The sequence below is a fragment of the Saimiri boliviensis genome, chromosome 2 (assembly GCF_048565385.1).
Source record: "Saimiri boliviensis isolate mSaiBol1 chromosome 2, mSaiBol1.pri, whole genome shotgun sequence".
Classification (NCBI taxonomy): Eukaryota; Metazoa; Chordata; class Mammalia; order Primates; family Cebidae; genus Saimiri; species Saimiri boliviensis.
Window position 1 is genome coordinate 47866946 of NC_133450.1, and position 576716 is coordinate 48443661.

General features: G+C 39.6%; 5 protein-coding genes and 4 long non-coding RNA genes across 17 annotated transcripts; 2 read left to right on the forward strand and 7 right to left on the reverse strand.

Annotated features, from left to right (window-relative positions):
* Positions 1–19659: 19659 nt before the first annotated feature.
* On the reverse strand, positions 19660–22366 carry CTSG (cathepsin G). The gene is made up of 5 exons (XM_003924635.3): positions 22258–22366; positions 21352–21499; positions 20783–20918; positions 20383–20640; positions 19660–19946 (listed from the first exon to the last, which is right to left on the reverse strand). The coding sequence occupies exons 1-5, from the start codon at positions 22310–22312 to the stop codon at positions 19743–19745; spliced, it is 801 nt and encodes a 266-aa protein (XP_003924684.1). The 5' UTR covers positions 22313–22366; the 3' UTR covers positions 19660–19742.
* Positions 22367–26159: 3793 nt separating this feature from the next.
* On the reverse strand, positions 26160–26960 carry LOC101039767 (small ubiquitin like modifier 2). The gene has a single exon (XM_003924246.4). The coding sequence runs from the start codon at positions 26866–26868 to the stop codon at positions 26581–26583; it is 288 nt and encodes a 95-aa protein (XP_003924295.1). The 5' UTR covers positions 26869–26960; the 3' UTR covers positions 26160–26580.
* A 13544-nt stretch (positions 26961–40504) lies between these two features.
* LOC141583558 (uncharacterized) lies at positions 40505–113222 on the forward strand. Its single transcript, XR_012516213.1, has 4 exons — positions 40505–40584; positions 99051–99339; positions 101725–102306; positions 109945–113222. It is a non-coding gene; the product is annotated as an uncharacterized LOC141583558 (long non-coding RNA).
* On the reverse strand, positions 41327–44661 carry LOC101038921 (granzyme H). 4 transcript variants are annotated; one of them, XM_074393272.1, is made up of 5 exons: positions 44388–44661; positions 43095–43254; positions 42454–42589; positions 41995–42363; positions 41327–41607 (listed from the first exon to the last, which is right to left on the reverse strand). In XM_074393272.1, exons 1-5 carry the CDS (start codon positions 44440–44442, stop codon positions 41464–41466), a joined length of 864 nt encoding a protein of 287 aa, XP_074249373.1. In that variant the 5' UTR covers positions 44443–44661; the 3' UTR covers positions 41327–41463. The 4 variants fall into 4 exon arrangements, with proteins under 4 accessions (XP_074249373.1, XP_074249374.1, XP_010333283.1 ...); XM_074393273.1 differs by having other exon boundaries at positions 43095–43242; positions 44388–44660; XM_010334981.2 differs by having other exon boundaries at positions 41995–42252; positions 44388–44658.
* LOC101039443 (granzyme B) lies at positions 48936–52453 on the reverse strand. Of its 2 annotated transcripts, XM_003924245.4 has the most exons (5): positions 52220–52453; positions 51062–51209; positions 50465–50600; positions 49999–50259; positions 48936–49377 (listed from the first exon to the last, which is right to left on the reverse strand). In XM_003924245.4, the coding sequence occupies exons 1-5, from the start codon at positions 52374–52376 to the stop codon at positions 49165–49167; spliced, it is 915 nt and encodes a 304-aa protein (XP_003924294.3). In that variant the 5' UTR covers positions 52377–52453; the 3' UTR covers positions 48936–49164. The 2 variants fall into 2 exon arrangements, with proteins under 2 accessions (XP_003924294.3, XP_074249372.1); XM_074393271.1 differs by lacking the exon at positions 52220–52453 and having other exon boundaries at positions 51062–51431.
* A 75152-nt stretch (positions 113223–188374) lies between the features above and the next one.
* On the reverse strand, positions 188375–437271 carry STXBP6 (syntaxin binding protein 6). 5 transcript variants are annotated; one of them, XM_074393274.1, is made up of 8 exons: positions 437093–437152; positions 432982–433119; positions 432119–432193; positions 360831–361019; positions 244756–244886; positions 243680–243845; positions 196657–196814; positions 188375–189446 (listed from the first exon to the last, which is right to left on the reverse strand). In XM_074393274.1, the coding sequence occupies exons 3-8, from the start codon at positions 432147–432149 to the stop codon at positions 189423–189425; spliced, it is 699 nt and encodes a 232-aa protein (XP_074249375.1). In that variant the 5' UTR covers positions 432150–432193; positions 432982–433119; positions 437093–437152; the 3' UTR covers positions 188375–189422. The 5 variants fall into 5 exon arrangements, with proteins under 5 accessions (XP_074249375.1, XP_010333282.1, XP_074249376.1 ...); XM_010334980.3 differs by lacking the exons at positions 432119–432193; positions 432982–433119 and having other exon boundaries at positions 437093–437271; XM_074393275.1 differs by lacking the exons at positions 432982–433119; positions 437093–437152 and having other exon boundaries at positions 432119–432968.
* Positions 323953–360821, reverse strand: LOC141583560 (uncharacterized). Its single transcript, XR_012516215.1, has 2 exons — positions 334705–360821; positions 323953–334357 (listed from the first exon to the last, which is right to left on the reverse strand). It is a non-coding gene; the product is annotated as an uncharacterized LOC141583560 (long non-coding RNA).
* Positions 437272–465103: 27832 nt separating the features above from the next.
* On the forward strand, positions 465104–499890 carry LOC141583559 (uncharacterized). The gene is made up of 3 exons (XR_012516214.1): positions 465104–465416; positions 466850–466977; positions 497904–499890. It is a non-coding gene; the product is annotated as an uncharacterized LOC141583559 (long non-coding RNA).
* Positions 499891–521024: 21134 nt separating this feature from the next.
* On the reverse strand, positions 521025–553571 carry LOC141582625 (uncharacterized). Its single transcript, XR_012515510.1, has 5 exons — positions 553497–553571; positions 552823–552883; positions 535727–535867; positions 523117–523477; positions 521025–521230 (listed from the first exon to the last, which is right to left on the reverse strand). It is a non-coding gene; the product is annotated as an uncharacterized LOC141582625 (long non-coding RNA).
* Between the last annotated feature and the right edge of the window lie 23145 nt (positions 553572–576716).

The window sequence follows — 576716 nt, forward strand, 5'->3', positions numbered from 1 at the left end:
ACAACTGTCATTAAGCATTATACAGACCATTAGGTGGCAGATGTGTTCTTTGCACACATGGTGTTATGTAGGTGTAAAAGGAAAGTGGTTGAATTCTGTGTATTATCTGTCCAGGTTTGCATGAGTAGCCAGATGTTTGCTTAGCTAGGGTGGTTGGGATGAAAGCTATTGGGGAAGGAGGTGGCTAAATGAGTTTGAAGGCCTTTTGCTCCTCTGAAAGGTCACATCTCTGGGCTGGAAGAGCACTGGCCTTGCTGTTGGGAGACCAAGGTTTCAAACCTGGCTTTGGAGGATAACTCAGTAAATGGCTGTCTGGGGTCACTTTCCTTTCTGTGCCTTGGCTTCTTCATATTCCAGAGAGGAAGTTGTTCTCCATCAGTGGGTTTCAATTTTACTTTTAAGACCAGAAACCTCCTTTTCAAAGGAAATTTCATACTATGCCTATACCTAAAAGAGATAGAGACATGCTCTTCTGATTGATGTGAAGGACTGTGGGGCTGGGAATAGCTAACGTACTGCGTTTCTCTTTTTTCCCACTTCCCAAAGCTCCACAGAGGACAGCTTTGGGACAAGATGATAACTAAGCAAACAATCTTTCATTCTAGCGCCAGTGTATTTCTAAGATCAGTGAGGTAATTTAAGTATGGTGTGCTTTATAAATGAGAGGTGTGATTATTGTTCTGTAATTAGAAGGTTTTAAATTCTGGTAGACACCTAACCACTTCTAGACCATATAGGATTTAGAAGATGGGGCACTGACCTGTGGCTCCCAGATTTAGGACACCCTAAATGTTAACTGTTAGTGAGAACAGGGCATGTTTACTCTGTGTACCACTGGATTTCCAGTGTCTAGCACAGTGCCCAGTATATGCTAGGTGCTCAACATTTATTTAATAACCAAATGGTAGGAGCATAGCCTTCCTGTTATTCCACAGAAAGAATCTCCTTTAACTCAAGAGGGGGCTGGCAAGAGAGTCTTACATTGGGATCCAGGCTGGGGGCTAAGGCTAAGGAAGGATAGGCTGAAAGGGGCTGACGCCACTGAGTGGCCAGGAAGCCAGTAGTCCCTGATCCCATGGGGGATGCTGGGCTGAACATGAGAACTGAGCTGACTGTGCTTCGATGAGCAGTGTGTCTAGGACTCTAGGGCTATTTCTCTTCTTCAGTTGTCCAGGGACTTCTTGGTACAGGCAGCAGCTTGGCCTTTGGACTCCTTTAGGGTAGCCCTGGTCTAAGGGAAGTAAGGAAAGGGCCTGGAGGATTTTCTGATAGAGACAAGGCCCTGAGGGTGCTATATCTTGGCCTTCATTCTCCAGGGTACCTCAGGTCCTTCTCTCATCCAAGTTATGACCCTCTGGTTGGGGGTGATGATGGTGGAGAGAAGATAATTCTGGATTGACCTAATGTAGAAGGCACGGACTTTTTGACAGGTACATCTAATGGTTTCAGCTTCCTCTGGAAAGAATGATAAATACATACCTGTATCTTTAAAAATTGTTAATAGCTATAGAGTAAGATTTGATTTGTGTAGGTTTGTTTTATCAATTCAACTATTTCTCTTACCACACTGATGTCATTATATCACCATAAACTAACAGAATTTGACAGTAAAAAAGTTAGGTACATTCTACCCCTCCCACATCATACATTCATAAACTTTCTTACTCTTATTATGTATCCATTGCTCTTTTGTTGCTACTGATTCAGTTCATAGGATGAACTGAATGATAGAGAAGCTTCTGTATGAAATATTTCGGTCTTGTGGCAGAGTGAAGAATGAACAGGCAAGTCATGTGGTGGCTGACAGAGCTTCTTTGCAGAAGTGGAATAAGTCGCTATGCTCACATGGCAATGGTCAAAATGAGTCACATACCCTAGCTTGGCATCACAGGGGTGGGGACATACAATCTTCTCCTAAGGAGGTATACTGTGGAGTAGAGCAGCACGTATTTTGAAAGATAATGTAATCTACTAAAATAATTTGATTGTTTTCATGGGCTTATAAGACATGTATTGATTTTTATGTTTTGACCTTTTATCCATCAGTTTTGCTGATCTCCCTTATACATGAATTGCTATCTAAAGACAGCAGTTGTCTCTACTTGAAACACCAACTTGTGTCTTCCTTTTCAATTTCCAAATCCTTATTTTTATTGTTGCATCAATTAGGACGTCAATGCAATATCAAATAGTAGAAATAGTAATAAACATTTTAAAATGTTTCTTAATGAACGTAAATGCTTAAAATGTCACCCTTGTGTAAGATACAATTGATATGATTTAGATAGTTTCCTTTTATTTTTGTATTCCAAAAGACTTAAAAAATTAATCATTGAGTGTTAAATATATAGAAGTCACCATGCTGTAATGGGGTTGTCCCTACGTTATGCTGTGGGGAAGAAACAACCCCCAAATTACAGTGCTTTTAATAACAAAAAAAAGATTTATTTCTTGCTTCTATTCCTTGTTGGCTGCAGATCTGCTGAGGCTACATTCTAGCTGGGTTTCTACTCCATGACTTCATAATTTTGGGATTTAGGGAATTGTCTTATTTATAAAGTAAAGTCTTTTTCTTCCAGTGTGACAATCATAGCCTTTTTATTGGAGTATTTAGACTATTTATTTGTAACATAATTATTAATATCATTGTGTTTAAATCTACCATCTTATTATTTTTTATTCTATTGTTTCATATGCTCTTTGGTCCTCCCCACCACCATTTTCTTGGCTTTTTGGGATTTAGTTTTTTTTTTTTTTTTTGAGACAGTGAAAGCTTGGTCATATTGGGGTCACCACCTGAGATGTTGATCACCCTCTGCAGAGGTTTGTCCTGCAGACCCTGACTCAACGATGGATGAATGAATATACTTTCACACACAGTACAGTTATTTCAGGTGGGCTAGGGCTGGTTGTCAACTGCTTTGAGAGGGCGATTGCAGCTAACCAACCCTAACTTCCTGTATCTCTTCACATTCATTCAGTATAGATTAATAACAGAGGTTCTAAATGAACACGCTTGTGGATAATTAACATGGTTAAAAGTGATTTTACGAATGATAAAAGCTTTTGGTTCTGGGGCCCAGAGTAAACACTATTAGCAGGTAATTCCCCTTTGATCTCCCCCTGAGAGGACCATCCAGCACAAAGTTTACATGAGCAAACAAATTAAAATAGAGACAAAGGGATGTGGGGTAAACAGACCTAACTGGGGAAGATTTATTGTCCCTGTCTTTTACCCTATGACTTAAAATTCTAATGTAATGAACTGGCTCCCTTCAGCCCATTCCATTAAAAGCTTTTGGCCTTCCAAAAGGTTTGAGACTATAATCTTTTAACTTTCCCTAATATTTCCCCAATATTTTGCCAGCCACCCTTAGTGAATCTCAACAAGATTTGAGGGTCTTGCTTTATTACTCAGGCTGGAATTCAGTGCCACAAACATGGCTCACTGCAGCTTCAACCTTCCAGGCTCAAGTGATTCTCCTGTTTCAGCCCCCAAAGTAGCTGAAACTCCAGGCACCTGCCACCTAATTTTTTTGTAGAGATGAGTTATCACCTTGTTTCGCAGGATTGTCTTGAACTTTTCAGCTCAAGCAATCCACCCATGTCAGCCTCCCAAAATGCTAGGATTACAGACATAAGCCATGGTGCCTGGTATAATTTAGTGTTGTTATGATCCTATGTAATCATCACAAGTGGCTTGCAAAATATTCCTCTTAATTTTATTCTTGTAACATTCTAATCATTTTTTTTTTTTAAAGAGATGAAGTCTTACTGAGTTGCCAAGGCTGGACTCAAACTTTTGAGTTCAAACAATCCCCTAGCCTCAGCCTCTCATGTATCTGGGACTAGAGGCATGTGCCACTGAGTCCTGCTGTTTTATTCTTTTAAGATGGTTGTTCTAGGCACTACCCTTGCTGCCAGTGTGAATGTGCCTGTGGAGGCCACCAGCACTGTACCTGCCAGTGTTCTACCCAGCTGATGAGCATGCATTCTACTGCATTACCACTGATGCTGGCATATGCCGACAAGCATGGATCCCACTGCCACTGCCCAAACAAGTGCTTTGGCTGGCACCACCTATTGGGGTATTGGGGCCAGAGGTATAGGAACACCTTGGTCTCTCCAGTGTAGCAGGTTCCTAACCTCAAGGGGCCAGAAAACAAAGCCAGGAGCTGAATACCACCCCTCTAGGGTTAGAACATGCAGCCCAGGAGTGCTGATATGAGCCTTGGTCTCCTAAAATCTTCCAGAAATAAAGCCAGTTGACTGAACCCACCATCAAATCCCCAAGGACATCGAGGAAGATAAAAGCAAAGTTAAAAAAAAAATATCCAACGGACAGCAATTTCAAAGATTGAAGGAACATTAGCCCACACAGCTGAAAAAAGCCAGTCTCTGTATCTCCAGATGACTGCACTAGTTCCCTGGCAGTAGTTTTTAACCAGGCTGAAATGACAGTAATAGAATTCAGAAAATATGTATAGGAATGAAGATCACTGAGATTCAGGAAATTCGACTCTCAATCCAAGGATTCTAAGAAATACAATAAAATGATACTGGAGATTAAGGTGAAATGGCCATTTTAAGAAAGAACCAAAATGATTTGATAGAGCTGAAAAACTCACTTCAAGAATTTCAGAATATAAGTGTAGGTGTTAACAGTGGAATTGAACAAACTGAACAAAGAATCTTAGAGCTTGAAGACCTGTTCTCCAAAATAACTCAGTCAGACAAAAATAAAGAAAAACACTCTGAAGGGAGTGCTAACTATGGAAAGGAAAGACCATTATCAGCCCCTACAAAACACATTTAAGTACATAGACTGGCAATACTATAATGCAGTCACATCAATAAGCCTGCATAATAACCAGCTAACAGCATGATGACACGATCAAATCTGCACATATCAATACTAACTTTGAATATAAATGGGCTAAGTGTCCCAATTAAGAGGCACAGAGTGGCAAATTGGATAAAGAAGCAAAACCTAATGTTATGCTGTCTTCAAGAGACCCATATGGCATGCAACAACAGCCATAGGCTCAAAGTAAAGGAATGGAGAAAAATTTACCAAGTAAATTGAAAACATAAAAAGGCAAGGATTGCTACTCTAATTTCAGTCAACACAGAGTTTAAGCCAACAAAGATAAAAAAAAGACAAAGAAGGACATTATATAATGGTAAAAGGCTCAATTCAACAAAAAGATCTAACTATCTTAAATATATATGCACCCAACACAGGAGCACCCAGATTCATAAAGCAAGTTCTTAGAAACCTATGAAGAGATTCAGGTAACCACACAATAATAGTGGAAGTCCTCAACACCCCACTGATAGTATTAGACAGATCTTTGAGGCAGAAAACTAACAAAGATATTCGGGACCTGAATTCAACACTTGATAAAATGAACTTAGTAGACAGCTCTAGAACTCTCCGCCCTCAAACAGCAGAATATACATTCTTCTTACCTACATATGGCACATACTCTGAAATCAACCACACAATCAGGCATAAAAGGATTCTTAGCAAATTAAAGCCCTAAATCATACCAACCACCTTCTTGGACTACAGTGCAATAGAAATAGAAATTAATACTAAGAATGTTGCTCAAAACTATATAATTACATGAAAATTAAACAACATGGTCCTGAATGACTTTTGGGTAAATAACAAAATTCAGGTTTAAATCAAGAATTCTTTGAAACTAGTGAGAACAAAAATACAACATATCAGAATCTCTGCAATACAGCTAAAGTACTGTTAAGAGGGAAGTTTATAGCACTAAACATTCACATCAAAAAGTTAGAAAGATATCACAGGAACAATTTATCATCACAACCAGAAGAACTAGAGAACCAAAGGCAAACCAACCCCAAACCTAGCAGAAGACAATAAATAACCACAATTCTAGCTGAATGGAAGGAAATTGACACAAAAAACATACAAAAGATGAATGAACATAAGAGTTTGTTTTTTGAAAGAATTAATAAGACAGACTACTAGTGAGACTAATGAAGAAAAAGAAGATCCAAATAAACACAGTAAGAAGTGACAAAGAGGATGTTACTTTTTTATTTCTTTAAAACACCAACAGTGTACAAGAATTCCTTTTTCTCCACATCCTCACCAGCATTTGTTATTGCCTGTCTTTTGGTTATAAGCCATTTTAATTGGAGTAAGATGCTATCTCATTGTAGTTTTCATTTGCATTTCAAGATTTTGCATTCAAGATTTTAAACTTGATGTGATCCAATTTGTCCATTTTTGCCTGGGTTGCCTGTGCTCGTGGGATATTGCTCAAGGAATTTTTGCCCAGACCAATGTCCTGGCCACTTTCCCCAATGTTTTCTTGTAGTAGTTTCATAATCTAAGGTCTTAGATTTAAGTCTTTAATCCATTTTGATTTTATCTTTGTATATGGTGAGAAATAGGGGTCTAATTTTATTCTTTTGCATATGGATATCCAATTTTCCCACCACCATTTATTGAAGAGACTGTCTATTCCCTAGTGTGTGTTCTTGGTACCTTTGTTGAAAATAAGTTCACTGTAGGTGTGTGGATTTGTTTCTGAGTTCTCTAGTCTCATCCATTGGTCTATGTGCATATCTTAATGCCAGCATCATGCTGTTTGGTTACTATAGCACTGTAATATAATTTGAAGTCAGGTAATGTGATTCCTCCAGTTTTGCTCTTTTGGCTTAGGATAGCTTTGGCTCTTCTGGGTCTTTTTTGGTTCTACATAAATTTTAGGATTGATTTTTCTATTTCTGTGATGAATGTCATTGGTATTTTGACAGGGATTACATTGAATCTGTATAATGCTTTAGGTAGTATGGACATTTTAACAATTGATTCTTCTAATCCTTAAATGTGGGGTATTCCATTTTTTGTGACCTTTTCAATTTCCTTCATCAATGTTTTATAATTTCTATTATAGAGATACAACACTTCTTTGGTTAAGTTAATTCCTAGGTATTTAATTTTATATGTGGCTATTGTAAATGGGATTACTTTTAATTTCTTTTTCAGATTGTTCACTGTTCTATAAAGAAATACTACTGATTTTTATAGGTTGATTTTGCATCCTGCAACTTTACTGAATTTATCAGCTGTAATAGTTTATTGGTGGATTCTTTAGGTTTTTCCAAATATAAGATGATATCATCTGCAAGCAAGGATAATTTGACATTTTCATTTCTGATTTGTCTTGTCTAATTGCTCTTGCTAGGACTTCCAGTACTATGTTGAATAACAATGGTGAAAATAAGCATCCTTGTTGTGTTCCAGATTTAGAAGAAAGGCTTTTAGTTTTTCCTGATTCAGTATGATACTAGCTGTGGGTTTGTCACATATGGCTTTTATTGGTGAGGTATGCTCCTTCTATCCCAGTTTCTTGGGTATTTTAATCATGAAGAGATGTTAGATTTTATCAAATGCTTTTTTAAAGCATTAATTGAAAAGATCATATGGCTTTTATCCTTCATTCTGTTGATATGATGTCATATTGATTGTTTATGTTAACCATCCTTGCATCCCAGGGATAAATCTCACTTAGTCATGATGAATGATCTTTCTAATATATTTTTAAATTTGGTTTACTGAGGATTTTGCTGAGGATTTTCACATCAATGTTTGTATTAGTTTATCTTCACACTGCTGGTAAAGACATACCCAAGATTGGGCAATTTAAAAAAGAGAGAGGTTTAATGGACTTAGAGTTCCACATGGCTGGGGAGGCCTCACAGTCATGGTGGAAGGCAAGGGAGAGCACATCACATCTTATGTGAATGGCAGCAGGCAAAGAGAGCTTGTGCAGGAAAACTCCCCTTTATATAATCATCAGATCTCATGAGACTTATTCAGAAGACAGCACAGGAAAGTCATGCCTCCATTATTCAGTTACCTCCCACTGGGTCCCTCCCACAACACATGGAAATTCAAGGTGAGATTTGGGTGGGGACACAGCCAAGACCTCCTAAATCACATGTTCTCACATTTCAAAACCAATCATACCTTCCCAGCAGTTCCCCAAAGTCTTAACTCATTTCCATATTAACTCAGAAGTCCACAGTCCAAAGTCTCATCTGAGACAAGGCAAGTCTCTTCTGCCTATGAGCCTGTAAAATCAAAAGCAAGTCAGTTACTTCCTATATACAATGGGGTACAGGTACAGCCATTTCAAATGGGAGAAATTTGCAAAAACAAAGTGGCTGTAGGCCCCATGCAAGTCTGAAATCCAGCTGGGCAGTCAAATCTTAAAACTCCAAAATGACCTCCTTTGAATTTCTGTCTCTCATCCTGGTCATGCTGTTGCAAGAGACAGGCTCCCATGGCCTTGGGCAGCTCTTCCTCTGTGACTTTTCAGGGTATAGCCTTGCTTCTGGCTGCTTTCATGTGCTGGCATTGATTGTCTGCAGCTTTTCTAGGCACACAGTGCAAGTTGTCAGTGGATCTACCATCCTGGGGTCTGGAGGACAGTGGCCCTCTTCTCACAGCTTCACTAGATGATGCTCAAGTAGGGACTCTGTGTAGGGGCCTCAACCCCACATTTCTGTTCTGCAGTGCCCTAGCAGAGGTTATCCATGGGTGCCCTGCCCTGCAACAAATGTCTGCCTGGACATCCAGGTGTTTCCCAAACCTCAATTCTTGACTTCTGTGCACTTGCAGGCCTAACACCACATGGAAGCTGCCAAGGCTTGAGTCTTGCACCCTCTGAAGTCACAGTCCAAGCTCTGCATTGGCCTCTTTCAGCCATGGCTGGAGCAGCTGGGATGCAGGGCACCAAGTCCCTAGGCTGCACACAGCACAGGGACCCTGGTCTCGATCACAAAACCACTTTTTCCTCCTAGGTCTCTGGGCCTGTGATTAGAGGGGCTCCTGTGAGGATCTTTGATATGACCTGTATACATTTTCCTCAGCTGTGATTTTCCTACTAGAGCTTGCCAGCTTCTCTGTAAAAACAACTCTGCCTGTCTCAGGTACTTCTAATGCTATTGTATGTTCTGATCATAAGGCTGTGGTAGGAGGACAGTTTCCCTACAGCCTGGATTGTTGTAGAGCTGTTTTTACTCTGGACCCCACTCAAAACTGGCAGCCTTGCAGATTACTCAGTAAATGGGTAAGAGCAACATGCTCAAATATGGTATACATTATTTCAGAACCCCAAGAAGTTCACTGTGTCCTTTTCTGTGGTGGATGTTGTAAGGTGTAGCAACTTGTCTGCAATTTTAGAGGAGATACTTTACATACTCCACATTACTGGGATATTAGAAACTTAACTAATGTTGTGCATCTCAGAAGGTTTACAGGGCTGTTCTCTATCCCCTGATATGCTTGAGTCTTAACTAATACATCTAGCATTTCCCTATTTAACAATGAATTTTCTTATTTACTATTTTCGTGTAGAATAATGCCATCCATATAATGGACCAGAGGTGTGTTCTGTGGAATATCAGGATAATCAAGATTTCTCAATGATATTGTGACAACGTGTTGGTGACTTGACATAGCATTAACATAAGACAAGTTTTATTTTTGTCCCTACCAATGGAAGGCATACCACTTTTGGTGATCCTTGCTGATAATTTAAAAAAATGATGGTTCTGGATCAATATATTCGTATTAGACACCAACGGTCGGGTTGATTTGTCTCAGTAACAATACAGCACCTGGGACCAGAGTTGTGATTTGCACTGTCATCTGATTAAGAAGAGAGAATCCATAGTCATTTTCTAAGATACTTGTCGCTTTTCTAAAGCTGTATACATGATATAAATGGGGATGTGGTAGAAATCACCAACCTTGTATCTTCTAGGTCTTCAGTGTCCTGAATACATTTTCCTCAGCTGTGATTTTCTAGAGCTTGCCAGCTCCTCTATGACGACATTTTTCTTTGGGATTCCCCAGAGATGCAGTTTGCTTTCAGTTTAATATCTTGTGGGGTAGGGATTGTTCTGGGTGCTTCTTATCATAATAATCCTCATTCTACAATTTGACAAAGCAAAGTGGGAAATTTGTCATTGCTGTACTTATTTATTCATACCAGACACTCTGGGTAGATTGCCTGATAAAAATAGAATGCCCAATTAAAATTGAAGTTCAGTTAAACAATAAAATTTTTGAAAATAGGTATGGCCCAAGTATGTAAAATATTGCACAAGACACACTTATGCAAAAAATATATTTGTTGTTTTTCTGAACTTTAAGTTTAACTGAATGTCTTGTATTTTTATTTGCTAGATCTGGCAACACTAGACAATAACCACTTGATGACTCAGTAGTCCCAGTAGGTTTACCATGAGATGAACACTTGTGTAAGGTTTAACAAGGGCCCCTCAAAGATGTTCACATTCTAATCCTAAGATCTCATGAATATGTTACCTTATATGGCAAAAGGAACTTTGCAGTTGTGATTAAGTTAAAGATACTGAGATCGGAAGATTATCCTGGATTATCTAGGTGGGCCAAATCAGAAGAATCATTGTAAAAGGGAGGTAGAAGAGTCAGACTCAAAGGAAATATGGAGATGGAAGCAGAGGCCAGAGTGATGTTATTACTGGCTTTGAAGATGGAAGGGGCCATGAGCCAAGAGTGCAGGTGTCCTCTTGAAGCTGGAAAATGTGGGGAAATAGTGTATTTCCTAGAGCTTCCAAAAGGAAGCTGACACCTCGATTTTAGCCTACTGATGCTGATTATGGTCTTCTAAGCTCAGGATTGTAAGGTAATATATTTGTGTTAAGTCATTAAGTCTGTGGTAATTTGTTACAGCAGCAATAGAAAGTAATGCATCTCCTGACCTCCGTTAGTCTCCATTCTGACCAGGTAACTATGGTGGCAATTACGACTAGTTTAAGTTAATAACCCTGGGTTTTCCCTCTTGTCTGTATACATTCACCATGGTAAATAGCCGCAAACTCTTCTGCAGTCAGCTTAAAGAAAATTTACAGGATACACCTGTGCCCATTATGACACCTGCCTGTTCACCTGAGGAGATCTAGGTCTTTTAATGGACTCAGAGGTAAGGACCAGCAATAAAACAGTATCACGATGCCTCAGCTTAGATTTCTGCCTCCAGATCTAGAATTATTTTGTTTGTGTAAGTCAGTAATACTTTAGTGGGTTGCCTGTCTGCTTCATTCCTAGGGACACTGTGCCAAAATGCATGGGATGCATCTCTGGAATGCATCTTTTAGCCAGAATGAAAATGGAAACATTCTTCAAAATGAGAGAATCACTGTTTTCTTTTTGTTAATGAGAAAATGGGTACCGTGGCATGACAGATTTCTACTTTCTTTATTCTATCTTCTACAAAACTGTCAGCAATTCCAACAGTTATAAAACAATGATGTTTATAATTTTTAGGCATACATTTTTATGTGTGGTGTTTTCTTTTGTTTTGCTTTTCTTTATGCCTGATTTTTCTTCTACGAGTCCTCTAACTCACAGCTTCCAATAATCCTTCTCCCAATGCTCTGTTCATTTTGGTTTTATAAGGAAGAATCCAAGATATTAAATGTCTGCTTATCATAACAAAGTGAACCAGGATTTTCTCTTTAATTAATCTTAGATTAGCTTTTCACTTCTTCTTCTACATAAGGGTCATCTTTCACTTCCCCAGTGATGCTGTAAATAGGGCTTTATATAGGGGGGTAGCACACTTGTCAGGTGTTGCATATTACATCTCTACCAGTTAGTTACTCTGTGCATGTGCTTTCTAAGATAAAAATATGAATACATTCCTGCTAGGACAGTAATTCTTAACCTCGGCTACATATTGGAATCATAGGGGGAATTTAAAAAATTTCTGATGGGTAGTTTCCATTTCCAGAAATTCTGATTCAAGTAGTCTGGGTTATTGCCTTGACACTGGGAGTTTTCAAAGCTACGCAGGTGGTTTTAATGTGCAGCCAAGGCAGAGAACCACTCTGCTAAGGTCTTCATAATGACTTTTAACTTTAAGCTCTTGTGTAGTTATGTCAAAGACCAGATGGGGGATGTTATATCTGGATTTTGGTGGCCCTGATATCCAAATGATCCCTCTTGACCACCATCATCCATTTCAGAAGCAATTCTGTATCATCTAAAAACTTATGATGTTTTTCTAGTTATTTCCATTTCAAGGGCTTGTTTGAAAATCTAAAATTTCCTTGTCCTTTTGGGAGAAGGCAGTTTAAGAACTTTTATTCCTTCTTCACACTAGGGACCTGAGTAATGTTTCCTAAACACACTCAGGATAATGTAATATTCTTTCTTATTCAAGCCCGGATGGTAAGTAGCTTGGTGACCCTGGTTGCTTTAGCTACTTTGGAAATAGTGCTCAGATATTCAAGCTGGTGGGTGGGACAGTACACAAACTTCTCTACAAACTCTAAAATTAGTGGCTGTTCAAGAGGCTTATGAAACAATTTAAAGGATAGGAAACATGAATGGTTGAAAGTATATAGATAAAGACACAACAAAAAAAGAAAATTTCAGGCCAATAACTCTGATGAACATTGATGCAAAAATCCTCAGTAAAATACTGAATCCAGCAGCACATTAAAAAGCTTATCCACCATGATCAAGTCAGCTTCATCCCTGGGATGCAAGACTGGTTCAACATATGCAAAACAGTGAACATAATCCATCATGTAAACAGCCCAATAACAAAAACCACATGATTATCTCAATAGATGCAGAAAGAGCCTTCAGTAAAATTCAACACCCCTTCATGCTAAAAACTCTCAATAAACTAGGTATTGATGGAACATATCTCAAAATAAGAGATATTTATGACAAATCCATAGCCAATATCACACTAAATGGGCAAAAGCTGGAAGCATTGATTGATATTGATTTTTCCTATCCACAAGCATGGAATATTTTCCCATTGTTTGTATTTTCATCATGTTTCAGGGAAGTTCACACACAGTTCTACAAGGAGATGTATGTAAATATTCTTATTGTATACATATTTTAGTGTATATTCTGATGCTGGAGGCAAAATAAGTTGTTTATAAATGGGAAGATGAATTAATAAAATGTGGCAATGTAAACTCTAGAATATTAGACAATAGCCAATTTCTGCTATGAGGACTATATAAAATATTATTTATATGAATTAAAAATACATGCACATATAATTCCAAGAATGGTGGTAATATCAAGTGGTTTGGTAAAGATTCCTACAAACAATAATGGTAAAAATGAAAAGAAAGGTTTAACATAAGTATTTGAAGTCACCAGAAAGTAAACAAAGGAGGCAGAAATTTAGGAGAGTCACAGTTGACCATGACAGATAAGAATAGCAACTTTGTGAATTAAAGCAGATCTACAAGAAAAAAACAAACAAGCCTATTCAAAAATGGGCGAAGGATATGAACAGATACTTTACAAAAGAAGACATACAGGAGGCCAACAAACATATGAAAAAATGCTCATCATCACTGGCCATCAGAGAAATGCAAATCAAAACTGCATTGAGATACCATCTCACACCAATTAGAATGGCGATCATTAAAAAATCGGGAAACAACAGATGCTGGAGAGGATGTGGAGAAATAGGAACACTTTTACACTGTTGGTGGGAATGTAAATTAATTCAGCCATTGTGGAAGACAGTGTGGCGATTCCTCAAGGACCTGAAAATAGAAATCCCATTTGACCCAGCAATCCCATTACTGGGTATATATCCAAAGGATTATAAATCATTCTACTACAAGGACACGTGCACACGAATGTTCATTGCAGCACTGTTTACAATAGCAAAGACCTGGAACCAACCCAAATGCCCAACAATGATAGACTGGATAGGGAAAATGTGGTACATAAACACCATGGAATATTACACAGCCATCAAAAACGATGAGTTCATGTCCTTTGTAGGGACATGGATGAACCTGGAAACCATCATTCTCAGCAAACTGACACAAGAGCAGAAAATCAAACACCATATATTCTCACTCATAGGCGGGTGTTGAAAAATGAGAACACATGGACACAGGGAGGGGAGCACTACACACTGGGGTCTGTTGGGGGGAAATGGGGGAGGAGCGGGGGGTTGGGGAGGTGGGAAGAGAGCATGGGGAGAAATGACAGATACAGGTGAGGGGACGGAAGGCAGCAAACCACACTGCCATGTGTGTACCTATGCAACAATCTTGCATGTTCATCACATGTACCCCAAAACCTAAAATGCAATAAAAAAAAATAATAAAAGCCATTTTAACTAAAAAAAAAAAAAAGAATAGCAACTTTGTGCTTTCTGTTTTTACCTAAAAGTACTCCATATCCCTCTACACTATGACAGAAAAAAGTTGTAGCATTACTGCCTTGAGATAGCAAAGAACAGAATTTAGGGCTGGTGGAGCAGTTGGAAATTTAAGGAGAGGGGAATTCTAGAATTCAGGGACCTGTAGAAGGGGTAAGGCCCCCCAATTTGAATGTGAACTATGTCCTTTTCCTAGCTGATCACACAACTGCACATGGCATGGGGAAGATTCTACGGGGTGAGGCTACATAACAGCAGCTAAACAGAAATACCAGCTGCTGCACTTCAGAAGGAAGATACAGTTTATTGTCTTGAGTCCAGACAGCTTAAGTCTTTGATGACATGGTTTGGTTCACCCCCCCACCCCTCAGATCCCATTTTCAGTTGTAATCATCAATTACAATTGAGTTGGGACCTGGTGGGATGTGGATGAAGGAGGGGCCTAACTGAAGGTACTTGGATCATGGCGGTGGATATCTGATGAATGGTTTAGTACCATGCCACTTGGTACTGTCCTCATGGTCATGAGTGAGTATTTGTTTACCACATGGCCAGGCTGCAAATGTTTTAAACTTTTATGCTCTGCTTCACCTTTAATGTAACTTCCAACTTTAAGTCATTTGTTTGCTCATGCATATGAGCACAGGATGTTAGAAGCAGCCACAACACATCTTGAATGCTTTGCTGCTTAGACATTTCTTCCAGCAGATACCCAGAATTATCACTCTTGAGTTCAAAGTTCCACAGATCCCTAGAGCAGAGGCATAATGCAGCCAAGTTCTTTGCTAAGACATAATAGAAGTGACCTTTGCTCCAATTCCCAATAAGTTCCTTATCTCCATCTGAGACTTCATGAGCCTGGCCATCTCTGTCAATATCACTTTCAGCATTTGGATCACAAGCATTCAACAAGTCTATAGGAAGTTTCAAATTTTCCCTTGTCTTCCTGGTCTTCTTCTGAGCCCTCCAAACTCTTCCAATCTCTTCCTGTTGCCCAGTTTCAAAGCTGCTTTCACATTTTCAGATATCTTTATAGCAATACCCTGCACCTGATACCAATTTTCTGTATTAGTTCATTCTTGCATTTCTATAAATAAATACCTGAGACTGGGTAATTTATAAAGGAAAAAGCCCATTTTCAGGGGAGGAATTCAAACAGGCAGCAGAAATTTGCATAAGTAAAAAGGAGCTAAGTGCTAATGGCCAAGACAATGGAGAAAAGGCCTGGAAGGCATTTCAGAAACCTTTGAGGTACTTCTCCCTTCAGCCCCTGGGGAGTCCTCAGGAAACTTATAATCAATGATTTTGGTTTTGTGGGCCAGGCCCATGACTCTGCTACCCTATGCAGCCTCAGGACACTGATCCTTGCAACCAAGCTGCTCTAGCTCTAGCCATGGTTCAAAGGTGCTCTGGTACAGCTTGGGCTGGTGCTTCAGAAGGTGCAAGCTGTAAGCCTTAGCAACTTCCATGTGGTGTTAATCCTGCAAGCGTGCAGGGCACAAGAACTGAGGCTTAGGAGCCTTCACCTAGATTTCAGAGGATGTGTGGAAAAGCCTGGGTGTCCAGGCAGAAGCTTGCTGCAGGGGCAGAGCCCTCATGGAGAACCTATACTAGGGTAATGGGGAGGGGAAATGTGGGGTTGGAGCTCCACACAGAGTCCCCACTGGGGTACTGCCTAGTGGAGCTGTGAGAAGGGAGCCACCATCCTCCAGACCCCAGAATGGTAGATCCACTGACAGCTGGGACCTTGTGCTTGGAAAAGCCACAGGCAATCAATGCCAGCCTGTGAAAGCAGCTCTGAGAACAGCCTCGGAGGCATAACCCTGTAAAGCCACAGTGGGGGAGCTGCCCAAGGCCTTGAGAATACACCTGTCATACCAGTGTGCCCTGGATATAGGACATGGAGTCAAAGGATATTGTTTTGGAGCTTTAAGATTTAATGACTGTCCTCCGGGTTTCAGACTTTGATGAGGTCTGTAGCCCCTTTCTTTTGGCCATTTTCTCCCTTTTAGAATGGGAGTATTAACCCAGTGCCTGTATATTTATTGTATCTTGGAAGTAACTAACTTGTATTTTATTTTACAGGCTCATAGGTGGAAGGGAGTAGCCTTGTCTCAGATGAGACTTTGAACTTCTGAATTAATACTGAAATGAGTTAAGACTTTGGGGTACTGTTGGAAAGGAATAATTATATTTTGAAATGTGAGAAGGACATGAGGTTTGGGAGGGCTCAGGGCTTGAATGACATGGTTTGTATTTGTGTTCTTACCTAAATATCATGCTCAATTATAATCCTCAATGTTGGAGGATACCAATGTTGGGGTCTGATAGGCAGTAGTTTCTTCATGGGGGTGGATTTCTCATGAATGGTTGACCACCATTCCACTTGGTACTGTCCTCATGATTGTGAATGAGTTTCCATGAGATCTGGTCCTTTAAAAGTGTGCGGCACCACCCCCCTTGCCTTGCTTCTGCTCCCACCATGTGAGATGCCTTGCTTTTTCTTCGCCTTCTGCTATGATTGTAAGTTTCCTGAGGGCTGCCAAGGTGCCAGCATCATACTTCCTGTAAAGCCCATGGAACTGTGAGCCAATTAAACCTCTTCTCTTTATAAATTACCCAGTCTTAGGTATTTCTGTATAGCAATGCAATATATGAAATATCACCTGACTCAATCCTTTCTCCTTTCTGCCTTAGCTATTGGTTTGGGAGAGAAGTTCCCACTGAGGTTTCTATGCCTGAGCTTATCATAATTTTATGACTTTCCAGTTAAGTTGGTTAGGCTTCAAATGCACAAAATGTGCATGTGGAAAAAGAATTGTGTTCTTTTGCATTGGTTTTCATTGTGTAAAACACTCTCTTGACAAAGTTCTGCTGTTGAGGTTTACTGAATAGGGAAGAGTACAGATTTGTTAGAAGTGGTGGGTCTGGCTTCTGGGCTGGTCATCTTCTGGAGGTGAGTACCCTGGGGTCTGTAAAGACCTTTTCAACAGGGCAGCAGAGACAAAGAGCTGCATTGGAAGTGCTGACTGGCAGAGAAAGACCTGAGGATGAGATGAATGCCCTTGGAGTTTCCTGGGGACTGAGTTCTGAGACTGGGCAGTGCTCTGAGGCTCTAAGTAAATGTCACAGAGAGAAAAGACTGAATGAGGGACTTTTCTACTACTGCCACCTTCTCCTCTCTCCTTGCCAGCAAGTATTCTTTCTATTTGCCAGTGCAAACATTTAATAATGAGACTGTTATCTCCCAGAGCATGCCAGTAATAGATAATTCCTATGTGTAGGCAGTTAGCAAATACAGAGAGAATAACTGAGGATTGTTAAAGACGTATTATTGATTAACATTTTGTTGATAAATGGCTTACACTGAATATTAGACAAATGACTTTCTGATAAGAGATAGACATAAAATAATGATCAAATTCACCAAATCATTTCTCTGTATAGCCAGTTGGATTTGATAAAATGTCTGTTCAGGGATTATTTCATTTAAGATTATGAAAACTGCAAAAGTTGAGATGGTAAATGTCACCCCAAAAGGAGTAATTAACATTTCTGCTTACCTAGGAAAACCTCCCAGCTGATTCTCTGAAGTTACTTTCAGAAGGTGTTTAAAGCGTAATTTAAAATTATGTGATTTCAGTAATCTTTTGTTTGAATATAATATTGATGTAGACAGTCATGGGCTCATCTGCAGGGCAAATGTATTGTTATTTTAGTCAACATTTTGTGAGGTGTTTTATATACCTTCAGAGTATCAAAAGTTGTGAGGCAGATCTTCATCACATTGGTGATGTCAATGCTGGCATTTAAGTACAGTGGGGTTGGTATAGTGTAAGGAAGGGTTATAAACCAAAAGGTGACTGAGGGACGTTTCAATCTAACTGCTTTATTCAGCCAAGATTGAAGATGGACCAAGAGAAAAATATAAGCCACTGTGACCAGTGCTTTTTTCTAAGGAGGTTTCAGGAACTTCAGTATTTAAAGGGGAAAGTGCAAGTGGGAAGGTAAAAATGGGAGAGAGAGTAGGACATGAGACAGATGGTTATGTTCTTGTGAGGTTAGCCTCAGTGAATCTACATTTTACACAATAAAGTAAGCATGTGGAAAAGTGAGCAGAGGAAATGAGGTGATGCCACAGGATTGTGAATTATAGCTGTTTGGAAATAAATAAAAAGCATTTTTTTTCATGACTCAGTTCCCAAGCTTAACTTTTCCTTTAGAATAGTGAGGCTTGGGTCCCGAGAGTCTATTTTCTTTCACAAGGTTTAGGACAAGGATGCTGGCTGGTGATGGATGCCAGGGTTCTTCCATCCTCAGCTATTGTGAATAGTGCTGTTATGAACACGAGTGTTCATTAGCTATTTTTAAAAAAGCAAATCTTATAACTTTTTTTATTCTAGTACTTGTATGGTTTAATGTTTCTGCATGTAGATCTCTGATCCATTTGAGGTTTATTTTGAAGTATGGTGTGAGGAAAGGATCCAATTATATCTTCCCTTCTCTAAATATCTATCTAGTTGTTCTAATACTATTTATTAAAAATTGTTTCCCAGTGATTTAGGATGCCCTTTTTTCCTACACTAAACTAGGTCTTTTAGGAATTTTCAGTTCTATCTTTTGGGCTGCAAGTCGTTTTTTTTTTTTTTTTTTTTTTTTTTTTGGCGGGCAGGGGGATGGGGTCTTGCTCCGTCACCCAAGCTGGAGTGCATGGTTCACTGCAGCCTCAACCTCCTGGGTTCAAGCAATCCTTCCACTTTAGCCTCCCAAGTAGCTGGGACTGCAGGCACAAATTCTTCTGGGGCAGAGAGCCTTGCCCTGGGGAGAGACGTGTCCTTCCACCACTCCCCAAGATGAAGGAGAAAGTGAAAAGGCGGGAGGCAGGGGAATGAGTGGCTTAAAGGAGCAAAGAAGCTTGTCTAGATCTCTAGCATCTGGGGGTTTCATTTTTTCTGGGAAAGGCACCCAATTTTTTGGGAGGAAGTCAACTCGGCCCTGGCACACATTTGTTGCATGCTCACTATGGAACTGAATGTTTGTGTCCCTCAAAAATTCCTATGTTGAAACCTAATCCCCAATGTGATGGTATTAGGTCAGGCCTTTGGATGTGATTAGGTCATAAGAGCAGAGCTCTTTGAATGGGATTAGGGCCCTTGTAAAAGAGACCTCAGAGAACTCCCTTGCCCCTTTTACCATATGAGGATACAGGGAGAGGATGTCTGTGAACCAGAAAGCGGGCCCTTATTAGACACTGAATTTGCTGGTGACTTAATCTTAGCCTTCTTAGTCTCTAGACCTGTGAGAAATAAATTTGTTATTTATAAGCCACCCAATTTCTGCTATTTTTTTTTTTTGTAGAGTGCAAATAAACTAAGTACTGAATGACATTTAATGAGCAAATGAGAAATTGGTTTTTTACACTTCGTGGACATTTATTAAGGCTCTGGCAACCCCATGGAGCTGGCCTGTGTCCCCTAGAAGAAGAGTCAGTCACAGGGCGGTCTCTATCTGATCCAGCTGTTCCAGGGCGGTCTCTATCTGATCCAGCTGTTCCAAGCGTCTCATTGTTCTCCTTATCCAGGACAGGAAGCTTGCGACCTTGGTGTAGACTGCTGGAGGAGTCGCTGTCTGTTTTCCGTAGGAGACGATGCCATGGGCGGCATTGTTACACACCAGGGGGCCTCCGGAGTCCCCCTGTAGGTAGAAAAGGGAAGGGACACTGAGACAGGCCTCCCTGCTCCTGCTGCCCTGAGCCCCGGGCTCACAGAGAAGGCAGGGATGGGTGGGCCTCTTCAATTACGGGGTGTGTGTAAGTTGGAAGATCGCTGGGATGCGGGAATCAAACCTCTGGGTTTTTTCGGTCGCTGGTCTCCAGCTCTGCCAGGGTTACTGCCTGTAGCCCAATCCGAGTCAAGGTCCCTCCCCAGTCTCCAGGGGGATGTTGCCTACGTATGTGTTGTGGGTCTACCTCCTATTCCCCTAGAGACCAAGTTGTTGCGGAAAACAATAACCAGGCCACCCTGGTCTGGCCCCCAGGCTGAGGCTGTGGGGATGGAGCCTGTTCCCACTGCCCTGGCTTTGCACGGACCCCTCTGTCCCAGGCTGTGTTGGCCAGCGCCCACTGCCTTACCCTGAAGGCTGTCTTCCTTTCCCGCGGGTCCCCCACACAAAGCTGCGTTCGGCGGTCGTAGGCCCCCCCGTAGGCGCGGAGGCACTGCTCATCCCTCTGCACTCTCAGCTGCACCTCTCGGAGTCTGTCTGTTCTCCTCGTCAGGCTGACCAGGCCCCAGCCGGCCACAGTGCACAGCGTCCCTGGACGCAGACTCCCCGGGGTTCTAGGCAGAGCCACTGGGCTCACGTTTCTATTCCGTCTGATTCTTTGGCTTAGCTGGAGGAAGAATGTAGGCATTCCCGCTCAGCTGGGGCCCCCAGCCCTTGCCCTCACCGTCACCCTGGAGCCCTGCCCTCACTTCCTCTTCCATGATCCCTGGACACACTAGGAAGTTGCCAGAGGGCCAGGTAGGTGGTACCTGCAATAACATGATGTCATTCCGGATGTTCTGTGGATCATATTGAGGGTGGCGGATGGCTCTGCGCACAGGGACATGTTGCTGGGTCGTTTCCCGTCTCTGCACATTGTGTGCCCCCAGGATGACATTTATAGAGCTGCAAAGGCAAGAAGTAGGTCTGGGATGCAGGAGCTGGGGTTCATCAGCTCTGCAGGGCAGGGGGACAGCCTAGGGCAAGGCTGAAGCTGACCAGAATCGAGGGGATGGGAGGTCCCTGGGTCAGCTGTATGATCTTTCTCAGCTAGAGATGGCAGGGGGTTAGTGACAGTCAGGTTTGTTCCCCCAGATTAAATTGTTAAATAGCTCGGGTTTATATTTTGAGCCCCACTATGTGTCTTCCGTCTCTTCCTCTTGCTCTTTTTGATCATGTCCTCCTTTCCTCCTCATTTACACTGGCCTGTTCTCGCCCGCAAAAACTCACTTGCTCTCTTTCACCCTTTCATTGCTACAACCCTTCTTTCAGATGGCTCCTCTGATGAGCTCCTCAGGGCTATGTTCCTGGCTGATCAGGAAGCTCCTTAGCTCTGTACCTTCCCCAGCAGTGAGCTGCTGTTAGCACAAAGTCTTCTCGCACCAGGAAGCCCCCGCAATTACTCCGACCTCCTGGAGACTGGATCTGAAGAAACGCCATGTAGGGGCGGGAGTGGGGCCTGGTTTCCCGGCCTCCGATGATCTCCCCTGGAAGGAAGCATTTGGCACTTACGTCTATGCTTACTGAATCTGCTGTGTGGCTACCAGATGAGTGGTTCCAGAAAGGCAGGAGAGAGGGTGAAGGTGAGGGAGGAGTTGGTGCTGAGGGTTGGAGTCTACAGGACACCAGATCGGGAGGGGACTCCAGGGTTCTACAGGAAACACTGCTGGCTTGAAAGGATCCCCTTTCCCCATCCTAGGCCTCAGCTCCCTCCTCCCCTCCAAAAGAGGGAGAACAACAATTGTTCCAGGCAAGGCCAGCTTCAGCCTCAGGTATTGAAGAGATGCTTTGCTGTAAGTACAGGGTTGTCCCTGAAGTTCCCTTATACTTTTATCCTCATGGAGCTTCCCAGAGCTCTCTGAGTCCAATTCAAGACCACCTGGGACTGGTGTTTAAAAATCTAGGTGTGAGCTGATGGTACTGTTATTGCTGTATCCTTACCTCCTAGGTAGGCTCTGACACATGCTGCCAAATTATTTATATAAAGCACCCTATATAAAGTGTTTTTGTAGCACTTACAGTGTGAGGGAAATTCCAAGACATTTAAGTACTCTAACTTACTTAACTCTCATGGCAACTCTGCAAGGCTTGTATTAATATTATTCTCATTTATAGATGAGAAACCTGAGGAAATATGAATTCAAATAAGTTGCTCAACAGTACAGAATTAGGATATACCAAGGCAATCTGGCTCAAGAAGCTATGGGATGGGGTCAGGCCCCTGAGGGTGGGAATGGTCACTCACCTGCCTCAGCTCCTGGAGGTAGGAGAAAGGCCAGCAGAAGAAAAAGTAGCTGCATCTTTCTTGAAAGGCTACCCAGTCAGCTGCTGCTGTGCTTCCTCCGCTAGACTTTAAGGCCTTGAGAGAGGAAGTAAGGGGTGGGGACAGGGGATTGAGAATTCACAGTCCCATTCCCCTGCTACCATGATAGGTTTCATCACCCAAGGCTGCTCAGGAGGTTTGCCCACAAACTGCCAGAGATCTGGTTGAGAGGGAATAATCCAAGCCAACGTGGCGCGCTTCTGTGCCGCTGCTGAGTCAGTGCCAAGAGCAGCAGTAGGAACCCAGCACAACAGGGAGGGGGCTTTGGGCAATGTGTCCAGAGCCCCCAATCCATTAAATTCCAGAATGCTCTAGCAAAGCAAGAAAGCTGGCAGCTTCCCACTTCCTGTTTTCCATTCCTCTGGGATTAGAGCATCAGTCCTTTTTAATTTCTGGGTTTCTCCAAATGAATGCAAGTTTCCTGGATTGCTTATCAGTATGTGCTTAATAAGTCTGGGACAAGGATGAATAAAAGGGTGTGGTGTGGTGAGGGATGTGGGTAAGAACATCAGGAATAAGTTGAAGGGGGCAGAAAAGAAAAGGGTAAGCCTGCCTGCTTTTACTTTTTGGCCCAAGACCACCCTCTGAGACCCCTGTTGCTCCCATTCCTTTCTAGAAGTTGTCAAGTCAGATTGTGTAGGCACTCTCATGAGTGGGTGAAGGCTGCTGCTGGAGAAAGAAAAGGAAGAATAAGGCTCTAACACTCACAATTACTTTCTCGGGTCACTTGATCCCTCAGTGAAAATTATGACACGCTGAAGACTTCTACTGGCCTGCTTCCTACCAAGGTTAAGGTCTTTGTGTTCCAGATGGTTCCTTGGTTGCAGAAAAGCCTTAGTGACTTGGTTTTATTGGGAGCTGTCATGTCCTAGCTGGAAAATATCTAAGATCCCATTTCATTAATGACATTAGAGGCCCATCAACCTAATCCCAGGGGCCATAGTTTCTGAGAAGGAGGTACATCATTGCTGTGCTACCTATAAGATAACAAGAGCCACAAACTCAAAAGTGGGAGAAAAGAACAGCAAATTACTGCATAGTAACACAGTGGATCATCAAAAACACTTAAAAATATTTAGAAGATTCCGTGTATGCACAGAAAACTCTGGTAGTCCAGTATAATTTTTGCAGAAATAGCAAAACTGAAGATTAATACAATTCCCAATCCCTTTTTTCTGTCTTTTATTTTTTAAATATTTTACTTATGTATTTATTTTTAACTTTTATTTTAGGTTTTGGGGTACATGTGAATGTTTGTTACATAGGTAAACACATGTTATAGGTATTTGTTGTACATATTAGTCTCCCACATATTAAGCTCAGCACCCAATAGTTATCTTTCTGCTTCTCTCCCTCCTCCTACAGCACTGTCTGTTGTTTTCTTCTTTGTGTTCATAAGTTCTTATCATTTAGCTCTCACTTATAAGTGAGAACGTGTATTATTTGGTTTCCTGTGTTAGTTTGCAAAGGATAATAGCTTCCAGCTCCATCCATGTCCCTGCAAAGGACATGATCCATTCTTTTTTATGGCTGCATATGTATATGTACCACATTTTCTTTATCCAGTTCATTGAAGAACAGTTAGACTGATTCTGTGTCTTTGCTATTGTGAATAGTGCTGCAGTGAACATTTGTGTGCCTGTGTCTTTATAGTAGAATGATTTATATTCCTCTTGGTATATATCCAGTTACGAAGTTGCTGGATTGATTGGTAGTTCTGCTTTTAGCTCTTTGAGGAGTCATCATACTGCTTTCCACAATTTTGTAGAACTAATTTACACTCCCACTAACAGTGTATATGTGTTCTCTTTTCTCTGCAACTTTGCCAGCATGAGGAATTTTTTGACTTTTTAGTAATAGCCATTCTCACTGGTGTGAGATACAATTCCCAGTCTTTATGGAGTATAATAGGCCCTCGTGAAAATCTTATGAAAGTTAAGAATCCTTTCCTTGCACATAAATATACAATTATTTCACTTATTTTTTTTAGAGCTGCACAGAGTTTATCCTCTTCTCTGTACAGGTTCTTTACAATTTCTTTAAGCATCTGAAAAGTCACATGATGAAGACAAACAGAGAGAGACTAGTATAGCACCTTTATTAGTGCCTTAGCATTAGGCATAATTTTAATTTATTTAAGATTTACAACATTTTATTTTATTTAAAAAATATTAGATTAACAAAAATAAAAGGGATAAAGTAAAACCTGCATATATGAATAAAGACGAATAAAAGATATTCATTCAGTCATGTAATAAAGATTAATTAGGAAATTTTATTAATAGTGACCTAGGATTTCATGCAGTCTTCTCACTAAAAGGAATCAAAGCTGTTTAAGATATCTAAAAACCTTAAAAGCCTTGAAGAACTACCAGCATTGAAGTGACTATCAGATCAAGTTGAAGGAATAATCAGAGTCTAGTTAGGAAGCTACTTTCATTCCAAGGGAATGTGCTGAATTCACAAAATTTCAACTTTTTTTTTTTTTTTTTTTGATAACCACACTAAGGAGAAATCTGTAGAAAATATTTAAAGAGTGCTATATGGTTCCCTCTGAAGAATGGCTGTTACCCTTCCCTTTATGGGACTAGCATAACCTCTATGTCAAACCCAATAAAGACTATATAGAAATGAAACATTACAGGTTAATATAACTTTTGAATATTGATACAAATCAAATCAATCAATAAGCAAGTATATATTAATATATCATAAGTAATTTGGGTTTATCCTAGGAAAACATAGTTGACTTTTCATTTGAAAAGCAATATCGCGGTAACACATCATATGAACTGATTAAATAATCACATGATGTTTCTTCTTTTGACTTTTCATTTGAAAAGCAATATCGCTGTAACACATCATATGAACTGATTAAATAATCACATGATGTTTCTTCTTTAATTGAAACAAGTCTTCAAGCATTTACTAAAATTTACCCTTATTTACTTAAAATATTCTTAGAAGACTAGGAATAAAAAGAAATGTCTTTAATCTGATAAAAGTTATCCACAAAATTCCCACAGCAATCATTATGCTTAATGGAAAAGATTTGTTGAGAGCAAAACATTACAAGAATGCCTGAATACAGATTATTATCAGTTCTGCTCAACAGTACATTAGAGGTTTTAATCAGTGTAGTTAGGCAGGAAATGGAAATGAAAGGTATAAAGACAGGAAAAGAGGAAACAACATTGTAGTGATTTGAAGAAATGATAGTATATGTAGACTATCCAGAAGCATCTACAGGTAAATTGCCATAATTAATAAAAGTTTTACAGATTTGCTAGAAAAAAATCAATTTTGAAAATTAATCATATTTCTACATGTACTGCAACACTGTTAGAAATTTTTAGAAAGTAATACTTGAATGGCATGGAAATGATCAAATAACTAAATATAAATCTAAAAGAAGATGTGAAACACCTCTTTGGTGAAAATTATATAACTGAATGAAGAGACGTTCAAGAAGACCTAAACACAGAGATTCCATGTTCATAGATTAGAAGAAGACTAAATATTGTAAAAATGTCAGTTCTCCCCAGATTGATCTATAGAGTCATTTCACCAAGAGGTATTTTATAGAACTTAAGTGATAGTAAGTATATTTGGAAAACAAATGGCCAATGGTAGCTAGGACACTTTTAAAGAATGAGAATAAGGTGGAAGACTTGTTTTAGGAAACAAAGCCATAGGAATGAATGTAGTGTGGTATTGATGAGGCATAGAAACATAGACTAATGAACCAGAAATAAGAATGCCACACACATGTGGACATTGACGTAGACATAGATGGATACTTGATTTATGGTGGATGTTGCATCTTTCTTTCTTTTTTTTTTTTTTCAAGGTATGCAAGGATTTTTGTGTTGTTTTCTTTTTTGTTAAAACAGTGAGAGCAAAATAACTTACTGGAATATAAAGAGAAGAGCTGAATGAGCATGCCACTAATGGAGAAAGGGGGTATTTTCACAGAATCAGTATTTTTCCCCATCCCGTCTCCACTTGATGTCAATCAAAACATATCATTGGCTGTTAAAAAAAAAAAAAAAAGCAATATGCTTGTGCACATATACCAGTAACTTTATGTACAATAAAGGAATGGGGAAGGGGAAATGAAAGAATAGAGAAAACTATACTGTAGTAGTCAGGATGTGGTGGAACCAAATTGCAGTTTTCTAATTGAGAATGTAATCTTGGTCTTTAAAGAACAGAGTTCTGAAGTAAAGAAGCCGGGTTCCCTTTTCAGTAGACACCTCCCGTCTGCTGTTGGAACACATCAATTGTATCTTCATCCTCCATTTCCAGCTGTGCAGGTGTGTCTGTTTCATTGATTGGTTGCCCGTCAAATCGGAATCTGATCTGCCTCATTGACAATCCCTGTCGTTCACAATAGGCTTTCATTAGTTTACTAAGTGGTGTATCCCTCTTAATCTTAAACTGCACCACAGAACCATCCTGCCCCGCCACTTTCAAATTAATATGATCGTTGTTCTCAGTCTTGACTCCTTCTTTGGGCTTTTCGTCGGCCATGGCGAGTGCCGGAGTCTCCTCAGCTGCCGCTTCACAAAAGAGGTACCAGGTCCGCACCGAAGGAGCGCAGAAGCAGCACCAGGAGCGGCAGAAGAAGGAGACGGCAGCGGTGGACGAGGGAGAGAGTGCGCGCCGCATCTTTCATTATAGTAGAGAAAAGGCTATTTTCTTTTTTCTCTCCAATAAATGGTACTTGGATAATAAAGTACCTTTGTGGTATCCTATAGAGACATATATTTTCTATGTGGAAAAATTAAACTTGATCTTATTCTCTCAAAATATCAAAAAACCTAATCCAGGTGGATTATGGATCCAAGTGGGAATAATGATTTAAAAATATAATGGAAGAATATCTTCATGATAGGTAAAGATTTAGATACTGTATATAAGTACTAATAATGAAGAAAAGGACTGATTAATTTGACACTCAAAATTGAGAGAAACAAAAGACAATTCATAGAACGGGCAAAGATGCTTGAAATACACATAACCAACAAAAATATATTCAAATTATATAAAGAGCTTATACAAATCTGGCCAGGTGTGGTGGCTCATCCATGCCCAGCACTTTGGGAAGCCAAGGCAGGCAGATCACTTAAGGTCAGGAGTTGGGGGACCAGCCTGACCCAACACGGTGAAAACCTTTCTCCACTAGGAATGCACACAAAAAAGTTAGCTGGGGATGGTGGTGCATACCTGTAACCTCGGCTAACTTGGCAGGCTGAGGCAGGAGAATTGCTTGGGGAACTGGGGAGTCTGAGGTTGCTTACTGGGCAACAAAGCAAGATTCTATCTCAAAAACAAATAAACAAAAACTTGTGATGAAGAAGATAATTAACTTAATAAAACAGTAGTCAAAAGACTTGAACAGTTTTATCTCAAAACAGGAAATCAAAGAGGTCAATAAACATGAAAAGGTGTTATTCTCACTAGATATTAGAGAAGCACCCATTTGAAGCACACTGAAGGCCAGGTATGGTGGCTCATGCCTGCAATCCCAACACTTTGGGAGGCCAAGGTGAGGGGATCACTTGAGCCCAGGAATTTGAGACAGGGTGTGATGGCATGTGCCTGTAGTCCCAGCTACTTGGGAGGCTGAGGTGGGAGTTGAGGCTGCAGTGAGCTGTAATTGAGCTACTGCACTCCACCTCCAGTGAGGAGGTAAGACACTGTCTCAGGGAAAAAAAAGAAAAAAGAAAAAAAGTGATATCAGTTACAGTTACCCTGTTACCTCTTTTCCCACTCCTAGGTATAAATTCTAGAGAAACATCTGGTGTAAATTTTTACCAGATACATGCCCATGAAGGTCATAGCAGCATTGTTTATGATAGTCTCAAACTGAAAACACTTGGAAGGTCCACCAACAGCAGCACGAATAATCAAACTGTAATATATTCCTATTATGGAATATTGCATAGCCATAAAAATGAAACTCTTCCTTCATGCAGCTATGCAAATGGATCTTACAAGCATAAGTGTTAAAATGACCCAAGAAGGCAACTTTAACTTTATTTATATAAAGTTCAAAACTAGGCAAAATGAAACTATATTGGATAGAAATACATATATATATATGGGGTAAATGCATAATGAAAAGCAAGGAAGTAGTTATCACCAAAGTTGGAATAGTAGTAACTCTGGAATTAGAGGGCAGAGAGGGCATTTTGAGTGGAAGGAGACATATGGAAGATTTCAATAGTGTTGACCATATTCAGTTTCCTGACATAAAATGTAGTGTTTGCCTTATAATTATTCTTTAAGCTCTCCATTTATGTTTTGTGAACTTCTCTTGTGTGTGTGTTTTGTAATACTTTTTAAAAAGTCTCATTGCCAGAGGTTGGGGATTAGAGAGAACATTTGGATGGAGAGGGGAATACATAAGAATACAGTGGGGCACATGCTTTTTATTTTAATAAAAATTGTAATATTTGAACAAAAAGACCAATATATTTCACAATATCCATAGCTGGTTACATCTGCTTTTGACTGTTTTATTACATTTCCGTCAGTTATGATTTTTTCTTCTCTGGGATGTTGGGACATTAAGGAAAGGCGTTTTCCACCTCCTCCCTGGGCCCCATAAGCCACCAACAATGCAAATCCTCTGTGAAGGCAGTTGCCAGCTGTTGCTGGGTCAAATCCCCCTCCCTTCCTCTGATGCTACTCTAGTCAGTAACCAATCTAGTTTCTCTTGGCTTTGTAGGGGACCAGCATAGTACTGAGGCTCTCCAGACCCTCAGGGCTACTTTAAAATCACTCTTAAAAGAACATTTTGGAAGCTCCTTGGGAAGTTCCTACTGATGAGCTTGTGATTGCTTTATTAAGTGTTAGTGCTGAGAGAAGGCTGTGCCAGAGCCATTGTCTTCCAATCACAGTTGTCTTCAGGGAGCCAGATGCTTTCTTGCCAAGAATTGGCATGTGTTGTCATTCTTGTAGGGAAAAAAAGGTGACAGGAAAGAGTGAATCCCTTAGAGGGTCCTAAAATACATAATTTGTTGTAGCAAATTCACTGGGAGCTGCTTAAAATCTTCAACTCAGAGTAGTTAATGGGAAACAGGCGATGCAGAAGCCCTGGATGTGGCAGAGAAAGGTTTGAAAAAAGATCCCAGTTTCTTCATATTTCCTGGCAAAAAGCTTATGTCTAAGATTGAGCAATGCTGCTGAGAGCCTGGGTAAATGTGAGAAAGAGGTGAAAGTGATTGTGTGTGTATACACACACACACATACACATATATACACACATATTACATATATATGTAATAGTGTATATATGTGTATGTGTGTGTGTAAAATTTTCCATATCAGTTCCTCCATTGGTGAACATTTAGGTTGATTACATATCTTTGTTATTGTGGGCAGTGCTGCATAAACATGGAAGTGCAGGTATTCCTTTGAAATACTGATTTCCTTTCCTTTGGATAAATACCCAGTAGTGGATCCTGTAGTAGCTCTATTTTTTTTTTTTGCGACACCTCCATACTGTTTTCCATAATTGCTGTACTAATTTATATTCCCACCAACAGTGAATAAGTTTCCTTTCCTCTGCATCTTTGCCAGCATTCCTTATATTTTGTCTTTTTGACAATAGCATTATAACTGAAGTCAGATATCTCGTTGTGGTTTTGATTTGCATTTCCTTGATAATTAGTGATGTTGAACATTTTTTTCATATCTCTGTTGGCCAATTCTGTGTCTTCTTTTGAGAAATGTTTATTCAGATCTTTTGCCCTTTTTCCATGGGATTATTATTATTATTATTTTGCTGTTGAGTTGAGTTCCTTTTATATTCTGGATGTTAGTCCCTTGTTGGATGAATAGTTTGAAAATATTTTCTCCCATTTTACAGGTTTCCTCTTTATTCTGTTGTTTCCTTTGCTGTGCAGAGCTTTTCTTTCAATATAGTCTATTTTGTCTATATTTGTTTTTGTTGCCTGTGCTTTTCAGGTTTTTTTTTTTTCTTTTTTGGAGACAGAATCTCACTCTGTCACCAGGCACCAGGCTGGAGTGCAGTGGCATGACCTCGGCTCACTGCAACCTCCGCCTCTCGCTTTTGAGGTCTTAACCATAAAATCTTTGCCTAGATTGAAGTCCCGAGGCATTACTCCTATTTTTTTTTCTAGTAGTTTTATAGTTTTGGGTCTTAAATTTAAGGCTTTATTCCATTTCAAGTTAGTTTTTGTATATGGAAAGAGATAGGAATCTAGTTTCATTTTTCTGCATATGGATGGCCAGTTTTGCCAGAATCATTTACTGAAGAGGGTATTGTTTTCCCAATATATGCTCTTGGCAACTCTGTCAAAAATCAGTTGGCTGTAAATACATGAATTTGTTTCTGGGTTCTCTGTTATGTTCTATTAGTTTAAATGTCTGTTTTAATGCCAGTGGCATGCTGATTTGGTTGCTATAGCTTTGTAGTATATTTTAAAGTTAAGTAGTGTGATGCCTCCAGCTTTATTCTTTTTGCTGAGGATTACTTTAACTATTCAGGATCTTTTTTGGTTCCATATACATTTTAGGACATTTTTCTATGTCTGTGAACAATGTCATTGGTATTTTGATAGAATTTGCACTGAATCCATACATAGGGATTGCTTTGTGTAGTATGGTCATTTTAAAAAATATTAATTCTTCTTATTCCTGAGCATGACATGTCTTCTCATTTCTTTTCTTTTTTATTTTTCCATAAGTTATTGGGGTACTGGTGGTATTTTGGTTACATGAGTAAGTTTTTTAGTGGTGATTTGTGAGATTTTGGTGCACTCATCATCCGAGCAGCATACACTACACCATACTTGTAGTGTTTTATCCCTCTTTCCCCTTCCTACTTTTCCTCCCAAGTCCCCAAAATCCATTGTATTATTCTTATATCTTTGCATCCTCATAGCTTAGCTCCCACAGTGAGAACATACAATATTTGGTTTTCCATTCCTGAGTTATTTCATTTAGAATAATAGTCTCCAATCTCATCCAGGTCACTGTGAATGCCGTTAATTCATTCCTGTTTATGGCTGAGTAGTATTCCATTGCATAAATATACCAACTTCTTTATCCACTTGTTGAATGATGGGCATTTGGGTTGGTTCCACGATTTTGCGGTTGAGTTGTGCTGCTATGAACATGCATGTACAAGAATGTTTCTTGTATGATGACTCTTTTCTTCTGGGTAGATACCCAGTAGTGGTATTGCAGGATCAAATGATAGTTCTGCTTTTAGTTCTTTAAGGAATCTCCACACTGTTTTCCATAGTGGTTGCACAAGTTTACATTCCTACCAGCTGTGTAGAAGTGTTGCCTGTTCACTGCATCCACACCAACATCTACTTTTTTTGATTTTTTGATTATGGTAATTTTTTGCAGGAGTGATATTGCATTGTTGTTTTGATTTGCATTTCCCTGATCATTAGTGATGTTGAGCATTTTTCATATGTTTGTTGGCCATTTGTAAATTTTCTTTTGAGAATTGTCTATTCATGTGCTTAGTCCACTTTTTGATGGGATTATTTTTTTCTTATTTGAGTTCGTTGTAGATTTTAGATATTAGTCGTTTGTCAGATATATAGATTTTGAAGATATTCTCTGATTCTGTGGGTTGTCTGTTTACTATGCTGACTGTTCCTTTTGCCATGCAGAAGCTCTTTAGTTTAATTAGGCCCCAACTATTTATCTTTGTTTTTATTGCATTTGCTTTTGGGTTCTTGGTCATGAAATCTTTGCTTTGGCCAATGCCTAGAAGGGTTTTTCCAATGTTATCTTCTAGAATTTTTATAGTTTCAGGTCATAGGTTTAAGTCTTAATTCCATCTTGAGTTGATATTTGTGTAAGACGAGAGATGAGAATCCAGTTTCATTCTCCTACATGAGGTTAGCCAATTATCCCAGCACTATTTGTTGAAAAGGTGTCCTTTCCCCACTTTATGTTTTTGTTAACTTTGTCAAAGATCAGTTGGCTGTAAATATTTGGGTTTATTTCTGGGTTCCCTATTTTGTTCCATTGGTCTATGTGTCTATTTTTATACCAGTACCATGCTGTTTTGGTGACTATTGCCCCATAGTATAGTTGGAAATCAGGTAGTGTGATGCCTCCAGGTTTGTTCTTTCTGTTTAGTCATGCTTTGGGTATGTGGGCTCTTTTTTGGTTCCAGATGAATTTTAGAATTGTTTTTTTCTAATTCTGTAAAGAATAATGGTGATATTTTGATGGGGATTGCATTGAATTTGTAGATTGCTTTTGGTAGTATGGTCATTTTCATAACATTGACTCTAGCCATCCGTGAGCATGGGTTGTGTTTGCATTTGTTTGTTTCATCTATGATTTCTTTCAGTAGTGTTTTGAAGTTTTCCTTGTAAAGGTCTTTTGACTCCTTGGTTAGGTATATTTCTAAGTATTTATTTATTTATTTAGCAGCTGGTGTAACAGGGGTTGAGTTCTTGATTTGATTATTCACTTGGTTGCTGTTAGTGTATCAAAGAGCTACTGATTTGTGTACATTAATCTTCTATCTGGAAACTTTGCTGAATTTTTTTTTTATTAGTTCCAGGAGCTTTCTGGAGGAGTCCTTAGGGTTTTCAAGGCAAACAATTATATTGTCCACAAACAGTGACTGTTTGATTTCCTCTTCACCAATTTGAATGCCCTTTATTTCTTTCTCTCATCTGATTTCTCTGGCTAGGACTTCCAATACTAGGTTGAAGAGAAGTGGTGAGAGTGGGCATCCTTGTCTTGTTCCAGTTCTCAGAGGGACTGCTTTCAGCTTTATTCAGTATCATGTTGGGTGTGGGTTTGTCATAGGTAGCTTTTATTACATTGAAGTATGTTCCTTGTATGACAATTTTGCTGAGAGTTTTAATCATAAAGTGGTGGTGTATGTTGTTGAACACTTTTTCTGCATCAATTGAGATGATCACGTGATTTTTGTTTTTAATTCTGTTTATATGATGTATCACATTTATTGACTTGCATATGTTAATCATCCCTGCATCCCTGGTATGTAATCCACTGGTCATGGTGGATTATCTTTTTTATATGTTGTTGGATTTGGTGAGCTGGTATTTTGTTAAGGATTTTAGCATCTGTGTTCATCGAGGATAATAGTCTGTAGTTTTCTTTTTGGGTTATGTCCTTTCCTGGTTTTGGTGTTAGGGTGATGCTGGCTTCATAGAATGAATTAAGGAGGGTTCCTTCTTTCTGTATCTTGTGGAAGAGTATCAAAAGGATTGGTACCAATTCTTCATTAAATGTCTGGTAGAATTCTGTTGTGAATCCATCTGGTCCTAAACTTTGAATGATCTCTTGTATTTCAGTGGCGTCAATTGTAATATCTCCTGTTTCATTTCTTAGTGAGGTTGTTTGGATTTTCTCTCTTCTTTTCTTGGTTTATGTTGCTAATGGTCTATCAATTTTATTTATTTTTTCAAAGAACCAGCATTTGTTTCATTTATCTTTTATATTTTTTTGTTTCAATTGGGTTTGGGTTTAATTTGTTCTTGTTTCTCTAATTCCTTGCGTTGTGACCTTAGAATGTCAGTTTGCATTCTTTCAGTTTTTTTTTTTTTTTTTAATGCAGGTGTTTAGGGCGATGAACCTTCCTCTTAGCACCACCTTTGCTGTATCCTAGAGGTTTTACTAGGATATGTCATTATTGTCATTTAGCTCAAAGAATTTTTAATTTCCATCTTGATTTTGTTTTTGATCCAATGGTTAGTCAGGATCAGGTTATTTAATTTTCATGTATTTGCATGATTTTTAAGGTTCTTTTGGGTTTGATTTCCTGTTTTATTCCACTGTGCTCTGAGAGAGTGCTTGATATAATTTGAGTTTTCTTAAATTTATTGAAGCTCATTTTATGGTCTATCTTGGAGAAAATTCCATGCACTGTTGAATAGAATGTGTATTCTGCAGTTGTTGGATGAAATGCTCTGTATACATCTGTTAAATCCATTTGTTTCAATGTATAGTTTAAATCCATTGTTTTTTTTGTTGGCTTTCTGTTTTGGTGACCTGCCTGGTGCTGTTAGTGGAGTATTGAAGTCCCCCACTGTTATTGAGTTGCTGTCTATCTCATTTCTTAGGTCTATTAGTAATTGTTTTATAAATTTGGGAGCTCCAGTGTTAGGTACATATATTTTAGAATTGTGATATTTCACATTGGACAAAGTCTTTTACCATTATATGTCCTTCTTTGTCTTTTTAACCATGGTTGCTTTAAAGTTTGTTTTGTCTGATATAAGAATAGCTACCCCTGCTTGCTTTTGGTGCTCATTTTCATGAAATGCCTTTTTCCACCCCTTTAAGTTTATGTGAGTCCTTATGTGTTAGGTGTGTCTCTTGAAGGCAGCAGATTGTTGGTTGTGAGATTTTTATCCATTTTGCATTCTGTATCTTTTATTTTTAATACTTTATATTCTGGAATACATATGCAAAATGTGCAGATTTGTTACATAGGTAGACATGTGCCATGGTGGTTTGCTGCACCCATCAACCCATCATATACATTAGGTATTTCTCCTAATGCTTTCCCTTCCCTAGCCACCCATTATCTGACAAGTCCCAGTGTGTGATGTTCCTCTCTCTGTGTCCATGTGTTCTCATCAACTCCCACTTATGAGTGAGAACATGCGGTGTCTGGTTTTCTGTTCCCGTGTTAGTTTGCTAGGAATGGTGGTTTCCAGCTTCATCCATGTCCCTGCAAAGGACATGAACTCATCCTTTTTTATGTCTGCATAGTATTCCATGGTATATATGTGCCACATTTTCTTTATCCAGTCTATCATTGATGGGCATTTGGGTTGGTTCCAAGTCGTTGCTATTGTGAACAGTGCTGCAATAAACATATGTTTGCAGGTGTCTTTATAGTAGAATGATTTATAATCCTTTGGGTGTATATTCAGTAATGGGATTGCTAGGTCAAGTGGTATTTCTGGTTCTAGATCCTTGAGGAATGGCCACACTTTCTTTCACAATGGTTGAACTAATTTACACTCCCACCAACAGTGTACAAGCGTTCCTGTTTCTCCACATCCTCCCAGCATCTGTTGTTTCCTGACTTTTTAATGATCGCTATTCTAACTGGTGTGAGATGGTATCTCATTGTGGTTTTATTTGCATTTTTCTAATGACCAGTGATGATGAGCTTTTTTTCATTTGTTTGTTGGTAGCATAAATATCTTCTTTTGAGAAGTGTCTATTCATACCTTTTACCCACTTTTTGATAGAGTTGTTGGTTTTTTCCTTGTAAATTTGTTTAAGTTCCTCTGTCAGATGGATAGATATCAAAAATTTTCTCCCGTCCTGTAGGTTGTCTGTTCACTCTGATGATGGTTTCTTTTGCTGTGCAGGAGCTTTTTAGCTTAATTAGATTCCATTTGTCAATTTTTGGGTTTTGTCCCATTGCTTTTGGTGTTTTAGTCATGAAGTCTTTGCCCATGCCTATGTCCTGAATGGTATTGCTTAGGTTTCTTTTCTAGCCTTTTTACGGTTTTAGGTTTTATATTTAAGTCTTTAATCCATCTTTAGTTAAATTTTGTATAAGGTATAAATAAGGCTTCCAGTTTCAGTTTTCTGCATATGGCTAGCCAGTTTCCCAAACACCCTTTATTAAATAGGGAGTCCTTTTCCCATTGCTTGTTTTTTGTCAGGTTTGTCAAGGATCAGATGGTTGTAGATGTGTGGCATTATTCCTGAGGCCTCTGTTCTGTTCCATGGGTCTATATCTCTGTTTTGTTACCAGTACCATGCTGTTTTGGTTACTGAAGACTTGTAGTATAGTTTGAAGTCAGGTAGCGTGATGCCTCCAGCTTTGTTTTTTGTTTTGTTTTGTTTTGTTTAGGATTGTCTTCGCTAAATGGGATCTTTTCTGGTTCCACATTAAATTTAAAGTAGTTTAATTGGAGGATTTATGCCATTTTCATGTTAGTATTGAGATGTGAGATACTGTTGCATTCATCGTGTTGTTTGTTGCCTATGTACTTTTTTTTTCTTTTTGCTTTTGAACTTGTATTTTTGTTTCATAGGTCCTGTGTGATTTACGCTTTAAAGAATTTCTGTTGTGATCTGTTTCCAGGATTTGTTTTAAGATTTAGAGCTCCTTTTAGCAGTTCTTTTTGTGGAGGCTTGGTAGTGGCAAATTCTCACAGCATTTGTTTGTCTGAAAAAGAATGTATCTTTCCTTTATATATGATGCCCACTTTTGCTGTATACAAAAATCTTGGCTGGTAATTGTTTTGTTTGAGGAGGCTGAAGACAAGGCCCCAAAACCTTCTAGCTTGTAGGGTTTCTGATGAGAAATTTGCTGTTAACTGGGTAGGTTTTCCTTTATAGGTTACCTGGTGCTTCTGTCTCACAGCTCTTATGATTCTCTCTTTCTTCTTAATTTTAGATAACCTGATGACAATGTGCCTAGGCAATGATCTTTTTTGTGATGAATTTCCCAGGTGTTCTTTGTGCTTCTTGTACTTGGATGTCTAGGTCTCTAGCAAGATTGGGGAGGTTTTTTTCAATTATCCCCCAAATATGTTTTCCAAATTTTTAGATTTCTCTTTTTCCTCAGAAACACAGATTATTCTTAGGTTTGTTTGTTTAACATAATCCCAGACTTCTTGGAGGCTTTGTTCATATTTTCTTATTCTTTTTCCTTTGTCTTTGTTGGATTGGGTTAATTCAAAGGCCTCATCTTTGAGCTCTGAATTTCTTCCTTCTACTTGTTCAATTCTGAGACTTTGTAGAGCATTTTGCATTTCTATAAATGTGTCAAATATTTCCTTAATTTTTGATTTTTTTTTTTTGCTTTTTCTGTTTCCTTAAATATTTCTCCCTTCACTTCTTGTATTTTTTTTTTTTTTTTTTTTTTTAAATTTCCTTGCATTGGGCTTCACCTTTCTCTGGCTTCTTTCCGATTAGCTTAATAACTAACCTCCTGAATTCTTTTTCAGGTAAATCAGGGATTTCTTCTTGATCCATTGCTGGTAAACTAACGTGATTTTTTTTTTTGGGTTGTTAAAGAGCCTTGTTTTGTCATATTACCAGAGTTGGTTTTCTGGTTCCTTCTCATTTGGGTGGGCTCTGTCAGAGGGAAGGTCTAGGGTTGAAGGTTGTTGTTCAGATTCTTTTGTCCCATGGGGTGTTCTCTTGATGTAGTACTCTCTTCCTTTTCCTATAAATGTGGCTTCCTATGAGCAAAACTGCAGCAATTGCTGTCTGTCTTCTGGATCTATCCATCCAGCAAGTCTACGCAGCTCTGGGCTGTGTCTGGGGGCTGTCTGCACAGAGTCCTGTGATACGAACCATCTATTGGCCTCTCAGCCAAGGATACTGTAAGGCTGGTTGCCTCGCTGGGAGTTCGAACACACCCATCTCCCTCCCTGCTTGAAAATTAGGTTATCAGAGTATGCCCATCTTCTAGCTCTGCCTTGGAAATCCCCTCTGCACTTGGCACCTAGCCCGCCTTGGAAATCCCCTCTGCACTTGGCACCTAACCCCACCCTTGGAAATCCCCTCTGCACTCAGCACTTAGCCCGCTCACTGGAAATCCCACCTACCTACCAATAGCAGCTCACCCCATCCACATCCTGTTTCTCCAAATCCAATCAAACGCCTTCACTCCCTGTAAAACCCCACTCCTGGGAGGAATCAGGTGCGATTTCCCTGGCCCCTCTCCCTGGGACCACAGAACCTCCCCTGGGAACTGAATAAATTGGCATCTAATGTTCTTGTGCTGGCCTCAGTTTCCTTGTTTTTAACTCGCAATAAACCTACAGAGAATAAACTTTACAGATACCAGCACCTGGTCCAGTGAAGGTGGCAGAGGGGCGAAGTAGACTCTATGAAAGTTCTTTGCTTTGGTGGTTTAATGCTCTATTTTTGTGCTGGTTTGGCCTCCTACCAGGAGGTGGTGCTTTCCAGACAGCATCAGCTGTGGTAGTATGGAAGAAACCAGTGATAGACAGTGCCCTAGAACTCTGAAGATTATATGCCCTTTGTCTTTGGCTACCAGAGTGGGTAGGAAAGAACTATCAGATGGTGGCACGGCTAGGCATCAGAGCTCAAATTCTCCTTGGGTGGGTTTTGCTGTGGCTGTCGCGGAGAATGGGGGTGAGGTTCCCAGGTCAATGGCGTTGTGTACCTAGGAGGATTATGGCTGTCTCTGCTGAGTCATGCAGGTGGTCAAGGAAGTGGGGGAAAGTTGGCAGTCACAGGCCTCACCCAGCTCTCATGCAAACCAAAGGGCCAATCTCACTCCCATTGTGCCCCCCTAACAACCCTGAGTCTGTTTCCAGGCAGTGGGTGAGATGGGCATGAGAACTTGCCTCAGGCTACCCACTTCCCTGCTGTGAAAGAAAAGGGCTTCAGTTCTTCCCTTGACTGTGGAGTCTGCACACTGGATTCATGCCCTTCCCTGATTTCTGGCCAGGAGGCTTCTTGCCCCATTCAAATTGTTACGAAGCTCATCTGGAGCTTTCCTTCTCCTTGTGGTGTTTTCCCCTTGCTCCTCTGGCCACCCTCCCAATGGATCCCTGTGGTACCTGGCAGGAATGGCTTGCCTGGAGACCCAGTGAGCTCTCAGAGCCTTTCTGCTGCTTCCTCTACCCCTGTATTTCTCTTAACTCTCTAAATTGACTCAGTGCCAGGTAAGGTTGAACACTTCTCCCATAAACAGAGTTTCAGTTTCTCCAGTGTGAATTTTTGGAGGATCTCCCTTTTCAACTTCCACAGTTGGAGCACTCACAGTATTTAGGCTGTCTCCCAGGTCATGCAGGAGCAGTTTGCTCTTTCAGAGGTCTGTGGGTCCTTTCGAGGTTGCTGGTTTGTTTTTGTAGTTGATATGGAGAAAAAATTCACAATGTGAACCTCCACAGGCTGCCCTGTCTGTGTGAGTTGGAGCTGCAATCTAGTCCTGCCTTCCTTCTGCCATGATGATTTTTAACGTCTTTTTATTTCTTTGTGTCATTTTCATTTTATTTTTCAATGTGCTGGATTTTTTCCCCCATGTGTGGGATTTATTTGTTACTCTTTTCAGTGAAGTTTCTACTTTTTTCAGTGTTAGTCCCATTTGATTCAGTGTTTTCAGCTATTGTGAGTTTATAGGGTTCTGTCACATTTAACTCACTAGTGGTACTATTTGAGAGATAAGAATCCTAAACAAAGTTAACAGGGTCACTATTATATTAACTGTCTCACACTTGAACTGTAGGATTTCTTAGGTTTGTGGACTGAGGTTCATGTCTTCTATATGAAGAATAAACAAAACTAAGGCTGCTGATTGTCTTCTTCCTTCCTTCCTGATATGGTTTGGCTCTGTGTCCACACCCAAATTTTATCTTAAATTGTACTAATCCCCACGTGTAGTGGGAGGGACCCGGTGGGTGGTAATTGAATCATGGGGGCCAGTTTTTCCTGTGCTGTTCTTATGATAGTGAATAAGTCTCATGAGATCTGATAGTTTTATAAAGGGGAGTTTCCCTGCATAAGTTCTCTTGCCTGCCACCATGTAAGATGTGGCTTTGCTCCTAATTTGCCTTCCACCATGATTGTGAGGTCTCTCCAGCCATGTGGAATTGTGAGTCAATTAAACCTTTTGCCTTTATAAATTACCCAATCTCAGGTATGTCCTTATTAGCAATGTGAGAACAGACTAATACACTTCCACTCCTCTGGACACAGACTCCACTGAGCATAGATTAAAAACCTCAGGACCTGAGAATCTCCAAGTCTCTTCTAATATCACACACTATCCTGGAATCAAACCAGGTCATGCATGTGAGGCTACAGGTAGAATATAGAGAATTTAATTATTTTTAAAACAAGACTTGTGGATTACAAATACAGATCCATTTGTGCAAACTGACCTGCCTGGTGGAAGGAAAAGAACCAGGAGAATTGAGATGAAATTTTTTTATCATTGTAAATTTTCCAAAAGCATAGACAGAGACTATTATATGCTTGGCATAAAGAGAGAGATCAGAAGGATTTGTCTATTGATAAATGGCATAGTGGTACTTCCAGCCTAGTAGCCCTGGAGCCCTCTGGTACACAGCTGCCATAACTCCAGATTGCCAACAGGGGGTGTCTGAGTGTGAGGCCAGGCCAGGCTGAAAGAGGTTGAGGCTGCTGAGTGGTGACGCTGAGGCTGCTGAGGCCGTGACTGGCTCCACAGAAGGTGATGCCTGAGCCCCTGGGAAACGCTTCCACGGAGGGACTCAGCCAGCCCTGCCCAGGTGGAAGGTGAGAGCTGGTTCCTCTGATCAGCATCAGGTGGGATCGCAGCCCAGGTCAGGCTGGGACAAGCAGTAGGGGTGAATATACACAGAGCTTGGAACTCTGTTAGGGAGATGAGAGAGAGGCTGGCTTCATAGCAGGGTGAGCTAGAACGGAAAGAAACTGGTGGTGAGGGCACTTGAGTGAAAAACACTAGGGAGCTGGGAAGGCCAGCCAGGAAGGAAGGAGGTTGACTGAGCTCAGTGCTGGGCTTAGGGCAGGGAAACGAGACCTAGGGACAGAGGTGCATTTCGACCTTCTAAGCTGCAGGCAGGCCTGGCTTGGGAGGAGGCCTGGAGGGACAAGCCCTGGAAATAGGAAACTTAGGTGCTCATGGCATGGACCCTGGCCTCCTGGGTCCCTGGAGTCATTTCCTTTTCACTTCCCTGCTCCATTCTCTGCCACATTGTTAGGGGAGCAGGTGGCTGGTTTCGAGATGATAAGAAATTCCTAAGGTCCAGAGAGGTCTATTATTTTTTTTGTGTGTGGTGAGGTGGTGAAGATTGTTTGTAATGGAGTTCAAACTAGCTCTGACAGAAGGTTCAGTATCAAAGACACATGATTGAAAAATTGGTGAAAAAACTGTACAGCATGGGGTTTAGGGAAGAGAGAAAGCTGGGGGAGAAAGGAGGAAGCAAAAGCCAGAACTAACAGCAGACAGCTGCCTGGAACAGTATTGTTACATTTTGAAGACGGTTCAATGAATAAATAAGACTTCAGTCATATTTACGCTAGAGATCCATTTATTACAGCCCTGCAACCCAGAATGCCCACCCCCATGGGATTCTTGCCTCAGTACCAGAGAAGATGGTTAGGCCCAGAGGAAGGTTAGTCTCATGCCTGCTGTTAGAGGCACTTCATTGTTCTCTTTATCCAGGGCAGGAAGTGTGAGACCTTGATGTAGACTCCTGGAGGTGTCCCATTGTTTTTCCCATAAGAGAAAATGCCTTGGACCACGTTCTTACATACGAGGGGCCCCCCGGAGTCCCCCTGCGAATAGAGAAAAGACTGAGCTGGCCTTTCCTGGGATGGGTGGTCTCTATCAGCGGCTGTGTGTGATATCACTGCCAGGCTCCCTCAGTCCTGGGTCTCCAGCATGGCCCTGGCTGTGCTTTCTGGCTCTCCCCAGACCAAGCCTTTCTCTTCTATTCTCACAGTCACTCTGGTGATAAGTGACTGTGGGATGACAGATCCTTCTCCTCCAACCACCCTAATCCACCTAGTCTTTAGGAGTGGACTAAAGACTGGATTCCTGGGGAAAACAGGCTACCCAAGCATTGGGCTGAGAGCATGAGGATCTGGCCACTGCCATCCCCCAGAACTCCCTCAAATTCCTCTCTCCCTGTGGTCCTTCTGGGTAGAGGCTGAAAACCCGACCTTGAAACCTGTCTTTGTCTTCTCCGGATCCCCCACACAAATCTCGGTGGCTCTGCTGTAATAGGCGTGGAAGACATATTCACATTCCTGGTCCTTCTGCACTGTCAGCAACACTTCCTGCAGTGTGGTTGCTAAAGTGTCCATTGAGACACGGCCCCAGCCAGCCACACTGCACACCTGCCCTGGTTTCACCTGGGCCTTGCTGCTGGGTAGCCTGAGGGGCTGCACAGCATAGGTCTGCTTGGCTTTTCTCTCCAGCTGGTGGGAAACAAGAAAGTCCAGGTCAGGCAATGGCCTTCGGGACCCCAACACAGTGATGGGGCTGCACCACCTTCCGTCTCCTCTGAGGCACAGGAACAGGTCAAGAGTCTAGGATGGAAATGAGGGAAGGGCTGGGATCATAGTGAGAGTGGAACCGACTGGACCAAGAAAAGCAAGAGTGACAGGAGTATGCCTCACCTTCAGTAGCATGATGTCGCTGGAGAAGTTCTCAGGATTATAGGCCGGGTGGGGGATGGCTCTTTTCACAGGGATGAACTGCTGGGTCCTCTCCTGTTCCTTGATATTATGGGCCCCCAAGGTGACATTTATGGAGCTGCACAGAGAGCAGAGTGAGAATGGGGGTAGAGTCATAGGGGATACAGCCTAGGAGCAGTAAGATCAGGTGACAGCTGTGGGCAGGGCAGGGCTGCTGCTGAGGGGGAAGTTGAGGGGACAAAAGGGCTCCAGGGTGGAGTGACTGTGCCCTGTGCTTCACAAAGACATGAAGAGTAGGGCTTCTGGGGGCTCTCTCTTGCCTTCAGGAACTATGAAATTGCTCAAGTTTGCATTTTGACCCTTAATGCATGCATTCAACCTTCATCACTGCTTTATTTGACCAGAGTGTGAAACCATGCCGCTTGCTTTGACCTCTGACCCTCTGAGCCTGTCCTATTTCTCAGCCTTTCGTCATCCTAGTCCTATTTCCAGGTGGCTGCTCCGATGAGCTTTCATGGGCTTGTGTTACCAGGAACTCTGGAAGCTCTCCTGGGCCGCAGTTGCCGGGAGAGAGCGAGGATCCTTATAGGGGGCTCAGGAGGTGAGCTGGTGCTGCTCCTCACCTTCCCCAGCAGTGAGCAGCTGTCATCACAAAGTCCTTCCTCACTAGGATGCCACCACATCTCTTCTTACTCTTCTTATCCAGAAACTGAACAAAGGCCATGTAGGGGCGGGAGTGGGGCTTGGCCTCGTGGCCCCCGATGATCTCCTCTGAAAGAAAGGCTGGAAGATAAAGTAGCTGGGGATGGCTGTGGTCAGGGGAGAACGCTTAGAAAGACAGTGATTGAGGGTAAAGTCTTTTGTGTGCTGTGGACAGTGAGGGAGGGTCCTCCTGAGCTCCGCAGGCAGCACTCCTTGCAGGCAGAGTAAGCTTTTCTGAACTTCAAGTCTCACAACCTCCTCTGAGAAAGAAGGGACAGTGCTTGACTTCTGCATCCTACTTCAGAAACATATATGGAGGAAGAAAGATCTATTTTCACAATGGGAGATTCCCAGAGTATCCTGGACAGGACTTCCCTGGTTCCTCTTTCTGAGTGAGTCTTTCTGATCCCTCTGAGCCTTTCCCATCCTCTTGATTGGTGCCATTTTCTAATGATCTACCCACGAGCTTCTGGAGTTGGATTTTCTAAAATTCTCATGTCCAAGGGTCTAACACATTCTAGGTTCTCAGTGTTTTTTGGCTGCATAAGTGAATAGCCTCCAATTAGCCTTTGGTTGAGGTTTGGTGGGGGTAATGCTGGTGGAATTCAGGACATCAGGGATGTTAGAAGCAGTTACCACCAGGTCAGTGGAGTGGCCAAGGGTCTGGAAAGGCAGAGGGAAGTGGAGAAACCAACTAAAAATGGATTGCAAAGCCTGTGTGGAGCCGAGGTAATGGGAGAGCTATGGACACGGTTGTCTTGCCACCTCTGAGATCAGTTTCACCACGGCCTTCTCTCTTGGGCAAGGGTGATTGGGTGGTGGCACTGAATAATTTAAATGGTTCTTAAGCTGGGTCCAGTGACAACTACCATGATTGCAACTTGGTGTCTGAGATTCCCTTTCCTGGGTTGGAGTATAGGATAATAATTACTTATCTTTTTTAGCTTCACGTTCCCCATCAAATGCCTTTCTAAGAACAACCCATACCCCAGTTTATAAAGAAGAGATCTATGGAGAGGGTAACACCTACTAAACCTTTTAGGGAACACCTTCATTTTTTGATCTTTGCTGAGTCTCTATCTAGCCTCGTATTTATAAGTCTGGGTGTGGAATGGGAGCTGGGTTCAGATTGATGAAAATGCCTGACCAGTGCTCATGGGTGCAGGGTGTCTTATAGATGGGTTCAGGCCTCTGGAATAGGGATAGTCACTTACCTGTCCCAGTCCCAGGGGGCAGAAGAAAGGCCAACAGGAGCAGGAATGGCTGCATTTTCTCAGGAAGGCTGCGTAGGTCAGAGCTGTTGGTGTTGACTCCTTCCAGAAGCAAATGCTGGAGGAGGATGAAGGAGGGGTGGGTACAGTAACCTCAGAGACCTCCTAGACTTGTCCCCTTCTGGTTTCTACGGGTGTCATTATAGAATGTGGTTTATTAAAATTCTCTGGCTTGGTTTAGGTGGACATGGCACTGTCACCACATTTACACCCCTGCTGCTGAGTAACAATGTGAAAGCAAGAATAAAGAACAAGGAGGTGGAGCTGTTGAAGCTGTGGCTGCAGCTAGCAGGAAGGCTGGAACCCCAGAAGCTCCTCAGGGACGGGAGAACCGAGAATGTCTCTTTTTCTCAGGTGTTGGCTCTGTTTCTACTCAGATAAACTCATGAGTAATTATTTAGCAAACCAGATCCCGGGATATGAGAGACATGGCTCTTGCCCTTGAAGAGTTGGTGGTTAGCAAGAGTAGACTGAAAATCTGTGGTTAGAGCACAAGACAGTATGGGTCATGGTGGGGAAATCTGCTTATTGGTGTGATATGGAGGCTAGACTTGCCTTAGCAGTATGCAGAGTTGCACATACCCAGCAAATACTCTAAATGGCAACCCATTTCTATCTTACCACTATCTCATATTCATATTTTTAGAATATTTAGAATGCCTTCTTTAAATGTAAATATTCCGTGACAAAGAGAACTTATTCCACAGTTCTGCACAAAAGTTCTGGACTTGATATTTATTGGACCAAAATGAGTCATCATTGAGTCGATTGAAATGTAGTGGCCTGATTGCTTTATGCTTTGGTTATTTAGCCCTTCTTAAGCTGAGGTGGGGACTGTCCTACCCCATCCATGGTGCCTATGAATGAGGAGGGGATTTCCCTTGAGAAACACTAGTCATTGTTGCCAGATGGTGGGAAAAGGGATGCTGATCATCCTGATAATGACTGTCCACTAAGTGTTCTCTCAGTGTTCAGAGAGCCATGTCTCTGATGCCCATTGGCTCACAGCCATAGGCTGTCCATAAACAAAAATGTATATATAAATATATATATATATATAGTTAAATAGAGAACATGTAAATGATAAAATTAAATTTACCAAGAATTCTACCACAAGAGATCATCATTAATGTTTAAGCTTGTTTCTTTCTACCTTTGTTCTAGATATTAATAAAGTACTAATCCTGCTGTTACTTTAACAGAATTGAGATAGAACTTTAGGTAATAATCTTTTTGTGATGGATTTCCCAGGTGTTCTTTGAGCTTCTTGTGTTTGGATGTCTAGTCCAGCAAGGCCAGGGGAATTTTTCTCAATTATTTCCTCAAATAAGTTTTTCGAGCTTTTAGATTTCTCTTCTTCCTCAGGAACATCAATTATCCTTAGGTTTGGCTGTTTAACATAATCTCAAATTTCTTCGAGCCTTTGTTCATTTTTTAAAAATTATTTTTTCTTTGTCTTTTTCTCATTGGGTTAATTTGAAAGCATTGTCTTTGAGCTCTGAAGTTTTTCTTCTGTTTGTTCTAGTCTATTGTTGAAACTTTCCAGTGCCTTTTGTATTTCTCTAAGCATGTCATTCATTTCCAGAAGTTGTGATTATTTTTTCTTTATGATATCTATTTTTCTGGAGAATTTTTTTCATTCATATCATTTATATATACATATATAAATTTCTTTAAGTTGTTTTTCACCTTTCTCTGTTATCTCCTTGAGTAGATAATCCTCTGAATTCTTTATCTGGCAATTCAGAGATTTCTTCTTGGTTTGGATCCATTTCTGCGGAGCTAGTGTGATCTTTTGGGGATGATATAGAACTCTGTTTTGTCATATTACCAGAATTACCTTTCTAATTTCTTATCATTTGGGTAGATTATTTCAGTGGAAAGGTCTGGAACTCAAGGCCTGCCATTCAGGTTCTGTTATCCCATGGGGTGATCCCTTGATGTGGTACTCTCCACCTTCCCCTAGGGGTGGGGCTTTCTGACAGCTGAACTGCACTGACTGTTATTGCTCTTCTGGGTCTATCCTCCCAGTGGGGTTACCAGGTTCCAGCTGGTGCTGGGGAATGTCTGCAGAGTCCTGTGATGTGATCTGTCTTCAGATCTCCCAGCCATGGATACCAGCACCTGCTCTGCTGGAGGTGGCAGGGGAGTGAAGTAGACTCTGTGGGAGTCCTTGGTTGTAGATATGTTTAGTGTGTTGGGCGCGACTTTGAGGATTACATGATCCTAGAGAAAAATTTTACTCCATGCCACAAGAGTGTAGTACTGTGTATATTTGAGACAGGGAGGCATTAACCTCGAGCTAGTGTTTATGTTCAACTCCTAGGCAGTACCCTGTATTAACAGCAAGACTTTGAAGGGGTGGCTGCTGGGAGTGTTTGGCAGGGTGAGCTTAACACAGGGCAACCCTCATTCAACAAAATATACTCTATTGGTGGCCTCCAAGCCCAGAACTTCCTAACACCAGGTAGTTTCGGATATGGTTGTAGCAGTAACCGAGTGGCCTAAATATTAGAGGCATTTATCGATTTTTCCAGCCCGTGTGAGCCTTCCTGATTCTAGTTTCATTCTGTACAGGAAGAATCAGATACTTTAAAAAAAATACACATGCTTTTTTATTAGTATAGATACCTTCACAGACAATACTGTAATTTTTAGAGGAATTCCACATTGTTACATCAACTGTGAATTTCTAACAGAGGCGAAACTGAGCACCATAGTTTACAAGTAGAAAGACCATGCTTGAGGACAACAGATGTTCACTAAGGATGCAAGATTGATTTGAGAAGTTTTTAAGCCTAGTCCTCACCCTCCTCCTCCTCAAACTCCCCTTGTTAATCGGCCATGGCATCCTGGTACTGCTGGTACTCAGGCACCAGGTCGTTCATGTTGCTGTCAGCAGATACTTTTTAAACAAATGAAAAGAAGCCTGCACTAGTTGTTTTCTTCCTGTTCTACTGCTCTTCCCCTAGGTGAAGAGGATGCTCCATTGAACAGTTTGACAACTTCATGTCTAGCAACTAAATGATTAAAGTCATTTTCAAATCCCATACACTGCTGTTCTGGAGTCACACATGACAATATTCATACAAACTGTATGAATATCTAGCCCCTTCCTCATATCTTCCTACCTAGGATATCCAGAGACCCATGTGCTTCCATAAGGGCCTTGCCACTAAGATGCCAGTCCACCTCATGCCTTGGCAGAGAGGGGCCTCAGAAAATCCAGAAATAAAAGTAAGATACAAATACTTTATTCCCATAAATTTCTATATACAGCTGGATCTTGTGAACTAATCTGAAAGATGGAAAGGGAGTGAAACAATTTATGTGAAAATTCTCAACACTGTTAGTTTCACTTGGGTTCAGATGATAGTCTGCTATTGTGTTCACTTACTATCCTCTATGCTTGGTATGTAGTAAGTGCTTAATGAGTATTTGCCGATTGACAGAAAAGATTGTACTTTCCAATCCTGCTGCAGGAAGGAGCCCTTTTGAACTCAAAGGGCTGATGTAGCCCAGGTGGCCAGCAGGGAATCTTAGCCTAGAGGCCAGCAGTGACCAAGAGGAACAGGTTTAAAGGGGCTCAGGCTGCTGACTGACTAGGTGGGCAGTGAACCTTGAGTGTATGGAAGGACACTGGGCTGGATGGGAGAGGTTGAGCTGGCTCTACCTAGGGAAGAGATGGAGCCAAGTGTTGCCAGCCTTGTCCTCCATGGGTCCTACCTGGTGCCAATGTAGGCCTGGTTTTTTTTGAGGTTCCTCTCTGCCAGGACATGAGGTGGGCTGGCATTTCAGTGGCAAGGCCCTATGGAACCACATAGGTCTCTGGGTATCTTAGGTGGGGAGATATGAAGAAGGGCCAGATCAGATCAGCGTGGTCTGGAGAGGACAAGAGTTGGTAGATTCTGAGAATGTTCAGTAGGGATGAAGAGAAGGGCAGCCAAGAGGCTGGAGGATGAGCTGAGCCCTGAGCTCAGAGAAAGGAACTAAGCCCAGGGGAGAATGAGGAGCCCCAGTGGGATGTGAGGAGCTGGGTCCCATGGTATATTATGCCTTTTTTCCCTGTCATGTAACACTGGAGAAGTAGATAAGAAGTTTACTCTGAGGCCCACAACCAAAGTGGTCCATGTTGTCTCCTGATGGTGATCAGCTTTAGCCCTGGCAGAAGGGCAGGCCCTGGCGAAACTGGTGTGGGTAAGAAAGAGCTGGGCATCAGCTTTGCATGGGTGTTTGGGGAGGTGGCAAGGGGTGAGGGGAGAGGAGAAAGCAGAAAGCAGCAAAATTATGTCATTGGCCTGCATAACACAGACCTGGTGCTTGTGAATGTGGGTCAATGAATAAACAAGAAACCAGCCTTTCCACTCAGCTTAGAGGTATTTATTCAGTTGCTGGCACCTCTCCCAGTGTAAATCTGGACTCGACTCCAGAGAAGGTGGTTCATCACGAAGGGGGCTTAGTTTGTGTCCTGTAGTTAGTGGCGTTTCATGGTTTTCTTTTCTTTTCTTTTTTTTTTTTTTGAGACGGAGTCTTGCTCTGTCACCCAGGCTGAAGTACAGTGGCACGATCTTGGCTCATTGCAACCTCTGCCTCCTGGGTTCAAGTGGTTCTTCTGCCTCAGCCTCCTGAATAGCTGAGATTACAGGCATACGCCACCGTGCCTGGCAAATTTTTATATTTTTAACTGAGGCGGGGTTTTACCATCTTAGCCAGGCTGGTCTCAAACTCTTGACCTTGTGATCCACCCGCCTCGGCCTCCCAAAGTGCTGGGATTACATGTGTAAGCCATCGTGCCTGGCCTCATGGTTTTCTTTATCCAGCGTACAAAGCTTGAGACTTTGGTGAAGGCTCGTGGAGACATGCCATTGCCTTTTCCATAAGAGACAATGCCCTGGGCCACCTTGTTACACACAAGGGGGCCTCCGGAGTCCCCCTGTGAATAGAGAGTGGAAGGATTGAGCTGATGCTTCTCTTGGTGCTGCCCTCTCTGCCATCTCAAGCCCCCTCTTAGTGAAGGCCAACTTGCATAGTTGTACATGGGAGACCAGAGGGCACGGCAGGCCCCTGGTGGTCTCCAGGTGCCAAATTCTGGCCTTGGACATTGTTATTGCTTCACCTCACCCCAGGTGCCAGCCTCTGTTGTCTCCCCTAGATCCCAGGTATGTGGGACCATTGGCTGAAGCAGGCAAGGAGGGCTGATACCCAGCATGGAGTACCAGCCCATTAACCACATTGGGTACCAGCCTCTGAAGACACACCTGGTTGTAATTACTGCATCTCCTGTGGGTACAGTTTCCTAATATCTGTGACCTGGGGTGGGTGAGGTGTTGCAAATTCATCCTTCCAAAGGAGCACCAACCACCATAAGCCTCCTGGTAAGTTTGTGGAGGCCCTAATTTCTCCCCAGCTCTGTCTGTTCCCCTTTTCTTTTTCCAGAGAGAAAGATCACTGTCTAGTGGGTGAAGGAGTCCCCCACTGCTTGGGTCTCCAGGTCTCAGATCTTTCCCAAACATCTTTCTCCCCAGAGCCAATCCAGGCAGATGTATAGTCTTACCTTAAAGGAAGCTTTTTTAATCTCTGGGTCCCCCACGCACAACTCAACTGTACTGTCGTAGTAATTGCGTAAGTGGGATTCGCACTTTTGATCTTCCTGCACTGTCAGATTTACCTCCCGTAGTGTGTGTGAGTATGTTCCCGTGGGGGTTGTCCATCCCCAGCCGGCCACACTGCACACCTGCCCTGGCTTCACCTGGGCTTTGCTGCGGGGTAGCCTGAGGGGCTGTACAGCTGTGGTCCGCTTGGCCTTTCTTTCCAGCTGTTGGGGAAGAGGCAAGAAAGTCCAGGTCAGCCAGTGAACCTCTGGGCTCCGACACAGTGATGGGACTGTGCCGTCTTCCCTCTCCTCTGAGGCACCAGAATTGACCAAGAGGCCAGGATGGAAAGGAGGGGAAGGCTGGCATCACAGTGGGAGTGGAACCAACTGTACCAAGAAGAGCAAGAGTGACAGGAGTGTGCCTCACCTGCAGTAGCATAATGTCACTGGAGAAGTTCTCAGGATTATAGTCTGGGTGGCAGAAGGTTCTTCTCACAGGGATGCTCTGCTGGGTCGTCTCCTGTTTCTTGATATTGTGGGCCCCCAAGGTGACATTTATGGAGCTGCACAGAGAGGAGAGTGAGGATGGGGGTGGAGTCATAGGGGATACAGCCCAGGAGCAGTAAGAGCAGGTGACAGCTGGGGCAGGGCAGGGCTGCAGCTGAGGGGAAATTGAGGGGACAGTCAGTCTCCAGGAATTGGAATTCTGGTAATTGCACCAGGTTTCTCAGGGGTTGGTTCCCCCTCGAAACACAGGTGAAATTACTTCAGATTGCATTCTTATGCCAAAGTATGCCCCTAGTTCTAAATACGGCAGGCTTGGTCACTCTGCTCTTTCTTACTTCAGCAGTGCCTCTGGAACTGGCCTTCTCCTCTCCTCACAAGCTTACCTGCCCTTTTCTCGTCCTCTAAGGAGTCCTCCTGGGACATGTGCTTCCAGGAGCTCAGGAAGCTCCTTGGGAGGAAGGCAGGGGTCTCTGTGGAGTGTTTCCCGGAGGGCATGGGGCTATTTTCTGCTCCTCACCTTCCCCAACAGTGAGCAGCTGTCAGCACGAAGTCCTCTCGTACCAGGAAGCCACCGCACCTCTTCAGAGACTTCTGATCCCAGATCACAAGATAGGCCATGTAGGGGTGGGAGTGGGGCTTGGCCTCCTGTCCCCCGATGATCTCCCCTGAAGGAAAAGTCTGTCTGCTTGTGTGCACCCATGGTACCTGCTTGATGGTTCCAGAACTCCTGGGCAGTTGGGAACCTGGGATAGCCTGGAGTTGGGAGGGACTTGGAGGAAGGGGCTTTAATTTCCTGCTCTGAAAAAGGGAAGAATAGCAGGCTTTGGTCTGAAATCTTTCTTCCATATGTAGTTGAATGTGAGCATATCTGTCTTAGGGACAGTGAAATCCCAGAGGCTCCTGATCATTCCTCTCCTGACTTTGCTTTGTTTCAAGTGAGTTTTCAAGACCCTTATGAGTCTTGTGGTATCTAGGATAGTGCTGCTTTCTAACGGCCAGGGTGTAAGTGGAGGGATCTAGATACTGTCACATCCTGTTTCCTAGAGCCTGACATGTTCTGGGCACCCAATAAATGTTCCTGGCTGCATGATGGACTGGCTCAAGTTAGCCTCGGGATGAGGGCTGGTAGAGCAGTGCTGGTAGAATTCTAGAAAGCAGGGAAGTTGGGGCCTGCCACAGTGCCTCATCTTCAGAAAGAGGGGAGCCACTAAAGACCAGGGAAGAAAAGCAGAGTTGGAGAATGGGACTGAGCAAACGCATTACAATGCTCTGAGGACAGTGACTGCACCAATTCTGTGGGCAGCTGAGCTCTGGGTTTCTCTCCTAAGTAGACAGTGAGAGAAGCACCTGTCTTATCTCAGAAACAGAAGCCAGGCCCACTCTAGAATAATTTAATATTTCATCCTCTGCCATTTACTTCTAGGAAAGTACCACTCTTCAGGTGACAAAGGTGGGCTCTGGGGAGGGGATAGCACCCACTGTTTCTTCTTGAGAACAGCCTTTTGCTCTGCCATTCCTGCTGATAGTTTATCCAGCATTATGCTTGGGGGGTCTTGGTAGGATGAGAGCTGGAGTTCAGAATATTCCTGGTAGATAGATGGATCAGGAATGTGAAGAAAGGGCAGGGGACCTGTGGGATGGGGTTGGGCCCCTGAGGGTGGAGACGGTCACTCACCTGTATCTGCCCTGGGCAGCAGGAGGAAGGCCAGCAGGATCAGGACTGGTTGCATCTTCTCAGGAAGTCTGCCCTGGTTGGAGCTGCTGTTGTTTCCTTCTTGCTCTCTTTTAGCTCTTGGGAGAGGAAGGAGGTGGAGTGGGCTCAGTGACTTCATATTCCCCTTTGGTTTTGTGGTGCGTGATCACAGAAGGTTTTCTATGAATGCTGCCCACCCCCACTACCTATGCCTGATGACATCCTCTGGGTGCTTGTGTGAGAATCGTGCAGTGACCACATCAGCACCCACAGCTGATGACTCAGAGTGGACCACCCATTCAGCCCAGAGCAGGAACCCAAGCATATGAGGTGGACTGTAGGATGTGGCATCAGCCAGTAGAGATACTAGAGCACCAGAAACCTGAGTTTCCAGTAACAGAACCACCAATGCTTTCATGGCCAATCCATCAGGATAGTTTCTTTAGCAAGTGTGTGTGTGAGCCCTTCTCTTGTGCTAGAACCAAGCATGTTGGAGATGTGTCTCTTTCCCTTAGAAAGTGGAGATAGAAATGCAGGAGCCAGAGTATAGTTTGGGGAGGGCTATAGTAGAGCAATACGCAAGGCAGTAACAAAGCATGGCCACCATCTACTAGACCCATTTATTGTTGCACCTTCTTTTATAGGGAATTTCTAACATCACTTATTTAGTTACAAATGTTTAGTGTGAGAGTCCACCTCTTTTCTGAATGCTTTCAACAGGACTCCTGTACTTGACATTTTTTGGGCCTAAATTAACAAATTGCTATGGTCCTAGGAGTTGAATCCACTTTGGGTAGGCTGGGGTCAGTCCACTCAAACCACTCAAACCAAGAATGAGAAAGGGCTGCTTCTCTGAAGGATGTTTGGGTTGCTGAGCTGCTGATACCATGTGAAATGAGGAAGCATTCCAGGCAGCCAAAGATTAGTAGTTATTTTTAGTGTTCTATCTCCTGTCCAGAGAGCCACACTTCTTACATATCAGGCTCAGCACATAATAGGATTACAGTAAACATTTGCTAAACAAACTACTCTAATGCTTTCCCTCCCCTAGCCCCACACCCCTGACAGGCCCCAGTCTGTGATGCTCCCCTCCCTGTGTCAATGTGTTCTCATTGTTCAACTCCTACTTGTGAATGAGAACATGCAGTGTTCTGTTTTCTGTTCCTGTGTTAGTTTGCTGCTGATCATTCTTCTCCTGACTTGCTTTGTTTCAAGTGAGTTTCTAAAACCCTTATAAGTCCTGTAGTGTCTATGATAGTGCTGCTTTCTAACAGCCAGGGTGTAAATGGAGGGCTCTAGATACTGTCATATCCTGTTTCCTAGAGCCTGACATGTAGTGGCTGCCCAGTAAATATTCATGGCTGCATGATAGACTGGCGCCAGTCAGCCTCTGGACAAGGGCTGTTAGAGCAGTGTTGGTGGAATTCTAGAAAGGTGGAAACAAATCACATGAATCAAACCACATAGAGAGACTTAGTTGCTCTTTTTTTTTTTTTATTGTACCTTAGGTTCTGGGGTACATGTGCAGATCATGCAGGATTGTTGCATAGGTACATACATGGCAAGGTGGTTTGCTGCCTCCATACCCCTCTCACCTATATCTGGCATTTCTACCTATGTTATTCCTTCCCAACCTCCCTACCCACCACTGCCCCTCTCCCAGTCCTCCCCAACAGACCCCAGTGTGTGATGCTCCCCTCCCTGTGTCCATGTGTTCTCATTGTTCAACACCCACCTATGAGTGAGAACATGCGGTGTTTGATTTTCTGTTCTTGTGTCAGTTTGCTGAGAATGATGTTTTCCATATTCATCCATGTCCCTACAAAGGATACAAACTAATCGTTGTTTATGGCTGCATAGTATTCCATGGTGTGTATGTGCCACATTTTCCTTGTCCAGTCTATCATCGATGGGCATTTGGGTTGGTTCCAGGTCTTTACTATTGTAAACAGTGCCGCAATTCAAGGAATGGTGCTGGGAAAACTGGCTAATCACATGTAGAAAAATGAAACTGTATCTCTATCTCTATTTACACAAATCAACTCAAGGTGGATTACAGACTTAAGATAAAATTGATAGTTCATTAGCCAGACTAACCAAGAAAAGAAACACTCTCCCTCATCCCCAATAGAATAGTTGAGGCAAATATCAAGCATAAAGTAAGTGTGGATTTAAAAGCAAATATACCAGGCTTGGTGGTGGCTTACAGATGTAATCCTAGCACTTCAGGACGCTGAGGTGGGAGGATCACTTGTGACCAGGAGTTTTAGAGCAGCTTGGCAACGTAGCAAGACTCTGTTTCTACAACAAACAACAATAACAACAAAACACTATCTGGGAATGGTGGCACATGCCAGTAGTCCTAGCTACCAGGGAGACTGAGATGGGAGGATCACTTAAGCCCAGGAGTTCAAAGTCACAGTGAGCTATGATCATGCTATTGCTCCCTACCTGGGTGACAGAGCAAGACTCTTTCTCAAAACAAATGAACAAACAAACAAAAACCAAATATATTTATAGCCATATTAAATGTAAACATTCTAAATATTCCAGCTAAAAGTCAAATAATATCAGATAAGTTATAAAAACAAAACATAAATATGTGTGCAGTGCAGCAGATTTTGAAAAGTTGAAAGTAAAAGGAAACATATTTGCTATATATATAGTAACCAAAATAAAACAATTATAGGTCCATTAATACCAGATAAAATTGACCAACAAAAATTGAAAGTACTTGAAGAATAAATAAATCCATCAGTGTCTCAGAAATTGGCACAATAAAGATGATTTAAACAGGTCATTTAATAAACTAGACCTAACAGTTCTAGAACACCATACCCACCCTCTGCAGAATATATATTTTTGTAAGTTCACTCAAAAACTTTGCCAAAATCAATCACTTACTGGGCTGCAAAGCAACTCTTGAGAAATTTCAAAGATGTATTTTTTTCAAATGTTGTCTAGTCACAATATAATTAAGCTAGAAATCAATGAAATAACTATAAAAAACCCCATAATATTAGAAAAAGAGAAATAAACTTTTAATTAATATATAAGTCAAAACAAAATTTATTAAAAATGAAAAGTTTTGAACTGAATAATAATAGCATTTATTAAAATTGTAGAACTCAGCAATAGCAGGTAGAGGATATTTTATAGTTTTAAAACTCATAAATCACAACAAACTGAAATTATTGAACTGATCACGTATCTCAGGAACTTTAGAGATTAATCAGTGAGATAAACTCAATAAAGTAGGAGGAAGAAATAATAAGAGACAGCAGAAGTTAATGAAATAACATGCAAACATACAACAGAGAGGTTTAATACAGCAGAGATTAACCATTTGAAAGGGCTAATAAAATTAACAAACCTCTGGAGAAGTTAATTAGGAAAAAAGAGAGAAGGCACAAATGTTTAATATCAGGAACTCAAAATAGAATACTTTTACAAATGCTTGGACCTTGAAAAGATAAGCCAAGAATATTATAAAAACATTTATGCTAATAAATTTGAAATTTTAGACAAAATAGACCTAACAACATGGACTTAAAAAGAAATTGCAAAGTTGAGTAATACTAGAACAATCAAAGACATTGTGCCAGTAGTCAAAAACTTTTCTACATAGAGAACTGACCTAGATGAATTTACTGTTAATTTCTACTGAAACCGAAGAAAGGAAGACTTTTATTATTCTACAAACAGAGAAGAGAAAAAGGAACACTACCCATCTCAATTTATAAGATTGGCATCACCTTGATTCAAAGAACAGAATAAGGAAGGAAATTTATAAGTCAATCTCATGTATGATTCACTGAATCAAAGCCTTATATAAAGTATTAACTCTCAAAATTAGCCCAACAATATATAGAAAAATGTTGATACATCATGAGCAAGTTGGGTTTGCAGATATAAGAGCGCAGACCTTATTTAACCTTAGACAGATCAACTAACATAATTTGCTACACATATTTAAGAGAACAATAATAAAGTCATCCCAATAAACATAAGAGATTTTGATAAAATTTAACATCTCCTCATAACAAAAATACCCTTTTAGTAAACAAAAATGGAAATACATTTCCTTACCCTAATAAACAATATTTGTAAAAGGTACCTAAACCACTTAATCCATCTCTTTTTAGTAAGGAGACGAAGGTTTCCATCTTTCCCACAAGAACAAGAAAGTCTTTCTCTCCAGGCTAATTTTCACACAAACCTGTGATTCTGGTATTCTCCTGCTAGCTCTCTTCCTTGAGCAGGCTTGAATTTGGAAGTGCTCCCCAGTGGGATGCTGTTAGGGAAATCTCTCGAGATTAAAGAGAAAGGATGTGAATAGACTAAAGAGAGAAGCAGAGCTAGATCAGAGATGGGGAGAGTTACCGGCGCTAGAAGGTCCTTTTCTACCTTTAATCACAGCTCACCGGACCAGATGCTCTGCTCTGACATGTGTTCCAGTGTTTGGAGACCTGGAGCTTTCTTGTTCAGGAGAGATCACCAGGGCACGGAGACCAAGCTCTACTCCTTCTCTGATAGGGCATACCTGCAAATTACTGTTACGTAGTGGGTCCAGGAGTGATAAATCCCTGACAAGAAGGATCATTATAATGGTGTCTTGTGAGTTGCACAGTGAAAAGGTTTTGTCTTCTTCATGTTTTAGGCAAACCCAGGATCAGACGTTTATAGAGGGCAGTGTGGGGGTAGTAGTTTGGGTTCAAAAGTTCCATTCATTTTTGAAGGAAAAGCGAGAAAGAAGAGGAACTGAGATTTCTAGTAATCCTGGGATATTATTCCCTATAGATAACCCCCACCTAGGCCCCTTCATCAAGAAAGGTTTGTGCCTGAGTCTTCCCGGTCTAGGGCCAGGCCCTCTAAGTCATCTGCTAACTTAATGTTCCATGACTAAACGGGCAGTATGATTTCTTTTTCTCTCTCTTTCTCTTTTCTTCCTTTCAGTTGATGCTCCATCTATACCAGGTTGCTGGTCCATGTTTGGTCTTGGATGAAATAGCATACTATGAGGCATAAAACCTGGCTTCCTGTGTGGCAGCTGAGGGGAGAGATGTAGCTGAACCAGTCAGCTACAACCTCCTTCCAGTGCCCATACTTACACCGTGGAAACCCCTCCAAACTCCACTTCTGAGAGCCCACTAATTCTAGATTTCACAGTTTCCAAATCCTGTGTAAGATTAGTTCTTGCTTGGTTCAGAGACACTGTTTTACAAGTAATATTCTCCCTTGCCTAGCAAGCAGTAAATTTAGCTTTTTTGTTTCAGACACTGAATGCTATTCTTTCCTGTGACAGTCGTTGGAATTGTTCTAGAGAAGTAAGTCCTACATGCTGAATGTCCAAGCTTGCTAAGCAACTTGCCTTGTCTCTTAGCAACTTGCTGTGAAGTAGTGGGCAGCTGTGGTACTATAATACATCAAATTGCATTGCGTCTTTACTTGACTCATTCTTTTTCCTCCCTGTCATTGCCCTGGGTTTGTACCTCCCAAACGAATTGTTATCATTTTTATTCTTGCTTCAGGCTCTGCTTTTATAGGAGTCTGGATAGGACAAACTGGGCAAGTACAATTTTTGATACTTCTTCCTTCATCTCAGTTTGGAAGTTAAAGGTAAAAGGGAGTCTTTTCATAAATTAAAACAAGAGTTTTTTTTGGACATTATGTCGTTAAAACTTTTTGTCAGCTGAGCGAGGTGGTGTGTCCTACAGTACCAGCTATTCAAGAAGCTGAGACAGGAGGATTGCTTGAGCCTGGGTATATGAGGCTGTAGTGTACTGTGATCATGCCTGTGAATAGCCACTGCACAACATAGCAAGACCCTATCTCTAAGAGAAAAAGAAAAAGTCTTTTATCTCCTGGCACTCTTTAATTATTTCTCTGCTCTGTTTAACCAAGGTTTGTGAGGGTCTTTTCTCTTTCCCTTTTACAATACTTTTCTGTGAGACTGACCAGGAATTTCACCTAAATACTTCCCATTGGTAGAGTAAAGCCAGCACTGCAGCCTTATAAAGAACATTCTGAGATTCTCAGCCCAAGTGTTGGAAGGAAGAATATCTTGGACTTTGATATGGTTTGGCTCTATGTCCCTTGTAAGTTTCCTGAGGCCTCCCAGCCATGTGGAACTCTGAGTTGATTAAACTTCTTTTCTTTATAAATTACTCAGTCTCAGGTATTTCTTCATAGCAGTGTGAAAACAAACTCATACATGTCTTCTACAGGCAAAGCATCTCATTGGGAAAATGAGATGTCTATATTGGCAAATAATTTAGTGACAAAGGAAGAGCTGTGGCTCAGTCCTTCAGAAGAAACTGCAGGCCTCAAAGAAGATTGTCTTTTGTTTCATGCTTCCATATGCTTCATTATTCTTGTATTGCAGTTATGTGATTATTCAGTCACACAGTGATGGCCACAACAGCCAAAGAATAATTGAATGTGGACTGTGGTGTGCTCAGTGACAGCCTTGAGGACAATGGAGTGCTTTTATGTTGTTAGGAAATGATGTGGATGATAGGAAATGCTGCAAAATACCCAAGATGTGGACTTTAAGACATGGGATGAGTATGGAGTTATAAGGACAGTGGTAGTGAGAAATAAACCGATAGTAAGTTACCTAGTAGATACTCAGAAGACTGTTGAAGGATGAGTGATAGAATAAAATAGTGACTTTCCAGTAGCTTCTTGTAATCTCCAGAGAATCACCTTGGAGAAAACATAGAATGAATTATCTGCAAGTGAATTTTTGCGTTTTTCTAAGTTCATGCAACAAATCTATGCAACTTTTTATGTCTCTCTATAGATTATTTGATTTCTGACATTTGGTCTCATCCTCTTTGTCTTCTGTTTTAATGATTACTTTAAACTGAGTGATGTTCAGGCCGCTTTCTGCATGTCTACCTTCCACCACTAAGGTTCCTTTCTAGGAACGTGACATTCTAAAAGTGAAGACTAATTGTGTATCCTCAGTGTTGCTTTTTCTATAAAGAATAGATTTTCATCTTTAGGAGTTCCACTAACTCTCTCTATTTAATGTAATTTCCATCCCAGTTTTTTCTTTATCATAAAGATTTCTTTATTAAAAAATGATTGCACGCTACATGCCTGATGCTCCACCTCAATGTTTGCCTCTGGCATCTTGCTTCCAACCTAAACTCTGGCCAGATGGAAGGGAGGAGGGCACAAATGACACACTTGGGGAAACCTGCAACAGGCAGACACCAGGAGCGTGGTGGGTGGAATCCATGTGTGAAAACCCTCTGTGCTATGGCTTTCAGATGGATGGTAGACATCCCAACATGGCCTGAATCACTCATGAAAACAAACCCTGACAAGACTTTCAGTGCTCTGAATTTGATAAAAACAAGATAATACTTTGAAGACATGTCATAGAAAAGTGCAAAATATTGAGGGGATGAGTTAGGGCTGAGAACTTATTGTGATTACTCAATAACCACAAACTTGCAATTAACTGCTGCAACCACAGATCATCCTTCTAGGGTTCACTTTGTAGAAAGAGCCGTTGATTTTTTTATAGTCATTGCAGCCACAGCTGGAACCTCATAAAGAGTTCATGGTGGGCCTTCGATCAAAGCAGAAGATGCTATTTCTTGCGAATTATGAATATTTTTGTTGCTGTGAGATGATATATGGGATAGCCAAATTATAGCAACGTTGGAGAATCAGTCCCTTGAAAAGGGTTTTCACATAATACAGATGAAGATGGAAATGTCTCAAGTCTGGGAAATTCTTTCATTTAAAAAAGATGTATTAAGTACTTGTCCTGTTAGTGTTACTGTCAAAGCACTGGGAATGAAATGGTGAACACTAACAGATTTATCTTCTAACCTTGAGGAGTGAGACATACATTAACCAAAGAGAATATACTTATATGATTATAAATGGTGGCAAGAAATCTGAAGAAAAAAAATCATGAGAGAGTATGATAGGCAAATTTGACCTTATATAGGGGCCAGGAAAGACTTTGCCAGTAATGCAAACATAACAGTTGAAGATGTAAAGTGTTCTCTTGTCTGTTAAACAAATCATCTTGAGGCTTCACATATGTAGAGTTTCTGGAGTGTTCTGAGAAATAATGAGAAATTATGCTCAAAAATAATTTCTTCTATTTTCCATCAATATGTGGAATTCAAAGGCAATTGGCAGAAATTGATAAAGTCTTTGAAAATGTAAATCTTCTGTTCAACCAAAGGTATCACCAAGTGCAAAAACAAGTTTGGATTGGGAAACAATATTTATAATGATTTACCTGATGAGAACTGGTATCATAGAGTTGCTTCACAGAGTTGCCAGAATGAGATTTTCATTTTAAAATCAGATTAATGCAACTTACCTTCTAAAAGCTGTCTAATATTTTCAAATTTCATAACAGATAAAACCTAAGTTTCTTAAAGTGCCAAATGTGGAGTGCAAGTGAGGTTTGGGGAGGCCTCAACCAGTTCAGTCTTGTCCGAATTACTAACTCTTCCATTTGGTAACAGAATAATACAGAATTACTTGAGGTTATCAGGAAATGCCCAGTTTTGATTCTCCAAGCCACATTTACATGGGCTGTTTGGCACACTCAGAGTACCTTGAGTGTGTCTCCCTTTGGTCGGGTCTCTGTTTGAATGCTACCACTTCTAGGAGCCTTCCTTCACTCCCATGATGTTTAGGAGGGGTTTCCACCATAATTCCATGTCTTTCTAACTTCGTAATACAACTTACGATGACTTAGGACTGCATTGTCATAACTTACTGGCAGATGGCACATCTCCTTTAAACTATGAACGTTTTAAGGGCAGGAGGTATGCCATTTAACCTTCGGATTCTGAGCCCATAAATGTTCCAGATGGTATAAGCTATTTGTTTCTGGGTCTATGCCTGCAAGGCCGAGGTGTTATGGGGCCTCCAGGAAAGAGAAGGGCTTAGGACCATTTCACTACAAATCCCACACGAAGGGGACAGGACTCTTGGATGCAGCACTAAAGAGCATGCTCTAATCCTGCAAAGAGGACAGGAAGACATTTCTGCAGCTAGGTCAGCCAGTGGACAGACAGTGGGCAGAATCTAGAGTGGGGAAACCCAAGCAACTTAACCTCCAGACTGAGGGATGGACATCCTGTCTGTGGTAAGATCAGCAACACAGGGCGGGGTACTAACTAATGAAGAAAAAAAAGAGTTAATTTTTTTTTATCAGTTCCCCAAATGAGTAAAAGTCCAGAAAAGTCTCTGTATTTATAAGAATAATAGGTAAAATAGTAAATGATAACATAGCTAATATTTATCAGATGTTACTAGGGGCATGGCTTTTTTCAAAGTGCTTTATGTGTATTACCCTATTTAATTCTTAAAACAAGCTCTTGAGTGGGTACCATTATGAGGAAACCAGAGCAGGGGTGTGTAAATATCTGGCACAGTACCTCAGAGCTAGAGGTAGAGCTGGGTTTCAAACCCAGAGGTGTGGCTTGTAACTGCCATGCTCAAATGCCACTTATAAGTGAATCCTTAATCTTGTAAGTGTTGTTTTGATCTGAGGTCTTTTTGATCTGCACTTGAACCATTGTTACCAGAGATTGTGATTGAAGAGGAAAGCATCTCTCCATATTGTTAAAAGTTGGTATATTGGTGTGCGGGTATGGTGGCTCACGCCTGTAATCCCAGCACTCTGGGAGGCAGAGGCAGGCAGATTACCTGAGGTCAGGAGATTGAGATCAGTCTGCCCAACATGGTGGAATCCTGCCTCTACTAAAAATACAAAAATTAGCCAGGTATGGTGGTGGACACCTGTAATCTCAACTACTCAGGAGGCTGAGGCAGGAGAATCGCTTGAACCTGGGAGGCGGAGGTTGCAGTGATCTGAGGTTGTATGCGCCATGCACAGGTTGCAGAATGAGACTCCATCTCAAAAAAAAAAAAAAAAAAAAAAAAGGTGGTATACTGGGTACTTGGGACTTGGGGCACACCTGTACTTTCATGTAAGAGACAGTTATTGATGACCCAGGCTGAGAGCTTTAAAAAGAAGTCTAGAGGCTATTTTCCACCAACTTCAAGCCTGCAGAGGATGACAGCTGAATAGAGGAATGCCAGCATCACTGTGTTTATATAAGGGGCATATTACATAGAATGTTTTTCTACAAGAAAAGAGAAAGGGTGGCAGCAAATGTAGCACAAAATAGTCATGCTGAAGAGCAAAAGGGAATGCAGTAAAGAGACTGTTGTGGGAAGTTAGCCTCACTTCCTTACCACCCCCTTCTCTAGTTTCCTGACATTCTATCAGTTGAAATCACCCACGGGGCGCTGACCTCGCTTTGGCAGCTTCTGTGGACAGGAAGTTGACAGGGAACCCAGGTCATCTTCATTAAGAATTGGGAGAGGTCTTCTCTGAGGTGGCTCTGACTGGGTCCAGTCACATCTGTGGTGGCTGCTAGGGTGCAATAGGCCTTCTATTACTTTGTGGTCTCCTGCTGCAGACTGGTGATCCTCATTTTGATTTTATGCTTTCTGCAGAGGACACAGTTTATGAAAGGTGGTCACTACCGACGGAATGTTGAGGTGGGTTGGGGCAGATGGTAGCCATATACAAGTGGAGCTCCTGTCCAAGAGGCTTCCATGGGCAAGAGGGCCACGAGGCCTCTGCTGGCCCATATGGTGCCATTATACAAATTAGAAAAAGGCACCCCCTTTCCGAGATCGCTTACTTCCATCTGTCAGAAAATTATCACAGTATACTGGCTGAGTTAGAACAGGGTACTTTGTTAAAATGTGTTGTTGAATTTGTCATAATAAGTATACAAATCGGTCGATGTCTTCAGTGTGAACAATCACCCTCTCAGGTGTCTGAGGCCTGTTGTCCTTTAGTTCCTCTCTAAAGGAAGAGAGAACCGGTCCTTCCCTTGGGTCCCTCCAACTGGAGGATGAGACCTAAGCTTTGACTCACTTGACAGTTTCTCAGACTACTAGCCTAATCTTCCTCCTCATTATTACTAAGTACCCCCTTTTTTTGCCTCCTACTAGTAGCCTAGACTTTTTCTTATCACTGGAAGCTGAACCAGTCTTCATATTTCTTGGAGGAACTTATGAGAAGAAAATACTCCTTTTTACAGGGTCCATTGAATTTCCTGACCTTCCACTGATGTCTTGTGATCCTTAAGGCCTGGTCTACCCTGATATCCCAGGTCAAATCCAGGTGAACATTGTCTTAAGCCCCTTGGCCCGCCCACAGGTCCACCTGGTCTTATTTCCACCCAGTCCCCTCTGCCTTCTGATTGGATTGGTGTTCACTCCCTGAGTGTCAGAGCCCTTGAGATAATCTTGAACCTGATCCGGAAAAGGTCTAATGTCCTAGGAGGGAGATATCTCAAACTCAGCTCTTCAAGTGACCCTGAACTGCCTCCTGCTCCTTTCTCTCAATTATTACCCTTGAACTTCATGGCATTTGTGGCAGGCAGAATCCTAAAATGACCCCCAGTGATCCTCACCCTTGTATAATCCCCCCACTGTGAGTGTGGTTGGAACCTGTGAGCAGGCTGGAATCTGTGGCTAGGATGATTATGTTACATTGTACAGCAAAATGGGGGCTGTCTGAGTAATCTAATCATATGAGCCCTTCAAAAGCATAGAGTGTTCACAGTTGATTGCAGCAGAGAAAGTCATATGTAGAGGTTCCAAGTTTGAGAAGGATTTGAGGTACTCCTGCTGGCTTGAAGATCCCGGGGGTCCTGTGCTGAGGACTGAGAGGAGCCTCTAGGAGCTGAGAGCTGCTGTCTACTGAAGGCAGCAAGAAAATGGACCTGCAGTTCTGCAACAGCAAGGGATGGAATCCTGTCCACAACCCTCATGATTTTGGAAGCTCGTTCTTCCCCAGAGCCTTCAGTTGCGAGCTCAGCCTGGCTGACACCTTGATTTTGTCTCTCTGGGATCTGGGCAGAGAGCTGAGTTGAGCCTGCCCAGAGTTTTGGCCTACAAAACTATGAGATACTAGGTGTTTTATTACGGTGTTGAATTTGTGGTAGTTTGTCACAACAATAGAAAATGAATAAGCCTTAATCAGAGATAGTCTACCTAACAGAATCTTGATATGTTCTCAGGATAAAGCAAGATAAAGAAAAGATGAGGAGAAAGAAAGGAAGATAACAACAATCCCACCTGGAATGTGGTCTAAAGAAATAAAAAATGACCTTTCTTTTCTTTTTTTCCCTAAGTTAATTTACGCTGCCTCATCTGAATCTTTCATTTCCCCCCTTTTCCATTTCCTCTAACTTTTGTCTCACACCTAAATTGAGACTGTGTGTGTGTGTGACTGTGTGCGGAGTAAGTAGGAGTGCATGAATAAGAGGCATGGGATAATACCAGCAGATACTTATTGAGCATCTATTCTGTACTTAGTAATATTTTAAGCGATTTATAGAAATTCACTTAACCTATGAGAGTCCTGGGAGGCTATGTTATTATTATGATTGATTGTTTTATAGTTGAAACCAAGGCACAGCCAGGTTAAGCCAAGTTTGTGTATTTAGGTAATGGTAGAACCAGGCTTCAGATCTAGGCAGTCTGGCTGTAAAGTGTGCAGACTTAACTACTACACAGAAAATCCTTATCCAAGTTAAACTTCCTTTTGGTATTACAATATATCCTGTGTGTGCTGTTGGATTCCAAGCCCTCTTTAAACCTCCCTGCACCATCTGCATAGCGGCCGTTTCCTGGTCCCCTTAGAGATCTCCTAATACACAGGATAAGGTCAGATCTCCTGCATCTCTTAGCAGTGGTGATGGTGGGGTGTGGTCTTGTGATTTTCTTGTATCAGGAGTAGCCTTGAGCAGATTTCTGAGTTAAATTGAGAGGGAAAAGTCTGAGAGAGAAGGTTTTATAGCTCATCGGGGCCCCAGCAATAGCCAGACTAGGTCAGGAAGGGAAAACATCAGATCAAGGACTAAAAGAGAAAGTGCTAAGGTGGTAGAGTCTGAGGGTCATGGAGACTCGCCCCTGCACAGCCCTGCTTACTGAGATTCCAGGGGAGAGCGCTCCTGCCACAGTCGACAAGCACACAGTTATTAACTCTGTCCAGGCAGGGAGCCCAAAGAGACCTCTGCCCCACCCCAGTCTGATTAAAAAAAAAATCTGGTGGTTTCAGAATTAGTTTCCTGTCACTGGCTGGGGGAGATTTCATAAGACCACAGGTGTTTCAGACACTACAAGGAACAAGAAACATGATAAGCTTATGGCTTTTCCCGCTAACTTTTCAGCTGCCCCCACACGAGGACATGGTGAGATAGGGTGGGTCAGTTTTTTTTCCTGTGTACTATCACAGGTCTGGTTGCATGAGTCCCCTCCCTGGTGACTAAACAACCATATCCAAATATCTCTTACAGGTCCAAGCTGTATCTGGGGACCCCTATATCTGGGCTGCCAATCTGAGGTACATAGTTTCATTACAGAGTCCGAACCTGTCTTCCCTGGGAGATGAGTTTTATTAAGATCCCTCCAAAGCATCCTTAAGATTTTCATGGTTCATGCTTGTGGAGAAGGCTGTAAGATTCAGTGCTTTGGGGATATTATTTGTGGCTGACATTGATGGTTGCTGCCCAATACCCATCTCTTCTTCTTCCTTACTAAAGAACTCAAATTTTTCTTGAGTGGTAAAGTACCCAGCTAAAAATATTCTAGTTTCCCAGACTCCTTTGCATGTAAGAATTTACAAGTGATACAATTCTAGCTAGTGAAAGTCAACAGGCAAGTTTTCCAGGAGAGATGTTTTTAAAGTGTGTCTTCTCTTTAGTCTTTTGTCCCTTTCTCATCCTGCTGGGAACTTGAACATTCTGCCTAGAGAAGGAAGAGTCATCTTATGACTTTGAGATGATAAGATTGAAGGCTTCTCTCTCCCTCTTTCTCTCCCTTTTACTAGTTGGCTTTCTTCTTTTATCTCCATCACAATGTCTCGTTTCCAATCTAAATTTTCTGCTCATGGAATAGCTCATAATGCTCTGGTGAAGCACTCTATTGGATTCACTACCTTGTTACGGTTTCTAGAGGATGTCGTCTTCTCTGTGGAATGTTCAGTGGTATCTTGTTCATGTGGAGATCTGGGTCTGGAAACATGCATCTGGAAGTGAGAGGGATAAGCTCATTACAAAGACCATAGGGTCCATATATTGTCCTAATAAAATTCTCTGATCTCATGGAAAGGAATCTTCTTACTAAGGGAAATAACAATAAATGCCCAATGCTCTTAGCTTAAATTAAAAAAAAAAAATCAAAAAAGTAAGAAGAGAGAAAAAGTAGAAAGAAGAATAAGGAAAGAAAGAAAACAGAGGGAAAGGAATCAAGATGAAAAACAGTCAGAAGCATTAGAAAGTAGCAGTGGAGGTGGAAACTTGTGAAGGGCTGCCAGGGGCCAACCCTGAAATGCAAAAAAGAGAAGCCCTCGGCAGAAGAAAGCTGAATCATCTCTGAAAGCTTAGGGGCAGAACACATCTGACTTTAAGAACCCTCCAAAAGTATTACTGTGCCACAGTAATTAATGATCCTTAAACTATTGGCAGTTTTCAGGGACATTTAGATACAAGGCAAGCTAATGAAAGTCTTTTTAAAAGTTTCTGAAGCTTGCCCATTGCTCAGCAAGTAGACTGTGGAAGGTTCTCTGCAGTACAGCAGAAGCCAATTCACATCACAGTAGAGTTTTTACTCCCAGAAAGTAGTGTGAATACAAGCAGGACTACAGAAATGGGCATATTGACAAAGTTATTCTGTTATGAATATCAACATTTTAAAATTAAAGGTAAAAATTAAAATAATAGTAAAGGCAAAAAAAAACTTGGTAGAGGTAATCATACAGAAGTGTTGTCACATCAACTCAAATTTTTTTCATGGAGGTTATGTGATGGCAATTCTCAGAAATGGTGGATGATTGAGTTCCTTGTAGAGTACGAGTATCTTCAAGATTTGAGCACCATTTTATGTAGCCAGCAGGATATAAATGTTGATGATTAAGACATGTTAAATTTGGAAATGTAAATGTTTAATGTATCTGCACACTAAAATAAACCATAAACAAAGTTAAAAGACACAAATTCCAGAGCAGTCTATCCCCATGAAGCATGTTCTTTTGGCAAGAGATAGATTTGGCAACAGATTGACCCAAGTTTGACTATCAGCTTGACCATTTACTAACTTTGTGACTTAAGACCAAGTTATTTGAACTCCTTGACTGTTTCCATATACGTTAAAAAATGTCAGCACACAGGACTGCTAAAATGATTAAATGACATAAGGTATGTGAAATATTATGCCCAGAACTTGGCATAAACCAATTTAATGATGTAGTTTTACCCACGTAAATGCTGGTGAACTATACATCTTCATTTTGAGCCAAATATATAAAGCTGACCTAGTGTGCAGATTTTAACCCTGCAATTTCCCCTGCATATGCCAGCCATTCAGAAATTTGAAAAAATTCCCCTTAATTTTTTTTAAAAGAGGTGGTCTGTCTTTAATTTTCTATTTCTCTTCTGAGATTATTTCAAATCTTCTTATCTATGTCATATTTTATCTTCACTTCTTATTGACCCAATAGATGTTAACCATCTTCATACTCCACAACATTCTTCATGGTAACCTAGACATAGGCTGTTATTTGGAATAGGAAATCATCATCAAACTGGTTTATTCTGCAGATACTGGTCATGTATGAAACTTCCTAACTTAGTACCTGGAACAAAATTGATGTTTAATAAACCTGTGTGGAATATAAGTCATCATAATGTTAAATATTCTGTTAAAAATTATAAATATTTTGACATATAAAACACAGAGAAAATAGTACAGTAATACCCATGCACTCATCATTTAGATTAAACAATTATCAAGGTTTACCATATTTTAAAAAAAGGTACTTTAAGTATTGTGCACTGAAACCTGTTCTGAGTGAAACATTAGAAAAGATTTGGAAAAAACTATGACCTAGCTTTACCTCAGCCATGGCATCACATCCCTTCTTGTGACACATCAATCATGGGTGGGCTCTCCAATAAGCTCACCACAAACACCTGGGATTGAATGCCGGGAAAGGTGAGGAGGACACGCCTTCACACTTCAGGCACAAAGAGATGAAAGTTGATGAAGAGGTGACTGTGGCTGATTGTTCCAGTAATGTGCAAATCATAGGTCACGTCTTTTAAATACTATTCTGTCATGTCAAATGAATCCAACCATATTATAGCAAAGGCTTTTCTGGAAGGTGAAAAATTTACATGCCATACTCCACTTTAACTAAAAACAATGAATGAATGTAAAGTCCACACAGATGAAATTTTTTCAGGAAAAATGACAGGGTTTCACCACTAGGGCCCATATTTCACTTCATTTGTGTTAGGAACCTCTAGGACAACCCACACCCACATGTGAGGATATGCAGGTTGAATTTCCATCATCCACCTGATCATTCTCAAATATAGAGGTCTAGTTCAGAGTTCTCTCCCTAGCTCCAGAATGATAATCCTAACTGACTTCTGGCACCTTCAGTTGGATGCTCTATGAACAAAGACCATCCAACTGAAGGTCAAAGTCAAAGGTACAAAACTGGGCTAATTACTTCCTCTCTCTTTCCAAATGGAATCTTCTGGAATGCCTCAGTATTCTTGAGTTTAACTTTCACAAAGTAGTCCTACTTTTAGAAAATTAAAGTAAAATCCACATAACATAAAATTAGCCATCTTAAAGTGCACAGCCCAGTAGCATTTAGAAACCATTATCTCTATCTAGTTCCAAGACATTTTCATTACCTCAAAAGGTAACTTAACGTACCCATGAAGCAATCACACTTCATTCCTCCATTTCCCTCAGCCCCTGAAAAACACAGTCTATATCTATGGATGTATCTATTCTAGATGTTTAATGTAAATATAATATGCAACCCTTTGTGTTTGGCTTCTTTAACTCAGTGTAATGTTTTCAAGGTTCACCCATGTTGTAGCATGAATCAGTACTTCATTCTTTTTTTAAGGCTGAATAATATTCCACTGTATAGATATATCACATTTTGTTATCCATTCTTCAGTTGATAGACATTACCCACTCTTAGCTATTGTGTGTAGTGCTGCTATGTTGAGCAACTGTCAAACTGTTTATCATTTTACATTTACATTCTACATTTTACATTCCTGCAGCAATGTACAAGGGTTCTAATTTCTCCACATTCTTGCCAACACTTGTTTTCCTTTTAAACATTATCTTTTATTTTTTTTTTTAGCTATCCTAGCAGGCATGAAATGGTATCTAATTGTGGTTCTGATTCGTGTTTCCCTAATGTCTCGTGATGTTGAACCTCCCTCTCCCTATCTGCTCATGTCTAGTCACGTGACATTAGGAAGAGGCAAATTTATAGGTCATTTTAGAAACATAACTGAAGTTTAGGATAATGCATTCTTGGACACTAACCTTAATCCTGGCTTCATTTATATTAGCACCCCTGTTTCCCCTTTATTTCTAATTCTTCATTTAAAATTGTTATTTATTATGTGGTACACAATTTTTGTAGGCTACCTCTTTTGTTTTTTTAAAATCCAGAGCATAAGTAAATTTAAAAGTCCTATGTCGTTTACCTCTTATCCTTTTTTTTTAAAAAACAAAACAAAACAACTTTTATTGTTTTCTTTAAACACATAAACTATGCTTATTTTGGAAATTTAGAAATTAGACTCAACAAGTCAAAAAGGAAAAAGAGTAAAATAAAAATCTTCTATAAACCCACCACCAGCCATGATTAGTATTTTGGCATAATTCTTTCAGCCTTTACCTACCTACCTTTATATATCATCTATCTAGCCACACTATTTTTTAAATGGAATTATATTATAAATTCTTTTTTATAACATACTATTTTCATCTAACAATATATTATGATCATTTTACTTCATAATTAACTATACTGCCATGGTTGTAAATTTTTAAACTTTGATTTGCATTATCACTGGAGTTACCTATGAAAGTAATAATCACTGTAACATACCACACAGTTTGGGTATAAGCAGTAAATGCTCAGTCATGGATGATGGCATGCTGATTACAGAAGCTCCCAGAGCTTCTGATTTCGTTATTGGGATCCACACTGAGAAGTCTGTTTTTTTTTTTTTTTTGAGTCAGAGTTTCACTCTTGTTACCCTCCCGTGTAGCTGGGATTACAGGCACACGCCAACATGCCCAGCTAATTTTTTTTTTTGTGTATATATATATATATATATATATATATATTTTTTTTTTTTTTTTTTTTTTTTTTTGAGACGGAGTTTCGATCTTGTTACCCAGGCTGGAGTGCAATGGCGCGATCTCGGCTCACCGCAACCTCCGCCTCCTGGGTTCAGGCAATTCTCCTGCCTCAGCCTCCTGAGTAGCTGGGATTACAGGCACAAGCCACCATGCCCAACTAATTTTTTGGATTTTTAGTAGAGACGGGGTTTCACCATGTTGACCAGGATGGTCTCGAACTCTCGACCTCGTGATCCACCCGCCTCGGCCTTCCAAAGTGCTGGGATTACAGGCTTGAGTCACCGCGCCCGGCCAATTTTTTGTATTTTTAGTAGAGACGGGGTTTCACCAGTTGAGCAGGATGGTCTCGATCTCTTGACCTCATGATCCACGTGATTCCGATGTGGGCCATCCTTGGGCTCTTCAAGATTACTTCCACACCACTAATTTTAACTATTGCTGAATTCTTCATTGTGTGGATATAGCACTGTTTATTCAACCAATTACTTAGTTGGGGTCATTTAGATTATTTGTATTTTTCATTATTAACACAACTGGTGTAAACATCCTTATGCCTACAACTTTGCCATCATCCATGACTGAGCATTTGCTGCTTATACCCAAACTGTGCGGTATGTTACAGTGATGGGGCTCGGTGAGCACTCCTCCCATCATTGAATGGAAATTGAGATGCAGATGCTAGAGAAAGCCTCTCAAAAAGCCACAGCAGGCCCTGAAAGGTGATTGAGAAGATTTATGGTTTCATAGGAGAAGTGGAAAGGGAAAGCAGCTCAGTGTGTGAGGAAGTGAGATTCGAATTCCATATGCTTAAGCCTGGAAGCCAAAAGAGTTTATACACCTGGGGCCCAGCTAGCAAAGCCTCTTATTTCTCTAAAAACTAGGAGAGGGACTAAGAGAATCCCCTTTGTTGAAAATTTCAAAGTAGGGCATCAGCCTTGGGTCAAAAAGAAGGAATAATGGGAGGAGAGAGAGCAGAATGAGACAGCACAACTTTCTTTCCCAACACAGCTCATGGAAGAGAGGCCATGCAAAATGAAAGCATTCTTTGCACTAAAAATTTATGAGAGACACCAAGATACAAATAGAGTTTCTTTGGTGTTGAAATGTCAAAGAGGTGGAGCTACCATTTAGAGATGTGACACATTGAGGTTTGGGTGCTTTAAAGAACTTCAAACAAAACACAGCATCTTTTTGGCTTTTGATGGCCAGTGTCCATTTAAGAGACATTAGAGGAGATGGTGGCTTAATGGTGTCAACACAGATAGTGCTGAGGTGCTTTGATGTAGCTTTGCAGACAGTGTCAACCTCAGCAAGAAGGAGGGTGAGCCAATGTCGAAGAAGGGAAAACCTAGAGCTCCGGGCACTGGCCAAGGACTTGCGTGTGAGAACTTGCGATGCACTCCTTTGAGGGACTTTCAAGAATTATGTGGAAGGAGGGAAAAGGTGAGGATGTGAGTAATGTACCTGGAACCCCAAAATTCTACATTAGGAATGGAGACAAAAGCCAGAAAAATTCAGGTCACTCATGGACCAGTGCTACAAGGGCAGTGCCCACCTGAGAAGTAGTGGAGGGCAGTGCAGGCCTGGAAAAGATTACTCATGTCCATGTGTTGTGTGTGATCACAGGAGTGGGTGAGGGAAAAGGTATCTGCTGAATCATTTATCAGAAGCCCCTCAAGAGTGACCAGAACCCCCAGGTTATTTCTTGGCAAACTCAGCCTCTTTTCTCATTTTGAGGTAGGTGAGGAAAACCAATTTTCCCCTCCACCCCCATTTCCCCTGCTCCCCACCCTAAGAACACTGAGAGTGAGTCTTTGCCTCTGAAATGGAATCAGCTCTACGAAAACTCCCTCGGCATCCAGCTCCATGTCAAAACAGAACATGATTATGGGCAAGGGAATGGAAAGAGGGGTGATCTGGTACTGAGGTCACTGCTGAGGATGGGTTGTCCCTGTGCAGAAAGAGCTTACGGAATGGCCTTGTGGAGAAACAGGTACATGCAGTAAGTAAAGCACACAACCTCTAGGCGTCTGGGTTGGTCCCAGCAAAAGCCTGAGTGACCAGAACCGGATGTAGCAGCTTCCTGTTTGCGATTTCACAAAACTCTGCAAAAAGCAGCAACGTTTTCCAACCAGATCAAGATTACACTTGTCTACTTAAATTTATTCATTAGTCTGGGGAGAATTGCCATTTTTAAAACTTCGTGTGTTCCCATCTATAACATTCAGCAACATTTTGGATTCAAGTAAGAGAAACCTGACATAGTAGTGCAAACAATAAAGGTTTCTATTTCTCATATGACAAGCAGTCTGGAGGTGAGCAGTCCAGGGCTGCCGAAGTGACTGTGCAATGTTTCACACAGTGCATCTCATCAGTGTCTTGGGCATCTGTTCGTATATGTTGATTTTCCTCCTTTTGCTTAATTGCTTCCTTGTCTCAAGATGGTCGCAGCTACTCCAGGGATCATGTCTCAATTTCTATCAGGAAAAATGAAGAAGAACGAGGGTTGATGCTGCACCCAAAAAGCAAAACAAAGAAATAAAAAGACAGTAAAATAGAAATGACCTCAGACTTCTGTTTACCTTCTGTTGGTCAGAACTTTGTAAAGAATTATGCCTATCTGAAAGAACATTGAGCAAAAACACATTTTGTACTCCTCTCTCCCTAAATTGTGGATTTTGTTAGCAAAAAAGTTGATGACAGGATTTCATATAGATACCTTGTAGCTCTGCTGCACCATCAATATTGTCTATCTTTTCAATTAAGTCTTCTTTTATGTTCTTTATATGCTTTTATTATTTTAATCTGTACATGTCTTAAATACCTATTGGATTTTTTTCTAGACATCCTGTACTTTTATTACTGTTACCTTTAAAACATACACATTTTCATTGGTTGTTGCAGAGGAATTGGTTTTTGCATATTGATCTCATTAAGTATAATTAGTCGTACTAGTTTGTAGATTCTCTTGGGTCTTCTATGCAGAGGAAGACAGGCATATCATCTGTGAAAATTACTACTTTATTTTATTTTCCAAGCTTTACATTTACTCCCTTTTCTTGTCTAATTGATAGGTTGGGACCTCAAATACAAGCCCAATTAAAAGGAGTTCATGCAAAAGGGGTGATTTGTATTAGGATAGTGGCACTGGAGAAAAATAGAAGTGACTGTTGCTGAGGCACTTAGGAAATGGAATCATAGGGACTTGGTGATTGATACGTCTGTGGAGTAAGAAAAAGGAAGAATCCAGTTAAAAAAAAAATTGTATTTTGATGTAATTTCAGGATTACAGAAAAGTTGCAAGAATAAGACAAAGAATTTCTGGGTACCCTTCACCAAGATTCCAAATGTCAACATTTTCTACATTTCTCACTCTTTCTCTCTTTTTATTTATTGTTATTATTAAGTTCTGGGATACATGTGCAGAACATGCAGGTTTGTTACATAGGTATATACATGCCATGGTGGTTTGCTGCACCCATCAACTCATCATCTACATTAGGTATTTCTCCTAATGCTATCCCTCCCCTAGCCCCCAAGCCCCAGACAGACCCTGATGCGTGATGTTCCCCTCCCTGTGTCCATGTGTTCTCATTGTTCAACACCCACTTATGAGTGAGAACGTGTGGTGTTTAGTTTTCTGTTCCTGTGTTAGTTTGCTAGGAATGATGGTTTCCAGCTGCATCCATGTCCCTGCAAAGGACATGACCTCATCCATTTTTATGGTTGCATAGCATTCCATGGTGTATGTGTGCCACATTTTCTTTATTCAGCATTTATGTGGCCAAAAAACATATGAAAAAAAGCTCATTATCACTGGTCAGTAGAGAAATGCAAATCAAAACCCCGATGAGATACCATCTCATGCCAGTTAGAATGGCAAGCATTAAAAAGACAGGAAACAACATGCTGGAGAGGATGTGGAGAAAGAGGAACGCTTTTACACTGTTGGTGGGAGTGTAAATTAGTTCAACCATCGTGGAAGACAGTGTGGTGATTCCTTAAGGACCTAGAAATAGAAATTCCATTTGACCCAGCAATCCCACTACTGGGTATATACCTAAAGGCTTATAAATTATTCTCAGTTCTCTTTTTCTTTCTTTTCTCTTTCTCTTCCATTTAAAAGTAATTTGCAGGTATATTGCCTTTCTAAACCTAAATTTTTCATTGTGTTTTTCCAAAAGCAAAAAATTCTGTCTTAAACCTTGACCGTTATTAAAATCCAAGTTACTACTGCTATATGCTATTATTTAATCTACAGAAATTTTTCATATTTTTCCAATTGTTCAACTAATGTCCCTTATAGGAAAAGAAAATTCAAGATCATGCATAGCATTTTGTTGTCTTTCTCTCTTTAGTTTCCTTTAATCTGGAGCAGTTTCTGGGTCTTTCTTTGTATTTCATGGCTTTGATAGTTTTTAAGAGGACAGGCTGTTGTTTTATAGAAGGGCCCTCTGTTTAGGTTTGTCTGATGGTCCCTATGATCACATCCAGATCATCCAGATTGTGGACTTTTGGCAGGGATCTCAGGAGTGATGCTGAGTTTTTGCATCACATCAGGAGGCTCTGCTGTCAGTGACTTCCATTTTTGGCAATGTCACATTCCATCAACTGGTTAAAGTTAAACCTGCTTGGTTTCTCCAGTAAAATAGTAAATTTACTAACTTACCTTCTGTAATCAGTTAAGTATCTTGTGGGGAGATACTCCTTAAATATCCTCCCACTAGCTGCAATGATTCTTGCCTAATAGAATTATTAATAAGATGACTGACAAATGATTTTCTGATGTTGTCATTCCTTCTACATTTATTATTGGCTGACTTCTGTAAAGAAAACTCTTCCCTTCTCTCCTACTTATTTGTTTATACTTTCATTTATTTATATCAGTGTGGACCTTGGAATCCTTACTTTATTTAATAGGTTATAATCCTATTATTTATTTTGATGCTCAAATTGTCCCATATTTGAGGAAGTAGTCGATTTTAGTTTTCAGGTGTTTGGCTTCAACAACTGACTGAGCCTGCTTTTACTGAAATAAGAAACCAAAGAGGAGGAGAAAAATGTTACCCATTGTTGCTTTACTTCGCATCCTTTTATTGCTTGTGAACTTTAAGTCACATGTATTTCTCTCCTTTTGTGAATCATTTATTCATATCCTGTGTCCATTTCTCTCTTTGTTGTCAGAATCTTTTATTGTTTAAGGATACCAGTTTTTCCTTGACATAAATATTACAAATTGCTTATTGAGAGGATACAATGAATTAGAAGCTTTGCCAACAATCTTATTTAATGCTCACGACCATCCTCTGACACAGTACTATTATTATTTTCATTTTAGAGATGAGAAGGCAAGAAGGCTTAGAAATATTGCCCCAGATCATGGGCTAGCAACCACCAAAAGCCAGGATTTAAGCCCATATCTGTGATACCAAAACTTTGATTCTTCATCTATAATTTTGCATGCTGCATGCATGGAAAGCTTTTTTAATTTTTTAAGAATTCTGAGAAATCGAATGTCATCCCCAGAGCCCTTTTAAAGTTGCAGCCAGAAGACCAATTATTGTAATTACAGCTTAAACTCAGATTTATTGTATCTAGCATGTCAGTGTGAGTTGTATCATCATATTTATGCCATAGCAGCATTCTACATTTATACTTGACAGACAGTTCATTTAGGACTCAGGAAAATAAATATGTGAAGTAAGTGGGTGCTCACATTAGGGCTTGTTGAGGTTGAAGTGACATCTAGTGGACACCTGATAAGGTTCACACACTTTGCATAGATGACATGGTAGGAAAATTAAGACCACTGGCTGAGAGCACAGCAACCCGGGAGGCCTCCAACCCAAACCCCAGGAAGCACCTCAGCCTTTTATCTGGGAAACAGAAGGTTCAATAAAAACGGTCTCTTGGCAGGATGTTGTGGCTCACACCTGTAATCCCAGCACTTTGGGAGGCCAAGACAGGTTTATTGCTTGAGCCCAGGAGCTCCAGACCAGCCTGGGAAATATGGTGAAACCCCCTCTCTACAAAAAATGCAAAAATTCGCCAGGCATGGTGGTGCTCGCCTGTAATCCCAGCTACTGGGGAGGCTGAGGCTGGAGGATGGCTTGAGCCCCCCCAAGTGGTCAGGGTGAGCTTTGATCACACCACTGCACTCCAGCCTGGGTGACACAGCGAGACCCCAGCTAAAGAAAAAAAAGTGTCCGAGACCCCTTCTGGCCCTGACTTTCTGGAATTCTCCCATTCTTCTATAGTAGGCACTTGTTGGTTTCGCTCATTTTTGCTTACTTTTCTTTCTCTTCCTCTTTCACGTGTCCTCTCTCCTTAGCTTCATTTTTCTCCTCTAATGTGCCTTAAATCTGCCAGGAGCTCCCTTTGGAAAAACCCTGCCTGGCCCTATTAGCCACCTGATCAAAATGGTCACACGTTGGTGGCCTGGGGGCCACCCTCCTTGATTTATAGTCCCAGAACCCCTGATTTACACAGCACGGGAGGGAGGGGATCTGCTAACTCCTAAATTGCCGCCTTCCGGTTCCCGCGGCTGCTCTGACTGCATGGTGCCCTCTAGTGTCCAGACTGAGCTCTTTTACTGTCTAGACCAAGGAGTCCAGAGATTATTTTATCCCCCACATGAGGGAGCAATCCAGGGAAAGTAAAACTTAGTAAAAGACATTATTTTACCTTCAAATAATAGTAATTTCACCGAGTTCCAAGAAAAATGTACATTCTTAAAATTTATGTGGTACAACTTATTGAATAGATGATCAATTAGAATATGGGAAGAAAGGTTTGATTTCTAAAATATTAATGAGCATATTTGACATAGTAACACAGGGGAAGCAACTAGTCTGTTACTTCTTATGTTCATACAGTCCTGTCCTTTAGACATCCCTAAAAGTATGCATGTGTTTGATCTAAGTTCAGCCGTAAAACAGCTGGAGGGAGCTATCTCTAGCCCTGACCTTCCAATGAAGCTCCACATGGCCCACTTAACTCTCCACGTGCACCTGATAGACAAAACAAATGCAATTGTGTGCAAAGCAGAACTCACGTTTCCTCCCCTCCTGACCCTGCTCCACCCCATTCCCCCTTGGCACTGCCATCCACTTAGTCCCATAGGCCCAAAGCCTAGGAGTCATTCTTGACCTCTCTCTTTCCTGAAGCTTGCATCCAGTTCACTGGTCATTCCTGTTAGCTCCACCTTCAAAATATATTCCAAATATAGCCACTTCTTACTATGGACTCCACTACCACCTTATTCCAAGTCCCCATTATCTTTTTTCTGATAACAGCAGGAACATTCTAAGTGGTCTACCTCATTCTCCCCATCCCCCTACCCCCACTTGCTTCATTTACCAAGTAGAGCAATCTTAGAAAAACCTATCACATCTGTGTTCAGAACCCTCCAATGACTTCCTGTCTCATTTAGAAGTAAACTGCAGAATCCTCCCCATGGCTGCCCTCTGACCTGGCCTCCTCCACTCTTCCCACCCCTCATTCCTTTCCAGCGGCAGGAATGTCTTTTCTGAAATGCTCTATCTCCAGATCTTGATTTTCTCCTGTGCTTCCTTCAGGTCTCTACTCGAATGCCATCCCCTCAAAAAACAAACAAACAAAAAAACAACCCCCCCCCAAAAAAAACACCAAAAAAAAAAAACTCTCTTAGCCATCCTGTCACAGGGAGCCACCTCCATACTCTCTAGTCTCATATCCTGATTGATTTTTCTTTCAACATTTACCCCTAAGAGCAGGTTCCCTGTCTCTGTGTGTTCATACTCTGCCCTCCCTGACTAAGATGTCACTAAGATGTCAGATTCGAGGCCAGAGCATTTGTTTTGTTTCTTGCTGAATCCTCATATTTAAGCACATAGTGGCCACTCATTGACGGATGAGGGAATAAATAAATTATTAGTGTGAACTATGTGAAATTGTTGACATTCCAAAAATTCTGGCCCACAAAAATAGCCATTCAAATAGTTCATCTTCATAATATAATATTGGTAGCATTTTATACCTAGGGAAACTGAAACTCAGTGAAGTCAAGTGACTTCCCCAAGTGAAATGAAGAATGAATGAGAGGCAGACTGGGAGCATTTCATTTCTTTCATGCAACACAGAATTGTGTTCTGGACACTGCCAGGTTTGGGAGCCATTGAGGAGAAGGGCTTGCCCCATCTCCTAACTCAGCCACTCTGCCTTTGTGGCTAAAGGATCTCTTGTCAGCCCTGGCTGGCAGGAATGGGCAGGGCTACGTGTGAACCCAGCACATCTACCACCTCTCTGCAGAAGGGCCATTGCCAGGGCAGTGTGGACTGTTCCCCATGCTTCTGTGACCTCTGGCACCCAGGGTCCCTGCCTGGTAGGCCTTGACCCTATTCCTTCTGTCCCAGAGGAAATGTAACACTGCTTCTGTATAGTGCCACCCCTCAGTCTATCCCCAGTCTCCTCTTCAATGTTGTGAAGCTGGAAAGGACACACACAGGCCACTCTCTGGACTGCTGAGCCCCATGCATAGCTGACCCTCATAAGAGGGTCTGGATGGGAAACTGCACTGATCCTCTAGTACTTCCATGCTCAATAAACCCTCTATGAGTTGGAAAGAAATTCAGAAATGGGGAAGTGGGCAGGTTGACCTATTTTGCTTTCACAGCAAGGGATGTATAGCGTCAGGGTCATGGTCAGGGTTGATTATTAGATTGGTGAAAAGGTTATTGCTGTTTTTGCCATTACTTTTGCACCAATCTAAAAACTGTGACAAACTTTTCTCCCCCAGACGGCTGGCCCTCCGAGTCACAGTGGGAGCAGTATGCCATAGGAAGGGGGAGGAAAATGAAAAAGCCACACAATTGCGCCTTTCTTTTAGCCCTTTTCCAAGCTCTCCTTAAATTTTCAGCTTTTCCCCTTGGTCATTTTCCTCAACCAGAGCTTTGTTTCAGAATTATTAATAACTAGAAAAGTTTTCCTTGTCTCTTTAACTGGCATTTTGCTTATCCTGTGGCTTATTGAGCCCTAGGGGATTTATGCCCTATAAATAAATAAGACTATTATTATTATGTAGCTCTATTCAGAGCATTAGTTGAAGGAGAGATGTGACATTTTTCTTTATTTGCTTTAGATATGTGTTGCAGTCACAATAGCTCTCCTCCTGCCTGGGATTAATGGCATAATTATTCACACCAGGCAACAGAGATGGAATGAGTTTGAACTTGGCATGAATTAATACACCAAAATATGCCTCTTGTTCTCACTCACTGCCTAATTAATTCTGAATTATGAAATTCTCTGTGAGCAACCCAAAAACATGGTCACTGGATTCCGGTGCAATTATTCTTTCTTTGCAATAAAAATCAAGTGATTTGATAGTTAGGGGCTGTTTGAAAAGAGAATGTCTATTTGAATATCCTGGGAAGGAGAGAGCAGACCTCATAGGGGATTTTTCTAGGGGTTTTATAGTAAATAACCTGTACATGATAGACGTGCAAGGGTTCCCAGAGGAGACTGAACTTTGTATGAACCAGCTTTATTGCTAGAGAAATAGAGGGCTTAGGAGTACTGTGCCTTGATGTCTAAAATTTACACTATAGAAGGCCATGCCTTTGGATTAGGATATTTTGTTCAGAGGTTCCCAGTTAAATATGAATGAGTTGTCCATGGAGAGTAGCACAATCATCTACCAACCCCCAATATAGGGTAAGGAGAACTTGCCACTGCATGGCCAACTTTACTCACACTTTTGCTGACATCTTATGGGGATAAAGAATCATATGAATTATTGGAACTCAGTATCATGCTCAATATGGCTCTAGTCCTCTCCTGCAATTCCCCAGCATACTTCCAATAAAATTCAAAGTCCTGAAAATGTTTTTAAAACCCAAGATAATTTGGTTATTGCTTAACTTATTTCTTCTGCTGTGGCTACATCCAGGGGAAGGTGAGATGAAACTTGGGTGTGGCAGGAAAATGAAAATGTCTATTTCTATTCTTTTATAAATGTGATTTTCATTTCTATTTTAATAATGTATGCAATCATGTAGTATACCACTATTGCATGTGTATTTTATTACTAAATATTTACAGATAGGGAATATGTGCTCTAAAAATATTTGGAGGCCACTTATCTGGGTTGCTGTCTGTTTCCAGGAGGTTCTGAGCAGGGCGGGAGTAGTGGGTATCCATGGTGGTGAGGAACACTGAGGGAGTGGAAATGGAAGGGAATAAAATGTTGACACCTTCAGTCTGTCTGGGTCTGTGGGTGAGGCAAATATGTAAGTGTGACTGTGAGGGTCAATTTTCTGAGATGTGTGCCTGGTGAGAATTCTCAACTTGCCACTACCATGGCAAATAGTGGCCTGAATTAGTTTCAGGACAGCACTGGGCACATAACAGCTCCTGCCTGACAACAGCCTCTTCAGGCCCAGGTCTTGCCCTCGACATTGGCCTCCTCAGGCCATCTCTGCCTGCCTGCCTGCCTGCCATGGAGGCTGAGGTCTCTAAAGACATACTTATCCATCCAAATTCAGGAGAGGGCCAGGTTGGGAGTTGCTTCCTCATTCCTTTTCTTCCTCCTATCCCCAGTCTCCTCAGTCTCCTCACATGCATTTGCAACTGTGTGCTCCTGCTTGCACACCCAGCACAGTTACACACTTCTGCACGTAGAACTTCCCATCTGCTCAGAGGAAGACCTGGCTTGAAACTAAAGAGACAGAAGGAATAATGATCCATTCTAGATCTTTCATTCTGTGGATTAGGAAGCAAAGACTGAGAGAGATAAAACACAGTAGTTCCTGGCAGAACTAGGATTAGGTTCTCCTCGTCTCTTGACTTCCAGCCTCTGGAATCCCCACCCCTCCATGGAAGCCATTTTACCTCATTTATGCCCATTTTCTTACAGGGTAGCTTTTACTCAGAAGGCTGGCTGCATTCTCACAATACTAGGTCTTTAGAGCACTGCAACCCAGGAGGCCCTCAATAAGGAGGGTGCACGTAGATGTGCCCTCCACATGCAGCATCCGCTTTTCCTTCAGTTTTGTACGATGTGATCCTCATTCAGTAAAGCCTGTGAAGTGCATTCCAGGAAGCACTGAATACTTCTTTTGTCTTTATTTACAAACCTCTGTGAGTCCTCCCAAGCCCTGTCCTCCTAGCAGGTACCCACTGCCTTACAGAGCAGGAACCTAAGCAAGTACTTGAAGCCTAATTGATCTGGATGTTTAGAATCAAACTTCATTAGCTGAAATTACTGCAGTTTGCCTAATTTGTTTCTCTATGTGAGCTCTGATAAGGTTGGTTTAACATCTTCTAAACTGTGGTGTTTATCATCATCAATGCCTACTCAAATTACCCCTGCAGAGTAATGGGCCAGGAGGAAAATGGTTTAAAAGGTATAGCTATTTTGTGTGGATATTTCTATACACACCATACACAGTATGGGGTGTCCAAGTCACTACAAAAAAGCACTTATTTCCACAGGGCAACTCCACTTTTTAAAAATAAAACACTGCCAGAAAAATCCTGTCAATCATCAATATTCAAACATTTTTAGGTGTTAGAAGCTCTATACATTTTGAGAATTTTTTTTTTCTGTGCACAGACAGGAATAAACCCATTGTTTAGTTATTTTTCCAGTCTGCTAGAGACTTTTGCCTAACCTGTGCATGTGTATGTGTTTGCATATACACATATTTCTGTTTGTGAACAAACCATTAATCTAAAAGAGGTTTGTCTCTAAGAATGGTTCTATTGATCTATCCCAAATACAGATAAAATTTTAGCAAGATTGAAAGTCATATTGAGTCTCTGGAAGGAACAATGGTTGCTTTTATAAGGAGAGGCGCTGAGAGGGAAACTTGCTCCTATGAACACATTTATCTATGTATAATTGCACATATTATTTTCTCCAAAAATTAAAAATAAAATATGCACTGTCAGTAACAATAATCCCAAATAATGATTTTTCCATAATAACCTGTTAGTTGTGATATATATATATAGCTTATATTTTTATATACACACAAATATGTCATTTCAGTGTGTTTTGGCAGTAGCCAGGTAGGTGTTTGAGAGTTGTGTTGACAGTCTGTCCATTGGTCATTGCTTTAACATGGAAATTTAATGCGAGAAAGCATGGCCAACACTGAGAATATGGAGATTTATTTTAACATCATCACACCTACTTCAGTATTTTGTGTCCTTCTCCTAGGATGAATGAACATTTCATTCATTCATGTTGACAGGAGCTCTGGTTTCAAAAGAGACCAGTCAACATCAGATTTGTAAGTCTGTCTTTTAGACGGTATAGATAACCTTTTTATATTGATAAGAATCAGCATATTTCCCACATTTCCTTGTACTTCCTTTTTTTAAAATTGGAGATGGAGTCTCTCACTGTCTCCCAGACTGGAGTGCAATGGTGTGATCTTGGCTCACTGTGACTTCCGCTTCCCAGGTTCAAGTGATTCTCTGGCCTCAGCCTCCTGAGTAGCTGGGATTACAGGTGCCCACCATACTTGGCTAATTTTTTCTATTTTTAGTAGAGACGGGGTTTCACTATGTTGGCCAGGCTGGTCTTATACTCTTGACCTCCTGACCCGCCTGCCTTGGCCTTCCTAAGTATACCCACTTGTGCTAGAAATGGAAAATTCAGAAAATGAAACATATCCGGAGCTCAAACACCATGCGTACACAAATAGGGAACTCAGATAATAAAACAAAATCTGTCTGTCTTATTTGTTATCCACACGATTGTATTGATTCTTGACTTAAATACCATGCATCCCTGGACTGACTGCATGGGAGTGCAAATGATGTAGGGAGTAACTGTGATTACACTGACGTGTGTATTTAGGTTTTGCTTGACAGTTCTCACCAGGGGAAACGTGAAACACGTGGGCCCTTGTCCCTTTTCAAGGTCTCCCCCACATCTGATATTTTAAGGAGCCTTCCAGGGGTCACTCTTCACTTAAGGGTCCCTCTAGAATACCTCCAAAGTGCTTCTCACTCCTCTGGCAGCTTGTGCTTTGCTATCGTTCACTTGCAAGCCTTTCTCCAGGTACGGCCCTAGGTTAGCATGACAACACTGGGGCTGCCCACCTGGCTTGGGAAACGCCACCCGCCCTGTGCGTGGGCCCTTGCTGCTGCCATGCATTTGCCAATGGAGAGGGAAATGGCCACCGTCTTCATTGGGTCTGACTCTCTTACTGGGATCCTGCAGCCAGGTTTCATGACCCAGAGCTGCTCCAGTGCTTCTGCTTTTTCAGAAAACAGCTGTATTCAGATAATTCACATACTACACGAATCGTCCATTTAAACACTGACTTAATCAGTGTTTTTTCAGTGTGTTCTGGCAGTAGCCAGGTATTGTGTTAACAGAATTGTTATAATTGTTATAATTATTAATACAAATTAATAACAGAATTGTTATAATTATTAATACAAATTAATAACAGACTTGTTATAATTAACACAAATGAATAACAGAATTGTTATAATTGTTATAATTATTAATACAAATTAATAACAATACCTGGTTACTGCCAGAACACACTGAAAAAACACTGATTAAATCAGTGTTTAAATGGACGATTCGTGTAGTATGTGAATTATCTGAATATAGCTTTTTTTGAAAAAAAATATTGTGTTATTAATTTTTTAATATTGTAAAATGTATACAATGGAAAATTTGCCATTTTAACCACTTCTAAGTTTACAATTCAATGGCATTAATTACATTCATGCTGTTGTGCAAACATCACTATTTCCAAAACTTTTTCATCAACCCAAACAGAAATTCCTAACCATTAACAAATAACTCCTTATTTCTCCCTCCCCCAACCCTTGGCAACCTCTAATCGATTTTTTGCCTATGAATTTGCCACATTCTAAGTCCCTTTTATATGTAGAATCATACGATTCTTATCCTTTTATTTTGGCACCTTCCGTTTAGCATAATGTCTTCAGATTCATTCATGTTGTAGCACGCATCAGAACTTTATGAATTTTAATGGCTGAATAATACCTTGTATGGCTATATTACATTTTGTTTTTACGGATTCATCTTTTGATGAATATTTGGGTGGTTTCCACCTTTTGGCTATTGTGAATAATGCTGCTATGGAAATTGGCTCACAAGTATGTATTTGAGTCTCTGCTTTAAATTTTTTTTGAGTATATACCTACGAGTGCAACTGTTGGATCATATGGCAATTTTATGTTTAACTTTTTGAGGAACCACCAAACTATTTTCCACAACAGCTGTACCATTGTACATTCCCACCAGCAATGTGTGAAGGTCAGTGCTTTTACTTCTACACAAATACCGTGTTTCCCTCCAAGGCAGCTAAACACAGATAGGGCTGCTTTGAAGGGGCAGCTTCAGTTCATGGGTGGATGCTCAGAGGTACCTAGTGCCTCATTCTAATCTGGCTTCTCTTTGCTCCTTCAGTTGTCTGCTAGTCATACTTGTTCATGCCTGACCCCCAGTTATTGATATGGCTTGAGTTCTAGTCTCCGAAACTTTTAAAGCCTTAATGCAAATTAGACAAAAAACATGGATACAAGAAAGGGGACCTACTGCTAGTTTCAGATCCAAATCTCTATTTTGGTTTAGCTGCGTGAAACTTTTAATACTGTTTTCTCATAGAGATTGACCTGATGGCTCTGTCTGAAAAGGCGAAACAATTTAGTGAAAAATGTCAGTCATTCATTCGATGAGTTTTGAAGTGGTTAATAAGCTGTGTGAGTCCAGGCCCTCTAAGAAGCAGGCACCAAGATGGGATGAAGGCCGGACATGGTAGCTCATGCTATGATCCCAGCACTTGGAAGCTGAGGCAGGAAGATCCTTTGAGCCCAGGAGTTCGAGATCAGCCTGGGCAACAACACAGGTAGACTGTGCTTCTACAAAAAGTTAAAAAAAAAAAAAATTAGCCAGGCACCATGGTGCACACTTGTGGTCCCAGCTACATGGGAAGCTGAGGTGGGAGGATGGCTTGAGCCCAGGAAGTTGAGGTTGCAGTGAGCCATCATCACACCACTGCACTCTAGCCTGGGCAACAGAACAAGACCCTGTCCCCCCCCAAAAAATATCTATCTATCTATCTATCTTTAATAGAAAAAGAAAAGAAAATAGATGGAATGAGACGTGCGAAAGATCTCTTTGGGAAATGCCTGAGGTCGGCAGGGAGTCAAGGAGGCCAATAGAGTCATCAGTTTGAGGCATAGGTCTACTGCCAGTCAAAGTTGGGCGTCAAAGGAGGCCCTTGTCTCCCAGCAATGGGCCTGCCTCAGTGCCTGCCATGCTCAGCCTTGAGCTAGAAGCAGCTCTGGGAAGGTAAGGTCTCAGCACAAACACAGTGATGGGTTTCAGAGCAATAGCTGGGGCCACAACTGAAATTCTGAAAGGTGCAGTTTCATTGAGATGATCAAGCAGGTTTGTGCATAGTGACATTTAGAGTGATTCTTAGGAGATTTGTGAGAAAACAAAATTCTACTGGCAGGATCTTTTGGCATTTCCTGTCAGAGGCTGTCTCTCCTGACAGCCCTCTAGAAATTTCACACTGTACTGTATGTACTTATCACAGCAGCCTGACAATGCCTTGCCTTCCAAAGTGCTTGGGGTCTGCGGTCAGCTATGTGTTAACTTCTTGATCAAAGTGGGGAGTGCTAACTAGAACACTTCTAACAGAAAGACACTTGGCACTGAATCTGCTGAGCACCTATAGCTTTGAGTGCTCTGACAACTATGAAACCATTCTATTTTGATTAAGTCCTTTATCCAAATGGCTCAAGTGGTAGGATCAGAACTGGAAAACAGAGCTCCTGACGCCCAACCCAATGCTTCTCTCAGTATTTTTCAATAGTATTTTGTTTTCCCCTTAAGTTCTCCTTCACCATTAGAGATAGTGTGGAAATCCCCTGGGACTTGTGGGCATCCAAGAGGGATGTTTTGCTCAATGTGACAGGAGGGCTTCATTCTCTGCCATCTCACCTGGCCTCTGATGCCTGCATTTACTATTTCCTCCCCATTGACATTTTCACCCAAGTATCCTTTGTCTCCCAGCATCCTCTCTCAGTTCCAGCCACAACCTTGGCTGTGTCATCCCTGCTGCATCTGGCTCTCCTTGCTTGACCCAGAGTCCCACTGAGTGGATCAACCAGGAGCTGTCTCCACATTGGACATAGCCTGGGGCCTTCCCACCCTTGTGCTAAAGGACCCCATCTAGGAAGGTTGGGACCTGCAGCTTGGCCACACATCAAGGAGAGAATTGCTGATGTCATGGAATAGGCTTTTGAATTCAGCAGACCTAAGATACCGTCCCACCCTCAGAATCCATAAACTTTTAGAACTCTACTCATAGCAAGAATGTGCTCTTCTATATAGCAATGAACTGAATGAGAGAAAATGCATTGACTGCGGACAGGGTAGGGAGTTTGATTAATTAGGGGCCTATCTCAGGCTCAGCAGCAAACTTTCACTGCTGCTCCTGCTGCCGTACATTAGAATTCAGCTGTTGCCGAGTTTTAAATAGTACCTCTCCCCCGAAGGAAAACTTCAAGGTCCATTGTTTACTAAAGCCTACAAATTATCCCAGGGCATCAAATGCTAGACTGTCAGCCCCAGGGTCAGGGAGGCTGTGTTTACACAGCTCAAGGAGAGCCTGGGGAAGATTTCTTTTCCCTGCTTTCTCTGCATGCTCCTGGGAAGGGAGTCTTGTGTTTGCTAAGCTGTCTCTCCTTATTGGGAATGGGGACAATGCAGTTTTTGCTCTCTGGAAAAAACATTTTTACATGTAAGACCATGTGATATATAATTCTGTTTTCATTTCACTCTTACTAAAAACAAAATGGAGGCACTGAGACATTTTGGTCAAGCAAGATACAAGTCAAGGCTGGGAAGTACAAACAGCAACAGCAGGACTCTGTGTTTGTAGAGCCTAACACAAGTTAGAAAGCCTTTCACGCTCAGAAATGGATTCCATCTTACATACATCTTGAAGGGTTGACAGGGCAAATGCAGTCATCTCCACTTTATTGGAAAGCGTTCGTTCTTTTAGCAAACAAGTATTTAGTACTTACTAAGATTTTCTTCCTAATTTTTATTGAGTACCAGGCACAAGCTACTTGCTATCTAATCTAATGCTCAGAGTGACCCTGTGAAATAGCTGCTGTTGTTAACCCCATTGGGCAGATGAGGAAATGAAATCATAGAGGAGTGATATGGGATGGCAGAGCTGGGATCTGAGTTTGTACAGTCTGACTCCAGAACCAGTGCTCTGGACTGTTCTGCGGTACATACAAGCAGTCTATAAACCACATGAAGAAATAATGACTCAGTTAGAGCTGATAAACGCTATGAGGGAAAAGTCCAGTGCCACAAGAAAATAGAGCAAGAGTCCTAACAATTTAGAGATCGAGGAAAGGCTTCTCTAAGAAAATAACAATTAAACTGAGGCCCCAAGAAGAGGTAGGAGTAAGGCAGGGGAGTGGGGGGAGGGTGGGAAGAGTGTGCTAGAGAAAGAAAACAGCACAGGCAAAGTCTGAGGGATGCGAGGAGGCTGCACTGTGAAGGACTTGAAAAAAGCTTGGGTCTTTGCTGTCTAAAGAGCATGGGAGACAGAGAGAAATGAGGTTGAAGAGATAGGCAAGGTAAGGCTTCATGGTTCATATTAGGAATTGACTAAAAGCACTGGGAATTCACTGGACAGAAGATTTCAGCTCATGGAGAGGCATGTGGCAGCTGTGAGGAGAGAGGATTAAAGGAGGCAAAAGCGGAATTGGAGAGAGTGGCCAGGAAACCATTACAGGAAGTGGTTATAAAGAGAAAGGAGCAGGCGCCGAGGAGGTTAAGTTGAAATGACCTGGTGACTGCTGTGAGCTGGGAGGGAGGGAAAGCAGACAACATCCAGATGCATTGCAAAACCCCTCAGTTTATAGTGATGCCATTTCCTCAGAGAAAACACCAGAAAAAAGCCAGGCTGGTGATGTGGGGAATAAATAGAACACAAATGAAATTTTGAACAAGTTGAATTTCAGATGTCAGGGAAATAATGCAGAGAAACACATGAATCTGGAGCTCTCAAGGGAGGTCTGTGCTAAATATACACATCCATGAGTCACTGAGATGAGCCCCAGGGAGGATTAAAGATGAGGCCTGGATTATAACCCAGCACACCACCATCTTTCAAGTTCTGAGGTCCTGTAGAGAAGGGAGACCTACAAAAGGAGAACGAAGGGGACAAATCAGTGAGAAAAAAACAGAACAAAAAAGTTAATGAAAAGGGTAACAAAACCAAAAAGGGAGCATGTAACTAATATGAAGACATCAGGTAAAATGAGGACTGAAAAGTGAACACTGATTTAGGTTCTCAAGAGCATGAGTGGCCTTAGCAGGGGCCACTTTAGTGCAATGGTGGGTAGAGACATTATGTTACAGTGAGTGGAGGAGGGAGGGAGTGTAAGGTAGTGAGTGGCAGAATAAGTGGACAATGAGTGAGTAAAAAAGTGCAAGGAAGAGTGAGTGAGTGGAGGAATAGAGGAGTGAGTGGCGGAGCGAGTGAGTGGAAGAGTGAGTGAGTGGAGGAGTGAGTGGAGGAGTGAGTGGAGGAGTGAGAGAGGGAGGAGTGAGTGGAGGAGTGAGTGAGTGGAGGAGTGAGTGGAGGAGTGAGTGAGTGGAGGAGTGAGTGGAGGAGTGAGTGGAGGAGTGAGTGAGTGGAGGAGTAAGTGGAGTGAGTGGAGGAGTAAGTGGAGGAGTGAGTGAGTGGAGGAGTGAGTGGAGGAGTGAGAGTGGAGGAGTGGAGTGAGTGGAGGAGTGAGTGGAGGAGTGAGTGGAGGAGTGAGTGAGTGGAGGAGTGAGTGGAGGAGTGAGTGGAGGAGTGAGTGAGTGGAGGAGTGAGTGGAGGAGTGAGTGGAGGAGTGAGTGAGTGGAGGAGTAAGTGGAGTGAGTGGAGGAGTAAGTGGAGGAGTGAGTGAGTGGAGGAGTGAGTGGAGGAGTGAGAGTGGAGGAGTGGAGTGAGTGGAGGAGTGAATGAGTGGAGGAGTGAGTGGAGGAGTGAGTGGAGGAGTGAGTGAGTGGAGGAGTGAGTGGAGGAGTGAGTGGAGGAGTGAGTGAGTGGAGGAGTGAGTGGAGGAGTGAGTGAGTGGAGGAGTGAGTGAGTGGAGGAGTGAATGGAGTGAGCGAGTGGAGGAGTGAGCGAGTGGAGGAGTGAGTGAGTGGAGGAGTGAGTGAATGGAGGAGTGAGTGGAGGAGTGAGTGAGTAGAGGAGTGGAGTGAGTGGAGGAGTGAATGAGTGGAGGAGTGAGTGGAGGAGTGAGTGAGTGGAGGAGTGGAGTGAGTGGAGGAGTGAATGAGTGGAGGAGTGAGTGGAGGAGTAGAGGAGTGAGTGGAGGAGTGGAGTGAGTGGAGGAGTGAGTGAATGAGTGGAGGAGTGAGTGGAGTGAGTGGAGGAGTGAGTGGAGGAGTGAGACAGTGGAGGAATGGAGTGAGTGGAGGAGTGAGACAGTGGAGGAATGGAGTGAGTGGAGGAGTGGAGTGAGTGAAGGAGTGAGTGGAGGAGTGAGTGAGTGGAGGAGTGAGTGGAGGAGTGAGTGGAGGAGTGGAGGAGTGAGAGAGTGGAGTGAGTGAGTGAGTGGAGGAGTGAGTGAGTGGAGGAGTGAGTGGAAGAGTGGAGTGAGTGGAGGAGTGAGTGGAGGAGTGAGTGAGTGGAGGAGTGAATGAGTGGAGGAGTGAATGAGTGTAGGAGTGAGTGAGTGGAGGAGTGAGTGGAGGAGTGGAGTGAGTGGAGGAGTGGAGTGAGTGGAGGAGTGAATGAGTGGAGGAGTGAGTGGAGGAGTGAGTGGAGGAGTGAGTAGAGGAGTGAGTGGAGGAGTGGAGTGAGTGGAGGAGTGAATAAAGGAGTGAGTGGAGGAGTGGAGTCAGTGAGTGGAGGAGTGAGTGGAGGAGTGAGTGGAGGAGTGAGTGGAGGAGTGAGTGGAGTGAGTGGAGGAGTGAGTGGAGGAGTGAGTGGAGGAGTGAGAGTGGAGGAGTGAGTGTGTGGAGGAGTGAGTGAGTGGAGGAGTGAGTGGAGGAGTGAGTGAGTGGAGGAATGAGTGGAGGAATTAGTGGAGGAGTGAGTGAGTGAGTGGAGGAGTGGAGTGAGTGGAAGAGTGAGTGGAAGGTGAATGAGTGGAAGAAGTGAGTGAGTGGAGACCAAGATTGCTGACAAGAACTCACAGTATTTCGCTGTTGTGAGGGAGCTCCATGCTGGGAGAGATGTAGTGTCCCTGGAGGCTGTATGGTAAGCCATGGTTTCAGGCAGGTGCACAGGTGTGCCTGGTGGAGGGTAGTAGTTTTTCAGCCACTAGTAGGGACTAATTCTTCGGTAACAAAACTTCCTGCTGCTGACTTCTACCCTGTGTTAGTTTGAAAATGCTTTCCTAAGTGACTCGAGTAAGTAATATTCTGGATCAGATTTTAGAATTTTCCTTCAGGTTGGACGTGTCTGTCTTATACATAACTGGTCCTATAATAATGTAGAATTCATGTCTACATTTCTGTTTCAGGCCTTTTGGTCCATAAGAAAATTTGTTGTCTTAAATAAGAGAAATGAAGACCATTCTCAGGTTATGTGTGTGCATTTAATTAATGTGTAGCATTTAGTTTTGTGGCATTTAGGAAAGAGCTGCATGAAGGGGAGGGTATTTTAGGCAATCTAAGACTGAGCACTGGTTTGTCCATGAACTGTGGCTTTGACAAAGCCCTCTTCCGCATTTGGGGTCAGGTGCAAGTCAAAGTGAGAAGTAGGCAGCATTTTTGTGTGCTCAGCCACAAACCCCAGGAGTCCTGATTGACATTTCATCATGATGCACAATAGAAGAGTCTTGATGAACGTCAGGGAGGACAGATTGTAATGCCACATTCATACAAAGAGCTCACTTGCCAATTATTTCCAAGAAATAATTCATCCATCATTCATTTTTTATTTGAGGACTATATTAAATTATAACAAGAATGAAAGGTGGGCTAAGAAATCTTATTGCCCACATAAATCTTCCCTTCTGCTCCCATCATTCTTCAAAAGGAAGAAGACACATTCTTCCATACTTGTAGAAGCCCTGCTTCTGAGGGACCCAGGGACCCTGTAGATGTTTGGAAGACCCAGCAAAAAAGGAAAGGAGCTTTCTAATGTGTGTGTGTGTGTGTCTGTGTCTGTGTGTATGCGTGTATGCGTTTGGAGCCAGTTTGTAAATTTAGATCACAAAATTCCTGAAGAAGTTCAAGGTAGTGTTTCTAGATGTTGCAACACTCCACAAGAAAGGAAAAAGTCAACTGTTTACCTGGACTTAAAGGTGCTTTAATGTTTAAAAAAACATTACCTGGATTTACTAAATGTTTTGTCATTGAGTAAATGTAACCTGGTCTACTTTCATCCTGACTTGGCACCCATAGATTGCTTTGACCTCCAGCTGTTATTATAACCTGGCTTATGGTAAAGTGGGTCATTATTTAAAACTTTCAGTAGCCTCATGTCTCAGGTTGTATTAAGCACTTCCGTCTATGTGGTAACTCATTCATTGCAGCTCCCAGAACTCTGCTTCCTCTTTTATCTTCTTCATGTGGTAGCAATAACAGTATAGGATAAAGCTAAATAGCACATTCTTCTATGAGATGCCATCACATTCAAATGAAGCTCAACTGTTTGAGGCTTTTGATTCTGCAAAGCAACAACCTATTTGATGAACCAGAAAGGAAGGCAAGCCATTTGACTTAAGAGAAAGGGCCAGTGGGTTTCAGGGTCTTTGTCACAAAGCAATTGCTTCTTGAACAGTATTTTCCCAGGTCTAGAAAGCAACTGACCTCTGAGACAAGTCGAATTTGCCTCAAGCCTCACTGCATTATGCCATTAGAAAGAAGCTGAGTGAAGCCCAAAGATGATCAAACTGTGCAGCCTACCTGACTTCTTGAAGTCCCTTTGTTGAAAGAATCCTTAATTGTGAAATTTCTCCAAGAAATTTAATTTGCTCAATTTCTTAACAAATCTTCCTGTAATTTCTCAGTGGACAATGCAGACAATATTTACTTGATTTGACTAACAATATGGGTAAGGAAACTTCTCTTTAAAGTGTATCACTTGATTAATGACTTGGGCAAGATTCACTTTATGGTTCTTGGCTGCATTATTAGTCATTTTATAATAATGAGTTTTTGTCACTTGAAAATTCAACTTTCTTTGTGGAAACCCAGTTATAGTCACATGTGTTTTTTACTGTTAGCTAGGGAGAATGTGACCATACTCACCCTCTGACAATTCAATGACTTTGCCTTTGCAGGAAAAATTTACTAAGCTTTTTGATAGTGCACCCTTGAAGAACACTGCCCAATAATATGGAGAATCACAAAGCTGGGCAGGCCCTTAGAGCTCTTCCAGCCAAAACCCCTGATTTACAGAAAAGTAAACTGAGGCACAGAGCCAACAACAGGATTACCTGCATTGTTTGTTAGGCTGCCCACCCTAGATCAATACAAGCTTCTTACGTGCTTCTACTATTAGGAAATACATGGGCTTTTGTCCCAAATTTACCTTCTAGTTGCGGAAGTAAAATTGGCACATGTAAACATGTAAAGATAGCACACAGCAAGATATCAAGTATAACCAGATGTAGCCCATACTCAATGTAACACGTTGCATTTTATAGCCATGCTGCATATTCGGACCAGTCCACAGTTCAGGTTGGAAAACAAAGGAAGCTTTGTCAGAGCAGAGCAGCGACAACCGTCATTCTGTGGCACAACATAAACCTAGGCCACTTGCCATTTCAGTCTGGGTTATGTGTGGCAAAACTGTCAAATGGATCAGACAGAGGGGCTCCAGGATGCAGAGAACCCAGCCTAGAACCACTATGACAGGAAGATCAGAAAAGCCCGAAGCTCTTGTCCCACAGGACTTTCTTCCACCTCATTCTGGCAGTGTCTTTCCAAGCAGGAGGTCAGTATGGTACAGGAGCTAGTAGCATAGGTTCTAGAGCCAAGTGGACCTGGATAGGTCCCAGGCCTGCTACTATGTCATTGTGCAGATTTGAGCACTTTATTTTACTCAGGTTTCATTTCCTCATCTGTAAAATGAGGATATAATTAATGCCTGCCTGACAATTCTGTGAAGATCAATTGAGTTAATGAATGGAAGTAAAACATCCAGCAGTTTCTGACAATGCTTACTGCAAAGATCTATTATTAATATACTCAAATCAACTATGCTATTAGCAATGAGAGAGTGTGTGTGTGTGGGGGTGCTCTGTGTGTGTGTGTGTGTGTGTGTGTGCGTGTGTTTCCATATACTGTGTTCTGGCTGTTTTAGCCATCAAGGAGAGATTTGATTTATGGAATCCAATTGGTTGTACAATGAATAGCCATATAATAGCTGGAAACAACAAATGATGTTAAGGTGGAATCATAAGGAACAGCTCATTTGTAAGTGGTCCTGTCGATTGTTAGATGTTTATCAATTGGCTTCTTTTTTATAGACACAAAAAAAGACTACATTTCCCAGGCTGCCTCACAGTCAGGTTCAGGACATTTGACTAAATTATGACCAAAGAAGAATTCATGTGCACCACTTCCATGTTGACATAAACCCACTTGATGATTCCCTACTCTTGCTACTCTTTCTTCTCCTTCCATAGTCACATGTTCCAGATGGAGTAACCACTAAATGGAATGAGCACATATCCTTTAGTTATTGCTTGTAGTAGAGCCAAGGAGCACAGTTGCCTACACTTTATAAAATATTGCATGATCAAGAAAGAAATTTTTATTGTGTTAAGACTCTGATTGGAGATACTATTAGAATAATAATTTAAAGATTATTATGGAAACTAGTGTTAATTATCCTAATGCCTAATTATGCAGACTGGCTGACTAGAACTGTTCAAATGCAAAGAAAATGAAGATAACAAAAATGTCCATATTGAAATAATTCAAAGACCATGGTTAATAATAGTCAATTGTATTAATAAAACATACAAGCTATTTTTAATGTCATCCCCAAAATTACGTTATTGGGTTGAATTTACTTTTGATTTTGCTGTTAACCAAAGTTTTTTGTTTATTTTTAATAATACCCCAAAAGGCAACATTCTGACTCAGGACTGAAAACAGAGTGTATGTTTAGTTGTTGCCAGAAAATGCCCTTCACTATATGCTGCTGAGTGAAAAACAAAAGCATATTTCAAAAAAGTACAGATTGACTTCATTGAAAAAAACTATTACAGTGATGTTTCTCATGGCAGTGGGGTTATAAACAGTCAAGTAATTTTTTCCCGTGTACTTTATTATGTTTTGTAAATCTTCCACAAAAGCACATGACTTGTAAACAAAAAGATACTGAAAAGCCATCTTTATTATTTAAATATTATTTCAAGTCCTTTATTCTTTTGCAGATAAATAATCCCTGAAATTACTAAAGTAGAAAAGCAACATCAAAATAGACTATTCATATAGATTTTGATAGCAAAATCTTGCTATACAAAGATTTGTATCTTTCAGCTTAAGGGCTTGAGCAAGTCAAGTCACATCATTAGTTTCAGGTTGTGGGAGGAAGTGCCACAGCTGAGCTAGCAGTACCGAGGTGATTTTCAAAAGGAGGGATTTTAAGCTGAAATAGCAGAAAGACCAGAACACTGGCCTGAAATACCTATGCTTACTTTGGAAAAATACCAGTAAGAAAAAGTTCACTGTAAGAAAGATATTTCTGGTGCAGTTTCTTTAAGAGTCTTCCAGTGGCTTAAGTCTTCTTCTTCCTTTTTTAAAAAACTGCTTTACTGAAGTATAATTGATATATGAATAACGTCTCCCATATTTAATGTATACAATTTAATGTTAAGCCATAAGCATACACCTGTGAAACCATCACCACAATCAAGGTGGTAGACATATCTATCACCCCCAAAGATTTCCTGGTGCCCGCCTCTTCTTTCTGCAGGTAAGAACACAACATGAGATAGAACCTCTTACATTTTTTAATTGCACAATACAATACAGTATCATTAACTATAGAAACTGTGTTGCACAGCAGATCTCAGGAAGTTATTCATCTTGAACAACTGAAAGTTTTTATCTACCAAGCAACAACTTCCTATCTATCCCTGCCCAGACCTACCCCCAATCACCATTCTCTGCTTCTATGAGTTTGACGATTTTAGATACCTCATGAGTGAAATTAGGCAGTCTTGTCCTCTCTGAGTAACTGATTTCCCTTCACATACTGTCCCCCAGATTCAACTATGTTGTCACATATGGGAGGATTTCTCTTTTTTCAACATGGAATAATATTCCATTTAATATATATACTGCATTTTCTTCAGTTCATTCATCCATCAATACAATTTAGATTATTTCCATATCTAGAATATTGTGAGTAATCCTGCAATGAGCATGGAGTGCAGATATCTCTTTGAGATTCTCATTTAAATTTTTTGGATCTATACCCAAAATGGCAGTTCTATTTTTAATTTTTTGGGGAAGCTCCATACTGTTTTCATGGTGGCTGTACCATTTTACTTTCCCACCAATAGTGTACAAGGGTTTAAATTTCTCCACATATTCACCAATTTATCTTTTGACATTCTGATAACAGCAGCTCTAACAGGTATACAATGTGCGTCATACACCATGACCCAGTGGGATTTATCCCTAGGCTGCAAGGATGGTTCAACATGTGGAATTCAACTAATGTGAATTCTATGTCCCTTCTGTGGCATTGCATCCCCTCCTATGCGACTAGGTCCTGGTGAGAGAACCAAGCTCTCTCTTGCCACACTGCTTTGTCTTAGAGCCTGCAGATATCCACTGTTGCCCAGTCATGCCCATGTCCCAGCATAGCATTCGCCTGCCGTGGGTGCAGATGGCTGGGAACTGGGGTGGTCAGAGACAACTGAGGAGATGGGCTTTTCTCCAGTTGGACGTAATTCTGGACAGTGACAGTAGTTCCTTCTCTGTAATAGCTTGACCCCTTTGTCTTGGCCTAAGTTTGGTTTTCTCTCACCCCACTTATATCCAATCAAAGTTTAGTCTTCACAAAACTTCCTGAGAAAGCATCTGAACTCCAGTGCACAGTTGCAAAACCTTCACTGAGCATTTGCTAAGTGCTAGCCAGGAGTTAGGCCTGGTGACCTACTCACACTTGGTCATGACATCCGTATAGTACCACTAGCGTGTCACTCACATTGGAGAAAACTCAAGCTCAAATGCCTGCCTAGATGTTCTTTCTTAGATTAACTTTAAGGATGGCAAAGTCAGTCAGGCAGATATACTGAAGATGGGCATTGTTTTCCCTCACTGACATGATTTGTTATTTAAATCATTATAGTGGAAGGCATAGAATGAGGTTCTGTTGCAAAAACCTGCAGCTAGCTTGTACACTGCTGTTCTCTCTGTCACAAATACTTGGAGCCAATGCAGGCATAGCAAATGAAGCAGTTCTCTGACATTTTTTCTCACTTCAGGGTGAGTGGAAAGGAAAATAATATTTCTTAAAAGTTTTTTCCTATATGGACTTCTGCACAGAACATGGCTTTCCTGAGGTGCCTGGCTACAGGTGCAGTATGTCGTATTGCTGGACGAGTTTATACTTCCCCCAGCCAGAATGTCATTTGCTGGTCTTGACACTGTAACCCACGTCCTCATACAGTCTCTTCCTTTGGCTTAGATATGTACATAAAAACAAATAAAAAACCTGTTAAAATGTGTCTTACCTCCAAAGCCACCTTACTGTTCAATGGACGATTGCATTACTGAAGGAATCCAGAATACGAACTTCCTCGATTACTTATTTACAATGAATCATGCTCTGTCATCCAGTGGCATTCTTCCTAGCTCTGTTAACTTTTCCTCTATTTGTGTCTGCCAATGAATATTCTGATTCTGCAAGAGTAAGGATTTTATCTTACTTTTTTTCTTATAGTCTGTAGTAACCCAGAATTCTTTAAGGTAGGTGCTGAGTGGATATTTTCAGTGGGGCTAAATAATGATTTTCTGCTGCTATCCATTTATTTCTGGTTTAGATTTAGAAATGATTAGAGTTGATACTAAAGACTGTTTCATCCTATCCCCCAAACTCCAGCATTGTGTAAATAAGAAAACTGCAATAGTTATGAACTACCTAGGATAACACCAATCATTAGTGGAAGCATCAGGACATGGCTTTTCAGTTCAGTGCTCTCTCTATTACAAAGTGCTGTATCCAGGCATGTAATGGGGTCAGGAGGAAATGGGATATAAAATAGGTAAGTTCTGTAAAGGAGGAAGCACCAGGAGAGTGAGGTAGACTCTGAGGCTGGGAAAGGGGAGGGAGGCTACCAGGGATCATGGTGAAATCTAAAGGTAAGAACAACAAAAGAGGGAGAAACATGGGCGAGAGCAGCAGGAATGGAGAGGCAAGCTTCATTTAACTGCCCTTTTGCCAAGGTCTGAGCCAGCTGTGGGAAGTTACCATGTTTCAAAATGGCAGCAACAGTGCCTCAGATCCAATCAGCTCCTCTACAGCAGGACCTTACCACGTCCCCAGCAGGAGATGTGTCTAGTTCTCTTCCTTTGAACCTGGACTGGCCTGTGACTTTCTAGTAACCAGGAGAATGTGGCTAAAGGGGCATATGTGACTTCTAAGTCTAAATGTAAGAAGGCATTCAGCTATTGTCTGGTTCTCTTGGAACATTTGCAGGGGGTAGGGGTGGGGAGCAGTGGGGGCAGCCAGCTGCCATGTAACAAGTCCAACTAGCCTGAGACCATTGTGCTAGAGAGGTTGCAGGTGGGCACTCCAGTAGACAGTCCCAGCTGAGTACAGCTTTCCAGCCATCCCTGCCAAGGTGCCGGACACATGAATAACCCCACCTGCGACTCTCTAGACCAGGGCATCTGCCAGCTGAACACCACAGAGTGACCTCACTGATGCCTTTGGAGTAAGAGGAGGGTAGAAGAATTGCTTGGTCAAGCTTGACTGAATTCTTCATGTATATAACCTGTAAAATATAGTAAAAAAGGTTTTAGAGAATTAAGTACATGCCCACATGTAAACAGGCTTGGGTCCTGGGGACCTGTGGTCGGCAGTCAGCCCCACCTTCTGTTTGCAGGTGTTGTTAAGTCACGGTATATAGCTCAATGGAAAATCCATGTTTAGTTCAGTGTGCAAACAGGAACTGATTCTATTTGAAAAGGGGAATTAAAACACCCCTTTTAAAACACATGGGTACCACAGTGCAAAGGCGAAGGTTAATAGTGGAAAAAGATGATGCCAAAGCACATGGTCCCAGAATGCTCAGCCCAGAGAGACAAAGAGCTGCACTCTTTCACAGCCATTTTCATAGTAAATTAGGTAGCATATTCCCAGTATACTGAAGCAAAGTTTTTCTGTCCAAAATCCCTTCTGGATATAGAAAGGCAGATTAGTCTCATTTTTGTGCTGGAGTTCTGAAAGTTAGAGCTGGGCATGGAGAGGGTATGGGTGTGTCAGTGTGTCTGGAATATTGTATTTCCAAAGATAGCTTCAGTAATAACTCCTCTCTCACTTGCCACTCTTCCATCAAGAGGGGAGCCTGTTCTCTCTCCCTTTGAATCTGTGCCGACCTTGTGATTCTTTTGAGCAATGAAACGTGGTGAAATGGATGTTCTGGGACTTTGAGAAGCCTGGCAGCTTCTGCTACTGCTCTTTGGAGGAAGTCGGCTTCCATGGAAGAAGTCCAACTCTCTTAGAATGGCCATGCCACGAGAAGCCCAACCTTGCCATATGGAGAGGCCTCAGGGAGGGGAACTCAAGCCCTCAGCTGACAGCCCTGGCTGGATCACAGCCGCCAGCCAACACCAACTTGCCAACAACGTGAGTAATGTCAATGTGGTGGTGGGTCCTCCAATTCCAGTCAAGCTGTCCCAGCTGACCATACATGAACAGAGACAGGCTTTGCCTGCTGAGACCTGCTCAAACCACCGAATCATAAATGGTTCTGTTGTCCTGGGCCATGAAGTTTGGAGGTGGTTTGCTATGTAGTCATAGCTAACCAAAATAGGAGGAAAAGACAGAGAGCTGGCCTGTGCGCGTGGACGTACAGCGATGGGGGTGTGAAAATAAGTTCCAGGACAAAGGCCTGGAAATCCAGGGACAGGCCACAGCATTGGATTCAAAAGGGGTGACTGAGAGTCTCCAAACAGATGACAAATGGAGAGTTTGCCTCAGAAATTTGAGAACATAGAATAGGGGACAGATACAAGGAGAGGATACCAAGGCAATGGTTAGTTAAGTTTGTGGGTTTTTTTAAAAGTGTCAGATCAAGAAGGATTTTTGAGGGATTTTTTTTCTGACACCGTTCATATAAATTGCTTAAAGGATACAACTAAAGCAAATATAAACATTTCTGAAATTTGATTTTAATAGGGCTTTGAAGCAAGCTTACATCCCAGTCCTTTGCAGGGGCAAGAACAGTATGAGACACAGCAAAGAAATGTCATCACTCCACCCTTACCTGTGCCAGGTAGCATCCCATGCAGTCCTGGTGGCTGAGGCAGAATGGGGTCTGGACTCACTGCAATGCATTGTTGTTTATATAGTAAATTTTATATGGGTCTGATTTCTTGCAAGGGCCCTAATATCTTCATAAAGGCTTGACTTAAAGAACCCTTCTTTAAGGGTTTGTGTGTATTACATAAATACACATTCAGGAGGGACCTTGTGGATACGAAGATTCTAGTACTGAGAATCTGTAAAAAGCTAGGTAAGTGCCACCATTTCCAGAATTCTATCTTCACTGTGTCTATTTCCAACTGTGTACCCTGTGTGGTATATTAGCATAGATCATAATTGATGCATTATCACCTTAAAGAAATTGGATTTATTAGTCCATCTCTTGCTTCCATCACATTCAGAATGTTCTAAATTTCTAGTGTCTCAGCAAAAGCTATGCTGAGGATAATGTTAGTACCATCCCTTAACAGAGCTTAGCCTAAGCTAAATTATGGAATATTCCAAGGCTGCTTCTTGTTTCCGCAGCCATTTTTTTGTAATATGTTGTTCATTTTTCCAGGGGAGACAGGAACACCATGTCCTGTAATAACTAACCTCGGTCCTAGGGTGCCATGGAAGTCTGCCCCCTCTCATGTCCGTTACGTTCCTCACCTGCCCCCTCCTCCAAGAACACTTACTCATTTTGACGATGTAACATGAGATATTTTTTGAATAATTTTTGACACAGTAACATGTTCATAATGTTGTTTACTTGAAAAGGAACATAACACTATGATAAACACAGCATTAAAAATGTAATAGAATTAGAAATTCCATTATTTTAACTACTAATGGCAACATTTCTTTTAGGGAGAAACTGTTCTGCTTTAGAAAATAACTTGATAGAGGCACTTGACTTAGAAGGAAAGGCCTGAGGGTAAAGAGTTGGTAGGAGTATAAGAAACACCAGGCAGTGGCTAAATTGCTCTGCATGAGCCCAGAAACAGGGAAAGAAAGCCCAGAGGTATTCCCAGGCTGAGGACAGTAGGGCATATTGGCTGGTGGGGATGCTCTGGCAATGGGGATGGCCAAAGGACATTGTAAGGAAGGCCTGGCTGATGTTTTATTTGAAGCTGTATGCTGCAATATACACTTTCACTCTCTGGTCTTCAGTTACCACAGGCACAAATATAACAGTTGTGTGTGTGTGTGTGTGTGTGTGTGTGTGTGTACATGTGTGCTTGTGCTTGCACTCACACATGCACAAATGTGTGTTTTGGGGAAGGAGGAAGATCTGGCAATAAGCAGAGATAACATTTATGGAGGCAGAAGCTGGAACCAAGAACTATGAGAAAATAAACATCAATCTGCAGAAATTTAAGGGAGGGCTTTGGGCTTTTACAAGGAGAGAACTGAGGTTTGCATCATTTTATCCAGACCTCAAAATCCATGCAACTCTAGATGACCTATTGATCATAGATAAGTCTATAATTATGTAGCTGGAAAGAAGAATCAAATGTTAAGGTTAGTTATCTCATGGTGGTGAGGATAATTTTCTTTAGGGTGTTCTCTATTATGTTTTCTACAATGAGCATTTAGTATTTTTAAAATTAGGAAAAGTTTTTAAAGAATGCACTCATTCTGAATGTTCCTGAATTTAGCCATTAAGTTAGAAAGGACTTAACAAATTAATCTCACACCTGGTGTTAATGACTAATAACATATAATGAATGAATAATAATAAATGTGCAAAACATTGTGTTTTAGCAGGGGCCTTCTGGAGACTAATTCTGAAAGGCAAAGGAATATAATTTCAAATAGAGGAAGACAGCATGACTCAAGTAATTCCATATTTGACTTATCTGAAGACTTATATTGCTCTTTAGCTAAAGGTGAGGATAAACTCTGGAAATGGAAGTAGAAATTGTATCTCATGAGTGATGTTTGAGAAAAGCAGTTCTCAAGGCATCCAGAAATGTACCTGTGGAAATTCTACCTCCGTTTGTGAAAATCGGCACCGATGTTTCCTACTGGGCTCTTCAGCTATCATGAATTGTTTTTTCTTGGATTTTAAAAAATATTCATTGGGAGCTTTACTCTTCTTTGCCCTCCAGAGTGGATAAAATCCCAAATAGCTTGAAGCCCAAGATTTGTGGACATATACGTTTTATGAGGGCAGGGGCCATGCCAGTCTTCCCAGCTGACTCCTGAGGACCGAGGACAAAGCCTGAGACAGAGAAGGATACAATAGCAACTGATAACCACTTATTTCACTAAGCGTTTACAGTGTGAAAGGGCTTGTTCAATGTACTCCAAGCATCTCATGCATCCTTACAACATGCTGGTGAGGTAGGTAAATTTTTTATCCCTATTTTATAGATTTAAAAAGCTGGGACACGGCGATTAAGTCACTTACCCAAGTTTGCACAAATGGCAAATTGTGAAGCCAGCCGTGAACTCAGACTGCCTGTGTCCATATTCTGATGCCTTGGTAGCTGCTGTATAAATGGCAGGTAGCTAGAGGAAGGGAGGCAGGGAGGAAAGTGTCAGTCACTTCGAGTATTTTTCTTCCCCCTTGGCAAGAGGATGCCGCAGAGGTCAGTAATTCCCTCTGAATTCAGGTGGGGTCCTTTTGAAAATGAGCGACAGAGAATTTTGTGTTTCTCTATCACGGGAATAGGAATTTGACTCCCGGCACCCCCATCTCAACCCCTTACACTGGATGAGTTATCTGCGGTCAGCCTTGCATTTTTAAATCTTTCCTTCGGAGATGTATCAGGTAACAAGCTGGTCGGTGAAGCAGGTTCCCGAAGAGGCTGCGCCCTTCCCTGAACACTAGAGGGCAGTATTTCAACAGGCCTGAGGATTTTAAACGGATCATAAAGGATGCTTTCATTATTTTCAGAAAAAAGAGAGAGAGAGAGAAAAAAAAAGCCTGTTGGACTGATTATTTCAGCTCAAGAATTTGAGAGTCCAGGGTAGGATGCATTTTAATGACTCCAGGGAACCGATCAAATTAAACACATTATCCAGGATTTTCTTCCCTGGCCTCCTCGCACCCGCCTTCTCAGTGCTTCTGACTGCGCTGCGTGAGTCGCAGCCCTGCACCCCGAATCGTCTCCCTTGCTCAGAAGCAGCCCTTGCCGAAGAACCCAGGGCCAGAAAAGGCCTCAGCAACTTGTCTTGGCGCAGCTCCTCCAAGATCACCTTCCAGCAAGACAAACTTAAGAACCGCTGAAGGTTGTGTGTAGCCAGCATGCCTGCAGCTGGACAGGATGGCCCTTGGCAGGGAAAAACCAACCCAGTCCTGGCGGCTGCCACATCCCCGAAGACCTAGAGCTACACACTCAGCTGGGAGCTTTACCTATGTGATCTCTAATCTTCTCAAAACCTTGCAAGAAAAATAGTTATACGATTTTGCAGACAAAGAAACAAATACAGAGAGGTTAAAAAAATGTGCCCAAGGTCACAAAGCTAGTAAGTACAGAACTGGAACTCACATCAGAATGTCCCGCCCCAGAGCCTGGGATACACATGCCGTCTACCGATAGTCACTGCCTCTCCCTGTCTTATCCCTGAAATTCCCACTATAGTTGGCCAGAACGTTAAGTAGACACACTGCATGATTTCCCTTGAGGGGAGGATGGACAGAGACACAGGCGTCTACTTTGGACCTCGTGAGTGTAACCTTCAAAGTTTTATTCATCCTCCATCCCCTGCAGGTCCTGGAATAAACTGACATTTAATGGTTGCTCAGTGCTATAAAGATGAACTTCATTTAATAATATTCTGTATCTCTTTGGGTTATTTGACAGATTTACTAATCATTGTGAAGAAGTTTGTTTCTGCTTCACTTTTATATAGGAGCTGTTTCTGCTCAGCTTCTTGTTAAAACACCCTTAGAAACCCATAAGTAAATGTTGTAATTGCATTCTTAGCTTTATTCTCACTGATAAGATATATAAGCGATTTTTAAAAGGCAGAACTAACTAATCAATCAAAACAAGCAGCTGTAATCTGATTTTAGAGCAATTTGCATGATAAGAGTTGGCCAAGGAGAAATAATTTCCTATCGCAGTGGGATAATGTGCAAATGCAGTATAAACTCCAGGCTCCCTCACATCACAGAATGTCTGAGAAATGCCAAGCAGAATGTGTTTATGAATGGGAAAGCCAATGGTGTTATATTTTCTCTCAGGTTATTCTCAATCTCATTTTCAGAAGGGACAAAATAGCTCTAAACATTTCTAAATATTTTACTCCATATGGTCCAAATCCCAAGCTTAAAAATATCTACCAACTGTCCATAGAAAAGGTGTTTTAAAGAGAAATAAAGAATCAATTTAATTGGAAAATCTCCTTAGGAAAGTTTTCTCAGTGGTAAAATATTGGCTGCCTGCCCTGTGGTGCAGTTGAATCTATTCTAGCAAAGACCGGACAATTATTCATTAACCATGTCATGAAAAGTGCCACAGCTGGTGGAATGTTGAACAGGATGACCCTGGGGGAGGTGTTTGCCTCACTCTAAAATTCTGGAAAAGGAAGCACATAAATGGTGATTGCCTTCAATCTTAACAAAGTCCACTATATTACCTTGCAAAGAACCAGGACCAGTGATCTCATCCTCTTGCATGGTCAGAAGGCTTGTCAACATTCCCCACACCCATCTTTCAACTCCTGCAAACAGGACAGGCCGCTGGTTTTAATACGCTTCAAAGAAAAGCAAAGAAATCATTATTAAAAATGAGTGAGGAAAGAGTTGCTATACCTAAAATGAGAAAGCTCTGTGGCTGTCCTATCTTGAAAACCATCAGTACATGGCAGATGTGATGATCAGCACAAATCCTAAATTTTTTTCTTTCAACTGTGGACCCAATACGGAAGTCCTGGTGAGAGGACGGCTTTGCTAATGCCCTGGTGCCCTCCCCTGAGGCCTTCAGCACGCCTGTGAGTGTGTGTGCTTACTTATGGACGGGTGAAGCAGCTGGCCTCCCCATCCACTGTCCTTTCCTCAGCTCTCTAACAAACATTTCTTGAGTGTCTACTGTGTGCCACGTGTGGCTGTAGGTGCTGGGAACACAGTAGTGGGCAAGTAAACCAGGGTTCCTGCTCCCAGAGGACTTACATTCTTCTGGGGAGAAAGACAGAAAAGCATGAATACATCAGAAAATAGTAGAAATACTTGCTTGGAAGAAAATAAGACATGGAGAGGAACTCCTTTAGGATGTCTGGTGAGGGAGGCCTCTGAAGATTGGCCTGAATGATGAGAGAAAGCCACGCACGCACAGATCCGGACAAGAGCATTCCAGGTAGGGCAAACAGCAAGTTCAATGCCCATGGCATGCATGAGAAACACCAAGAAGACCAGTGGGGCTGGAGTGTCATCAATGCACAGATTGTGGTATGAGCTGGGATGGAGGAGTAGTGGCCATGCTCTAACTGGAGAGTGACTGAATCCTGACTGCACTTGAACTGTGTAGATCCAGCCTCAGTCACTGGATAAAGGACACTTTAGAACAGCCACAGTTCCGGATCCTTATTCAGGGTACCATTTAGCCTCTAGCCATAAGTACAGTTGGCAGAGATGGCCAAAATTCCCTCGGAATGACTCCCCATGTGAGCCTTGAATCTGAAAAGTCGGCTGGGGGTGGGGGTGGGGGAGGAAACAACCACTCTTGTCCTTCATCAACTTTGAAAAATCCATCAAGCATTCATTTTCTCTGGGATACGTGCAAGGCCAATATTTCAAAATCTCTCAAGCACCAGTAATTTTTCCCATTGTATCTCTGACTCACCCAAGAGTTTACCTCAGAGTCCCATCAAAACAGCACTCTCTCTGCTGAACAATTTTTAAAACATCATTATTATTACAGTCAACTAGAGTCATTGTTCCCCAGGAAGGGAATGCGTTGACAGCTGGGATTTTAGCCTGTGCTGCAGTCTCAAGCTCTGCCACACACCACACACAGTTCCACCCCACCTAGGAGCTGTGTTCTGCTCCCCTAAATTTACTGTTACTTTTATATTCTATTTATAAAGGTAGGTGGAAAATTCTTGATCTTAAAAAATAGCTTTGAATGAGAAACAATTAAAAGGCATCTAAAAAGAGCCCCACTGAGACTTGGTTCTTTTGGAGAAAGGTGTCCAGACCCCAGCTCACCAACATATGAGCAAAATCAGGCCTAGATCCCTCCTGCTCTTCCTCCCGCTCCTTCCCTGTGACAGTTTCATTTCAGAAGCAAGCATCCCACTTTGGCCTCCACTCTGCATCTCAATCTGACATTACATAAGAAGATAAAGTGGTCAATTCACCAAGAGGACGTAACTATTCTAAATGGACATAGTTACTACATCCATTACCTAGTAATAGAGCTTCAAAATCCATGAGGCAAAAACTTACAGAACCAAAAGAATAAAGCAAATTCACAATTATACTTAAAGATTTCAGCACACTTCTCCCAGTAATTGATACAAAAAGTAGACAGAAAATGAGTATGAGTAAAGATGTCTTAAACAGCATTATCAGTCAAATTGGCCTAATAGAATACTTTGCTCTAAAACAACAGAATACTTGCTTTGTGCATGTAAACCTGGAATATTCATCAATATTCTGAGTCATAAAACACATCTCACTCTCAATGAATTTAAAAGGATCAAAACATGCAGGAAAATTAAACTAGCACACAATGGAATTAATTAGAGATTAAGAGAAATGTATCTAGAAAATAATCTAAAAATATTTTTTATATAACGTGTGTCAAAAAATAACTCACAAAAAATATTTTTGGATTGAATGAAATTGAAAACAATACATCAAAATAATTGAGATGTATCAAAAGCTGTATTTAGGGAGAAATTTATAGCATTAAGTGTTTTTATTAAAAAAAAATATTTCAAATCAATGATCCAAACTTCTACCTTAAGAAATTAGAAAAAGAGCAAATTAAATCTAACGCAAAAAAGGAAGGAAATAATACAGACAACATTATTAGTAAAATAGGAAATTAAGCCATCAAAAAAGTGAAACAATAAAATCAAAAGTTAATAGTAATAGGCTAAATAATGGTCTCCCAAAGATGTTCATGTCCTAATCTCTGGGACCTGGGAACATGTTACCTTATATGATTAAAAAGAACTTTGCAGGTGTGATTACTAAAAGAGTTAAGGGTTTTATCCTAGTGGGTCCTCCAGTGTAATCACAAACATGCTTGTAGAGGGAGGTAGGATATCGGAGATTAGCAGGAGGGGTGATGAAAGTTGGAAAATGTGGGGAGGGATCATGGGCCAAGGAATGCCAGTGGCCTCTAGAAACTAAAAAATACATGAAAATGGATGCAGACTTCAGAGTCTCCAGAAGGAATCAGTCCTGCTGACAGCTTAACTTCAACCCAGTGAGACTCATTTTAGACTTCTGACCTTCAGAACTGCAAAATAATAAATTTGTATTCTTTTAAGCCACTAAGTTTGTGGTAATTTACTGAAGTAGCAATAGGAAACTAATTCATTGATCCTTTGAAAAAAATCAATAAAATAAATAAATCTATAGTCTGACTTATAAGGAAAACAAGAAAGAAAAAACAAAAAATGTAGGAATAAAAAAGGGGTATCAGTTCAGATTTTCCAGATGGCAAAGAAAATTATGAACAACATGATGTCAATGAATTCAACTGCTTAAATGAAATAGACAAATTTCTTACAAGACGATAATTACCATAGCTCTGTGAAAATGAAAATAGGAACCCATGAGGTTGATTTGCATCCTTTTGAAAGCATAGAAACCCAAAGAAAGAAAACAGATAAGCTAAAAATTATAGATAAATAACCTATATCTATCAAAAGAATTTAATCCATAATTGAAAGCTTCTGACAAATAAGAAAACTTCAAGCCCAGTTGGCTTTACTGTGAATTAGTCCAAACATTTAAAGAAGAAATAATAATTCTAGTTGTTATTAATAATTCCATAAAATAGAAAAGGAAGCAATATTTTCTAGCTTAGGGGGTCAGCATTACCTGGGTGCCAAAACCAGACAAAAATATTATGAGAAGAAAACTATAGGCCAATATTTCTCATAACTATACATGTAAAATTCTCAAATAAATTTGAGCCAATTAAATCCAAAAAACATATAAAAAGGATAATATATAATGACCAAGAGGGGTTTACTTCGGAAATGCAAAGTTGATTTAATACTAGAAGTCAATTAGTATAACTCATCATATTAACAGATAAATAAAGAAAAATGATAAGACTCATACATGAGGATAAACAATTGGAAACTAAAATTTAAAAATAGGGTAGCATTTGAAAAACATGAAATTCTTAAGTTTAACAAAATATGTGAGAGACTTGTATACTAAATTGTAGAATACTGCTGAGAAAAATATTAAAGACTTAATAGCAAGATATACCATATTCATAGATTAGAAGACTCAATATTGTTTCTTTCCAAATTGATCTATAGGTTCCAAGCAATCCCAACACAAATTCTTGCAAGAATTTTGTAGAAGTTGGCAAGGTGATTCTAAAATTTATATGATGCTGCAAAGGACTAGAATAGACAATCTAATTCTGAAAAAGAACCCTAATTTTAACACTTCCTGTAAAGTTACATGTAATGACAGTGGGTTACAGGCATCAGTGCACACATACTTATTAGTGAATCAGAATATAGACCCACACATAGATGATCAATTGATTTTTGACAAAAGTATCAAGATAATAAAGTAGGGATAGTCTTTAAATGTGGCTACAACAAGCACTATGAAGAAAAAAAAAGGACTTTGACTTTTACCATATACAATATACAAACATTAACTTGAAAGGAACCATTGACCAAAATGTAAGTGCTAAACTACAACATTTCTGGGGGAAAAAAAGGAAAAAAAAATCTGTGACCTTTAGGTAGGTAAACATTTCTTAGGTAGGGTCTTGAACATTAAAATGAAAAACTTCTACTCTTTAAACATCATTGTTTAAATAATGCAAGGGCAAACTATAGCCTTGGGAAAAAACATTTGTAAAACACGTATTCTGCAAAAATATTTGTTTTCAAAGTATATAAATAATTCAATAACAAGAAGAAACTATTTTTTTTAAAAAAACAGGCAAAATGTTTAAACAAGCACTTCACTAAAGAAGATAGAAGCTTGAGCAAAAGCACATGAAAGATGCTCAACACCAGTGGCCATTAGGAAAATGCAAACGAGACAGCACTACACATCCACCAGGGTGGGTAACATTACAAAGACTGTCAAAATATTGAAAGACAAAATATTAAACATTTTTACATCTTAAAATAGGAAAATATCCCCCCAAATCAGTAGATTATGGAGCAGCAACTGGAACCTTATACGTTGCTGATGGGAATGCAAAAGAGGGGATCCAGCCTCTTTGGAAAACAGTTTGGCAGTTTCTTTCAAGTTAAATACATACTTAGAATATGGCCCAGCAAACTCTCTTAAGTATCGAAGAGAATTTTAAAAATGTTTTCATAGAAACACTTGTAAATGTAGGCTCAAAGCAGTGTTACTCATAATTGTCCAAAACTGGAAGCTACCCAAATATTCACTAACTGTTTGGACAAAGAAATTCTGGTATATTCATACAGTGGGATGTTACTCAGGGATAAAAGTGAACTACTCCTGATACATGCAGAAACATGAGTGAATCTCAAACATATGGTAAGCGTGTGAACCCAAACCTTTAAGACTACACACTGCATGATTCGCTTATATAAAATTGTAAAACAGGTGAAATATAGAGACAGCTAATCAGTGAATCCTCTGGGCTGTGGGTGGGGGAGGGTGTTGACTTCAAAGACACAGGAGAATTTTGGGGAGTGATGAAAATGTTCTGTATCTTGATTGTCATGGTTCCATGATGATGTACATTTATTAAAGTTCATCAAACTGTATACTTGAAAATAGTTCTATTGTATGTAAATTATACGTTGATGAAGCTAATTAAAATTTACTGAATTTTTCAGAAAATAGGAGAACGAAGGAAATAGAGCATTAAGGCTGTATTCCACTTCTACAGAATAAGATACAGCTCAAAGGAAGGCTACTCAGAGACAAGACCTTTCAAAGCTGAGGACAGACGATCTTGAGGAACACCTGGCAGAAGCCTTGTTTTTCCCTAGACTCCAGGGCACAGGCTTCAGAACCATCAGCAGCTTCCCTTCAGGAATCTGCTGAGAGTGATATTCCAGCTGAAACTAATGCAAGATGAGAGCGAAATCTTCCTGGAGAGGCAGGCTTCTTGGATCTGAGTGATTTCAGAAAAACAAAAACAAAAAACAAACCAACAAACAAAACAAAAAAAGCAGTGACAAGCACCACTGTGGCATAGGCCTGAGAGTGCCTTTTTGCAAGAGATAGTGGAGACTAAGTCACTAGACAGAATCTCCATTCACTTCAGCAGTGGGATGGCAGAAACACAATTCTCAAAGGCAAATGGAATCACTTTTCAACATGCTGGGTTGGAAATAAACCACAAAATAAAGCCCAATGACTGGAATGATCACCACTGCAAATTTCTAAATTTTGTTAGAAGGTAGCCTTGTCTCAAAGTCCACCCTCTAATTACCAAGACAATATGCACAGGTGGTCTTCTGGTTCCCCTCTCTAATATGGTGCAAATAGTGCATAATTAGCCTCTAGTTGGTAGACATTATTCAAATTTTGGGTTCAAAGTCATGTTCTCCAGAAAAAAACATAGAATGACAATTATCATGGCAAAGTTGAAACTAAGAATTCTGTCTCATTTAGGTTTATCAGTCTCTTTCTCAGATATCACAGGGTCTCCACTATGGTCTTTGGTAATAATAAGGAGAAGGTTTTGGGGATATAATTTTGCCTGGGATATCTGCTAACTGCTAAGGATTAACATGTTTTCTAAAACAAGTGGGCGTGAGACTGGAACTTGAATAATCTTTAGTGTTCTCCTTATCTCCCCCAAAGGGAAGCACATATCAGTAGAGCTGAACTTTTAAGATCCTAGGAGAACTATACCTATCCCAGTGGAAGAGAACTCCATTGCAGCTGCTAAAAGAATGATAATTCTACCTAGGTATAAAAAGTGTCTCTCTGATAGGCTCAGAAAAATAAGAAACTGGGGAGGATGAAATCTGGGTATTTGATTTCTTTTGGCTTTTAACACAAAGGCAAGGTAATTTGATTTTAGACTTTAATATTCAGAGAAATTAATTTTGGAGTTATAATTTCAACCTCAGAAATTCATGGTGGGAGAATGTTTATACTCAAATGGGAACATTTGTCATTGACATTTTATTGGAATATCTTGGTGTCATTAGATTTCACTGCAGAATCTCTAATGAACTATTTTGGATAATGTGGCTGGGTGTTAATTTAGGATAGGAAATAGAACAGGGAGTACTTGAGTCCAGTATGGTCTTTGAGTTAATTTATGCTCTAAACAAATGTATAGCTTTCTGGGGATAAAAATCATCACTGTCCACTAGTAGTCTCATGAAAGACTAATGGTCAGTATTGGAGAAGCATCGTGAAGTGGGAGCTACACAATTCTTATAGACTGCTGATTCTTTTCCCTAAAGGGAGTGCCACACCTCTGCTAAACCACTGGATTAAGGGTTAAGCTTTATGAGTTAAAAGGGAAAAAAATCTGAGGAATGATAGGAGGAGACATTCACTTCTCTCTCATGATTCCAATATTTGTCAAGGTTGAGAACCATTGCATAAGAGCAGTGATTTGGCATCACTTAGGAACATGTTAGAAATGGGCATTCTCAGGTCTCAGACCTGCATCAGAAACTCTTTAGTGGGCCCAGAAATCTGCAGTTATAGCAAGCCTTGCCAGTGATTCTGATACACAAGTTCAAGAGCCACTGCAGTGGAGGACTCTGCTGGCCACCCGTTTCCCCCTTGCTTACCCCTGATCAGTACTCCCACTCATCAGTGGAAAAAGGTGGGAAAAGTGGGAAAAGGTGGGAGTACTGATCAGATTAATGAGTTTCGGAGAAGAAACTGGGCATTCGAGACACACCTGGGACTTCTTCCTTTAGTGGTTTCTCTTTGGGAACTTCCTGCAGATGGATGGAAACTATGCTGTTTTGGGTCTATTATCCCAAATTTGTGGCAAGACTGAGGGCAGGCACTGCCCTTCTCAGAGAGGCTGGAAGTGGGGAAGTTTAATTTAGGCAACAGTAATAAGTCCATTTGCCTCTCATCCAACCCAGTTTCCCAAGAACTGTATCAGCCATAGTTGATTTCCAACTGCCTACTCTGTGACTCAGTTGGTTCTGAACTTGGGCAGGAAAGAGAAGTGCCCTCAACAATGTCATGTGGGAAGCTATGATGCACGTGGATTGGGCCAGTTAGGATGGTCTGATCCCACCAGCACCTGTGGGTCACCTTCACAACTCTGTGAAGGCACTTCAGTGTGCAGTTAAGAAATGGGAAGCAAATAGAAATTATTTACCAGGTTTGCCTGTCAGAAGACCCAGAACATTCCTAAACACATTTATTACCATGAATTTGTTTTTAAGAAACAAAGTCAAGGAGATGACTATTATTTATATTATAGGTTGAGGGCTTTCTGTCAGAAGTTAGTCAAGAACAGGAAGCAATGAAGATTTGAATTAGTTCATTGTGTTGTCTGTTAGACCCAGATTAGTGATCATTCATGTCAACTTTTGGATTCTGCATGGACTATATGTGTTCAACAGCACTGTCCATTCATGATCACAGATAATCAAGAGTTATTCACACTTGAGGGATATCTAAAATGGAAGACACTTTCAGAATTGGATGGAGGCATGGTGCTAGGAAACGTCTTCAACCTGATTTTTAAATTTCATGATTGCAATACTCTTGTGACAATACTTTGTGATTAACTGTGCGTTTTTTTTTTTTTCTTTTTAGTCTCTGGGTCTCTAAGATTAAATTAGCTGTGTGTCAATAAACTCTACATTTTTATCATTTCAAAAAAACTGGGCTTCCTAAGATTAATTATTGAAGTACAGATGAAGACATAGCCACAGGGAGGAAGATATAATAGACTGGTAGTTAAGTGCAGGTTTTTGTGTCTTTTTGAGTATTTTCCCAGTGGATTAGTGTTCTATATTTTTTCCTTAAGTAAGATTTTAATCAGAATCAGATGTTATACAGATGCTTCTCAAAAGAAGATATACAAGCAGCCAACAAACATGAAAAAATGCTCAACATCACTAATCATCAGATAAATACAAATCAAAAAGCAACAAGGAGATAGCATCTCACACCAGTCAGCTATTACTAAAAAGTCAAAAAATAACAGATATAGGCAAGATTTGGGCAAAATGGGAGTGTTATACACTGTTGGTGGAGTTATAAATTAGTTCTCCTATGGAAAGCAGTTTGGAGATTTTCAAAGAGCTAAAAATAGAATTACCATTTGAGTCAGTAATCCCATCATAGGCATATACCCAAAGGAAAATAAATCATTCTATCAAAAAGACACCTGCACTCTCATGTTCACTGCAGCACTGTTCACAATAGCAATGACATGGAATTAACCTAGGTGCTCATCAACAATGGGTTGGATTTTAAAAATGTGGTTACATATACAGCATGGACTACTATGCAGCCATAAAAAACATTAAATCATATACTTTGCAGCAACATGGATGGAGCTGGAGGCCATTATCCCAAGTGAATTAACACAGAAACAACTAAATACTACATATTCTCACTTATAAGTTGGAGCTAACTATCAGGTACACAGGAACATAAAGATGGCAATAATAGACACCGGGGACTCCCAAAGTGGGGAGGGACAGAAAGGGAAAAAGGTTGAAAACGATCTATTGGGTACTATGCTCACTGGTTGTGTGACTGGTTCAGTTAAAGCCCAAACCTCATTATCATGCAATATATCCATGTAACAAACTTGCACATGTATCACCTGAATCTACAGAAAAAAAAGAGAATCAAATGTTATAATTATTAACATGCAGAACATGGAAATACAAACAACCAAGCATGATTTCCCACCAGGATTCTGTGCAACTTGGCTCAGTACTGAGGCCCACCTTCAGGATGGATGAAATTGAGTAAAGGGCTGAGTGATAGCAAGATTCATCAAGGGTTAGCACCCAGAAAGAGAATCAGATCAGAATTATATTACAGCCTATCCTTGGCTTGTAAATAGGTTACACTGATTGTACTCCAAAATTTCATTTACTGTCAATTGTTTAGACCTATAAATGCTTGAATGTCATCTTATTAACAAAGATTAGATCCCTGTCTAATCCACAGGGGCATTTAATCCATAATTTGCTTACACATTTACAATGAAATACTATGTATTTGCAGTAAAAAGGAGTATTATTATGGGTAGCCATAGAGGTTCAGCCAAACAAAAGAAGTAATGAATATTAAATAGCACTTGTTTATTTTGAATGTTTTAGAGGATAAAGGAGAGAAAAATAATTTTTTTAAAACGGGGGTGAAGTTAAAATGTCAGGTTTTTATTAGTGTTCTCTTTGCTCATTTGTTTTTGCAGTTGCGTTGTCATCAGTGGAAAATAACAAGTTGCAAGGCATTATTTGCAAATGTCATGGAAACTCAAAAAACCTACAACAGATACACAAAATATGAAAGAAATTAAAACATACCACCAGAGAAAATCACCTTCACTAAAAGGAATACAGGCAGGGAGGCAGGGAGAGAGGGAGGCAGGCAGGGAGGCGGGCAGGGAGGTGGGGAGGCAGGAAGGCGAGAAGGAAGGAAGGAAGGACTACAAAACAACCAAAAAACAGAAAAATAATTTTGATAAAATTTTAAACAGGCTTTTTATGCACATTCAAGTGTTGTAGAATTTAATGACACTGATACTTTAAGGGTAATTTTCTCTTACCTAAAATTTCTCGGAAATTTTGAGTAATTCCTTCCCTTTCTTCAAGATAAAGCACCTTTTAAGAAGGAAAAATGATTTTCAGAGAGAGCAGAAGGATGGAGTTAAAGTGTGTGTATGTCTTGGTTTGACAAATAGAGTTGCTTAGATAGAATTAACTGAGCTCTGAAAGCTGGCAAGGCTAAGGAATAGCAGGAAGAGTGGCCTGGGAGGTCCCTCGAAGTAACTCACAAGAGAGGGAAAGAAAACGTGTTTAAATGAGATAGGTGCCTTGTTTCTTAGATGGTGTTCACCCAGAACTTTGTTGCTTCTTGACTTGGGGGACAAGTTGAATAGTTTCCAGGAGGCTGGTACATGCTTTACACATGTCTGTTTGTGCATATGGAAGCTCCTAGGGTGAATGCTCATAACTGGGGTCCTGTAGGCAAATTGATTTGCCTAGCAACTAGCGTGATCAAGTTGGCCAGGCCAGTTCCATGTACACTTGGGTATCACTCAGAAGCAAATTAGTGGCTTCTAGATCGTTACAGTGCCTTGGAACCACTGCTGAATTCCTGGCCTGAATTGATATTCCCCTCTTTGTCTGGGCTCAGCCAGCATCTCAGTGGTGGGGCAGTGAAAGCACTGAGGGGAAGAACTCCTGCCCTTTACAAATTGCTCATGAATTTTCAAGTGTGCCTGTTGGCCGCTGATAATGGCAGCTTCCTTACACCTCCTGCTGGATAATGCTTTTGGACACGGTTGCTGGAGAGGCAGCAAATGAACTGAACTCCTTGTCCAGTATGTCACATCAAAAGCAAACAGGCAGGGCTGTGCCCAGTTTAATTCACAAAAATGGCCCCAAGGAAATGAATGCAAGTGTAAGCTGGGCTGTTCTCTGCAAGGATAGGCAGTCCTATCTGTTGTGTGAGGGCATCTCTGCTGCAGAGCAGATTGCCCCAGAGCTGAAAACCAATTTGAAAAAAGGCAGATATGGAGAAGTCAAGTGCTCAGGTAGGAGCCCTCTGCTGTAGCAAAGTGTCAGAGAGGACCTCAGCTGACAAAAGACCCGAACCACCATAGGATTCATTTCTGAATTGCAAAGATATATATATATATATATATATATATATATATATATATATATATATATGGACTTCATAATTAGCAAATTCTGTTTGTAAACAGAATGTTGCATTCCTCTCTGCAATGCTTTAAGTGGGTTTTGATAACCAGTCACACAGAGTGGGTTAATTCTGAGTCACTCTTAGCAAATGAGTTTTCCGAGACATTCAAAGGAAAGCCCTGAATCAAGCCGAAAGGGAGACAAGCGTGTTTAAATGAAAACTCTGTTCCTCCTGTCTGATAGCATCTGGTATTTTTATTCGGGCTTACTTATTTGCAAATTAAACTTCCTATAAAAATTTAATGGGGGCGGGGCCAAAATGGCCAGCCAGAAGCAGCACCATTTGGAGGCTCCCATTGGAAAAAAAAACATAGTAAGCGTGTGAATCCTTCACTGGCAGCCAAGGTATCCAGATTCTCTCATCAAAATTGACTAGAAGGCTGGCCTGACCCACGGAGAGAGGGAAGAGCAGTGCAGTGCGTGTCCACCTGAAGCCACAAGGGGAAGGGAGCCTCCTCCTCCCAGCCAAGGGAGGCAGTGAGTGCGCTGCCCTGCCGGGGAAACAGTGCTTTACCTACGGAACTGTGCAACCCACAGGTTGGAAGATCCCACTTGCGAACCCACGCCAGGGCGTAGCGTCCCAACCCTGGAACGCAAAGATTCTTACAGCCTCTCAGGTGGAATCTGCTTAAGCCTACCAAGCTCCCCTGGGGAGGGACAACCAACACCGGCTGCCACTACCTGCTGCCTAAGCCTTTGAGTTCCTTGGGGGAGAGAGGTAGCAGCCAGCACGGGGACTCGGGGACTCGCAGACTCGCAACTGCCTAACATGCTAAGCTCCCTGGGCAGGGGAAAGGCAGCACGCATTTCTATAGCTCCAGGCTACACTTTTCCCCTGCTGGGGCCAGGGAGGCTGGATGGCTTAGTCTCAAGACTTGTCCCCACAGCCCAACACACTGGCTGTGGCAGTCTGCCGCCAGAGCGCCTCTTTAAGTCTAACCCTGATCCATCCTTATTGGGTGGGGCTTCCCTGCAGGATCTCCAGTAACTCCAGCCAGAGGCTCAGGGACAGAACTGGGGTCTCCCTGGGCCTGAGCCCCTGCCGGGGAGCGGCCGCAGTCTCTGTGGGCCAGCAGACTTAGCCTTTCTTCCTGGTAGTTCTGAGGAATCTGGACAGCCCAGAAGAGTGGATTTCCTCACAGTGAAACACACACTCTCCACTAAGGAACAGAGTGCTTCATTAAACAGGTCCTGATCCCTGTGCCACCCAACTGGGTGAGACCATCCAACAATGGTTGTCAGACACGGTATATAGGAGTGATCCTACTGGCATCACGTTGGTGCCTCTTGAGGTCAGAGGTCCCAGAAGAAGAAACAGGCACTCATCTTTGCTGCTCTCCAGCCTCCTTGAATGACATCTCCAGGCACGCAAGTGAATCAGATGAATAAGGCCTGATGTGAACCCCCAGGAAAGCGCAACAGCCCTACACAAGAGGGAACTGACAATTGAGAGAAAAACAAGCAAGCAGAAAGTGACAACAGCGTCGTCATCAACAACAAAAAGGCCCCCACAAAACCCCCATCCAAGGGTGAGCAGCCTCAAAGACCAAAACTAGTCAAATTCATGAAGATGAGAAAGAAATCAATGAAAAAATGCTGAAAACCCAAAAGGCCAGAGTGTCTTTTCTCCAAGTGATTGCAATGTCTCTCCATCAAGGGCGCAGAACTGGATGAAGGATCAGATGGACAAATTAACAGAAGTAGGCTTCTGAAGATGGGTAATAAAAAACTATCATGAGCAAAGGAGCTAAAGGAGCATGTTCTAATCCAATGCAAAGAAGCTAAGAAACTTGATAAAAGGTTACAGGAATTGCTAACTAAAATAATCAGTTTAGAAAGGAACATGAATGACCTGATAGTGCTGAAATACACAGCACGAGAACTTCGTGAAGCATACATAAGTATCAACAGCTGAATCAACGAAGCAGAAGGAAGGATATCAGAGTTTGAAGTCCACCTGACTGAAATAAGACACACAGACAAGAATAAGGAATGAATGAATGGAAAAACATTTTATCCTCATAGATAGAATGAATATTTTGAAAATGGCCATACTGTCCAAAATAATTTACAGATTCAGTGCTATTTCCATCAAACGGCCATTGACATTCTTCACAGAATCAGAAAAACGATTTTAAATTTCATATAGAATCAAAGAAGACCGCATATAGCCAAGATAATCCTAAGCAAAAAGAACAAAGCAGTAGGCATGATACTATCTGATTGCAAACTATACTCCAAGGCTACAGTAACCAAAATAGCATGGTATCAATACCAAAACAGACATATAGACCAGTAGAGCAGAACAGTGACCTCAGAAATAACACCACACATCTACAACCATCTGATCTTCAGCAAACCTGACAAAAACAAACAATGGGGAAAGGATCTCCTATTCAGTAAATGGTGGTAAAAAAAATTGGCTAGCCATATGCAGAAAACTGAAACTGGACTCCTTTCTTACACCTTATACAAAAATTGGACCCAAGATGGTTTAAAGATTTAAGGTAAAACCCACAACCATAAAAACCCTAGGAGAAAACCTAGGCAATACCATTCAGGACATAGGCATGGGCAAATCCTTCATGACAAAAATGCCAAAAGCAATTGCAATGAAAGCCAAAATTGACAAATGGGATCTAATTAAACTAAAGTGCTTCTGCACAGCAAAAGGAACTATCATCAGAGTGAACAGGTAACCTACAGAATGGCAGAAAAGTTTTGCGATCTACCCATCTAACAAAGGTTTAATATCCAGAATTTACAAATAACTTAAACATATTTACAAGAAAAAACAAGCAACCCATTAAAAAGTGGGCAAAGGATATGAACAGACACTTCTCAAAAGAAGACATTTATGTGGCCAACAAACATATGAAAAAAAGCTCAACATCACTGATCATCAGAGTCAGAATGGTGATTATTAAAAAGTCAGGAAACAATACACGCTGGTGTGACTAAATAGGAATGCTTTTACACTGTTGGTGAAGATGTAAATTAATTCAACCATTGTGGAAGACAGTATGGCGATTCCTCAAGGATCTAGAACCAGAAATACCATCTGACCCAGCAATCCCATTACTGAGTATATGCTCAAAAGAATATAAATCATTCTTCTCTAAAGACACATGCACATATATGTTTATTGCAGCACTGTTTACAATAGCAAAGATGGAACTAGCCCAGAGGCCCATTGATGATAGACTGGATAAAGAAAATGTGGTACATATACACAGTGGAATACTATGTAGCCATAAAAAGAAATGAAATCAGGTCCTTTGCAGAGACATGGATGAAGCTCGAAGCCATCATCCTCGGCAAACTAACACAGGAACAGAAAACTGAACACCACATGTTCTCACTCATAAGTGGGAGTTGAACATTGAGAACGCATGGAAATGGAGAGCAAAATAATACATATCAGGGCCTGTTGGGGGGTGGGGAGTGAGAGGAGCGAAGCTAGAGTATGCGTCAATAGGTGCAGCCAACTATCATGGCACACGTATACCTGTGTAACAAACCTGCACGTTCTGTGCATGTATCCCATTTTTTTTTAGAAGAGATAAAAGATATCTTATGGGGAAGCTCAATCAACAATAAGATTTTATTCTTTTCCTGTGAATACTAGCAATGGTAAAAAAGCATTACTCCAAAATTTATAAAGAGGAACTGTCCTGACTGATAACTTTGAGTACCCACAAAGCCCCAAACAAGTTTATGAAACTTTGAGATCAATACAAATGTGTACTATAGAACTTCTATTTTGCTGCTGTCTGGTTCTGATTTTCCCTGTTGGGGTCAGGGTTTTGGGACACAACAATGCCATTTTTTTATGAAGGTAAATTGTTAGCAGTGCCTTCACTTTTGGGGATAGCATCCATTTTGATCCTGTTTCTTATCTTCTTCTTCCCTTTTGCCTTTTGCATTAAGATTTTTCCTTTCTCAGGAAGGAAGTAGACTTTCAGATCCACTCCAGTGATTAGTTGATGATTGGCAGGGCCTAATCCTTTGAGGATCTGTCTTCCTTTCCATCAAATCCCCTTGGGCTCCATATCATAGGCCTAGGGACAATATCCTCTCTCCTTGTTTTTTCTCCTTTCTAAACATCTCTGGCATCTAGCTTTGCACAAAAACTAACACATGAAATCAGCACAATCACATTGTAAAACCTTTTGGTAGCATCTGCAAAAGCTGATTATATGCATATTCTATGTCCTGTGACCCAGCAATTATACCACTTGTGTATACCTAACAAAAGTGGGTATATATGCATGCAAAAAATATGTATAAAGATGTTCATACCAGCACAATCCAGAACAGTAGCTGGAATAGTAATTGGAATCAACTCATCATAAAAAAAATCAATTAAAAATTGTGGTACATTTATTAATAACATATAGCAATGAGAATAAATTGCAACTAACAACATGAGTTTCCTTTGTAGGGACATGGATGAACCTGGAAGCCATCATTCTCAGCAAACTGACACAGGAGCAGAAAATCAAACACCGCATGTTCTCACTCATAGACGGGTGTTGAACAATGAGAACACATGGACACAGGGAGGGGAGCACTACACATTGGGGTCTGTTGGAGGGAAATAGGGGAGGGACAGTGTGGGGTGGGGAGGTGGTGGGGGATGGCATGGGGAGAAATGCCAGATATAGGTGAGGGGGAGGAAGGCAGCAAATCACACTGCCACATGTGTACCTATGCAACAATCTTGCATGTTCTTCACATGTACCCCAAAACCTAAAATGCAATAAAAAATTGTAGTACATTTATTAATAACATATAACAATGAGAATAAATTGCAACTAACAACATGAGTTTCCCTCACAAAAATAATGTTGAGCAAAAGAAGCTAGACACAGAAGACTATATATTCATGTATGTGTATGAGTATATATTATAAAAATAGGCAAAATTCATCTGTGGTGTTAGAAGTTACGATAGCAGGGATGGGGCTGTGGTGAATGACAGGAAGGAGACACAAAGAGGGCTTCTGGGTGCTGGAATGATCTGTTTACTGATTTGAGTCCTGGTTATATAGTTGTGTTCACTTTGCGTACCTTTCCATTTGTATGTTATATTGCAATGAAATTTTACTTTAAAAGAAAAAAAAATCACACATTGAAAATCATTCTGAGACACATTCCATCTTTTCCCAAAAGATACAACCATTTCTGTACAAAATACAGCCACATAGAAAGCTCAGTTCTACCACTAAACAAGCTACTTTTGATCATCCATCTTAGCAGTCATGATTATTAGTGTCAGTGGTAAAGCTTTGTACCTAGCTAAAAGCTTTTCTAGGAGAGGTAAGCCTGATACCTGCAGAGATTTACCAAATGTTTGAGAGTCTAGTATGTTTCAGGTATTGTGTCAGTTGCTGTGGTGAGAACAATGAGTCCCTGGCCTCTGAGGCCCCTTTGACTATCCCACTCCCCTGCCTTTCTCCCCCGAGGGCCCTACTCTACACACTCTGGCGAGTCTACCATGTTTTGCCATCTCCCTCTCTTTCCTCCTGCGAATACATCAACTTTCTGTTTGTGAAACCATCCTGTAATGCAGTTGGGAGGCACTGGGGCAAGAAGCCAACTGAGAATTGGATTTCAGATAGATATCCTTAGTCATGTACCTATGTATGCCACCTCCCAGATACTATCTCCACCCCCACTCAGCTACTCATTGCTGATAATAACCTATTACCTGAAAACCTAGGCCACAATATGACCAGTGAACACACCAAAGTAATTTGAAGAATTATATCCAAGTGACAGGAAACATTCAGTGATCAACCAGAAGTGGTTGATCCTTACTTTACTAGTGAAGTTTCTTACTAATAAAGTAATAAACATGCCTATTGTTTAGGTACTAAGATAGACATTCTGACTATGGTTCAAAACCTGGGGCCCCTGGATCTCTGTGTAGAAACAAGGTCCTTAAGTTATGTGCAATATGTTAAAAAGTGTTACAGAAATTGAGCACTTACCAACAATATTTTACAGGCTAGGTAAAGGATGACTTAAAAGTTTTTTTTTATTATACTTTAACTTCTGGGGTACGTGTGCAGATTGTGCAGGATTGTTACATAGGTATACACATGCCGTGGTGGTTTGCTGCATCCATTGCCCCGTCATCTACATTAGGCATTTCTCCTAATGTTATCCCTCCCCAATTCTCCCACCCCCTGCAATTTCTCACCTAGCCCCATACCCCCAACAGGTCCCAGTGTGTGATGTTCCCCTCCCTGTGTCCATGTGTTCTCATTGTTCAACACCCACTTATGAGTGAGAACATGTGGTTTTTGGTTTTCCGTTCCTGTGTCAGTTTGCTGAGAATGATGGTTTCCAGCTTCATTCATGTCCCTGCAAATGACATGAACTCAGCTGGTAAAGGATGAGTTTTTGTATTGAACTAGAACTACATAACCGTTATATATTAAGCTTGGTTACTGCATGTTGGTCACAAGTTCTGATTGGCAGTTTTCTATGACTTTAATAAATGCAAACTGGTAGACTAATAAATACATAATAGATCGAGTTATCTGGAAGAAAAATTTCAAAATGTGACATCTCTGGAGTTAATAAAATAATAAAATGACTTTCGGGTAGTGAACAATCTGTCAAGTACTGATGTAGTTTCAGGCATCTTGCCCATCTACAGGACCAGCAGAGGGCGCTGGAATTAAATTATTCCCTTGACTCATTCTTGTTTCAAGGGCACAAGAAAAAAAAGGTGGGAATGATTAGAACTTAGAATGAGGCAGAGTGATTAGAACAAGGCGGGTCCCATGAAGATGCAAGAGTGACAACACACGGGGCTGGCAAGTCCATTTCATGTAAAAGCTTCTAAGGAATAGGAGGGGTAGCATGCAATGAAGAACAGTTTTTTGATGGCAGTTTTGTTTTTATTATGGTCTATAATTGCTCACAATTGTTCAGAACTAGGCCCTCCCTACTGTGTGCTCATTCAGGACATAGCTGAAAGAATAAGCCCACCTCTGACCTCCTAAAGTGTCATTTCTTCAAAAGAGGCAGGTTTAAGTGAGTTAAAACAGTGACACTGTCTTGGCATTGCTGGGCTTGATTCCTCCTCCTCTTTCCACTGTTCCTCCAAGGATGACCCTGGAGGAATTATATCAGGCATTAGTAAGTAGGAAAGTGAGATTCTCTTTGGGGGTTATGAATCTCCCCTTTCTTCCCACCCAGCAGGTATTATGAAGGTGCACCCTGCCCTGCTATCCTGAAGGGAAGCCCTGCCCCAGGGAACAAACACAGTCAGGACAGCCTGGACTCTATCATTTCATTTCTTTCATATGATTGTTTCTTTCTGGAGAAACTGAATATGGGTCATCTTGTCTCACTGCTTTTGGTAACTACACATTCCAGTGATTACTATTCTACAGATTCACACAGTTTCTTTAAGGCATTTAACCCACTTGATTACAAGAATTCTTGTATTCATCATTTCTTCACATCTTAAATGATTCTGTGGTTTTCAACTTGCCTGCTGAAGCTGGATACTAGGCTTCCAAATTAATTGTATTTATGCGAACATGTTTTTCTTTTATTCTTTAACTGACATAATTGTACATATTCATGGGGTATGTAGGGATGTTTTGATACACATAATGTATAGTGATCAGGTCAGGGAAACTAGCATATCTGTTATCTCAAATACTTATTTCTTTGTGTTGGGAACATTGTTCTAGCTATTTAAGACTATATATTATTATTAACTATAGTTACTCTATAGTGGTAGAGAATACTAGAACTTATTCTTCCTATCTAGCTGTAACTTTATATGTAATTTTATATCCTTTAACAAATTTGTCCCTGTCCTTCTCTGACCCCTACCCTTCCCAGGCTTTACTATCCTCTGTTTAACTTTTTATTTCTATAAGATCTACTTTTTTTTAGCTTCCACATAAAAATGAGAACACATAGTGTTCATATTTCTGTTTTTGGCTTATATTACTTAACATAAAGCCCTCCAGTTCCATCCATGTTGCCTCAAATGAAAGGATTTCCTTCTTTTTTATGGCTGAATCATATCCCACTGTGTATATAGAATACATTTAAAAAGCCATTCATCTGTTGTTGGACATCTAGGTTGACTTTATATCTTGGCTATTCTCAATAGAGTTGCAATAAACATGAGGCTACAGACATCTCTTCAATATACGGATTTCCTTTTTCTATTAGTTCATTTTCACGCTGCTGATAAAGACATACCTGAGGCTGGGCAACTTACAAAAGAAAGAAGTTTATTGGACTCGGTTCCCCATGGCTGAGGGGCCTCACAATTATGGCGGAAGATGAAAGGCAATTCTTACATGGTGGCGGCAAGAGAGAAGAGCTTGTGCAGGGAAACTCCCGTTTTTAAAACCATCAGATCTTGTAAGACCCATTCACAAGAATGGAAGCAGCATGGGAAAGACTTGCCACCATGATTCAATTACCTCTCACGAGGTCCCTTCAACAACACATGGGAATTCAAGATGAGATTTGGGTGAGGACACAGCCAAACCATATCATTCCACCTATAGACCCTCCCAAATCTCATGTTCTCACATTTCAAAACCAATTATGCCTTCCCAACAGTCCCCCAAAGTCTCAATTTATTCAGCATTAACTCAAAATCTGCAGTACAAACTATCATCTGAGACAAGGCAAGTCCCTTCTGCCTATGAGCCTTTTTGATCAAAAGCAATTTAGTTACTTCCTAGATACAGTGGAGGTAAAGGCTTTAGGTAAATACAGTCATTTCAAATGGGAGAAATTGGCCAAAACAAAGGTGTTACAGGCCCCATGCAAGTCCAAAATCCAGCTGGGCTGTCAAATCTTAAAGCTTCAAAATGATCTCCTTTAACTCCATGTCTCATATCTAGATCATGCTGATGTAAGAGGAGGGTTCCCCTGGTCTTGGGCAACTCTGCCTCTGTGGCTCTGCAGGGCACAGCCTCCCTCCTGGTTGCTTTCATGGGCTGGTGTTGAGTGTCTGTGGCTTTTCCAGGCACACAGTGCAAGCTGTCAGTGGATCTACCATTTTGGGGCCTGGAGGATGGTCACCCTCTTCTCACAGCTCCACTAGGTGATGCCCCAGTAGGGACTCTATGTGGGGGCTCTGACTCCACATTTCCCTTCTGCACTGCCCTAGCAGAGGTTCTTTATGAGAGCACTGCCTCAGCAGTGATCTGCCCGGACATCCAGGCATTTTCGTACATCTTCTGAAATCTAGGCAGAGATTTCAACCCCCAATTCTTGACTTCTGTGTGCTCACAGGTTCAATACCACCTGGAAGCTGCTAAGGCTTGGGGCTTACATACTCTGAAGCCATGGCTTGAGCTCTACATTGGCCCCTTTCAGCCACAGCTGGAGCAGCTGGGATGCAGGGCACCAAGTCCTTATGCTGCACACAGCATGGGGACCCTGGGCCAGGCCCATGAACACACATTTTTCTCCTAGGCCTCCAGACCTGTGATGGGAGGGGCTTCCATGAAGAACTCTGACATGGCCTGGAGACATTTTCCCCATTGTCTTGGGGATTAACATTCAGCTTCTCATTACTTATACAAATTTCTGCAGCCAGACTGAATTTCTCCACAGAAAATGGGATTTTCTTTTCTATTGCATTGTCAGGCTCTGAATGTTCTGAACTTTTATGCTCTGCTTAAAACTGAGTGCCCTTAACAGCACTTAAGTCACCTCTCAAATGCTTTGCTGCTTAGAAATTTCTTCTGCCAGATACCCTAAATCACCTCTCTCATGTTCAAATTTCCACAAATGTCTAGGGCAGGGGCAAAATGCCACCAGTCTCTTTGCTAAACCTTACAAAAGTCACCTTTGCTCCAGTTCCCAATAAGTTCTTCATCTCTATCTGAGACCACCTCAGCCTGGACCTTATTGTTTATATCACTACCAGCATTTTTGTCAAAGCCACTCAACAAGTCTCTAGGAAGTTCCAAACTTTCCCACATTTTCCTTTCTTCTTCTGAGCCCTCCAAACTGTTCCACTATGCACCTGTTACCAAGTTCCAAAGTCACTTCCACATTTTTGGGTATCTTTTCAGCAATGCCCCATTCTATTGGTATCAATTTACTGTATTAGTCCATTTTCATGCTGCTGATAAAGACATACCTGAGACTGGACAATTTACAAAAGAAAGAAGTTTATTGGACTCACAATGCCACATGGCTGGTGAGGCCTCACAATCATGGCGGAAGGTGAAAGGTGCTTTTTACATGGCGGTGGAAAGAGAGAAGAGCTTGTGCAGGGAAACTCCCATTTTTAAAGCCATCAGATCTCATGATACTTATTTACTATAATGAAAACAACATGGGAAAGACTGGCCCCTGTGATTCAATTACCTCCCACCTGGTCCCTCCCACAACACTGGGAATTCAAGATGAGATTTGGGTGGGAACACAGCCAAACTATATCACTTTCCTTTGAATAAATGACCAATAGTAGGATTGCTGGATCATATTACATTTCTATTTTTAGGACCCTCCATGCTGTACTCTATAATAGCTGTACTAGTTTATATTTCCACCAATAGTACATGAATTCCACTTTATTCACATCCTCACCAGCATTTGTTATTCTTTGTCTTTCTGAAAATAGTCATCCTAACTGAGGTTAGATGAAACCTCACTGGGGCTTTGATTTACATTTCCCTGATGATTAGTAATGCTGAGCAGTTTTTCATATATTTGTTGACCTTTTGTATGTCTTCTTTTGGGAAATGTCTATTCAAATATTTGCTTATTTTTAAATTGGATTGCTTATTTTCTGTTGAGATGTTTGAGTTCCTTGTATATTCTGGATATAGCCAAAGCAAGTCTGAGCAAAAAGAACAAAGCTGGAGGCATCACACTACCAAACTTCAAAATACTACAAAGCTGTAGTCACCAAGACATCATGGTCCTGGCATAAAAAACAGACATATAGATCCATGGAACAGTATAGAAAACTCAGAAATTAATCCACATATCCACAGGCAACTGATTCTTGACAAAGGCACCAGGCACCAAGAATGCTCACTTGTGAAAAGACAACCTCTTCATTAAATGGTGCTGGGAAAACTGGATATCCCTACGCAGGAGAATGAAGCCAGATTTTCCCCACCACCCCCTCCTCTTATCCCATACAAAAATCAACTCAAAATGCATCAAACACCTAAATATAAGACTCAAAACTGTAAAACTACAAGAAGGAACAATAGGGGAAATGCTTATTCAGTACATTGTTCTGGGAAAAATTTGTGTAAGATCTCAAAAGCAGAGGCAACAAAAACAAAAATAAACAAATAGGATTATATCAAACTAAAAAGCTTCTGTACAGCAAGGAAACAATCAACAAAGTGAAAAGGCAACCTACAGAATGGGAGAAAATATTTGCAAACCACTTGAACTTTTAAAGATGTGTTTTTATTCTTTCCTTTTACTTTGAATCAGTGCTTATGTGACTGTAATTATAACTGTCAAGTTGGGAGTTCACATAAGAGAACTCTAGAGTGGCTCAGCAAGGCCTTTGAAAGTAACCCACAACCCCTTCTATGGCAATCCTAACAGCTCATTCATTTTCTTCAACTGGAAATACTTCCAGTGGTAGCAGTAGGATGCTCTAACTCTTGGGGGTAAAATTTTAGAGCAATTCTGATGTTCAATAGAAATCTGCTTCTTTGACTTGTTCAACAATAGATGCAATTTATGATCCTCCTATCAACTGACCTTGGATTTTTGAAAGCCACTATGCAGTTTCCCCTCCATTTTCTCTTTCTCCAAGACTAAACATGTTCGAGATCTTTCCTAATGTCTCATACGGCATAAAATTCTTTTCTCTCCTTTGTCATCATGATCAAAATTTCTCTATTTGTCAGTATCTCTTAAAATAAACTCTGTCAATAATCCTCTCCCAAACAAGCAAGAAGTTTATTGGACCAGATTCTTCAAGAGTCAAGGAGCTTAGTCTGATATGGAGGGGAGTCTGGACTGATCACAGGGCTGCAATGTTTACAGCCAAGAGAAAGTCAAAAGGCAGAGTCTTCAGGTAAATCTGGGACTGAAGGCCAACTGATAATTCAAGCATATCGTTTGAATCTAAAATAACTGCAGCAGGCAGCAGAAATTGGCTAGGATATATGTTAAGAGCAGAGTACAAAGACTTCCTGAGGCTCCAGGACAGCTCCTCCTGCATCTCCCTAAGGTGAGGAAGGGCTTTACGCACTTATTAGTTTCTATCATTGTGTCCACATCAGTTTGACTAGCCTCCCTTAGCTCCAACTAATCACATCTTCTAAAGACATGACTAACAGTTGCTAATGTCCTTAAAAATAGACAGCTGGTGATAAAAGTTTGCTTTTTATGATGAGATATCTGTTGAGCTCAGTAAAGAATTTATGCTTTTTATTAGAGGGGTTTGCATGGTGATTCTTCTGACACCAGTTCGATACCAAATGTGTGGATTTTTTTTTTTAATGCCAATTCTCCAATTCTATGACACCAACTTGGTGTCCAACAATTCAATTCAATTCTGACACTATCAAGAGTCAGTGTGGATCCAACAGATTAAAAGCTCAGTTCCATAAGACTGCTTCACCTCAGATGCTGCAAAGGGGTGCTGGTACTACCCACATTCTGCTCACATGAATTCCCATGACCCCCAGCTTTAGTAACTTGATAGAGTGACTCACAAAGTTCAGGAAAACAATTTATTATAAAGGATAAAACTCAGAACCAGCCATATGGCAAGATATGAGGGTAGGGTTAGTAATGCCCAGTTTCCACACCCACTCTGGATATGCCATCTTCCTGGAACATTGATGTGTTTGCCAGTCTGCAAGCTTTTGAATCTTGTTCATGAATATTGGGGAGAAGAGAGGGGCTAGAGGTTGGGTATGGTGGGGCTCAAAGTTCCCACCCTCTAATCACGTGTTTGATCTTTCTGGTGACCAGTCCCCATCCTAAAACTGTCCAGCCCTCCCACCCCCACTCCCATTCCAAGTTACCTCATTAGCATAAACTCAGATGTGGTCAAAAGGGACTCATTATGAGTAACTAAATATACTCCGATCATTTAGGAAATCCTGTGGGTTTTAGGATCTTTGTGCCAGGAATCAGGGATGAAGACCAAATATATTTTGTATTATGCCACAGAATGACAGTGAAGTAACCTGCAATTCTGAAGTTCAGGTTTCCAATTAAGAATGAGATTAGAAATATCAAACATGTGATTAATAAGATTAGCTCCAATACTTTTAGGGAAAAGTCTGGAAGTATGTGATGGGCAGTTTTCAAGAACACTTGATCTCTAAAAATGCTAACCCATGTTCAGTCCCTGGAATATATGTCAACATTTGCAGGTCTGAATTTGTAACTTCATCTGAATCTGTAACTTCACTGTATTAACCAGATTGGAAAATATAAATGCGATTAAAAAGAAAGATTATAGACATTCTGTGGGATAGAAAAAAGTAAGTGTATGACAGTTTGTTTGGCTCAGGCAGGAGAGAAAAAGAAAACCTGGTTGTAGGAGAAGTAAGCATCTGAACTATTTCAGAGATGTTCTCCATTGTGGAGAAGGGATGACTCATCAGACCTTTGTGCGTTTGGATGAAATATTTCTCATGACTTTCCGTTTTCCTGTGGTTGTATTCCATACTTACCAAGTAAGACACTAATTGTGATTAAGCTTTTCAGGCTCTTTGAGCCTAAGAAGAAGGAACTGTAGACAGTAGATGTGGCTAATCTGGCACTGGCAAGTGTAAACCAAAAATAAAATTCTAAGGCCCTGCAAGCACCCGAATGAACCCATTTTCTCAGCCAACAGCATCCCAAGGTTAACTTAAAAAACTAGTTCAAGCCATGATGGGGAGAGGGAGCCAGACATGCCTCATTATACCTTCCTCCCTTTCGGAATTACTGATAAAAAGAACTTTAAATCTGATAAGAAGCATTTATAATCTATTCTCTCTGAAGCCTACTACCTGGAGGCTTCTTCTGTGTGATAAAACCTTGGTCTCCACATCTCTTATCTTAAAGCAGACACTCCTTTCCACTGATTCTAATTCTTTAGACAGTAACAACTCTTTCAACCAATTTCCAATCAGAATATCTTTGAATCTTCCTCTGACCTGGAAGCTCATGCATCCATTTGTCCTGCCTTTCCAGATTGCACCAATGTACACCTCACATGTGTTTATTGACGTCTTATGTCTTCCTAAAATGTATAAAACCAACTTGTAGTTCAGTTACCTTGGGCACATGTTCTCAAGATCTCTCATGAGCCATTGTCACTCATACTTGGTTCAGAATAAATCTCTTCAAATGTTTTACAGAGTTTGACTCTTTTCATTGATGAAAGGAATATGGCAAATTGGTAAAATAGTGTATTTTTACTCCCATTCATGTGTAGAACAATTATGGTTTGTGTGTCAGCCATCTAAATCACTTCCTTCATTAACCAGCAAAAGACTAATGATTCCCTAACATAGAATCTCTGTCCAGCCCTCTCTTGATAGATACAGCAAACTGCCTAATGCATTGTCACTCGGGCACATCAGCAACTTACACTAATCAGTCCAAAACTGAACTCAACAAACTGAGTTTCTTTCACCAATTTCCTTGAATGTCCCTACCTCAGTGAATGACACCACCTGGCTGCCCATGCCAGAAGGCTGAGAGACAGCCTAGTTCCCCACCACAGGCTGCCTCCCCTTTCGGAATTAATTACCAAGTGCTGTCCAGTCCATCCTCTCATCTCCAATCTGCTCCCTTCTTTGCAAGATCCTTGCCTTCATTCTGGCCTCACTGCCCCAACCACAATCACTGCAGTAGCTCTCTCAGACTCAGGCTGGTCTTCTGTTCTGCATGATGACCCTGCTGCCAGATGGTGGTGCTAAGATGTGAATCAGGTAATGTTAATTTTATGCTTAAAATTCTTATATAGCTTCCATGATTCCAGATCTCTCTCTTAGCCTCAGGGCTCTCCATATTTGATGCTCACCTTGTCTCAAGTTTCTTCCAAGAGACATCCTGCTTTCCAGACTTCCTTATAATTCCATGAATGCATCATGCAGTTTCACACCTAGATTACCTAACACAAATTGTTTCCTCTGTATATTCTCATCTTCTGGGCTGGCCTCTCCCTAATTGTGCTAGCATCAACTGTCTTTCTCCAGAAAGCCTTCTCTATATACTCCCCTGAACTTGTCCTACTCATTGGAAGGCTCTTGATTTTTCCTCAGATGATATTAGGGAATTGTCTATGCCATATCCCACGCCATCATATACTGTACTTTACATTCAAGATCTCTTGGAGGGCAGGGATCTAATGTCATTAAATGAATAAATATATAAGTAGAATAGATCTCATCAAATGTTTGACGATCTTTTATTCATTCAATAAATTAATGATCTATCCTGAGACCCCGAGGAAAGAGTGAATGCTAGATAGCAAAAGTTAGACAGAGGCCAAATTTGATTATTTTTAAGAAGGCACTCCCTTCGAATTAAGTCAGGTGTTTATGAGACAGGGAGCTTCCAGTGACACAAGAAGTTTAGATGAAGGTTGGAGCTCTTTGTCGGACTGTTACTGGGAGACTCAAACATCAAATGGGGCCATTAGTTTGGTTACCAATATTCTGCTTCCCCCAGCGTGCACTCAGTAGGATCATACTTTCCACCTCTTTGAAGTTAAGCACTGGTGTGTGATTGATTTGGAACAAAGGAACATGATTAGAGGTGATGTGTATCACTTCCAAGCAGATTCTATGTTCGTCATCATGGGAGCAATGTCAAGGTGATGTTTCTGTTAGCCTGAGATCCTGAGTGAACCCAGGGAACAGAGCTGACTTGTATCAGACTTGTAGTGTGAGACACGAGTTTTGTTGCGTTAGGCCCCTGAGATTTAGGGCTCATTTGTTTTTGAAGCATACCCTATCTTGACTGGAACTATCACTATGGTCCTATCCAAACCCATCATTCTGTACATCTGTGAGGGGAAATAGAGGGATTGGGAAGACTCATTATCTGGGAAGGTAAAGTGAGTCCTTGCCGTGGGGCTTCTGGGAAGATGATGGCCTGTGAAGATTTTAGGGGACACTGGAGGGGAAGGCCAAGACAGATTGTTGTTTCTTACAGTTTTGTCTTTGATCAGGCCCATGGCCTTATAACTGCCAACTCTTCTCTTTTTTGGAAAGCAAATAGGAAACTTTTCTGTTTCTAGAATGTTATGGTAAAGAGATCTCCTTATGAACTTGAGACTAATAGAATACACTCAGTGGGGCACCATGTGCCAGGCAAAGGCAGTTGATTATAGATTGATGAAGGTGCAGGTTCCTGCCTTTCAAAGTATAAGTTGAGAACTAGTGTAAAGAACCTTGTAGTCATGGGAGGCCAGGTGTGTGACTTTTGACTAGCTCTTAACTTGGCTGAACCTCAGGTTTCTCAGAAACAAAAGAAAAATAAGGAAAACACATTTTCTGCCTTGTATTTTATGGCAATCCAGAGATAATGTGCCTGGAAGCACTTTGTAAATTGAAAGTCACTCATCAGATATCAAAGATTACTGCTCATATTATTCCATCTATATTCTCAGGTTCTGCTTGCTTTGCCTGGTTTTCCTTCTCTTATATGCCTTAGGTGATGTTCCTTAAATACAAGGTCAAAATGGTATTGGCAAGTGTCTTTATTTTATAGTGTTTAAATATGTACAGACCTTCCCTGTATACCCATTACTAATGTCCGGATAGAAATTTTCCTCTTGGATTTAATATCCAAATTTCATAAAACACACATATTCCTCAATTGTTTTTTGTTCGTTTCTTTTCTCTTATTATCGCTCCTTCATTTCTGAGTGACTCAATAGTTTTTTAGCTGATGTTTACATTAAAAAAGATATCCTCCCAAATCAATGAACCATGTTAACAAAACAGAATAAAAGAGAGGTATTGAGTTAACATTTCTAATACTATTGGTGTTGTCTTATCTCATTTTATGTTGTTTTAATATAATGCCACAGACTGGGCAATTTATAATGAAAATAAATTTACTTGGCTCACAGTTCTGGAGGATGGAAAATCCAAGAGCATGGTGCCGACATCTGGTGAAGATCTTCATTCTGCATCATCTTATGACAGAAGGTGGAAGGGCAAGAGGGCATGCACATGAGTGTGCCTGCTTAAGATGCAGCCTGACTTGCTTTTATAACAAAACTGCTCTCTCAATAATGAATCCACTCACAAAGTAGCAATGTTAATTCTTCATGAGGGCAGAGCTCTCATGACCTTATCACCTCTCAAGAGTGCCACCTCTCAACACTGTTGAGCTGGGGATTAAGTTTCCAACACATGAACTTTGGGAGACACATCCAAACCGTAGCATTGGTAGAGCAGCAGAATCCCAAGTGTAGATGTTTTGAAAAACACACCCAGTGTCAACAACAGCCTTGCTGGGAACTGAGGGGCCAAGTCACTAGTTATACAAAGACAACATTTGTTAACCTTATTAATTATTTGGTGATCTGGGAATGATATTTTAAGCATTTCCCATTCCAACACTGTCTTTTGTTGCTTATTATTTATATTGTTATAATATAGGTATTTTAGTTATACTTTAGAAACATCAACAGGTGTAAGTGTACTGTATTATACATTTTCCATTTAAAATAAGAAGGAAGAGGCTCTGCATTAATTGCATTAATGTTTTCTTGAAGAATATGTGATTTTCAGGGATGTATAATATGTGATTTTCAGCATAAGAAATATGCACTGTTATTTAATTTTGACCCTCCCTATTTGTTAAGATAAAAAGTTGAGGCTCAGAGAAGTTTAAATTTTTTGCAGGATCCCACAGCTTCTTGTGGAGAATGAATCTGAGTAGATTGTGGTGTGTCTGTGGCTATAGTTGGATCTGAGGTCCCTCTGGCCTATTCTGGGCTGGGCCTGTATTCTCCTGTGAGCTTTATTGGGAATTATGTCTCTGTGCACATCTCTGCAGAGACTCTCTGACAACTCTGCAGAACCAACCTCCCTGTTCTCCACAATTCAGGGAAAGCTTAGGTGCTTGGGCAGTTACTGCTGAAGGATCATAGACACTATATCCTGTGTATTTGCAAGCTCAGGCTGCTATGAAAAATGACTATTCACTGTGTGGCTAAAACAATAGACATTTATTTCTCACAGTTCTGGATCCTGGGAAGCCTAAGATCAGGGTGCCAGAATGGTCAGGTTATTGGTGAGTGCCTACTTCCTGGTCTGTAGATGGCCAGCTTCCTACTGTGTCCTTACATGGCAGATAGCGTAAACTCCAGTCTCTTTCTCTCCTTATAAGGACACTAATCCCATCATGGGGGTTGTACCCTCATGATGTCATCTAAACCTAATCCCCTCCTAAAGGCCCTGCCTTCAAATATCATCATATTGGAAGTTAGAGCTTCAACATATAAATTTGAGAAGGACACAAACATGCAATCCATAACATCCTGAGACAGGTTTTTATCTCCATGGGTATCAACTGAACTCTCTTTAGTAGCATTTTCTCTGGCCTTTACTGGATGTGTAATCCTGAGTTCTCAAATTAATTAGTCATTGGGAAATAGAAATTACTCAGAAATCACATTTGTCAGAACATTCTGGCTAAATTAAAATAGTAAAATCTATTACAGAGAATGATTGATTTCAGGGAAAAGAAACAAAATCAACCAACTTAAACAACAAAAACCAAAAGATAGAAGATTGTCGGAAAGATAAAATAATAGCCACAGAACTCATGGGCTAGAAGTGTTGCCAGAGCTCTCAAAGGATCCAAAGCAGAACCCACTGGCAAGGTAGCAGCTGCCATCTGTGCTTCTTCGGGCCACATAGCCGCTCACCTCTGCCTGCTTCTGGGTAAAGGCTCCTTTCACTTTTCTCTTTGCTACCACCCTTTTCTGTTCCACTTGAATTCAGGTTAAGTATGGACCCTCTAGCCCTAGCTTTAAAAGTTCCCAGCAGAGTAAAAATGACCCTTGGGTATGAATTCCAAATTCTTGGAAGGCAGAATCTAACTGATGTTACTTGAGTCAGATGGTCACCCTTTATACTAATTTGATCAGTTGTCATTGTATAAGGGGTTATGGATATATAGGTGGGTATTCAGGGGCTCACTGTCAGGAGGTAGGGAGGGACACAGGACTTAGAGAAGGGATACTGGCTGGCAATTTTCAAAGCCAAAAGTCAATTACAGATACATTTCATATTTCCTTCCTGGCTCAAAGGGAAAATTGGAATAGAAAAAAAATTAAACAAAACAAAACAAAACAAAACGCAGGGTATGGTGGTTCGTGCCTCTTGTCTTAGCTATTCAGGAAGCCCAAGCAAGAGGATCATTTGAGCCCAGTAGTTAAAGTCCAACCTGGGCAACATAGTGAGACCTTTTCTCTAAAAATAAAAATAAATGACAAAATAAATAAACAAACAAATATACACATATCTTTTAATCATAATATGTGTGTGTGAATATGTGTGTGTATATGTGAATGTGTGTGTGTGTATTTGTATATGCACACTTGCATTGTAGGGTCCAGCCCTACAGGGTCCTGCGAGCCCCTCTCTTTCAGGTGTGGAGACAAGAAACTGTGGAAATAAGACACAAGACACAGAGAAAGAGAAAACAGAGTTTGGTCCCAGGGGTCCACTGCTAACCAAAGTGTGGAGTCTGGCAGTGGCCCAGAGTGCCTGGACGCTCTGACTTTTACTGAGTACAAAGCAGAGGGGGCAGGGTAGGGAGGGAGAGGCATTGGTGGTCAGTGATAGGGTCAAATAAATCATGTGTCTTGGAGATAGGGGCCCAGGACTTTTCAAGTAGCCAAGGCGAGAAGAAAGCTTAAGGAACTTAAAACTTATGCGTCAGCACTTTCGCATACTTGTCAAAAATATCAAGGACATTAAAATTTATGTTAGTATTGCTAATTTTTATTTTCTAAGAAAAAAAGAAACCAGGTGCAGAAGCGGAACATGAAAGTAGACATGGAACGTGACCACTGAGGCACAGCATCACATGGAGACAGTTAAGCCCCGCATATTTGTGGGCCACCCTGACAGCTGCCAGGCCTACCATAAGAGCTTGGAGGAGCGGAGTTTTCTCCTAATTCCCCCAGGAAGGTGACATCTTGGCCATTTTGGACATCTCCTTCCCTAGCTGGCTAAACAGCGGGTTGTTTCACAGCACTGGCACTGCCACACAGCCGAGGCACCTTCCAGCAGCCCTTATGCGGGCATGACAGAGGGCTTAGAGCATCTTGCCTTAGGATCACTTTGTTCACAATGTCACCTCAGTTCCATGCTTCATAACCCGTTAATCATTAATAAAATTAAAGGTTATATTGAGTATATATATCTTTGTGATTATATGTGAATAACTAAATGATTATATATGATTATATATAGGAATAACTATGTGCTTATATTTCTAATTCTTTTCTAATTCAATATTCATATGAGAACAGGCTGAGGCTTCAGGCCCTGGCCTCGGCACTTGTAGGGTTCCCCACCACATTGCATAAACCTCTCTAGACCATGAGGGATTGTGCTTTTTAATAAAGTAGGTCATTTACCACCCCTCATATTTGTCCTTTGTTTATAACTTTCCTGCCATCTCAGGGAGAAGAGTGCTTCAGGGCTGAGGCCAGCAGGGAATATACCAGTTTCTTGGAATCTAGGTGACCCCAAATGAGGGAAGTACACAATGTTCAAAATCAAGGTAAAATAGGGCGACGGATGAGGTCCAAAAGACAACATCTGCCTTGTTCACTGCACTGTTATCTCTGTCTCCAGCACCAGAATTGGGCCTGGCCCATAGTGGGTACTCAGTAACTGTTAACGAATGAATGGAACTGTTTATGATAGCAAGGGAGGAGTCTAGGAATGTATAGCCAGAGCTAAAATCAGAACACCAGGGCAGAGAGACCAAAGAATGGCAAAAGAAGGTGATCAAGGAAGCAGGCCTAGCTGACACCCTGAGCTGTCTATTTGTTTTCTTTTTGCCATATCTGAGGCTAAATGGAAGGAAGGAGTGAGGAAAGATTGCCTTTACAGAGATAAGAGCAGGGCAGATGTGATAATGACATCTTTAATCTTGTATCAAGGTTACTTTTATATTTCATTTCCTCTTTCATTTGTAAACTTCCTGAGAGCAAGAGCAGTGTCTGATTTATCTATCTATCCTCCCAGCCCCATGTAATAACATTCAGCAAATATTGGTTGAATGAATTAATGAATTGAAATTTTAGAAAACCAAAAAATAGTTCTCAGGTGACTTAGATATATTATTTTCAGGGGAGAAAGTGGAATTTCATAAATTTTTTTCCTCAGGGCAAATGCTTGTCAAAGATGTAAGAATGTTGGGGTTGCTGAGCATGGCCCACACCTGTAATCTCAGCACTTTATGAGGCTGAGGTGGGAGGATTGCTTCAGTCCAGGAGTTTGAGACCAACCTGGGCAACATAGTGAGACCCAGTACAAAAAAAAAAAAAAAAAAAAAATTAGCCAGGCAAGGTGCTGTGCACCTGTTGTCCCAGTTACTCAGGAGACTGAGATGGGAGGCTTGCTTAAACCTGTGAGGTCAAGGCTACCATAATCATGCCACTGAACTCCAGCCTTGGTAACACAGTGAGACCTTGCCTCAAGAAAAAAAAAAAAGAAGAAGAAAAAAGAAAGAAAAAAGGAATGTTGGGTGATAATTGCTTAATTTTTATTCTTTTTGCCTTTTGAAGAAATCATTATTTCTACAAATAACTATGTTTTTTGAAAATTGACTTATAACTGACTTTTAACACCTTATGTTGAATAACAGCATCTTTCAGCTTAATTTTCCTTTGTAATATTTACTGTATATTTTGCATACTGAGCATTTAATCAAACAATGTGAATACCATCTAAATACTATACATGGTTTTTTACTGTAGTCAATACATAAAATAAGCCGGGTCTAATATCTGGAGTGATTGACTGTTTAATATCAACCTTGTGTCCTGTAACTGTGCTAAGTGCATTGGCTTTTATAGTTCCTGAATATTTTATGCATATAATCATGTAATCTGTGAATAAAGGCAAATTAACTGTCTGCCAGAAAAAGACAAACACTCTTTAAACGAACACAGCAAATCCAGCACTCAACAACACAAATTTAATGTTCAGCATCCAATGAAAAGTCATTAGATATTCAAAGAAGCAGGGACATATAACCAGTAGAAAAATCAGTCAATAGAAACAGACCACCCAGAAATAATAGAAAATGATTGAATAAACAGACAAGGACTTTAATAATAGTGATTATACAGCCTCAAGAGTTTTAAGGAAAACCTAAATACAATGAGGAGAAACATGGAAGACATAAAAAGAATTAAATGGAACTTCTAGAGATGAAAAATATAATATCTCAAATTTTAAAAAATCAATGGATAGATTAAAACAGGTATTCTTCTGGCCTATGTCCTCTAGGACCTTAGAAGTCCACTTCCTTTCTTTTGAATTATCTGTATCTTCTCTGAATCAAATAGGCTCAGGCATGACTCTTTCCATCCTAGAATTCAGGAGGCAAAGATAGAGGAAGGTTGGTGGGATTATAAATCCCACCATTTATAAAGTTCTGTGATGATCTCTCATTCTGAAATATTTGGGGCCTCTCTCCCCTCTACATTTGGGAGGGGAGAGGAGATTACTTAGGTGATTCTTTGTATAACTTGCTCTATTTGATCCTTTTTCTTGGTACTATTTATGTATAGCAGTTTCAAAGGTGCTATTTCATAGCCCTCAGTCATTTTTCCTCTAGAATTATATGGTAGATTCAATGACAGGAGCCTTGAGAACTCCTGGTCTCTAGTTGGGGGCTGCTCAAATTCTCTTTCTTCACAGACTTTTATGTAAAATATAACTATTTGTCCTCTGCTCTTAGAACCAGTGCATTCAGGATGTTGATTTCAGAGAAAATTATTGAAAATGATCTTAGAATATCCCACTGTTATAGGCATATACAGAGGGGATGAAAACTAGACCATAAAATCTATTTCCCAATTTTCAAAAAAGTTCTTCCACAAAGAGCTTGTGTGACTAATAGGCTATAAATAAATATAACTTTGATGCATTATGCAGCATGTATTCTGACTGGAACTGAGACAAATGAGGAAAATAGATGCTCTATTCAAAATCATAGGAATATTTAATGTTAAAGTTCAGCTGAAGCATATGTGATTTTTTTCTAAGCCTAACCACATGCAAATGAAATACTTTTAGATGACCCTTAGTGCAGATGTTAAAAAGTTTTTATATGCAGAAATAAAAGTATTTTTAGCTCTCTCTTTCATAAGTTATGTTAAAATTGCAAATTTCTAAGAACACCAAATAAAATTAGGAATCATCTTAAAAACATACTATTGGAGGTGTCCCCTTGAGTTACCTGCATCTGTCCCCTTTTTAAAAAACGATTATTTTAATTTAGTTTTACTAGGTAATTATGATGGTTAATATTATGTGTCAACCTGATTGGGCTAAGAAACACTCAGATAGCTGGTAAAACATTATTTCTGGGTATGTCTGTGAGGGTGTTTCTGGAAGAAATTACCATTTGAATTGGCAAACTGAGTAAATACTGCTCTCATCAATGTGAGTGGGCAGCAGCCAATTTGTTGAAGGCCTGAATAGAATGAAAAGATGGAGAAAGGGTGAATTGGCCCCCTCTGCTCAAGCTAGGACATCCATCTTCTCTTGCCCTTGGACATCAGCGCTCCTGGTTCTTGGACCTCTGGGACTCATACCACAGCTTAGACCAGGCGTCCCCAAACTTTTTACACAGGGGGCCATCACTGTCCCTCAGACCGCTGGGGGGCTGCCACATTCTGTGCTCCTCTCACTGACCACCAATGAAAGAGGTGCCCTTTCCTGAAGTGCGGCGGAGGGGCCAGATAAATGGCCTCAGGGGGCCGCATGCGGCCTGCGGGCCGTAGTTTGGGGATGACTGGCTTAGACCATTAGCTCCCATAGTTCTCAGGTCTTGGGGTTTAGACTAGAACTACACCACTGGCTTTCCTGAGCCTCCAACTGAGACAGCAAGTCTCAGCCTATGTAAGTACATATGAAATTCTTTATAATAAATCTCTATCTATCATCTATATATATCATATTGTTCTGCTTCTCTGGCTAATACTAATACAACAACACATTTGCGTGATTCAAAAAACATATATAGATGTATACATGTGTTTATGTGTATGTGTGCATGCAAACATGTGTATGTATGTGCAGTAAAGTTTCAAACTCTGTTTCCCATCTGCTCATATCCATACCACCACGTGCTCATATCCATAATAGAAACAGACCCAGAAATAATAGAAAATGATTGAAACATGCACCACTATTAATTGCTTGTTTATCATTCAACATATATTTGTTGAGATTCAAGCTGATATCAATATATGTTCTCATTTTCCTACCTTTTTACCCAAATGGTTATGTACTATACAGCTATTGTGTACCAGTGGCATGCTAAGGGTATCCTACTGGTTCTGTTACTCTGAGAAACCTCGACTAGTACAGTATAAAAGAATAGGGCATTATTCTTTTAATTTTGTTCTAGGTCTGTTTGCAAACACAGTTTCTGGCATTTGGGTATTGATATGCATAAGTGAAACTGCCTATACACTTTGTCCCTTTCCTACCATTGTCAAGCTTTGGTTTCAAAATTATACTCAAATCAAGAAAATAATTTGGAAATTTTATGTTTTTCTTATGCTCTGGAATAGTTGCAATACCATTAGGATTATCTATTTTTTTAAGGATGCAGTAGAATTCCCCTGTGAAGCTATTTGGGACTGATATTGTTTGGGAGATGGTTTTTCTGATCTTTCAGGTAAGTTTATTTTCCTAGAGAGTAATCTATCTCATCCGAGTTTTAAAATTTATTTGCACAGAATTTAGCAAAGTAACCCATATGACTCTTATTTTTCTCTGTTTGGGAAGATATATCCATATATTATTTTTGTATTTGCACTTTCTCCATATGGGCTCCGTTATCCTCCTTTACATTTCTTTACTTCTTCCTGAACAGCTTCCTCATTTATTACCTTTGAACAGTGCTAGTAGATTAATTCATTATTATGATAAGTGAAAATAAAGGGAGGAGCTAGGCGTTTATCTTGGCTATTTTCTGCGAACTCAGGGTACCTCAGGGTAACCAAGTTGTTGCCAAGGGAAATTTTTTCTTTATAGAAGTATTCCAGCTAATAAATAGAAAAAAAAATGATAGACTCAGAATAACCCCTTCTTCAAGCCCTAATGGATTAGTGAATCTGGGCACTGATAATCAATGACTGCCAACATTACAAAAGCGGACACAACAAATATTATGTGTCTTCTATAAGATATGCAAAACATGAAGTGGTCTTGGAAAAATGTGAATCTGAATCTGATCAAGCCTGTAGATCTAACTATCAATTTATAGGAAATACAGATGAAAGTAAAGGATAAACAAAAATATTTCTTCTTCCTTGTGAAAAATTGAAACTTGGTTTAGCTTTGTTTCTTTGAAACCTGGACATTGCCTATGGTAAAACTGACTCCTAATTGGTTAAAGTTTGGCTGTACTAGGAAGACTATGAATAAGCTGTAAATACTTGCTGGGAAGCCATAGCCATTGGCTTCCCTGAGTGTGATGACTCATGACTTATTTCTTGCTGAAGCTTGGAAGCTGTGCATATAGAATTGTTGGAGGAGATATTAGTCCTTTTTTGTGGCATGGAGTTTCTAGGGTGTGGGGTCTCTCACACCTATCATGTTATCAAGTACAAGAGGCATTCTCTTGCACTTGAGCTACCTCTTGAGAGGCCAAAAAGACTAGCCATGGACAGCTGAAGGGAAATGCCTTGAGATAGCAGGCTGTAATTCCTGTCCTTGTATCTTTTTAAGTGATTTTCAATGCTAAATGTGGCCTTTTTGTGGTTGATTCAGTCTATTTGTCCAGTTGAGACTGAGAAGAGCCCTGGAATAGGACCTGACAGCAGAAAACAGAGTAACACAGTAAAGAGCACCAGGGGGATGCAACCAGCAAATCAACATTATGAAAACTTCTGTAGGACAAATGACGCAGGTTTCCTCAACAGATAAACTGCAGAGAAAAGAAAGAGAAGATGACCTATGAATTAAAAGAAACTTAAAATAAATAATACCCATTGCAATATATGAGCCTTATTTGGATCGTAAGTAAAATGTACTATAAAAATAATATGAGACAATGAAGAAAATGTGAGCACTGATTGGATATTTCATGATATTCTACAAATATTATCTGAGTTGTAATAATTTTGTTGTGGTTATTTCTTTGCAAATATTTTTTCAGAAAAATATACTAAAATACGGATGAAATGATGATGATGTCTTGGATTTGCATCTAAGTAACTGAGTGGGAGTGAGGGGAATGTAATAATCACTCAGCTTCAACAATTATCAACATGTGATGGTTATGTGGTAGCTCATCAAGCTCTTCCCTCTTCTTTCAGATATGCTTGCAATTGCCCATAATGGAAAGTAAAATATCACTACTACTATTACTAAACATCATGAACAACATTATTCCAACAACATTATTCCAACAATGTGAGAATTGTTCAATTAAAAAAAACAAATTAATATAATTTACATTAATTATTCTAAGATGAAAAACCAGAGTCGCTTTCACAGATGCTGAAAAAGCTTTTCAGAAAATTCAACATTCATTTCTGACAAAACATTCAGCAAAATAGCAATCAAAGAATGCTTACTGAGAGAGATCCAAGATGGCCGTTTAGCAGCATCTCAGGATTGCTGTTCCCAGTGAAGGCGCAGGGAGTGAGTGGATGCCAGACTTTCAGATGAATTTTTGTTGCCCAGGGACCAGGAGATTCCCAGTGGAGGAGACCCACGGGTCACCAGCGCGACTCTTTTGGCCAGCGCGGCTGTTTTGCGCGGCGTCCCGGGGTGGCAGTTCTCAGTGCGGAGTATGCGGGACTGGGTGCCCTTTTAGTTGGCGTTTGGAGCTCTGGGAAGGTGGAGTCGCCCATTCAGCTGATTGAAAGGGGGACTGAAGTGGGGAACCAGACCGGGAGATTCCTGGGCAGAAAAGCCCCATGGCAAATTGCATAGATCCCGGCGCCTTTTCCGCAGGCGACTGGGGCACCTGGGAGAGAATCGACCATTCAAATAGGAAAAGAAAAAAAGGGGGCTCCGAGGCGGGGAGCCAGGTGATCCGCTCGGCTCATCCCACCCCCACAAAAAAACAGCAATTGGAAACGCTGACGGTTGAGTTTCACAGCAAGCACAGCTGAACTCGGGAAGGTCCAACTCTGTAGGGGCAGGGTGTCCGCCAAAGGAAAACAAAGAAACAGAAATAACATCACCACCAAGAAGCTGGACGTACACTCAGAGACCCAATCTTGAAAGTCAGCAATTACAAAGACGACAGGTAGATAAATCCACAAAGATGGGAAGAAACCAGTGCAAAAAGGCTGAAAACATGTGAAATCAGAATGCCTCTCCTTCAGAGGATCACAGCTCCTCATCAGCAAGGGAACAAGGCCTGATGGAGAACAAGTGTGATGAATTGTCAGAATCAGGCTTCAGAAGGTGGATAATAAGAAACTTCTGTGAGCTAAAAGGACATGTTCCAACCCAATGCAAAGAAACTAAGAAACTTGAAAAAAGGTTTGACGAAATGCTAATGAGAATAGACAATTTAGAGAGGAATATAAGTGAATTAATGGAGCTGAAAAACACAATACGAGAACTTCGCCAAGTATTTACAAGTTTTAACAGTCGAATTGACCAAGCAGAAGAAAGGATATCAGAGGTTGAAGACCAACTCAATGAAATAAAACGAGAAGACAAGATTAGAGAAAAAAGGGTAAAAAGGAATGAGCAAAGTCTCCAAGAAATATGGGACTATGTGAAAAGACCTAATCTGTGTTTGATAGGTGTACCTGAATGTGACGAAGAGAATGAATCCAAGCTGGAAAATATTCTTCAGGATATTATTCTGGAAAATATTCTTCAGGATATTATTCGGGAAAACTTTTCCAACCTAGCAAGGCAGGACAATATTTAATTCCAGGTAATACAGAGAACACCACAAAGATATTCCTCAAGAAGAGCAACCTCAAGGCATATAATCATCAGATTCACCAGGGTTGAAATGAAGGAGAAAATGCTAAGGGCAGCTAGAGAGAAAGGTCAGGTTACCCACAAAGGGAAGCCTATCAGACTCACAGAAGATCTCTCAGCAGAAACCCTACAAGCCAGAAGAGAGTGGGGGCCAATATTTAACATCCTTAAAGAAAAGAACTTTCAACCCAGAATTTCACATCCAGCCAAACTAAGCTTCATAAGTGAAGGAAAAATAAAATCTTTTGTGAACAAGCAAGCACTCAGAGATTTCATTACCACCAGGCCTGCTTTACAAGAGCTTCTGAAAGAAGCACTACACAAAGAAAGGAACAACCAGTATCAGCCATTCCAAAAATATACCAAAAGGTAAAGAGCATCAACATAATGAAGAATCTACATCAACTAATGGGCAAAACAGCCAGCTAACATTAAATGGCAGTATTAAACTCACATATATTAATATTAATCCTAAACTTAAATCGACTAAATGCCCCAATAAAAAGACACAGACAGGCAAATTGGATAAAAAGCCAAAACCCGTCAGTATGCTGCATCCAGACCCATCTCACATGCAAGGATACACACAGACTCAAAACAAAGGGATGGAGGAAGATTTACCAACCAAATGGAGAGCAAATAATAATAATAATAATAATAATAATAATAATAAAAGCAGGAGTTGCAATTCTCGCCTCTGATAAAATAGACTTTAAAGCAACGAAGATCAAAAGAGGCAAAGAAGGACATTACATAATGGTAAAAGGATCAATGCAACAAGAAGAGCTAACGATCCTAAATACATACGCACCCAATACAGGAGCACCCAGATACATAAGGCAAGTTCTTAACTACTTATAAAGAGACTTAGACTCCCACACAACAATAGTGGGAGACTTTAACATCACATTGTCAATATTAGACAGATCAACGTGACAGAAAATTAACAAGCATATCCAGGACCTGAACTCAGACCTGGAATAAGTAAACTTAATAAACATTTACAGAATTCTCCACCCCAAATCCACATAACATCCATTCTTCTCAGTACCACATCACACCTAATTTAAAAGTGACTACATAATTGGAAGTAAATCACTCCTCAGTCATTGCATAGCATTTCACAGGTTTTAATGAAATATTGGTTGGCTGCTTGCTTGTTATTTTCTTCCCTTTTCCTTTCTGTCTCCATTGTTAGGCACAATTATTGGCATAAAAGAGGTTTTTAATACCCGTTTTTAGACTGCATTCTAGCCTGGGCAATAAAGCAAGACTCCCATTCTCTCTCCCTCTTTCTCTTCTTCTTTCTTTCTCTCTTTCATTCTTTTTTTTCTTTCTTTTTCTTTCTTTCAAAAAAAAAAAGAAAAAGAAAATAGTAATATCTACCTCTAAGGCCTGTCATGACAATAAATGAAAAAGAAAGAAACAAAGAAACAAAGAAAGAAAGAAAGCTCCTTCTTTTGGAGTTTTGTCCATGTGAGGATGTCCCATCATTTCTTACAGTGACAGAAGAAAAAAAAAAAAAAAAAGAATGCTTACTCCCCCAACACAATTTTTACTTTTATTTTTTTAATGTGACTGCTAGAGAATTTACTATTACACATGGCTCATATCATTATATCTGCTAGATAGTGCTAATTCAGATCTGTTTTATAGGAAAACAGAGGTTTATAGGAAATAAAAAATGGAAAAATAGGTTAAGTAACTACATGAGGAAGCATTAGCCAAATCCAAAAATCAGGATATCAACTGGACTGAAGCTTCAAAAAGTCAGTGTTATTAAAGAAAAGATAAAGTGTGAAAATTACTGTATATTAAAAGAGTCCCCAGAGACATGGAAACCAAATGCAATATGGGAAGCTTACCAGGATGTTGGGTATCAGGAAAAAAAACAGACATTTGGGGACAATTCAGAAATATCAATATAGATTGAATAAGTTTCAGGTGACACTATGAAGTTTTGTCACCTGAAATGTTCTTAGCTACAATAATCATATTGTGGTTTTACAAGATAATGTCCTTATTCTTAGGCTATGCCAGCTGAAATATTTAAAGTTCATGACTGCAACTTATTCTCAAAGAGTTCAGTGCAAAAGTGGCAAAATATTACCAGTTGATGATATTTGGAAATTTGTCATATCATTCTTTAAACTTTTGTGTCCTTGACATGAAGAATAAAAACACATAGAAATCAATTTTGAAGTCCCCAGTAGTTTAAGATAAGATCATTTGAGCATCAAAAATAATGATGAATGCAATTGTTTGGAACACTCTTGAATATATAAAAATTCATGAGTTCATAGAAGCACTCCTATCGAGCTAACAAACCAACATCTCATTGCTCACCATCAGATTTTGCTATTATTCTAACTTGCTATTTTGGAGAATGATAGGTTAAAGAAAAAAGTAGATATTTCTTCCCGTACAAATTGTATTTCCAGGTACCAGATACTGGATGTGGAAAATACTTCCTTTGGAAAAATTATAATAAATGCAGAAGAAATGATAGGATTGAAAAATCACAAATATGCAACCTCTAATGAAGTAAAGGATCTAAGCAGAGGCCCTTATTGCTGCTAAAACCATTATATTAAGGCTTAATGAGGAACTTTATAATGGATATCAAAACCTGATCAATTTTTGTGTCACTTAAAACATGGAGATATAATGCCGCTATGTATTAGCCAGACATAGCACCACTTATGAAATTTTGTCACTAAAAATACTTTACTTGAATCTTATCAAGCTTCCAGATCTAACAGCCAGTATGCAGGACAGACAAGGATAGAAGAACAACTTCAACAATATCAAGAGGAAGCAATCAGTGAAGTCTAGAATGTAGAGTATTCTACAGAAAAGATTACTTGTTTTTTTCAATAAGTGTGTATAGGAAAACAAAAAGAGGGCTAGACTGAAAGAGAATGAAATGATCTAACAAGCAAATGTAATGTGTGACCTCATTTGGATGCTGATTCTAACGAACCTAACACCAACAGATATTTTAAAGACAATCAGAAAAAGTTGTGATGTAGATTCCCAAAATATATAAAATTTCCCCTGAAATCCAATTTCTTATGGAGAGACAAATTTATCCAATATTTGGAGCTTCAAAGAAACTGTTTATTCACCCATTATAAGTTCATTCACCTGTAAGATTTGTTCTGAGTCTATGCTATGTATGCAGCATGATGAAGAAAGAAAAAGTATATGACATGGAACCTGCCCTATAAGAACTTACAGTGCAGTTGGGGAGGTACGATGTGTGTCTGTTATCTCAATGCAAGGCATCCTGTAAGTGCATTGTGTGAGGAATAATGGAATAGAAGCTCAGGGAAGGGGAAATTCTTTTGGTCAGAGGGATCAGGAAGATCTATAACAAAGATAAGTGATGAGCTGAGGCTTAAATTTTGGTAGATTTGTTGGGTAGAGATTGAGGAAGCTGTCTTTATTGTTATCACAAAATACTTCTCTTGTTTTTTTGTGTTGGTCACATGGCAATGAGCTCATAAATTTTGTACCAATTCTCACCTCTTTTCTCCATGCTTTTCTGTTTTTCAGTGGACACAAAGGTTAACACCCTTTCCTCCTCTATTCCCTGTTCTTCCTCAGGGAATTATATTATTTTTTAGAGTGCCTGGAAAAATAAGTTTCTATCTTGACTTATTCTTTCCACAATTATTCACTGAGCATTCACTAAGTCTCACTAAATAAATATACTATGTTCTCTTCCATCACACATCTGAGAGGCCAGGTCTTAAGCTAACTCCATTCTGGAAAGATCAGACTAGTCAATTGGGTTTTCTGAACATTTTCTTTCTGATAAATAACAAGCCCAGGTTCTGTTGCTCCCATAGGGGAGAATGGCATCCATTTCCAGGGACTCCTGGGAAAACATTGCCTAATGGAATTGCATGAGTCTTCTAAGCTCAAGTCTTTTTCTAAAACCCTTTCCCTCTGTGCCCATAAAGTCTGCAGAGTAAATCCTTATTACGCTGATAGCTATTATTCAAAACAGCTTACATTTCAGAGCAATTACTATTCCCCAGCCAACTAAATGCCCAATTAGTCTTTAATAAAAACAGCATCTAGTACAGTGCCCAGTGGAGAAAGGTATTTAACAAATCTTTTATTGCCCAATCTATTCAACTCAGGTGACCTAAATAACATCCATACAATTTTTTCTCTAAAATAAATACTACCCACACGTTGACTATAAAGAAATGATTTTGAATAACTTTCTTGTTCTAAAGAATATTAATCTGCAACAGAAAAAGCTTAAGCATCATTCCTTTTGTCCTTACATTATCCTTGTCAAGAACAGGACAACTGGTCATCATTATTCTTTTAACATAGCCTCAGTCTAGGGCAAAAATCATATGAGTTTCCTTTCTTTCTCCCTAATCATTCTCTTCTCTTTGGGGTGGGTGAGGATGCAGACAGGCAGCGATAATGGTCCTCCCTGAGCATCAGCACAAGGAACCCACAAATGGCAAACTCCACCTGGGACACACATACATGACCCCAACACCATCATAGTCATGGGTTCTTAAAATAAAATTATAACAAAGAGGGTTTTTCTTCAAAGCAAACTGTCAGTATGGATAATCTTAAGTGGATTTACTGGTTCCTCAAATAAACATTTCAACTACTTTGAGCTAAATTTTGACGACCAGCTCCTCCCACCAGAGAGCAGGCAGTAGCTAGTTACCTGGAGCATCCAAAGGCAATGTCCGTGTCCTGACGATCTACCATTATGTGTTGATGTGTTGTGTTCTCTTTATTGAGTTGTAGACTCAGAAGATTAGCTCTTCAAAGTATTGACTGTACCATTCGTACAATGCTTCAGTTAAAAGAGCTCTCAAACCAAAGGAAAAAAAAAAAAAAGAGAGACAGATTTGCTATGCTCACTACAAATTGGTAAGGATGTTTTTTTTTTTTCCCCCTGCACAATCTAAATAACCTGTACCGCTTTTCTCTCACTTTTACTGTTTGCCTTGAGCTTGAACAGTGCTGTCTGTCGGCTGCTCTTGCTCAGGTGCTCCCTGTGTGTGCCTTTGCAGTGGAACAGTCTCTGAAATCTGTTGTTCATTTGCACTATTTCTGTATCTGCGGAAGTTATGGCTATTTGTCTTTAAGAAGCAGTGGTTTTGGCAGGAGCATGACTTCAAGTTCAAATCCTGCATCTGTTGCTTACCAGACAAATGCCTTCGAAAAATTCAATTAATGCCTATGGTCTTCAGTTTTCTAACATATGAAATAGGAATAATAATGACAACTTTGTGGAATTTTGTGATGATTGAGACAATGTGTAATAATCCTAATGTATAGTCTGTGCTTAATGTTGTATTTCATTAACATTGAGATACAATTGATTACAAAACATAGCATTATGAGTTTCTAGTATCTTGTAGGAGCAGGATTTTAACATCAGAAGGATATGTACCAAACGATCCCATGCATGGGAGGAAAGTGATTTGAAGTGGGCAATGACAAACTCAGGGAAATGAAGGGTTCTGAGGGAAAAACCTCACCGGATTTTGTTTGGCCCAGCTATAAACCTTCAAACAGAAAAGGGACAAAAATTTATAATTCTTTCGAATCATATTTTGGCTACTTGTGATTTCTGGCTCTATTTGTTAACACTACTTTGATTGCCAGCGAAAAGAATAAAAGAGCTTTCAAATATTATTCACAAAGTTCAAGGTGAAATCAGACACTCTGGGGCTGCTGCCCTGGCCTGAGATACCTGTGTGGGTGGCTGCTTACCAGCTCCGCTTCAGATGTTGGCCCAAAGCTCTGTGCTCTCTCCACACTCTAAGTACTTCTTGCTTATGAACAGAACTGGGGGTGGGGTGGGCATGTGAAGAGCTGAGACCTGGGGGTGGGCCTAAGGGAAAAGGACTCAGTTCTACTTTGCGTTAGGCCTTAGATCTGTCTCTAATATGGACAGAGAAATTCCCTGTCTCATGAAGAGACAGAATGGGCTTGGAGGCAGATCACTGAGTACAGGATTTAAGCATTCAGGAGCCTACTTCCTGACCTTTTTCAATGCCTTTCCATTTGCAACAACTCGCGTACCTACCTGGTTGGAAAGAAGGGACAGAATGGGAAGAATCAAAAAACAGTGAAATTAGGAACTTCAATAACAAAAAGGGACAGAAACGAAATATTTTACTCCAGAGGCATCTAGAACATGTGAGATAAATATGTTCTGTCCCTTAGTTGAAGACATGTTGACCCTGCTTTCTCCCCCATCCTCTTTTTCCATCCCCCTAGCAATACTTCCCTTTATTCTAATTCCATTAAACATCCAAAGATGTTTCAGATGGCATAGGAGAAATTATAGGCATAACTTCTTTTCCACCCTTGGTAGAACAAATGACCTCAGGAGGCGGCCAAGAGAACCTTTGGGCTGAACATCCATTAAACTATTTATATCTATCAAATAAGCATCAGAATATTTCCACATCCATCAAGCCATTGACTGAAGCAGCCTGTGGCTTCCCTTACCATAGGGACCTGAGTCAAGAAAAGGGGAGAGGGATGGGTATCAAGGCCAGTGGCTGTTCAGTCTTGCCTCAGATGGCAGTTCTTGAAGCAGCATCTTCGTACCTCATGAGGAAAGCCTGATATCCAGTTATTGGGCTGCCTTCAGGAGGGAAGGAAACAGGTAGGCACAGTGAAGGACATCCTGAACGCATGGACTTAGGCCTGGGCACAGGGTTTCAGAATTTAAAGGTCACCATGACACCAGAATAAGGTCCTTCCTTTGTAAGGTCAAGCTCAATAATGTATCCTGAAGCCAAGGGAATCCCAATGGGCATGAGATTCTTTGGGCAGAAATAAAATTATTTCTCTACTTTTTGCTCTAAGCTCTAAACACTTCCAACTTGCACACCAAACTGCTTGCTGCCTTGTGTGTTTGCTGACGCAGAAGAGCAGCACTTCCCTATAGCCTGCCACCAGATGGTAATTGGATTCTAATAATAGAGCAAAATACAGAGAATTCCCACTGCTTGGCTGGGTTTTAACTGATGTGACATCAGAGAGTCAGCCCCTTTGCTGTGTGCCCATGTGGGGAGTGAGTTGTGAAGATTCTGGCCAGTTTGGATTTCTTAGAAACACTGGGTCAGGGGAGGAGTTACACAGTTACTGGCTGGGGTGGCCCAGGGGGCTTCAGCTTTCTCCCTCTGGGTGAAATCTAGAAAATGATCTGCTCCTTGTCACTGCATTTTCAGAAACCCCAAAGGAGTTTGGGCATCTGCATCTGAAGGCAGCTCTACTCCCTTGTCTGCCATCCTCAATGGGAGCTAGCCTTCTGGAACCAGAGCTTCCACCCCAGGGAGGAGCCAATTTCTTTCTTTCCCACCTTCAGACCACATCCAAGTAGTGACTCCCAGGAAGGCATCTGCCATAAAACATGAAATACCTTGGATAAAAGGGATTTTTCCACAGGGTCTTGATTTTACCTTCTAGAAGATGGAAATGATATAATTTAGGTAAGGGAAAAACAACCTGCAGCACATCTCAGTTTATCTATACTTACCTAGAGGTCATTTTCTCAGGGAAGCTACTCATCACAGATGAGTCATCAGAAACTTGGACTCCCCTAAAGAAACAGAGCCAGCTGACTAATATAACATCTGCTTTCAGAGATAATTTCTGAAAATATGCCCATGATCTGGCAATCCACTAGATCAGAGTCCACCTACTCAGGAATCAAGACTACAAAGCACCTAAGATAATCACTGATTCCTTGATTAAGTGAATAATACCAAGCCCCAATATTTGCTCACAGTGCTATAGGAGCCACAGATCAATCCATCAATCAACCAATGAATCAATCAGTAAGGATATGGGAGCCCAGACATAAAGGTATTTACAACATGAATCATAGACTGAGCCTCACAAATCACCTAGCCCCAGCTTTTTTTTTTTTTTTTTTTTTAAGTTGAGGAAGACAGGAATCAGAGAAGCAAAGCAACTGGCTTAAAGTCATGAAACGAAATGATAAAAGAGCCACAATTGGCATGCCACATGCAACGCACATCCGTAATCTCATTCCCAATGCAGAAAAGTTTATTTTTATATCTAAACTATTTTGTATGCTGAAATAAATTGGAAAAGGAAAGGTTGCCTCAGTAAAGTAGGGGGAGGGTCAGAACTTAAATGTCTTAACCTTTGGCTTTGCGGTTAGTCTTGTGAAGTACTATAGATAGCCTAGTAGGTATTTTGGAGAACCTGAATGCAGACACCCACAGAAAGGCAAGCAAATCCTGCACATATGAGGCTATTACAGTCTCTGTGCTATGCAGGTTCAGAGAGGTTGCCTTGGACTGAGAAATAAGGGAAGGGCCTTCTGGATGTAGAGATAGATGAATTAAACTTTGAAGGATGGCTACAATTCAGGCAAGGAGAAAGAATAAGAACCCAGGCTACCCAGGCCCAAAAAGTGCAGTCCTAGACATATGTAGAAGTGCTTTGTGGTAATAATAGCAGGCATAAGATGGCCAAATAGGAACAGCTGTGGTTTGCAGCTCCCAGTGAGATCAATGCAGAAGGCAGGTGATTTCTGCATTTCCAACTGAGGTACCTGGCTCATCTCATTATTCTGGGTAGACAGTGATGCAGCCTACACAGGGGCGTTGCCTCACTTGGGAAGGGAAAGGGGTTGGGGGACTCCCTCCCCTAGCCAAGGGAAGTGGTGAGGGACTGTGCCATGAGGAATGGTACTCTCTGGCCCATATACTATGCTTTTCACATGGTCTTTGCAATTCACAGACCAGGAGATTCCCTCAAGTGCCTATGCCACCAGGGCCCTGGGTTTCAAACACAAAACTTGGCAGCCATTTGGGTAGACATCGAGCTAGCTGTAGGAGGTTTTTTTTATATCCCAGTGGTGCCTGGAACACCAGTGAGACAGAACCACTCACTCCCCTGGAAAGGGGGCTGAAGCTGGGGAACCAAGTGGTCTAGCTCAGTGGATCCCATCCCCATGGTGCCCAGCAAGCTAAGATCCACAGGCTTGAAATTCTCGCTGCCAGCACAGCAGTCTGAAGTCAACCTAGGACACTCGAGCTTGGTGGTGGTGGTGGTGGGGTGGTGTCTGCCATTACTGAGGCTTGAGTAGGCGGTTTTCCCCTCAGAGTGTAAGTTAAGTTGCTATGAAGTTTGACCTGGGCCCACTGCAGCTCAGCAAAGTTACTATAGCCAGATTGCCTCTCTAGATTCTTCCTCTCTGGGAAGAGCATGTCTGAAAGAAAGGCAGCAGCCCCAGTCAGGGGCTTATAGATAAAACTCCCATCTCCCTGGGACAGAGCACCTGGGAGAAGGGGCAGCTGTGGGGGCAGCTTCACCAGACTTAAATGTTCCTGCCTGCTAGCTCTGAAGAGAGCACCAGATCTCCCAGCACAGTGCTTGAGCTCTGCTAAGGGATCGACTGCCTCCTCAAGTGGGTCCCTGACTAGGAGACCTCTCCCAGCAGGGGTTGACAGACACCTCATACAGGAGAGTTCTGGCTGGCATCTGGAAGGTACCCCTCTGGGACGAAGCTTTCAGAGGAAGAAACAGGCATCAATCTTTGCTGTTCTGCAGCCTCTGCTGGTGATACCCAGGCAAACAGGGTCTGGAGTGGACCTCCAGCAAACTCCAGCAGACCTGCAGTAGAGGGGCCTGACTGTTAGAAGGAAAACTAACAAACAGAAAGGAATAGCATCAGCATCAACAAAAAGGATGTCCACATGGGAGCATAAATTAGTTCAACCACTGTGGAAGACAGTGTGGTCATTCCTCAAGGATCTAGAAGTAGAAATACCATTTGACCAAGTGATCCCATTACTGGGCATATACCCAAAGGAATATAAATCATTCTATTATAAAGACACAAACACACATATGTTAATTGTGGCACTGTTTACAATAGCAAAGACGTGGAACCAACCCAATTGCTCCTTGATGATAGACTGGATAAAACAAATGTGGCACATATACACCATGGAATACTACGCAGCCATAAAAAAGGATGAATTCATGTCCTTTGTAGGGACATGGATGAAGCTGCAAACCATCATTCTCAGCAAACTAACAAAGGAACAGAAAACTAAACACCACATGTTCTCACTCATAAGTAGGAGTTAAACAATGGGAACACATGGACACAGGGAGAGGAACATCATACACCAGGGCCTGTCATGGGAGTGGGGAGCAAGGGGAGGGATATCATTAGGAGAAATATTTAATGTAGATGACAAGTTGATGGGTGTAGGAAACCACCATGGCACCTGTATATCTATGTAATAAACCTGCATGTTCTACACATGTATCCCAGAACTTAAAGTATAATAATGATAAAATGAAATAACAGAAGTGCTATGTGGCTAGAGAGAGATCTAGATGCCTGTATGATTTAGAAAAACTGTTAAAAATGCTCAAAGCATCAGGGATTAAATATCGATGTCAAGAAAGAGAAAAGGAAGGATTCAAAAATGTTGTGTGTTCTAAGGTCAGTTTTAGCCCTGAATCTGGGTGTTTGTGTATATGTGAGTTTGTATAGGATCCATTTTTGCAGGAGGCCAATCAACTTTAAAGAGCAATAAGATAACAAAAAATCCTGTGTTGATTTTGGGGATTGAATATGAGCCAGAAGGAAATATCTGGTGAAGAGAAGAGTTCAGCACTCATGGAGCTAGATGTTCTCTGGGGCTAGGATTAGTGAATAATTGACTTCGGAAATTACATACACAGATGTTTCCTGCCTAGATGGTGACCTAATATGAGATGCTGGCTCATTACTCTGAACCAGCCCCAAAGATGTCACATAAACAAGTTGGATACATCTAATAATATGGCATAAAAACCCCACAAAAGGTGAAAAGCTACTGGTGAGGCAGAAGGTGATTGGGTCTCAGGGTATGTAATGATGGGGCAGGGATGGGGGCGGTGAGCGTGGAGAGGGGGTAGAGGATCTGGTGCCAAGATTGGAAACAGACTACAGAAAAGAGTTTTCTAGTTATATCTTGAGCATTCTCCCACATTACTACAAGCAGAAAATTTCTTGCCAGGCAGAAAAACAGCCTTGCTGGCTCAGCAGCAGCTAGAAGCTTCAGGGTAACGTCAGGGCAGTGCTGGAGCCCACCTGGGTGGAGAGCAGATAAAACTGGGGCAGGCAGAAGGCCTGATGCAAGTGAGTAGGCTTAGCAAAGTGACTTGTTTTAGCCAATGAGAAAAGAGTGAAATTGATGCAAGCAGAGATTTGAAGAGTGCGGTGCACTGGGACTTACCATCTTTTGTTGCTTTTGGAAGCTGAGCCGCACTGTGACTGAGCCCAAGCTAGTCAAATGGATGATGAGAAACATATGGCCCAGTAATCCTCATTCTTCTACTATTTGCTGATTGCCAATTGACGCTAGAGGCAGAGCAGTTTAACTGACAAGCAGTTGACTGTGAAGAGCCACCAGCAGAACCCAGCCCAAATTGCTAACCCATAGAATCACAAATTAAGAAGAAGTTGCTTGTTTAAGCCACCAAGTTCTGGCGTGTTTATTATACTGCAACAGAAAGCTTATGTACAATATGTTAATACCACAGGCTGAAAGGGCTTGTAGAGTGCTAAGCAAGATAGATTTTTAAAATGCGCGCACACTTAGAAGAAGAACACAAAAGACAGAAAAAATTCTAAAACCTTTTGGGTAGGAAAATAAAGCAGATCATCTGCAAAGGAAAAATAATCACATTGACATCAGAAGATTCAATAACCCTGAATATAGCACAACTGATGATTTTTCAAGTATTAAAAAGAAAAGGAACTTCAAATCTAGAATTTTTTATTTTTTATTTTTTGGTTAATGGCTGTTGGTTCAAACAAATCAAGATGTTTGGTTAGATATAAAAGTCTGGATTTGTTTGAACCAATCATTTAAATATGATGGTGAAATAAAGATATCCTTAGTTATACCAGGCCCCAGAAGTTTTAATATATAAAACACTGCTTGAAAATTTATTAAAATACTCCAACCAGAAGAAAAATTAAAACCAAGGGCTATAAATGTAGAATGAGAAAATAAGTTAGCAAATTCAAGTTATATCTAAATAAATACTGAAAAAAGGAAGAAAGAGTGTAGGGAAGAAAGGGAATGTTGGGTGTATTCTTACATCCTCTAGGAAGGAATATATATTCATTTGATGAAATTGAGGAAATGGTGTCAATTACTAATTAGTAATTCAGAGCAAAAATCCTGGGTGATAATAACTGGAGAAATGCTGAATGACATGGTAGTTAAGCAGTAGAACGCTAGAGATGAACACTTTGGGTTTAAATCTTGCCTCAGTCATTCTGGCTGGATTGCCTTCAATAACTTATTTAACCTTTCTGAGCCTCCGCATCTCACTTGCTTAAAATGGGCTTGATGAAATGGAACCCATATCACAGGCTTATTTTGAGCATTAAAGGAGTCCAGCTGTAAATCCCTTGGATTCATAACTAGCTTACAGTAAGCTTTCAATAAATGTTTAATGTTATTATTAATATGGGGAGGAGCTAAAAGAAGGTGGGAAATGAATAATTAAAATCAATGAACCACATTCATTTAGATAGAAATAAACACTTTAAAGATAATAATGTATATGCTAGGAATGGGGATAGTGTATTAGGTGGTCAGGAAAGGCCTCCCTGCAGAAGTGACTTCTCAGCTGCAACGGGAATGATAAGAGGCTCATGATGAAAATTACCAAGGACAGTGCCCCACTCCCTTAAACCATTCCAGGAAGAGAGAAGGTCCTCAGTGAGGAATGGCTTGTGTTTTCCAGGAGGCACAGCCCAGATACAGGGCTTGCAGGTGCCAATGTTTCTGAATACATGTATGATGTTGCAGTGAGTCTCCCATTTTCATGGAGCTATGGGAGCTTGAAATATGACCAGGGACCAATTGCTGGAGGCCTTCCGAAATAGCCTGTTCTGCAGAGGAACTTCAGGACATTTGTATATCTTGGGGAGATGATACAGAGGAGAGAAAACTCTAACAATGACTAAAATTGAATTTCCCATCAATTCAGAGGGATGGAGATTTCAAAGTCAGCTTCTTTAAAAAATATGTGACATTTCTTGCAGATTCTAGTTTGTGCAGTAAGATTCACATGTTTACTGTAAAAGTGGTTCTTTGGCTTGTTTCTTCTATATTGCTTCCTCTTCCTTCAAGCCAACCTTGTAATAGTCATATCTGAAGTTCCTGTAGGAAGGAATACATATTCATTTGATGAAATTGATGAAATGGTGTCAATTACTAAAGGTCCTATAACCACAGCTAAGCCTTTTAATCAAAGCAATGTCCACATGGGGCCCTGCTCAGTTAACATCATGAGGCTCAAGTCAGTATCTCTTTGAAGTGAAAAGCTCTTTCTGAAACCTGACTTTGTGGTCAGACAAGAGAATGTTTGTAGGTCTTAGTTCAGTAGGAAAGGTAACTGGTATGAGAGTTTCAGACCTTTTTTCATAGCTTCTTGAAGAGGCGACAATCACTGCCATTACCACCATTGCTCTGCCCTACCTGTGACTCAAAACCAGTTCTGATAGTTTAACAATGCCCATTGGCACTAAACACTTCCCTCCTGTGTTCCTAGTTTTACTAGTGACTTTAGATCTCTGATCACTCTGACTGTCATGGTGGTATTTTGGAGCCTCACTAGGATAGAATGGCCGTGGTTTTGGGGAGATGCTGGTTCACTTTAATTTCCCACTGGGCTCTCAAAATGTATTATCCTGGAAGAACATTATCCTACTGGCTAATTTCATAAAGATATTGTGGTTCTTAAGGTCTGTGACACTACAAATCTTATTGTGTGGCCTTGGGCAAGTTACTTAACCTCTCTGAGACTCAGTCTCTTTATCTGTAAAGTGGAGGAAGTAATGGGATTGATCCTGAAAGTCATATCTGAAGGTTATGATGAGAAGTAAGTGAGATAATACATGTAAAGCACTTAGTAAAGTGACTGGCTCACAATAGCTTATAGTAAGTGCTTAACATATTTTTGCCATACATAGCATTGGTGACAAGAGAGAGGTTTACATCAAATAGGATTCAGTCTGCAAAATAGAAGCCATGATATGCATCCTAGGAATTACAAGTTTTCCTATAGAGAACTAGGGGCTTATGCAACTGCTGGAGGAGCTGTGGAAGCCAAGCATCAGAGAAACCATTCCTCAAATGTCAACCTGTAGCTCTGGACTGGCTGCTCCTCATGAGCTCACCAGAAGTCACCAAAATTTCTAGCAACTTCTGGGGTACCTCCACCAACGATCTCAGTCTGAGTGATGTTGAGAGTGCAACACATCCAAAGTTCGCTGAGAGAGGCTGTAACTGTCAGTCTGTCTGTGTCTGTTTGCCACTGTCATTCCTCACCTCTCCACCCTGAGTGAGGCTTCAACTCTCCTGTCTGCATGTCCCAGGTGGGTGCCCCTCAGTGGTAGACTCCAACCAAGAACGTTACGGTGGTGGGGGGGGGCAGGGGTTTACATCTTTCCCAGCTCCTTGTTTGCATCTTTTTCTCATACCAAAGCATTAACCAGTATTTAAGGAGCAAACTGAAGTGGCTAGATTTCCTCATCTATGTCCACTCTGGGTAGAGATGCTAAAGAGCAGGGCAAGAGGTCAGAGTCAAAAAGCATCCTGAGTAATTGAGTGAGTAATCGATCCTGGAATAACTTGGGTTGTTCTGTAATCTGTATTTTTTTTTTTTCAGAAGGAAGTCTTCATATCACCTGGGGGTATATTTCTTATTAAAATAATGACTACATGAATTTATACAACATCTTTCAGTTTATAAAGAATTTCTGTGATCATTATCTTCATTTATCTACCTAGGAGGTAGCTATTACTCTAGAGCCACAGGTGTAAAAACCAAGGCTCTGAGACACTCCCAGCCTAAATGTAGACCTCCTAAGCCAGCCCTACCATCGTCTTCCTTAGTGTAATAAATACTGACGTAAATAAATCAAAAAGCAAGTATCCGGAGAGCTTATCCATGCCAAAAGTAAAAATAATCCAAACACAATATTTAAAAGCTATATTCTTGATGTTAAAAATGTTTCAACTATATGATACAAATCATAAGGGTCTTTTGACAAGTCATAATTAGACAAACAGAATGTTAAATTCAGACAGGACCTTTACAACCTAACTTCCTTGGTCCAGAAAGCTAAACCACTTACCTGTGACATATGGCTTGATAATAATTGATTTAGAATTGGAGTTTATGTTGCTGAACTCCAAGACCCACTGATGATTATTTGCATGTTGACATGGACTTGGTACATTACAATGTTAGTTTTAGTTTAGAGATTACCTTCAGTTTTTAGGACTGTTCTTTCCCCACTGCCTATAGAAATTATGAACATCAGAAACTTTTATACTAGACAGTAAGTCTTTGATTAAACTTGGGAGGCCCAAGCACAAAGTTTTGACTGACAATAATGTAATCCAGGGCAGGAAGCAAGCCTGAAATGGGTTCTAAGGAAGATAGTTCCGATATGCCTCAAGCATGCTGAAGACAGCTGCACCAATTAAAAGGCAATTAAATGTGTAATAAATGGAAATTCTACAAAATTGTTCCATAAAAAACTCCAAGTGGGAACTGCTGGGGTGTACTTGCTGAGTGAGAAATGTGTGCCAAGATGAAGGTTACCCACTTTTTAGCTGATGTGCTGCTCTGCAGTGCCAGCAAGACATCTTTAAAAGTGACAACTCAGAAATGGTTCTTTTCGGAATTCCACCTCAGCATGTGAGAAGGGTGCTATTTCTGCTTGCTCCATGAATGGGAGAAAAAGGAATGCAAAGCACACAGATGGGGGTGGGCAAAAGATAGAGTGAAACGAGGAGAGTGATACTGCTTGGCAGTCCTGCCATGGCCTGGAGTCTGTGAATCTGAGCATTCTGTGACTTGAGGGGCAGCACAGAAGAGGCCGAATGTGGCAATGATGTTCTGAGCCAGTAAATGAGCCAATGAGCTGTATAAACTGCAGCAGCCAATATGCTTCCTTTAGGATAAGGGTCGCCTCATCTTTTCTGTCTGATTTCATGCCACTCCATGGTCCAAGAAAAAAGTCAACAGGGTTGAATCCTGATATAACAAATATTTATCATCCTGTCCTATATGATAGGTCTCTGGGGAACTATAATAGGGTGAATCACAATCATGGTCAATCAGGGAAATAGAATCACTATTTGTCATGAGATAAGGGGTTTCTTACAGGAATTAGACCTGGCTCAATTATGAGAGGAGCTGTGGAGGTGACAGTGCAGGAAGGAAGTGGGAGGATCAAAGTAGTCAACATCCAGTGTGACTGAGAAGTCAAGCATGTCCAACCTCCAAGATGGGACTTTGCAGACATGAATGTCACAGGAGGCCTCTGTGGGTGGCTGTGCCTCTGCAAGACTGCCGGCAAGCGTCTGAGGTAGGTCCCGGAGCTCTCCTTGGTCAACCGGAGGAACAGTCGGGAAGAAGTATTGGAAGCAGAGAGGAGGAGGGTGAGGACAAGCTGGAGTCCACTGGTACTTCAGCATTTTTTGGATACTGCATCTAACCTTGATGACCTTCAGCCAGGAACCACAGCTGCCTCACTTTTGCCGTCTATATTCCATACGGGTACTCTCTGGGCCAACTCTCAACCAGAAACATACAAGAATGGGCATCTTAGGAGGTGACTTAATGGAGTTGACACAGGACAAAGTACCCCCCAGGGTGAGTAGTGATGACTGGAATGATCTGGGTTAAAGCTGAGATTTCAGGTTAGCATGCAAGGTACAGGAAGAAGAGAGAAGGAGGTGGGGACCTAGAGGCAGCTCAAGAATTGAAGAGGCAGAGTATGGGAAACTTGTGTGGTCTGAACAAAGACATTTCAGGGAAAAGCCATGCTCATTTTAAGCACTCAGTGGACTTGGAGGTGGGTATGAGGCTCCTGAATGTTAAAAGGGCTCTCATTTATTAGAACACTCCTTAACCTGGTCTGCATAATCAAGACTAGTCTTGCTCAAAGCACCAGGCAGGAACCCACATACAGAGTTGGCTGGAGTCACCCAATTTCAAGTATTTCTCCATAACAGAAATGTTATCTATCTCATGTTTTAGGATGATAGTAAAAGGAGCTTCTTGGAAGGACTCAGTTATATTCTAGATGAATTTTGTATAGGCCTCCTGAAGTAGGTAATTATATGTAAAAACAGATAAAATAAGCAGTCTACAAATAAAACTACAGTGTACTCATCAACAATCAATTTTTCCTAAATCAGGTGTTAATTACTAACTCAGGTTACATTCTAGATAAATTTTGTACAGGCCTACTGAGATAGGCAGGTAGATATAAAGACTTACAGATTCATAAAATAAGCACTCTATAAGTAAAACCACAGTGTTTTATCAACAACCACTTTTTTCTAAATAAGGCATTAATTGCTAACTCAGGTTATGATAGTAACTTGAGTGTGGATTATTTACTTGTCCAGGAACGGATAAAGAAAGATTTCTATAGGGTTTTCCTGGATTTTGCAGGTAGTAAATAAGAATGCCAAACTAACATGAAGTTAGGCTTAAAGTTACAGTTTCTTACAGGAAACACTACAAAATTTCCAACCAGAATTCATGTCAAGATAGGCCAGCTTCCTTATTTCCCTTTGCTGGTGAGATGATTTTTTTTTTTTCTATTGTGCCTTTTTCTAGGCATAGGCCTGTGAGGACTTGAATTTCTGTGGGGCCTTTCATTGCTCAATTTTCATGGCTCAAGGCCTTGACTCCTTCCTTCAGCACTGACAGTCATTCACACCCAAACCACTTGGTTCCCAAAATGGGCTCCTGTCTTGGCTTGCAGCTCTACTTGCAGCAGCCTGTTCATCTCCGAATCCTTGAAATTCCCCTGCTTTCTTCTGAATCCAACCATGCATTTAAAACTACTTGTTATATTTCTTGTGTTTTGTATCAGAGTTGTTCAGTGGTTTTAGAATTCCAGGTTTATGAAAACTGGTCATAAATGATCAGTTTTCATTTTGCCAAGATGATCACTAAAATTCCTTTTGGATAACAATGTGCTACACATTGTAGCACTGTCAGACTAGAACTCTAAATACTACCCAGAATCCAAGAAAAACATCCCTGGCCAAGAAAGATTTCCTCATCTTATCTTCTAGGAGTCTGGGGGTGGAAGAGTATGTCCATCCCATTATCCTACTCTCATTATATTGTTAGAGTTCTTTGAAATAGTGAAAGAAGTCTTTTCTTCCCAGACTTTTATATCCTTTATGTTCATGGATGGTGAGAAACCCCAATCATTACCAATTTCTTTAAAGGCAAGGGTGTCTTAGTGCTCAGTTGTGATTTTGAAGCTCCAAATTAATGATCTGTTGAATAATGGAGATAAACTACTGGGAATTCCTAGATCCAGCAAACCATCTGCTCTTTTCTCTAGTGCACTGACGATAACCTGAGCTCACAAGTCAATGTGCCTTTTTAAGATTAAGAACCAGTCAGTAGCTGGAATAAAGGAAGATAAGTGGAAAATAAATGTTTTTTCACTTCTAGTTGGAAACATTGAAAGAACGACTTTGATTTGTTCTTTTTCAATCATTTGGATACTTCTTCAACGAAAGTTATAAGGATTTCCTACCTGAGAGAAAGTATGAGAGTATAGATAAAATTTGTTCATTCAGTATATATTTATTGTGCAGCTTCTATGTTGGTATTAGAAAGGGAAGGCCTTGCAAAGCAGTGAGATCAGGCCCATGATGTGGGCTGCTGAGACCCACAAGTCACCTCAGCAGAAACTAGACAATCAGGCATCTTTTATTAAAGGAAACTAGCAGATAATGGCCTGCTCTGGACCAATATTTGCCAATTGGGTTAAGTGTGGCTCACAGGTAGGACGAGGTGCTCCCAGTGAATGCACTCTTGCATATGTACAGCATCAGAGAGTTGGGACAGCTATGCAGAGGTGGGGAGGCAAGACTGATGGGCTTTCCCAGGACAGTCAAAAGACTGTTCGGCTGGAAACCTCAGGTCACAATCAAAGCACATGCAGTCACATAATGTGTGAAATAAAAGTAATGATTTTATTCATTCTATGACAGCATAAGGAAATCAAGTCTTCATAAGGATAGAAAATGGACAAATGACATAAATACAAAGGGGATAGAAAAGAAATACAAAGAAAGAGGAATCTTGTTCTTTTAAGTTATAGCTCTCATTTTTTCCTTCCATTTTACTTTCCTAGATGTTTGATTGGTGGGTTAGTATAGACTTCTCAGTTCTCCCACGCTCTGACACTAGCTCATGTCTCCCTCTTATCCCAATGCCACCATCCATTCTCCTTTTTAACTCCATCATCTTTGCTTCCATATGTGCTCAAACAATGGTAGGTATTGTCACAAAATTCTTGAGAGTACAGCCCTTTTATGTTGAAGCTTTCCAGAACACTATGTTTTTTCTCCTAAGAAAGGAGTACTTGTGAGGAGAGACAATATCAGATTAAGCAAAGTGGCTAGGGTATGATCTTCATAAGGGCAGAAACATATCATTTTGTTCACTGCTGTATTCCAAGGACTGTATTTTCTAGAGCCTAGAAGTAATAGCTGTTTGATAAATATTTGCTACATAAATAAATGAGTGAACGAGTGAGGAAAGGAGAAGAGCTGAAAAAAATTATTTTGCAGAGAAATCTGTGGGAGTCCCAGCCAGGAGAAATTTCTTCCCCAGCTTGGCCTTTTAGGGGTAGATACCTTTTTAAGGATGTTTGTAAGGGTAGGAATCTGCTGCTTGCTAAAGACCAGTGAAGCTCTTCCAAGTCCCTGACACCTGAGAATAGCTGGACATAATCTCAGGCCCTAAAAACAATGAACATTAAAGAAGAAAAGGAATTAAAGCTGGCAAGAAGTTAAGAACCGTGAATGGCTATCAATGCATCTTCAATCAGCATCATCAGCGGCCTTAGAGGCAGCAGTACCAAAAGGCAAAATGTATGAAAAATTTATATATTGGATTATTGTGCTGAATATTGTAGAAAGGAAAAGTGACTGGCACTACCAGTCTATCCCTTTGGAAGATGGCAGAGTGCGTCTGTCATTCCACCTGACATGGACTACAAACACATCATCAATAGCTGTGTCTGCACTTGCTAACCTCTTTAAGAAATATTGCCAGCCCTCTCCCTTTCCTAGATCTCAACTAAACTGTAAGTTAGATCTGGCTGAAATTAACAACAGGTAAATAAATCTAATTTATGTGTATAAAAACAATATAAATGTACAAAACATAAAAAGACAAACATATATGTCATCTTTCCATATCAAGGGAGATTGGTTCCAGGACCCCTGAGGATATAAAATTCTGCAGATATTCAAGTTCCTGATATAAAATGGCATGATGTTTGCGTATAACCTACACACATCTCCCCTTTATGCTTTGAATTATCTCTAGATTACATATAATACATCATACAATGTAAATGCTGTGTAAATAGTTGTTTCACTATATATTTTTTAAATTTGTATTATTTTTTATTGTTGTAGTGTTACTTTTTTTCCAGAATATTTTTGATCCATATTTGGTTGCATCTGCATTACAGAATGTGGGGATATGGAGGGCCAACTGTATATAGTTTTGTATCAAGACAAACAAATATTTTCCAGCTGCAGAGGTAGGAGGGAAGAGTGGTTTGGGGAAGGAGGGATGGAGAGGAAAAAGGGTCTCTAACAGAGTAGGAGTTAGAAAACCCAAAACTGAATAAAATTTGCCCAGTCATAAAATTCCCTTAAGCTGTGCTCTTTGAAATGTCCCCATTAACAGAGATAAAGAGCCTACAGATGTTCAGCTAGTGTGAACAGTTGACTAGCAGAACATCTAAATGCCTTCATTATGGGAAGTGATACTTTCTCATTCAGAAGCAGTTATGAACTATTTCTCATTGATTCACTGGAAGATAATCTAGAGAACCTCAATATTTTTTCCCTTACAATGTTATTGAATGTTAAACGTTAGCATTTAAACGTTAAAAGTTAAACATTAATGTTAAAAACTAGAGAGAAGCCCATTCACCTTTATCTACCTACCCACTTCATGGCTAAGGTAGTTTTTGTGCTGACCTCCCATAAATTCTTACTTCCATAAATTCCTCACTTTACTACAATCTGACTTGCTTTGCCCAGTTACCTCATGAAACCATTTTGAGATACACTAAATTGTTTTAAAAATTGTTATGCCCCTAATACTTACCAAATACAAAAAAACACATTTTGAACCTCTCTGCAGAATTTGACATTTCTCATTTAAATCCCTCCTCTCTTGGCTGTGCCAAATTGCTTCTTTTGCTACCTCAGATAATTTCATGTGTCTCCTTTCAGAGGGTCTTCTTTTGCTGGCCCTTAAATATTCCTCTTCCCAGGTGCCATACTCGGCCTCTTTTTTCTCATGCTATTCATTGTCTCCAGGTGGTCTCATCCACTTTCATTTTCTCAGTCACCTTCTCCATATTAGGTGCTCACTCAAATTCAACATCATAAACCCAATTGCTATATTAGTATTTTAAGGTCAAACTCAAGATATTTTAAAAAAATGTACCGTCATCTTCTTTCCTAAGCTGTTTCTCCTTTCAGTATTTGCTCTCAATTTTTTTTTGGCCTCCAGCCAGCCAGCCAGCCAAACTAGAATTGTTGTAGGCAACTTTGATACTTCCTTCTCACTGTCCATCTGATGGTCATTTCCCTGCTTTCCAAATATATAATCAGTACATACATGGTACATGGTAGAACCCTAACATTTGTTCCTTGAAACTAACCCTGCTTCAGACAAGATAGAAAATAAAAAATATTCTTTTTCAAGGAAGAGATTAGTACTGCTCTTAAAGGACGGCAGAATGCAGGGTTAATGGACCCCATTTAATTCACCAGTATGGCTCTGACAAAAAAAAAAGACAGTTCTTAGATGCATGAGTACTGCAAATTCAATGAAGTGGTGCCCTATTTCTACTACCATGTTGGATGAGATGTGGTACCTTTCCTATCTAAATAGCATATTAACACAGGTTTTGTGGCCATTGATCTGGCAGTGTGCTCTTTTTCATCTGAGTCAGTAAAGAGAATGAGCAACTTCACATTCACATGGGATGGACAGCAGTATACGTTTATACGGACATATTCATTTCCCCAACTCTCAATAAACCACATATACGCAATCTCTGTCTCTGTCTCAAAATATGTTTCCCATGAAATTCCATCTATGACAAACACTGACCCACTGGTATGACACCCACATGCATCACTGTTTCTTCAGTGCTTTCCTCTGTATAGAAAACAGATAGAGCTACCCCTTTGTGAGAGATGATGTGATCTGTTGTCCGGATTCCCCTCAGGAATGAAGGACTGATTTCTCCAGCACTTGCTGCTGGAAAATAGCTCTTAGCTGTCAGCCTTCTTTTGAAGAAAAAGGCAACCTCTAAGTCACACCTCTTTCCAGGGGCAGCCCTCATTCGGTGACTGATCAACAAGGTGGTATAATGGCCAGGCTTCCTGATTTCTACTTGGAAAAACTCTGAAGGGGACACCTCAGTGCGAAGCTCTCATGGGATAGGTTGAGGCCTTTGGACTGTATTACAGCTCAATTCCTCCTTCACTCCAATTCTGCGTCATTTCCCTCCTAAGAGCATTTGTTAATAAATGTCTATGTGCTAATACCATTTTAAAAATCTGTTGCTTAATGAAACCTACCTGCAATGTCCTTTTCTTCTGAGATCATTCTTACTCATCCTTCAAGAACTCAGCTCAGAGGTCCCCACCTCTGGAACCTCTCCCAGCCACATCTCATACCGAATCTCCTCTTCCAGACTCGGTTAGTTTCCCTTTGATGGTGTTTCCATAAAATGCTGTATATGCTTCCATCACCTCTGTCATAGCAGTTCTCACTCTCTTTTAATATTTATCTACATATGTGCTTTTCTCCTGCACTGCACTGTATGCTTTTTGTGTTGCCCAACTGATCATCCAAGGTACAGAAGAAAGAGCACCAAAGCATGCTTCAGAAATCTGAATTCTAGTCTGAGCTCATCTAATAATTTTTTATATGTCCTTACTTCTTCATGTGTCAATTTGTATAACAGTAAAATGGAAATGGTAATCTCCATCTTTTTTTCTTTACTCAATGAGTTTAAAATCTATCATTATAGCTGTGGTTTGGGAAACCCCAGGCAGTACTCCCTCAAAGATGCTTAAATATACTCTCTACTTACCCACGTCCATCTATTCAGTCTTCCACAGGGTCAATGCAAGAACTAGCTGCCTGCAAGGAGACCAGTGCAGAATAGCAGTCTTGGTTCTCAGGCCAGGAATATAATAATGTGAACATAGCCTCAGGAATTTCTGGGGCAGCCTCAATTTAATTTTTTAATCACGATAATTATTTAACCATATTTAAATATAATTAACATTTATGCATTTATAGCACTTTGCATATGAGCAGATTCCTAAGCCATGAAAAGAAGTCCTTTATTAGAGCATGTGACCCAATTCAGGTTTGGGAAATCATTATTCTATATAAACACTAAATCAAAGTAGTAAATTAGAATTACGATTTATATAAATGCCTTTTATGAGTTTGATTAGCTAAATCAATTCCCCAGATTCTTGACCATACGTATGGAATGAAATTTAGTAGCCAAAATTTCAAAGCTGAGGCTCTGACTTCTTGGAGTGCTCAGCAGTGTAAAGCCACTTCCTAAGGCCCCAGCTTAAAATGGTAATACGTAGGGACCATTTAAGCTCCCAGGGTGAGTAGGCTTTGTTTTGACTACTTTGTAGTTATTGCTGTAATCTTAAAAATGACCCTGCAGGGTACCTTGTCTCTTTTATACAGATGAAGAAGCTGGAGATCACAGCCAGGGGTAAGCTAGAGCTTGATTGTATAGGTTATGAGAGCCAATAGTACCAGTCTCTTCCCAACTTTGCATTCTGTGACATCATGTTGGTAGCTTGAAATCAGCCATGGTAGGAGTATTTGCATCACAGAAATTGGCAAATGATATAAATGAGGGCTTTATTTATATATTTTGAGAGCTTTTTATTTAGCCATTTAACAGAACAACATGGCTTACAGCTAATAACTAGGCCAAGATTCAAACTAAGGTCTGTCAGTCTCCAAATTCTTGCCTGTCCTCCTGTGTTCAAAGAAGCTAGAGGTTGAGTTTCACTTTAGTAAGACTCTGCAGCTCTCTGCCAGAGCCCCCACTCCCTGCCTCACCTTTCCCACTAAATTCTGCTAACTCAAAATAGGAAGCAAAGTTCAGCCAAGGGGCATCCCCTTTATTCAGTTTCAACTCTTGCCAAAAGAAAAGTCAAAAGATGAAGCTGTTAGAGAAAAACCAAAAAAAGACAAAGACAACTTGGCTTCTGTTTGTTCAATACCCGTGAATAAATGCAAAGGAGGAACTGAATAAACCATTAGTTCCCAAATGCTTTGAGGAGCCCCAGTGGAGCGCTCTTTTACTTGGCAGTGAGGAGAAAGAGCCCATGGAAGCCTTAATTGACACCATCTAATTACAGGAGATGGAGTTAATCTCTGGGCCAAGTGTCCATCTGCTTCTCATTTCCAATCAGTTAGCACACATTAAAAGTGAACACAACATAAGCCTCAGTGATGCATTACATTTCCAAGACAGGAGTAAGACGAGAAATGTACTTCAAGGAGAATAACAGCAGAATGGCCCAAATGCCCTACTAAAATGTGGCATGGACTAGAGTTAGATATTGAGAAAATGACCTTTAACTAATAATTTAGTTTTTAATGACCCTGGACTCCCCACTGGCTATGATGACATTATCAATTCTGAGACAATATTTAATAGCCTTGCATATTCATTTTGCACATATTTTACAGTCTTTTTCCTTCTCTATTCATTTCATCTTTGGTTTATAATTGTTAATCCTTTGATGACAGAGATAGTACCTATGAAGACTTTGTAATATGGAATGGCTGTATTTACCCAATGCCTTTACTCTCATTATATCTAGGAAGTAACTAACTTGCTTTTGATTTTACAGGCTCATAGGCAGAAGGTACTTGCCCTGTCTCAGATGATATTTTGGACTTCGGACTTTTGAGTTAATGCTGAAATGAGTTAAGACTTTGGGGGACTGTTGGCAAGGCTTGATTGATTTTGAAGTGTGAGGACATGAGATTTGGGAGGAGTCAGGGGCAGAATAATTTGGTTTGGCTCTGTGTCCCCACCCAAATCTCATCTTGAATTGTACTCCCATAATTCCCACTTGTTGTAGGAGGAACCCAGTGAGAAATAATTGAATCATGGGGGCAGTTTCTCCCATACTATTCTTGTGGCAATGAGTCTCATGAGATCTGATGGTTTGATGAGGGAAAACCTGTTTCCCTTGGTTCTCATTCTGTCTCCTGCCAGCACCATATAAGAAGTGACTTTCATCTTCTGTCATGATTGTGAGGCCTCCCCTAGTGATGTGGAACTGTAAGTCCATTAAGCATTTTTTTCTTCCCCGTCTCAGGTATGTCTTTATCAGTGATGTGAAAATGAACTAATACAACTGCTATCAAAAAATTGAAAGATAGCAAGTGTTGGCAAGAAAGTGGAGAAAAAAGAACATTTATACACTACTGATGGGAATGTATATTAGTGTAGCCATTATGGAAAACAGTAAGGAGGTTCCTTAAAAAATTAAAATTAGAACTACCTCGTGATCCAGCAATCCCACTACTGGGTATATATGCAAAGGGAATTAAATTAGTATGTCAAAGATATAGTTGCACTTTTATGTTTATTCTAGCATTATTCATAATAGCCAAACCTAAATGTCTACCAATAGATGACTGGATAAAGAAAATGTAATATATATACAAAATGAAATATTATTCAGTCATAGAAAGGATAAAATCCTGTTATTTGTGGCAACATGAATAAACCTGGAGGATATTATGTTAAGTGAAATAAGCCCAGCACAGAAAGACAAATCCCATGTGATCTCACTCATATGTGGAGGATAAAAAAATTGTTCTCATAGAAGTAGAGAGCAGAATCATGGTTACCAGAGGATGGGGAGGGCAGGGGGAAATGGGGGGATGTGACAGATTGGTCAATGGGTACAAAGCCACAGTTAGATAGGAGGAATACTAGAATTAATAATAATGCATTGTATATTTCAAAATTGTTAGAAGAGAGGTTTTTGAATGTCCTCATCACAAGGAGGCGGTAAATGTTTAAAGTGGTGGATATGCTCATTACCCTGATTTATAGTTACACTATTTATGCATGTATTGAAACAATATGTTGTATCCCATAATTATATGCAATGATTTTGTATCAATCATAAATTTCTAAACATGAAAAAAAGTGAAGGGATTTGCACTAACGCACCAGAAGCTCTAACCTTCTATGGTTCTAAGGAAAAGTACAGGAGAGAGCCAGGAGGGTGGGAGTGGTCTTTCCCAGTGGGTCTCAGAGACACACTTTTGGTGGTGGTGGTGGGAAACAGAACCACTGCTTCTGTCAAGAGACTTTAAGCCAATTAAAGCCAAGCTCTTTTTAATTTTTTTTGAATACTAAGGAGATTTTTAGGTGCTCTAGCTCTCTTGGAATGCGAACTACAAACTAATTTTCTTGGTTGCCTTTTTACCTCTTGTAAGTCAGTGAGAGGATTAATGGTAAGAGGCTTTCTTTCTGATCTTTGGAGGATAAGGGAAAGGGAAACAGGAGGATTAGATCAATACAGCATCCTTTCTGCTCAAAAGGACTTAGAATTACAGGGCATTAAATATGAGAGTCCTCAGTGTCACATGGGCCAGGTTTCATATTTTGTAGCTAGAAGAACTAAGGGTCACTCACACCACTAGTTAGAGGGAGTGTAGGGATTAGAATCCAGCTGCTTTTTGCAGGATACTAAACTTTTCTGTATAGAAAGAAGAGTACATTCTTGGGTCTGTGAAAACGAAAATTTGAAAAACCACTTTTGTTTTTAGGGTAAACAACTTTGAGAGTATCTGCCTTGCTCAAGAATTAATTCTTCTCCCCCTTTCCCACAGAGCTGTAGTATGGCAGTGTGGTGAGAGGTGGGACAACCATCTTAGCTAACATGATTATCTCCCCTGGGGACTGGGAATCAGGACTAAGTAATTCCAGCTCAGCCTGGGCTTGTCTCTAACCTTAGAGTTATCTAGGGCTATTGTCTATCAGCTATGTGGGCTAACTGACCCAGAAGGATGTCTTCAGGGGAATAAGAGATGGGAGATGGAAAGGGGGCACTCTGTGGCTTCAGGGACTTTCCATAACTTGGGCCAATTTAGCTGTTCTACCCAGTTCTGGGCCTGACCCACTGACCAGGACAGCTCCTCCCATCTTGGGTCTGTCACCTTCCCATCTCTAGAGTCTATGACACAACCGCAGGTTAATATGTAGTACCCTTCTATTCTCCAGCCCCTTAAGCTAGTTTCAATTGAATTGGTGCTGTTAGATGAAACTAACAATTTTAACTAATATGGTTCCTTCTAATCTTAGAAGAGTCATCTTCAGGAGTTTAATACATTTATTTCCGTTTAGTTTAATGGACACTCCATCACATTCTCTTCAACTATTTCAGAAGCCAACACATTAGAGCTGTCCTTCTCTCCCATCCAATCAGTTGCTAAATCAGGACAGTTTTTCTTCCATAGAGACCCTCAAATCTATCATTCTAATCTATATCCAATGCTATTAAATTTAGGACCTGATTTATTCATGTTGGTTATTTGCAATAATCTCCCAATTGGTTGGCTTGACTCTCATCTCTCATTTTTCATTCATTATTCCTTCAAATCTAATCCTGAAGCTTACCTTGGTTATGACCCTGCCCAAGTGCTAAAGTGTCAGACTTTGAACCACAAGACAAGAGAGTGCTAGGAAGGGGCTAAAATACAATACTACTTTTCCATTTCTGCACAACCAATTACCATAAATTTAGCATCTTAAAAAAACACCAGTTTATAGTCTCACAGTCCTGTAGGTCAGAAGTCGAGCAGACTTGGCTGGGTTTTATGCTCAGCGTCTCCAAAGGCCAAAATCAAGGTGTTGGTCAGACTAGACTCTTAATTGGAGGTTTTGGAGAAGAATCTTCTAAGCTATTCAGGTTGTTGGCAGGATTCAGTGCCTTGAAGCTGTAGGACTGACGTCTCTGCTTCCTTGCTGGCCATCAGCTGGGGGTCTCTCTGCTCTATGTCTGCCCACTTTCCTTCCCACCTGATCCTGTTCAACTTCAAAGCAGCATCGGTGCATCAAGTCCTTCTCATGTTGTAATCTCCCTGACTTGCCCTTCTGCCAACAGCTGGAGAAAGCTCTCTGCTTTGAAAGGGCTCCTGTGATCAGAAGAGGCTCACGCTGACTGATTCATAGCCTGACATCATGTGCAGGAACCGTTTTACCATATAATGACATAGCATCATCATGGGAATAGTATCTCATCATATTCACAGGCTCTGCCCACACTCAAGTTGAGGAGATTATATGAGGCTGAGGGTCAGTGGGGTTGTCTTAGAATTCTGCCTGCCATGAGCAGGGCTATGTGTGGGGTTACTCACCTAAGCACCGTGGGAGAAGTCAGAGGTATGAATTCAGGCATCTGTAGTGTGATGGACTGATGCGTGGCCTGTGACTTGAGTTCAAGGCAGCAGCAGGGCCACAGCTGGAGACAACGAGGAGACTTCTGCTGTATGTTCATGGAGTAGGAAAGGCAGTGTGAGAAAGGAGCATAGTGAGCAGGGACCATGCCACAGGGGAAGGTGGTGGTGAGTTGTTTGCTACTGGACCAGCCTTAGGAACAAAGGAACAGATGTGTCTGGAAAGAGTATTTCCTTTCTTGGAGCAGCCATAGCTCCCACTCACTTCCCCACCTCAAATATTCAGGAGCTTCCGCTTTCACTTCACTCTGGCATTTAAAGCCTTTCCTTTACAGGCTCACACTCACATTCCAGCCTTACTATTATTGTTGTTTTACAAATCCTTCTGATGCATCTTCTGCTAAAGCTTCAGTAGAACTGATATTTAGTGAAATTGGTACTACTGGGAAAAGATTGATGCTAGCCAGTTTTCTCCCAACTGGTGTTCGGTGATCTGGGGTCTGTCTGCAGTCTTCTGGCTGGGAAACTTGATTTTTGTCAGCATGTCAAAGGCAGGCCTCTTCCTGGGTTGGTGCTCTAATGGACACTAATAATATTTTCTGACTGCGTTTTCTTTGCTGAATGGTCTGATCTTTGTCTTCTCCACTTGCTGGTCTCTGTGAGCTATGAGTATTCCAGACTCCTAACTTAGGCTCAGAAAGTACTCCTTCCTGGGCCCTCAGCAGTTCTGAACTTTCCAGAAGTTTAAGCAGAACCAGCTATATAGTTTGTGGAATTCAGTGTAAAATGAGGGGCTCTTGTTTAAACACGTTTAATTATTTCAAGATGATGACTGCAGAGTATGAAAGCGAGTATGGGGTCCTGGGTCACTGCACAGGTTACTGCTCATAAAGCCAGCCCTCCTTTGTAAGATCTCATCATTTCTCCCCATTCTCACTCCTTTTCACATCCACATAGTTGAATTCTCAAAAATTGCTTTTGAATGACAACCAAAGGTCTCAGATGTACTGGAATGATACGGAGTTCTTAAAGGCTCTCTAAATCCATACACATTGCATTAAGAGGAAGGCTTTGGATTAATGTATGCTATAAAAATGGTAACGGAAGTGCATGGCACTTTACGTAGAGAACAGCAGTGCAATATTGGAACGGTCATCCAGTCAGTGAAATAAATACAAGTGGGCCAGAATCATGGAAGTGGAGAATAGCAGGGAAGATGAGGGACCCCTTTTTGGATGTGCAAGAAAGAAAGAGGACAGAGTAAATTAAAAAAAAAAAACCCTCCACAAGCAAACATTAAGGCCTTTAGATTTCGGAGACCTGCTTTTTCTAAGGATGCCAAAGGTATTTCTGAAAGTACTTTGCGGGAGGAGGTTGGCACTTCAGGGCTGGGGCAGAAGAGCAGGACGAGGACGGAATAGGGGAATGATCTCTCAAAAAACAACAATCTAATGAGCTTCAACTTCAATAATTATCAAGGCTGCATTCTGCCTTCCCATCCTGGCCTGACAGGACAGTGAGAGTTATGAAATGGCTGCCAGCCGATGAATGGGGTTGGCTCCACCATCTGTCTTCCAAATGATCCTGTAGGTACAGCTATTATTTCAGTCAGACACTGGCAGGCGGGCAATTGTTCACAGGCTTTGTAAAGAATAGCTGCTGTCAAGGGTTTGGTGAGTGTCATGACTTCCCGCAGACCCGTTTTTGGCTTGTCTGAGACATTAAAACATGGAGGGGACACAGGGCCTCTGACTGACCAGGAGTCCTCAGTGGTCTTTTCCCCTCACCTAGGCCCCCCTACACTTCTTCCCACACTTCCCTCCTCACCGTCCCCCTCCCACCCCTCTCCTTCATACCGTACCCCTCCCCACTCCTCCTCCTGCCTCTCACTTCAGGGTTTCGTCCTCACCTGTTCCTCCTTTCTCTCTTTTCTTCTTCCTCTCACAAAACTACACAAATGTCTTAGGAGAAAAGTGAGGAGGAAGGGAAAGGAAAGGGAGTGTTAAGGTAGGGTGTGCAAGGTAAAGAGAAACTAGACTAAAATCACCTGCAGGCTCAACCAGAGGGCGACCCGGCAGTCACCAGTGGTATTATCCCAAGGAAGGAAAGATACAAAGAGGAATTAAAAAAGAGAAAAAGAAGAGATGCCCCCCAAAGACACCCAGCATTAAATGTTGTATTAATATCGGTTAATGCGTTGGTCGGAAGATAAGGAAAAACAGCTGGAAAAGGGAGTCTCGTGTAAATCTCCCAAAGGTAGGTGTGAACTTGAGCATATTAAATAGCTTTCAATAAGTTGATGTGCTCATTTTGTCAGCATTTTAGTTCTCATCCCTTTATGGACCAATTTGAGTGACATAACTCGGCCCACACCTGGTTTGACGTGACAGATTTGAAGCGCCACACATTGTTCTCACCTTTACACTCCTAAGAAACCTACTAGAACAGATTCAGAGTTGAGTGAGTTGCGCTCCACTCTTTAACCCCCCACCCAGGGCATGACATGTCTTTGAAAGGACAGCACTTTGAGAATCAAGTGCAGGGGTAGAATCAATGATCGCTCTTCAAACCTGATGAATGTGATAGGATACCTAGCACTGTGTTTTCTCTTCAACCCTACTTACATTCTTTTTCTTTTCTTTTCTTCTTCTTCTTCTTTTTTTTTGAGACGAAGTTTTCGCTCTTGTTACCCAGGCTGGAGTGCAATGGCGCGATCTCAGCTCACTGCAACCTCTGCCTCCCGGGTTCAGGCAATTCTCCTGCCTCAGCCTCCTGAGTAGCTGGGATTACAGGCACGCACCACCATGCCCAGCTAACGTTTTGTATTTTTAGTAGAGACGGGGTTTCACCGTGTTGACCAGGATGGTCTCCATCTCTTGACCTCGTGATCCACCCGCCTCGGTCTCCCGAAGTGCTGGGATTACAGGCGTGAGTATTCTTATATTCTTTCTCGTCAAGTCTTCCTCTTCTTTTCTTCTCCAACCCTTTACCTACCACCACTATCCTGCTCATAAGCATTGCTTAGAAACCAAACGAAACAAAACCAATCTAAAGCAAACCAAACGCCTTTTCTCCAGCTCCTTCAGTTGTAGGAAGTGTCATGTATTAAAACCACTGTATCTCATCAGATAATGTAATTTAAGTTTCCTCTCGTCAACTTGCCAGTAAGAAAATCTAAGTGCTGTATGCCAATGCTATGGTTTAAATGTATCCCCAATTCCCATTAGGTCATCGAGGCAAGGGCCGTGTACGGTAAAGGGTCCATCCCCATTAGGTCACTGAGGCATGGAGGTGGGCCGTGTGCAGTGAAGAGGGTGCAGTGTGCAATACTTCTATCTATGGGTAAACTACTTCTAAGTCTTACAGGAGGATGCTTTAAGTCACACAGCAGTGACAGAGCTGTCAGGGTTACCGCCACCTGCTGGCAGCTTCCAACGAGTTCTATAGGAAGATGCTTTTGAGCAGCACCGTAACAGCTGATAAAGTTCATAGTCACCAAGGTGCTGTTGCCGGTCTGAGGGCAGCCTTCCACAAGAACTGGAGCAAGGTCCTACAACTCCTTTATCAGGGTATCTTTATGATGCTGAACGCTGCCGCCTGGGCCATGGGTTCTTGTTCTGGTATAACTGTTTTCTCTTCATCATGCTCTGCACTGTGTCTGCTCCAGACATTCCTCCGACTATGAGCTGCTTATTCCTTAGTTCATGCTCTGTGCTGTGTTTACTCTAGGCATTCCTCCGATTATAAACTAAGATATAGTTATATACATGTATATGGAAATAACTGAGTGTTAAGATATTCTTTAGGCACTCATTTTATGAACTAACATGTTTATATATAGAGGATCATATAAAGGGAAATAACTAAGTAGTAACACTATAAACTGAGATATTCTTCAGGCCTTAATTGTGCCAGGATTCTGCTTAGCTCTCCTTCCTTGGTACCTATATGTGGGATTACCCACAGGCTGGGGTTAGATCATGTAGGACTTTGCATGTTAGAATGTGGAATTCACATTTTATTTAGAAGATAATGAGAATGCCTAAGGGTTTTTGAGCAAGAAAATAACATAAACGAGGGTTCCCAAACAGGCAACCAAAGGATCAGATGTTATCTATCAATGTGTTTTGTTTGGTTAAGATGAGATGTTTCACATAAAAAATGTCTATCTTGGCTTCTCTTTTAAAAAGTTGGAGGATTTGGTGGCACTGGCCTGCTTCCCTATTGCCACCCACCGTGTCTGAAACAGAGTAGCAGCATGTCCTTTTAGGACACACACACGCAATTTCAGTTTGCTGCAGTCTACACCATTCCTTATTGCCTCCACAAACCCATTTCATTTCATTTATACCCTGTTTGGACTCTGTTGGCATATAAATTTGTGGGCTCTGACATAAATGATAGTTTTTCTGAAAAAAAAAAAAAAAAAAAAAAAAAAAGATGTTTTTCTGAAGTTGAACCTGATATACTTGGAGGCAGGTTTGCATAGGGGAGGTGGGAGAATGCTATTGAAATCTCTAATCTCTGGTGCAGGCTTCATTTTAGTTACATTTTATTCCTGCCAGAGTAGAAAGTAGGAATATTCAGACTGGCATGAATGACCTTAATATCCCTCTTCCCTGGGAATATTACAACAGTACATGAAAAACACATTGCCTACAATAGACTATTGATAAAAGTTAACCAACTTGAGTAGTTGTGTTAAATACTGGCGATGAATAGTGTTTTATCAGTCACCATGATGAAAAAATACAGGTAGAAAAGGCTATATCTAAGAAATAGAATTGACAGGCTTGCAACTACTTGAATGGTTGATATTGATGAAAAGAATACCTCTCCTAATGGATTTACAATGAAATTATAGCCCTACACAATGTCACGAGATATATACTACCATTCCCACTTTATAGTTGAGGAAAAGGAGACAGCTTAGGTTTAAGCTGATGTAGAATGCTAAGAGAGGGAAAATAGTCCTGTGACAACAGAAAATGGATTCAGATTTGAACATCTTGACCTTTGTGGAAATTTCCAGCAGGAAAGTCAGAAATTCAGTTTTGGAGTTCAGGAGAAAGGTCAAGGCTAGAGCAGTATTGTTGCACAGAAGTTAAAAAAAATCAGGTAGTGGAATAAATTCATTGGCTTGAAAAAAGTGTATAGAAACAGAAGGGGGGCAGGACAGAATGATTGGGAAAATGAGCTCTTAGGGATTGGGAAGAAGTCAAGTCAGAGAGCTGGAGTCTAGAAGCTTCTGGTGGTGCTGCGGAAAACTGGCCACTGGATGTTTGACTGGGATGTCCCGAAAGAGCAGTCACTGCAGTGTGATTGGAAAGGACACCAACTTGTAAGGGATAGGGAGTCAGGACCACTCTCTCATGGTGTTTTTTGTGCAGAGCTGGTGAGAAGATGGTATGTTAAAGATTTCACAATGGAGGAGACAAGCATAGACCAAAGACACAAGGAAGTGGGAGAGGGGGAGCTCTTGTGGATGGAACAAGGTACTGGAAGCAGCAGGAGGAGATGGGGATGAAGGGCTCTAGAAGAAGGTTCCTCCTCACTGTGGACAGCTATTATAGTTGGGCATGTAGAGATGCAAAATAGCTTGGACAAAGGAGGAGGGGAAAGTGAAATTATTTTGAGTGGCATAGTCTTGATCCTAGCAAAATAGAAAACTAGATCATTTGCCAAAAATAAGGGATTTGCCAAAAGATGCTTGGGAGAATGGCAAAGGTCTGGCACAGGGGCTATGCCAAGTTGACTCAGCATCTACTGAGATGATGTATTCAGGCAGGGTCCAGGCAGGACAAGGAAACCATGCCAATTTTGTAAACCGGAAGATTTTAGTATAATGAATTGTTAATTAGTAAAAAGTAGTTAACCTTTATTACTAATTAGCCCAGAAGGAGCAGGTGCAATGTTCAGAGTCCAGCTCCATAATAACACAGCAGGGCAAATAAGGGCAGATGTGGAACTGGGAACAGTGAATTGATAAGTGGCATTAATGAATAAAAAGGTCACCCAATACAGTAAGTAACTTTGCAGCTTAGGAATCCATGATTTCTTCTTTTTTCCCAGATTTAGAATCTTAGAGAAGAGGAAAGTAGTGAAGTCAGGTAAGACGTGTGGCTGCAGAAGTTGAGCAGGAGCAGTTAAAGAACCTGCCAATATCAAATATGAAACAGGACAACAACAACAAGCAGGGTTTGTTTATTTATTCATTCATCTTGGGGAATTAAGAAAGGCTGCTTTCTGCCTTCCAGAGGCTGGAGAAACTTGCTGTCATGGAGCCACCCTAATGAGGGTGAGCTCAGTCAGTAGCAGCATGCTGTGTGGCAGGCAGTGCCCGTTGGTGGGAGAGGCTGGCGGCTGGAGACCTTACCGTAGACCTTGGGGAGGGCTGAGTCAGGAGGGTAGACACAGGCAATCTGAAGCCTGAAAAATGTTGATGGCTTCAAATGTTTTGCCTTCTAAAACGTGGTCTCAATTTATCCTCCCATTCGATAGCATTTGATTGTCAAGTGCAATAAAGCTTTTTAATGCTACCTTTTAAAACTTTGCATTTCTTTATGAGTGAGGCTGAATGTCATTTTATATGTTAATTACTTTTTGTTTGCTTGCTTGTTTTTCTCTGTAACTCCCACTTGTGCCCCTTCTGCATGGGGGCTTTAGCATAGGGCAAGTTTGTTCATTTAAAAATAATCTGTTAAGTGCCTGATAAATCTTAGCAGCCTGGTGAACAAAGTAGACATGGTTCCTGGCCTCTCAGAGCTTAATGTATCATGGGCAAGACAACAAAGAAGTAAACAAATGTACAAACACACATTTCTTTAAGTTCCGTGGAAAGAAAGAGGGTCATGAGAAGGGAAAGCACTAGGTCTATTTTAGATGTGGTGGTCAGGGGAAGTCTTTCTGAGGAGCCATTTAAGTGGAGACTTGGCAGTCCAGAAGTGATCAGCTGTGTGAAGAGTCAGGGAAAGAAGTCTTCCTGGCACAGACACAGCCATGTGAAGGTTCTCAGGTGGGAAAGTCTCGCATGTTTGGAGAACTGAAAGATGGCCAGGCCAGGTAAGGCCTAGTGAGTAAGGGGTGGTGTTTGTTTACATTCCTGATTTAACTCAGGGGCATGGGAGGGGTGTGGGTATGTCTAGGCCTAAGCAAACCTGAGTACTATAATTTAAGACTTTTCTTCTAAGTAAAATCCCTCAATAAAAACTGAGGCCAGCTGGGTGCTGTGGCTCATGCATATAATCCTAGCACTTTGGGAGGCTGAGGCTGGTGGATTACTTGAGGTCAGGAGTTTGAGATCATCCTGGCCATCATGGTGAAACTCCATCTCTACTAAAAATACAAAATGCAGCTGGGTGTGGTGGCAGGCACCTGTAATCCTCACTACTAGGGAGACTGAGGCAGGAGAATCGCTTGAACCCGGAAAGCTGAGGTTGCAGTGAGCTTAGATTGCACCACCGCACTCCAGCCTGGGCAACAGAGTGAGGCTCTGTCTCAAAAATAAATAAATAAATAAAAAATTTAGGCCAAGGTCTCTTGTGGGTTTGCTTCTGGAATTAAGGCCTGTGGGAAGCTCTAGAAGCCGTCATCCATTGACAGGCAGACTACTGTTGAATGGGTTCGAATGGCTTCCGAAGTAGATTCAGCACTTTCCCTGCCTTGCCCCTTCCTGCCAACCATGCTTTGTAAGGATAATAATTCATTAGAGCTCCCCTCTACCCATCACATGGAACCCTCAGCCTCCTTCTGCCTTCCTTCCCCTCATCCAACCTCAGCAGAGAGGAATTGAATAAAGGGAGAAGCAGTACAGGGTCCTGCAGGAAGCCTCGTGGGGGTGGCCTGTGGTTTGCACTCCTTCACCCTGTGGTGTCCACATCCAGCAGAGCGGCTGGGTGGAAGGGGCAAAAGGGTGGCCTTATGTAGGGAGGGTGGCTCAGCCACTGTGGAGGATAATGGGGGAGCCAGAAGAGCAGAAGCATGAAGTCGACAGCTTATACCAGCTCAGCATTAGGCTAAGGGGAGATAGTTATGCCTTCTTCCTGTCCTTCTTCCTGTTGTTTCCACAGGGAAAGTGAGGCCAGGCCGGGTGCCTCCACAAGGCAGCAGAGAGCTGGCTGCTGGGTCTTCCCTAGTCAGGATGACAGTACTGCTCTCAGGGAGTGGCATTGAGGTGAACCAAGTCTCTACCTGAAAGGATGGTCTTGGATCACGCCGTTTCATGTGTATCCTGCTTCCCTGGGATAACTGAGTCACCCTTTCTTCCGCCTTTACCCAGTGTATTCCCAAGACTTTGGCCATTTCTGTGGCCCTCTCTTTGTGATTCTCACGTTAGACGACCAGATGTAAGTAAGGACCTGAGTGTGCCTGGGGCAGTCCCCATGCTGGGGGAGAGGATGGCTGGCTACTCTCCCTGGCTGCCTTCTGAAATTTTATTGTTTGTTTCCAACAAGTCTTCCCAGGTGGGTAGAGATCAGTTTTTCCACAACAGTGTGTCAGACTCTGCAGCGTTGTCTGTGACTCTGGGGAGGACTGCGTACAGGCTGACTGTCCGGCACCACACTCGCCCTCAGCCCCTGGGATGCTCTGAATCGCCCCCTCCCCAGGGTGGTCTCCGGTCCAGCTGTCTCCTTCCCTGAGCAGGTTGGAACTGCCTTCTACTATTGCCTTTGTTCTACTTCCCATGATGGCAAATAGAGTCCAAGTATCAGGAGATTTTCTTCCTTCGAAGGGGAGAGGGAAGTCATGTTACTGTCTAGTACTTCAGGTATGAGCTTGCAGGGGAAGGGGTAGTGGTAGGTAAGGGAATCCCCTAAATGTTGAGTGGGACCAGTGGAAGATTGAGGTTTTAGTGAGTAATGCACACCTCCTCAGCATTTTGGACTTCCCAGAGCTCTTTCACACTCCACAACTCACTTCACTTACCAGGCCTCTGAGGCATGCAGGGTGGGGACGATTTTCTTATGCAACAGAGAGATCCAGATCCAGATAAACGATATCATTTGCTTAAGAACACAAAGCTAGTGACAAAGCCAGGAGGAGCTCTGCTAGAAAGGGTCCTAATTTACTTTTTCAAAAAAAAAATTTGTAGACTGGCCACAATGGCTCATGCCTGTAATCCCAGCGCTTTGGAATGGGAAGCAGGAGGATCACTTGAGGCCAGGAGTGTAATGCCCAGTGCAGTATTTAGAGGAGTGAAGTTTGGATTTGGGTTGAGGCAGGTCTACCATTATAAGTAGCATGATCCCTCTTGCTTGGACTGCCCTTTACAAACGACCTAATAATAATGTTGGTCACTAATAGCACCTTGGCAGCCATGGGGGAACATGGTATGCTGACAACATAGTATTTCTGAGGCCTTCCTTCCTTTTAGCTGAACGCTTCAAGATGCTTCCAGAAAAGGTGTATTACAAATGTTCACATTAGTGAGATATTAGTTCCTTTTTCTCTTAGAGCTATTTTCACTCTAGGCCCAGGTTCAATTTGTGGAGTAAATGGTTTTCTTTAAATTATTCTCAACTTAAGTAATTTGGGAGTGCGTATTTTTGAGAATGGCCTTCCCAGCATCCTTGGAATCACATCAATGTATCTGTAGAACAACCTTGAACATTGTTTTTCCAGAGGAGTATGAATTATTGTCCAAAGGACATGTCAAGTCATCTCTCAGACCATAAAACCATTCATTTCCATCCCCATAGTTGATGACAGATACGGAGGCCAATTTGACTCACTTACCTCTCTTGAGAATTTAGCCTTTTTGGATTTTTTTTCCAGGAAGGGCCCAACACTCGGTGCCAGTAGTCCAGGAGCCTCTCCTTTATCCTGGAGCTGGTGTCTATGGAATGTCAAGGGATCTTCATCTCTGGGCCATAGAAATGAGTGTACCTCAGTACAATAATATCTGCCCTGTGTTGCCTGCGCTAACACAAATTTAAGGAAGGTTTTTCTATTCTACCATCCAGAGGCACAGTGTGGCATCCAGACCTGCAAAGTTTGCTGCTTTGTTCTGAGTCCATTACAGAGAAGTAGCCCACTGCCGAGCTGACATACATGGAGCCCTTATGTGGCAGGCACGGGCTAAAGGTTTTACATTCATTATTTCATCAATCCTTGTAATGATCATCCCCATTTTGAAGTAAACAGGCAAAGACAGAGTCAGTCACTTGCCCAAGGCCTCACATGTGATAAAACTGGAGCTGGATTTCAAAGTGGGGCAGGTGAACCTGGGTCCTCATCTTAACTACGATGCAACGCTGCCTCCAGGAAATCACCGCAAGGGGGCTCCCTGTCCTCGTCCACACCTGTTAAAAGGAGATGTGTTTTGTTTTTCTACCCCAGGAGGTGCCAAGTAGGGCACAATTCATACATTCTTATTTCCCACACTTTCCTTCTGTCTGAATACCAAGGCTCCTTCAGTATTGGAAAGTTTCAGACCAATGTAAATGTGTTTACCAGTATCAGTCACTGTATCTCCAGGTCTAAAACCACAAAACTCCCCCTGAAAAAAGCCACTGTACTATGAATAAAATGACATGTTTGATAGTAGAAACCATATTTTCCTTCCTGGGGCAGTAAAAGAAAGGAATGGTTTTAAGGAAAGCTAACAGAAGGCTTGAGGCTTCGATCACTAAGCATGCAGTGTTGCAATTAAGGGATTTTCTTCAGATACTGTGGATCACCCAACCATGTTTTAAATAGCAGGGTTAAGCTCAGAGAACTCATGGACACATTTTTCTTCTTTCCATGTCATCTGACAAAATGGCAAAGCAATTGTGATACAATGTCACAGGACAAAGGCGCCATATCTAATGTTGACAAGTGACACCTGGGACTTGCAGGACTAGAAATTCCTGTCCAGCTCCTGACACATTTAAGTCTGGATGTGTGATGCAGCCGGGAGCCATAGAAACAGGCATCCTGTACTGGTTGAGTATGCAAAAGACAGGAAAATAATGTACAAAAATATGTTCACTTTATCTGAGAAAATCAGTAGCATTTAAAATGTCTGATTGGCAAAATGTGAGAGCAATAATAATACTCATTGCCAACCAATTCAGCATCACTTAGGTCTGTCCATTAGTCCCTGTGGGCTGAAGGAGGCAAGGCAGCTTTGCCTCATTGAATTATATCTGTCAGTGGCCAGTGAGATGGACCACAGAAGCAGACACTGTTATGCCCCGGATCATGACTTATCAGCAGAAAGAAGAAAATGTGGCAGAAAACTTTAGGGGAGAGATAGAGGTGGGAAGTGAAAATACAGCTCAGGAAATCCTGAGGTTCCAGATGAGGCTAATGGAGAAAATAAAATGGAGGTCAAGGCAGGTTACGCTAAAGTAGAAAGTAGTCATAGAGCTTAAATGCACATTATATTTAATTTTCTCAACTTTTTGTTGTTGTTGTTGTTTTTTTTTTTTTTTTTTTTTTTGAGACAAGGTCTTGCTCTGTCACCAGGCTGGAGTGCAGTGGCACAATCATGGCTCACTGCAGCCTCAACATCCCAGGTTCAAGTGATTCTCCCACCTCAGCCTCCTCAGTAGCTGGGACTACAGGTGTGCACCACCACGCTCAGCTAAATTTTGTATTTTGTGTAGAGATGGGGTTTCACCGTGTTGCCCAGGTTGACCTTGAATTCTGGGGCTCAAGTGGTCTGTTTACCCCAGCCTCTCAAAGTGCTAGGATTACAGGCACGAGCCCGGCCCTCCACAGCTTTACTTTGCTGGTTTAAAATCTAGTAAACATCTGGGGAAGCCAGGTGCCCCATCATCCCAGGCCTGCTGGAGTCCTTTTTTTTTTCTTTTTTTCTTTAGAAAACACACATGATCAAGGACATCAAAATGCAAATTTGGGAGTAAAATGTGTATATTTCTAAAAGCTCCCCATTTGGTTGTGACAGGCAGCCAGGGTAGAGGAACTGCTCTAAGAAGCCACTGCAAACCAACGCTTTATTTATGGGTAATGCCTTAGGGAGCGCTAAAGCAGGATTTAAGAAGGGCCAGGAAACAAGGGGAAGGACATGGGCAGGAGAAAGAAGACTGTTCAAAAAGCTGGGGTGAAGGTACGAATGAAGAAAAATTTAGCATCAGGTTGGCGTGGTTATACAAAATCATTTTAGATGTAAATTCTAGATTTTAAGAAAGCAAACCACAAGAAAATCCATCCTTTGTGCCATCTCATTAAAGAGGACTGTTAGCAGATTCACATTTAGAGAAATAAAGTGAGACTTGCCTTGTGGGTGGGATGTGTCCTTTTTCCATGTCTCTTATATCTTTGCTCATCTTCATGCTCCGATAATGCTCCACCTGTGGCACTGCCACAGTTTCACTGATGCTTGGAAGTACTGTCCCCTGCCTACCTATACCCAGATGGGCAGGAAGGTGGTATGAAATGACTCAGGAGACTATGCAGGGGCAGCGCACAGCTCTCTTCTCGACACCTGCCACAAGTGCTTATGTGAACATGCATATGTACATCCGGCTACCACCCAAGCTAGCCTATGCCAGTGCAAAAGGCACACAGAATGAGTAGCAACAGAAAATAATACTCAGACATTTGCATCTTGAAATTTATTTCTGGAATTTTCCACTGCCCCTCCTCTTCCATTCCCTCACATCTGCCCCTATCTGCTTTCTTAGGCAGATGATGATGATGATAAGTCAATTGTTTTTCCTAAGCATGCTCTCATTGATGCAGGGGAAAGGCACCACTGATTTTTTATATTAATCCTCCCATAAAATTTGAGAGTTGTTTGTGGTATAATCGCTAATACAAATTATATTTAAAAAGGATAATTTTTGCAATGCAACTGGCTTATAATTTAGTTCACAAGAGCAGGTGCCTTTAAATGCATAATTAACTTAAGGCTGGGTCCTCATCTATCTACCCAAACCATATCTTTACTTGTTCTTCTCTGAAAAGTGAAGAGTGCAGGTCTTTCGTTTCCATCTGCACTCCTCCCAGGAAGTATCTCCAATTCCTCTTGCTTTACCGAGCTTCCATGCCAACCCAGAGACAGCTGTTCTGCTGCAGCAGTCACCCAACCCACTTCCCTTGAAAACAAACGGGGCGATGCAATACACTGCATTTGCTTTTCCATAAAAATAAATGGACATGATACAAGCAAACCTTCTTTCCAACTTAACAGGACATGCAACTAGTCTGCTGAATGAGGGCACATGCTATAATATGAACTCGAACGGAGCATATCACTAATATCAGCAGAAAGGTAATTATTAATCAGCTTGATTGCTTCACCTAGGAAAAGGAAAAAAAAAAAAAAAAAGAAACAACTTGCTGTATAGATGCCCATTGTCTAAATTAAGGCTAGCTCTTCAGTCTTTATTACATTCCAAGCTTTTCCATTAGAACATATATAAAGACACTTTATGAGCATGCTAATATTAGTTTTGAGGTTTCCCTTTAGGCACAGAAGATTTTCTCATTAGCATAAAAAAATGTGGTGACATGTAGTTATTTTGTAGTGTTTTATAGATTTCATAAATAACTGCAAGAAACAAACTTTGATCACAGAGTTAAAATATTTAATGACAAAATTAGAGTTTGCTGTAATAGTGAATCAATAGAGCAGGTGTTACTTATCTCTGAATTAAACAAAAATTATATTTGAAATCTTGCAGAACTTCTGAAGAATTAATAACTGTATGACAGACATCAGCAGTGTTACAATTTCTAAAATTAAGAGCGAAACCTATCTTTAATGCCCCTTTATTTAGGGCATCCTGTGAATAATTTTAAATAGATGCACAACCTTTGCTAGCCACAAAAGTAGTATTAAAACAGATGTCACTGTAATTTAAGTCTAACACATAATCTGAACTTCTTCAGAACTGGAAAAAAGGTAACTACTGATTGTGTTACACTTTACAAATACATTCTTTAATATGAAACACTAACCTGAATAACTGCATACTTTCTGTACACAAGTATCTAATAATACTAGTGAGAAATACTACAGCTATATTCCATGAAGAAGTGGTAATACTGGAAAGTTTCTTTCCTTTATGAGTTGTCCATACAATTTGATAAGTCCTTCACAGAAATGCAGTATCCCAAAATTCATAGAGAAGTGCAGAAATGAAACAAATGAAAAGTCTTCAGGCAAGCTCAACCAAACTGGTCCCAGATGATGAGAGTTATTTGAGCAATTGTGTCTAAGTTACACTGTATTAATATTTTATACTGCAGCACCTTCTACAAAAGGATAGCAAAGAACTTCGCATGTGTTATCACTGGGCTCCTCTGCAAGAGGCTGGGAGGTGGAGGAGGGGAAGGGATTGCTGCTACAGCCCTCTCTGCTGTGGGGAGGTCTAGGTAGGACTTTGACACTGAGAGGTCAGAGGTATGAACATAGTCTGGAAACTAATCATTAGAGGAGGCTAATAAAGATTCAGATGGGCCTTCTTCTAATTCAGGCTATTTCCAGTGAGACTTAGGTCTAAAAGGATAAACAGAGAGTGAAGAAAGAGGTTAAGACATGGAATACTCATATTTATCAAGAGTAACTATACATAATTCTACCAGGGAGGAATAATCTTAGGTTTGACAGTATGCTTATGACCTCATCCTCAGCTACTTTAGAAAAAGCTCCCCAAACACTGTTAGAGTTGGCAACCAATTCTGTTCTTGAATTTGGCCGATTGTCAGGGGGTTTTAGATTTATCCTTTCAATTATTTATACCAACTCTCTATCTCTGAAACCAGAATCCAATTTGGAAAGACAAATACATCTCTCTCTCTCTCTCTCTCTCTCTCTGTGTGTGTGTGTGTGTGTGTGTGTGTGTGTATGTGTGTATATTCTGAAGTCTGCAAACAACATCTATTTGGAGTGGTATTTGGAGCTTTTTGTAGAAATTAAAATAGCTTCCAGTGGTACTCACCAAATGTCATGTTCCTCGCTTTTTTAAACTTTTAAGACACAAAAAGAAAGTATAAAATATTATAGTTAATTTATGTAGTTTATTAAATTTTATAGAGAGTTTTCTTGAATTGGATCATCTAAAAGGATTCTGAAATTTGTCTCTGACAAATCTCATCTCCCTTTTAATATGAACTGTCTAATATTTTTTTCCCCTAATAGACACACTTTCTTTCTCCCTGGGAATGCTTTTTTTTTGGTGGGTGGGGGGGACTTAAGCTATTTAAATCAGTATTAACAATCCAAAAGTCACCTTATGCTCCTATGTAAGAGGCTGCAATACACATAGACTCAACTGGCAAAATGAAAAGGATGGAATAGATAGGGGTCCTCAAGATTCAGGCAGCTTAAAAATCAATGTGCTGCAGTGGTAGGCTTACAATGTGTCTGGGATGTGCAGCTTGTCTCCTTGTTTCATAAAAAAAGCACAGCTTTTTTATGTTCAGCATTTTAACCCTTTAGGAAACAAAACTTCTAGACTCTAAGCCCCTTTATCTTGAGTAATAGAAAATCAAGAGGTGTGTGACCAGCTGTATTGAAACTGACTGCAATGTAAAGGCTTTCTGACAGTGGTGTTTTATATCAGACCAGGCAAGGTGCAATTGCCATGAAATGCAATTTGTCAAGAAACTCACATATTAAATTACATTAAATAAATAGCAAAAACAACATCAAAACTTCCAAAATCCAGATACCAAGAAACTAAAGGCCCTTTCCCAAGGACATTATGATGGTGTCTCTAAAAAAGGCATGACTGTAAAAAGACAAGAAAAATATTTTAAATGTAGTATATTTTCACATTATCACTGACACAGACCTTTATCTGGACAAACCAATTTTTGATAAAAATATAAGCACTTTTCCATACCAGTGACCATCACTGTGATAATGACAAGAGAAACATCTGTGAATACACAGGTTTTAGGTAGGTTTTTCTTCAGGCCTTCACTCTCAAATTTTTATCCTTCACATGACAATTCCAAATAAACATCCTGGAAACAAGTAGCAGGAGTATTTAAACTGTAACTCAGGACGGAGATTTCTATCTGTGATTCTGTTTCTTTTTTTTTTTTTTAAATACTGGTGATGGTTCATGCAAAAGATTACTATGCAAGGAGCAAAATCTAAGACTGCTGTTTTCCCCCAATAAATCCAATTGTTTTCCACAATGTAGAATTTTAATCTTCAAATTAAGTGTAGCTAGGACAGTGAGTGAAACTAATCACTGTTTGACTTTTATTTTCGTCCAGGAAAAATAACGTCTGATGTCACCACATTAAAACACCTTCCTGCTTACTTAAAAAAAAACAAAACAAAACATGTTGCCAGTGTAGACCCAGCTCAGTTTATCATTTGGTCCAAATCTCATATTCAAACTACAAAAAGTATTTTTTTAATAAAGAAAACATATTAAAAACATACGCATACATACGTACACACAGTGGGGGGAAGAAAACCCAAAATGAAGCTGATGCTATTGCAGCATTTATTAGCAAGATCATTAGGGAAATGTATAAATGCAACACCCTTTCTTTCACATTAACATCTGAAAAGAAAAAACAAAAACCATTCTAAGTGTCCACATATTGGGAAACAAGAAGCAAGCAGAGGTCTGGAAATCTTGTAAAAACTGCTGAACAAACTCTTCGGTTTCTCTTAAGAAGGGTCACCAGGATAGGCAGTTTCTCAACATTTGTGCTTCATGGCAAGCTAAGGAGAGAGAAGAATGAGAAAAGAAAGACTTTAACAGCAGGTATTAGCAGGGGATTTCACTGTGCTGCACCATCTTCAATGTCCACAATGAGAAGCAGCACCAAGATTCTATACTCTGTGGCAGATCACCATTACTAATTACAGTGGCACTTTTAAATGTGCAACATTTTCTCAAATTGTTCATGGGACATTTCATTTGTTACTCTTCCTTATGAGAGCTTTGCTGGTGTATGCATCCAGGTGGAAGAGCGTGCTGTGTGGTGTTCTTTCATTGCACTGAAGGAACAAATGAAAAAACCAATGGACAGGCAGAGTGAGTGAATTACCCTAGGAACAGCTGGGGTTCCCAGCTGTCCAGGAGAAGCAACACTCTTGAGTTGTAAGTACTCAACTGGCATCTCATGAAGTATCAAAAATCAACAGCCTTTAAAAAGACAATCTACAACCATCTACTTAATATGCAGTCTGGATATTCAAACAAGTTCAGAGCACTTCACAATTTAACTGTTATTGACAAGGGCCGAAACACACCAAATTCCGACTTTGATTTATGCCTTTCCCTTTGGTGTTTGTAAAACATAGTCTATTGAAATGTTAGGTCTTTATAAAGGGGAACATCAAATACCACAGTATCGTTCAATATTTTCCCAAGCTCAGCCAGCCCACCATAGTGTACTGAAGGAAATGATATGCAGGTACAGAACATAAAATTTGTCTTTGCTTTTCTTAGTCAGATCTTTTCCAAGGAGTCCATACAGTGAAGGGAACCAGAAGGCAGAACAGAGGCTGAATTGTACTCTTCATGGCTCCAGAGTCTGATATTAAGGATGTATTCCTGTGGTTAGGGCTGGGAACAACTGGGGTTAGGGTTCCGTGGCTCAGCAATCCTTTGAGCAAAGAACAGGTGATTCTCTGCAGGGAATAACTTTTCAGAAAGCCCTGTCATCTGCATCCTGACCAGGCTCTCTGCTTTTTAAGAATTAGTAAAGCTGATCCCGCTGATTTCACCCAGTGGTGCTCTGCATCATTTTGGAAGGTGTCACGAATCCAATTCTCCAGCAAAACTCAGGGCAACCCAAGTCTTTCCTTCTTGATGTTTTCAGCAAATAAGTTATAACTCTGGGGCTGCCATCCCAGCTCAGCCACCAAGGCAAGGTCAACAATCAGGCAGTGCCCCCAGCCAGGTCTATCACAGGCACTGCCTATGGTTATTGGATCAGTCCTCCTGTTGCTAAGTTAATCTTTGCTTGGGAAACCTCAGCTAAAAGAGCTCCTGGTACCTCTGTCTGGTGATGCCAGTGAAGACCTCCACAGATCTTCTGCAGTTCTGATGCTGATGGTCAGTCAACTGTCAGACACAGGGTTTGGGAAGTTCCAAATGTGCCCAGGATATCATGCTGAGTGATGTGAGTTCTTGCCAAGAAGGGCAGAGGTGGCTAAGGACTCCTGACCTCAAAGAGTTTATAGTCCAGGAAACACGGTTGGTGCAAATGGCAGAGCCAGGGCTCTAGTTCAGATCTGTCCCACTTCCTGGCCACACTCTGAACCTCACCACTGTATGTCCTCTGCTTCTAGTTTTTATACATTATTCAGCAATGTGGATCATCACATCAACACAGAGCGGTTAAGTGTTGTGCATAATAAATACTGACCATAAATATTTGATCAGTGCTGCTGTCCTGGTATTCAATAAGCTGTTAACTTTCAGCTAACGGGCTTGTGCCAATTTACCCACAGCCATTCATCTTCAGCAGTGATTGCGCTGCTGTTCAAACCAGACCCTGGTAACCAGGATAGTGCATCTGGAATGGAGCTAAGGGGAGCCTCTAGGCCCCAATCAGCTAAGATTTGCAAAAATACAGTTAAGACTGGACATTTTGCTATTTGAGGTATTGCCATGATCCAAATGTTTCTGTTCCTCCAAAATTCTTATGTTGAAACCTAACCCCCAAGGTGATGGTATTAGAAGGTAGAACCTTTGAGAAGTAGTTAGGTCATGAGGGCAGAACACTCATGAATGAGATTAATGCTCTTATAAAGTGGCTGAAGCAAGACCCCTCACTGCTTCCACCATGTGAGGACATGATGAGAAGACGCCATCTATGAATCAAACAATGGGCCCTCACCAGACACTGGATTTGCCAGTACCTTGATCTTTGACTTCCAAGCCTCCAGAATTGTAAGAAATAAATTTCTGTTGTGTATAAATCACCCAGTTTATGGTATTTTGCAGGCTGAATGGACTAAGAAAGTAGTATCATTTTAGTTTTTGATTAAAAATTCCCTAGGAATTAGGAGCGCTAGAATATGGAAGGCAGGAAGGTAGAGCAGAAAGAGCACTGCATGAAATGAGGTCAGGATACCTGCTGCTACAAATCTGCTGCATGACCTTCAGCTGTAAAGTCACAGTTGCTCTACACCTCAGCCTCCTCTTATGTCTATAAAAAAGTCTCTGACTCTAAATGCCAATGGGTAAATTTAGGTGTCAGAGTTGTTAAAATTTAAAATTTCCTTTTGATGTATTTTGTGTTCTTAATATCTCATGGAAAGATTTCTCCTTCAATGCTATGCACATAGTCTACTTGTTGGGAACGACTTTCGGTGTCACAAAAAGAGTCAACACAGGGACAAAGGATCCCTCAGCAAGGCTAGTTTTACTTTCTGCAGAAAGGGTGTTGCTCAATGGCAGTCTGACCACAAGAGCACACCAGACAAAGGAAACACAATTATTTTGTCTGCCTGCTGCTGTGTCCAGTTTACATTGGCTGGAACTGGACCTCACATTCTATGCTTTGCCTGATTGACTAACAGCTTAAAACTTTCCTAAATAGGTAAGTAGGAATAGAACAAAGAAAAGAGGAAGTTGCACAGAGATAGCTAAGGAAGCATTTCCAAATAAGGAATGGCATGCATTATGGGCTGCGGCTTGCCCAGGCCTTTCTGGGCATGTCTGGGTAAGTCCAAGCAGCTGGAATAATGGAGAGGGACTTTCGAGTAAGAAGCTGTTATTCTTTAAAGCCTAACATGAAAACTTTGTAGAAGAACTTCTTTATTCCTTACACTATTCAACCTAAATAATGATAATAATAAAATCATGATGGATACCAGGGAGATAGAGACCGATGCTCCTGAGGCCCAGACCTGCGCTCATTAGGTAGCAAGGACAGAGGCAGCCATTGCCTCCTGGTGAGAGAAATGCCACACACCCTTTCTTCCCCCCACCGACACATAGGATAGTGCAAAACAGGGCAGGCCAATATTTTCTTCTGCAGGAAATGTCGTCTGAGGATGTCTGGGTGTGGGTGATACTCTTGCCTACTGACGCACTGCCCACACGGGGCCGTCCAAGCACTGCACATGCTGCCACATGGTGCTTCTTGGGCAAGGGCAAGTGAGGAGACCTGCTTCTGCGGTTGTGGTGCACTTTCCTCAGGTTAACTTTGCACGAAGCTCAGAGCTCAGGAAAGAACCACACTTCCCAAAACCAGGCTCACCAGAGTGGAGGTGGGGGAGTCAGGCTGGGGAGAGTGGGGTAAGGATCATTTTCTATCTGCACTGTAGACGACAAGCACCTGCGTATTTTGAAGTCAGGGTTGTGCAAAAGTGATCCATTTGCTCTTGCACTTGGGTCATTGTAGGAGTCCTGGAACAAGTTAGAAGGCCAAAGACCCTTTTCTACTGGAATCGAGAAAGGTGTACCAAACTCTCCAGCTGGGGTTGGGTGCCCTTATTCAACTGGGAGCTTGAGGAGCTGCCACCTGGCATAGCCGTTCTCTTCTCGGAACTCTGCCATGTGTACTGCCCCCGACTTGTAAGCACAGCTTACTTTTTCTGAGTCAACAGAGCCACGCTTGTCTAGGGGTAGAATACCTGGGTTCTATCTCTGAACTCTCCCCTCACCAGCAGGCCTGGTTGTGGCTTGGCCAGTAAAATGACATTTTCGTCGTCAGCCTATGCTAGTGGGTCCAAATCAAGAGCCCTAGTCCCTGGGAAAACAGCCACACCTTATCTAGAGAGGTCAATCTGCTTGTTAGGAATACTGCCAGTGCCGGTGATTCACAGGCACACATCCTAGTTTCAGACAGCTGCAAGTCTGGCCATGACACTCTCATACTCTCATACACATTAACAGACACTAGTAGCTCCTGCTCCTCCCCTCAGGATTACCTAAGGGAGGAGAAACCAAAATAAACACAAGCACTGCCCATGCTGCCCATGCCTCATCCCTCCTGAGTGAAAGCAGGTACCTACTAAGCATAAATTTTCCTGCTGGTCAAGCCAGAGGCCCTTTTGCCTTTGGTGGCCGCCATTAGTTTCTATCCTGACGGGTCCTGTTTCAAGGCCTGATTTGTGTTTAGATAGCATCAACATTTAGCAGGAGGCCCTCCCATACCCCTTTCCCTTTGGGTGTGGGAGATACAAAATCTTCTCCTCCATTCTTTCCTGTCCCTGTGTTGAGGATCCTCAGTCACCAGTATCAATTAACCAGTCCCTTTACAGTGCTCACCGTTATAACACAGCGAGCATAGAGTATCAACACCAAGACAAAAGTATGCCAAATTGCAGGGTCTTTATTGCTGAAAGCCACAGAGGACTCACATCTCTCCAACCCGTGGCCCCGAAAGGAGGGTGTCAAGACCTTTTATGACTGTAAACCACCTCGGGGGTGAGGGTGAGGGGCGAGGGTCGGGGTGAGGGGCTTTAGACATTCTGAGGGCCAGTGGACTTTGGACATTCTGCAAATCACCTCCTGGGTGGAGATGAGGGTGAGGGGCTCCGGACATTCCAGTGGATTCCTGGGTGGAGATGAGGGTGAGGGGCTTCGGACATTCCGAGGGCCAGGGGACTTTGGACATTCCGATTGTTACTTAAGTGGTTCACAGAAGTCAAAATAAGCATCAGTTTAAACATTGTCTGGGTAGGGTGGAAATTACAGACCTTAGTTACTTATTACAAGTCGCAGGGGCCAAGATGGCATGGGTTTGGACTGCTTGCCTGTCACCTTAGGGTTACAGAGAGCAGTTTCAACAGAAAGCCGAGGTATGGTTGAGGTATGCAGTTCAGAGGGTGATTACCATGTCATACTCATTATGTGACTGAATAGGACAGGGTTAGTAGAAACAATTTTTAATAATTATAAATAATTTGGATTTATATGTGCTACATACTGTACTAATAGCTTTGAACTCATTCAATTCTCTGAAAACTCTAGAAGGTAGATACTATTCTCCTAAAGAATACTACTCTACTTTCCTGATGAGAAAACTGAGTCTTAGAGAAATTAAGCATTTGCCCAAGGTCACCAAGATGGTAAAAGACAGAGCAAGATTCAAACACAAGATGTTAACTACTATTCCATGTTGCTTTCCCAACTACCTAGAAAACTTGGCCACAGTATGAGGGAAACAGGGCCACCAGGGCCAAGAACTCAGGCCATCTGGTTAGGTTATCCAATCCAGTGTTTGTACAGCCCCCTCTGGGAGGCACGCCTCCGTAGATGACATTCCAGCTATTGTCTACGCCACCTTAGGAAGAGCAATTTCACAATCTTCCTTGGTAACCTGGTTCATGGTTTAATCATTAACCTAAACTCTTGTTTTAGCAGAATTTTATCACTGCACAATTGATTGCTCTATTCTGTGTGGGAAGACATGAAAGATATTACCCTTTCCAGAACTGAAGACTGGTATGAAGTTATTCCCCTTAGTCCTCTCTACCCAACTCAACAATTTAAATGTTTCCCCAGATTTCCACTATCCGTCTCCCACTGAAATCACGGAAGCTGATGTTGTTAAAGAAGCTGAGGCTGTAACTAGCATTTCCATGTCATCATTATCTCTGTGTCACAGAGGCTGCAGAAGGGAGGAAGGAACTAGGGAGACCTGAAATCCGGGTTCACTCCCTTTGCGTCTGCAATAACAGCAGCAATCTGAGGCTCTGGCCTCCAGCAGGACTGCCTGCATTTGCAGACAGATCTGGTCAATCTCCTTCAAAGAACTCCAAATGGGCCCACAGGCAACAGTGCAGTAAGACCCTGTTATGACAGAGAATGAATGAGGCCACAAGACAGCTGTGCAAAGGGGATGCAGGAAGAGAAGGCAGGAGTCATTGGCTCAGAGCTGGATCCCCAGCTGGACCTGAGCGTAAGCCTCCAGGAGAAGTCACCGCAGCTCAGCTGGGGATATTTTTCTCATTGCTTTTCTAGGTTGTCCATCCCTGTTTCCTCAGCACAAGTGGGGTTTCTGTTAAAGCCATTTTTTTTTTTCCTAAAGGTCACCTGAAAAGTGTATTGGAAGGGCCAGATCATAAGTCTGACATGCCAACACAAGTCATCAGCAGATGTTGTTTCTGGAAGCCTAAATTCAAACCATTAACCAGAAAAAAAACTGCCCTTTGATCTGAAGCACAAGAACAGTAATAAATCATCTTTATCTCTTGACCAAGAGGGCCTCTCTTTCTTTTGGTTTGTGGCTGCCTTAGATAGCTGGCTGCCAATAAAAACTCCCCCTTTCCCTTCTGAAAGGCGCAGTTCTCAGTGAGTGTGAGAATGTGCAGAGTGCGTGCTCAGTCAAGCAGGAAATGCTGTTCTCTGGATTCAGGGCAGCACGGAGTATGGCAGGCAGCTCAGCTCTGGTCCAGTCAAGTTCAGAGTCCCAGAATCGCGGCCCTGACATAAGAACTGATCCCTCTCAGAGGGAAAACTAGCCTTGAGGTGCGTAGTGCCCTGGGACTAGGGCTTACTTTGTGTCTGATGAAGAGATAAGGACACAGTGCTAGACTCAGGATGAGAAAGGGACAGGCTGGAAAAGTAAGCATGTGCAGCCTCACATCCTCCACGTGTTGGCTAAGTGGGGCGGGGATATTCGAAGACCTGATCTCTTCTCCTCCACTTCCCATCCTGTGCCTTGAAACTTGACCTCTAAACTTCTGGGCAAGAACTAAAGATGGTCCATAGTTCCTAAAGATCCAACGTTAAAAGCTTAGAGAGGGACGAAGACATCAGAAAAGAGCCCAAAGAAACCAGGTACAAGAAGAAATTTTCCATGACTGAGGTGTTTAGTAAGTAGCAGATGGGAATTACATAAAGGGGAAATAAAAAGCTTAATTTTCTCTCTCATCATCACAGGAAAACACTGAAATAAAGTTTCTTGGAACTGTAGCTCTGCAACATCCCAGAGCTGAGAAGCCTGCCCCTCTTTTGGCCCACCTTGTGCGCAGTTTCTGCAAACTGCTGGGCGCTGTTCTTTAGGTCTTCTGTCTTCTCCTCTGCTCGGCCTAATCGTTCTCCACGCTCATTCAAGGCCTGGCTTGCCTTCTGCACTGCGCTGGTAACGCTGTCGGCCGCTGAATGGAGGATGCTGTTTCCTGAAAGAAGGAGAGCAGGAGCATCAGAAGCTGGCTCAGCTGACCCACAGTGACCAGACTCCTGCAGGGTGAGTGCCCTGTAAGAGGAAGGCAGGTCACACTGCAGAAAGGCCGTTCGTCTAGTGTCTAGGAAACAAGCTGACATTTCTTTTGATTGGGTTTGACTGACGTACTTGCACTAAGAACACCCACTGACGGCAGGACCTAGGAAAATCCTAAATGCTTCTTTACAATCCCATCACCGACATGCCAGTCATTTCCATACTGCCAGTATTCTATCTGATGAGGTTCAAAAGGATGGGGCCTATCTGGATTTAGGACTTGTCTTGCAAAGGTAAATGACAATGCTGACAGGTTCACAGAATTAGGCAAGTTCAATGAGACATATCTGGATCTTATGCTATTTCCTTTTGACCTGTGGTTTTGGTGAATCAGCCACAGAACTTTTCCAGATAGACTGTTCTATATTCCTTCCAGCTCTTCCTCTCCATTTTACCCCTTCGTCCAGGAAGTAAAGAGCATCCCCGAATGTACAGCTTCATAAAAGCTATGATCCAGTCTCAAAGCTCAGAGTAGATGTGTCTGCTCCTAACCTTGAACTCTGTACCATGGCTTGGATGGTTGGGCCTCCTTGCTTCTCTCTAGCATGTGAAATACGGAGCCTCGGGACTGTACTTAACCAGCAGGTACAAAACAGTGATAGAAACCAGCCCTAGAAGATGGATGCCTAGAGTGATGATGCCACGAAAGTTGAAAGCCATCACATCTCAAAGGGTCATGACATCCCATTTGCCAGGATTGGGCAGCAAAATTCAATAGTAAAATACTTGCCAGTGCATAAATCACTGAGAAATAGCAACTTGCAAAATGACAACCAAAGGAAATTGATAGCTGTATTTTGTTAACATTGAGTGTAAGATATTTAATGGCATTTTATATAATGGCTTTATGTCTTTGAATAAGTTTATTACATCATTTAACTTTGTACCTGGGATGGATACATTTAGCCACAGACAGCTTTTAATAGAAATGCAAATTCCACTGGTCTCTGCTGCAAAGGCTTCTTAGTTTGTCCTCTGTGGGAATAGTCTGTGGTTTGTGGAAAAGGATCTCAGGCAAAGAAAGTGCCTAGATTGGAGGAAGCACTTAGTAAATGTTTTTTTTTTTTTTTGAGACAGAGTTTCGCTCTTGTTACCCAGGCTGGAGTGCAATGGCGCAATCTTGGCTCACCGCAACCTCCGCCTCCTGGGTTCAGGCAATTCTCCTGCCTCAGCCTCCTGAGTAGCTGGGATTACAGGCACGCGCCACCATGCCCAGCTAATTTTTTGTATTTTTAGTAGAGACGGGGTTTCACCATGTTGACCAGGATGGTCTCAATCTCTTGACCTTGTGATCCACCCGCCTCGGCCTCCAAAGTGCTGGGATTATAGGCATGAGCCACCACGTCCGGCTGTAAATGTTTTTCATTTTTCTTCTTTAGTGGTAGATTTCAAGGGATTCAATTATGCACTAAGGAGAGGAGAATGGGGTTAACTCAGTGTTACTCAGTTAAATCAAGTACTACATGAACCAAGATAAATCAGCACAGATAAAGAGGGAGCAGAGGAAATGCAGTTCTGGGCAAATCTGGTTGAATGCAAGGTTGGAATCAAAGGTCTGAGAACAGATTTAGGAGGAGAAATCTTGGTCTGCCTTTGCTTTCATGTGATACTCATAAGCATGATAATAGCCTATCCATGCTGCTTAACACTTGAGTAGCACTTTGCAATCATAAAGCACCTTCACAAATATCTCATTTGATTGTCACAATTCCACTGATAAGACTGAGACTAGCAGAGGTTAAGTGGCTTGCACAAGACTGTATCACTAGGGAAGTGACGTGGATAGCACTTGAGCCTGGTTTTCCAGTGACTTTTGCTTATTCTTTACCTTGTTCTTTGCAGATATGGTGTTGGTCCAGAGAAGCCATCACTAGGACAGAACTGTGGGCAGACTAGCATACAGATAGGTTTTGACAGGTTATTTCCCAAGGTAACACCTGACTATTTCTGTTCTCAAGGTATTCCCTCTTGGTAAATTAAGAGTTATTACCCATGCCACATAGAAAGTCAAGTGTTCTCAAAAAGGAAGAGGCCAACGAGGTGGAACAGAAGATGGAGAAGGGTACAGAGGAGTAGGGAGAGGGCATAAGAAAATCTCTGTTTTTTTGCCTCCTTCTATATATTTACGGTTTGGCCACCAGAGAACTGGGAAAAGATAGGGCAGGGAATCTGCAACCTCACGGCTAGGAATAGCTGCATCAAACAGAAAGGATTTTAGAATTAACTGCTGTCAAATTAAGAGGGTATATAACCAAGACTTGCCTTTTCCCACTGGAATTGACCTGTATGACCTTCACATCATGTTTCTGGAATGAACCCACTACACATAAGCCATGCTGCTTTGTGGCTTAAAATTAATCTTGCATGTAATGTCAAGTAACATCACACTCAGTTTTTTATGATACTGTTTAGCCAGGAGTCATTGTAACTCATAGAGAACAAGATGCTGTCTTCACTGTTCGCAGATGACACTGCTGACTGCTACCAACAGGGAATCCACCTTCAGTTATTTTCAGGCATGATAATGAATTTGAACAAATTTCATTTCCTCAGTTGAATAACCTCCTGCAGTTTCAATTCTACCCACATTTCAGGTCCCGTGAAGTACCATCACCTTTATTAAGCTTCAGGTCAATTCCAATCTCTCCCTCCCCTCAATTCCCTAAACAATATCTTTATCCTTCTTGGGTACTTAATTAAGTACAATCATGGGCAACTCGTCTCCTGCTTGACTTTTTCACCTGAGGTGCAATGACTTCTCAGCTGGATTACAAATTCTTGAAGTGCATCATTTTGCTCTATTCACCATTTCCTAAATCTTTAATATTTCTTCTCTCGACTTAGATCTGCTGACTTATCTTCTTCTATCTGGGATCAAACTGTAATCCTAGGGTCCTTTCCCTCACTCTCTTCTCTTTTGTATTCTATAAACTCTCTCTGGAACAATCGCACCCAGCTCCTGACTTCTGTGACCAAATCCTTATTTTTCACTAGGTCATGCTGCTGAGCTCCAGATCCATATGTTTTCTTATGGAAAACTCCAGCAGAATGACCCGAAGTCATCTTGAGTTCAGTAAGTAAAAACCTCATCTCATTATCTTTCCCTTCACACCTGCTTTTCCTTTGGGTCCTCAGCTTGGCAAAAAGCCTCAATATCTGCCCAGCTCCTAAATCCAGCCAGAAATCTGGGAGTCTATTCTAGACACCTTCCTGATTTTTATCCCATACAACTAAAGGTCACCTTCTATACAGTCTCTACACTCTGCTTCTTTACTATCCTCTTGCCTCACATATACACATGATCTTTACATCTATGTTAATTATTAGAAATGAAATTGCTCGTTCAAAGGACACAAGCATATTTTAGGCTCTTGGTATATGTTCGAAATTGCTTCCCTGAAAGATGTATTCGACATTCAAAACTATTCATGAAGTTCATACTATGTGCCAGGCACTATTATGTTGACACAATTGGCAGAATGACTCGAAGGGAGTGATTTGTCTGATCTGTAAAATGTGGGTTGTGCCATTTGCTTCACTACTGTGGAGATGAAGATATACACACAGTATATGCAGGTACTCAATGGGAGTTTGTCCCTCCACTCCTCTTAAGATTGTATCTTCTCTGTAGGTAACTTTGAAAAAAATGGCACATCTCACCCAATTCCATTGCATCTTTCTCTCTCTTCTCTCCTATCTTAGGGCTAAGTGTTTTGAAGCTTGCAGAAGATACTCCTTACATATCTTTGCATATCCTGCTATGTGTAGTGTAGCATGTTGCTCAGAGAGGGTGTTGAACACATATTTATTAAATCAAGGCATGTTTTGTAAATAGGATGCCTAACTCAAAAGTTGGGACCCCTCATATTGTGCTGAGTGCAATCTGGAAATAAAGCAGACTCCTGAGGCAGACAGCATAGTAATTCTTTCTAAATAGACAGGAAGCATATTAATACCCAAATTTATTCAAGCAGTCTGAAAAGCTGTTAACCATGGCAAATAAAGTCAACTACTTTTGGAATTAGTCTCTAGAGAGTGGAGCAGAGACCAATCTTGCTTCATTGATCTTGCCTTCATATCAGTTCCACTTAATGTGTGATTTTAAAAATACATATACACTGGCATCTTTTAAGGTAAGTGATTTAGAAGACTTCACTGAGAGAGTAACTGGAGATAAAGCTATTGCATTGTGTTCAATCACTGAGAACACAATGAAAATAAATTTAAATGTATAGAAAAATGAGAGAATAAAATATATTGAGAAGTGACAAAAGAAGAGAAAGGAGGAAACATTTTTAGAAGCACATAAAATACATCAATAGTGCCGGGCGCGGTGGCTCAAGCCTGTAATCCCAGCACTTTGGAAGGCCGAGGCGGGTGGATCATGAGGTCGAGAGATCGAGACCATCCTGGTCAACATGGTGAAACCCCGTCTCTACTAAAAATACAAAAAATTAGCGGGGCATGGTGGCGCGTGCCTGTAATCCCAGCTACTCAGGAGGCTGAGGCAGGAGAATTGCCTGAGCCCAGGAGGCGGAGGTTGCGGTGAGCTGAGATCGCGCCATTGCACTCCAGCCTGGGTAACAAGGGCGAAACTCAGTCTCAAAAAAAAAAAAAAAAAATACATCAATAGTTCAATTATCAACATTATTTCGTATTTCATTTGATCACCCTACACATCAGGGTGCATCTTGGTAATTAAAATCCCGATTCTATTGCTAGTAAAAGGCAATTTCAACAGAATTTTCAGCAGTTACTTCTATAAAACACATATAAAGATATTTGAAATGCAAAATATTCATCCTGTTTGGAAAATAAGGCAGCAGGAAAATAATCTAAAACATAAATAATCAGTAAATATATGCCCATCTATACTCAGTGCTGAGTCAATGGGCTCATCTAAGAACACTCTTAAAGCAGAGACTTCTTAATAGTTTTGCTTGGACTACTTCTGTTCCACAATCCATTTAACCACTTAAGAATTAACTATCCAATAAACCCACACTTATCTAAACTAACTTAGAGGAAAACCAATTTGAATTTTGGGAAAAAATATATGTATTAAACAGATTTGGGTTCCAACAAAATAAACACAAGAATTGGATATCTATGATATTAAATCTGTTCATAGGCTAGGAACATTACTGACTCTCATACAGTATGCCGAAAGTATTCAATAACAATTTATTCTCTGAGTAGATGAAGTAGGCCCTACTCTATTCTCATCTACTGAGTTATTTTTCTTAGCAAAACCATTTTCATGGGGAGTACCTAAGCTACAATTAAGTCTGGTTCAGTATTAAGTGACAAGCAAATTAATTTCACTGGATACAAAAAGGTAGGATTCACCTAAGATGGTGTTTTTCTCTACTTTCAATCTGTGAGAATTTTACTGCTCAGTGGCTCTATCACTAAACACATATGAGCAAAAGAAAAGTTACAGAGAGATCTGGCTCCCTGACTGCCTGGTCTCCTTTAGGTCTGAAAGCCACTCAGTACCACTTAGACACTGTTCTGCTTCCTGTGATGAGTGGCTTTACTTCTGCCCCCATCATTGGTAATTCAGTTGCAAGATAATCATGATGCTTCAAAGAAGGCTCTGCTTAGTACTGTAACTGTCACTAAATATTTTATAGATGAATAATAATTTAAATAATAATGACGATATTAGCTTTTGCTTCAATGAACAGAGTGAGTAAATGCAAAGGCCTGCCAGGTGATAGAAGTTGGTTCTTAATTCACAAAGTCCATTAATCATCTGTGAGCTTAGGCAATGCCAAGCTCTTTCTATATTACACTGACTAATCAATCCTAAATCACATCACTGTATTTAAATGTTGGACAACATTTAATTTCCTCTTCTAAGATGAAGATTCTTCCAAAAAGTTAAATTTCATTCATACTTTTGTGGTAATGACTAACAAGAAAAATTCTTTTAAAATTCTGGTTACACTGAGCCTTTCCGAAAGGAAGAGTTGTTAACCCAAGCTGGGCAGGATACAGTGTGAACATCAGCCAATCACAATCACAGAACAGCTACCATACTAGGTGGCAGGTGCTATGGTAAGATGTTACATTCCTCAAAGGAAGATATTCTTACCCTTATGTTACAGTTAAGGAAACAGATGCCCAGGGAGGTGAAGTAGCTTACCCAAGATTAGCCATGTACTGACTCCAGAGCTCTTACCATCTATGTCAGCATTTGCCAAAGTGGTTCTGTGAGTTACAGTGCTCCAAGGAAAACTCAATTCTATGGCAAAATGACTTTGTGAAATGAGATCTAGCCTTGCTCCTTTATTGCAGAACTTTGGAAAAACTTTAATAAGTTTATGTAAACTGTGCATGAAAAGGAGGTAGGGGTAAGAGCAGGAGAGGTATGGTATGCAGAACAACTTAGTAGGGTAATCAATTCTGCAGAATTTGTTCTCAGAAATGCTACAATAGATGATATTGATCCCTAAGTTAAAGGAGGAAAAACAAATAAATTCAGGCTGTCCTCATCAATTCAGTAATAGACAAGTCATATAATTACATTAAAAAGGCTTGCTTTAAAGAGGCTATGGAACAGCTAGCATGCTCAATGGCAGTTTCAGAATTATCTTTTGTCTCAAGTTGGTGGCTAATTTCAAGGACCAAGAAACTTACTTGTTTCTTGCCTGGAGCTGGCTGACAAAGAAAAATTGACTCAGTGCTCAGGAATACTTTGTAAGACCATAAACGCAAAAGCCTACTTGAAGAACACCTTGGAATTATCGATTTCTGTTGTTACCAAGCGTAGAATGGACCATTCTATTAGGTCTTCTTTCAACGTTATTAAGGTAATGCATGTTCCCAAGCCACAGGCATGTCTGCCCCAGAGGCTATCTAAAGCTTCAGGAAAAAACCAAATGCCCCCTCCCTGTCCTATAGACAACTATGAGTTCATGCTCTCCTCTCAATTCATTGTTTAAATATTCTCACTGACAGGGTTCAAACATTTAGGATTTTATTCATGTCTCTTCAAACACTTAAATTCAGGATATGCAGAAAAACTCATGGGTATCTTTAGTATTAACTTAACCTTCGTTCTTATGAATAGTTATAGGGCATCAGGAAAATGAATTCAATAATACTTCTTTGGGGTCTGTTTTGTTCAGAGATTATCAGGCTCTCAGAAAACAGGGAACATTGTTCTCAGGTTAAAAACCTAACTTAGCTCTAAATTTGGTAAAATGGATTTTGTTCCCTGTCTTGGGTTATGTTTGCTGACAAACCAGCTGTGATCTACAGGTCTCTGCTTTTATTACAGTTGGAAGCTAGGGACTTTTACTCTAAGAACTGTAATTTCAAGTCTTTATATATACAATTTGAAAACTCTCTGTTCAACATATTGGGGCTCACTACTTACTAGCTGTATGACCTTGAACAGCTTACCCTTTTGCGTTTCAGTTTCCTTACATGTTCTAGGGATTGGTCTAGAATTCTCATGAGGTTGCTGTGAGGAATAAATAAGCTGATGTGTGAGTGGGGCGTTTAGAATAGTGTTTGGCCTATAGACACTCAACTTTAGCCATTACTAACGAGATAAACTTGTTATCTGGCACTGGAGAGTCTTTCTGTTAAGCTCTCTACTAAGTTCATCTTTCTTTCCCTATTCTCATCACCATGAACATTCTTGAAGGGGTCTGCTTCTACTGTTACTCTCATACGCCACAATTTTTTGAACTTCCAGTGGGCTATCCATGTTAACAACACTGTTCTTTCAAACTCACCAATGACCTATCAAGTCCACTGCCTATTTTAAGTTTCCTCCACTTGGCCATGGGACCACAAATTGAAGGCCACATAACTACTTCTGAAGGCCGTTCTTTCTCTTTTCTCTTGGCTTTGGCTTCTAAAACACTATTTCTTGATCCACACCACCACCCCCTCTCCGCCCCAATCACTTTGATTCTTCCTTCCTTCCTTTCCTGATTAGAGATACAAGATCAGAAAGGAGGCTTGAGCCTGACTTTGCCAAATACCAACTATGTGGCCTGAGATAAGTTAATTTCTATGAGCCTATGCTTTCCCACTGGTTTAATGTCAATAAAAAACATTACTTATTTTTGGCAGGGCATGGCGGCTCATGCCTGTAATCTCAGCAGTTTGGGAGGCTGAGGCGGGCAGATCACTCCTGGGAGGTGGAGGTTGCTGTGAGCTGAGATGGAGCCACTGCACTCCAGGCTGGACAATAGAGCCAGACCTTGTCACAAACAAATAAACAAATAATCAGTACTTATTTTTCATATGAACTAGTGTGAGAAGTAAATGAAATATATATTTAGCATAGGGCTAGTAGTGCAGTATGCGCTCAATGTACTCTGTATCATTAATAACTGATTCATTCTTGCTCACTTATTGCAGAACAAATGTGTGCCAGACACTGTCTATATCCGTCTGCTTCACAAATTAAAAAAACCTTAATATTAACCCAATCTTTTCCTCCTTGCCCTTCCTCTGACCTGCTCCTCCTAAATTCATTGTGTCATTTAATGGCTCTTCTGTTCACCCAGTCTTCCACTCTCAGCTGACCTGACTCTTAACCTCTCCATCATGTCCCACACCAAAATGCTCACGGAATCCAGGACATTCTCTCTCAGCAAGGGCTCTTTACAGCCCGCCACGTTATTTCTAGCCCCTATGGTACTGTAGGTTTTATTTCAGTCTTACTGGACAAAGACAGCAGACTGAACGGTGTTTTTGCCACCAGTCTCTAAGTCCTGTAGTACCTGATCCTTTTTCTGTACTGCTAACCTGATCACACCACTTTCTCATTTCCAGGCGTTGCTGGCTCATCCACAATACAACATAATCAAGAAGGCCTTTCTTAATCTAGTTCCAGGCTATTCGCTTGCCACCTCTGCAGGATCCTCAACTTTTATCTACTGCCTCACCGTTTATTGACAGATTATAGAAAATCCTTAAAGTTTTTTATTTTTATTTTTTTTTATTTTTTACCAGTTTCTTACTACATAAACCATATAATAAATTTGAAAAAAAAATGTGAATAAAGAGCTTAACAAGGAACATTGCATCCAGTTCTGTTTCTAAGGGTGTTCCGACATTAGCAGTAGCTTTTTCTTTTCTTTTTTTTTTTTCAGCATCATTACTGAAATGCAAACCTCGCACTCAGATTTTGGTGTCTAGCAATGTTTTCTGCTAGAAGAAAGCAAAGTTCTTTGGGAAGTAGCAGATTCCAAGCTTTTGGGCAAGGAAAACTCAAATAGGCCTGAAATACCTTATTATTGCCAGATAGGAAGGATACCTCTAAAGATGATAGGGACAGTGCTAAAATGAAAAAGAAACCAGTTTAAAGGAGATCACTGGGCAAGATCACTGATGTGATATTTAGAACATCAATAGTAATAAAAGTTATCACAATAATTATACATTGTATATGACTTTGTGGAAGCCATAATTTCTTAATGATAAACAAGGCAGTTAATATAAAATGTACAAAAATAAATTGAAACACAAAACAAAATTGATTATAATTCGATATTTGATTTTAATTAGTAAAAAGTATTAAAATATCTGCATATTTTGTTGAAGTATTTATCTACATACAAATATATGTATTTGTCTTTATGTGTTTGAGTAGCAATGGGCAAATATAGAAAACTACAAGTAAGCCAAAGAATTTCAGAAAGAGTAGAAAGTTACAGAAAAGACTGATGAGCATTAATGGTCAAATATATCCACTAGGTAGAAAGAATGACAATGATGCATTCCAAAGTAGTAAATGCATTCTCCTCTTTAGAAATTAAATTAGTTCAACCATTGTAGAAGACAGTATAGTGATTCCTCAAGGATCTAGAAATAGAAATACTATTTCACCCAGCAATCCCATTACTGAGTATATACCCAAAGGATTATAAGTAGTTCTATTATAAAGACACATGCACATGTATGTTTATTGTGACACTGTTTACAATAGCAAAGACCTGGAACCAACCCAAATACCCATCGATGATAGACTGGTTAAAAAAAATGTGGCACATATATGCCATGGAATACTATGCAGCCATAAAAAATGATGAGTTTTATATCCTTTGCTGGGACATGGATGAATCTAGAAACTATCATTCTCAGCAAACTGATCCAAGAACAGAAAATCAAACACTGCATGTTCTCACTTATAGGCGGGTGTTGAACAATGAGAACACATGTGCACAGGGAGGGGAACATCACACACTGGGATCTGTTGGGGGGTAGGGAGGTTGAGGGAGGGATAACATTGGAAGAAATGCCTGATGTAGGTGACGGGGGGATGGAGGAAGCAAACCACCATGGCAAGTGTATACCTATGTAACAATCCTGCAAAATCTGCACATGTACCCCAGAACTTAAAGTACAACTAAAAAAAGAAAAAACGGAAATTTGTATATCTGTTCAGATCAGATTGCACCTCCCAGGGGAAGAAACTTCTAGACAACTTGACAAACTAGAATAAGATATTAACAAGGCATCTGCATGGTCCCAATAATGCTAATATACCAGAGCAATGCACAAGAATGACATGGTAGAGGATTATGTAATGTTGACCAAGCAAAGTAAAGGATGCACCATTTTGGGAAAATCCATCAAGTTGAAATCACTGGGTGTATGTAAAAAATACAGGCTTAAACAGTACTACCGAGATGAAACATGAAGTTCACATGAAGACCCAGTGAGATATTCAGGGACTCAAGTTTGAATCACCTTGGGAGAAGAAACTAGGCTCTGTGCCCCCACTAAAAATCAACTGAATGCCAACTCAATCCTCTAGACTCAGGAAATATGAAAATAAGCACTCTGATTAAATTTGAAAGATCTATGAAGGAAATAATGAAGAGAGAAATTAGCCCTATGGTGTTGCTAGTTCAATACAGGTTTAAATATAATATTCCTTTAAGTATTGCAATTGTTATTTTTACATATGGCTTGTCTGTTTAAAGTATCTAAAGTAGCCAAAATAATCAGTCCTATTAAACTGTGATCGCAGCTTAAATTGTTTAAGGGAACCTTATGAACTAAGTTTCATAAATGATGTTTATAAAAGTTTAAGAAAATTTGACTTTCCAAGTTATGTTTAGTAGAAATATTTAATAAACTGAGCATGAAACAAAGTACAAATAAAAGTGTTTCCTGGCCGGGCTCGGTGGCTCAAGCCTGTAATCCCAGCACTTTGGGAGGCCGAGGCGGGTGGATCACAAGGTCGAGAGATCGAGACCATCCTGGTCAACATGGTGAAACCCCGTCTCTACTAAAAATACAAAAAATTAGCTGGGCATGGTGGTACACGCCTGTAATCCCAGCTACTCAGGAGGCTGGGGCAGGAGAATTGCCTGAACCCAGGAGGCGGAGGTTGCGGTGAGCCGAGATCGCGCCATTGCACTCCAGCCTGGGTAACAAGAGCGAAACTCCATCTCAAAAAAAAAAAAAAAAAAAAAAAAAAAAGTGTTTCCTTTCCATGTATATATCCCATCAGTTTCCAAGGAATATAATCAGTATCTTTATATGTACATCTCTTTTCTTGTCTCTGAGACTTTGTAGACACCTGGTTACTCAACCATTGATGTACTTTCCTTCCATAATCACGTGGTAATTCATACTCATCAGATGTCATTCTACCTTTTACATTTCCCTGCTGGTTTGTTTATTCATTGAACTATTTTTTTTTTTTTTTTGGTCACCTATTACTTGTAACAGGTGCATCAGCAGGCTGCGAACACAGTTGTAGGCAAAATAGACACACTCTCTACACACATTGTCCTCATTCCACGCCTGGCAAGGGCCTTATAGTCTAGAAACAGGAGGCAGGGTGTCTATGGTTAAAAAAAAATATGTGTAGGAGTGTGTATGTGTAAAAATATGTTACAATAAAAAAACTGAATTGCTGAAACACAATAATTTTTCAGGTTGTTAACAAACACTGTGCTGTGATGGTATATTGAAGGGAAGAGGGATTGACTTAGAATCAGTTTGAAAGCTGTGTCTGAAGACGTAAGCTGTGTGTGAGGAGATAAGCTGGGGAAAAGTCCATGTGCAAAGGCCTGAAAGGGGAAAAACCCTTTATGTACTCTAAGAAGTGAAAGACCACTGGTGTGGCCATAGAAGGAGGAAAATGGCTTGAGAAGGGACTAGAGAGCTAAGCAAGAAGCAGATTAGATGGGGGCTTATAGAACATGGTAGTGAGAGATCTTAAGTGCAAGTAGAAGCCATTGCTGTGTTTTAAAATAGGGGTAATCTAGACTGAGATCATTTTTGAAATTATTACTCTGCTGGTAGTTTAGAAAAAAGAAACAGAACAGTTAAGAAGCTATTGCAATAATTCAGGAAGAGATAAAGGTGGCTTATACTAGGATGATGTCAGTGGACATGAGATGCATAGAAAGATTTGAGATATATATTTATGGACGGAATATGAGAGGTGAGGGAAAAGGAAGAATCTCAAGTGAATCTCAGGCTTCTGGTTTGAGCAACTGGTTAGATAATAGTGGTGCAATTTACAGGATAAAAAAAGGCTGTGAGAAAAACAAATTTTCTTAGAGGGTGAAAAGATATGAGAATCAAGTATTTCATTTTGGATAAGGTTATATATGCTTAAGTTGTCTATGAGATATCCAAGTGGAGTCAATAAGGCAAATAGATATTCCTGTAAGAAGCTCTGCAGAGAAGTCTGGGGATGAAGATAAAATTTCTAAGTCATTAGCATAAAGAGATAATGGGAATGGATCATCTGTAGGGAGCAACATGAAAGAGAGAACGGAAGGGGTTTGCAAATCCTATCTTTAAGAATCTTAACATTTAGGGTAAGTTGAAGGTAAAAAGACCTGCTAAGGAAACTGAAAAAGCAAGGTGAATTTGGCACAATGGAAGTTAAGTCAGGACAATATATCAAAGAAGCAGCTATAAGAGTGTTAAGATAATTTAATGGAAAAAAATTGTCGTTTCAGCAATTGGTACTCAGACAACTAACTGCATATCCACATGTGAAAGTTGGAAGTTGGAGCCCTACATTACACCATATACAACTCAAAATAGATCACCGTAACCTCCAAGAAGAAAAGCATAGAGGTAAATCTTTATGACCTTAGTTTCAGCAACAGTTTCATAGATATGACTACTAAAGCAAAGGTAACAAAAGAAAAACAAAGATAAACTTCACCAAAATTTAAAAAGAAGGTTGTGCTTCCTCGTTTCCTTGGCATGTTGTTCATGTTTCTATGACTAATTTTAATATATTATATTGTAGTTATCAATTTAAGTGTGTTTTAGCCAGCTAGACTTTTAATTTTAAAAATTTCCTTGACTGTGTCTCATCCCCATTTGCATACTTGATGCCAAGCAGAGTACAGGACCATATATCACATGCATTATGTGGCTGGTGCATGAAAGTAACAAATTTTTTAAAATAAGAAATAAAAAGAGTGGAAAATATAGAGTGCTTGCCAAGGAGAAATAGATTGCTAAGTCTAATTTATTAACACAGGATGGAAAATTAAATGGTGTTGGATTAAGACAATAATATGTTAAGTTGTTTGAACGTCTAGGAGTAGGGAATGAGGTGTGAGGCTTACTATCCTTTACAGCAAGGAAAAGTGGATTTATTATATTCTTTAAGAAAATATGTATGTAACATTTAGGACGTGTCCAGCCCAAATTGGTTCTTAGAGAAGTTTATCTCAATCAAATTCAAGTTCTATATCAAGCCTATGTCATGAAGTCATGAAGTTCTCTGGGAATGTCGTATGATTTCCTCATGTAAAACAAATACATACCTCCATTGTTTTAGATTGGAAAGCAACTTAGGGGTCATGAAGTTCCTTGACAGAAAACTGTGGTCAGAGGGGCAAATGAAGGATTTGTTCAGGTCACACTCCAGGTAATAGGAGAGTTGGCTAGAAGCCACATTTGCTAAATTAGAGCTTATTGAGGTTTTCAACTTACTCTAGGTCTTCAAGCCTTTTGCTTCAATATTCTCTAAAATTCAGGGGAAAAAAATACATGGAAGCTGATAGTCTGGCAATAGATTTCCTTAAAACAATCTGTGCTCACTTTCCCTTTGAAAGCACTACCCTTATCTTTTGGAGAACTTCACCTCAGTGAGCATGTACACATGTACCAATTTATGATTTCAATATATAATGCGACATAGCTTTGGTTTCATTATCAGGAAATCTATACATTTCAAAGTATGGGTCAATTATTGCTTTAGACATTGTCATCAAGGACAACAGAATTCAGCAGACAGCTGAACTACAGCTTCTCTTTCTGACTGTCTTGTGCTGGCATCTAGATGAGCTTGAGAATCACTTACTTTCTTGTTTTAATTTGTTAAATGTAAAGTTGAGAATCTTCCCTCATAGATTGGGCATCTGGTATGAATGAGCAGCTACGCTAACACAAGTCCAAACAGTCTGCTAACACAGGCTGATAGTTGTAGGGGAATTTTCATCTTGTCTCTGGTATCAATTCTGAAATTGATATAAAATACCAGTGGGTATCATGACTATTCATTAGTCATTCTATGGTCTTAATGTATCTTGTTTGGTTACTAATGAATTCCTGTGACACATTTTACTTCCCAAGAAGAATGCTCTAAAAACTCCTGCCAACCAGTCATTAAAATCCACTACTATTATCATCAATGGAATCAAATTACTATCAATTACATAGAGGAGTTAATCCACAGTGAATAATTTTAAACACAAACATTTTCAATTCATATTAACAAGATACAAACCAAAGGAAAGAATGACCAACTGTAGATCTGGTGTCTATTATCAAGGTTCCAAATGCAACCCATTCCCATTTGTACTATTATTAGAAACTATGATTTGCTACGTGTCTTCCATGTGCCAGAAATGATGCTAAATACTTTACATCCATTATTCCATTACTCCTAATGGCTACTCTTTAAGATAGATACTGTTATTTTTCTCTTAAAATGACGAAACTCAGAAAGTCACTTAAAATTACACTGTCAGTGATAAAAGTCTTGATCTGAATTCCAGTCTGGTTGACACGAAACATCATTCTTTTTTATACCATGAGAGTTTCCATGGTTTCTTAGAGGTTCACCCTGTGAGGTGAAATCTGAAAGCACAGGGAGTGGATTTGCATTCACCCCAGCCTCATGACATTGTGGTTCCACTGAGGATATGAACATGGCACTTGCGCATTCCTTTCCTCTGAGCTACAATTCCTCTTGTAGGAATCTGGTTTTGATTCCCTGGGGTGGAAGAGAGGTATTCTACCTACGTTCCCCTAGCACCCTTTGCATTTCTCTAATGGAGCATTTATTGTAATGCATCAAAATTGTTGGTTGACTTGTTTGTACAGCTCATTAAACTAGAAGCTTCTTGATTGCAGGAGTAACTCCTTTGTTTTTTATCTCCAGGAATAACATCTATAAATTAGTAAGGGTACAACAGTGGTATACTGACTGGATAGTGAATTGATAAAGAATGCAAGATACATTTGGTTTTATAAGAACATGATGAGGTTACTATTTACACCTACATCCTTATTTTCATCGGCATTCATCTTGGATTGTGCTATTGTAATCAGCACACAGAAAGGATCAACTTCTGGACATGGTGAATAAAATTGCAGTTGTGCAGCATTTTTTTTTTTTTTTAAATTTGAGGGATTTAAAACAAATTCTGTCAAAGATGTAATCATGGAAAAATTGTTTTCAATAAAAACACCACTATTTCCAAAATTGTTGTTATGGTCTAGTGTGAAAAAGATGACACACAAATGAGTAAAAAATCAAAACAGATTTTAGTTCTTCCTGTGTTTATTCCATTTAGAACATAAAGGAAGGCACGTTTTTCACACCTCCTCTGTTTAAATACCACTTTGAAAAATGATCCATGATTAAAAACTCATTTTTTTTTTTCTTTTTGAGACAGGATCTTGATCTGTGGCCCAGGCTGGAGTATGGCAGCATGATCATGGCTCACTGCAGGCTTGACCTACTGGGCTCAAAGGATCCTTCTCAGTCTCTTGAGTAGCTGGAACCACAGATGCATACCACCATAACCAGCTAATTTTTAAAATTTTCTGAAGAAAGAGGTCTTGCTATGTTGCCCAGGCTAGTCTCAAACTCCTGGGCTCAAGCAATCCTGCCATCTCAGACTCCCAAAGGACTGGGATTATAGGTGTAAGCCACTGCACCCAGTCTGAAAACTCAATTTGAGAGAATAAAATTTTAGTATATTCTGTCTCTAGTCAACTTACAGGTTCAAATGTTAACAGAGTCACATCTAAAAGATAAATATTTCTTACATCAGAGTCCACATCTGCCAGAAAAAAAAAGATAAATATTTCTGCCAATTTAAAAATATATAGTGTTCCACTCATTGGGTTTTCAATTATAAACGATATTATAAGCCATTTTTAATCCTTGCTATGGGAAAGACCCTTAGCTATTGAGGAACGAATAATCTTCACACTTTTAAGGTATGTGACTCTTAGACACCACACAATTCAGAAGCTAATGTCTCTGGGAACTTACAAAGTGGAAAGACCAGACAGTGCTGAAGAAACGATGATCTGGTTGGGGTGGGAATAATGAGAGGAATTAAGGTACTAGTGGTTCGACTATTGTAAATATTCTATGAAAAGATGAGAATAGCCTGAAATGTAAGAGCCAGGATAGGAATGAGAAATAAGATTTTTTCATTTTATTTTATTTTTTTTGGGGAATGGAGATTTATATATATATATTTTATTATACTTTAGGTTCTGGGGTACATGTGCAGATCATGCAGGATTGTTGCATAGGTTCATACATGGCAATGTGGTTTGCTGCCCCCATCCCACCATCACCTATACCTGGCATTTCTCCCCATGTTGTACCTCCCCAACCTCCCTACCCCCTGATGCCCCTCCCATAGTCCCCTGCAACAGATTCTAGCGTGTAATGCTCCCCTCTCTGTGTTCATGTGTTCTCATTGTTCAACACCCAACTATGAGTGAGAACATGCAGTGTTTGATTTTCTGTTCTTGTGTCAGTTTGCTGAGAATGATGGTTTCCAGGTTCATCTATGTCCCTGCAAAGGACACGAACTCATCGTTTTTATGGCTGCATAGTATTCCATGGTGTATATGTGCCACATTTTCCTCGTCCAGTCTATCATCGATGGGCATTTGGGTTGGTTCCAGGTCTTTGCTATTTAAACAGTGCCGCAATGAACATATGTGTGCATGTGTCTTTATAGTAGAATGATTCATAATCCTTTGGATATATACCCAGTAATGGGATTGCTGGGTCAAATGGAATTTCTATTTCTAGATCCTTGAGGAATTGCCACACTGTCTTCCATAATGGTTGAACTAATTTACACTCCCACCAACAGTATAAAAGTGTTCCTATTTCTACACATCCTCTCCAGCATCTGTTGTCTCCAGATTTTTTAATGATTGCCATTCTAACTGGTGTGAGATGATATCTCAATGTGGTTTTGATTTGCATTTCTCTAATGACCAGTGACAATGAGCATTTTTTCATATGTTTGTTGACCTTATATATGTCTTCTTTTGAAAAGTGTCTGTTCATGTCCTTCACCCACTTTTGAATGGGTTTGTTTTTTTCTTGTAAATCTGTTTCAGTTCTTTGTAGATTTTGGATATTAGCTCTTTGTCAGATGGCTGGATTGCAAAAAATGTTTCCCATTCTGTTGGTTGCTGGTTCACTTTAATTATTGTTTCTTTTGCTGTACAGAAGCTCTGAAGTTTAATTACATTCCATTTGTCTATTTTGGCTTTTGTTGCAAATGATTTTGTTGTTTTAGTCATGAAGTCCTGGCCTATGCCTATGTCGAAAAAGAAGTTTTAAGAGACACTGAGGAAGACTCCTGAGGAGAAGGGCTTGGTAGAGTTGATTTGTTTGCAAATTATGTATTATGGGTTTCTAAAGGGGGAAAAGGCAGAGTCTGATGATAAAATCAGATTCAAGTTATCTGATTTGAGATTGAGAATTTCAAAAAGTGCTTCTCAAGAGTTTTCCTCTATGATACGCATCAAGGGTTTGGTAGAACTAGTGCTAGGTGTTCACAAAATTGTGTCTTATTTGTCCTCCTGAATACACAGAGTGTACATACATTTAAGACCTCCTTGCAGTTAGATTGGTGGGCTCTAAGCAGAGGCAATGAGTGCTACTTCTGGGCTGCAGTAATAGAAGATCCTACGCAGCCCTCCAGCTTTATTCTTCCATTTAATGTGAATCTGGAAGGCATGTGTGAAGATGGTGAAATGACAAAGCAAGCAAGCAAACTGGATCCCTGAATCACCATGTAGAAGTTGCCCTAGAGAGGCACTAAACTCAGAGATCTTGTTGGAGTGAGAAATAACATTTTATTTGTTAAGTCACTGAGACCTGGAGCCATGTTTGTCATTGAAGCATAACTGAGTGTTGTTTTGACTAATAAAAGAGGTGATATTCTTAATTTCAACACAATCTGAGGAGAGTACACTGATTTAGAAAACACTTTTGAAAATATTTTATTTAACTAAAACAAATCAAGTCAATGACATGATTTTTGTATATACAGGTGAGACAGGTGGAATTTCATACATGCATCCTAGAAGTATGTAATGGATAAAATTAGCCACTGAAAGATTTTCAGAATATTGATTTAAAAGAAAAAATAAACACAGATTCTCTAACTTTTAAAAATGAAATGTTATTTTTAAGAAGTTCTTTTCTCCTCACTTCTGTAGGAACAAAAACGTAGGTGCTATTAAAAAATAGGTGCTATCAAATTTAATTTGTGGTTTAAAATTAAAAAAAGTAGACTTTATAGATTAGTATACTAATATAAATATCCAGTTTTCTGTTTTGGACTTGTACCACAGCTACTGTTAATAACCATATCCATAGTGCCATTTTCCCTCTCTCTTGTGCAGTGTGGATGGAGACACCCATTTTTGACTTTTCTTCATATTAAAAATGTATCTATGGTTAAACAAAAAGAACAAGAAGGCAGTAAGGTAAATGTTGCAAATGAGTATGACTGCACCCTGTAGTCACCATGACCATTAGGGGACCAGAAACAGCTGCAGGGAGAAGCAGGGCAGTAGCTTTCACTTTACTCTTTTCACAGCTGCTCAGGATAGCCAGTGGCAACACTAGCTAATGAGCAATAGTCTTCAGGGTGTGTATGAAATCATACTCACACATTGGTACTTTACTGATTTTTTATAAGATGATTGGCAATATGCCTTTAATACTAGTACTACTTTATTCAGTATAGAAAGAGACTTTGTGAGTGTAAAATATTTATTTTGCACTCAAGACCCAGTCAAACTATGAAAGATAAACAGAATTTGAAAACTTAGACGTAAAAATCAGATTGGGCTGATGGCTCACACCTGTAATTCCAACACTTTGGGAGGCCGAGGTGAGAAGACCACCTGAAGTTAGGAGCTCAAGACCAGCCTGGCCAACATGGTGAAACCCTGTCTCTACTAAAAATACAAAAAAATTAGCCAGGCATGATGGTGGGCACCTATAATCCCAGCTACTCGAGATGCTGAGTCAGGGAGAAATGCTTGAACCCAGGAGGTGGAGGTTGCAGTCAGCTGAGATTGTGCCACTATACTTTAGCCTGGGTGATAGAGAAAGATTCCCTCTCAAAAAAAAAAAAAAAAAAAAAAAAAAAGTGAAAACCAATAACCAGTCAAAAGGATAGTTATTGACAGACTAAATTGTCCTTATGTTAGTCCTTGTAATAGGAAGAAAGTAGGATAGCAGGATGGGTAAAAATCAACAAAAGAAAAAGCAAAATGAATGGAAAAAGACATTTTTCTTAATTCTTTAAATCTTCAGAAAAATTCCTGCTTGAAGTAAAATTTTACATGAGTCTAATTAAGCACTTTTACGGCAGGATAGAGCTATAATTAAAGCCTTACCTTATATGGCATACCAACTTGCAGCTGCAAGCTAAATGTTTTAACATATCATCAAATTGGCATTAGTTTGACAAAATGTAGTAATCATTTCCTTTTGTGGACTAAAAGACATCAAGAACATGAATATTTTAATTCATATGTTAGCTGATACAGACATAATTATTAGAGGTTACAGAGTATATATGACATTGCAATTTTTTTCTATTCCTTTTTTAGGTAATTGAATGCTTTGCTTATTCTGAATAAATGTAACTTGACACAAATGATCTAAAACAAGCGGTAGAAACAGCAGGGAGGATGAAAGAAAATAGGACAAATTCCTAAGTTCTGTGGAACATAGGACAATTTGTATTTTTAAAGATGAAACGTGGTCTAAGAACTATGTACTGAAGGTCAATCTTCAGTCAACCGACAGCTATTTTCATCAAAATATTTAAATTCTTACTCTTTTTAAGAAGCTAGTAGTTATCTTTCTCTATTTAAGTTTGGGAGTAGAAGCATATCAATTATTTGAAATCCGAAATTGCTACCTAACTATATTCTCAAGTTGCATAATCACAAGTTAAGTTCTTCCTGTGGACACATTTGTGCATTGTGCTTTAGTTAAAAGCAAGAAAAAAAAAAAAAAGCCAGCAAAATGTTGCCCTGTTGTTTTGGGTGTGGTGGGCAGGAGGAACTGGGTGAGCAGGATGGAACTCTCAGGTCCCAAGACTTTGGGGCTGAGTAGACACAGGACACCTAACACCACAGTCAAGTTAGAGCTCTGCTACAGGAACTTGTGCTCATTTCAGCAAGGGCTAGGACAGAATTAATCTCTTCAAAATGAAAAATTAAGAGTCAATAAATAAATAGGGCATATAATACTACTATTAATTAAAAGGGTCTAAGATACAGATCTATCATGACAAGGTGTATGAACATCTCTTAGACATTCCCATCCTAAGAGATGTCTGCCAGAGCAAGTCCTCTCCAGGGAGGGTAAGTGTCAGACATGCCCTGGTGGGATGTGGATGGCTGCAAATAACAACTGGAAAGGAAGAACAACAACTAACAATCTCCTGGAGTTTGGCCGCCAAAAAGAACGTATTTTTTGTAGAGACAAGGTTTTGCCATGTTGCCCAGGCTAGTTTGGAACTCCTGGGCTCAAGTGATCCACTCAACTCGGCCTCCCAAAGTGCTGGGATTACTGGTGTGTGCCATTATGCCCAGCAAGCTTCACTGGTTTTTAAGAAAGCATCAACATATCTGATGTGGTCTGTAACTGCAGAATTGAAAGAAATGTGGACATTTAAAAAAATGGCCAGTAACTTAAGGGCCCTTTCATGTATTATTAAGCATCTAGAGGCTAATTTCTTTTAGAAATGTTCTGTGGGGAGAGTGAGCCAGATTGAGCATAAACAGTTATATGCATGGACAACTCAACTGCTCTTCCTCATTTAATTCCTTCTACTTATCCATCATTTCTAACATTTAAATTGTGATGCTTTCTGCAGGCTGAGATTAAAAAGTCAACCAGGCTAAAGAAAATGAAACAATAAAAAACCCTAAACCATTAAAGAAGAAAGGTAAAAGAAAGCCCAGATCATGCAAAGTCCAATGGGCCATAAAAATGAAGCCTGGAAACATTACAAAATCTCCCCTTTCAGCTAGCTAGGAGCCTGGCCAAGCAACCGCACGGGAGTTGAGTTCTGTGATTGTCAGTGAAAGTTGCATTGTCTGTCCCCGCCTGCCCTCCTTCTGTTCCGATCTCTAATTTTAGACATATCTGTGTTGACAGCATCCCTTAACAAAAAGATCAGCAGCAAGCTGTTCAAGTCCTAATCCGACATTTCCCATACTAAGTAAGAGAAAGGAATGGAATTCCCTACCATCTTCTTGTAGGTTAATAGCTTTTATATAACTACAAAAAACATCATGGAGACTGGAACCATATCATTACTAATTTCTTTCTATTATTCTTGGTATAAAACTTTACAAAAACAGGCTACATATGGCCCAATGCCTGTAGTTTGTGAATCTTTGCTCTGGGGTCGTAACTAGTAAGTTATCACAACTGGCTGGTACCAGCACATCACCAATTTATACAACACATGCTGTTCATCTACCTTAAAAAAGGATTAGCCAGGAGCAAAAGAGAATTTGGTTCATGATCTATAGGTATACTATCCCATATTCTCCAAATCAAAATTTAGAATATACAACTGAGCAATAGGGTATTATACTCTATATCTCGGAAAAAAATTCAGCCAAATTTTGATTCTATGTTTGAAGAATGACATCTCCTGATGTGTCTGTCCCTAAAAACCCAAGAAGTATGGTAATTTGGTATATTGTGTGACTTGTCATTCTTGAAAAATTAAAGTACTAATAGACAATATGTACTGTATTTACTCAGTGCCAGGCATTGTTCAAAGTGCTCTGTGACAAACTCATTTAATCCTCAAAACAACTTTGTGAGATAGGTACTATTATTATCCCTTCTTTACCAATGAGAAAGCTGAGGGTCAGAAAAATAATTTGGCTGAGATCATAATGGTAGACAATGAAAGAGGTAGGATTGCTACTGAATCTGTGTTCTTAACCACTGCTTTCTAGAGAGGAAGAGGACAAGGAAGGCAAGTCAGTTCTCAACCCTGAGAATTCCACCTGGCTGATCTTTGTTGATCAGTAAATATTTACTGACTCCTTACCGTGTGATATATATTATGCCTAGTGTTTTAGGTCTATTATGTTATTTAATCCTTCCCACAGTTATATGTGGGAGGAACTATTACTCTATTTTACAAAAACAAAAACCATGGCTTAGGAAGTTTATAAATTGCTCAAGGATATATTAGTGGTAAGTGATGGAACCACCTCTGCTGGTTGGGATTATCATTGATTTGAAGATAAGGTTATCACTTTCTGAACAGCTACTGGCAGGAGATTCACGTTACTGAGGAGGGAAGACATTCACTTTCCAGACTAGCGGGCAATCTCCTTATGATGCAGGGCTATGTATGTGACAGAGGCCACTTGAGCCTGTACTTTTCCTAAACAAGATGTGTACCACTACATGTTGCCTGGAATTCAGATTCTTTCCTCCACCTTACTCCATCAACAGACTGATTCCTGACAATATGGCTTTGACTGTGTGATTCTTTGTTTAGCCTTCTTTCCTTGCTTGTCCTAGCATTGTGCCAATTTGGGTCCATTACTCCCAGAGCTTTATTGGCTTCTGCTCCCTTGTTCCAAAGAAGGGATTACTGACACACACTTTGGATCATTTCATTCTGAGGGCTTTAGGCTTTATCTGTGACTACAGGTCTGAGAGTTCTCTCCTGGGAATCTACGTTCACCTTTACTGCGTTTGTCAACCCTTCCCCCCATACAGGAGTGTGTAATTAGAGACAGACACTCATTTCATCAGAGACAGAGTTTGCACTCCTAAATTCTCTGAGCTAACTTTGGATAATTTTCAAGACAAGAGGGGAATATCTTTTTTTTATTCTACCATGTTAAAACTAACAAATGTAACTGCCTTTTTTTTTTTTTTTTTTTTTTTTCCCTGTCAAAGTCAAATTAATTCAGTAGCTATCCTTCTCGGAATGAACTTCAGCATGATTAACTATCCATTGAACATACAGCACATATTCCTTATTTCTTTTGTTTCAAATTTTAGCTCCAGGTATTTTAAGAAAACATTCCAAATAATTTTAAAATAATCATTAGACAATTAAGGGTGGCAATTTATTTTTACCGTATTTGCAATCATTTCTTATACCCCAGCCCTATTATTTGGGTTCACTGTGCTTCATTTTGAAGTACATCACTTAGTATTTCTTTCAGCAAGGATCTGGATTGAAAAATCAATCTTTGCTTTTCTGAATATATTTTTGTATTTCTCTTACATCTATATTACAATCTAGCTGGGTATAGAATTCTAGATTGACAGTTATTTCTGGAATTTTGAAAATATTAACGTATTGACTTTTGGCATCTCTTGTTGCTGGGAACAAGCCATCAGTTTATTCTTCCACAGTAGGAAAACTGTATTTTTAGTAGGTTTTAATATTTTCCCTTTGTCCCAAGTGTTCTATTTCATTACGTTTTTCTCTAGGTAAAGCTTTGTTTTATTTTCAAGTGTGGCATTTGGTGATATTCTTAATCTGAGTCTTCAATTCAGCAAAAGTTTTAGCCATCATATTTTTGAATATTGGTTTTCTACCACTCTTAAACCTTCTTTAGAAATTTCTATGGATGGTAGAGCCTCTTGTTCTATCTTCCATGTACAACTCATCCTTTATATTCTTCATTTTTGTGTACTGTATTATGGATGAATTTCTCATGATTATCTTATAATTCATTAATTCCGTCTTTGACCCTGCCCAGTCTAGAGTTTTTTCTATCAAATGAGTCTATTTCAGAGACTACATTTTTCATTTCCAGAATCCTTTTTTCTATTACTATGTCTTTTCATTTGTTTTAGTTCCTGTGTTATAACATCTTACTGTTTTTTTCTAGTTTCTTCCTTTGTCTCTTGAGTATTATAAATATAGTTAAAGTCATTATCAGATTTCATTGTTACTTTCATTTCATTTGGAGTGAATTCAATTCTCAATTGTTATTTTTGTTGGTTTTCTCATATAGAATTTTGGTATGCACAATATTCTTCAGTGGGAGATTTTAATTTCTTCCTGATTTTCCTCATTGCCTTGACCCTTTCTTCCTGTGTAACAGTTTTATTATTTCCTGTGCTGGCCCCTGATACAACAGGATCATTTAAAGTAATGTTCTGAGGCTCTTGCTCTGGGTGACATGTGGGATATGGCCGAGGCAGTCCCAGGCTAGTGGCCAGTTGGATCCGGGTCTTGGGTGGCAGACTATGCTTGTTTTCTCTTGCCTCTCTGGAACACAGATTCTTATAAGCCACTGCCCTAAGGAGCAGTTGGTCACAGCATCGTAAACTCCTTTCTTAAGCAAAGAAGACTTGGTACCAAGCAGCAAATCTGTCTCTTATATCCAAGCTTTGCATTGGGGCACTTTGAATCCCTATAATAGCATGGAATTCAAACTTCTTCCTTCCAGACCTGGAATCTAGAAGACAACAGCTTTAATCCTACTAACTGCTTTGTAATTCTGTTACAATATACTTTTTTTTTCCCTGAAAGTGGCTATTTCTTTTTAATTTCCTCTATTTTGCATGTGACAGAGCTGAAGGAGCCTCAAAATACAAATTTACAATGCCAAATTGCTCCAATATTCAATTTTCCAAACATTCATTTTTATCAAAAAAACAATCCCAAAATTATACCTTGCTGAGCAAGGGTAATACTTTTCTCTTTGTTTTCCTTTCTTTTTTTTTTTTTTTATCAGCAAACAAAAGGAAAAGATGATTATGTCTTACTGACAGATTTTCTTATTTACTCATTCACCCAAATTAGACAGCCCCAAATGATAAATTTTAATTTACTTTAACAGAAAAAAAAAGGGTTGAGAAGAAGCAGCAATTCAGTGGCCTATTATTATCTGCATTACAGCTTGAAACTCCTGCAGTTTTACCTAATCTTAACCAGAGAAAAATCTAGTTATTTATGCATGCATTTATTCAGCTTTTAATAGATAAAGCTGGGAAGTATAATAGGCCTAAAAGAAGGGAGTCATAATTTTGGAATTACTTGCTTAATGACCACTTTATCACATTTATCGAAAGAAGAAAGCTTTATCACATTTATCGAAATCTTTTAAAGAGGAAATTTATATATATTCTATTTTTGAAGTTTGCCTTACCCAGGACTCCATTTTAAGTACCCAATCATGCTGCTGGCCTGTAAGTGTTAATATGCACAAGAGTTAAAAATAAATGTATCATACTTCATGTAACATGTGTGTTACTAAATGTTTATATGTATACTGAATTTCAACAAATCAAATTGCATTTTACTTTTGAATTGTAATATACTTTTAAATATATTTCTAGAGGAAAAGAAAATAGATGGAAACATCGTAAGAAAGTGCAGAATTAGGAAAGTGAACTTAACGGTCAAGTGTTTAACTGTAAGATAACTTAATAATGATAAGAAAGTGTATTCCTTAATTTAGATGTTATACTGTAATATATCACCCAATGTTAAGAACAATACTAATTGCTAATGAAATGAGAATATATTCTAATTTTGTTGGAGAAACACTTGGAACTTTTAGACAAAAACATGCATTAATCATAGCTGCTTTGGCAAAAAAACAAAAACAAAAAAAAAAAAAAACTGCCATCAGAGTGAACAGGCAATTTACAGAACGGGAGAAAAATTTTGCAATCTATCCATCTGACAAAGGGCTAATATCCAGAATCTACAAGGAACTTAAACAAATTTACAAGGAAAAAAAGCCCACCAAAAAGTGGGCAAAGGATATGAACAGATACTTCTCAAAAGAAGACATTTATGCAGCCAACAAACATATGAAAAAAGCTCATCATCACTGGTAATTAAAAAAATGCAAAGTAAAACCACGATGAGATACTATCTCATGCCAGTTAGAATGGTGATCATTAAAAAGTCAGGAAACAACTGATGCTGGAGAGAATGTGGAGAAATAGAAACACTTTTACATTACTGATGGGAGTGTAAATTAGTTCAACCATTGTGGACGATAGTGTGTCCATTCCTTAAGGACCTAGAACCTTCTGGTGCTACCATTTGGTCTAGCAATCCCATTACTGCATATATACCCAAAGGATTATTCATCATTCTGCTATAAAGACACATGCGCATGTATGTTTATTGCAGCACTATTCACAATAGCAAAGACTTGGAATCAGCCCAAATGCCCATCAGTGATAGACTGGATAAAGAAAATGTGGCACATACACCATGGAATACTATGTAGGCATAAAAAGGAAAGAGTTCATGTCATTCTCATTCTCAGGGACATGGATGAAGCTGGAAACCATTATTCTGAGCAAACTAACACAGGAACAGAAAACCAAACACTGCATGTTCTCACTAATAAGTGGGAGCTGAATAATGAGAACACATGGACACAGGGAGGGGAACATCGCACATGAGGGCCTATCAGGCAGCAGGGGGCAAGGGCAGGGATAGCATTAGGAGAACTACCTAATGTAGATGAAGGGTTGGTGGGTGCAGCAAACCACCATAGCACATGTATACTTTTGTTACAAACCTGTATGTTCTGCACATGTATCCCAAAACTTAAAGTATATATCTGCTTTGAAGAATTCTTCTATTTTCTCTCTTCAATGGGGAAGGGGGAAATAACAGATTCTAGAGTTAGACTTGGGTTCAAATCTTGATTGCCCAGAAATAACAATAACTTCTTTTTATAGTTAAATGTAAACTAAAAATAATTTCCTGGCATATGGTAGGAATTTAGTATGATGACTATCAGTGTTATTAGCATTCACTGGCTTTTTTCCTGGAAGATAAGAAAAATATAAATACAGAAATATATAAATATGGGCAACTACATTTCTACCGTATCCAATCTAAGGGACACTCAAAGCCATGTTTCTCTATTTCCATTATCTCTTGTGTCTGGTGAGAAATCAGATTCTATACAAATTTCCCTTAACAGGAGGGAAGGCAGGACAATAGAAAGACAGGACTAAAAGACATTAATTATAAGCTCCCACTGAGTGCTCACGATGTTCCATGGTACTCCCTATGCACCGTGCTTCATGTTTTATACATGATCTTGTTTAATCCTTACAACAATCCTACAGGGTAAGCATTCGTATTCTGTTTAAAAAGAGAAAGTCAAACTTGCAGTTTAAGAATTTATCCACAGACCAGTAACAGACCTGCTCTGTCCAGTAAGTGACAGACCAGAAATTCAAACCTGGATTCGTGTATTCAAAATCTTTTTCTTTTTAATGACATCATACCACACCAGGAAGACAATATTTATAAACATGTAAGATACTAAGAATATATATTTGGTCTCTGCTCTCAGTTCCTGGCACAGATCTCCTAAAACCCTTGGAATTCCCTGCATGACAGGAATGAGAGGAGCATCTTTTGTTATTTGTAATAAGCCCTTTTCAAGAATACCTGAGTTTATGAGGTGACATTTGGAGGCTAGGGGCTGACTGCCAAACCAGCCATCAGATTAGAGGTTTGTAACTTTCATCCCCACCCCCTCATCTTGACCTCCAGGGAGGGGAGAGAGGCTGGAGATACAGTCAATCACAAATGGCTTAATTACTTAATCAGTCATACTAAGGTAATGAAACCCCAATAAAAGCCCCTAAATAATGGGGTCTACAGAGCTTTCAGCATGGTGAACACACCCATGGGCAGGGTGGGTAGTGCACTTCAATTCCACAGGGACAGAAACCCCTGTGCTCTGGACTCTTCTGGACCTTGCCCTATGTACCTTTTCATCTAGCTGTTCACTTACATCCTTTATAACACACCTGTACATGTAAGTAAGGGATTTCCCTGAGTTCTGTGAGTTGGTATAGCACATTATCAAACCTGAGGAGGAGGTCATGGGAACCTCCAATTTGTAGCCAAGTCAGACAAATGTATAGGTAACCTTAGGACCCACTATTTGTGACTGGCATCTAAAGTGGGGAGTAGTCTTGTGGGACTGAGCCCTTAACCAGCAGGTTCTGCACTAACTCTAGGGAGTTACTGTCAGAACTGGATTACATTGTAGGGCACCCAGTTGATGCTCCAGAGAACTGGACAGTTCCTTGGTGTGGAAAACCCACATAGTGCCAGAAGTGTTCTATGAGTAGAAACAGATCCTAACAATAGTAACTCATCATCACAATGAAGGGATTACATACCCTAAGTGATACAGAATATTGTTAAATTAACATGAAAACTGCATTTCAGGTGCTCATGTAACATCACTTTTAAATGTGTGTTGAATTAAAGAGCTAAATCCAGCCAGCAAATGTGAACTTGTCTGTAATGATTATATATTAAATAAACTTGACCTTGACATCTTATATCAAAGCTGAAAAGGGAATTTTTAGTCTCTCAAGTGGAATACCACCAAATTATTTACAAGTGGGGCACTATAATGATTTTATGAGGAGACAGGGAAGGGACATATCAAGGAAAAGAATGATTTTTAACAAAAATCAAGTGGTTGCCAATATCTCCATCATCAAAAGGTTTAACTATAGAGTACCCTAAGAAATGTGTACAAAACCTGTGTAATTATTAAGGAAAACAAATTCCTTAAGAGAAAGAGCCAAGGTAGAAGTATACCAGCTGCTAAAGTAAGGAACATTTTGATATTTACAGAACATGGCAAGCCCTTTCAGCCACTTAAGTACTGGGTCTTTGTAGAAAGTTTAGGTGCTTCTAAATTGAAATGTCTTAAATGAGAACAGATTAGCAGAAGTAATATAGTCTATAAGACATATATAAAATGATATCTTATAAAAATTAGGACAATATTACACAATAGAGTATGTTACAGCTTTTAGAATTAAGAAAATGGTGTGGTAGGCAGAATAATAGCTTCCCAAACTTGTCCACACTCTAGTCTCCAGAAGCTATGAATGATAAGAGAGACTTTGCAGATATGAGTAAGTATCTCTAGAGGGAAAGATTATGCTGAATTACCTGGGTGGACACAAAGCTCCTTTTAAGAGAAAGGCAGGGGTGTCAGAGACAAAGAGATTTGAGGATGCTGAGGGCTTTGAACATTTAGGAGGGGGGCCATGAACCAAGGAACATAAACAGCTTCTAGAAGGTAGAAAGGCAAGGAAATTATTCCCTGGAGCCTCCAGAAGGACACAGCCCTACTTACTGATTTTAGGTTTCTAGGGTCCAGAACTGAAAGACAATATATCTGTGTGTTTTAAGCCACTAAACTTGTGTGGTCGTTTGATATAGCAGCATTGAGAAACTAGTATAAATGGCCAAGGTCATAAACTTTACCATGGCTAGCAAAATTAAAATACACATCAACCATCAACTCTGAGATGAACATTAACTTTTAAATGATGTAAAACTTAAAAAAAATTATATTCTATTTTATTTGAGTTTAAAGGCAATAGCTTAAACAAAGTACACAAAGCATATATTGAGACCATAAAAACTTTCTTACAATTGCAAAAAGTGTTTTTTTCCCTCTTTACCTGGTCTCCAAAAAAAAATCTAACATACCTAGAAACAACCATCAGGATAAACTTGGGCTTTTATCACAGATGTGTGAATCCATTTTGACCTTGTGAAAAACTTTTTTTTTCTCTTTTCTCTCTGTAAGTCTAAACCTCTCATAATGCAAAATGGGAAGACGATCAATAAAACCAACCAACTGTGAAAACAAGGTACATGGGATAGAGTAAAACACTGATAGAGAAAATAATATATAGTAATATAGAGGAATAGTCACAAGGAGATCAGATCTTTGTGCAATATTGTGTGTGAATTAGAATATCTCTGACTTTTGCCCATCATATTCTGCCCTGTTTAATCCTCCTTGTTATAGGGTCCATAAAGCTGATTGTGACCTGAATGTTCTCAATTAGGTTCAATGAGGGAGGTATTGATACCACTTGAAAGTTCTTTTCTACTGGGCACAGTATTGTAGGTAATTATGATAATTACGTTTAGATTTTCAAAAAGTATAAATAACCAGTTTCTGTCTAGGCGGGTAAACTCAATAACAGTCTGAGCCTTTCTTACTACTGTCTTTTTTGGTATAAACTATTAATCCAAATAAAAGAAAAAGAGCTGTTTCTCCACTAATAGTATTCATTGAGTTTAAGAAGCATGGATACATACACAGACAGACACATACTTGCCATCTAATAATTTAACTGTTCAAAAATTGGGCAAAGTAAATAAATGTCTAAGCCAATGAAGACTCTTCCTCATTCTTTTTTTCCCTAAAACTTGTATTTTACCCCAATATAATGATATACTACTTTCTTGTTTTCCTGCCACTCATGCATTGCAGTGGAAATGTTTATGTTTAGTGTGCTCTCACAATTAGAAAACAATGAAACAGATATTATTCCCCTTTCAGAGGTATGACCTACTGAATTGCTCAGAGAAGCTGTAGCAGCAAGACAGCATTATCTATGAATGCCATAGGCAACCTACAGCTAGAACGAAAACTAAACCAAACCAACTAAACAAACAAAATCTGTCAGGCTACTTTGCATGTTTGTTTGTTTACTTGACAATGAGAGGGGCTTCACAGGCAGGCAGCATGACTGATAAAGGTGAGCTTGTATGCAATCCAGGGGGTTTGTCAAGGGATCCTAGAGAGACCAGCCACTTCCATTACCAAGAAAATCACTAGACTGGTCAGAAAGGAAGTCAAATTCTTAAAGTGGCAGCTTCCTGGCAGACTTCTTTTTATTCGTAAAGTCCTTCACAATGTAAGCTTTTCCCTCTTGAATGGGAGCCTTTGTTTTGGGGGTGCCCCCAAGAGTCCATGGCAGGCTCCTTTTATTATTAACAATAAACTAACTCCTGAAAACCAAGCCAAAGACATTCTGACTCAAGACTGAACTATCTTTCCCATGCAAAACTTGTAACAAGGAATTTGATGTTCAGTTATAAAAGTGCTTTAGCGAAATTCTAATACTTCCAACTACCTATAATTTGCATTTTTACAGTATTATTCTATGTGGAATAGCCACAATAAGACTGATTTTCTAAGTTCGTTGAATATCCCTTTAGCAGCCTGTCTCATATTTTTCTGTTTGTATCTTTGAATGACTAACCCATTATGTCTTTGAGATCTCAATCTCAAATTCTCCCAAAGCCCTTATAACTGTTTGGCTATCATAAGGTTTATTTGTCTACATACCATAAACTTATTTTGTTTTCCATATTTGTTTTAGCTGGCTACAAACTGGGAGAATGGATGCCCATAAAGGTTGCCAGATAAAAATAACAACCAGTAAAATCTGAATTCTAGCTAAATAATGGATCATTTTCTTTTTTAGTATAAGTATGTTACAAGTAATATGTCTTGAATTTTTATTTGCTAAATCTGGCAACTCTAATGCTCTAGCTTCTTGCAATAAACCTAGTCCTGGGTAGGTATATTGCAGGTAGAAGGGTAAGAAAGGAATGTTTGCTTTTATAAATTTGAAGTTCTCAGTGTCATATTTTAAAATCAGTGTCCACTTTTCAAACAACTATCTATGCTAAATATTATTATTCAGCCTTACTTTAATGATAAGAAACATAGTTAACATTTTTAGAAGTTTATCATATAATGTGAACAAAAACCATTTTATTCACCCCTTCTCTAAAGGTTTTAGAAATCTCATATTCCTATATAGCTTTTCACGTACTATGCTCAAATTCCTAACCTCTATTCCAGGTATGGAATAGGACTACAGCCTTCAACCTTGAAGATTATATTCTCATCTGCTCTCTGAAAACTGTGCATTCTGAATGGTTTCCCCAGAAGTGGGGGTGAGTTTGCCAAATTACTAACTGAACACTTTTAGAACCAGTTAATGTTTGAATTTACAGCTTCTGGTCACTAAAATTCCACATAATGTTTAGTTATTAATGTTTCTGAGGGACTGTGCTAAGGAAAAAAACTTCTCTTCCCCGAGTCCACATGGGGCGCGGTTTCAAAGACAGGAGCTTCCCAGTGCCACGCCTCCAGCCATGCCCCCATCCGGGAACCTAGAGTTCTTTGTCTGACTTTCCCCTGCAGCCTAGGTGGAAAATCCAGGTGAGCTTCTTTGTTAGAAAAGCCTGCCAAAAGCTCTGGGAAGCTGGGGCTCTGCTGTAGACCTAGCAGCCAATCGGGTGTCAGAGTCAAAGATTCATCACTCCAGAGGAAGTTTGAAAGAACTTCTCTCATTGGACGAGAACATGAATGGGCAGGGAATAACTTCAGGGTTAAAAACCCAGTGTTCCTTACCTATGTGGATTTCTCCCTTGGATCCCCTCCCATGGCAGCGCTTGCTCTCTCTCTCTCTCCCTCTCTCCCTCTCTCCCCCTCTCCCCCTCTCCCTCTCCCTCTTGCTCTCCCTCTCTCTGCCTAATAAATTGCTCTCTGCAAAACTCTTTTGAGTCCATGATATTTATTTGAATGGTAAGCTCAATGCCTCTGGGACTTTTTCCCCATTCCTAGGGTAAGAGAGGCCAAGGACCTGGGCACATTGGAGTGGGGAACTGGGAGCATCTTCAGGACGCCCCAGCTTCCTCTTCCCCTTATAGCTTTGGTGAGCCAGCCAGGAGTATGTTGTCGAACTTCAGAGCCGTGAGTGTTAACGGACCCCTTCGGCTTGCTAATCTATCCTTTTGCTTATTTTAATTTTGTTAAGGAGGAACACTGGGTGGCCGGGCTTGTGTGGGGCCATACACAGCAATGGCTGGGCTGGGCAGTGAGAGCAGCCACCTATGCGAGCCACACCCACCCTTTCAATAGCATGGCTGCTGGGACACAGACATCAGGCTTTCTCCAAACCAGCTTCCCTTTCTTGCTGCTTTTCTTTCTTTGGGCCAAGCTGAGGGCCAGCAGGAGGAAGGGTGGCCCTGAACTCCCAGTTCAGTCCTGTGGAAATCAGCCCCCTCCCCCACTGCTTAAACCTCCAAGAAAATGCTGCCTATGTGAGCCATGCCCAGCCTTTCAGACCCACAGCAGTGGCAGCGGCTGCACGGGGCTGCCGGAACGGCTTGGCCAGGCAGGGGCGCAACCACCTGTTCAAGCCACATCCAGCCTTTCAGACCCCAACCTCCTGGGTCCAGATTTCCATAAGGCAAACTTCTTCCTGGCTCTTTCCTCTAACATATTTCCTACACATGAGGCTTTTGGGGTGGCAGTCAGGGACCTATGCCCATGCTGCCCTCAGGCTTATGTATATGAGGATGTCCTGCTGTATAAGTGCACAGGGTCAGTTCCCTTTTCTGCAGTGCTAGGTTATATGCTAATGGAGCCAGAGTTTATCAGTGGGTCCTGGAGGCTATAGGACATAGTGTTTTTTTGGTCACATTCAACTGAATGGTGCCAGAATTTAATGATATATAATTTGTCTTGCCTAGGATTGGCTCTCCATTCAGCAGTACTTCTCCATCTAGAATACCATAGTCGGCCTGGGTCTGAGGCACAAATAGTTAATGACAGGCCCCACAACCCTAGGGAATATTCCTATGATGGAAAGTGGGGTCAGGGAGGAGGCCTGGGTCCTGAGAGCATTGTTCCAGCCTCAGCCACGCCACCATCCAGTACCTTCTTTAAGATTGTTGTGATTAGAGGCCCCTCTCAAGGAGTTTATCCTCCTAGGGCAGTTTTATGGTCAGGCCTATGTTAATTGAATTCTTGTTAGGGAATATTGGCACCCATCACCCAAGCTTCACTGGCCTAGTTCTTCAAGGATGCGATAGTACAGGGCCACTAATCCCGGCAGTCTTCATGTCCTTAAGGTGGTCATAAAGACATTTAGACAGTGAGGGTATGCCCATGATGCCAGGAAGCATAATTAAACCTGGCACATGGGGGACCCAGAAGATCACACATCTGGGGTGCAAGGAAACTACAAGGTGCTATAACTGGGGGACATCCCAGGGCTAGCACTTGCAAGGAATACCAGGATGTGGGCATCTCTGTGTTCAATTTCAGATGGGTACTATTCCCAAGGCAAAATCACCCTTAAAGTGTATCCTGGATAACTGGGACCAATTTGACTCATAATCTTTGAAGAAGAAGTGGCTCATTTTTCTCTGCCAAACATCCTGGCTGTGACACCCTCTGCCAAATGGAGAAACCTGGCCTCCTAAGGGAAGTGTAAGTTATAACATCCTTCTACAGTTAGATGTGTTCTGTAAGAGTAAAGGTAAATGGATTGAGGTCCCCTATGTGCAAGTTTTCTTTTCTCTAAGGGATAATCCTCAGCTACGTAAGGCCTGTAACCTATACTCTACAGACCCCTCCTCAGGACTACCCCCATATTTGGGACTCCCTGTGGCCCCTCCCTCCACTGATGCTGACCAGGTCTCCTCAGCTCCTATGATCCAAGAGGAATCAGGGAAGGCCAAAGTGGCCCAGGCACCTCAGGCTACTAGGATGCCCCAGCTCTGCCCCTGACAGGCAGTAGGAAAATTTGTCCCAACCAAGGTACATACTCCCTTTTCACTTTCTGACTTAAAGCAAATCAAGGTGGACTTAGGAAAATTTTCAGATACCCTGGACAAGTACATAGATGTTCTGAAGGGCCTGGGTCAGTCATTCAAATTAGACTGGAAAGATATCATGTTATTGCCTAGTCAGAGCCTAACCAGCAATGAGAGAGAGAGGCTGCTCTAGCAGCAGCTCAAGAGTTTGGGGACACCTGGTACTTTAGTTGACCACATGACCAAATGATGCCAGAGGAAAAGGACAGATTTCCTACAGGTAGACAAGGAGTCCCTAGCATGGACTCTCACTGGGATCCTGACTCAAAACAGGGGGACTGGAGCTGTAGGCACCTATTAGCCTATATACTTGAAGGATTAAGGTGAACTAGGAAAAAGCCCATGAACTATACAATGTTATCCACAATAACTCAGGGAAAGGAAGAAAAACCAACAGCCTTCCTTGAGCAGTTATGGGAGGCCTTAAGAAATTATGCTCCCCTGTCACTAGACTCCATCAAGGGTCAGCTAATACTAAAAGACAAATTTATTATGCAATCAGCAGCAGACATTAGGAGGAAGCTCCAGAAGCTGGCCCTGGGGCCAGAACAGAGTCTAGAATCATTACTAAATCTAGCAATCTCAGTGTTTTATAATAGAGACTAGGAGGAGCAGGCTAAAAGAAACGGGAGAGACCAGAAAAAAGCTGCAGCCCTAGTCATGGCCTTCAGGCAAGCAGATCCAAGGGGCTCGGAAGAGAGAAAGGCTTGGGTTAGCTGCCAGTCTGGCAGAGCTTGCTACTACTGTGATAGTGGGAATTCACTCATGGATTCACAGCACTTGGCTGAAGACTTGGATACCTCCTGAAGAAAATCATAGGCCCTCCACTCCACAGCCTAAAGTTCCAGGAGGTGACCCTTTGTACATCTGTGAGCCATTAGAGCATCTACATCTGCTCTCCTGATGAGACCCCCAGGAAAGGAACTACTCGTAAGTTTAACTTACATCCTAGCATTAACAGGACTATAACTCTTGACTTTATTGTGACCAGACTCTATGTGGTTGCCCCTATGGATTGGCCTAATAGCTCTCCTCCTCTCCTTTCTAGTGCCCGCGCCCCCATGACAATTTACACCGACTCTCAGGTGCAGAGTTTTCTCTTGCCAAGGCCACACCATACTAGAACTCCAATTATTCCTTTCATGGTGGGGGCGGAATAATAGGAGGACTTGGTACTGGCATTGGAAGAGTTACTACCTCTACCCAGTTTTATTAAAAGCTATCTCAGGAGTTAAATGATAACATGGAAAAGGCTGCTAATTCTCTTTGCAGAAGCAGCTTAACTCTTTAGCTGCGGTAGCTCTTCAAAATAGAAGGGTCCTAGATCTGCTAACAGCAGAGAAAGAAGAAACCTGTCTCTTTTTAGGAAAATAATGCGCTACCTTGTAAACCAATCAGGTATTGTTAAAGAACTCAGGGACCAAATCAAACACAGGGCTAAAGGCCTTCAAGAAACAGGATAATGGAGCTTGTTTAACTATTGGCTGTCCTGGCTCTACCCTCTTCTAGACCCATTTATAACCATTCTATTATTGCTGGCCTTCAGGCCTCTGATCTTTAACCTTCTAGTCAAATTCATTTCTTCTAGAATTAAGGCCATGAGGCCACAAATGGTTCTGCAAATAAAACCCCGGATGTCCTTGGCTCATGAGTTCTATTGTGGACCTCTGAATCAACCTGCAACCCTGGAAGACTCCCCTCTGGAAGAAACCTCAACTGCAGGGCCCTTTCTATGCCTAATTCAGCAGGAAGTAGCTAAAGAGTGATTGATGCCCATGTCCCAACAGCAGTTGGACTTCCCTGTTAAGAAGGGGGATTGAGGGATGGTGTTAAGGAAAAAAAAAAAAAAACTTCTCTTCCCGAGTCCACAAGGGGCATAGTTTCAAAGGCAGGAGCTTCCCAGTGCCATGCCTCTATCCACGCCTCCATCTAGGAATCCAGAGTTCTTTGTCTGACCTTCCCCAGCCGGCGAGGTGGAAAATCCAGGTGAGCTTCTTTGTTCAAAAAGCCCGCCAAAAGCTCTGGGAGGAGGGGGCTCTGTTGTGAACCTAGCAGCCAATCTGGTATCAGAGTCAAAGATCAATCACTCCAGAGGAAGTTTGAAAGAACTCTTCTCATTGGACGTGAACATGAATGGGGAGGGAATAACTCCATGGTTAAAACCAGATGTTCCTTACCTATACGGATTCCTCCCTTGGACCCCCTTCCACGCCAGTGTCAGAGCTCTCTCTCTCTTTCTCTCTCTGCCTAATATATCCCTCTCTGCAAAACTCTTTGGGTCCACGATATTTATTTGAATGGTAAGCTCACTGCACCTCTGGGGCTCTTTTCCCCATTCCTGGGTTAAGAGAGGCCAAGGACCTGGGCACGTTGGAGCAGGGAACTGGGAGCATCTTAAGGATTCCCCCGCTCCCTCCGCTGCTTACATTTCTATGTTAGAGCAGAGCAACAGCTTTTAGATGACAGTGGATGGTAGAGTTTTTATTGCCTATGTGAAATAAGCACAATGAAGTAAGCTTTTCCTAAAGGGAAATGTTTCTAACTTAAGAACAGCTCCTTTAGTTTCAGAGATCAAATCCTTTTATCTTTTATTGTTAATGTTAAACTCTCTTTTATAAAATTATGGTTATAGTAGATGTAAAGATTTTAGAAAACATCCTTCCTTAGAAAATTGGTTGGGAAACTTATGTCTCCAAAAATTTTAACTTTCAATTGTCTGTAAATTTAAATGGATGAGCATAATGCAAATGCCTTTTATGACTGTTTCAGAACTACCACTTCATGTCTAACAATGTTAAATACTTTTACCTCTGACTCATGTATCTCCAGTTTTGTAAGTAGAGAGTTGGACTCAAGGAATTATTCTAGGCTGAGGACATGCTGGTGGAAAAAAAGCATTTCCATTCTTTTGTGAAGTTCAAAATAGGTTTTGTTCTTTCCTACTGGAAGATCTGAATTATGTGCCCTGATCTCTGGCACAGTCTTACTTGATATATTTTAAACATTGTTGTTTTGGTTAAGTCAGCAGTAACATGTGCACTCTATAAATGTCAAACATAAAATGCAACACATTCAGCATTCTATAAAGCATGGCAAACAACTCAGCATCTCTGACATTTGAAATATCTATAGTATAGCTCAGCTCATTCTCACTTGGAACAAAGAAATTCTTTTCCCCCCAATTTTTATGGCGAACACAGATTATGAAAGCTCAAGAATATTTCCTTGCTTTTCTTAGAAGAAAAGTCTTTTGATAAATATGCTGGGAGAAATAACGAAATATCATGAATATGCATATTTATAGTGTTTAAAAAAATACAATATTTAGGCATGTACTGGCATTAAAAAAAAATCCCATTTGATTTAACACTTTAAAATGTACTCTAATCCTCATGCCATCCCCTTAAGGTATATGTTGCTATCCATGACACAGAAGAGCATAGAGAGGCTGCATATAACTCAAGCAGTTCAGATGAAATTACACAACTAATGAGCAATGCTGTCAAAGAGTGGAATAAGTGAATCCAGTCTGTACTCTTTTTTTCTAGATCAAGTTGCATATTTATATGTTCTGGTTGATTCTGAAATAGGAATGGCTCTAATTTACTGCAGATTATTTAACCATGGCATAGACAAAACATGTTTACAACCCTTGTCCAGCCAAAAATGGTATCTTGGAAGTACCTTTACATAGTCTTGGTTTGGTACAAAATTTTAATGAAGAGATACGATTCAAAAGCATTTTAATGCATAAAGCCACTCCTAACTCGGGATGACTAACCATAACCCACCAGCTGTTTCACAGCATGTATTTCAGTGTAGCTTACAGCCAATAAGCAATGAAAAAAATTTGCATCTGTGACCCAATTTTTCTTTGGTTTCTAGTCATTTATATCACACACAGAATTGGATGGAACTTAAGAAAACAGTCCTTAGTTACTTCCAATTTTCTCACTTAAAATACAAGTATCTACCTCTCTGGGAACAAGATGAAGTTGAATGGCTGAATGAGGAAATATGAGAAAACACACACATATAAAACATAATGACTAGAAATGTCATCCTCATTTTAAAAATACATGAACGATTCATATCCAGAAACATCTCACAGTTTCCGCTAGAATGTAATGCCCCTAATTGTGCTCAGCCAATATCAGATGGTTACTTATGGGTCACATAAGACTGTGAAAGTATTTATGTTTGATGCAGTGGGTACACGGCTGGGATCCCAACAAGAAAAACACAAACATCTCCCAAACTGGGCTTTTCTGCTTCTATGCTTTAAATATTTGTATTGTTGTTTTTATTGATGCCTTATTTTTTGTTTCTAGTCTTAATTTCTTTCTCTCTCTGGAAGAAGTTTCATTTAAGGAAAGTCTTAAATGAAAATCATGCTGTCTAGGAAAAGATACATTGGCTTCAGTGAGGAGGATGGAGTGATGGAAGAGTGGCTAAATCTGTGTGTGTACATGATTAATATAATTATGTAACATAATGGAGAAATTTCAAACATAATTTTAAACTCAATTCACACAAAGATCTTATTAAATTGGTGTCATCCCCTCTTCTGCTTAGCTGAATTGATATACAGAAAAGAAGACCTGTGCTTATTAAGGGAACTTGGAAGTCATGGCCTTTATTTAATAGATGGGGTCTAAATAGCAGGTCTTGACTGAAACACCAGCTCTATCTCTTAATAGCTGTGGGATCTTGGACTAGTTCCTCATGAATCATTTTCCTCATTTGTACTTGGTGGAGGAAGCTGAAGTTTATTATTTTCCCAAGGGCAACAAAAATAGTCACTGGAGGAACTATGCCATGGATTCCTCTTGATTTAGAGAACTATAAGAAACATTTCCCTGCACTCTCTCACAGCAGTGAATCAGCTAAAAGAAGCAACCATAGGGTGGTTTTAATACAACTTATCTCTGTGAATTATAATCTCTAATAAAGGTGTGTGTGTGTGTCTACCAAGGATATTGAAGTTTGAGCCCTAGGGGAAAAATTATATATAACTTTATTCTTGAGAAATAAGCAGTTCATTCTAATGCACCCCTGGTTGGAGCATGTGTCAGAGTGTGAGGTTCATACTCCAAAGTCTTTATTCATTGACAGAGTTAAAACAGAAGGAAAAATAACATAAAAATCATGGCAAATGTTATAGATTCCTCTAAAGTACTATATTAATATATTGGGATTAAGAATTACCACAGCAATCACTTTTTTTTTTCCATGCCTGGGACACCCACAAGGTGAAATAGTTGCACACGTCACCTAGGGATGACTCTGTATTGTTTGGAAGAAAAGAACAAAGTCACACTTTGATTGAATCCTGAGCTTCTATCTTATCCTGGGGGAATCCAGAGTAAAGCCACTGGGTTTCCTTTAGCATACCAATCAGCAGGGGCAAGAGAGGGCCAGCCTGGTATGAAGGTGACATTAGAGACATCTGTGTCCCTAGAATTCTAACAGTGCTCTGAAGTCTGGGCTTTATACTATCATCTGAAGGGCTGTGCATAGAAGCGTAATGCTTAAGAAATACTCTTTGATGATGATGAAAATATATGGGACTTCAAAATAGTCTGCTTTGTGAAAAAACAATCTGCCACATTCAAATTCTGAATATAGCTAACATTGAAATAAAATTGTCTGGATTAACTATTGCAATAAAAGAGAGCTCATTTCATTCTGCCCTGGTCTGACAACTGCTAACCGTCCTTTAACCTCCAGCTCAGCCATCCTCTTGCTGTCATGGCAATATTTCTTTCTTTTTTTTTTTTTTTGGGACAGAGTTTCGCTCTTGTTACCCAGGCTGGAGTGCAATGGCGCCATCTCGGCTCACCGCAACCTCTGCCTCCTAGGTTCAGGCAATTCTCCTGCCTCTGCCTCGTGAGTAGCTGGGATTACAGGCACGCGCCATCATGTCCAGCTAATTTTTTGTATCTTTAGTAGAGACAGGGTTTCACCATGTTGACCAGGATGGTCTCGATCTCTTGACCTCGTAATCCACCTGCCTCGGCCTCCCAAAGTGCTGGGATTACAGGCGTGAGCCACCGCGCCTGGCCTGTCATGGCAATATTTCATATCTATTTACATCTGATAGGTCCAGAAAGTAAGTTAAGTTGGTGAAGGTGCCTACTTTGTGGTTGGATCTCCACAGCTAGCTTAGCACATTTACAAAGTGCAAGTAAATGCTTGTGGAGTCAATGAGGATGTGCGTACATCTGGCCCTCATATAATAGGGTGATATACAACAGGTGAAATAGTTAAGAGGGAACTAAATGAGTTGGCTAGTGTGTTCTGGCTCAGAGTTCAAGAAAAAGGTTAGGATATACTTCAGTTTATACTTGTCTTAAAGAATAAATCATTTTTTCTTGCAAATAATTTATACCTCTTAATGAAAAAGAAAATGGATTTGAAAACCTACTTTGTGGTTCTAACACAGAAATTGCCAGTATCACCAAAGATTTCTATAGTTCACAGTATTAGGAATGTGAATACTAGGCCAACAGTAATCATTATAAATTGGTCAACACAAATGAAATAGCAATGTGGGAGCCATGTAGAATTTGCTCACATTTAAAGAATAGTGATGTAAGTAAAGTAACAAATTCTTCCTTGGGACCTTGACCTAATATGGCATACCCATTATCTAAACTGACAGTCGATTTGGGGCAGACCACATCTCTATCTCTTTGAAATGAATTAGCTGAAAGCAAGTCCCTCCTCTGGACTCTTAATAATACATGTTATTAACTCCTTTGAAGTACAAATTTGAAAACAAATGTGTTATCACATGTATAACAGTGTAACATAACAGTATAACATCATTTTTGTTTACAATAAACAAAGAGAAAATAAAAGCTACCATTACAGAAGAAGTAAATACAAACCACATGAACTTAAGACTTTACTTTCAGGCAACCCTGTCACTCATGAGGCCATGTCACATTTCAGCAGCCAGAACTGATTCCACACCTTTGCCTTCAATCTCTGTAGGCTGTTGTGTAGTCCCTGGCCTTGATAAAGTCATTCAAAATAGCTGGGCTTCAGTTTTCCCAATGACAGGGTTCGACCAGATACAGATGTGAAAAGAAATACAATTTAAAAGCTGTTGGAGCCCCCAAAACACTTTAAGCCTTGAGAGAGATGTGGCTGTGATCTGAGTCATATAACATATTTTGCAAGTCTACTTCTTAAACTATAGCTTAACTCTCTTCCTCATTGTTCTCGTTCTGTAAATGACTAGGAGACCAGAGACCAGACCTCTACCTTCCAATCACAAATCTTTGTTAAAGGTTAACTGCCTCCTTTATTGTCCTGTACCTAACTCAGACTAGATGGTCCTCTGAATAGGGACCCAGTGACCGTTCATCTGCATTAACTGCAATGGAATGTTAAATGTGCCTTTCCCAAAAGAGAAGGACCATCTCAACTAATCAGGTCATTGTAACTATGTATTAAGCCTTACATAGAAAGATGTTGAGATTCTGCTAAAATTCCCTAGGCTTTGTCTACATAAGCAATCTCAGACTTCTGTGCTTTGTAACACTGACTTCTATTGTTAGGAATCTGTGCTTCTTGGGTGGGCTTGTCCTCAATCTTTGTATTTAAACTCTCCTTAATCTAGATTTGGACCTTTTCATTATTGTAGGTTGACACAGAGTACCTGAGAGGCCCTGTAGGTGGCTAGGGCTGTACTGTCTTCTCAGTGCTTTCATCTATTTAATCTATTACAGTTGGGGTGGACAAACCCAAAAAACAAAATCAAGATTATTTTAAAAAGGTGCTTGATGACTCGATTGTTATTAGGATAAAAAAATAGCTTAAGAATTGTCTTAAATATTTTCCTGGGACAAAACTAGGAAAAAAGTTAAAACTATCCATATAGGTGGGTTTTCTCCCACCTCCCTTTTTAAATACCCAGGAATGTGCTGGCTAAAATATTCCCAGAAATTCCTGCACAACTCTAGGGGGCACCATTCATAGCAAAGAGAATGTCAATGGTGTTTCCTGAAGCGTGCCACTTAGTGGCCTTAAGGAACCAATGAGTGGGCCTGCACTGGCATCGTATCTCTACTACTTACTCGCTATATGATCCTTGGCAAGCTATCTGGTCTCTGATTCTGTTTCCTTCTGTATAAAACGAAGTTAATAAAGTATATTTCCAAAGTCTGCTATAAAAATTAAATTAGATAACATATGTACAGGATATCCTGTAGGGCAGAATATTAACACCAATATTTGTTCTTTAAAATCATAAAACTATCCTATTTCATGGTATAAGAAACAACTTTAACTAGCACTTGTAGCCCATACTGTAGGGAGAGACCAAAGATATTGTGAAATTAACAATAGATTTCATATATTAAAGATGTGGAAGCTACCTAAAAGTTAAAGAGGTTAGAATGTAGTGGCCCCAGATGCACCTAATTTTGAAGTCTCGGAAGTGTGATAACTGGCAACAAAGAAGACTAATCAGCATACTAATTTATTAGGGTGTGTTGGCACAATAGTTATCAAGGATAAGCAACTGTTTAAGACATGCTGCATTCATCAAGGATATATGTGCTGCCAACAAATTACTACATGCTTAATTTAAACCTTTTTGTTCCTTCCTTAGTAATCCAGGACTTGTCAAAATTTAATTGCACTAAATCTTTAATTTGATTCTTTGGTTAAGAAGCAATTAACCTATACAATAAAACTATAATTTAGGAATTAAAGACTTTCAAAATGATGGAACTGAAAGAGATTTTATATGGCATCTAGTCTAACCTCTACATGCAATACCTGAGAAAACTGAGGACTGTAGCAGCTGAGAGACACACTTATGGTCACAAAAGGCAAAGGCAATTCTGACACTGGTTTCATTAACTTATTCTAATTTTCTCTTACTACAGGAAACCAGTCTTTGGCTTTATCCAATATAAATACCAACAATTGGCCAGGCGCGGTGGCTCAGCCTGTAATCCCAGCACTTTGGGAGGCCGAGGCGGGTGGATCACGAGGTCAAGAAATCGAGATCATCCCGGTCAACACGGTGAAACCCCGTCTCTACTAAAAACACAAAAAAATTAGCTGGGCATGGTGGCGTGTGCCTGTAATCCCAGCTACTCAGGAGGCTGAGGCAGGAGAATTGCCTGAACCCAGGAGGCGGAGGTTGCGGTGAGCCGAGATCGCGCCTGGGGTAACAAGAGCGAAACTCCGTCTCAAAATAAATAAATAAATACCAACAATTAAACATTGGACATACGAGTTCCCATCTCAATTCTGCAAAATTTGAGGTTCACAAGGCAATGAAAGACAGCTGAAGGGCTGGGTCAATGACAGACAGAAGCAGTGTGGTGTGGTGAAGCTGTGTGGGAAGGCCTGAGGATATTCAGGAAGGCAAAGGAAGAACAAATTAGAGATTTATCAGTCTGAGATTTGAGTAGTGGCAATTAGGGTCTACTAAGGGACCAAATTTAGAATTATTCTCTATATCCAGGACGTAGCACAGTGACTAGCATGTAGTAGGTTCTTATTCCTCATTTATTGTATGATCGGATACTGAACTGTAATTGAATGAATGAATGAATGAAAAAGCCTGTTCCTAGAGTACAAATGAGAGCTTTAAGGGCAACAGAGCAGAGTGACTGCCCAGTGCAATCTGTTAAAGGAGGAAGAAGAGGAGTCAGCAAAGCTGTCCCTAACCTTAGCATGAAGGAGGTAGCTCGTTTCCCTTGCAATATCAGTGAGTGTGTGGCCCTTTTGCTTCCATCCACATTTCCATTCTGAGAAAGTGCAGTAGTTTCTATGGCACTGGGTCTGTTCTGGCCACTCTAGCCAGGATGGAACATGAAGAAGTGGAATGTTTGAGGGAAGTCTTTCTCCAAGAGCAACAGAAATTTCAAATCCATTATGTCACATTACTTATAGAGAGATTCTGTGCTTACATGCTAGCCATGTAAGCTACTGATTATACAGACAAGGATGAGAAAAATGCTTCATAGCAGGAACTGAAGATTAAAAAACAAATGTGATTCTAGGCTAGCAGAGCAAAGTCCACCTAATGAAGAATAAGGAAGACCTGGGATTTCCTGGCCAACTTTCTATTCACTGAAAATGTGGCCATCTGTGGTCCTACGCCTGGTGTGCTTCAATTTTCTGCCAAGTCTCTTAGAGCTGGACTTTCAAAACAGGAATCATTTTAACAGCACTGGTGGCACAGACATGATACAGAGCTATATCTCATTATATTTTCCAAATAGGCCAGTGTTTGAAATTCCCTTTCCTTTAAACATCTAATATTTTTCACTTTTGTACCATAGAATGTGGCCAACTGAGAAAATACACACCATTTATCAACTCTTGTATTTTCCTGGGATTAAACAGAGAAACTGAAATAAAATAATTTGCATAGATACCTAAGACAGACCTTTCAAGGTTCTTATGATGTAGGCAACTTCCTACTTAAAAGGAATGCCAAAACCTCAGTGGATAACACCAAAGAATTGGATAATAAGTTTTCCATACAACTTGTAGTGACTAATGTCAAAATGACATTATGTGTGTCCGTTGCTAGGACAGAGATGGATTCTGCTACATGTTCATATGAAACACACACAGCCCAAGGAGAAGATGTGATGTATTTAATGTGATCTTCATTTAACATTTGATTAAGGCAAAGCTGGTGTATTTTTTTAAAAAGTCTTTCAAAACCAAGAGAACAGGTCAGTGAAAAGACCAATGATAAAAACACTCTTCCCCAACTCACAGAGTTGTCAAGGCTTTTACAATTTTAGCACAGTTTCAATTCTCTAAAAAGAAATGCCACCTAAAAAAAAAAATGTGCTAAGCACCCTCTAAACGTTTCTCATTATGTTGCCACTGCTGGTACTCACCCCTTTACAGTGGCTTACTGCACTCATCCTAACTCAGCTCTATCTGTCATTCAAGGAATAAACATGAGCTGCTATTTTAAAGAAAGGGAAAGCATCTGTTGGAATTTTTATATTAATATTTGTAAAACATCTTGAGAAAACAATAGGAAAAGGCAACCCAGAAAATAGTGTTCTGCAATGAAAAGGTATTGGAGAAACCAATCTAAACAGTTTTTCTAATAAAGAAACAGCTTTGTTCTCATGGTACAAATAATCTTAGCTAAGTGAAGAACTAGAAGGCTGATTCTAAAAAAAGACCAGCTTTTGGACAAGAGTGAAAGCATATCTTTGTGTCTAGATTTACCATACAATAAACTCCCTGGAATGGTTCTCATGTTGTCTAGCTCTGAGCATTTTGATTCTTCTTTTGTTTTTGTCTTTAATTATGTTGTTGAACACCTAACTTCTTTTTTTTTTTTTTTTGAGACAGAGTTTCGCTCTTGTTACCCAGGCTGGAGTGCAATGGCGCCATCTCGGCTCACCGCAACCTCCGCCTCCTGAGTTCAGGCAATTCTCCTGCCTCAGCCTCCTGAGTAGCTGGGACTACAAGTACGCGCCACCATGCCCAGCTAATTTTTTTTTTTTTTTTCTATTTTTAGTAGAGACGGGGTTTCACCATGTTGACCAGGATGGTCTCGATCTCTTGACCTTGTGATTCACCCGCCTCGGCCTCCCAAAGTGCTGGGATTACAGGCGTGAGCCACCGTGCTCGGCCTTGAACACCTAACTTCTTATGTAAAGAAGCAGGATGAGCCTAAAGAAGCAGGACGACTAAAGTCACACAAATGTCCACTTACCTCCCATAATTTTGGATTGGCAGTTAATAAACTCTGGCTTCCTGTCTGTGAGGTACCTTTGGCAGGTATGGTGAAGGATCTGGAAGAAGGTGCATTTTTCTGATGCTGTGCTGGCTACCCACTGGTCAAAAGCATTTTCAAACAACAAATCAAACTCTGCAGAATCCTGGAAAAGACAATGAAACAACTACTGATCTCAATCTATAAAAACTGCTGTTTCTAGCTTACTTCTGTCAAAAGATTTCTAAGGCTAAAACAAAGACTTTGATTGCAAACATAAGGCTCTTCTTTATCCAAGTGTATGGAGCATCCATATTTCTCTGTTTGTGAAGCAAACCCCAGTTCTTACAGTATTGATAAATGTTCCTAGGAAACTAATTGAGAAAGCCTAATTAAACACTGACAAATGTCAGAGTTCAGACCATGTATTGTCTTCTCAATTTCCTGGAAAAGGGATTCCTTTAAGTTCTCAGCAATGACCTGTATCAATCTGGCCCCTAAACATTAGGAAAAGCTTCCGTCTTGCTATTTTAGTCTATAGTAACAATTTATATTTTATTATTCTTCATTATTAACGTTTTGTTAGGTGTGCATGTGAGCAATGGGAATGTACTTTATGTAGATAACTATGCCATAAAATGTTTCTCCTATTAAATGCAACAGAATCACAATACATACTTAAAAATAGCATTCATTTGCTTGATTTTTGGTATATACACCTTGTCATTGATGGCATTAGGAGGTAAATGAGGTTTTGGTAAACCTTTTGTTTTTCATATTAATAAGCATGGGTATGATTATCTGTACTCTGATCTTCATACTTTGCTGATCAATGTTATCGGAGGTCACATTTCTTCAATATGCATTCTCTTAGGTTCCTCTATTAAAGAGAGGAAGAGATGATGAAGAGATTTATAATTTTCCATAAGAAGGGAGTATGCATCAGAAAGTTTTAATCACATAATTGAAATAGAGAAATAGTCTTTTTAAGAATGATTCAAATCACCACTACCGAGGTCAATCAGAGTCATCTTGTGAAAAGAATGCCTTTGCTCAGCATTGGACAATTCACTCACCCCGTTAGGATCAATACCATTAACCTGGCGAAGCTGCTCGAGCATCCACTGTGATCTCCGAACAAATGATGTGGAGCCTTCAAACTGTTTGACCTTTGTAATGGACGCCTGTGTGGGTTTCTTGTTTGTCACTGCCAAGAAATATCACTCAGATTAGTGGATCTCAAAGTCAGAGGTTTGTTTTCACATCCAGTGCTGTTTCCACATGACACTTACTGTGCAGATGCACAACAGCAGAGAAACAGGCGGAGGGGGGAAAGGAGGGAATATGAATGAATATGTGCACCTTTGGTTAGGGGTGAACATACAGGAAACAGATATTATAATCTCCACTCTCAAGCAGTTTACGATATAATTATAATTGTAAGGGCTGTTTCATTTATGTCTTTATCCATTCAAACTGAAAATGACTTAAGTGAATAACACCAAGTACCGTTAATGGAGGCTATAAGTGCACAATTACAGCTTGCAGGAAAAGAAGGATACAGTGCTGACAGGCATCAGGTAGGGTTCACTAGGAAAGGCTGAATTTGAAAGGAAATGAAGGCAATTGGCTCCCCTAGAGAACTGCAAGGTATATTTCTAGTTTTATAGCCTAGTATAAATATCTCAGGTTTCAGTGATGAGGAGTTAACAAAAACCCCAAACTATTTGGTTCTCTAATACTGTCCAGTTTGTATTTAGTTTGCATCTAATTATGACTGAATCTGGTGTTCTGGGCACACCTCCACACTTGCAGGAAAAGGACAATTTCTCCTTTCAGCCTCAGCGAATTCTTCCCCCAAGCCTTTCTGTGCTAAAGATGGACAGTATCATGTCTCAGACTGATGTGAAGTATCAGGCACAGGAGAGGCACTCTGATTTTTCTACATCTGTCTACTTTGTGACTTGGAGACTTAAGGGTAGAAAGTAATTAATGTGCTTTAAAGGACTTTCCTAAAAGCTTCTCCTGAGGCCAGGCACGGTGGCTCATGCCTGTAACCCCAGAACTTTGGGAGGCCAAGGCGAGCGGATCACGAGGTCAAGTGATCGAGACCATCCTGGCCAACATGGTGAAACCCCGTCTCTACTAAAAATACAAAATAATTAGCTGGGTGTGGTGGCACGCGCCTGTAGTCCCAGCTACTCAGGAGGCTGAGGCAGGAGAATTGCTTGAACCCAGGAGGTGGAGGTTGCAGTGAGCCGAGGTCGCGCCATTGCACTCCAGCCTGGCGCCTGGTGATGGAGCAAGACTCTGTCTCAAAAAAAAAGCTTCTCCTGAACCCTGGTTGTAGGAACTGGTAAATTAAATAGAAAGGAACTGGGGAAAGTAGAAATCACTATTGCCTATAATGAATATGATCTTAATTACCGACTTGCTGAAGACAATGCATCTGTGGCATGTTCTTTCTTTCTTTCAAATCACCACACAGATTCCACACTTTTAAATAACTATGCAGATGCTCAACAGATGGCAAAAAGAATTCTTTTTTTTTTTAATACTTTAAGTTCTGGGGTACATGTGCAGATCATGCAGGATTGCTGCATAGGTACACACATGCCATGATGGTTTGCTGCCTCCATCCCACTGTCACCTATATCTGGCATTTCTTCCAGTGTTATCCCTCCCCAAACTCCCCACCCCCTGCTATTCCTTTCCTAGCCCTCCACCACCAACAGACCCCAGTGTGTGATGCTCTCCTCCCTGTGTCCATGTGTTCTCATTGTTCAACATCCACCTATGAGTGAGAACATGTGGTGCTTTGTTTTCTGTTGTTGTGTCAGTTTGCTGAGAATGATGGTTTCCAGATTCATCCATGTCTCTACAAAGAACATGAACTCCTCATTTTTTATGGGTGCATAGTATTCCATGGTGTACATGTGCCACATTTTCTTCATCCAGTCTATCATTGATGGGCATTTGGGTTAGTTCCCGGTCTTTGCTATTGTAAACAGTGCTGCAATGAACATACATGTGCATATGTCTTGATAATAGAATGATTTCTAATCCTTTGGGTATATACCCAGTAATGGGATTGCTGGGTCAAATGGAATTTCTATTTCTAGGTCCTTGAGGAATCGCCACACTGTCTTCCACAATGGTTGAACTAATTTACACTCCCACCAAATAGAATCTAATTAAACTTAAGAGCTTCTGCACAGTAAAAGAAACAGTCATTAGAGTGAACTTGCAACCAACAGAATGGTAAAAATTTTTTTGCAAGCTATCCATCTGACAAAGGGCTAATATCCAGAATCGACAAAGAACTAAAGCAGATTTACAAGAAAAAAACAAACAACCCCATCCAAAAGTGGGTGAAGGATATGAACAGACACTTTTCAAAAGAAGACATTTATGTGGCCAACAAACATGAAAAAATGCTCATCATCACTGGTCATTAGAGAAATGCAAATCAAAACCACATTGAGATACCATCTCACGCCAGTTAGAATGGCGATCATTAAAAAATCTGGAGACAACAGATGCTGGAGAGGATGTGGAGAAATGGGAACACTTTTACACTGTTGGCAAAAAGAATTCTTAAGGGATGAAGGACAGAAAGTACTTGCTCCAATCATGGTTGGTGAGTAGGAAGACTCTACTTTCATGCATTTCATAGCTTATTGCAATTTCATTATCTGGGGTCATTAACGCAGGAGAGCAGAGACCCAGAGAAAAGAATGAAAGGTGGCTACTGCCTTAAGATCTGGTGAGAATCTTACTTTCCCAGCACTGAAAACCACCTTTGTCACCTTAGTACTATCTACTCTCTCTGCCTCCAACCAGAATTTAGCAAATATTGGTTTTGAACTTCAAATAATGTTTTGGTTTTCTATCACCCATTATTTCAGTTATATTTGCTAAAAGCTTCTGAATATTTCATACCAATTACATTTACTTTTATGATTAACAGGTCATCATCCTCTTAACACTCACAATCAGATGAAATTTTAGATTCTTTTATTCACAAGTAGGAACAACCATTCCCTCTAACTGAATTCATGCAGTATTAACAGTCTGTCCAGTACTTTATCTATTGAATCTGATTCATTTATTTCTTGTGTCTCCTATGATACAAATGGGAGAACTAACAGATTTCTCTGATGACTGTGACTTGCTCGTATGATGTTTTAATGTTAAAGAAAACAATACACCTGGAATATAGGCAGGTCTTCAAATGTGCTTAAAACATTAAAGAAGGCTTTTCAATAACAGGAAAACATGGGTTCCTGTATTAGACACACCCCCTAAACACACAAAGAGAATTTCCTCCTGTGTTTATGTAAATCATACAACATTTAAGCCTGGGAAACATGAAGGCTTTCTTTCCAACTTGAAAGTTGCTATGGGCTCCTATTTTCAATTCTGGTCCATTTGTTTCCAAGTAATTTACAGCATTTTAAAAGCTCAAACACAAAGCAAGATCACTAGCATGTTTTAAGATTCACATCTTAGGAAGGTATGTTCCATTGGAAGTTTGTCATTGAAATGAGGCACACAGGAACCCCAACTATTATGACAAATGTTCCCATGGAATTCCTCAACCACAATCACACTGCAGAGCAGTCATTTTTAATGGAGGCAGTTGCAACTCTATTCATTCCTGCCTTTCTCCCCTGTTAGTTTATTCCTTGCCCAGTTCTTGGAGTCTGGCTAGTTTTCCTGGGCACTGAGCCCAGTTTGGTTTAATTTTTGTTTATTGTTATTATCTCCAGCATCCTAGTTTCTATTTTGAGGCAGGTGCCTTAAAATTATATTATTATATACACATTGTATAGAGTTAAATGAAGACTTTCCCCTTTCGATATCAAAACACTTGCACACATGCACCATTGCCAGACTTTTTGAGTACATACTTGAAGGAAACATGTTTTAACTATTTCATCGTTTTGGTGTTTTGGGGGTCAATAGCTGATAAAAAATAAGCCAGTCACACAAAATCCAGATGTCTAGTGAAAAACTGCAATTTACCTTCTCCTTCCAAAGGGAAGCTAATTGGCAGAACACCCTGGAAAATGCAACCAAATTACCTGGATCAGTAAGTAACATCATAGAGCTGTACGCCAGAGACTCTCAAAGTCATGATTTTGAATAACTTTAAAGGACAGATAACCAGGGAATTTCTATTATGTCTTCAACATTCACAAGGAAGAGACCAGCACAGGAGCATATAACAGAGTAGGGTGAGCACGACTCCCAGGTAATACTGCAGACCACTCAGAAGCAGCCAATTTGCCCGCTTACTGCATACATATCTGAGGCAGGCAGAAGCATGGGGCAACCAGATTCAGGTCGCTTTGTTATTAGCTCTGAAAAAACAACATAGTTTTCATGGCTTCGTGCCTCCTCTTTGACTTTCATGTAGACTTGCTACTACATCTCAGCTTTGGTTAGGAAGCATGATACAAACTGTTATGTCCAGAATTTCCAGACTATCACTGCCATTACTACCCAAGTGGAGTAACATCTCTGTCTCATGAACTAATGGTCTAAAGAGCTCTTTTTAAAAATGGCCCCTCCATGAGACATTTTATAAAAACAAAATTCGATGACTTGCTCTAATCAAAGGGTGGAGACCACTGACCTTGCCTGTGCCCAATCAGAAAATTCTATTTAATTAAAAACCAATAAGCCAGCAAATAACAAAGACATGTCATATCAAACTTGGTCTTGCAACAAGTCAGGAAGGTAGAACTGGTAGAAGAGGGAACAAAGACCAGTGAGGAAAGAAAGAAAGACAAGTCATTTGCATGTTATATAAAATGGGAGAAGAGACTGTATACTGCTAAGATCCAGAGGCAGATCCTCTGTTTCAAAGTCCAGTGACTGAAAGACCACTTTTTCCAAAAAACCACACTCCTACACCTATACTCTCAATATTCACAGCATAATCCCTCAACTATTCTAAAAATAAAATTCAGTGTAGCCTGAGACAAATTATCTATTCAAAATAAATAGCCTTAAAATACTATTTTAAATCAAATAATAAATAAAAAAGATAATTACCACTTCTATATCCTCAACTATCTCATATTTGAGATAGCTGAATAACATCTTTTTATATATTTTTATACATTTACTATAAACATTGAACTTGAATTATCTTATAACTTTATGTGGCCATTTCTCAAAAAAGAAAAAAAAAAGAAAAAAGAAAAGGGGTGAAAGAAAAAAAAATTGCACCCCCAATATCTATAGTTTGATGTTCAGGGTGGCTAAAAAGCAGAATTTACCACACCTACATACCTAAGATGCCTTCAACTTTCATCATGCACAGCCCTATTAAGACCTTACAGTTAAGTGAAGGTCCGTGTTTTGTGGTGTGCCTCAGCTCTCTGCTTTGCTAGAGTCTAACCAGCAGACATTTTGATTTCAACAAGAGTATTGATGAAAAATAAACAATCTGGAGGAAAAAAACGTATTCACATAGAATCTTAACAGGGCTGCAGTGTGACTGTGCCAGAGGTGACTAACAAAGGGAAGAAAAAAAAAAAGCAAGCTTCCGAAATGAGGGTTCAGGAAATAAAGGCAACACTGAGCGTGGCTTCTTGGTGCTGCTGTGGTGACAGAACAGGCTATGTGGCCAGGGTGAGAAATAATTATCTGGGGCTAGTTTCCTTATCACTCTTCCAAAGCTTTAGTGTATGATAATTCTAGGTGGATTTCACAATATACGTGAGAAACAAATACCAGGTCTGAGGCTGCTGCATCAGCAATTTTATCAGGTAAGATGGCTGAATGTTTATAAAGCATAAAAGCAAACATATTTGTTACCTTAAATGCTTTCAGAGCAGGGAAGCATCCTCTCTGCTATAGTTAGTGGGAAATGGAGCATGGTGCTCTCCACACACGATTGATCTTCTGCTTCTCACACTATTTCTCAGTGTGTTATAATTTGGGGATATAGTAAATGTTTAGACTCCACAGGCTGTGTAACCCAGAGTTGCAAACCAAACCGACTTAGGCAACCGTCAAGTTTGTCTCTGGGGCCCTCCGCTTCTCTTTCTTCTGTTTCTTCCATCCCATCTTAGAATCTGGTTCTCTGGCCAGATTCCCAATAGAACCCAAGGGGGTCTGACACGGTATTCTTAAATCTGTATGATTTTTGTTCTGTTTTGTTTTTGAGACAGGTCTTGGTCTGTCACCTATGCTGGAGTGCAGTGGTGCAATCATGACTCACTGCAGCCTCAATCTCCTGAGCAAAAGCAGTCCTTCTTCATCAGCTTCTCAAATAGCTGAGACTACAATAGGTGTGTGCCACTGTACCCAGCTAATTTTTAAATTTTTTTTTGTAGAGATAGGGTCTATATTATCTAGGCTGGTCTCAAATACCTGGGCTTCAGCGATCTTTCTACCTTGTCCTCCTAAAGTGTTAAGATTACAGGTGTGAGCCACCATGCCCGACTTAAATCTGTATGTTTTAAGGAAGGTCTGTTTCTTTCTTTTTTTTTTTTTCCAAAAGAACAGCAACAACAAAAATATTGGTATTTCAATCATGCATACCCAAGCACTGGGGAAAAATGTAGGATGTCCTTAAACAGTCCTGCTCCATTAACCCTAAAGGTGAAAGGAAACAAGAAAATCAGTGCATAGTGATTTGGGAAGCAGATTTCCTCAGTCTGTTGAAAAGATAATCACAAAGAAAGAAGTTTTCCAGACAAAAGTTTCCTTATTTTGAATCACTAGTTCCTTAGTATCACTAGTTCCTAGGTATCCAACTATATATCACATTCTCCTCTCCAAAAGTGGAAGAAGAAGTGATAATGGAAAGTCTAGGAAATTTCTCCAAAAGGGATACCAAAAAGGAACCCCTTTATGGAAATGTCTTCCTTTGTACAGAAATTTGGTAAGTCTTTCAGTAGAAGGAGAAAAATAAAAAAAAACATCTTGCTAAAAAATTCTGTAGGGGCTGCTTTAATATGAAGGCACAGCACCATGTCCAGCGTGGTTAACAACTATGCAATAATAGAGCAAGTGCCTGGCCTAAACCAACTTTGCAGGAGGTACTAGCTGGTTTTAATACTTCCACATGCCAATAAGGAAGTGGCATTACTTTTGGAATGTGCAACTTCAATGCCACAGGCTCATTTGAGATCTAGTTAGTACTTTAAAAATCTAGTCCCATTTAATTTTAAACCTTCTTTAGTCTGTTGATAATTTTATTAAATGTAAAAAATGTAGATTTTTATTTTGAAAGGATACTCTTTTTCAAGTAAATGACAAGTAGTCCTAGACTATTACATTTTAACCTTAAAATCAAAACCTTAACCCCTCGAAGGCTTGAGTTTCCCACTGCCCTCCCCAGATTAGGACCACAATATGGTTGTATTATAATGGATACAGAGTGCTAACTGATGTATGCATGTATAAATCAGTAAGGGAATGAAAGATTTTTCAAGTATTTATTTTTGGCCTTTGAGCTTCTTGTGAAGAATTTAGTACATTCTTGTGTCAGGTGGTTGTTTCTTTGATGTCTTCAATGGCTCCTCAACAAAAGGAAGAACAGTTCCTGTGCCCACAAGAAATCATGAACTTAGTTTAGGTTCAATTGTTCAGTTTCAAAATTCAGCCACAGTTTTAAGGAACTTGAACCTTTTCTTATTGGAAAAGAGGCATATTCCAAGAACTACAAGTAAGAGTAAAGACAATAACCAAGAAGTTATTATCAAGAAATATCAAGAGACTAGAAGGAGAGGAATTCAGGGGTTAAAACACCTTACAACAATCTGTTTTCCTGCGATTCTTATTCTAGCAGCACCTCTCTTAAGTAACTCTGTTTGTTTCAGGCTCCTTGAAAATATATTTTCAGGGAGATTCAACAACCCAAGATTTCCTATTGTGTTTGATTTTTTAACTTCTTTAGACATTTTTCCATAGATCTGCAGAGAAAATAAACATGCATGCATTTTGGATAAAGGGAACACATATAATGAATCATAAAACCTGGTTAATACTAGCTATTGCAAACTAATAGTTATATTTTATATGGAAAGTTTATATAACATGTCTGTTTAATGTAATATAACTGTGAAACAAACAAACAAACAGGTCTGAGCAAGAGAGTAAATGCCCAGAGTTGTGACAACTGATGGTTTCTGAAAGGGATTATATCCAATTCCACCTATGGTATTAAACAAGGAAGATGACGGAAGGGGTTAACTACAGTCATAAAGTCTTATTCTGTTCTTACTTCCTCAATTCTAGAAACAGATGTAAACATCATTTTTGATCTATTCTTAGGCGAGATTTACAGAGTATCAAAAAACAAAGGCTTCAAAGAAGCAGCCACCTGACTCAAGAATGTATTAAGTTTCTCCAAAAGAAGCTCAAAGGCTGAAAATAAAAACTTGAAAAAGAGATTTATTTAATGTTATGCTTTCTTTTAACATTATCCATTAGATACTGAAAAGTGTAGGGCAAGCAGCAATTCTCTTCAGGAAAATGTCATACATGGTAGAAATTCAATAAATATTTTACCTAGAAAAGCTGCTAAAAACTCCTAAAAAGCACTTAGAACAAAAAAAAAAAAATCATTTACAATGAGAAGAGATGGAAGCATTTCTGCAGCTAAGGAAGAGGGCGAGGGGAGGGCCTGTGACTATGGTCTGTGATACCATGCACCTGCTGCCGAGCTTACCCTTTTAACATATAGATTAAGTCTAAAAGAACCACGGAAGGATTTCCTGTGCATGTGGATCTCCTTTAATATGAGGAGGCCATTCCAAAGGAAAAAAAGGGACTCAAATTTGAAGGAGAAAGAGTAACAGAGGGAGAATTTTTAAATGAGCTAGATACTAAACATATAATATCACTAGGTTTTTGGAAAAATCAAAGCTGTTATTACTTGGCAAGCATAAGCTGTCAAATATAATTACTGCTATCAGACAAGCAAAGGCAGATTTATCTGCTCTCTTGGCTCTCCTCCCTCTTCACCATCACCACCACCACCACCACCACCACCCGTTCCTCAGTACTTTTAATCATACAGTGTAATGAAGGATACAGCACTGAATTTCTAAAAAAAAGTGCATGGTATCACTAAGAACTTGCCACCTTCTCTCTCTACTGTGTTAGGTTAGGGAGCAAAATCCAGCAATATGAGTTAAAACCCAGGTTAATTACAGTATAAAAATTATCTAAAATCAAAATTAGCTGAATTTATTTTAATTTTTAATTTTTTAAACTCTAGACAGCATCTATGAAAGCTAAACATGTATATATTTTATGACCCAACAATTCTAACCCTGTGGCTACATCCAATCCGGATTAAGTGCTATGTCTACCTTCCTGCCTGAAATAACCAAAAATCAACAAAATGTATCAAACAATGGTTTCTAAGTTGTTGTATATCAAGCAATGAATTCCCATGAGAGATGGGAAATGAATAAGGCCAGCCCTACAATTGCACTGGTTTACTGCTTTGAGAGAGTTTCCAGGCTGTGGCACAGGAAGGAAGAATCCAGGAAGAGACTGGCAGATTCCCTGAGTTAGAGTACTAAGAACCCAGGGATACCAAGGTGGCTAAAATTCTCAAAACAGAGTACTAGAGAAAAGAGATACAGAGAAAAACTGTAGAGATCTGCAGAGATTTGCCTAAGACAATTCAGCTGAGTAATTCCCACCATATGTTCACGAGGAAACTACCTGAAGTTCAAAAAATAATCACTCGAAATGAGTAGAGGATACAGACACACAGGGCAGTAATAGTGCCTATTTCCATTATCCAGACTGAAAAAAACCTCAAGATTCCTGGGGCGCTTAGTAGAGTACACAGAAAGGTCCTGCTTCATTAATGAGGAATAATTAGCCCTAGATGAGCAATGCTCTAGTCCTGTACAACAAATGTGGTATGGAAATGATGTAGTATTGAGTTTATAAAGTATGAAAAAGTAAAATATATAGCAACAGTAGCAAAATTTGGGATGGCAGAAATGGAAGTGGACTATTGGACGGTTCTCATACCATATGTGAAGTAGTATATCACTTGAAGGTAGGGTATGAGAAAGATATATGTTATAAACCCTAAAATAACTAAAATAAACCACTAAAATAATAAAAGAGAGTCACAGTTGTAATAGAGATATCAACTTGGTTGGCCTACAGTGCCCAGATACGTAGTTATTTGTTATTCTAGACGGTTTGATGAGAGTGACTTTGGATGAGCTTAACATTTAAAGCTGTAGACTTTAAAGAAGATTGCCCTCCTTGATGTGGGTAGGTCTCATCCAATCAGTTGAAGATCTGAATATAATAACAGACTGACCTCCTGAAGCAAGAAGAAATCTTGCTGGTAAAAGGGCTTTGGACTTGTACTGCAATACTGGCTCTTTCTTGGGCCTTCAGCCTGCCAGTTCAGCTTGCAAATTTAGGACTTCCCAATCTCCATGATCATGTCAGCCAATTCCTTAAAATAAATAAATCTCTCTCTGTTTTATATATATGTATGTATATAGATGTGTGTATGTATATGTGTATTTGTATGTGTATACATATATATACATATGTGTATGTGTATATGCATATATATATATATATATATATATATATATATACACACACACACACACATATACACACACATTCTATTAGTTCTGTTTCTGGAGGACCATGGCTAATAAGAAGGCAACAAAGAAAACAATTCCATTTATGAGAATATTAAAAAGAATAAAATACTTAGGCATATATTTAACCAAAGAAATGTAAGACTCTTACATTGAAAACTACAGGACATTGTTGAAAGAAATTGAAGACTTATAAAAATGTAAAAACACCTCATGTTCAAGGATTGGAGGACTTAATATTGTTAAGATGGTAATAATCCTCAAACTACCATGGTATGTCTGTCTACTTGAATCCGCTACAGATTCTAGTGGACAGAATACCATGGTAATGAGTTAGAAGACTCAATATTATTAAGACATCAATTCTCCGTAATTTGATTTATAGATTTAATGCTATCTCAATCAAAATTCCAGTAGGCTTTTTTTTTTTTTGTGGAGTATGAGAAGAGCAAAAACAACTTTGGAAAAAAAAGTTGGAAGACTTACACTATCCAATTACAAGAATTGTTGTAAAACTAAATGTAATATGGTTGATATCTGTGTACTCTGCAAAATTCATGTTAAAACTTAATCCCCAGTACAACAGTATTGAGAGGTGGGCTCTTTAGGAAGAGATCAGGCCATGAGAACTCCACCCTCACAAATGAATTTAGTGCCTTCTTAAAGAGACCTGGGAACTAGCTTGGCCCTTTTGCTCTTCTGCCATGTGAGAACACACCATTCATTTCTGTGGAGGATGCGGCATCAGGCACTTCCTGTAAGCACAGACCTGGCGCTGAGCAGATGCTGAACCTGCCAGTGCCAGTGTTTTGATCTTGATCAGCACCTCCAGGACTGTGAGAAAAAAATGTCTGTGGTTTATAATTGCCTAGTCTCAGGTATTTTGTCACAGAAGCACAAATGGACCAAGACACTAAACTAATCAGGACAATGTAATTCTGGCATCAAGACAGACACACAGATCAATGGAACAGAATAGAGGCTGGAAAGACCTGTACATATATAGAAAACTGGTTTTCAATAAAAGTGCAATGGCAATGATGTGGAGAAAGGACAGTCTTTTCAACAAATAATACTGGAGCAACTGGATATCCACATGTACAAAGAGGAACTTCAGTTCATACTTTGTACCATACACAAAAATTAAATCAAAATAGGTGATACATCTAAATATGAAGGCCTAAAACAACAAAACTTTTAAAAGAAAACAAAGAAGAAAATCATTATGACCTTGGGTTATGGCAAAGATTTCCTATATATAGCACTAAAAGCACAATTTATGAAAGAAAAAGTTAATCAGTAGGACTTCATGAAAAACTGTGCTCTTGAAGATCATCAAAAGACAAGGCACAAACTGTGAGAAAATATTTGCAAATCTTATCTGATAAACTTGTATCTGGCAGGCACAGTAGCTCATGCCTATAGTCCTAACACTTTGGGAAGAGATTGCTTGAGCCCAGGAGTTTGGAACCAGCCTGGGCAACAGGGTGAAACCCCATCTCTATAAAAAATACTAGAACTAGCTGGATGTGGTGGCACGTGGCTATTGTTCCAGCTACTCAAGAGGCTGAGGTGGGAGGATTGCTTGAGCCCGAGAGGCAGAGGTTGCAGTGAGCTGAGATCATGCCACTGCACTTCGGCTTGGGAGACAGAGTGAGACTGTCTGAACACACACACACACACACACACACACACACACACACACACATACACACACACACACACACACACAACAACAAAAGACTTACATCAAGAATATACATTTAGAAACTCTCAAAACTTAATAAAAGAAAGGCAAAATAATAAGCAAAAGATTTAAAACTTCACTAAGCACTTCACTAAAGAAGATATGGATGGAAAATAAGCACATAGAAGGATGTGCAACATTACTAGTCATTAGGGAGATGCAAATTAAAACCACAATAAGATATTACACACCTATTATTAAAATTAAATTAAAAATACTAACAATACTAAGTGTTGGCTTGTATACAAATGTTCGGAGCAGATTTATTTGTAATAGCCAAATGCTGGAAACAACCCAAACATCCCTCAGTAGGATAATGTATAAACTGCCATATCTATACATGGTGTCAGAGATGAAAGCAAGCACAGATTACGAAGACCCTGGTGAACAAGGCTTTGTAAACATGAAGCAGGAGTGTCACAGGATCTGACTTGCATTTTAAAAAACATTGTCCAACTGCTGCAGGTCAAATAGTTCAGGCAGGAGTGGGCATAAAAGCAGGGAAACCCTTTTGTAACTTCTACTGCAATAACCTAGGAGAGAGGTGCTTGCGGGTAGACCAGATGGTGGTAGTAAAAACAGAGAGAAAAGGGATAGTCTAACCCACTCTTCACTGCAGTTGACTCTCTACACCAAAATCCTTAAGGTCAGTCACCAAGTCCCAGACATGTTCGTACTGCAACGCCTAATGGATTGGTGGCCACTGCTTATTGAACATCGTATTTTGTATATGTCAGAAAAATAAAGACAATTCTTTGTATTTTTATTTATCTGTATATGCTATCGTATCTATCAGACTGTAAATAACCTGAAAATGAAAGACTATGCCTGCATTCTTCAAAGTACCTGGTAGGGTGGCCCTACTGAGAGTTTTAACGCAAACTCGGGCCATATGACATCTCCATTCCCACCAGAAAGAATCACCTATTTGGTGTATGTACTGGTGACTGTGACTAGCAATATTTCACCCACCCTACTCTCTTTTTTTGCTATCTCTCTTTTTATTTTTTTAGATCCAGGGTCATTTAAGGCAATGTAGGGAAATAAAAAAAGAATAAGCAGGCCCACCTGACTACCAAATCCTGCTATGTGGTAAAGAGCAGCTTCTCTCATACAAAAAGCCAGCATCTCTGTGACTTCTGTGCAGATTCCAAGGTGAAACGCATTGTTATGCACATCATTAGTATTTAGGTAGCAGCCTATGAATCATTCCTGAAATAAATGATGCTACTTGTGTTAAATGATTTCTTCCTAAGAAAAATCCCTGGGGGAGTCTTTCCACAGCACAGCCTTGACGAAGATTCAGAACAAAAGAAATAAAACACCGAATCTCTGGTGCTGGCTAAGTGGTGGTATGCTCAGCTTTCTCTATCCAATTCCCCGCTGATAATTTGTGCCTAAATTGCAACATAATTGGAGGACAAACTGTTTTAAGGAGATGAGCCACAACTATCAAAACACTTGCTCTTCTCAAAACTCAGCTGGTCACGATGTCTGCACATTTTCATCTGCCCATACCATGGTATCTTCCCCTCACTCAGACTTACAGCCTAGAGTAGAGATTATCCTAATAAAACCAATCTGAATTAGATAACAGTCACTGTATTACACCATTACTCCATGACAGACAGACACTATTGCTCTCAGTAAACACTAAAAGTAGTCCCCAAATTTCGTTCCATGGGGTTCAGGGATATAGCTCAGTGCTTATCCAACTATTTGGTGTCTACACTATGAAGCACGGTTCCCTAGTTTTACCGGATGTCACTGTTTTCCACTGTTAAGATAAGGACATTGTATTTTTTTAAAAAATGAGTAACAGAAACAACCATTTGTATAGTATGGTTTGTGTCAGGCAGAGAATAAATTTATTGAAGGATCATGCATACTAGTAAGCAGACCTACTAATTTTAAATTTTCAAACCCTTTGCATAAAATTATGTTGGTACAAAAACCTCAGTTTACTTTGACTGAAATTTGAGGCAGAAACCATCAACTCTGCATTGCACGGTAACCTATACTAGGTTTAAAGCTGTACTTAACAAGGGGCCAAATATGTGAAGTCCTTAGATTAACAAAACACTAAAAATTATAACTTCTACTGGCTCCTTCAAAAACAATGTTTTGCATTCTTTTAATGTACAAGGTAAAGTTCTGTTCAGCCTATGACACCAATTTGACATAACTAAAATTCATGTAACCGATTTTACATGTATGGTTTGTACTCCTGCCTATGTAATCAAGGTAACACAGAGTTACAGAGTGGCAAGACATCTCAAGAGGTTTTTTCTCCACTCCACGTGTTATCTTCTAAGATACATTATTCCAGTGTTTTCTCCCCAACATTTTTTACTCTCATAAAAATAACTTACAACCCATCCTAATATTTAAAAAGGCTGAAAAGAAACTCTTCTTTCAGGTTATGACTACAGCCATTTGCATTTGTTTATATTTTCATATTTCTGAAAGTTGTTATTTAAATGGTCTCCAGTTTTCCTCATGTGAAAATTGTCCTGGTTCATTCAGACTCCCTAAATAGACTCCCTACCCTGTCACCACCACCTGTGTGGTCTTCTATTAACCCTAGCTGAGCTCTCCACGTCCCCTTTCAGATCTAAGTAGAATAGTTTAAAAATGCATCACAAAAATGTGAAACACAACACAACAAGTTCACATTCAGTGTCGGACTGATCAGTATGGCTATTTGAGTCTGACAGCATTTTTGAAAACTATGATGCTACATGCTCATGGCCATCTTGTTATCTGCTATGGTGGATTACAGACTCATTCTTTGGCCATGTTCCTAAAGAGATTAGAGAAAAGTTTAATTGACATTTTAAACATTTCGTTTTCTCTAGAAGTTCTGCATCCTATTATGTTCCGTTCTCACTATTTTCATATGGCAAGAAGCCCATTTTAAACTCCTTAAGGAAGAAAATGCTATTTCCTTTCCTCATGGAAAAATTTTACACTGGAGAGGCATGGCTTCTACTTCTATCCCTTCTCCAGCTCTCACTCCCATTCAAAGTAGAGTGAAGTAAACACTACTTAGCAGAGTTCCTTGCACACAGTGAGCATCAACAGTGAGTATCCATTGAATGAACACTATTAATATTGGGTGATAGGTTGTTGGAAGTAGGAGGACGGCACTGGGGAAAAAAAGATTAAAAAATGAAAGGCATCGTGTGAAATCTGTCAGTAGGTGTAAATGGTAGTTGCCATGGCTTGAATAACTTCCACGGATAAAGAATAACCTCCATGAATTATGTGCTGTAGGTCTTGCTTCATTAAGCTGTGCAGTTAGGAATGTGCCAAATGATGCTGTCAAAGGCCAAAGGTCAAAAGAACACTCATAATGCAGCAACCAGCTGAATATGTACTACCTGCAGAAGCAAATAATAAAATATCTCCTCTCCAGAGCATGGACTGTCTGTATGGCGCTGCTGCTTTCAAGCCATGGCTTACTACTGGATGGTGCCTGGAGGGCTTGTGATAATAATGGAGCACATTTTCCAAATGTGAAGATCACTAACTCAGGAACTCTGATGTCTTTCCATAACCTAAACTCAAATCTCATTTCCTAGGACCATGGATCAAAACATTCACCTGACTCATCAGAGCTAGTAACTTTATAAGAACTTGCCTCTCTTGTACGTGTGAGGCCACAAAGGCACTGCATCTGCTTGAGAGTCATTACTAAGAATCTGGTGCCTCCATCTGACTCCATGGGCCAAGACCTCCATGGCCAACAGAGTAATTTCTTAATTAGCCTTTGTGGGCCTCCTGCATACCTTAACATCAAGCAGTACCAGGCAGGACTTCTGTAGAGAAGGAAAGCTTTCCAGGAACTAGCAATACTAGACAAATAAACAGAGAGAAACTAAATTATGCCAAAATTCCAATGAAGACTCACTTTTTCAAACAGAAATTCTAGTCTATTAGCAAATTAGCAGACTCCTAAAGACTCTCTAGGATGAACAAGAAATCCAAAAGGGTCTCAGAAGATAAACACTGATGAGCAAAATGCAAAGTAAAATACACAAAAAAGGATGAAAGACAAATGCATTTGTGCCTGACAATGCAAACTGGCACTGGCAAATCAGGAATTACAAATAAGGTAACAGGCCACAATTCTCCAAATGTCTTTTTATTGAATGTTTTCTCAGCTGCTGTGACTTCATATCTGAAGTCAGTGGTAACATACAATGCTAGGCATGCACGTTTTGAGGTTCCAAGGCACTTGAGACCCTGTAAAGCATAGATACATAAGCCATCACAAAACTCTAAGCACTGGCAAAATCATGCCAATTCTAAGCAGCCTTAGAGGAAGTGACTGACACAGTGACTAACAAAGGCCACTTTAGGGTGTGATGTTACGAGGACAGAATGAATGCCTCTCTCCTATGTGTCTCCTCTGCTAAAGAGGTCAACTATGTCATTTAGAGTTCTATAGGGAGACGCCAGGGTCCACCCAGTCGTAACGCAAAGGCTGCCCTCTTGACTATAGACCATCATCCCCAGATCCTTAGTTAGAAATCTGTACAAATTGTCTGGCTGTGAGTCCTTATCACTGCTGTCAACTGTCTTGTCACATGTAGAAGATGTTATCCTGACAGGTAAAACTTCTCAGAGGCCCTGAAAGTTCAAGTCTAAATTATAGAACTTATTTCTAGAAAAATAAAGGTTTGATTCTTTAAATAATGCAATGTAATGGATCATCACAACTGTGCCTGAATACACAACGCCTGGCTGACCCCCACCTATTTAGTCTCACTTTCAATTCCACACCTCCATGACCAACTCCACTAGAGGCTAGACACCGCTGAAGTGGCCAACCCCTTTCAGGACCCTGCACATGTTACAGTTCATCCCACCTGCACACCGCTGTGCATGTGGCTTCTTAGCCTGGGATGCCTTCACAGCCACCTCCTGCAAATCTAATGTGTGTCCATCCTTCACAGGCCAAGTTTACATCCTCCCTCTGCCACGTGGCTTTCCTCAGCAATCCAGCTCACACTTCCTCCCTTTCCCAAAATGGTTTTGATTTTTCTCTGTAACATTCATTTTGGGACTTTGTTGTAATGAATTGAATTCAGAAACAAAGGAAACATGTTATTTGCAAGTAAATGGTTAGTCCTAAACTGCCAGGTTGTTTTTTATTTTTAATTTCATAAGTTAAGCCATTTTTGTACATATCTTATTCTATTCACTAGTTTGGGAAGTATTTTTCCCCTACAGGTAGTGCAAAGGGAAGTTTTAGCCAAACTCATCATGAATTTATTAAAAAATTCTAAATTCAGAATGTGTAAGCCTCCCTCAAATAAAAATGTATCCCCTGATAAACCTGCAATAGAATCTTGTTTATTAGTTATTCAGTATTCTAGGCAAAAAAGAATACAGCCCCTTCTCAAGGGTTTTCAGGTTACAGTTAGATGAAAAAAAATTCAAGCAAGAAATGGTAGTTCAGGGCCAACAGAGTGTTCAACAAGCCAAGAGCTAGGACAGTTTACAGAGGAAGGCAAGTTCTAAAGAAAGACTCAAAGAGAGGAACTGAATCCCCCAGAGAGGAGGAGGAAAGAACATACAGAATAGTCACTCTCTCAAGTGTCCCAATGAATGATGAAAAAGCCACATTTCCAGAGGCAAAAGACTAAAAGGTGGAGTGGAAATGGCTATGATGTGATTGGTTTGGGATTCTAATGAAATGAACAACAAAAATAGTGACTTCCATCTCTGGACTCAAGCCATGGTGGTGTCCCCATAGAAGGAAGTACGGGAAAGGTCACTGCCTTCTGCATGCAAGATTTGTTTTTCCTGCTTTGTGTTGGACCACAACTACTAACTTTCTCCCCTTTCCTAAGTACACTTTTGTAAGGAGATTCATTTAGCAGATGAAAGTCCATGCCCTGGTTTATTCTTCTCTGACTGACAGGAACAATGAGGGTGTAGGAGAAGAATGTAAGAACAGTATCTAAGCATAACTGACTCGGGCTGTGTCTGCCTAAACTCCTGTGCATACTCTTTTTCTAAGACAGTATGTATAACAGCATATAGACTACCGTGCCCATCTTGGATAGACAGGTGCCTACTTTTGCTGATGTGCAGGTGCAAAAGCTGTTCATTGTCAATTCTGCTCCCCTACAAATGAGATAAGGGAAGCATTTGTAGGATCACAAACTGAAATTAGTATTCACTGAGCACTCCAAATGGGAACTTCCAATTTTTAAGAGATAGAGGAAGAAAAAACCATTTGCTTTCCCTCTGGATAATTGCTTACTCTCTCTCTCCTCCTTTTGAAGGTACAAGGAATATTTTCTAGCCAGTAATCTGAATCAAGGACAGGGAGTTCAGAGGAGCGCATCCCTATTAAAGCTAGGGACAAGGGAGATGAAAGGGTTAGTCCCTCAGATTCTGATGTCCAGTGCTTACGCCCTCATTTCAGATTTGTATTATAATAGGACTTGTTATACTACTAGCCTCCATTTCTAGCCAACATTTCCATAGCGTTGCTCAGGTATGTTCAGAAGAGGAGTGTCAAAAACTCCCTGCCCTAGTTCCACCCACAGGTACAGACCTCATTATGCTATAGGCTCCATTCCACCCATGCTGTCTCCGGAGAAACACAGCCAGAATCCAAATTACTCCCGAATGTAAACAAGATTTGTTCACCAAAGCATAAAGCCAAGCAGAAAGCTAGGATGGTCCATGCATTGTTACAGATGGAAGGCCATCTTAATTCAAACAGTAAAGCTAATTAAGTGACTGTTTTTCAGATATGAGAAAAAAGTTGTTTGCTGAGACAACAAAGTAAAAGAAAATTTACATGAGAATATATAAAAGGTTTCCTGCTGGAGGCCTTAGACAAGGTCCTTTTGCAGGGGTCCCAGTGCTATACAGTGGCCCTTTCAAAGAATTACATACTGACCAGCTGTCTCCTGAGAAAAAAAGAGGACACTCCTTTCTGACTCCCTGTCAGTGGGAACATGCTCATTAAAACGGTTCTCCAGTGGAAGCCAATGTTTCTTCTAGCAAATCATCCTGTCATTCCTCACCTGCTCCATCATGGGCCAAAACGGCATTAGAGGCACAGGATTCAGCCTAGAAATTAAGCAATCCCTTCTGTGAAGGGAGTTGCTCTACATGGGGAATGAACCTTGTACCTATTAGCACTGACTGCTGCTAACTGACTAACAGCAACAGCTCTAACAAGGAGGAAGCATTGGGGAGAAAGCACTGGACTGGGAGTCAGGAGGCTGGGGCTCCTGTGCCTATTCTGCCCACCTGTCCAGGGGCATTTCAGACGTGTTTTTTCTGGGTCTCCATTTCATCATTCATGGGACAAAACCAGATGAGAAAGACCCTAGGAGCGCCTTCTAGTTTTGACCTTCTACAGTTCTGTGAGTCACAGAAGTGCATGCTGCAACTGTGATGGCCCTTCTCTCAAGCCTGGAGGTCTCACTGATCAAATGAGAAACAGAACACCATTTTACAGATAAAAATAGTATGATTGATCTTTACATAAAAGCCAAAAATGTATAATATCTATTCATTTTAAGCATCCAGCACACAGAGAATCTTCAACTCCTTATGTCCGGGCATTGTTTAGGACTCATCTGAGATTCTTTTTTTTTTTTTTTTCCAATATCATTCTTTTTATATTTATATTTTTGAGACGGGGTCTCACTTTGTCAGTCAGGCTGGCATGCAGTGGTGCGATCTCAGCTCACTGCCGCCTTGACCTCCCAGGTTTAAGTGATCCTCCTGTTTCAGCCCCACCCAAGTAGCTGGGATTACAGGTGTGTACCTCCATGTCTGGCTGATTTTTGTATTTTTTGTAGAGATGGGGTTTTGTCATGTTGCCCAGGCTGGTCTTGAACTACTGAGCCTAAGCAATTCTCCCACCTTAGCCTCCCAAAGTGCTGATTACAGGTGTGAGCCGCCGTGCCTGGCCTTGTTTATAATTCTTTTTTTTTTTTTAATTGCATTTTAGGTTTCGGAGTACATGTGAAGAACATGCAAGATTGTTGCATAGGTACACACATGGCAGTGTGATGTGCTGCCTTCCTCCCCATCACCTATATCTGGCATTTCTGATTCTTAAAGGGATTGCCAGATGAACTGCTGGGGTGGGGATAGCAAGGGGAGGAGTCTTGGCAGGAAGGAGTTTCACACTATGAGAAAGTTATTCTGTTGAGAGTGAAAGAATGTTATGCTTATAACTTTCCTAAATTCCCCTGGAGGGAATCATAACCGAATATGAAACATTTATGTAAATTTTCTATTTCACTTAAGAGGAATTTAAACTGCCAACACTTGAATCATAAAGCAGTGCGACTATTATTCTAGAAAAAATCTGAAGGCACAAATGACATTCATCAAAAAATATTTACTGTGTGCATACTGAAGGAAAAGTGATGCAGAGGGGTAAGGGTGGAGGAAGGGGGAATGAGTTGAGGATGAAAATAGGTACAAGGTGATTTAAATGCAGTCATATTCATCAGGGGGTTCACATTTCAGAAGAGAAATGATAAGTCCCTAAGTGCTGAAATAGAGACAGGATATGATAAATATGGCAATGTGTATTTCTTGCCACCACAATTATATAACACCAAATGGAGTGGAGGGGTGGAGGGAGAGGTGGATTTTTGGTTAATGCAGGGTAGCTTTTTTATGAAAGCAGTGTCATTTGTGTTGTGGCTGGAAGGATGGGTAGGGCTGATAAGGATCAAGGAAAAGAGAAGCAAGGAATATCTTGTTTAACTCTGAAACTACCCTTGTGCTTCCATAACTAAAAAGAGGAACGCTACTAACTGGGAAAGCCCGCCTTACAGGTACAGAAATAAAGCCAGCCAGAGAACAACTGATTTCTTTTAGATTGCCTTGACCTGGGATGAATCTTAAGACAACTCATATCCTGGCCAAGAATGCTGGAAACTCTACGCTCAAACTTAATATTTAGGAAGTAATCTTGTTAAATACATATTTATATTGAAAAGCAGAACTCCAAACTTCCTTGTCTTGTTTCCTGGCCTCAATACAAAGACACTATTATTTTCTTGAAAAGGAAATTATTCCAGTGCCCCTGCCCAGGCTCTGACAACACGTGTTTGCCCTCAATCTCCTTCCTCTTCTTGCAAGGACACCCACAGTTATAACTCACATTAGTGTGGGGAAGCACAAGGGGCTTGACACAGAAGCAGCAATGATGTACTTGTGTTTCTGCTTAAATTGTGGGAACGATGTTCCTGAGAGAGGACATTGAGAATCTTACTTCCCTTGAGACCTGCTATCCATTAGCTATTTAGCTGCAGGGCGAGGTTCATTTCATTTTAACATGTAAGTCGAGAGCCTAAAATTGGTAATTGGGCATTTAATTGGGTCTGTGAAGGCATTTACTGGATTTTAACAGCTTCAACAGGTAATGTTGAAGAACATTAAAAATTAGAGCAATGATGAATCAGATGCAAGTGGAAAGTAAATGAATTTTGGTACTATAATTTAACACACAGCTAAGTAGTGTTTTGAGCCAAAGATGTTGAGCCTGGTTGGTTTTCTTAAATTTTCTTATATGCCAGGGATTATAAAAATATTTCACTTTTTAAGCATGCCTTCCCTTCTCATAAAACTCTACCTTAAAGAGTTCCACTTAATTCAGCAGGTATATATTTGGCCTAATTGCAATCAGTATTGCTTAAGCTTATAGGAAATGCTAAGAAGTACGAGCTTTATTAATGTAGCATGGTTAAACAACAAAGAACATCTATGAATATATTAGAAATCTGATCACTCACTGGGGAATCCAGAAGACATTGGCTGGACATCTGCTAATTGAATAGAATGGCTCTTTTATGATGGTCTGTACTCAAAGACCTCAGAACCATTTTATAAATGCTGCCAGTGCTTGCTACTTGTTCCTTTTAAAATTTTATTTTAAACATGTAATACATTTTCGCACAATCCAAAAATAACATATTGAGACATATTACTCCCAGCTCAGTATCCATCCACTCCTTTCCTTTCCTCTTCCCCTGTCTTCCTGTATACCTTTGGACAATTTCTTTATGTGGAAATAACAAAAATGAACAGTCTCTTTTCCCCCTTTCTCACACAAAAGGTAGCACACATTATAAACATTTCTTTCTTTCCTTCCTCCCTCCTTCTCTCCTTTCCTTAATATTTTATCTTGGAACTCTTCAAGACTCATGGAATCCAAATTCACAGCAAACTTCTTCCTTCTTTGTATAGCTGCATAACATTTACTCCATTCTAAGGATGAACCATGAACTATTTAACCAATCCCCCACTGATGGAGAGTGAGGTGTTCTCACTCATAGGCGGGTGTTAAACAATGAGAACACATGGACACAGGAAGGGGAGCATCACACACTGGGGTCTTTTGGGGGGAAATAGGGGAGGGACAGTGGGTGGTGGGGAGTTGGGGAGAGATACCATGGGGAGAAATGCCAGATATACGTGATGGGGAGGAAGGCAGCAAATCATAATGCCATGTGTATACCTATGCAACTATCTTGCATGTTCTTCACGTGTACCCCCAAACCTAAAATGCAATAAAATAAATTTAAAAAAAGAAATATAATTGAGCAAGAAATAAACTTATTTTGTATTATAAAAAAAGAAAAAGAAAATAATGTGTAAGATTGGTTTTGCCATGGTCCTTTGTATCTCCTCTACAGCCCTATATATAAATGTGTTTACTATATAGAGAAGGAATGTGTAATAGGAGTTTTCCTTCTTTAAACAAAAGAAAAGGAAAAGAACAAAGTTATGTGTAAAGAGTTTTGTACCCTACAGCTTTTCCAGTAATCCATTTTGATATTGGAATAAATACTATCAAGATATTATTGGTCAAAAGGATAAAAAAGTTCCTTGCCCTCCTCCCTGCTCCAGGCTGGCTCTCAGTGTGGATCAATATTTCTTTTCATTCAGACTCCATGATCTCATTTGGTACACTTTTATTTTCTAGCTTGCATCCAAGATAACTGATTCTCAGGGTTTGTTTGATGTCAATTCTATTATGGTCTCAAACCAATTATTTTAAGAAGAGACGAAGAAAAAAGGAGAGGAACTGTACAAACAAGTTGACAGAATCCATTTTATTCCTCTCCTTTTAATGTTTCTTGCCTTTCCACATAGCCTTTCTTTCTCTGAGCTCCAGGCACTCTTTTTACAAAAGAGAAACAGGATCTTGGTTGGCAGGAGTTGCCCCCTGCGAACAATAAAAAGCGAAGTAGAGATAAGGATTCCCACACAACTTTAGGGCAGCTCCTGAGGGGCGACAGAGGGCAGCAAGTGCCTGTTGAGGGTGTCTGGCTGCCTGCTCCGAACCCACCACCACCATGGGGGCAACCCGGAGGTGATTGATTTCTTGCTCCTTTTTATCCTCTTGGCATATACTCCCTTTCGTCACCTATTAAGTCATGAATCTGTTTCTACCACTATGCTTGACAGTCATGTAGTCTGAGAAGGGACTGGCTGCCTCTGTGAGTGAAAGACTAAGATAACGACATTAATTACTGAATTGACATTTGTTTTCTCTCCTTGTCATGTTCCAAGTTGTCTTGTGCTAAAGGGTGCTTGGAAAACACTTTAAAAAGTACTAATTCGCTATATTGTTCACAATATTCCCCAGGGAAACCAGTGGAAAGTTTCTTTAGTTAGGCACCACTAGGAATTTGCTTCTGGTATTGAAACAAAACAAAACAAAACAAAACAAAACAAAACATAGCAACTAGGCACAGGAGCAAAGATTGTAAAAATTTTCCAGAGAATGGAAAATCTATTCCCAACTTCTTGAGGGTACATTAATGCTCAGTTCATGTCCACATGTTTACTGTACCACAGGAACAACTGAGGCTTGTCTTATCAGCCTCAACTTGCATAGAGAGAAAGAACCTCTGAAGGATGGGGAGGATTGTAGCCAGGAAACATACAGGAAAGTAACAGGACCTCATCCCTAGCGCAGGAACTGCAGGCCAGGTGCATGACGCACTGCTCCCTACCATCTGGTGCTGAGAATTTGGGCTCTGTATTGAAAATGAAAAGTAAAGGGAGACACAAGAGCATAAATCTGGAAACAACCCAATTCCCATTAATACAATAAAAGAGACATTTATTTTAACTGACCAAATATAAAAAGAGGGCCATGCTACGGATCAATGATGAGAACATGTCATGAACTGATGATTATGATGAATCGATTCTGTACACCTCAGTACTAAAAAGGAAAGAAAGGGAAGCAGGGACTTTGGAGGGCAGAGAAGATTTGGCAGAGCAGCATTGTAGGGCAGTTCCAATCTCTGAAAGGTCAGATGAGTCACATTTCATAAGGTTCTGACATTCATCCACTGCAAGTGTGTTTTCTTACTGTTTTGAAAATCCAAAAACCAAGGAAACTTTTCAGATACTATCCTAATTGCTTTGAAAACATTATTCTCACACTCTTTTCATTCCTCTACTACATACTTGCTTCTCCACACACTTTACTTTGGAGGTGGTGTCACCTCCAGTGAGCTGTCCAGAGGTTTAATCTCCTTCTGGGATTTTTCCTACAAATCTGAACACAACAGTGGGAACTTCGGGAAAGGCTCAGGGTGTATTCATGGTTTGTGGACCACTAATCAAAGGGTAAAACTCAGAGGCAGCTCTCTATACTTTCTTGGAACTCCACCCCTTTCTGAATCTCTTCACTTTCTAAAGGCCATGGTGGGTGGCCAGGACTCCAGCCAGCAGATGCAGTTTACATTGGAATACTCTTCAAATAATGGCAGAAAAGCAAATTCCTGTCTAGGGAATAGACTTGAGAAAAGAACTCAAGTATCTGAGACTCCATTCAAAATACCGTGAAAAATGCATTTACACTTTATGGTGGGAAAACCCTTAAACCAAGAAAATGTTAAGAATGACAAGCTAACGTAAAACAGAAGAGAAGACATTCATAAATTTTGTGTATCTGAATATAAAATCATTACTATGGATGTCCATTTATAGCCACTCATGATATGAAGACAGCTGTGCTAGACTGGAGTTTACCTAACCTCCCTGAAGGCAGGGGGGACACACTAAGAAATCACATGAGGACTGTTCTTAGCAATGATACGCATAAATTTTTAAGAGATCTGGGCTGCATGCTTAGGAAGAATAATGGCAATGTTAGGAGTAGACCTAGCTCTGATCACCACTCTGAAATGTAGCTGCCAAAAGGGTGGGGAAAGGAGAGGAACTGTGCCTACAGGGGCTAGTGGTTGGTTGGAGAGATGTGCAGGACAGATTGACAAATCCCTATGAAAAGGGAAGATTCCCTCCAGTTTGCCCAAAGTTGGAGGCCAGTGGCCTACAGACTGGGAGGTGCAAATCAGGATGTTAGTTTTCTCCTTCCTGCACCTTGGCAGGGCCCTCCTCTCAATGTCACATCTTAATCTATCTCAAGACAAGTTCTTATCTGAACTACCCATCAATGCCTACCCTTCTTCCGGGTGACTGGGCATAAGAGGAGCCTTTCCATACCTATGGGATTTGGTCCCAACTTCCTTAACCTTGAGATGCTTGAAGCTCAAGCAGAACTGTGTTTGTCTCTTCATTGGACCCAAGAGGAGATGTGTACACCCAACCACAGAGCTGCCCCATCTGTTTCTAGCACTCTGCTTCTTGCCAAGCTGAACTTACCTGTATCCTCTCAATTCTCTTTTACATGCCACCCTGGAGTTTTATTTGTTTGGTCACTCTCTTCTAGTTCATACCCCACCCCTAGACATTCTCAGCAAGGCTTCATACATTCATAAATAAATTAATAAATTCATTGATAGCTAGAACCCTTAAATCAGCCTAGCTTTAGCCTACCACCTCTCCACTGTAAGTTTATTTGTTCATATAATGCTTCATATATAATTAGCTCCACTTGCTATGTAATTCAAATTTATGCACCTAAAAGCTGGCAACACTTTTGAAATTCTGCATTTTCTTTCAGTCAGTAATATCATTTCTAGAAACTACTCCTGAGAAAGTAATATTAAATGTGAATAAAGCTTCAATTACATGGTTAGGTCATGACATTGTTTATAGTAATGAAATATGGATAATAACTTCAATTTCCAATAAAAAGTATTGGCTATATGCATTCTGTTGTATTTTCACATAATTAAATATGCAACAACTATAATGCTATAAAATATTTAATGACACAGGAAGATGTTCACTTAGAAAAAGAAATTATGAAACAATATGTGTATATGTCTCATACTTATAACTACATATTAACACACACATAGATATGGTGTTCCTCTGAGTGTTTACTTCTCTGTAAACAGAGTATTTCTCAAGCAGAGAAATACTGCTAAAAGCATGTTTTTAAAAAATACACTTTTTATTTTAGAATAGGTTTGGATTTACAGAAAAGCTGTAAAGATAATACAGAGCTCTTCTGTAACACACATCTATTTTCCCTATTGTTAGCATTTTACATTACACAGGAACATTTGTCACAATTAATGAATCCATATTGACACATCATTATTAAATCAAGTTCATACTTCATTCAGATTTCCTTAGTCTTTACTTAATGTCCTTTACCTATTCCGGGATTCCATCAAGTATACCACTATGATTTTGGTAATTAAAAATTATATTGTTAAAAAATTGTGATTAAAAAACCATAAAAATTTATGCTATAAACCATGGCATATGTGTATAGCATGGAGACAGTGCTCATGAATGGTAGAAGCCTCAAATATTAAATCTGCAACTATCTAGATATAAAGCCCCTAACTCCCTAAAGCACCCATGTTAAATACTTTCAAAGGTGGCTATTATATGTGAAAAACTTTCCAGATATTCTGTTTATTACAGAAAAATGACCCACTGGAATCACTGGGCTGAAATTAGTCAGTAGAGTCTCCACTGTGAAGTTTTGGTTTGAGATCTGGCTTACTGAACAGTTTTTGTTCTTTTATAGTGTTTAAATCCCCCTGGGATTCTTCTGCAAAAGTGAATGGAAATGTCAGACTATCCTCCTCAAAAAAGAATGTTTTAAAAACATGTTTTGAATTGGAAGTTTCCTACAACACAAGCTCTTAAATAACTGGCAAACAAAAGAACAAGCTATGTTTAAAACAAGGGTTTAAACATAGGGGACAACTAAAAACATTAAATCCCTTCTTCAATATTAAAAACCTTCTTTTATTAAAGGCTGCCTTCTCTTAAGAAATTTCATAATCAGTTTTTAGCATGTCACTATGTAGCTCTCTCTGCAGAAAAAAGAGGGGGGACATATCTTATTCAGAAGACAAAGCAAAAGAAGGTTTCAGCAAGTCATTAAGATGCAAAGGATCCATCAGACACTTACATTCTGTGGATTGGGACTGGCTACAGACTAATCTAAGTCTGAAAAGGTATACGAGAAAAAAACTAGAACAATTTCCTCTTGTCAAAACATATTCATATTTTCAAATATAATTTTAAAGAATTTTGGTTAAAATGACCTGAGGAACAGCTGCAAATGGCTCCTGATTTCCATCTTCCATTCATAACAGAAATTCAGAAATAGAAGGTACCAACATCTCCATTTCTGAATCAACAAATTTTCATTTTAAATTTCAATGACACAATAAAGGAACCCTATTTTGACTTATTTCCCAGGGGATACTAATTCTAATATAGCTCACTTTCCAAAAGCAATAAAAAAAACCCCAAAGCAGTGCCTACCTGAGCCAACAGCAGTGCGAGATGGGCAGCACTCGTTGACATGGCATTTCAGAGACTGTGCCTCTATGTCTTCTCCCCAAGCATACACATAGAATGACCTGGCACCAAAGTAGTTATCCTGACAAACTAATCTTCAATGCCAACTTTTCAAAAATATGCACGTATTCAATAAAGTATGTGGATCTGTAAAGTTTATGAATGCCCTATAAATAATATATTATTTATGAACTTCATTTTTATATTTTTTGCCACATGACAGGTACACTCAGTATGAAATACTGAATTCTAAAGCTCTTCACTGTGCCTTGACATGGTTTTTGCCTTTATGTGCAAAGTCACATGAGAAATAAATATTTTTAAAGTTCTGAAGATAAGACATAAGGAAGCAATCATTCCACAGTTTTGTTAGGAAACAGACGTAAAGAGACTGCTTTTCTAGCTTTTCCAAGACTTACTTCATTGCTTCCCCATCAGTGCTCTGTTCTGGCCTAGCCATGAAAAATCAAGAAGCAAGGATGATATACCTATTTAGAAGGAAAATGTCTCAAGGTTTCTACCTGTCTGCTCCAGATAAAATAAAACTTAGTGGGGTATATCTGAAAATCTAAGAGGACCATGAGGTTTCTGTGATATTTCTTTACTTTGATTCAAAAATGCTGCTTTAAAAAAAAAAAACACATCTGATAACGTTGGAATTAAGAGGTTCTTTGAGGTGTCTGCCACCTCTCCTAGGTGTTGCCAAAAGAGCCAGCCTTCATGCTCTGATGAGGCCCTCCATCTCCAAAATAAGTGTTCCAAGAAGAGGGTCTATTTTCCTGTACTTGAGATTTGACATATCCAAAGGCCACAGGGTACACTGCTAAGGCCAGGGAGGCTTGCTACAGGAGAGCCACCTCAGGACTCTGAGAGTACCCGGGATGGACAGGCCTTAAAGCCCACCACACTCAGTCCCCTACCTTCACAAGGGAGGCCACCAAGGGCCAGAGAAGGGCAAACTTGCCCCAAATAATTAACTCAGGCACAGCTCTGGTTCTTCTAGTTTCTCTGCTAGTCAGAGCAGTTGTACTAGTTAACAATCCACAAATGGATGACATCCATTTCTCTCAGTTATCAGCTCAAGGTTTGCCTTCTCCCTGAAATCCTCCCTACGCATTCAGTATTTAGTCCAAACTGATCTCAATATCTTCAATCTATATTTTTAGGTTAAAAGAACCCTAAAGAGCACTGGCCATGAGCTCTACATTTGATGACATCCACATGACATGATGCTACCTAGTAAGAGAAAATTTGCTACTGCTTGTGGATAGATGCCCTTCTACTCCATGTACAGGAATATCTGAATATGGTTTTTGAGTCCCAGAAAATAAATCTGGTTTGCCTTTCATTTGCAGTTCTCAGATATCTGAACTTAGTTTTCAGGAATTTGCACTTATTCAGGGTAAATATGCCTAGCTTCTACCTCTGTGTTTACACATTACCTGGTCTCCTTATGCAATTGCTTAATCCCCCCCTTCCTCAGCTAGATCGGTATCTTCTTCAGGGTAGGACATTCTGACAACACTTTTTGTACATGACCTGCTGAAACTTCTACTTGCTCCAATCGTTTAGAGTTCCCAAAAGAGAAGAGGAAAGCATTAGCCATTTCTGATATTTTACTCTAATATAATTCTCAATTGGTGCCCATTTTTGAAATATAGTGATTAAAAACATCTTGCTTTGGAGTCAAAAAGACCCAGCTACAAGTGCCTCATCTGCCATTTCTTATCGGTATGATTTTGGTTGAGATACTTTATACCTCCATGTTCTTATCTATAAAATAGGAATAGTAACAGTAACTGTAAATCCAAGTTATTGTAAATATCATAAAAAAGATAATGCATCTAATGACCTTAATACAGGGCCTGACATATTAAGTATTCAAAAAATGCTTGTTATCATAATAACTGTCTCTCGGAAATCTTTGCTATCTAGAACTCATCAACAATTCAAATTACATGTTCTTATTTTATTCTGGAATTTGGTGGTGTTAATTACTCTATGGATTGCCAAAAATTCTGTTCACCTTTTATGACTTGTCATTTCACATTAACTATTTATACATTTGCCAGTACTTCATGCACTCCAAACTTATACCTAATATTCAAAGTAACACTCTCATTCTGTATTACATTATTCTCATGCCACATGGATTTTAGCTATCTTAGAATTTTAGAAAATACCAATAAAGCGATTGAGAAGGACATGCAACTAGTGAGTAGATAAATCCAGATTAAAATTCAAGTTTCCCAACTCCTAGTCAAGCACTGTAGAATATCCTACTGTTTCTTTCTTGAATCCAATCCAGAGGTACAGTATTGAGCTATGCCTTCTACTTTCTGAACCCTCTCAAAAGAGGCATGAAACCCGTTGCACTGAGTTTCTACACAACAAACATGGAACTGTAGAATTTTGTCTAGCTTCTGTCCTACCCTAAGTGTCATCAGGGCTCAAAGCATGAATGAGAAGGTATTTTGGCAGGAAAGGTATTTTACTTCCAGAAATGTATAAGCTCTCGATAGTTAAGGCCTTAATGAAAAGCCTCCTAAACTATTATACTACATATACTCTTTCTCTACCCTTTGGTGCTTTATTTCATGATGACTTTTATGAAAAATGGTAAAAGGTAAATCATGTAACCATCCTTATTTTTTTTCCCCTCAAAATCAGCAAAATTCTGAACCAGTTAATTTATCATCACTAGCAACTAAGGAATTCCAAACAAAAACTAAGTATTATACTTAGAACACATTGCCAACTATTAATTTTTCCACTTTCATAATTCAGTTTTAATCTCATAACAAAGATGAAAAGGTTTATGTTTTAGAGGAAATTCACTCTCCTCAGCCCTTCTTCCTAAAGTCTATATTTGGATCCAACAGTCTGATCTGAAACATTAATGGAGCCTTCCATTGAGCCATTACCCTTTTTCTCTTTTTGTTTTGCAAACAGGGCTTATTAAATCTTTGCTGTAGGCATCAGGAATGAAGAACAGTGAGAATGTGCTGATGTGAAAGGTTTCACTGAACTCAAGCAAATCATTTCTGATTTGCCATAACTCCCAAATAGTAAATGCCCCAAAAGTATACTATTTGGCTGGCAAATATAAATTACCATCACATAAAACACACTAAAGGAAAACCAAAACCCACCCCTCTCCCTGTGCCAGGGATTTAAGACAGAGATGTTGACTGCAGATGCTTCCCACTGTAAAAAAACAAATTTTTGGTGCTAATGCAGCTTGATGCAAGTATTACTAGCAGTGAGGGAAGGAAATTGATGCATATTTTTAGGACACACTGCACTTCATTTTTGCTATTCTCCATTCTATTTTAAGCTTAGACACACTCACATGAAATTAAGTTTAATAGACAGTTTAAAGACATATAGTACATAATTAAGTTTAACAATTAATCATGTGAAGATAAGGAAAGCAAAGCCAATATACTTTTATTCTTCATCATTCATAGAAAAGTTAACCAAATTACAGGTCAAGACTATGGTTTGCACACATGCTTTTACTTGTGGTTTCTCTTAAACATCATTAAAGTCACTAAGGAGATTGCCTTTTAAAGGCATGAACCCAAAGACAGATCAATGGAAGAGAACACAACCACATCAACACAACTTTGCAAGCTACGTTGCAAATGGATAGGTGGTTAATGACCCAAACAGGCCCAAGAAAGCTGAAACCTTAGCTGGCAGTAGGGAAAAGCCACAAAGCAACCCAACATACATGAGAGAATCTCCTAAAATATAAGGATTTTAAGGCATCATCACTACCTTTGGAAGTAGGGGTGAAGACAGAGCTAAAATAGAAAGAATGGGCCAGGCACAGTGGCTCACACCTGTTATCCCAGCACTTTGGGAGGTCAAGGTGGGCAGATCACAAGGTCAGGAGATGGAGACCATCCTGGCTAACATGATGAAACCCCATCTCTACTAAAAATACAAAATTAGCTGGGAGTGGCAGTGCGTGCCTGTAATCCCAGCTACAGGCTGAGGCAAAAGAATTGTTTGAACCTTGGAAGCAGAGGTTGCAGCGAGCCATGATTGCGCCACTGCATTTACTGCCTGGCAACAGAGCTAGACTCTGTCTCAAAAAAAAAAAAAAAGGAATGGTTTAAAGTCAGTAAGTCTGTTGAAGAAATATTCAGATGCTCCAATGCTTTTCTCTGCTTTTATGGATAGGTTCCTGACTTTTCCAACCCTCCATGTACCAGACACAGTTTAGGGTAGGGGTAATGTATTAAAAATAATTACTCCTATTTTTTTCTTCAAAGAGAACATTTGCATACTTGTTTAGAGTACCCCACACCCCCTTCCTCTTTTTGTACTCAGCTCCCAGGATCCTGGCAGCCAGATCATACTTTTTACAGGCAGACTAGAAAATCCTTCCCTGGGGAATCTAACCTAGACAAGAAGAAAATCATGGAGATGGTGACATAAGGGGCTTCCTCATGAAACAGCCTAGTCAGGTCATCTTATGAAGTCTCCAGGTAACACCCAATAACATGCTCAGGGTTTCTAATTGACTTTTAAGATTCTCTTCTTAAATATGAGCTGACCACCAAGAATCACTGAGCCAAGTCTCTAGTATGAAAGTTAGAGACCTGGCCGGGCGCGGTGGCTCAAGCCTGTAATCCCAGCACTTTGGGAGGCCGAGGTGGGTCGATCACGAGGTCAAGAGATCGAGACCATCCTGGTCAACATGGTGAAAACCCGTCTCTACTAAAAATACAAAAAATTAGCTGGGCATGGTGGCGTGTGCCTGTAATCCCAGCTGCTCAGGGGGCTGCTGAGGCAGGAAAATTGCCTGAACCCAGGAGGCGGAGGTTGCGGTGAGCTGAGATCGCGCCATTGCACTCCAGCCTGGGTAACAGAAGTGAAATTCCATCTCAAAAAAAAAAAAAAAAAAAAAAAAAAAAAGTTAGAGACCTAAACAGACAGTCAAAAGCAACCAGGAAAAAACAAGGACTATGCAGGGGGAAGAAAACTTAAAAACAACAATAACAACTACTACTACTATCATTAATGCCTTCAGGAAAATAACAGAAGATGGTCTATTCATAAAACTAGATCAGGATGCTATAAGAACACCCAGAAAAAAAGTGTACTTACATATTGTACTTACATGTGTGTATGAATTTGTAAAGCTCAGTTACTCAAGTGTAGTGTTAGAAACTAAAGTTAAGAAAATCTCCTCCCAAAAATAGTTTGAAGACAGGAAAAAGGTAAAAAGAAATTAGAAGAATAAATCCAGGGGAGTCATACTAATCAGGATTCTTTGGAGAGAAAGGGATTCATGTTATTTAGTTTTAGCAGAAATTATTTCTTAAAATATATTCAATAATATAATCTCTAAGACAGCTAAAGAAACACATTTGAAGTTGAGCTTTTAGTACGACTCCTCAAATGTACCAGAGAACTAAGCCATAAAGGGAGCACCACCTCTTCTAACATCCAGAGACTGTTTCCTGAAGTGGCAAACTGCCACTAGAGCCACTAATTGCAGAAGCATGTTACTGCTGCCAAGATCAGGGAATCAGAGGTATTGCCACTGGCTGCAAAGCCAGGCAGTGCCTGCCACAATCCATACAGGCAAAATGGATGGCAAGCAGTCTGCTTCTTAACCTCACAGAGCTAGTAACCAAACACTGGGATGCCTGCTAATGCAGTTCCAGCGTAAAAAGTTTCCATGGCCATACCTGTCAACAGAACAGAAAGAAGTACAGTCAAATCAAAACCACATTCAGAACACTAGCTGCAAAAGATCTTAGAAACAGTGTCTATCCTTCTAGCCCCTGCAGTAAACACAGGTAAACTGGAAGGAGGTTGGCATGGATGTGAGGTAATTCACCATATTCATCACGAGATCCTCAACATCTGAGTAACAAAGTACTCAGTGAAAAAAAAAAGATGCACATAGAAAACATGGGGGTTGGGTGGAGGAGGATCATGGCTGAAATTAATTCAAGAAAACTGGAAATAAATTAATTCCAACACTGAAGGTACCCACTGACTACTAGTACAATAGATGAAAAGAAACCATTCCTAGATACATTACTGTGAAATTGCTGAACATTAGGGATTGAAAGATCTTACCAGCTTTCAGAGAGGAAGGGAAAAATGTCCTATAGAAAAGATAAGGAAATTACCATCCTTTTAGACTTCTTGAGGATACTGGAATCTAGAATATAAAACAACAACACCTTCAAGAAATGTATTCCCTTGAAATAAATTGAAACAGGATTAAAAAAGAGATTGAAGCCAAAGTTAGCCCCAATTTATTCTTCAGAGTGAGCAGTGCTATAGAAAGATAGGCACAAACTCCCAGCTGATTACCCTATCCTTTATTTAAATTTGGTAAATTTATTCCAACTTAGAGTTCTATACCCAGCCAAGCTAACAATCAAGTATCAGGGTAGAATTACATTTTCAAGCAGGCAAGTTGTGTGTGCCAGTGCACTGCTGTCATCTGGGCTCTGTTTTGACCTTTATCCTGAAACTTGTCTTTGCTTTTTTCCTGTGTTGAATCCCTGATTCTTGTATCTGTCTTCCTCTTGCTCAGTTAGGTCCTTGTTCTCCAGGAGTTTCCTAAGGAAGGGTTCATAATGTCTTCTGGGCACGGATATCTTTGTACAGTGTGTTAATTAGGGGTGTAAACAAGGCCTGAAAACAAATTAGCAGAACAAACTGTTTCCACCAACCGTGGAGTCCTCTTAAGAGGCTTACGAACATTTCCTTTTTAGACAAAAATTCTTTATTTAAATAAAGAATAGAGCAGTAAATTGGGGGCTTGAGTTCATCTCTCCACAGTACTGCTCCCTCTGAAGGATAAATAGGGGCTACCTACACCTTGAATACTCCGTTCATATCCTGTATATGGTTAGTCTGAATGTCAAACGACTAAGAAATTATTATTAAGGTATTAGTAAATACCACACTTCCAATTTACACCAAAACCTCACCATTAATTAATTCCCTGTTCCCCATCCTATAAAGAAAGGAAACTGTCAGGAGACCTGCCCGACCCTCTCTAAGGAAATTTACTTAGAATTTCTTATGAATACTATAATCTATCTCATTTAACTGAATAGAGGAAAACTGATACTCATTTTACCTACCATTGGTATTAGCCTTGAGGGTATCCATATTTCCATTTTAAGTTAGAAAAACTTATCTAGAAAAACTATTTAGGTAAAGCTTTGATTTATTCAATACATACATAAAATCTCCCACACCGAACTAAAAGATAACTCTAATGGAATACTGTGTTCCTTCTCTTCTGAAATTCCCATAATAAAACCTCTTCTAATGTCTTGAACACATAATGCTTCTTCCATCTGATGATCCTGATGTAGATCATTTCCTCTTCTTGGAATGGCTTTCTTGCTCTTTCACTTTTTGTTAACCCCCACTAATCTTTCAGAGGAAAGCTAAAAAAGCCACATACCCTGGAAGGCCTTCCTACAACTCCTGGACCAGATGGGGCACCCTTTATAAATGTCCCTGGCTTTTAGTACTTTTCTTTCCTGGCACTTATCTCAGTGTATAACTATATATTTTTTAAATTACTTGACCACCCCCAACACAGGTATACATTAGGTTCTATGGGGTAGTATCTATCTTGCTAACCCATGTATTCAAAGCATCTGACGCTATGCAGACAGCCAATAAACAGCTAATGTATACATGAATTTTTTTTTTTAAGGAAAAGAGTTAAATAGAAAGAAATGGAAGGTAAACAAGGAGGGAGGTGAAGGAAAAAGAGGGTAGAAGAAAGGGGAGAGAAACAAAGAAAAGTTCTAGGTGCAAATTCTGATTTTAGGTGGAAGTATTTATTTTTAGAATTTATAAAATTTATGTATCTAGCTAGCAATTTTGCTTTAGAAATTTCAAAGGTTGCCAGAGGACTTGGTAAATGGGCCAGATGTTCTATATTCTTCAAAAAGGGAAACAATTCTGAGGAGGAAGAAATCATAGAGCTGCATCCTTAGAAAGCACTTCTGATTCTGGGCCAACCATGCCCCTTGAATTGAGTCTTTTTCTTCCTAGAAAAGTCATGCAGAGGGTTGGGGTCCCTGTCCTCTGTCCATGTTTTCTTCCATGACCATTTGGAGCAGAATGCCAGAGAAGGTTTCTGAACTCTGGTCCTTGTGCTCTGGCATCCCACTGACGGCGCTGAGTTGCAATCCTCTGGGCCATGCTGTTCCCACACCGGCTCCATCTGGCCCACAGACCATGAGAGCGGTAATGGGCCACATGGGAGAAGATGAGATGTGAGGCACACCACTAAGATACTATCAAGCAGGAGCAGGAGCTTGGGCAGAAATGGGAGAGAACTGAGTGGACCCTGCACATTCTCAACTGTCAGTTACTGTAACTAGAACTCCCACATCCCTGAAGAGGGAGCAGAGTGCACCTCATTTTCCACATTCCGCTGCTTTGAAGTGCTCTGCCGAGACATTCAGCAGAAGGAGAGCCCAGGAATGGCACTCTCAACAGCCAAGGTGCAGGGGGGCTTGTGCTCTCACTCCTGTAGGTATGCTGCACACATACCTGGGAATTTCTGGAAAATGTTAATGGGAGTTACATATATTTTATTGCCATTTGAAGACAACAAAATGGAGTAACTGACCATCAAGTATCCCTGTAGCCCTAATTTTCATTTGTTAGGCGTTTGTGTTAGGGATTATTCACAAGATTTTAGCCATAATTGGAAGTCGCAGAGCCCACATTAGTACCCCATATTTGGATTGAGTCTTTTTCTTCCTAGAGAAGTCCTGCAGAGGGCAGGGCCTCTGCCCCCCTCTCCATGTTGTCTTCCATCAGCATTTGGAGCAGAATGCCAGAGCAGGTTTCTGGACTCTGGTCCTTGTGCTCTGGCATCCCATTGACAGCACTGTGAGTTGCCATAGTAGAACCCAGAGATTCAGATGCCCAGAGATATCTACTGTCTAAAAATGATTGATTTTGATCTAATGATAGTAATATTTACAGAGAAACTGGCCTTTCGCATGAATAATGTAGCTCTAATGACAAAAACAGCAACAGCTAACACTTAGGATGTGAGTACTTATTATGTGCCAGAACTTACTCAAAGCATTCTACATATATTAACTAATTTTATGTTGGCCACAAACCTAAAGAACTTACCACTTAAATCCATTTTATACATGGAGAAACCAAGGTCCAGAAAAGTTAAGGAATTTTCTCTAGACCACACAGGTAGTTAGAGGCAGAAGAGAGATTACAGTGTTGGTCTTCTGGCTTCAGAGTCTGTGTTCTTATTTGCCATGCAGTGCTGTCTTGCTCAGTCGGGAATCCCCAAGCACTTAAGAGTGTTAGATAATGGACAATATATGTAAAAACAAAAAAGCCTTCGTCTGTGCAAAATAGGGGATACTAATGTGGGATCTGTGACTTCCAGTGTAACTAAAATCTTATGAATAATCCCTAACACAAATGCCTAACAAATTAAAATTAGGGCTACAGGGATCCTCAATGGTCAGTTACTTCATTTTGTTGTCATCAAATGGTAATAAAATATATGTACCTCCCATAAACATTTTCCAGAAATTCCCAATTAGAAAACAGACTTCCTTAGTAACTTTAAAATCACAACTGTTAGTGCTTTTAAGGAACAGCTAGCTTTACAGTAAGATAATTCTGAATCTGAACTTCAGTCTAGTCATTCATTTCTCTTTAGGGTTATTGGCATTTTACAAAAAGGCCACATAACACAAAATTAGAATGAAATATAAATAAGAATAAAAATCAGGACCAAGGATCATAGAAATTATAGCATCAAACCAGGGAAAAGAAAAAAAACATGTGATATACCAGGTCCTATGGTAAAAGTAGAATGGTAAAAGTAAAAGTAGAAGATTAAGTCCTGTTTGGGAATTTGAACATAGTTTTAGAAAATGAAGCAAGATTATTAAAATTAAGCTTGCATTTTAGGAATTAAAAAGTTCTCGCAGAGTTGAGGATCGCCTGAATGGAAAAGACAAAAAGGCAAAGATCAACTCGGAAAGTATTTGTGTCTCATAAGAGAGAAGATGTAGGTCTGAAATAAACCGGTATAAAATGACAGGGACTTAGTGACTCTCCTGAATGTAAAAGGTGAAAGAATTGGAAGACCAAGTCTAATGCTAAGATTTCTAGCTTGTGGAAAGTGATTAGAGGGTGATGTAGTAAACCATGAAGGAATATTCAAGGGAGGGATGCCAAGAAGTGCTGTATTGGCCTGGATTTAGGTCAGGTGGAAATATTTACTAGGCAACCAGGGCAGAGTGGACTAGAGACAGTCTAGTTAACTGGGGGAGAACCAGGACAGGTTTGTGTCCTCCAAGCAGGAAACTTCATGCTGATAAGAAGAGCCCTAAGCAGATTCCATGTCCCCCAATCCACAGAACATAGCATTTTCTTTTGGCTATATTAATCACCTGAGAGTTTGCTTTGCTTACATGTGTTTGCTTTAAGGGGTACTTACCTACGTCTCACAACTGTGTTCACACCTGCATAACTTTTCCCTATAGGCAAATGGGGCAGGGACAGAACACCCCTCTCTACCAGCCTAAGAAACTCTTGCATTGCATACAAAGTGGTAGCTAGCAGACAAAAGGCTCATGGAGACTGTGGATCCCCGCTTGCACAACTTCCCTGAATCTTTATTTTAAAAATTTTCCATTCTAACCCTTCCCCTGTTTTCTTCTTTTTGTTACTTTTAATGCTCAGGAAAATTTCTCCAGCTCCTTCCATATCATATCCCAGTGGCTTTATGATATTTGTCTTGAGCTTATCTAGCTATTTTTCTTTCTCATGTATTAGTGCTAACCTCTAAAATGAAAATTTTTTTTCTAAGTGAATAAGGCCAAGTCAATATCTTTACTTTTATCTCAATCACTAACCATGATCTATGTGTTAAGCTACTAAATGTTCCCAAGAACTGTTTTTCTCACTGAAATCAGTCTAATTTATAGTCATCTAAAATAGTGGTATTTTCCAATATCAGCAGTGAAGGAGGAAAAGCACAGAACATAAAAGTGTCCAGATTTTTTTCACTATAAAATGACCATTTGATTGAGTGTAGCCAGGAAATCAATTAAAAACCACAAGGATGGCTGGGTGTGGTGGCTCATGCCTGTAATTCCAGCACTTTGGGAAGCTGAGGCAGGCGGATCACCTGAGGTCAGAAGTTTGAGATCAGACTGACCAACATGGTTAAAGTCTGTCTCTAGTAAAAATACAAAAATTAGCCAGACGTGGTGGTGCGTGCCTGTAATCCCAGAGACTCAGGAGGCTGAGACGGGAGAATCCTTTGAACCTGGGAGGTGGAGGCTACAGTGAGCCGAAACTGCACCACTGCACTCCAGCCTGGGACACAGAGCGAGACTCTATCTTAAAAAAAAAAAACAAACCAAAAAACAAAAATACACAAGGAATTCCAACATGTTATGCTGTTGATCCCTTCCTAATTGTATCATTAAAGAAAAGAGATTTAAAGGTAATGTGCTTGCATTTCATTTAGAGGACCCATTCTTGAGTCCTGACTTAAACAACAGGACTGGGATTACTGGCATTCATGCCCAGTGAAACAAAAGGGGTTAGGAGGAGTCCCACTCACTTTCTCTTCTCTTAAGAGGTTCCATAGCACTCATTCCTGGTGGTGTATCCCTGTATTGGGCAAGCTCCCTATAAGCCAAAGGCTTTCCAGTAGAGGTACAGATACACACAGGACTGAGGTCAGAGTCATTTACAGACATTAGAATATATGAATGAAAAAAAAACAAATCTTCTCAAATATACAGAAGATGGAGCAGGGCTTCAATTATAATAGTAAGACAAGACACTAAATGTTAAAGGTGGTAGCTGGAGCAATATCAGAGCATAGGCTCTGCAGGCAACTCCCTTGGCTGACACCACTCCCTCCCTTCATTAGTTGTGCTACTAGGAACACGCTACCTAACCTCTCCAAGCATGAGGTCCTCACCAGTAAGAGGCAAAAATTATACTTCCTCTTTGGGTTGTCTTGAGGAGTAAATGAGATAATTTATGTAAAGTGATCAACACAGTTCCAGCACACAGAGCTCACTGAATAGTAGCTACATTAATGATTATGTTTGTCAAAATCATTATTAGACACCAAAAAGAAGAGCGTGGGTGTCTTTGGAGAGGCTGAAGTACATGCTACAACAAGGCTCTCTCCAAGCTCAGAAACCTAAACACAGCATAGGCAGCAACATTTCTGAAATGAATGTACTGGAAAGAGGATGTGACCAGATGAATTCTTCAGCCTTCAAAAGTCAGCGATCTAGTGTGGTCCCATGATGTGTGTCCACCTGCCAGCCTGTTGGCACTGAGCCATTTTTGCACTGGCCATGGCTCTTTCCCACAATGATACTGCTAATGGCATGACAGACTCAAGTTTTCCTCAACCAAGAAACCTGTATAAATGTTACTCAAAACTATACCATCATCACAATCATCTGTTGGGGATTTCATTCCTAACAGAAGCACATAAAGGAGAAGCAATGAGACAAGAAAAACAATGGCAGCACTTATGTGTGGATTGATGTGGAGGCCACAATTCAATTTTAGGTTCTGATTCCGGAGTCCTGGGGTAACTCCTTGTTTAAAGAACAGAACCCGTTGTCAGGTTTCTCCTAGTCAAGGAGAGTTTAAACAATTAAAGACGTGCTAAAATGCAGTTACCTGGGTCCCACTCAAACCTACTGAAAATGAATCTCTTGGGAAAGAGAGAGGAACCCAGGAATCTGCATTGTAACAAGCAGCATTTCATGCATATTAAGATTTGAGAACCACTTACTTTAAGGGCTCATAATTTAGTAGAGGATACACACATACAAGCTTTTTAAAATGTCTGGCAGTCTATGATAGGTACCATAACAAAGATGTGGAGTACAGAGGCTGAACAGAGGAGAGAAAGTCATTCCAAACTGGTAGATCTAGGAGAACCTCCCAGACTGGAACCCTGGAAGGTGGTTAGGATTAACAGCAGAAAAAAAGCTGGGCTAGGAATGAGGAGAAAAGGGACACCAGAGTTGTTATAGGTAGAGGAAGCCAGCTGAACAAAAGCATCTGGAGTAAGCATGTCTGGGGTATGTTTGAGCTGGTAAGTGTTAATGGGGTCCAAGTGAATGGGCATTTGAGGAGGGTTACTATTTTAGGTAAAGAGAGGAGGGCTGTACCACTGGGTGAGACACAAGACTAAAAACACCAGTCAGCATCTGAGTCCAGTGTCTCTTTGCACGAAATCACTGTGGGAGGTTTCTGCAGAAAAGTAATGATCAGATCTTAGGCCCACATTTTAGAAATTTTGGATTTCCAAAATCCGAAACGCAATGGAAACCAAAAGATTTTTTTAAATACATCTCCTTTGTTGGCAAAAATCTATCATGAAGTCAGGTTACTTAGTCATTATTTACCCAACTTGCTGTGAAAAATATGAATGTTTGAGTAGGGGTACTGCACTGAACCCCACCTAGAGAAGTTACACAAAATTTAGTTCAAGTACTATATAAAATTTCTGAACTCAGAAAAAATTTTGAATTCCAAAATACATCTGGGTTTAAGGTTTTGAGGAGGGATTATGGATGTTCACAAACAACAGGAGAGGGTTAGTAGCCTCTTGATGTTTTAAAAGTCCAAGGGAGTCTTTTAAGAGGTGACATATGTAAGTGGGGGTAATCAGTATCTTGGCTGCTTCTGCCCTATTTTCTGTGACCACTTAATTGCTGTGGAGGTTTGCTAAGGGAAGTTGCCTGTGGATTAAGTGGCTTGGCTCTTACAATAATTCTTAATCATTATCAGCTGTTGCCTCCTGGACCCCCCACACCCCCACACCCCACCCCCCACTCCCCCCGCCCCCACCAGTGTAAATAAACAAAGGTTATAATGTTACAGATTGGAAAGTCTGTGGTGAAGCGAGGTAGTCAAAAGCTGTTTCATCTTTGCATAGGCATCTGTGTATGCATGTGTTTCTGTACACAAAATCTAGCAATCACAGCTGCCGAGCTCCAATTGTGATTCTCATAATTCTACCACTGGGTAATAATATTACTGAACCTCATTGAACCATCTGCTTTTTTAACTGAGTATTGAAATGGTAAGGGATGACCAGGCACGGTGGTTCACGCCTATAATCCTAGCACTTTGGGAGGCTGTGGCAGGCAGATCACGAGGTTAGGAGTCTAAGACTAGCCTGGCTAATATGGTGAAACCCCGTCTCTATTAAAACTAGCCAGGCATGGTGGCATGTGCCTGCAGTCCCAGCTACTTGGAAGGCTGAGACAGGAGAATCGCTTGAACCCAGGAGGCCGAGGTTGCAGTGAGCTAAGAGTGTGCCACTGCACTCCAGCCTGGGCAACAGAGGGAGATTCCATCTCAAAAAATAAATAATAATAATAATAATAATAATAATAATAGAAATGGTAAGGGATTTAGATTGGAGTGCAGTCAGCCATTCACAGGAAAGAAAATGAAGAGAATACCAAAAGCATTCTTTTTTCTTTAAAGGCATTTACATTTATATAAAAGCATTAAGTTATACAGAAGTATGTATATATGCATATACAGACTTCTAAAAAAACCAGAAGAAAACAAAATTGACTCTTACCAAACCTCTATAGAATGAAGAATTTCTATACTCAGAGGCTTCATTACATAGGCATGATTGATTAAACCACCGGCCATTGGTGATCAACTTGGTCTTCAGCCCTTCTCCCCTCCCCCACTCCCCAGAAGTTGGGAGTAAGGATAAAAGTCTCAACCTCTAATCCTGCTTTGGTCTTTCCAGTGACTCTGAACCTATTAGACAAAAAACACACAATAGATAGCACTTTGAAGATCTCAAGGATTTTAGGTGTTATGGAGCCAGGAATGGTGTATGAAACTAATATATATCATAATACTACAACTGTATATAAATTTGATTTATAAATTCATTTCAATAAAATTAAAGCACTATATTAAACAAAAAGTCAATAGTAACTTGTCTTCCCCTTTATTCCAATAAGAATGTTTGGAATATACTTCTAGGAAATAAGAAAATTCAAATTATCACAGACATTACAGGGATATCTTAACGAACTTTTCAAAGAAACTACTCCATGCCAGGAGAAATTAGGAGTGTTTTTTTCCCTCACCAAATAACAATTAGAATCCTGTGAGGTGGGCACTATTATAATCACCATTTTACATAGGACACTAAGAAAGTGACTTATGGCCGGAACTGGTGGCTCATGCCTGTAATCTCAGCACTGTGGGAGGCTGGATGGATGGAACTGCCTCCATCTATCACCTGAGGATCAGGAATTCAAGTGGATCAAGTGGATCACCTGAGTGGTGATCTACTCCAGGTGGATCACCTGGGGTCAGGAGTTCAAGACCATCCTAGCCAACATGGTGAAACTCCATCTCTACTAAAAATACAATTGGCTGGGTGTGGTGACATGTGCCCCTAATCCTAGCTACTCAGAGGGCTGAGGCAGGATAGTTGCTTGAACCTGGGAGGCAGAGGTTGCAGAGAGCTGAGATTGTGCCACTGCACTCCAGCCTGTACAACAGAGCAAGACTCCATCTCAAAGATATCATATGTCTGGTAAGAATTTGAATCATGGCTGTTCAGCTCTTGGGTGTGCTCTTAGACACCATGCCATGCAGTCTGTCATTGATTTCTGAAGTGAGAAGGTCCTTGGATATCATTAGTACCAAATCCCATAAAGAGAAGTACAGAGAAGTTACACAGCTTGCTAAATGCCACACAGCAAGTTATCCAATAGGTGAACAGAGTAATATGCCTTAACAGGTTGCAATTTACAAACAGAAAGATTAAAATGATTGCAATCTTAGTTTGTCTGCCTAATTTTGTTGCTAATATTAGATTTTTCTTTTTTCATTATCTAGAACCTATACTAAGAAAAAGGCATATTTCTGTAATCTAAAGAGAGTACTTACATCCCTGAAATCCCAGGGCTAGCAGATGTAAGCTCTTTCCTCTCAGTTCTATCAGAGCCACATTTTGACCCAGGTGGGGAAATATCAGGAAAATGTCCTTATCAAAGCACCTACTGGGTGTGGCACTATCCCAGGCTTTGTAAAACACTGGACTCCAACAGAACTCTCTGAACTACAGGAAAGCAGTATAAGAGTCAAAACAAAATAAAACCACTTGCCAACAGCAAGAAAGAAGCTCTGTGTATGCTTATTTTCTAATCTATCATGAAGTCCAAAATAAACTGCAGGCTTCCTCATCACATCTGATATAGATTAAGGGAGTCAGATCTCTGTTGGGAGAGAAATGTTGGGAAAGCTCTACGCCAAATAAGGGATACATGAGAAGAGAAAGTTCTACAAAATTATTCCCCCAAGCTACTGTGGCTTAGTCATGCCTAATTTTTCAGTGTGCTACTTAGAGGTTTCTGAACCCATCTCCACAGGATCAAAAAAGAAGGAAATGAGGTCCATATCAGACTGAAAACGGCAGGGTCCAAGGATGTTGCCATAAAAATTGTGGAAATGAACTACCTCTCCACCCAGGACAGAGCATCAGCCTGTCTTACAAGTCAAATACAGTGTGGGTCTTTTCTAAAGGAACCAGAACTCCCAGTGGCCCAGTTCTGGCTAAACATCAGAAATAAAGGATAACCAACAAAACCTAAGGCAGAGATGAAGGCAGTAAAAACTGGGATGTATGCATAACTGGAAGGAGGAGCAATACTGCTTGTAGCAGCACAAACTATTACCTCTAGATAGACTAAGTCATGAAATTTACAACTTAAAGCAAGAAACTTAGACTTAAAAGCCAAACCTCAAAATGGAGAAGGGAATTTCTCATCTCATTTAAAATAAAAGGAGGAAAAATAACTTTTATTTGAACTGCATAGACAGTTTTTTTTTTTTCTGTTTTTTGGCTTTTTTTTTTTTAACCGACTAAAAGGCAGAACTAAGTAGAAGTTATATTATTAACATTTTCTTTCATTCTATAAAATTGAAATGTTCTGAAATCTAGTGATTTAGGGTCAACAAAAGTGTTTGTTTAGACAAACACTTTTTTTTAGATTGTGAATGATATAGATACCTACAACATACTAACATGGCTACAATTAAAAAAAAAAAAAAAAGACTGGCTATATCAAGTGAACGCTAGGATTTGGAACAACCCTAACACGCGTTTCAAGTAGAGTGTAAAATATTATAACTACTGGGAAAACTGTTGGCAGTTTCTGATAAAATTAGGCGTAACATTCCCATGATGCAGCAATTCTACTCTGATCTGTGTACTCAAGAGAAATGAGTGCATCTGTTCACAAAGACATATACTCGAATGTACAAAACAACTTTATTTATAATAATCCAAAACTGGAAACAACCCAAATGTAAATCAACAAGAGAATAAATTATGACATATCCAAACAACAGAATACTGTCAGCAATTAGAAACTATACTAACACATGAAACAATATGGATGAGTCTCAAAAACATACTGAATGAAAGAAGTCAAAACCTAAAAGTTAATATACACTCTGTGATTTCACTTTTTTCAACTTCAAGAACAGGCACAGCTATGGTGAAAAGATCAGAATAATGTTTATTTCTGAGGATATGGGCTACTGACTGGAAAGAGGAATAACATACCTTCCTGGAATGATGGAAGTGTTCTGTGTTTTGATCTGGGTGGTGTTCAAATAGGTGTTCACCTATCTAAACTATCAAGCTGTAAGCTTAAGATGTGTGCATTTTACTACATGTATATACATTGTGCCTCAATAAAATGAACCAAAAAAATAAAAAAAGCATTCAGCTTTCTTATTACCCTAAATTTTCTTACCATTAACTAATTTGATATCTGTACATCGAAATGACAATCAGAAAATTATAAGTAAGAAATTTAAGAAGCACTGACGTTTTGCTAATGAAAGGATGAGTGCAATGATTTATCTACAAAAATAGTCATCATAAAATTGTCCCTTCCAGGGAAAAATTAGAATAACAGATTTAAATGTCCAATGATTGGGGACTAGTTGTGAGTATATTTACATTAGAACTCTATGCCTTAAATAAATTAAAATGCTGTAGTGATATTTGCCATGGACATGGAATGATAAGATATAGCAAAAGAAAAAGCTAAATATAGAGCATATATGGTTGCTATGGACTGAATGTTTATCTCCCAGCTCGCCATCCAATTTATATGTTGAAGCATTAATTCCTAGTATGGCTACATTTGAAAACTGCATAATTATTTTGCCTACCAAAGTATTCTAAGAATGAGGACCACCTCATTACCTTTTGGATAACATCAAAGTTCTACAGGCAGACAGCTGATGACTGATCATCAAACATTCACTAACATATTAGAACTTGATGATATACTGAGTTGCATACACTATTTGTCTCTTTCTTCCCACTAGTTTTGTAGCAGCCTTGGATGTATCAATTAGGCCTATTTCCTAATAGAAGAGAAATATGTGAGACAGTTAATCAAGAAATAAAACCCCATAATATCTCCTAAAGTGAAGGAGGTTGAAAGAGTTTCTGGGGTACTGCTTCATTTAAAAATTTTCTGTTTGTAAGTCATTCCAGGAGTTCTTTGTATAAATACCAGGGTAGTGACAGGTCTTGTGTTAAATCTCTATATACAACAGGTGATCCATAGACTTTTACCAAGAATCAGAATAAATTATTTAAAATATTTTGCAATATATTTGTCTTTGAATAAGATTTCACATTTCATTTGAACACTGGTGGATCTACTAAAGATAACTAATAATCAGACTGAGAAGTAGCTCACAACAAGAACTTGTGATCATGCAGCAGAAGATTAAAAAATCTTTTACTAACCAAGATTTCTTTATTGAATTCCTCTGAATTAGCACATGTGCTTGAGGGTTTCCAGCAAAATTTCTGGATTTGTTACAGCTCCCATTTTTGGTGTTTGTCTTTGATTTGATTATTCTCTGCTTTTTGTTTTGTTTTGTTTTTGTTTCATTGAGACAGTGGTGAGCATAGGCTGAATGATCTACTCTGAGAATCAAGATCACACAGGCACAGTTAGGTGTTTGAGCTCCTGTCTAAAAGCCTTTTCTTCTTTAACTGCCCAAGTACCTGGTCACTGTCCCTCTGATGACCCTTGTCACTTACTGCTTTACATTACATGTATTTAACTTTATATTTTCTCTTCTACACTGTAAGCTACTTAATAACAGTGTTCATTTTGATTTTTTTTAGTACTGCCTAGACCGGTCTCTTAAACAGAGTTCTTTATAAGTATTTGTGGGATGAGTCACAATTGGTAGATAATTGAAACTCCACATTTTAAAATGCCTAACAGTTTAGACAGAGACAACCAGAATATCCAAGTGACATTTCTCCATAGTTAAAAATAATCTATAAGATAAGAATACTATATTTTGTTATTTATAACTTAGGGATCTAACAGATGGGTAAAAATAATATAAACTTAAAAACCCAGTTTAAAGCAAAACTTCACCATGTCACTCCACTTAAAAACCTGTACAAATTTCATAATGTTACTGAGTTTCAATTTTCTCATCTATAAAAATAGGGATATTACTTACTTCACAGAATATTTGCTTGGATTAAGTTAGAGTTCTTATGAAAGGGCTTCTACATGTATATACTAGTTTTCTCTTTTTGAATCTGCTTCTCCTTCCAATCCCAATCAAATCTTCATTTTCTTTGCTACATTAGAAGACTTTGGCTGACCAAACCTGGACAGGTTTTGGTATAGTCCCTTTGGAGCAAGAATGATGACATTCAGTCACACTACTCAAGGGCTGGCTTCAGGGCATAGGCAAAGGATGTCAGGGGCTTGGCATCAGGAACATCGCTCTTGTGAGTGGCCTTGTCACTCACTCATATAAAAACCAAAACAACTAAGAAACTGAAATAAAGTATCTTCCCCAAATCACACATCTCCAATTCAAACACAGACCCAAAGTCATTTTACAAATTTTATGTGAATTATATAATAATATATTATTCACCTATATTGGTGAATACACCCAGCCACAACTTCATACCTAAGTGGTTAAGTCAATTACACCATCTAAGTTGACAGAGAACCACTGTTCTAACATATTAGATTGACGCAAAAGTAATTGCGGGTTCTGTCATTAAAAGTAACGTTCTACAAAAAATAATTTTGTAGAACTATACCCATTACTTTTAATGGTAGAACCCACAATTACTTTTGCACCAACCTAACACCTTTTATATGTCTGTTCTGGACTAAAGTGTAGCCCCCCTCAAAATTCAGATGTTGAAGCTCTAGCACCCAATGTGACCACATTTGGAGACAGGGCCTTTAAAAAGGTAATATTAATTGGACCTCATAAGGATGAGGTTCTAATCCAATAGGACTGATATCCTTGTAAGAGGAGGAAAAGACACCAGGAGTGCATGAGGACAGAGAAAAAGGCATAGGAGGACACACCACAAAGGCAGCAGTCTACAAGCCAGGAAGAAAGGCCTCTAGAAATCATTCCCACCAGCACCCTGACTTTGGACTTCCAGCCTCCAGAACTGGGAGAAAACAAATTTCTGTTGTTGAAGCCATCCAATCTGTGGTATTCTGGATATGGCAGCCCTAGCAGATGAATACAGCATCCAAAGCATTTCTATTTGAGTAGAGACAGTCACTAGAAAATTACCATCTCATTCAAACACTGGTGATTAGAAAGCATGTTGAAACACTCCAGCCTGACAGTTCAGGACTTGGGTTTTCTACTGACAGTGTGGCCTTGGGTAAGTCATTTAACTTCTTTGTGTCTCAGTTTTTCACATACATAGTTATCCTTTCCAAACAGAAAATTCTGTGCTTTATTTGAATCTGCCATGGTTTGTATGAATTCTTCATTGGAGATCAGAAGAGGGACAGGATTGAATCATCTCAAACAGGATTAATTAATACTTATCATCCATTCTTTTGGGCTCTTTATTCTAAAGTCCCTATCATGTCTTAAATGTCAGGAGACTTCAGTTCAAATCTCAGGACTGCCTTTACATAAGATATCCTCAGGTCAGGTTATGTACATCATCTAAACTTCAGTGTGCTCATCAGTAAAACGGGCTTGTAATACCTACTTAGAAGAGTGTTGTATTGTTATTTAGAGGAACATGAGAAAGTTATTGCAAAGTGCCTGGAATGCAGCAGATGCTTAATATATGTTTGTTGAATCTGGGTCTTTTTGCGTACTCTCCACCCTCAGATTCTGGCCCTTTGCTCTCCTGTTCCTGCCTGTCAAAGAAAGAAAACCTTGGGAATCTATAGGAAGCCTGCTATTCGGACCTAAAAACAACATGGAATCCATGGCTCTGTGTCCTAAGGAGCAACAACTGCCGATGGAGGAAGAGAACCATGAGGTTAGTTGTCTTGATCCAGTTCTGCATGTTGTACAATCCTCTCTACGCTGGAATCACCTTTGTTTCTAAAATGCTGTCTTTCATTTACTTCAAACAAATGAATACATAAGACTTTTTATGTGTCAGTTCCCAAACAAAATCTTGAAGGGATACACATGTAAGACCAAGATAGGATGTACTTGCAGTTGAAGCTCATAGAATTTTTTTGCTCCCACACCTGTGCACCTGTATGCACGTCTTTTACAGAATATGCTGTCAAGATATAATAGGAGATAAATTGTGGGCCATATAAATCATCTTATCTGTTGTAATAAGTAGTAGTTATAGAAACCTGAGGGTAAAAACTTTGAGTAGAAAAAAGACATGCAGGAATACACATAGAACACTCAATCAAACATTTCTAATTATTATCATTTCTTAATGATTGAATTTCTTTAGAAAGTAAATACATCTTGATTAAAGATTGATCTCCATTATCCAAATGATTACATTTAAAAAATCATTTTTATCCCTCTATTTTTTAAAAGGGTGTTAGAATGGTCTCTATTTTTTCACAATCCAAACCTTACTACTATAAAATGAATGATATTATGTAGTACTTTTCAGTGTACATATAAATTGACCCAATAGGATAAAATATGCAGGGTTAAAGACATATTAATGATATTCTACAATGTATAAAAATTTAAAACTCAGGTAGGTATACAGCATATATAGTATTTTATATGAGGTGATTTTAATATTTTTTATATAGTGTAATTAAATCAACAGGCCAAAAATAGTCATTGTCACAACTGACATTGATAGTGATCTTCTGTGTGCAGAAAATATATTTAGTTTCCTATGTTTGGGGAATTTCAAATTCAGAGTGCTGTATATTTGAGTAATGTTCCTTTAAAAAATCTGTCATCTTACTTTTAAACTCATTTGATTGAGATATTTTAAAGGATTGTTTTGTTATGAAATGTAACCTGAGAATGGGACATTCATGGCAAATTTTCATTTAAAGCTAAAGGAAAATGAAGGATGATGCTGAATTTCAAGGTGTCCATATCAAGTGGTTTCCTCACTACTGGCAATACTGCTAAGTTAAATTTCTAAGCTGACAGTTGACATTTTACTTTTTCTGTGTAGTAAATTGACGTAGTAGGAAAATATCAGGTCAAGGAGATGAGTTGTCTACTTCACCATGTCCTCTAAGAGGAAAAACAAATAAAGCAGAAACTACTCAATGAACAATAAAGATACAGATTCGAAAGCATTTAAAAAACAAGTTTAGAAATATACAAGCAGTGCTATCATTCATATGTGGAAACTAAAAAATGGGGGATCTCATGGAAGTAAAGAGTAAAATTGTGGTTAACAAAAGCTGGGAAGGGTAGAGGAAAAGGAAGTAAAGAAGAAGAGTTGGTAATGAGTACAAAAATACAGTTAGATGGAATGAGTATATTCTTGTGTTTGATAAAAAGTAGGGTGACTATAGATAGCAATAATTTATATATATTTCAAAATAGCTAGAAGAAATTTCTAATGTTCTCAACCCAAAAAGTAATAAACACTGGAGGTGATAGATATCCTAATTAGTTGGGTTTAATTATTACATGTTGTACACAGGCATCAATATAACACATACCCCAGAAATATATATAATCATTATGTGCCAATAAAAAAATAAACAAGTGAAAAAATATACATGCAGGTATGAAAATTTTATTTAGTAATTTGTAAAGGGGGAAATTGCTTCCATTATAATATACAGGGCAAAGAGCATTAAAAGAGCATTATTATACATTATACACAGTTGTGTATATATCACCTCAATTATATAAAAATGTCTTAAGGGTATTAGAAAAGATTGAAAAAAATACACAAACATGTTAGCATTTTGAAATCAGAATTGCCATGAAAGAGTCTTTGAATTTTAAGTGACTTCTATTCTTCTCCATACTTTTTATTTCCTTTTTTCCATGGCTGATTATTTACAGATTTAATTTCTTAAGAATAAAAATATATAGCCTTTTAATAAGCATTTAAAAAATTCCTATAATGATTAGTTACCCTGATTGCTACTTGCATTTGAAGGGACATGTTGATAATATTCTGTCCATGAAAGAGACACTGATATTAGTCTCTCTTTTTAAAAGTTTTTAACCAAACCCTTGTTTTCCATTTCCTTTGCAATGAGCTCCTCCTCCTTTCTCAGATTGCTAAATGTTGAGCATCCCAGGTCTGTGTCTTGGCTACACTCTCTTCCTGGGTCATCTCAACAATCCAGGGCATTGCTTCAAATACCACTTCTAAGCTAAAGAACCCCACATATGTATCTCATGCCCACAGCAACTCCCTGAGTTCCAGGTTGCAACCCCTAAGCAACAACCCCACTCGGGTGTCTGTAACAGGCCTCTCAAAGTTAACATGGCCAAATAGCATCAATGATTTGCGACCCCCACTGTCTCCTAGTCTTTGCTAATCCATACCTCTTCAAGTCTTTCATCTTTATAATAAATAGCATCACCACTTAGCTGCTTACACTGAACTAAAAATAATCCTTGATTCCATTATTTTCCTTACCATCTTACCCAATTCAATCTTTTAGCACTACTTAGTGCTCTACATATATTCTGAATACAATACTGGTCCCCACTTCTGTCTTTTCACTTGGCCCAAAACACCATCACATTGCCACTGGACCTCTGCACAAGCCTCCTAAGTGCTATACACGCTGATCCTATTTGCTTTCACAACAGCCAGAATATGAAACATGCCATGCCATGTCTTTGCTTAAAGACTGCCCCCCATGTCCTACTATGTGTATAAAAGCTCCAGATCAGGACTCTTGGCAAGACCTTATAGGATCTGGGCCCACCTACCCCTGCCATCTTGTTTCTCTTCCACTTCCACTGTGCTCCAGACATGCTGACCTTTCTTTGGTTCATCAATTACATCAAATGTTTTGTGCTTTTTGTCCCGTCTGCCTGGAAAGCTCTTTCTCAGGTCTTCCTCCACAATAGTCCTTCCCCTACTACTGAGACCAAAACAGAACTGAAACTTGTCCCAATTTCCTGATAAGGCTTGTGTTGCTCCTGGAATACCAGACTAGCAGCAGCTTTCAGGAGATCCAACAGCCCTCAAGCAGTCAGAGGCTGGGCTGAGCTGCAGCATTTGCAAAAAAAAGGCTGGTTATTCCTTGCAGTCAGGTTCCTCATCAGGCAAACCCCATCACCCACCAGCAGCTAAACTCTAGATTACACAGCTCAAGGACAAGTTAATGGGATTTGGCAGAACATTAAAGAAAACAAGAAACTACAAAGAAAAATGCACTGAAAATAGAAATAGGTAAAATACACAGTAGTAAAATTTGTGCCAGCTAAATACATCAAACCATATTTACATTTCTGTGTTATCTTTAGGGACAAGCAGGAAAGAAGACACAGAGTCAGTGGCGTGTTTCTAAATTTGTTCGAATCTGCATTTGACTTCACTATTCTTAAAAGATCAGAACATGAACATCTACAGAATCAAAGGTACTACACATTAGCATATAGGCCTGGCCTTGAATAAGGTCAATTTATAGACTCTAGGTTTGCAAGTCAGAGTCCCTTCCACAGGGGCATTTCAGCGTTAGCAACATAGCATCCATGGAATGCTTTCCAATTCACGCCACCCAATGCACATGATCCCCCGTGGTTCTCACAACAACCTAGACATTTTTCCCTTATTTTACAGATGTAGAAACTAACGTCCAGGGATTAACTGCAATTTGGTCAGAGAATCAATTATAAAATAAGACTAAAGTCTGTTCTTAGTCCTAGCACTTGAAAAAATAAAATTGTTAAGGCAGGGCACAGTGGTTCATGCCTGTAATCCCAGCACTGTGTTCAGTGGTGTGGTCAGCTACTGGAGCACCACTGAACTCCAGCCTGAGCAACACAGCAAGACTCTGTCAAAAAATAAAATAAAATTTGTTATGCCCAGGAAGTACAATGCTCTGGAATCCAGAGACATGCTACACCTGGCCTTGCCATCAACTAGCAAGTATGACCTTGAGTGAGTTACCCTAATTTGGGCCTTAGTTTTCTCATGTGTAAAAATGGGTATAATCACATCTGCTTAGCCCTACTTCAGGATTGTTTTAAGGAGCAGTTGTAACCTCTGATCACACCTCCTACCACTTGTACCAGCTCACCCCAGCCATCCACATTGACCTCACAGCTCTCCGCAGGTGAAGCACACACCTGCTTCAGGACCTGTGCTTGTTCTTCTCTTTATATCCACAGCTTGTCTCTCACTTCCTTCATGCCGCTGCTCACATGGCCCCCTATTAGAGAGGCCTTCACTGCCTACCGTCATTTAAACAGCAGCCCTACCCCCAATCAACACTCCTTTTTCATCTATGTTGCTTTATAGTTAGTTAACATATTTCTTCTCCATTTGACATATTTGCCTTTTCACAACTGGATTAAAAATTTCATTAAAGCCAGGGTTTTTGCCTATGTTGTTCATTGCCTGGTATCCCTGCAGCCTGGTGCAGTGGCCTTTAAACACGGATCTAATAAATGGATGAAAAATGGAACACACCACTTATATAAATAAATGTACTGTGATTATCATCTTCTAGTCACTTCTGGGACTGTCCACCACAAGAGAGGTTAGGTATAGTATGCTTGGTCTTAAAATCCATGTCTTTAAGCAGGGTAAACTTTGCAACTCACAATTTTATATAACCTAGCAGATTACAGGACTAGAAAACACATGTATGTATATAATAATTAGTTACTAGAACCTAAGTTTAACAACATAAATCCTAGCAAAGCCTTCAAATCTTCTACTTTTAACTCTACTGCTAGTATCAGAGATGCTAAAATCACCACCACCACCCAGAATTGCTATGGCTGTGAAAAAGTCAGAGAGTAAAAACAAAATTCTTCACAACAGAGGAGCTTCTAATAAAGTGTTCCTAAAAAACCCAGTGGCCACTTATAAGAAGAAAACAAGGGAAAAGAAAGGAATGGTGGTGGCACGGTTTTAGCTGTATCTGTAACATTAAAAGAGAGAGAAGGAAGAAATATAGCAAAATGTTAAATCTGAACATACTTTTCTATAGGTTTAAAATATTTCATAATTAAGAAAACAGGCCAGGTGTGGTGGCTCACACCTGTAATCCCAGCACTTTGGGAGGCCAGAGCGAGAGGATCACTTGAGCCCAGGAGTTCAAGACCAACCTGGGCAACATAGGGAGACTTTGTCTCTACACACACACAAAAAAATTAGTCAGGTATGGTGGCACAGGCCTGTGGTCCCGGCTATTCAGGAGAATGAGGCAGGAGGATCATTTGAGTTCAGGAGGTCAAGGCTGCAGCAAGCCATGTTTGTGCCACTGCACTCTAGCCTGGACAACATAGCAAGACCTTTTTTCAAAAAATAAGAAAAAAGAGCCTTTAAAGAAAGCCTCCATTTTTTTCTTAAGAGTTTGAAACCTAAAAAACCTAAAATATAGTTGAAACAAGTTTACGTGCTTTCTAAAATTTTAAAAATCAGAGCAAAGTTTGTTCAAGAAGTCTCTAAATCTTTATAGTCCTTGGAAAAACCGTGTGGCTATCTTGGTTTACGCTTTACCACCAAGGAAGTGGAAATGGAATAAAGTGGTCATTAGAATATGGGAAAATATTGTTGCTTCTCAGGGAAGGGTTTGAGGATGTGGGGAAGGATTCCAGAAGCATTACAGCTGATAGGCAGCTTGGCCTTTTCCTTTTGTCTCCTGAGCCTTGTTTCAGATGTCAATGTGTCATTCTCCAGTAACTCAGGCTTAGCAGGATTTACTAAGCCTCAAATTATGCATCATCTTTCACTGTCATTTGGTAACAGACACTAAAGCTTGTGTCAGGAAGTATGCCATTGTGATGCAAAAAATAAAGCTTTTTAAAATTAATTTCTCATGGATTTTATCTTACAGGTACCTTAATTTCCAGTAGCTGAGGTTGACATATTTCTAATTAATCATTTGTCATCCCCAAATTGTCTTCTAAGTTTTGTTCACAAGATATATTTTTAAATTGTCCTTGGTTCTTCCCTCATTTTTCAGTATGACAGATTAGTAACACTTACTTATTAATATGCCTGACACCATTTTATATACTCTCAATCACAAGACTGAAATGCGATATTTGCATCTTAACAGGATAGCCAAATACTTGGCCTTTTATTTATTTATTTATTTAAAAAACTGAACTTCAAAATACTGGCTAATGTACTAATCTCTTAACCGCTCTTAATTAGTCAAAGGAGGAAAAATCTATGAACTATGACAATAACAAATTTTCAGAGACAGGTTGATTGCATTATCCTTCCCCTTCCTAAAGAAAATATCTATTTCCCATTTTTCCTCATTTGAAATAACATATGCAAGTATTTCAAATAAGGGCCGCACCCCACACAGGCCTGGCACAACTCCGCTGGCTCCCTGTTATAAATGTCTGTTTCTTCCCTAAGCTATCTGTTGTCATGAAGACTCCCCCCAACCTTTTTTTTTTTTTAAGTTTTGGATTTAAAAGGCACATCAGAAGAATGGCTTGTGCATAATTCTTTGATGGAGATTTATGATCTTGATCAAATGATGAATCAAGATATATGAGCTTGCTTGATAGCATTTCAGTATTTCACTCATACATTTTCAAAGGATGTAGCTCTTAGCTTTAAAGATTTTGCTCATTTTCAGAAAATTATCTTCTTGGCTGTTTCAAACATAAAACTACCAGGCAGCAGGATTGCTGAGAAGCAAAACATTAGTCTCTCTTGGCTTTCACCATTATCAGAAGTCATTTATCACAAAGTTTGGTTCAACACTGTCTTTTCCAAGGAGGAGAGAGAGGAATCACAGATGAGAACAATTTGTCATGTTTTTCAGAGCTAACAAAAGTACACAATTGCATTTCATGTCATTACTGTCTATACAGGTCAGAGTTTGTGCTTGTATTACTCATGTAACAACCTCAATCATAGAGATAGAACAAAAATGACTAAATTGAGATAAAAGCAAGAATGAGATGGCTTTGCAAATTCTTTCATTTCAACTATGGTTCAGGATTATACTCTGATATGATTCCTTCAGACAGTGGTAAAAATGAGGTTTTCAAGAGCCATAGTCAAACAGATGGTCTGCTGAATTACCCATACATTACACAGATGCTGTGGGGCCTGGATTCTTTCACTACTGAAACAATGGAATAACTATTACTACTACTATTGGCATTACTATTACTACTGTGGTAACTATTGTAGTTGTATTTCATCCTAAACCAACCACCATATGACATTGGTTCTTACTTACAAAAAATAATATATTAGGTAAATCATTTGGATTTTTAAATATAGTCCTGTTCTGGTGAAGAAGCTAAGCTATGAAGACATTTTTTTGAAGTCATAGAAATTAGGATAAACTAAGAGGTCATAGTATGTTTATAGTAATAGTCTTCCTCTCCTTTTTCTATCCCTTTTTAATCAATATGCATACCCACAACTCTGTTCAGCTAGTTCTAATCCAGCTGCAAAATAATCTTTATCAGGTGAAGGTGAAACAAATAAATGAATAAGTCAATCAGTCAATCTCTCTCTCTCTGCTGCAAAATAATCTTTATCAGGTGAAGGTGAAACAAATAAATAAGTCAATCAGTCAATCTCGCGCGCACGCGCTCTCTCTCTCTCTCTCTCTCTCTCTCTCCCTCACCCTTTCCTTTCCTTAGCCAAGGTTTACATAATAAAAATAGATAAAGTGTGAACCTAATTACAATGATTTTAAAAAAAACAAGAATATTCACTTTGTTCTTTCAGATTTCACTAACATTTCTGAACTGGTTTTTTAAACAGGGTTCAACTGACAGACAGATGCATATCTTTTTGAAAAACCATTGTATTTTAACTACGATATTTAATGCAATTATAACTCTGATTTTGAAGTAACTACCAGAAAAACCAGAAAGACTAAAATAAATATATGTCTTAGTTAGAACATCACCAGATTTTTCCTGTATAACTTAAGGTAAAATTATTCCAAAGAAATATGACACACAGTCTTCAGCCCCTGGGTTTAGGGTAAATATGAGTTTCATGACAATAGAATATGGCAGTATTTGCCTAAATTGCTATGAGAGTGTAACTGGGCTTAAAGAAAACTAAGATTGACCAGGTAGAGAAGGCTCAACTCATCCTATTTCATCCTTAAATCAGCTAGGGATTTCTATAAATTAGCCAGTTGGACACTGTGCTCATCAAAGCAAAATCACTTAACACCTTTCTGAGTGATGACGTAGAATATATACCAAAAGACCAGAGAGATCACCTTGACATCATCAGACACACATAAAGGAAGTCTTTACAACTGAGTAATTAGCCATAGCAAAATATCTTCAGGTTATCCTAAGGAAAGATTTTTATTTCTTTAAGAAGTTTAATCTCTATCTGATTGTAGCTACTGGAGGGTATCTGGAATAGATTTTTTTTGCTTTGCAGGGTGTGTGAGGAGCATTTTGTTTTCGTTAAAGAATCTTTTTTGGTTTCCAGAAAATATTAGGGAGAACTAAAGGCCTGATTAGAATGTTTCCAACTCCTGACTTCCCCCTAGGATCTAGGACACCAGGGGACCTTACTTCTTAAAGTGTGGTTCATGGACCAACAGCATCTGTAACCTTGGGTTCTTGTTAGAAATGCAGAATCTTAGCCTCTACCCAGAAATAATCAATCAAAATCTGCATTTTAATAAAATCCCCAGGTGATCTACGTGAACATTCAAGTTTGAAAAGAACTGATTTAGAAGGCCAGTCCTTTCAGAGTGTATTCAGCTCAGGAATTAGAGGTAGTTAACTCTTGGACACAAACATGACCATTCCTAGACTATACTTACTTCCCAGAGTCAGCCTGCCATGGACAAAGTACGATTGGCACAGAGCATCCCCAAGATTTAGAAACAGCTGAGAAAAATCTGTCTTTTCTAAGAAAGCACAGCATAAGGAAACCAGAGTAGAAGGAAGAAAATACAATCGTGTCTCTGGTACACTTGATCATTTCTAGGGGACTAAGGAGTTGAGGCAAAAATAATACTAAAATCCATGTTTAACATTATTCCTAATGTTAAAAGCTTGGCAGTTTTGTAGAAAAATCCCACATTACTAAGGAATAACACAAAAACTAGAAGAAAAGATGACAAAATGGAATAGGCAAACGTGTGATTGGTTTACTACAATTTCACACTTTTTGGCAAAGCATTGGTGATGCATGTGGGGACAGAAGGATCATTGTAGTTTATTGAAGAGACTGAGAAAAAGCTGTCACCAGCACTGGAAGCTACAAATGGAGCACAGCTTTAGCAACAACCTTCCTCAAACACCAACTGCACCATCAGCACTTAACATTTTCAATTAGAAATTAATTCCATCCCAGTGCTGGGAAAACTGGATAACCATATGCAAAGGAACAAGGTTGGACACCTACCTCATAATATATACAAAAATTAACTCTGAATAAATCATAAACCTAAATGTAAGAGCTAAAACTTCAAAAATCTTTGAAAAAGACATAAACATCAATCTTTATCACCTTGGATTAGGCAACAGTTTCTAGAAACAACCCTAAAAACACAAAAGAAGAAAGAAAAAAATAGATAAACTAAAATTCGTCAAAATTTGTGCTGTAAAGGACACCATCAATAAAGTGAGAAGACAGTGTAAGTAATGGGAGAGGATATTTGCTAGCCATATATCTGATAAAGGACTTGTATGCAGAATATATAAGAAATAAATCAACAATAAAAAGACAACTCAATTTTAAAAATGGACAAAGGATTTGAATAGGTATTTCTATGAAGAAGATATACAAACAGCTAATGAATACATAAAAAGATGTTCAGCATCGTAAGTCATTAGGGGAATGCAAATCAAAACCACGGTGAAATACTATTTGATATCCATTAGGAGGGCTAAAATCAAAAGGACAGAAATAACCAGTATTGCTGAGGATGTTGAAGAATGAAAACATGGCTGATAGAAATGTAAAATGAAAACTGCCTGGCAGTTCCTCAAAATATCATCTATACAGTTACCCTACTACCCTGCAATTCTACTCCTAGGTGGATACCTCCTAAAAATGAGGACATACGTCAACACAGATACTTACACACAAATGCTCATAGCAGCATTAGTCATAAAAGCCAAAAAGCAGAAACTACCCTGTTTTTATTTCTATTGCTGCTGTGACTAATCACCATAACTGTAATGGTTTAAAACAACATGCATTTACTGTATTATAGTTCTGTAGGTCTCACTCTTTTCTGGAGACACTAGGGGAGAATCTGCGTCCTTGTCTTTTCTAGGTTCTAGAACCCACTTACATTTCTTGACTCATGGCTGTCTTCGTCCTCCATCTTCAAAGCCATCGATGTTATATCTCCTTGACTCTTCTTCCACAGTCACATCTGCCTTTGACAATACACATGAAAAGGCTCTCCACCTTTTAAGGACTTATGTGATTAAGCCCACTAGATAACCTGGAATAATTTCTTCATCTCAAGGTTTGTTACCTTAAAGACATCAGCGAAGTTTTCCCATGTAAGGTAACTTATTTGCAGGCCTGGGGATTAAGATATGAATATATTTGGGTACCATTCTTCTGCCTACCATAAAATCAAATGTCCACTGACTAACGAATGAGCAAACAAAATGTGGTCTATTCATATAATGGCATATTATTCTGCAAGAAAGGAATGATGTGCTGATACATACTACAACATGGATGACTTTTTAAGACATTATGTCAAGTAATAGAGGCTATGGGAAAACAGCTCAGTCACACATCCTGGCCTGACTTCCTCCTTTCCCAGGAACACATCCCTCAAGGTGAGACGTGTTCAAGCTGCCTAAGTTGCCTGCCTTTGTTTTTTTATACTTATGCAACAGGTACAACACTGAAAGAAGCCAATCACAAAAGGCTGTATGATTCCATTGATGTAAGATGTCCAGGATAGGTAAATCCATAGAGACTGAAAGTAGATTAATGATTGCCAGGGACTGGGGGAGGTTGCACCTGCTAATAGGTATGGATTTAAAAGAAAAAAGTAGATGAGGATAAGGAGACACAGAAGTGACCTATGACGGTTTTATTTAAATTTGTCAATACAAACCTAAAATCATTGATAAAGGAACTCATAAAAACATTTAACTTCAAAAAGAGGTGATTATTTCTTAAAACTCACCCTCCAACACACACAAAACAGCAGGCATGGATGTCTGAACAACTAAGTCTTGTTTAGTGTCTAGTTGGTGAAATGAAAGAAAGGGAAAGTTTCATTTAATAAAATACGCTAGAATTGGCAGTCAGACAAATGAGTTAGGAGTGAAGATTTAGCTACTCAATACAAACGCTTTATTAAACATAAAGACTTAACATATTTCTGGTACTCTCTTCTCCCTTATTACAGCCTTTAACCAGGGGCTGGTATATTTTCACCCTAGAAGACAACAGATTGTTGACATGAAATGTGAGAAAAGCAAAATTACAGCATCTTATGTTTGAATATTAATTGTCAAATATTTGGTGTAAATGTGAGGTTTCAGTTTTGTTCTAAACCAAGACTGCAAAAGAGAAAAACTTTTCCCTACTTACTGCACTGTGAAATAATGAATGCTTCACAACTTCAAGGCTGTTGGCTCAAGCTCCCATATTGGGAAGGTAGAAGAAAGGAAAGCAGGTGCTTTGAATCTAAGAGTGTGTTCAAGATGGAAATTCTGCTGTTATCATAATGGAGGCTCTGGGAAAACAGTGCAGTCACACATCCTTGGCCTAACTTCTTCCTTCCCTAGGAACACAGCCCTCAAGGTGAGATGTGTCAGAGCTGCCTAAGCTGTCTGCCTTTGTTTTTTTATACTTAGGCAACAGGTACGACATTGAGTTTAGCACACTCAAATCAAGTACTTTCAGGTCAATTTTTGCTTAAGATGCTTAAAATAACCTTATTACAAAGTCTTATTCTGGCATGGGTAATATGGTACGTTAATTAGTAGATCAGACTAAAGAGATGGAAGAAAGCTTTCTAAGAAAGGGAAAACTATTCTGCAACAAATACACTGGCAGAAATGTTTATGGTATATTATTTCCTAATTCATCACAAAAACATCTTTGGATGTTTTAACAACTGATGAATAAATGCAAAGAATAAAAAAATGAAAAACAAATTTTAAGCTACCTGTAGGGTTCATCATATCCCTTTAGAGAAGAATTATTTCTTATCAAAAGATTCAGTAGGTACTTTCTTTTTTTAAATCAAATTGCCCTCAAGTCACTTAGTACCTCAGATTAAATTCTGCTCCTACTTGGGATTTAAGAGGAGTTATTTTGCCCAATCTACAACAATTTTAATAAACCTCTGAATACACTTCACACGTGTGACTCTGCCTCATACCCTTAATTTTCTTTGTACAATATAATGATTTGGTTAATTAAATAAATGAATATTTGTTAATGGAAACAGTAGTGGGAGAAGGTGAGCTGTGTATATGTACTTAAGGATGGTGTGGGTGAATGACAGGGAGGCTAATTTCTTATAAGTCTTTACTTGCTTACAATACCCAAGTGCCTAAACTTTATAAGAATGCTTGTAATAAAGAATGAAACAGCTACACAGAGACAAGTTAGGTCAAATTGAAAATTACAGAAGCTTCGTTTGTGCCCGTCTGAAGAATGTAAAGTAAGAGAGAGAAACCTTGGGAAAAGTTGAGCTTTCCAGAGGTTTTGATATCCAAAAACTTCAAATGTCATTGTGATTCTTATGTTTAGCTTTCCATCTTCTCTGTTTAAGGTACCAGAACATCAATAGCATCTAGGTATCAAAAAGCACTACAAACATCTTAAAACTCACCAGTGTATTTGCTCCTGGTACTCAGAAATCAAACAAAACAAAGCAAGAATTAGGAACTCAATACTAAAAACACATGTGGAGGAAGATGTATAAATGTTATTGTGTTTGTATCCTGAATTTTAAAAATAAAGATGTGTTAGATGTGGCCATTTTCTAAAATAACAAGACTGTCATTTATACTTCATTTTTGAACGGTTCTTTCCTGAGAGTTTAAAATATTTACTCATAAAATATTTACTCAACTATTTTTAATGTTTGATCAACAGCATATTTCTCTTTCTCATTTTTAAAAAGCTGAGGTGATTCCTCAGGGAGTATGTTATATACTTCCTTGCTGGCAATAGTTTGTCCCTTCTCTAGTTTGATCAGAAGGGAACTTAAGGCTGAGTGAAGTGTACATTTCTAGCTATTCCCCTTTTATTTCTTTTTTGAATAAACTCACCATATTTTATTGAATTGAAAAATTTCTGTTTAGCCAGCAAGACCTCCATCCCAGTGGAGCCATACTGTTCCCAGAGGATCTTAACGAGGGTCCCTGTCTCCCTCAGCTGCCCTCATTTACAACAACTCCTCAATGTCACATCCTTCAAGCCCCAAACCACCTCATTGACTCTCATCTTTTGTGTCAACTGTCCTAGAATAGTACGAAGGGTTTGCCAAGCAACTCCTGTGCACAACTGGAGACTGTCTTTGCCCACAAACTATGGTCTATTTCACTTATTTCTGCGAAACAGGGAAAACCAGCTCAGTTATCAGGATAGCAGTATATGTCATGACTACTGAGATTATGCAAAACCAAGATCTAGAAATCTGGTGTGCTGGATGTATTGCTGACTGCACAGCAGACACAAGGCACCAGAGACAAGATGCCTTATAATAATTTAGCTTTGGGATCAGAGACCTGATTGCAAACAGGCTCGGCCTTTCATTAACTGACACTTATTAGGCAAGTTGTATAATCTGTTAAAGTCTCATTTCTTTTCTCTGTAAAATGGGAATAGTATCACTTACCTCACAGGGATGTGTGAGGATTCAAGGAAATATTTGTAAAGTAATTCATACAATGTAGTACATACAAAATTTCAATGAAAGCTAACAATTACTGCTGTTAACATTCCATTAATCAATGCAAACCTGGTATAAGCGATATAATCCCAGTGCCAAGCAGGCATCTATTTGATGACTCTAGCACTTTAATTAGGTGCTTAGAGCAGAGTGTGAGCTCCATGAAGAAATTATAGTTACCTTTTAAGAAGTGCAATTTTACTAAAATTTTCCAGTATTTGCAAACACACATACCAAAAAGCATTGGCTTAATTCAACCTATCTAATATCCTGTCTTTCTGGATATCAAGAGGTTTCTTGTTTAGCATTCCTTTTGTTTAAATACAACTTGACTATAAGAGGGTAGGAGGCTTACCCAATTCAAGGTTTAGACTCAACTGGTATTAAAATAACAGGAGCTCAGTCACTCCTTCTAATGCCAGCTATAAAAGGCTTGTTGCTGTTATTCCAGAACATATATCCATACCACACAGGCACAAGCACAGAGTCCCAGCATTGAGAAAGTCAGGCAGCAAATTACAGTCATTTTCTCATAAAAAGGAAATGGCCCGCATCTGCCTATTTTAACCTATATTATTGACTACTGCCCTTCCTACTATGTTTTATAATAAGAACATGACTCAAAAGGCACAACCCTTACTTTCACATTTCAGCTATTTCTTGTTTCAAAGTTGGCCTGCACATTCCACCCTTTTTATTGCTGAGTCCCTGTGCTCCTCACTGCTGTCTCTTTCACTACTGCTCTTGGTAAGACACCCAGGGGACTTCCATATTCCTCAATCTTCATCCCCTCCCGTTTTTTTTTTTTTTTCCCCCAGAATACCATGTTTCATATTTCAGGCCTTGCTGAGACTCTCACCATCTTCCAGTCTCTCTGTACATTCTGACTTAACTCTGTTGACAGCCACTTCCCTAGAATGAGTCATTCTCCAACTCTTCTATTAAGTCCTCTGACCCTTATTTATCTCTTTCTGCCTTCTCCCTCATTGCAGTAAACCATTGATAAAAAATTAGCAAAGGCTGGGCGCAGTGGTTCAAGCCTGTAATCCCAGCACTTTGGGAGGCCGGGTGGATCACGAGCTCGAGAGAGCGAGACCATCCTGGTTAACATGGTGAAACCCCGTCTCTGCTAAAAATACAAAAAATTAGCTGGGTGTGGTGGCACATGCCTGTAATCCCAGCTACTCAGGAGGCTGAGGCAGGAGAATTGCCTGAACCCGGGAGGCGGAGGTTGCGGTGAGCTGAGATCGCGCCATTGCACTCCAGCCTGGGTAACAAGAGTGAAACTCCGTCTCAAAAAAAAAAAAAAAAAAAAAAAATTAGCAAAGAATTTCAGGCTTAAAGGGAGGCTGACAGATCATCAAACCCAACTTCCTAACCCTATAGATGGGAAAACTGATGTTCAGAGGGATTAAGTGGCCTCTCCAAAGCCACACAGTGAGTGGGGGAACCAGGTAGAGACATCACACCATGTTTTAATTCCTGATCAAATGTGTTCTTAACACTAGAGCTGTGTTCACCTAGCAGAACTATCAATGCCATTATTTTTCCTTTTTTAAAGATCGAGAGCCAAGGGCATATCCTCCTCTTGCCACAGCCAGGCTATCATCTCCATAAAGATAACCTCTTTAAAAAAAAAATAATAATCTCTTTGCCCCTTACTAAATCTTAGTGGTTGAAATTCTGCTTGTTTCCAAAATTCATCTAAGAAGACACCTCCTACAACCTGTCAGGTCCTACAAGTACACAGGGATGCTGTCTTTTCCACCAGCAGCCTTGACACCAGATAAATGCATCATTCCACTTGGTGACTTTGACCTTGATATTATTTTACATCTACCTGCCTGCTCATTCCACTGTATGCAGATATAGATGAGGGAAATGTTGTAATAATTCCATGCCATCACCATCCCCAATATGTACTTTAGATATTATAGTAACAAAGTAGGTTCCAGTCATTAATGAATTTAAATGAAGGAACAGCATGTCCAGTTCAAAGATGAACTTATTTCTGGCTCAGATTTCAGCCATTTGGATTCACCATTCTAATCTTTAATATAATTTTTATCTCTCAGTTTAGAAGGATTCATTTCTTTTGTTTATATTTTAATCTTTAATATGAAATATTTCCAACATTGAAAAAGATGTAGAGAACAAATAATAAATACTCAATTATTCATGACCCACGGATATCATAAGAACCCATAACAAGCACTACTGATGTCTCCATGTATCTACTTGGAACATTATCCCTGCTTCCAGAAAAGATGACCAAAAATCTAAATTTGATGTTAACCATGCCCATACATGCCATTATTCATATAGATATATATAAAACGAATCCAACACAACATAACAATTTTTGTTGTAAACTTTATATAAATGGCAGCATAGGATATATATCCTCCTGCAACTAGCTGTTTTGTTTATTAAGTTTGTGGGGTTTATTTATGTTGATTGATGTAGCTTTAATTATTTTTATTGCTGTATGGTATTCCATTTTATTTGAAATGCCATGATGTTTTTATCCACTTTCCTATTTATAGTTACAGTCCAGTTTCAATACTACAAACAACATTCTTTTTCATGTTTCCTTAAGAACATGTCAGTTTCTTTATGGTGTAAGTACTAGCCAAGCCCTATAAGCACACCTTACATTTTAGAAGGTTGTGACAAATAGTTCTCCAAGGTGGTTATATCAATTTACAATGTATTAGGGCTGCTATTGGTTTACATCTTCACCAAAGCTTACACCACTAAACTTCAGAAACTTTTTCCACTCTGATGAGAGTGAAAAGTCATCTCATTTTAACTGACATTTTCCTGATTACTAGTAAGACCAAGTGTCTTTCATGTTTACTGGTCATTTGCATTTCCTTTTCTTTGAGCTACTTGACCCTAGCTTTTGCCTATTTTCCTCTGGGTTGTCTTTACTATTCTGTAGTAAGTTTTATATTCCATTCCTTTTTCAGTTACACAAGGTTGCAAATATCTTCTCCTTGCACGTGGCAGTCATTTTACTTTGCTTATGATGTTTTCGTGTCAAGAAGATTTTCCTTTTAATACAAATTAACAATATTTTCCTCTACAATTTGTCTCTCTTTTTTTTCTTAAAGTTTGAATGCATTTTTATTTTATTTTTTATTGCATTTTAGGTTTTGGGGTACATGTGAAGAACATGCAAGATTGTTGCATAGGTACACATGTATCTCTTTTGCAGTTGTTCAAGAAATCCTTCTTTACTCTGAGAAAATAAGAACCAATTCTTACATATTTTCTGCTAAAAGCGTTAAAACTTTGCTTTTTCACATTTAGCTCTTTAGTCCTTAGAATTTGTTTTTGTAAATGGCGTGAACTAGAGGTTCAGTTTCTTCTCTTTATGAGTAATTGATGCCGGGCTTGGTGCCTCATGCCTGTAATTCCAGCATTTTGGAGGGCTGAGGCAGGTGGAGGTCACGAGTTTGAGACCAGTGGGGCCAAGATGGTGAAACCCTGTCTCTACTGCAAATGCAAAAATTAGCTGGGTGCAGGAGCTGGTGCCTGTAATCCCAGCTAATCGGGAGACTGAGGCAGGAGAACTGCTTGAACTCAAGAGGTGGAGGTTGCAGTGAGCCGAGATGGTGCCACTGCACTCTAGCATGGGGAACAGAGCAAGACTCCAACTAAAAAAGTAATTGAATATCATGATTCCAGTTATTGAACATCATCCTAGATGTCTTCCATGTGGCACATTTATGTCCCACCGCCCTGTAATGCCACTTGTCAAGTATTACGCTTTCATATTAAGTGTGGGCCACTAACTTATTTTGTCTCTTCACTTTGCTGCATTAGCAATTTGTATTTTTGTGAAAATGGCCCTGAAAAGTTCTTACCCTAGAATAAAAAAAGGCCAAAACTGAACTGAAGATAAAGATGCTGTGAGAGTGATGGCTGCACTCTCCATTACCTAAAAGACTCACTTCTAACCCAGCAATGCAATTGTTCTTCACAGAAATTACAAATCACTATACAGACCTTTGAGTTCACTTGGAAATACATAAAATCTCAAATGCCAACAGAGTAGTGAGGAAAAGAAAAGAAGGGTAGCGAGGGTCATGATCCAGCTTTAGTTCTTATTCATTAAGAATAAGAATTGTGTGGTGCCCATTTGGTGTTTTAGCATTCTTCCTAGCCATCTCTTTCCTGTCTATCTCTTCTAAGAATTCAATAAGGCAAGCACGTATGTACCTCCTGTTGTATTTGCCATTGTGTTGGAGCTAGGGGATGCCTAGATGACAAAGCCACAGTTCCTGGGGGAACTCACAAGCAGTGGGGAACCCACACAGGGTCATGGCTGAGTCTCATATATCAGATCATGACAAGTAACAAGCTAGACGTATTCACTTATAGGAAAGGGCAATTACTCTGCAAAGAGAAGTTCAGGGAATTATCCCAAGGAAGCAATACCTGCTGAACTCCTTTGTCTTCAAATTTCTCTAGAAATGTATTAGCTAAAAATCAGCTACAATAAAATAAAAAATACTGTTGTATCAAGATAGTCTTCTACCCATATGGCTAGCAGGTTTCAGTTTGGTTCCATGTTCATGGTACTGTATTCAATCTGATAAGCTACTCAGTCACAAGTGCACCTCACCTTCAAACATGTGACATGTAAAGATATATGGGTGACACTTCACCTTACAGGTGCATTTATAATAGAACTTCATTAAATGATGAATTACCCTAAATTGATTTTCATTTACTTATTCACAAAATGTAGTTTAGACTGTCTCTTGACAGTCCTTCTACTGCTCATTATAAGATGCACATAGATGAAGATAGCCCTCAGCCAAGTTTTAACTTCACACGAAGCATGTCGCAAACAGATGAACACAAAGTTTCTAGGATCAGAACACTTCCTATCCTTACAAGTGAAATTAAGCAACATCAATTTCATTTATGGCATAAGTAATTATACAGGCAAAACAACTAAAGTAACAATGCCAGAAAAACCTCTGTGAGATAATGTCACAGACACTCAGGTAGTTGTTCTAAAATTGTGTCATTGTAGTTGCAGTGTAGGGAGGGAAGCCTCTGTCCTGTTCAGTCCAACAGCTGTCCATCCCCAAGGAGGTACCAAGAAGAGTAACTTCAGCATTTCTCCACTCTGAAACTTCTCATATCCATAGGATTTTTTGGTAGTTTCTCAGAAACCAATAACTCCACTTTTAAAGATTAACAAGGTCATATACATAGGCCAACCAAAACTGTAATTGCTTAACTAGTTGACACTGGAATAAGCTTATGAGTTTTTAAGTATTTTATAATCTACAAATATCTCCACAAAATAGATTTTATAATTTCCAACTTCCCCCCTACATAAAAGTGGCATAGGGAGAAGAATTCAACTAAAGATCAACTTTCTGATTTGCTTGGAAGTTACAACACAAAGAAGTGTTTCACCCTGCCCCTGCCAGAAGTCCTTGGAATGTATTACAGTGCCTAGAAAATTGGGAAGGGTAAGTGTTTCTAAGTGAATTGGATGTAAAACAAAGACAGGACAGTACTGTTAAAATGGAAATATTTATGCAGTGAGGATTCTGACATGTTCCCAAATAACTCTGCTCTGCTGGCTGTCTAGTTTTATTTCATTTTTGGCAAGGGGCTTTCAAGCTCGTTTTTTTCTTATTACTTTTCTTCCCTGTACAAACAAGCAAGCATTATTTGACTCCCAATCAGTCTAGCAAAGCCCTGGTGAAGAAAAGGAGAAAAAATGTCTTGCTAAAGGGAGCAGAACGCTACGGGAATTGCAAGTAGGCGGTAAAAATTGGGACAAGAAGTGTGGGACTAATTGTGGAGACTAAACACACTTTCTAAAACTGCTTCTCCTAATGTCTACTGGCTCACCACATTGCTTGGACTGTCCTGTGGATCTCTCTCTACCATGTAGAAATGGCATGGAATTGGTCTTAGAGCCCTTTAGCTTGGACAAACAATAATTTATGTTAAACAAGTTAGAGTCGGTATGTCACATATTTCACTCCCTGTGATGACTGAGAAAAAAAAAAAAAACATATAGGCTGAGGAACTCCATTAGTACACTACTATCATTGTTTTGTGCTTGCTAAGATTTGCATCTATAGCTGGAGAGTAAATTTGTATGTAAATAAATCATGAGTTATGATTTTAAAAAATATTTCCAATGCAGGGGCTAGTCATTTGTAGATTGGCAAATATAGCATAATGATTAAGAACGGCCTCTGAATCAGGCTTTACAGTTCATATCCCAGCTCTGTACCTAACTCCGTGTGTGAACATGGGCACATTACCTAACCTTACTTGGCCTGGTTACTGTGAAACAGAGGTGTTGGGGGAAATCAAATGAGTTAATATAATGCAACACTTAAAATTATACCTCAAGAAGAGTAGGTGAGTGCTGTCTAAATGTCAGCTCCTGCTGCTATTTAAAAAAAAAAAAAAAAAAAAAAAAAAAAAGGTGATAATTACTTCTAGCCAAACCTGGCCCCTTAATTTAAAACAATGGGGTGAAATTAAAACATTTTAGTAGACACAGACAAGTACAACTTTGTATGTAGAGTACTATGGTGGGGAAATAGAGGTATAAAGGAACCATAATGGATGCATTTCTAGTGTTCTTCTTGTGCAGAGGATAATATTCAGGTATTGCATGCAGAATTAGGCACTGTGACTCATTATTAAAGAAAAGTGTTTATGAACGCAGGACTGATGTGTTGTGAGAGATGGGAGCTTCTCTGTGGGATTCCACACTTCTATATTGGCCCCGTTCCCTGGACCACTCTCCAGAGGGTCCCTCTGCACCCACCCTCCTGGGTGAGCAATCCACATTCCCTGAAATGTTAATCTTTGGTTCTCAGTGGCTGACTTTGCTTCCTCCTTGGCCTCTGAGCTGTGTTGACATCTTTCTAAAATAGAGTGAAGTGGAAGAAGCAACAATATTTTTTCATGTTATTTATAATTGCCAAAGGCAGAATTTATTTATGCTCAAAATCCTTAAAAAACTCTAGGAGTAATATCACTCAAATCTAGATTTGCTGGGAAAGTATTTGTAACTATGATACTTTGCAATAACCTTTCCTCTAAAGACATCGTCAAAGAACACTTTATTTTCTAAATCACTTCTGACATTGTATTTTTCCCTGCTTTTGTGATGCAACAGACGTATAGTCTCTCTATGTCCTTTGTCCAAGGAATGGATTACAGTAGCCTTCTTTCAAGTGACATTAGCAGAAATATCAACCATATATGTTTAGGGCTCATTTTTCTTGAGGATAGTTTTCCCCCTCACTTCAGTGGGTTATGTTTACCCTTTAAGTGAAATTTTCCCAAACCTTTATATTTGCAACTTTAATAAAAAGTCTTTTATTCTCTAGTTCTAGAGAGCATATAATCAGTCAGGGATTTAATTCTCATTAATCTTAGTTTACTGTACAGATGGCCTTTGAATTACTATCCAATGTTGTTACACCTCTGCACATAGAGACAACTGAGTGGAGGAAGGGATGAGGAGACAACGGAATGTTGAAACACAGAGGGGCCCTGAGACGCCCTGCCTACACAAAACGGTCCTTCAGAATTTAGAATAATAAATCCCTCATTAGATGGATCTGTCAGCACCCTACAAACTTCCTCTTCTCACTTTCCTTAGGAAACTAAGCCTAATCTATACAAATGCATATCATTAACAACTGGGAATTTAAAACTGCATACAGTTATATAGGGGAACAAGAGAGTTTGGTTCCCTCAGCATTACGATGGAAAAACCTGAAAAGTGGGAGAGAATATTCTGGGATATAGAAAGATTCCAGTTCACCTCTTATTAACCTTACTCCCCTGTCAATGTTTCTAAACAAACCAAGCATCCTTGGTTGGTTTTGCTTTTTTTGTTTTTTCCTCCAAGTTTTCTTTTTATTCTGATCACAGCCATATGCTAAGCTGCTCATTTAGAATTTTAATAGTGTCTCTAGTTCATAAATCCATTATTTCTTTTCCTACTAGCTTATTAGTCTATTAACAACCTCATACTGTGAAAATAAATTAGAATTGGATAACCTACCCAGCTTTTGACACCACTTTCTAGCTCTTTAGCAATTGCTTCAGATACTGATAAACCTAAATATAGAAGCAAGAAACAGATAGCTGAAATCATTTAGTATCTTAGTGATTAAAGCAAAAACATGCAATCACCAGCTCAAAGCCTCCAAGTCAGCCTTGCAGCTGTTCTATCTGATCATTGTTTATTTTGATTTATTCATTCCAAAGGTACTTGAGACCATACACCCTCAGAATATAAATATTGCTAGTGTTCTAGAGCATGAATATTAAAAAGAAAATACAGGTTATAGAGTTCTTTCAATTTACCGAAAAATAAAAGCACTCCGGATAATCAATCCAAGTAGTTTCCTTGGGTTGGAAATTTCCATTAAAACCCCACACAGGCACTAGATTAAAAAAAAAAATAGTGTGACATTCCACAAGACCAACAGATGACAGAAGATACCAGGTAGAAGTTCAGCAGAAGAACGAGGGGAAATACACCCTTCAGGTTTTCAAGCCTCACAGCTAAACAAAATAGAAGAGTATGCTCAGAAATAGAAAGTGAATAAAAAGCCTCTAAAAAGACCTACTCTTCACAAATTTGTTCTTCAACCAATCCCAGGCACAACAAACTGGATATCTGAATAAAATCTGTAACTTTGTGGAAAATTATTCTCGTTGAAAAGTCATAGGCATTTCAGATAAACTTGTTCTAAAATCAAGGAACCTTTCAATCTTCCAATTCCCTGAACACTTACTCTTGCATTTTCCATTACAGCTTTCCATATGCCTACAGAGAGCTGAAGCTGTTTTCCTCACAGTGTGCTTTAAGGTATGAAACAACCAAGCAAAAAGCCGTATTTCTAAATGTCTCTATATACTTATGGCAATATATAGTCCAAACCATTCCCTTTCTGATACAGCAAATTATTTTGTCTTTTACTGGAGACTGCAGAGATTTAAAGTAACAGTTTGCAGTTCTAAAAGGCATTCATGCCCACGTCGGCAGTTTCAGGAAGTTTTATTGTTGAACTTCCAAGGAAGCTAATAAACATTTGTCTGGTATCCTATTTTGACTTTCAGCACTAAACGAATACATAGCACAAGCGGAATTTCTTCAAATTAGATATTTTTATATCAGTAACAAAGTTTTATAGGCTGAACCAGCTTTAAATGGCCTAAGTAGTGAAATAATGTTCTACAAAAGATGGTCAAGTGACCTCTACTTTGCCCGGGGCATCGTTCAATGAACTGGAATGACTACTGCCAGGAAAACATGTTCCATTTAACTTCTTTTCCTTTTTTCCTCTCTGATCTCAGTTCTTAGAAAAGTGTAGTCTTGCAGAAAGGGGTAGCAGTGCCATAGCAAACTCGCTTCTAAAGAATCTAGAAAATACGTAGCCTCCTCACCACAAGGCAGCACTTTGTTATATACAAAAAAGAATATGACTATGTCCTCTAGATAGAAAGCTGAAACATTTACAGGCACTTTAACTGACAAATAGTCCTCAGGCCATAGGTACAGAAATATTTTATTTCATTAAATTTTTTCAAGACTTGCTATGCCTTTGTTAGCTCACAACGAATCCACTTTTGGAGGTGAAATTTACTTTAAGTGGTAACATATTGCTCAGATGACTCATCCCACTATTCTGCAGAGCAGACTCAGAACAATCACATGGAGATAATAGCCTGCACTTTCCATATCTGTACTTTCTTAGAAATGTGGATAGTATTTCAAGATATTTTTAATTTGTCCACTGAACTTTTAATTTTTGAAAAAAAGTCCCATTTCTTTGGAGAAATAAATCATATCTTTTATGATAAAGTCTTCACACATTTTTTTGATTGTGGCACTGTGCTAGTTATAATAGATTTTATGAACAACATTTTTACCTGTACATGATATCCTTGAAAAGAAATTCTTTCATGGTGACCTGTTAAGGGAAGAAATGCTCTGCACTTGATTCTCTATGAACTAAATAAATCACTTCATTATTCTGGGGATGATACCCAGGGTCGCTGCCATCACAATGAACTGATAACACTGAAGCAAAAGCCTCTGGTGGTGTTCTACTGGGATCTAAAGAGGGGCAGGTTTATAAAATTACAACTGCATCAAAGAATGTGAACAAGGGCTAAAAAGTCTGTGTCTAGGTAATAGGAGAGACTTTGGTTCTTTTATAAGAAAATCTCAAAATGGTTATTACACTCTATTTTAATAAAAGTAATTACAAACAATTATCTGGATGTGTAAAAATACATAACCTCTTGTTCAAGCTGATTCTACATCCTCAGCAAGCTACTGTTTATCCCTCCTGAGATGAAAAGGTTAAATGTTGAGAGTTGTTACTCATTTTCTTCCTCATTTCTCTGAGCTTCCATACATTCCTTGGTAGAGTTCGGCTTTTAAAGACTTTTAAAGACTCATTCATTCATTCAACTAATTCCCTCATATTTATGGAGCATCTACTATGTTTCAGGTAGTGGAGTAGTGTTGAGTGAAGTGTATGTTCTCCTGGAGTTTATATTATAGTGAGGAGAGGGTAAAAATGAGCAAGATAATTCCAAATGGTGATAAGTGCAATGAAATAGAAGAGCCAACACATATTATCCAAGGCTGGATAATGTGACCAAGGACAAGGGAGGAGAAGGAGTGGCTACTTAGATTCAGTGTCAAGGTAAGTATGATCCAGGAGGTGGTACTGGGTGGAGGCCTGCCAGTTAGTGGTTAGCTACACAAAGAATCAGGAAGGAGGCAGGCAGGAGGCCAACAGAAAATAAGGAGAAGAACAAACAAATGCAAAAGTCCTAAAAGGAAAGCTTGGTATTTCTGAGGAATATGTAGAGGTCCAATGTCGCTGGAGCAGCCAGTAAGGGAATAAAGGATAAGAGAGAAGATAGAAGAGGCCTACAAAAAAAAGAGGCACTAGATAGTTTAGGGTCTTGGAAGCCACATCACCCACATCTGGATTTATTCTAAGATTTTGATTAATAAGATTTTGATTTATTCATGTAGCCATTTGGTAGTCATAAATGGGAAAGATCTAACTGATTTTGTCTGTAAAGATTCTTTGGCTTAGTCAGACATGGTGGTGCATGCGTATGTCTAGCTATTCAGGAAGCTGAAATGAAAAGATGGCTTGAACCTAGGAGTTCAAGGCTGCAGTAAGCTATGATCGTGCCACTGCACTCCAGCCTGGGTGATAGAGCAAAATCCTGTCTCTAAAAAATAAATAAATAAATAAAATAAAAATTAAAATATTCTTTGGCTTGATGTCAATATAGTAAATTATAGTTAGTGGAAGATAAGAATAGGCATGGGAAAATCAGGTAGGTGGCTCTTCTAGGTGGCTCAGGAGAGAGAAGATGATGGCTTGGAATCATGCAGTAGCAGTTAAAATAGACAGAAAGGGGTGAATCAGAAATGCATTTTGAAGGTAGAACCAACAGCTCTTGCTGGTTGATTAGATGTGGGAGGATAAAAGAAATGAACAAATCAAGAAAGACTCTATGATTTCTGGCTATGTCAGTCAACTATTGCCATTTGAGGTAAAATAACGAGGTATAAAAGGGACTTGGTAAACGAAGAGGAAAGCAATAGGCTCTCTGTTTTAACCATATTAAGTCTGGGAAGCCTAGCAGACATATGAACGAAAACAGTGACTGGGCAGCTCAATGTAAAGATTTAAAGCAGTAGAAAGGGGTCAAGGCTTATAATATATCAATTTGGAAATCTTGGGATATAGATAATATTTAAAGTCACATAACTGGGCTGGGTGTAGCGGATCACGCCTATAATCCCAGCACTGTGGAAGGCCAAAGAGCACAGAAGTTTGAGATCAGCCTAGCTAATGTGGTGAAACGCTGTCTCTACAAAAAATTAGCTGGGTGTGGTGGTGCCCACCTGTAGTCCCAACTATTTGGGAGGATGAGGTGGAAGGACCACCTGAACCAGGGAGGTGGATGTTGCAGTGAGGCAAGATCATGCCACTGCACTCCAGCCTCAGTGACTCTCAAAAAAATAAAGTCACATAACTGGAAACTTCCTAAAGGGCACACATACATAGAGAGGAGCAGAAAATTTAGAAACTGAAACATGGAATGTTCAGAGGTCGAAAGAGGTAAGAGACAGCAAGGAGAGAGAAGAAATGGTCAGTACAGAAGCTGTACAGTTTCTACATGTACTGAAGGGCTAATCTACCAAAAAGCTTTAGTATTTTTTATTACTATTGTTACTATTATAATTTTTTAAAATTTATTTTTACTTACCTTTTACCTTTTTTTTTGCAGTTTACACAACTTCACCCTTGGGAATTGAGATTACCTTACGAATTTAAGAACCAAGATCATCAAGCTTTATCACATTGTGTTGTCTCTACTTAAATACCAAATTTTGTTTAGTATTATAGAACACATGCTCCTATAAAATTTTTTTAGAGATTTAGCAGTGTTCAATTGTATCCTATATTTTTATCAAAATTGGTCATGCTTTTTAAATGTAATTATTTTTTTTAAAAACCTAAAATATACAAAGTTCAGTTAAAAGGAAAACCTATTTTCTATGTAAAAACTCTTATATTCTTGGGGAAATCAAGTGATTTTCCCAAGGTTACAGAGCAATTTAGGGACCTGAGAATTAGTAACTATCCAATTCCTAGACAAAGCAATGAGAAAAAGATGAAAATAACAGTGAATGTAGGAGGGAAAAAGACCAAAATTGAGCAATGAGAGAGAGAATTCCATAGCAATGGAATTCAAAGATGATCCCACAAAAGTAACTGCTGCCTAAAGAAAAGAATCCAAAGAGTGGAGCATAAAATAATAAGATTCAAGATAGAAGAAAACTTCCTGAAATAAATAAATTGAACATTTAGATTTTGTAGAGTATGCAGGTTAATATAAAGCAGGCATCCCCAAACTTTTTACACAGGGGGCCAGTTGACTGTCCCTCAGACCATTGGAGGGCTGCCACATACTGTGCTGCTCTCACTGACCACCAATGAAAGAGGTGCCCCTTCCTGAAGTGCAGCGGGGGGCCGAATAAATGGCCTCAGGGGGCCGCATGCGGCCCGTGGGCCATAGTTTGGGGATGCCTGATATAAAGACATATACTTGTTAAGTTTTAAAACCTAAAATATCAAAAAATAATTTGCTAACATTAAGACTGAATAAAAGTGAGTCATTTATAGAAGGGGAAAATAAATCAGACTGGTTCAAAACTTCTTCCTGGCAACACTGAGTGACAGAAGCCAATAAAACAACTAGAAAGTTATGGGAGAAAGAGAGTACAAGCTAAGAATATTGCACACAACATTCTTGTTCAAAGTATAAGCACAATAGATATTCTCAAACATGAAACAATGTAAGGACTAACTCTCATCACCTCTTGAAAAGGATAACAGACATTCTATGATGAAATACAGTCTATCAAGAGCTGAATACAAATAAAGGCTAAATATGGAGAGGCCATGGTTAAAGCAGCTGGGATAAGCATTAAATCCATTAACACACAGAACTAAGACTGAACAATTGTAGGAAGGAAGCATGTTTGCAGAATTGAATGTATTAGAGTATCTGACAAAGTAAAAATAATACAACTAATAAAAACCAAGAGGCATAGGAGAAAAAATAAGAAGTAAAACAATTTGTTTATAAAATCAATAAAGTCACTGTCTAAAACAAAATTCCTAAGGCAGGCATACTGACTTCTGATAACACCAAAAGATTCTTTTCAAGAACTTAAGTGATGTTAATACTCTTTTTTAAAAAAATCTCAAAAAATACTTGATTTACTTTACATTTATAAGATAAATGCATCTCACAGAGTTCTTTAGGTTTCCTGGAGAAATGGGATGGTGGAAGAGGGGAACACAAAAAGAAGGTACAGAAAACCTCTAAAAAAGACTGATCTTCCCACAGAGGAATGTGTACCATCTAAAACTGTATTTTATAAAATCTGGTACTGCAGTATAGCACTGAATTAAAATCCTTTAGTAAATATAAAAAAGCAACAAAGGGCAAATGTAGGATCATTAGGTACATTTAACTTCTCATAACAATAAAGCATTTTACCACAGTTAATCCTGCAGGGTCTCTTAAGTGCAAATAGGTTTTGCTAGACAACATTATAATATAGGAATCTCCAAATTATAGAAAGAAATTTGGGGCAATGAAGGAAAAGATAGAAAAGAGAGAGTGAAGTTAAATGAAGTGTCAAAACAAATAAACAAAAGAAAAAGAGATTAAAAAGCAACATCCCTACCCACCCCCCCAAATAAATCCATATACATGATTCATGTGAAAAGGCTCAGCAAAAAGAAAGAGCCAAACTAAGGCAAAACAAGAATAATCCAAATTTCAACAGGAAGAAAAAAGGTTGTGGAGATATGCATGGTGAAGTTTCAAAAGGATGTGATATTAATAAGAGAGTCATACAGGCTTTGCATATAATAGTATTTTCTAAAAACATGCTAAGAGGAAGTGTGTCTGCAAAGAGTATAAAATGTGTACTTTCAAACACACAACTTGTTATCTCAGGTTATATGACAGTAAAATACAATTACACTATATTGCTTTTTCTCTGATTTCTTTAATTGAAAGCCAAGACAAGCCAACATGAGTCCACCTAGAAAGTCTTTCTTCTCAGATGTAGCATTGTTCTTAGAAATAATCTTTTCCTGATGAACACATACTACAAAACAACATCCATGCACAGACCAGACAGAAATAATTTGGCAACTTTCTTTCTTGTCTCCTTTCACAGGAGAGATCTAGCCCAAGAATCCAAAACAAATGAGAGAAGTAAGAGAATGTGTGTGGAATCACAAAGCACATGTGACTATTCCCTAACAGTGTAACTTTAGGTTGGCTAGGATCAGATGTCTTTGAACTGAGATTACCTTTTGTGTCTCTAGCTGATTTTTATGTCTGTGGTTACATTGACTGGAGCCCTGTGTCAGATCAGAGCTAAAATTTACAGTCATTTGGGAGTCTACTGGTTCGCTCTGCTCCATTAGTCCCAGACTCTACTTGAACACTTACTGTTTGTTTTTCAGAACTGTTGTTTCCTGCTCCCCCTCCTCCTCACATATGGATCACTGGCCAAAAACAAAAACAAAAACAAACTATTATCATCAGATGCACCAAAACCAGGTTGGCATGCCCTTTGGATGCTGAGTAATGCCACCTTCAGAAAGAAGAGATCACTAGTTTGAAGAAAGGAGGAGAAATAGAAAATATACACATAGGAAGAATGTGAAAGAAGAAATCCCTTCACTCTGCAAATAAATCTAAACTTACAGATTAGATTTGTATAGAATCTTACATATTAGATTTCATCATATCCAATTCACCACTGATTGTCAAAAGGTACTAACATTTGTTTAACAGGTACCATTATTTATGTAAAAGTGAATAAGGAAAGAGACTACCAATTAAACCATGACACACTTTTTAAATACATACTTTCATATTTACTAAGGGTTCTTTTAGACTTAGACTTATATATCATGTTGCTCTGTTCCTATAACTTTATATATACTGAACAGCATAACCTTTTTGAAAGCAGTTTACGGGGCAATTACATTCAACCTATCTTAATTGAAGTGATGACAATATGAGCAGTTACACCCAATCTGCACAGGCAATCACAATTATGTGATGACTGCCACCTGGCTAGCCATTTAAACATGTCACAGATTCTAAGATGCATGCCAATTTCATTAAATGTTTTACATACACACACACACACACACACACACACACACACACACACACATTTATATATACACACACACCTATATATATACACACACACATCTTCGAAACATATAAAATACAGTAATTTATATTATCACTTCTGACCATAGCTGATATGTGTTTTAAACAAGTATACATAGCAACATGAATAAAGAAATGTAAGCAAATATTTTCTTGGTTATGTTTAAATAGTACTGTTTCTGACATTAAGCTTAATTGCCCATGTGAATGCACAGATGCAGTCATTTGGCTAAGGTTAAAAGAAATTACCTGCATATATTCAGGTTTTCAGGGATTTTGGTAATCATTTTGCTCCCAGTAATCTGGGTTTTATGGATGGAAGGTTTCAAAACTACCAATCAAAAATCACTTAGCCTTTTCCACTTTGCAAATGCAGCAATGTGTTGATTAGGTGCAAAATTATATACAAGAAATCTGCCTGGCTTTATAGGGGGAAGAAAACCATTCATCTTGTTTATCTATGATATACACATTGTACAAGACAACAGAAATCACATGAAACTTTTTAGGCAAGGGAAAATGAGATCCTAGTATTTGACTGAACTGAAAAACACAGAATATGCTAGACCCCAGCAGTCCCACTGCTTTTTTTCTCATACAAGAGCAATATGAACCAAAATGTGTGAGCAGATAAACTCCAGGAGAGCTGTTTCACCAGACACTGTCCCTTGGCCACCTAGGTTTAGAATTGCTTATCTCCTAATATCTTTATAATAGCTGACTCAGTCAGGCAAAGATTTCATTTTTCATAAGATTCCATTTCTCTCATCTTTGACAATTTTATCATTATAATACTTAACCATGCTTCATACTTTATCCCTGCTAAAAAAGTAATACTCCACTCCAAGGCCCTTGTTTGCTGTATGGTAGACACTGCTCCTGTAATAATTGTTAAGGCTTATAAAATCAATACCTACACCAAATCCCTTTTCAGATTCTAAGGCCCAGAGAAAGCCATTCTTTCCATTTTAGTGTAAGAAAAGGAACCCCACTCCCTCCACAAAAAAACCCCACAAAATAAAGTTAGTTCATTATACCAGTGCTAGACTGCGTTATAAAGAATGACATTTAAATTTTTTAATGTTGTTTATTTGTTTTTAATGGAAGCAAGTCGGCCCTCACCCTCTGCCCTACTGGAAACAGGCCAGGGGTCCTCCATAATGACCTGCTCTCTTAAGCTTTCAAGAGGATCTTAAACATGGAGACCCTGCCAACTGGGTAGACATTCCTATCAGAAAACTCACTTTGCTGGTTTGAGGCACCTAACATATATTCAACTTGCTCTATTAAACCACTGTGGTGGTGTAACAAAGGCAGGGGGCTGATGTCCAAGGGGAAGAAAGATCATTTAAGTAGCCAACTCCAGGCAGCCAGAAGGTGCCATAAACCCACAACTGAAAATAATAATGATAATAATTACATAAGTACAAGGGATTGAAAAGCAGAAAATGAAGTCTAATTATATATCAGAATTCTATGAAAAGAAATTAATCATGTTGCATTATTTGCCTTTGATAATGTACTATTTGGTTTAGATCAAACCACCTATCAAGATGTTTTGCTCCAGTTACCAACTAACATTTAAATCTCCTCTTGATGCTCCTCCAAGGCAACAGAGATACATCAGCAGACCATAGGTACATATGGATTGCAGCTCTTAGTGTTTGAATACCTTTCTGACTCCTATTCTAGTTTGAGAAGTCTTGACTACAACCCTAAATCTGTTAGGCAAGCTGAAGGGCAATGGGTTCCTCTGAAACAACATAAATAAAGGAAAGATTTTAGCAAAAGTTTCAATTAGATGTGGTTACATCAGATTTTTTCAAGTATATCTACATTACTTTTTTTTTTTTTTTTTTAAGAGTTACAGTCCTGCTGGTCTAACCTGAGAGGTGAAAACTGAGAACTTTCTGCTATTCTGCCTATGATGATGGCCATTCTCTCTAAATGAAAGCTATCAAGATACGTTTATTGAATTCCTATGTATACTTCACATGTACTGTATCATGATGTTGCAAGTCTGTGATTCTAGACCATCGCTATCCAATAGAAACAAAATGTGGATAACCTTCATTTTCTAATAGCTACATTGAAAACTACAAAGAAACAGGGGACATTAATTTCATTTAATCTAACATGCAAGAAATATAAGGTTATTGAGTTATTTTACTTTTTTTTTTGAGATGGAGTTTCACTCTTGTTACCCAGGCTGGAGTACAATGGCGCGATCGCGGCTCACTGCAACCTCTGCCTCCTGGGTTCAGGCAATTCTCCTGCCTCCGCCTCCTGAGTAGCTAAGATTACAGGCATGCGCCACCATGCCCAGCTAATTTTTTTGTATTTTTAGTAGAAACGGGGTTTCACCATGTTGACCAGGATGGTCTCGATCTCTTGACCTCGTGATCCACCCACCTCAGCCTCCCAAAGTGCTGGGATTACTATTTTACATTTTTTATACCAAATTTTTAAAATCTTGTGTGTATTGTAGACTTATAGCACAATTTAATTAGGATCAGTTTTAATTACAAGTGCTTGATAGCCACATAGAGCTAGTGACTGCTGTACTGGACGGCACTTTATAGAACATAACAAACTGAGCCCCAGTCCATACCCTCAAAAAGAAGAGTCCTGGTGCCTGTCCACACGGTATCTTGAAAAGGTGTGTCATTACTGACTTCCTGCTCTCTAATCCCAAATGTCACTCTTTTTGAGAAATCTGACACATGCGTACTTTAATAAAGCTGAGCGAGCATGTAAACCTTACAAATTAACTTTGGAGAGGGATCTGTCTGTCCATCCAATTGGTACCTATTACAGAACACCCAGCTGAGGTAAAAAGGGTAATTTTACCGGAATGGTTCCCAGTATAAGGTATCAAGACAGGATCTAGTATTTAGAAGCAAAGGAGAAGGATGGTTTCAGTTCTAAAACTCTCATCCTTCTGCAGGCACAGGTAACCTCAGTGAAAGTACGATTGCTCTAAGAAACAGGACAAAATATAAGAATTGTGACTATACAAATTCAATATTCATATTGAAAGCATTCTGCCAGACAGTGGTTCCATGGATGAGACATGCATGCAGTATATGATGTGTGATTAACAGGATGTTCATTTTCCCTTTATCCTCAATCTATTATCTATACCTTTTTATTATTGCTCAGCTGGCTTGATGCTGGAAGCCTCTTGACCTTTCAGTCAATAGGCTGACTGCAGACTGATAAGAACTGTGTGTCTAAAAAGTATGAAAAAATAAAAAAGCCTATTTACAGGCTTTTTGTATCAGATTTCTCAAAAAGACTGCTGGTCAGAGATCTTTTGACCTGGATGCAAACCTTTTCCAAAATCATCTTCCTCCCTGTCACCACGGTAACTTCCCCTACTCCACTTTATCTCAGCCCAACCCCAAATAGACGTTAAAACCAAGTAACTACACAGGAAGGGGCTTGGCAGACAGATGTATTTCAATCCAAGAGATGAAAAATTCAACTATAAAATTTGGGAACATAGCCAGTTTCTTTTTTATCCACAAATTTACTTACTAGTACTGAGTATATGCCAGACACCATGCTAGATATTGCATTCACAAAGTTGAGTAATATATGGTCACTAACCTCAAAGTCCCACAATCTAGCGGGAGAGTAGACAAACATAAATGCAGGACAGTGTGACAAGGGCCACGAGAGGGACGCATGAGGACATAATGGGAGTGCAGAGGAGGCCTCATGCAGGCATCTGTGAGAAAAACATGTGAGGTGAGGATGGAAGGATTCATTAAATTCAGCTGGGTGAGGAAATAGGAAGAATATGAAGGTTCAACAGATTAATCAATATGGCTAATGGTGGCATGAAGGTTGTTGTAGAGGTAGGGAAAAGAGTGGCTAGAAATGAGCAGTGGGAGGAGGGAGCAGGAGGTTGAATAGTAAAGAAGTAAGCAGAAACCAGACCATTAAAGGCTTACAAACTTAACCAGAGTTTTGACTTCTGTCCTGGGGCCAACGGGAGCACACCCTGCCCCCACTAACTATGTCAGGTTCACTGCCATGGATATCTAGCCCAGTAGCCCAGCAGTCTGCAGCAATGGGTATCTAGCCCAATAGCCCAGAGTCTACTCTTAGATGTTTGCTCTTTTCTGCTTTGGTCCTCTCTCTTCTTTGGCTTCTTCCTCTCTTTGAGAGAGTGCCATTGTATGTTCTTAACTCGGGGACCACTCGTGTGAAGAGAGCATCCCAGAGACTAATAAGTGAATGTTTCCTTCAGTTTCTGAGAGCCTGTAAGTAGCAGGTACAGGGCATCACACAGGAGCTGCTGGCTGAATGCCAACAGGCTGCCAGGATGTGAATCTGCACAAGTTCCCCCTCAGCAAGTCTCTCTGGGTGATGTGTTTACTTCGATTATTTCCGTGTTTGAGAAACAAGATTGCAAATAGGTGAACTGCTGAGAAAAGAGAATGCAAATCTGCTGTTGGGGACACAGTCGACTTGCAAAAAGCAATGATTTCATGAAACTGCAGGATGGAATTTGACAAAATTCTTAAAAGAAAGTGAAGGGAAAGCGTAAACAGAAGGAAACCAGAAATCAACTTTTCTAACAGGGCCATTTTTGACGCCACTAGTGGATGTCTTGACATGGAGAGTAAAAATGATATCAAGTGCTGTCTGAGCCTCATTTTTACCAGGGAAAACGAGAACCATATTTGAAAGCATACTAGATAACCAAATGCACATTGTCAACAACTCCATCCAGAGATGGAAAACACAGAGCACAGCAGACTCAGGGAACCTGGAATGGGTTCACACATAGTGGGTGAAGGTGGGAAGGAGGAGGTTGCTGAAATCACCACATTCATTTCTTACCACCTGATGGAACTTCAGGGGCCACACTGAGTGGAAGTCAGTGTGCTTTTCAGAAAACTCATTAGAATGCATGAATTACACTGCTTCCAAGAATAATCAAACAGCCAGAATCAAATGGCTGGTTATCTTGTCTCCATGCTTTGCCCACTGACAGTCTGATCTTTTATTCAGGATTTATTGAACACAACTGCCTTTGATCTGAGGTCAGGTAGTGTTGTGAAGGCCATGAAAAGAGCAAATCAATTACTCACAAATGGCAGGTGCCCTCATAAAAGATAATGGGGGTGGTTCATGCCCTTTTGGCCTAGTCCCAGTCCCACAGACCAATATCTATGTGCATATTTAATTGCTCTCAAACTGATAGCTATGTAGCAGAAAAATTAAGACAGGTACACCTACTAGCAGAGAGAAAGGCTTCTTGGCTCACAGGAGAAAACAAATATAAGGGGTCACAGAAAAATATTAAATTAATTAGAATCAATTAAGAAAGGTGAAAAATCAGTTTCACCTTTCAGTTTTAAATCTGAAATCAGTTTCAGAAAGGGGAAATCCTTTTCAGAAAAGGTGTATGCTCACCTTTCAGAACATGGCTGATAGGGTAAGCATCTTGCCCAATCTTCTTTCTCTTCTCTTGTTAACAGAAATCTGATTTTGGCACTGGGGGTGGGGTGTGACACAAGAAGGCTGGGCAATGTGTTTTTAAGCTCACCTTACTCACAACTAGAGTGGCCAATGAAATGCACTTGGAAGTCATTGGGTTTCTGGCAGGACTCCCTGAAATCTGGCCTGATCCTTTTGTCTTCTGCCCTGCCCCTTCTTCCTTCCTGAAAGGCAGGTGTGACCCTGCAGGTGGCCCATACCTGTTGCAACTACAGACAACTGGAGACAGGTAAGGCAGAGGAACAGAGGTACACATGGACTTCTATGGGAAAAAATAAACTGACTTATTGAAGCCACTGCTTATTTGGGCTTTTCCCTGGGTACAGCTGAGCAGAATCCTAACTGATAATTCAAATGTTTCATCAAAAGGAAAACCTTAAATTTTCACATCTTTCAGTTTTATGTTCTTTATGACATTTAGTAATCAAATTCTGAAATCTTCATTAAAAAGGTACTCAATGGAAACTGCCAGGTTTATTTCTAAAGAAGGACATTTGAGAACTTAATTGCTATAGATAATAAAAATCAGGTTTTTCTTTAGAACTGAACTGAGTATATTTAATAAAATATACTGCTGTGTAATTGAATTATAACATTCAGAAAGGAATAAAAATTGTTTCAGTGGTTAGAATAATGTCTATATCTTGACCTTTAAATAAATCACTAAAAATTTTGAACAGTAGGAGCTCTAGCTTTGACTCTGAAGTACCAAGGAACTGAAATAAACACATATTTCCTTATTTAAAAAGAGTAATTTTGTGAGTTGAAATACTTATTTACATATCATTGAAATTCATTGTTGCTTTTTTGCATTAAGCAACATGATTTTCTTAAATGCTTTGTTTTCCCTCCCCAAATAATTTTAAGCAAAAATTACGGTTGATTTCCATTGCTAGTATGTTTTTGTCTTCACCTTTCTCCAAATTTCTTTAGCTGGTCAAAATGTAGCATCCTCCACAAGAAGAGGCCCAGGCTATGCAACAAAACTGTCAATTCAAGGAACTAACGAGTGAAAGCAGGTTGAAAATATGTTTTATCACATTCAAAGATGAAGAAACAGTAAAGTTTGGAGGAAGCTGTTGAGTCCTGCCACCACACAGAAGGGCTCATCCCATCCTCAAGCTTGGGCATGCTGACCACCTAGGAAAGCAGCAAGCTGGGCAGGCTCCAACCTCAGGCAGAGGTAAATAAGCAGCCATTTTTCTTCCTGCCTTAAAACCTCCAAGGAAAAAATTCCAACTAAAGTTATTTTTAAATGCATCATGGTGGTAAAACTCTTATCACACCAGACACATAGAGCCAGGACTCTGCTGGGAGCACTGAGGCGATGTGGAAGAAGGTTTCTTGGGAGCTCATAGTGTTCACCTCAAACAGACTGCACTGCACTTGGCATTCTGTCATGTTCAAATCAAAACTGGAGATGCTGAAACTAGAAGGGGCTTTGGGATCTTTCTGTCCAGTATTCTGGGTTTGCCTACCTAAGTTGTCAATGAGTTTTAAACCAAGGTCTTCAATCCAGGGCTCTCATCACTGTACTGGACTGTGAACACTTACAGCATGAAACTTAAACACGTACCCACTGAACGAACTCCTATCCTAGGTTTTGGACCATCTTCTCCATCTGTTTTGCACTGGACAGTATCCTCCATTGCTTTATGGAAGGCATACTAGAAGAGGTTCTGGGTCATTATATGAGCATGGGGAGTTTGTTTGGAGTATGAAAAGAACAGAACTGGTCGCCAGGCAGCCTGAATCTCAGCCCTGACTCTGCCACTAGCAAACAATAAGATCTTGGAGAGTCTACTCGCTAGGCTTGTATTTCCTGTTGGTAACACGAGAGCAACAGACTCAGTGCTCTCCAAGGCTTTTAATTCAACAAACTGCTTATTAAGTAACTAATCCATGCATGATGTCTTGAAAGCTTTTGAGCCTCCAAGAGCTCACAATTTATGGGCTACAAAAATAATCCTTGAACTTTAGCATGTATAAGAATCAACTAGGAATTTATTTATTTATTTTAGCAGATTCTTGACTCCTACTTTCACAGATCATGGTTTGGCAAGCATGTTGCAATGGACCCCAGAAATCTGCTATTTTCTGAGCATTTGCATTGTTCTGATCCAGTCAGCCTTTGGACCACACCAAAAATCACTACACACGGTGGTTCATACCTGGAATTCCAGCACTTTGGGATGATTGCTTGAGGCCAGGAGTTCAATACTAGCTTGGGCAATATGGCAAGACATGTCTTTATAAAAAATAAATTTAAAAAATTATCCAGGTATGGTGGCACACACCTGTAGTCCCAGCTACTCAGGAGGTTGAGATGGGCAGATTGTTTGAGCCCAGGGATTTGAGGCTGGAGTGAGTTATGATCACACCACTGTACTCTAGCCTGGGTGACACAGGGAGACCCTGTCTCAAAAACAAAACAAAACAAAACAAACACTACCCTACAAACAAGGCAAATTAGGTAACCACTGCCAAGATGCCCATAAACAGATAGATGTCTCCTTCCTTGAAGAAATTTCCTATATTGCAAAATAATAAGAATTTTTAAAATATACCAATAGCAGCTGACCTTTACCAAACATCAACTACGTGCTAGGCATTGTTCTAAGGGCTTTATATATATTAAAAATATACTAACTCATTGAATTCTTCACAAAAGCAGTGTAATAAGAACTATAATCTAGTAAACTTTCTCTAGAAAAGGGAAAGTGACTTCCAGGGAGACAAACTAGATTTGAAAATAATCAAAACAGCTGAAGTCAAGAGAGTAGAACAATGATAAATAGATTAAAGAAAAAGACCTGAAAACATTTATACCAATATCTGGTGGATCAAGACACATACCTTCTTAGAGGAAGTGTGTGGCAATTAATACCTAACAGAAAACCAAGATGTTAAATATCTGAAACCAAAGGAACATAAACTCAACTATTCTTTATTTCAACAAATCTTTGAGTCTACTCTTTACACAAATGTATGAGAGAAACAAATATGAAAAAATGGTAACAGGAGCACCATTTATAGAATATTTTCTATGTTCTGGGCAATTTATGTAAATTTTTATTTTCCTGTCATAACTACCCCGCACAGCAAATATAACAGTACTAGAAACAGTCCCTAACACTTAATGGTCACAGCATTGAGAATGTAGAAATAGATGAAATGTGAAAGAGGGCCCAGGCAAGAGTCCCAGGAGTGTCCAAATTTAAGAAATAAGGTACAGGAGATCTTCAATGGAGACAAAAACAGAAGCAAGTGGTGGGGGAGAAAGATAACCAAGAGAGAATATGGTATGTCTGATGCCAAAAGATATACCATATTCTTTAAGGAAAAAAATTAAGGCACAGAAAGGATTGACTATGTTGAATGTCACTGAGAGATGTGTGAAAGAGGGTTGGAAAAGTGGCCATTGATTTAGGGAACACAGGGGCTCTCCACAGCCTCGTCAGGAACAGCAGTCAAGTAGGGAGGGTCAGTCAGACCGAAGTAAGCTAAAGGGTGAAGGAGGAATTACAAGTGCCCAAGTTAAGTGCAGGTGTCTCTCCAAGAAATGTGAGAAGAGAGGTTGGCAGGGGGCCTGGAGTCCTGAATAGATTATTTTTTAATGGGTGATACAGAAGCATTGTTGGTATACAATGGGAATGATTTCACAGGGCAGATTGGAGAGAAGACAAACGGAAGAGTGATCCTTGAGAAATTAAGAGAGTATGGGATACAGAGTACTTGGGAAGGGGCTGGACTTTGTAAGGAGGGAGAAGATCAAGATGATTGGGCCCAGTTGGATGACAAGACTGGAGCTTTTGTAACTCAAAATGAAAAGGTACATAGTGTGACTAACTAAAAAATTGCTCAGAAGAAACAGTCTAAGAAAGTAAAGGCCGAGTCATGGCAGAGTCAAGTGCTTATCTAGAAAACTGAAAGTGGCCCATGTGTCAGTAAAAGTCTCTCCAAATAATCTAATCTTGCTTAAAAAGGTGAAAAGGGTCTTTTGAAATAGAAAGCAAAGGAGAAAAGTAATATTAATAGAGAGCTCCATATGTGAAGGGAAAGCAAAAGAATTCACAGTTTTCTGATTCTCTGGGACCAAATGGGTTTGAATAAGAAGCTGTGGCTTATGCTCAGATAGGAATGACAGTCATGATGGCAACAGCCCACAGAAAGGAACACAGATGGCATTTTGAAGAAAATAGGGACTGAGGAGCACAACGTGGTAAAAGAGAGTGACGGAGAAGTAAATGAGAACACCCTGAACAATTTCAACAGAATGCCAAAAGGCATTGCATCTCAAGAATGACGAGCAAAGACCAATTACTGACAAGAAGCGTCACTGCCAACTACAGTGGTTAAGAAGTCAGGAATGAGAGGAAGGGTATCATTCATGCATCAGTTACACAAATCAGAGGTGTTTCCACAAACACAACTTCTATCCTTAGACATTAAGCGTTCTTCACACATGGAGAAAACTGACTAAAAATGATGGCTGGGGAATGGGCTGTTCAACTTAATAGTAAATTGGCAGTGATCAGATAAGAATGTGTAATATTATAGCTAAGTTTAAAGGCAAAAAAAGCCCCAATCCACACATTTCCCAATTACAGAATGACATTATCACCTCTAAGCAGTCTTCTTGAATGGGAACACCTTCTTTGTACAGGCCACTTCTCAAGATGTACTTTTCATTTTAAGTTTCCATACTCAGAAGTATCATCTTGTTATATAAACTCGTATTTCCACACAGATTGATTTCTGCCTTCACAAGCATTGCTCAGATTTTCACTAGTGACTGACAGCTTCTCAGGTCAGATCCATTTCCAATCTGAAAACAAACATTAATTTAAAACAAAACGGCAGTCTCCATATGCAATATCCTTTGCTTTAGTATCACACAGAGGGCACAGAGTGCTACATCCATGAAGATGGGAGTGAGGAAAGGCGCCAATCCCACTTCCCTCTGAAGAAAGCAAAAATATTTCAAAGGGACCTGCACCTTGAAATAGCTCTACAAATTGCAAAGATTCACTTTCAAACTCATAAGGGAAAAGTTTACAAAGGGAAGGCTTCATCGAGGCTCCTGGTACCTGGACCCAAAGAATCTCCAAGGAAAACTATAATGATTATGAAAAGCCTTGACTTTATGCTCTTTCATGGAAACTTTTCACCCACCTCTCAAAGTGCAGAGATCTGATGGTTTACGCAAAGAATGTTGGTAAGTGCCAGGAGCACGGGCTGTAGCGAAGCATTCTGTGGTATGATGGTTCCTCACGCTTGGTAACAGACTGTTACTGGCCCAAATAGGAATCACCTGACATTATGCTCACATGGTTGGTTTTCTGAGTTCAGAGAACTCTCTTGAAATGTGAAAACCAAGTGAGAACTGTCCTCTGACCAGGAGCACATGGAGCATCACGTTTAATGATTCTTGACAGAGTTTCTCTTCTTTTCTTGCTACCTCAGCAGGGGTTCCCCTGGGTTAACCAGAGACCAGTAAGTTGTAGAGTTTATCCTTAATAACACTTTCAAAAATTAATAGCAAGTAATAGAGGAAAAAATAATGTTTTGTCTCAGTATAATTTTTTAAAATGTTGTTGAGTCTGTCACACGTAACAATTAAGACACAACTAGTGTGACTCATGATTTTCTCTAAGTACTGAAGGAGATGAGTTTTTTTCTATATTACAGAAACCTATTACATAGCCTAAAATGGAGAATAAGACCTAAGAGGTATCCTAAAATTGATCCCAATTTCTTTCTAATATATTTATGCACACCTTGATACCCAGTGCCAGAGGGACATCAATGGGGGAGAGGAGGGCATACAGAGTAGCTGGAAAGATGAAGAAAGAACTAAAAGGAAAAAGGCATGAAATCTAACTGAATTGGTCCTAAATTCAACAGGAAGGAGTAGAAAGTATGCACCATTAAAGAAAAGGTTTTATTTTACAGACAAACCCTCTTTACAGCTGGATAACTCATTACATAATAACAGTATTTTAACATCTAATATCTTTTATTTAAAAATATTCATAGAAATGTAAAATGTATGAGCCAGAAGGTGGGCCCTTTCTCTAAATTGAGTGAGGATGATCTCTTCCCAAGTTTAAAGTTTTAAAATCTTCAGTTTCAGAGAAATGTGAAACTAAAGAGGATTCCATAGGAGAATAACAGACAGCTAAAGAGATGGAAAGTGGGTACCTGAGTTAAGCACTAGGTGGCCTTGAAAAGACAAGACTGAGAGTCATCTTAACAATTGTCTTCCAGATTCCTTAGAGCTCTTCCCAAAGGAATCATGGCAAACCATGCTCCATTTTCCTCACAGTGAGAGAGACACACACAGAAGATAGTTATAAACAGATAATTTATAAATGGAAATATTTCTCAAAGGTAGAATGAGTGAGAAAATTGCCTTTAATCTGGTCAAAATCTATTTCTTTAAAATTTCAGATTAATAAAAATAGTGTTAAGTTAAATTTAGCCTAGCTGCCTCATTACAGATTTTAAGTTTATCCTAAAGGTTTCTCTTCAAATAGTAAACTCTAACCTAACTCGATGTGTAAACAGGCTGTAAATTACTCATGTAACCGGGCCTCAGCCCATCACAGTGGCTGAGTTTCAGCCAATCACAGGCAGCCAGCTATTCAAATCCTGTTCAAATAAGGAAAATGCCTAACTGTAACCAATGTGGCTGTTCTGCATCTCACTTCTGTTTTCTGTACATCACTTTCTCTTTTTCTTTCCATAAATGTTATCTGACCATGTGGCAGCCCTGGAGTCACTCTGAACCCATTCTGGTTCTGGAGGCTTCCTGATTTGCCAATTGATCTTTGCTCAAACTCTATTCAATTTAGTCTGTTTAAAATTTTTCTTTTAATAATTGTAACTGGCTTTCTTATACCTGTCAAATTTCAACTGCGAAGACTCATCCAATAACCCTCCCTGCTCAACAAATAATTTAAAATGAAAAATGATCACATATGTGGAGCAATAGCCACTCTATACACTGCTGGTGAGAGTGTAAATTGGTACCACCTTTTCGAAATCTGTTGGGGAGTATACACAGAAGCTGAAGAGGTACATAATCTTCAACCTAGCAATTATGTTCCTTGTACATACCCAACAGAAATATGTAATAATATTTATCAAAATACATATAACAGAATGTTCATAGATAACACTATTTGTAATAACCAAACCCTCAAAAGAGTTTAAATGTCAATCAGCAAAAAAATATAGTGGTATATTTTTACCATAGAATCCTATTTAGCAATGAGAATGACAAACTATAGCTACATGCAAAAATATGGATAAATGAATCTCACAAGCAACACTGAGAGGGAGAAATTAAGCACTAAATAGTACATATTCTAGGATTCGATTTATATAAAGTTATTGAACAGGCAAATCAACCTATAGTGCTAAAAATCAAGATAATGGTTATCCTCTTTCAATACTTACCATGTATATCTTTATCTTCTAGTACACATTGAGCTTCTCTAGACACAGGATTTTTAAAGAGGATGTTTAGTTGAAAAATATATCCTCTTACAGAGCCCTGGATGCCAAGCAACTCTATTATTATATTACATTGCTTTATTGTATAACTTTTGGTCATTCTTCATTTAAAAAATTTCTTATAATGTGATAGAAAAATGTCAAGTTACATAATTAGATATTTCTATTTATTTTTGTACAATTGCCAAACTTTTCAAACAGACTGTAAGTTCATTGCTATAATGTCCCTATTTTAATCCTTCTGGTGTTATAAAATGTGTTTCATCCTTTTGAAATAAAATATATTTGAAAAACAATTTTTATACTTTCCTTGAATTTGCATATATGAAATATAAATACACATCAGGCAATTTGGAAAGCTGAAACCCAACTAATACTTGCTAGTAAGGGATTTATTGTTGTAATACTGGTATTTTGATTGTGTTTTTAACACATATTTAAAATACTTTTATATACATATAAAATATATACATATGAAATATTAAAGAATGAAATGATATAATTTACATAAAAATAATCCAGTGAGAAGAAGTGGATGGGAAATAAATACAATATGACTGGCCAACAGAGCTAATTACATGGGGGCTCATGATGTTATTCTCCCTACTGTTACATATTTGTAATTTTTAATAAAAATATTTCAAAATAATAATTACTTAGAAAATTCTCTTAAGACAAACAAGCTTATTTCAGGCTGCTTTTACCAAGTGGCCATTCTTTATTCCTTAAGAAAAAAAGACAAATAAGCTTATTCCAAACTTAGAGTTTGAAGTGGCCTCTTTAAATAAATGTACAGTTAATACATCAGCATGAATACAGTTATCAAATATTCACCTATTAATAGCATAGACTTTTGTTCTAAACCTCCAGAAAGGTCATTGCTAATATTCTGCCCAAATGTAAACCTTAAAAGTGTTAACCTAAAATATCATTTTGCATTTTTCTTAGTTTTCCTAGATAAAACTAAATTTCTGAAGTGGGAGGATTATAGCTATTCATTCTCTGTAAGCAGCATTTAATACTCTTACTAATAAAATTTAACCCCAACACCACAATTAATACTCTCTTTATCATTACAACAAAATTATGTGTTGAAAGAATTTAAAGTATTGTTATACAAGGAAAAAATAGTACAGTAGGAATCAGATAAACACCTTATCTCACTAGGCATTAGAGAAAAAAGTACACTGTTTTCCCTCTTGATTTGTTTAATGCTGTCAATAAATTTCATCAAATAAGCAAAAACAGAAAAGATGTGACCAAAGGGCATTCCAGCTCAGAGGAAGAAACCATATCAAGAATTTTTGAGAGTAAGATATCCCCAAACATACTTTATTTCTTCATATATTCATGAGCATATGCAAATACTTAATACAAAGACATGTTTCTGCTCATACTTCTATTAAGTTTCTGATGGGGAGCATGAGGGTGAGAATGATGTCTTCTATGCTTCCTATAGCATTCCTTTGTGTCTAAAGGAATGGGCCCTGTCTAAAGGCCTAAAATCCTGGGTGTTGATGATGTAGTCCTTTACTCTAAGATAGTGTAAAGTCTCTTGTTGGAGGGGAGTGGCCTATGGTTGCTGTAAGAAATTACCACAAACTGGGTAGCTTAAAATGATGTTGATTTTATGAGAGTTGTGGAGGCCAGAAGGCCACACTCCCTGCGGAGGCACTAGGGGAGAATCAGCTCTGTGCCCTTTCCCAGTTCTGTAGAGGCCAATACTCCTTGGCTAATGGCCACATCACCCCAATCTCTGACCCTATCTTCATATTGCTTTCTCCTCTGTGTGTCTCATCTCCCTTTGCATTACTCTTATAAAGACACATATGATGGCATGTAGGGCACAGCAGGATGGATCCAGGGAAACCTCAGTTACATCCACAAAGACCCGTTTCCCAAATACGGTGAACTTCACAGGTTGCCAGGATGAGGATGCAAACCTAAGGTGAGAGCCATCATCAGCCTCCCTCAACATCACTCTCTGCTAAGCTTCAGTCACACTGGCCTTCTTTATGTTCCTCCAAGTTATCACGCTCCCTTCTGCCACACGGAGCAGTGCTTCCTCTTATTGTGGACACTCTTTCCTGCTGCTCCCATGCTTTCCTCATGACCCCAGGAAAGTCTTTTTCAACCTTCATATCCCATTTTGTCACTTGCTTCCTACTGAAGACATCCAGTTCTTTTGCTCTATTTTTTCTTTCACAGAAATCAACACAGTATTTCATGGCTGATTAATTTATCTCTCTCTCTCTAAATTCCACGAAAACAGTTGATTATCTTAATTTTTGCCCACAGTAAGATCTTAGCAAAGATTTTCATAAATGAACAAAAAACAATCTCAGGCTAAATGGTGGCCATAATTAGAATTCTAAGCTGGTGACCAGCTGAGAATTACTGATACAAATAGCAGAGGCCAGCATCTTCTTCAAAATGGGCATAAAAGAGATCAAGGGCATGAAGTCTTGGAGTGCATAAGAAACGTTACTTCCTGTTCTTGGGTGGGGTAAAGGTGACAATAGAGGGATAGAAAGAAGAAGGTGAGCTCCCAGGATGGGCTGAGGATCCTTGCAAAGGCTGCCAATTCATAAGAAGGGACAGGGAGTTGGTGACTGGCTCTCAGATATGAAAGTGACCAGCATTTTTCCAAAGACCACATGCCTGTCAATCATGTTTGGCATGTGTGTAATGGGTTACAGCTCCTTAATGAGGGCAACAGGGGAAACAAAGCTATTTCACACTCTCACTGGCTTCTAAGGAGGTTGAGCCCTCATGACTAGGGATGCTTTATTTCTATTGTACCTAGTGTTAAAACAGGTTTGGGTAGCAAGGTTGGGTAGCAGCTGAAGAAGTCTGAATCACTTTGCCTAAGGTAGGAGGGAAGCAGACTGAAGGGGAAGAGAAGACTCTGAAAAACAGAACCAGAGACTGTTAATACAAAGAAGAAAAGTCCCTTGAGGCAATACAGTCAGAGTTTAGGGGAACAGAGAGTGCTGTGGTATTTGCTCTTGTATGTGGTGTAAATACTCTTCCATCTATACAACGTCTATGTCTACATGCTCACTAGTGCCTTTTTGCTAAATGAGTCACCCTTAATGGAGGTAAAAACAGCACCAAGATCTGCAAGAGAGCTGCCTTTAGTAAGACCACAGATATGGAACAGTCATGTACAGGAGGAGCTAGGGGAGAAGAGGCCAAGTGTGTCCAGATCCCAATATGATTAGGACTGGGGAGGACATGGGTCATCTTTCCTATAAAGTGCAGCTGATAAAAGGCAGTAAAATAGTCAAGGAAAATTAGCAACAATTCCCCCTTAACTTTAGCTGAGGGGTGGGCCACAGCCTGACGCAAGGAAACAACTCTGTCCATAGCACAGAGATAAACAGCTCAGGCTCTGCAGGTAGGAGAATCTGGTTTGAATTTCTATTCCCGTATTTACTGGTTCTGTGACACTCGGCACGTTACCGGGCATACCCACTCCTCTGCCTCCTCATCTGAAGAAAGGAGGTAACAAGCATCCATGCCTCTCTGAGAGGGCTGTAGAAGAATTAAATAAAATCACATGTGTAAGCTGGTTAGTCTAGTAACTGGCATATAATAAGTGTTCAGTTAATGTTAACTATCTCTATCGTTCCCATCTGAAAGTTCTTTGTTGCTCTGCTGTCGGTCTAAAGAAGTTATGCTGACCATGTCAGGAAGAGAGAAACATCCTTAGGGAGGATGCTTAACTGGGTCATCCCCTTCTAAATGGTCAAAGGGCAAGTGGGATGCCTGGTAGACTGATATTAGAGTGATCAGCCTCCTGAGGGCGGCTACCCGGCTTCACCAGGGAGTCCCACATCTGATGCCCAAGCATCCACAAGCCACTCATCCACATTCTTCTGCTCCACTTGTCATAACAGCCAACTAATGTGTTGCAGCTCCTTCATCTTTCCTACATTGGTGGAAGGCAAGGATTAAAGTATATCACCTTTTTTTGATCTGGCTATCATGGTCCTGCCTCCCTTCCTTTTGATAAGGACCAACAGCTTGGAATATAAATGCCTCAGCCAACCTAAGGGCTGTAGGCATGATTGCAGGGTGCACTCATTAATCACCAGCAAGGCTGAAGTCATAGCCCTCAGTGGAAGCCACCTGAACATACAGCCCATGATGAGAGCAGTGGGTACCGTGGTAAAGAAGTGAGGGTGCTCCTCAGGGCACAGAGCATCTCAGTTGGCTAGGGAATCTGACCCTGCTTCCCCCAGCAAGTTCTCCATGGAGACCGACACTAGGGCACTGAACCAACTGGGTGGGCAACAAGAGATGACAACCACAGTAACAGCAGCTTCCCTGCAACAGCACATACTGTATGCCAGGAAGTAAGTAAGCCAGTGCTTCACATATGCAGCATAACATCACATGTTTACAACATTCTAAACATTCAGCTTTAGAGCAGAGGAAACCAAGGCACAGAGAGGTAAGTAACTTGCTCAAGATCACACGGCTAGTGTGGGTGTAAGACTCAAACCATGTCTGTTTGATTCTGAAACCCATACCTTTTTCTCTACTGCAGTGTGCAGCTACTGGCTACTGATCCCCCTCCACAGCCCAAAGCACAAGAGAGTAAAATTTTCAAGTGGTAGACAATTGGGTAATTGAACATGAAGAAAACAGTGCCTACTAGATATCTGGTCACATGAGTCAACGGAATTAAGAGAGAGAAAAAAATCACTGCATCTTTGAATAGACTGGAGTTACACTGAAAAGAATAGGATCTCAGTAAGGAATTCAACACCAGTGACAGAGACTGGCACACCGACAGCAGAGGGCTTGGCAGCTGCCTATTGAGACGCAGGGATAGGTAGTCAGGGATATGGCTGAAACACTACAGACTAAGTTCTCAGATGAAGGTTTGGCTTTTAAAGCTTTTAATGGTAAAGGAAAATCCAAATAACTGGCATTAGTTTGAACAAAAATGAATATGAAGAAATTAAAATGATAAGCCAGAAATTGGTTTTCAGAAGTTTCTTTTATATCCTTAAAGGGTGTTATCAAACTGCAGGGAATTCTAGCTTTTCAGGGACTGGGCACTCAGCTTAAGCCATCCCTGTGTATGGACTTGTGAAAGCTGCTTCCTGCCTGGTGGGGTTTAAGACTCTCCACCCAACAAAGACATTTTAAGAGGAAAATAAGAACTGCTAGCATGTCAGCTTAAAAGCAAAAAACAAACAAAATAACTCACAATAAATGATGAGACAGGTGTTGCAGTGCTGTTTTTATTTGTGTAATACACTGACTCACCATGCTTTCAATACCAAACACTCAAACTTCACTCTTAACAGGTTCTAGCACCCCTGCTATTTCAGGATGACGGCCCTTTGGGTGTCAACAGGTAATGCAGACACAAAGCAGTCAGGTTGGGCCTCTCTCTGTGTTCTTCACTTGAACATACTGCTTTTCAAGCATTTGTGTATTCTTGTGGCTCCTAAGCTCCTTGAGGACGGAGCCACATTTTGCCTGATTCTGTACCCCTCTACACACAGTTAGGCTTAGCACACTGCCAACCAGCAATTACTGAGGCCTCTGATGTGCCAGGCCCCGTGCCAGCCTCTTTGCTGGCAGTCTTATTTAATTGACACACCAAGTCCATAGGTATGAATTGTCCCCATTGTCTAGAAAAGTTAGGTGTGTTCTGTGGCTATGGCTAGACAAGGAGATGGCTGAGATTTGAAAAGGCTTGCGTCTGACCCCAGTCATGCTCTTACACCAGACTAAAACCTTGCATATTGAAGGACATTCATAAGCATCTAGCCTTGTTTTAAATTGAAACTCTGTTGATTTGCCCTTTAGAAAAAAATGAAAAATTTCCATCTTCAGAATAGAACACTTCAATCAAGCCAGTGGCAAAACTTGTGATCATGATCCTAATGGGTGTCAAGTTTCTGGGACTAGAAACTCTCCTCTGCCCCCCGACAGAACTTCGATTCCTGTTTGAGGAATGTGCAAAGTCACCAGCTGCTTTCTTGCCTTTTCTAGTTCAGTCTCTGACAGATGACCGACAACTTTTATTCCTCATGCCAGTAGAAAACTGCTTTCAAATGCTAGATGAGAATGATGATGAAATCACCATTTATTAAACTTTACTATATTCTGGGGCTAAGCCAGGCAGTTTAATGTATATTTTCCCCTACAATTTTTTTTAAGTCATCACAATAGCCCTCCAAGATAGGTACTTTTAGTCAGCATTTTACATAATGGAAACTATGGCCTGGAAAGGCCTACTGGCTCTCTAGGTTACACTGATTACGCAGCTAGTCAGTAGTAGAAACCGGGTTCAAGTCCATGTTTTTACTATTGTCAAAGCATTTGCTCTTACACAGATACTGCTGATGAGTTACTTTGATCCTGGAAATAAAAGAAACACAGAATATGCACACAGAACCATTACTGGGACATAGATTTTCCCCAGTTGGTGCCCTATATATGGCAAAATAAAGCCTCATATAAGAAAAGAGTGATGCAACTTCTTACCAATATGGTATATCTGACTTGCAAGCATACACAAGGTCTATCTTTCGAAAACTCATTAAAAACATGGAAAAATGATGCTTTACACAGTACCCCTCATAAAAACAAAATTTAAAGTTCTAATTGGATTCAATGCAGTTAGGTTAAAAATAGAATAATCCAACTTATAAATCTAAATAAATCATTTCAATACAAATCTCTTTTTAATATTGCACATACTGAAGTATTTATAATGCTAACTACTCTGTATAACACCAAGGGCTGTATCCTCAAAAGACTTTATGTACCATCATCCAATTCCTACCTCAAGGCAAAAATGAAGCTGGTCACAGGAAAATTCAAACTCATTTCTGCAAAACTCTCCGCTGCTTCAGACCTGTAAGGTATTTCCAGCCCAGACTCAAAGAGCTAATTTTACAAGTAAGAAGATTCCTTTCTTCCAATGACCTCAACATTTACAGTGTCGTACTAAAGCTCAAAATAAAATTAGATTTTGGAAGGAAAGAGTTTGAAATATTATGTAGAAAAATACTGGCAACAAGATTCCTGGCATATCACAGTATTAAAGCTAGAGAATTTTATCTGGAAGGCTGGCTACACAGTGATTTAAAAAAACACCATAAACACAACATTTTGAAACTGAAGAAGACATTTATAATCCTAAGTGCCCTTGGTTAGTAAGTCAATTTAAGAAAATGAGTAATGCAAGGTTCTTTAGTATCCAGTTGCATTTTTTTTCTGTAATACTCTCCATTAGAACACAAAAACCAACAGAAGCCAAATTAAATGAAATCAAAGTCCATTTAACAGAGTGTCCTCTAAATTCAAGGTAAAGACCATTACCATCCACAAGATTCCAAGTAAGCAACAAAGGACAAACGGATGCTTCCAACAGACACGTAAGGAAACAAGTACTTGAGAAAAATGATAAAACAGGAGGTCCTGGTGTTTATCATAATGTGTATATCAACCCCAGTTATAAGCAGCTGGGAAGCTATAAAATGGGTGACAGTACTTGATCCATAAATGTTCTCAGTGTTACTACTACCACCACAGCCACCACTAGTTTTAGCGAGGTTGCCTCTTTCTGCAAACACAAATCTCTTCAAGGGAAGGTGTTTAGGCAACATATGTCTTCAAAGGTTTTTGTAAGCGGTATTATTTCTTTATTAACATATCAGATCAGTCACTCTGAGGAACTATGTTTTTAATAGTCTTGGTAAGAAAAGAGAAAGGGTCATCTCAGTGTGAAGGAACAGTGGCCAAGCATGGTGGTCTGCAAAGAGAAGCCCTGGGAAGCAAAGGACATGAGAGGTGAATGGTAGTTGGACAGGTCACCTGAGTGAGGAGCAACAGCGATGGGGAGAACACAGAGCAATCCCTCCTTCAGACCATCTCAGACACACATCAGGAAATCAGGTCCAATCTCAGAGCTACATTATTTTTTTTAAAAAACTAAAGTGATATTTTTAACAATTCCCAATCCCATGGAAAAGGAGTATTGTGACTTGTTATCTTTAGGTAAGATGTGGCACAATGTGAATATTTTTGGAGACACAATATTTGAATTCTAGTTCAAAAATTCCTTCCCAAAAAGGGTTGGCATAGGCACTGCTGCAAGGATCTATACAGTCCTTATAATAAAATATAATACTGACAAAGGGAAATAATTATGTGCAGAAAGGGGAAGGCACTAGCCCAAGTAGAATGGCTCACAGAGAACCAAGGACTTTGCTCTGTCAGCCAAGAATGAGGCTCCCTTGGATGAATCCATAAATGTCAGGTCCAGAAAGGAAATGCAGGTTTCCCTTTTTTAAACAGTACAAAAGGCCAAGAAGCTTCAGAACTAAACAAACCGGGCCTGACCTCATAATAGTGTACTAAAAGCAAAGTCACAGATGTTTACATTCAGTCCAAATCAAGCCTAATATTAGAACTGAAACAAATAATTGTCTCAGCCAGATTTCAGGTTCCAAAAGGAGAGCAGACAACTCCTGAAAGGAGATCCATCATTTGCACCTGCTAAGTGCTAAGCACTGTGACAGGCTCTTTGCCTATGTTAGGACACTCAGTCCACATAGCAGCTGAATCTCTACCCCATAGAAAGCCATGGAATCTGGGATGGATTGGGGGCAAGGAGTGGGGGCTGAGACCGAGTCCAAAGGGCAGTTAATGCTCACTACCATGAGCAACTACCTCTGGAGCCAAAGATTTTATAACAGTTGATCCCAGTTCACTGGCCAGAAGTTATTTGCACTAGAAGTGATTTGCACAGCAAAGGTTTCTACCTCTTAGGACTCTAGCCTGGGGTCTCTAACCATGACTATGCCTCCCTTCAATAAAAAATTTATGATCATTAACTCCCAGTATATGCATACTTTAAATTATATACATGAACTACTATTCTACTATATTATGGCAATTATAAAACATATATGCAATACGTAAGTTAGAAAACAATTATATTTCCAATTTTCAATTGAAATAGTAATATTTTCTTCTCCTAACCCAATGGATCAGGCAGTGTATTACATTTAGAGACTGGCTTTTTTGATCTTTCTCTTACAAAACATTCCCAATGGGCACGTTCCACTTCATGGGTCCCCCAGTCTAGGAGGAAGTGACAGAAGTGGAATAGGTCTGCATATTTGGCCTCTACACCTGAACCCATATTCATTTTCTTACAATAATCAAACTTGAGAAGAGAGAGAATGACTTCTTTGATCCTCAGTAGACAGACTCTTCCCAAGAGTAGTACAGATTGCTTTTGCATGCAGATATGAAGAGGAATGTCACAGAGACATGTATCCCCAAAGTCTGCTTGGCCACTAATCACATCTCTTTCTCATCTAACCCCACTTCAACCGAGTCAAAAATTAAACGGGAAAGATCTGAACATGTTCTTTTTTTCTTCTTTTGCCTGAATCACAGTAGTGATTCTGTCACGTTAGGCAAAGCATTCAACTTCTGTAGGCCTCATTTTTCATGTAAACATTGGCATTAGCTTTGAGAATGACTAAGGATTCTTGTGGACATAAAAATCTAAAGTTCTAAAACAATCCCTAATTTTCCTAATATGGTATGTATACACTATGGAATGTTATGCAGCTATAAAACACTGGAACAGAAAACAAAATACCATGTATTATCACTAGTAAGTGGGAGCTAAATGATGAGAACTCATGGAAACAAAGAAGAGAACAACAGACACTGGGGTCTACTTGAGGGTGGAAGGTGGGAGGAGGGAGAGGATCAGAAAAAATAACTATTGCGTACTAGACTTAGTACCTAGGTGATGAAACTATCTGTACAACAAACCCCTGTGGCAGTTTACCTATATAACAAACCTACACGTACCTGTGAACCCAAAATAAAAGTTAAAAAAAATTAATAGGAACAGATTTCAGAACTAAAACCAAAAACAAACATAAAAGGAATATTATGCAGCTATAAAAAGAATGAAATAATGTCCTTTGCAGCAGCATGGATGGAACTGAAGGCCATCGTTCTAAGTGAAATAACTCAGAACATCAAATACAGCATGTTCTCATTTATAAGTGAGATCTAAACTCTTCTCTTCTTTGTTTCCATGAGTTCTCATCATTTAGCTCCCACTTAATCGTGATAATACATGGTATTTTGTTTTCTGTTCCAGTGTTAGTTTTATAGCTGCATAACATTCCATAGTGCATACATACCATATTAGGAAAATTAGGATTACACATGGACATAAAGATACTAGGACTCTAAAAGGCAGCAGGGTGAAAAGGAGTGAGGATTAAAAAATTACCTATCTGATACAATGTTCACCATTTGAATAATGGTTTCACTAGAAGCCCAACCTCCACCAGTACACAATATACCCATGTAACAAACCTGCACATGTACCCTCTGAATCTACGCCAAAAAAATGTTTTCAAAGGATAATTTTTCTCACCCTGGTTTATCTCTATGTTCAAATGTTGGCTATGATACAATGTGAAATGTGAATCACTAATTAAATGCACTGACCTAGAAAAAAAGCCACTTCTATCATCCCTCATCTGACAATAATACAGTAAAAGATAAAGGTGTCTGATGGATTCCTAACTGAAGTAGACCAAATGGATGAGGTACCTCTTTCGAGGAACACAGGGCTGAGTCTAGGTAAGATACCTTCCCCTCTCTTTTTCTGCAAACACAGACACAATCACACATGCACAGTACCCTTAAGTACACCTGTAAATGTATATGGAAGTCAAATAATGGCACAACCCTAAAGACAGCAGACATTATATGTACCCCAAAGAGAACCTGGTGTAGAACAATGTTAAATATTACAGGGATTGCTAACTGGTTGTTAAATACACAAAGTACAACATATCTTATTTTGTTTATTTATTATTTTTTTGAGACGAAGTCTCGCTCTGTCACCCAGGCTGGAGTGCTGTGGCACAATCTCGGCTCACAGCACCCTCTGCCTCCCGGGTTCAAGTAATTCTCCTGGTTCGGCCTCCCAAGTAGCTGAGATTACAGGCACATGTCACCATGCCTGGCTAATTTTCGTATTTTTAGTGGAGACAGAGTTTCACTATGTTGGCCAGGCTGGTCTCAAACTCCTGACCTCAAGTGGTCTGCCAGCCTCAGGCTCCCAAAGTGCTGGGATAACAGGCATGAGCCACCAAGCCTGACAAGATATTTTATTTTTAAAAGGTTCTGGTGGACTGGAGGTTTAAAATAAGGTAATTTTGGCTCACGGCAGAGCACTAAGCAGGGCACAGAAAAGAATGGTTCCAGTCTCATCCCACCACTCACTAGCAGTGTGAATGCTTCCTCTAACAGTTATCCATGTGTTCCTCAGTTTTCTCATCGGTAAGATGTGCATTCTTTTTTAAAAGCAAGAGCAAGATCATTATTTCTGCTGGTGAAAACTGTAAAAAAAAAAATCCAGCAATAGATGAACAGTCAGCTATTGTATGGTACTCAAGGAGACATCAAAATTATAATAAGTGTGTAAAAAATAAAAATTTTTACCATGTTAAATTAAAAGGGAGAACAAAATTGTACCTAGATATTATAAAAGGGGGAGAGTATTGAAAAGCATGAATCCTGAAAAGCCAAAGTCATGATTTTTCCCATTGGTTTTTCTTTTCTTCCCTTGGTTTCGTGTTTTTTTTTTATAAATAATATGTATACATGTATAGGAGGAACATTCTTAAAAATGCACAGATCCAAAACAGAGTTGACTCTGATCTGTCTACAAGATAGAAAGGATTCTGAACAGAGATAAAAACCCACATGATTACTGCTTGTGTGCATTAGCTAGAAAATGGAGGAGGGCAGCTAATGCTTCCTTTCAGGAAGATAAAAACTTGGATTCCAAAGCATCAAGGCCGAGTATATTCTTGATATCTCAAATCCATCTGTCAAAACCCTATTGGCTTCTCAGAGAAGTGTACTTGTTAAACTGATAGACACATTGACACAGAGTAGCATGAGGTCTAAATCAGCCACATGGGATCCACACAAGGTGGATGAGGAATAATTTGTGTGAATAGGGGTGGAGGTGAGACAGTATGAAAATCCTCAGAGAGGTTAAAACTAAAAAACAAGAATCCAGTTTCCATTTTTCTCTGGAAAGCCCTCTTTAAGGAAATGTAGAATTGAAAATGATTACAATGAGAAAAGAGCATCTGAGTAAAGTTTTGATATATTCAATGCCCATTAAATAATTACGTATTACTGCATTAAATGAACTCTTTCTTCAAGAGAAACACTCAGGTACTTCAAAATTCTGAGATAACAGCTTTCCATTGTAGGCCACAATTGCTCATTTTGAATGATTCTAAAAGTCTGAAAGTATCAGAGAAATATGCATTTTCTTATTGGTAATTGGTCCAACAGGTAGAATAAAATCTTCTGCTCAGTAACCTGATGCATTCCAAGGGAATTAAAAGACCACCCAGTAGCATCTTAGTGTGAATAACAGCAAGTTTCTTAAAAAAAAAAAAAAAAAAAAAAAAAAGCCAAAACAAGTACCAGCCACTATAACCCAGAGTGAATGTGTGAGCTCACCCTGGAGCTCAAACACAGAAAGTGAGCCCAGAGCTCAGGCAGTGTCAGCTCTTATAGACACAGCAGGAGTGAGATTATGCCCAACTCCCCCTGCCCAGGAGCTTCATTTGTTCCACTAGGAGGCTCTGATCAGACCACTGGGAAGAAAGGAGGTATCTACAACAGTCTCTTGTCTCTAGAGGCTTACAGTCTGCAGAAGTAAACAGAAAGCCAAATGACAAAGTCCAGCAATGCTAAGTGCTATTACAGAGAAGACATGAGAGGTCGGAGGAGGCACATGTTCATGCTCAGAGCACAGTAACTACCTGGTCATCTATTCTCTATGGTACTGGACAGCTTGGCAACCTCATTGTGCTTGTGGTTATTAATAGTTTCTTCTGGAAAATTCTGTATATGGTTTAGCATGACTGGAACTGAGTTGGAAATGTCAGTCATTCGTATTCTCTCTCCCTCCCTGTGTCTTCTTCATGGAAGATGAGTACCTTCTATGTATCAGGCATTATATATGCACATATAGTTCAGTTACTCCTCAAAATACCCTGTGAACTTATTGCCATTTTATAGAGGAGAAAACTGAGTTTCAAAGACATGACAGAGCTAGTACAGTTCTCTCTCTCCCTCCCTCTCACTCTCTTTCTCCCTCTGTCTCTCTCTCTCTGCATGTGCGTGTGTGTGTGTGTGTGTGTGTGTGTGTGTATAAAGGAAGGGTAACAGGAAAGTGTTGGAGAAACAATAACCTGATCTGGGCTGAGAAGCTGGGTCCACAGGCATTTGTATCAGCCTCTCCCACTTCTGATGTTTGCTTAACAGTGAACTTGACTGACCCCAGAGAACGTTTTGTTTTATTTTGTTTTAATTTTTCTTTTGATCCAGTAAAGATAGGTGTAGGAAAATAACATCTCCCATTTCAGGGACAGGACTTCGATTGACTAACCCAGTTCTAACTCCCTGCAAAGCTGGAGAAAGAGGCCTAAACACAAAGGGCCTCTGCATCCCATATACCCAGTCCTGTGCAAATATTCATGATATTAGAGTGGAAAATTTCAAACTCTGAAATAGAACAGCAGTGTGATGGCACCTAATATTCGAGCTTTGGGGAAAAACAATGTTGGAATCTAGGGAATCGAGAGTAGACTGGTTTAAAAATGGCAGGTCAGAATGATCTTAAGACTCCTGTCAGGAGTGGGACACAGAATAGAGAGGATGGAAACTGGAGAGGGAAAGGGGGAAAAGTGTGGAAGGAGAGGGAGAAAACCCCCAAGGCTAAGTCTGGGTTATTGTGTGATTTTGCTTCACATGACATGGGTCACGGATGCCTGTCATACATATACATTAACATTTTTTTTTTCTTTTTGCTGTTGTCTTATAAAAATGTCTGTTCCTGAGAGTCAGACTTTATGATTAGATTATTTATTTTTTTTATTTCAATAGGTTTGAGTGGGTACCAGTGGTATTTGGTCATTAACATGTTTTTAAAAAGCTATAGGTGAACAATCTTTATCTTGCAAGAACCAGTGAGTATCCCATTAACGATAATAGTATTGCTCATAAAGCTGCATATTCAGTTATTCTTCAAAATACCTCTGAATTTAATGCAGGGATGTAGATATTATTGCCATTTTATTGATGAGAAAACTGAATTTCAAAGACATGACAGAGCTAGTACAGTCAGCGTTTTACCGTAAGTCAGCCTTCTGCCTAAGCCTGTGTTCTTCTATACCTGGAGTGGGAATTCTTCCAGGGAGCAATAGGTGCCTCTGACTACAACTTACTGACAAACAAAAGCCTCACTACACAGTCAGGTACTCACTTCTAAAAGTGTTAACCTAGAAAATCACCCAAAGAATGCATCTATGTGCCTTAAAACTGCCTTCTTGGTAGGCTGCTGCTTAGGATGTCTGCCAGGTACACAGTGCCTTGCCAGCCACATGCCAGAAGGAGAGCTGCCTTAGTTTGCAATCTCCCTAACCACCACTTGCTCTACCTTTGCAAGTAGTCAAAACTAATCAAAATTAACATAAGTGAGTGAGCTGTGAAACTCCTGTTCTTAACAGTGGGCTGTGTGGTGGGAGAGCACACAGATGGAGTTTCCTTTTTAAACGAAATATTTGGCACTAGCCTCTGTTAAGAGTTTTCCTTTATTTCCATCTGGTTTTAGTATTGGAACGCATACACGAGAGAATGGAAAAAGAAAACTCTGTTGGCGTGCTAAACCACTAGAAAAGCTGAAGTCACTGACAGCACATCCTCTAAATCCTTGGAGATTAAGCACACGCTGCTCAAGGAATGTTGTCACATTGTTTTTAAGGAAGAGGAGAGTTCTGTTCCTCAGACCTGCCCTATCTTGAAAAAAAAAAAAAATGACAATGTGTCTGCTTTGGAGTCAGATGGACACAGGTGTGAGTCAGCACCCTCGTTATTTAGCCACCTGACCCTGGGCAGTGCATCTACTGGCATTAAGCCTCAGCTATTTCATCTGTAAAGTAGAAATAACAAGAAAAGGCTGTTGTGAGGATGAAATGAGATGATACCTGTTAAATGCTTACTTATCTATCATTGAGCTTTCCTATTCACAAGGTTTTAGGAAAGACAAATGTTATTATCACTGGTTTTCACAGGAAGAGATCTAGAACCACCAAGGAAACTCTAAAAAACATTTCAGGCATCTGCTTTTTCTACTACACAACTGAAGCATACACATTCATATGTGTCAGTGTCCCTGGCAGGAGCCTTTCCAAATTTCCCTGGGGAGTTAATCTGCTCTCTAAGAGTCAAATACATCTACTAACAGTGTCACTGTAATATGTGAATTTCTTAACAGCCCAGTTGTTGGTACACAGGACTGTTATCACCTAGCCAAAACCCATAGGAGACCAGAGTAATACTGAGACATGATTATCACTAAAGCCGTATGAAAGTGCAAGAAAAGGCATTTGGTTTGGCAAGTCTTTTCTCACAGGATCCCTACACCCACAAGAGATGGAGAGCACAGCACAGTGGATAAAGGAATAGGCTCTAGAACCAAATCTGGGTTCAAGTCCTTGTTTTGTTACTCACTAGCTGAGGATCTTGGGCAAGCTAATTTGCCTCTATATGCTCATTTTCCTCATCTACAAAATAAGAACTATTATCTACCTCATAGCACTGTTGTAAGGATTAAAGGAGTTAACATATGGATCAGATATAGAATATGTTTGAACTTAATAAATGCCACAACTACAATTATTATTACTATTACTAATCCCAAAGCAGGCTGATGACACCCTGACTGTATGAGCACTGAAGCATGTGACAGGCGCATGGCAGGTGCTGCACTGCAGGTCACTTAAAATTATACCTGTGGCCAAACCTACTGAACTAGAAAATGTTTCAGAGGAAAACCCTCTCCTTTTCACTTCATGTAGCCAATGGTTATTGTTTTACAAATGCTCTACTCAAATGTGTCAGTGCACATATTCTAGAAGAACCAAATGCTCAATAAATGGTATAACAAATGATATTGCATTTTTATAAAATTAAAAAGAATGTAAGAAAACTCAAAATCAAGGCACTAAAAATAACTTTTTTTTAATTGTGTTGTCTTCTGGAGTTAGTTTTATAGCTGGATGTACACACCAAATCTCTATAATACAGAGACAAAAGGCTTACCCTGATATATATTCCAATGTAGGAAAGTCTGTTAAACAATAACCTTAGAAATGAGATAGAATGACACCATGGAGGCCAAAAGTGTTCCATGTCTCTATCAATTGTGAAGAGTCAGAAAGGAATCTACTATTTAAAACATGGCTTTCTCCACCACACCCCTCCCAGGAGAATCAGAAGAAATGAGGTGCTGTGGCAGTTGCATATGGCCATAGGTCAGGGACCAGGTGGATGTCTGACTCTGCCACTTCCAAAATGATGACCCCGGGAGATCATGACCTCTGATGAACACTGGTTCCTTCATTGTGAAATGAGGGACATGCCACTCAATGAATAGGGATGCCACAGGGATTAACTGGAATTAAAACAAATAATATAATATGCAGAAGGTGAATATTTTTTACTTTTACATAATTTTCTAAAAATTTCTTATTTTCAGTAATATTTACTACTTGTATAATAAAATTATATATATATATATATATATATATAAAATTATTGTAGTTGATTTGTACTTCCTCTTTTACTGCTAATATCTTTGTGTGCCTCTGACTTCGGTGTGAATGTCTTCATTTTTCCTGGATAAAAACTCTTGAAAAGTCAACTTACCACTGCTGAATAAACCATTTCTACCAAGGTCAAATTTCATCTGTCTTGTCTCTTCTCTCTCTTCTAATATTTATAGACTTTGAAACGAGAGCTGGTCTGAATTAGAAAGTAGATAAAAAGGGTTTCTTTCCTATGCCACATCACTGACAATTAAATTTGGTTACCCTAATTCCAGTAATAACCCTTAAAGCATTTTCTCAAACCCTCATAAATGTTTAAGTGTTGATATTAACTACCTGAATTTTTCTCTACATGATATGCATGGAATGAGAATGAAATTTGGTATAAAACTTCCATAGGGGTTCAGATCCCTAGACTCACAGAACCCAAATGAACCTGAATCTAACTACTATGAATTTTTCAACTGAATAAACTGAAGCCCAGAAAAATCAGAGGTTTCACCATGGCCAGCCAACAAGTAAGAAACTAAAGCAGTTTTAAGTGAAATTGAGTACCGAAAATATATTATGTCAGATATCCCAATAAGACAACCAGAGTATATCTCCCCAAAACAGCGAAGCTTCTCAACCTTAGCTTCAGAAGTTCTTGCATAACACTTTCAAAATGCAGATTAGCTTCCCCACCAGCTCCTGGTGCTGCATTAGTAGGACCCAGGTAGAGCCAGGCCATCTGTACTTTGGAAAATTCTAGAGGGTACTATAAGGAACACCTAGGGCTTCCCATCACTGAGATAAAGGGCAGTACTGGCAGGTTCTATGCTCCTAATCCATGTCATTACCTTCCAAGGGTATCTATTTACATAAATTATTTCATCAAAGAGCATTCAGAACAATTTTGCTCTCTACAAATCTAAAACGATTTAGAAAAGATTAAGATTTTCTGTTTCAACAAAACATGTAAAAGAATGTACTAATCACAAAAATTAAAGTTCCCACATGCTCCTTCTCTGGGGATGAGCAGCAGCCAAGGGAAGATTTTTATCCATTTATGGATATAAAGGCTAGCATCATATAGTACACACACATAATGAAAACAGAATCGGGAAAACAGATTTTAAACATGACATTACAGAATGTTCGGTAGGTAACTAATGTCTAATAACAAACTGATTTTAACTTAGCATGTTTCTAGTTTAGTTTTATAGACCCAAATTATCATGGGCAACTGACTATAGAAATTGTTGTGGGCAGGGCTTGCTTTACACTTTGAATGTGTTAACAGTTCAAAGTTATAAATAAAGTCTACACTATAATCAGGTATGTAGTAAACCAAAAACTCAGATAGCATCTACCATTAAGCATCTATTGTGTCTATATCAAGCCATGTGCCAGGTGCTATAAGGAATATATCATGTTAGGTCCAGTCGTTGAGCAACCTAATCCATATGAGTGAGCAAGAATAAAAACAGCATAAAATAAAGATTTTGCATATAGACAGACCACATAGATGTAAGCACAAGTTTAGATGATACATAACTGCTTCTATCTGACCATTCAAAAAGGTCACTGGAATAACTTCTCATGCCTATAAAAGAGACAGCTAGTTTCCATCCACCTTAAGACATACATGGAGGTAAAGAGGTTAATACTTCCCACTAGTGGTGTGGTGGCTCATGCCTGTAATCCCAGCACTTAGGGAGGCTGAGGTGGGCAGATTGCTCGAGGTCTGGAGTTCGAGAACAGCCTGGCCAACATGGTGAAATCCTGCCTCTACTGAAAATATAAAATTAGTTGGGCAAAGTGGCATGTGCCTGTAATCCCAGCTAGTCAGGAGACTGAGGCAGGAGAATCACTTGAACCTGGGAGGTGGAGGTTGCAGGGAGCTGAGATCGCACCACTACACTCCAGCCTGGGAGACAGAGCGAGACTCTATCTCAAAAAAAAAAAAAAAGGAAAGAAAGAAAGAAATCCATTTCATTGAGATATATTTACATATAATAAAATATACCCATTTTAAGTGTGCACCCTGATTAGCTGTCAAAAATGTATGCACCTAGGTAACCAACACCACAATCAACAAACAGAACACCTAATGTCACTGCAAAATATCACCTCAGGCCCCTCCAATTGTGCCACTACATCTTACTTTTGTCTGTTCTAGAATGTCATATAAATAGAATCACATCGCATATTGATGCTTCTCTCTGTTTTGTTTTTTTTTTCACACAAAATAATGCTTTTGAGATTCATCCATGTTGCTGCATATATCGGTAGTTCATTTCTTTTTACTGCAAGGTAGTATTCCACTGCAAAAATGTAAAATAATTTGTTTATTCATTTAATATGTAGATGGATATCTGAGTTATTTCTGGGTTTTGGTTATTATGAATGAGACTGTCATGAATACTCATGTACAACTCTTTAGGTGGATGTATGTTTTTATTTCTCGAGTATATGCCTAAAAATAGGGTGCATGTTTGACTCTATAAAAAACTGCCAAGTTGTTTACTAAAGCAGTCATATCATTTTTACATTACCATCAGAAAAGTATGAGAGCTCAAATTGCTTCACGTTTGTTAACACTTGGTATTGTCAGTATTTTTAATTTTAGTCATTGCTGAAAAGAAAAAGCAGAAACCAGTGCTTTAAGAATGTTAATTACAGAGGCATCTCAGTACATAAGCACTTGTATATACCATTCAGGAAGTCAATCAATCCATGATTCCAGTGAGAAACACTCAAATCCTATCCCAAGACACCACAAGGAACTAGAGAGATTATTTTTCTCCTTACAGAATTAAACCTAAATAACTCAAGAAAGATCATCCTATTTCTCCCACTCCAGCTCCTTTTTTGGATATCTCCAGAAGATATTTAATCTGCTGTGAAAATAATAAGTCTTATGATCACAGACCTCTAACTCTGATCATAAACTGTATTAGATATTGGGATGAAAATTCACACAAAGAAAAGTTAGTAAAAGACATTGGATATATATGAAACACCCATGTCTAGATGCATATTTTGGCAAGCTTTTAAAGTAGCGATACTTCTCCCTTTTTAAAAATGTAATGCTTCATGCTGTTTGAAGAATGGTTAAAAATTATTTGCAGACATTGTCCTAATTTGGAAAAAGTTCACCAGTTCAAAATGAATAGCTGGTTTTCATCAACTAAACCACAATAGTTGGAGGGCCTGGGCCCCCAGAAGGCGTAGGCAGTTCACACTAATAGCAGGAAGAAGATTGTCATTCCAGGGCTCTGCTTTCACTTCACAGACTCCTATGTGAGCTGAGCTACAAACAGGTCATCCCTAGACTGAATAGGAGAATAGGAGAAATTCAAAATCCTGCTTAGTCTTTTAATGAACCTGCCATTCCCTCTGCTTGGAATGCCCTCTCACCCACACAGTCCTCTTTTCAAAACCAGTGAAGCCCTACTTTTCTCAAAACTCTTGGTTCTCCCAATCAGGCCAAATTCTCTGCATACATGCTTTCACATCACTGTATTTTTTCTTTTTAATCTTTTACAGTTTATAACTATGTTTATTTCAGTGAGTGACTTATTAATGTCTATTGCTGCTTGCCCACCATATTAGGTACGCTCCATGAATTCTTTTCATAGTGGTACCCACAGAACTGAGAATGCTTGGCACAGAAAAGGTACTTAATAAATATTTGACTAGTTAATTGCTAATTAAAACATCACCTTATCAGGGAAGTAGCAATATGCCTCTAAGCTTCACACAAGTTAAAAAATAAAGGTGGTTGCTTCTTTGTGACTTACAAGAAAAATCAAACTGCAAAAATCTTGGGTGTCAAAGTTGCCTGCCCTTCTCCTGCCCTAATTTCCACTATACTGTCTGCTTAAATGTCAGATCTACTTTATCAGTCTACCCTCTCAAGATTCAAAAGCATGAAAAGACTGAAGAACAAAAGATTTTCCTCCATTAGAATGTAACCAAAAAAGCAATTCTCATAGTTTAAACCTGAAGGTCTTGGTAATTTGTAGGAAATACAGTTATCCCATAAGTCCCAGGTCATTATCTTCTATGGCAGGGGAAATGAAATGGTTATGCTATTTCACTGAGATGAGGTTATTACAGTCCCTATATCACTCTTGCAGACTTCATGATCAGAATCAGGCAGACAATAGCATATGCCTAAAATGCAAACAAACTGTTCTTCTTCAGTTATACATGTGTACTAGTCAAAACTCAAGTGGCTTCTAGACCACCTACCTTTCTTTCAACTACTCATCTACAAGAAATCTCAATGAACTATTGAGAAAATAGAGCTTAATAAAATTAGAATTACTAGGAGTCTATACTAGGCCGATGTTCAGCTCAGCTCAAATGCAAATCAATATTTATTTCAATATATTCTATTCATTATTTGTGTAAGCAGAACTCTGGAATCTAAATTTAAGAATATGAAAATATTTTTAAGACCTGGGCTGGGTGTGGTGGCTCATGCCTGTAATCCCAGCACTTTTGGAGGCCAGGGGTGAAATGACTGTTTGAAGCCAGGAGTTTGAGAGCATCCTGGGCAACGTAATGAGATCCCATCACTACAAAAACTATAAATAGAGTGTTTCATGCCTGTAATCCCAGAACTTTGGGAGGTCTAAATAGGAGTAACACTTGAGCCCAAAAGTTTGAGACCAGCCTGGGCAACAGAGTGAGACCTTATCTTTACAAAAAAATACAAAAGTCAGCCGGGTATGGTGTTGCGTGCCTACAGTCCCAGCTCTGGGGAGGCTGAGGCAGGAGGAACAAACAACTGAACCCAGGAGGTCAAGGCTACAGTGAGCGTGGTTGTGGCACTGCACTCCAGCCTGGGCAACAGAGAGAAACCCTGTTGCTAAACAAAACAAAATGCAGCAGAATTTCATTAATAAAATTCTAGCAAAGTATTAAGTAAGGCCACATCTTTGTTTCACTTAGTCATTAGATATTAATTGAGGCCCTAGAATATGCCAGGCACTGCTTAGCACACTAAAGAAATTCAAGTATCCTCTAATAATAACCAAATTTTATTAACCTAATCCTTACTTGGGGTAAACAGAAACCAATGGTTCAAAGTCAATTCTCTCACAGTCATTTAAATAAAAGCTTTCTTCTTTTTTTTTTAATTTTTAATTTTTGTTTTGAGACAGAGTCTCACTGTCACCCAGGCTGGAGTACAGTGGTATGATCTCTACTCATTGCAACCTCCACCTCCTGGGTTCAAGCAATTCTCCTGTCTCAACCTCCCAAGTAGCTGGGATTACAGGTGGGCGCCACCAGGCCCAGCTAATTTTTGTATTTTTAATAGAGACAGGGTTTCACTACGTTGGCCAGGCTGGTCTCAAACTCCTGACCTCAGGTGATCCACCTGCCTCAGCCTCCCAAGGTGCTGGGGTTATAGGTGTAAGCCACCATGCCTGGCCCATTGAAAAATAATTCTTACCAAAGTGCTATATTCTTACTTCATTTTAATCTAAGACAGTCCTAGAAATTTACATGTTCCTTCTGGTAAAAATTTACTTTTACCTAAAATAAATTCTGATAAATAATCAAAGGCTTAATTTTTTAAAAAGCTAGAAATGGCCCAAAAAAGTAAAGTTTTATTCTTCCACTTAATCATTAGATATTAATTGAAGGAAAATTTTTAAAAAGATAAAATGAGCTTAAATCTTCCATTACTCCATACAAGAAATATTATCAGTCGATTCCTCAAGGATTTAGAAATAGAAATTCCATTTGACCTAGCAATCCCATTACTGGGTATATACCCAAAGGATTATAAGTTGTTCTATTATAAAGGCACATGCACAAGCATGTTCATTGCTGTGCTGTTTACAATAGCAAAGACCTGGAACCAACCCAAATGCCCATCAATGATAGACTTGTCAAAGAAAATGTAGCTCATATACACCATGGAATACTATGCAGCCATAAAAAATGATGCTTTTGTGTCCTTTGTAGGGACTTGGATGAATCTGGAAACCATCATTCTCAGCAACTGACACAAGAACAGAAAATCAAACACCGCATGTTCTCACTCATAGGCAAGTGTTGAACAATGATAACACGTGGGCATAGGGAGGGGAACATTACATATTGGGGTAGGTTGGGGGTTGGGGGGCTGGGGAGTGACAGTGCAGGGTGGAGAGGTTGGGGAGGGAAAACACTGGGAGAAATTCCTGATGTAGACGATGGGGAGACAGACACTGCAAACCACCATGGCATGTATGTACCTATGCAACAAACCCTGCGGGATGTGCACATGTATCTCAGAGCTTCAAGTACAATAAAAAAAGAGAGAAGAAATAAATATTATTAGAAATATCACAAATGCCCCAAGTGTTTAGATTAGCATCACCCATACTCCATGAAAAATTTATCCAAACTTTATCTCAAAATTCTTAATATGAATTCATTGTAAATCCCACAGATCTCCTACAATTACAGAAAGAGAGAGAGAAAGAGAGAGAGAGAGAGAGAGAGAGAGAGAGAGAGAGAGAGAGAGAGAAAACAAACCCAAGATAATTCTAAGCTTAATAAAACAGATGCCTCTTCCTGACAAGGCAATGGCTGTCAGGCAAAGCAATGACTTATGAACTGAATCGACCTTCTCACATTCCATAAGGTGCCAATATTTATCTTGAGACAAGTGATTCCTGATTACTGGCAACAAAGCCAATGAAAGTCAGGCTGTGAGTAATGACAACTATCCAGATACCAGGAACTGTTCTAAACAAGAATCTCAGAGGATAGCCCATTCTCTGTCAGTATCCCAGTGTAGACAAGTATGGACAAACAAGCCTGTAAAGCCCTTTACAAAACCTCTTAATGAATTAGAAAATACATCAGAATTGAGCTTCACTACCTTTCCAGTGCACAGCAACCTCAAAAACAGAGGTGTCACCGTAAAGAGGAAGACCACGGAGAAACAGGGAAAAGGAGCAAGAGATTGCAGACATCTAAAACACCTGTGAATGTAAACCTCCGGGATACCTCAGAATTAACTGTTTTAAAATAGAAGTTGTTTTAATAATATTAATATTTGGTTCTCATTACCTGACAGGCAGATATAAGTTAAATATTCGCCTTGACCTCCAGTTGCCAGGAAAGGAATCTTTTTCTTTGTCCTCCTCTTGACTTGGACAGCTCCCAGCATCCTTTCATCAAGAGGCGCAAAAATTTCCTTGCTGATAGCAGATTTGGCACTCATTGTAGAACAAGTGAAGAGGGCACGCAGTGAATCTTCTAAAGAAGCAAAAGGAAAGGAAAGCTGGAATTGACAACATTGTAAGGGCTCATACAAGAATCAATGGCAAGTGAATTTGTGAGTGAAGTAATTTTCAATTTGCGTTTAACCTCGTACTTGCTTAAAATGTATTACAGAAACATTAAAAGCAAGGTCTTCATATTTGTAATAACTATGAAAAAATACAAACAAAAAAAGGCTACCTATTTAATTCCCAAAAATGTCAAACACAATATGAGATGAGCAGTACAAACTGGGATCTGGAAAGTTTGTTAATTACTACCCCAACTGCACGTCCATCTAAGTGGCAAGCACTGCCCACTGTATTCTTGTTCTGTAAGGAACAGGATTTCACACTTCCAGATGACAAGTCATTCTGCTGTTCAACAATCCTTAGAGTCAAGAAATTCTTGATGCCCCTTCAAAATCTCCTTTAATGTAAATCCATTTATCTAGTTCCATTCACAGTGGAAATAATCACATCATCTTCTACACAATAACTATACATGCAACAGAAGACCATTAAATTAATACCCTTCTTCTGCCTTTGATCATGCTAAGTAATGAATTCTTATTAGCTTTTTCCAATGGGTCCTCTGCAGTGCTCCTCTACGTCTACTTACCATGCTCTGTACCCTTGAGAAACACTCCACATTTTCCTTCAGCCAAAGTGGATACAGAATTCTTAAAACATATCTGACTAATGCTAAGTATTTTGGAAGTGTTACCCAGCAGCTCCCACATGTTATGCTCCTCTGGTTAACTGGCAGTAGATGCCCAATAATTAAGAAAATAAAGCAGTATGATGCTGACTCACAGTGAGTTCCCCTCAGAACTTACACACACACAGTCCCCATGTTATATTTAGTTTTCTAAAAGCTTTACTTCCCTAGTGGTCTTAACTCTGCTTATTTATATCTATTATGTTCAAGGTCAATCTGAAATATTAAGCCTGTCATCCAAAAAAACTCAACAACCACTTGAGTAAACTTTCTCTATTCCATCATCCTAGTCAGAAATAGTCTGTGCCTTAATCACGAATGGATATTTGTTCAGGCAATTCAACAAATCAAAATTAAAGGCACAGAGAGGGCCCATGGGTTGGACACGCAGAGTATCAGAGATCCTGCATATGGATCAACAGCATAGCTATCTACAGTAAGAGCAGCTCAAAGAGTTGATCGGACTGCTGTAAAATTGAACCAGTTGGTTACAAGAACACCTGCTATGTGCCACTTCTATGATTAGCATTAGAGATACAAGAAATAATTAAGATATGGTCCCTGTTCTCCAGGAGTTGACTGCTAACTACATCAGAGGTTTCACTAAATCCAGATAATGTATAGTAAAAGATCATGATAACATCCTTCCCAATACAAGATTCACAAATGCCACTCACACAGCTGTTACCTGTAACTTGTCCACATCTATAACCTCCTGGTAGGAAAGAGATATGTTAAAAAATAGCATCTTTCAGCCAAAGAAATTTCTCCTAGTTTTTATTCTGTGATAGAGCAGGTTTTCTTAGTGACACAAGAATACCTACCTATACATACACAAAGAATATGTATCTAGAGATCTAGAAATTATAGATCTAATACCCAGATCTACTTGTGCTTTAATTCCAGCATTTTATCATCACTAACAGGTTCTTCAAGCTGGCCAAGAACAAAATTACATCAGTGGTGGGGGACCTGTTTTTCAATACGCTGATCACTAACTGATACTATGATTTCCTGTAAGTTAGTAATAGAATTTCATAATCTACCCCATGACTTTCCTAGACAAGGTGTTATAATTTACCAGGGATATTTTTGTTTTTAAAGAAAGAAACACATACTAATTCTTTTCTAGCTCCGAGGCCACTTGCCTCTCACCATTTGGGTACATGTGAAAAAGGAAGCCAGTGGTAGCACAGCAGCTTCAAATCATTTGATAAGCGTAGTAGAAAGCAAGCCATAGTCCTGAGCTCATTGAGCACTTTTTTTTTTTTTTTTTTTTTTTTTTGAGGCAGAGTCTTGCTCTGTCACCTAGGCTGGAGTGCAGTGGTACAATCTCGACTCACTGTGACCTCCACTTCCCAGGTTCAATTGATTCTCCTGCCTCAGCCTCCCCAGTAGCTGTGATTACAGGCACCTACCACCACACCCAGAGAATCTTGGTATTTTTAGTAGAGATAGGGTTTTACCAGGTTGGCCAGGCTAGTCTTGAACTCCTGATCTCAAGTGATCCACCTGCCTCAGCCTCCCAAAGTGCTGGGATCACAGGTGTGAGCCACCACGCCCGGCCTCATCAGGGCATTCTCTGATGAGAATTCTCATCAGCGCCTTCCCAGTTGTCAGGGCTTTTGCTTTTTCATCTCAGGTTCACAGTTTTCTAAAACTGCAGTTAAAAGGAAAGCTATCATTTTATCATATAAAATCTGTCAGAAAAAGGAAAGAAAGAGATATGTTGTTTTACCCAGCTTAAGAAATACTGTTCTTTTCTGGTAAGAAATAGAAATGATCTTTTATTCTTTTTTATACTGACATTCAGTGGCCAAGAACGAGAGAGAGAGAGAGAGAGAGAGAGAGAGAGAGAGAGAGAGAGAGAGAGAGAGAAGATAAAGCCAGTAACTTCGTCACTGAGCACGAGTTCTAGATTCAAACTCAGGTTCATATTTTAGCTCCAACGCCTAAGACCTATGTGATTTTTGGGTAAATCTGTTAAAATTACAGACCCTTAATTCATTAACTACAAGATAGAGATGTTTATTAACTGGAACTGAAGAACTAAATGAGACAATACATACAGAACCCTTATTCTGTTGCCTGAATAATTAAAAAATGCTTAAAAATGAAACATTTTTATTAATTCTCCTATTAAGATATGAAAAGATAAAAACCCCTCTAACTGGTAGAAATTGAATAAATGTAGCCATCTACACTGAAGGTATTTGTAAAAGTGAGACCCAACTTTATTTACAAATCCTCACCTTTCTCACCCATCAGTATGAGACCATCCACATATGAATAAACAGTCTCTTCTCTTATAGGGATGGCTCTGTACTAAGTGTCACAAGAATGAAAAATTTATAGGTGCCACTCTTTAGGACACTCAATAGGAGATTATCAGACTACTTCTACGTGAAATTATGAAAAGTTCTGATTCAGGGCAGTGACACTAACAGGCCAGTGTGGAGCACACATGTATATATGTTTTTAATGTCACCCTCAGAATGGTAATGCACAGCAGATTAGACGGAAAAGAATCAGAAAATAAAAGGGGTACTGTCATCGCTTCATAGCAATAACTTGTGAGTATCCCAAGTCTAGTTGTACAGCTGAATTCAGCATGGAGAACTTTTCAAAAATGCAGACTCCTGGTGCCTTCCTTCATACCTACCAAATTAGAATCCTGGGATCTGTATTTTAAACAACTCTAACTGGTTCTCCTGCAGCCATGCACTCGTCCTGCCACCTAATTTAAAAGCTGTGAGCCTAGAGAGGAACTAAAACCTAGACCAGGAAGGTAGTGATGGAAATGGAAAGGATGAATCATTTCAAGTGAGAATATAGGAAGACAATGCACAGGATTTTTTTCTCTTGATTCATCTAAGCAGCTTTATCAGGCCTTACATGTTAGTGTTGGTAAATCGATGTCCATCCCAAGGCTGAGAACCCATTGTAAGAAAGTGAAATGAATGTAACAGCAATGGCACACCAATGACCACTAGTTACTCCAACCTATATCACCCCATGGAAGCCTTTTCTTTCCTTGCTTCTATAGGGTATAATTACAAAATTTTTCCATTCAAGAAACCAACCTATAATATGATTTGCCAGTCAAAGCAGCTGGTTCCCATAAGTGTTAGTTGCAAAAACTAATCATAGTTAGTTCTGATCGTCTTCTCACTTTGTGTCATCTCATCCATACATACCACTCTTGTTAGTGCATGGCTACGGCAGTGCAATGGCTTTCCACTGCCTAAGTAACTAGGAAATATAGAGCATCCTTTAGGCTAGGAGTTGCAAACTCAAATGACCTCCGAAACTAGGTAGATGAAGTACATAAGTAAAGAGGAACAGGTATAAGATGCTTTTGTATTCCAGTATCAACATTTTTGGTTTCAGAACTGGTATTTGTCATTTGTGGTCAGGAGACCAACAGGACAGGAGGAACTGAGGCAAATTAAAAACTTCCATTGTTAATGCATTCATTATCATTCAGATGGTTCTAGGGGAGTATAGTCCACAGTCCTTAAATGTTTTTCACGAGAAGAAAGAACCTCTTCTGGTAAGGCAACAGTGTCATCTATTTAGTTTAATACTGTCAAAAAGCTGATCTAACTTCATTAATTCCTCTGTTCTGATTCCATGTTTAACATGCAATCCTCTGATCATGTTTTGGCCTTGTGGCTGTGCCACACAAGAATTCTAGACTATCTGACAATTATATTTCCAACTGTAAATGAGTAACCAAGAGTTTTAGACATCAGTCTCATAAGCTAGTTAATGTGTCTCAAAACTAAGGCAGATGCAGTGAGCATGCTGATAACATGTGTCTCAACACTAAGGTAGATGCAGTGAGCATGCTGATAACAAGTTTCAGAGTCTTCGAAGTTAAGAACCAAGATGATGTCACCCTGGAAGACTTTTGGGGGAAAATCAGTGAGTCTTTCCCACTTCAGGAGAACTTCAGTTTGGTTAACCCAAATAAGTTAGAAATAAGAGGAATACGATTCTCTAAAATTAGACTTCTTTGCATTACCACCTTGTTTTTGAAATTCTACAAATTCAGTTTGAACTCCCACCTATAATCTGATGACACTAATCATGCATCCAACTTCCTGGCTTTAAACCTATGTATCTAGCTGTAGACTGAGCATCTCCACTGAGAGCTAACCTAGACTCTTCCTTCTCCTTCAATCCTTTTAAATTAAAAACTTCCATAACGAACCAATCGCCAAGTCCTATGGATTTGATTTAACATTTCTAGACTAGCTTTTCTTCATTCTTACTTCCTCTGCCTTACTTTGGGTTTTTGCCATCCCTGGCCTGAATGATGTGGATGCCTCCTCTAAATGACTCCAGTACCGCTCCTACTTTACCACAATCAGCCCTTTACACCATCCAATGTCATATTCCAAAGGATGAATATGATTCAAGCTTAACTATACTTAACTGTTTCTTCTACATGCCTCAGCTCTTGACAAAAAACACAATTACCTAAACAAGGAAAATGTCAACACTGTGAAGGTTAAAACCTAATAGAAAAATGTTAAATGACTTCCCTTAAACATCACAATATATACATACTAAATGCTACAAAACAGATGCTATTTATACAATCACTAAACCTAGAAATCTAAAAATGTTAATTTTTCTCAAAAGTTCAAAAACTTTAACAGGTAGTCAGGAAATACACAAGCTTTCATGCAAAGAAAATCAATTTAATTTTTTCTGATGTCATATATTAAGATCAAGGAGATAATATGAGGCCAATTTAGACCCTTTAAAAGTGTTTAATTAAGAAAGAGTTACTGATTTTTAACAAAATGTTTACTTAATGTTTCTCTTTGATAAGACAGTTCTCAAGTTGAAAGCTTTAGTCTCTCCACCGTATGTAAGCATGTGAATAAACAATAAATTAGACCAAAATTTTAGTCTGCCAGTTTTTCCATGTAATTCAACTACTACTCTCAACTAACAGTTCTTATAAGTAGACTTTAAAAAGGAAGTCAGATATGCTACTAGAATAGACATTCAAATTCTTAAAAGTGTACTAACTGCAAGTTCATTCTTTATTGCTACCAACAACAAAGGCTATTGGATGGGCTTGCCATGGTGAGAAACCAGATGGGAACAGCAGACGAAGAACTCATACTTCAGGCTTCACAAGCTTTACAAAATTAGGGTGAAATCAATAGACATTCAGAAAAGCCTCTAACATCACACTTAAAGGAGCCAGAAACGTCTAAACATGAAAAATAATGGGGATATGAATAAAAGCTGAAAATATCTGTTTTGCTAGAAAAATAGTTGAAGATAGAAAAAAATATCTTAAAGCAGAAACTCCAAAGACTGAACATCAACATCACCTGGGTGCCTAGGTCCTGCTCACAGAGATTCAGGGGATCTGCAGCCAGGGCCTGCAACTTGTTTTCTGAATGACTTCTTCAATTTATTCTACTATACAACCATGTCCAGAGCCACTATCTTTGGGATTCCTCCCTATATTTAATGAATTATTTATTAAATAAATAAATAAATAAACCATAAACAAGGGTACGTGGCAAATATTTTGTAAAGCCCTAGTAATGAATCATTAAGTTTACATAGCACTTCATGATTTACAAAGTATTTCTGCATCTAATCCCAAATGTGTAATCAAGACAGCCACTAAATATATCTTCCAAAGTTTGCTTCAGAACTGTAAATTAGAATCTTCAGGTATGTATGTGAGTTTAGTTTTGTTGTTGTTGTTGTTGTTGTTGTTTGTTTTTGTCAGAGTCTCACTGTGTTGCCCAGGTTGGAGTACAGTGGCACCATCTTGGCTCACTGCAACCTCTGTCCCCCAGGATCAAACAAGTCTCCTGCCTCAGCCTCCCGAGTAGCTGCGATTACAGGTATATGCCGCCACACCCGGCTAACTTTTGTATTTTAGTAGAGATGGGGTTTCATAATGTTGGCCAGGCTGGTTTCAAACTCCTGACCTCAAGTGATCCACCCGCTGCCTCAGCCTCCCAAAGTGCTGGGATCATAGGTATGTGCCCAGCCCAGATATGTGTTTTTATGAAGGGTAAACTATGTCATTTTTAACCTATCTGATCAGTCTAAGGATTATGAGGAGGTGTTATAATTCCTCCCCAACAGAGATTAATATGAGTTAGAAACTTTTGAATCAGCAACTCTACTATTAGAGAAAATGATGTGAGCATGCACATACTGTGTGTATGTTACAGATGCATGCTTACCCATCCACCCAACAAAATATTACATATTCTTTTAAGATTGTGGCACAGACCTATAGATATTGACTTGGAAAAATTGCCAAGAAATAAAATAGAGTGAAAATAAGTTACAAAACAGAAAATAAGCTCATGAATTTGCAATTTTATGTGTATATTTATATGCATAAAGAGATGTCTGGAAAGCAGTTTGCCAAATGTTAATATGATTATCTCTGGATATTGAAACAAGGAAACAGGTCAGAGATTCTGCAGGGCAGTATTCTGACTCCATTAAAATCTCAGTGGAATGCCCCCTGAACACTGCAGTTTTAAGGCACATTCTTTCCACCAAACGTGGAAGACATATCAAAATACATTTTATTGAGACCAATTATCAGTTGGCTCTATTCTCTCTTCAACTCCAGTGCAGGCACAGTGTTGAGAATAAGTAAATTAGTAAACTCCCACCCTCAAAAAGCTGTGAGAAAGGAGAGCAAATGCTGTGAATAATTACAAGGCTTGTAAGAGACTTTCATAGGAAGAAAATGGTACCCTTCTCTGTGCAACTGCAGCTCCATGCCGGAGCCTTCAGTCTGGTGAACAGAGCACCAGCTACGTGTTAGCCTCCACTTGCTCTCTTCGACGTGTACCTCTGGAGCAGTGTAAACACAACACAATCATACACAACAACCCTGGTCATGCTGTTTAATTCTTTAAGGAAGGAAATGAGGAATCGCTTTTCTGCCATAAGCTGCCAAACACTATGAGACCTGGTTGGCTTTCCTTTCCCTGTATGTACTAACTCTCCCTGTGTAAGAGACATTATGTTCACAGAATTCTCTGAGCCCATGACTCATGTCTGCTTCAACTATAAACCTAGACTATTTTCATCTCCTCTTTCCTTGTTTATATGTTTGGTATACACATTCTTCTTGCAAGTTTGATATCCAAAGAACAAACCCTGACCATAAGATTTGTGTTTACACAAGTTTATTTACATTGTGGGCATACTCTTTAACCTTCTTGTCAATCAATACATCCTAACTTTCACAAATGATACGACAAAGCCAAACAATAAACCAACCAACAAAGGCTACATAGGATATGTCATTTGGAGGATTTACTGAGGTAAGATTTCACAAGCATCACTCATTCCAAGGAATTCTATTAATAGGATCTCCACATTCACGAGTTTAAATTCCAAGGACTAGTTAAGTTCTACAGTATTCATGTACCCATTCTACAGTAATGGGTAGAAATAAAGAATCAAAGCGAAGGCCAGGTTGGAATATACTCATTGGTGTATTATGGATTGACAAGATTATCAAACCAACACATAGAACAAGCCTTGAAAAGTGAATTGAACCACATCAAAAAAAGGAAGGTAGTCAGAGAAAAAAGCAAAAAAAGAGCCCAACTTGTTGACATTCCCCAATTTTTACTGAGCAATCATGTCATTGTGGTATCCAACAACTAGCTGGCAAACTAAGAAAACAATATGTTGACTTAAGAACATCACGTATAGCAGACAGCACTGGAAATAACCAAATCCATTCTAACCATGTTCAAATACAGGCAAAAGCCATAGAAAGATTGACTTAACAAGAAAATAAACATTTTGCTTATCGGCTAGGTTCTGCGCTACTTGCTGAATTAGTTTGTTTCTTTTACTTACACTGAAGAAAAGACAGAAGGACAAAACACTAAACTCATATATTAAAGGAAGTAAAAGGTACAGGTAGTAGGTCACATGTTTTCCCCTTAGAGGAGGGTATGACTGATAACAGAAATTGCAGATTAAAAAAAACAAAAACAAAAACAAAAAGAATCTATCTACTATTAAAAATAAAGAAACAGATAGAAACATAAACTCTCTGGCAAGCATAACATGAGTTTTTATATCAGTTATTTGTTGACTCAAGCTTTAGGTAAATTTTAAGTTTTCTTGATTTAAGCTAATTCTATTTTGGGACAGATTTAAAACATAACAGTAAAAAATAATGAGCCTTTAAGTAAAGCCTCCATTTTTTAAGAGTTTGAAACCTATAAAAACATAAAATACAGTTGAAACAAGTTTATGTGCTTTCTAAAATTTTAAAATCAGATTAAAACTTCTTCAAAATATTATCTACATCAAACAGCAATTTTAAAACATTATTTGACCAGGCACTGTGGCTCATGCCCGTAATATCAACATTTTGGGAGGGCAATGCAGGTGGATCCTGAGGTCAGGAGATTGAGATCCTCCTGGCCAACGTGATAAAACCCTGTTTCTACTAAAAATACTAAAAAAAAAAAAAAAAAAAAAAATTAGCTGGGCATGGTGGCGTGCACCTGTAGTCCCAGCTACTTGGGAGGCTGAGGCAGGAGATTCACTTGAGCCCGGGAGGCAGAGATTACAGTGAGCTGAGATCACACCACTGCACTCCAGCCTGGCAACAGAGTGAGACTCCATCTCAAAAAAAAAAAAAGTTTAAAAAAAAAATCCTTATTTGAATTGCTGATTTGGAGAATATCATCACATTACAATCTCTTGGAAGAGCTTGAGTAAGTTTTCTGTAATTGATATGTCATCAGTGTTATACTCCAACACGAAATCTTTCACAGCAGTGAGGGGCACAGAAGCAATGTGACACTCTGAGGGGCCATTTTACACATGCTTAACTCCGTTTGTTTAAAAGGCAAGATACTGTGCCCTTCAAAGCCTCAATTTCCTGAACAAAATTTCCAGTAAGGTTCATGAACACTTCCGATCTCATTAAGGATCTGGCCAAGGACTGTAATGCCAACTTTAATTGGTCTCCCCAAGGGTCAACTTCATGACTTCATCCCAGTGCAATATAATCTGAATGGTGACAGAAAGGTTCCCTTCTCAGCCTCCAAAAGCACTTTCCCCATCTGTCAGCTACCTCAAATTCTGACCCAAGAGACGTATATACTTAGATATGTGTCTTTGGTATTCAATAATCCTTATTAATATACTATGGGTGGAGAGACTGTTTTAGATGAGGAAACTAAAGCTCAGTGGTTAAGTAAATTGTCCTACATCACACAGCTCAAGGGCAGAACAGGGACGTAAACCTAAGATGCATGACCCCAGAAGTCTTTGTTCTTCCTTACTATCTCATATTGAAGAAATAAGAAACACATGGAAAGGTGAGGCTAGAATATATTCTAGGTAAAACAAGACAAATGCAACTATTTTGCAGTTTTGCCTCTGATCGGCCACACTTTCTGTTGTACAAGATATTGTTATCAGCCCAGCCCAGCAGCTACAGAGATAACAAATCCGGCTGTGTAGTTTAAAGTCATTCTTTCTGGATATCTGTTCATCTTGTGTGTGTATATCATGCTGTTTCATTGGCAAAGGAGCCACACAGTCTTATTAGGATAGAGTTTGTTTTGATTTCACAAATAAAACCGGGAGTTGACAATACATTAGCAGAGAGATTCTGCAACAGATCTCCACCTCAATAAAGGGGACAATGCCCATGGAAGCCTCATCACAGCTGCTCACCACCATCCTTTCGAGACGAGCAGTTTGCAACAGGAGTCAACTCCTGAGATCTTGGATGGCTGCCACAAGGCGGTTTTATGAGCCTTGCAGGCTATTTTCCAGACCGGAAAAAGCTTAAATATGAAAGGCACATATTTCAAAGGTTTCTGCTGGTTCTCAAGGGAAGTCCTCTTCCACTTCCTTTGTTGTATTACCTCCACTCTGGCATTTCAAAAGCACAATTTGGACCCTCCTTGTTGCCTCCCCACTCCCATTTTTTCTGTGCCTTCCATCTTTTGCTGACAGTGCTCCAAGCAACCTTAGCTTCTCAAGCAGCAATGCCTGAGTTTCACCAATTTCAAATGCTCTGCAAGGGGAATTTCATCGTTTTACTTTACTGAGAAAGATCTCAGCAAGCCGTTCGCAAGTAAGCTAATCAACCACATTACTTGATACCCTTTTGGGCCTTACCCGCCAGCAGCTTACACCTCAGTTAAAAAGTGTGGGCACAGCAGAATTTCTGGCATTCTTAAGCTTAAAACTTTAATGCCTGGAAGTGATCCTTGTGATGATGGTCTACTTCATCCAATTATCACACTTAACACATAAGGAAACTGAAGTCCAGAGGGTGATTCCAAAGTCACACAACAAAAGAGTAGCAAAAGCAATATTAGGGCTAAACGTTGCTCTCTACTTTACTTCTCTGCTCATTTAAGTAAAAAACAGAGAAATATGAAATGATAACGTGAAATATGGGAGCACTGCCGAATCTGCGGAAGGTGAGAACAGGTGGTGTGTTGGGAGGATGAGAACCGAGAGAGAGAAAACAAGATTAATCACAGTGGGAACTCTTCTCAGATTAAGTTTTTTTTTTCTCGGGAATTGGCATGAAATTAAGTGCTGAACTAAAAAACCTCTAGCCCATACAGTTCTAAACCATGGCTCTTGGCTATCACCTTTTTCCCGTTGAATTTTCACAGTTTGTTTTCTCATTTGGCTATCAGGGCCAAGAGCAATGATGGTCTGCCCAAGCGGAACAGCCCAGGACGGTCCAAGAAGCAGAGAGTAACTCCTGCCAAGCTCCAACCCAAAGGCCTCTGTGTTGACTCCAACTGAGCTCCTCCTACAGTCTCAAGGCTCTGAGCCATTGGCAAGAGAACACAACCTGGGCAAAGTCACATGTCGGTTCTCGGTTTGGGAATTGATGTGCTGGTGTGTGTGGCCTCCTGAAAGCACACACTAACCACACCAGGAGCCTGGATCAGCTGGTCACAGGGTTTCTCAGTACCTATTCCAGGCCCTGGTAAACATCAGGGTGGGAAAATAGGAATCCATCTAGCCCAGTTCTTGTCTTTGGAACTGCACCCCAGCCTCAGCACAAAAACACCACCAGGTGCCTGCAATCTGTAATCAGTGCTCCATTAAAACACTCTCAGAAACACTGGAATTATCCTGATTTCCACACACAGCTGCACAAGGTCCTGTTGGGTAACTGGAGAGTCTTCACAGGTTCACTTAAGCTACAAACTAGAATGCCTTGGTTGGGTTGAGCACATTCAATGATGAAATCTCCATGTGAGTGGAATGGGTGAATAGGTGAGCATCTCTATTCTATGTCTTGGGATGTAACAGAATAACCTACAAATCCAGTCAGACTCAAGGTCCATATACAAATTCAGGCTCTGCTCTATTCAGTCAGCTCCTCTGTCATTTAATGTCAACCCTTTTTTAGTCAGCATGTTCCAGAAAATAACTAACTTCTGACCTAACTAGCTGTGCAGTGTTTGATAGGAAAGAAAAAAAATCTATCAATTGAATACTACCCTAATATGAACTCAATTAACACTAGTACAAGCTTAATGGTATCACACATTAACACATTACAAAGAGATTCAAATAAATGTGATCAGGATCACCATCCAAAAGCTGGGGGCCAAGGTACAGGGGTCACCTCTTACCCACTCTGACCTGACATATGTTGGATGGTGAAAAGAAGTCTACATTTGTCATTACAGGACCTAGGTCTGAGCCTTTCTTTGCTTTTACTCAATGAATAATACTTGGGAAAAATCATACATCTTTGAGATCTGCATCTTCATCTTTAAAGTAGGATAGTACCACCCACTTCCTAGGACTGCTGTGAAGGATGAACAAGGAAGTTATGGAAGTCAGCTTCCTGGGTCCAACTGCTCCCACCTGGGATGCACTGATCCTTGAAAAGTAGATAAGCACATAAACATGCCAGCTTCTTATTTGCAAAAGCATGTTCATCACAGAGTATTTTACAAAGCCTTTCCTCAAATGCTATCCTATTTCATCTTCCACACTTGTGAGGGAGGTATGATTGTCTCTCCTGACAGATAAAGAAAAGGAATGGGTCTTCCTCCTCCAATCCCATCTCATTTTCATTGCTACCCTCTGCCTCTCCATAGAGAATTGCCAGCCTAAGCAGGAAAATAATGGCAAGACCCAAGAGAAGCCTTCCCCACTGTGAGGTGTAACCCCAGGCAGATGCAAAGTGGTGTGAACATTTTCTTAAAAAGGAAAAAAACAAACAGAAAACGGACATGCAAAGAGCAGAGCAAAGCTCGGGTAAGATATACACTTAACTCATTCGATATCACTGCACTGTTCTAATACTGAGGATACTGAGGAGAGGAAGAGCAACAAAGTACTTTCCCTCATGGAGCTTACATTCTCATGGGGAAGAAGAACAATCAACAAGTTAGCCAATCAATGCAGCAGCTAAGAAGAAATCAACATAGACAGGTCTTTTGGGTTCAGCAATTAGGCAAAGGAATAAAGAATAATAGTCACTGTCATTCACCACTAACCACCAGACAGAGAAATCACATAATGCAGGGCCAAAGTGCCCCTAGCCTTCGAAAAGGACATTTACCTGGCCTTTATGAATATTTCTGTCCCTAGTGCATACTGGTCTTTATTAACAGAGGTAACAAAGAAAAGCTATCTAGGGGCAGGACCTATCCTTCTTCATTCAACAAACATTTAGTGAGTAGTGAAGAAGGCTGATCACATACAAGCAAAAACCACAAAGAAAACTGGTCTGTAAGTTGAGAAAAGAGTGATGCCGATATGCAGAGAAGAGGAGGGAAAGAGAGGAAGAGGCAGAGAGAGGACAGGGAGAAGGAAGAGAGGGGGGATGATGGAGGAGAAAGGAGAGAGCACGAGAAGGGAGGTGGAGAGAAAAAGGAGAGAGGAGGAGGAGGAAAGAGAAAGAGAGAAGAGATGAAAGCAGAGAGAGGATACAGGACAGACCTGGGCTCTGTGCAGGGTTGGAGATCACAGAAAAATCAGATACATTCAAAGAAAAAATTGTCTCACTGAGGAGAAAGACAAGGAAAACAGGCAACCAACTAGACTAAATTAAGAATCTGAAGTTGCTGCTTTACAGCAGCAGAAGGGGCAAGTACAGTTTAATCCTTCAGAGGCTGGTGATCAGGAGATACTTACTCTATTAAGCCTACCCTTGAAATGTAATTAAAAAATTAATTAAGTCTGCCTGCATGGATTATGCAGGTGGATCCACTTCAAGAAAAAGTCATGCAACATTTCAAGAAGCTGTTACCTCTGTGTGAGTGACCTAGAACATACGCCCGCTCCAGCCTCTGCTTCCACCTGACATCTGTGCAATGGGCATGCCCTGAATTGCTTCAGAGCAATTCAGAGACAGATAGCCCCCAATCTAAGGTAGAAAGCAGAGAACACTCTGCAGAGAAGCATTTCTGCACAGAACCTGGACCCTTGCGGAAGAGCAAGAAAAAATAAACAGTAATGGAGACACCACAGGAAAGAGATGTCTGAGATAAATAGGAACTCTTCAGATGTCCATTTGGTACTAAGTATTCTTGAAGTGGGGGAAGTAGACAGAAAACTAGTTTTAAACTGTTCATTCCCACCTATGCAGAGAAGTTCACTGAAGTGGGAAGGAATAGTCTTGAGGTCACAAATGGAAAGTTTTGCAAGAATAAGTTTTCTTGGCTCATGTATGTTTCTAAAAATATATATTTTATGTAAAACATATTTCCAGTTTCTCTTGGAAACTGGGAAGACCTGGCAAAACTAGGCCTGCACCCCCCACCATCCCTACAACCTCCAGTGCACCAGACCCCACTACTCCCTATTCCAGTGTCCAAACTGAGGCTGCCTCTTAGGTTACCATCATCCAGGTTGTTCCATTTTTCTAATAACTGGCCTGTTCACGAATTCATTACTGTCTCATTACTGAGGATACAGAAGCTGGTGTAGATACCAAGTTAATTAGCATGATTGGGAAAGTTGTAAGAATATATTTTTCCAGAAAGGTAAAGCACAGCTTAAAAATTAAAAAGTACTGCCCAATGGGACAGTAAAGCAGAAATCAAGAAATTGTCAGAGCAATTTGGGGAAACTGAACTAAGGGCATCAAAATAAACAAAAAACAAGCCACATATTCATATCACAGGGTCATCATAGAATTTTTTAAACATGTCATATTCTCTTCCTCTCCCAACACGCCAGCTGCTCTGATAAAGTGCCACAAAGTAGGCTCTGAAGAGACAAATACAAAGAATGTGAAATGTGTGTTTGTGGGGATGGGGATAGCAGGACAGTACATGCCTAAGTTTAAAGGTGAGGACTGTCTTAATAATTAAGATCCTCCAATGAACCTATTTCCCAGAATGCCAGCAAGGAGGCTGCCCATCACCAGCGTGGGCTCTGTTCTACTAGACAGAGCATATGTTGAGCCAGTGACCCAGGTACAATGCGTCTTTCTCACAGACAGACTGGGAGGTGGAGTCTCTCCCTTTTCTTACATGAGCATTAAGACAGTCATCATCTTTATACATTAGGCATGTACCGTGGTTGTATGTGCCATGCAGTCCATGGGTTGCAGAAGGATTCAAATGGATCATGACATAACTAGAACTGTGACAGAGATCATTGAAAATTGTGGCTTCAGATGGAGATGATGCTTTCTAAGTGGTCCCATTGCTGCTTCTGAATGCAGCAGTTGACTATGACTTTGCACACTTCCTGCTGGGGAAAGGTTAAGTAAATGGGTGGTTTTATCTATAAGGATTGACTTACATTAAAAGAGGAGATCTTTAGAACTGTGTGTAGGAAATGAGTTACGAGCCAGGCCGGGGAACGGTCATGCCTCAGAATGTCTTGCTTTTCATTACTTTGTGCTTCTGAAGGAAGCTGCTAGTTTCCTAATCTTATGCATCACATGGGTATGCCTCCCTGTTCCAAGCTGAGTAGGACAAGGGGAAAGGCCTGTTGAGAAAGGCCCGACTTAGGAAGGGTCAATTCAGCTACAATAGAACCTTGCTTGAAAAGATAAGCTGCGCCGGGTGCAGCGGCTCACACCTTTAATCCCAGCACTTTGGGAGGCCAAGGTGGGTGGATCACCTGAGGTCTGGAGTTTGAGACCAGCATGACTAACATGGTGAAACTCTGTCTCGACTAAAAATTCAAAATTAGCTGGGTGTGATGGTGTGCGCCTGTAGTCCCAGCTACTCAGGAGGTTAAGGCAGGAGAATCACGTGAACCTGGGAAGCGGAGACTGCAGTGAGCCAAGATCATGCCATTGTACTACAGCCTGGACAAGAGTGAAACTCCATCTCAAAAAAAAAAAAAAAAAGAAAGAAAGAAAGAAAGAAAAGAAAAGCTGGGCCAATTAGATTCTGGAAGAAAACAGAGCAATTAGTAGTGAGAGCTGAAGCTTTAAGGTCAGTTATGCAGAAAGAGGCTGAGAGAAGGTGACTGTTCACATACAAGCAAAAGCCACAAAGAAAACAGGTCTGTAGGTTGAGGAAAGGGTGATACAGATATGTGGAGAGAAGAGGAGAGAAAGAGAGGAACAGGCAGAGAGAGGACAGGGAGAGGGAAGGGAGGGGGGAGGATGGAGGAGAGAGAAGAGAAGGAGAGAGTAGAGAGAGGAAAGGAGGGAGAGCATGAGAAAGGAGGAGAAGAGAAAAAGGAGAGAGGAGGAGGAGAGAGAAGGAGAGGAGAGAAAGAAGAGAGAGGAGAGCAGGGGGAGGACAGAGGAGAGGCAGCAGAGAACGAAGAAGAGGAGGAGGGAGGATGAGGAGACGAGAGAGAGGAGGAGGAGAAGAGCAGAGACAAAGAGGAGGCGGAGGAGAGGAGAAAAGGAAGCAACCTGAACTTCTGCTCGTCTACTCATCCCCGCTTCCAGTTCACATGCAGGCTTATGAAAAACTCTTGTTTTCCTAAAGTAATTGGAATGACCTGCTGTTACTTGCAACCAAAAGAACCAACAAAAGCAATGAATATTGGCAAAAAATTAAAACCTGCAAGTATGTGTCTTACTTTTTTTATTCATACGGTAGGCCTAACAGCTGCCCCAATCAGTTTATACAGGTCATTGAGAGAATGTAGATTAATGTGAATGTGTAATTTGATGTTGTTAAGGGGTGTGGATAGTAAAATGACTGCCAATTCAGAGTTTTAAATACACAGAGAACTTTCACTGCCTATTAGATGCTCAGTTCACTGAGCTTTTATCATCCCCATGGGCAACATAAATACAGTCAAAAGACATATTAATGCAAGATGACTTTTATATTTTATGTAAGGGGAAAATCAACCAATTAAAGGTTATGATTCCCACAAATTCAAACCACACTAAATATATCATCTAACAAAAGAAGAAAGAAAAGGAAAGAATGCCTAGAAGACAAACTTCGGTGACAGATAAGTAGATCTCTCAGAACTGCCTTTTCTCCATGACTGCACTGCCTCAAGGGCTTGCTTCTCACACAGGAATTGACTAGAGAGCTGGAAGATGGCCCACCCAGCCTCGCAGCCCCTACATCCACTCCCAGCTCGCAGGTGGCAATATGGAACCCCAGGCACCTGATGGCTCTCCTCCCAATATGATCATTCTTCCTCCTGCTTCTTCTCCCCGGGCTGGGCTAGGTGCCACTCTTTTGCCCAGCATTACTACAGCTTTCTCACTGTGCCAAGCACATTGTAGGGAACTGTAAGATTCTGCTTACAGGTCTGTTTTTCCAACCAGATTCTGAGCCACTGAAGAAATCCCAGCACCTAGAATAGCTCACACATCACAGAGCTGAAAAAGCATGTCTTCAACGCATAGATCCATCTTCCCCATCTTGTTCCACTTTCCTGGCCCTAGCCTTTTTTTTTTTTTTTTTTTTAAAGGTACTACTTAGGCCCATAGTCACACTGAAAGAGACTGCTGTAATTACCCATGAACTTTGCTTTCCCTTGGCTCTGCTGCCTCCTTACCACAAACAAGAATGTGACCATAAACAACGCTGCAAAGGCACAGTCTGCACTCCTCATCTTCCCTAAATATCTCAAACAAATTATGAAGAAAAAATTGGGGGGGGGGTCCAAAGACACCATCTTACCAGCTGACATAAAACACCAAATGCAGGACCATAATCCAGGGGTCAGCAAATACAAAAAAGCACTTAGTAAACATCTTAAGTAAGCTTTGCAGACCAGAGATGGTACAGCTACTCAACTCTGCTGTTACAATGTGAAAACTGTCAAAGACAAGACATAAATGAATGGACATGACTGCATTATAATAAAATTTTGTTTATAAAAACAAGTGGCTGACCCACAAGCTAGAGTTTGCTGACCTCAGATTAATCTAATGCAATAGGCACCAATAAAGCATATATGTATGTGTAAAACAACAATGCTAGCTGCTGAGGCATATACAGCACAGCATCCCAGCCTTACATTATGCTGTAGGAGAATCAACCTTAAGTAACTCTGAAAAACAGGCAGACTTGATGAGTATGATAACAGAAGCACAAACAACACTGAGAAGTCAACTTTAGAGTGTCTGAACTGCTGACCACGACCTCTTCTTTCAACATTCTTCCCTAGTTCCGAGACTCCACACACTCTGGTTTTCTTCCAACATCTCTGACCACTCTTTCACAGTCACTGCAAACTTTTCTCCACTGATTGTGTTCTTTCCTAAAACGTTGTTATTCCTCTTGGATCTAGCTTATGATCTCTCCTCTTTGCACCATAGTCTCCTTTGGTGATCTCAGTCATTTCTAAGACTTCAAGTACCACCTACAGTGTGAAAACACATCACATCTACACCTTCCGCCCACATGTCCACAATGAATTTCCACCTAGATGAGCCACAGGCACATCAAACTGAGCAGGTCCAAAACTGAATGAATCATCTTCCTCTAATCAGTTTCCAGTCCTATGTTCCTAACTCCTCAGTGAACAGCACTATTACACACCTAAATTAAAAACTCAAGCTTTCTCAATTCCTCCCCCTCCTTTATTCTCACTGATCCGCATCCATCACAAAATTACCAATTCTGTTCAACTTTACTTTCTAAATCTCTCCACATCTACTCACTTCTCTTTCTTGCCATTGCTCTAAATCAAGGTGCCACCATCTCCTTCCTAGATTACTACCAACATCTTCTGTACGGATGAACCAGTGCCCAGTTTTGCCTCCCTCCAACCTACTTCCCATAGTACATTGGTAGTATATACAAGCTCACCAAGAAGTACAGAACATGCCCACCCTCTATATTCTGCTTTATGATGCTGGGACTAGAGGTCTTCAAACCACATTTCCCAGATGCCTTTGCAACTGGCTACTTGTAACAATCTGTCAGTGGCAGCCACTGAGAGGACTGGAAAGCAGAGGTAAAGAGAAGAAACTCTCTTCCTGTTTTCCAGCTCCTGTCAACCTCTACAGTAGCAGACAGCTCCAGCTCCTCAGGCTTTAAGCACTCTGTGTACCAGCCTTGGACCCTCCCTTGATAGTGTGAGTACCAGCCAGAAGGCAATCCCTCCCCAGAGATCAAAAGAATCTCCTTAGCAATCAGCACATCAGCTCTATGGTAGCGCCTATGAGTTTCTTGGATTAGCTAACATCACCCGTTCCCTTTTGTCCCTCCCAGCTGCATGGATGGCAGCTGTTTCCTGGAGTTACCAGTCTCTCTCTCTATAGCCTCTGCTTCCACTGTTTATATTTTCAGCCATCCAGTACCCCAGATCCCCAATTCCTTCTGTTAAATCACCTCAGTTAGTATCTGAAATACATACTTTGCTTCTCTTTTCTGACTGGATCCTAACTGACGCAGTACTTGGTACCAGGAGTAGTTCTAAAGAAATAGACTCTAAAAATGGGATTGTGGGATTAGTTTCTTACCTCTTACCTTTAACAGTGATAACCTTCTTTCCTCCATCTAATACATTCTCCACATGGCATCAACTATGATTTTTCTAGAATGTCTGTCATCAACTCAATAGCTCACCACTGCCATCAGGAGAGCGGGTTTGCTAAGGCTCTCAGGGTTCTAGAGCCACTATTTCTCTAACTTCTCTTCTTGACACTACTTCCTCCTCCCTCATGCACCAAGCTGAAAACACTGTGAATTTCCTTTCCACTCTCAATCCCATCACAAAGCTATTTCCCCAGCCTCGTATATTGCCCCTAGCCATCTGTGTTCATCCAGTTAACTACTACTTGGTTTATAAAGCTCTTTCTCCAAGAAGTCTTTCTGCATGCAGCCTGAACTTCATCCATTCCAGAGCTGCACTAATACTGCCTGTTAACACTGTGTCGTTGCCCTATACTTCCCCATGAAACCATGAATTCTATGTAGGCAGGGGCTTAGTCCATTCTGGTCGCTATTATAAAATTCTATATGGCCAAGAGTGATGGCTCATGCCTTTAATTACAGCACTTTGGGAGGCTGAGGCGGGCAGATCACCTGAGGTCAGGGGTTTGAGACCAGCCTGAGTAACATAGTAAAGCCCCATCTCTATCAAAAATACAAAAATTAGCTGGGTGTGGTGGCACACATCTGTGTTCCTAGCTACTCGGGAGGCTGAGGCAGGAGGATCACTTGTGCCCAGCAGGCAGAGGTTGCAGTAAGCCGAGATTGCACCACTGCACTCTAGCCTAGGTGACAGAGTGAGACTCTGTCTAAAAAAACTTCTGTAGACTAGGTAGCTTATAAACAACAGAAACTTACATCTTACTTTTCTGGAGGCAAAGAAGTCCAAGATCAAGGCATCAGCAGATGTGGTGTCTGGTAAAGACCCATTTTCTAGTTCATAGATGGTGCCTTGTAGCTGTGTCCTCACATGGCAGAAGGGACAAAGCAGCTCTCTGGGGTCTCTTTCATAAGGGCAATAATCCCATTGACAAGAAATGGGATTTCTTTTATAAGGGTAATAATCCCATTCACAAGAAATCTGCTCTCATGACCTAATGGGGACCTTCCCAAAGGCTCCACTTTCTGCAACCATCATGTTAGTGATTGGATTCAACCTATGAATTTTAGATTCACATTCAGACCATAGCGGCAGGAACTATGTTTATCTTGCTCAGTTTTAATCCCACATTGCAAGTGCTCAATAATAGTTTTTTGTTTTTTTTTTTGCATGAATGGATGAATCCATAAATGAGAATGTACAGATTAAGTCCTACTAAAGAGACTTAGAAATGCTTCCTAAAGAAGCTGGGATTTTTACAGTGAGCCACTGGACCCAATCTCCAGCATAGCAGAAATTTCAAGGAAAATAGCATTATTCTTACCTTCCATGGACTTCCTAACAAAACTGGTACAAGTATTTTTCTTTTAAGGGTATCCAAATTATCCTAGCTTGTAGAAAATAAAATTCTTGGGAATAAACTTCTATCTTTGGGATTAATTCATTGGCCAACCACATGAACAAAAAAACTGCCTTAAAAACATAGCAACTAAATACCCTTGAATGTTTACCAGCCTGTATCCGTCCCTTTTGGAGGACTAGTCTAATTCAATGTCTGTTCTAAAGTAAACTGTGTACTGAGATCCCAATAAACTTTCTTTATTACTGTCTTTTTACAAACCTTACACACCAGATTTTAGAAACTGTATATTACAGATCTGAACATTGCTTCGAGAACTCAAATGGAAAGAAAAGTGTATCAATTAGGTAAAGATTGTTATGTTGAGATATATATATGTAGATTTACTACATAAATTTTAGAGAAGAGTCCATATTTGGAACTCATTCTCCCCCTCCCCACCCCAAGTAGCTGATATAATAAAAGAAACGGCTGAATTTTCTTATAGTTTTATAACTTCAAGGGGAAAAGTAATAAACCTACATATATTTTGTTGATCAAAACTTACCTTCCATGCATTAAATTTACTTATAAGTTGAACTCTAGAGAAAAGCTACTAGGTTAATTTTTTAATGCCTCTTGACTATTTACTAGCCTCATTTGTGCTGAGTAAACATCACAACATTTTATGGCTCAAGGTTTTAGTCCTTAGGAATTTCTTCCTCACACCAAATTCCTTGGTAAACTTGCAACTGTCAACCTAACCGGGCTTCCTATACCTGAACCTCTCAGCTTTGTTCTCCTCTGCTACCCTCCTAGAAGCTCATTTAAAACAAGAATTCTCAAAATCACTTCTTTGGTAAGTTTCTGTTAAATCTCAACAATCTCATTTTTAACATCACCCAGGGCCTCTTTGCTTCTCTCTTTTCAAAAAAAATAAAATAGAATAGAATAAAGAAGGAAATGCAGGGGAGAGGGAAATTTTGGTACGGAGACTTAGTTCCAGAACATACAAAGACACAAGGATGAATAGAAATACACCTTTTTTGGGAAATGACAGCTAAAGAAGAAAGGGAAAAAAGTAAAAGCACAGAATGACACTAATCTAGTTCAACCTCTCATTTTACAATTAAGAAACTGAGGTCCACAGAAGGAAAGGAAAGTGACTTTGTCGAGATTCACACAGTACGTATATGTCAGATGCGGGAAGGGGCAATTTCCTGACTCACTGGCCAGAATCCTGTCCACTCTTTTCTGTGTGCATGGGCCTCACCATTTCCCCCACAACACTCACATACACAGGTGCTCATGAACTGAAGCTAAGTCAACTTGTACTTCCAAAACTCACACCTGACACCATCCTCCACACCTTTTCTCTCTCATGCTCCCTCTGCCGTCTATTCATCCATCAAATACCAAATCAAATATCACATTTTTCAAGATTCAGTTCAAACCTCTTCTATGGGCTGCTTTCTGTTTCTTTTTCTTGCCCAATTCCTACTCAATCAAACTAATCCTTAATCCTACCAAATATTTTGCAGCTTCTATCAGTACCCACACATATTACTGCATGTGTTTGTTTCCCTGTGTTCACCGACTAAGCCATAAACTCCTAGTGATCAGTATCAAGTCTTACTATGCATCTTGTATCCCCAGAGCTAACCACCCCACTCCTAAAGATCACTGAATAAATATTTTTAAATATTTATGATTCTTTTGGTTATATAAGCAATACAAAAATGCACAAAGTAGAAAATAAAAGGCTGTTATAAATCCACCCTTTGGAGATAACTATTGTTAACAGCATGCTGTACAATCTCCTAGACTTCTTCCTATGAATATATAATTTACACACATAGAAAATTCAGTGGGACGTTAAGTACAACTTTTCCTTTTACCTGAAAAAATTATATATATTGTATAGTTTGTGTGTATATAAAAAAGAGAACATCCTATTTTTAAAAATTATATTTCTTTATACAAATATGTCATATTTTACTTGATCATTTTCCTATTAATGGATATTTACACTCTTTCCAATTTTTCAATGGTAAAAAATATAACCATTGTGTATCTGTGCAAATATTCTTGTAGAAGTTGTTAGAAATTGATACATATTTAAAATGTTGATAGATATGTACAATATTCTTCCAAAACGTACTAACTTAAATTAACCCTCTACCCCTAGTATATGAGATTGCATTTTTCCTGTCCAATACTAGGTATTATCAATTATACTAGTTGTTGCCAATATGATAAATAAAAAATGCCAAGTTATTAAAATGTGCATTTCTTGGGTTTTGTTGATCATCTTTTTATATGGTTGTCTAGGAAGTGGGAAGCGGTTCTTTTAAGCAAAAAAGCACTTTTTTCAATAAAGTCAAAATAATATATTCATATGCATAAATGAAAGATGAGACTCTGAACTTTAGTAGTTTTGTTTATTGGCTGAGCTAAAGATTACAGAAATATTGGAAATAAAAGAAAACCTGCCCCTGATAGCTGGAAAAATCTCAGATCAATTGAAGGAAATAATAAAAGTTCTTTCAACCAAATTACATGTTACTAGAGAATGACTACTATTTGAATAGGGAGCATGACCTCTTATGTAGGACTCAATACAAGAGGTAAAAAAACAAAGCTCAGCTACTTTGGCCCAACTATTAGAATTCGTAAGTTTGTACATATCAATCTGAATTTACTGAATTCAGGGTTGGCAGGGTTGGCAGACATTGAAGATAAAAATATTACTAAGATTCAGGCCCTGACCTGGAGTTGCTTTTTTTGGTGTTTGTTGTAAAAGGAAACTATTTAGGTAATATTATTTTACCATACATAAAAACTTCAAAGAATTCTCATTGAAATATCAACAGTCTGTCTTCATTATTCAAGGGATAAAAAGCTAAAGTTTGGTCATTTCCAAGAAATTGACAAAAATACTATTCTTATGGGAGAAAATAATGCCTTCAACCTTAACTACAGATGTTCCTTGCTCTCATACCAGTCAACACATATCCCTTCAAGTTACATATTGTATACATAAATACATATATTTTTTATAATTAATATACAGATGCTCAACTTACAATGAAGCTATGGCCCAATAAGCCAAAAATAAGTAAAAAATATAGTAACTTGAAAATGCATTTAACACCCCAATAAACCCACTATAAAGTTGAAAAATTGTTAGTCAAACCATGTTAAGTCAGGAATTGTCTGTATACATTTCCCACTATATCACAATACCCCAAAAAACCACCCTTAGGCATATCTTACTCAGACTGCAGAAAACCAAGAGTGAAGTGAAAATCTATAAGGAAGCCAGAAGGAAAAGAATATCCTACCTACAGAGGAACACAAGAGCAAATGACAGCAGATTACTCACCAGAAACCATGCAAGCAAGAAAAGCACAGAGTGTGATCTTCAGAGTGCTGAAAGAAAAGTATTTTTTTCATTCAAACCAACAGCATGTATTCAGTGTCCACGCTATTATCTAGGATATAAAAAAGACAGACTAAAACATGAATGCTGCTCTAAAGAAGCTCACAGATGGGCTAGGAAAGAAACTGTAATGGGATGCGTACTATATGACATGACCAGATATGAATAAAATTTTATGGGTATCTATAGGGATTAAGTATGATGTGTGGGTAGAATGCTCACAGGAGGTGACATCTGAAGGCTGTAGAAGGTACCGCTTTTTGGGGATGCCACTACCCCCAAAAGACTTCAGGTTAAATCAGAGGATTACAGCTGAAAGAGTTGCAATACACAGTCTCCTAGAAGCAGTATCAGAAAAGCCCAAAGCCCAGAGGGGAGACAAAAACAAGGTCATGAGAGTGAATTGAAGCCTCTATTACCTCTAGCTACAACAAATCTTAAACATAATCTAGCTCCTAGCAGGAAGAATAGTATTATGTGAGTATGTCTGTGAGGACAACATTGATTTAGCTATTCGTTAGCTTGTTTTGGTTACAAATTACAAGTGTTTTTCTGCTTATCAATCCCTAGGGAAATCACCACATTGGCCTGAGATAATTTATTTAAAATTTTGTAGGACATGCTTAAAAGAATTTTATTTGTAAAACATTACGACTGGGTTAGGCTCTGGCAGTTTATAGTCTGTGATTTGCTAAATGACGGGACTCTGAAAACAATACCCCAAAATGAAGGCCTCAGAAGCAAAAGTTTTTCTGTGACCTGTTCCTGCCATCTAGTCCCATTCTCCCCCTATGCTAGCCATAGAAACTGGAATTTCTCTTACCTAAGGCAGGTCATTAAAATCAGAACCTTCTTCCCCAAAGCCAGCAAAAAACCTGTAACTCTAACTTTCCCTCTGCATTTCTGTGTAAAAACTGACCATAAAGAAATTATCTGACATACTTGGGTCAGAAATGCAGAGGGAAAGTTAAGAGTTTCACATAGGGCATAAGACACTCATTCCACAGAGAACTTTGCCCCACACTCAGAAAGAAAGAATGCATGATCAGAGAGACCAAAAAGAATCCAGCCAGCCAGGCCTTGCTGGGTTTCCCCATTTAACCAATTAGCATTAGATCTTACCCTTTTTGTCCAGTTGGATTTTAATACGGCTGTCCATACTTTGTTGAACCTAAGCATAGAAATGGACAATTTCCCCTCTATCTTTGGGTCTTCATTCTGAAGGCTCCTGCCTGTTCATGAGAAACAAACTCGGATTCTTTTTGTCCAATTAATCTGTCTTTTGTGAATTGATTTTTCAGTGACCCTTCAGAGGAAAAAGGGGAAATTTTCCCTTTACCTCTGCATAACCATAGGAAGAATGTGAAGACAGAGGCTTTCTCTTGGAACAACAAATATTTGAATGTCTGTCTTTTTGCCTCTGCCTTTGATGATTAGATCCTTCTCAACAAGGACTTACTGAGTGATTAATGTGCTGAGTATAATGCAAGGAGACTTAAGGTCCTTTCCTTAAAATAACACACCACCTAATGCATAAGACTCACAAGAATTCACACATACAGGGCATTCTGACTATACAGTCCCTGGCACAGACCTCCTAAAACCTGTGGAATTTCCTGAGTGAGGGGAGTAGCTTTTTAAATTCATAACAAATCCCTTTCAACCATATCAGAGTTTATGCTAACAAGATGACTCTTTTGGGTTGCTAGATGGCTTCAGAATAGGGGTTGGTTGCCAGAAGGACCAAGGCATGACCAGAGGTGTGGAACTTTCAGCGCCACCATTCTTCATTTCTGTTACTGTGGTTTTTATTTCTAACATTTTATTTTGATTCTTTCTTAGAGTTTCAATCTCTTTGCTTATATTACCCATCTGTTCTTGCATTTTGTCTATTTTTTTCATTAGTGCCCTTAAGGTATCACAGTTCTTTTAAATTCCTTGTCTGATAATTCCAACATCTGTTGAAACAGAATCTGGGCTTGATCATTACTTTGTCTCGTCAGACTGTGTTTTTCTTGCCTTTTGGCATGCCTTGTAATTTTTCTTGCACATGGGACATGTTTGCAGGAAGTGAGGTAAGCAGGCCTTTGGTGTGGCAATTTATTTTTCCATCACAGTGAATATAATGAGGGCAGAGGATAGCATTATCTTCTACAGTAAAGCATATTCTTGAACTTATTCATCATCATTTACTATTCAAACATGTACCTTCTCCAGGTCTTCCATCTAAAATGTATATGTGGTCACTAGGCTACAGTATCAGACTACTACTTGCAACATCGCTTAAGCCACTGTAAAATATGCACACACAACACCAGTCAAGGTTAGAAAGAGCATCAATTTATCTTTATTATAAACTAGGTGCTTTTCTTGTAATCGACACTTCATGAGGACATTATTTCCAACAAGTAGACGAGGCTGGACTAATACTTTCAGGATACTGTAAATTAATTAAGATTCAGGGAAAATTTACCTTCTTCACTATTGATCATGACAGATTATCTCACAGAAAGGTAATAAGTTTCCTACTTCCAACTTTAACAATTTTTAAAAATTAATTTATGACAGAGAATCCCCAAATTTTTATGGCTTTCTATGTCCTGTTAAAGAAACAGTAATTTCCTTGCCGGGCGCGGTGGCTCAAGCCTGTAATCCCAGCACTTTGGGAGGCCGAGGCGGGTGGATCACGAGGTCAAGAGATCGAGACCATCCTGGTCAACATGGTGAAACCCCGTCTCTACTAAAGGTGCAAAAAATTAGTTGGGCATGGTGGCGCGTGCCTGTAATCCCAGCTACTCCGGAGGCTGAGGCAGGAGAATTGCCTGAACCCAGGAGGCGGAGGTTGCGGTGAGCCGAGATCGCGCCATTGCACTCCAGCCTGGGTAACAAGAGCGAAACTCCGTCTCAAAAAAAAAAAAAAAGAAACAGTAATTTCCCCATCTTTGCAAATTTGGGCAAAGTTAAGCAACAAGTCAGCACTGAAATGTTCTTGAATGTACAGATTCTTACATGTAAAGGTCAAGGAATCAAAGATGTGAAGATGATCTTCTGCTTCACTGACTTTTGGCAAAGGAATCTTAAACTGACAAAAGCAGCAAGAAGAGCAAGATCAGAGAAAAGCTTGGGCCAGCTTCTTTCTAAATGACCTCTGAACTGGAGGGGAGGAGACCAGTTGTTAAGCCTAAAAATAAAAGAAGCTGCAGCTGGAAGGCCCACAGGTGCTCAAAGGAGCAACTGATGAAACCTCTAATACCAAGGAGAGTGGAGCCTCTTCCTGTGAAATACCTTCTCTCCTAGACTTCAGGGTAATTCTAAAGCACAATTCTTTTGTCATTATTATTGAAATATACTTTTAAGGAGAAGCATAACAAGTCTCCCAGGGAAAGATTTCAGCTGTAATTTTATTAGGGAAACAAGTCAGATTATGGGTGTGCATGCATCTCTTTTCAGAGAATTCTCTGGAACCTTCAGTGAGTCAAGCAGGACCCAAGGTACAAACCTAGCTACTGGGCAGGAAAAGATTAATCTGTTGTTATTTCATTAGATTGAGTCATATAGTACATGTAACATAAGAAAATTCTTTTGCCAAGAAAAGCGCAAGAACGTGGTTCAGTACCATCCACCAGATATGCCCCCTATAAGTACCTTTTGGATCAGGTCAAGACACATCCCACTACACTGATACAGCAACCACGTGGCATGTCATCACTTTCCCTTCTTAAACCTCATGCTGGGTGACTGCTGTTACTGACCACAGCCAGACCAGTGTCACAGCAACAAGATAAAACATCACATGAATTGACAGCAATACAATAGCAGCAGGACATGATGTTCCCCAGGGAAAGACCTATTTACCAAGTACGAAACTAGCTCAAGCAGCTCTCCCAGTTTAAGAAATTTAAGTAATTCATTCATTCATCAAACATTTATTGTGTTATACATAATATATAAAGCACGGTTTATGCTTTAAAGAACTAGCAGAAAGAATACAAAGAGAGTTGAGGCCTGGTGCCTACATCCAAGGAGTACACCAGACAAGTTGACATTAACAAGAACAAACGTGAATGATAGGGCAAATTGAAGAGGGAAATTGCTAAAAAAGAAGGCAGAGGATCCTCAAATTCTAACTTGAAATACAGTGATAGGCCAGATGAAGGGAGCCACTGAATCTGCTGAAACTAACAACTAAAACAGCTGAGTAGGATTTTCTCAGGCTCTACATGCCAATCCCTTCACCTCATTATCCACCATTCCCAATATTTAGAAAAGTGACAAATTTGCTTCTTCCGTGTGGACCCAAAATTCAAAGGGAAAAGGGCACTCAATCAATTTCTCTGGACAATTTGTTGCACTGCTCAAGGATCTATGTAAGAATTATACACATGGGAGAGGAAGGGCAATAGACATGGGAGAGGAAGGGCAATATGGTTGGACTTTGTGGTTGACCATCCCGAAATAAGTTTCAAGGGCAAAACTGACTGGATTAGGATTAACAAATAAACAGCAGCTGAAACTAATATACCTCTCAGCTCCTGATAAAATCATTTATTGTTTAAATATTGTGACTTCAATGGGAGTCCCACTTGAGGCAGTCTGGTCAACTAGGGTTGTTAGTTCTTTGAGGCCAGAGTCCATGTGCCTTTCATTTCTACGTATCCCAATACCACCTAGCACAAGGTAGGCACTAAAATAATTGAGGAAAAGAGGGAAAGAGGAAGAAAAATCAAGGGTCAGTTCACATTCCCTAGATTATACACTCAGCTACTGGGAAGTGTACAGCAAGAAGCACAGCTTTCTATAAGCAATAAAGATGAGTGCAGTAATAAACACACACAGCCTGAGCCTATGAGCATAACCTCATCCACAAGCACTGACTCTACCATTCAGACGGAAACAACCAGGTCCAGTAAACTGATAAAGAGGGACCCAGCTCTGAAACTGTAGTCTTTATTCCTCTCACTTATCACACATAGTTACAGTATTAGTCAGGAAAGACTAGTCACAGTGGGAGCTGATCATAATCCCAAAAGACACAATCTCAAACACTGAAATCTCAAAATCCTGAGACTATAATTCTTAAAGACTCATTAAAAGACATTTATTTACCTTTTGAAAAGAGAATTTGAGAAACAAAGACATGGCAAAACACTTCCTACACCACTTAACACAATAAAATGGACAATAACAACATACATATTTTTGAAAGCAAAAACACTCAGGTATACTAACAACAGTTGCATGGGTATAACAACTATGAGCAGATGACCCATATTCAAAATGAAATAGTTCCAAAAAAGAAATATATACATGGATATCACTGCAGTTGGTTGTTATTTGCACCCAGCTTTATGACTGCAATCATCTGAAATACTGTGATAAACAACCTAAGTCTTCTGATGAGATTGACCAAAAACCACGATGGGTCACCACCACTTACAGAGTCATCCAAAGAGCTGAGATCAAGAAATTGTATCCTTCACAGATGCAGATGTACAAAAAGAACATCTCTTAATTTGTTGAGAAAGTTGCAACATTTTTATGTGCACAAAACATGGTGATAATGCTCTTTTGTGGAGTCAAATTTGCAAAAATTGCATAAAAGGAATTAGAACTCTCTAAAAGTCTCTATACAATTTATAACTCCAGTATGGGAAGTGATGCAACAATGAAATACATAGCATAGTGAACTGTAAAAAATAATTCTACAAATTTAAAATAGTGGGGAAAAAACTAAAACAAGAAAAAAGCTAAATAACTAAAAAGAAAATTCGACATATAAAAATGTATATTATAGGGAGAGATTCTGGATGACTGCACAGAGATAGCCCATAAAAGCTAACCTAACATAAGCATCCTGTGATTGTGATTTTGATTTTCAGAATTTTAGACACTAGGGACTTTGGACTTTAGGGATTTTGATCTTTTTGGATTTTGATGTTCAGAATTTCAACATTTAGGATTATGATCCAAACTCATCACTGTCAAATAGACCCCTGACTTCTTTATAATGGCTCAAACACCTCAGAACTTCGTTCTTGCTCCCATGACAGAGAAATGGTGAATGAGGTGTTCCTCTTCCTCACATTGAACTAGGGATTGAAGCGGATGGGCTCAGCTGTCTTCATCATGGTCATCCATTGGCTGGAATTCAGGCACATGACTGTACTTAACTGCAAAGGAGGCTGGGAAATGCATTCCTGCTGTGAGCTCAGGAAGAGGAAAACATGGATTATACTGAGAAGCCAGTACCCTCTGCCATGGTATTGTATGGCTTTTCCTTCCACTTCCAAGCTTTCTCTTGCCCTGTTTTCTAAGGCTGCATATGTATATGTCTGTGTGTATACATGTATACATACATATATATATATATATATATATATATATATATATATATAACTATGTATCTATGTAGTAATTTTTTGGTCCCATATAAATAATAAACACAAGGAAGGAACCCTCACATAAATATAGTTGATGCTTTATTTCTGAAGGAAAGGGAAGAATCTGATATTAGGGCCCAGAAGAAACAGTTCTGCTTCAAGCAAGGGAGATAAATTCTGCTGTGTCCACATTCCCATTTGGGCCTTTCTCAAGATCTAGGGGTTCATATCCAAGCTGGCAAACAATAGTACAGCATAAAATTTCCCTGATAAGGGCAGCAAAATGCTAAGTATTTCCTTGAGGCCCTCAATGATTCCATGTACTGACCAAGAAACATCACATCTCAGATTCAGCACTTGTATCACCAACTCTAAAAGCTGGCGTTCTTCTCAGACAGAGCAATTTTTCACAAAAAAAGGCATATTTTACTTCAAAGGCATTTAGCATATTAAACAATAGGTAGAAACAATGCCTCACTGAGATGTGGACACAGGGAAATGGCTAAACACACACTCCTACATTAGTTATCCCATAGTGGTCTCCCAAAGCGGCTGACTCAACGTTATGCCTCCGCAAAAATGCGAAATCAGCATATGACATAGACTGTCATGGTCTATTTCAAATGTTAAATCACTGACATGCAAATCACCTGCTCTATGAATATACTGAACTATATGGCCCTTTGGCAAGGTACATATGTGATTTATCTCACTGTCCTCCACAATGCCTTGTATACACCATCATTCAATAAACGTGTTAAATGAATACAGCTGTTGTAGTTTTTATTCATCATTACTAAGTAATCTGCCTGTGTACACATAAGGGCTGTCAGTCTTGAGGACAAACACTTAGCGGTATGACTCATTCTGTATAAAACCTAGTTAATAGATGTGAGGTAAATGCTTTCTGGCAGTGACTGTGATGATGGTATTAGTAACTATGACAGCACAATCAGCCACAATATGTAAATGACTGTCCCATTTCATGCCTGTGGGTACAATCAGTCACCACAAATAATACAAGACCCCAGGTCCTGACATGGTTCCCTTACCCCTTGGCACAATTCCCATCGCCTCCCCTGTTTTAGTTTTCCCCATAGCTCATGTCACTGTCTGTGTGTGTCTGTCTCCCCACCTGATCTCTGTGAGATCAGGGAATTATGTCCATGTTGTCTGGTACCCACATCAGCACAGGGCACATCAGAAATATTCAATAAACATTTATGGAAGGAATGGATGAAATCAATACAATTATTTGAATTCTTTCCTCCAAATCTAAAGATTTTGGAGCCACAGAAGAAATTATTCCTGCAATGTTCCAGCATATTTACATTCTTTTGAACATCTCAAAAGGAGGTCTCACAACAAACCACTTTTTGTACTAAAACACAGGGTTTCTAGAAACCTGTCATTATTCTACCATCTTAAAGTCCCCGAATAAACTGAGAATGGACAATCTCCTGGATTGGACACGCTTCTGCTAACTTTTCACCTAACAAGAACCACATGTGCTGGCCTGGCTCACTTTCACCTGGCTCCCACTCTATTACAGAGCCCTGCAGATGGCTCTCTGAGATGACACTGGCACCCATGGCATCAAGCCAGACTGGAAGATAGGAAATTCCTTCTATTCAGAAACAAATCTGCCTGAGTCCTAAATGAACAAAATGTTAGCTGCCAGACCCGGCTCTATACATGGGAAGTAGCCACAATTCATTTCAAAAACATTTTTTTAAAGTTTTGAAAATTCATCTTTTTGGCCAGGTATGGTGGCTCATACTTGTAATTCCAGCATTTTGGGAGACAAAGGTAGGAGGATCCCTTGAGCCCAGAGTTCAAGACCAGCCTGGGTCAGAGTGGGACTCCAACTCTACAAAAAATTAGCCAGGTGTTGTGGCATACACCTGTGGTCCCAGCTGAAGTGGGAATATAGCTTGAGCCCAAGAGGTCAAGGCTGCAGTGAGCCATGATCACACCACTGCACTCCAGCCTGGGAGACAGAGTGAGATCTTGTCTCAAAAACCATACAGAAGTTCATCTTTCCAAGTGTAGCCTGATAAGGTAAATGTACCTGATAAGATAAATTACTTTAGGCTGTAAGGACTCACTGAATGTTATAATTAATTTGACAAGTTGTTGCTTGATGGAGCTTTAAAATTCATGTTTTATTTAATTTTTGGTGTATGGAGAACAGTGTCGATCGGCAACAATTATTCCTATTTATTCATTTTTCTGTTGACTCTCAAATAGCAATTAAATAATGTTCCCAAAGTAATGGCAGAAAAGACTACCAGCTTGAGAATGTGTAACAAAAACGACATTTTACATATCAAAAGGTCTTATTCCTACGGAATATTTTACACATCAGAAGCTTTTAGAATAGCAAGCATTAGCATCTAACAACTCATAGAAGAATGGCTAAGCTTTTAAATCCCAAAATCAAGAGTCATTCTAACATCTTCCACCATTCTTCCCAAAGTTTCCAACCAGACTTTCTTCACAAATACTCTGGTCAAAAGGTTTAAGTTTTTTAGCAAATGCTATCTCAGCCAGCCCACCAGCCAGCCAGTGTACATGTGCTAACCCCAGAGACAGATATGGAGAATTCTGAGAGCAAGATATGACTTTTATCATAAGTTACTGGATTCATTAGCAGAATACAAAGGATGGATGGGATGATGGCTAAGATCATTTCTAGTTAATTTGTTTTGTTTTTACTTCAGAATGGTCTCACACAACTATCAAACTGTATTGTAAGACATCAAGTTAAGAATGTATTAATGCAATGGAAAAATAAAATTTCAAAACAGTTCAGTAAGAGGAGAATTTTTATCACTGGGTCCTAGTATTTGATGTTCTAAAACTTAAACATATAGCTTCAAAGCTTCAAATGTTATTTAATTTCCCAGGGACTTTTCTCTTAAGCTCATTTGCTGGTTTCTTGGGTCCTTTGCTTTTCCATTTTCCTACTTGCATCTCAAAATGAGGCAGAAATTATACAAATTATGCAAAACTATGTAATAAATAATCAAAACACATTTCCTTCCCAGACCCAAAGCCCAAAACATTAGGTTGCACAGTATCAGGTAGCATGATCAAGTGCACAGAAAATCTCTTCCCTCAGTGAAACAGAAACCCAACAAGCCCAATCCAACAAACTGAGGAGCACAGCATGGCCACCATGTCACCTACGCATTGAGAACTTATTCCAACTTGGTGCTGACCCTGCACTAAGAGATTCAGGTTTTCTAGTCCCACTGGTTTCTGTTACCAGGCACCAAAGCACCCACTCGTAGCCTCTTCATGCAAAACATCACACACACACACAAACTGCATTTACAACCAAGCCAAATACCACTAACATTACATGTTGCCAAATTTTCAGCGACGTGACTGCCGCTGTATGAACTACACATCATTCAAAGCCATTATTTACTTTTTCTGGAGTGAGTGGCACTCTCCAGGGAGAAATGCTAACAGGCTATCCCCAATCTTTCCATCAGCCTTCAGTTGTTTTTTAACTAACGCACCTAATGGCTACCAAAACAACTGCCACTAACAGTGGCTCACTGAGATCCTGGGGAAAGGAAAGAGGTCTTCAGAGCTTCAAAAGCACACTTGGAGATTCTGACACACCCTCATTCCTTTTAGGGAATCACTGATACACCCTTTATGGATAAGGTCAAGGCTGTTTATCCAGCTGAACATGCATTCCTGGAATTCTGAGTTCTCACCATAGAAACTAGCCAAGGTAGTCCTCAGGAAGAGCTGTTAAGTTATGGCTCACTTTATGATGGTTATGCTCACTTTAAATTTGAAAAGAGATTTATGGACTAGTCCAAAGTAGCCTCTAATCAGACTCTGAGGAAGAACACGTTTCCACTTTAATAAAACTTCTTCTCCAGTAAACCTATGGAGGCAATTAAAATTTGTTCCAATTTCTACTTCCCATGCCTTTTTCTTCAGTTGTTGTATTATTATAAATGTTATTTGAATCGTTACATGTAATTGGCATTGTACAAAATATCAGAATAACAAAAACAGCCTTGACTTTATCCATAAAAATATTTAGTCCATATTACACACAAATTTAAATGTACAAAAATTAAATTTTAAAATAAAAAAATTAAAAAATAAATTAAATTTTAGTAATCTTTATTATTAAAGTAATAATTGCACCATAATGTCAAGCATAAAATTTTTAATAATTTTAAATACTCTGCTCTTAGGAAAAGAATTCAATAAACAAAACCTGAATTTTAAATCTGAATTCAAATTGCCTGGGGCTATTTTATACCTAAATAAAAATAAGTGGCATAAACTATCAAATGTTTTGTATTTAAAATATGCTTTTATAAGGCATTTACCCACCTTTAACCCAGCCTTTTAGTTGGAACTTCACTTTATGGAAAACTCCACACACAAAGCACCTTTCCTCCTAGTACTGCAAGGTCTTTATGAAGGAACAGAACTTTCTAAACAGGAAACTAAAGCACAGAAAGGCGGAGCCTTAGCGACACTAGAACCCTAAATTCCTGGCATTCCCCAGCCATAAGTTCAAGGCTGTCATCATCATATATCACAGGCTTTGCATGTAGAGATGGGTCTCTTTGATGCTTTTTTGTTTCTTTTTTTTTTAATTTGGTCAAAGTGACAAGGCTGACAGAAAATAAAATTTTGACAAGATCAATGATGGTGGCGTGGAGTTTCAAAGCCCATCCTATGAAAGAACTATCTTTCCATTTTACATTCTGACTTTCTGTATTCTAAAACTACCTTCAACAAAGTCAGTGAGATGACTTGCTTAAAAAGCCCATGAAAATGACAGTCCAAATACAGAAATCTAAATGCAACAAATCACTTAAATCAGACATCGAGACCTTTTCACTATGACAGATTTAATGTTGAGAAAAATAACAAGCAAAGCTTTAGTGCTAAATGAATTTGCCTATAACTATAAAAACCAGTTTAGTATTCAAGATCTACTTTCCCACAAAGAAATATACATTCCATTAAGAACCCTGCAACCTTTGACAGTCTTTGCTTCACTCCCCATCTGAACCACAAGGTAATTATGATGCATCTGAATAGTGACACAGGCTCTGCTCCAAGCTTCCTACAAGACGACACTTCTCCAGATGGCACCTGAGGCTGTCAGGTACCATCAGGTATTTCCTATGTTGGAAAAATACTCAAGGACATTACATAAGACTGCTCCTCTGCCATATATGGACTAACTTCAGAAAGCCACTGCTAACTGCTTTGGAAACACACTTTCTTTTCTCACGATAGAAACTCTTCCATACCTGGGAAATAAGAGCTAATGTTGTTCATTATCTAAGAGAAGCTAAGGTTATTGGGAATTGTGACAAAATGGCATGTTACTGGGTTCAGACCAAGAGAGTGAGACAAAATAATGCTTTCCCTGGGCCCCAGAGACTACGAAATACAGTTATTTTAAGTAGCCAAATTTTAGAGATTTGTATACTGTTCAGTGATATAAATGAGAGTCTCAGGCTTAAGTCATCATTATTGAGCTTCTAAAATTGCAGAATGTTTTCTTGCAGGATATGGTTCAGCCAACTACAAGATGAAAAAAAAAAGTATTTCTAAACTATATAGTTGAGGAATAAATTGGATCCTGGGTTCTGAAATTAGTGGAAAATATATGAGCCATTAATGAATTCCATAGGTAAGGCAGGCTCTTCTTTGGATGACTGAAATCTTCAAAAGTTAATTCTGCTACTACATTTTGAATTTCCTACTGTGACCAGAAAAACAACATATTCAGAGTACTAGTTGTTTTTTGTTTTGTGACACAGGGTCTCATTCTGTCACCCAGGCTGCAGTACAATGGCACAAAAGCAGCTCACTGTAGTCTCAAATTTGACTAGAGTCAAATTCCAGTTTTGCCACTTATTAGCTGTGAGACTTGAAGCAGATGAGTCAGACATACATAAAAATGGAGTTAATTAAAAAAAAAGGGAGCTAATTTCTAAGGCCACATGTGATTGTATGTATGTAGCACAAAACATAAAAGATGAACCTAGAATAGTAGTTCTCAAGTTTGTGGGTCTTAGGATGCATTACACTCTTCGAAATTACTCAAGACTTCAAGAAGCTTACCTTAAAAAATTCTAGAACACATAAGAACATGCATGCACACAGCCAGGCGCTATGGCTCATGTCTGTAATTCCAGCACTTTGGGAGGCTGAGGTGGGCAGATCACTTGAGGCCAGGAGTTCAAGACAAGCTTGGCCAACATGGTAAAACCCTATTTCTACTAAAAATAAAAAAATCAGCCAGGCGTGGTGGTGCATGCCAGTAGTCCCAGCTATTTGGGAAACTCAAGTAGCTTCACAATCCCTTGAACCCAGGAGGTGGCGGCTGCAGTGAGTTGAGACTGCGCCACCACACTATAGCCCGGGCAACAAAGCAAGGCTCTGTCTGAAAAAAAAAAAAAAAAAAAAAGAAAAAAAAAAAAAAGCATATGCAGCATACAAGCATACATTCCAATAGTCTTTATATGGTTTCTAGAAAACTTCACTATATACATGTAAGAGAACAAGAATAAAACAGGTGAATTATGTCTTAGCATTATTATGAAAATTGTTTTGACTTCATGGACTCACTAATAGGATCTTGGGAACCCACAGGCTCCTCAAACTACGCTTTAAGAACCATTGGCCTAGCATACAAAAAGCAGGGAAACTGTCAAAGACTATTAAGGTTATATATCAGAAGGATTCAGGAGACTACACAAGGGGATTTCCATCAGCCAAAGATGAGACCATTTTAGTTTCAATAAGAATAAATGAAATGGCCGGGAAGGTGGCTCATGCCTGTAATCTCAGGACTTTGGGAGGCTGAGGTAGGAGGATTGCTTGAACCCAGTAGTTTGAGGCTGCAATGAGCTACAATAGTTCCACAGCACTCCAGCCTGCAGACAGAGCAAGACCCTATCTCTTAACAACAACAACAAAAGAATAAATGCAATGGTTTGACACACCAATATTTTAAAATTAATGAATTCTTAATGAGCCATCAATTATTCTTTCTCTCTTTCCCCAACTCCCCCAGTTGGTTATCTTTGGATGCTAGGGAGCCAACTATTTTGAAAACTGGTAGATAAATGAAAAGAATCAAGCATTTTCTTTGCCTTTTCTATACAACTGTACCCCAGGATGGCCAAACAGATGATTGGCAAGATTATTCTTTATAGAAGTAGTCTGGCTAATAAATGGAGAAATGATTGACATGAAATAACATTTTTAAACTCCTAATGAATTGATGGATTTAGGCAGCAGCAATCAACACTGGCTGTCAATCTCTCTGTCTCTGTTTCACACACACACACACACACACACACACACACACACACCCCTAAAGCTAAGTGTCTTCTCGTGAGAATACAGATCACCAATCATGTAGTACTTTTGACAAAACTTGAAACAGAATTCAATCCAACCTCTAAACGTAACTACCAGTTCACAAGAAATACAGAGGCTAGAGGAATATGTTAAAGAGAGAAACATTTAACATTTAACTCCATAAGATGGAATCAGCAAAATCCAGCCAGTGGAAAACATTGTAGAATAAATGACTCCATTTGACAAAAAATAGATCACAAGGAAAAGATGGTGAAGAGTAAATCTATAGATTAAAAGGGACTGAAGAGGAATGTCAACCAACTGCAATGTATGGACCTTATGTGAATACTGTTACAAACTAAAAGTGAAAATAGTGAGAAAAACAAACAAATGTGAACACTGAGTAAATAGCCCATATTTAATTATATTAGAGATTTTTAAATGTAATAATGGTATTATTATATTAAAAGAAAAAAGAGTTACCTTTTAAAGTTGTGTACTAAAATATTTACTAATAAAATAATAGAATGTCAGGGATTTGTTTCAAAATAATCCCTGATAGAGATAGTTGGCTAGGATCTAGATGAAACAAGATTGGCCATAAATTAATCATTGTTGAAGTTAGGAAAGAGGCATATAGGGTCTGCTATTATATTCTCTTGAACTTCTGTGTATGTGACCCAAGAAGTTAAAAATATGGCCGGGTGTGGTGGCTCACACCTGTAATCCCAGCACTTTGGGAGGCCAAGGCGGGTGGATCACTTGAGGCCAGGAGTTTGAAACCAGCCTGGCCAACATAGTGAAACCCCGTCTCTATGACAAATACAGAAATTTGCTGGGTGTGGTGGTGCACGCCTGTAATCCCAGCTCCTCAGGAGGCTGAGGCAGGAGAATTGCTTAAACCTGGCAGGCAGAGGTTGCAGTGAGTCCAGATCGCACCACTGCACAACAGCCTGGGCGACAGAAAGAGACCCTGTCTTAAAATAAATACATAAATACATAAATGCATAAATAAAAATTAAAAATATAAAATTTAAAAGCGGCCATGAAAATGTCTGCTTGTCGTCTCCAGCTATACTGTGAGATGCTGAGAGGCAGGCCCTGCACACTTAGCTATGGTGCACATGGTCAGTGCTCACAGAGCACTTGAACTAGGCTATCAGCCAAAGATCTGCAAAGCGGAACTGTGACAGGGTATGTTCTGCAAAGCAGCTCTGAGCCAGCTGCCTCTGAACTGCAGACATCTCTCCAACAAAGCAGAGAACAAAACTGTATTTATAGTATGATAACCAAGAAAGATAAACAAAAACTCTACAGAGAAAACTGTTTAAAAAGCTTTTCAGATAAAAAGAAAATACATGAAAACATTCAATGTTTTTTCTCTTGGCTATAGGGACTATGGGAATTTGATTTTCTCTGCTTCTATTTCTCTGAATTTCCCAAATTTTCTGTAATTACCACATTATTTTAAATGTTGGAGAACACTCTAACTTTTTTACTTTTAAATCACTTATGTCAAAGCTCTATTGATGGCTGCTTTTACATAATAATGATATTTCATTTGTTATATTTCTATGATCCTTTCTATGACTTGGATAAAGGAAGAATATTATAACAAAGAAAATACTGAAAACTATCATTGAGGAATTTTTAAATTAAATTATAAAAGCAGTATGAGAACACCCTTATTTATATTGGTGAAGGGAAAGATAACCATTATCTTTTCCTCTATAAAATAAAAGATAATTGCTTTTTTTTTTTTTTTTAAATCACGTTTTAATAACCTGGATCAAGGGAATTTCTTAAGGTTCTTCTAAAACCTCAGTTTCAGTGCAGGCAGCTAGGAACAAAGGTATCTGGGACCTAATGAAGAGGCCTCTTGTGCACTCCTCTGTACCCCCTGTTCCAGATACGTACCCTGCCCACCCATCCCACCCTCTCCACCCCTCCATCAGCCCAGGGGAGGAGGAAGATAAAGGAGTTTAATTTAATGCCAAGATTCCACACCTGGCAAGACAATATTCTCCAAGGGAAAGTTCATCCCACAAACAGAAATGGATTTACTTATTACATTTTAGGTTTAAAAAGTTCCTTTTAGATAAAGCTTCTTAAAGAACTAGGCAACAGTTAGAATCCTGGAGCAAGCTTCAATTATTTCATTTATAAAATAACTGAAAGAATACGTGCACCAATCAATGACTATTAATAATTGAACATGGAAAAAGAAAAATGTTAGAAATTTGGTGTGGATGATTGTTAGGTTTTCCGCACAGGTCTAATTAAACTTGATTTAGACTGAATAGTACCCTTTTTTGTAACTCTTGTTATTAAATAAACAAACAAACAAGAAGGAAAAAAAAGCTCAAACTGCTACTTCTCCTGTGCTTTACATACATTCTGGGAGACTGCAAAGTGAGGAAAAATGTGAAAACAACTCAATATATGGCAGTGTCACTTTGGAGCTAAGAGTGTGAACTCTGAACCAGAGTGCCAAGGTTAAAACTGCTGATCTGTCATTGATTAGCTCTGTGACCTGGGGGACACTGTGGAGTCTCTCTTGTACCATGGGTTTCTCAACTAAAAACTAAAGTTATGAGTGGAAGTATCAGAGGGCTGTTGCAATAGCTGAGATGGGAAAGGGAAAATGCTTCAGTGAGTGCCTAAGCACCATGCATGCTCAGTAAGTGCTACCTACTATTCTTATTATAACCTATTATGCTTTTCTCTACTTTCCCCTTTTATTCCTCTTTTTCACCAAAGGAAAAAAAGATTTTACAAACTTCTATTTCTTTATCCTCATCAGTAAATACTGTTATCTATTTTAAAGCTTAACCCTTCTATTTTTCCCAGTGTAGAAATTAACTTTTTCTGTAAAAAAAAAATCAAAAAATCAAAAAGGAGTTAGCTTCCTCTTTACTTTGTGCCAATCAGAAATGGTACCAGATTCCTAATTCCTTGAACCTAGAAAGAATCATAGTTATTGAAGTCCTAGGCAATCCTTAGAGAGCATTTCCTGACGTTCCCCACTCAAATCCTTTGTATTGGGGACCTATTTTCCAGTTTTACTAAATCCCTCATAGCTCTTTCAAGTGTAAAGGAATTCTGAAAATCCACACCAAAAAGATAATAAGAAATTTACATTCTAGAGAAAAGAATACCAGTCTTAAAATGCCTACGTGTCATATACGGCTTTTACGCAAAAGAAAATGCTTGATGTGCTTTTACTATCAGGGAGACTCCTGGTTTGTGAACTTACTAAAGAGGACATGAAAAGGATTGCTGGAATCATAAAGTTACGTGAGGAAAGCATAAAATTAAAAAAAAAATAAACAAACAATATATTCCAGGCTACAAGGAAGCATGTAGGAAAGGAGATATGGCATGGACGTCACACAGTACTTCAGGCTCTAATTACATGAGTATTTGGTATGAGAACTAAAAGGAAAATTATAAGGCCTACATTGAAGAAAAGAAGTTGGTAGATAAAGGAGATAGAAGAAATTTGAGGTAAGTGCTGTCCGGCTATACAGTACATAGTGCTGAGTATGCAGTTAAACACTTACTAGAAATTAATACAAATAGTCCATTAATGGCATAATCAATAGCCTAGCCAACCAGATGCCAGATATAAAGTCATATCTCTATGTTTATATATTTGCACTTAAGCACAAGTGCATGTAATGAGACAATTTTTTATTCACCAGAATTCTTGGAAAATAAACAGAATTTACTTGTGCTAGTTGGTAGCGTATAAAAGTAAGGACCTCTCACTTCTGTATGGCTGCCCCTATGTGGGTAGAATGTTCAAGGGAGAAAGAATATGAAGTAGGGATAGAATTGGCAGAGCTGGTGAAAGACCACCCATGTCGAACTGTCTCTTCAGGTGTTCATGAAAGCCTATTTGATGAGACTAGATTCCCTATGGAAACTGGTGTGAGAGAAATGCTGCATTCAGAATCTGTGTGAGAGATGCAGAAACACTTTCTTAGGAAGCAGAAGCTCCTAGGCAGAAGTATAAGTCATGAGAAGGCTTTGGGTTGATCCAAAGGGTGGGGAATACCAGTTGATACTTGGTTATCAAGATAAAAGCTTGACAGTATAAGGTAAGGATGCAATGTATTCAAAGATCATATACTCCAGGGAAACCTGTAAGTTAAGGTCATTTGACTAAGGGTGGCCTTGGGCCATAATACATCCCAATGACTTACTTGGCTCTAAGTAATACTTAGGGAACATTCAAGAGGAGGCTAAATTGCCTCACAGTTGAGTGTGAATCTCAGCTTACTATCCAGTAGCTCAAATTCAGCAATCGTTCTGTTTTCTCAGGCATCCATCCTGAATTTTCTCTTTCCAAATGTTCTTGGTTTTGGATCACCCGTAGGTCTTCTCCTCAAGTAAGCAATCACAAGACTTCTCTACAACACGCAATACATACACTGCTCCCAGCTCAGTACATCCAGAAAACACATTCTTAACCTGATCTTTGCATGTCTTCCTTTCTGTTCTCTCCCTGCTGTTGTACTGCTTCTTTATCTTCCCATTCCCCCTGCAGTGTGCACAAACAGGACTTCCAGAGATTCTCAATACATCTCTGACCCCAGCCATTGCCCATGGCTTCTGACTTTCCTGAAACTCACTCCTTACACAGCTAAATACTGAGCATGGGTGTCTACTCCAGGCCTAAGCAGTGATGCACTAGACTTCTCTAGTTCCCACACAGTGATTTTTAATAATGGAAAACTAGAATTATCCCTAAGACTCTAAGCCCTCCTGGTTTTACAAAGTACCAACCTAGAATTTACTAAAAATACCAGAGGTAGAAGCCAACCATCTGAGAGGGGCAATGTAGTAAAATATCAGGGGCCAAACCTCTACATTCTATGCTATTCTTTGGCATTACCGCCCAGGGCTAGGGCACTCTCCTGACAATCTCTTTCTTTCCATCTTTCTACACTCCTCCCTGAAGGGTGATTTTCAGAGTCATGAACTTGGTATAGTAGGGAAATCCTGGTTCAGGAACCCAGAGAGCTGTGTCCTGGTCCCAATCTGCCAGTATATACAATATGGCCTAGGGACAGTGACCAATCCTCTCTAGACCACTACTTTCCTCTATGTACACCATAGATGCTGAAATCTGTTTCTAGCCTTGTGCTGCCTATGTGATAAGTCCTTAACTTATAAAATTTCTCAATGTAGGATCTTTCTGATCGACCACCCAGGCCCAATCAGAATAGCTGCCACAAATTAAGAACCCACCACGTTCCAGGCATTATTCTTGGCAGTTTACAATTTCAACTGTGACTTCCTACAGGATCTTAAGAAGGCAAGCTCCTTGGCTGCAATTTAACTCAATCCCTTTCTGCTCTGCTGAGTCCAGGAAGTAATACTAGGTGGGCTTCTACCTCACCTTCTACATTTACAGGCCTTATGAAGCTTAGTGAAGAGGTACACAAAAGCATGGGAGAATAAATAGCAACAAGAAGGCTTACGTCTAGAATGAACTAATTATTTGTCCACAGAAACATGCTGAGAACAAAGCAGGTAATTCAGTTATAATGCTTATCAGCAATTATCCGTTCTTACTAGAGACAAATGAAGCAATCCTTAAAGACCTGAAGCCTAAGATAGGAGAACCCAAGTCTCAGGACTCTCGAATTATCCCGGGCTCTAAAGGAACTTGTGGATTGTTAAGCCTTGAGTTGAACAGAGAAGTGATTCTTTCCTTGGGAATAGTTTGAGAAAAAAAATCCAAGATTTTTCAAAATCTTAAAAATCTATCGAAGAGCTAACTTAACTTACATAGACAATAAACACAAAAGAGTCAAAGAAGGGAACAATCTATATCATGTTGGACTTACTCATTCCTCCTTTTGCCTTTACTTTTCCCTATCCTACTAACATAAGGAGATAGATATAAATAAAACAGAGTGAATTGCCTGGTTTGCAGCAAAGCTGCTCTAAGCTGTAAGACATTTCATTCCATAGCAGGTATCTTGAGTGCTGAGAGACTTCTGCCATCTTTGCTCATCATCCTCAGCCTGAAACCTGGACACTCTTGACCCATGCTTTGTTATTTACCTAATCTTTCCAGAATCAGTAAAAAATAGAGCTGTATCTGAAGACTGTATGCCCAAATTACCTTTTAGATGATAGATTTCTGCATATTGATTAGGCAGTAAGGATTTTTATCACAACCTTCGATGTTTTGAGATTTAATCAGATTTAATATCTTAGTATAAAATACAAGTTTCTTTTTTTTTTTTTTTCCCTTGAGCATTTCAAACTCCTTTCCCTCTCAAGTATAAAAAATGCTGGTTCTATCCAATCCATGCCATCCAAAGAAGTAATTTTGAGCTCTAAGATTACTGTATATAAACTACAGACTGGTAGCCCTGCTTTGGTTTCAGTTGCTACCAAAGCCTGATATACATTACACATGACAACAGATGTCTCTAACATAGCTTCCTACTTACTTTCGAGCCACAAAGGATTCAGTTAAACTTGGCCTGTTCTCGAAGGTTTTGATTGCACTGCCAGTCACTTTCAGAGGCAATATGACCATGTAAGGCAAAAAGGAGAACCAAATTATCCAAGCAACTGAAAATTCTAGGAACTCCAGAGGTTTAAATGACTTATATTTTCTCTAGTAACACAAAGTGCTTAAAGATACATTTTTTTCTGATAAAATATCACTCCCAGCATATATTTTGAAAACAGAGAGGTGAACCCAAAGCCATTTACATATATTCTCCCAGCTGTATTTCCAATGAAACTCAAGGTAAGGAGGTTTAGAGGAAACAGAAAATCTGCTCTTAATAAATAGCCAATCCAATTACATCATGTGAACTTTGACCAAATTCTTCCTCTCCTCTCCTAATCCTACAATCAGCATGGGAAACCTCAATATCCAAGCCTATTGAAACTTTGGTTTCTATTCTCTGAAATGTCTCTGAATGTCCTCACATTCAACAACATTCTCTTCCACTCCCCCTGAGCCATCTACCACCCATCAAACAGTCCTCCCTTTGACTACAATATCCTCAGCTTCAGCTGCTTCCCTATTAAAATCCCCTTCACGCCGGGCGCGGTGGCTCAAGCCTGTAATCCCAGCACTTTGGGAGGCCAAGGTGGGTGGATCACGAGGTCGAGAGATCGAGACCATCCTGGTCAACATGGTGAAACCCCGTCTCTACTAAAAATACAAAAAAACTAGCTGGGCGTGGTGGTGCGTGCCTGTAATCCCAGCTACTCAGGAGGCTGAGGCAGGAGAATTGCCTGAGCCCAGGAGTCGGAGGTTGCGGTGAGCCGAGATCGTGCCATTGCACTCCAGCCTGGGTAACAAGAGCGAAACTCCGTCTCAAAAAAAAAAAAGAAAAAAAAAAATCCCCTTCACTGTGATCAACCATTTGGGCCTCATCAGAGGTGTCACTGCACATCCCTTCTTACTCAGTTTCCTTTCTAATTGCCATGGTTTTGATAACATGCTTTCCATAGCACTGCTGCAAAATGCCCTAACCTGCCTTGCTCAACCTCCCTTTGTCTTTCCCCTTCCGCCCAACCAACCCAGTCTTAAATGATGCCTACTGTATCTCTGTCTGTGTCTACAACTGGGCACCTGGACACTGGAGAAAGCTACACACAGGCAGATTCATGAGTACCAACTGCAAATGCATCCTCAGCCAGCTGGGAAACCCTACCACATTTCTCTTACCAAATCATTCTCAGCATTCTCTCACTCTCCTCAATGACTCATTTACTCTTAAACCCCCACCCAACACCTTCTGACATTCACCCCACCACCACCCCCATTCCCAAATGGCCATTCTCAGCTGGAAGCCATCTCACCCAGCAACTTCCTGCCATCAGACTAATTTACAACCACAGCAGCCTTCCGCTTCTTCCCTCCTGCTGCATCTTGTTCTCTCCTCTCATCTTAGGCCAATCACTCCATTTGGGCTTCAGATTCCACTCCATCCTACCTTCTCAGGCTCACATGATCAATTGTTCCTTTCCTCTCCTGTTGATGCAATCAATTTCTCCCTTTCAACCAGACCCTTCCCATCAGCACTTCGACATATTCAAGACCTGCCTTTAAAGCACTCCAACTCAACCTTACAGGACTCTAGCTACTGCCTTATTCATCAGTTTCCCCTTACAGGAAAAAAATAGAGTGTCTTCATTTTCTTCACCTCCTATTCATTTTTCAGCCCATTGCAATCTGGCTTGGCCCCATCACTCACTGCAACAGCTCCACCTCAAGTCAATGACCACTTTGTTGCCAAATTCAAACGAGTTGACATCTTGGTGGTATTGGCAATATTGACCAATTTCTCCCTGAAAACTCCTTACCTTGGCCTCCATGACCAAAGCTTTCCTTTCTACTGCAATGGCTCCCTTCTCATTACAGACTTGTCTTCCCCTACCTATTCTCTAGGGTTCAAGCTCCTCAAAGCTTGAACCTAGGCCCCCTTTTCTCTTTTCATTCTATACAAGTGGTCAAAAGCCCTGCTACTCATAGGGGAAAGCAACTAATACAATTAAGTGAAGCAAAATTAACCATCATTTCCCCCTCAGTGCTATTATAGGATTTAAAACACAGTAGAATGAGTAAGATAACTGTCAACAGCTCCTAGGCACCAAGGGAAGATGACAATAGGGAGTGGTATTGGCTATAATAAAGTGGAGAGCCAACGTTCCAACCGGAACAAGTTACTCAGCTCAAGACAAAAATCCTGATTTCTATGTGAAAACACAATGTTAAAAGTCTTGGCAACTGTGTCAATTAACATTCTTTCTGGTACAAGTAAAAGAAATCTTAGTTCAAAATGAGTTACACCAAAAAGAGAATGTATTGGCTCATTTAACTCAGAAGCCTAGAAGTACATAATGGCCAGGGTTAATCAGTGTGATTAGGGCCAGTTTCTCTATCTGGATTCCATTTCTTTGTTGTCTCCACTCTCAGATAAGCTCTACTCTGGAGTAGCAAGGCAGTTCCTAGACCTCCAGCCCACATCTTTCTAAGTTTAAGCAGAAAACAAGAAAATCTCTCTTCCTAGAGTTCTCCCACAGGCTCAAAATTCCCTGTGATTGGGCCAACTTGAATCACAAGTCCATTCTTGAACCAACCATCATGGCTAAGTGAGTTAGGGACTGACTGGGGTCACTTACTTCATTTCTGGGGTCAGAGGTAGAACTTATTTGAAACACAAAGTCTGAGATTGGCGGATAGAGAATTTCTCAAAAGGAAATTAAGGTGCTGCTACCAAAAAAGAAAATAGATTCTAGGCAGTCAAAAAAACATAAACATATGTTACAGCAACTCATTCAAATATTTTAAAAACATTACACAGGCCAAATAAAACAGGTTTGCTGGCTAATGGTTTCTTGTCAACCTCCAGTTCCAATCCTCCTTTCTCTACTTGTTTCCTAGGTGATCTCATCCAAGACTGAGTCTTCACCTACCATATCTATACTGAAAATGCCACATTTTTATCTGACTCACAAATTCAACTGCCTACTCAACATCACCACTTGGATGCCTCAAACTCATCTCCAATTCAATTTGTCCAAAATGAAATTCATGATGTTCCTATACTTCACCCCTCCCCTCCCCAAAGCTGGCCTTCTTCAGAGCCCTTATTGCAAGGGAAGACGGGGTGAAGGGATACTTGTTACTTCAGCATTAGCAGCCGTAAAACATGATCCTAACCTGATTGTTGGTACAAGTCTCCAAAGAGCATTTTTAAATCTTCAATAAGAACACTGAACTTTTAACAGAATTTCAAGGATGCAAATGACTACCTCACTTATAAACAAGTGAGGATTGTTAAGATTTGCTCTTCTAACATCTTTAATTATTAACTACAATTTGAACTTGGTAGAATTTTATCCCATTAGGTGTAACGTCAAATGGGAGTATACTTTACTATAAATGTATCACGATTCCACAGAAAGTTTTTTTTCTACTGTTTGGAATAGGGACAAACATGACCGAGGTATTGTTTGAAAAAAAAAAAAAAATGCCTGTCAGACAGTCAACTGTATGACTCTATTGAAATTTTTTTTGTTTTCAAAAATTTTTTAGAAATTTGATATCTCAATTCATCTAAATTTGCAGTTGCCATTTTCCATCTCTTCCCAATTTATTTTTAAGACACATAATAAAGTTTCATCATAACAAAAGAAAAGTGAGACATCCAAAGGTGCTTTTAAGGCTGGGCAGTGGCTCATGCCTGCAATTCCAAACAGTATGGGAGGCCAAGGTAAGAGGATCACTTGAGGCCAGGAGTTTGAGACTAGCCTGGGCAACACAGCAAGACCCTGTTTCTTTAAAAAAAAAAAAAAAAAGAAAGAAAGAAAAAAAGAAATTAAAAAATAAGCAAGATGTGGTGGCTACTCAGGAGGCTGAGGTGGGATAATCACTTGAGCCAAAGAGTTGGAAGTAACCTATGATCACACCACTGCATTCCAGCCTGGGCAACAGAATAAGGCTGGAATTCAATGGAACGCAGCAACAGCAACAACAACAACAACAACAACAACAAAAACAAAAGTGCTTTTACTTACGTGTTTCTTAGTATAGCCATAGTCTTCTAGCAAATATATTATCTGAATTGATACCGACAACAACCTGGGAAGTTGATAGGGCACATATTTGGCAATATAAGAAATTTCTGATTGTAAGATTGACGATTATTTTAGTTATCACTATACTAGGAGGAAAAAGCATCACAAAACCATAACACACAGTGTACTATAAAACACATCTTTTCAGATATGTTAAAATGTAAAATAAACAAAAATGTCTCATAATCTCTGAAAAACTATCAGAAGCCTCACTTCACAGATAAGGAACCAGAGGCTCAGAGGTTATCCAAAGTTAAAGGTAGTAAGTTCAAGAATGAACTTGATCCTGTGGGATCAGTTTCCTATTCTGTTTTTCTACCAGTCCTGCTCCTGGAACTGAATGATCTCTAGAGTTCCTTCTGAGGCCCCAAAAGCTTTTCTGATACAAAGTTAGTAAAGAACAATCATTACCAAATCATTTCACTAAATGCTTTTTAAAATTGACATGGATTGTAATATTGAGAATAACTTAGAACTTGACTTTTCTCCAACTCCTAGACAGCCTAGCACTACTGGTATTAAAAACAAACAAAAAGATTGCATCTTTAATTTCACTGCTAACTCAGTAGGGGGCAGGTTGAGACAAAAACTTAGAGTTGATAATTTTAAGTGTGACTCACAAGATGATTTCCACTTATGAAGTGTTATTCATAACTAGGCCTTTGGTCAGCTGAAACTTTCTTCTGTAATAAATGATGTCCATTTAATGATTTTTTTTGTTTCTATGTTTCAAAAATACCCACATGGAAAGGTGCCATATCATACCTAGTTACTGCACAAACTAATGCAAAGCAAATGTGTAAGCCTAATAGTTCTAATCAGCCTGTGCAGAAGGCCTTTTGATTTCAACACCCAACATTCATTAAAAAGAAAACGTGTTGCAAAAAGCCAGGAAATGTTGGTGTATGAGATATGAATAAGACAGATAGGCTTAACTCATGACAAGGCCTTTTCAAATTTAAATCTAAGTATTTTACATTTTGTATTCCTCACAACACTTAGAGCAAAGTTTCAAATAAACTGGATAATAAGTGTACATGATGAGATATACATATATTAGGGAAAATGACATTTTCCTAAATGTTCCTCTTTCCTAGCCCTAAGCTGGTTCTGGAGGAGAAAATCTGGCAGATTCTTAGTGGTGTCTGCCCTAAGGCTGCCTTTGTGGAATCACAAAGGCACATCAAATGGAATACTGTAAGTTCTCAGGGAGCTGACAGTCTAATCAATGGGCAAACATAGAATATATACAGGTGGCAGATTATCTTTAAGTGTTCTTAGTAACTGAGCAATACATTAAAATGTTTTAACATCATGTCCAAACAGTGTAGGATGTAGAATTAGGAGACCTAATGAAGCCATTGTTGCCAGTTATGATCTTGGGCAAGTCAATTCTCTGAACCTGTTGCCTTACTCATTGCCTCCCCATCCCTCAGGGCTACTGCAAAAGAAATGAAGGCAAAAGAAAATCTTTTGCAAATCTGAAAGCACTACGCACTGTTAAGCATCACGAGGGACACTTGCAAAATGTCCTGTTTCCCAGAATACTGCAGTGACTTCCTTTTGGAATCCCTTAAAATGAAGTCAGAGAATTCTTTCTAAAATCTAAATTCAATCATTCCATTTCCAGGCCTCAAGATTCCTTATTCTCAAGGGATGAACACTCAATTGTTTAGCTTGGTAAATAAGGTCCTGCAAATAGTGGCTCTTTCATCGCCCTTTCTCTAGCTTTTCTCTTCAAAGACCACAGCAAATATACAGCTGCTCTCTGATCACACTGTCTTCCACATTTCTTTGCCTTTACATTTTGGTGGAGTTCCTGGCTATGATCATCCTGCTAAACTTAGGACTCCACCAACTGCTATTATAGTAAGCACCTTCCAAATTATCATGGGGCACTGAGCTTCTGCAGGACAAGGAGGATAAACGTTTTATTCTTATCAGTAGTCCCCTTCCTTAGCACAAAGCCCAACCTACAACAGCTCAGTAAATGTTCCCTGAGTGAGAGGCAAGGGAGATACTTATTGGTATATCACCAAAAGATGGTGCCAAGGAGAAAATCTCTAGGGAACTGAAAAAAGGCTTAGAGGCCTAAATAAAAATACTACAGACTACATGTCTTATCCAAATCCCCTAAAGCCAGGTGTGCTTTGGAATTAAGAACTCTTGGCATTTTAGAAAGGTAATATGGTACATATTCTTTATGCTCCAAGTAGGATCTAGGTCAGCACCCCATACTCAAACACAGTAATACTGCCGCAGCAAAACTTACAAATGATCCCATAAAATTAGATAAAAGAAGAACATAAATAGACTCATGTTTGTTCAAGTCCAATCTCACCACCAAATGAGTTAGAAGAGCTTTCGGAGCCTTTAAGATGTTGGAATTACAGAGAGAATTGTGGCTCCATACCATCTTATTTGTATACACAGCTTTTTCACATCCCTTTTCTTATTTGCTCAGAAATTCAGTATGGCAGGACCAACCCATATTTATTCAACAAATAAAAGTGGACACACACCCAAACAGCAGCAGACAGGTGATAAAATATTCTGAGAAAAAAGAATTCAGAGGGACATAAAAATAGTCATCATCACTAGCAACTGTTACAGCCTCTTACACCATTAAAAAAAATTTTTTTTTTTTTAAAGAATTGCTAAATCTAGCATGGAAGAACCAGGTGAGAAAAGCAGTGAATACAGAGAGCAGAAAATAAATGAAGGACTGATTGCAAGCCTGCATACGTGTATACATACATACATAAATATTGTTAGGAGCTAACTCCTATCACTGATTCTAAATGATTTCCCAATTGTGGGGTCAGAAATGTACACACACAAACAATGGCATTCAGACACAAAACTCAAGCTGTCTTAGACCAATCTGATTTGCTTCCATATTAAAATAGAACCTGTATCGCATAGATACAAGCACAGTTTGTTTATTGTGCTTTATTGTACTTCACAGATATTTTACATTTTACAAATTGAAAGTCTGTGGTAGCCCAGCATTGAGCAAGTCTATTGGTGGCATCTTTCCAACAGCAAAGTGCCCACTTCATGTCTCTGGGTCACAAATTGATATTCTTGCAATATTTCAAAATCTTTCATTATTATATGCTACAGTAATCTGTGATCAATGCTCCTGTATGTTTCTATTGCACTTGTTTTGGAGTGTCACAAACCAAGCCCAAAAATGACATGAACTTCATCAATAAATGTATGTATTCTGGCTGCTCCACCCACCAGCCATGCCCCTGCCTCGGGCCTCCCTATTCCCTAAGACACAACAATATTGAAATTAGGCCAATTAATAATCCTACAATTGCCTTTAAGTATTCAAATAAAGGAAGATTCTCATGTCTCTCACTTTCAATCAAAAGATGGAGAAACGATTAAGCTTAGTGAGAAAACCACATGGAAAGCCAGAGTAGGCTGAAAGGTAGGCCTCTTGCACCAAACAGCCAAGTTGGGAATGAAAAAAACTTCTTAAAGGAAATTAAAAATACAGCTCTGGTGAACACATGAATGAGAAAGAAAAACATCCTTATTGCTGATACAAAGAAAATGTGACCAGTCTGGATACAAGATCAAATCAGCCAACCAGCTACAGCATTCCCTTAAGCCAAAGCCTAATCCAGAGCAAGGTCCTAATTCTCTTCAATTCTGTGAAGGCTGAAAGAGGTGAGGAAATTGCAGAAGAGAAAAAGCTGGAAGCCAGCAAAGGTTGGCTCATGCGGTTTAAGAGAAGAAGCCATCTGCATCACATAAAAGGGCAAGACAAAGTGGCAAGTGCTGATTTAGAGGCTGCAGCAAGTTATCCAGATGATCTGGCTAAGACAACTGATTAAGGTGACTACACCAAACAACAGATTTCCAGTGCAGATCAACAATCCTATATTGGAAGAAAATGCCATTTAAGACTTCCATAAGTAGAGAAGAGAAGTCAAGGCCTGGCTTCAAACCTTCAAAGACAGAATGACTTTCTTGTTAGGGGATAATGCCGCTGGTGACTTTAAGTTGAATCCAATGCTTATTTACCATTCTGAAAGTCACAGGGCCCTTAAGCATTATGCTACATCTATTCTGCATGTGCTCTATCAATGGAACTACAAAACCTGGATGACAGCACATCTGTTCACAGCATGGCTTACTGAATATTTTAAGCCCACTGTTGAGACTGCTCAGAAAAAAAAAAAAAAAATTCAAAATATTACTGCTCATTGACAATGAACCAACCTGGTCATCCAAGGGCTCGAATGGAGAGGTACAAAAAGATAAATGTTGTTTTCATGCCTAAACATCCATTCTTTAGCCCGTGGATCAAGCATTCAAGTCTTATTAAGAAATACATTTCATTAAGTTAGAGCTGCCATACACAGTGATTCCTCTGATGGATCTGGTCAAAGTCACTTCAAAACCTTCTGGAAAAGAGTCACCATTCTAGAAGCTGTGACAAATATTTGTAATTCATGGGGAGAGGTCAAAATATCAACATTAACAAGAACTTGGAAGAGGCTGATTCTAAACCTCAAATGACTTTGAAGGCTTCAAGACTTCAGTAGAGAAAGTAACTGCCGATGTAGTGGAAATGGCAAGAGAACTAGAATCTGAAGTATAGCCTGAAGATGTGACTAAGTTGTGCAATCTTATGATAAAACTTGAATGAATGAGGAGTTGCTTCTTATGGATGAGCAAAGAAAGTGGTTTCTTGAGGTGGTAAAGAGGTCGTGAACATTGTTTAAATGACAACGAAGGACTTAGAATATTATATAAACTCACGTGATAAAGCAGCGGCAGAGTTTGAGAGGATTGATTCCAATTTTGATAAAAGTTTTATAGTGGGTAAACTGCTAATAAAAAGATTACTATGGCCGGGCACGGTGGCTCACGCCTGTAATCCCAGCACTTTGGGAGGCCGAGGCGGGCGGATCACGAGATCAAAAGACCAAGACCATTCTGGCCAAAATGGTGAAACCCCATCTCTACTAAAAATACAAAAAAATTAGCTGGGCGTGGTGGCGTGTGCCTGTAGTCCCAGCCACTTGGGAGGCTGAGGCAGGAGAATTGCTTGAACCCGGCAGGAGGAGGTTGCAGTGAGCCGAGGTCACGCCGCTGCACTCCAGCCTGGTGCCTGGTGACAGAATGAGACTCTGTCTCAAAAAAAAAAAAAAAAAAGATTACTATTTGCTGAAGGCTCAGATGATCACTGGCATTTTTTAGCAATAAAGTATTTTTAATTCAGGTATGTATTATGTATTAGCATTAAAAACATAATGCTACTGGACACTTAATAGACTTCAGTATAGTATAAACATAATTTTTATAAGCACTGAGAAACAAAAAATTTGTGTGATTTGTTTTATTATGGTATTTCTTTCATTGTTGTGGTCAGGAGTTGAACCCACAATATCTCTGAGGAATGCCTGCATATAAATATATTCTTTTAAACAAGCACAAAGACTCCTATATAATGCCTCATGTGAAAAATTTCTTTCAGAACCAAGGCTGGAGGAGTGTAAGTTTTCTGTAAGAAACTAGTAGATGCTTTCCCTTCTGAAAAGACTTACTACGTAATTAGGAAGAGGAAAGAGAATGTATAATCCCATTTGCAATGAATTCTAACACCTGGACACTCATTTGGGAGTTACCTTAAAACTAAAAGTTCTTATTTCAGAAAGCAGGAGAATTCTGCCTCAGAAGATTTATGACAGACACTACTTGATTCTATCACACACCAGAGGCCAATAATAACAGCAATGGCTACCATTTACCCTACTGAGTCCTCACTGTATGTTAAGGCAGGCAGATGAACACTTTGAAAGTCTCAATTAATCCCCCTATTAATAATAGAACCTATCTCATAAGTTTACCATCCCATTTTACATACAAGAAGCTGGATCTTTCAGGAAAGATCCCAGAGTCTTTAAGAAGAAAAATCAAATGGCTACGATGGCATCCCTTGCTAATTAGATAGCATTTGGATTGCAATTAGATGGCAATTGGATGGAGCGATCCAAATAGGCTGGAGTAACAAAGGTGAACAGCCCCAGCCCCCAAAGTCTGGTCTTCCATGCCTGTCTGACCACAGCATCCAGGACAGTACCCCCTGCCCAATATGAGGGGAAAAGGGTGACTGGGCAGCTGAATGGGGAAAAAAGGCCAAGGTGCTCATCACTTCACTGGGGGAGTCTGGCCACTTCCTTCCCAGCACGCTTTATTCTACTACAAGCCCTGTGGACGCTAATAACTAGTCTTTTGCCCTTTTTTGAGGCCAATATTTGCCAATTAATCATGACTCTAAGACCCTGAGTGGAGGACAAGACATTATTCCCTCAGGGGTTCTTCATCTTAAGGGGCAGTACAGAAAACAAAATGTTTACTGTGCGGGCAAGGGAACAGGAGAACTGATTTTAAACAGACAGATTTTAACGGGAAATTGCTAGCTCACAGATCACCAGTTACATATATCTTCAACATCCACCTAAATACCAGGCACAATAGAGGCTGACAGCATTGATGGGTTCCTATCTGCTCCTCCTCAGCCTTTAAAGCAGTAACCCTCATGCTTTCTGAAATTGCTATGGCCTGGCTTCATCTGAGTCATGAATTCCTACCCATTGCTATATAACATGTTATTTTTAATTAAGGTAGATTTAAATTAACTGTTACGGGAGTTTCCAGCACCCTATATAATAACCAATTAGACAAATCCTGATTTGCTTTCCAAATTCAGAATGAAAAAAAAAAAAAAAAAAATCACAAGTTCCAGGATTCACCTCTCATAAAAACCAAGATGATAAGAAAGGACAGTTTCAACACAAATTCAATCTCCTGCTAGTAGAAATCTGTCCAGACCAGACATAAAATATTGGTACATACCAAAATTATTTATTCATACATGCAGTATTGCCAAGTTCAGTAAATATTTATAGACCCATAAATCTTTATACTAATTCTGGAACAAGACAAAGCCATCGCTTGGTTCTCCCCTTGTACTGGACCAGCTGAAGCTCTGCTTACCAAAAAGCAAGAAAACAACTTCTAAGAGAGAATCACCTTAAACTGAAAAATAGGCTTTAATATGAAAAGTCTTAGAAATATTTTAAGTTCTAGAAAATCACAATAAGCTGAGGAATCAAGAGATTGGAATTAAGAATCCTGAGTTTACTACTGATTTAGAGTAGCACTGTACTGCTTCAGTCTCCTCATCTGTAAAACAGAGGCAGGCAGAAAGATGAGAGTACAGGAGGAACGATGACAAAGGGTTGCTTTAGACATCTGAAGCCTTTTCCTGCTCAAAAACAATGGATGTTAAAATATACATAGAATAGCCTCTTTCTAGAGACAGATAAGTCCTCTGTTTCAACTAAAAAACTTTTAAAAAATTAAAGAAAATAAAGACAGTGGATTAAAAATTGGCTTTAATTTTCTTAGCACAAGAGTAAACTTCTGTTCTTATGCAAATGCAAACTTATGAAATAAAAATGGCTGAGTGGTAAGGAATATTTTTGAAGGATGTCTGTATGTATCTCCCAAGCAATTATTCTTTGCTCAGTTTTATATATCCTAATGCTCAGGACAAATGAAGACAATTTGACACATGCTATTATTGCTCATCATCTCTAGTTATTTTAAGAGAGTAACATGTTTATCAATAACATGCTTAGGACAACAGATGAACACAGCAGAGCAGAAATATCCTGAGGTCACTCTGGGACGGCAACAAAGAGCCTAAGAAATGCCCTGCCTCCAACTAAAGAAAGAAATGGACAATGGTATCACTGAGATCCCAGAGAAAGTGGAGAGCAGAAAACACAGAAGACACACAGTGGTAAATACAGAAAGAAATACAGACAGGAAGATAGAATGTTTGAAGTGAAAGAGATGGAAAAACAAAGACGCTTGAAATATAAAACCTTAGTAAAGACAACAGAGGCACATGGGAGGACAACAGACTGACAAACTGCTTTGCACACAGTCTCCAACACCAAGCATTCTATTCTGCAGAGAGAAAGCACCATGGGAGTATGATCCCAGGGACAATCACCATACTGGAACTAGCCTCTCTTTGGTTTTAAGGCTGGTGGTGAGTTCCATCATCTTACATCATTCGACATGGAGGATCAAGATCAAGACATCATTTGTTGGGCCGGGTGTGGTGGCTCAAGCCTGTAATCCCAGCACTTTGGGAGGCCGAGGTGGGTGGATCACGAGGTCAAGAGATCGAGACCATCCTGGTCAACATGGTGAAACCCCGTCTCTACTAAAAATACAAAACATTAGCTGGGCATGGTGACGCGTGCCTGTAATCCCAGCTACTCAGGAGGCTGAGGCGGGAGAATTGCCTGAGCCCAGGAGGCGGAGGTTGCGGTGAGCCGAGATCACGCCATTGCACTCCAGCCTGGGTAACAAGAGCGAAACTCCGTCTCAAAAAAAAAAAAAAAAAAAAGACATCATTTGTCCTCGGCCCACACTCAGCCCTGGGTTGTGACTTGCCTTGAGCACCCCAGGACCTGAAATGTTAAACAATCTCAAATAAAAAAGGAAACTAGATCTAACCTATCTTTCACTCAACTTTCTCCCAGTCCTCAGTCACATCAACTGAAAACTCATCCACTGGCTCAATCACTTTACGGAAGGATTGAGTGGAAAAAAAGAAATAGAGGCATTTACCTAAGCATGAGCATTCAGCCTGGGGGAAGCCTCCCCTACCAAGAGCCAACTGTCACCACAGGGCCTGTGCCCTCTGAGCAGCAGCTCCCACCAGTGGTGGGGAGGACTATAGGAGAACAGAAGCACAGATTCAGAGAGTCCTTATATTAATATAAAATCCTTCACATTTTGCAAAGTTATTAAACATATAACCCTCGCAGACACCCCAGAAGGTTGGTGTTACTAGGCTCATCATACAAGTGAATAAACAAAGGATCAGAAGGGTTGAGCCCAGCATAAAGGGAAAAAGACACATTTTTAAGTGCCAAGCGGTTCAAAATAACTTGTAAGTGCTTCCTAAAAATTGAAGGCACATCTCTACATGAAGAAATGTGCTGGGGATTCTAATACAACTTTGGATCTTTTCTCTTGTCCCAGCCGAACTCATTGGTACACTAACTGCTGTTTCCCACCAAGCACAAATGCCATTTTTCTTTCTTTCTCTCTCTCCCTCCCTCCCTCCCTCTCTCTCTCTTTTTTGAGATGGGGTCTCACTCTGTTGCAAGGCTGGAGTGCAGTGGCACAATCTCGGCTCACTGCAACCTCCACCTCCCAGGTTCAAGTGATTCTCCTGCCTCAGCTTCCTGAGTAGCTGGGACTAAAGGTGTGTACCACCATGCCCAACTAATATTTTGTATTTTTAGTAGTGATGGGGTTTCACCATGTTGGCCAGTATGTTCTCAATCTCTTGACCTCGTGATCCGCCCACCTCGGCCTCCCAAAGTGTTGGGATTACAGGCGTGAGCCACCGCACTTGGCCCACATACCATTTTTCTCTACTGTAATCCATCAAACAAAAGGTACCTGAGTGGCTATTATAAGTAGTACTGTGAGGATTCAAACTTAATTTGGAAAAAGATCCTGCCTATATTCTACTTGGGGCGGGATGACTATCTGTGCAATGACACCACCATCACACAGTCATGCAAGCTAGAGACTGAAGAGCCAACTCTGGCATCTCCCTGTTTCTCACCCTGTACTACCACAACCCATCACCACATCCAGTCATATCACTTCTTTCTCTTTCTTCGTGTCTCCACCTGGTTCTCTCCATTTTTACCACCCTAGTGAGGCTATCATCATTTCTTCCTACACTACTGCAAAAACTTCTAAACTGGTCCATCTATATCTTCTCTTGAGCTTCTACAATCAATTCATCCATTCCACTTGCTGCAACAAATGTGAATCTTGTCAGTCTAACCACTTCAAATCCATGTTTGGAACACTGGTAAGAAAATACTGTCTCACATCCGTTATCTTCTACCTCCAGCCACAGGGGCCTTCCTCTGCCCCTTGCTCACACCAAGGTCCTTTTTTTTACCTCAGGGCCTTTGCATATTCCATCACCTCTGTAATGCCACCTCCCTCCCTCTTTAACTCTACTCTTCTTTCAGATCTCAGCTCATCATCACTTTCTTAGGAAACTACCCCGATTTCTTTGACTAGGCCAAATCCCCGCAAACATGTACCCCCTGGAGTACTTATACAACAGCTGTCATATAACATTTTATGCAATTAGTTTAAAAAACATTCTATAAAAGCAGAAAACTTCTCTGGTTTTGCTCACCATGAAAACTAGCTACACACAGCAGGCCTTTTTGCTGAATGAATGAAAAGACAGAGATCTAAGTTTAATATGAAACAAAATGAAAAAGGTGCCTGAGAAAACACAGGTGTATGGCCCTACGGGATTTTAAACCAGGAATTTCCTGGGGTCTCTTCACCCCAAAATAGCACTATGACACAGCATCTATGTGAGGGAGGGGAGAGAAACTATAATATCTTTATCTGTCCTTTCTCCTGTTCCAAGCCTAGACATGAAATGGACAAGGAAAGAAGCAGGGTGCTGCATAGAAGCTTGGCCCTGTATGTTTGCTTTTGATAAAGGCAGGCGAAGGAGGTGATATCCAAACACCTATTGAAAGAAAAACCTACCGAACCTACTGAAAGACTTGCTCCAGGTAAACTTGCTCCCTAACACCCCCAGACAAGAACCACATCCCTCTGTGGAAGCCTTCCCATGATGTAGGTCATCATCCTTACATGAAGCTGAATATCTTTTCCCTTCTTAAAATGTCAATGGCATCTCTCTCCTTCAAAATCAAGTTTCTTCTCAAAATCTGCTACAGTTTTCCCATCCCTCACTTATGCTGAGCATATTTAAAAGGCAGGAGTTGCTCATACTGATGCACTTCTTATTAATAAATGTACGATCTTCTTTTGAAATCCAGTTTCTCAAGAATGGCCCTGGTTCTGACCATACCCTCTAGTCGTGCACTGTGCCTCAGTACAGCACAGTAGTGGTCAAGAGCCTGAACTTGGGAGTCACATGGATGGGATGTGTGCCCCTAGGAGCAAATGACAACTTATCTGATCCTTGGTTTCTGACTGTAAAATAGGGCGAATAATGGCACCTAATTAAGAGAGTTGAAAGAATCCACATAATGTCCTTAGCACAGTGCCCAGCAAACTACATATGTAAAGCTATTAATTCGTATTTTAATCAATATCACATCAAGGAAGTCTCAGGTATCCACTGAAGTGAGCTCCTTATTCCTAAACCAAGAAGCTTATTAAAAACTTCTTGGCCAGGCATGATAGCTCACAGCTGTAATTCCAGCACTTTGGGAGGCCAAGGAGGGTGGATCACCTGAAGTCAGGAGTTCAAGACCTGCCTAACCAACATGGCGAAACTCTGTCTCTATTACAAATACAAAAATTAGCTGAGCATGGGGGTGAGTACCTCTAATCCCAGCTACTCAGAAGCTGAAGCAGGAGAATCACTTGAACCCGAGAGGCAGAGGTTGCAGTGAGCCAAGATTGCACCATTGCACTCCAGCCTGGGCAACAAGAGTGAGATTCTGTCTCAAAAAAACAAAAAACAAAAACTTCTCATGAAAAGAACTTTAGACAATTGTACCTATGAGATAACACAGCAGTACAGGGAGGCACTGTTTACTGTACCTCTGCTGCAGATGACAATGGGACCTGACCTACATCCTAGTTACACATCCAGGAACGAATCATTAGTTACACCCACTCAAAAAATAAGGATATGGGCGGTCCTTTAGTCCTTCTGTCACAATGTATATTTTGTTTACTCAGCACACCATGAAATTCAAAGTAAAGCACCATTTATACATTGCTTTCTTTTGGCAGGAAGAGTTTAATATCCACCAGCCAAGCCCAGATCTGACATGTAAAACCCACACACATGCGCAGGACAATACAATCCGATAAGAAAATGAGTTTAGGTGGCGAGGTATTCACAGCCACTGGAGTCAACTGCTTCTTAGTAACACCTGGAATTCTTCATAGGAATTAAATGTGGCATGAAAATGAGTATCGTACCAGAGGAAGTTTTCATTAAAATGTCCTCAGGATTTCTTTTTCTCAGGCACCTCATTTTATCCAAGGAAAACTATGTGAAAATGAACAAAACATAATTCTAATCTGAACAGGGAATTTATCTGCTTACCTACAACCAAGTACTCTGCGGTAAAAACCCAAGACTGTACAGGATTATAGGCGCTAAAAATAAAGAAACTACCAAATGAAGAAAGCATTCTACTGTGTAGTCTCAGGAGAAACACAGAGGTTTCTTTGCTACCACTTTGAGTTATAAAAACAGGTTGTGGGCTGGGCATGGTGGCTCAGGCCTATAATCCCAGCCCTTTGGGAGGCTGAAGTGTGTGGATCACCTGAGGTCAGGAGTTTGAGACCAGCCTGGACAACATGGTGAAACCCTGTCTCTACTAAAAATACAAAAACTAGCCAGGCATGGTGTTATGTGCCTGTAATCCCAGCTACCCAGGAGGCTGAGGCAGGAAAACACTTGAACCTGTGAGGCGGAGGTTGTAGTAAGCCAAGATTGTGCCACTGCACTCCAGCCTAGGCAACAGAGCAAAACTCCATCTCAAAACAAACAAGCAAACAAACAAAAAAACAAAAACAAAAAATAGATTGTGGAGTGCAGCTTTCTACATCCTCAGCTTGTAGACAACATTCTCAGGGTCAGTGGAAGCGGGCCAGTGTGGTGGGCCCTTCACCATGATCCAGAAAGGGTGAAGTGAGAACAAGTCTCTGAGACGGTCAAGCACATATGTCTTTCTTCCATAAGTCTTTACTGCACAACAAAGACATTAATGCACTGGGGCTTGGGGAAAACTAATGGGATATTTTCTTTTAAGTTCAGGAATAAATGAACATTAAAGAAATCAGCTATATGCTTCTTCTACTGGTCAGATTTTATGTAAGTATCCACCCAGAAAAAGACTGTTCATACCAAATATAATTTCCAAGAGTGACAATATTCATCAGCATGTCTTGAAAGTATTTCCTGGGTAGCTATTTGCCAGTTAGGAAGTAAAAGCAGACACAGCAAGGCCTACATGTGAGCCAGTCCTGGAAGAATGTGGCCAGGCCCTGAAAGGCCCTGAAGAGCTCCCATGAACAGCAGGATTGTAGGAACAAAGTTTGGGAAGCAGGAGTGTCCTAAAGCCTGACATAGGCCACTTAGGACTCCTGTCTCCAAAGAATACCATTTGACAGAGGCCTGGAGAGTACTTGGGACTCTGAAATAGGACGGGAGTGGAAACCAGAACTTTACTATCAGCACATGTTTTTCTGGCTGCAACAGAGTTTTGAAATTCCTTCAACACTTGTCAGTGAAGAGGCAGGGTAGGGAAAGGAAAAGGCAAGAAGGTTTGACTTTTAAATCATGTTCTCTTCCTCCCTAAACCTGACTTTTCATTTGTATAAATGAGAATACTGAAAACAGATTAAAAGACATCATTCAAGCAGCACCTTCTTCCTCCCTGCTAATGTCTTCAGTGTTCACTCAAGAAAGGAAGTTGCATTCCTTTATAGGCTAGTCTTGTAAGTAATGCTTTGGGGTATTTGTTTGTTTGTTACCCATAGCATCTTCCTTATTCACCGGACTGGGCTCTGAGAAGTCTTGCTAATTCCCAAAATCAGATACATGCTCCAAGTTTATTTTAAAAGTGTCTAAAGTATTCAAAAGTGTATATGCTTAGAACAATTCCAAAAAAAATGTTTTCAGCAATACTTTTCAGGGTGGTTTACTATCTTCCAGAGCAACTTTTACAAAAGGCAAACTCATCTGCGGGTTAAATGGTTTTAAGCTTTCAAGCGGTCTCTAACTTTACAATTGCCCTGGGCCACCTATCCTGGCTCCAAATCTTCTGCAAATTTCCTGTCAAAAGGGTTTTATACCTCTACATACCACTTCAAGTTCTTCTTCCCCACAAACATTTGAGGATAAAATCAGATATCAGTGACAGGTAACCCCCATGACCATAGATTTCAAGACTGTTTACAAATGTTCTGTGGAACTTTGGTTTTTAAAAATACCAACACACACATACACACACACACACACACACAATTGAAAAATAAGCAAGAGGCACAGAAAGATACTAAACTTCAAATGGTGATAAGAGAAAGATAAGCTAAAATCATAATGATAGACCCCCAAACAAACATCAGAATGGCTATAATGAAAATGACTAAGTGTAGGCAAGAATGTGAAACAATGGAAATCTGATTCATACCTTATAGAAGTGTGAATAGCCACACTGGAGAACTCACTGTACTTACTAAAGCTGAACATATTCACATCTTAGAAATCAGCAGTAGTAGATACACCCCTATAATCAGAAATGCAAACCCATGTTCATCAAAAGACATGCACATCAATGTTCACAGGAGCATTATTCATAATACTCAAAAACTGGAAACAATTCAAACATCTGCCATCAGCAATCATGGTATATTCATACAAAGTAATACTATCCAATAATGAAAATAAATAAACTACTGCTGCATACACAATATGATTGAATCCCGCAAAATCAAGGCAAAGAAGTCAGACATGGGAACACTCAGAAGCAGAGATGAGAATGGTTGTTACAAAGAAGGAAACAATAGACATTGGGCTGACTTGAAGGCAGAGGGTAGGAGTGGGGAGAAGAGCAGAAAAAATAACTACTGGGTACTAGGCTTAGAATCTGGACGACAAAATAATCTGTACAACATAGTCCCATGACTTGTGTTTACGTATACAACAAACCTGCACGTGTACCCTCAAACCTAAAACAAAAGTTAAAAAAAAAAAAGAATGGTAGTTACCAGAGGAGAAGGAGGGATCAAGGAGATGTTGGTCAAAAGTTACAAAATTTCAGTTAGACAGGAGAAATGAATACATGTAGACCTGTTGCACATCATGAGTATAGTTGATAATAGTGCATTCCATACTTAAAAATCACTAACAGAGTAGATTTTAAATGTTGTCACCACAATAAATGATGAGTATAGATGGTAATGCATATGTTAACTCGCTCGATTTAGTCATTTCACAACATATACATATATCAAAACATCATGTTGTACAACAATAAAAACAATAAATATACACAATTATTTTTCAATTAAAAATACAAAATTGTTAAAAAGAAGTCCAACATAAAACACAAAATACAACATAAAAGAATAAAAAAGTGTAAGTCATAGGGTCAGTAGCATAGATTCTTTATGAATTTTAATTTCAACACAAAGAGGAAGTTTTTATACTTCTTGTAGCTCTGTTGCCAGGGTTGCTCTATAGTAGTAAGCCTTTATATCAAAAGTTGTGAGTTTTCAGCTCACATGTGAAAATGAGGCATGCTCTTCATTTTGAAGGCATCAAGGTTCCTTTACCCAGTTTCGGTCTCATTCTGTCTTCAGCTGCTTTCTGACTGTCTTTGTATAATGTATAGTTTCTTGGTGCATATCTCTCTGTATATCTTATGTCTCTCTCTGTGTCCCAGGTTAGGAATTAGGCCTTATTCAAGCAAGAAGGTGCCTGCAATAGTAAGGTTGAACCCATGCCGACTGGCTCCTCTACAGCCTGGGTCCAAAGATTAGCCCTCTTCATTTCCCGGAGTGCTGTCAGAAATGCAGAATCCCAGACCCACCCCAGACCCAGTGAATCGGAATCTGCAAACATAAATGTTTATAGGCACTGACCTGGGGCATATGGTCCATGACCTGACAAACTCAGAGGTCTAGGGCTAGAGGTCACAGCCTTGTGCGGGTCATGCAGTTCATCCTAAATGGCCCCTGTGTGAATGGCCTCACTCCCAGCCTGGGCCCATAGGAATGAGCCATGTCCTACACTTGTAACTTTATTTTCCAAACTCAAGTCACATTCTTCCGGAACTTGGGGGTGATCAGAAAGGAGGCAGAGGACAAGGGAGGTGGTTAGAATTGAAGATGGAAAGGCATGTCTGATCTCATTTCTCTGCAACTCTCAGGAAAAGAGGGTAACATTTGAGAGCTAAAGTAAGGAGAAAAGAAGAGCCTATTGAGGCTGCTGCATAGCACTGCAGGACCTTAGACAGAAGTCACTTCACCTTTTTCTAACTCAGTCTTTTCAAGTGTAAAATAGGGAGAGTGTGTTGTAGGATTAAAGGAATCAACATTTGTAACGTGCTTACAGCCATATATTATGTTAGCATACGATAATGTATAGGTAGTGTTAAATAAAAATGTATTATTTGTATGTCATGGAATTGGTTTCTCTGTTAAAGAAACAAAAAGCAATAGGCCAGATAGTGGAGAGGAATCGCAGAAGAAAAGCAGCTGTCCAGATCTACATGTTTATTGATTCTCTACTGTATGGCAGACATGAATAGTGTGTATCCTCTGGGATACAAAAATGTAGATCCTTGCCTTTGAAGGAGTTCACAGTCTAGTGTGGTTTGAGAGCAAAGGCTGTCCCTCAAGAAGATGTGTGAGTTCAGGATTCTTGTTCCATTTTTTAAAATCAACTATTCGATAGACCAGTAAGTATGTGGTTGGCAATGTCAAAAAAGGACCTGAAGTCTCATTTCTCAGTAGGGATATTGGGAGAAATGTCTACTTTATTAACTTTGAGCTCCTTATGTAAATACCAACTTCTGATATTCAAGGTAGACAGTTTAAAAAGAAAAAAAGGGGCCAGGTATGGTGGCTCACGCCTGTAATCCCAGCACTTTAGGAGGCCGAGGTCAGGAGTTCAAGATCAGCCTGGCCAAAGTGGTGAAATCCCACTTCTACTAAAAATACAAAAATTAGCTAGGCGTGGTTGCACATGTCTGTAGTTCCAGTTACTCAGGAGGCTGAGGCAGGAGAATTGCCTAACTTGGGAGGCAGAGGTTGCAGTGAGCCGAGATCATACCACTGCACTCCAGCCCAGGTGACAGAACAAGACTTCACCTCAAAAAAATAAAAGCCAGAGGCAGTGACTGATGTCTGTAATCTCAGCACTCTGGGAGGTCAAGGCGGGTGGATTAACAGAGGTCAGGAGTTCGTGACCTGCCTGGCCAACATGGTGAAACCACGTCTCTACTAAAAACACAAAAAATTAGCTGGGCAGTAGTGTTGGGCACCTGTAATCTCAGCTACGCAGGAGGCTGAGGCAGGAGAATTGCTTGAACCCAGGAGGTGGAGTGAGCCTGGGATCACGCCATTCTACTCCAGCCTAGGGAACAAGAGTGAAACTCCATCTCAAATAAATAAAAAAAAAATAATATTGTTACAGTGCATAAGGATTTAATCATAAAATGACTTGCTTCAGGAACACCCAGCTTTATATTCCCAGCTACTTCTCAGCAGCAGGACTGCTTCCTTATTGCTATTTAATGATAGGGTAGATTAAATTTTTCAAGAATAATATTAACTTCTCAACTACTAGTTACTGCTGGCTTTCAGCTTAGACTGTGCAAATCAACATATTTCTAGGTAGTCTACAAACAAAAAAAACAGCTCACTGATACACGCCCTACCTGACCAAGCTTAGTTACCAGCCAGCAGTTATGGAAGGTGACTAGACTGCAGTACACATATTCACCTGCCAGAGGAATCAGATAATTCTCACTTCCAAATGACATCTCCGGCTCTACCTTCCGGAAGGACAGTGAGTCCCAAAGAAGCCTAGTATATCAGGCTTCAACCCAAATATCTTATCTCTGACTACCTGATGTTGGTGCCACATCAGTTCAAATGCTCTGCCCTGGCATTGTAACAAAGTAAACAATCTCATTTTCTTCAAAGTCATCAGGTTAAAGACCCAAACCTGACAATCCATGAAAACGTCAAACAAGAAGGTGGAACAGGGTCTCAAAGGGTACAATTACTACCCTTAGGAAAGCAATAAACATCAGGCTGTGAAGACTGGACACAACTTTGATGTATTGCACTTGTGGCCGTGTTAGTTGAATTCTTAAAAACTATTTGTATATATTGTTTCCCAGAAGAAAGTTAAGAGGCTCCATCAACTTAATTGAAATGTAAACACAATCTCCTGTTTCCTTCCACTTCAAATGATGATAAAAGAAACAGAAACAGAACACATTTAACAAGCCACCAACTTACCTTGGGTAACCTATGAGGATGGAATTCCTCAAGCCAGCACTGTAGAATAATAGCATATACTTTACAGAGGTGCTTCATCTTACAGCTCATAATGTCCTCATGCCAATCCCATAAGAAGGCAAGTCAGCAGGGATTAGTGCCAGTCCCCCTCCGCCCCCCGAAAAAACAGAGGAAGCAGAGACTGGTGAGGGCAAGGGGCACAGGCTCCAGGTGGGAGAATCACAGTCATGTATTTTGTTCCTTACTCCTCACCATAGAATTCTTGACCTTTGTGGGCAGGAGAAGGTCGATAACATTTAGCATTCCAGGCACATGATGCTAGGCACATTTCCATCTGCTCAGTCTTACTCTGATTGTAGAGATAAGAAACTGTGGTGCAGATGTTAATTAATTTGCTCAAGGTTCCCCACACGTCAATGGTGGAGCTACAGTTCACACTCAGCCCTGTCCTATTCTGAAGTCATCTTCTCTACACTATAACAGCTTCTACTCAAAGTATGATCCACACTATAGCAGCATCTGCATCAGTGACAGCTTGTTAGAACTGTAGAAGCTCAGGTCCCATCCCAGACCTACTGAATCAGAATCAGTATTCTAACAAAATCTCAAGAGCCACTGCAGCATCACACTGTTAAAGAGAGAAGAATGTCTCTACTCAACAGTCTCTCCCCATTTCTCCCTCTTCCAAGCCCTGGCAACCACTAATCTACTTCTGTCACTATGGATTTTCCTATTCTGTATCATAATGGAATCATGCACTGCATGGTCATCTATATCTGGTTTCTTTCACACAGCATGTTTTCAAGGTACCTTTGTTGTAATATGAATCAGTACTTTGTTCCTTTTTATGTTTGAATAGTTTCCCTTGCATTGATGTACCAACTGCCTCAGCTCCAGTGGTGTTAAACCTCATTTAGTATCATGCCTCTTGGACCCAAATACTTTGATGTTCATATAATGCTGAGCATCACATGAAACCTCTTTGAATACAGAGATTTTTTAAAAGAGGGAGGAGGCAGTCTTGACAGAGTTCTACAAACAAATTATATGACACTAAAATGTCTATCACAGTCAAATCTTAAGGGGGAAGCTAAACTGAAACTGCAGAGTCAGCATGCCCTCTGGTGGATCACAACAAGGAAGCCTGAATATGGAATTTGTCTCTGGAGGAAAATCCAGAAACAAACTCAGATATGAAGATCACAAGACACTCGCCATGAAAACAATCCCACTAACCCAGGAGCAACTTGGGAGAAACCCCTGTTAATTCAGGCAGTAAACTTTTGAATGAGAGATTAACAAGAGAATTCTAGAAAGCCAAAGACAAACAGGAAGAAATAAATAATTCAGATATTTTTTTCCTAATAGCAGAACATTTAACCTGAAACTGACACCCTATTCCTGGAGTTCTCTCACAGTTTTTTTGTTTTTGTTTTTTAACTCTTCTTTGGCTCCAACCAACTTCTTCCTATTTTAAAAAATTTAATAATTCATACACAATAAAATTCAGTCAGTAGTTTTTAGCATATTCACAAAATTGTGCCATCATCACCCTATCTACTTCCTGAACATTTTCTTCATCCCAAAAAGAAACCCCAGACCCATCAGCAGTCTCTCCCCATTTCTAACTCTTCCAAGCCCTGGCAACCACTAATCTACTTCTGTCACTATGGATTTTCCTATTCTGTATCATAATGGAATCATACAATATATGGTCATCTGTATCTGGTTTCTTTGACACAGCATGTTTTCAAGGTACATCGATGTTGTAGCATGAATCAACACTTGGTTCCTTTTTATTTTTGAAGAGTTTTCCTTGCATGGATGTACCGAATTTTGTTTGTCCATTCATCAATTGATGGATATTTGGGTTGTTTCCACTTTGGGGCTAAGAACAAGGCTAATGACCAATGATGATGAGTTTTTTTCATATGTTTGTTGGCCGCATAAATGTCTTCTTTTGAGAAGTGTCTGTTAATATCCTTCACCCATGTTTTGATGGGGTTGCTTGTTTTTTTTCTTGTAAATTTGTTTAAGTTCTTTGTAGATTTTGGATATTTGCCCTTTGTCAAATGGAAAGATTGTAAATTTTTTCTCTCATTCTATAGGTTGCCTGTTCACTCTGATGATAGTTTCTTTTGCTTTGTAGAAGCTCTTTAGTTTAATTAGGTCTCATTTGTCAATTTTGGTTCTTGCTATAATTAGTTTTGGTGTTTTAATCATGAAGTATTTGCTCATGCCTATGTCCTGGATGGCATTGCCTAGGTTTTCTTCTAGGGTTTTTATGATTTTAGGTCTTACGTTTAAGTCTTTAATTCATCTTGAGTTGATTTTTGTACAAGGTGTAAGTAAGGAAGGAGTCCAGTTTCAGTAACCATCTCACCTCAGTTAGAATGGCAATCATTAAGAAGTCAGGAAACAATAGATGCTGAAGAGGATGTGGAGAAATACGAATGCTTTTACATTGTTGGTGGGAGTGCAAATTAGTTCAACCATTGTGGAAGACAATGTGGCAATTTCTCAAGAATCTAGAACCAGCAATCCCACTACTGGGTATATTCTCAAAGGATTATAAATCATTCTACTATAAAGACCCATACACATGTATGTGTATTGTAGCACTGTTCACAATAGCAAAGACTTGGAATCAACCCAAATGCCCATCAATGATAGACTGGATTTAAAAAAATGTGGCACATATATACCGTGGAATTCTACGCAGCCATATGAAAGGATGAGTTCATGTCCTTTGCAGGGACATGGATGAAGCTGGAAACCATCATTCTCAGCAAACTAACACGAGAATAGAAAACCAAATACCGTATGTTCTCACTCATAAGTGGGAGCTGAACAACGAGAACACATGGATACAGGAAGGAGAACATCACATAGGAGGACCTGTCAGTGGGTGGGAGCCTAGGGGAGGGACAGCATTAGGAGAAATACCTAATGTAGATGATGAGTTGATGGATGAAGCAAACCACCATGGCACGTGTATACCTATGTAACAAGTGGGCACGCTCTGCACATGTATCTCAGAACTTAAATAATTAAAAAAAAAAAAAAAAAAGGGGGGAATAAGGCTGCTGGCCAGACACAGTGGCTCACGCCTATAATCCCAGAGGTCAAGGCGGGCGGGTTGCTTGAGCCCAGGAGTTTGAGATCAGCCTGGGTAACATGGTAAAACTCTGTCTCTACAAAAAATACAAAAATTAACTGGACATGGTGGCACATGCCTGTAGTCCCCGATACTCGGGAAGCCAAGGCGGGAGGGTCCCTTGAGCCTGGGAGGTTGAGGCTACAGTGAGGGGAAATTGTGCCACTGCACTCCAGCCTGGGAGACAGAGTGAGACTCTGTTTCAAAAAAAAAGAAAGAAAAAAAAAAAAGGAATAAGGCTTCTATGAATATTCACGTTTACATGAACATGTTTTCAGTTCTCTTGTGCATCTATCTTGGAGGGGAATTGGTCATTAGATAACCAATGTTCAACATTTTGAGGAATTGCCAAACTGTTTTCCCAAGTGGCTGCACCATTTTACATTCCCACCAGCAATCTAAAGTAGGAGGGTCCCATATTTCTCCTCATTCTCCACTTGGCCATCCTAGTAGGTATGAAGTGGCATCTCGCTGTGGTTTTGATTTGCATTCCCCTAATGACTAATGGCACCGGAACACTTCATGCTCCCCTTCAGTTCCATGCACCGCTGCCAGCTTTCATCCTGAGTGTTGTGCCTTCATTCCTGCTGACCTACAACTAGCTGCCCAGTCATCTCTAGAACTCATCTGCTACTTCAATAAACTTATAGAATCAATGAACTTTTTGTTTTGTTTTTGAGACACGGTCTTACTCTATTGCCCAGGCTGGAGTGCAGTAGCAGGATCAGGGCTCACTGCAGTCTTGACCTGTGAGGATTACAGGCGGGAGCCACCAAACTTGGCCTTAATAGGTTCTTTGACCACCACTGCAGAGTCAGTAAATCTCACACTGTACTGGGCACAATCCATTTTCTTGTATGCTCTGAAAATTATTTATATGCAGACACAAATGCAAGTCCTCACTCCTGCTTCATTATCCCACCAACCTAAAATGTTCCTTATCTCTAGAAGAGTGCTACCCACCATTTATATTCTCACAGTCCAGACCCTTCATGGAGAATTTCTTAGCCACCACAGCCTAAAATGTTCCCCTCTACCCTGAAAAAAAGTAAGTAATCACTTACAGAGTTCATTAATTAATAGCCATACTTAATGAATGCCCCTATATTTTTGGGATATACTAGGTGAAACCATCCCACCCACAATATTAAACCACATATTAAAATTGTGGTTTGTGCTTATTCAGTAATGGAGTCCTAAAAGATACACATGTAACCTCAGAAACATTCTGTATTCTGGGAAACACTGACTTGAATAAATGTAACCAAGTTTTTGTTATTGATGTTGTTAACTATAGCACTTCTCATAGTCTTTGATATAATGATGCCCATATTGAGAATCTCTACAAGAGGAAAAAATAACAGGCAGTGCTCCCCAAATGGATTTGCCCTTTATAAGAGCACACCTATTAACAGCCGCCCCAACAGCATTTTACCAATGTACTCTTAAGAACTGCTGAGCCAACTGCTCAGCAATTCTATCAGCTGGACAGCACTAAATAGAAACCATATTTTCTACCAGAATAAGAAACTAAATTTGGTTTGTTTTAGGATGCCATCAATTGATGGGCACTGTACTAACATAACAGGTTACAGAAGAAGAAACAAAAACTGTACATTAAATGTGTCCATAATTTTTTTGAGATGGAGATTTGCTTTTGTTGCCCAGGATGGAGTGCAATGGCACTATCTTGGCTCATTGCAATCGCTGTCTCCCAGATTGAAGCAATTCTTCTGCCTCAGTCTCCTGAGTAGCTAGGATTATAGGTGCCTGCCATCATGCCCAGCTAATTTGTTTTTGTATTTTTAGTAGAGATGGGGTTTTACCATGTTGGTCAGGCTGGTCTCAAACTCCCGGCCTCAGGTGATCCACCAGCCTCAGCCTCCCAAAGTACTGGGATTACATGTGTGAGCCACTGTGCCCAACTTAAATGTGTTTATAATTTTTAAAATCCATCTGGACTTCTGAAATCAGAAAAAAAAAAAAATGAGCTAGTACAGTATAACTAGTGTTTTAGTATAAAAGCACCCTCTAGGAAAATTGAAAACAATGTTCTAGGAATGGGCCCTGACTCTCTGTGACTCAGAAATAACAGTCCTAATGACCAAAGAGAAATAAAGTGTTATAATGACCATCTTTCAACAGACTTATTAAAGGGAGAAAGAAATCATGTACAGAGAAAAGTGAACAACAGTGAAAAGAGGCTATCCTCACACTGGAAAAAATCCCAGCAGTAAAAAGCAGGGGTAACACCCAAAATATAAACATCAGGTTATGGGAAGGAATTTTAAAATAGAAATGTTCCCTACTTATACTAAGTGGGAGAAACCATTTAAATTAGCTAACGAATCTTAAGAATGACTGTTCCTTCACCAAGTGCTGATTGCTGTCAGGAAGACAGAATTGGGCCTTGCAGTTTTATCTACTAAAACACTAAGTGTACACTTAAGTTTTTGAATAGGTTTCTGATTTACTGATAGGTTTCTCTAGTGCTAATCATTTTAAAACTAAAACAAAGCACAAATGGACAGCTGAGATAAAGCATGACAGTGAGCTGGGATGCCATTTGGCATAGCAACACAAGAACTAGTTAAAGTGCTGACTGACCTCCTCTCACACCTAGTTCATTTGGGCGCTACATTACGTAAACTTTATTTCTTCCTTAGGATGTTATCGCAGGAACTCTCCTGACTCGAGCAGGCTCCCACAGCCTCTCTGATGCAAAGCAGTCAAAATTCAAGGCCACAGTCTAGGTCATAGGAAGTCATGGTGAGCTCTCAGTGTAGGACTATGGCCTGGGGGAAAAGGAAAAGAGCTTAAGATTGGGTTAAGTCCCCGAAGTGCTTGATTATAAGCTAAGTTATACAGGATACCACACTATAACTGTTCAGCTACCCTTGAAAGCCAGTCAGCCTTCTACCATCTTAGAGACCATGAAAGGGTCTCAGCCACTGTCAATGCCACCACCATTCTCCAGAAAGAATGAAAGGCCTTTGCCAGGACTAACCACTATGGGACATTTGCCGTGGGGTGTACCTCATGCTCCCTCCAAGGCCTGGGTAAGCTGTCCATTCAGAGAAGACACTACTGCAAATTCTTCTTAAACTTTTTTCCTAGGTGATCTGTTCTATCCTCCAACCTTAAGGTTCAAGCTGTCAGAACTGGACATAACCTCCTTTTCACAAATGTCTGAGGTTTCTCCAAAAAAGGAAATAGGGTGGTTTTTGGATTTTAGAAATTATAAAGGTCATCAATCTGGCACTGCCCAAGGGTGATCTAAAATCTGAGACTACGTATTTTACAGTATGAAAAGAAGGAGGAATCCTACCTTTTTGTAAAATGCATCCATTTGAAGAGCAATCAGAATTATTAAGTCTAGATAATGGTAAGTGGCACAGGCATTGGAATATAAAATGCCTAAGGAGATTTCCCAACACAACCCCAAAGAAACCCTGTCTCTGTATATGAGCTAGCAAAATAATGGCATTTCAGAACAAACTTCATCTTTCTACTGTCTCCCTCCCTGTAAGTTAGTGATTCTATAGGCATGGTCTGTAGCAGCATTAACATCATCTGGAACTAGTTAGAAATGCAGATTCTTGGGCCTCCACCCTAGACCTAAAGAATCCGAGACTCTGGCAGCGTAGCCCAACAGTCTGTGGTTTAACAAGCCCTTCAGATGATTCTGATGCTCAAGTGTGAGAACCACTGCCCTAGGATTGGGGAAGATGGTGCACCTAAGCTGGCTCAGGAGCCTCTGTGAACCCTTTTTAACTGAGTGAGAATCTCACCTGTTCTTGCCTTCAATTGATATTGGCTTTTAATCTTCATAAACTGATGCCACAGACTTAGGAGTTGAGTCCTTAGTTCAAGGTCACTATTAGAGGTCAACTCAGAGCTCCATCCCAGGATCTGCTGACTTCTTTATCAGCCTTGAGTTTCAAACGAAGCCCTTGCTGACCATGCCAATTCTGGGGCCTAGGGCCATGAGTGCTGATAAGGCCACCCCAGTCATCTCCTAATCGACATCATGTTACCTTGCTCAGATAAATATGAGGACTGGAGCTCCAATTCTTAAAATCAAAAGAGATGGATTTGAGGATAGAGAAAGAAAAAGGCTAAACAGCTGCTTCCAAAGGACCAAGCAACTAAACCACTTGGTGAGGACTGGATCGGAGAGACGTATTAGATGTCTTATTATAATTAAGAATTAGCTTATTAAAAAAAAAAAAAAAAAAACGCGTAAAGAGTAAAGAGGCAATATCTAGGACCTGAATGGTGCTTTAAAGTTTTCTTAGCACTTTTGATTTCCTCTATCTCATCTGAGTTCATAACAACCCTGCAATGGAGGGAGGTAAGGCCATGATTAGCTCTATTTGACAGAAGAGAACACTGAAGTTCAGAGTGGCTAATCATTTGTCCATTGGCACTGTCATCAGCTGTAAAGCTGAAACTTGACCTCAAGTCTGTCTGACTCTAGAATTGTGTAGTGTATCCACACCATGTGATTCCCACAGCCAGAAATCTTTCCCAAAGCAGACTACCCCAAGGAAAAAGCAAAGAGAAAAACAGGCAGCCGAAATGGTGAGCCCCTAAATCCTGGCACTTGAGCAGTGTGAGGGTGTCCCTTTAAGAACTTAACACACAAACCCAACAGCCAAGGTGTTCAGCCAAAAAAGAAAAAAAGAGAGGCATATTTCTAGCCTGCATAATCATTTCTGGACAGATTCCCACTAGCAGCCTCCGAGGCAAACAGCGGCTCACTGCCTCGGCTGAAGCTCCTCCACCCCCAGGGTTATGACAGCGCAGCTCTGACTAGTGTGCAGGCAAAACCCCAAAACTCAAAACAAGAAGTGAAAAAAGTGGAGCCAGGAAAAAATCGTCGGCATCCTCCACACCCTTGCAATCCGCACGATGCCAGTTCCAGGGTCCTGGAGTCGCCCAGAAGGCAATCTTAGGAGAGGGTGGAATGAGGTGGAAGTTCCTGTGGCCCAGCCGACCCTATTCTCTCCCACCCAGTCCCTAGGGAAGCGTAATAGGAATGGGAGAGGGTTCATTATGAAATTCTGGGGCCAGAACCAAAGGCAGATACACCCCGGGGACTTTCTCCTAAGGAGAAATATGTTTTTCCACATTTTCCACCTGCAGGTCCTGTACTCTGCGAAGATGAACAGGGTGGGGTGGTGAGGTGGCGGGGTGTTGTAAACCTGAGAAAAGGCTAGAGGGAAAGTCGAGCCACCCACCTACTCCAGCCACGTTGCACACCGGTGTTGGTGAGGCTCGATGCCTGCGTGCACCCCGAGCGCGAATTCAGAGCGTGGCGCCCTTGACTCCCAAGATCGTCTGAGATCGGAAAGGGGGCATCGCCCAGTGCCAGCGCCCTGGGGGCAGGGAGCCGAGCCCGCCAGAAAAGCTCGCCTCAGTTTTGGCAGTAATGATTTTCCTAGAAGATACCAGAGTTCGCGAAGATCGGAGTGATTCGCGGATTTCTGCGCTCAAACTAGGGGCGCAGCGACCCCGAGTTCCCCCACACTGGGGGCCTCGAGGCGGCATTCTCGGGGCCCATCCCATCTCGGGGCCAGCGCGGAAAGAAGGGCTGCATTCTCAACTTTCTCGGAGAAAATCGCTCCGTTCCATGGCTTGCCCAATACTGCCCGCACAACGGGTCCCAGGGTTGGAGAGAACCAGGAACGCGAGTCCCTCCCCGCGCGCACGAAGCAGCTGCGCCGGGGCGCGCGGCCCCCTCTCCCGCCACCCGCCAACTTGGAAGCATCTCTCCCGGCGCCAGCCTACTCCTCCGGCCTCACAGCGGGACCCCTACCCCGGCCACCCGCCTCGGACGGAGCGCCAGGCGCCCCAGCAGCCGCGGCGACCGCAACCGCAACCCCTCGGCTTGGCCTCCGCCCTGCCCGCCCGGCTCCTCCGGCCCCGTCCTACCGTGCAGCCTGACTGGTGCCTCAGCCGTGCCAGTGCACGGCACGCGTCCCAGCACGCGAGGCTCCTCCCCGAGGGCTGCCCCGCGCGGGGCTCCGGGCTCCGGACAAGGCTCAGCCGGCCCGGGTGCCGGCTCGCCGCCGCTCGCGGCTCCCGCGCCGGCTCCTGCTGCCGCGCGCGAAAAGGGAGGGGTTGGGGGAAACTCCCGGCAACTCCAACTCGGGGCGCCGGAGCTCCAGCTGCAGCCGCGCGCCCGCCCTCCCGCCGCCGAGTGCGAGCGCCTGCGGAGCGAACCTGCCCCCGCGACCGCCTCCGAGCATGCTCAGTGCCGCCGTGGGCGAGCCCCAGCGCCCTAGCCCGGGGCAAAGAGCAGCGGCAGGGGGCCTGGACCCCGCCCCAGGCTCCCGAGCGCGGAGGTCGGGAGGAAGGGAAGGGCCTCTGCAGAGACGGAGGCCCTGAGCCAAGGTCCTGGGAGAAACCCGTCGGGGTGCGAGAGCCAGTGCGACTTTCACTGCCTGTGGGAAGTTTGTGGGCTACAAAGGTGGGCTGCTTCTGTGAGCTTCTCTGTTAGACTGTATTCGAAAGGACAACTAGGAAACATTTTCTTTCCCTCCAGGAAAAAACGAATAGACCCAGCCCCAGGGATTTTTACCCTGTGCGCTGGTTCCTTTATTCTTAGGGTAGCAAACTCCTAGAGCTAATGGGGCCTGACAGACACTGTAACTGGGAGGAGGCGAACTGGAGAGAGCTCCCAAGGCAGGGCCGCTGTTCTGCTCTCAGTGTCCATTGCTATCAGGCAGGAATTAGACCTAGTTTTGCTAGATTTTCTGATTTTTCCAGAAATGACGGAGTATATTCATGTACGATAGCCTGATTTTTAAAATCTTGATGACAAATTCATTTTTCTCAAAACACTCTGGACTAAATAAAACATATTTGGGTCCCTTCCCTGCTGAACTCCCCGCAGACGGTGATTTGAGAATTGTGATTCTGCATTCTCTTAGCGAAGCGGTGCCGAGTGCTCACTGTGGTTGGGGAACGTGCTGGAAAGGATCCAAGATGATGCAGAATGTCTTCAAAGTACTAGTTACTAAGGGAAATGGGTTTTCCTGACAGAACAGCGCTACACTTAAATGCTGGAGCCTCGTTCAAGAAGAGAGCGGTTACTAATGTAGAAAGCGGTTGTAAGAACTAACTTCTGGGAAACATCATTAGTAAAAGCACCTGAGTGGGGGGAATCGCTGCAGGACCAGTAACACCTGCGTGCACCACAAGCGTTTTGTGCCCCTTGAAGGCATTTTTGAACCTGAAACAAAAGGAAAAATCAGTAATACTCACCCTGTCTTAATGTAAAATTTTGATATTTTTTCATCACGCATTTTTGACATTAATTTTGATATTTTGAAATACTGCATTAAAATATTAACCTTGATTACTGAATTCTTTGGTGAACATTTAAATGTTGTGACCCACCTCACCCTAGCCTGGCCCTGATGGTGGTACACAGACCTGCTTGGTTGGAGTGCAAGGGGTAAGCATCAGCGTAGTGAAATGGGAAAGAGGGTTTGAGCGGTGGGTGGGGGCTCATGCAGAAGTCCTGACTGCCAGCCTGTGGCGCCTGCACTTTATTTGTAGACTATGAGGAGATAGCAGAGATGCTGAGGAAAGAGAGAATCCAAACTGAACTCTGGGGAGATGGACTGGGGAGCAGACCCAGGAAGGTGGTTTGTAGGGGAATGGGAGAAATGGGGATACCTAGAATATGTTCACTGCTACAGTTTTATGAAAATCAGAAAAAAAATGCCTGATAAAGTAAGTTACTTGTGCTCTCCCTGTCTCTGTAGAGACATGTCGTGGGGCTAGCTTAGTGCCAGTGAGTAGGGCTCCATGGTCCTGGTCTAAACCTCAGCCATTGCCCCACCAGGCTTCCATGGGCAAGTGGCTCAACCTCTAAGCTGTACTTTCCTCATCCCTGGAATGGAAAACAATTCTCATGGTGTTTTTGTGAGAATCCAAAGAAATATTTGTCTAAGGGCTTTGTAATTGTTAAGTTCTTATCTACACATCATCTATGTAAAATATGAATTGAAATAAGGTCCTTTTAGCTTGACAAAAATGGTCCTAAGTAGCAAGCTTCTTTAATTTAGCCAGACTTTCTAATGTGTTGGGATGATATTTACAAAACTTTGGAATCAGCTTTTGGGTAACTCAATACTTTTTTTGAAGTAAGATATTATTGTATTAGCTTCTATTGCCAGTCACCTCCTCCCTCCACCACCCTCCTTTTTTTTTAAATCTTCACTTCATCTTTTTATTCTCAATTTTGCAGATCTAGCCGAGATGACTCTCCCCCTCTGTACAAAGTGTCCTGTAACTCATGTACTGGTTTTCATGGTAATGTCTGCCTCAATCAAACACCTGGGACCCACCTTAGTGTGGGAGGTGATTCTCCTTGCAGGTTACCTCATCTGTTGCTGCATTCATGGAGAACAAATCACTGCTTCTCTATGGGAAGCATTTTAAGCATGCAGAACTCTCGAAGAAAATAGAAAAAAAAAAAAAAAAACGCTTGGATGTTTACACAAGAAGCCTTCCAGAAGTCATGGAAAGGAGGAAGTACCTAGCCCAGGATCTATCACATAACAAGTAGTTACAAATATTTGCAGAATCAATAGCAATTTCTATCAAAATCTTCTGCATCTCTGTTTCACCTACCACAGTGCCTAGGAATTATTATTATTTTTTTAATCACAGTAATGGTAAGGTCATAAAGAACAAGGAGAACAGGAACTAAACATTTATACGGGGAGGGGTTCTGTACCTTAACAAGAAAAATGCTTTGCTTACATTTTAAATTGTATTTTTAATTTTTATTAGCAAATAATACATGGTATTTTTAAAAAAATTCAGTGCAAAAAAGCTCAGTACAGGAGGAAGCAAGTTTTCCTCCCCAAGAAAGACTAATGCTGCCTGTTTCTTGCATAGAGTTATAGAACTACCATATGCATGGGAGAGCAAGCATAGTCACTTTGTTTTCCATAAAATCAAATCATGAAATGATAGAACTGAAAAAGACTTTATGATTTATCTAGATGTTAAGTTAGAGGGTTTTAAATTGCCATTCTGGGAAAGCAAAGGAAAACATAAAAGTGGTCTTCCCTGTGGCATAAGTAAACTCTTGGTTGTAAGGATGCCAGATCACATGGCAAAACCCTCCGTGTGAATGTTAAGTGATACAAGTAAAAAATGAGTTCACCTAAAGTTGCCTGAAACTCATAATGCCCACTGTCAACCTCAACCTAAAACACCCAGGGATATAGACATCTTAGGTTTCCTAGGGCTATGGAAGGAGGTGCTATGTAAATAAAAAGGAATAAATTGACATGGACACAGAGGGCTTGATCTGGAATTGAGCATTATTACATGACTGTTTTGAACAGCATTTCTTATGCATCCTCAATCACATTATGTCTTCAACACTAGTAAAGTCTATATTTAATTTTTTTTTTTTTGTGCTACATGGTGTAGCAAGTAGCTTTTCAAATTCTTCATTCTGATGATGTAATTTCAGATAGGAAATTTAGGAAGTCATCAGCTGATTAACCTTTGGGCTGAACCATATGCAACTGCCATTTTTATTGGTCATAGTTTCAAAAATATTGGAAATTTCAAATTTTTCCATCTCGAAAAAATCTCCTCAAAGTAGTTCTTGTTCTAGAGCTATAAGAGGAATTCGTTTAAGTTTTTTAGAATACCATTTTCCTGCAAGGGCTGTGTCACTAAGTTAGTTCCAAAAACCCTATTTAATGTTGGGGTTTGTAATGGTACCAGATGCGCATCTATCTGGTCCTAGGAGCTGGGCCTATTCTGTTCAACAGGGTCAAGAAAAAGAAACTTTTCTCCTTCTCTTGAGGAGTATAGCACCAGCCTGTCTGGGTCTTGAAATACATGAAAATAATAATTATTTTTCTTATTGCTCTTTTTGCATCTTACTTTTCCAGTATTCTCCTGAAATCCTTTTTTCAGACACCTGTTGTCCTCATTCTGTCTGGCCTTTTTGTATCTCAGTCAGCTTGTCTTTTGCTCCCAATTCTTAACAATCAGCGTTCATTTAGTATGCTGCAAGTTAGAACTAAGTAAAATAACTTGATTAAATTAATACACGCTCGTGTGCAAGACTATCAGCTGTTTCATAGACATATGCAATGTTAAGAGTATCTTATAGTCTCAAAGGAACATTTCCGTAAGAAAATTCAGGAATTTGAAAAATGACTAAAGAATCCTGGTAGTGAGGGGCAGAAATAATATATTGAGGAATAGGAACATATAGTTCAGTTCCCCATTTTTCTACATTTTGTCATTTCTTTTTATCTTTTTAATTTAAAAATATGGATCTAAACTTTAAGTTTTAGATTTCCTTTTGACTTTCACAGTGACTCTCCTGCCAATAGCAGTGAGCACCTCCAGACTAGAGAGAGGTCTGCACCTACTGCATGTATGTATCGTTTGTAATTTGGGAATGAAATGCGTCGCTTCTGGTGATATCAGTATGTTGGGATCTGGGAGACCTCCAGAATTCAGATGGGCTTATGGAGCTTATATTTGGGACCCTTTTCTGTTTCTTATACAATTAGCCTTGGTCTGTGGTTTTATCCTTTAAGGGATCTAGCTGTCTATAACTGGAGTCCACCTTCTTTTTTGACTGAATTGCCACAGAACGTTTTATCTCTGATTTACTAAACATATAGTTCCTTCTCTGCTCTGCTTTTAAGAACCAAGATAAATATTGACTATTGATGTTAAATTTGGTGAGCTCTGGCTCACTATCATTCACTATAAGAAGAAACATTTCTGACGGACGTGGCAAACCGTGGTTCCCATTTCTTCCTTCTCACCTTTATTGGTTTTCCATTGTTCTCTAAGCTTCTCTTCACTTTTCTAACTATATTACTTTATTCCCTAAACTGCACCAGCTTTCATATCCCAGTGTTTATAAGTGAGACATAGATTAGAAGGAGACATAGTTTCTTGGAAAAAAAACAAAAAGCAGTTTTTTCTTGCAAAAAGACATGATTACATCCTGTTCTTGGTTACTGGGTAATCATTTTATATTTTTTAGCCACACCCTTTTAATCGGATTATGTTGAAAAACTCACACTTTGAACGAAGAGACCTTCCAAACAGACTTTGTGTGAGCAACATGGCTGTTTATTCACCTGGGTGCAGGTGGGCTAAGGCCGAAAAGGGCATTAGCAAAGGGTAGTGGGATAGGTGTTGGTTTTATAGGTTTGGGTAGCTTTTTGGGGGGTGGGGGGTGTTGCAAAGCAAGATCAGTTACAGTGATGTGGGTTAGGGGCAAGGAGAATACATGACCACAAGTTCAGTTACAATGGCAGGGTTGGGTGAGAGGTATTTACATTATCATAAGAACAATTAACATGGCAGAGTTGGGTGAGGGGCTTGTCCAGGGTAGCTCCCCTGGGCAATCAGGGACAATGGCGAATACAGGCAGAAGGTGGGAGACATCAGCAGAGGCAAGCAGGACTTTAGACTTTCAGGCTCCAGGCTTGCATATGGAGATCTGACAGATTATTAGTTCCTTGATTGTCAAGTGCTGAGAACAAGTCTTAAGGATCTTTAATTACCTCACTGACACCTAGCACAGAGGCAAAAGCCAATCAACAAATACCAGTTACAACTTGTTATTCAGGTGAGTCATCAGGGACAGGAGACAGTTCATTTTAGAGACAAGGATTCTAATATTTAGAACACACACATAAATGTAAAATTGCATCTATGATAAGTTTCACAATCGAAAGTTATATCATGCTCTTAAAAGTGTGTAGTAAGTAGTGTTTGGGTGCAGTGGCTTGCACCTGTAATCTCAGCACTTTGGGAGGCCAAGTTAGGTGGATCACCTGAGGTCAAGAGTTTGAGAGCAGCCTGGGCAACATGGTGAAACTGTGTCTCTACTAAAAATACAAAAATAAGCTGGGCATGGTGGTACACGCCTGTAATCCCAGCTACTCAGGAGGCTGAGGCAGGTAAATTGCTTGAAGCTGGGAGGCGGAGGTTACAGTGAGCCGAGCTCATACCACTGCACTCCAGGCTGGGTGATACAGTGAGACTCTGCCCCCCGCCCCCACCCCAAAAAAGAAGTCTGTATTAGAAAGAGTGAACAAAGAAAGGAATACTACTTTGAAGAAATAATGGTTAAGCTAAAGTCTGCAGGATAAATCTGAAGTAGTTAAAATAGAAAAAAAAAGGCAAAGAGAATTTCAGGCAGAGAAAATAGGCACAAAGGCACTATGGTGAGAGAATGTATGTAAAGGTTGGAAGGAATCTAAAAGGTCTTTAAGCTTGACCTGTCACTAACCCCATAGACTTTTCTATGTAACTCAGCATCTAATAAGAACAGCTGCTGCAAGAAGCAAACTGTCCTCAGCAAGAGACAGAAAGAAATCTGGTATTAGGAGGCACCATGCTGTGGTAGAAAGAATATGAATTTTATATTGGACAAATTTGGGTTTGAAATTCTGTTCCAACTCCTTGCTTTACGATCTTAGGCAAATTCTACAACTTTTCTGAAAGATGTCTTATCTCTAAAATAGGCATATTAAGATCTATTTGTAGTTGTAATTGGAGGATTAAAAGGGAGCACATTATGTAATATGCTTAGAACAGTACCTGGCCCACAGCAAACGCTGAATAAATATTGCTACTTTCATCCCATGACCACTCATATGGGTAACTTCAAGAAAAATGAAAGGGGGAAACCCAGAGTATGTTTTGAATTTCCAGCTTGAGCTGTTTCTTAGAAGACTTGCCTTTGCCACAGGCAATCCTATTTTTCTCTACAGATGGAATATAGCATTTCTTTTTTCACACACAGAAAATGTTATATACTAGGCCGGGCGCGGTGGCTCAAGCCTGTAATCTCAGCACTTTGGGAGGCCAAGGTGGGTGGATCACGAGGTCAAGAGATCGAGACCATCCTGGTCAACATGGTGAAACCCCGTCTCTACTAAAAATACAAAAAATTAGCTGGGCATGGTGGCACATGCCTGTAATCCGAGCTACTCAGGAGGTGGAGGCAGGAGAATTGCCTGAACCCAGGAGGCGGAGGTTGCGGTGAGCCGAGATTGTGCCATTGCACTCCAGCCTGGGTTAACAAGAGCGAAACTCCGTCTCAAAAAAAAAAAAAAAAGAAAATGTTATATACATAGAAAGTGCTTTTAAAAAAATTTCTACCTTCTCTTGTCCAGATGTTGCAGTTTTTCCACCTATTACTATATTTCCAAACAAAAGCTTAAAATGGGTAGACTAATAGTTTAGAAATTTCATTGTTTATGTTTATGAAGTTATGACTCAAGATGTGACTAGTTTTGAATTTGGTCATAAATAGTTATGTATGGTTTTGGTTTTTCTTACTTTATTTCTAGAATAGAATTAGACAACTTAGAGAATAATATCCAGCAGAAAAATAAAAATATATAAAGGCTGTTTTAACCACCCTCTGCAGCAAGGGCTCTATATTAATGCAGACATGGTTTGTTGCATTAAGTTTGGAGTTTGGTAGACTGAACCATCCTAATTACTGCTTTCTTTATTTCAGCAATATTTTTGAAAGACCCATTTTGGGTTTAAAATTACCCTGTCTCCACCAAGATCTAGAAAAATTGCTAGACTTTGAGTTAACAAAGAATTCCTTATTCTGCTAGGACACGAGTGAGTCAGTGACCACACAGAGTTTCTGTGCTGTTGGTTTGGAGATGATAGAACAATGCAGTCCACCCACAATCTGAGATGGAGAGGTCTCCTGGATTACAAATGTGGGGCAGCTCCTTCTCTTCTGTTTATTTTGGTCCCTGACCCCTCCCACAAGGCTGACAATGAGAGAAGCACTGCTGCTCTATCCTTGGAAGCTTTCCAGGCCCAACAGACCTGTACAGCCAGATGTGTGGCCCTGTAATTTCCCACTGCAACTGCCCCATCTTGCAAACATAAGGCCTAGAACAGGGGTCCCCGAACGTTTTACACAGGGGGCCAGTTCACTGTCCCTCACACCGTCAGAGGGCTGGACTATGCAAGGTGTGACACCCTTCACAGCCAGCGCTGCTGCCTCCACTATCCCAGACAGTGGTATACAGTGTCACAGGCCCAGCACCGTCTCCAGTGCTGTATACAGGGATGGCGGTGATCAGCCTGTGACACTGTGTATACAGCATCCTGGACATCTGCAGCAGCGGTTGGCGTCTTCTGTGGGAAGCCCACTGCTGCATGTTTCCCCTATTATAAGACACCTCCTAAAAATAAGACAGCCCCCGTCTTTTGGGGGTAAAATTAATATAAGACAGGGTCTTATAATAGGGGAAACGTGTGTAGTAATGTGGGGGGAGACTTTTGGGCAAAGGGAGGTTATAGGGGCCATTATGTTGTCGTACATTTGGGGGAGTATGGGCCATTGTACTGTGTAGTAATGGTTATAGTGCTTTGCCTTTCTTCCTACTTCTGCTGTTATTTCACACTGCTTCCGGTGATGTGGGGCACCACAGCCGCAGACCGGATGTGTGTCATATGATGTGCTTCCGGAGCCGTGACGCGTGCATCCCGCATCACCGGAAGTAGTACTGTACGTAAGCGATGCCGCTTTGCGTCGCCACCACATACAGTACTCCAGGAGCACAGGATGCATCCGACCACCAGTGAAAGAGGTGCCCCTTCCTGAAGTGCCGAGGGGCCGGATAAATGGCCTCCGGGGACCGCATGTGGCCCGTAGGCCATAGTTTGGGGACCCCTGGCCTAGAATGTTGTTATTCAAAGTGCGCTTCTTAAACTGGCAGCTTCTGCAACATCGCAGGAGCTTGTTAGATAGACTCTCCTGCTTAGCCCAGATCTGGTAGATCAGAATCTGCACTTTAACAAGATCTTCAGGTAATTCATTTACACATTAAAGTTTAAGAAGCACTGCCCTTACTAGGATACCCAGCCAGAAAGACTGGAGAAAAACAAAAAGCACTTTAAAGGTGAAATCAATTTTCTTTGCCCTTCACGCCCTTTCTTACTCCTGTCTCCAGGCCCCATGTCTGTGAAGCTGAATCCTCCCCTGTTTTTTTTTGAGTGGCATGAAATGTCTTCTCTGTGGAAATCTTCACTGATCAAGTCAGCCGGAGGAGGCATCTTCCACTCATTTACCTGTATATTTCTTTTGGTTCTTACCATGGTTTGCTTACACTGTACAAGTATCTATGCATGGGTGTAATCTGTCCTGCTTGAAGCCTTGTTGGAACTTTCTTTATATCCTCTACAGTGTCTAGCAGGGCAGTCCCTGGAAAAAAAACAAAAAACAAAAAACAAACAACCGATCAACCAAACAGAAAAACACTTATTTATTTATTGAAAGGAAGGATGGAAGAGAGAGAGGAGAGAAAGAGCTCAATTAGTGCAGTAAATAGCTTTAGAAATTTGAGTTCAGCCCTGGGAGTGAACTTTCCCCTGTTTGATACAGGGGCCCAGGAACCATGTTATATCCATTCCAGAGGAGCCCTCATGCACTGTGGACGTGGAACTATCGCAGTTTTCCAGGTGCTAACTGGTCTGGATCAGACCCCAATTTACCTCCTCACAACACTCCCCAACCAGACCTGGCTGAAATCAGCCTACCCTGTCTTTCTGGAAGTAGAATAACCCTTCTGTTTGCTGGGTCCTTGACCTCTGGCGTTAAGCATGCTGTGGACTCTAAAAGGACTACCCTCTTTGCCCACTTTCTGTCTCACATCTATTCCCACCTAAGAGTTAATATATTTCTTTCTTTCTTTGAAAAAGGTATTTGGGGAAAGCTTTTTCAGTTTCTGGCATCTTTTCTTTATAAGGAAACCTTTTGGAAAATATTTAGTGTTTACAATTCAAGTTTTGTAATGCCTCATTGAGTAAAAGCAATGAATTTCTGGCTGCAACTTACAAGTTAAAAGAACAAGTCATGGCTGGGTGAGATGGCTCACACCTGTTTTCAGCATTTTGGGAGGCTGAGGCAGGAGGATTGCTTGAGCCCAGAAGCTGGAGACCAGTCTGGGCATCATGATGAGACCTAATCTCTATAAAAAAATTTTCAAAATTGCTGGTCATGGTGGTGTGTGCCTGTAGTTCCAGATACTTGAGAGGCTGGGGCTGAAGGATTGCTTGAGCCTTGAAGGTTGAGGCTGTGGTGAGCCGTAATTGCACCACTGCACTCCAGCCTAGGTGACAAAGCAAGTCCATTGTCTCAAAAAAAGGGAGTGGAGGAAAAGAACAAGTCATTTTATTACTTTTAATTGACAGCTGACTTAATTAAAAACTTTGATTTAGATTAGACATATGATGTCATATTTATGATAAATATATCTTTCCAACAGATATTCCAGTGTCATTATGATTTTATCACCCATAAAATATAATGGGAAATGTTCCTAGGACTTAGAACAAATTAGACTTTATTTCAACTAGTGTTGATACAGTTGAAATTCATAAAATTGCCGGGCGCGGTGGCTCAAGCCTGTAATCCCAGCACTTTGGGAGGCCGAGGCGGGTGGATCACAAGGTCAAGAGATCGAGACCATCCTAGTCAACATGGTGAAACCCCGTCTCTACTAAAAGTGCAAAAAATAAGCTGGGCATGGTGGCACGTGCCTGTAATCCCAGCTACTCAGGAGGCTGAGGCAGGAGAATTGCCTGAACCCAGGAGGCGGAGGTTGCGCTGAGCCGAGATCGCGCCATTGCACTCCAGCCTGGGTAACAAGGGCGAAACTCCGTCTCAAAAAAAAAAAAAAAAAAAGAAATTCATAAAATTAATATGACCCACATGGACAGATTTGTGGCAGGACCTGCAGTTCACAAAGAGGAGGCATATTTTCTTTGATAAGCACTTAAAAAGTATTACGAATTTATCTGAGATGTGTCATTTGGGGGTACTGTAATTTGTATTTTTAAAGAAAAATTGGTGATCTTGATCTTATGGAGAAAAAAAATTCAGAAGCTGTGATACTGTGAGTCTTACCTCTGTAAGTTTTTCTTAAGAAGATACTTTTAAAAAAAGGAAACAGCTCTATTATAACAAAGTTATAACAGCAAAAATGGGTAAAAATGAAATGGGAAAATAAGTACATTTTATATTTATTTGATGGAATATTATATATCTTTTATAAATAGTAAATGGGATAACTTACTAGAGCATTTATGAAACCAGATCAATTGAAAAAGTTCAGAACATAAAATAATATAAAAGTATTATTGCAACCAATCACATACCTAATATTAAAAATTGACTCTAGGCCAGGTACTGTGCTATACACTAGGGAAACAGCTGTGAAAAACGTGAATATGATTTCCAATATAGACCTCACGGTCTGATGAAGGAGAAAGACATTAAGCAAGTAAACATACAATTACAACCCATAACTCATGCTGTGAAGTAAGGGTATTAATATCTAACAGGGGGACCTAAGCCGGTTGCAGTGTGGTGGGGGCTGTTCATGAAGGCAACCTCTGAGGAGGTGAGGGAAGAATCAGAGTTAGTCAAGGAAAGACCAGGGGAAGACTGTTGTAAAAAGTGGAAACAGTAGGAACAGAAACCCAGAAAACTGTTCTAGGTGGAAACAGTAGGAACAGAAACCCCAAAGTGGGACAGGGTTCGATGCTACCTCTTTTACAGGAGGGTTTGATACTTCCTCTTTTGCAGGAGTAAAAGAAGGTCCAGACAGATTGGAACATAATGAGTAAGAGAAGAAAGGTCAGAACCTTTCTTATGAGGGACGAGGTCATGAAGTGGCTTCAGGATTTATCTTTCTTACCCTATGGGAATCCATTGAAGCTTTTCGAGCCGAAGAGTGGCAGGGATGCATTTACATTGTAAAACTACTGTTGTGCTATATGGTTAAATGGATTGAAATAAAGGAGGAGTAGAAAAAGGGAGCCTGGGCATGGTGGCTCATGCCTGTCATCCCAGCACTTTGGGAGGCCAAGACAGGAGGATTACATAAGCCCAGGAATTCAAGACCAGCCTGGGCAACATAGTGAGACCTCATTTCTACAAAAGATAAAAAAAATTAACCAGGTGTGGTGGCACATGCCTGTAGTCCCCATCTATTCAAGAGACTGAGGCAGGAGGATTGCTTGAGCCCAGGAGGTTGAGGTTTCAGTGAGCTGTAATTGCACCACTACCTTCCAGCCTAGGCCACAGAGTGAGACCCTGTCTCAGAGAAAGTAGAAGGGAAACCACTTTGGAGACTATTGTGGTAATCCAAGTGAGAGAGATGACTGTGGTTTAGACTAGATATGAAACTGTTAAATGAAGAAAAGTAGTCAGACTGAGCTATATTCTAGAGACAGGAAAAACAAAGTTTACTAATGGATTGGGAATAGGGATGAAAACTTTGACTACAATCTTCATATTACTTCCTTTTTTTAAAAAAATTGTACTTTACGTTCTGGGGTACATGTGCAGATCATGCAGGATTGTTGCATAGGTACACACATGTCAATGTGGTTTCCTGCCTCCATCCCCCCCCATCACCTACATCCCCCCTGTCACCTCCCTGACCTCCTACACCCCCCTGCTGTCCCTCCTTTGGCCCCCCGCAACAGACCCCAGTGTGTGATGCCCCCCTCCCTGTGTCCATGTGTTCTCATTGTTCATCACCTGCCTATGAGTGAGAATATGTAGTGTTTGATTTTCTGTTCTTGTGTCAGTTTACTGAGAATTAAGGTTTCCAGATTCTACTGGATTGATGATGATGTCATTCATTTATTTTGTACGCTTGAAAATTTAGGAAGGAAACAAAAAAAAATCCATTTTGGACAGGAAGTTGAGATCTTGTCAGAAAACTAAATGGAAGGGTCACATAGATAGTTTAAAATACGTATCTGGAACTCAGAAAATAGATTTTTGGAAATTATATACTTGTGAGCAATTAGCATTTAGATGGTATTTAGTGCTATAGTATAGAACAGGCGTCCCCAAACTACGGCCCGTGGGCTGCGTGCGGCCCCCTAAGGCCATTTATCTGGCCCCCTGCCGCACTTCAGGAAGGGGCACCTCTTTCATTGGTGGTCAGTGAGAGGAGCACAGTATGTGGCGGCCCTCCAACGGTCTGAGGGACAGTGACTGGCCCCCTGTGTAAAAAGTTTGGGGATGCCTGGTATAGAATGATTATAGAATGATTAGGGAAAAAGCCCATGTTTATAGCCCCAGGAAACTATACAACATTAGGAGGTCTTGATGAGGAGGTAGAGCTGTCAAGGGTGACTTCCACATTGGAAAGGTATTGAGTAATTCTAAAGCAAAGAAAACAGTATTTCAAGATGAAAGGTGTGGTTAACTGTGTTGAATACTGTTGAGAGTTCGGCAAGATGATGTGCTTCTATGGATAAAAAATAGTTGTTTTATTAAAGTGGTGGTCTTAAAAGCATTTTTATAATGTTTAAACTTTAATAATGAAAACCTAATTAATATCTGATTCATTTAATAGCTTAATTTCAGCAGGATGTATTTACTTAACTTGATCACCAAATTCTTTGTATTAATTATTATTTTTTGCAACTCTTTATTTTCATTTTATGTTAGTTAACTCTCTTTTCTTCAATTTAGGATTAAATCTTCAAAAGTTTTAAACCTAGCCAAATGTGGTGTAACCCACAGCACTTTGTAATCCTAGCATTTTGGAAGACTGAGGCAGGAGGATCACTTGAGGCCAGGAGTTAGAGATAAGCCTGGGCAAAAAAAAAAAAAAAAAAAAAAAAAAAACTTAAAAAAAAAGTTTTAAACCTGCCCAGCTGTTCAGCCTAACAACACAACTTCTAAATGCACAAAGTCCCTGTTTTTGTAATAGGCAGCACATAGAATGTACAGTTTGCTATATATGCAAGAGTTTGAATAATCTATAACAAATGATCTATTTCTTTTACTGTTTGTAGAATTTCACCAAAAGTGCTCCTTTCCCTAAAAATAAAAAAAAAGAAAAACTACCTCATTCAGATAAGTTCTAATCTCAGTTTGACAGCTATGCATTAGGCAAAGATGACTGAATGTATCAAAACAAGATGGTCTCTTTTTCTTTCTTTCTTCTTCTTTTTTCCTCTTTTTTTTTTTTTTACATTCTGATATTCTGACATTCAGGAAATGAAGGAAGACTATGAGATGACTTGGCCAGGAAAGACACAAACTGTCATTTTCCCAGCTTGGGGCGTGAGAAGGGTGGGATGGGGCAAACCCTCTAACCTTCACCTCCAACCTGCCACTTAGACCTTGACTATTCATTTTTTTCATCATGACTCAGAGTGTCACCACCCTGTGGTTCTCATGAATAGAGAAAAAGAAAGAGGAAGGAGCCTTCAAAAGGACTGGCCTCAGCAAAATTGGCAAGACTCCATTCACTTCCCCTAACTCTACACCTTAGGTTTTAATTATATTGTTATACAATATTCTCTCCTCTAGCACAAATTCTTCTTGGTAAGAAAACAAATTTATGCAGATTGTCTTCTGTATAACTAAAACTGTGTTATGTTTACTGGAATCAGCCCAAAGTCACTGCTCTGATGAATGTCTCATGAGACAGAATAGATCTCCTTGTCACTCACTCTCATTTTTAGATCTCTTTTCTGTGTCACTGGGCATATTCAAACAGGTGTCAAAAAATATTTTATCCTTTCCCTTTGTTTAATGCATGATGCAATATAACCTAAGCCATAGTCACCTGCAGATCCATAAGCATATACACTACTGGGGAGAAAGGAGTAAACGGGAATGCTGGTGACCCCTGGCAACTGGATGGAGGAGAGTGAGCAGATGCATATTTAAAGGTTTTGCCTGGCAGGTGCCACCATGCCAAAGGAAGAGTAGTCAGGGAGGGTTTACTGCATTTTTTCCAGTAACATTCTTAATTTCCACCTGGAAAGAATTAAATGTGGTCATGTTTAACTTACGTTTCCTTCTTTGAGCTACAACAGGAGCCCTTCAAGGTCACAGAGGAAAAATGCCTCTCTGTGACCACTGTCTGTTTTACCTTAAACTGGCTACCCTTTTGGAGAATGATTCAACTGATTTTGACTTTTCTTGGGGGTAGACTGGTTGTGAAGTTGCCTAGTAATGTTGAGAACATATGTTTTTCATCCTATCAAAAGCTATTGTCTTAAGTCAATTCAGGCTGCCATAACCAAGTACCATAGACTGGGTGGCTTATAAACAACAGAAAGTTATTTCTCACGGTTTTGGAGGCTGGAAGTCAAAGATCAGGGAACCAGCTTGGTTGGGTTCTAGTGAGGGCCCTCTTCTGGTTGTAAACGGTCTTCTCATTGTATCCATATGATGGAAAGAGGGTGAGGAGAGCTCCCCTGTGATCCCTTTTATAAGGGCACTAATCCCATACATGAGGGCTTCCCCACTCATGACCTAACTACCTCCCAAAGGCCCTACCTCTTAACTCTATCACATTGGAGTATACAGTTTCAACATATGAATTTTGGGGAGACGGAAACATTCAGCACATAATAATAATATTGGCACACAAAGAATGTCCGTTACCATAGTGTAGCGCCCTCATATATGAGCAAATGAAGATAACATGAAGATTTAGTGGATAAAAAAGAGAGAAAGTAGAGGGGCAATTAAGGCAAAAACAGAACGTGGAAATGCCCACCCAAGAACTGGCTTAAGGTTTCTCTCAATGCCAAAATTAAAGTCTCCTTTTACATGGTTTTCAATGCAATGACTTGTAGGTTACTTCCCAGTCACAGATTCATTTACTGTGATAATTAGGAGAATCATTTATCCAATATTTAATCACTTTCCCTTCCCTAGGCACAGAATACTTCCCTGGCTCACTGACTTTAAGCTTGGCCATGTGACTTGCTTTGGCCAATGAAAGTAAGAAGTTATACATGTATTTGGGTGATTTGGCTTAATTTTTGTACCCCAGGGATATGCTATAAGAAGAGCATGCCAGATAGCTGCTGCTGCTTCACCCTGGGCCCTAGAAGAAATACAAATGGAGCAGACCTGAACCCCATCCAAAGCCTGAAGCCAAGTTCAGCCATCCTGAATCCGGAAGCATGACTTCCCAGCCAAACCAACATAGATCAGCTAAGCCATAGTCACCCGCAGATCCATGGGCATTTACTATGTTTGTGCAGCCATTGCAGTTTTCCAATCTAAGCCCTAAAAAGTGGGCAGCACCAAATTCACTTAGTCATGTTATGTAGCTGAAAATGCAATGGGCTGTTTTGGTCTGAATGTTTGTGTCCACAAAAATCCATATGTTGAAATCCTGACCTCTAAGGTAATTATATTGGGCGGGGTGGGGGGTGCTTTTGGGAAATGATTAGATCTTGAGGGCAGAGCCGTCATGCATGGGATTAGTGTCCTTATAAAATAGGCCCAAGGGAGCTCATTCTCTTTCTACCATTCGAGGACATAGCCAGAAAATGCCATTTATAAGCCAGGAAATAGCCCCTTACCAGATACCAAATCTGCCCACACCTTGATCTTGAATTTCCCAGCCTCAAGAACTTAAGAAATAAATTTATGTTATTTATAAGCTGCCTAGCTTATGGTATTTTTCTCTAACAATCCAAATGGACTAAGAAATGGGCTTATTGTATATCTCTTATCAAATAAAACATTAAAATACATTGAATTTAAAAATAAATAAAGACATTCAAAATTAATAAAGTCATTTAATTTTTGAATATTTTAGCAGAAGCTTTCCCTATACAAATGTTCTTAAATAAGAGGCAAGGTGGTGTGAATAGCAACAGGACTATATATGCTATTGTTTGGAAATAATTCTCTATTCTATCCATCCATCTATCTGCATTTATTATTTTTGCAGTTTACATAGTCCTCTAGGAACAATGCAGTGGGTTTTAGGTAATTTGTATAAGAATTTAGGTTTCAACAAAAAAATTTTAAATTTCTGCATTCAAATTATGTGAGAAATCCATCATCATTGTAGCACAATTAGGAAAATATGGATAAGCAAACAGGAATAAAACACCATAAATGTACCACCTACCAATAGTCGTTCTTTGTCTTTATAAAACTTCTTTTATATATGTAATTACAATGGACTCAGACTGTATATACTGTCTGTAAACGGCTTTTATCATTAAGTATTATGTTGTCATCTCTCTGCCTGACAGTAATATAGAGCTATATAATTTTTACTGGTTATATGGTATTTCATAACCTAGCTTTGAATATTGGGTTGTTTCTAGGCTTAATTGGGGTTCATTTTTTTATTACAGGTAACACTTAAATGAACATTATTATTTATACATTTATTTCACTTTTTCCAAGTATATCCATAGAATAAATTTGTAGAAGTGATCATTGCTAATGCAAAGTGTATGCACATGTTTGAGACCCTTGTCAAGGTAAACCCAGAAAGACAGATCTATTTACATATTCTCTAGCCATGTGATTCTACTACACCTTCCAATCCACACTCAGTGCTGCTTTTTGAAAGATTCCCCCATGCTCACCTGTTTTTTTTTTCTTTGCTACTTTTTTTTTTTTTTTTGAGACAGGGTCTCACTCTTTTGTCCAGGCTGGAGTACAGTGGTGTGATCTCGGCTCAGTGCAACCTCCACCTCCTAGGCTCAGTGATCCTCCCACCTTAGCTTCCTGAGTAGCTGGGACTGCAGGTGAGTGCCACCACACCTGGCTAATTTTTCTGCTTTTCTGTAGAGATGGTATTGTTGCCCAGGCTGGTCTCAAACTTCTGAGCTCAAGTGATTTCCCCACCTTGGCCTGCCAAAGTGGTAGGATTATAGGCATGAGCCACTACACCCAGCCTGCTGTCTTTTATGAATTTAATATTGTCTCTTCTTCCATTTAGAGCAATCAAGAAAATCCTTCATTATATTTTTCCTGTGATATACAAAGCAACAAAATATGACTTTAAAACTTTCTTTTTGTTTGGTTGTTTTTTTGAGAAAGAAAATGCTCTGTCTCCCAGGCTGGATGGAGTACAGTGACAGGATCTTGGCTCACTGCAGCCTCCACTTCCCTAGTTCAAGCGATTCTTGTGCCTCAGACTCCCGAGTAGCTGGGATTACAGGTGTGTGCAGCCACACTTGCCTAATTTTTGCATTTTTAGTAGAGATGGGGTTTCACCACGTTGGCCAGGCTGATCTTGAACTCCTGACCTCAAGTGGTCCACCCATCTTGGCCTCCCAAAGTGCTGGAATTACAGGTTGGCGCCATCGCACCCGCCCAAGAAATTTCTTGAACGAGATAGAATAAGTAAAAATACTGTGACAATAACTGTGACAGCAAAGCAGACTTTTTTCTTTGAAAAAAAAAGAATCCTCTCAATTTTGATCTCAAGAGTGTTTGAAATAATACCTAACTAAATCACAACCCTTTACAATTTCATGATACTAAATAGAGCTTATTGAAAATGAGTCATTTTCTACACATTGGGAATTTTATGGTTAGTTTCATGTCACTGAATTTAATTAACTTAAATTGTCACTTGCACATCATTATACTTTGGTAAACCCACTTCAGAGAGCTCTTAGTACTGAACAAATAATGTATAGTTCCTTTAAGTAACAAAATCTATTGAACTAAAGTATTAGGTGGAGAAACTGAGGCACGAAGCAGATCTTCCAGTGGCAGAAATAAAACATATTATAAAAGTATAAAAGTATAGATTCTACCATGGAGGAAGAGAAAATTAATGTGAAGGAACATTTTCATGAGCCAAACTCAGTCTTTTGTGACCATTAACAGATGAGATAACAAATTTTAAGTGGGGTTGTTGCTTAGAAGTGACAACTGGTTTGGGAAACTCACCCCTGTGAATTCTCTACCTTCCAGAAATCACACAAGCACATAAAAAGGAAATCCTTCTTTCCTAAATGGTTTTATTTTAATAATAAAAAAGTCAGAAACAATAGTATTTTGAATATTACAAAATAAGCTAAGGTGGTGAATAATTTATGGAAAACCTAAGAGTTCTTCAAGAGTAATTCCTATGACATCTTTTTGTTATCTTAACTGTTCATGCACATTGTGAGGGAAATTAGGAAGTTCCAATTACAAAATTAGACTTTGAAAGACTTCCTTCCAACATATTTTTGCATAGCTACTTTCTTATTTGTGTTTTTTTAGATTTACATAAAAACGTGTATTTCAAAGTGTTTGGCAAATTGGCAATCACATTTTCTATACAACTTTATGCTTAGAAACAGTATTATTTTAAAATCATTTACTCTTTAAGCAAGAAATCCCTCTTGGTTTTTTTATTTCTCTTTCATCATGTGTATTTTCTGAGAGAGCCTTTTTATTAAAATTCAACAGTATTATTTTAAAATCATTTACTCTTTAAGCAAGAAATCCCTCTTGGTTTTTTTATTTCTCTTTCATCATGTGTATTTTCTGAGAGAGCCTTTTTATTAAAATTCAGCTCTACAGATATTTACTGAGTAACCAACCAGTTGGCACAGGACTGTGTCAGAGCTCAAAAGAACTAGAAGGATTGGGAGAGAAAGCAAATTAGTAGTTCTGGAAGCTTGGGAGAAGAGGAATAAGGAGTTGTTATTTAATGGGCATGGGGTCTTTTTTTGAATTCTAAAAAAGGAACTACGTAGTGATGACAATTATACTAAATGCTACTCTATTGTATACTTTAAAATAAGTAAAGTGGTAATATTATATATTTTAGCACAACAAAATATCAGGCAGAAAAAAGAAAAGGAACTAATAGTAGGGTCAGTGAAGGAGAGGCATAGATACTCTGCTTCAGAAGTTCATTTAATCAGAAAATATGTTTAAATTATCCTTCCAATCTCACTGTTGAGTTTACACAGCAACTGTGTCAAATCCTATTTAATAAGTATTTACTGTTAGGGGAGGCACAGGCAGTTGTGTTTAAAATTGCACGTGGGTGCTGAAATGAGCAGTCTATGAACCTTGCCTTTAAGTAGCTTTCAATTCTATAGCAAATAAAAACAGCTATAAAAATGTATAATACCAGACAGAATATCATAAAGCTGTAGTAGAGAGATGAGCATAGTACTAAGAGAGTGAAGAGGATAATTAGATCAATTATTAGACAAAGTATCAGGGATAAGATAGCTTTGTGCTTGATCTTTAAGGATGGCTATGGTTTTGCCAATCTCGTAAGATGGCAAAGGTCAGTCAAGGTGAAAGGAAGATGATAAAAAGTGTAGAGCCAATAAATAAAAAGCAATTACAGAGGATACAAAGTATCCATGCGTTGCTGACAGGCATGGTTTAATAGGCCAAACAGTGAAAGTGAAGTTTGAAGAAGTATCAGTGAATTATAGCATGGGATTGAAGACATTTAGAGTTCGAATGTGATGGAGGAATTTATTCCAACACTCCACCTGCAAGTTGATCTTCCCTACAAGGTCTGACAAGTGGCTGTTCAGCTGCCCTTGGACATCCTCTAGTGACTCAGAAGTCACCATCTTCTCAGGAAGCCTGGACTGCTGTGAGGTGACTGAAATTATCAGAGTTCTTGTACTGATCAAAAACCTACTTCCTCAGAACTATCCATGATCTTGAGCAAATTACTTACCTTCTCTGTGCTTCGCTTTCCCCATCTATAAAAGGTATGTAAAAATACTACCTACTTTAGATGGTTGTTTTTTTGGCTAAATAAGCTATTACCTAGCAATAGTGAAAATAAGAAAATGTTCATGTTGACTATTATTATGATAGGTTTTCTTTTTTCAGTGAAGCCTTGACTTTCCAGGCTCACGCTATCTTCCCACCTCAGCTTCCTAAAGTACTGGGGTCACAGGCATGAGCCGTTGTGCCTGGCTTATTACAGTAATTTAAAAATATATCCATATGTTATTTGATAGTCTTTCTTTTAAGGGGTGGTACCTTATTTCTGTCTCATTGAGTGTAGGCTGGGCTTAGTGACTTGTTGACTTCTGAAAAATAGACTCTGGCATTGTTTTTCTACAAAAAAAGCATTGTAGTTACCTCCTTGCTGTCTCTTGGATTGCCACTCTGGGGAGAGATAGCTGCCATTTTCTGTTTCTGTGTAGCCAATTGCCACACAGTTCACAGTTTAAAACAGCACCCATCTGTTAGCCACCAGTTCTGTGGGTCAGAATTCCAGTACAGCACTGCTAGGTTCACAGGGTATCACATGGCTGAAATAGCAGTGTCACGCAGGCTGAGCTCTCATCTGGAGTCCGGGGATAGAAATCAGCTTTCAAACTCATTCTTATTGTTGGCAGAATTTATTTCTTTGCAGCTGTAAATCTGAGGTCCCTGTTTCCTTGCTGGCTGTCAGCTGGGCCACCTCAGCCCTCGGAAGCTGCCTATATGCCTCACCGTGTGGCCTTCTTCATCTTCAAGTCAGCATTAGCACATCAAATCTTTTCCATGCTTTGAATCTTTCACTTGCCTGTGTACTAGCTACTAGAGGAGGCTCTCAGTCGTTAAAGTGCTTGTTTGACTACATGAACCCACAGGGATGGTCTCCCTATCCTAAGGTAACTGAGTTGGGACCTTAATTGGGTCTACAAAATCCCTTCACAGGCAGTGCCTAGATTATGGTTTGACTCAATAACTGGAAGAAGGTGTGTATGCATGAGGAGCCAGGACTCTTAGGGCCATGTTAGAAATCTGTCTGTTATAGTTACCAATTCATAGAGCTGAGTTTCAAATCGAGATAATCAGGCTTCAGAGTCCATGCGCTTAACTAATATGCTAAATTATATTAATCAGCTGTGATCATATTGAGGAAAGAATGTCATATCAAAAGTCATTGAAACTAATTTCTGTATACCTGTATAATATAAAACATACACATATATAGATATGTATATACATTTTACCTATATGTATATAATCTTCTGTTAGCTGTCAAACGTTTTTGAACAAGGACACTATATGTTCAGAAAATGCTTGTGGAAGATTACTTGAGCAAAAGGAATACACAGAGGAAAGCTGGAAGCAGGGAGTATTTGACAGCCCAGGATGGAAGTAATTATTGCCTCCAAATTGTTGAGGTGATGGTATGACTGTGTAGAGAGACTGAATGGGAAAATCATTGATGAAATAGAATCTACTGAATTTGGCAAGTTGATTTACTGTCAGATGTTGATGGAAAGTACTGAGACTTTAGAGGTCAAGATATATAAATGTGGGGTACATAGAGATGTACATCAGGGAGTTATTCAATGGTAGTAATTGCTCAAGTAGTGTGTGGATGACATCCCATGGAAAAGTGTAAAGAAGAAAAATAGAGCTGAAAGAAGAATGTCAAGGGACACTTAAATTTAGAAGTGTAGTAAATATATAGTCAGAGAGAGAGAGAGAGAGAGACAGAAATGGAGCATTTTACACAGTAGGAGAGTAAGAAGAGTTAAGTAGAAGAAAAGAGTTTCAAAAAAGAAGGGGGTAAGTCATATTAATTTATGCCCTATCTTAAGGTTATAGAGGATATGGGTTAAGAAGTTAAATTACAATACATTTTAATGTATATTGTAAAAAAAAATGGAGGTAGGCAGTATATTTCTAAGCTCAGCAATTTGGGAAAGCTGACATAGAAAATAAATCAAATAAGTTTCTCTTAAAGATAAGGAGAATGGGCCAGGCTCGGTGGCTCATGCCTGTAATCCTAGCATTTTGGGAGGCTGAGGTGGGTGGATCAAGAGATTAGGAGTTTGAGACCAGCCTGGCCAACATGGTGAAACCCTGTCTCTACTAAAAATACAAAAAAAAAATTAGCCATGTGGGGTGGTGCATGCCTGTAATCCCAGCTACTAGGGAGGCTGAGGCAGGATAATCTCTTGAAACCTGAAGGCAGAGGTTACAGTGAGTGGAGATTGGCCACTGCACTTCAGCCTGGACAACAAAAGGGACACTCCATGGTGGTGGTGGGGAGTGTGGGGGAGAAGGAGAATGACTTGGTCTTCAAAAACCATTCCAATTCTAATGTTTTTCCTCTTGTGAATTAGAGAATACTGAGAGTATTCAAAGGATGCCTGGCAAAATATTTCTTTCAGCGGAGGTTGCTCATTTAATTCATTGAAAAAATTATGCTACATCTTAAGTGTTTCCTGAATTTAAAATCCTGGACACTTAATTTGGGTGTAGTTCTTCACTGCAGTCAAAACTACCTTGCGGCTGTTCTGGCATTAGAGACATTAGATGGAATCCTTTCATCAAGGACACCCACTGCCCATTTTTTCCAGTCCCACCATCACCATCAACCGAACTGCCCTGGACCAACAGAGCCAAGTGTCTGGCAACCTTGAGAGAAGGGGCACTATATCATCCTGTCAAGACCAGCTCAATCATGGAGACCCCAACCTAGGCGGTGCTGAAGGAATTAAGAAACAGATACAAAGATAGAGTGCAAAGTGGGATCAGGGGCTAACGGCATTCTGAGCTGAGAGCCCAGAGCAGACTCTGACCCACGTATTTATTCTTTGTGAACAAGTGATTATTTTTAACAAGCAGGTATTCTATGTTTTTTTTCATAGAATAAAGATAAACTAGGCAGGCAGCTAGTGCCTGTTCGCTACTAATTAAATATAAACTGGAAAGCATTCTTGACAAGGGAGCAATGGGAGCTGAGTCATACAGTATACTGTGTTTTAGGAACTGGTTTAACTAGTGCATGAAATCCATATATTGTTTACTATTTTAGAATGCCCTGAGTAGTTTTCTGCCTGGGGCCAGCTCAGTGTTCCCTGCGGTCATTCTCAGTAAACAATATAATCCATCACACACATCAAGACCTGTTCCCATCATCACCCAAATGCATTAACCAAGGTTACAATGCACGACGTGGTGGGCACCTAGCAGAACCACATGAATGGACTTGAATAAGTGTGGGCCGTACTCCCATCGATTTTCCACATCCGAAGGATCAGCCAACTTTACTAAAGACAATAGATTTTTTTTCCCACAAGTATACACATATCATTAATCTCATTTTTTTTTCTCTTTTTCATCTAACTTTTCCTAATTACCTCAGGAAAATCAAAGTCTCAACCCCTCTCTCTTTGCTTACTTTCCCATTTTTCCATTTGCTCAAAATACAGACTTAATTCTAATAAAAGTAAGAGAACACTAATTATTCATCTCTATCAAGAAAATTAAATTTATATACTTTGAAGTTAAATTAGGCATTGTGAAGAACTGATGCCATTAACTTCTACAGTCCATGAAAATTAGAAAGTACCTTTGAAAGCATGCACAAAATTACCCTATACATTGTCATGGTACTTTAAAACATGGTTTCTCTTAAGCAGCAAATATTCTGATTTTGTGTATGTGTTTAATTATTGATATCGCAGAAGTTTAGTTTTCTACTATTTTTCATTGCTAATGTCTAATAATTCAGATATATTATGAGAAAAAAATATATATAGTATAATCCAGAAATTCAGCCACTATCTTTAATCCTGGTGCCAGAATAAAATGCATTCTACATTTCTAACAAGGGATTTTCAAGTTTAGCGTACAATCCATTTGAAAGTTGAAGGCTGCACATACGTAAGCAAAGTATCGTTAAATGTCTTTACCATAAGTTAAACAATCTGAATTTTCTGCTGTTATTCTGTTCAAGTTATTTTGCCACGCAGCACCACCACAGTCTCTCTGTTTTGTATTTAGGAAATTGACAATTAAGCATGGCCAAGATTATGCCCTGCGAGCCAGATAAAACTCTCTTCTAAACCTGATTCGATCACACACAAGCTCCATAGTTACGGGGAAATGATTTAACACATTTTTAACCTTAATCTCCTATTCTGTAAAATATAAATAATATTATTGCCTATCTCTTAGAATTATTGTAAGGATTAAATAAAATCATGTATGGTAAGTTCCTGGCACATAGAAGGCATTCCGTGATTACTATTTCCAGATAGTAGAATGGTGGTACATTTTTTTAAAATCATGTGCCCACATTATTAAAAGTATATTTTCATTATATAGCCCTTATGTACTTATTTATAAATTATATACGTGTTTCTTCTAGACTAATACAGCATGGGCATACAAAGGGTGACAAAGATAAAATAAGTCCCGCTTTTAAAAATAAATACAAATATAAAGTACAAATGGAATATTGTTGCATTTAAATTTTTTCAAACAGTTCCAAACTCCAATGCAACTTTTTGGATTTTTAAAAAGCAAATTATAAACTTCTGTTTTCAATTTTTGTGTGTGTATAAAAATTAAAATGCCAATGGATGACACATACCATTTTTCACACACAAAAAAATCACAAAACAATAGCAACAATCTTTCTAAACACTGGTTTTCAATATACTGCTTTCATACTACTCAAAAAGAAGCAGTTACTTTCTTACTCATTGCTCAAGTATTACCCTTATCTTGATAGGACATATTAGTGTGTATAAAATAGCTGTAGGAGGCACTTGACATCATAGAAAATATCAGCCAACTTTCTTTTCATGTTTTAATATCTGCTAGAATGTTCAATATTAACAGCCACTTATCACAAAAAAGATCAGCAAATTTGGAGTATATGCCTTTTGGCTTTAGTGAGTCTGCTTTTGACAACTAGACTTGGATGCCTGGGATTCTACTAATGAACATTAAAATATAATTCATCTTTAATTTGACAAGAGTTTGAAATATTTTGCCACAAGCTAATCATCAAATCTCTTTGCAGTGCAAGATATTTTCAGGCATACTGTCATCTCATGAAAACATATTTATTTAACAGAGATTTATGTGGTGCTTACTATTTGCTACTTTAAGCTACTTTAAGCTCTTTATTACAAATATTAACTAATTTAATTTCCTAATGACATTGTGAGTTAGGTTTTATTCCCATTTTACAGATGAGATAGGTAAGGCAGAGAGAAGTTAAGTAACAGTAAATTTGTACAAAATCATGCAAGATTTGGACCTAGCCATTTTGGCTTTAGAAACTCTGCTTTTGACAGCTAGACTCTGGTGCCTGGGATTCTATGGATGAAGATAAAATAATTTTTAAATACATTTAACAAAGTGCATGTAAACAACAATTTATTGCAATATGCTAGAGGCAAAGATTGAGTGGGGTTGCCAATACCAGTTGCTCAGTGTATGAAACTACTCTGCTTCCCTCTGGCGACTTCTTGTGTTATGTACACGTATGACCATCTGACATGTGAATCACGTGAGGGCTGTTGTATATAGTCATCTTAATCTATTTATTTTTTATATATATGCAAGCAGATGTTCCGATATTTTCTTCTCAGAATTCCAATGAATTATTTTGTATCCTGCAAGGGTATGTGCACATCGCTTTGGAGATTACTGCTGTAGAATATGAATATATATGGAAGAAGAGCTTAAAAGATTTGCTTGTGTCTGCTTCCTAAGCTGGAGGTTATAGTATATGAAAATGTATAAGGAGTAGTCTCTCTGGACGGACAGCTATCCATATTTTTATATTTGGGAATCTGTCGAACGTGTCACAGAAAACCTTCTAAGGATTTTCACAGAGATAATGTGACACAGCATTAATTCATTGGTTTATTCTTCTCTACCTCCAGGTCGTGTAAGGACTTGCTGAGTAAAAATGCCTGCTAAGTAGTTCCTACTATTGAATTAATGGAAGGAAATTAGATTGAGGGTGATTAAACTTCCATTTATGCTTCACATTGAACACTACCGTTTACGTATAGAAATATTAAGACTGGCTTAATGTTCTCTTTTCCTAAAGATTATCTTTGTCCCTGCCTGCGAAACTATTCTCGATACATTGAATTTTATATTACTCTTCAAAAACAAAGGAATCTGATGTTTGATTTTCATGTGACTTCTGAATTTTCTAGATGGTCAGGGGTGACTTTTATATATTTATTTTTCATCATAGAAATATTATCATTTATCCAGTTGATTATCATAATGCTGTGATTATTGCTGTGAATAAATGATTTATTAGTTATTTTGTTTTTATTCAGTACTGTAATAATACAAGAATAGTTACATGAATTAGAATTTCTGAAACATTTAGATGTGATGTACCATCCTTTAAAAAAATGAGTGTCACTTAATGCCAAGATGAACAGAATTTTGTCACTTCAGGCTGAGAATGAGTCTGGCAAATTAGTGTCAGTGAGTAGCTTGTAATCCCTGGAAGTTAGGAACAGTGTTTATGCTTTTCTCTATTCACCTAGGATGAGGCTGCTAAGCAGGGCCCCAATACGTATTGTTGAATGAATAAATGAGTAAATGATTTTCTGTCTGGGAGATTTCACTTTCTTAAAGAATGCCATGGAACAGAACTGGATTTAAGTATATTTGGGAGAGGTTACATAGCTTTAATGTCTTTGACCATGCTCTGAATGACACTTTTATAGACCCCTCTGAGTTATCCAGTTCCCCCTACTTTGTTTCCTCCCTAATTTTATTTGTAGTGATTAAGATGGCTTCTATGATGGAGAAAGTTACATCTTAGAAGAGTGAGAAAACTGATCTCAATGTAGATAAGGATGCATTTTAATGTCCAATCCAGTTAAATATCATGCATCTGACCCTTGCTTATCAGATCTGCTTATTTATCTATTTATATTCTGCAGACTATGGCCCAAATGAGGAGAACACAATGGCAGAGTACAAATTCAATTAAGGTCCTCTCCAGCGCAGGGGTTTTTAAGGTATGAGAGTCCTTGGTTAAGGCTGTGAATCAATCTAAAGCAAAGCACGTCCTTCCATCAGGTTTTCCAGGTGAGTGATGCGCGACTTATGTGGACGTAAATTTGCATTCAATTTAACTGCTCTCTCACATGAGTTATAAAATTTTGTGTTTACAAACTAAAGTCAATTTAGGTTCTGCTAAGAATTCAGGCCACCACACGTTGTTTGACTGGGAAGCAGTGTCCTACAGAGTGTGCACGTGAGTGAGAGTTGCTTTCTAGGTGCCTTATCAGTGTTGACTGACTTTGGTGTGGTTTTCATCACTACTGTCTTTTTTTAAAACCTAAATTTTGATTAGTTTTTTTTCATCATTATGCATTTATTTTCATTTAAGATCATGTGATTAATCCTACCATTGTAGTGATGCATATTTGCATTAATAGTTTTGTGGCCCGTGCACACGAATGTTCATTGCAGCACTGTTTACAATAGCAAAGAACTGGAACCAACCCAAATGCCCATCGATGATAGACTGGACAGGGAAAATGTGGCACATATACACCATGGAATATTATGCAGCCATCAAAAACGTTGAGTTCGTGTCCTTTGTAGGGACATGGATGAACCTGGAAACCATCATTCTCAGCAAACTGACACAAGAGCAGAAAATCAAACACCGCATGTTCTCACTCATAGGTGGGTATTGAACAATGAGAACACATGGACACAGGGAGGGGAGCATCACACGTTGGGGTCTGTTGGCGGGAAATAGGGGAGGGACAGCGGCAGATGGGGAGTTGGGGAGAGATAGCATGGGGAGAAATGCCAGATATAGGTGAAGGGGAGGAAGGCAGCAAATCACACTGCCACATGTGTACCTATGCAGCAATCTTGCATATTCGTCACATGTACCCCAAAACCTAAAATGCAATAAAATTAAAAAAATAGTTTTGTGGCCATATTTCTCTGTGAATAGACTTTAAGGCATATATGTAATTAATAATAATTGTCTATCCCTCTTTTGTTAAAATGGATATGTATATAACCTGGCCCAAATATTTTTGTATAATCCACTTCACTGTTAATCACTGAATTCTTTTTCTAGTGAGATTGAGATTGGGATGGATCAAGGAACCTTATAGCCAGTTGTCTAGGTCATCTCGATTCTGTCATTGGATTGTGTCCAGTACTGATTGATTCCAATAAAGGAGCCACTTATGTGACTCGATGCCAAGGACTGTCAATAAACTTTAAAGAAGTGGAGAATGACCCAATCCCAGCTGTTAGAGTTAGTAATATTTTAGATGAAGAGAGGTAAAGGAAACAATGCTGAAAGTTGAAGAGCCTGGGATTATTTTTTGAATATGTAAGCTTTAGATCTATATGACTAGCCACTAGTCATATGTAACGATTTATTTCAGTTTAGATACATTACAGTTAAATTAAAATTTTAAATGAATAATTCAATCTCACCCTGGTAGTAGCCACAGTTCAAGGGCTTCATAGCTTCGTGTGGCTAGTGGTTTCTGATCAGACACTACAGATATGCGACATTTCTATTATCACAGACAGTTCTACTGGAAGCACTGGATTAGACTATAAAAGATTTGAACAAATTTTATTCAAGAACTATCAGTGGTAGCTGACAGAATGATACACAGCACTCCAAAACTGTTCAATTTGAAGAAGAAAGATAAAATAGACTATTATTCAATCCAAGATAAATAATGGCACCCACTAAATGGAAGAAATTATCAGCCAACTTGGTATGGCTGGAGAAGGAGAATGTGTTTTGAGGAACACAGACCTATCCATTTATTTAAAACAGTGTCACACATTAGTTGCAATCAAAACTTGTGACACACTACCTTTGTTTGCAGCAGGGAATAGTCTCACAGTTTTTAAAGGGGTTTTAACTTCTGAAGTGTGTTCTTTAAGACTGACTATTCTTATTTAATTTTGTATGGTTTGCTTAGTGCTTTTTCTAAATAAGCATTTAAGTTAATCATTATATGAGATTCACAAGATGAGTGAAGTTATGCACATCATCTGCATGACTGCTCATTATGGCTTGGATACTTTCCATATTTGGGAAATTTCTCACATTGAATTCTACTTTCTCAACATAGATGTTCTGACTTTGAAGAAAAAACAAATTCCTCAGTCTCCCATGAAGCTGAGGATCAGACAGGTGACTCAGTTTCCACCAGTCAGTTAAGCCCACGCAAGACTTGATGCCTAAGGAAGCAGGCTTCACGTAAGACTTTGTTGTTGCGTTGTTACATATCATTGCCTGTGCTGTTATGAGAATCTGGAAAACCCTGCCTTTCCTCTTTGTCACATGAACTGCTCCTATTTGTACCTTAGGCTATAGAGTATGTCTTTTTTTAACTCACATACTACATTGTATGATAATTATGTGGCTATTTATTTGACTTATCCAGCTGGCACCCGTCAACCAAGTAGAGCACTTGTCATGTTTTATTTACTGTTTTATCTCCAGCACTTCTACCAGTGCCTGGTATATAATAGGCTCACAGTCAATACTCATTGAAAGAACATATGATTTGTAATTATTTATTACATATGTATCTCTCTGTTCAGTCTTTGAGCTTCTTCAGAATACTACAATGTCTGGTGGATAATACGGACTTAATAATGGCTTATTAATGAGGTACATTTGGGGCATCTGTTGAACATAATTGGCGACAACAAAAATTATCATTCTAATTCTGAAACAGAAGCTAGACCTTGAGATTAGAATTTGAGAATCATTGGTGGTGGTTTGTGGTGGCTACATGAAGGCATCTCTCAGATCAGTGACGGTAGGGAGTGTAATTGATTTATGCACAGCTGGCTGCTGGGCTTTGTAATCATTCCTACATTTGCACTGCTCCAACCTCCCATGGGCTGCTCCCAGACAATGACAGGGTGCAGAAGGGATACAATGGAAGGCTAAGTTTTGGAGATGAGGGACTACTATGAGAAGTGTTGTTGGCATGAGGCTTCTCTGGTGACCTTGCCAAACTCTCCTTACAACCACACAGCAATCTAAGATGTTTTCACCCACCTTTCCTTCCTTCTCTCCTTCACTTGGGGTCAGAATGGCACTGCATACTCTCATGCATCCTGACCTCTGTAGGCTTCCTTACCATGTTCTCTCACAGGCATTTCCCTAAATAAGTTTCCTGTACATTCAATCTTGTCCTGGGTGTGGATCCTGTTCCAGAGATCTGTGAATTTAAAAGACCCAGCTCTCCCCACTTCACACACCCAAACAGATCATTACAATAGATGCTCCCATTCAAAAGGAGGAAGACCAACAACTAGACTGCAGCAATTCTGTAGCCAGGTTCATGTCACCAGTTTCTCCTGTTTCTCAGCAGAAATATTCTTTGATCAGAGTATATTCTTCTTTTTCAATGGTTCCCTTACTCATTGTTTTCCCATCTCTTGGCTCTATACACAGGGCTCTTGCTTCATATTCTGGTTTCTTGTTTTTCTTTAAGAAGTGAACCATGTTTGCAGCTGAATAACTTTCTCAGTCTGCTACTTGCCAATAGGATATTAGGGCCCAGAGCTCACTTTTCATTTTGAATGATATTTGTACCTTTTAGTCCAAGGTCATATAATTTTCTTAAAACATTGTGAATTTCCTATAAATATGATTGGATTCATTCCATGTCCCACAAGTCAGTCACATCCGTAATTCTTTTTGACACAGACCTTTCTCTCTACCTTGAGCTATTTGTAAGGCTGCTGTAGAGTAGTAACTTTAGCTTCTTGGAAGATTTTTCTTTGCTTTGCTGAATGTATGTACTGGTCACTACCTAAAATCTTTCAGTGGTTTTAACAAGGGATCTGACAATAAACCATAGTTTTGGTTTGATCTTTACCTTGTGATCATTTCTAACTTTGAAAATCTATTGCTTTCTGAAGAGAGTGGGGATGAGAAACAGTTTTATTGTCCAACTTGAAAAATCCTGTCCCATCTATATTTCCTGTAAATTATGCTGATAAATGGAACAATTTCCTTTTTAGCTCATCTTTATTTTACAATTCTTTATCATACCCAGCTAAAAAGGCTCGTTGGTAAGTTCCATGTTATGCCTGGAAATCCAAAATCTTGGTAGGCAAATTATATATCTTCTATAATAAGTTACTACAAGTGATATGTTTGCTGGTTGTTCCACCACTTTGTAACACAAGTCACCCTATTCCTGCTTCTAATCTCAAGGCCTAATGGCTTTCACTGACATTCTCCTTACTGCCTTCCAGCCTCCGTCAGCTGCCAGTCATCAAACAAATGCTATATACATCTTTTAGGTTTTTGTTATGGTATCACTCTGTTCTACTTCCAAGTACAAATTTCAGTTTTAGCTATCTATTGCCACATAACACATAACCCCAGGTAACAGCAAATCATTCTTTCTCATGATTCCATTGGTTGGCTGGCAGTGCTGGTATTTTTCACCTGGGATTACTCATGCATTAAGCTAGAAAGTCATTTGGGATGGAAGGTCCAAGATGGCATCATGCATTTATTTTACAGTTGGTTCTGGCTATTGACTAGGGTCAATTGAATAGGGCCTTCTCCTAGCCCTACCCCGGCCCACATTATGGTCCTCACACCATGTTTTCTCTTATTTTCTAGAAGAATACACTAATGTCTATTTATGGCAGACTCTGGACAGTGTCCATGAGGACAAAAGCAGGAGCTGCCAGGCCCCTTGAAGCCTATCATCAGAAGTCACACAATGTTACTTCTGCCAGATTCTATTGGTCAAAGCAAGTCCCAAAGCCAGCCCAGATTTCAGTGGTGGGGAAATGGACTCTACCTCTTGACTTGAGAAGCAGCAAAGTCAATTTCAAAATAATATCCACTCATGAATGGGAGGGGTTGTTGTGGCTGTCTTTGCAAACTACCCACCACCATCATTAACCCAGCTGCATGTCTTAGATTCCACTTCTCCATCCATTCACACATTGATTTATTAAAGAGCCTATTAATTTTGCTTCCTAAATATTTTTTCTTTTTTCTTTTTTGAGACAGAGAGTCTTACTCTGTCACCCAGGCTGGAGTGCAGGCTGGTGCGATCTCAGCTCACTGCAACCTCTGCCTCCTTGGTTCAAGCAGTTCTCATGCCTCAGCCTCCCAAGTAGCTGAGATCACAGGCATACACCACCACAACTGACTCATCTTTGTATTTTCAGTAGACATGGGGTTTCGCCATGTTGACTAAGCTAGCGTTCACTTCTGAACTCAAGTGATCTGCCTGCCTAGGCCTCCCAAAGTGTTGGAATTACAGGCATGAGCCACTGTACCCAGCCCTAAATATTTCTTAAACATAATCCTTCCTCTCTATACACTACTTCAAAGCTTTTATGATTTCTTGCCTTTACAATTGAAGTGATTTCCCTGCCAACAGTTTTCTTCCCCAGTGCACCAGGAAGATCTTTCAAAATGTAAGTCTGATAATATATTTCCATGGCTTAAAATCTTTTCATTTGTTCTGATAGTATTTTCTTTCCTAATTTATGTGTTGTTTATACAGGTGTGTTTATTTTGTGAAAATTCATTGAACTGTAAACTTATGATTTGTATACCTTTCTATATGTATGACTTAAATGAAAAGGTTATATTTTAAAATACACCACCCCCCATGGCTTCCCCTTGTTCCCAGGATGGAAACAAAACCCTTAGCTTCATATTTAAACCCTTTTGTGATTCTTGTCTTTCCAAATTACTGTCACTATCCCAATATTCCCATGTATAATTACTTGAGTTCTGAAAATTAATTATATAATTGTTAGATGACTTATCTTTGCTGTGCCTGGAACACCTTTTCATCATTGTCTACCTTCTTAAATATCATTTTTTCTTTAAAAATAAACCCAAGTGATATCTTCTGGGAAAAATTTTAATACCCTTAAAGCATTGTTTTCTTGTGCGTCCAAAGCCTACCATATACATCTCTAAACACTTCTAACATTGCTGTACCTATTTGTTTTTATTTCTAACACTTTTTCTAGATAGCAAATTCCTCCATGGACAGAAACATGTCATATGTATCTTTTCCCAGAGTCTTACATTGTGTTTGTCATATAGTATTGCTATGGACTGAGTATTTGAGTGCCTTCAATAGTCATATGTTGATATTTTAACACTCAATGTGATAGCATTAGAAGTTGGGGCCTTTCAGAGGTGATTAGGTGATAAGGATAGAGACCTCATAAATGAAATTGGTATCCTTATTTAAAAAAAAAAAAAAAAAAAAAAAAGCTTTGTTGCCCCTTCTGCCATGTGAGGTTACAGTGAAAAGACAGCTGTCTATGAACCAGGAAGTGGACCCCAATCAGACACCAAATCTGCCAGTGCTTTGATCTTGGACTTCCCAGCCTTGGGAAGTTGCCTTGGATTTCCTGCCTTTATAATTGAAATGATTTCAATTGTAAAATTCAATTTCAGCCTCCAGAACTGTGAGAAAGAAATTTCTGTTATGATAAGTCACCTAATTTATGGCATTTTGTCATAGCAGCCTGAACAGACCAAGACAAATACATACCTCACAAACGTGCTTTGAATGCATGAATAAGAGAGGTAGATTGAGGAGAGGTAATCTATGAGTAATGCTTTTGCAAAAGAATTACAATCAAAGTTAGTAAATAAGTTATAGATATGTTAAAAAGTTAAATGAAAATATCAAAAAAATGAGTCATAAGTAACAATCTGTTAAATGTGAATTAAAGAAAGGGACTATCAGTGATCTAGGAGTCAGAGGAGAGAAGCGGTCAGGCCATGGAACAACAGAGACTCAATACCTAAATCTGAAAAGTTACATCGTATTTTGATGGCTAGAAAGAGAGAAGTAAGTAATTCCAGTAATGAGGATAACTTAAAATATCTAGGAGGTAATGGTTGAGCTGTGTTTGGAGACAGTAAATAGAATAATTCTATTGGATTTTTTTTTAATATGAAAGGAAATCAATAAAACAAAATTCAGGCAAGGAAGGGGAGTTTATAGGGAAAGTGGTAAGCTACATTTTATATATGTTGAGTTGAAGGTGCCTGCAAAACACTAAATAGAGCTGTTTGGGTAGTGGTTAGAAATCTGGTCTGCATTTCAAGAGAAAAGGAAGATATCCAGATTTGCTAGCCACGTGGAAGCCAGTGAAATTGACTTAAAAAAGAATATAGATAGAGAAGGGGAAGGGTTAACAAGAAAGCCTTGGGAAAAATCTATAGTAATTAAAGGACAGAAAGAGGAAGACATGCCAAAAACAAAACCCAGTAAGGTTCAAGAAAATAGAAAGGGACTCAGGAGATTGGAGAATCACAGGGGCCAACAGAAGAGTGAATTTTGAGAATGAGCAGGCAGTTGGCAGTGGCAAATGTGTCAGAGAAGCTGAGAAGAATAAGAACTGCAGTGAGGCTATTGGATTTGGCCTTTAGTAATTAAGCGATGGCCTTCAAGACTGCTATTTCAACAGAGTGCTCAAGACTGAAAATAATACAAGGGGTTGAGAAGTCAGTGGGAAGTTAGGAAGGGGAGGCAGAGCTCACTCAAGAAGAGTGGTGTGAACGAAAGGGAGACTTGGCCTGGCAGCTTGAAAGATTAGTAGAGTTAAAAGAAGGCCCTTTTTTCTTAGATGAAGTTCTTGAGAATGTTGCAGGTAGAAGGGAAGAAGTTGCTTTTTCAGAAAGAGGTAGAAGATGCCAGAGGGATAGAAGATGACTGATTGATGGGCGAAGATCCAAGAACAGATAGAAAGGCAAAGAACCAAGGCCACTTGGAAAATGAAGAAAGTGAAGAATAAGTAAGGATTTTGTAAAATATTGAGAGTTTTAAAGAATGTAAGTAGGGAAAACTCACATTGGAAGGCTTCAATATTTCTTAAGTAATACATGAAGTTGTCTACTTTACATGGACAGGATAGAAGTGGGAGATTGAGGACATGTGAAATGAGCTGGGAAATCAAGTAAAGATGAATAGAAAGCTTAACAATGAGATAAGAAAGAGACAGATGCAAGATATAGATCTATAGGAAATTGTATTGTCTATGAATATAGTAGAGATGTACTTTGTGTGTTTGTTTAAATATTTAATATATACTTATTACAAAGTCCCATCACACAGAAATGAATATTGTTAGGTGACACTACAAAGAAAACATCCAGAGGGGCTGGTGTCTAACTTGATATGGGGCATGGATATGAGGTAATCAGTTGACTGATGTAATTCTCAGTGATTGGAAGAGTAAGTGTGACTTTACCAGAACTGAAACAGTCAGAACTAGATTTGATGTGGGAAATCGTAAAGTTAAAGAGACAGAGAATCCCATAGCTTTACATGGCTAAGATTTTGATGGTGAATTAATGATCAGAGGGGGATAGAAGGTAACAGTGATGAGGAAACTAGAATGTGGTTGGAGAGAAAGGTAAAGAACAGGTAAGTGCTATGACCACAGGATAAGGGACAAATGTTTTCAATTGTATTTAGTGGTACAAAGAAGTCAAGGAGAAAGAGAACAGGGAATACATCAGTTCCATGATTATCCGGAAAACTGTCCATTGATTTTCTTTAAATGATGACCTTGCTTTCACAATTAGCTTTAAAATGAATTATCTCACAGTACTGCAAGTTAATGCTCAAGAATGATCATTAACTTGAAGAATGTTTCTTTGAAGCATTCAGTACAAAGGAGAAAAAAATTTTTCTTTTTTTTTTTTTTTTAACCAAACCTTAAGGAGTAGGGTCTATGCTGGAGTTGAAAAATTTCAAAGGGAAACTTCGAATTAGCTTTGAAAACCTTTGTAAAATAGGCCTTAACTTTCATTGTTTTGAATTGCCACATTGAATTTACTTCATTATTTTTCACTGAACAATTTCTGTAGGCTTCTGAGACAATATTATATTTCTTCGCAGACAATGCTCCCTGCCAATATATAGAGAGGCAATATTTTTGAGTGTAATACTCTTTGAAACTACCTTGGCATTTTTGCTGAGAGGCAGTTTAACCTGGAGAGAGGCTGACCAACAGCCCAAGAGAACAATATCCTTGAATAGTTTGTATATAAGTCTTGTTTTTTTTATTTTCAGGCTCTGATTTTTAATGGAGGCTCTTGATATTTTTGCTATCGATGTGTTAAAACAAGCTACCAGGAGAAATAATTGTAGCGACTTTTGTGCATAAATTAAATGTTCTGGGGTCCTTATTAGAGTACATTTACAAAAGACATTTCCATGGGATTTATCTATGACTAAAGGATGAGATAATTAATAACATCAGACTGAAATGCTTTTATTCAGCTTATATTTACAGAATAATGCAGGAAAATAGAGAATTCTTTAGATGCAACCAAAGTTTGAACTAATCATAGCTGTTATGTATGATTAACAATATACCACAAAGTATGAAAGCAACATTTTAGAATTTTGTTCTACATATTAATACTGCTAAAATTAAATTCTCTAGCAGTCCTATCTCAAATTATTCTTATAACCACTTAGAGACAGCTTTGTTTTTCTGAAATATCTTTCCTGCCTCTCAGTCATGCATAACAGAAAATTATTCTGCATCTCATCCAAGCTCAAAAAACAAACAAACAAAAAAATCCAGTTTTTAAGTGCATGCTAAAATGGTGCCAAGAGAAAACTCAAAATAGAAGCCCCAGGACAGAGAGTGATCATTTTGTTCAGTAAGTTTAAATGTAGTATTAGAGGTTAACATCAACCAAATAGAGTACCCAGGATATTATTCAAAATTTCAAGTTGAAACTTTCAAAGAGATGGGTAAAAAGGAAGGAGTACCTGCAAGAAGTTTTCTCCAATATCTATGCCTGCTAAGAGACTTCCCAATATATATCCTAAGCATGTGAGCAGGCAGTGTTGCTAGGTATTATTGATTCAAATTTATTTTTTAAAATTTATAATTATTGTTTTGGCTTTATTTATCAAACAAAAAATAGTTACTAAGCTGCTATCATGTGCATGGTATTATGTTTAAGTATATCTGGAAGCTGAGGTGATGATGTCTATGTTTGTGTTCCATGAGACACCAGGAGTGGAAGCCTGTGGCTAGTAGAGGGAGCTTGAAGGAGGCAGGTTCACTGGGCACATTGTCCAAGAGATCATAGCAGAACTGTCTCATGCAAGTGCAGCCTGTTGTATTGTGTGTACTTTCTCTCACTACAGAGTAATACTGATCTGCCTAGACTCCAAATGAAACTACCTGTCTCTACTGGGATAAAAGAATTTCAAAGCGCTTACCAAGTATCAAGAAGTCACTTCGATATTTATATGAGAATAATTTTATTAAGCAGGTAATCTCAAGAAAGTTTAAAGCTAATGCTATCTCTTTACATCTGATTTTCTAGTAATGTTAAACTAGGGTATATCCTCTTTAAACCTTGAGAATCTATCTGTTGGTTGTAGGTTAAACATATGTATCTACAAGTTGAAGATAGGAAGTTTAACTCTGAGTAACTTTATTCTCACTATGTTGAAACTCACTTCCTTGGTAGCTATATTTCCTATTCTCTTTTTTAATTTCATTGCTATCAATGAAAATGGAGTTCTCCATCATGATTCAGGAAAGAAAACTTCCTTGTCCATATTGTTAAAAGTAAATTCATTTTAAACCTTTATACAAAGCATTTTCCAATCTGGTAGAAAAATGAAAAAGTTTTCTTTCAGCACTACTTTCTGTGGGCATGTACCATATATATCTGTTTTTTTTTTTTTTTTCAATTTTCTTTTTTCATGCTGTACTTGCCCTTTGGCTATCCCCTCTGGGTGCCACAAAATTACTTGAAGTTCAGCCTTCTGGAATTGAACCCATTATAATATCTTCCTCCAAACATGCTTAACCCTTCTTGGAAAATTCCTATTCATCCTTCATTGCCCAACCTAAATAAATTTCACTTCCTCTCTTGTGCCTTTCCAGCTTCCCCAAGTGAAGCAGTTGTTTCTATTGTCATCCTACTTTTTTATATTTTTGCTGTTTTATTCACTTACTATTTCATGCTTTTAAGTTTCTCAAAAGCAGGGACCCTGTTTCCTTTTAGCTACCGTAATGCATGGCATAATTTAGACACTGAAAATATTTGTTGAATCAATTTACATACATCTGCTATTGTCTTTTTGTTCTTTGCTTTAATGCAAACATTTCTCAAGGGTAAGATGTTTTGATTTGCTGAGTATTGAATGTCATTAACAAACAGATCTTAGTTAAGTCTTTTAACCACTTGGATTCAGTTTCCTCATTTATCAAACATAGAAGAAATGACATTTCCTTCTTTAAATAAGTATATACATATTTATGTCTTTCAAGGTTTTTCTTCTATCTCATAGTCTCTACTTTGAGGTCTGGCTTAAAAGTAGAGTTGAAGACAATAGAAGATTTTTAATTCTGGAGAAAAAAAGATCTTAGGGGATCAGAAGCATTGTCTTCAACTGTAGAAACGACTTTCATTTGGAACAGGGACAACTGAGTCTGTGTGACTGCAGGAGCTAGAACTGGGACGAATAGGTGAAAGTTATTAAAAAGCATTCAGACATCAGATAAATTTGGTACATGTTGTCTAGGTCTTACATCCCAGATGTATGAATTTCAAGGATCAGTAAAATGCCCATGCCACCCCAAAACTTGGAGACTTACCAAGTTTTCAATGTTTTATTTTGTCAATTAAAAAAAAAAACCAGCCAAACAATAACAATAAAACCAAAATGACTTTCTATTACACTTATCATTTCATAAAAAATAATTTTACCAAAAAAACCCAGAAGGACACAATAAAGAATAGGTCTTTTGGGGTTAAGAATAGTGACAAACATACAGTGCTACACACACACACATGCACACACACACACGCATACACACACACACCCCATATCTTTTACTCTCATTTTAATTAGATCTTGTAAACATCAATGGTGGTTTAATGGGCTTGTAGATCATCATTTGAGTATCACTATCCTAAGGCCCTCTTAAAACCTGACATTCAATAATATAGGGTCAAGATACACAAATACTGACATATATGTATTTACATACATATATTTAATTTAGAGGCTTATTCTAAGAGGATATTTTCCAATAAAAGTATTTTGGGGGCCAGGGGTTGTAGCTAATGGCTGTGTGCCCTGGCACTTTGGGAGGTCAAGGTAGAAGGAATGCTTGAGCCTAGGAGTTCAATATCCAGCCTGGGCAACATACTGTAACTCCATCTCTACATTAAATACAAAATAATGCATGGTGGTTCATTATTGTAGCTGGGATGACAGGCACATGCACCACCATGCACACCAATGTGGGAAGGATGCTTGCTTGAGCCCAGGAAGTCAAGGCTGCTGTGAATTGTGCTTCACATCACAGCACTATAGCCTGGGTGACAAAGTGAGATCCCATCTCAAAAAAAAAAAAGGCTTTTTTTGAAACTTGATAAACAGTTATATTACTTTGACTTACTTTCGGTAGTTAGAACTTTTTTTTTTTTTTATGTTTGCCCACTCCACCTTTTTTTGAGGTGGAGGCGGGGTTTTGCTCTGTCACCCAGGTTGGAGTGCTGTGGTGTGATCATAGCTCATTGAAGCTTGGAACTCCTGGGCTGAAGTGATCCTCCTGCCTCAGCCTCCTGCGTAGCTGTGACTACAGGCACACACTACCATGCCTGATTGTTTTCTTCATTTTTGTAGAGGCAGGGTCTCACCCTGTTGCTTAGGCTGGTGTTGAATTCCTGTTGTCAAGTGATCCTCCTGCCTTGTCCTCCCAAAGTGCTGAGATTACAGGCAGGAGCCACTACACCTGCTACAGAACATATTTTTGAACAAGATCCTTGATTTTGACATCTCTGCACATCATGTTTTTCTTTGAATCTCTAAAACAGCGAACATAAATTTAATGCTGGACTCTTAGTACGGTTCAAACTGCATCTGTGTCAAAAAGATTTAGAAAGATTAGGACAGAGGCTAGTTTTTTTCCTTGCTGCTGCTAGTTTCCTGTGTAGTATCAGGTTGTTCCTGCTCTGAATTAGGGTCCAGTATGGACCCAGCAGAAGGTGGCTCTCCTGAAGGTGGGAGTGTTGGATGTAGGGTTGATTATCTGGCCTGGTCTGAGATGAGCAGCTGAAAGGATAGCCTATCTCTTAGTCAGGACAGAGTAAAGCCACTGCTTAGATAAAAGAGTCTTAGTATTAAGGGTAAAGGAGGAGTCTTTGACCTCTGCTAGGTTTGGGTAAGACTTATGCAGTAACTTAGAAAAATGTTTGTATTCCCATTTCTGAGACCCAGAGGTGACTTTGACAACTTCCAGGAGGCGTGGCAGGCTCCTGGGGTACTACCATAAGTAGGTATGAAGTTTACCTTGTCAAATTTGTTCAATTTTTCCTGAACATATGATACTTTAACAGAAGGTGCTTCTAGAAGGGCATTTTTTTCCCTATAGGCAGTTAGGTTATACTCAGGAAGTTGCAGATAAAACATTTTGTAGTCATGAATATAGAGCTCTGTCTGTCTTCCACCCAAGTTGACTATAAAAATGTTGCATAAATAAAGGGTTTCACATTAAAATTCTCAATTATTATTATGCATTGTTAAAATGATCCACTTTATAAATATAGGGAAATTGTCATGCTAAACAGTATACCTGGGTTATAAAAATATTAGAGGGTAAATTAGTCTTATAAATTGAGAAGCACAGACTTCCATTAAATGTCTTTGAAAAATTAGGAATGTAGATTAATTTCTGGAGCAAGACACAGCAAGTGAATAATTTCTTTTACTTTTCCTTTAAATAATATTTAAGTTGAGTATGCAAAACTGGTGTATCATCCTCTTATACTTATCTACTGGTTTGAGAACAACTTTTACAATCTCTTTTTGGAAATTAAAATAATGATCACAGTAAAATCTCCCAAAGCTTGCCTAAGCCTGAAGCACTGCAATTTATTGAGATCCTGATGTATGTGTCCTGTCAGCACAACCACAGGGCTAAGTTGTAATGCTTTGCAAGAGTTGCCCAGAAATCTCGGGGATTCAGTCTGGCACTCTAAAGAGATGCCTTGAAAAGACACTGTCTGGAAGACTCTGAATCTTAACCCCTTAGCTAACTCTGGATAGGTCTTATGGCCTTCTCAAGTTCCATCTGGGTGAATGTAACATAATAATTTGTCTTCTTTAGAAATTAAATTCCAAGGAAAAGATGTAATTTCAGATCTACCATCCTATTTCCTGGAGAGAGAATAGGGTCCTTATTGAGGTTATCACTACACATGTGAAATAAAGGTTTTTAGAGAAACTATCTGGGTAATTCAGACAGCCAAAATTTTTCTTTTGTCTGAAATACTCTGCTGAGCAAAATAAATGTTGATAAATCCCTGTGCATTGTTTTTTCTTCTCTGTGGGAGGTAGAAATGGTTTCTACAGTTACTGTTTGACTAATGGCCTTCATTCTCTGTCTCTGTGTGCAAACAACCTATGCCCTGCGACTGTCGTATCTGGGTATATTTGCTTCTCTCCCAAAGTTATTTGAAGTATCTTATAATATTTGCTCTCAATAGTCCTTTTGGATATGGCAGAGAGTAGCCTATCAATTCCATTTTGGAGATGAAGAATGGACCTTGAGGGTGACTTTATGTGATTATTGCTGGTGGACATGGAAGCAGACCTGGGTCTTGTGACTCACAGGTAGGAATGTTTCCCCCCACACTGCACTGTGGAATGTGTTCCTTGTCACTGAAAGTTACAATGGAAACCATTAAAAGCTAGCAAGACCAGTTCTTCTGGTAAAAGTATTCAGTCTTACAATGAATATCTAAGAAACTCAAGATAAAAATTATGCCAAATTCAAAGCTAACCACTGAAAGCTCCAAAGGGGGCAGGGAGGCAGATCTGCCTGTTGTATGAGGCCTTAGAAATATTCACCTGTATTGACAATTCATCTGCACCTACTGAAAGGTGGCAGAATATTCCCCACCCTCTGACAAATAGGCCACTTTAGCATAAGAATTATTTTGAATTAAAGGCATTAAAAAAAAAAAGCAGATACAAGAAGGGTGTTCCGACGCTTCCCGTTTTCTTCCTGAAAGCAGGAGATAAAACCCTCAGATGAAAGACGTCCTCTTTATATCAGAAAAAAAGTAACATTCTTATCGTTAGGACGATAAGACTGAGAAAATTCTGTACAAACAGGCCTTATTAAAATTATTTTTATCTTCCTTTAGCCTGCCTGAATAGTTTAGTTTTCTTTTTTTTTTTTTTCTTTTTTTTTTGAGACGGAGTTTCGGTCTTGTTACCCAGGCTGGAGTGCAATGGCGCGATCTCGGCTCACCGCAACCTCCGCCTCCTGGGTTCAGGCAATTCTCCTGCCTCAGCCTCCTGAGTAGCTGGGATTACAGGCACGTGCCACCATGCCCAGCTAATTTTTTGTATTTTTAGTAGAGACGGGGTTTCACCATGTTGACCAGGATGGTCTCGATCTCTCGACCTCGTGATCCACCCGCCTCGGCCTCCCAAAGTGCTGGGATTACAGGCTTGAGCCACCGCGCCCGGCCTATAGTTTAGTTTTCAACAATTGTCTCTTTTTGTTCAGCCTAGCACATATAAAATCACTTCAGTTGTGCCACTTTTTTGGTTCTTCATTTCTTTTTAATTGTACTTTAGATTCTGAGGTACATGTGCAGATCATGCAAGATTGTTACATAGGTACATTCATGGCAAGGTGGTTTGCTGCCTCCATCCTCCATCACCTATACCTGACATTTCTCTCCACATTATCCCTCCCCATCCTCCCTCCCACTATCCCTCCTCTAGCCCCACCCAGTGGATCCCGGTGTGTGTTCCCTTCTCTGTGTCCATATGTTTTCATTGTTCAACACCTGCCTATGAGTGAGAACATGCGGTGTTTGATTTTCTGTTCTTGTGTCAGTTTGCTGATAATGATGGTTTCCAGGTTCATCCTTGTCCCCACAAAGGACACGAACTCATTGCTTTTTATGGCTGCATAGTATTCCATGGTGTATATGTGCCACATTTTCTTTGTCCAGTCTATCACTGATGGGCATTTGGGTTGGTTCCAGATCTTTGCTATTGTAAACAATGCTGTGATAAACATGTGTGTGCATGTGTCTTTATAATAGAACGATTTATAGTCCTTTAGGTATATACCCAGTAATGGGATTGCTGGGTCAAATGGAATTTCTATTTCTAGGTCCTTGAGGAATCACCACACTGTCTTCCACAATGGTTGAACTAATTTACACTACCACCAACAGTGTAAAAGTGTTCCCGTTTCTCCATATCCTCTCCAGCATTTGTTTTCTCCAGATTTTTTAATGATCACCAGTCTAACTGGCATGAGATGGTATTTCAATGTGGTTTTGATTTGCATTTCTCTAATGACCAGTGATGATGAGCATTTTTTCATATGTTTGTTGGCTTCATATATGTCTTGTTTTGAAAAGTGTCTGTTCATATCTGTTGCCCACTTTTGAATAGGGTTGTGTGTTTTTCTCTTATAAATCTGTTTTAGTTCTTTACAGATTCTGGATATTAACCCTTTGTCAGATGGGTAGATTGCAAAATTTTTTTCCCATTCTGTTGGTTGCTGGTTTGCTCTAATGATTGTTTCTTTTGCTGTGCAGAAACTCTGAAGTTTAATTAGATCCCATTTGTCTATTTTGGCTTTTGTTGCCATTGCTTTCAGTGTTTTAGTCATGAAGTCCTTGCCTATGCCTAGGTCCTGGATGGTTTTGCCTAGGTTTTCTTCTAGGGCTTTTATGGTGTTAAGTCTTATGTTTAAGTCTTTAATCCATCTGGAGTTAATTTTAGTGTAAGGCATCAGGAAGGAGTCCAGTTTCTGCTCTCTGCACATGGCTAGCCAATTTTCCCAATACCATTTATTAAACAGGGGATGCTTTCCCCATATTTTTGTCAGGTTTGTAAAAGATTAGATGGTTGTAGATGTGTGGTGTTGCTCCAGAGGTATCTGCTCTGTTCCACTGGTCTATGTCTCTATTTGGTACCAGTACCATGCTGTTTTGATGACTGTTGCCTTGTAGTATAGCTTGAAGTCTGGCAGTGTGATGCTGCCAGCTTCGTTTTTTTGCTTAGGATTGTCTTGGCTATATGGGCTCTTTTTTGGTTCCATATGAAGTTTAAAGTGTTTTTTTCCAGTTCTGTGAAGAAGGTCATTGGTAGTTTGATGGGGATAACATTAAATCTATAAATTACTTTGAGCAGTAAGGCCTTTTTCATGATATTGATTCTTCCTAACCAGGAACATGGAATATTTTCCCATCTGTTTGTGTCTTCTTTTATTTTCTTGGGCAGTGGTTTGTAGTTCTCCTTGAAGAGGATCTCTACCTCCTTTGTTAGTTGTATTCCTATGTATTTTATTCTCCTTGTAGCAATTGTGAATGGGAGTTCACTCTTGATTTGGCTCTCTGTTTGTCCGTTATTGGTGTATAGGAATGCTTGTGATTTCTGCACATTGATTTTGTATCCTGAAACTTTGCTGAAGTTGCTTATCAGCTTAAGAAGAATTTTGACTGAGACAACGGGATCTTCTAAATACATATACAATCATGTCATCTGCAAATAGAGACAAGTTGACTTCCTCCTTTCCTAATTGAATACCCTTTATTTCTTTTTCTTGCCTGATTGCTCTGGCTAAAACTTCCAATACTATATGGAATAAGAGTGGTGAGAGAGGGCATCCTTGTCTAGTGCCAAATTTCAAAGGGAGTGCTTTCAGTTTTGCCCATTCAGTATGACATTGGCAGTGGGTTTGTCATAAATAGGTTTTATTATTTTGTGATGCATCCATCAATACCTAGTTTATTGAGAGTTTTTAGCATAAAGGACTGTTGAATTTTGTCAAAGGACTTCTCTGCATCTATTGAGACAATCATGTGGTTTTTGTTTTTGATTTTCTTTATGTGATGGATTACATCTATAGACTTGTGTATGTTGAACCAGCCTTGCATCCCCAGGATGAAGCCTACTTGATTGTGATGGATATGCTTTTTGATGTGCTGTTGCAATCCATTTGCCAGTATTTAATCAAAGATTTTTGCATCTATGTTCGTCCTGGAGATTGGCCTGAAGTTTTCTTTTTTTGTTGAGTCTCTGTCAGGTTTTGGTATCAGGATCATGGTCTCATAAAATGAGTTGGGGCGGAGTCCCTCTTTTTGGATTGTTTGGGATAGTTTCAGAAGGAATGGTACCAACTCCTCTTTGTACATCTGGTAGAAATTGGCTATGAAACCTTCTGGACCTGGACTTTTTTTGGTTGGTAGGCTATTAATTGCTGCCTCAACTTCAGGCCTTGTTTTTGTTCTATTCAGGCTTTCAACTTCTTCTTGGTTTAGTCTTGGGAGGGTGTAAGTGTCCAGGAATTTATCCATTTCTTCCAGGTTTACTGGCTTATGTGCATAGAGTTGTTTTTAGTAATCTCTGATGGTAGTTTGTATTTCTGTGGGATTGTTGGTGATACCCCCTTTATCGTTTTTTATTGTACCTATTTCATTCTTCTCTCTTTTCTTTTTTATTAATCTGGCTAGCAGTCTGTCTATTTTGTTAATCTTTTCAAAAAACCAGCTCCTGGATTTATTGATTTTTTGAAGAGTTTTTTTTTTGTGTCTTTATCTCCTTCAGTTCTGCTCTGATCTTAGTTATTTCTTGTCTTCTGCTAGCTTTTGAGTTTTTTTGGTCTTGCTCTTGTAGCTTTTCCAGTTTTGAAGATAGGGTGTCAATTGTAGATCTTTCCTTGCTTCTCATATGGGCATTTAGTGCTATGAATTTCCCTCTAGACACTGCTTTAAATGTGTCCCAGAGATTCTGGTATGTTGTGTCCTTGTTCTTGTTGGCTTCAAAGAACATCTTTATTTCTGCCTTCATTTCATTGTTTATCCAGTCAACATTGAGGATCTAGTTGTTCTGTTCCATGAAGTTGTGCAGTTTTGAATTAGTTTCTTAATCCTGAGATCTAATTTGATTGCAGTGTTGTTTGAGAGACTGTTTGTTATGATTTCCATTCTTCTGCATTTGCTGAGGAGTGATTTACGTCCAATTATGTGGTCAATTCTAGAGTAAGTGTGATGTGGTGCTGAGAAGAATGTATATTCTGTGAATTTGATGTGGGGAATTCTGTAGATGTCTATTAGGTCCACTTGGTCCAATCTGTGTTCAACTCCTGGATATCCTTGTTGATTTTCTATCTCGTTGATCTGTCTAATATTGACAGTAGAGTGTTAAAGTTTCCCACTATTATTGTGTGGGAGTGTAAGTCTCTTTGTAGGTCATTAAGAACTTGCTTTATGTATCTGGGTGCTCCTGTATTCGGTGCAAATATATTTAGGATAGTTAGCTCTTCTTGTTTTATTGATCTTTTTACCATCCTGTAATGCCTTTCTTTGTCTCTTTTGATCTTTGTTGGTTTAAAGTTCATTTTATCAGAGATTAGGATTGTAACCCCTGCTTTTTTTTTTTCCCCTCTCCATTTGCTTGGTAAATCTTCTTCCATCCCTTTATTTTGAGTCTGTGTGTGTCTTTGCATGTGAGATGGGTCTCCTGAATACAGCATACTGATGGATTTTGACTTTTTATTCAATTTGCCAGTCTGTATCTTTTGATTGGGGCATTTAGGCCATTTTCATTTAACGTTAATATTGTTATGTGTGAATTTGATTCTGACATTTTGTTACTGGTTGTTTGTTTTGCTCATTGGTCAACACAGTTTCCTCATTGTGTCATTGGTCTTTGCCATTTGTTTCGTTTTTATAGTTGCTGGTACTGAATGTTTTTTTCCGTGTTTAGTGCTTCCTGTAGGAGCTCTTGTAAGGCAGGTCTAGTGGCAACAAAATCTTTCAGTAATTGCTTGTCTGTAAAGGATTTTATTTTTCCTTCACTTATGAAGCTTAGTTTGGATAGGTATGAGATTCTGGGTTGAAAGTTCTTTTCTTTAAGGATGTTGAATATTGGCCCCCACTCTTTTCTGGCTTGTAGGGTTTCTGCTGAGAGATCTGCTGTGAGTCTGATGGGCTTTCCTTTCTGGGTAACTCAACCTTTCTCTCTGGCTGCCCTTAGTTTTTTTCCCTTCATTTCAGCCCTGGTGAATCTGATGATTATGTACCTTGGTGTTGCTCTTCTTGAGACATATCTTTGTGGTGTTCGTTGTATTTCCTGGATTTGAATGTTGGTCTGCTTTGCTAGGTCAGGGAAGTTCTCCTGGATAATATTCCTAAGAGTGTTTTCCAGCTTGGATTTATTTTCTCTGTCCTCTTCAGGTAAACTGATCAAGTGTAGATAAGGTCTTTTCACATAATCCCATATTTCTTGGAGGATTTGTTCATTTCTTTTCCCTCTTTTTTTCTCTTTTCTTGCCTTCTCTTTTTATTTCATTGAGTTGATCTTCAATCTCTGATATCCTTTCTTCTGCTTGATCCATTCAGCTATTGAAACTTCTGTATACTTCATAAAGTTCTCATGCTGTGTTTTTCAGCTCCATCAAGTCGTTTATGTTCTTCTCTAGGCTGGTTATTCTAGTTAGCATTTTGTCTAATCTTTTTTCAAGGTTCTTAGTTTCTTTGCATTGGGTTAGAACATGTTCTTTTAGCTCAGAGAAGTCTGTTATTACCCATCTTCTGAAGCGTGTTTCTGTTACCTGGGCAAAATCATTATCTGACCTGTTTTGTTGACTTCCTGGTGAGTCCTTGTGATTTCTTTGGGGAGGGGAGGCATTATGGACTTTGATGGTTTCGTCCTTTTAGTGCTGGTTTCTTTTCACCTTCATGTATTTATCTATCCTTGATCTTTGAAGTTGGTGATTTAGGGTGGGATGTCTGAGTGGATGTCCCTTCTGTTAAAATTGGGGTTATTTCTCCTGTGTGAGGCTTTTTTTTTTTTTTTTTTTTTTTTTTTTTGAGACATAGTTTCGCTCTCCTTACCCAGGCTGGAGTGCAATGGCGCGATCTCGGCTCACTGCAACCTCCGCCTCCGGGGTTCAGGCAATTCTCCTGCCTCAGCCTCCTGAGTAGCTGGGATTACAGGCACGCGCCACCACGCCTGGCTAATTTTTTGTATTTTTAGTAGAGACAGGGTTTCACCATGTTGACCAGGATGGTCTCGATCTCTGGACCTCGTGATCCACCCGCCTCGGCCTCCCAAAGTGCTGGGATTACAGGCTTGAGCACAGTTGTCAGTGTGCCGCTTGAGACAATCTGTCCACTGTCTGCCTGCGGAGGCGCAGCTGGGCTGCCTTGGTCTCAGCCAGGCTGCTGTGTATTCTTGGCCTGATGTACACGTGTGCCTGTGGGATTAGCTCTGCCTTCCCAATGGCGGGCTTCTTTCCCGCTGCCGAGTCTGCACCTCCGGGATGGAGCTCCGTCTGAATGGTTAACTGTGAAACTCTCCCATGAGAGGCAATCTGGTCGCTGGATCTTGTGGGGGTGGGACCCTTCTGGCCATATCCCCCTCCCTGCTTTCAACTCTCCCTTCTGTGGGAGGGGCAGTTCCTTCTCGCAGACCTTCTGAGTGTTAGTCCAAGTCTCCGCCCTGGTCTGCACTGACAAGGCACCGGCCTGGCGGGGGCTGCCAGCCTGGGCCGTCACCCAGGTCTGCAACTTGGGGTGGTTCTCAGCCAGGCAGCGTTTTCCTGGGCTGTGTGCTGCTGAAGTCTCGGAGTCAAGCACTGTATCTGATTTAGAGTGCCAAGGAGGTTACACCCCCCCCACCCATCCTCCATGCCAGATACACTTCCCAGGTGGGGCAGTGCCCTGCCTTGCCTTGGGGTTTCCCAGGTGGGGCAGCGCCCTGCCTTGCCTTGGGGCTTCCCAGGTGGGGCAGTGTCTTGCCTTTGGGCTGCTTTCACTGCCTTTGTTTGGGTTAATCCCTCTGTTCAACCAGTCCCTTTGGAACGAACCCAGTACCTCGCTTGGAGACGTGGATATCGCTCTAGTTCTCTGCCTCACTCCGTGGGAGCCACACTCCGGAGAAGCTCCCTTTCGCCCATCTTGGTCCCCCTCCGCCCACTGTCTGGGTCTTCATTTCTTGATGAGGGCTTTCATGTCATGTAAAACTTATATCAAAAACATTTGTGTACTTTTCTTCTGTTCATCTGTCTGAGTTTAATTTAATTCTCAGGACCGGCTTAAAAGTTCTATGAATCTAGACATAAAATTTTGCATCTCCTATACTATTTTTTTCCTAAGCACCCTTTTTCTGGCATTTCAGAGTCAGAATCATTTATAAAGCACCACAACAGTTTTCTCTGCTTTTCCAACCAGATTCTCAAACGGACTGAACTATATTAATTACAGGCTGCCCTAGTCACCATGTAAGGTAATAGATTAAGCTATAGACTGGTGTGAGAAAAATGTCTGTGGGTTTCTCTCTGTAGTACCCCCAGAAGGAGGCCACGGCCTGGCAGATAATCAATACCTATTAGAGCAGAAATCAATTTGCCCAATCAGGTAATACCCTGATTGTATTTTCTCTACAGCAGAGGAAAGGTTTTCCCAGAGAAGTCACTGTATGGTGGTTTCCTTCATCACAGGCGAGGGCATGGCTACAGGGACAGCCTGTGAGCCTTGGTCCCTGGGGACCTCATGGTATGCATACCACTTGTCTTGCTGCCCACACTGTCATGGATTTCAATTTTGAACAACATCTGAGGTGTCCTAAATTTTCGCTTTTATGTTTGTATGTCATTCTGAGGTCAGACATAAAGTGGAATGTGGGGCTGATACATCAACTAGATAAGTAAGGAGGGATTGATAGTATAATTTGAACAAATTATAATGTCAGTGTCATTTATAATATTGAATTAACTGAATTATGTTGAGCTGCACAGACTTCACCCAAGATCATATGAATGTGCAGTGATCATTACAATTGTTGGTGACACAGTTCATAATTTAATAAAAATTTATTTGGCACATACTAAATACAAAACACTATGCTGAATTCAGCACAACTGTTTTATTTCTGAAGTTTTCACTTCCAGCACATTTTTAAAGCTTTGTGGTCAACATTTACAAAAGAACAATGATTTTGTTTTGACTTTATTAAATTAGATTTATTTTGTATTTCATGATCCTCTTTTAATTTTTCGTGTTATCTATGCTGAATATTGTGTTATAAATCATTTTAGAAAATAATATAGAGTGATGGTAGCTGTGTTTTCACCTGTAATGTCTTCGATATGTAAGTTTTAATAAATAAGGGTTGAGGCAGATATTTTCTTTCTTTCAAAAAGAAATGTAACTTATCAATGAAAGAAAAAATGGCTGGAGAGATTTAAGCATTTTTCTGTGGCTTACTCATACACCGTAGGAAGGTGTCTCAGAACCTGAAAATTTAGGCAGTGATTGCTGATTCCATTTTCACCTTTGTCATCTCTCAGGAATTTATGATCCCACCTTCTGGTCATACAACCTTTGGACTGGGAAGAATTTGAAAGCTCAGCAAGAATTGCTTTGCCATAGAGATTAGGCAAAGCCAAATCCATCCCTTTTTAACTGTAAATGTTAGGATTAGGTGAGAGAAAATGAATGACCAGCACCTTTCCTCCCCTGAAATGATATTCTTCCTTGAGTGAAACTGTGTGTTCATAATATTTTCTATGAGTGCTTTGAACATGGCCACAGTTAGTGGAAATTTTTCCTTAATAAAATTGAATATTATTTTCCTTAGAGGAAAGCAAAAGGGTCTACATCTATAATGAATCACAGCCTCTGATCTTCTAAAGTTTTTTGGCAACTTATCCATGTATTTCTTGTTTTGGTCTATGAAGCTCAGTTGTAAAGTTTTTGTGATCAGATAGAATTAGAATTTAGCTTTTCACATGGGGATAAAATCAGTTCCAAAAGCCTTGGCAGGCATGCTTCTGGTGCTGGGAATGAACGTGTCCTCCTGAGGGCTAGTCTCTGAATGATGAGCCTGGGGCTGGAGACATTGTCTATGGACAGATATCACCAAGTCAACCCACAGGAGGCAGTTCTTTTCTGAGGAATAAGGGCATTGGGGAGTGACCACAAACATGGCATTGAAATGGAAAGATATTTTAAAATAATTTTCTCTAACACAGGGAAACATAACAGAGTGACATGAGAGTACAAAAACAACTTAGAAAATAAAATGTAACAATGATAGTCATTACTGCAAGGAACATTAAAATTATTACTACCAATTGCTAACTGAGCAGAAAACAAGTTTACCAAGAAATGTATTAAATCAATAAGCCAAGCACATAAACAGCATCTTTGCATGGTGTTGATGATTTATTTCTAAAAGCCAAATTAGCTGCTCCTTCCTACTGCATTATTTCCTTTGAATGAATTTCCATCCCTCCTACCAGGAGACTTTAAACTCCTTTTCTTCTTACTATGTTCCAGGTAGGATCATATTCCAGAGAGCTTGAATTGTTCTCCATGATTGCATAAAGTACCAGGCTACACATTTTATCTATACCATTGACTGAATCATTTCAACAATGTTATGAGATAGGTATGCATTCTTTTTTTTTTTTTTTTTTTGAGACAGAGTTTCGCTCTTGTTACCCAGGCTGGAGTGCAATGGCGCGATCTCGGCTCACCGCAACCTCCGCCTCCTGGGTTCAGGCAATTCTCCTGCCTCAGCCTCCCGAGTAGCTGGGATTACAGGCACGTGCCACTATGCCCAGCTAATTTTTTGTATTTTTAGTAGAGACGGGGTTTCACTATGTTGACTGGGATGGTCTCGATCTCTCGACCTCGTGATCCACCCGCCTCGGCCTCCCAAAGTGCTGGGATTACAGGCTTGAGCCACCGCGCCCGGCAAGTATGCATTCTTATTCCCTCTTTATGGGCAAGATTCTGCTGCCTGTCCTGATTACTGCAGGCTTAGCACTGTGTCCTCTCTGACGAATCCCTCACGGTGACTGTTAGTGGCTTTCCCTTCCCCTCTCCTACCATCTGCCCAGTCTGTGCAATGGTGCTCATGTTCTGGTTTCCTCTGCTTGATCTGCAGCCACAAAACCAACTCCAGCTCTCTTGGTTGGGTCCTTGACACCCTGCCTCATCCATTAGCCACAAATACTCAGGCAATTATTTGAATTCTTCCCACATTGTTTGCTTATAACTGGACTCCAGAGCCCCAGTCTCCATGCAGCTACTTCCCTAACTGCCTTTGCTTCTTCCGATGAGCTGACACTTCAGATTCTCCTCCTGATGTTTTGATCTCAGCACAATTGTTGAGTTCCCTTGCTTCTTTGGTACCAGCATTCCCCTCCTCAGGAGCAGATCTTGGCTTTCTGGTGCTCACAGCTCATTCAATTTTGGGGAACCTCCTTCATATACAAAATTATCAACATTCACTTAGGTATTAAAGGAGGGAAGGATATGTCATCCCACAACATGCTGAATTGGTGTATTGATTATTTTGAGTTGAAAACATTGGAGAAATTGTAGTTTAGAAAGGGCTCGCTGACCTGTTTCTTCCTGCATGCACCAAGCCATAAAGGTTCCTCTGGGAGGGTTTCTCTCTGTACCAGGGTGAGAAAATATACCTGATCACCAGACACTGGGAATTGAGAACTGTAGTAGATCTGAATAAACATACTTAATGAAGTAACTCTTATCTTTCTCTAGTTTTACATACCCCCCAATATGTCTCCTACTGACTCCCCTAGAAATTTACTACTGCTAGCCAGATTTTATCTTGACATTTTCTCTCAAATTTATCATTCTTTGTCTAAAAAGCATAAAAGCATCTTGCTTTGGCCACTTCTTAATTTTTTTTCTTGTGAAGATCCCCATTGTACATGTAAAATGAGTAAGACTTGTATGCTCTTGTCAATCTGCCTGGTGTTAATTTGGTTTCTAGATCCAGCTGGAAGAACCTGCATAACAGCTTAAGGAAGTGCTCTCTGATTCTCCTACAGAATAAATGTAAATACTTACTTAGGATGAGAAAATAAATCACAGCATGGCTCCTTGGGGATTCCTGCCCCTTTCTGCAGCGATTTCTTTAGGTCATTTATCAGAAATGCTTACATGAAATGTTCCTGTTGTAGCCTGGATTCCCTTTACCACCTAGAACACTACAATCCCCAAGACTCACAGAAGCCAGTGAACAAAAGGGGCCCTAAATCTCAAGTGTCGCTAGTTTCATAGCAAATGACTCTGACCCTCTGACCCCTTCACTGTGGCTTTGGATGAAGACTCCCTGTTTTGGCTTTGAGTTCCAGGGAACCATAATTCTCAGGGGGTTGCAGGAGTGAAGGGCAGGTGTGGAGAGGAGAGGGAGGGAGAGGAGAGTTTGTGGGGGAGAGAGAGAGACTGTTTATGTGAAAGAGAGAGAAAGAAAGAGAGGCAGTATGCATGTGTGTGTATATGTGTGTACGAAACAGGCTGATTGATTGCACCGTTCCCTCCAGCTTGCCAGTCGTCTCTCCTTTGAGGAAGAACCCCTCTGCTGTGTGACATTTTATATCTGCAGTTACTTATTGACTGACTGCCCTGCTGGTAGACTGAATGCATTTATGGCACTCCCTGAAATATTGTGGGTGTGGCCAGGCATAAATTGACTAACCACCTTGGGATGGGACACACATGGAGAGGCAAGAACCCAGAACACACTCAGCCAGGCCTTGGAGGCCCCAGAGGTGTGTTGACAGCTAGGCAGTGCATGGTATCCATTGGACCAGAAGACAGATGACTGGAATCATCTGATGAAGCCAGGAGCATTAGGGAGGTCACCACCCGAAATAATTTTATTAATAATGTCTTACTAATTAGGGAAGCTGATACATAGTAGGCCCTTTATAAATGTTTGTTAAATTGTGCCATATCACCTACCAGGTGACTGGCATGCAGATATATCTATATAGGTAGCTAGGTTGACTGATATAGACACACAGGTTTGTGCATATGTATATAATATAAACTTCTATCTATTTATCTGTCTGTTCATCATCTATCTATCTATTATTACCTATGTATCTAGTTAGCTAGACAGCTAGCTATCATGTCTTAGTATTTGAATCTGAGTATAAGATCAGAGTAGTGAGTGCAATCCTCAGTCAGTGTGAGGCTTGAGCTCTTAAATTCCTCCTGTCCCATGATTGAGGTGACCAAAGCCAAGTCCACCAGTGTGAGTAAAGATGCCCTATTACAAAAATAGGAAGAATACAGAGATGAGAACTGGGCAGACTGACTTGTTTGTTCTAACATATACTTTCTACTTGAAATGGCGTTAAAACCAAAGCTTAGAGTGATTTTTCTAAAGCATTTATCACTATTTGTTTTCATGCTTCTGACACACTGTTTAAAAAAGTATCACCAGCTGGGCATGGTGGCTCACTTTGGGAGGCCGAGGGGGGCGGATCACCTAGGGTCGAGAGTTACCAGCCTGACCAACGTGGAGAAACCCTGTCTCTAATAAAAATACAAAATTAGCCAGGTTTGGTCGCCTGGCTACTCAGGAGGCTAAGGCAGAAGAATCGCTTGAACCCAGGAGATGGAGGTTGCCATAAGCCGAGATTGCACCATTGCACCCCAGCCTGGGCAGCAAGAGCAAAACTCCATCTCAAAAAATAAAATAAAATAAGATAAAATAAAATAAAACATCACCACTGACCTCACAGAAACACAATAGTCAGATAATACTGTAAGCAAAATGAGCCACATATTAGAATAATATGTTGGTTAACACTTACCTGATAAAGCACTAGTATGCGGAATATACAAATAACTCTCACAACTCAATAATTAGAAAACAAATACACTGGATTTTAAAATAGGTGAAAGATTTGAACCTATACTTCACCAAAGAAGATATAAAGATGGCGAAAAAAAATGATAAAATAATGCCGACTGTCATTAGTCACCAGGGAAATTTAAATAATAACCACAGCCTATCTATTCAACTGGCCAATATTAAAAAAATCCAATAATCTGGCTGGGTGCTATGGCTCATGTCTGTAATCCCAACACTTTGGGAGGCTGAGGTGGGCAGATCACTTGAGGTCAGGAGTTCAAGACCAGCCTGGCCAACATGGTGAAACTCTGTCTCTACTAAAAATACAAAAAATAGCCAAGTGTGGTCGTGGGCACCTGTAATTCCAGCTACTCAGGAGGCTGAGGCAGGAGAATCGCTTGAACCCAGGAGGCAGAGGTTGCAGTAAGCCAAGATTGCACCATTGCACTCCAGCCTGGGTGACAAAAGCGACACTCTGTCTCAAAAAAAGAAAAAAAAAATCTGATAATCCTAAGTGCTTAGGGAAATCTAAATCATAACCACAGCCCAGTTATTCAAATGGCTAGAATTTTCAAAATCTGGTAATTCTAAGTGCTTACAGTAATGTGGAGCGAATGAAACTATCACACATTGCCAATGTAAACGCAGATTTTTACTGCCAGATTGGAAAACAGTTTGACAGTTTCTTTTAAAGTTATACATACACTTACCATATGACTTCAAAGTCTCACTACTAGAAGTTTACTCACAGGAAAGGAAAACCCATGTCTTACACACAAAGACTTGCACACAAATGTTTATGTTGGTATTATTCATAATCGCCAAAATTGGAAGACAATAGAAATAGCTACCAACTGGTGCATGCATAAACCAAATTGCAGCAAATCTATTCAATGAAATGTGATTAAAAAATATTTTATTGTACTTTAGGTTCTGGGGTACATGTGCAGATCATGCAGGATTGTTACATAGATACATACATGGCAATGTGGTTTGCTGCCTCCATCCCCTACTTGGTCACCTATATCTGGCTTTCTCCCCATGTTTTCCCTCCCCAACCTTCCTACCCTCCACTGTCCCTCCCCTATTCCGCCATAACAGACCCCAGTATGTGATGATCCCCTCCCTGTGTCCATGTGTTCTCATTGTTCAACACCCACCTATGAGTGAGAACATGTGGTGTTTGATTTTCTGTTCTTGTGTCAGTTTGCTGAGAATTATGGTTTCCAGATTCATCCATGTCCCTACAAAGGAGACAAACTCATCATTTTTTATGGCTGCATATTATTCCATCATGTATATATACGTGCCACGTTTTTCTTTTCCAGTCTATCGTCGATGGGTATTTGGGTTGGTTCCAGGTCTTTGCTATTGTAAAGAGTGCCGCAGTGAACGTACATGTGCATGTGTCTTCATAACAGAATGATTTATAATCCTTTGGATATATACCCAGTAATGGGATTGCTGGGTAAAATGGAATTTCTATTTCTAGATCCTTGAAGAATCGCCACATTGTATTCTACAATGGTTGAACTAATTTACCCTCCCACCAACAGTGTAAAAGTGTTCCTATTTCTTCACATCCTCTCCAGCATCTGTTGTCTCCAGATTTTTTAATGATCACTATTCTAACTAGTGTGAGATAGTATCTCAATGTGGTTCTGATTTGCATTTCTCTAATGACCAGTGATGATGAAATTTTCTTTGTAAGTTTGTTGGCAACATAAATGTCTTCTTTTGAAAAGTGTCTATTCATATCCTTCGCCCACTTTTGAATGGGATTGTGTGTTTTTTTTCTTGTAAATCTGTTTTAGTTCTTTGAAAATTCTGAATATTAGCCCTTTGTCAGATGGGTAGATTGCAAAAATTTTTTCCCTTTCTGTTGGTTGCTGGTTCACTCTAATGATTGTTTCTTTTGCTGTACAGAAGCTCTGGAGTTTAGTCTATTCTGGCTTTTGTTGCCAATGCTTTTGGTGTTTTAGTCATGAAGTCCTTGTTTATGCCTATGTCCTGAATGGTTTTACCTAGGTTTTCTTCTAGGGTTTTTATGGTGTTAGGTCTTATGTTTAAGTCTTTAATCCATCTGGAGTTAATTTGAGTATAAGGTGTCAGGAAGGGGTCCAGTCTCTGCTTTCTTCACACAGCTAGCCAGTTTTCCTGTCACCATTTATTAAACAGAGAATCCTTTCCCCATTGCTTGTTTTTGTGAGGTTTGTCAAAGATCAGATGGTTGTAGATGTGTGGCATTGCCTCCGAGGCCTCTGTTCTGTTCCATTGGTCTATATCTCTGTTTTGGTACCAGTACCATGCTGTTTTGATTACTGTAGCCTTGTAGTACAGTTTGAAGTCAAGTAGCATGATGCCTTCAGCTTTGTTATTTTTGCTTAGAATTGTTTTGGCTACATGGGCTCTCTTTTGTTTCCATATGAAGTTTAAGGTGGTTTTTTCCAGTTCTGTGAAGAGGGTCATAGGTAGCTTGATGTGGATAGTGTTGAATCTATAAATTACTTTGGGCAGTATGGCCATTTTCACAATATTGATTCTTCCTAACCATGAGCATGGAATGTTTTTTCATTTGTTTGTGTCCTCTCTTATTTCTTTGAACCGTGGTTTGTAGTTCTCCTTAAAGAGATTCTTTACATCCTTTGTTAGTTGTATTCCTATGTATTTATTCTCCTTGTAGCAACTGGGAATGGCAGTTCACTCTTGATTTGGCTCTCTTTTAGTCTGTTATTGGTTTATAGGAATGTTTGTGATTTCTGCACATTGATTTTGTATCCTGAGATTTTGCTGAAGTTGCTTACCAGTTTAAGGAGATTTTGGGCTGAGATAAGAATGGAATACTATTTAGCATGCAACAACACTGATGAATCTCGAACGTATTAAGAGAAAGATGCCAGTCTCAAATGGCTACATGCTATAAGATTCCATTGAGATGTCCTTCTAGAAAAGGCAAAACTATTAAGACACACAGAAGATTGCTAGTTACCAGGCTCTAGCCTTGGAGGAAGAAAACTGATTACAAAGGACACAAAGAAACATTTGGAGTGAGAAATGTTCTGGTTCTTGTTTGTGGCATTGTAAACACAACTGCACAAATTTGTCAGAATTTATAAAACTGTACACCTAAAAACATCAATTTCACAATATGTATAACATATCTCAATATCTTGATTTTTAAAAAACTAAATGTGGCTTACAGAGGGAAAGATAACTTGAGACTGTGTATCTTGTTGCTAAACTTAAATTGTTGATATGTTGGCAAGTACAACTTCTATCTTCACTAAAATTTTCCTGGAGTTTCTATGGATTTTCTTAATGATAAACACTTAAATATAGACTAAGAGTAAATATTAATTTTTCTGGATTTATCTTCATTTTTCCTTTCTTCCTTTCCTTGTCTTTTAAAGATTACTTCACTGGAAAGACATATAAAGGATATTAGTTGTTATCTCTGGAAGTGGGATCACAGGATTAAATAATTTTGTTCTTTACATATTTTTGTATTTTCCAATGATACAGTGATTACCATGTATTATTTTTATAATCTGAAATCATATTAAAATAAGACAGTACCCCAAATTACCTTAAGATTACTATTTGAAGATATCTGACTTTCCAGTGCTACATACACAGAGTCACTCTCTTTCTGCCACTTTTCTAATTTAGGATGGTTCTTAAGGAATTAACAAATGTTGGTCACCAAGCAGGTTTGCAACCAAAACAGTTACCTCAGATGAGCCGTGGTGAAAGTGATGCCTATTTCTGACTTGCACAAAATATGTCTTCACTCATAATGTACACAATCTGTATGAAATATGGCCTGTCTTGTGTTCAAATATATACACCTACTTAAGCACAAATAAAATAATTCCCATAAAATATATAAATAAATAAATAAATAAATGAGGCCCAGCTAATGTCTTTCTGGAACAAAACTCAAGTATTAAGGTTTCAGAGAGCTTCATTATTTCCCTGTTTGCCTCGAGGGTACCTTTTGCAAGGGATAATGAAATGTTCTCATGGATTCTCTATTTGGTTTCCAGACTTTGATGTGCTTAAATACAATTTTTGGTGTTGCCTTTGATCCAGTGAAGCATAGAGGTGCCCTCCCCTTCAAGGAGGAAGTGAGGGTTAGTTCAGCCTTGTATGACCGACAGTTTGGGTCAACAGCAGAGAGCATGGCACAGATAAACCTGAGACCAAAGGATGTCTCTGCCATTTACTAACTGTGTCATCTTATGTGTACTGTGTCTCTTCTTTAAGTCCTACTTCACTCGTGGGTAAAAATGTTAAAATAATAATAGCTACCTCATAAGGTCATTGTGACTCTTGAAAGACATAATGCCAATAAGATATTCAGTATAGTGACTGGCATAGATTGTGTGTTTACTACAAACACTATTTATATAAGGAAGGTGGAAGGGGTAAATGTGGAGATGTGGTTCAACCACCTAGTGACAGTGAGGATGGGAAAGGAGGCTGGTGTGCCTCTGGGTTAGTTTGCATGGAGTATAGGGCTCAGAGGAGTGTAAGAAATGCATTTAGGCCGGGTACGGTGGCTCAAGCCTGTAATCCCAACACTTTGGGAGGCTGAGGCGGGTGGATCACAAGGTCAAGAGATCGAGACCATCCTCGTCAACATGGTGAAACCCCGTCTCTACTAAAAATCCAAAAAAAAAAAAAAAAAAACTGGGCATGGTGGCACGTGCTTGTAGTCCCAGCTACTCAGGAGGCTGAGGCAGGAGAATTGCCTGAACCCAGGAGGCGGAGGTTGCGGTGAGCCGAGATCGCGCCATTGCACTCCAGCCTGGGTAACAAGAGCGAAACTCCGTCTCAAAAAAAAAGGAAGAAATGTATTTAGTGTGGAAAGTGTGATTGGGTAGGAGAGGGATTTACAAGCTAGTTAGGGAAGTTAACTAGATATAAAAAGCTGTGGTAGGTTTCTGAACACATTGTATTGCAAAATAGTAAAACGTAAGTGTAGGATTTCCTTTTAGAGACTAGGAAATTTCTTTTAAATATTGCTGTGTGCCAGGAAGCATACCATGCCAGGGTAGGAATTATTCCAGTCACTTTAAAGATGGTGATATTGTGGCCCAGGAAGATAAAAATCAGCTCCTGTTCACCTTTTAAATCCGCTTCATCTATTAAATGGGGATTAAATCAGCATATGTGAGGTTAACACCAGAGCCAGCCTGTGAAAAGCACCTTCCACAGAGGGAATGTTCAACATGTACTAATGCCCCTTAATTCTGTGTCAGCTTTGAAGACTGGGCTTCTGTCATATTCTCATGACCAAGCCCAAGCTTTGTCCACTTCCACTCTTGTTCCTGCCATGCATGTGTCCTTGTGTGGATAACCTGCTCAGGATTTGACCATTTTCAGTGCTGAGCAGCTTTTTCTAAATCGTGCTTCATGGTTGTGACTCTGCTCCTTCTTCTAGGCCTTGTGGACAAGAACTTCTGGCCTGCCTGTCTGCTTTCATCTCTACATGCTGCCATACTTCAGCCTCTTGCTAGGACCCACAGTCTGATGACTCTTTGACATGATTTCCTGCCTGGAATATCACCGATTGAAATAAGAACATGCATCTTTTCAAGTTGCTTTTCCAACAGTGGAGTTTGTTAAAAGTAGAGTTGCTTGGGCCTCATCTTAGACTAACTAAATTAGAAGTCCCCAAGGTGTGGCCTGGAAATCTGTGTCTTAAGAATGTTTCTGAGGTGGCTGGCAAGATGGCCATATAAGAACAGCTCTGGTCTGCAGCTCCCAATGACGTTGACACAGAAGATGGGTGATTTCTGCATTTCCAACTGAGGTACCTGGCTCATCTCATTGGGACTGGTTGGACAGTGGGTGTAGCCCACGGAGGGTGAGCTGAAGCAAGGTGAGGTATCACTTTACCCAGGAAGTGCAAGGAGTCAGCGAATCACTCCCCCCACCTCCAGCCAAGAAAAACCACGAGGGACTGTGCTTTGAGAAACAATGCATTCCCGCTCAGATACTATGCTTTCCCCACAGTCTTTATAACTCTAAGACTAGGAGATTCCCTTGGGTGCCTATAATACCAGGGCTTTGAGTTTCAAGCACAAAACTGGGCAGCCATTAGGACAGACACTGAGCTAGCTGCATGAGGTTTTTTCATATCCCAGTATTACCTGGAATGCCAGTGAGAAGAACCATTTGCTCCCCTGGAAAGGGGGCTGAAGTCAGGGAGCCAAGTGGTCTAGCTCAACAGATCCCACCCCCACAGAGCTCAGCAAGCTAAGATTGACTGGCTTGAAATCTAGCACAGCAGTCTAAAGTTGACCTGGGACACTTGAGCACAGTGGCGGGAGGGGTGTCAGCCACTACTGAGGCTTGAGTAAGTGATTTTCCTCTCATAGTGTGAACAAAGCTCCTGTGAACTTCAGACTGGGTGGAGCCCATCACAGCTCTACAAAGCCACTGTAGCCAGACTGCCTCTCTAGACTCCTCCTCTCTGGGCAGGGCATATCTGAAAGAAAGACAGCAGCTCCATCAGGAACTTAAAGATAAAACTCCTATCTCCCTGGGACAGAGCACCTGGGGGAAGGGGTGGCTGTGAGTGCAGCTTCAGCAGACTTAAATGTTCTTGCCTTCTGGCTCTGAAGAGAGCAGTGGATCTCCCAGTCCAGTGCTCAAGCTCTGCTAAGGAATGCCTCCTCAAGTGGGTCCCTGACCCTCTGTGCCTCCTGACTAGGAGACATCTCCCAGCAGGGTCAACAAACACCTCATACATGAGAGCTCCAGCTAGCATCTGGCGGGTGCCCCTCTGGGATGAAGCTTCCAGAGGAAGGAACAGATAGCAGTCATTGTTGTTCTGCAGCCTCTGCTGGTGATACCATGAAAATAGGGTCCGGAGTGGACCTCCAGCAAATTCCAGCAGACCTGCAGCAGAGGAGACTGATTGTTAGAAGAAAAACTGAATGAACGGAAAGCAATAGCATCAACATCAACAAAATGAACATCCATATAAAAACTCCATCTCAAGGTCATCAACATGAAAGACTAACGGTAGATAAATCCATGAAGATGAGGAAAAACAAGTGCAAAAAGGCTGAACATTCCAAAAACCAGAACGTCTCTTCTCCTCCAAAAAAATCACAACTCCTTGACAGCAAGGGAACAAAACTGGACGAAGAATGAGTTTGATGAATTGACACAAGTAGGCTTCAGAGGTGGGTAATAACAAACTCCTCTGAGCTAAAGGAGCATGTTCTAACTTAATGCAAAAAAGCTAAGAACCTTGAAAAAAGGTTAGAGGAATTGCTAACTAAAATAACCAATTTAGAGAAGAACATAAATGACCTGATGGAGCTGAAAAACACAGCATGAGAACTTCATGAAGCATACACAGGTATCAATAGCTGAATTGATGCTAGCTGGAGCTCTCCTGTATGAGGTGTTTGTTGACCCCTGCTGGTAGGTGTCTCCTAGTCAGGAGGCATGGAGGGTCAGGGAACCACTTGAGGAGGCATTCCTTAGCAGAGCTTAAGCACTGGGTTGGGAGATCTGCTGCTCTCTTCACAGCCAGCAGACAGGAATGTTTAAGTCTGCTGAAGCTTAGCTCACAGCCACCCCTTCCCCCAGAGGACAAAAGAATATCAGAGATTGAAGATCAGCTTAATGAAATAAAGCATGAAGACAAGAGTAGAGAAAAAAAAAATGAAAAGGGAAAAACAAAGCCTCCAAGAAATACGGAACTATGTGAAAAGACCAAACCTACATTTGATTGGTGTACCTAAAAGTGATGGGGAGAATGGAAGCAAGTTAAAAAAAAAACACTCTTCAGGATATTACCCCAACCTAGCAAGACAGGCCAACATTCAAATTCAGGAAATACAGAGAACAATACAAAGATACTCCTTGAGAATAGTAACCTCAAGACACATAATTGTCAGATTCACCAAGGTTGAAATAAAGGAAAAAATGTTAAGGGCAGCCAGAGAGGAAGGTCAGGCTGTGGGTACACAAAGGGAAGACCATCAGGCTAACAGTGGATCTTTCTGCAGAAACCCTACAGGCCAGAAGAGACTGGTTAGGCAGGGGGCAATATTCAGCATTCTTAAAAAAGAATTTTCAACCCAGAATTTAATATCCAGCCAAACAAAACTTCATAGGCAAAGGAGAAATAAAATCCTTTACATACAAGCAAATGTGAGAGATTTTGTCACCACCAGGCCTGCATTACAACTGCTCCTGAAGGAAGCACTAAACATGGAAAGGAAAAACTGGTACCAGCCACTGCAAAAACATACCAAATAGTGAAGATAATCGACACAATAAAGAAACCACATCAACTAAAGGGCAAAGCAGCCAGCCAGCACCGTAACGACAGGATCAAATTCACACATAACAATTTTAACCTTAAATGTAAGCAAGCTAAATGCCCCAATTAAAAGACACAGACTGGCAAATTGGATAAGGAGCCAAGATCCATCACTTTGCTATATTCAGGAGATCCATCTCACATGCAAAGAAACACATAGGCTCAAAATAAAGGAATAGAGGAAGATTAACCAAGCAAGTATAACATAAAGAAAAAAAAAGCGGAGATTGCAATCTTAGTCTTGGATAAAACAGGCTTTAAACCAACAAAGATAAAAAAAGACAAAGAAGGGTATTACATAATGGTAAAGGGATCAATGCAACCAGAAGAGCCAACTCTTCTATATATATATACACCCAATACAGGAGCACCCAGATACATAAAGCAAGTTCTTAGAGACCCACAAAGAGACTTAGACTCCCACACAATAATTATGTGAGACTAAAACCCCACTTTAATATTGATATTGATCTGTCAATATTAGATAGATGAAGGAGACAGAAAATTAACAAGAATATTGAGGACTTGAATCAGCTTTGGACCAAGCAGACCTAACAGACATTACAGAATTCTCCACTCCAACTCAACAGAATATACATTCTCCTCAGCACCACATCACATTTATTCTAAAATTGATCACATAATTGGAAGTAAAACAGTCCTCAGCTAATGAAAAAGAACAGAAATAATAACAAACAGCCTCTCAGATCACAGTGCAATCAAATCCTCAGGATTAAGAAACTCATTCAAAACCTCACAACTACATAGAAACAGAACAACCTGCTCCTGAATGACTACTGGGTAAATAACAAAATTAAGGCAGAAATAAAGAAGTTTTTTTTTTAATGAATGAGAACAAAGACAATGTACCAGAACCTCTGGGACTCAGCTATAGCAGTGTTTAGAGGGAAATTTATAACACTAAATGCCCACAGGAGAAAGTGGGAAAGATCTAATATCAACACCCTACCATCACAATTAAAAGAACTAGAGAAGCAAGAGCAAACAAATTCAAAAGCTAGCAGAAGACAAGAAATAGCAAAGATCAGAGCATAACTGAAGGAGATAGAGACACAAAAACCCTTCAAAAAAATCAATAAGTCCAGAAGCTGATTTTTTAAAAAGATCAACAAAACAGACCACTAGACAGACTAATAAAGAAGAAAAGACAGAAGAATCAAATAGATACAATAAAATATGATAAAGGGGATATCACCACTGATCCCACAGAAATACAAACTACTATCAGAGAATATTATAAGTGCCTCTACACTAATAAAATAGAAGATCTAGAAGAAATGGATAAATTCAAGGACACAAACACCATCCCAAGACTAAACCAGGAAGAAGTTGAATCCCTAAATAGGTCAATAACAAGTTCTGAAACTGAGGCAGTAACTAATAGCCTACCATCCAAAAAAAGCCTAGGACCAGATGGATTCACAGCCAAATTCTACCAGGGGTACAAACAGGAGCTGGTACCATTTCTTCTGAAACTATTCCAAACAACAGAAAAGAGGGACTACTTCCTAACTCATTTTATGAGACCAGCATCATCGTGATACCAAAACCTGGCAGAGACACAACAACAACAAAAAAAGAAAATTTCAGGCCCAATATCCCTGATGAACATCAATGCAAAAATCCTCAATAAAATGCTGGCAAAGCAAATCTAGCAGCACTTCAAAAAGCTTATCCAACATGATCAAGTCGGTTTCATCCCTGGGATACAAGGCTGGTTCAATATATGCAGATCAATAAATGTAACCCATCACATAAACAGAACCAATGACAAAAATGACATGATTATCTCGATAGATGCAGAAAAGACCTTTGATAATATTCAACACCACGTCATGCTAAAAACACTCAAGAAACTAGGTATTTATGGAAAGTATCTCAAAATAATAAGAGCTATTTATGACAAACCCACAGCTAATATCATATGGAATGGGTAAATCTGAAAGCATTCCCTTTGAAAATTGGCACAAGACAAGGAGGCCCTCTCTCACCACTCCTATTCAACATAGTATTGTAAGTTCTGGCTAGGGAAATCAGAAAAGAGAAAGAAAAAAGGATATTTAAATAGGAAGAGAGGAAGTCAGATCATTTCTGTTCGCAGATGACATGATTGAATATTTAGAAAGCCCCATCATCTCAGCCCAAAATCTCCTTAAGCTGATAAGCAACTTCAGCAAATCTCAGGATACACAATCAATGTGCAAAAATCACAAGCATTCTGGTACACCAACAACAAACAGACAGTCAAATCATTAGTTAATTCCCATTCACAATTGCTACAAAGAGAATGAAATACCTAGCAATACAACTTAGAAGGAATATGAAGGACCTTTTCAAGGAGAACTACAAACCACTGCTCAAGGAAATAAGAGAGGACACAAACAAATGGAAAAATATTTCCTGCTAATGGATAGAAAGAATCAATATTGTGAAAATAGCCATACTGCCCAAAGTAGTTTACAGATTCAATGCTATCACCATCAAGTTATTATTGACTTTCTTCACAGAATTAGAAAAAACTACTTTAAATTTCATATGGAACCAAAAAAGAGCCTACATAGCCAAGACAATCCTAAGCAAAAAGAACAAAACTGGAGGCATCATGCTATCTGATTCCAAACTATACTACAAGGCTGCAGTAATCAAAACAGCATGGTACTGGTACCAAAACAGAGATATAGACCAATGGAGCAGAACAGAGGCCTCAGAAATAACATCACACATCTATAACCATCTGATATTTGACAAACCTGACAAAAACAAGAAATGGGGAAAGGATTCCCTATTTTATAAATGGTGTTGGGAAAACTGGCTAGTTATATGCAGAAAGCCGAAACTGGACCCCTTCCTTACACCTTACACAAAAATTAATTCCAGATGGATTAACGATTTAAACATAAAACCTAACACCATAAAAATCCTAGAAGAAAACCTAGGCAATACCATTCAGGACATAGGCATGTGCAAGAATTTCATGACTAAAACACCAACAGCAATGACAACAAAAGCCAAAATTGACAAATGGGATCTAACTAAAGAGCTTTTGCACAGCACAAGAAACTATCATTAGAGTGAATAGGCAACCTACAGAATAGGAGGAAATTTTTGCAATCTATCCATCTGACAAAAGGCTAATATCCAGAACTGACAAATAACTTAAATTTACAAGAAGAAAAAACATCAAATAATATGCAAAGTATATGAACAGACACTTCTCAAAAGAAGACATTTATGTGAGCAACAAACTTATGAAAAAAAGCTCATCATCACTGGTCATTAGAGAAATGCAAATCAAAACCACATTGAGATACCATCTCACGCCAGTGAGAATGGCGATCATTACAGACTGGAAATGACAGATGCTGGAGAGGATGTGGAGAAATAATTTACACTTCCACCATTGGTGGGAGTGTAAATTAGTTTAACCACTGTGGAAAACAGTGTGGCAATTTTTCAAGGATCTAGAACCAGAAATACCATTTGACTCTGCAATCCCATTACTGGGTATATACCCAAAGGATCATAAATCATTCTACTATAAAGACACATGCACACATATGTTTATTGCAGCACTGTTCATAATAGCAAAGACTTGGAGCCAAACCAAATGCCCATCAGTGATAGTCTGGATAAAGAAAATGTGGCATATATACACTATGGAATACTATGCAGCCATAAAAAATATGAGTTCATGTCCTTTGCAGGGACATGGATGAAGCTGGAAATCATCATTCTCAGCAAACTGACACAAGAACAGAAAACCAAACACTACATGTTCTCACTCATAAGTGGGTGTTTAACAATGAGAACACATGGACACAGGGAGGGGAACATCACACACTGGGACCTGTTGGGGGTGGGGGCTTAGGGGAGGGATAGCATTAGGGGAAATAATGGGTAGATGACAGGTTGATGGGTGCAGCATACCATCATGGCAAATGAAAACCTATGTAACAAATCTGCATGTTCTGTGCATATATCCCAGAACTTAAAGTATATTTAAAAGATAAAAATAAAAAAGCCTGGGCCTGGTGGCTCACGTTTGTAATCCCAGCACTTTGGGAGACTGAGGCAGGTGGTTGACGAGGTCAGCAGATCAAAACCATCCTGGCTGACAGGGTGAAACCCCGTGTCTACTAAAAATACAAAAATTACGGCCGGGCGTGGTGGCTCAAGCCTGTAATCCCAGCACTTTGGGAGGCCGAGGCGGGTGGATCACAAGGTCAAGAGATCGAGACCATCTTGGTCAACATGGTGAAACCCCGTCTCTACTAAAAATACAAAAAAAATAGCTGGGCATGGTGGTGCGTGCCTGTAATCCCAGCTACTCAGGAGGCTGAGGCAGGAGAATTGCCTGAACCCAGGAGGCGGAGGTTGCGGTGAGCCGAGATCGCGCCATTGCACTCCAGCCTGGATAACAAGAGCGAAACTCTGTCTCAAAAAAAAAATAAATAAATAAAAATAAAAATACAAAAATTAGCTGGGTGTGGTGGCATGTGCCTGTAGTCCCAGCTACACGGGAGGCTGAGGCAGGAGAATTGCTTGAACCTGAGAGGCAGAGGTTGCAGTGAGCCGAGACTGTGTCACTGCATTCCGGCCTGGGTGACAGAGCAAGACTCTGTTTCAAAAAACAAAAAAGAATGTTTGTTTTCCCAGGTGGATTCTGATACAGTTGTTTGGCAGGCCAGCCTCTGTGAAACAATGATGTAGGTATTTAGATCACATGGCCTTGATGGCGTATTTCAACTCAGTGAGTTCATGGTTGGCTCACCATTAGCTTTGGTTCACAAATTAAATTCAGTACACTGCTTTTTCTAGGGGTTTCTACAACTTCTTCAAGAGAAAGTTTTCAGTGTTCCCTCCACATTTCCTCTGGATGAACCCATCATAGTGATGTCTATGTGATGTTAGAAGTCCTACAGGATAACTTGGAAGCTCATCTGCTACTGCAGCTAGCTCAGCATTTTCAACTTACTCCCATGCTAAGGTACTTATGAGGCAGGACTATTGCCGCATCTAAAGCATGACTGTCAAGCAAGTGGCATCTGCTGCCTGTTATCAGAAGCAGAAGTAGAAGCACCTCTACCCACTGCATCTTGGTATCAGAGTCCCCAAGGAAAACAAAGCAGTCAAGTACTGGATGGAGTAATGCTTCAGTCACATAGATAAGAGATGGAATCAGCTTCAGTGGTAGGTGTTGGTCCTCCATGGCCAGGGGGTCTCACCTGGCAGCTGGTACAGGGTCATTGGCTGGCAGATACCCCTTTTGTGCTATAGTGGAAGAATTCCATTCCCTTCCCACAGGGAACAGATATTATTGTGGGGTTGGTCAGGTGCCAAATAACACACATGCTTAAGCAGAACGAAAGAGCATACATTAAGTCTGAAACAGGGAAAGATATTTTCACACAACATGGCAAGTCCAGCACAGGCTGTGTGGACTCTTTATCTCCTGGTAAGGAAGTATTCCAGGCCCAAGGCCCATTTCTATCAGCTGAGAGGTTGGCATGCTACTGTCTTTCCTAACAGTGACCTTGCTTATAGGCTCCTGTGACTGTCACTGCCTCAACCTAGTTTCAGATTTTGTCTTAGAAATGAAGATCTGCCCACATTCAAAGCTGTCATTATCAAAGCCATTTCTCGGAACACTTCTGAAGAATAATCTTGGAACATCTGACATGTAATGTCTTTTAAAATAATGTAGAAAAAAGATAGTTCCATTTAGATTGAATCTTCCAGATTCATTAGCTACTGGGCTAGGTCTTACTGATGCCCACTTTTGTTGACATACTAGAACTTTGTAAAAAATTGGTCTTCTAAACTGAATACCTTGGGAACTTTTAAATACTGTTCTGAATAGTTATTTTAGAATTTTGTATATTTGTATGCCATTTTAGTTGCCTTTATATTAATATATGCCAGATGTGCTGTGTATTTTATTTCTTTTCAGCATCTGTATTTGTGTACTGTGGAGAGTTCCTATGGTAATGATAAAAGCATGATTTTATTAAATACCAATTTATCCCTTGACTGTTTCCATGCTACCCAGAACAAGATAGGTTTTATAGATTCTGGTTTCACAGACTTGTAAGTTTCAACATTTTCTGTATTGTAGAAATTAATATCCCTGAAAGCATAATGATAGTTAAAATGCCTTAGAATTCAAGTATAACCAGGAATATCCTGGCATGAAGTATTAGGTCATATTTGTGAGGAACATTAAGAGGAATTGGGATGGCATTAGGTATACTCACCCAAACAACAGTAGGACAGGAGGACTTGGAGAGAGAGAGTTTGTCATCGTATCTGTGACGGGATATTTTGGTTAGTTTGCCATGTCAGTGCCTTGCTCATCAGAGTAAATATGTTTCTCCACCTAATTATTCTTGGGCTGCTATATCCTTGTTCCCCAAATGTAAATCCCAGGTCAGATCTAGAAAAGATTGAGGAAACAACAGTCTGCTTTAGTTTCAGACATACTGGTTGTTGGCCACAATAGACAGCCTCACTGAATAAACATTTAGGATGTAGTGAGATAATGGGACACATGAAGAGATTTGTTTATCTGGCCAACCTTACCAGTGAATCTCCAGTAAAAATGTATCTCGTGTGACTTTAAACTCTTTTCATGGGTTTATAGAGACTTTTAAATAGAACAACGAGAGAAGAGGGTATTTTCCTTTGTTTTCAAGATGGGAAGATCTGGTGTTAAGTGTGGTCAGAACATACTTTTGAAGTAGGTTTACTAAAGTGGACTTTTATTCAATTCAGAAAGGAACTAAGTATATGCAGGAAGAGAAACGGAGGCCGAGAGAGGCTTAGGAATTGAGAGAACTGGAGGTATGCCTTCCATGAGAACTTCAGAAAGATAGCCCATATTTTTACTAGGGAATATTCAGCCCTAAGTTCCAAAAACAATCCATGTGTTCTCTCTGCTTTTTAATTTGTTAAAGAGACTCTGAAATTTAATTACTTTATTATTGGATCTCATAAATGTTTATTCCTATAGACCATAATAGTTTCAAATTAAAGAAATTAATTTTCAAATACTAAAATGCATTTGAAACTATCCATAATTCTGAAACAACAAAAGTAAAACAGTACAAGACATCTAAGAAAAAATATACAATACCTCTTACTACATGCTAAGTGAAATGAACTTAAAATTTCACATTAACTAGACTTTCACTCTAGGTAGAGGGACCACATCTGTTCTCTCCTAACATCCCATGATCTCAAAATGTACAAGTATATATTTTTTAATTGCAACAGCTCTGATAAGCAGGATATAGAAGGACTATGTGCTGGACTTGAGGAGAATTTCCAAATCCTGCCACATCAGTGATGTTAGATTGAGAAGTACAGTCATGGACTGTATTTGTCCCACCCTGTGGCTTTGAAAAGTACACGTCATCTGGCAGAGGATATGAAAAAGCTCTCTGTTACCAACACAGCCTGGTGCTAGCTCACAGATTCTAACCAGAATGTCAGGAAACCACATTCCTTTCCACATGGGGGTAATATTTCACAGTCAACCAGATCAGAGTTCTTCTCTTTTTTTGTCTTCTCTTTTCATTCTTGATTAGAGACTATATTAGAGACTATTCCTGAATAGAAACTTATATATTTTAGTAGAAAACATGCCAGATGTGTAATGCAGTTCAGTGGAATGTTAGGAAGCAATTGGTGGAGGCACTTTGAATTGAGATGTGACCGATGGGGGCTAAGCCAAGAAGAGCCTAGAAGCATGAGTCAATGAGTGTGCATGAGTGTGGGAGGAGGGTTTGTGGGGGGCTTCATATCTTGTCTTTGGAAAAGAGGTAATTGAAGAATATTTCTAAGTTTTTAACAAGAATATTTCTAAGTTTTTTCAAGTGATTCTGGCAGTGAGGAAAGGATGTTTATTTATATAGAAAATATTAATTGAGAATCTACTGTTTGCCAGATGCTGTTTTGGTGGCAGAGAAATATCAGTAGAGAATCAAGACCAGGGTCTGGTTCTAGTGGAGAAGGAGAGGGACAAAAATAAGTAAACCATTGAAAAATAGAATGTTTGATCATCATCAGTACGATGAAGAAAATAAGATGGGGTTGTGTGGCAGAGTAATGAGGGCTCTTCAGACCACTTCACTGTAGCTGCTATGTAGACTGCACCTAAGTCTGCAGAACTCATTCAGAAGAAACCAGAAGAAACAAAGTTTCTGTTATTCCTTTTCTTGTTTGATCCTTACCATACCCTATTATGCAGGTATGATTACTATCTTGTTTTACAGTTGGAAAAGAGCTAATATGATAAATGAGCAAAGACAAATTCTTAAGAGAAATACAAATAATAAATATCTGAAATGTTAAATTCATCAGTAATAAAATAGATGCACTAATAAAGGAATGAAATTTAAAATCATAATTAGATATCATTTTCAATTGATCAAATTTGCAAAGATAAAAAATAAAACCAAACTATTGCAAGTGATGGTGGTATAAAATTTGAATCCTTCATTTGCTGCTGAGGAGAAGGTTAATTGGTATAACTTTTCAGTAAAACAGTCTTACCTGCAGGAATAAATACAAAGGAAATAACCAGAAAAGCAAATAAAGATTCATATGGTAGATATTAACTGCAGTACTATTTATAAAATCCCCAACTGGAAACCACCTTCATGTGTGACAGCAGGGAAATACTTCCATATGTACAACCATTATATAGTCATTAAAGTTGATGTTCATGAAGATTTATTAACAACATGGGGAAAGGATTATTAAAATATTTTTAAAAAGTAGGCTAGAAGTTGTATATGTGGCATGGTGAAGTTTGATAACAGAACCACCTAAGGTCTAAGTGAACACATGATTGTTCAATTGGAAATTACATTTCACAGTTTCCCTTAGCAAGGTGTGGCCATACAACCGAGTTCTGGCCAATGGCATGTGAGCAGAAATAATATCCATAATTCTAGATCATGTTACCAAAAGGAAGCTGCTTGCCTTCCATGTCCTTTTTTCCTTTTCCCATAGGCTTCCATGAATGTGGCAGTGGGGTAAGCTGGTTTAGATCATGACAAGAACAACACTGTAAGAAATGACAAAACAAGGTAGAAGGAGCCTTGATCCCTGGGTGATCTTGTGGAGTAGTGTCTACTTGCTGAACCTGTCTGATGGAACTTTCATGAGAGAAATAACTTTTTAGCTATTGTGATTTGGTCTCTGTTTAAACAGCTGAAGTAATAGCCTAATGAATACAGATAGCAACCCTGTAATTATATATACAACATTTTCCTTCTTTATTATTCTGATTAATACTTAAAGAAACTCATGGTCTCAGTAATAAAGCTAAGAGGCAAATTCTGATAGATTTGTTAATGAAAGCAGAATGCTTGACATCATGCCTCTGACATTCTGGAAATCATATTTGCATATGTTTCAGAAAAGCACTTAGATATAACTCCAGTAATAACAGAGCCAGGTACAAATATAAAGAGGTGAAAGCTTTGCTTAGTTTCTATAAGGTTTTAACTTGATCTCAGACCTGTGGAACATTATTGGCTATTTTTGTTTTCTACTCTTGCCCATTGCTCCCATAATGGGCTTTTGTGTGCTCATTTATCCAGTTGGCTTTGTCAGAGATTTATCTCCATAGACTGTTAAATTTTTCCAATTTGGGAGAAAGGGGAGCTTCTTGCACCATGAGTGACTAATAGGCAAGAAAGAGGGACAGAGAGGAGTGAGAAACATATCTTTCTCTTGGACAGCTATACTTCCTTCTTTTCATCAGCATTGTTTACTAGAACCAAGATAAACAGCCCAGGTGAACTTTGGGGAGCCTAATAGAGTGTGTTGCAATGCCTCATTGTTCTAGCAAAGGAAAGCTATGGTAGAACCAGCACAGGAAGGCCAGATTGGAGGAGATGGGGGCACAGAAATATAAATGGAGGCTGAATTATGGGGTAGGGGGAGAGGAAAGGAATGATGAATAAGAGAAGGTCAAGTCTAAATCCAAGCTTGGCAATTTTGATCTAATGTCAGGCAGACTTTGGAATCCAGAGGCTTTTAAGCTCTGGAGAAAAGAGGATAGAACAATCAGGGGGAGTAGTGTCCTTCAAGAAAATCTTTCCTTTCTAAACATAAGGTGAAAGAAGAGCAAGGACAAAAACCTAGTCTTCAGAGAAATCAGCTGGCTGGGCAGAGACAAAATAGCAGGCTTCAGTCCCTGATTCAAGGAGAGAGCAAGATTATATTGGCTGGCACTGGTGCCTTGTGGGGTTGAGGGAGAGACCCAGGCATTCAAAGGGCCTAAGCAGAAGGAGACAAGAAAATTAAAGGAACTCTTAAATTTATTGAGCACCTAATATTCTATTTAATTCTTGCAGCAATCCTGGGAGCACCCTTAACAGAAATGTTTAGTGATTTGATCAGTAGAGGATTTAGATTTGTCTGACTCTAAAATCCATATTCTTTTTTAATGCCATTTTGAGGATTCTCAGAGATTGTTGGCCAAGACTCTTCCATAAATTGAGGATTAAAGAAACCTAAAATATTTCCCAAACTTGATGACTTGCCCCATGAGAACTATTGATTTAAGTCCCACAAGCCTCTGTGTTAGTTCACAGAGAAGGAAGAGGAAGCCTATGGATAGATAGGGAGATGCCCAGAAGGAGTATGAAGGATGCTTCTGCTCCATGGTCCAGAATCTCAGTTTGCTTTGTTCCAGGCTCCAGGTGGCCTGATACTATGTATTGATGATCATAGCAATCTTCCAAAGGATCCCCAGGAGCCTAATAGCCTTCAAAGGAAGTATCATAATACAGCACGAGAATATGTCTAATGTTGAAACTGTTCAGGAAAAAGCAAGTCAAATTAATCATTACTTGCTTTTTTTTTTTTTTTTTTTTTTTTTTTAAGCCAAAACTAAGTAAACATCCATTCACAAAGGAAGAGCTAAACAAATCACAGGGCATTTTCCCTTTATGAAGCCAATTAAAAAGGTGGTTGAACTAATTCTTCTTCCATGGATGGATATCCAGGATGTATTGAGTGCAAAAAGTAAGTTAATTAGAACAACAAAAATTATATACTCATATACCTCTGTGTGACACAGAGAAAGGCCAGGAAGAATATATACCTTCTAATGGTAATTTTGAGAAAAAGAAGGTGGAATGGGGAAGGAGTAGAGCAGTGACTTTTGCTCTTCAGGCATTTCTGCATGGTTTGAATTTTGGGAAGATAAATTGAGCATTTATTTCTGTAATAATTTAAAATAAACTCAACACAAATGTGAATAGTCAGTAGAAGACAACCATCTTTCTGAGCTGGAGGCAGAGAAAAATGACTTAAGGTCTTAGATGATTCTGTACCAGCATCTAATATAGAAATACAGACACATGCTGAAATCTGCTACACTTCGATCCAAAAAAATCTGCTCTGGAAGAAAAAAAAAAACACCAAGCCTGTCAAAAAGTGGGTAAAAGATCTGAACAGACACTTCTCAAAAGAGGACATTTATGCAGCAAACAAACATAGGAAAAAAAGCTCATCATCCCTGGTCATTAGAGAAATGCAAATCAAAACCACATTGAGATACCATCTTATGCCAGTTAGAATGGCGATCATTAAAAAGTCAGGAAACAGCAGATGCTGGAGGGGATGTGGAGAAATAGGAATGCTATTGTACTGTTGGTGGGAATGTAAATTAGTTCAACCATTGTGGAAGACACTGTGACAATTCCTCAAGGATCTAGAATCAGAAATAACATTTGACCCAGCAATCCCATTACTGGGTATATTCCCAAAGAATTATAGATCATTCTACTATAAAGACACATGCACTTGTATGTTTATTGCAGCATTATTCACAATAGCAAAGACTTTGAAACAACTCAAATTTTCATCCATGATAGACTGGTTAAAGAAAATGTGGCACATATACACCATGGAATACTATTCAGCCATAAAAAATAATGAGTTCATATCTTTTGCAGGGACATGGAAGAAGCTGGAAACCATCATTCTCAGCAAACTAACACAGAAACAGAAAACCAAACACCACATATTTTAACTCATAAGCGGGAGTTGAACAATGAGAACACATGGACACAGGGAGGGGAACATCACACTCTAAGGCCTGTCAGGAGGTGGGGAGCTGGGGAGGGATAGCATTAGGAAAAATACCTAATGTAGATAATGGGTTGATGGGTGCAGCAAACCACCATGGCATGTGTGTATCTTGTAACAAACCTGCACATCCTGCGCATGTATCCCAGAACTTAAAGCATAATTTTAAAGAAGAAGAAAAAGAAGAAGAAAAAAATCTGCTCCAGGCAGAACTGCAACTGGTAGAACAAGAAATTTCTCCTGCATACTAGTATATACTTCAGCTAGTTTTCCTAGTAGCATTACGTATTTCTCAGTAATTCCTGTAATTCTGAACCTCAGATTGATCTATTGTTTTTCCCTTGAAACAATTTTTAAATACTTTTCTGTTCCCATCAATTTATATTTTAATATTTACTGGATTCATGACATTGTTAGATTCTTTGTAATAGGTGCGAAAATATCTTAAACTTTTGCAATTTTTTTCAAAGATGATACACGGCAATGCCTCTTAGAAGGTTATAATCAAACCAGATGTCACTGGCATGTAGTATATCTATTTAATGAAATTCACACAATACTGTAAAAACATTAATTTTCCCCTAATTTTATATATAATTGATTTTCTTTCATTTATCTTTGAAGAAGATGTAAGGGTTAGAAGGAAAATATGGAAGAGATCAGAGAGATGAATAGAAGAGAGAAAAGTAAGCAGGTGGATTATGAAAAATGGTGAGAGTGAGAGACAAGACAGCATCAGTGAGAATTTGTCTGGACCTACACATCCTTTCAAGCTCATGAGTGGTGCCACAATGCAACTGACATCCCGTGAAAGCAAGTCTTCAACTCTACTGAGTCACTCTCTGCATGAGTCCTGAACCACTTTATGTACCCTCTTTCTTGTTCTGCAGCTTAGTTTGCTTCAATCCCTCACATTTCTGATCACTAGATTTACTTTCCTATTTATAGCCTAACCTCACATCTCGGAATTCACATGTAGTGTTTATGACATCTGCTGTCATCCTTAACTAGGGTTCAGAGTTCTCCTGTGTGGTAGGCAGAATAATCACCCTCCTCTTCAAGATATCTATGTTCTTATCCCTGGAACCTGTAAATATGTTGCTTACCTGCAAAGGGGAAGTAAGGTTGCAGATGGAATTAAGGTTGTAAATCAGCTGACCTCACACTGGGAGATTATGTTGATTATCTTGATGGGCCCAGTATAGTCACAGGGATCCTTACCAGTGGAATAGTGAGGCTTGAGAGGAGCTCAGAGGGATGCAGTATGAGAAGGACTTGCCTTGCCTTTGTGGCTGCATGGATGGAGGAAGGAGGTCACAAGCCAATAAGTGTAGACAGTCTCTATAAGTTGGAAAAGGCAAGGAAACATCCTACCTGGAGCCCACAGAAAGGAATGCATGTGGCCTTGCTGGTGCTTTGATTTTATACTAGTGAGACCTATATCAGATTTTTAACTAAAAGAGGACTATAACATTATAAATGTGTGATTTTAAGTCATCAAATCTGTGGCAATTTGCTATAGCAGCAATAGGAAACTAATACACCCTGGCTACTTTAAATCTGCTTTCCTGGTCTGTCCTAAAGCCCTTTGCACCCTCTAACTTCATGGAGTCTTCTATGGGCACTGAAAAGGAGGTTCTGAATGTAGCCAGGAAATGGACTGCTTTGCTCAGAGACAAGTCGACCTACTCATGTGTTTCTCCTTCCATACCAACTACCCCTTCACTCTTTCAGCAAAGAGCTTCTTCACAGCACTGTCCCAAGAGTTGGAAACAGAGTGAATGAGGATACATGATAACAGGTATGTATTTGAAATATGATTGGTTTTAGGGCAGTTTCAGAACTGAATGATTGATCCCATATAAGTTCCATGGAAACAGCTTAGCAAAAGTTCATGATTATCTATGACCAGTAGAAGTTAGATTGCTGTTCTGTGCTTACAGTCAAGTATAATTACACTAGGTTTGGGCTCAGAGATTTACCTGTGTGAATGACATTGTGGATTTACTGTCCACTGTCTAAATGTGAAAGAAGTCATAAGCAGATAAACTAGATAAATAAACATTGACTGTATAAGATACCAGTCCTAGTAGATTAGTCATTCACAAACTTCAAAATACATAAAAGTCACCTGGAGACTTAGTTAAAAGATGTAGATTTCTAGCTCTGCTCCTAGTAATTCTGATTTAGTAAGCCTGGGATGTATTTTTGACTTGTATCCAAGTGATTCAGTGCAGGTCACGGTGAGCATGGCATTGAAGAACACTGTCAGAGAGATACCATTCAGTATACACGTGTGAAGAGGATCAAAGCAGAAAACAAATTGGGAAATTACAGATTGCTCTTTAAGTCAAAGGTCTAGAGTCTAGATAAAGAGCAATCTGTAATTTCCCAATTTGTTTTCTGCTTTGAACCTCTTCACACGTGTATACTCTTTCACCATTATCTCATTACCTAAGAATTTGCAAGTGATGGGAGGGGGCGTGGGAGAGAGCATGCGCCTATGGGGGTGAGGGGCGTGGTCCTACATCATGGTCTTCAGGTGGGCATGTGGAAAGCCCTCCCAGGGCCTCATTCTATTCCTCTATATCTTACTCCACTCACCCATAGGTAATTCTTAGCTCCAAGAAATGCAGGCATCCCTTAGTGGGTCATTTCTGGGTGTGAGGAGACATTCACTACCACTCAAGGCACCGTGGGACTTGCGTTGTGGGTGAGTAGTAGACAAGACTTTGCACTTGGAAATGTTCCTTTCCTTCCAAGACAGAGAGAAATAATCTGATCTCTTCTTAGTGAGGATTTACCCTCCAGAGTCTAGTCTTCCTTTGGGCTGGGTGATGGGAAGTGGGGGTCCTGCCTACGGTTGTGCAGGTTGAGCATGAATTCCCAAAGGGTGAGTGTAAGTGGAGTCCAGTTCAGGTCCTACTCAGCAAGCTGGATGTTGGAGCAAGGGCAGGGGCCTGGCTGGAGGAAAAGCTGTCCTTTAAAAGTCCACACAAGGTCTCTGCTAGCTATGACCCTGTCAGGTGGCAACCCCAAGGGTTTCTCAGTCTTAATTCTCCCTTGAATTCAGTAATTTCAGGACTAGGGTAATAGGAAAAGGAAAAAATAGAATGAAATTTAGAAAGAATTCTGTTTACTGCTACATTTTCCAACAGTTGGAAGTCTCTGCTTTCCTGATAATATTTGGGCTTCTTAAAAGACCCATCCGTATGACTTTAGGTGGCATTCACTTATTTATCCGCTAAAAAAACAAATTCCTGAGTGTCACATTATGCTCTTGTGTCTTGTCAATCCTCTTATTTGCCAGTTTCCAGCTGATCAGCTAGACTTACTTAATGCCTGAGGCTGAGGCACTGCAGTATCTCTTAATTAACTAGTTGCAGACAGCTGATTACTTAACTGCAGTATCTCATCAGTATACAACAGGCGTCCCCAAACTACTGGCCCGCGGGCCGCATGCGGCCCCCTGAGGCCATTTATCTGTCCTCCCCCACCCCACTGCCGCACTTCAGGAAGGGGCACCTCTTTCAATGGTGGTCAGTGAGAGGAGCAGAGTATGTGGCGGCCCTCCAATGGTCTGAGGGACAGTGAACTGGCCCCCTGTGTAGAAAGTTTGGAGACGCCTGGTATACAAAGTATATTGACTTCAAATTGGAAAAATGCCTCTGAGCATTTTTAAAGTATTACAAAATTTCTAGTGGAAGAGGCATCTTTTAAAATATCACCCATGGAAGAGCTCAGACAAGGAGGATAAGAGAGAAGCGTGGAGGAAACACATTTGAAAGAGCTGTTTCACTTTTCATCTCAGTCCCTTCCCTTCTATATCTCCTATGTGAAAATGATGTCTCCAGAGATTCTGTAGAAGTACTCGCCTCTTCACAACCTACTCCACTCTCCTGGAGATGACCACAACCCCTGAAATGCTGCACCCCACACTTTCTGAGCAGGTTCCCAATCTGAACTCTGACTATGGTAAAATTTAGAGAGCTGTCTGCTGCCCAGTCTACAGGCCATTGAAGCTACAGGAAATGCTTCTGATGAATGTTTTCAGGACTGGGCTTCCAGGCACTTGCCAACCAGGCTCTTTGGTCCAGACCCAGCCTTGTCTCCAACCTTGCTGGCTGGAGTATCTGTGGCTTCCTGTAAAAAGCTGGACAGACTCTCTTTGTTAAAGTGAGATTAACAGGTGCTAAGGAGGGTATTACAGATCATTAACTACCCAATCAAAGTACCTAATTAGGGAGTTCTCCCAAGTAGACCATTTACTGTGCTCTCACTAGATGGCCAGGACTGCGCTGGGCACGTCATACAGAATCCAACTCAGTTTTCACACACTATGAGCTAGAGATTATTCTTGATTTTTATTTGATAAACTTGAGATGCAAGAGAAGTGGAATAATTTGTCTAAAGCCACACATATAATTAGAAAAAAAATGCAAGGAAAAAAGTGCGTTAGAGGAAGGAGGCTAGTGAAACATATTGTATTGAGAGCAAATACTCATTTGGGATGAGTAGATTTTTCCTTCTGACTCCTCTGCTGGGTCAGCAGATCAGTGCTGCAGTAATATTTATTGGGTTCAGAAATGATTTCACTTTGTTGGTCACATTTTTTTCTTCAATTCTTTATAGCTAAAGCCCGTCTTCACCAAAATGGAGGTCTCAGACATATGTTATTTCCACTCTTCCTCTGTCAGTTTAATATATACAGTGACCACTTTTTTTTCCCTGAGAAGTTCATATCCTCTACATTGGTGTAGGGGGAAAGAAAATGCCACTATGTCACCAAGAGATAAGCAGTTCGCCACCTTGGCTGCACATTAGAATCACAGAGAGAGATCTGGGAAGTCCCCATGCCAAGGCCACACTCCCTACCTGCTAAGTTAGCCCCTGTGTGGCTTGCTGAGATTTCTAGCAGTGCTTCTCTAACTTTACACGAACACAAACCTCCTAGGTGGGTCTTAAAATGCAGAATCTGGTTCACTAGGCCTGTGTGGTTGCTGAGACCCTGCATTTCTAGCAAGTTACCAGTTGAAGCCGCTGTTTCTGGGCGTCTCCACATTGGGGTTAGTGAGGCTCCAAATTAGCCATTTTCAAAATATACTCCCTGCATCTGTGGTTATCAGCATCACCAGGGATCTTGTTAGAAATGGAAAATTTTGGGCCCCTCCCAGACCTAGTGAATCAGTAACTTTGAGGGTAGAGCCTAGTCATCTGGTTTAACAAACCTCCAGGTGATTCTGATGTACACTCAAGTATGTGAACCACTGATGGAGAATCACTTCCAGTTTACTTCAGGGTTAGGCTTTTGGGAGGCAAGAAAGAGAGTTTATCCAGAGTTTATCCAAAGCAATGGAGAAGGCTTATTACAAGAATACTTGTGGAAGTAAGAGATTGGGCTTCACAGGAACCCAGGAACCGTTGTACAATTAGGACATAAGCGACAAACCCCTGTGGTACAGGTAGGCATCCCAGAAACTGGGATGTGTCTGAGAGTATCTGGAGTGACCATCCAGGCTGACTCACTGCTTGCCCAGCTGTAGGAGTTCACTGTTTCTTCCTGTAGGGCCTTCTCTTATCATGACTCAGCAGTTCTTCCCCATCTCTGCTCCCAGCATAGTGGCTTAGTTGGAGTCCTGGAATTAGATGACTTGAGTTAGAATTCTGGCTTATTATGTGTACTATCAGGCACTTGACCTAATCTCTCTGGGCTTTAGTTTCCATATCTTGAAAAACGGGAATACTAACGGTACTTAACCTCACAGACTTTTTGTAGGATTAAATGAGATAATGGGTGTAATGTGTTTAAAGAATTGCTCAGGACCCAGTAACTGTTCTAAATATCAACCTGTTATTATTGTCTTCTTGTATCTTTATGCTTCTAGTTATATCTACCATTAACTCACTCTCAATCTAAACCTTGAGTTCAAATGTTTGCGAAAGAGGCACAGATTGCTGTGGTGAGTCACTGTCATGGTTACTGGTCCGATCTCTCCCACCAAGCATCTGTGGACATCCTATGTTTTTGCTGTTTGGGGTTAGATGCCCTCCTCTGGTCTCTAGTACATCATGTACTTGAGAAGATCCATTGACGTTAGGGCTGAAAGAAGGAAGAAAGCACCTGTGATGTTGTGCCAGCCCAAGGCAGTGGGCCCTTCAGGGTGCCTTATTCGCTTAGCTTGGCCCAACCAGTCTCACCATCTGCTGATGACCTTTTGTGTCTGACTCCACAATAGAAACCTATTTTTACATGAGTCTATCAGATTGTAACTTGGCACATGGGTTACAGGAGAGGGGACTCTGCTGCCTATCACTTTGGCCCTCTCCTCTGGAACCCCATGACCACCAAACTAGCGAATTTAAATGAAAGGGGGAGGTGCTGCTCATAAATAGAGGCAAAGAGGATGCCAACCTAGGAGTAAATACTACACATTTAAAAAGCCATACCCTTCCTAACTTCCCCAGAACTTTAAAAAGAAATGCCTGTGTCATTGTTTGGGACTGGAGAAAACAGGAGCTGCCATCAGTTGCTTAGAAACACTTTTCAGCTGGGTTCCTACAACAGAGCTGCCGGGTTAATCTACTCAGATGTGTGGACTTTGTAGCTCACACATATTAAGAGCAGTTTTGTAATGAATCCTCCATGGACAAGACAGTCCTTATTTGACTAGATGGTAACTACTAACTCTTTCCCTGTCTACTGACTTCTGAGTGATGAGATACAACCATGCAAAGCATGAGATGCTTCCCTTTATAGCTTTAAAATTACATGGTAGCATTTCATTCTTGATCAGCTAGAATAGCTCTGCTAACTTTTCTTTCTCCTTGTAGGAAAGCAGACAGAAAAAATAGTTTGGGCTGAGCCTGGTAACTCACTCCTGTAATCCCAGCACTTTAGTGAGAGGATGATTTGAGTGTAGGAGTTTGAGACCAACCCAGGCAACTCACTCCCAATCCATGTCTTTACCACCACCACCACCAATAACAACAACAAAAGTACCATCTCTACCAAAACAAAACAAAAAAATTAGCTGAGTGTGGTGGTGCATGCCAGTAGTCCCAGCTACTAGGGAGGCTGAGGTGGGAGGATTGCTTGAGCCCTGGAGGTCAAGGAGTGAGCTGAGATTATGCCATTGCACTCCAGCCTGGGTGATGGAGTGAGACCCTGTCTCAAACAAATAGTTTAATAATTATAATATGATTATAATGAAAAGTCTTACAATGATCTGAGGACACCCTATTGGTTCCTATCCCTTCTGTCTGTATCCTGCACTTATTAGTTTCCTTATCAGAGGATTTTCATCTTGAGAGAGATAATCTGGCTTAATGTCTGAATCTGAGTAATCCTGGGTATATACAAATCTTTTTAAAGAAATAGATTCTTGCAGATCTTCAGCATTATCTTTATTACTTATTATAAAATTTCTGGAACTTGTAAAATTGTGAAACTACATATGTGTTACAGAATCATAAAAACTAAAATAAATTTGCAAATTAAATTTAAGCTGGGTGTGGGGGATCACACTTGTAATCCTAGCACTTCAGGAAGCTGAGGTAGGTGGATCCCTTGAATTTAGGAGTTTGGGACAAGCCTGGGCAACATAGTGAGAGTTTATCTTTACAAAAATTAAAAAATTAGCTGGACATGGTGGCATGCACCTGTAGTCCCAGCTACTCTGGAGGCTGAGGTGGGAGGTTGGCTTGGGCCCAGGAGCAGAAGGTTGCAGTGAGCTGATATTGTGCCACTGCACTCCCACCTGGGTGACAGAGTGAGACCTTGTCTCAAAAAAAAAATATAGACATAGATATATGTATGTATGTATAAACAAAATGACAACCAATAAAATTCAAATTCATGACAGTTTAAAAAGCAGATGTTGGTTGAACCGAAATTGTCAATGCTAAGTGTATTAATAGAAAGATGTGTTGGCATAATTATTTTTACTTATGACAGTCTTAATCATTGCTAATCATTAAAATTGCAATCGTTATTATTATTTTGCTATTTAAATTATACAGTCATTTTAAACTACTGAAGATTGGTTAATTTAGAATGTATGCTCCCCATACTGAAAATAATAGGTATAATTTAACACAAAAGTGTTTATTGCATCTTTATCAGCAACATATGCATAGCACTTAGGAAAGGTACAGGTCCTTGGATGTTTGAATTTTCAACAATGTCATAAGCCATTTAATGATTCAATTTTTCCCATCACTTTTCTATGTTCAAATTGTCTCAAAAGTCTTGCACAATGAGTGGTAACAGCATTTGCCCTCAGTTTGGTATACACCTGATTGTGAACACAAATGCATAGGCAGCTATTGGAATCTCATGTTCATCCAGAGAAAACAGCTGTGTTGCATTAATATTACACAAAGGAAAACACAAGGTTATATTCTTATAGACCTTTTGAATTTTGGGAAAAATCGGAGGACCCTCAGAAGTCCTAGGGCTCCAAATTAAGAAACCCTTAATTTGGTTGAATTGTTGCCTAAGTTTCAGCCCCATTCAATTCTCACAGAAACCCTATGACATAGATGTGAGCAACAGCTCAACTTCACCAATGAGGACTCTGGGCACACAGAAGTTAAACAACTTGTCCAGCACCACACAGGCAGTGAGAGAGGAAACAGGATTTCAATCCAACTCCATCTGTCTCCAAAGCCTTTCTTTTTGAGAACTCTTAATATCCCTACTCTAGAAAATCTGTCCAGAATTCTGAGGGAAGTGCATAGGAGTGATCACTGGGCAGACAGGGACACATGCCTAGCCTCTTTGCAGTTACTTGAAAAAATTAACCATGAACTAAACGAATGCAGTGCCTGTTTTGTGGGACAAAGGTCTCAATTGTAATGAGAACTCATTTACCCCACATATACTTTCTCTTAGGATCAACCTCAAAGGCCTCATCTGGACATGTGAGGCCCTTACCTGAAGCCAGTAATGAGATGAAAATTGCTGTCTGTGCCTTGAAGTCTAGCAGCTTGTTCATTCATTTATTCATTCACTCATTGTACTTAACAGTGGGCTACCCTTCCAGGCATTCTATCAGTACAAGAAAGCAACTCACAAGTCCTGACTCTCTCATTTACAGAACTAGAATGTTGCTTCTGGTTCCCTTACTTTGGCCTAGTGCCTCCTTCTCTCTCTCGGAAAAAGGCATGGATTTACTGCAGGGTGGTGAAAAAGTATTGACTAATCTAGGCATCATAAACTGTGGGTGGAAGTCTTGCTTCTGCTCCTAAAAGCTCTGTGACCTTGGGCAAATCATTTATCTCCTCTGATTACAATTTTCCCACCTTTAAAATAAGAATATTGATATTGAATTTATTGTGAGGGGTCCATAAGACCATGTGTGTGTGACAACACTAGGGATTTTGAACATTTTCAACAGAACAGGTTATTATTTGTTATGTCCCGCAAACACGTATTAGGTACTTATTAAATGTCAATATCTGTGTTGGCACTGGAAATACAAAGATTAGACATGATCCCTGATCTTAATGAACTTGTAGTCTAGTAAGGTAGATTAGTGTTTAAATAAGAACACTGTGATGTGATAAGATACAAAATTGTAGAAACATATGCAATGAAATAGAGGCAGTACTCAAAGTGGCTGGGGAAGGACAGTTTAAGCTGCATACAGCAGAGACATGAACTTAGCTTCTAACTACCATTACAAGTCATAGAAACACCCAGAAGCATGGTGTGTTTAGGAATTAAGGTCAGTGAGGTGGGACAGGATATGAAGCAAGTATTCATGGGTCACAGAGGACCAAGGCTCCAGACTTGTTCTACTTTGGCTGTACCATGATTAGATACCATTGTAATGCTCGCTCATGCTATTTCCTTTCTACTCAGAACTGTAGAAAGTAATTACTTGGTGCCAGTTTAGAATGCACTTGGAGGATAAAAAACATCAAATATTCTCCATTTAATTGGCTTTTGTTGCTATTTTTGCATTATGGTTGCAGGACCAGCTCTGAGAATTTTAGTCACCTCAACAGGGTGTTCTGTCTTGTTCTTTTTGATATGGTTCCTTTCCTTTTGGCAGGCTGTTAATTTTCTCTGAATATATAATTTGGCCTCTGCATTGTTGCTCTTTTGATGGCCTATTTAGGCTCCCAGAACTAGAATAGGCTTGGCCAAATGCATTACAAGCAAAGGATATTTTACCTCTGCAGTTCTTTAGGAAACAGGTAAAACTTCCATCCCTTCTATGAAGTTGATGCCTGGAGCACTGAGTGAATTAACTTGTCTTTTGCCTTATTGAATTGATCAGAATATTTGACATCTTTCATTTTCGACCCTTGTCATCATGATTGCCTTGTGACTTTTATGAAGAATGCGGTTTCTATCATATTATTCTATAAATTCAATCAAACCATGATTCAAAGTGTTGATATCTTCTGAATGACATTTTCAGCAAATGCCCTAAACAATAAGGATTGAACAGCATCATCCATTAAGCTAATGAAAGCTGGAGCCCATATTATTCTCAGTCCACTGCCTTAAACCTCAGGGAACAATTAAATACCTGTCCTGTGTATTGGAGGCAATGAAAAGAGAAAGTGAGTATCCTAAGTCTGTGCACCCTTTTGATTTGGTTTGACTGCAACATGATTTCACGGCCTACATCACAGCCAAAGGCCCTTCTTATAAGTAACTTTTTCAGTCTGAATTTGAAAATGTGCAGGTAGTTTTTAGAAAGTGTGGTCTGGATCAGAGGTCTCCAACATGGAATGATCACAAACACAAGACAATCCATTGTCACACTGGAAGAATATATTAGAACTAAGTATATATATATATATATATAAATGTATAAAATATTAGAACGAATATAAAATGTATTTAAACATAAAATTAGTTCTCATATTTTAAAACTAATATAGAATAGGATGAATCAGACAGAGCTTTATGCAATGAAGAAATTGGTAATGCCCTCAGATGGTCTAGTTTTCAGTTGGTCAAGGTGCCATGAGGGAGGCGTGGAGCTGCATGAGAGTGGTGTCATTTCATCCTTTCTTTTCAGCATCTTAGAAGGGTTTGCAGTATATATATATGAGCACAGAAAGTGAGGAAGGGTCCTAAAAGATTTCTGTATTGAAACCATGTGAAACAGGTAATATCAGATAAGAATGCAAGGTCAATGGCAGAGCCCATCACATCTGACAAGAAATTGACCCATAACTTCAACATTATAAACAAAACTATTTTAAATATGGATTTTCCTATGAGCTGAATTGTGTCTCTACCCTACCTAATTCGTATTTTAAAATCTTAACCTCCTAGTATCTCAGAGTGTGACTTTTTTTAGAGGTAAGGTTTTTACAGAGGTAATTAAGTTAAAATGAGATCATTAGGGTGGGGTCTACCAATATGAATAGTGTCCTTATAAAAGAGGAAATTTGGACTCAGAGATATGAATAGAGGGAAGAACATGTGAAGTCCCAGGGAGAAGACCGACTTCCACAAGCCAAGGAGAGAGACCTGGAACAGATCCTTCCCTTACAGGAACAGCTCACGGTAAACCAGTGCCAGCACTTTGATTGATCCTGAACTTCCCGCCTCTAGAACAGTGAGAAAATAAATTTCCGTTGTTTAAGCCACCCAGTCTTAGTTCTTTATTAAGGCAGCCCTAACAAACGAATACAGATTTACATCCAGTCTTATTAGCAATGTGCCTTAGTCATTGTGTATTATGTCTGGAGTTATTAATTAAGGATAGTGTGAAGCCATTACAACTAGAAAGACATTTGAAATTATCCTTTCAGAACATAAAGACAAACCAAGAGTTTACAAAAAATGAAATATATTCAATTCACTGCTGTCAGTGAAAATATTACTATCCATAGTAAGATTTCTATGAGGAGAAGAAAGGATTTTTTGTACCATTTAAATAATAAAAATTTTAAAATAGTGATTTAATTTTGCTCCTAAAATTATTTTATTTCTACTTTACTATGTAGGTAGTATAATAGTCTATACAGTAGTACATGTATATAATTTACAAATAAGTATACATAAATATGGTCAAATGCTAAAATATGTTTTATTGATGAGATATTTAATTAAAAATGTGTAGGGACCACTGGCCATGATAATGTGGCTTAGATTCCTCCTTTCTAAACCTAGCTATTTTAGGTTTTTCAGATATAGGAGATAATAGGGCAATTTATCAAGGAAATAGAAGTTCTGAACTAACCTAAGTTTGATTAAAGAGTTTATGAATTAGATGACTCATGTTCTCCTATGAAGATTTAAATAAAAATCTTTTCTTTGTGGGTATCAGGTTTTAAAGGTAGTTTCTAAAATGATTTAAATGAAGTGGTTTTTAGAAAGTAAGTTTTGTTTATTTTTTAAACATTCATCTTCTATTCAATACTATTGGTAAAATTCCCCACAGTGGCAAGAAAATCAGGCACAGCCCTACAAAGTAGTAAAGGGTACTTAACAACCTATTTATTTGGAAGTTTTTTTTTTTTTTTTTGGTATTTTGTGTAGAAGAAAATCAGGAAGTTGAGCAGCTACCCCTGGAGAACACAACTGAATTCAGTCAAAGCATCAGTGTGTAGAACTGGGTAAACAGAGAATTTCACATACATCATGCACACACATTCAAATACACAATTCATACATATACACTTATACATACATACAGACATATATTTACAAACATACACACATAGACACACACCAGCATATATGTATCCTAGGGGAAATACCTTTTACCAGAGACCCTGCTACTGACTTCCGTAATAGAAGAATATATAAGGGTGGGTGCCATGGTTCATGTTTGTAATCCCAGCACTTTGGGAAGCCAAGGTGGGGGAATTGCTTGAGTCCTGGAGTTACACACCAGCCTGGACAATGTAGGGAGACCCTCTCCCTACAAAAAATTTGAAAAAACTATCCAAGTGTAGTGGCATGCACCTGTAGTCCCAGTTACTGGAGAGGCTGAAATGGGAGAATTGCTTGAGCCCAGGAGGTAGAGGTGAGACTGTATTGGCTGTGATTGTGCCACTGCACTCCAGCCTGGTCTACAGAGCAGACTCTCTTTCTGTCTCGTTGTTATGAGTGCTATGAGTGGTAGGTTTCAAATTAGAAGTGGTACAATAAATGTTCATAAAAGTCTTTGTGTTTTTTATTTTTTTTATATTCTTAAAAAGGCTCCAAAGAACAAAACATTTGGCATGTGTTAAGCACATAGTGATTTGCCTTATGAGGTCTAATGTCTGTGGAATTTTCTGATTACCATCAAGAAAAGCAGAAGGAAAGAAGTTGGTTCAGGGTTGTTTCTCCTTTACTTTCTTTCTAGGTAAAGTAAATCTTTACCTGGGTCTAGACCAGCAAAGGCTCTTTGTAGCAGCAGACACACATCACTGGGTAGAGCTAGTTCTCAAACGTACTTGATCTTATTTACCAGTCTTATAAATCATCACATGTCTGAAGAGACACCTCGGTGAACCAAAGTTCTGATTTTATATACACTCACTGCCACCTGTCACAGCCTGCAAATTTCTGCCGACGTTAGAAGCTAGAAATACGTTATGATGGTTAAGACCAGTCCCCATCTGTGCTCCTTATCAGTCATTTCCTAGTGGATTGTAAATTGCTCATATGTCCAGGTTAACCTCTCGGGAAGAAGGGGTGGATGGAGAACAATAGAAGAGGTGGAACCAAGTTCTGGATTACTTCAGCATCAAAAGGTTGAGGAGAAGGAACTGGGGTCAGTGAGATGTCAGGAAAGCAAAGTGAGAGCGCCATGATGGGAACCAAGAGAAGAGAGAGTGATAGCTCTATGAAATGACACTTCCATTTCACCTCCCCCAATTCCCCACTTGTCTTTCTCAGCTGCAAACATGGATGATTTTCTTCTGTGCCTTGAGGTCACTGAATGTATCAGTAGAAAATCGTAGCTCTCAGGACCATTTGGGACTTTCGTGACCTATATAAAACTTCAATATCCTCCTTTTCTTCCTGTTTTATATTTCCTATTTTGTATTTAATCCTCATAGGATTAGAGCATGCTAAAAGGGACCAAGCTTAGATTGGCAGACGAATTTTACTAAAGGTTGAAGGAGGCTTTTTAGTAAATGCTTACTAAGTATAAGATGCTATTCTCAATGCTGTAGGAAAAAAAATTAAACTGCTATGTTCACTGAAGTCCACATCTCCTCAAATGTTTGCAGTGTAGGCATGAACTTACTTGAAAAGAAATATGCATAAATTGCTGTGGAGGCACCAAGGAGGAAGAGATCACATTCAGTGGGAGGGATTATAAAAAACCTGGAGGAGGATTTAGTGTGTGGGTGGGCCTCAAAGAATGGCTAAGCTTTCAAAAGGCAGGGATAAAATAAGGGGCAATTGAGGAAAATAGAAACAACATGAGCAAAGGCACAAAGATGGGAAAGGAGAGCTCACTTTTGGAGATATGGTCATAGTTAAATTTAGTTGGAGCACACAGTTATGTATATTAAAAACAGTAAGATCGGAGGAGAAGCGATGGCATGTGTCAGAGTCCTGGGTAGGGAGACTGAGGCAGGGAGGTGGAGAGACACAGGATGAACTGCAAAGAGCATGTGCTTCCCAGCCAGAGAGGGGTTAGAAATCAAGGATCTCCCCAAAATATTAGCTCTGTAGAAGGATTGTGAAATCATGTCTCAAGAATCCATAATTTTTCCAATACAAAAGACACGTGTATACTTACCTTAAAAAAATACCACTGTCAAACCAAACCAAACTGATGTTCATAATGAGGACCGTGAGACAGGAACAAGAAGTTAAATTGTGATTCAGTGTATCTTGTCTAAGAAGTCAGGGAAGGGATTAGGCTGGGGCTGGGTAAGGCCACCCAGCAATCTGAGGATAGCTTTACTAAGAAATGTGAGTGTAGACTGTACAGGAAAGTGGGCTGTAATGAGAGCTTTTGCATTTTGAAGGTTTAAAATCCGATACCCCCCTTTCTGAGAGGCTAAGAGAGAAAAGGATTCTGGATCTGAGAAGTGGTGGATGTTGGAACAAGTCCTGAACAACAGCATCCCCGCAGGCTGGGCAGCATTTAGGGAAGCAGACGTATGTGGTACGAGAGTGCAAGGAAGGAAGAGCTGCAACCGCGTGGCTGAGCTCAGCCCTGGGAGATGGGGCGGTCCTTCCTCAGGGAGCCACGGGTATTTCTACCTGGGTTTAGACTGGCAGAGGTCCTGCAGCAGTGGACACGCATCACTGGGTAGAGCCAGTCTCCAACAGTGCCACCGTGTGGCAGACAGGAGCAGTGGCAGTCATAATTCCATTGAATTATACGCCAGTTCTCCCAGCCCAGCCCTGAAAACTAAGCAGCTGTCTCCCTCCCTGGAGTGTGAGGGCTTCAGTATCTGGGGACAAAGCCCAGCGTGTATGTGGCGAAGTCTTAAGAGGCTGATCCCATGCCTCTTGATGACACAGAATATGAAAACGTGATAAATTAATTGAAAGGTAAAGAGAAGTGGCTAATTCATATTTGCACGGCAGTTTTAAGTGGTGAGTAGAATGAAAGCATTAGATGAAAAGGAAAATACAGCAACTTTTAAAGGGTTGGCTTTTGTCTCTCTAGCTAACTCAGCTTTCTAGAAACTCACATCCTTAAGGTTCTGGACTGAGGATAATTGGTTTTCATTCATTAAGGGATGACGTGAAAGGACTGAATTTTCACTTTACGTTTAACTCAGGCTCGGTAAGAGTCTGGAGGAGATAGTCTCCAGTAATCTTATATGTCCTGTCTATACCTTTCAGCATCTCTGCATTTACCCTTGAGTTTCTTGTGGATGAGGAAGCATTTTGAAAGACAGATGATGAGACAAACATCACTCACATTAGTTACTGGCTGAATTACGTCCATTTCTGGTCAGTCATCGTGTGGTAAAGCTCTAAATTTCAATCAGGGCCTTGGCTAATTGTGCTTTGGGTTTAATAAGGAGTAACTGAAAAGTGAGCAGTGAATAAAATTACAGATAGGCATTTCTCCTTTTTAAACTAACGTTATCATTCATCATTGGTTTAGTGCTCATCAAGTCTTGGTAAATAAAATCTTAGATTTGGGAAGTTCTGTAGTGGACATTTAGTACAACCTCTTATCCCAGGCCAGGAGAGCTTTCGTTTACCTGACTTTTTCTGACAGAAGATCAGTCAATTCAGGATCTGCTAAAACACACATAGGGATGTAAAACTCACCACTTTGTGAAGTAGAACATCCGCTTAATATTCAGAGTGTAGCCTGGGAGCAGCAGCAGGGCATTCCCTAGAGAGTTAGAAAGAAATGCTGAATCTGAGACCCTATCCTAGACTTGCCGAATCTGAATCTTCACTTGATTCCTGAGTACTTATATACACGTAATGCTTGAAAAGCCCTGCTTAATTCTATCATTGTTGGTTTCAAATGTTAGAAACTCACATCTTACTAAAACTTGATGTATTGGTGTGGTCTATGAACCCATCCCCACAGCCTTGGTTGTTAGCCCAGCTTCTGGCCATTCCTGCAGTTATAAAGCTTTTGCCACCGCTGTCATTGTGGTCACCTCAACTCCTTACACTCAGTAGTTCTGACTTTCCTGGGTGTGAGGGCTGGGCTTTGGCATAGCCTTAGTCACATTCTCCATGGTAGGAGCTGTGGCAGCTTCAGGGCTTGGGCCAGATCAAATCCTGCTGCACCACTGAGGCTCTGGCTCTTTCAGTGCTCCTAGATGGGGTAGGAGAAGTGTAGGGGTATTTCACTTTGGGAGGCTGAGGAGAGCTGATCACTTGAGGCCAGTCATTTGAGACCAGCCTGGCCAACATGGTGAAACCCCATCTCTACTAAAAATACAAAAATTAGCCAGGCATGATGGCACATGCCTGGAGTCCCAGCTGCTGGGGAGATGGAAACATGAGAATCCCTTGAGCCCAGGAGGTGGAGGTTGCAGTGAGCTGACATCACACCACTGTACTACTGTACTCTGGCCTGGGTGACAGAGTGAGACTCTCAAAACAAAATAAAACAGAAGTGTAGGGGTATTTGTGCCATGTGGAGAGTGAAGAGTCAGGAAGGATCAGGAGACAAATGATTAGCTCCTCTTCTTCCTGCTGACGGCTGCACCATGCAGTACCTGCCCCGCTTCTGCAGAGACGCATGTCTGGTAGTAGTTCCTGGGAAGCTGTGGACAGTCTGATAACATACTATTTTTTTCTTGTTCTCCCTCCTTCCCTGCTGCATACATTTTTTTCTTGACCTTTTGCCCCCAAATAAAGCAGTAATGCCTAAGCCTTGCCTTAGAGTCTGTGTTCTAAGGAAACTAGACTAAGACATCTGCCCTGTATACGCTTCACTCACTGCTTCTAATTCTGCCATCTGGCTGGCTTTGGAATGGTCAACATCTTTCATATGCTTTCTTCCTTCAAATTCTACAGTGCAGCTACCAGGCCTTCTCTTTTGATCAAACACCCTCAATTTCCTTTAATAATTCCTCAAAATGCAGTTTTTAGTCTCTCTTGTCTCAGTTTAATATGTTATTGTCTTAAATTGTGCCTCTTTGACCGCTCCATTGGGTTTGGTCAGTACAGGGCTGAGTTCATGGTAGGGGGTGGGTTTTCTCATTTCTTTTATTGTGGGTATCATGATATTAATACAATTAATACAGCTGTCCTGACCTGGACCTGTTCTTGTGGGAATGCTGGCTATTTGGGTTGCAGTGACCTGACAGGTTAAAAAATGAGATAGGGAAGTTAGATTAAGAGTAAGCAAAGTTTGGCCTTCTGTGAAAGCTTCTGAGGAAGGACAAGGTCCTCCATTGGCCCTGGAGTTCTTTAGGATGTCTGTCTTTCTTTTTTTTTCTTTTCTTTCTTTCTTTTTTTTTTTTAACATTATACTTTAAGTTCTGGGATACATGTGCAGAATGTGCAGGTTTGTTACATAGGTATACATGTGCCATGATGGTTTGCTGCACCCATCAACCCGTTATCTACATTAAGTATTTCTCTTAATGCTATCCTTACCCTTGCCCCCCACCCCCCCACAGACCCCGGTTTGTGATGATATTCCCTTCCCTGTGTCCATGTGTTCTCATTGTTCAACTCCCACTTATGAGTGAGAACATGTGGTATTTGGTTTTCTGCTCCTGTGTTAGTTTGCTGAGAATGATGGTTTCCAGCTTCATCCATGTCCCTGCAAAGGACATGAACTCATCCTTTTGTAAGGTTGTGTAGTATTCCATGGTGTATATATGCCACATTTTCTTTATCCAGTCTATCATTGTTGAGCATTTGGGTTGGTTCCAAGTCTTTGCTATTGTGAACAGTGCTGCAGTAAACATACGTGTGCATGTGTCTTTATAGTAGAATGATTTATAATTCTTTGGGTATATACTCAGTAAAGAGATTGCCGGATAAAATGGTATTTCTGGTTCTAGGTCCTTGAGGAATTGCCACACTGTCTTCCACAATGGTTGAACTAATTTACACTTCCATCAACAGTGTAATAGCATTCCTATTTCTCCACATCCTCTCCAGCATCTGTTTCCTGACTTTTTAATAATTGCCATTCTAACTGGCATGAAATGATATCTCATTGTGGTTTTAATTTGCATTTCTCTAATGACCAGTGATGATGAGCTTTGTTTCATATGTTTGTTGGCCACATAAATGTCTTCTTTTGAAAAGTGTCTGTTCATATCTTTTGCCCACTTTCTGATGAGGTTGTTTGTTTTTCTCTTGTAAATTTGTTTAAGTTTGTAGATTCTGGATATTAGCCCTTTGTCAGATGGATAGATTGCAAAAATTTTCTCCCATTCTGTAGGTTGCCTGTTCACTCTGATGACAGTTTCTTTTGCTGTGCAGAAGCTCTTTATTTTTATTAGAGCCCATGATGGCTATAGTTAGTAATATGTTGTATACTTATTATAATTGCTGAAAATTGCTTAGAGTAGATTTTAGATTTCTCATCACATACACGAAAGAAAAGTATGTGAGGTAATAGATGTGTTAACTAGCTTGACTTAGCGATTTTCTAATGTGTGCATATATCAAAACATCATGTTACACACCAGAAGTATATACAATTTTTGAAAATTAAAAATAAAAATATTTGTTTATATGTATATAACAAAATGTAAACAACAATTCTTTGGGTGCCAGATTTTAGGTAGTTTCTATTTGTTTTATTTATTTGTGTGTTGTTTAATTATTTCGAAATCATATAAGCCATTCATTCATTAAGTAATTCATTAAGTCACTCAATAACTATTTGTTATCTACTTCATATCAAGCATTGTTCCAGAAACTGGATTTATGTGCTGATTATAAAATTTAAGTGAAAATCCTTTTGTTTACACCCTCTTTTTTAACATTTCTTTCTAGTTAACCACTTTGACAGTGTAGATGAATTCTTCTAAATGTTTCCTTTTTCATTTGATAATATTTATATGATTTTATTATTTTAAACAGTTACAGATTTTTGAACATGGTCATACTATGCCTATCTTTCTGTGACTTCCTTTTTAATAACTTTATATCCAGGAAAATTTTTCATGCCACCACATTTAATGTACTTCATTAAGAAAGAAAAAAGCTACATGTTTCCATAATTATTTCATCAAATATCTTATTAATGAGCACTTGGGCTGTTTCAAATTTATTCTCTGAGTTACATGCACCAAACCTAACACTACATTATTTTGTTATTTGGGGTTTTTTGTTTGTTTTGTAGAGACAGGTTTTCACTGTGTTGGCCAGGTTGGTCTTGTAGTCCTGACCTCAAGCTATCTGCCTGTCTTGGCTTCCCAAAGTGCTGGGACTACAGGTGTAAGCCATCATGCCCAGCCCCCAACAATATGTTATTTGTTTAATTGAAAGTAAGGTCAGGCCAGGCGCGGTGGCTCAAGCCTGTAATCCCAGCACTTTGGGAGGCCGAGGCGGGTGATCACGAGGTCAAGAGATCGAGACCATCCTGGTCAACATGGTGAAAACCCGTCGCTACTAAAAATACAAAAAACTAGCTGGGCATGGTGGTGGTGTGTGCCTGTAATCCCAGCTACTTAGGAGGCTGAGGCAGGAGAATTGCCTGAGCCCGGGAGGCGGAGGTTGCGGTGAGCCAAGATCACGCCATTGCACTCCAGCCTGGGTAACAAGAGCGAAACTCTGTCTCAAAAAAAAAAAAAAAAAAAAAAAAAAAAAAAGTAAGGTCAACAACAACAAAGGAACACTTAGTCATTCATGACAAATGGCAAATGTTATGACAAAATGGCTTGACACTGCAAAAAATTACTCATCATGTCTGTGGATTAGACTTGAAAAGGTCACTGTTAAGTTGTGACCACTTTTCAACTTGAAATTGACTTTTTGTGTCTAGAAATTCTTAAATTGGGTCAATCTGAACATATGGCCAAGCACTATCAGTGGTAGGCAATATTTTATGAGCAGATTAAATTATTCACATTTGATGCCATAGTAATGATTTTTAGGTAGATGAAAGTATTTAATTTTAATCTTTTCCCAAAGGAAGAATGTTTTTCTTCAGTGAATTATTGCATATTGGTGATGCTTGCTGGGAACCAAAATCAAAATCTGGTGAGAGAAAACATCCCTCAGAATCTTTTTTTTTTTTAAATTGTACTTTAAGTTCTGGGATACATGTGCAGATCTTGCAGGATTGTTGCATAGGTACACACATGCCAGGGCGGTTTGCTGTCTCCATCCCCCCATCACCTACATCAGCCATTTCTCCAACCCAAATGCCAATCAATGATAGAATCTTTAATGTGGCTTCATTCATGTTGGGGTCACCACCTGAGATGTGTGTCACCACCTGTGGAATCCTGACCTGCGGACCCCGACTCAATGACAGATGAATGAATGCACTCTCACACCATTGCAGTATCTCAAGTGGGCTAGGGATGGATGTTGGCTGCCTTCAGAGGGCAAAATGCAACCAATTGACCAAGATCCTCTGTCTGTCCACACTTTTATTCGTAACAGAGGTTCTAAGTTAACACACTTGTGGATAATTAACATGGTTAAAAGAGTGGTTTTGGGCCGGGCGCGGTGGCTCAAGCCTGTAATCCCAGCACTTTGGGAGGCCGAGGTGGGTGGATCACGAGGTCGAGAGATCGAGACCATCCTGGTCAACATGGTGAAACCCCGTCTCTACTAAAAATACAAAAAACTAGCTGGGTGTGGTGGCGTGTGCCTGTAATCCCAGCTACTTAGGAGGCTGAGGCAGGAGAATTGCCTGAGCCCAGGAGGCGGAGGTTGCGGTGAGCCGAGATCGCGCCATTGCACTCCAGCCTGGGTAACAAGAGCGAAACTCCGTCTCAAAAAAAAAAAAAAAAAAAAAAAAAGAGTGGTTTTATGACTGGTAAAAGCTTTAGGTTCTAGGACCCAGAGTAAATGCTATTTACAGGTAATTCCCCTTTGATCTCCCACTGAGAGGGCATCCAGCACAAAGTTTCCATGAGTAAATACAGTAGAGATAAAGGGATGTGGAGTAAACAGACTTAAACTGGGAAAAGCCTTGTCCCTATCTCTCCCCCACTTAATGGACTGGCCAGCCACCTTTGGCCTGCCCCAGTAAAACCTTTCAGCCTTCTAAAAGGATTGAGACTCTAATCTATAACTTTCCCTAAATATTTTCTGTAATATTTTGCTGCCACTCCGAGTGAATAGCAACAGTTTTATACTGTAAAAGAAGAAGGGTGAAAAGGAAGGCCAAACTTGAATTACACAGATTTTATTTGGAAGTGATGCCTACTTTATGTTTGAAAAATGCTCATGCTTCTAATATTAACACCTATTAGATTAACAGACGTGTTACAGGATGTTAAATTAGATATAAAATAAACAGGATAGTTTTAGTGCTTGCTTTCTAAAAGTTTAGAGTCTGTAGTTCCAAAGGTTATGCTATGAATTTTAGGTCTGAAAATTAGATATTCACCTATGCCTTAGATTTTTTAAAGTTTAGCTTGTTTTTAACGTTTTAAAGTAAAATTTACATAAAGTGGAATACACCTATTAAGAGTGCAGATTAGCTGGGTGCAGTGGCTGACGCTTGTAATCCCAGCACTTTTGGAGGCTGAGGTGGGAGGTTTGCTTGAGCCCAGGAGTTCGAGACCAGCCTAGACAACATAGACAGATTCTGTCTCCACAGACAATAAAAGAATTAGCTGTGCATGGGGGTGCACATCTGTGGTCCCAGCTACTGGGAAGGCTGAGGTGAGAGGATCACTTGAACCCTGGAAGTTGAGGCTGCAGTAAGCAGTAATCATGCCACTGCATTCCAGCCTGAGTGACAGTGAGACCTCTTCTAAAAAAAGTGCATATTAATGAGCTTTGACAAATATATAATAAGCCTTTTTCATCCTTATCCCAACTAGGATATACTTATATCACCCCAAAACTTTCCTCCTACCCCTTTCCAGTCAACATTCTTCTTGTACTCTTAAGTCAACCATTCTTCTGATTTCTATCATCATAGATTATTTTCACCTGTTTCTGGACTTCATATAAACAAAGTTACATATATTCTTTCATGTTTTTTTTTCTTTTATTCAACATAATGTTCCTGAAATTTATTCACATCGTTCAGTATATCAGAAGTTCATTCCTTTTTATTGATGGAGTAATATTTCATTGTATGATTATATTTCAATTTGCTTACTAATTATCCTACTGATGGACATTTGGGTTGTTTCAGATTTTGGCTGTTATGAATAAGGCTGCTTTGAACATTTTGTACAGGTATTTTTGTAAACACATGTTTTTGTTTATCTTGGATAATTACCTAGGATGGGATTGCTGGGTCAAAGGACAGGTGTTTGTTTAACTTCAGAAGACACTGGCAGCTTTCATTTCTTCTTTGGTGTAACATGGTATTCATTTTTTAGTTCTTCTGAAGTACTTGGGTATCCTTAGAGGAATGAATCTATTAAAGCAAGAATGATTATTAATTAAAGTTTGTGGCAAATAAAGTATGCACTTTTTATGACAGGAATTTCAGCTCTGCAAAGAGTTGTCTCAATTACCTAAAATCAAACTTAATTACCTAAAATCAAACTGAATAATTACCATGGCATCCCAAAAGCCTTAAAGGTCAATGTACTTTATATAAGGTCTTGAATAATCTTTTAAAAAGAAAATTGTATCAGAGTTCAGCCAGGAAAAAAAAATCACATGGTTATTTTAGCAGATTAAATTTACCATAAATAATTATTAACTGGGTATAAAATTATTAGCTAGGTAACTGAAGAGGAAAAAGGGAATAGCAAAGTGTAATATAAGTAGCAATTACAGAAGCATCTACCTTCCCCTAAGGGTGGAAGAAAAGGGAAGAGGTTGAAATAATTTTTAAAAAATTATATATATATATAAAACTTTAAGTTCTGGGTTGCATATGCAGATCTTGCAGGATTTTTGCATAGGTATACACATATCATGGTGGTTTGCTGCCTCCATCCCACCATCACCTGTATTGGGTATTTCTCTCAATGTTATCCCTCCCCAATCTCCCCACACCTCACTATCTCTACTCTAGCACCCTACCCCCAACAGACCCAGTGTGTGGTGTTCCCCTTTCTGTGACCATGTGTTCTCATTGTTCAACACCCACTTATGAGTGAGAACACGCAATGTTTGGTTTTCTGTTCTTGTGTCAGTTTGCTGAGAATGATGGTTTCCAGATTCATCTATGTTCCTGCAAAGGACATGAACTCATCCTTTTTTATGGCTGCAAAGTATTCCATGATGTATTTGTGCCACATTTTCTTTATCCAGTCTATCATTGATGGACATTTGGGTTGGTTCCAGGTCTTTGCTATTGTAAACAGTGCTGCAATGAACATACGTATGCATGTGATTTTATAATAGAACAATTTATAATCCTTAGGGTATATATCCAGTAATGGGATTGCTGGATCAAATAACATTTCTATTTCTAGATCCTTGAGGAATTGCCACGCTGTCTTCCACAATGATTGAACTAATTTACACTCCCACCAACAGTGTAAAAGCATTCCTATTTCTCCACATCTGCTCCAGCATCTGTTGTCTCCAGATTTTTTAATGATCGCCATTCTAAGTGGCATGAGATGGTATCTCAGTGTGGTTTTGATTTGCATTTCTCTATTGATCAGTGATGATCATTTTTTCATATGTTTGTTGGCTGCATAAATGTCTTCTTTTGAAAAGTGTCTGTTCATATCTTTTGCCCACTTTTTGATGGGGTTCTTTGCTTATTTCTTGTACATTTGCTTTAGTTCTTTGTAGATTCTGGATATTAGCCCTTTGTCAGATGGGTAGTTTGCAAAATTTTTTTTCCCATTCTGCTGGTTGCTGGTCTACTCGAATGATAGTTTCTTTTGCCGTACAGAAGCTCTTAAATCTAATTAGATCCCAGTTGTTTATTTTGGCTTTTGTTGCCATTGCTTTTGATGTTTTAGTCATGAAGTCTTTGCCCATGCCTATATCCTCAATTGTATTGCCTAGGTTTTCTTCTAGAGTTTTTATACTGTTAGGTCTCACGTTTAAATCTTTAATCCATCTGGACTTGATTTTTGTATAAGGTGTAAGGAAGGGGTCCAGTTTCAGCTTTCTGCACATGGCTAGCTAGTTTTCCCAACACCATTTATTAAACAGGGAATCCTTTCCCCATTGCTTGTTTTTGTCAGGTTTGTCAAAGATCAGATGGTTTTAGATGTGTGGTGTTATCTCTAAGGCCTATGTTCTGTTCCATTGATCTAGATCTCTGTTTTGGTACCAGTACCATGCTGTTTTGATTACTGTAAGCTTGTAGTATAGTTTGAAGTCAGGAAGTGTGATGCCTCCAGCTTTGTTCTTTTTGCTTAGAATTTTCTTGGCTATGCAGGCTCTCTTTTGATTCAATATGAAGTTTAAGGTGGTTGTTTCCAGTTCTGCAAAGAAGGTCAATGGTAGCTTGATAGGATAGGATTCTATAAATGACTTTAGGCAGTATGGCCATTTTTGTGATATTGATTCTGCCAGATCATGAGCATGGAATGTTTTTCCATCTGTTTGTATCCTCTCTTATTTCCTTGAATAGTGATTTGTAGTTCTCCTTGAAGAGGTCCTTCACATTTTTTGTTAGTTGTATTCCTGGGTACTTTATTCACTTTGTGACAATTGTGAATGGGAGTTTGCTCAAGATTTGGCTTTGTTTCAGTCTGTTATTTGTGTATAGAAATGCTTGTGATTTTTGCACATTGATTTTGTATCCTGAGACTTTGCCGAAGTTGCTTATCATCTTAAGGAGATTTTGGGCTGAGGCAATGGGATCCTTTATATATACAATCATGTTGTCTGCAAATAGAGACAATTTAACTTCCTCTTTTCCCAATTGAATTCAATTTATTACTTTTTCTTGCCTGATTGCTCTGGCTAAAATTTCCAACACTATGTTGAATAGGAATGGTGAGAGAGGGCACCCTTATCTAGTGCCAGTTTTCAAAGGGAATGGTTCCAGTTTTTGCCTATTCAGTATGATATTGGCTGTGGGTTTGTTGTAAATAGCTTTTATTATTTTGAGATACATTCCATCAATACCAAGTTTATTGAGAGTTTTTAGCCTAAAGGACTGTTGAATTTTGTTGAAGGCCTTTTCTTCATCTATTGAGATAATCATGCAGTTTTGTCTTTGGTTCTGTTTATGTGGTGAATTACATTTACAGACTTGGGCATGTTGAACCAGCCTTGCATCCCTGGGATGAAGCCTACTTGATTGTGATGGATAAGCTTTTTGATGTGCTGTTGCATTTGGTTTACCAGTATTTTATTGAAGATTTTTGCATTGATCTTCATCATGGATATTGGCCTGAAGTTTCCTTTTTCAGTTGTGTCTCTGCTAGGTTTTGGTATCAGGATGATGTTGGTCTCATGAAAGGAGTTAGGGAGGATTCCCTCTTTTTGTATTGTTTGGAATAGTTTTGAAAGGAATGGTACCAACTCCTCTTTGTATGTCTGGTAGAATTAGGCTGTGAACCTGTCCAGACCTGGACTTGTTTTGGTTGGTAGGCGTTTATTTGCTGCCTCAACTACAGACCTTGTTATTGGTCTATTCAGGGATTCAACTTCTTCCTGTTTTAGTCTTGGGAAGGTGTAAGTATGCAGGAATTTATCAATTTCTCTAGATTTACTGGTTTATGTGCATAGAGTTGTTTGTAGTAATCACTGATGGTAGTTTGTATTTTTGTAGAATTGACAATGATATTTCCTTTATTATTTTTTATTGCATCTATTCAATTTTTCTCTTTTTTATTTGTCTAGTGAGTGGTCTGTTTTGTTCTTTTTGAAAAACCAGCCCTGGATTTATTGATTTGGTGAAAGGTTTTTTGTGTCTCTATCTCCTTCAGTTCTGCTCTGATCCTAGTTATTTCTTGTCTTCTGCTAGCTTTTGAATTTGTTTGATTTTGCTCTTCTAGTTTTTTTAATTGTGACGATAGGGTGTTGATTTTAGATCTTTTCTCACTTCTCATGTGGGCATTTAGTGCCATAACTTTCCCTCTAGACACTGCTTTAAACGTGTCCCAGGGATTCTGGTATGTTGTGTTTTTGTTCTCATTGGTGTCGAAGAGCATCTTTATGTCTGCCTTCATTTCATTATTTGTTCAGTAGTCACTCAGGAGCAGGTTGTTCAGTTTCCATGTAGTTATGCAGTTTTGAGTGAGTTTCTTAATCCTGAGTTCTAATTTGATTGCACTGTGGTCTGAGAGACTGTTTTTTATGATTTCTGTTCTTCTGCATTTGCTGAGGAGTGATTTACTTCCAATTATGTGGTCAATTTTAGAGTATGTGTGATGTGGTGCTGAGAAGAATCTATATTCTGTGGATTTGGGGTGGAGAGTTCTGTAGATGTCTATTAGGTCTGCTTGGTCCAGATCTGTGTTCAAGTCTTGGATATCCTTGTTAATTTTCTGTCTCATTGGTCTGTCTAATATTGACAGTGGAGTGTTAAAGTCTCCCACTATTATTGTGTGGGAGTGTAAGTCTTTTTGTAGGTCATTAAGAACTTGCTTTATGTATTTGGTGGCTCCTGTATTGGGTGCATATATATTTAGGATAGTTAGCTCTTCTTGTTGCATTGATCATTTTTCCAGTATGTAATGCCTTTCTTTGCCTCTTTTGATCTTTGTTGGTTTAAAGTCTGTTTTGTCAGAGAACAGCTTTTTTTTTTTAACTCTCCATTTGCTTGGTAAATCTTCTTCCATCCCTGTATTTTGAGTCTATGTGTGTCTTTGCACGTAAGGTGGGTCTCCTGAATACAGCACACTGATGGGTCTTGACCTTTTATCCAATTTGCCAGTCTTGTCTTTTGATTGGGGAATTTAGTTTGTTTGCATTTAAGGTTAATATTGTTATGTGTGAATTTGATCCTGCCATTTTGACACTAGCTGGTTGTTTTGCCTGTTAGTTGATGCAGTTTCTTCATTGTGTTGATGGTCTTTACAAGTTGGTAGAATTTTGCAGTTGCTGGGACTGGTTGTTTCTTTCCATGTTTAGTGCTTCCTTAAGGAGCTTTTGTAAGGCAGGCCTGGTGGTGATGAAATCTCTCAGCAATTGCTTGCCTGTAAAGGATTTTATTTCTCTTTCACTTATGAAACTTAGTTTGGCTGGATATGAAATTCTGGGTTGAAAGTTCTTTTCTTTAAGGATGTTGAATATTGGTCCCCACTCTCTTCTGTCTTACAGGGTTTCTGCCAAGAGATCCTCTGTGAGTCTGATGGGCTTCCCTTTGTGAGTAACCCAACCTTTCTCTCTGGCTTTCCTTAGCATTTTTTCCTTCATTTCAACCCTGGTGAATCTGATGGTTATGTGCCTTGGGGTTGCTCTTCTTGAGGATTATCTTTGTGGTGTTCTCTGTATTTCCTGGATTTGAATGTTGGCCTGCTTTGCTAGGTCAGGGAAGTTCTCCTGGATAGTGTCCTGAAGAGTGTTTTTCAACTTGGATTTATTCTCCCTATCACATTCAGGTACATGAATCAAACATAGAGAAGGTCTTTTCACATAATCTCATATTTCATGGAGGTGTTCATTTCTTTTCACTCTTGTCTCTAATCTTGCCTTCTCATTTTATTTCATTGAGTTGATCTTCAATCTCTGATATCCTTTTTTCTGCTTTATCAATTTTGGTATTGAAACTTGTGTATACTTTGTGAAATTCTTGTGCTGTGTTTTTCAGCTCCATCAAGTCATTTATGTTCTTCTCTAAGCTGGTTATTCTATTTAGCATTTCATCTAACCCTTTTTCAAGTCTCTTGGTGTCTTTGCATTTGGTTAGAACATGTTTCTTTACCTCAGAGAAGTTTGTTATTACCCACCTTTTGAAATCTGCTTCTGTCAATTGTCAAACTCATTCTCCATCCAGTTTTGTTCCCTTGCTGTTGAGGAGTTGTGATCTCTTGGAGGAGGAGAGGTGTTCTGGTTTTTGGTGATTTCGTCCTTTTTCTTGCTGGTTTCTTCCCATCTTTGTGGATTTGTCTACTTTGGCCTTTGAAGTTGGTGACTTTCAGATGGGGTCTCTGAGTGGAAGTCCTTTCTGTTGATGTTGAAGCTATTTCTCTTTGTTTGTGAGTTTTCCTTCTAACAGCGAGGCCCCTCTCCTGCAGGACTGCTGGAGGTCCACTCCAGACCCTGCTTTCTTGGGAATCACCTAAAGGGGCTGCAGAACAGCAAGGATTGCTGCCTACTCCGGTAGCTTTGTCCCAGAAGGGTATCCACCAGATGTCAGCCAGAGCTTTCCTGTATGAGGTGTCTTTTTGGATATACAGGGGTCAGGGAGCCACTTGAGGAGGCAGTCTGTCCCTTATCAGAGCTCAAGTGTTGTGCTGGGAGCTCTGTTGCTCCTTTTAGAGCTGCTGGGCAGGGACATTTAAGTCTGCTGCAGCAGCACTCACAACTGCCCCTTTTCCCAGGTGCTCTGTCCTGGGAAGGTGGAGTTTTATTTATAAGTCCCTGACATACTGCTGCCTTTTTTCAGAGATGCCCTGCCCAGCAAGGAAGGAGTCTAGTTATAGTCTGCCTGCAGAGGTGCTGCTGAATGCTGCAGGCTCTGTGTAGTTGCTGTGTAAACTTCCTCATGCTTTTGTTTACATGGGTAAGTTTGGAGCTGCCTTGGCAATGGTAGGCGCCCTTTCCCCGACTAAGCTTGACCGTCTTAGATTGAGCTCAAACTGCTGTGCTGGCTGCGAAACTCTCAAGCCAGTTGGTTTCAGTTTGCTGGTCTTTGTGGAGGTGGGATCCATCAGCCAGATCACTTGGCTCCCTGCCTTCAGCTCCTCTTATTTCAGGGGAGTAGGAGGCTCTGTCTCGCAGGTGTTCTAGGCACCAGCCAAAACGGTCACCCAAATTTATGCTAAAAACCTGGTGCTCTGGCTCAAATGGCGGCTCAGGTTTGTGCTGGAAATCTGTGGTGCTTGCTGGCCCAGTGGAAATCTCCTGGTCTGTGGGCTGTTTAGGCCATGGGAGAAGTGCAGTATCTGAAGCAGAGTGCCGGAGTGGCTGGAAAAGTGTCTGATGGCCTCTGTTGGGTAGAAGAGCGGTCCTCTGGCCAATGGCACTTCCTGGGTGAGGCAGCACCCCACCCTGTCTCGGTTTGCCCTCCTTGGGCTACACCTACTGTCCAACCAGACCCATTGAGATGAACCTGGTATCTCAGTTGGATATGCGACAATCACTTGCTTTCTGCATCGCTCTTGCTGGGAACTGTGCTCAGGAGCTCTTCCTATTTGGTCACCTTGGTGGATTCCCTGAAGTTGAAATTCTTAAAATTTAGTAGCATGGGGCTAAAGCTTAGAATGTATGGGCATTACTTTGCACATGTTGATGTTTTGAGGTGGGGGGTCAGGTGCCTATAGGCCAAACCCAGCCTACTACCTGTTTTTTAAATGACCTGGGAGTTAAGAATGGTTTCTGTATTTTTAAAGCACTAAGTAAAAAATAAAAGAATAACTGTATTGGTTTCCTAGGGCCACGTGTAACAAAGTATCACAAATTAGATGACTTCAAGGAACAGAAATTTACTCTCTCACAGTTCTGGGAACTAGAAATCCAAAATTGAGTTAGCAGCAGGGTGATGATTCCCCTGAGATTCTAGGAAGAATCCTTCCTTGACTTTTTCTGGTTTCTGGAGGTGGCAGTCAGTCCTTCACAGTCCTTGGCTTGTAGTTGCATTGCTCCAATTTTGGCTTCCAGCCTCACAGAATGAACTCCTTTCTGTGTCCATGTCTTTGCATGACCTTTTCCTCTTATAAGGATACCACTTGGTTGGGCACAAAGGCTCATACTTGTAATTGCAGCACTTTAGGAGGTATAAGAAATATTGCTTGAGCCCAGGAATTCAAAACTAGCCTGGGCAACATAGCAAGATCCCATTCTTAAAAAAAAGGTAGAAAGAGGATACCAGTCATATTGGATTAGGGCTATCCTAATGGCCTCATCTTAATTTGATTATCTGAAGAGACCTGATTTCCAAATAAGGTCACAGTCACAGATATAGGAGGTTAGAAGTAAAACATATGTTTTTGAGGGGCACAGTTCCACTTATAATAATAATATTTCTGCATGTTCATTTAAATATTATCTACAACTGTTGCTACAATAGCAGAGTTGAGTCATTGCTATATGAACAAATGGACTGCAAAGCTTCAAATATTTACTATGTGGTCCTTTTTAACAAAAGTTTGCTGACACATTCTATGTAACTCATTTTGCAAGGTTTGGAAAACATGCAAATTGGATTCAGCTGCTGCTACTGGAAGGCTCTGTTACTCTCAGATGAAGAAGACCTATTATTGTATGATGCCCAGAGGGACATAGTACAGGAAGGAAATGAGAAGGAGGAAGTTCCTTTATTCTCCTTCTGGCTTTTAATTTCCCTGTGTTGGTGAAGCTTAAGAGGGAAAGGCTAAGTTGGGAAAGCAGAAGTGTGGTTTGTGGAGTCCCAGTTCCAGAAACATAAAGCAGAGAGAAGAATAGCTTTGGAAGCGGTAGACAGTAACTTAATAATTTATACACACACACACACAGACATACACACACACACATACACAGACACCCAGGAAAGAAAAAAATATGCATAGCTACTGTAGTCCTCATTTCCATAACAACTCAAGGTCATAGCTTATATTTATATTATTAATTCTTTTAGAAATATATGGAAACTAAACATATATATTTATATATATGTTTATATAAAGTATATATAAATAAAACCAAACTTAACATTTTGAGATGATTGTAGATTTACCCACAGTTCTAGGAAATAATACAGAGAAATCCCATAAGGCCTTACTTTCCTACAATCCTGTCTTACAGAACTGTAGTACAGTATCACGACGAAGATATTGATATTGATACAGCCAAGATGTGGAGAATTTTCATCACAAAGATTCTTGTAGCATTCTTTTATAGCATTCTTCCTTTTTTCTCACCAATTCTCAACCTCATTCTTAGCCCCAGACAATCACTAACCTGTTCTCCATTTCTATTATTTTGTTATTTCAAGAATGTTATATAAATGGGCTTAGACAGTACCTGTTCTGGGGATTGGTTTTCTGGGCTCATTATAATTCTCTGGAGATTTCATTCAAGTTGTTGCATGTATCAATAGTTCAATAGTTCACTCTTTTTTTTTTTTTTTTTTTTTGCTGAGTAGTATTGCATGTATGGATGTACCAGATTTTGTATAACTGTTCACTTACAGAAGGACATCTGGGCTATACTTAGTTTTAGGCTATCACAAATAAAGTTGCCGAGGCCAGATTGGTTGTGGAGACCCCAACCCAGGCGGTACTGAAGGAATTAAGAAACAGGCACAGAGACAGAGTGCAAGAGGTGGGCCGACGGGGAGCTACAGCATTCCCAGCTGAGAGCCTGGAACAGAGTTTGACCCACACATTTATTGACAGCAAGCAAGTGATAATCATCATTCAACTAAAAGCATTCTTCACAGAGAACAAAACATTCTTTACTAGTGGTGAGAAACAGGCTCTGGCATGTATCTACTGCAGCTGGAACATGTCATTAAGGCACAGGTTGCTATTGTTGTGGTTCAGGAACTCCTTAAGCAGTCTTCTGCCCTGGGGCAGGTCAGGTAATTCTTGCCCTCGCTCCAGTAAACCAATAACCTCCAGCAATGTGCATCACTGCCATCACAAGTGTGTCACAGTGCTATGAATATTTTGTTTGTGGCCAGTTTCTTTAAGGCCTGTTTATGCCAGGCTTCAGACCTGTTCCTAGCATAAAGCAGCTGAAAACATCCATGTATAGGTTTTTTAGGGATGGAAGTTTTTTTTCCCCCCCATACTCTGGTTAAATGCTGGAGAGTGCAATTCCTGGGTTGTATGACAGTTGCACATTTAGTGTTTTAAGAAGCTGCCAAAATAATCCCCAGAGTGTCTGTGGCACTTTACGTTCCTACCAGCGATGTGTGAGTAATCCAGTTTCCACACTTCCTTGGCAGCATTTAGTGTTGTCACAATTTTTGTTTTAGCCATTCTAATAGGTATGTAATGATATCTCACTGTAGTTTTAATTTACATTTCCCTGACAGTTAACGATGTGAAATGTCTTATAATGTACTTATTTGCCATCTGTATACCTTCTTCATTAGTGTATCTGTCTATGTCTTTTGCTCATTTTCTAATTGGATTTTTTGTTAAGTCTTTAGAATAGTTTATGTATTCTAGATCCTAGTCCTTTACCAGATACATGTTTTGCAAATATTTTCTCCTAATCTGAAGCTTGTCTCTTCATTCTTTCAATAGAATCTTTCACGGAGCAAAAGTTTTAAATTTTGATGGAATCCAATTTATCAGTGTTTTCTTTTATGGATCATGGTTTTGGTGTCAAATCTAAAAATTCTTTACCTAGTCTTAGATTCTGAGCAGTTATCTTTATTTCTAAAAGTTTTATAGTTTAAAATTTTCACTTAAATCTTTAATACTCTTTTTTTTTTTTTTTTTTTTGAGACAGGGTCTCGCACCCAGGCTGGGGTGCAGCCTCGACTTCCTGCACTGAAGCCATCCTCCCACCGCGGCCTTCTGAGTAGCTGGGACCACAGACACATGCCACAACGGTTGGTTAATTTTTTTGTATTTTTTTAAGAGATGAGGTTTCACTATGTTGCTCAGGCTAATACTTTTTGAGTTAATTTTAATTTAATGTGTGAAGCTTAGGCCCACGTTCTTCCTTTTGGCTTATGGAGGTCCAGTTGTTTCAACACCATTGGTGAAAAGTTATCATTCTTCCATTGAATTGCTTTTGCATCTCAGTGAAAAATAAACTAGACATATTTGTATGGGTCGATTTTGGGTTCTCCATTATGTTCCATTGAGTTGTGTGTCTGTTTTATCACCAGTGCTATATAGTCTTGATTGCTGTAGCTATATAATTTGAAATAAAGTAGTTCTTCTTGCTTTATTCTTTATCAAAATGGTTTTATCTATTTTAGTTCCTTTGCCTTATCATATAAATTTTATAATAATCTTGTCTATATCTACAAATCATGTTGCTGTAATTTTGGTAGAAATTGCATTAGACCTGTATGTTGAGAAGGCTGTGAGTCAGGTTAGCAGTTTGCAGAACCAATTTGCAAAACCGATTTGCAGAACCAATTTGTGATCCTCCCCATTGTTTATTTGCATACATTAATATTCACTGACACACATGCCAGAGTGTGCATGCATGTGCATGCATGTGGGTATGTAAAGAAAAAGGGGAGGGGGATCTTCTTCCTTCTCCCGATTTAGCGTCATATGAGGTATAAGCAGCTCACTGAGGGTTTGGGGCATGGGTGAAAAATTTGCCAAATAAAATATTTAGATACAACCATTAAGATATGGTCAATTTGGCTGAGGTATTTTGATGTAGCCCATTTAAAACAGAGTATCACCGTTGTATTGCCAACTTATATTAGCAACAAATATCCCTGTGTCATTTCTAACCCCCATTCACATCATGGAAGATTTTCATTTTCACTTGTGTTTATTTTTATATTGGCCCAGATTTTCATTCTATATATAAAGTTTTAAAATTAATTCTTTAAAAATTTGAATAGGTAATGAATGGATATATTCAAAATTTAAAAGATGTAATGCATTCATGAAATACAATCACAAAAATATCAAAACAATATATGAAAAAAATGAACCTTATATTCTTATATCCACACTATCCATAACCATTTAATTCTACTCCACCCATAACAGGTAACCACTTTTTAATTTGTTCATCATTCCAGGGAATAACTTGCATATATTTTTATATATACACTTGATTATTTAAAATACTATCATTAAAAATGTAAATAAATTTTGACTTTGGATTTGTTACTTTGTCTGACAGTAGATATGTCCTACGATCTCAGTTTGTTCCATTAAAAAAATAAAATTTGTAATAATATATATTGAGAGAGAATACACTCAATTTTAAAAATTTTTGTCAAAACTTAAACCTTGACAAGTTTTTCCCTCATTTTCTTGCATTTTATAAAACAGTATTATTAGATAAATCTTTAATTTTAAAGCCTGAAGATTCTTTATAAATCATATAATCTTATTAAAGACGTTTTGAGACCAAGAGCAGAGAAGGAGCTTGTTCAGGACCACGGGGTCAATTTGTGGCAGGGCTGGGGGTGGATCAGAGGCCCAGTCCAGCGCTGCTCTCCTCCCACACTCCTGAACACAGCCACTGCTGTGAGATGACTCAGATTTATTGTTACTATGGCTCAAATCCACTGGAAAAATGTTTCTGCCATTCATCTAAATCCTCTGCTAGTCAGGCAGTTTATCCTTTATAAATGAGGATTTCTTCTTTTTTGCTGACAGTTTCATGATTTTAGTTGTTTCTGCTCTCTTAGAATTTTCCCAGTTCAATGATTAATCCTCTGATCTGAGCCCATTAAGATTGGAGTAATATCTTGCCAACTAGAACGAGCAAGTGAATAACTGAAATTTTTATTAAGGATGAAATTTCTTTATTTATTATATATGATGCTTTCAACTTTCTGAGCCTTTCTTGTCAAATGCACTCTTTCTCATTATCTCCTTTATAAAATGTTTAATTTTAATGATCAGTCTTCTGTTTTTATGCAGGAGAATGTTAGCCTGATCTGCAATCAATTAATACCGTTTCAAGTTGGGTTTGACTTCTATTAATGTAGTAGTCTGACCCCTAGTGGTTATAAGGAATATCTGCACTATTTATTGTCAGCAAATTTTGACTGGATTTTCTGAAAAGTGAATATCAGACAATGAATTTCTCCTTTAAAATAAAAATGGGAGAAGAATTTTGAGTTCAGAGAAGAAATAATAATAGGAAAGTTCAGGTAAAATCGTGCTTCTATAAGAATAATTTCCAAGTCAGTATTTCTAACGACTTTTTAGTATTCTGTGATCAGGCTGGACTTAGAAACACACTAATGTTCCCAGGAATTCATTCCATGTTATTTATTGGAAACAAAAGCTTGTTTCCTCCCCCCAACAAATTAATGTTTTGTTATTGTCCCAGCATGCCCTTTCTAGTCTGCTGTAGAACTGGGATCAAATATGGAGCTGGATGACATTTGTGGTCTGAAGATCAGAGAGCCAGAAAGAATTGGCCACAAAGTGAAGTCACAAAGTGAAATTATCAGCAAATCTAAGTGAACTCTGTCTTTCATGAGGTCCTGAGGTCTAGGAGGGCCTGAATCAAAGCAGGAGAGTACAGCCTGCCCTTGATTCTTGGGAGCTGGGAGACAAAGTCGTGCTGCAGGAGGGAAGGAGGAGGGTCTCAAGAGTGTAGGTCCAGGAAGGAACAAACTGTAAAAGCTATAAATGCAGTATGTGTTCACTGTAAAATAGTCCAAACAGAAGGATATGAAGTAAAAGGTAAAAATTCCTTCTTCCTTTCTAGCCTGAGTTCTGCCAAAACCATAGCCTAGAACTATCTACTTAGACATGTAACCACCAGACATTTTTATGTGTGTGTCTGTGTGTGTGTGTACACACACAGACACACACACACACACACATTTTTCATGGGTTCATACTATACATATTGTTCTATAACTAGATTTTTTTTCACTTAATAAATTATCTTTGACATCTTTCCAAGTCAGTATTTTCTTACTGTCTGCCTATCTACCGTTTTGATACAAGAATGTGGGCTAATTTAATTATCCTCGGGTAATTTACATGTAGATGTTTTAAAAAATTTTCTGCTACTGTAAATAGTGTTTTAATAAACATCCCAGAGCATATAATTACAGACCTATACAAGTATACATATGGGGTAAATGCCATTAAAATAAAATTTTAGGTCTAAGCTTATGCATAATTACCATCTTGACAGTTACTAACAGCACATTTTGAAACTGATATTGTCCCACCTGCCTTTCTCCACTTATTTCTTCTTCCTGGTGCCCATTCCCAGGCCCTGATGGCTTTATGTTTCTCTTTCCCTTAGTCAGCCCTGCCCTTTGCCCTTTATACACATCTAACCTTTTCTTTTGTGAAAAAAATGGAGTCTTCTCCTGTGAATTCTCTCAACTCCTTTTGCTCTGTGTAGACGTGCTGACACCTTTTACTCTCCCTCTCTCTTTATGTCTCTCAGACAGCTGAGGAAGAAGCACCCTTCCAGCCTCCACCTGTTTACTTTTGACACATCCCTTTTTATACTTTCTGAACCTTTCTCCCATCAGGTATCCCTTTACTTAATGCTTCTTTAATCTCTCCCTTTGCCTGGCTTATAAAATGGTATTCTATATTCTTTAAACCATGTTTTCCATAGTCTGTCTTCTAAACACTACTTTTAGGAGGTACTCAGTGGAAAAAAGAATTATTTTGTCAAATAAATTTGAGCCATTCATATACTGTTAACTTTCTTTTAAATATTTAGAACTCACAGTAGCTTGTTAAAGGTGCTGAGAAGTTCTGCAATAATGAAAAGAAATCTGTTTACCTTTGCTTACTCAGTATATCCCTAAATTATTTTACCATAAAACCGACCCTTTTTTATCTTCTGCAATGTTTTGTAGTATCTGTAGACACCTTTTGGGAAATGTTTCTTATCTCTGGGACTCTGCCAAATTTTATCTTTTTTTCCTTCTAAAACTAAGTGTTTTTTTTCTATTTTTTAAATTAAAAAATTTGTAAATGGATAATCATACATATTTATGGGATATGAAGTGATATGACAATACATACAATGTATAATAAGGTTGCGGTGATTAGCATATTCATCATATCAAATATTTATCATTGCTTGGGTTAGAAGCATTCAGTATCCTCCTTCTAGCTATTTCAATCTTTATATTATTATTAACTATAGGTATTCTACAGTGCTAGAGAATACTAGAACTTAGTCTTCCTGTCTAGCTATAATATTGTATCCTTTGACAAATCTATTCCTACCCCAATTCCTTTCCTCCTATCCTTCTCAGCCTCTGTTGTCCTCTGTTCTACTTTGTATTTTCTATGAGGTCAACTTTTCTTTAGCTTCCACATATGAATTAAGCAGTGTTTAACTTTCTGCTCCTGGCTTATTTCACTTAACATAATGTCCTCCAGTTCCATCCATAAAATGTTATATATATATACATGGTGTGGTTTGACCATGTCCCCATTCAAAGCTCAACTTGAATTGTATCTCCCAGAACTTCCACATGTTGTGAGAGGAACCCCGGGAGAGATAACTGAATCATGGGGGGCAGTCTTTCCTTGCTATTCTCGTGATAGAGAATAAGTCTTACAAAATCTGATAGGTTTGTCAAGGGTTTCCATTTTTGCTTCCTCCTCATTTTCTCTTGCCACTGCCATGTAAGAAGAGCCTTTTGCCTCCTGCCATGATTCTGAGGCCTCCCCAGCCATGTGGAACTGTTAGGTCCAATTAAACTTTTTTTTTTTTAATGGCTAATAGTATTCTATTGTGTGTATATATCACATTTTCTTTATCCAGTCATCTGTTGTTAAACCCTAGGTTGATTCCTTTTTCTACCTGATCAGTTGGAAGAAAAATTTTTTAGAAAAAAAGAAAAAAAACAAACCATAGGTTGATTCCATATCTTGGCTATTGTGAATAGTGCTGTAATAAAACTGGGAGTGCAGAGGTCTCGTTGTTACACCGACTTTCTTTCCTTTGTATAAATGCCCTGGAAGTGGGATTGCTGGATTATGTGGTAGCCCTATTTGCAGTTTTTTGAGGAACTGCATATTGTTTTCTGCAGTGGCTTTGCTAGTTTAAGTCCTACCAACCACATAGAAGTGTTTCTGCTTCTCTGCATCCTTGCCAGCTGTCATTAGTTTTTATCTATTTGGTAACAGGGGCTGAGATAACACCTCATTGTGGTTTTGATTTTCATTTCTCTACTGATTAGTGATGTTGAGCATTTTAAAAATATATTTCTTGGCCATTTGTATGTCTTTTAAGTTAAAATTTTGTAAAGCCTAGAGTAGAGCATTTATTTGCACTTAAAAATACACTGCTTGTTTCCAGACAACCCATTGCAACGTGGTCTCTACCTTGACCATTCTACTGAAGTCCACTGAACCTGTTCTGATTCTGGGTTCCTAATTGCTAAATTGGGGGGGCTTTCTCTCAGTCCTCCTCTTAAATTTCTTGCTAAGGTAACAAGTATATTTTGTTACCAAAGTTTCTGATTTAACTGCAAAAAACCATTTCTAATGGATACATATAGATCTTGAAACTTCCTCCCTTTCCTCACTTCGGAACCAGGTGCTCTTCAAGAGCACCAGCACGTTTTGAAATTCTCTTCTCACAGCAGACAAGGATTCTGACAGTCCAGAAAAGACTGCTAGTTGAGAGAAACTTCAGCATTTCCTCTCAACTAGCAGAGTTCTTCTAAACTTACAAAGAAATTTCCTCCTGTGTGCCCTTCTTTCACACAGGAGAAGTAGTGAGAATTTCTTTGTAAGTTGAACACTTTCTAAATAGTTCTAAAAAGAAGATGCAGAACTCACATACCAGTTCAAGAATCTTTCATCTGACTGGAAGGTAAAATTGAAAATCCAGACCCTGTGTGGAATAATGGCAGTGGGTAATTACCCAAATATTTATATTGTTCAACATTTGTCTTTTTTTTTAAAGATATTTTCTATAGCTATTGTGTGGAGAAAGAGTTAAGTCATTTGTTCATGTAGACTAGATTTTAATTGTAGAATAACTTACATTATTTTTGAGTTGGCATGATGCCATCATTTCCTAGTCTGTTTACAGGGTCCTGCCTTCCTAAAAATGTTTCTGACATTTCTATCTTGGTTCAAATGAATATTTTCAACACAACAATTGATTACGGAAGTCAGGGTATGCCAGACCTTGACTGCTTATTTATGAGAAAGAGAAGTCATAGGGCCAGATAATATCAGTTATCACACGTCAGAGCCAGCCTAACACATGAGTTAGAGAGAGTTGAAGGTCTGAGGAGTCCCGTGTGAAAGGTGAAACCAGAGTAAATGAAGAAAAGAAAATTGTAAAAATTGATGGTCATGTATGGAGGTGCAATGCCTATATTCACATTTGATAAAACTGTCCCAGACCCAACCCCTCAGATGGAGGGTGAGCAGCTCTTCCTTCCCCTCACTTGCTGCTTGACTGGGAGAGAATGCTTTATTATGCCGATCCCTGGATAGGATTAAAATTATTTTTGCAAATTTTAATAATTTCATGACATTCTCTGAGATGACAATCCTCATTTTTGAATCTTCTGTGTTTTTTGAAGCCCTATGCCTAGAGCATGGTGCTGGTTTCTGATGGGCAGGTATCTTCCTCTTTGTTTTATACCCACAAATAAGAAGTGAGGGTGCCCTTTGGTGCAAAATCATGGCAGAGTTGGGAATCTAGTAGGTACTTGAGGCTTCTGGGTTGGGTACTCACCACTCAAATGTAGTGGCTGGAAGACACTGCTCCCTAATGCTATATGTGCAGAAGTTATTTTCTGAAAAGGAAATGTGAGGCTGTGCTAAGGCGAAGACACGTAAATTCAATTTCTCTTTTCTCCTTAGTCCCCCCACCTTCCCTTTAATAGTTGCAATCCTATTACTGATTATCTGGTGGTAGGGGACATCCAGCATTAAGAAAAAATGTCATTAAAGAAAATGGTAGCCTTTAAAGGGCTTTTTATTGGTTTTCAATGGGTTTAACTGTTATCCTCAGGCTTTTGTACAACAGTATCTCTTCCTACTGAAAATGGATTGCATTTAACTGACACAAGAACAGAAAGCCAAATACCACATGTTCTCACTCATAGGTGGGTGTTGAACAATGAGAACACATGGACTCAGGGAGAGGAGCATCACATACTGGGGACAGTTGGGGGGGTAGGGGAGAGACAGCAGTGGGTGGGGAGGGATAACATGGGGAGAAATGCCAGATACAGTATGCACCTAAAGTAAAATAAAAATATAAAAAAAGAAAATTTAAATATAACTTTAAAAAAAGAAAATGGATTGCATTTTTGTTTTTAAGCTGAATGTGCCTAGTGCAAGGAAACTACTAAGATCACTCTTGAGATAACAAATTGAGGGTATTATTGTAAAACCCATACTTACAGGGTAGTTTGGATACTTACAAGGACCAAAGGAAGGTATAAGAAAATGAAAAGGAAAAAAAAAGAGGAAGTAAATAAGAACTGAGACAAAGAAAGGGTGCTATGAGGCAAAGATGAATAGACCAATGGCTCATTATTAGATATGGAAAAGAATGACCTTGCTGAGACTCTGAGAGGCTACCTATGCCATAAGTTTCCCTCCACCACCAGTAAGCTCTAGGAGAAGATAAACCTAACTGCATAAGTGCTCATGAGTGGTGGGAATAACAAACAGAAAAACCCCACTGTTGCCTGAGTTCAAAACAGCTTCACCCTGAGATAATCTTATAAAAGTGTAATGGAAAAGGTAACGTATTTCTCTACTAACAGGAGAGAATGATAAGCCACACACATTGCAGGGCTAATGGTCAATGATCCCAAATGAGCACCTGTAAGGAGGCAGAGGCCCAAGACCAGCATTTCTAGAAGATCCCAGACCTGAGCTGTTAGCTGCTCTCATGGTGTTTGGTGATCTCTTCTCTTACTGATCCCTCCCTCCCTTGGAGACTCTGAAAAAGTGATTTTATCAAGGGTCCAATCCTGGTGAGGTTTGGGGGCCATTTAAATGGTACATGTGGGTACTTCTAGAACTTTTTCAACTATTTGGAGATAGAAGGTCCTATATAAAAAAGTTGGAACATTTTGCTCCTCAGTTGAGACCTTAAAACACTGAGATTGAAATGATTCTTGTACACATAACTCTGCTATATTCCTCACATATGCAACCTGAATCCTAAGCACACTACAGATGATTTTGCTGTACACTAAAGTGTAGTAATTATTAGCTAGGGTTGGTCAAGCCCAACTTGATGATCTCTGAGCATTGCTTTCTCAATTGTAACTTTCAAAGAATTGTTAAAAGAACCTGCCCATCTCTTATTTGTGGAAGCAGGAGTCATTAGAATAGGGAGCTTAGAGATCATAGTCCAATAACATTAGTTTACAGGCAACACCACCAAGGTTCATAGAACTCAATTACCTACTCCAAGTTTGTATGTTAGAGTGGAAGACGGAAGAGAATAGGTTCAAGTGGGAGTAATGGCGCATTCCCAGTGTGTGATAAAAATAGTAATTAGTCCTGGCTCTATCTACTAGGTGGATCTTGAGCCACTGATTTTTCTATTATTTTGTCCTAGCACTGAACCTCAATCTCTCTTTAAAATAATTTCAGTATTTATTTTAGATTTAAGAGGTATACATGCAGGATTATTACCTGGTTATATTGTGTGTTGCTGAGGTTTGGGTTGTGAGTGATCCCATCAATCAAGTACTGAGCACACAATAATTATTCAACCCTTGTCTGCCTTCTTTCCTCCCCTTTATCAGCCTCCAGTTTCTACTGCTGCCATCTTTATGTCCACGAGTACCCAATGTTTAGCTCCTACTTATAAGTGAGAACATGTTGGATTTGGTTTTCTATTCCTGTGTTAATTCACTTAGCATAATGGTCTTCAGCTGCATCCATGTTGCTTCAAAGGACATAATTTCACTCTTTTATGGCTGCATGGTATTCTGTGATGTATGTGTACCACCTTTTCTTTATCCAATCCACCGTGGATGGACACATAGATTGATTCCATGTCCTTGCTATTGTGCATAGTACTGCAATGAACATCCAAGCGTATGTGACTTTTTGGTAGAATGACTTATTTTCTTTTGGATATATACCCAGTAATTGCGTTGCTGGGTTAAATGGCAGTTCTATTTTAATTTCTTTGAGAAGTCTTCAAACTGTGGCTGAACAAATTTGCATTCCTACCAGCAGTGTTTAAGTGTTCCCTTTTCCCAGCAACCTTACCAGTACCTGCTATTTTTTGACTTTTTAGTAATAGCCATTCTGACTTGTGTGAGATGGGGTATCTCACTGTGATTTTGATTTGCATTTCTCTGATGATTAGTGATGTGGAGTATTTTTCTGTACGTTTGTTGGCTAACATGTATGTCTTCTTTTGAGAAATGTCTGTTCATGTCTTTTGCCCATTTGTAAAAATGGTTTATTTTTTCTCGTTCAATTGTTTCAGTTCCTCTTCCATTCTTTAGGTTTTCTTTTACCCTATTGATAGTTTCTTTTGCTGTACACAAGCTGTTTAGTTTAATTAGGTCCCACTTACCAATTTTTGTTTTTGTTATAATTGCTTTTGAGGACTTAGTCATAAATTATTTCCCAAGGCCAATGACTAGAAAGATGTTTCCTAGGTTTTCTTTTGGGATTCTTATAGTTTGAGGTCTTACATTTAAATCTTGAATCCATCTTGGGTTAATATTTGTATCTGGTAAAAGACAAATGTCGAATTTCATTTTTATGCATATGGTTAGCCATCTGTCTCAGCACCATTTATGAAATAGGTTGTCTTTTCTGAATCTTTGTCAAAGATCAGATGGTTGCGGGTATGGCTTTATTTCTGGACTATTTTATTCTATTGGTCTATATGTCTGTCTTTAAAAACAAACAAACAAACAAACAAACAAAAACCCAGTACCATGCTGTTTTGGTTACCGTAGCCTTATAGTATAGTTTAAATTTGGACAATGTGATGCCTCTGGCTTTGTTCTTTTTGCTTAGGATTTCTTTGTTTATTTAGGCTCCTTTTTTGTTAACCTCTCTCTTAATCAGACTTTCTTAAATAGATAATTGAGCAACTACATGAATAATCAGGTATATGCTAGTGACTGATGATGTGTATCATTGGCTCGGGATTTAACAATTTCTCTTTCCTGATAACTCCAAGTAATTTAGCTACTTTTTCTCATGGGTACTGGAGAGGTATGTCATGACTAGAGAAAATAATGTGAAATTTGGAGTCAGTGGTCCTAAGTTTAAGTCCTCATTAGCAATCTGCAAATGTAATATGTTGCTGCTGCTGCTGCTGTTGTTTTTGTTATTGTTAATAATATCAAAATAATATCTGAGTGACCTTGGGAGAGTTATATCTCTAAATTTTAATTGCTTTTTGTTAAAATTTAAAAATTCCTGGATTTATTGTAAGAATTAATGGAAAAATGTTGATGGAATACATAGAAAAGTTAAAAGCACATATAAGTTATGCTATTATTATCACTTTAATATTACTAAAAGTAACAAATATGCTACTGAAACTTAAAAAAAAAACATTGATTTTATAATTTTTTCCATGAAGGATTTGTGCTTCAAAGGGCATAATAAAAGAAAAATACAGAAATATCAGTATCAGGAAAAAAAGAAGAATATAAAGGTTGGCAGAGTATAGCTTTCTTCATGGAGTAGTAAATAGGGACATATGTAGGCATTACTTTCATTATACTCTTCAAATCTTTTTTCAGACGGCTGCTACCCCTGAAGAGAGATGTTTTAGATGCTTAAATGAGGAATACTTGATTGTAATTGGGGTGAACTCCACTGTACACCCAAGGCTGAGGAGTCTCATGGCTTTGATTTGCCTTTCATTACTTTTTGTGTCTCTAGTTGGAAGGATGGTGCTGGATGATATTTTAATGAACATGTAACCAAAATCACATTTTCAAAAGTCTTCAGACAATCAGGAGAGTACATGAGAAATATCTAATAAAAATCTGCTAGGGGATACAGAGTGAGAAGCATATAAAAACAACCTTGTGAATATGTACATAAACGAGAGGTTAGTAAAAGGTGACTGTGGGTGGAGTTGGTTCACATTGAGATCAGTTCTTCGAAATGGACATTCTTTCACTGCAATCAGAGCTGATTAAAAATGATAAAACAATAACGTGTTGTCTTTAACACAAGATAATTAGGCTGAATCTCTAGGATACATACACACAGCTCATCGATGCTCAGCTTTCAGTCTCCTAGCTAAAATAAACGAAAATAGACAGTGTGAAGTTTAGACAGAGTAAAGATAATAATTGGAGTTTGAAATGAGGTAGAGTTGACAGTGAGAGCTATTTTGAACATGAAGTGAGTTGACTAACTACTAGATGAAGAGATAGAAGGGAAAGGAAGGAAAAATAAGAGGAAGGGTCCATGATTAAGGGTGGATTAAATGAAGAAAGAGATTCAGTGTCTTTACTGGGGATGCAGACAGATAAATAGGACCTTTTACTCGACTTCCCTCCTGGTTTTGACAGTCTGTGGTTAAACGTTTGGAGGGTGGGCTTTTGGGTTATGTATTATGATATGTAAGTGGAAAATCTCCCATCAGCCTTAATGTGGGGTCAGTAATCATCCTGATAATTAATAACATCAGATGATGGATTTGGATACTATTTGCAGACTTTTAACACTAGAAGAGAGGGGAAAAGCTAGCTACTGGAAGAAGGCAGGAAGAAAGAAAAGCATAAAAGTAAGAGGAGAGAGTGTTTCACCTGATATGGCTCTGTGCTTTAGGGTGGGGGCTTCAAACTCTGAGCATGTGGGTTCAGTAGGTCTGTGGGAGCCTGAGAATTTGCATTTCTAATAAGTTTCTGGGTGATGTTGATGCAGTTGGCTTGGAGACTACACTTTGAGATTCACTGCTATAAGGATTTATGGGAAGAGACTAGGAAAGATATTTACCAATTTCTGATATTGACTCTAATTTTTTCTTTTCAGTTTGTTGACCAATTTAAAAGTGAATTTTAGATTATTGTTAAAGGCTGTAAACTACATGTTAAGAGCCTTGAAAACAAACAGGAAGGATTAGACATCGTTATGCATACACACTGAGAACCTGAGCAATAGTTAGGGTGAATGACTGGGCTGCTCTACTGTCAGGTTGTGCATGGTATTAAGTGAGATTATGCATAGCCATAGTGCAAGTGACTTCTAATGTCCTAAGAGAATGGTGTATGTGGGGAAGAAAAGTACACATTACTTCATAAAAAGCCTGAGTGTACTGTCAAAATTTTAAGCATTGTCTTCTCCTCTTTCTGGTATAGCAGTAGAATTTGTTCTGAATGCTTTCAGCTCTCAACAATTAATAAAAATCCTTACTAACAGCAGATTAATAAAAAAAATTTATTTTCATCTCATAACAAGAAGTCTGTAAGTAGGTGGCTGTTCGGGTTGGTTCAGGGGCTTAGTGAAATCAGAATTGCTTTCTTTACAATTCTCTTGACCTTTTCCTGTGGTTAATACCCATGTTGTTTATGGCCTAGCATATGAACTCTCCTTGAAAATGTTCCATGTGTACTAGAGAAGAATATATTCTGCTTTTATTGGGTGAATGTTCTATGGATGTCTGTTAGTTCTATGTGTCTCTGACTGGCAGCGAGGTAGAGAAGAATTTTGGTCTCAGCTGCACATGCCTGCAGTAGAGCATCCATCATATTGATCTGGGGCCTGGGGGAAGTGAGGGTATATGAGCAAATACATGGCTCAGTTGCCCCAGGCTCTTGATGTCCTTCATGAGATTTAGTAGATTTTCTCTAATAAATGTTTTCCATTTGCCGTATGCCTTAGGATAATTTCTAGGGGTTATTATTTTTTATATCATTTTCAGCAGTTGAATGATTGGGCCACTGACTGGCAAGAGGGTCCACACTTCTCACACCACCACTCTGGGCGTTGGTTTCTCTTGTGTTTGTATATTTTTAATCCTAGGGCTATTTTCTGCTCTTTTACATTGATTAAGTAAATTAGAGCCAGATCAGTGAAATCACAGATAGTAGGTTAATTACCTTAAGTTGGTGAGAAAAGCCAACTTTCAAGACAAATATTGTTTAAAGAAAGAGTTAATAAGTTCTTTTAACAAATATAGTTTCTGATAATAAACATTTATAGTTTCAAGGTTATAAATTAATGACTCCTGTAGTTTTTAAAAGAAACATTTCACTTTTTTCCCTTGGGTAAACAGATTTAGGAAACGATGAACTTTATGGTTACAAGATCTTGAAAAAAATGTAACTTTCACTGAAAATTTGAGGCAACTAATATGTGAATAGCACTAACATTCCCCTTATTTTTCATTTCAACAAAGATAATTTGTAATCTTCTGCTTTACATTCTCAAAAACCCTATTTCAACAGCTTTTTACATAAAATTTCCAGTAGTTGCTATTGAAACACATGACCTCTGAGTTTAATCAAGGCTGAGTAAAAAAAATTGAGTGCAGTAATTTATTTTTTGAGCTGATTTTGGAGAATGGAAATGACATAAATGGAAGTAATATATTTGAATATAATTCTTGGGGAAATTTTATATTCAAACACCAATTTCATTAAGTGTAGTGACACAATGAATCTCTACATATCCCTGCTGCATGAGATTTTCCAAAGAGAATTCTGTTGCAACCAACAGACTTGCAGCCAATATCCAAGCAGTGCTTGGATCAACTAGGGGATGACGATAACTAGTCCTGTAATGTTGTAATGTTATTTAATATGTTATAAACCTGTATGCTGATGTAGGCTAGAATGATGACTATGACCAGGGGAAGAGATGAATGCAATTAACTTTCATTGTTTGGAGATAGCTTACAGGTGTTGCCAGATAATATACTGCAGAGCACCGAGTTTATATCTTTTACTGCACAGGTACTCCACAGGTTGGTATTTGGCCTCTAACTTCTCCTGCCCCCATGAGATTTGTTCCATTTACTGAGCAGGCCAAACATGGGAGAGCTGGACTGTAGAGTTGATAGGCACCTTCTTGGTCACCTCAGAAACAGAAGGCGAGGTGAGACTAAAGTTTACAAATAGCACAGCTGTGCCTTACAAATAGACGAGTGTGCACACATTCGTCCTCCCTCATGAATGGGATTTCTGATGAAGTAAAATTGGGGTTTCAAAGCAATGTGGTAGTCCTTGGGTTAAGGTTCGGCAATTCCATTTCATTCTTGATAGTTCAGCCTGTCCAGTTGTCATAATAAATAATAAAACTCTTGGCTCCTATACGAAGATGGGTGGAGAAACATTAAATCATTGCCACTTCTTTTCAGTCTACATTCTTTTTCAGCTTTTCACATCTAAGCAGTGTATTCAGAGTTGGAAAAGAAGCTGATTTCTCTGCATTTAATAGAGCCATTTGCTTAAATATCTGATAACTGTTAATAGAAACAGGCATTGAAGGCTAGTCACTTTTCTGGAGAAAAATGGCATCTCTCTGTCCCTTGGTGACCTCAATCCACATTTTAATTTTTGTGGGTACAGAATAGGGTTATACACGTCTACTGTGGTACATGAGATGTTTTGATACAGGAATGCAATGCATAACAATCACAGCATGGGAAATGGGCATCTGTTGTCTCAAGTATTTATCCTTTGTGTTACAAACAATCCAGTTATACTCTTTTAGTTATTTTAAAGTATACGATTAAGTTATGATTGACTATAGTGACTCTGTTGTACTATCAAATACCAGATCTTATTTATTCTCTTTACTATTTTTTCATTTTGTAGCCATTAAGCATCCCACTTCCCCTCCACCTCCCCCTAACCTCCCCACTACCCTTCCCAGTATCTGGTAATCATCCTTCTACTCTCTATCTACAGGAGTTCAATTGCTTTAATTTTTAGAGCCCACAAATAAGTGAGAAACATGCAATGCTTGTCTTTCTGTGCCTGACTTATTTCACTTAGCAAGAAAACCTCCAATTCCATCCATGTTGTTGCAAATGATAGCATCTCATTCTTTTCTATGGCTGAATAGTACTCCATTTTGTTTCTGTACCACACTTTCTTTCTCCATTCCTCCGTTGATGGACACTGGGGTTGCTTCCAAATCTTAGCTATTGTGAACAGTGCTGTAACAAGCATGGGAGTGCAGATATGGCTTTGATAGACTGATTTCCATGCTTTTGGGTATATCCGGCAGTGGGATTGCTGGATCATGTGATAGCTGTATTTCTAGTTTTCTTTCTTTCTTTTTTTTTGGAGAAAGAGTCTCACTCTGTCACCAGACACCAGGCTGGAGTGCAGTGGTACAATCTTGGCTCACTGCAACCCCCATCTCCCGGGTTCAAGCAATTCTCCTGCCTCAGCCTCCTGAGTAACTGGGACTACAGGTGCACACTACCACGCCTCACTAATTTTTGTATTTTTAGTAGAGATGGGGTTTCACCATGTTGGTCAGGATGGTCTTGATCTCTTGACCTCATGATGTGCCCACCTCGGCCTCCCAAAGTGCTGGGATTACAGGCTTGAGCCACTGCGCCCAGCCATTTCTAGTTTTTTTGTGTAACCTCCACACTGTTCTCCATAGTGGTTGTACTAATTTACATTTCCAACAACAGCGTAGAAACAGCATTTGTTACTGCCTGTCTTTTGGATATAAGCCATTTTAACTGAGGTGAGATGGTATCTCATTATAGTTTGATTTGCATTTCTCTGATGATTGATGATGTTGATGTTGAGCTCCTTTCATGTGCCTGTTTGCCATTTGTGTGTCTTCCTCTCCTTCTTTTCTTTTCCCTTCCTTTCTCCTTTCCTTTCCACTCCTTTCCTTTCCCCTTTCGTTTCCTTCTTTCTTTTGCTTTTCGAGGAAGCCTCTCGCTCTGATGCCCAGGCTGGAATGCAGTGCCATGATCTTGACTCACTGCAGCCTCGACCTCCTGGCCTCAAGCGATCCTCCCACCTTAGCCCTCCCAAGCAGCTGGGATTACAGGTGTGTACTACCACACCCAGCTAATTTTTTTGTACTTTTTTTTGGTAGAGATAGAGTTTTGGCATGTTGCCCAGGCTGGTCTCAAACCCCTGGACTCAAGTAATCCACCTGCCTTGGCTCCCAAAGTACTGGGATTACAGGCATGAGCCACGGCACCAAGCCCTGTTTGTGGTTCCATACACATTTTAGGATAGTTTTTTGTATCTCTGTGAAGAATGTCATTGCTATTTTGATAGGAAGTGCATTGAATCTGTAGATCGCTTTGGGTAGTATGAACATTTGAACAATATTGATCCTTCCAGTTCATGAACATAAAATATCTTTCCATTCTTTGTTGTCCTCTTCAATTTCTTTCAGCAGTGTTTTATAGTTTTCATTATGGAGACCTTTCACTTACTTGGTTAAGTATTTAATTTTATTTGTGGCTATTGTAAATGGGATTACTTTTTTGTTTCTTTTTCAGATTCACTGTTAGCATATAAAAACACTACTGATTTTTATATGTTGATTTTATATACTGCAACTTTACTGAATTTATCAGTTCTAATAGTTTTTTGGTGGAGGCTTTAGGTTTCTTCAAATACAAGGTCATATCATTTGTAAACAAGGCTTATTTGAGTTCTTTCTTTCCAATTTGGATGCTCTTTATTTTTTTTTTTTCCTGTCTAATTGCTCTAGCTAGACATCCAGTACTATGTTTAATAACAGTGGTAACAATGGGCATCCTTGTTATGCTCCAGATCTTAGGGGAAAGGCCTTCAGTTTTTCCTTATTCAGCAAAGGTTTGACATGATGAGATGTGCAAAAAGGGTTTAGAGAGAGGGACTAATAGTAACAAAAATAAGAAATAAAGAAAATGTGAAGCTGGAGAGTAAATTGGCCTGTTTTGCTTAGCTAAAGTGGGTTGAATTCAGAATGTTAAGGGATTAGTATTTCATTATGAGGAATAATTGGAGGATTTGAGGGAGAGAATATGATGAATACTGTGGGCTTTGTGCAGCTTTTGTTTCTCAGGCCATAGCCTTACTACTTCTCTTTCAGAGCTTTGAGCTTTGATTCCTTTTAACTTTAAATTTCTTTCTGATTCCTTACTGCCTATATTTACTTGGGAAAATTGTGGAATGCTGAAAAATGTTCTGAAACTTGGGTTCTGGTAGCCCTGAATGTCTGGACTGTCATATCCAGGTGTCCTGATTTTTTTCTGAAGTATCTTAACTTGGTTAGTTGGCCCAGTGCAAGCTGCTGTACTGTACTGCAACACACACACACACACACACACACACACACACGCACACGCACACACGCGCACGCACGCACACAAATGCGCTCTCTCTTTCTCTCAGATATATTCTTTAATTTTGCATGTTTTAAATTTTATTTAAATAGAATCACATTCTTGTACTCTTCTCTGATTTGAATCTTTTACTCAACATTGTATTTCTGAGATTTCCTCATTGTCTGGTTGTTGCTGTGTTCATTTTCATTTGTTTCTGTTACTTTACAATTTTTCTTTGTAGCAATACACTGTAGTTTATCCTTTCTGTTGTTTGCACTTTGGGTTTTGAAGAATGCAAAAATCTACATTCATGAGCAAACCTTTCTTCTGACACACATGTGCAAGAAGTACTCTAAGGTCTATTTCCAGAAGTGTAATTGTTCAAAGGAATGCACGTATGAAACTTTTTTTCTGAGTAGTTGCAAGTGAATGAGAATTCCTGCTGCTTTTGGCCTATGGTTCAATTTATAAATTTCTGCCAAGCAGGCACACATGAAGTTATATTTTGCTATGGGTATATCTTGTTTTTCATTGATTATTAATGAGTTTGAGCATCTTTTCTTTTTCATAGTGAGCAATCAGTGAGAAATATGATGAAATAGTTTTTCACTATTATGGTGCTGGAATTTTCTATTTTTCCTTGTCGTTCTATCAATTTTGCATTGTATGTTTTGAGACCATTCTATTCAATACATATAAGACTGTTTTCAATCCTGGTGATTTAAAACTTTTGTTGCTATCTTTATCTCATCAGCTTTTGTTAGTACCTATCTTTTTCTACCTTTTAATTTTGAAATGTTCTGTTTCCTCATAGCTTGAATTACATATGTGTATATAAATATGTATTAATATGTATGTTTGTGTATATACACACAATGCACATATAATTCTTTTATATCCATCTTTATAATTTTTGTCTTTGCTGCATGTAGTCTGTTGACATTTAATATAATAATATATTTGGATTTAAATCTACCATCTTATTTTTACTATCATTCACTTTATTCTATTTTTTATATATGTTTTTAAATTTTAGTGTATTATTCATATTTAGCTTATATGTGCATATATATATTTATGTGTTTTTCTCCAAAATATGTTTCCTACGCTTTGTAGTCTTTTATCCCCTTTTGTAGATTTTTTTTTTAACCAAATCTGTTTCCCTTGATATTAGTTTAGAATTTATATAATTTGTTTCTATTATCATTATTATTATTATTATTTGAGACATCTTTTTGCTTTTTGCCTAGGCTGGAGTGCAGTGGCACAATCTCGGCTCACTGTCACCTCCACCTCCTGGTTTCGAGTGATTCTCCTGCCGCAGCCAAGTAGCTGAGATTATAGGCACCCACCACCATGCCAGGCTATTTTTTTTGTACTAAAGAGATGGAGTTTCACTGTATTGGCCAGGCTAGTCTCAAACTCCTAACTTCAGGTGATTCATCTGCCTCAGCCTCCCAAAGTGCTGGAATTACAGGCATCAGCCACCACACCCAGCCTCTGTTTCTATTATTTTACTAATTTCTGCATAAATTAAAACATAAATTCCCAATGTATAAGGTACTATTATTAATCAAAACGTTTATCTTCCTCCAGGAAAATACAAGGTCCATAAAACTTTATAACCTAATGTATCTCCATCTCAATTATATTCTTTTTTGGGTATATTTAAATTCTATATAAAAATTATAGAAGGCTTATTTCTGTCATATGAATTCTTTAGAATTTCTTTTAGTGCAATGTGATGGTTAATTTTTTTATGTTAACTTGATTGGGCTGAGGGATCCCCAGATAACTGGTAAAACATTATTTCTTGGTGTGTCTGTGAGATTATTTCCAGAAGAGATTAGCATTTGAATCAGTAGACTGAGTAAAAATCTGCACTCACCAAATGTAGAGTAGCATCATTCAATCTATTGGGGGTCTGAATAGAACATAAAGGAGGAAAGAAAGGTGAATTAGCTCTGTTTGAGCTGGGACATCCATCTTCTCCTCTCAGACATTAACGTTCCCGGTTCTTAGGCCTTTGGACTTGAGGACTTACACCAGCATCTCCTCTCCACGCGCCCCTGTTCCCTCCCCCATTCTCAGGCCTTTGGACTCAGACTGAATTACACCGGTGCCTGGCTTTCCTTGTTCTCCTGCTTGCAGACAGCAGATTGTGACTTCTGATCCTCCATAAGTGCATGAGCCAATATCCATAATCAATTAATTCCCCCCCCCCTTTGTGTATATGTGTGTGTACAGACATTGGTTCTATTCTCTGGAGAACCCTGACTAATAGCTTCAGTTTTACAAAGGCAAACTCTTTTCAGTTTTTATTTGTCTCAAAATATACTTATTTCACCTTCAGTATTGAAGGGTTTTGTCACTGGTTATGACATTTTAGACTGCCGGTTTTTTTGTTTTTGTTTTCTAGCACATAGAATATATCTTGCTTCTAGCTTTCATTATTGCTGTAAGAAAAGTCAAGATGATTGATCTTATCTCCTTGAGTGATTTTAAGATTTCTTGAAATATGGTGTCCTGTAGTTTCCCAAAATAAATAATGTGTATAACTGTGGAAATTGTATCTGTATTTTATTCCTATATCATGCTTAATATTGTTGGGCTTCCTGGATGTGATATTTGGAGACTTTCACAAATTCTAGAATATTCTCAGTTACATATTTCAATATTCTTCTAAATTTTCCCTATTATTTTATTTCTCTGGAACTTCCATTAAATTTATGCTAAATCTTTTCCATCTCTTTTCTGTTTCCTTAGTCCCTCTTTAAACAAATATTAATATGTTCATTTCTTTGTCTTTCCTGCTATGTTGTGAATTATACTTAGGCTTTATCCTTTAGTTAATAATTTTTGTCTCTGTGTCTACTGTGCTGTTGAATGTAAACATTGAATTCTACATTTTAATCGCATATTTTCATTTTTAGAAATTGTATTATTTTCATATATATCTTGCAACTCTTTATAGTTTTCATACTCATGTTTTCAACAATCCCTTTTATTGCTGTATACATACTTTAATAGTTCTTTAATATTCTGTGAGAAACATTAGTATTTTGATAATTTCAAAAATCTGAAATTCTTTGCATGTCTGATCCTAACACTTACTATTTTTGATTTCCCTGACCTATAGTGTTGTTTCTTTGCATGTTTTTGACTTTTGACTTGACTTGTTGGTATTTCTTTGAATTTCACCCATGGGAATATTTTTGAAGTCTCCAGAGATTTGTGCTTGCTTCTGCCAGTTCTCTTAGGTAACTACCAATGCAGAAACACTTTGAATTCTCAATTAAAGTTTTATGGATGGCACAGACTGCATGATTTGGCTTGCATTCTTACATGAGGTCTAGATTGTGGTTATGAATCCTCAAGGGAACTCTTTGCTTTCCAGTTTCCAGTGCCAAGGTTGAGACTATTATATTCTGGTGTCTGTGTATTTATTTCTTTTTAAAATCCTTACACTGAGGGTGAAGCCCAGTGAGATTTCATTTTTTTTTTTTTTAGACGGAGTTGCGCTCTTGTTACCCAGGCTGGAGTGCAATGGCGCAATCTTGGCTCACTGCAACCTTCGCCTCCTGGGTTCAGGTAATTCTCCTGTCTCAGCCTCCTGAGTAGCTGGGATTACAGGCACGCACCACCATGCCCAGCTAACTTTTTGTTATTTTAGTAGAGACGGGGTTTCACCATGTTGACCAGGATGGTCTTGATCTCTTGACCTCGTGATCCACCCGCCTTGGCCTCCCACAGTGCTGGGATTACAGGCTTGAGCCACCGCGCCCGGCGAGATTTCATTTTTATGAAGGATAATTTCTTATAAGATTCCTTACTTAGCACTTGCTCTAGGCTTTGCCTCTGTCCCTGACTTAGGCAGACTTCAAAGCAGAAGTCGGAGGACTCCATGTTTAGAAGAAACACTCTTGCAAAGCCAGCTTAGTACTCACTGACCTCTCTGCTTTCTTACTTTCACCTCTTTTTGTCTCCTTCATATTCCCTTATTTTTTCTGTTGTTTATTTACTTTTGAAAGAAAAATAAGAAAGTATATGGCTTCTGTCTGAAAATTGGCCCTATATATTTTTTAGATGACACTAAACTAAATCAAAACCTGAAGATATTTTGGACTTAATTTTGGATTCCTAAATAATTTGGCTTAATAGGATATTTTATTTTCACAAAACACTGAAATTTAAATGTTTGATTATTATTTTCCATTCATTGGAGAAAATTTTCCATTCACTAGAGAGAAAATCGCTTTAAAAAGCAATGCAGTATTTTTTTTTTAATCTTCCTGATGCATGGTTTTGAAAATTCTTTGTAAGTAATCCCTGATGATTGTCATTATCATTCATAAAATTATCTGAGAAAATTGTTAGTAAGTATAAAAGGAATCAGGGATGATTTAAATATGCTATTAAAAATACTTCAGTGGAATTAGACCTATTATGTCCTCCCAGTACCTAATTTTGGAAGGTAATTATAGATCAAATATTCAGTGAGGTTGGGGATTGATTTTCTTTCCCTGGGAATACAGGAATTTTATTCAAGTGACATTTACAGAAATATATCTTGGAAATACCATCTATACTAAATCTTATTATACCTTTCACCCAAACAGTTGAGAGAAGCAAAAAATTAATAGAAAAAATCAGATGTACGCTGAAAGAATCAAGTAATCTTGAAGAAAAGCTGGGTTATTTTGAAGTTAACATCTCTAACCATTGCTTATTGTTATCCAACAATTTTGTATGAGAACCTGTTTTTAAACCTACTTCTACCTATTTATGTCCCCTGTAAATTTTTTTTTCTTTGCCTTTGAGCAAGGGCAAACTTTCATTGTGCTTTATGAATCATTCAAATGATATATGCAAGTTGATATTTTCATTGACACTTAAAATAAAGCAGTTCACTATATATTTCCATCAGAGTAGGCAGCAATTATGAAAATAATCTTCAACTTCCCACCTTCGCATTAGTGACACCAGTAACTCCGGATTACACTGGTAGGAGGGCAACACTTTCTGTAGTAATGCCATTAATTTTTTAGAGATGAGTGACAGCAAGCTACAGCCCTGCTGGCAACAATGCCAAGCAAGCATAACATTCTTGGCTTTAGAAGCAGGTGAAATGAAGCAAGATGCTGGTCTTGGTGCTGTCTCTGTACTCCCAGCACTGCAGGCTGGTTGGCATGCAGTTAGAAATGTGCGTTGATTTAATAAATTGTGAGAACAGAGATGCTTTTGAATTTTTAAATAAAGCTATTGTTATAAAACCTGTTATATATTTAAATTAAAATGGTCCCCTCTATAAATATGAATATTAAGAAGATACAGGATTTGTTAACTATGTTTTAGTTCAATATTATTGTTCCCCTCCATATTGCATGAAACCATGACCCGTGTAGACCCCAGGTTATATTTTTAGATACCACCAAGACAGACTTAATTTCACTCACCTTGAGTAGACTTTAGACAAGTTATTCCTGACTCTAAGCCCCAGACCTCCTTTATTGGACCTTTGGAAAACTTGTTATTGCAAATTCTTTCCTTGAACATTTAAGATGTAACTTTTTTTTTTTTTTTTTTAACTTCTTGTCAGTTTTACAACTCAGGACAGGTGGATATATTACCTAAGATATAGACTTTCTTGGTCTCATAACTTGGTCTCAACCCATGTCGTTAACTTCATTTTTAAAGTATTTTCTAGATTTTATGAACATAGACTTCACCACTTTTTTTCTTTGCTAAGCTTACGTGCTTATATTTCCTTTCCATTTGAACTTCCTCTTCCCTATATTTACCTGTCAAAATTTTACCCAGATAGATGTCATAGTCACCTTTATACACACCCACAAAGGAAACAAATTTTTACACACATTATGCTTATCATAATCTAATTTGTATTGTGGGTATTATAGTACATGTTACCTACCCTCTACTAATTTCTTAAATATTTGGAGATGGCTTTGTGTCTAATATATCTTCATGTCTTCCCAATTACCTAATATCAATCTTACATATAGTAGAAACTATTTTAAAGATATGTCTTAGGTAAGTGAACTAAAACCACATTATCAAATGCAAAACAGTGTCTAAGCCTCTCCCTGGTCTCAGGCCAACTTGTATAGTAAGCAGTAACTGTATGCCCCAGAGGCCTCTCCAATTACATGTGTGAGTTCTCCAGGAGATCAGAAGGGCTGATTTCTGTTCTTGCTAACCAGAGTTATAGACACAATCATTTAAATCACATTCCGAGGTCAGGAAAACATGAATACACTTAGAGTAAGGCAGAAAGTGCCTCAGTTGAAATGGCACCAAGTCTATGCTATAACGGGATCCCACCCTAAATTATTCTATCTCGAGTCAAACTCTTATCTGACTCAAACAGGAAATTAACGTTATGACTTGTGTGAGGGAGCAAATCTGAAATATTAAACTCCTTCGGCTTACAGACATTAAAGAAAATGAGGGGTTGGGTGTGGTGGCTTGAGCCTGTAATCCCAGCACTTTGGGAGGCCGAGGTGGGCGGATCATGAGGTCGAGAGATGGAGACCATCCTGGCCAACATGGTGAAACCTCGTCTCTACTAAAAATACAAAAATTAGCTGGGCATGGTGGTGTGCGCCTGTAGTCCCAGCTACTCAGGAGGCTGAGGCAGGAGAATTGCTTGAACCCGGGAGGTGGAGGTTGCAGTGAGCCAAGATTGTGCCACTGCTCTCCAGCCTGGTGCCTGGCGACACAGTGAGACTCTGTCTCCAAAAAAAAAAAAAAAAAAAAAAAAAGAAAGAAAGAAAATGAGGATGTTTATTTTGATTGGTTGAGTTCCACAGTTAAAGGACTTAAAGGAGGCAGGGAAAAAAATCAGTGTACTAGAGATCTCAGCTAAAGCTCTGGAGGACTGGCACATCCACATGAGGCAGAAGCTCCGAGTTGCTACCCAGCATCCTTCCTCCCTTTGGCCTTAGTTACAAGAGCTCATCATTGCTCACTGTGACTGTGTAGCTAGTGAAATATTCTTTGCATTAATTTCCCTGCACATGTAGCCTTGCCAATGAAAATTAGAGAAAGCATTCTAGGTGTGGTTTCTGGGAAAGCTATTTTTTTCATGAATAGAAACAGATGGACAGGTGGCACATGCCATTAACCCCTTCTCTTCTCCCTTCCTGTCTGGAACTTGATCTAATAACTAATCTTTAGAATTATAGCACCATTTTGGATGCATGAAGAAGAAAGATACATGCTAAAGATGGTAAAGTAAAAAGATAGAGAATCTTGGATTCCTGGTGGCAATGTGGCATAATTGTGTTAGTGGTGGACTTCTCATTTTTGCTTATTTTTGTTGCTGTTTGTGGAAAAATTAACCTTGATTTGTTAGTGCTAGTATACTTGAATTTCTGTTATGTGTAGACAAAATAAACCTGAAAGATATACTGGACTGACTTAGAACACTTGTGGATGAATCAAGCACTTGGGAGAGACCTGGCCCTTAAGTATTAGTATTTTATGCCATCTTTTATACCTTCCAAATTCACTTGTCAGCTGGTTGAATGCAGAGGATCCAACAGATGACTCCAGAGAAATACCAAAGTACAGATACTAGAACCACAGACATAAGAAGCAAGAAATTAAACCACTACTGATCTGCCAAACATCTGATTGGACTGTGTTGTGAGCCAGCAATTAAACTTCATTGTGTTAAACCACTAAGTTTTAAGGGTTGTTTGTCAGAACAACTAGCATTAATAAGTCCAACTAAAACACTACCCCTCAGTATCAACAGATAGATGAGTGGAGAAAAGAAATGTGGCATTTTTTTTCTTACACAGTAGAATATTATTCAGCCTTTTAAAAGAAGGAAATCCTGCCATTTGTGACAATATGGATGAATCAGTAGGATGTTTTGCTAAGTGAAGTAAGGCAGTTACAGAGGACAAATACTGCATGATTCCACTTTTACAAAGTATCTAAAATAGTAAAACTCATAGAAAAAGAGGTGGGAGTACCACCTGAACCCAGGGAGGCTGCTGTTAGCCATGGTCATTCCATTGTGCTCCAGCCTGGTCAACAGAGTGAGACCCTGTTTAAAAAAAAAAAATTGGATATTTGAATATACCTGAGTTCCCTGACCACTGTTAACAGTATACAAGTATATCTTTCCAAAACATTTTATGTATATGTACATGTATTTTCTTTAATAAAGTGAGATAATCTTGTATATACTATGTGGTATTCTATATTGCATACTTAAGAATGGTATTAGGAGCAAATAGACACCACTGTACTTGTTTATATTTGTCCATTTTCTAATGCTATAGAAATTACCCAGAATACCACAGACTGGGTAATTTATAAAGAGCAGAAGTTCATTTGACTCATGGTTCTGGAGCCTGGGAAGTCCAAGAACATGGCAGTAGCATCTGGTGAGAATTTTCTTGCTGCATTATTGCTTGAAGGAATCACATGGCAAGAAAATGTGTACACAAGACACAGAGAGGAAAAAAAAATAGACTGAACTCATTATTTTATCAGGAGACTACTCTCCTGATACTTATACACTCTCATGATAATGTCATTAATCCATTCATGAGTTCAGAGCCCTTGTGATCTAATCTACTTTTAAAGGTTCCACCTCTCAACACAATTCCAATGACAGTTAAATTTCAACACGAGTTTTGGTGGGGACAGTCAAACCACAGCAATATTGTAAATAGAAGTGCAAAATAAAGGAAATGTACTACTCAGCTGATTTGAGTTGAGAAACCAAACAGAATGATGAGGTAACCCAGAAATTATCAAGTAGGAAAATGCTTCTTAACTACTTTCATGGACCTTAAGGAATAAAGAGAAGAAGTGGAGTTAACATAACATAGATTCCAGGGTCATCCAGTGACAGTCAGATCCACAGAGGGGGCTGCAAAGTAGAGCTGGGATAATGGTGATGTCCAGTGGAAGCTGGAGCACAGAGAAGGTACATTTGCTGATAGAAGGGCACCTGCAGCAGGAAGAGAAGGAAAACATAGTAAGTATCCCCACTTTTCCTATCCTTTGGCCTTCTGCTTGTTATATACTTTGCATCAGGGAAATGTAGTTGGCTGTGATACACAGGAGGGTAGAGAAGAGAATAAATGGATTTAAAAGCAAAGAGGAGAATGGCTGTTTATAGTCTATCCTTTTGTTGCTTGGCCTCCGTTTTCATTCTTCTACCCATGCTTAATGCCCACACGACAACTTAATATTTCCATCTACCAGAAGGCAGTCATTTATATAGAAAAAAACCCATTTTCTTTCTTTCCCTCAAAGTGGAGGCAAAAAGCAACTGTATTATCCAAGGATATTTATCCAGGTGATATGTAGCCGCCTTCATTAATTCTGGATACCTATTTATGGTGCAGTCATCTCTGAAAACTAAATTTCTAAAATCAGAACTCACCAGTACTCCTCTAATAAAATAAAGAATAGATAAAAGGGGAAAATGGGTATTTTGTTAAGCAGTGCAGGCATAGTATTACAAAAATGTGCATACCTGATAGAGTCATCATTTATGTAACTGGTCATGCCTGAGGCTGTAGTCCCGGCTGGGGACTACAGCAACATGTAAAATTCCTGGTATTGTTACCAGGAAGTTTGAGCAGCCTTGGTTCTTGTCTAAATTGGAAGAAAGAATTTAGCCAAGAGACACATTGTAGTAGAGTTTACCGAAGGTCTATAAGGTACATTTCTAGAGAGGAGTGGAAAATAGCTCTAGGCTGGTGCAGCTGGAAAAATAGTAGTAGCAGTACCATCATTATTTAAATAGACAGTACATTCTGAAAGTCAAAACAGAGCAGACTGCACCAAAGAATGAGCCAGCAGCTAATGCTGAGGGACTCTTTTTAGGAGAATCTTACATGATTATTTATGAAGGGGCATGAGGGGGTGTTACAAGTATGTTTTGGGAGGTCTTTTTGGGTACACAGGCTCTGTGGTTGTACATGCTAGCAAACACATTGCATGTTTTATTAGCATTTAGGCAGAGGTGTGCTTTTTACTATTATAATGAGCAAAAGATTAAAGTGAGTTTTTAGAGTGGGCGTGCTTGTCATTGGGGATAACTCCTAGCATAGCTGTCTCTGGCTAAGGCACAATAAGTCCCCTTCATGGCCCAAGGATCCCAACCACGAGGCCAGATGTAGCCAATGTAGCCATCATCCTTTTTGCTGTCATCACTGGGCAGCATCTCCAGGATTTCTTTTCCTAAGGGGTCTCCCTTGCCTGCTCATTTCTGGCTCTTTACCTACTCTCTAACAATATGAATATATATCAGCAGATAGCATTTTACACAAGGTCTGGGTTCCAAAGTCAGTTGTTTATAGTTCAGTGTTTGAAAATCAGAACGTATTTTTATGCTAAAATTATGTTGTAATTGGTATTTTGGTTCCCAGTATATCTCTTGAGCCTTTATTTAGCCTACAGCTGAGCTTCTGAATTATAGTATGAATATGACCATATTCTCCTCGTATTTCTGTCTCTCACTTTCTCATTTCAATCCATGTTTTCATGAAAGGTCATTATCCAGCTGTGGAAGCAGAATACTCCTTATCAGTCATTAGATTTGAGTTGAAATTTAATTTATCCTGGGTCAGAAGAATTTGTGATTAAGTCTCTGTAATAGTGAGATACTTTATACCCTAGAAAATAATTTTCTGGTACCATGTATAGAAGAAAGTTTTAAAAGAGAAGGGAACTTTTAATCCTAAGTTCATGCCTTATTATTTCTGCATACTTTATTCTTACTGCCCTCTAAGGTTAGTTTCCTGCTTATATTTCCCAGAAAGAGTAAAATGTGGTTTCCATTTTGAAAAACTTTCCTAGAAAAGTGGACATTTAGGAAGATGCTAGTCACTTAGGCATGGCAGATTTTCTAATCTTGGGTGTGCTGCTGTTCTTTGGCTGATCCGTGATAGATAACATTCTGGCTTGCTTTTAGATTTTGTCTAGTTCTGTTGAAATATAGCTGCTTTATAATTAGCCTACATGGATATAATCAGATAATCACTACTGGCTTGCCATCAAGTCTGCTTCAGATATTTGTAGCTTTAATTTGTTTCTCAGAAAATAGTTTATTAGCTCATTTAAAAAATTTCAAAAATGAACTTTATATTTCATCATCAATTTAGATTTACATGAAAATTGCAAAAACAGCACAGAGAGTTCCAGTATACTCTACTTCCAGTTTCTCCTGTTAACATAGTATGGTACATTTGTCACTATTAATAAACCAATATTAATCAATTTTTATTAACTAAAGTCCATGCTTTATTCATATTTTCTTAGTTTTTTTTAAAATTTATTTTTATTTTTCTTTTTTTATTGCATTTTAGGTTTTGGGGTACATGTGAAGAAAATGCAAGATTGTTGCATAGGTACACACATGGCAGTGTGGTTTTCTGCCTTCCGTCCCCTTGCCTGTATCTGTCATTTCTCCCCATGCTATCTCTTCCCACCTCCCCACCCCCCCGTCACTCCCCCATTGCCCCCAACGGACCCCAGGGTGTAGTGCTCCCCTCCCTGTGTCCATGTGTTCTCATTGTTCGACACCCGCCTATGTGTGAGAACATGCGGTGTTTGATTTTCTGCTCTTGTGTCAGTTTGCTGAGAATGATGGTTTCCAGGTTCATCCATGTCCCTACAAAGGACATGAACTCATCGTTTTTGATGGCTGCATAATATTCCATGGTGTATATGTACCACATTTTCCCTATCCAGTCTATCATCGTTGGGCATTTGGGTTGGTTCCAGGTCTTTGCTATTGTAAACAGTACTGCAATGAACATTCTTGTGCATGTTTCCTTGTAGTAGAATGATTTATAATCCTTTGGATATATACCCAGTAATGGGATTGCTGGGTCAAATGGGATTTCTATTTTTAGGTCATTGAGGAATCGCCACACTGTCTTCCACAATGGTTGAATTAATTTGCATTCCCGCCAACAGTGTAAAAGTGTTCCTATTTCTCCACATCCTCTCCAACGTCTGTTGTTTCCAGATTTTTTAATGATCGCCATTCTAACTTGTATGAGATGGTATCTCGATGTGGTTTTGATTTGCATTTCTCTGATGACCAGTGATGATGAGCATTTTTTCATATGTTTCTTGGCCTCCTGTATGTCTTCTTTTGTAAAGTATCTGTTCATATCCTTCGTCCATTTTTGAATGGGCTTGTTTGTTTTTTTCTTGTAGATCAGTTTTAGTTCTTTGTAAATTCTGGATATCAACCCCTTGTCGGATGGGTAGACTGCAAAAATTTTTTTCCATTCTGTTGGTTGCCGATTCATTCTACTGACTGTTTCTTTTGCCGTGCAGAAGCTGTGGAGTTTGATTAGTTCCCATTTGTCTATTTTGGCTTTCGTTGCCATTGCTTTTGGCGTTTTGGTCATGAAGTCCTTGCCTACGCCTATGTCCTAAATGGTTTTGCCTAGGTTTTCTTCTAGGGTTTTTATGGTGTTAGGTCTGATGTTTAAGTCTTTAATCCATCTGGAGTTAATTTTGGTGTACGGTGTCAGGAAGGGGTCCTGTTTCTGCTTTCTGCACATGGCTAGCCAGTTTTCCCAACACCATTTATTAAACAGGGAGTCCTTTCCCCATTGCTTGTTTTTGTCAGGTTTGTCGAAGATCAGATGGTTGTGGGAATGTTGTATTTCCTCTGAGGCCTCTGTTCTGTTCCATTGGTCTATATCTCTGTTTTGGTACCAGTACCATGCTGTTTTGATTACTGTAGCCTTGTAGTATAGTTTGAAGTCCGGTAGTGTGATGCCTCCTGCTTTGTTCTTTCTGCTTAGAATTGACTTGGCTATGCGGGCTCTCTTTTGGTTCTATATGAAGTTTAAGGTGTTTTTTTTTTTCCAGTTCTGTGAAGAAGGTGATTGGTAGCTTGATGGGAATAGCATTGAATTTGTAAATTACTTTGGGCAGTATGGCCATTTTCACGATGTTGATTCTTCCTAACCATGAACATGGAATGTTTCTCCATCTGTTTGTGTCCTCTCTTATTTTGTTGAGCAGTGGCTTGTAGTTCTCCTTGAAGAGATCCTTTACGTTCCTTGTTAGTTGTATTCCTAGGTATTTTATTCTCTTTATAGCAATTGTGAATGGCAGTTCGTTCTTGATTTGGCTCTCTTTAAGTCTGTTACTGGTGTATAGGAATGTTTGTGATTTTTGCACGTTGATTTTGTATCCTGAGACTTTGCTGAAGTTGTTTATCAGTTTCAGGAGATTTTGGGCTGAGATGATGGGGTCTTCTAGATATACAATCATGTCATCTGCAAATAGAGACAATTTGATTTCCTCCTTTCCAATTTGAATATCCTTTATTTCTTGCCTGATTGCTCTGG

Bases quoted from the DNA above. Each gene is read 5' to 3' on its own strand.
- LOC101038921 (XM_074393272.1), bottom strand. From the start codon at position 44,442: ATGCAGCCATTCCTGCTCCTGTTGGCCTTTCTTCTGCCCCCTGGGACT. The intron at 42,590-43,094 runs GTGAGGAGCAGC...CTCTCTGTGCAG, and splicing joins GCTGCTCACTGCTGGGGAAG to CTCCATAAATGTCACCTTGG. The intron at 42,364-42,453 runs GTGAGGCATACT...TTTCCATCCTAG, and splicing joins GCGACATCATGCTACTGAAG to ACTCTTGACCTGTTCCTGTG.
- LOC101039767 (XM_003924246.4), bottom strand. From the start codon at position 26,868: ATGGCCGACGAAAAGCCCAAAGAAGGAGTCAAGACTGAGAACAACGAT.
- STXBP6 (XM_039469269.2), bottom strand. From the start codon at position 361,764: ATGTGGGAGCTGCTGGGTAACACTTCCAAAATACTTAGCATTAGTCAG. The intron at 361,020-361,643 runs GTAAGTAGACGT...TTGCTTCTTTAG, and splicing joins TCTCAAGGGTACAGAGCATG to AAGATTCACTGCGTGCCCTC. The intron at 196,815-243,679 runs GTAAGTGGACAT...TCCTTCTTTCAG, and splicing joins CCAATCCAAAATTATGGGAG to GAAACAGCATCCTCCATTCA.
- LOC101039443 (XM_074393271.1), bottom strand. From the start codon at position 51,390: ATGGAAGAAAGATTTCAGACCAAAGCCTGCTATTCTTCCCTTTTTCAG. The intron at 50,601-51,061 runs GTGAGGAGCAGA...CTCTCTGTGCAG, and splicing joins GCTGCTCACTGTTGGGGAAG to CTCCATAAATGTCACCTTGG. The intron at 50,260-50,464 runs GTGAGGCACACT...CTTCCCCAACAG, and splicing joins GTGACATTATGCTACTGCAG to CTGGAAAGAAAGGCCAAGCG.
- CTSG (XM_003924635.3), bottom strand. From the start codon at position 22,312: ATGCAGCTACTTTTTCTTCTGCTGGCCTTTCTCCTACCTCCAGGAGCT. The intron at 21,500-22,257 runs GTGAGTGACCAT...GCTTCCTTCCAG, and splicing joins ACCTCCAGGAGCTGAGGCAG to GGGAGATCATCGGAGGCCGG. The intron at 20,641-20,782 runs GTACCACCTACC...TTCTTCCTCCAG, and splicing joins ATGACATCATGTTATTGCAG to CTAAGCCAAAGAATCAGACG.